Source organism: Phalacrocorax aristotelis, chromosome 9, assembly GCF_949628215.1.
Source record: "Phalacrocorax aristotelis chromosome 9, bGulAri2.1, whole genome shotgun sequence".
Lineage (NCBI taxonomy): Eukaryota > Metazoa > Chordata > Aves > Suliformes > Phalacrocoracidae > Phalacrocorax > Phalacrocorax aristotelis.
In genome coordinates, this window is record NC_134284.1 from 2714805 (window position 1) to 3188366 (window position 473562).

At 37.3% G+C, this 473562-nt stretch overlaps 5 protein-coding genes across 5 annotated transcripts; 3 read left to right on the forward strand and 2 right to left on the reverse strand.

The window, feature by feature from the left end:
* The first annotated feature begins 7016 nt into the window (after nucleotides 1-7016).
* LOC142061775 (fibrinogen-like protein 1-like protein) lies at nucleotides 7017-14254 on the forward strand. The gene is made up of 2 exons (XM_075103205.1): nucleotides 7017-8275; nucleotides 11626-14254. Exons 1-2 carry the CDS (start codon nucleotides 8128-8130, stop codon nucleotides 12324-12326), a joined length of 849 nt encoding a protein of 282 aa, XP_074959306.1. The 5' UTR covers nucleotides 7017-8127; the 3' UTR covers nucleotides 12327-14254.
* A 5320-nt stretch (nucleotides 14255-19574) lies between these two features.
* CHRM5 (cholinergic receptor muscarinic 5) lies at nucleotides 19575-22386 on the reverse strand. Its single transcript, XM_075104469.1, has one exon. It carries the CDS (start codon nucleotides 22193-22195, stop codon nucleotides 20609-20611), a length of 1587 nt encoding a protein of 528 aa, XP_074960570.1. The 5' UTR covers nucleotides 22196-22386; the 3' UTR covers nucleotides 19575-20608.
* Nucleotides 22387-27743: 5357 nt separating this feature from the next.
* AVEN (apoptosis and caspase activation inhibitor) lies at nucleotides 27744-128936 on the forward strand. The gene is made up of 6 exons (XM_075103209.1): nucleotides 27744-28159; nucleotides 57133-57313; nucleotides 121854-121924; nucleotides 124432-124527; nucleotides 126006-126354; nucleotides 127568-128936. Exons 1-6 carry the CDS (start codon nucleotides 27908-27910, stop codon nucleotides 127684-127686), a joined length of 1068 nt encoding a protein of 355 aa, XP_074959310.1. The 5' UTR covers nucleotides 27744-27907; the 3' UTR covers nucleotides 127687-128936.
* Nucleotides 128103-382539, reverse strand: RYR3 (ryanodine receptor 3). The gene is made up of 103 exons (XM_075103206.1): nucleotides 382398-382539; nucleotides 332462-332581; nucleotides 323461-323568; nucleotides 314943-315017; nucleotides 313873-313951; nucleotides 311880-311992; nucleotides 311333-311432; nucleotides 308256-308349; nucleotides 302886-302960; nucleotides 301849-302005; nucleotides 295607-295780; nucleotides 291529-291650; nucleotides 288148-288316; nucleotides 283998-284133; nucleotides 282238-282333; nucleotides 281427-281545; nucleotides 278812-278945; nucleotides 277934-278175; nucleotides 273949-274141; nucleotides 268981-269197; nucleotides 268666-268770; nucleotides 267071-267174; nucleotides 266541-266624; nucleotides 264710-264869; nucleotides 264144-264291; nucleotides 262986-263191; nucleotides 262115-262289; nucleotides 260274-260482; nucleotides 259210-259394; nucleotides 258419-258455; nucleotides 257901-258061; nucleotides 257197-257362; nucleotides 252250-252336; nucleotides 251656-251882; nucleotides 249820-250621; nucleotides 249101-249301; nucleotides 248408-248510; nucleotides 244343-244480; nucleotides 233322-233595; nucleotides 231337-231451; nucleotides 227083-227215; nucleotides 225941-226044; nucleotides 222860-222995; nucleotides 219051-219231; nucleotides 218492-218597; nucleotides 217183-217303; nucleotides 215283-215452; nucleotides 214389-214609; nucleotides 212618-212708; nucleotides 211029-211169; nucleotides 209065-209246; nucleotides 208036-208114; nucleotides 206590-206679; nucleotides 205041-205190; nucleotides 203409-203471; nucleotides 202904-202979; nucleotides 202611-202734; nucleotides 198090-198205; nucleotides 197732-197799; nucleotides 196759-196880; nucleotides 194070-194119; nucleotides 193264-193324; nucleotides 191985-192223; nucleotides 190961-191042; nucleotides 185629-185759; nucleotides 183931-184251; nucleotides 182305-182545; nucleotides 180685-180772; nucleotides 180486-180578; nucleotides 172521-172691; nucleotides 172019-172078; nucleotides 170790-170921; nucleotides 169831-169943; nucleotides 165830-165926; nucleotides 164150-164259; nucleotides 163247-163298; nucleotides 162493-162546; nucleotides 162102-162201; nucleotides 161777-161856; nucleotides 161440-161516; nucleotides 159925-159998; nucleotides 159665-159682; nucleotides 159112-159192; nucleotides 158605-158693; nucleotides 158074-158202; nucleotides 157615-157719; nucleotides 155799-155880; nucleotides 154173-155494; nucleotides 150887-150945; nucleotides 149869-150037; nucleotides 149126-149212; nucleotides 146559-146756; nucleotides 145823-145953; nucleotides 142740-142782; nucleotides 142001-142128; nucleotides 141017-141077; nucleotides 139775-139921; nucleotides 135149-135283; nucleotides 132915-133071; nucleotides 131732-131796; nucleotides 131531-131631; nucleotides 129824-129875; nucleotides 128103-129034 (listed from the first exon to the last, which is right to left on the reverse strand). Exons 1-103 carry the CDS (start codon nucleotides 382446-382448, stop codon nucleotides 128939-128941), a joined length of 14616 nt encoding a protein of 4871 aa, XP_074959307.1. The 5' UTR covers nucleotides 382449-382539; the 3' UTR covers nucleotides 128103-128938.
* A 49653-nt stretch (nucleotides 382540-432192) lies between these two features.
* Nucleotides 432193-434419, forward strand: LOC142061787 (formin-1-like). Its single transcript, XM_075103222.1, has one exon. It carries the CDS (start codon nucleotides 432293-432295, stop codon nucleotides 434303-434305), a length of 2013 nt encoding a protein of 670 aa, XP_074959323.1. The 5' UTR covers nucleotides 432193-432292; the 3' UTR covers nucleotides 434306-434419.
* The last annotated feature ends 39143 nt before the right edge of the window (nucleotides 434420-473562 follow it).

Genomic DNA, 473562 nt, shown 5'->3' on the forward strand with positions numbered 1-473562 from the left:
CTAATCTGGCCTCCAGTCCTATTCCTTCATTAAAATTAATTTCATTAAGTATCTGAACACTGTTTATGAAGTCTGCAACAAAAAAAGGCATCAAATCCGTGACATTCCACACCCCACACCCCCGCCCTGGGAAATAATGGATTTTTGGTTTTGGCTTCTTTTTATTTCCAATGTATTTACAGAATATTTCTCTGTTTTTTATGTCCCTTGCTAACGGTAACCTTTTTAATCTTAACCCCTAATTTTATTCTAGTCTTTACTCTGTTATCCCTATATAGTCACTTTTAGGAATTTGTCCTTTTATTCAACTCGTTTGCACAACTACATTCCAACTTTCAAGTGTTTAAAGAACTCTTGAACCAGACCTTTTGAGCTCTTAGTACAGTTCCTGTCTCTCTTCATTAGAAAGTTTGTCATTACTCCTTCATTACAGTACCTTTAATTACCAGCCTCCTTAAAGACCCTTTCTCTCTCAGACTCGTAGCAAGGGAGGATAGAAAATGGTAGCCTAAGCTTCTTGGTCTGCTTTTGGTTTTTTTTAATATATTGTCCTTAAAATGGTGCACATACTTTTCCTTTCATCAGAATCACTAATTCTAGCATATTAAGATAGGTGTCACCTAAATTGTATTCCACACAAATACTCTCCAACAGGTTTCACCTGCAATGATTGTATCTGGTAATTCCTGCCACCTTTAGAAGAAAAAAGTAATTTACAAGATGTGCCCTGTCATACTCCTTTCCAAAGCTACCTGAGTAAGTTTTTCATTACCACTAGTCCCATCTATCAGCCAACCAAATGTTTATTTTCCATGATCATGGATTTGGAGGTATTTTTCAAGCTGGTCCCACTTCAGTGTTTTTGTTGAAAGTGAACCCTTTTCAATTCAGTTAAGTTTCTGTGCCTTCAGAATTCAGCCTGTGGTTCACAGGAGACATGAAGAATATGGTTTTAGTGTTTACTTCAGACCTTGGAATATTTTCATAAAGAAATCTGTAAAAAAACCGGTTGCTGAACATTTGAAAAGTGAAATGTTCCTAAGAGGGAAGCATTTGTTTTATTTTACATTCAGTCAAAAATACGTACCTTGGTTCGTTCCCCAAATAATGGTTCATCTCACAAATAATGAACGTGTAAAAAGAGATTTAGAAGCTGTATTGAAAATAGTCTTATGTGCAATGTGTTTTACCAGTAAATAACTGCTTTCTGCATTGTCAGACAAAACACTTCATATGCCATTGCCAGCTCAAAAGTTCAAGAACAAGTGAAAACTGCTACAAACATTTTTTTTGTTAAGGATCCTGTACAAAGAGGCCAAGGTTGCAAAGCAATTCAAACTCACTCAAAGTTTCAGAAGTATTTCTATGACCTGGTTTTGTTTGTTTGTTTCCCCAAAGCAATCACTTGTGCTGTGCACCCATAAAACTTTCAGGAAAGATACTCAGTGAGCCCTTTTTTTAATATTTTATGTGTTTTGCCGTGTTAGAACTTTGTCTTTTGAGCTTCTTGGTATGCTGAACAAGATTATTGCATGAAAGTTAGATTTTTTACATGTTTCTGGCAACAACACAAAGCCAGAAATCACCCTTCTCAAGCCTTTTAAAGACCCAAGTTGCTAGCCTGTGTCAAAGCCTTTCCAATAATGACAGAGGCCATCTTGGGCATAGCGATCACGAAATTACAGTTTTCAGTTCTTGAGAAGTAAGGAGGGGTGTCAGCAGAACTGCTGCCTTGCACTTCTGGAGGGCAGGCTTTGCCTGTTTAGGAGACTGGTTGGGCTGTTTAGGAGACTGGTTGACAGAGTCCCTTGGGAGGCACTCCTGAAAGGCAAAGGAGTCCTGGAAGGCTGGATGTTCTTCAAGAAGGAAACTGTAAAGGCGCAAGAGCAGGCCGTCCCCATGTGCCAAAAGACAAGCCAGGGGGAGGAAGACCGGCCTGGCTGAACAGAGTGCTTTGGCAAAGGTTTATGACCTTTGGAAGAAGGGGCAGGCAAGTCAGGAGGACTACAAAGGTGAATGAGGTTATGCAGGGAAAAAATTAGAAGGGCCCAACTAGTTTCTATAAATACATTAACAACAAAATGAGGACTAAGCAGAATCTCCATCCTTTATTGTATGCGGGGACAAACATAGTGACAATGGATGAGGAAAAGGCTGAGATACTTAATGCCACATTTACCTCAGTCTTTAATACTAAAACCAGTTGTTCTCTGGGTACCCAGCCCACTGAGCTGGAAGACAGGGATGGGGAGCAGAATGGTGCCTCATAATCCAAGGGGAAATGTTGAGTGACCAGCTACACCACCTAGACACACACAAGTCTATGGGGCTGGATAGAATCCACCCAAGGGGACTGAGGGAGCTGATGGAAGTGCTCACCAAGCCACTTTCACTCCCTTATTGGCAGTCCTGGCTAACTGGGGAGGTCCCAGTTGACCAGAAGCTAGCAAATGTGATAGCCATCTACAAGAAGGGCTGGAAGGAGGATCTGGGGAACTATGGTCCTGTCAGCCTGACCTCAGTGCCCGCAAAGGTTATGCAGCAGATCGTCTTGAGTGCCATCACACAGGTCATACAGGACAACCACATGATCAGGTTCAGTCAGCGATTGGTTTATGAAAGGCAGGTCCTGCTGACTAACCTGATCTCCTTCTATGACAAGATGACCCGCCTAGTGGATGAGAGAAAGGCTGTGGATGTTGTCTACCTGGACTTTATTAAAGCTTTTAACACCATTTCCCACAGCGTTCTTCTGGAGAAGCTGGTGGCTCATGGCTTGGACGGGTGTGCTCTTTGCTGGGTAAAAAACTGGCTGGATGGCCAGGCCTGAAGAGTTGTGAACGGAGTTAAGTCTAGTTGGTGGCCAGTCACAAGTGGTGTTCCCTGAGGCTCTGTGTTGGGGCCAGTCTTGTTAAATATCTTTATCAATGATCTGGACGAGGGGATTGTGTGCACCCTCAGTAAGTTTGCAGATGACACCAAGTCGGGTGGGAGTGTTGATCTGCTCGAGGGTAGGAAGGCTCTACAGAGGGACCTGGAGAGGCTGGATCCATGGGCCAAGGTCAACTGTATGAGGTTTAACAAGGCCAAGTGCCAGGACCTGCATTTTGGGTCACAACAACCCAATGAACGCTACCAGCTTGGGGAAGAGTGGCTGGAGAGCTGCCTGGTGGAAAACGACCTGGGGGTGCTCGCTGACAGCCACCCGAACACGAGCCAGCAGTGTGCTCAGGTGGCCAAGAAGACCAACAGCATCCTGGCTTGTATCAGGAATGGTGTGGCCAGCAGGAGCAGGGCAGTGATCGTGCCCCTGTGCTCGGCACTGGTGAGGCCCCACCTCGAGTACTGTGTGCAGGTTTGGGCCCCTCACTGCAAGGAGGACATTGAGGTGCTGGAGCGTGTCCAGAGAAGGGCAACGAAGCTGGTGAAGGGTGTAGAGAGCAGGTCTTATGAGGAGCGGCTGAGGGAGCTGGGGTTGTTTGTTTAGCCAGGAGGAGGCTGAGGGGAGACCTTATCGCTCTCTGCAACTACCTCGAAGGAGGGGAGTGAGGGGAATGTCAGTCTCTTCTCCCAAGTAACAAGTGATAGGACAAGAGGAAATGGCCTCAGGTTGTGCCAGGGGAGGTTTAGATTGAGTTGGACTCAATGATCTTAAAGGTCTTTTCCAACCTAAATAATTCTATGGTTCTATAGTATTTATTGTCACTTGCTGACATTATCCAGACTACTAAGGTTAAATTAACAGTACTTGGCCCTTGCTAGAACTAATGGCTTAATTATATGGTTGCAGTGGAAAAATTCAAATGAATGCTTGCCAGTTAAAGCTCAGCAGAATCAGAGGGATAATTAAAACTTCAGCATATTATGGAGAAGGAATATGCGGTCAGTGGGCTGAGAAATTATCTTAACGAATATGGCTTACAATAAGTCATTATAGTAATGTATTATTTTGAAATCTGTCTATGACCAGACCATACCAATGTAAATTAGTCCTACCTTAAGATCATTATATAATTTTTAGGGCTGAAAATTTATTCTCAAAATACTTGATCTGGAGCAGAGAGAGATACATAATGATTGGTTTTCGAATTTTTCGTCTATAGAAACAGATGCCTTTCTGAGCACGAGTGAATGGATGCTGTTGCCCTTTCTTCTCACTTCTAATTAAACACTTCCCACTTCACTTCTGCTCTGCCAGCTCAGATGAAAGTTTGGAAATCAACAAAGGGAAGCAAACAGCAAGAAAGTAAAGGAAAATGGAAAGATGGGGGAGGAGATAAACAGTGATGGAAAATGTAGTAATCAAAGGCACAAAACAAAGATGTACGCCCATTTATATCAGGGTGACATGAGACCTCTCAATAAATACCACTAAAGTCAATGGTGTTTTCTAGGGTGGATCAATATGGACAGAGTAGAATGGTATATATCTTCTGCCCTTTCTTAGCATACTATTTCAGCAAGACCTGTATCTGTTCAAAGCACTTTTATTATTTCATAAGCTACAACAGTGTTTTCATGCCTTCGCCAAGGTGTATAAAGCTTGGTACTAATCAGAAATTAGATATATCAAACATACAGATATCAGAAATTCCCTGAGCTGCACAATGCTAAAAGCAGAGAGAATGTGTTCTTAAACACTGTAGCTCTGCTACTGACCAGTGTCAGGCGAACGGTACTGTTCTGACTCCCTGTGGCCATCTGCATATATAATAAAGCATTGCTTGTACTTTAAAAATAAAAAGAAATATCACTGAGTTTTAAATGTTATAAGCAAATCTAAAATATTCGTTATGTGTATTTATTTAATTGCACATGAAAAACAAATCCTTACATTGTGCTTTCACTGAGGATGAATTATTGAAGAACAGAAATCATGTGTAATACACATCTTCAGGTGGAGCTTGTACAGGATTTAAATGCTCCATCAGTTTCAGGTGTGGCTTGTTTCAGGGATGGAATCTGACCAAAGCAGGTTGCAGGCTGGAGCAAGGAGCACAAAAGCCTAAAGTGTTGGCTCATCTTGAAAAGGGTAAATGCTAGATTAGACATCATCTAAAGGCCGTGCAGATAGACACTACAACTTTCCAATATATAGTGACAATTAATCTAATTAATTAATCTAATTCATTAGAGCTTAGACCTGAATTAATGTTAATTAACTCTTTAATGTTAACTCATTTAATGTTAATCCAAATAAACTAAAATAGAAACCTGTTGACCAGCCTGTTCTGCTTCTCGTTTTTTCCATTTTTATAGCTCTGAGACACTGCTGCTGATTCATTCATGATAAAATATGAAGTAACAACAAGGTTTATGGTTGGCTTGTTCCTAATACTTAAAAATCAAGTTGTCTCTGCAACTTTAAATGTGACTAGCAGTATAGCATCTAGTTAATTCACCTATGCAAAAAGACACAGTGAATTTGAGCATCTGCCTGTGTGTATTTAAGCAACATAAGTAATTTTCTGAACTAAAACCTCTTCATGGCTCTCCATCCCTGTATCTATTTATTAATCAAGGAAAGTCAATTTAGTTACTATGTTCTTTTAATACTTACGGAAGAACTTTGTACTTCATAATTCATACATACTTACAAGTGTAATATGTCAGAGTGAAGTCCACCAGAGTAAGCACGCAGTGTGAAATAATGAAGATGCAATTTTGCTGCATTTGAGATAGCGTGTTGGAGCTGATTTATTCACCTGGACTTAAGTAGGAGGCAAAGTACAACTTAGAGAATGAGCTCATTCATTTCTGTGCAGTTTTCTTTGCCAAGCTTCGCTTGAAAGAGGTAAGGTGCCTGCCTAATGCTGTTTTCCTCGGTTGCTTTCTTAATAATTTATAATACCAAGTTCTATTCTGGAAATAAATGGATCTGTAAATCATTTTGATGTGCAAATATGAGGGAAGAAGAAAGACTGACTCACTCAAAAATGCTAAAAGAAAAATAAAACAGCTAAAAAAATAACTCCAGATCCAAGTACAGATTTCCTGAAGTTTAGTGATGCTTGTGGGTTAGGTTTGGATTTTAATTAATTTATAATATAACAATTAATAGTAGCAGCAATAATAGAAGCTTTCAGGGAAAAGGATACACGACAGTAGGAAACACAGGCACAGCAGAACTTAAATGCTTTAAGAGAAACATTGCCGAATTTCATGGAAGGTAATTTTCCAGTTTATTACAATCCCAATGTCAAATGACCAGCTTTATATAAAATAGCAAATTGTATGATAATAGTAAATCAGAATTACTACTGAATAGTTTTAGGTAGAGTAGAAAGTTCTGTTTTGCTAGTTTTCTGGATGGTAGGTATAAAAATTAACTCTCAAACCTGAACTTTATTACAATGATTTATCTTGGACATTTTTTAAAAATTGTGCTGAATATTTTTTCACTCTGGAAAACTGTTCACTGAATCTGCTGCTAAATCACTAGATTTATATGGAATGTGGCTATCTTGCAACATAAACCACTGTTGTGGTTTAAGCCCAGCTGGCAACTCAGCCCCACCCAGCCACTCGCTCACTCCCCCCTGGTGGGACGGGGGAGAGAATCGCCAGGGTAAAAATGAGAAAACTGGTGGGTTGAGATAAAGCAGTTTAACAGGTAAAGCAAAAGCTGCGCACACAAGCAAAGCAAAACAAGGAACTCATTCACTCCTTCCCACGGGCAGGCAGGTGCTCAGCCCTCCCCAGGAAAGCAGGGCTCCGTCACGCGTAACGGTGACTTGGGAAGGGAAACACCATCACTCTGAACATTCCCCCCCCTTCCTTCTTCTTCCCCCCAGCTTTATAGGCTGAGCACGATGTCACATGATGTGGGATTTCCCCTGGGTCAGCTGGGGTCAGCTGTCCCGGCCGTGCCCCCTCCCAGCTCCTTGTGCCCCCCCAGCCCCTCACTGCTGGGGTGGGGTGAGGGGCAGAAAAGGCCTTGACTCTGTGTGAGCCCTGCTCAGCGGTGACTAAAGCATCTCTGTGTTATTAGCGCTTTTTCCAGCACAAATCCAAAACACAGCCCCATACTAGCTCCTATGAAGAAAATTAACTCTATCCCAGCTGGAACCAGCACAACCACTGTGAGATGGGTACTGGCCTCTGCAGGCTCTGCGCTGACGCTGGCAGGAAATAAACTCCGACCGAAGAGCTGCTTGCTAGGTCTATTTTCTGCCTTCGTCAAAGCCACTGTGGGGAGCTCGGTCCTTAAAGAAAAAAAAGAAGACTTTTGCTAGAGTCTAAGTCAATGCGTCCTTTGAGAGTGTGGGAAACGTCTGTTATCCTGATTCAGTCTAAGCGGTCGTTGATATAGAAATTCCTCTCCAGTTAAGCTGGGATTTGCCTAAGAGAGGACCCCAGGATTTAGTCCAGTGATAGCCTAAGCCTTCTTGCTATTTTGGATGGAGGGTTACTAGATGTGTAACCCCAAAAGGAGGACAAAATGAGCCTCAAAACTCTTTTGATTCAACATATAGGACCCTTGTGGATTTTGGGGAGGCTGAAAAGTTCTTTTTGCTTTGTTTATTGAGGTTTTTTTAAAATCTGATTTAAACCTGTGACCTATTATTTAAAGCTGTAGATGGAAATTCATAAAAAAGCTTAATCCAGATGTGCTGAAGTGAGTTCTCCAGTGCATGGAAACATTCCCAGCACTTGGGAAGCCATGTGTTTGAGTATTGTTTGATCCACAGACAGTCGGCAGAGCCACTGTTAATGTTTCTGCCAGTTTGACCATTGGTGGCTCTATACAGTTTGGATTCAGGGAATAAGCGAAATTCAATTCTGATGAAAATAAGATGTGCTTTTTCTTTTGTCATTATATTACTTTCTATGGCTTTTTGTCACACATTATGTTTCATGGCCCAGCATGGCACGAGGTGACAGAGGTGAGAGACGTTCTAAGTGTCACAGCACAGTGCTCAATGTCAGAGGAATGACCAGTCAGAAATAGGGTGTGAGACATCAGGAAAAGGAGAGGTCCTTGAAAGATGGGAGAAGCCAATTTCAGTAGTCTCACTATATTTCTCCTTCAGGACTTTCACACTAAAAGTCATAAATGTCTCCGTTTTCAACTCCAGTCTGTGTTACAGTTCTGTATTGCCGCAGGAGGACCGACTCGGAAGGAAGATGCTGTGGACGAGCTCAGCAGGATTTATTCTGTTCTTGCTCTCTCATTGCACTGTGCCAGTGAGCACCAAAGGAGCAGTGGTTTTGGCTAATGCCCACCTTCTCCCCCAAAGAGGTTATGAGAGACTGGGTAACACCAATGAAAAAGGTACTCATGAAGAGAGTGAGTGATTTGGATGCATGCTGTGTTTTGCTTTATTGTTTTGCTGTAACATATTCAGCCAAGGTATCTGAAAGTTAACCCTGCAAACATACTTTGTAATATGAACATGTCCTGCCCCAAAGTCCAGAATCCTTAATACCCTTGCTCAGCTGCCATCTAATTCAAGAAAAATTAACATTTTTATTCCATTAAAAAAATATTTTGTGGCATTTGAAGACTTATTCTTAAAACAATTATATCTAGTTTACATCTGACACCTCAGTACCTAAATCCCATTGGTACCTTTAACTGAGGCATGCCTCTGTCTAGCTTGCAAGGTTCAGCTGGGTAGGTTTCTGAATACATTTACCAGAGTAGATCCCACATAAAATGCCTAGTGGGATTGATTCATTTTCCTCCTCTGACTGACGGCACTTGAGGGTTTATAAAATTCACATTCCAAGTGAATCCTGTAACAATCAGCCTAAATTATTTTCTCATTATCTGTCTATAGAAGTTGTTCTATTTTGCATGAATAACGTTCACTGAGCAGGGCAACTTCAAGTGTCACTGTGTATATTGCTGGCTTGGAGACTACTATATAAATCACCTAAAAAATCATTCTATAAAATCATAGGATCAGGTTTGGAGTCAAGCTATGTCTACCAGGGAAATGTTTTAACAACTCGGGTGCAGAGTCATGTACACAGTTCTGCAGTTTCAGGATATTTAATAATGTCATGTGCAGATAGTATTGAGACTTAAAGTATTCTATTCATGGCTGTAGATTCTATTAGGCAATGAAAGGCATAAAAGACAGACCTTGGAAGGTCTATATACTTCTGTAAAACTGTTCTGAGTAGCTTAGAAATACCAACATACTTCTGAATATCAAATATAAAAGACTGTATTTAACACAATACTGTTCCTATGAATAATACTATTTAACAGGTTTAGCCTGGACTTCTACAAAGCCTATGATACAATACTTCACGCAACATTAAATCAGAGAAGGTAGGGTTTACATTACCGTTTCAGTAGATATTGAAAAGAAAATTACAATGGCTTGTGTAGAAAAGTAAACCATAAAGTCAAGGGGAGACTGGAAGTATTTGCTTATAAGTGATCTTTTAAGTATTCTTATTATGTATAGTGATGCAAAAATAGGCATATGCTGATAAAATTTAATATTAACATGAAGTAGAGAAATGCCAGTACAAAGACTCAGAAAATTACACAGGAAAAAAAAAAACACCCCAGGTGTTTTTAAGTAATACCATTGGGATGAAAAATAAAGTACTAATTTGATTGAAAGACCAACCTCTAGATTAACGGAAACTAAGCAATACAAATGCAATCCTAGAACGTATCAACAGAGCTGTTTGTAATAAGACTTGGGAAGAATCAGTGGCACTATATAAGGCCATCTGCAATACTCTCTGCAAATTCTACCCACGTTCTAGGAGATGAACTTGCAGTGAAGAGGTGCGGAAAAGCTACTAAGACAATTAAGGAACAGAAGATTTGTGTTACACTAAATAATAACAGAACTTATTTATCCTAACAGGATTTACTGTAACAAAACAAAGGCTGATTAAAAATATAGTTATCCTCATGGTACCCTGGGGCTTATTATCCAGGAAGAAGCACTATTTAACTACAGGACATGAGAAAGAAAAAGACGAACAGTGGACAGTAATAAAATCAGACTGGGAACCACATGAGTGTTTCTAACAGAGTAGTGACGGTTGCTGAAATCTACAGTGCTTTCCAGTTGGAAGAGAAGAAATTTAAAAATTCTGTGACAAAGACTGCATGCTATAATTCCCTACAGGACCAGAGGTAGATGAAATAGTCACTTTCTCTTTCCAGAAAGCCGGGGGCTTTTTGGTTTTCTACACTAACCAAACTGTTCAGTGTACTTCATGAGACCATCCCATGAGATTGACTCTTTGCAGACTCTGTTCTTCTGTTTAGAAAAAGAAAACCAATGTGTTCAATAAAAAGGTCATCGGGGGCTCTTTGGTCAGTGATTCGGGGAGAGAAGAGTTTTTTTCTGAGCTTTTCTTTTAAATTTTTATCTTTGGAAATAATTTTCCTTAATTGTTTGGGGGTTTTTTTGCAAATTTTGAAAGAGAAATTAGGACACCTTGCCATACTTTTCCTGAATTATCCCAGTTTCCCAGAAGAAAAAATTAAGTTCTAAATACAGTATTTAAATTCGTATCAGTCATCGTCAGGACACAACATAGGATTTCATAGGGCTGAAGAACTGTCATTTTACATTACAGGTGGTCTGCAGGAATTTTTGTCATAGAGATATTAAATTGTCAGGTTTTTGTTAAATATAAATTACAAGTATTCCATAGTATAATGACATAATGACATGCCTTTCAACTCTATGGAGATGTGAGTGATTTCTATTCAAAAACGTATTTCTCAGTAGCAGAACACATATTGAATAACATCTTTTTCTACAGAGCAGAGCATTGTGCCTTTGTCTCAAAGATGCTCGATACTGTACTACAGCAAGAAGTTACCTTATAAGCAAGTTACATTTAAAAACACAGTATCTATATATTTCAGCCCAATAAAGAGAGTCATCCCAAGCTTTATATGCCCTTTTTATCACCCTATGAGTCTACTGTATATATATATACATATATATACACACACATATATATATATATAAAAGCACTTTCACCTGTTTTCCTGGTATTGGCGTTCAGCACTGCACAGCCCTGTAGCTGTACCTGCAAATCAGGGGTAAGATTTAGCCTGGAGTTTGAGTGACAAGAACTGTTCCTAAGAAAATTGTATTAGCTAAGAAATGTGCTTTAATATCTCCCTTTTACCAGTGAACACATGGCATACCTACTGGAATTTAATGCAAGGATGTTACAGATGCCTGAAATATTGATTTCTGATTAAAGAAAACTGATTAAAGAGAAATTAGGTTTATTTGTGGAGGATAAGGCTAGCTCTAGTAATTAAACACAATGGTCCAATATACGGCACAGGGAATTGCAGACTACTCAAACTGGACGCATGCAGGAGGAAAAGTAATGGTCTGTACACAGCTCTTGGCTTTGCAACCATATTTCTGTCATAAATGCAAAATCGCACTTCTGGTGGATGACGGTAACAAACCCTTTTTTGAATTTCTGAACATTTCTTGCATGTTGTGCCCTGAAATCTTCCCCCTTTAGCTGAGTAGGTGCTCACCAGCTGGGGTGAAGTCAGAGTCAGCTTCCAGTCAGAAGGCAATCGTTCACTCACTTTAAAGGTCAGAGTTCAATATCTAAAATTTACTATTTGAGCAGAAATTTACTTTAAAACTTTTTTTTCCTACTCAGACTACCCAAGGGATTGCTTTGAGATTTTTCAGCTCTCCAAAGGGAATTCCAGAGATGGTCTTTACATCATCCAACCAAAGGAGGACCCAATTGTTGTCTCTTGTAACATGCAGGATGGTGGCTGGACAGTAATCCAGCACATTACAGCCAACAGCACTGTTGACTTTGATAGGACCTGGCAGGATTACAAATACGGATTTGGCTCCGTTCATGACAATCACTGGTTAGGAAATGAATATATGCATCAGTTAACTAGCAGCTCTGTGCAATATGTACTTGGAGTTAAACTTGTAAACCTAAACGCTGAAGTCAAATGGGGACACTACGAACCATTCCTTATTGAAGATGAAGAGTCTCAATACCGAATCAGGGTTGGTTTATACAAAGGCAACGCCACTGATGCTCTGACCCTGGACACGGAAGCTTATCTCCATGATAACCAGAAGTTCACTACCAAGGACAGAGACAACGACAATTATTTTCAGAATTGTGCTAAATTGGAACACAATGGCGTTGCTGGAGGAGGCTGGTGGTACGATGCGTGCGCCGGAGCAAATCTAAACCGTAGGAACGTGATATACTGGCAAAAGGACTGCAACAAGCAACGCGTGTGCAAGTTTGCATGGATGATGATCAAACCCGTTGACCACAGCCTCTCATATCAAACCAAACCCTGTCCGTGTCAGAAAACTGAACTGTAGATAAGCCATGTGTACTTTCAAAGGAACTTGGATTCTTTGTCCAGTCACTGAGGTGAACTCACACTCACTGAATGATCGCACTAAGTAATCATAACTGAAAATTTAATTTGGGCCTCTGCAAAGGCTTTATGATAGCATTTCATCCCGGACACAGACATTTACCAACCACACAAGTGAGAAGTCACTGTTAGAAACTGAGGCCTCTACCAGAAGATGTAAATAATTATTTTTATAGTATTTTAGCCACGAGAGGAGTCAGGTATGAAATTCTGGATATGATGTCTTATACAAGATATATGAGAATATATATGCATTGCAGAAGCTTTTGCTCCAGTATGAATGTTCACGGTTGATCTCCTATAATTGCATACCTTCACATATCGTGCAGGAAGAAAATGTCCAGTGAAGTACCTACATTTACAAAATGCATATTGGAGAGTTTTGTGTACCACAGGGCAGCATCAGGCATTTCCTTTTTACCTTTAGTGAAAGTGAAAGGTATTTTAATATATAAAATTGAAATTAGCCCTCACCTCCCATAGCTTCTTTTCCCCTTCATTAACTCTTTATCTCTACTTCTTAATGATACACAATGAAGTATTCAGCATAAGCTTTTCTTCCTTCTTTTTAGAACGCCCAGAGCTAATGGGATCGTCAGCTTTCCCGTTTAAAGCTACTAACCCAAAGCTTACAACTCCTCTGATTTTTTTTCCCCAAGAAACTCAGTGAACACACTTTTAAAAAGATCAGATTGATTTTGCAATTGTTTACTTATTGCTCCATTTTTTTGCTGAATATTACTCCACTTCGTTTACCACGGTTTGACTGTTGCTTCCCCGGGTTCCATGATGTGCTTCAGCTTTCTCTTTTTTTAATACCACAGCGAGAAAAGGAGAGAATGTTGGCTTTACTTCACATTTGCTAGCTTCAATTTTTTTGGCACTCAACCTTGACGTTATTTAAACAGTGCCTTGTTTTCTGGATATAAAATAGAGAATATTTCAATTTAATAATAAATTCACCTGTTTTAAAAAAATAAATAAAAGGATTTCAGTTTTGATAACATTGAAGACATCATTTTCTTTTACAGCTGTTTGGGTTACTTCACACGTTTCTGTATCATTAGAATGGCTGAGTGGCAACTGAAGAGTTTGCACTGTTGCATTTTACTATTGTCAGGATAATAACGAGAATATCTTGTATGTTTTCTTAGATAGTTCAGTTACAGAAACTCAACCAACAGATACCGGCAAACTCCTGCTTTTTAATTTAAAAATGGAACTGCACAATTTCCATGAAAACTAATTTGCAGAAAATAAATTGTATTGTGTTTTGAGAAGACCAAGACTGCCAGGATTACTTAAGAAGATAAATTAATTGGGAAGTGGGAAAGCCAAGAAAGCAATTTTTATTCTTTACAGTGCACTGCAAAATTTTCAGAAACAGGTACAGATACGTTATGTGGGCGAGGCCAATATAGCATATTTGTCCTTTTTGCAGCATCTTTTTCCCCCTGAAATTTTGTTCAAAGACAGAAGTGTGATAAGGGAAGAAATGGACAGTACCTGAATTGAGTTTATGTCATTGAGTCAATTTAATGTGTGTTCTGCTGTAACTCTATCAGGACACCTCCAAAGTTGTAGTGAGGATACGATAAAATCACCCGAGTGCCACCAGTCTCACATAGCTTTTATTTGAATTCCCGCCCATATAGCCAGATTCTCACACACCTTCCAAAAGCGTGTTTTGAATAATCTTGACATGGAAGTGCACAACTGAAAGCCAGCAGGCTGCATCTGATCCTCAACGGCAAGTATCCCGCTCTGCAGCTCACCCTTGGCCTGTTTCGGAGGGTTTTGGAGGAAAGGACTCTGAGAATATCCTGTACGAATGACTCGGGCACCAGCAGCCCCAGTCCAGCTGCCCAGTTTTGGAGGCACTCTCTAGTATTAACTGGAGCCCTAAAAGCTATGCTGACACTGAATTCCAGTATGGGAATTAGATTAAAATGTAATAAAAACCCATAACAACAGGTCTCCAAGCAAAAACAAGACAGAAAAATGAATCCAACTCAAAGCCATTTAATAGAACTCAGGGACTGTGGTACATTCTGCACTTCTAAACAAAGTATGGATGGAAATGACTACTGGAGCTGGATTTGGGACTAAGTAGTAGATGGACATAAGTAAGAATATTCCAATACACCCACCAGCACTTCTTTCTAAAGCTCCTAAAGAGAAGGACGTAGGGCCTCAAAAAGCGGACTAAATTCTGCTTCGTAATTCCTTGGCAAAAGGCTGTCTTAACTGAACAGGTTTTTTTTCCTCCATCACTGAACCTTAATCACCAAATACCCAGAACAATGCTGAAAGCAGCTGGCCGTCAACACTGAATCAGCAGAATCACAGGCTGAAACATGGGGGTTTCTATTCTGTCTACTATTTTCTTTTACCTTTCACATTTTTCCTATCCTCTCTCTCTCTTAGCCTTTCCTGATTATCAGCCTCCTGCACAGACTTGAAGAAAGGAGATGGGTCCTCCCAAGAATATCGAATGGAAAAAGTTTATTTGGTCAAAAGCATTGAATACCGTGCATCAATAAATTAGCAACATTACTTGCCTAGGCTCATTCTTTCTCCTATAATTAACAAAACCAAGAGTCCTTTAGTCACTCTCATGTCTTCTGCATTTCAGAAGGCATCAGGACCCAAGCAGAATGGGGGGGGAAGGAGCTGAATCCAGCCGCACTCCGCAGCTGGTATCCTCCACCGAACCCTCTCTCCACTCTTCCTCTTGTAGCTGCCCGATGAATTGCACATCCAAGGAGGCCTTATGTACGCATAGGCTAACCACAACTGTCTGGCCTCCACTGTGTCTAGATGGCTGCCTCATGTAAGGAGCAACAGATATTCCAGCTTATATCTTGTCATTGTCGTCCAGGAATTCAGTAAAAATCCCCAAACTTCAGAGGTCTACTGAAAGAGGAGCCATTAGCGACCAGGGTTTGGAGAAGTACTTGTTCAGAAGAAAACTTCTGAAGGATTTTAGATGTCTAGTTGTTTGAGGAAGACTGACTTCTTTGACATATAAGCAGATACCTGAAGAAACTAATGGCATTTAGTAGCTAATGGCCTAAGTCTTGAGTAAAAGGCAGCTGTTTTACTGAGTGTAATGAAAACTAAAGTTCCTGATCTGATACATAGACCAGCAGTGCCTATCAAATCTGAAGAAATATATTTATGAAGATGGAAAAAACAACTACAACACCATCCCTTTCTGAAACCACTAATAGTCATCGATTAGTTCTAGTTTTACAACACAATGCTATAATTTTTTTTTAAACTAGATATAGATATGGGGTAACAGTTAAATCATAAACAAGAAGTTTATCTGAATGATCAAAGTTTAAGGTTTTATGACACCCAGCTGTCAATTTTATGTGGAAGAAAACTTCTTAGTGGGTACAAAAGGCAGCAGTGGAGGTTTGGGCTGACTACATAAGAAATAAATGGCCTCTTTCTGATTTGGTAGAAGAAAAGCTAAGTATTTAAGTGAAAAGACACAGTATCCCTTTTTGGACTTCAGGTTGGGAAGGGCATTTCAAAATGGAGAAGCCACTGACTACCCAGCAGCTGTGGGAGCATTTCACGAGCTGATGGAGCCCGTGGAGTCCCCAAGGCAAACACTGGGGGGGAGCCTTTCAGAGGGGAGTTCTGGCCTGTAACGATCTGTAGTTTCTAAAAGTAGCAAATGTGGGCTGCTGGGTTTTTTTTTTGTTTGTTTTTGGTTTGGTTTTTTGTGTTGTTGTTCATTGTGTTTTGTTTTTTTTTTAAAAAAACTTCTGTAATATTAAAAAGGAGTAAGCAGTATGGAGTTTTTTGGGCAGAGTCCTTTCCAACAGAGGAGCACCTACATGTACAGGTCACAGCAAATGGTAACTCCAGCTTGATTGTTATGTGCAACTGAGGAAAGAGGTATTTGTTTCTCACTGGGCACAAGTGATTCCTTCATATTATTTCTAGCTCTATAGAAAGCAAAGAAAATTAATTTCAGAGGAAAGTTACACAATTTCATTTGTTTGTTTTCCTAAAGCAAAGAATCCAGAGAAGGCAGAAGTACATATGTCCCCTAAAAATTATAGAGTAACTTTAAAAAAGAAGCATCCAAAAATTCCCCTTCAGTATGAAGATTTTGGGAATCCCAAACTATGAAGGGGTGATTTGGAAGCTGTGTTTCCTACCACAAGTAAAGAAGCCTCTTACAAAACTCTATTCAAAATCCAGAATCTGAAAAAAAGTCCACAGGTTTTGAATTCAGTTTCAAACTGGGTATCCAGTTCCATAACAACTGCGTTCTATGAGAAAGCAGCATCTTCCAGATTGATACAGGATTCTTTAATTGTTGTAATGACTTCTCATTTAATTTTAACATGCTTACCACATCCCAGTGATATTTTTATTCCTTCAGGTATGTGACTATCCTTAGCTACGCTTGCATTATGATTTATCAGCTAAATTAGTTTGACATGTTCAGGTCATCTATCAAATATGACAGGGATGCAATGTCACATATTTCTGAGAAAAGCCCTGTGTGGGAGAGAAAATGATCAGAATAATTAAATTAGAGATGGGGACTTTTCAAGTGACTCAGCTCTAAAACTGGAACAACATCTAAAGGGTAATGAGGAAGTACAGTTAAGGATTTTGTCTTGAATTGCATCACAGTCTCTGGATCTAGACTCATCAAGACCCTATATCCCAGTGCAGGCCTCATTATGGGTACAATAGAGATGAGGAAGGAAAATGCACACATAAAAATAACTTTCAACAGTTAACAGCAGTTACTAATAGACATTCATAGTTGAGTAGGATAAGCAAAATTACCAATTGAATTATACAATTAATGGCAAAATATGCTCTATCATTTTTTACAGGTTCTTACAGTATTTTCTCTATAAACCTTTAGCTTTCATCCTTCCTCAATTTAACAGTATTTTTTCAATAAAGGAAACCCCTGCATTTATGTTCTATCTTGACTTTCCGTCCTTTGCAAAGCTCATCACTCTGTGCTAAGCAGTCACAGAAAGTGCACTACTGTAACGAGGCGTTGTATACCTGTTTAAAGATTCCGGGAACTCTTCCAAGTCTTTATCTACAACCACCAATTATGTTTACAGAAAATGAATGTTACTTGGTAGTTTATGGGCATCTGGAAAATATAGGGAGGCTGGTATGTATGAAAAGGGAGAGACAAAAATTATATGCCCAGTTTGTGGGAAAATTCAATATTCAAAAATATTAAAGTGTGCTGGCTCTCTGAAAAGCTTAGTTAAGGATGTATATTTACACATCTATATTGATAATACATACATACGTATCTATCTACATATATGTATGTGTATGTAATTATATATAAATAAAATGTAATTTTACAAATAAGATCTTTTCGCCCGTCATGACCATGGCCATAATCAATTATAGGATCAGTAAAAGGTTCATTAAAAGGACAGAAATACAGATAACAAGATTGTTCTACACTGTAAAAGCCCACAACACTTTTTAAAGGTACAACATATAATTTGAAAACAAAACATAGTTAAGTACTAACAGATGCTCTGATGAGGATTGCGTTTTTCTTTTTGTGGTTTTGATTTTTTTTAAGAATAAGCATCCCACATAACAATAAAGCACACACACCTCTTTATGTAATTCTAGGTATTTACAATGTACCCATGTCTGGCCATGTAACATCTCAGATGGTGAAGTGCTAGCAGCATAGTTTGAGCACATTTCACAGTTACATTGAACGGACATTGTTGCATCCACCACCGTGTATTCCAATACATTTACTGAGCACAGAGTCCATAAACATTTACAGAGCACTCTTGTTCAACAGAAGCCAAAACCAACAAAAAAAAAAAATCCCATTAAATTTCAGTAGAAGCCAATGCTTTACTTTAGCAACAACACTGCAGCTAGCAGGAACTGTTACTACCTCATAAATTTTGCCTTTAGCTACAGCTTGTGCCACAGAGAGACACATTCATTTGCTAAAAATCAAACGCAGCTTACTTAATGTCTGCTCCAATGTAATATAAAATAAACCCACTATAATAACCAACTTGTACATAGTTACAGTACACAGGAAAAGCTCTGGATAGTGATGGAGGAAAGTTGATGAAAGGGTCTTTATAAAAACCCATACTTTCCTTTAATAAGCAATCATATAGTGATGCATAAAAAATAATAAGCACAGTATGGTGTGTTACAAAATCAATCATGTGAATCTAGAGAACAAATTTTTACATTATTACACAGCTAATCTTTCACTGACACAATTTTCCCCTCTGGAGACTGGGGATAAAAAATATTAATTACTTGTACCGTGATTGTTGACATCAAGGAATTATTTTTCTGTAGGGAAATATTTTGATGGTTTGATAATTTACTAAATTACACGAACAATTTCACTGAGAGCAATGGCACATTCAGGATGACAAATACAATCCCTGAAATGTGCAACTGGATCACGTTACCACTGCAATGTCCCACTAAAGCGTATAGTAGATATAATATGAAGATTTCCCCAAACTAATATACCGGAGCATTTCACCCTGAATTTTGATAGAAAGGCTAGAACGGAATCTGAACTTTGTGTACGTGGAGATCTTTCTCATTTATTCACAGTAATTTCTTTTCTTTAGGATTTCATTCCTTACGCCTCCTGTTGCCATTAACTTTGTTTTCTTGTGGCCTTTCCTGAGGCTTCACATTCGCTCCCACCACAAGAAGCCAGGTCACCAGCTCCATTCCAATGGCCTGCTGCTGAAGGCAGCCCCTCACGTTTGCACTCACTCCATCACTGCTGCAGGACTCCTGCCACTCTAACACAGAAATCAGACAGGCACGTGCAGTTCAACCCTGCCACGGAAGTGCCTTCGCCACAAAGCCAAAGCCCTGGCAAACAGCCAGCGGTCAGAGTCTCAGCTCACTGTCACTTGCCCAGTACAGCCCAGTCCCAGAAACCACAGCTGTCAAAGGGCCTGATTCCAGCCCCCAGCACTGTAGCAGATACAGTTCTGCTGGACCAAAAGACCGTGACTGGAGATAACTTCAGTTTCCAAATACCTGATATTGACTGGTATTTGTAAAGCTATTTAAAGATTAAAAGTGCTACGAAAGTGCAAAGTATCCTTAATAGTTTTATAGAAATATTAAAAAATCACTTTAAAAATCTTTCTTCTTTCAGAGATGCCAATTCTGTCACTGTTATAATAATTTCATAAATTATAGGTAAAGGCACAGGGCATCAATACATTTTTTTCTCTTGTTCTGCATCATTCCATCAGTAATGGAAATTTTTGGGGCAAGTGGAAGCGCAACACAGGAGACAGCAAAAAAGACCTTCCTTGTGTTGTAAAGTAGATAGACTATGTCCATTACACTGTACAGTCAGTTCTGATTTGTACCATTGTCGTTATTGCATAAAATCTTAAAATTTCCTTCAGAGGCTTTGGGTAATGGAGAAATTTGGAGTTATCTGCTAACCATCACCATTTTTTACAGACGATAGTGACTCGCATGATGGAACTGAGATTGGGACTGGCTTCTTCATACACAAAATACATTATCTGTTTCCTCCACTAGAAGCCCTTTCTATGTCTCCACAAAAATCACCCTTAAAGTGGAAATTTTCTCAGTGTTACATTCTCCTATAATATGTATGTTCATTTGGAGTACTATGAATCTCCCTAACATTTTGGTATTGGGGATGACAGTATTTCCCTCTTTAAATAGTCCTTGTTTCTTTCCAAAAGAAGGTGGAAACACCTCAAAACAGATGTAGTACGAGCTCCATTGCTCGGTACGTTGAAAACTAAAGAGACAATACACTAGAAAGGAATTACAGGAAGAAACAGTTCAGCACTACAGGGAGATACACTGGATGACCGGACCTGATGACTGGATGAGCATCCCACTCTAACTTCTAGTAGTTTGTAATTTACTCTACATATTCTCAGGCTGAAAGAAAGGACTGAAGACCTCAAACATAACCACTTTAATGCAGCTCTACTGCATAATAAAAAACACCATGTTGTTCACAGCAGCCACTGACTTCTTTATCCCAAGCACACTACTTTCATGCAAAATTTTACTTTTCTGGAGAATTTTTTTTTTAACCTCTAGACATATAAAGCAACAGCTTTGAAAAGACAGAATTACAGTCAATTTACTAGGTTATGTCATTATCTATTTTCTCCCTTATCCCTTAAGTAGGAGCAATTATGGCAGTCTGGTATTGCCCTGCCAGTATAGTTTCTCTTCCACTTTTTTTTTTTTCCACTGGCAGAAAAGCAGCATCTTAAAAGTTTTCCTGAAAGTTTTGTTACAGAGGGCATAACAAATGGGGTTAACAGTGCTGTTCACGTAGCAGAGCCAATATCCAAGGTGCCACAGTGTCAGGGGAATGCAGTCAGAGCAGAATGTGGAGATCAAAACCATGATATTGTAGGGAGTCCAAGTGATGATAAAAGCCAAAAGAATAGCACTTAAAGTCTGTGCTGCTTTGCGTTCCTTTATAAGAACCATCCGTTTCCTTTTCGTGATTTGGTTACTTATATTTGGATCCATGCTTTTGATGGAAGGATCTTTTGACAGAGCAGCAGAACAAGGAGTTATTTTTACTTTATGGCAACCATTGTTGGCTTCCTGGGTGCCATCAGCCTTAACCACCAACCGGAATTTATAGGCCACACATTTTTTACTTTTTTGTACGTGGCCTTTGGCAGGTGACAAAAAGTATTTCTGGTTCTCAAAATCATTTTCTTCAGGTTGGTCTTTGACAACAACATCCATACTCTCATCAAACTCTTCTCCCTTACCTTTAGATGGACTTTTGTAAGTTACTTGGAAAACGGAATCAGCAGCAAGTTTATCCTCCTCTTCTGAAGATGCGTAGCTGCTGCAGGTGGTTAGTTGGTCAGGCTTAGCCCAGTCGTTACACGTACTCGCTGCCTGAGAGGCTTTCACTGTCGCTGACGTACTTCGACTGGATGAAGACCAGGAAGCCTGACACCTCTCTCTTTTGACTAAATTTTGTTGCTTGCAACTGAAGCAAGACTTCAGGAGAGCTTTCTGAGGCTTTATCATCTCAAACTCTGCCACAGACTCCGAACCCTGCAGTTCAGCAAGGTCCTTGGTTCGTTTCTCCGTCTCTTTATAGATGCGGCAATACAGAATGGTCATCACGGACACTGGAATGTAAAAAGCAGCAATTGCAGTACCAAAGGTGATAATGGGCTCATATAAAAACTGTATCTGGCACTCTTCAGGTGGTACTGTTCGTTCACCCACAAAATACTGCCAGCACAAGATTACGGGTGCCCACAACACGAAGGAAATTAGCCAAGCAAGACCAATCATGATGCCAGCTCTTTTGGGCGTGCGCTTGGCCCTGTAAGTTAAAGGCCTTGTGATGGAAAAATATCTGTCAAAACTGATGACTAGGAGGTTCATTACTGAGGCATTGCTAGCTACATAGTCCAGTGCTAGCCACAGGTCACAGGCAAGGCTTCCAAGAGACCAATGGCCTATGAGTATGTAGGATGTATAAAGGTTCATAGAAAATATTCCAATGATAAGGTCTGCACAGGCAAGGCTGAGCAAGTAGTAATTGTTGACAGTTTTGAGCTGACTGTTAACCTTGAAGGATATCATTACAAGAATATTTCCCACTATGGTTATTAAGCTTACAATTGCAGTTACAGTGGCAATAGTAATGACTTCCCAGAGACTATGCCCTTGTAGCTGCTTATGGTTGATGGATGAACTGTTTACAACAGTAGAATTGCTGAATAAATTTACTTCCATTCTTGTTCTTGGTGTATTGTCATCAGGATCTTAGCAATGTTGCCTATTGCTTTGTGTACTTGAAAATATTCTTTTGGAGACAGCTATAGAATCATAGAATGTCCTGAGTTGGAAGGGACCCACAAGGATCATCAAGTCCAACTCCTAAAGATCAAAGGGAAAAAAAAAAGAAAAAGAAAGCAGCTCATTAAATAGCCCAGACTTCCATTAGAGTTACGATAAACCACTTGTAAAGCAATCTATCAAATTATTTGTGCTCTCTTTTTGCATTTCAATTATTGCTTCTACCATTGTGGACACAACTAAAACAAACAAATGTACATTCTAGGACAACGCTATCTCATCGCATTTCTAAATGCAATCAAAACACTATTGTTTCTTAAGACAGTCAATCACACCAGCTCTTATATTTTGAATATCTTAGGAGACACTGCACATACTCTTAAAGACAGACATTTCAAGTTTTGCAGTGCAGTAAGACAATGAGTCATTGTGTTGTTTTTAACCATGTAGAAGACATGTCAAGATTTCAGAAATTATGCCTGGAAAATTTGGAGAAGTCACCAACAACAGAAAGAGAGTCAGAGGAAACTAGCATGCATGGGGAGTTAGGAACCATGCTGGCATGGTGGTGGTGGGAAATAATTAGGTGTTAGAAGTGCTTGGGGCAACTGAGGGGGAATCTCTGAGTTAAGGAAGCAGACAGGGCCAAGAAGATGTTTTTGGAAAAATAAGTTAGGCAGGAAAGAGTTTTATCTATTGGGAGTTCTCAGGACAGAGGAGATTGATTGGGTGAGGTGTAGAAGTGCAGTTTGGGTAGTTTGGGTGAGTGAATGATAAGGTTGAGGACAGAAAGGAGTAAACTGAAGAGGAAGCAGAAGTGGATGACCACAGTGACAAACAATGCAACAAAACCAATTTAATACTCGCATAAGCAGCAAAAGGTAGAAACGGCACCGCTGTCACTCTATTCATGCATACATGCCTCTGATGTCCATCCCTTCCTACGTTCTTCACTGCTGTTTTCTTGTTCCAGTGAATTAGGCAGTTTGGTTCTTTCACAGATATCTGCTGTTTTTTGAGTAATTTCATCACATCAAATTATGCTAATCACTTGTTCGATGCTTAATCTTGCTGGACTGTGTAATTTTGGAATAGTCAAATAGTAGTTAGTTTTTTTAAGTCAGAAATGAAAGATAAATTATTAACTGTTTGTTTATTGGGCATCTAGCCAGTATAAAACTGGCAAGACGATCCCTTTTTTCAAAGCAGGCAGAGGTTCAGCTAAAATTATCTCATAAATCACCCATTAAAGTCCAAGTCTAGGGCTTTACAATTCTCTCTGCATCGGATCTCTATTATATGGTCCTCCTTATACAACCACGCCACTTCTCTGTGTTTTCATCTTTAATCCTAACTCTCAGAACATTATTTTCTTTGGTCTTGGCAAGTGTCTTTTATTAACTGCAAGCTTTCACAGCCTATCCCTTTCCCATATGTCATCATCTATCTTTTTTACCCAGTAGTTGGGTCCCTTCTCTCCTCATCTGAATAGATCAATATTTTATAACCACTTGTTGAATTTTCAAAAAAGCATCTTATTTTCTTTCATTGTCCTCTTATTTGCTTTCATTTTTTCCTTCACTTTTGTCCCAGGTCTCTTAAATATCCACAGAAGTGTATCATCCTTCTTCAAGCCCTCCTTAATGATTATCTCTTGTTGTGATGAAATTCGATAATGGTAAGTTTCCTGGTGTACTGAGACCACTGTCTATCGTACTGCCCAAAATGGTTCTCCTCCATCTGTGTGTGTCTTTCATCTCCTGTCTTATATTTAGATCTTTGTGCATCTGTATTCTGCTTATACGCAACATACACTGAACCTAACTCAACAGGATTATAGTCAATATACGGGCCTTTCAGCCTAGTAATAATTATAATATATGCATGTTGACCATCTGTACGCTTGGCTCTCTACAGCCTCCAGAGCCAGTCTCGCAGCCAAGAATAGCTCAAGTGCCACAGCAATCCTAACAAGCCCCATGCAAGGAAAGAAATTTCATCTGCATTCTGCAAAGCCTTCCTCCAAGTCAGAGCTGGCCTTGATGGCTGGGGGTACTGGCTTTACAAATCTTTACACAAGCGTAGGAATTCATTTAATGTGAAACAAAGACAAGTGGAGCAGCTGCATGGCTGTGATAGGTAGCTGAGCTGTGAGAGAGAAATCTGTGTCTCTGCTACCTCATGTGGCCTATGCTGCTGCTTCTGTTCACAGCCAGCACGGCTGTTCTGCACATCAGCAGCTCCATGTGATTAGATTTTTAAGCATGGCAGTATAATAACTGGTTTAGTGTGGTACTGTCAGGGGGCAGTGAGGGCCAGCTGCTCTGCAAGGGAAGGTGAGCTCTGGGTGGAGCATGATACCAAGGCAGGTGGAAGCAGAGACCTCATCAAGAAGGAGGAGGATGCAGAGCAGCACATTGGGTTCATGATCAGGGCCAGAGGCAGTGATCAGGGTCAGACATAGTCTGGTGATCGCACAACAAGTCTGTAGCGATGAGGCAGGTCTGAGACCAACCCAGGAAGCACAGCAAGCGGGTCTGGGTCTGGGTCTGGGTCTGGGTCTGGGTCAGGGCCGGGTTCAAGGAGGTAGGAGACCAGGTGTAGATGTAGCTGCTGCCCAGCTGTGACATAGCACAGGTGAGGGCCAGCTGTATAGCCTCAACTTAAAAGCAGTTCCCAAGGGAAAGTAGGGGGCCCTTGCTTCTAGCTTTCTTCACAACAGGCCTTATCAGCAGAGCAGCTGACCTTGGACTCAGCCAGCTAAACTCAACATAGCCAACAGTGCTCCTAGAAGGGGACTGCCCTCCAGTCCTTGACAGCTAATGTACCTGAAACACTGTCAGGGATCTTAATTTTTTGCAAGTTGCAAGATTTCAGCAAAGGCTAGAGATGGCCTTAAGAAGGCACAAGCTATGAATGCCAGGCATATGGATAAACCTATACTAACTTCTCCATTTGCCTAGCACCTGGGGTTGAGCAGCCGCTTAGGGTGATTATAGGAAATTGTTTGAACTTTCTGCCTTTTTTTGCCAGAATAAGACACTTTTCTCAGAAGAGGGGAGACTATAAATTGCCTAGACGCTGTGGCCTGTAATGCTTTGTCTTTTGCCATAGGTAGCAAGTGTGTCCCCCTCTGAGGTCACCTACCCTCATTGGGATGTAGGAGGAAAGACTGCTGTATCTACCCCATGTGGATTGCAGACTTCAGAGCAACAGGAGAGTAGAAATTGTTGTTGTCCTGACACAATTGTTCTCGGTTTGAACTAACATGGGCAGGAGGAACACTGGTAATATGGTATAGAAGCTATAACTAATTTCTAAATACAAAGCACTTGCATTATCATCATGCAAATCCTTCCCTCCCTAATGAGCTGTTTTACTGTAAAGCCTATAAAAATTGACAGTAGCTAAGCTGCTAGTATGCAAAGATACCTTCTTGGCATGTTGACCGTTCTCGTCATCTTTTCATACTCTGTCATCTTTTGTCTCACAGGTCTGTATTAACACTTTTTAGTGTTACCTTTTGTTCTCTATTTGTGTATCACTCAAGGCAATAGTGCTTGTGAGTGGGACTTCTGTGTGCCATGGTAACATAATTTATGTTAATTGTCTATCATAACAGATAATAATAGGGAGATCAAATTTAAATTACAAAATCAAAATGCACATGTACAGTATCATGACTTTGCTATCTACCTCATAATTATCGATGCATGAACTTCACGCTTGAGTTATAATGATGTTTGCTATTTGTTGCCAAATATTAGTGATTTTTTTAAATCTAGCTGTAAGTATTAATTAATGTGAGCTGTTAAAACTTTTACATATAGTCAGCTTACAGTTATCTGCAGGCAGATTGTTCGTGTCACAGATTAATTGCACCACAGATGCAGACACAGCTTGGGTTTGCCAGGTTTTATTAGCTCTAGCTCAGCACTGGGTCTGCCAGACCTGTGCTGGCTGCACAAGGAATCATTTAGATGTCTTTGCAATGTGCTTGCCAGCACTGCTCCCTGTTACTTGATTTATTTGCTTGTGTAGCACTGGAGTCATACTAAGCTAATTTACTGATTTGCTGCACACTATTCCCCAGAACCAAGCAGCCCTTACCACAGGTAGCAGTGCAGAGACACTACAGCCCATGGTTTCACAGTATGAGAGTTTTGGTCACGTTTTGCTGTGAGGAATGGTTTAAAAACCCTTCAAAACCAGATTGATGTTTTAATGTGTGCTGTCAAATGACAGCCTGCATGCTCAAAAGCAATTGGGCAAGCCTGCTGTTAGGGAACTGGTGAACTGGAGCATGGGTACCTGCCTAATTCAAGCAGTGCAGGACAAACCAGCCTAACTCTATGGCATAAAGATGTTCCTCTGTCCCTGCTCTGTGTCCTCAGAGCAGGATGCTCCTCAAGTGACTGCAGAGTCACCCCATGCAGTTCATATTGTGCAGGCTTGTGTGCAACACCCTGTCAGCAAGGGCTTGGTGCCTTTTTCCTTCATTTGCTACAGAAAGCTAACTTGGGTCACAACAACCCCATGAACGCTACCAGCTTGGGGAAGAGTGGCTGGAGAGCTGCCTGGTGGAAAACGACCTGGGGGTGCTGGTTGACAGCCTGCTGAACACGAGCCAGCAGTGTGCTCAGGCGGCCAAGGAGGCCAACAGCATCCTGGCTTGTGTCAGGAATGGTGTGGCCAGCAGGAGCAGGGAGGTGATCGTGCCCCTGTGCTCGGCACTGGTGAGGCCCCACCTCGAGTACTGTGGGCAGGTTTGGGCCCCTCACTGCAAGGAGGACATTGAGGTGCTGGAGCGTGTCCAGAGAAGGGCAACGAAGCTGGTGAAGGGTGTAGAGAGCGGGTCTTATGAGGAGCGGCTGAGGGAGCTGGGGTTGTTTGTTTAGCCAGGAGGAGGCTGAGGGGAGACCTTATCGCTCTCTGCAACTACCTCAAAGGAGGGGAGTGAGGGGAATGTCAGTCTCTTCTCCCAAGTAACAAGTGATAGGACAAGAGGAAATGGCCTCAGGTTGTGCCAGGGGAGGTTTAGATTGAGTGTTAGGAAAAATATCTTCACCGAAACGGTTAACAAGCATTAGAACTGGCTGCCCAGAGAAATGGTGGAGTCACCATCCCTGGAGGTATTTAGAAGAGGCGTAGATACGGTGCTTAGGCACATGGTTTAATGGTAGACTTGGCAGTGTTTATGGTTCGACTCAATGATCTTAAACGTCTTTCCCAACCGAAATGATTCTATGATTCATATGGCTTCAGCTAAGAGTTTCATTTTTGAAACAGTAAACGCATTTTTGTTTGAAATGGACGTGCAAAGCTACTTGTTTTTCACTCCCTGCTTGTTGAGCTTTGCAGACGGCACACGGGCACCCGGTGCCGCGGCGCCCGCCGGGCACTGGCCCGAGGAGGAGCAGCGCAGCCCAGGCCCACGGCCCAGCTCCGCCCCGGCCGCAGGAGCTGCCCGGCGCGGCCCCGCGCGAGCGGCCGGCGCTGCAGGCAGGGGGAGCTGCTGAGGGCGCGGGCGCCGCCCGCCGCCGCCGCCATTTCCCTCTCGTCCCCCGCCGGCTGCCTCTTTCCAGGAGGAGGCGGGGAGCAGCGCGGCACAGGCCGGTGGCGGCGCGGGAGGCAGGGCGCAGCCCCGCCATGCAGCCTGAGCGGGGCGGCAGCCGGCCCCGCAGGGAAGGCGGCCGGCACGGCCGGCGGCGGCCCGGCGGTGCGGAGAAGGTGGCCGAGGCAGTGACCGACGGAAGCAGCGGGAACGGCCACGGGCACCGAGGAGGCGGGGGCCGGGGAAGAGGCGGCGCTCACGGGAACCGAGGAGGCGGGGGCCGGGGCAGGCGGGAGCCCCGAGGTGGCGGGGTAGCACCGCCGCCCGCCGCTCACCAGCGCCGGCGGGTAAGCGGGAGGAGAGCCGTCCTCTGCAGTAGCCGGGCGGGGCGGGACCGCGGGGCGGCCGCTGGGGTGGGGGCGCATCCCTTCCCTCTCCTCCTCTGCTCCTCCCCTTCCCGAGGTGGAGCCAGGCTGGCGGCAGCACCCCGGGGCCGGTCGCTGGTGTTCGAGAAGGCGGGGAAGGGGCGTGGGGTGGTGGGCCGCGGGCCTGGGGGGCGGCGGGGCTGCCAGCCCAACCTCCCGGTCACAGCTCGGCACCTGCAGCCGCCCTCCGCCCCTCGCTTCCTCCCCTAAAGCAGCACCAGCCAGCGCCTGCCTGCTCTAGTGGAAACACAGACAGGGATTTCCTGGCCGAAATACGGTCATAATGTTGTGGTGAAAAATACAAGTCTCGTTTGAAAAGTGCATCCGAAAAATACAGCTCTGTTCGCGAATAGAGATGAAGAACTGCCGAATTTTTTTTGGCACAATTGATTAGAAGCTGAAGTGAGCATGCGTCTTGCCCAGCCGGTGGTGCTAGCACTGAGGGCATGGTAACATAGCTCATCGTACAGAATTGATATCTGTGATTCACTGGAACACGTATATGTCATTAATGCAAGTTGATGGTTGTGCTTTGACCAATTACAAAGTGTTTTAGCAGATTAAAAGCACCGACATGCCTCACTTTACAACTACACCTTCAGTTTCCTGGGGAGATGTTAAAATGCTTCCTACGATCCATAACAGTATGAGATCAACACTGTGCCTTTAAAAACAGTTTCCATTTTATAAATGCTTTGACAGGACTACATTCAGATTGTCTTGTTTCTGTTAGCATTGTTGCAGCATAGAAATCGTGGTTGTCCCTGGATTGGCAAAAAGATTACAATGATGACCTAATCCTGATTGGTGTTGGCAGCACTGGGAGTCCTAATGTAGATGGACCAGCTGCTACCCCATTTCCAGCATCACATTGATTAGATTCACTTTGACTTTTACAATGGCATGGCTTCACTCAGACCCAGCCAGTGTTTTATACATATTAGAACTCTCACGGTTGCTGGTGGATTTAAAAAATGTAAAATATTAATCCCTCTTGTATTTAGATAGATTTTAGCACTTGTGTTTTGGGAGATAAAAGGTGTATCTGGCTCGTACTGTTACCTAGAGCGCTGGTTGGTGATTTTGCTTGTAAGCAATATAAATTGCTGAGTTCATACTAGTGTGTGCAGACAGGTTTGGAGTCTGGATATGAAACAATAGTGCTCCCTCATAAACCACAGAGGCATAGGGGTGAAATTCAGCACCTGTAATAGGTGAGGAAACTTCTGTCCTGGACTGATTTTTTTCAAGTCATTCAACCATTTCTTACGAAGTTGAAATATGTTTGTATCTGTGTTCTCTGTGGTACTGTTGACCTAACAGGACCCACTTCATAAGTTAAAAGGATCACTCAGGAAGGGAATCATGTTACATATATGTGTTTTTGTCTGGGTTGTTATTTGAAGTATTTCAGGAAGCAGTTGTAAGCTGTCCCAAAAGACAATTTTTTTAATACGCTTTGCCTGATCACTGTGTTATTGACTTTGATATGCTCTTCATCTTAGTCTAGCACAGTGACTTTATTTTCAGCTAAGGCTAATACAGGTTGGGTCTTTAAAAGTGAAGCAATAGCTAAGATTTTCCCAAAACTTTCCTGAAGAGTGTTTAAGCGTAATGCTCTTCCTGCGCTGGAGGCTTTTGATACTAAGTACGGTATGGTGTCTTAGCACACCTGCCACAAATCTTGTGTTTAGCGGGGTGGAAGGAACTGGCTTCCAGCAATCCAGGCATAGCATCAACAGCTGTGCCAGCCTGCAGCTGCTGCTGTCTAGCCTTACCTCTGAGCAAATCTCATAATTTACCACTTTTGAAACAGGGAAGACCTCCTTCTTTCTCTTCTTTCTTTTATCTGTGTGGTCAGGCAAGCTTCTTTTTACTGTCTTTGATGTGTGTAGACCATGTTTTCTGAACAGATTCAGTTCTTACTTGGCAGGAGATTACCCACTTTTATTCCCAGTTCCTTAGTGTTCTGTCTGTTCAGCAATGGGACTTGTTTTACACAAGTGCACCAGCTCAGAGAGAGGTGCGTGTCCCCGAGCAAGTGGTTTGTGTGAGAGGAGACCCTGCTGTCTTTCAGTAACGGGTCAGTTCTTATTAAGTGGTGAGGTGTAAATTGCAAACCTAGAGAGCCAGGTAATAATATGGGGAATGTGAGTGGTCTTATCACTTTCCATACTGTGTACAGAGAAGTTTATTCTTTATTGTGTCTTAAATTATGGAAAGCTTCATGACAGAATCTACATCAAATTTTATTAAAGTAACTGGATTTGGATCTGTTGAACCTGCTATGAACAAAGTAGTAAAAGGCAAGTAAAATTATAGGTGAATGGATTCAGCAAAGTGTAATAAGAGTGTTAATAAAGCCAAGGTTCATTAAAACCTCTTGGAAATACCTAACAGTTTTTACAGTGGAATAGAAATTGGCATTACATTGCATAATATTTTGGCAGCAATATTTCTTAGCCCATTGTGTTCATTTAAAAAACCACTATTCATCTTCAAATGTTGTATTTTGGATGTTTTAACGTAATGGTTCCTAAGCTTGTGTTTGAAGCTAGAGGAGGAAGTTACTTCTGCCCTGTACAACAGGTAGAAGAAAGTGTAGTGGTGGCACATTCCGTTCTCGGTTTTGTGTGGACCAGTGAAGGCTGGACACCACTTTCTATGTTTTGCACTACTGTGAGTGTACTGTAGTTCCTTTGTTTTTAGTAATGGGTGATGAGCTGTGCTACTTGCAAAGCCTGTCAAGACCCAGTACTTGCTGAGTCAGTTCTCCCCTGCTTTGCTGGGTGCTAATGTAGAAGGAGGTCAGGGTGCTACTTCTTTGTAAATAATTGACTTAGTCATACCTTGCATGGTAGATCCAGCTGTGGATCAGAGTCTTAAAGATGAAAGCTTTCACGATTTCTGTCAGCTCTTGGGAGAGCTCTCTGAGGAACTCCCCAGCTCAGCTCTTGAAGTAAGATGCTGCCTCTCTCAAAGATGGAATTGGTTTAGAAACCATGATGAAAAGTGTTCTTATTCCTTGTGAAGAGGAAAAAGGGTCCTGCACTTGTTAAGTCTTTTTGTAACTAGTGTGCGTGTTGATTTAACCGGCGCGATTACTGAAGATTTTGTGTCCTCCCTTCAAAAATTAATCCGAGTCTAATTGTGACCAGCTGGTTTACCAAATAGCAGATTTCTTTTGTAGATCTGTCATCCTGAATAATTTTATGTTGTTTCTGTCTGCTTTAACTCATCTATTCTGTGTAAAATAAATAGAACACATTTGCAGTTATTAATCTTTAGTATAATAACATGGAATTATAATGCTTAAAGTAAAAGGTCTGATTGACATTGGCCCAATATTATCTCATGCTTTTTATTCTAACGCCTTTAACTTGCTTGGAATTTATATTTTATGTACCAACAGAATTTTTAAATTGCTCTTTCTATGAAATACAATCTATTAAAGCAAAAACAACGTTCTGAATCTGTAGACATGATAACGGGTTTTATTTTGATGGTCCTTGATGATATTCTTTTGTGAGTGGTTTAAGGAAACTTTCTTTTGTCCTTTATCTTTATTACATTTGCAATTTACAAAGTGTTCTTTTACCTTTCTTTTCAGTGATACACTGAGTGTGCATGTGATACATGCTGTAACTTCAGTGAAGTTGGAATTGGCAGGTCTGTTTCAATGTTCCTTTTCTGGCTTTGGGCATTGGTTGCAGTAAATATTTTATTGTTAAAGAACCGGAGGTTAACAGACCGATTTTTAGTGCAGTCTTCTGATTAGTTTCAAACTGAAATCACATTTATTCAGTGTTTATTATATCTTAATTCTTGTGGTCCATGCCTATGTGGAACTGATCTTAACAGAACATCTAATGCTGTCAGCATCAGATAAATTTTCCCTGATTAGTATGAGCCAAATCTTTAGCTTAAGCAACTGCAAAAAACAATCTGTTTGCAGGCATGGTAACAAAAGCTTTGACTTTTCAAATGCAGATATATTTGATTTCCTTAGAACAATGTAACAGTGTGTACAAATAGCAGATGCATGAGTTTCTGGATATTGAACACAGTAAGTCTTCTGTTGCCTTAGGTTAATGTTCGCAAAAGCAACTAGGAGAAAACAGATTAATGTACATCAATTTGTGAGCGGCACTTAATTACTAATGAGGTGCAAAGAGCTTACTTAGGAGTTTCTCTACTGTGATGAGGTGTGAAGAGGCACTGACTGATTGTGAATGAAGTGCGGATTATTTCGTTTTGACTCTATTGATTTAGTTCAAGCCTCTTGAAAAGTGTTTGAACAAGTGGTTGGAAACTTCTTTAGGGTTGGTTCAGTGTCAAACTGGTGTTTGATAAATGGGGTTCTGGAAGGTTTCATCCTGTATCAGCTCACGCTCAGTGTTTCTATTAATAATTCTGATGAAGGAGTAAAATAGAGAGTGTTAAAATTTGCAGACAGCGCTAAAGTGGAAGGGTAGGCAGGAGGATGAAGCGTGTAACACAGCCTCAACAAATGGGAGAAACAGCCTGCAGTAAGGTGTTAATCAAGGTCGAATATAACACAACTACATTTACGTGGGAAAAAAACTGCAGAGGTGTATGACTGGTTAAGCTGTAATTCTACAGAAGAGAACTGACAGCTTAATGGATGAGCAAATATCAGTTAGCGGTGCAATCACACTAAAGAGCTGGTTCTGCTTCTGCAAGAGTTGGGGAAAGTTCAGAGGGAAGGAACGGAGAGAGATGTCAAGTCTGGAAGACAGGACCTGAGCGCAAAGGTTGAAGAACCTGGTTCTCTCCTTTTTTCTTTTGTCTGGCGAAGAGGACGCTTTGTGGAAGCCTGGATAGCAGTGTTCCACTAGGTAGAACGGTTGCTGCAAACAGTTCAATTTTAGGCAAGATGAGAAGAAAAACATTATTAAAAAGGAGGAGGTTTAATCTGGGCATTGAGAATAAAAACTGTGACTGAAAGGGTAGATAGATTGTGTAATGCATTATTGTGTAGGAAGTACATGGTGATCAGTACAGAAAAGAGGTTTTAAGAGTACGGTGAAGGTTACTGAGCCTCCTCAGTAGTGCTGCTGTGGAACTATTTGTCACAGCCCCATGTGATTTCTTTTATTTTTTTAAGGCTGTCTTTTCAATGGTAAAAGATAAACACTTCTTGTCCGGCCAAAGTTGATTTATTCTTTTCAGTTTCTAGATAATAGAGCAACCTGCTTTGCACAGAGCTGGAGACCGCAACATTTCATAATAATCCTTGATTGTTTAGCGTCGAATGGTTTAGTGATATTTGTTGTTATTCCTTCATCATATTTTACCAACCTCCCTGCTGATTTAACCTGAGACACTTGTACTGAAAGCATCCCATTACACAGGTGAACATGCAGCATCATCGCTGCATAACAGCTTCATGTCTGACTTTTTGGGGTTTTTTTTTGGTAACTTCATTGGAAAGAGCTCGGGTTTTTTTATAGTTTGGATGGCTGTGCATTTCTGTCCTCACCTACTTAAATGTTTTTCTTCCTCTTTTTTCCCCTAAAGTCTCTGGGGTAATAATTTGGTAACTTTCAAACAAAAACTGCCCTAAAAATTTGCTAGGTTAAGCAAATAACTATCAGCTCCATATTTTGTTAATTGTATGAGACACAACTCTCAATTCTTACCTTATTTAGATTTAATTATCCCATAAAATGAGTGGATTTTATTCAGAGAAAATCTAAAATGGTAATACCTTGAAATATTGGAGAAGCTCTCCAAAGAACTTCCCATCATATTTAACTACGCATTTTAGAATTTAGGGAAGAACTAAAATTACGGCTTTAATAATCCATTCATCCATCCAAAAGACACTTTGGCGACGAAACCATGCTGGGAGAGACCAGTAGGTGAGGCAGCCCACCCGCCCTGCTGCATGGCACAGCCCCGCTTCCTCGGGCAGAGACAGGGCCTCAAATACAGGATGAAGAGTAAGGATTTGCGGGCAGGGTGGGCTGGGAATGTTTTTCTCATCTCAGGGTGATGTTTTCTGAACATACAGTAGAAAGTATGAAAATCACACGTACATGTGAATTATTAGGACTTGATGCAACTCTGAAGGAAAGTTACTCATAGGAAGGGAACATTTAGTAATTCTGAGCTAAAAATCTGCTTGTGCTACTGGGATGGGTAGTTGCTCCCAGAGAACATCATACAGGGTTTTGTATGGGTACATCAAGTGAGAGATAGTAGGTATTTATGCTGAAGAACAAAAAAATTTGTACAAGTGATGACATTTGATTAAAAAATTATTCTATACAGTACTGCTGCTGTTTTCCTCACAAAAGTAACTGGGTAGTTTCAGGAGCCCTGTTATGGGTTTTCAGCCAGTCTAAAGGTGCTGCACAGTCTTTTGTAGCTATCAGAAGGTTTCACAGTATTTTGAAGAAGCAAAAAATTGCTGATTATTGATTCAGTGGTGATTTAGAGCCTTATAGCATGTACAGAGGAATATTTCTTACATATTTTCGTAATCAAAGGAACTCAAGCCTGTGTGATTCGGTGTTCTGTGGTAAGGCATAGAGGGGTCTATTTCCTACTGTTCTCTTTCATGTATGCGATTCCTCTGTATTTTTATGGCCATGTGGTTTTAATTTTTTTTTTTTTTAAAATAAGGCTTTAACTCTTTTGCAGGTAGACTTAATAATACATCGTGCTGGTAAAACCCATAAATATGCTGGAGTGTGTGAGAACCTTGCCTCAAGGTTTCTATTCCTGCTTTACTTTTCCCAGAGGATAACTGTACAGTTACAGGCTGTACAGACTTTCTCTTTAACCCTGGAGTAGTCGGGATCTCTGTCATGTAGAGAACAGAGTGATGATTCTGGGCCACAGCTCTTCCCAGGCTACTGCTCTGTCACTGGCATGTTGTGAGGCCTTGAGCTATTTCTGATTGCCCGGCAAACTAAGGGTTTGTTTTTTGTTGTTTGTGTGGTGTTTGTTTTTTTCTCCTTTCTATATTCTGTTTGAGGCTGTATTACGCAGGTTGTGCTGCTTTGCTGACTTCACTGGCTTAGTATGTGGGAACATTTGTAACAGTAGGTGGCATGCCTGTGGAAGCAACAGAAGCTCAGGTGATCCTATACTCCTTATTTCTTTTCCTTTTACTTAACCATAATTGTTAGCCAGGGTGTTAAAAGGTCCTTGTCTCAGAGTGAAATTTATTTGTAGAGGTAAAATTCAAAAATTAATTATGCTAATGAGAAAAGTTAGTTCCTTCAATATTTTTGGCATGGATCTTTGCACTTAGTTTGAGCTACTGTCAAGGATGTTTTTTTTGGTCCAAATTTGCATTGCAAGATACACTCAAATTTAATACGAGTGACTCAAAGTGGTTTTCCTCCTGTTAGAACCACAGCTGAAGTTGTCCACCAGTTGTCTAGACAGCTGAGCACTCCCTAGAGCTCACCACTACAAAATGGATGCAAAGTTCTCCTGCAGTCAGTGTTCTGTATGCACCTAGGGCTGGCAACCAGTACAAACTGTTGTGGGTAAAGATGTGATGTGCACATAAAATCCTGGGATCAGTGCGTCCCAAGAAGTACAGCCCAGCCTTCCTTTACCTTGTTGGTAATTTGGATGTGTTTGTACTTCCAGCAAGTTCTAAATGATTCTTAGAGCTTCTTTGCCCTAGTGAGGGCACATTTGGAGTACTGTGTCCAGTTTTGGGCCCCCCAGTTTAAGAAGGACGTGGAACTGCTTGAGCAAGTCCAGCGGAGAGCTACCAAGATGATCAGGGGACTGGAGTATCTCCCTTATGAGGAGAGGCTGAGAGACTTGGGTTTGTTCAGCCTGGAGAAGACTGAGGGGGCATCTTACCAATACCTATAAATATCTAAAGGGTGGGTGTGAATAGGATGGGACTGGACTTTTTTCAGAGGTGCCCAATGACAGGCCAAGGGACAATGGGCACAAGTTGGAACATAGAAGTTCTACCTCAATATGAGAATAAAACCTCTCCTGTGCGGGTGCCAGAGCAGGGGCACAGGCTGCCCAGGGAGGCTGTGGGGTCCCTTCCCTGGAGACATTCACACCCCGCCTGGACGCATTCCCATGCCCCCTGCTCTGGGTGTGCCTGCTCAAGCAGGGGGTGGGACAAGATGATCTCCAGAGGTCCCTTCCAACTCCTACCATTCTGTGATTCACAGCAGTGTTAACTGCAGGATCAGAGCATCATTGTGCAGTAGCTCTTACTTTTTAGAATTATACTCTAGACCAATGGCAAAATAAAATGACATTTTAACATCTTGGTTTTTTAATTGTGGAATTAGTATTGAGGACTTTGGACAATGATTCTTCTCTACTTTGTCTCATGTTGTATATATTGGGTTTAGGGAGGCACGTTCTTAAAGGGTATTTGGAAGAATATCTTTCAGAGGATTTCTCCCCTACCCCCCTCTAAAAAAAAAATTGAGATGAATGAGGAAGGGGTGTCTGAGGTTTGAGTGGTGATCTCTAAAATGTCTGTGTTAAGTTGCGTTCAGATTTGATATACAGATAAAAAGGGGTTTTCTGAGGGAATGCCAAGATAGTTATTTGAAAACATCAAAGGTACTATACCACCCTGGTGTAGTTACAAAACAATTTTGTAAAGATAATTGTGCTGGTTTTGGCTGAGAAGGGGTTAATTCTCCTCACTGTGGGGGTCAGCTACCTTTCCAGCTTCCCGCGCTCTGCCGCGTGGCGTGGCAGGGGGGGCTGGGAGGGGCAGGGCCATGGTGGGGGCGGCTGACCCCGACTGGCCAATGGCAGGTTCATTCCATACCATGTGACACCATGACCAGTATATTGAGGGGGGGCAGTGGCAGCGCGCGGGCGGCGCGGCGTCGGGTCGGCGGGCGGCGAGCGGCTGCGGCGCGTGCGGTTTGTTCCGGCGGTTCGTTCCCCCTCTCCCCTCCCCTCCCTTCCCCCCTCCCCCGGGGCTTTGCGCCTCTCATTGTTCTCCTTCACATTGCATTTCTACTGTTGTTTCTTTTAATTTTCATTATTAAACTGTTCTTATCCCAACCCACGAGCGTTACCCTTCTGATTCTCTCCCCCATCTACCGGTGGGGGAGTGAGCGAGCGACTGTGTGGGGCTGAGCTGCCGCTAAACCACGACAGTCTTTTTGGCGCCCAACGTGGGGCACGAGGGTTGGAGATAACAACAGCTGCTGGTCACAGCACCATGTTGTCCTTTTTGCAGTGGGTGTTAAAAATCGGTGTTGGTTGTTTGAGTCTGCTGTGTTCTGCTGTGATTAGTAATGTTTTGCCTACGAGATTTGTTATACAAACACTCGTTTTCAGCTTTACCTGGTATTTGGGGTTTTTGCTGAAACCGTTGCTGTACTTCGGATACCACCTTGTTGAGGCAATTAGCAATTATACCTCCTCCTCTGAGAGATTTTATATGGAGGAAATACAGAATAATACCTTTGCAACTTTGTTCTATGATGTCTGTGCCTTTGTTACAACAACGTTTTTGTATCTTGAACATCCTTGGGTGGTTAAGGTGCAGTCATTGTTAGTTTTTGGGCATGTTGTTTTGGTTTTGACTAAGCAACTTAAGAATATCACCCAGAAATCTGCCCCGAGGCTTGATAGTTACGAGTGGCAGGGCATGTGGGATAGCATGGGCAAATACCTAGGGCAGTGGGCACCCCCAGTGTTTTGGAGTTTCACCCCCGAGCAAGTGCAGAATCCTAAAAAACTAGTAGAATATTTGGAAAAAGTATGTTGTTACGCTGGGAACTCCAGAGAGACACAGATAACTGCAACGTGCTGGGGTCTGGCCCATGCATACCGAGCCCTGCTCAACAGTATTCAGTGCCCCCAGGGGGAAGAGAATGTCTCTGGATTGAAATGCAAAGTGACTGGCACTGTAGACAATCCAGCCCTGACAACAGGCACTGCAGCCACTCAAACCCCCACAACAAGTACCGGAGCTAGCTCAGAAAATAAACCCGTACCAGTATCAGTTGCCCCCATACATAAGACGAAATATTGGAAGCGGACATCAACTCGTTTAGAACGGGATGATGAAGAACCAGGGCCATCGCGGGGAGAGGAGGGAGAAGTAATAAATGAAATAGAGACCACCCGATCCCTGTCCTTAAGCGAGTTGCGAGATATGCGAAAAGATTATAGCCGTCGTTCAGGTGAGCACATTGCCACCTGGCTGCTCCGATGCTGGGATAATGGGGCCAGTAGCCTGGAACTAGAGGGAAAAGAAGCCAAACAATTGGGATCCCTTTCTGGGGAAGGGGGCGTTGACAAAGCAATTGGAAAAAAACCACAAGCCCTCAGCCTCTGGAGGCGACTCCTGTCTGGAGTGAAGGAAAGGTATCCCTTTAAAGAAGATGTTACATATCGCCCAGGAAAATGGACAACTATGGAGAAAGGCATCCAGTATCTCAGGGAATTAGCTGTGTTTGAGGTGATTTATGGTGACCTGGATGATCAACGGTCATCCAAAGATCCAGATGAAGCCGAGTGCACACGACCCATGTGGCGGAAGTTTGTACGGAGCGCACCATCTTCGCATGCAAACTCATTGGCAGTGATGTCCTGGAAAGATGACGAGACACCAACGGTGGCAGAGGTGATAGATAGGCTCCGGGATTATGACACAAATATCTCTTCCTCGCTTGTCTCTGCTGTGGAGAAACTATCCCAAGAGGTCCAGCAACTCAAAGAAGATCTGTCCTACTCCCCACCTCGACAGAGCAGTGTCTCAGCTGTTAGGAATAAGCGTCCTTTGGCTCAAAGAAGGGGATACACACCACGGGCCACCCTATGGTTCTACCTGCGTGACCACGGAGAGGACATGATGAGGTGGGATGGCAAGCCTACTTCGACCCTACAGGCACGAGTACATGAACTGCAAGGAAGAACAGTCACTCAGGGAGGCTCTTCCAGGAAAGCTGCTGCTCCAGTTTCCAGCGAGCAAGTCCCCAGACAGAGGAGTAGAAGCGCAGATTTTATTTCTAAGTGTAATAGAGGGACTCCTGATTCACATTTACAGGAAGTGAGTTGTGACTGCCATGATCAGGACTAGAGGGGCCCTGCCTCCAGCCGGGTGGAGGAAAGGGATAACCGGGCTTACTGGACTGTGTGGATCCGATGGCCTGGCACGTCCGACCCACAGGAGTATAAAGCTTTAGTGGACACCGGCGCACAGTGCACCTTAATGCCATCAAACTATATAGGGGCAGAACCCATCAGCATTGCTGGAGTGACAGGGGGATCCCAAGAGCTAACTGTATTGGAGGCCGAAGTGAGCCTAACTGGCAATGAGTGGCAGAAGCACCCCATTGTGACTGGCCCAGAGGCTCCGTGCATCCTTGGTATAGACTACCTCAGGAGAGGGTATTTCAAGGACCCAAAAGGTTACAAGTGGGCTTTTGGTGTAGCTGCCTTGGAGACGGAGGAAACTGAACAGCTGTCTACCTTGCCCGGTCTCTCAAAGGACCCTTCTGTGGTGGGGTTGCTGAAGGTCAAAGAACAACAGGTGCCAATCGCCACCACAACAGTGCACCGGCGGCAATATCGCACCAACAGAGACTCTCTGATCCCCATCCATAAACTCATTCACCAACTGAGGAGCCAAGGAGTCATCAGTAAGACCCACTCACCCTTTAACAGTCCCATATGGCCAGTCCGGAAGTCTAATGGAGAGTGGAGACTAACAGTAGACTATCGTGGCCTGAATGAAGTCACTCCACCATTGAGTGCTGCTGTGCCAGACATGCTAGAACTTCAATACGAACTGGAGTCAAAGGCGGCCAAGTGGTATGCCACAATTGATATTGCTAATGCATTCTTCTCAATCCCTCTGGCAGCAGAGTGCAGGCCACAGTTTGCTTTCACATGGAGGGGCGTCCAGTACACCTGGAATCGACTGCCCCAGGGGTGGAAACACAGTCCTACCATTTGCCATGGACTGATTCAGACTGTACTGGAACAGGGAGAAGCTCCAGAACACCTTCAATACATTGATGACATCATTGTGTGGGGCAGCACAGCAGAAGAAGTTTTTGAGAAAGGTGAGAAAATAGTCCAAATCCTTCTGAAAGCTGGTTTTGCCATAAAACAAAGTAAGGTGAAGGGACCTGCACGAGAAATCCAGTTCTTAGGAATTAAATGGCAAGACGGTCGTCGTCAGATTCCAATGGATGTGATCAACAAAATAGCAGCCATGTCTCCACCAACTAGCAAAAAGGAAACACAAGCTTTCTTGGGCGTTGTGGGTTTTTGGAGAATGCATATTCCAAATTACAGTCTGATCGTGAGCCCTCTCTATCAAGTGACCCGGAAAAAGAATGATTTCAAATGGGGCCCTGAGCAACGACAAGCCTTTGAACAGATTAAACGAGAAATAGTCCATGCAGTAGCTCTTGGGCCAGTCCGGGCAGGACAAGATGTAAAAAATGTGCTCTACACTGCAGCCGGGGAGAATGGCCCTACCTGGAGTCTCTGGCAGAAAGCACCTGGGGAGACCCGGGGTCGACCCCTAGGGTTTTGGAGTCGGGGATACAGAGGGTCTGAAGCCCGCTATACTCCAACTGAAAAAGAGATATTGGCAGCATATGAAGGGGTTCGAGCTGCTTCAGAAGTGGTTGGTACTGAAGCACAGTTGCTCCTGGCACCCCGACTGCCAGTGCTGGGCTGGATGTTCAAAGGAAACATCCCCTCTACACACCATGCAACTGATGCTACGTGGAGTAAATGGGTTGCACTGATCACCCAGCGGGCTCGAGTAGGAAACCCCAGTCGCCCAGGAATCTTGGAAGTGATTATGGACTGGCCAGAAGGCAAAGATTTTGGATTATCACCAGAGGAGGAGGTGACACGTGCTGAAGAAGCCCCACTGTATAACAAACTGCCAGAAGATGAGAAGCAATATGCCCTGTTCACTGATGGGTCCTGTCGCCTTGTGGGAAAGCACCGGAGATGGAAGGCTGCTGTATGGAGTCCTACACGACAAGTAGCAGAAACTGCTGAAGGAGAAGGTGAATCGAGCCAGTTTGCAGAGGTAAAGGCCATCCAGCTGGCCTTAGACATCGCTGAACGGGAAAAGTGGCCAGTGCTCTATCTCTATACTGACTCCTGGATGGTGGCAAATGCCCTGTGGGGCTGGCTGCAGCAATGGAAGCAAAGCAACTGGCAGCGCAGAGGCAAACCCATCTGGGCTGCCACATTGTGGCAAGATATTGCTGCCCGGGTAGAGAAACTGGTTGTAAAGGTACGGCATGTGGATGCTCACGTCCCCAAGAGTCGGGCCACTGAAGAACATCGAAACAACCAGCAGGTAGATCGGGCTGCCAAGATTGAAGTGGCTGAGGTGGATCTGGACTGGCAGCATAAGGGTGAACTATTTCTAGCTCGGTGGGCCCATGACACCTCAGGCCATCAAGGGAGAGATGCAACATACAGGTGGGCTCGTGATCGAGGGGTGGACTTGACCATGGGTATTATTGCACAGGTTATCCACGAATGTGACACATGCGCTGCAATCAAGCAAGCGAAGCGGGTAAAGCCTCTGTGGTATGGGGGACGATGGCTGAAATATAAATATGGGGAGGCCTGGCAAATTGACTATATCACACTCCCACAGACCCGCCAAGGCAAGCGCCATGTGCTTACAATGGTAGAAACAACGACTGGCTGGCTGGAAACATATCCTGTCCCCCATGCCACTGCCCGGAACACTATCCTGGGTCTTGAGAAACAAGTCCTGTGGCGACATGGCACCCCAGAGAGGATTGAGTCAGACAATGGGACTCATTTCCGAAATAGCCTCATAGACACCTGGGCCAAAGAGCACGGCATTGAGTGGGTGTATCACATCCCCTATCACGCACCAGCCTCTGGGAAAATTGAAAGGTACAATGGACTGTTAAAAACCACACTGAGAGCAATGGGGGGTGGGACATTCAAGCACTGGGATACACATTTAGCAAAAGCCACGTGGTTAGTCAACACGAGGGGATCTGCCAACCGAGCTGGCCCTACCCAGTCAGAAATCCTACATACTGTGGAAGGGGATAGAGTCCCTGTAGTGCACACAAAAAGTATGCTGGGCAAAACAGTCTGGGTTCTTCCTGCCTCTGGCAAAGGCAAACCCATTCGTGGGATTGTTTTTGCTCGAGGACCTGGGTGCACTTGGTGGGTGATGCGGGAGGATGGAGAAATCCGATGTGTGCCTCAAGGGGATTTGATTTTGGGTGAAAACAGTCAATGAACTGAATGGCACAATGTGAACTGCTATATAATATTGTGTGTCACCTCTGTGTTGTATCAATGATATCAGAGTACGAGCCTCCCAACCCATGGAAGATCAACTATGAAACAAGCCGTGCAGCAGTGATGGAACGATGACTGACTCGGTATGCAGCAACCCAACGCCACACACCATCTCTCCCACCCGGAAAGACTGATACAACAGATGGAGCCCAGAGTCATGGACTGCGTGAACTCAATGGACATTTTAATGGACATTTTACAGGGAAGATCCATGAACTAAGGGAATGATGTCTGTGTATTATGTTAAAGGATGGGAAGGGGAGGGGTGGTGGTTGGTACGGTTGTATTGCATCATATGGGACCTGGGCATGGTGTAAGTGGTATGGAATAAGGGGTGGAGAATGTGCTGGTTTTGGCTGAGAAGGGGTTAATTCTCCTCACTGTGGGGGTCAGCTACCTTTCCAGCTTCCCGCGCTCTGCCGCGTGGCGTGGCAGGGGGGGCTGGGAGGGGCAGGGCCATGGTGGGGGCGGCTGACCCCGACTGGCCAATGGCAGGTTCATTCCATACCATGTGACACCATGACCAGTATATTGAGGGGGGGCAGTGGCAGCGCGCGGGCGGCGCGGCGTCGGGTCGGCGGGCGGCGAGCGGCTGCGGCGCGTGCGGTTTGTTCCGGCGGTTCGTTCCCCCTCTCCCCTCCCCTCCCTTCCCCCCTCCCCCGGGGCTTTGCGCCTCTCATTGTTCTCCTTCACATTGCATTTCTACTGTTGTTTCTTTTAATTTTCATTATTAAACTGTTCTTATCCCAACCCACGAGCGTTACCCTTCTGATTCTCTCCCCCATCTACCGGTGGGGGAGTGAGCGAGCGACTGTGTGGGGCTGAGCTGCCGCTAAACCACGACAATAATTTAATAGTGAAACAACATTGCTATTTTTTGAGGCTCTGAAGAGGCTGATAGTCACAGATTTAACCTGAAGATGCAATACGCAGTGGAGTTTTTCATGAGCACTTGATAGGTTTACATCTGTTTGAAAAGAATTATTTGAGCCTTGTTTAATGACAGGCTTAACAGATATTCTGTCTAGATAGAAGTCATGTGTTTTTCTTCAGCTGTAAATAGGTTTGACCATAAGAACTTGCCTGGATCTAGACTTCTGTTCTCCTGTTATTTCAGGTTGGTTTTCTGCAACTGCAAGGATGCTTTGCAGGGAGGAAACTTTGGTTACACTCTTTATCTACAAGCTACATGTTGTAGAGGACTACAATTCACAGCAGGTCATAGTCTAACATGACTAATCTGTTTGAGTTACCCATAAAACATTTTAAAAATCAAGAGGAGAGAAATATTTTTTGCTATTGAAGTTAGTGAGACAGCTTCTAGAACCATACTTTGCAAGCATTGGAGCAGTAACAGTTTTATGTAAAATCTTCAAGAACAAGTCTCTTTCTTGAGTGCTTTGTGAGATGTTTTTCCCTTTAATTGGAGCATCATTCCTGTTATGCAAAACATAGGTTTCAGAGTAGGATGTCTGTCTTGACTAATTCTATCTCCAATTGATGGCTTCCAGTATCCAACATTTATGAAGCAGTCTTAGGATTTCGTCCCTCTTTCAAAAATTCTCATCCTGTACAATACAGACTAAAAGCTTTTTTTCTTCATCCTACCTGTTCTCTCAGCTGCCCTTTCTGCTAATTAAGCTTCTCTTTAGCTCTGGTAGATCTCTCTAAAGGTCACCAGTAGAGTAAACTAGTGAAGAGGATTACTCTTTGCAGGGATATTTTTTTCTCTTTTCATGAGAAAACCTCTCTTGAGGCTCTTCCTTCCTTAATCTAAAGGGGGGAAAAAAAGCATTAGCTTTTTCCTTTTTCCCTTAAGTTGAAGGGAGAACTTCATATATATAATAGAAATATTATATAATAATTCTATAGATATTATAGAAATAATATATTTCTATTTATATAATTTTATTATAAATATTTTATAATAGAAACTTGAAGTTATACTGGAAGAGCTGTGACGTCTAGCTAGGCAAGCACTAAGGAAGTAAATTGTTTCTGTTCATGAGAGGCAATGCTTAAAAATCACTGGAGGCTCACTACAAATTCATCAATAGGTAAATATGCCAATATGAGAATCCTAGATTGTCCTGAGTTGGCAGGGACCCGCAAGGATCATCAAGTCTAGATCCTGTCCCTGCACAGGAAACCCCAAATTCACACCATGTTTCCGAGGGTGTTGTCCAAGCACTCCTTGAATATTGTCAGGCTGGTGCCATGACCACCTCCCTGGGGAGCCTGTCCCAGGGCTCCACCACCCTCTGGGGGAAGAACCTTTTCCTAATATCCTACCTAACCATCCCCTGGCACATCTCCCTGCCATTCCCTTGGGTCCTATCTTTTGTCACCAGGGAGATCGGCACCTGCCCCTCCTCTGTGAAGAGACTGTGAGCATACAAGCATATGCATATGACTTCATTCCTATTAATACTTTTGAAGAAATAATTTTTAACTTTGTTGTGTATGTCACTAATGATGGAAGAGATTTAACATTTGGCAATACTATTTAATACTATTGAAAAAGCATGAAGTGCAATGCACAAAATACTAAGTTTCAAGATTTTTTTTTTTTGTCTCTGCATTTCATTAGGTGTAGTCTGGAAAAAAACAAAGCATAAAAGCAATAGGATTTGCAAATACCTATACTGACTTGTCTAAGCTGGCTGCCAAGAATTGCAATTAAGTGACTTCTACAAATGCTTGTTTTCTGTTGATTAATTGGAAGGGTGAAGAAATCTTACCTAAATTATGTGAAACCCTGAAGGCGAAAATATAATGAAAACTGGTTTAATTATTTTCAGTGAGACAGCAAAGCAGATTGATGCACTTATCATTAATAATTGTTTATTTTCTTGCCTTATTGTATCCTTTGTTAGCCGCTGAAAATGCTGTTTATGATGCAGGAAAATAATTCTGTCTTAATGAAGTAATCTATTATGTTCAGATCTTTCTTAAAATATATAGCAAAATCATCCTTGTGCCTGCCAGCTTACATTAGAAACAGCTTGTTTATAAGGTTACAGAACCATTAGCACTGATGCTTTTTTATAAAATGTCAGTCAGTGGACACAGAGCCTGTTTTAGATACAGAGAGTGCATGATAAAAAGGTTTCAATCTGCAATGAATAATGAAGTGAAGCATTTGGAGAATGTGGGGAAAAGGAACAAGTTCAAAGTGCAGTCTGTTTTCTTCCCAGTTTCAAATACAAAGTGCAGTCAGGTTTTTTTTCACTTCTCAGATAAGTGACCTGTCATTGGACTTTAAATACTTTTTGAACTGAATTTCCCTCAATTCCTTTTTTCCAGTCCCTTTGTACTTTATGTAAAAACACGTTATTGTCATAAAGATAGAGCAGGAATGAAAGAATGAATGGCATGAAGTGTTCTGGGGTTTTTGTTTCTTTTTTCTTTTTTGTGCATGTGTGGTGATTGGGCATCTGCATGGTGCACAGGCCACCAGCTTCTCAAGTTCTCCTGCCGGGAGCGTCCAGTTGCTGTACGAAGTAGGGCAGCTCTGGCTGAGCAGACGGGCTAGATCACCCGTTTCAGAGTATGCAGAGTCACTGTATTCTCACAGGATGTGGGAGATGTGACTTGAAATACGTTTGTGCAGAGAAGGGAATTGAATTTATTTCCACTTTCTGGGTAAACACTAATTGTATTTATTTCCGCTGTCTCTTTGAGATGCTTTGTTTTGGCACTCCCCTGTTCTATGCCTCAGTCCCCATCTATTGTCAGGTAATTTGAGGACAAACAGAACTATTTTTTTTCTGGAGAAAGTTTTATGTTTCTATCGAAACTGTCCAGTGGTGATGTAGTTGTTAGAGTTTTTTTATAAATTCTCATATTTCAGTTGCCTGCAGCGGGCAACTGCTTTGAGACCAAGTGCATGTCACACATTGGTGGTATAAAATTCTGCTTCTGACTTAACCAAGTCAGGACAGTGTGATGTCTCTTTTGAGATCATCATTTTGATGATCCCTTTTTGACCCGCCTTTCTGAAAATACCATCAAATGAGGCCATTTGTAACTGAAGTTTTGCTGCTTTGTTGTGCCACACTATAAATGTAATAATGCAACTTAATTTAAAAAATCCATGATGGCTGGATCTGCCAGTTTGTTGACAGAAGGGTAGTAGAGATGAGTTTTTTCAGTAGCATGTGAAATTATAATTAGGAAATGGCAGTATATTAGTAATGAAAGATTAAAAACTTTGGGACTATGCTGTTGACAGTGTTGCAGACATAGTGAAAGAGGGGAGGAAAGCAGAATGCTGTCCTTTTGAATTTCTTATATACTGCCTTTTTAGGGTTTCAGATTAGAATAGTGTCTCCTTTTACAGCTTTAATTTTCATTATATGAATATTTTTTCTGTCTGCAATATGCTGTTGTTATGTGGTAGCTGATCTGAAAAAGTGACAGATGTTGGGTGTTTTAATTTGAATTCAAGATAGAATTTCCCACTCTAAACCAAACATCAATACTTGTATACTGAACCTCTAAAATGATGCATTACATGTCTTGGTGACTATCTTAAAGCAGTGTCTGAAAAAGGGGAGTAGAAACATTCACAAATGTTCTGGAGTTCACTGAAAGTTTTAGCAATCAAGATAAATATTTGTAGCAAAGTATCTTTTTTTCATTTTCACTTTAAAAATGTGTGAGTTTGACAAAGAACACCTGTGTGTCCATGTGTCTTATGTAAAACAGGAACAGTAATGGAGAATCTACAAGTCTATAATGGAAAGTGAAAACAAAATTGGCTTTAGAAAAGCAAGTTTAACATTGCAGGAAATTAAAGCCAAGGATATGGCTTACCAGTACACTTAGCCAATTTAGCAGGTAACTGCTGCCAGATATGAAGGACTGCTTCCCAGATCCCATGTTTCGTGGCATGCCTCCAGCCTGTCTAACCATTATTTGTGCTTCTCTGATTCTGCTGTGAACTGATACAAGGAACTTAAGATGGCAGAAGGTTAACAGTGGGAAAGAGAAAAAAACCTATTGATTATTTTTCTACCAGTTTAGGCATACACTTCCAAAGAATACTGTTCTGTTTGGTGTCTTTTAGAAATTTTTCTTCTTTAATGCTGTGCCAGTTGAAAATATAACAGTGTGGGTGAATATCACTAGTTATTTTTATGTTTTGAAATCCATAGAAAAATAATATCTTACTCCTTATGTGCTTTCTTTTTTACAAAATAGATGCATTTAAAAAAACCTAAACTTCTAACTTGGTGTTCGGTATTATCAAATATTTTTTAAATTTAAAGGTAGGAAATGGCTATCTTGTTTTTCTAATATAACATGTTTTGGAGAACTCTTTTCATTCTTAATCTAGCACAGCTGAAATCTTTCAAAAGGTTGGGTTTTTTGGTGTTCTTTTGGTGTTTTTTTTTCTTTTTTTTTTCCCCATTGTGGCAAAAAAAAAATTATTTGAGAAACTTTGTCACATAGTTTTCCTTGCATGAGAAACCCTGAAGCTTCTTCAGCATGTTGGTTTTGATCTTGGTAGAGAGTTGCTGGGTTTGTCTTGGTTTTGTTCTAAAACTGTGTGCACGTAGGGGGTGTTAAATAAACATTAGGCTTGTCTGTATAACTGAGGTGTTCTAAACTTTACTCTCTTGAGCAGAATTTAAGTTTATGAAATAACCTTTGTGGCTTAGGATCAAGACTCAAATTTTTCTCTGTTCTGCAGATGGATGGATGCTGCTTTGAGTGAGCTTTTTACATAATTTGTCATACTTCATCATTGATACAGTTACAGAAGTACAAAGCTTTTAAATACATATCATTTTATAACAGATATGTTTGAGAGAGGTTGTCTTACTCATTGACTCAAAGCAAAACAGCAATATCCTTTAAAATGTCTGCTATTGAACAGTGGAGGTGACTATATACCTTCAATAAACTTTGTTTCCTTGATGTTACAAAACTCATGTGCTTTCTTTACAAGTTATTGTTAAAGCTGTTAAAATTGCAAAAGCAGTTGTATTAGAAGTGCTAGAATAAAACAACAAAATGAAACACTAAGAATTAGGTACACTATTGGAGGTTTTCGCACAGGCCAAAGCTCCAACCTGCTTGGTCTGATTTCAGTTCTGACCTTCTTTTGAGTAGGTGGTTGGACAAGATGACCTATTGCAATCCCTTTCAGCTTGGATTAGTCCATAATACTGTGACATTAACACATGAGAATTGAATCAGTTTCTGAATACAGAAATCTCTAATGCAGCTCAGGATACTTCTATTCAGAAACGGCAGATTTGGTAAGAACAAATAACTTTCTGTAGAAATTTTCCTTATCCTAGCCACAATACTAATTATAATTTGGTTTTAGAATATGGCATACAACATTCACATATGTGATCTATATGTACGCAATATGAGCGCCCTCTGACTTTGATTGTTTCTGCCTGTATTTGCCAGTAATCTAACTGCAAATGCTGTAAACTTTGTGGCAATATACTTGCTGTGTGAGGTTTTCTTGAAACCTGTTATTTCTGTCAAGATAGAGGCTCCTATTTTATGTTTGTTCTTGTATTTTTGACTGAATGTTTGTAAGGAAAACATTCAGCTTTCTTAAGTTACTGTCAGTTTGAAAGTAATGGAGCTGCCAGGTTTTGTATAAATTTTGTATAAATTGCTTGATGAGTTTCCATAGTTGCCAGTAGCTTTCATATAATCATTTCCACTGAATTAAAGAAAAATACAGTTGATTTTCTGTTGGTGGAAATCTATTGGCTAGGCAAATTTAGAAAATCAAAAGTCTCTTATCTAAAGACAGCAGCTGGACAAGCTTCCTACAGGCTCTTTGCTCACAGCGTGGCTCAGCCTTGGGGAAGGGAGGCAAAGGACTACTTCTACAGATAACACAGCTTGTTGATTCTCTACTGAGTTTCCCAATTAATGCAGAATGAGTGCTGAATTTATAATGATACCATTCGAACAACATACCCTATCAAATATCCTTCAGTTTGGAGTTTTAATCTAAATGAGTAGAGCTGAATTTTAGCTTTGTAGTTTGGAATATTCTGTATCTAATGAGCGAAGTCTTGAAATACATAGTTTCCAAAAGGAATGCTTACTTGACAGGGTTTACCAACTTCCCAAGTCTCCTTCTAACGTTAGAGAATAGAGCTTTTGAGACTTTTTTTCCTATGAACGTACGTTGCATTTTTAAGTTTATTTTACCTATGAGTCAACAGTTTACAGATTGAGTCTTTAGAAGCTGTAGTACAGAACTTCAGCAGTGTGTAGCAGAGGCTAGTTCATTTTGCCCCTGTAAGCCATCCGTTTGAAGGACCACGCAGCTGCGCGTGTGTTAGCAGGTTACAGAGATACTGCTGAGATAGCAGTGGAAAGCGAACATCAGAACTTATGGATTCTTTTCCAGTTCTTTGACAGGGATGATAGTCTGCCATTTAAATCAATAGTTACGAACAAAATAACCAAGCTGTTTGCCTGTGGGGCTATTTTTTTTTTTCCTGGCTGAGTGAGTCTAAGGGAGAGATATAGCTCCTAATAGAAGTTGTTGTTCCAGTTCAGTGAGGCATAAGATTTGTACAAAATATGGCTGTAGCTTGGGAAATATTAATAATGGTCTGTGAGAAAGATGAAGTATGACTTGTAGCCTCCTGGTGCTTGATCATGTTGTAACTCTACAGAGTGCAATGAATATTTTTAGAGGTGGTTTTTTTTTTCAGCTAAACAGTAATGAGAAACAGTTTCTTTCATCTGAAGTTTTTAATCAGTTCGAATTATTTGCATCTCATAAAATAAGCAGGAACTTTGAAGCAAAATAATTTGGTGGTCAAGATTATTATATTTACTCTTTCATTGTTATTGTGGTCAGACTTGTGAATGTGATGCCTGCTGAAAACAATTCAGTACAGATAAGCTAACTGCTCACAGGCAGGTGTTGCTGAGTATTATTACAAAATACCATTTTCTGTCTCTGCAAGAAGCTATGGTATCTTATGGTATCACTGCCTTAGGAAAATCTTATGTTTCAGGGAAATTTACAGATTTTATCTTTTGCTTACTTTTCTAAAATCTGAATTAAGACTCCTAAACGAGAATAGTTTGGTGGATTGTATTCCACTCTTACTTTGTACTGACCTTTTTATATTGTTCTGACTTGCTCCTTTCTTTCTGTACAGAAATTATCATTATTATTCCTGGGTAGACAGAACATTGTGTTGGCGTGCTTCATGGGATTTTCCCAGAAAGTATATACTATACTATATAGAATATACTGTCAGGCATGTTTACCTTGTTAATTCACTATTGGTAATTTTTTAATATATTTTAAAAACTAAATTACTGTTTATATCATTCTGAACCACATCTCAAATTCTGTCATTGAATTTCAGCCCTCTGTCTAGGTAACTTCATAAAGATAACATTCTGTATTATTTCTTGTAGTCAAGGACGCCTTGATTCTAAACACCTACAAACTTGCACCAGTAGTGATAAAATTGCACTAGTACTTTACCTTATGTAAAATAATAGCATTGATCTAAAAATGTGTTCAAAAATGCAGTTCTGCTTTTGTTTGCCATAATTCTGAATACAAATTCTGTTTTTCTTTAATATACTATACAATCCGTATTTTAGAAAGCCCATTGAATTTCTACTGCAATAAATCAGATAATGTATTCCTTTTGCCAGCTTTAGATTTAATCTTGGTAAATCTCTAATTACTTATAAGACAGAGAAGAGGGACATATATCTAGGGGTTGTAATCAGGTAAATGTGGAAAATCAGAACAACTTCTTAAGGATTATTATACTATATATAACTACCATAAGGTATAAGCCTATCGATCATTGAGATAGAGAAAATTAAGCTGTCGGGATTCTCCTGTACCTTTCTGGATCTAAGGTAAAAAAAGTGCATTTAATGAGCACTGTTACAAAAAAAAAATCTTTTTGAGATTGTGTTGCATTCATATTGTGCTAAAATAATTCCTGATGTAATCTCATTGCTCCTGTTTGGTTACACCAGCACTAACTTTGAACCATGAAATTAAAAGCAAATATGTCTTTCCAAGAGCAATTTAAGCCATTAAAGTGTAACTTCCACATTTCTACTTACGTCTGCCTAGAGGAACCACTTAGGAGTTAATATCAGCCAAGCTACCTTACTTATTGTCGCTCATGCAAGCCTCTGTGTACAGACTTTTATTCTGTGAAACAATTTAAAGTGTAGAGATCGCGAACTGCTTTGTTGCTTAATTGTATATGTTTTTTTGACCTTATGACTTCCAAGGTCCACCTGTGACAATTTGACTCTAACAGATTCTGCTCGAATTGGGATGAGAAGAGAAATTGTCTCTGCACAGACACCTTACCATTTTAAAGACAAAAGAGGAAAAGATATATGCCCATTCATGATGGAGCTGATAGTCTAGGTCAGATTCAATCCATAGGATATTTTAATTTTGTCTTACTAACCTTTTCCCCTGATGAGAAGAGAAATTGGGATTGAGACAGATAAGCCTGAATGTCATCACACTTGGCCACAGCCTTACAGCAGTTTCCAAGAAGGGAAGAGGAAATCAAGACAGAAGTTTACTCAGGGAATTGGTGTGTGCTGTTGCTGGTTGGGAGAGCAGCAAGTGTAGGGAGTAGACAGTGGTTATCACTGTCCCTGAACACAGAAGTGTCCATGCATGGCAGTGGCTAACTATTTATTGTGGACTCTGTGTGGGTATGTAAGATTTCTGGGATATTGCAGGTAACCTCCCCAATAAAGAATGGAAAAGATTAAGGAAATTGTGTATGTTTTTGAGAGATGTAACATTCAAAATAGTAATACAGAAGTTACAGTAACAAAGGGGAAAACTAGCACTTGATCAATATAATTGTAAAGAGTTTCTAAAGGTAAAATAAAAAGGTTATTGTATAAATTTGGGAAGAAGGTGAAGAAGAGAAATAGCTGTGCTCTTTCTAACAGATAAATAAAAAGCTCAGACTATGTTTTCATACATTCTGTGAAGTGACATTCTCACGAATATAATTGGAAGAGACACTACAAAATAAATAAGACGGGAAATCTAATAATGCATGACACCTACATAATGTGGGAGGGCAGTTGGCCCAAAGAAAGACAAGCTTCACATCTGTTGTTTCCATATTCCTCCCAGTCACTGTTGAATATTCTAAGTACTGACAAATATTAAGTGTTTTAAACTTTTCTCTAAGAGTTAATAGAACTGAACAGGAGGAGGGCTATAAGCCTTAACTCCTGTGGCTTCCTAAGGGTAATAAATACAGTTTTAGAAAGTATTAATGGAAGCTCTGACTTTCAGTGCACTTCTAGTTTTTTAAAGGGCTGTGACTTCAGCAGTTGTGGTTGAGTGTTTTCACATGTGTGCTTAACATGCTAGGAGTGACTGCACTTACAGTGAAGAGTGGTCGAATGATTGAAGCAGAATTTACAAGGTCGCTGATGCACCTTCTCCATTGTGTACTTCAGCCTTGGTTTGATCCAAACCACTCTGGGTTACAGGGAAGTGCAGAAAGATGACCCCAGGGGAAACAGCCTGTTCAGAACAATGTTTACTTAATTTTGACACCTTTATTCCTGAACTGCCTGTATCAGCATGTTCTTGTCTGTAAGAGGAGTCAAACAGAGAGCCTGTTTTCCTGTTTTGTTTTTTTTTTTTTCTCAGTACCATACTGTCACCAACCCTGTATGCAAAATTAGTGTATAAAGGAGGGTGTAGTAAAATATCCATTTGCTGTGGTAGAAATTGTACATTGGGATCATGCGTGCTATGCATTTTGCTTTCCTTCAGAAGGAAAGCGGGGTCATAGGCTGTGGTAAAGGATGAAAATACATTCCTTGGAGGAAGACCCCAAGTCGTGCAAGCTCCTCTGCGGGGGAACCTGACTCTTTCACTGTTGTTTGAATGACTTTTAAGAACTTAATGTTTAGGCAGAACATTGTGGTTTGTGTGTGTTGGTTTTTTTGTTTGTTTGTTTTTTCTTGTCATTGTTCTTCCTCTGATACGCAGAACAGTCTGGACATTTCCTGGTTTTGTTCAACTGGGCTTTTGCATACTTCCCCAATTTCAAAATTTCAATGAAATATGCAAATGGTAATGCATGTAATACTACCTGAAACAGAGTCGGAGCAGATAAATATTATATCTTCTGTGGTATCACGGTGCATTATAGCACTGAGCAATAATGTGTAGATGTAGTTCAACACTGTTTAAAGCCATAAGTTTTCCTCCTTACCTGAGTAATACTGTTTTAAAGGTTATATTTGAGTTGGCTTCTAGAATTTGTTTCAGTTATATAATTTATTATTTGAGGATGGGGCAGAAGGGAAGTTATTTCATAACACATAGGAGAGATGTTTCTCTGTACTGATTAAGACTCACTTTCAGTAAGGGATGATGACAGTGGTAGCAGCATATAGTCTAGCTGAATAGGCAGCTAAGAGGAAAGTAATGAAGATTTATGTTTATGTGTTTCTGAAGTTGTAACTTTAGACGGTAGCTGTCTCGTGAGATGGTGGTAGCAAATAATTTTCTGAAGCTTCACTGATCAGAGTTTTTTTATGCATTTGATATATTTAATGGCAAAGATGCATCTTTAAGTTGTTGACTATTCAAATGTGATTATTTGCAGTTTTATCTTCTAGTGCAGCAGTGCCTCATGTAAAATTTTCTCTTAAATGTTTATTGGAAATGTAAGCAGGTTTGTATTTGAAGTTTACTCATTTCAAAAGTAAACCTCAGGAGAGTACTTGGGGAATGAGGCTGCACAACTGCTATTAACACTCCTGAGAATTTGTTGTTTATTTCTTAAAGCTCAAGGTAACAATTCAACCTCTAAGAAACGAAATTTTCTCGAGGTGTGCTGTATAACGTAGCTAATAACAGAATGTGAAAAATAATCTAGTCCAGTTTAAGAGAAGACATTTGAATCCGTATTAGTTTACTGGAAGCCTGTTGAAATAAGAAGGTGATAGTCCTGTTTTGCTTATGTTGACAGCTGAAAGGAATGAATCCTTTAAACAGGTCTTTAGTAAGTAATTATATATAATGTCATAGTTGCCTAAAGTGTCTGATCTTTTCTTAAAAGCAAAGACAAAGTACAACACAGATCTACCTGTGTAGCACTATTCTTGCTTTGACTTGTGAATTGTGTCAACTCTGTTATTTTGGGCACTGAATTTCATTAGGTTTGCTGGACTATAGCAAATCTTTAATTTATAGGAGAAGAACAGATAAGAAATAAATTCGTTCTTATCTTGATATAAGTGGATTTGGCCTTTGTTCTGTGGAAACTATAGCTCTGGATCAGTCCCCAGTAATAGTGAGTTGTAACTTCATCCCCTTGCTCACACAAACAACTGTTTGTCTACAAAAACCGTTTCAGTGTCTTTATCCCGTGAATAGAAAGAGAAGAAAATTTACCTAAAAATTGCACAGAAACAGAGAGAATGCATGGAATATTTTCCTCCTTGTCAGCTGTTTGACAACTGGGAATATAATTGTACAATTACGACAGCTTTTAGTGTGTTTTTAAGCTCTGATGATTTTACCATCCCCTCATGCCGTTCCTAATCAGATCTCTCAAAGGGTCTGGAGATTCTTTGTCTTTCAGCTGACGTCTGTGTAAAAGCCATGAAACAGGCTTCACTGCTACTTTTGGTCATTTTTAATATATTTTCAGAACTAAGGAGTAGTAATGCTCCACTGTCCACAGACTGCTACTTCCTACTTCCTGTCTGCGTCAGTCATCTTTTGATGATGATGTACTTGCATATAAATATAGTATTTGGTGTGCAACAGGCATTTATTTGGTGTTGACAGAGGTTTTTCTGTTGTGTAATTGGATACTAAAGGAAACAAAAATCTCAGATTGTCCTTGTCTAGCTGAGCCAAATGTAACTACACAATTTTCTACAGAGTAGTTAAGCCTTCTTCCCAATGGATTTCTAAAATCAGTCTAAACCATGTGTTGCATTGCTCTATGTCCTTTCTTGAGCTATGAAAGTAACTCATCTATTACAAAACAAATTAATGAAGTGAAGGTGTTTTGTTCCTGACAGTAGCTTTGTGCAGTTGTTTTTGCCAGGTTGTACAGTGTTGTACCAGTATGTAAGTTCACAGTAGGAGCTTAAAAAACTCCCTCTAATGTAGTTTTAGAAACACAGTAACTGCTATAGATTTTAGTAATCTTTCTGCACAAGATGTTGATGCTCGTAACTTACAAGAGCTTTTTAAAAACATAAATAATTGCTCTTCACATTTATTTCAAGCTTATATTTGGTTTAAACTATCAAAGCCAAGGTCCTCCTTAAAGCCAGTGTCCGATGGTGAGCTGTAAGGGTGTTTTGGTTTATGGTTGTGTAATGACTTAAAAAACAAGCTACCTTTTGGTAAATTATTTTATACTGAATGGATATGGCTTTAAGCTTTACAGCAGTGCAGATAAACTTGAATTTCACTGCCCTGGTCATGAAGAATGTACTTACAGTTGGGACAGCAAAACCTTATATTATGGCAGCAGCACACTGTGGTTTGTGAAAGGAGAGGTGGAGTAAAGGAGGGAAGAAAGAGTGGAGCTGTCAGCAGGAATGCCTGGGAGCAGGCACAGTGGGAAGCTCTTCTTGACTCCCTTACTCCACCTCTTCAGAGCTTGAGACCTCTGCAGAAATTATTGTGCACAGAACTTTTCTGGTTGCTCCCAGTTCTCCCCTTGCCTGCTGAGTGGTTCTTTCTTCAGGAAGCAAATCTTTCTGTTTGCGAACTGGTACTCATTCCAGCGGAACCCCAAGCTCTGGGAGAGGAGAGCTCTGATGATATAGAAAATTCAAGGGAGGGGAGAGCTTTCCATGGCTGATGAGTGCCTGTGGCTTATGCCTATTTTGCTTGCATCTTAAGCTGACTCTGCAATGAGTTCTCATTTTGACCTTAGACCTTTCTAAGCATATGACTAGTAGACTGCCAGCAGTCTATTTAATTTTTCCATGTGTATTTCTATAAAATGGCTTTCCTGAAGGAAATTAATTTGATTCATTATTCCATATTACTTGAGTTAAGACCCTGTACTTTGTTATAATGGTAAATCTTACATAGATCACCCTTTCCGGATGTTTTTCTGCAATATTTGTTATGTTACCTTTTTCCTGTTCTGCTCTACACATCGGTACTTTCAGTTATCATCTTTATCACTGCAACATTTGGACAGAGATACTGTGACTGAATTCTAAATTCTGCTCCCTATACATTGCTCTCAGTTTCAGGAAGGAAGCTGTTCATTATGGGCTTCCACAATAGCAGGGGAACCAGTGGAACTTGCATTAGTGTCACTGCTTGACCCATGTAAGAACTGAAGCTTCACTAGGTGCCGTCAGTTATACTACTGATGAATTATATGCAGTTCAGGAAGATGGTAGCACCTGATCTAAAGTTTTGGTGGGAATCCAGGCTGATTTGTCTTTCTGGGTTTTAATTTCGTGGTTGGAGTTGTTTGTATGAATGGCTGTTTAAATACAGAACAAAATGCTATTGAGTTGCAACGGCTTAACTGTCCAATTAAATGTCACAGGTAGAGGATGATGATGATACTGAATCACGAGAGGAAGAAGAAAAGGAGGAACTGAAAAAATATTCAAGAAGAAAGATTTTTTCCAACTGGAGCCGTTATGAAGATACAGAAAAAGAGGGACAGAGTGAACATGGGGAATCACAGAGAGGAACAGATTTCAGTGTTTTGCTTAGCTCAGCAGGTAAGCCTTTGCTACTCTGTAGATAGTTTTTTAGTTTTGCATTTTGAAATGTTACTACTATTCTGGCTGTTGTCCTTGATGATGAAACAGATCCCTAGGATACCATTCCTGTCTGCCTCAGTAAGTCTGCCATCTATGTATTTAGGAGTGTTCAGAGTCTCCATGGGGATATAGGCTGCACTGAGCCGTGGCAGATGGGGAGTAAGAGGGCTGCTGCATTTATAGCCTTCTCGTGAAACTATGTATGGGTCTGAGTGTGTGCAGCATCTAGTTACTTTGAGTCTTTGAGAGTATTCTTGTTGACAAGGGGTTTCTTAGTGATCTTCGTCATTGGGTTGCTTTCCAGAAAGCAAAAAAAGTTGCTAGTATGATTAAACAGAGCAAAGCAGTCAAGCAGCTGTTTGCTGTTGTTTGTCTGTTTTGACAAAGATTTGTAATCATCACTGTACAGATCTGTGCATGAATAGCAAGTGTTACTCTCCTTGAAAATAAAGATCCGTTGTTTTCTCCTCTTTAGAGGAGGTAATAGAGGGAGGAGGTGGAGAGGCAGGCTGTACTAGATTCTGGGTTTTTTTAGCTATACATGAATAGTATGGACAGTTGCACAAAAACAAGTTACCTAAAATTATTTTAGTAACTCTTGATGTGGCATTGTGTTGGAATTCCTTTCAGTAAAAAGCTACGAACGATGTATTATGAGTTTGTTTGGGGTTTTTTTTGAGCAACTTGGAAGCTCTGAAATCTCTCAAATCTGATTAATTGGATTTTCCAGCCACAGCTTGGAGGGGTAAGTTAGAAATTATCTGCGGTAAAGACACAAGGAGCAGACCTTTCTTTCTCTGTGCCAGAATCAATTTCTGAAGTTCAGTTTTTCATGAACATTACAGAATTGGGCCTAAATTGCCAGTTTTAATCATAGGATCATGAGATGTGTATTGACTTCTCTGAATGGTATGTTGCATGGTAAATAGTGTTGGAGTTAAGATGCCTGGTATGGACCTCAGAGCTGGATAGGTAACATAGCCTGGGCAGCAAAGCAGATATCGCAACTCAAAACTTTTTAAATCAAGAGACCTACTCTGAGCTGCATGTTGCTGTGGTTCAGCTTTTTAAGACAAACTTTAATATCTCTAACTTGATACTTAGCCTTCAGAATGTCTTGAAAATGTTGTGTTTGTTCTTTTGAACTGAGGATATAAGGAAATACTGTATATTTCTACTAATTTGTATTTTTGGTAAGTTATGCTCCAATATAGTTATTACCAACCCATTTATTTTACTCTGTAGATTCTCTTAATGCCTAAAATGAAAATCTTGTTAGTATTCTTACTAGTTATTAATTCTAAATCTTTCATTTAAAGTGCTTTATTTTAGGATATATTGTGACTGTTCTTGACGTGAAAATAAATTGATAAGAAACAGTAATGAAATAAAATACTTTCAGGGGAAGAAAAAAAGACCAAAACAATAATGCAGATTTCTTGGAGTCACATAAGAAAAGCAATGTGTGTTAGGGTGTTTCTTTGTATGGTTTCTTTGGCTTATGTGCGAAAACTGAGAATGCAGTCATCTTTATTTCTAGTGGTCTGAGAAGAAGCTTGCATTTCTGCTTTATTGGATAATTTTGACTTCTGTTTAGTATATTGCTGTTTAGCATTCTGAAGTTGCACAGTGGATCCAATTCAATTGCAACAAGCAGTTAGGGGAGTACTGGAGAGGGAATGGAGTTAAAGTGCCATTTTTCATGAATGCAAAAGCTTAGAAAAGTCTTGCAATTCACTACTAATACAAAATAATGTAATTAATGCAGCCAGTTAAGAATCCTGTGGCGAAAGCTCACATTAAAAACATGTTCTCCTGTGTAACATTTAGGTTCCGTAATATTGAAAGCAGGGTCTTAAAAAGAGCCATCCTTCAAGATACGTCTTGGGTTTATTACCGAAAATATCCTGTTAATCGAGTGAGATAGGGTGGAAAAAATAGTTTGGGATAATGTAGTAATAAAGGCAGAATTAATGCTGGTAGACAAATTTAAATGGAGGAATTACTGATGTCCAAGGAATTAAAATTCCAAGCTTGGTATTTGTTTAGTATTTTGTAAATGTGCCTCTACATGTAATTTTCTAGTTAAAACATCCAAAAAATAGCAAAATGAGAAGGCTAATATTCTGTGATATGGGTGTCATGTTGATAATTAGCAGGACTGGAGCTTTTAAACCTAGTACATGAACATTACTGTTGCTTGAATTAAGAAAGTAAGAGAGTTACGAGTTGTTATACTGTATTTTTCTGTAGTAGAAGAAAGTGGGATTTTTTTTACTGAGAGGAGGAGGAAGGGGTTTGCAGATGTTTGCAGAGGGTAGGTCTTTAGGGTATTTTTATTTTACATTTTTCGGTAGCTTCTGCAGACACACATTTTATTTAGTTTTTTGCCTATACTTTCAGCTTGTCCCTGCCTCAAGCCAATCTCTAGTGGAGCACTGATTCTGTCTTTTCAATCAAATATTTAGGCCTGACTAGTCCCAGACCATCTCTGACTGCGCTGTGTCTCTCTGCTGTCAGCCTTTGCCTGCCTACTAATTCTTCTCACTCTCCCTTGCTTCTCTTGACTTTTCTTCTTGTCTATGTTTCTGATTCCTGGTGGTGAGTCTTTTCTCAGCCTTTTGTTCTGAGCCAGCTCCCTTCCACATATATTCACCAAAATCCAGCTCTGTCAGATATATTCTGTCCCTCACTCTATCCCGTCTTAGTGATCTCCAGTTATGAGTTGTTCTGCCTGGAACTGCTCATGTGGCTTAACTTTTCTCTTGTCCCCTACCATACCTTTCTTTGTCTTACATTCCTCTTAGTTTCTTTCCTTCCTAGTCACTCCTTGTTTATTCTTTCAAGCTTCCAGTTCTAGTCTCCACTACAAGCTGTTTCCTCCATTTTCCCTCCACACACTATGTTGGTGTACCCTAAGTCCTGCTCAGTTACTCAGCAATATGAAGTGACAGGCCACCGTTTTCTACTCTGGCAGGGATATTGGCATAGGTGAGGTTGCGGAAATATGCAAGACAGTGCTTCTTGTTCAGTGTTGTACCTAATGCCTGTTAAATAGACATCTCTTACAGTGAAAATCTGGCTCTTCACTCATGACCAAAGGTTAGGGGAAACTGACTTCAGTTGCCTTGCGCATTGGGATGACATGCAGAAGGTCACTGAGGATGGACTGTTTGGCAATTGTTTGTTAAGCTCCAACAGATCTCGCCAAAAAGTATGTGCAAACTCTGATGTCTAGAATCTTGTAGCTTGGCTAAAGTAGGTCAGATTTTTCACAAAATGAGCAGTGTGTACCCCTCATGCAAAAGCATTGTCCAGCCTGATTTCAAGTTACTGATTCAGGGCAGGAAAGTGCTTACGGTTTTTCAAAGGGAGCGCTTCCAAGGGCTTTTTTCCCAGGTCCTTTGGTGGTAGAAAAATGTTCCAGCCATAGTCTGACTTTTTCTTTTTTTAAAAGCTGGCGGTGAGGGGAGGGTGAGGAGAAACTATCTGAAGCAGACAATTGACATGGAAAATTTCAGGCTGAATAGTTAAAAAAGCAGCCAAAAATAGTTTTAAGTAAGAGCTGCTAGGTGGCTTTGATAACAGCTGATGTCGCTACCCTGACAGAGCTTCTTTGTTAGGGCTTATTATATTTGTGTGTAAAGTTGGGTGATGACATTAGTTTTTAAGTCCGTTTCTTTCCTTTTTTTAGCATTTTGTGTATTTTTTTTAAATTAACCTCGAATATAGCAAAGCAAACTTTTCTGTATTGCTTTTGATGCCTAGCTGATGTAAACCACAAGTCCATTGTGAAGCCTTCAGGGAATATGTCTTGAATCAATTTAGTAAAAATGCTGATGAAGCGTAAAGAACAAGAGAGGTGGAAGTGATAGGATAACCTTACTTTGCTAGAAGAATCTTGCCATGTTTGAAGAGCTGTCCTCATTTTTTAACTGATGAGGATTAAGTGTCCCAAAATAGATTTAAATTCTTCATGAGGTTTTTGACTAGATGCTTTAGATCTAAAAATATGCTTTTAAAATCTCATTACAGAGCTGATCAAAATGTATCCAGGGACCTGGTCACTTTTAAAGGAAAGTGGTAGGCATTACCAGTATAGCAGCCAAAAGCTGCCAACTAACAGTGCCTCACTAACAGTGTGCTGAGTTGCAAGATGTGATGACAATCAAGATGAAAAAATATAATTTTGGACATGAATTTTTCCCCATTGGGTTTTGTGGCCATGGCTGAATAATTCTGGTGGCCTTAAAAGGTAAGAAAGAGAAATGCTGTGTAGTTCAAATAAAACTGGTTTTGATATTCTGAAAATATATATCATTTCTATAGGTACATAGCACTTGAATACAATAGGAAATGTGGAACAAAAATCAAAAGAGCAGTTACTGGCGCATAATAGTAATCAACAGTAAGTATAGGAATTGTGAGGTAGCAGTCACATTCCCTAAAACCCTGTTGTTTTGGTTATTTTAATGTCTTGCTTTTAGGCCTGTTTAATTTTGATGTGTGTCTTGCAAAATATTGCTGCATTTTTGTCATTTCCGCAGTTGATATATACTTGAGAATTTGCAGTATACAGAAGACCATTGACCGTCTCGGAAAAGCAGAACAGATAAACTTGTGGAGCAAGGCTTGTGTTAAAAATAGGTTTTCCTTCAACTTTTCTATTTTAAGTATATACTGAGAGAGATTTGAGGAAAAAAAATACAGTGAAGAGTAAATTAGTTTTCTTACATTTGATGCTAATTCTGCACAAACAAAAAGAATGGCAATGGCAGGGCACGGTTCAGATGCTAAAAAAGGATCCTTTGAGTTTTACAGTTCTAGAGAATGACTGAAAATCAGTTTCTTTACAGAGCTGCATAATAATTGTTGATTTGGATTACTCTATATCAGGGGTCCCACTTTCTGGTGGTATTTGATTGCCAGCTTCTACTACTTTTCATTTTGTATGTCTGTTCTGTGAAATTTTTTATACCCGTATGTCTCCATAGAACTTTGTTTCTGCATCTCTGTTTCTTATACCATTGAGATATCTGGACTAATGAAGAATCATTGTTTATCAGCTCTGAAAGCATTACTGCTCTGTGTGAAAAATAGTGAAAAGTGTTTTTTAATTCTTTTTTTGCACGTCTTTATGACTGTGTGGAACAGATGAATTTTTGACCAGATACAATGCGCTAGTTGAAAACACAACAGATACCACACTTCATGTCCCTGCTGTTCACCGTGTAACATGAGCTCTGTGTAGAACATAGAGGTATTGGTTACTTTATCAACAGCTTTAAGATATTAGTACCAGGTTACTGGTCTTGAAAGGTTACACTGCTGCAACTGAGGATTGGTAGTAGGTCACTTGACTACTCTTAGGATATGTGCTCCTGAAGTAAACCGTTAAGGGCATGTGCTTTACTTCCATCTTTCCTCATGTTCTCCTGTTTTTGCTACCTCATTCCATAAACGTGTTCTGAACTTCCCTGACACGCTCTCCTCTCCTGCGTCTCCTTCTAGCCCCATTCCAGCACATCAGAACTTCCCTTTACCATTTCCCATCTGTGGAGGATCGTTATCCAAGTGGTCTCATTTCTACATGCAAAGGTTTTCATTGTGACAGTTACGCCCTGGGCAGTCTGCAGCTTTGGACTTGTTGATAGACCTGGGAGATACTGCTGTGTTATATACCTGTAGGTATCTGAAATCAACAAAAATGCAGCCTCCCCCCTCGTCTCCTTTGCTCCTCCCTAGCCAAAGTAGCTTTCTCAAACAGAAAAACCCCTTCCAGAATAAAGATCTGCAGTAAAATCACAGGACTTGACATCAGTGAAAGCTGGTTCTCCATCTGCTCAATGCTTCCTCCTGAACCGTTCCTAACATTACAGAAATTAATCTTTTTTTGTTCTAATCAGACAAGCGGTTCTTTTTTTTTTGTCTGAACTAAAAATAGGGAGTGCCAGATTTTAAGTATTAATTACATTTTCTTGATAAATGTATTTTCCTCTAATAGGTAGTCTGTACTCATTATATATGCTTTCATATCTGTGCCTTTTTCCTCCTAAGTTTTATCTAAAATGTAACCAAAACTGAATAATTGATGTATAGAAGTATAGTGTGATTCCATGACTTGTTATCCTACATTTATATGCATTCATCTCTTATTTTAATTTTAACATGCTGGTGTCTTACAACTATGTGACCATATATGTGTCAGTGATAGTACTGAAAAAACTAATAATAACAGAATATCCGAATTAATAACAGAAGTAATAACAGAAGTAATACAGAATAACTGAAGTAACTGAATAGTAAAAACCGAAGGAATAACCGAAGGAATAACCGAAATATCTGAAAGGTTTCAGTGTTTCAGAGAGATTTGTGTCCTTTATGATTTAGAATAGAGTAAAATTCACAGACTAAAAGGGGTTAAATTTTGTTCCGATTAAAATCAGTGTGGTAAGCTTTTCCTCTTTCTTTTAATTTTTGACACCTTGATTGCACTTAGTTATTTGTTAAGTTCCAGGTTTCTGTATTTGAAAAGTTTTCTGACCAATGTCCTTCCCTAATCTTGGGCCTTAATCTTTTGCTGCTACTATATATTGATGGTATTTCTGCTGAATTGTGTTTAAGTATGTTTTGGTTATGAAATCACAAATCAGTGAGTTTAAATGTGGAACAATTTGTCCTTAGTCCTGTCTTGCTGTTGTCATACCCACTACTTGAATCTGTAAGCTTGAGAGCTAGATAAAAATGTCTACTCACCTGATTCACTGTTTCTCTTGTTTAATCATGTCCTTTGGTTTTGTAATATACCTAAACCCTATTGTGTTGGTCATTGTGGTTTCTGCCACATCATCATCTCTGACTTTCCTGCCAGTGAAATCCCCTAACCACAAACGACTTACTCTTGACTTTTGTACTCAGTACATCTAGTATTCTAGTCTTCATTTTCAAAATACAGTATGTTATTGTCACTACTTTCCTGTTATCTTTCTTCTATTTTTACTTCTTTCTACTTATTTTCTGCCTTTCCCTCTTCCTTTGAGTTTTCCTTTTACTCCATGAACTTCATGATTTTCCTTGTTGCTGTATAAAACTTTTGATTGATTTTAATCTTTTCTTTCAGATTCCTTTCTTCACTTGTGGTTCTGAACCACTGTTAAATCACCTAAGTTAGACTGAAAGCTTTTCAGAGCAGGGACTTTCTTTTGCTTGCCTGTAAAGTACTGGTTCTTTTCCAATAACGACATTAGTAGATATTACTTCTATGGTAATATTAAAATATGTTGATTGATTTGGAGGAGCTGTGTTTGCTTTAATTGTATTTAATTGTAAATGTTCCACCTCTCAGCAGCCTACATTAGAGAAAGAAATAAAAAATAGAAATAGAAGATTTTATAAAATTCTATAAAACCAGAATTTTTTGTTTACGGTAAGGATAAGAGTATCAGATGTAGTTGGTTTAATTGCAGAAGCCAGACTTCATTTACGGTTCTGTTTTTCATAAGACTAAATTTATTCCTAATATCAGTTTGCAAACAAAATAACTGTGATAGGAACGTTTCCTTGTTCATTGATGGATGCTCCAAAGCAGTGTTATGATCAGACTGCATGTGAACCACCATCAGAAGAGACTTACAGACCTATTCTTCTAGCAAGATTCTCAGAAATTTGTTTGCAGGGAGCAATGCTGTTTCTAAACATTGGTTTTGAAGTGAAAGAAGGGCTGTGAAGTAGGCAGTGCTCTAAAGGACACAGAGTGCCTATTTCTTCCTTAATCTCAGTTGCAGCTCCTCTTTTTTTCTTATCCCATTTGTGGTCCTGAAATTCTTCCTCACATTCGCTACCTCCTTCTCTTCTCCTTTTACTGCTTTCTGAGTCACACCTATTCATTTTGCCACTGTTCCTTCCCTGATCTCATCCTGTCGCTCAAGAGTTCCCAGTTCCTACATCCAACTTCTAGTCTACGCTTTCTCTTGATCCTTCCCCCACCCCATGTTTTTGTACCTGTCCAAATCATATGTGGGATTCTCATCTGTTTTGTGCTCTCTTGCCTGTTGTTCACTCTCAGCTCTCATGGGAGTGGCGTCTTTGGCGTTTCTGGCTGTTGTATAGGAAGCTGGCTCTTCTGAGCACTTAAGCCCTTTGGAGAAAAAAAAACCAACAAACAAATCTTTATTTTTTGTCTAGATTTGGGTAGCTTTTCTGAGGAATGTCAAAGGCATATTGAGCCTTGCCAAAGTCTTTGTTTCAAAACAAGAGTTGTATTAACTGTCTGTTCCACCCTGAAGGGAACTATTCTGTCCTGTTGTTGTCCTCTTGCAAACAAAGCCCTCTGCACGTGTAAAATTTTGAACTAGAAACTCTTAATAAAATCCATGTTTGAGGGACAGAATAGGGTGTGAGTGGGGAGGAATTATGTTTCCTTTGGTTCTGACTCATTTTCAACCTTTACTGGAACGTGAATCAGATGACCTTCCTTTGACGGTACACACTCATCATCTCAGTTTATAAAGCGTGGTGTTTCTGAATCTGCTGCAGATAATTTGGATTGTGAAACTGATCATTCTCTATTTCTTTTTAAGCTCTTGATTGAAAACAGCCTGTGACAATGTGGTATTTTCTCCATGAATATGTGCGTGTGCTTCAACATGCAGAACATGTCACTGAAAATGTGTATCGCCTATCTACAAAATGTAAGGAGGCAAGGTGAAAGAACTAATTTGAGATGGGAGTGCTTAAATAGGATGATATAATTCTACTGATTTTTGTGAAATAAAATTTTTGTGTCATAAAATCTAGAGGCCATAATTGCAGATATTTATAGCAAAGAAATTTTCATTCGAGACACTTGGTTAACTTTCTGCTGGGAAAACACTGGCAGAAGGGAGGTATTGGAAAGCTAAGTATTTTAAATTGACATTTCAGTGGTAATAGTTAAACTGGGTTAGATTTTTCTGGGTAAATAAAGTGCTAGGGATGCAAGATAGTCCCTGGAGAGAAAGTCTATACAATTTGTACTCCTTCAGGAAAAGAAGCCCTGTTTGCAGTCTTCATCATCACCTCTCTGATGCCCAAGGAAGTGTACCAAAGTGGTTGTAATAGAAAACAGCACTGAAGTCTTGTTAGAGTTATTTTTTTTCCTCTAGGTGTACTTTGTTTCTGAAGTTTTAGAGTTTGGCATGACAGATGACAAGTGTTGCATGGCTTTTATAACGTAAGATTTGCTTTGGGCTAACCCACTTCTTGACTGAAATCCTTAGACACAAAAATAAGAGTGACACCAGCAAGGTAACAGTTATGCTTAACTAAAGAGGCAAACAGCCTTCAAAGGCAACAAACATAGAAAATAGATGTTTTGAACTTATCATGTAGATGTATTTCTTAATGCATGTCGCTACCCTATCTGACTGATTGGAAGACAGACTTGTTCTGAAAGCCAGTAACTACATCTCACCTGACTACCTTGCTGTCTGCATGGGGCTTTGTCCCGCTGTGTCTGTGGGCCTGGGGTGCAGTTTGAAAAAGACTGACTGGGAATTGGGACAGGTTACCCAGTCCAGTAATATTAGGTCAGTCTGAAGACATCATTGCTGTCCTCTGTTCACTAGCCAGGTTTTCCACATTATACTGTGCTTCATTTTGCAGGATAAGTCATCCATCAGCCTGGAAAGGCATTCTAAAATGTAAATAGGATCCTCTGAGAAAGTCCTTATAGTGTGGGACCTTCAGCATTGCCAACTGTCACAGGCTTCTGCATGTTACTTCAGAGACCACTAACTTGATCTGTCTCCTGAAAAATCAACAAACCCTGCTCCTTGTCACCTCCTGTGTACACAGGGAGCAAGTCATAGGTGCTTGGTTAGTTATTCCAGAAGTCTTCCTGAAGGCCTGGAGGATTCATTCTCTCATTCTCTCTCCGTTCCCCCCCTCCCCCCGCGGTCTTTGTTAATTTTTGTACATTTTCCTTTTACCTTCTTATCTTGAAAAGCATGCTTTTTCTTTTAAAGAGAACAACAATATATTTGCTGTACCTTTCAGGTGCCCTTTTCAGGGCTACGTTACCCCTAGGACAAAAACTGTCAAGGAATTGTATCCAGCTCTTACTAGTGGCTGTGTTTTAATCTGTGTTTGAGAGGGACATGGTGCCACTGGGACAACAGTGAGAGTGGAAGGCATTTGCATGTTCCCTTTCATCTTATGGTGTCACCTGTCATTTCAGATGGGAGTGGGTGCAAAAAATAACTCTGTGTAAGTGGAGAAACTGACTTTTACCCCAAATAACAAAATACTTTCATTTGGCCCAAAATGGGCTGGCTAACACTGCTTGTTTCAGCTGCAAAACGTGGACTCGTATTGGCTTCCTCTGCTCCCACACGTTAAGCACAGGAGAAAAAAAATCTCTAGCTGTTACCAGTCACATTTGTGAATTGGCTTCATTTGATGACATTTTTCATCTCTAAGTAACTGTAAATATTAATTGCTTTAGTAGTCATGTCAATCCCTACTAAAACACGAATTTTGATGAATGAGGTTATAATTTGTTTTGGATTTTCTCTTTCCTTTGTATGTTCTTAAAAGGAACCTATTGGATGCCTGTGTTTCGTTTCTTGCATGTCTCTGCTTCTCTTGCTTTTACGGAGTATTTGGTTTTGTTGTTCTGTTTGTGCAGGTGTGGAGTTCTTATCAATAAAAATGTAATGGATTTGAAGTTGCTTGATATTTTGCTTCTCTCTTGGTAATAAACTAAGAACATTTTCCCTCATCTGAAGAAATGAGTTTGAAAGACACTTCAGTGATGATATGGATTTGGCCCATCACCAGATATGGATCTAGTTGCCTAATTTGATGACATGAATGGTGCAAAAGGGTTGGCAGGAACAATAAATGGAACAGCTGGTGAGAAGGGAAAGATCTTGGGGAATCAGGGAAATACTAGGATTGGCATTGGTTAGTAGTAAGGGAAGAAGCAAGAGCTCCTTTTTCGGTGATAGCATGCATGTGTATTGGATTAAATTGGATTAAATCCAGATGCCTACTTCTGATTTATTTTAGTATACATATGCAGTTAGAATATTGACAGCAAGTACATTTTCTAATGCAAATAAAGAGACTATAGTCTCTTGCTTTAAATTTTCTCTTCTGTAATTCCACAAGATTCTGTCTGCCCCTTCTTTTACCTTTTTTCTGTTGTTCGTTTTATAATGCCTTATTGTTTGTTTACTGTTATTTTTGTATATCATCTTTCTATTCCACAGAGAGCTTTATTTCTCTGAGTTGTATTTGAATATGGAGAAAGAAGGAGTAAAAATCTCCAAGAAGAACACTCTAGACACTTAGAGGAAAATTGCCTCCAAGTACGAGATGACTAAATTAACTTGTAGAAATGTAATCTGAAAGCATCAGATCTCATACCTGTAACTTACAAGCACATTTTAGCTTGTCAGAGAAAATTGATCTTTTATAAATATCTCTGTGTAAAGTAATGTTTAACTAGAGCTAAAGCATTTTAAAGTCTCCAAAGTCTTTGATTTGGTCAAGTTATCTTTGTGTTAAGCCCCTCCTCCCCCAGCCTAACAGCAAACCAGCAAACCGCTGGTGATTATTTGTGTTCGGTGCCTGTACTTCAAAACAGTTTATCTGTATCTGTTCATCTGAACTTTAACCATTTTCTTTTGGCTGTTAATTTATTAATAGTAGAGTCCAATACCAGTTCGTGGGAGTTGTCTTTTTATAAACCTTTCTAAAGTATTTTACCATTGTCTGCTGCTCCAGTGATTATAGAAAACTGAGGAAGTGAACAGTGGGACACCTTTGGGAAGCAAAATTAGAGTGTGAAATTAAAGTCCAGGGTTTACAAACTTGCTCAGCCTAAATTTTAGCATGTCCTGGAGGACATTTTATTAATTTAAAAAAGCTGCAGGAGAGAATAATTTTTACCTCACAATTGCAAATGTGTTACAGTGGTGACAGCTGCTATAGACAATGGGGTTTTTTTTTCCTAAGAATCTAGAATAAAATAATCTGAGCTATATTCCTGAAATCTGTCAGTCTTCCAGACTGATTGTAAATTGAAATTATTTCATTCAAAAAAGGCTAGTGAAATAAGCTTCTTCTGTTACAAAAATAACTCTCTGAGCAAGCTGTACTATATGATAAAAAGGTGCTGTAATGAATTTTTGAAAATTGAGGCATTGAACAACCACACTGAACGTGTAATTTCATGTGACTAGAATTCATTTAATCATGAAAGGAAAGCACAGTAGATTAATCCAGGGAGACTATAACATGGACAAGGTATATTTTGGTGACAGTGATAGTGTACACCTACGGTATCAGTCACGAGGAGATGACGTCCACCTAATGGCAGTAGGGATGATTTATCTAATTTACATTACAATAGGTAAAAATTCTTGAACAGCCTATTAAGGAGAGTACATATAGGTGTTTAAGAAAATGACCTTTTTTAGAGTCTGTTTTTCTGTATCTGCGTTCTGACAGCTTGGCACTGCTAAACTTAGAAACTATTGCATTTCCTCTTCTCCTTGCAACACTTTTAAAAACATATATAATTTCAATAGTTATGTGACACAATATTTGCTTTTATTTGCTTTTTGACACTAGAGGTAAAATACTACAAACTGTAATCTTTGAATTACAGTTCCTTCATTTTCTAACCTGTGAAAGAGCAAACATCATAAAAAATCAGTTTCAGTAAGTTTTGTGGCAAATTTGAGGAAGTAAAACTTGCTGTTGTTTTTCTCTAACTCAAATCCCTTACTGACTTGAAAAACAGTGGACCAGGTTCTTTCTAGTAAGAAATTGTACATGGAAGGCTAACACCAGTATAGCCAGTAAAATTCGTAGATTACAAAGCCAAAGAAACCATTGTGATCGGGTGAACTTTTTGGGATAACAGTCATAACAAAGTAAGTTATGAACTAGTTATTGGTTGAATTAGGGCATGTCTTTTAGTATAGCTACTGTCAAAAGCTATTGTCAATCTTGATTTAAACAGTTTCAGTGACAGATAATCTCCCTGAGCTCTTGGAGGGTTGTCCCACTGGTCTCTTGGATTGATCTGATGTGCTGTTACCTTCACTGTTAAAAGTGCATGTCTTAATTCCCCTCTAATTCTGTATAGCCTGAAGACTGCAGAGAGTTGCAGAAAAAAACCACAAGTGACAGATTAAACTCAGTACAGATGAAGATTAAGTGATGTATGCGGTGTGTGTGTGTGCAGAAACAGTCCCCTACCACATCTAAAGACATCTGAGGTGATTTTTACTACTCACTAGTTGCAAGTAAATGAACCATAGAAATTAGGAAGAGAACAGAGAGCAAATCAGAAAACACATCACAGTGTCACTATATAAATCAGTGACACAGGCATATTGTGTATCTTCTGATTCTAATCCAAGAGGCTCCACAAGGAAACGGTAGTACTGAAAAGGTACAGCAAAGGGCAGTAGGGCGACTAACAGTATGGAAGAATTTACATATGAGGCATGGCTGAGGATGCCGTGAGTAGAGTAGAATAGGGGTCTTCAGCCTCAAAGGCAGATGACTGAGAACGGTATGGTGTAGCTGTCTGTAAAATCATGAAAGGATGGATAAGAAATTATTGTCTCTTCTAGTGAAAGAAGTAGGGAGTATTGAATGAAGCTGGATAGCAGCAAATTCAAAACAAAGAAAGAAGGTATTTTTTTGATGTAACTCAAATATGGAAGTTTGTCTACAGGATCTTGTGGAAGCTTAAATTTTGTGCAGGTTCAAAAAACAACTGGGAAAATACTATGAAGGTTATCTTATAAATAAGACATCATCTCTGCCTCAGGAAATCCCTGAACTACAAATAGCTAGAATCTGGCAGAGTATTTCTGAGGAAGTGTCCCTGTGTGTGTGCCTTGTTCTCAGGCTTCCCTCGGCTTATGCTGTTGGGCGCTGTTGGGCAGGATTTGAGGCCATGTGGAGCCTCTGATTCGATCTGGTGTGACCTTTCCCAAGCGATGTGCTGCTTTCTTCCCTGTTTGTGATCTGCAGAATCAATAAATTAATATTTAAAGTTTGAGATGGTGATGGTCAGTTCAAAACTGACATTCTGCAAAGGATTCACTTTTCTGCAATATTAACATGTTCAGCAAGCTTTGCTGACTTTACCAGTGTTTGATACAGAAATACATAGTAGGGGGGTAGCAAGTTGAATTCCTTCTAAAGCATCAATACTGCTCAATGGGGCAGACTATAAATGGGTATTTTTAATGTCTCATAATTGCAGGAATAGTGAAGAAGTCTAAAGAATGTCTATCCTGAATATGGAAAAAATGCTATCGAATTGAATGAGTTAGGTAAATATAGGTCCATGTGCTTGACATCAACCATCCAAAAAAATAATTGAGAAGTTGATGCAGGATTTGGCTAATTAAGATTTAAAGTGTGGAGACAGGTCTTGCTGGACCCAGAATTTGGTCAAGGACCAGCAAGCAAAAGAGAGGGATGGGCTGAACAGATATAATTTGAGGCTGTAGGGCTGCAGGTTTTAAGTTACCAGGAGCACACAGTCGGATCTGCTGTAACAAAGCTGCTTTCTGTGCAGATGCTGCTTTGCCCTATCAGGCCTCTTCACAAAGCAGTTTATATCTGCCATATATATATAAGCCTTCTGCTTTTCTTTTAAGTCAGAGTTTGTATTGAGAGAGGGCTGAACGTCTGTCACTGTGCATTCTCTTCTGTTTCTATAAACTGGTTTTGGTTGACTTGGGTCTGCCTGTTTGTTTCATGACAAAAGGATATGAATATAACTAATATTGGTCAGTTTGCTTTCTGGAAGATGCCTCTTTACATGTGCTTGGAAACACTGCATAATATTACCTGCATGTATTTGCAGTGCAAATGGTCCTGAAGTGTTTTAGTGCCTTTTTTCTTATTACAATAACTCTCGGAGGTGGGGGGATAATTTAATGAAGGGCCTTGAGAGAGATGCAAATGGCCATGGTGAATTGTGTGTTCATCTGCAATGCAGGGTGAAATGGATATATTGGACCAGTGATTTAACTAGAGGAGCAGGAGTTCTGGGTTTCACTTCTTGCTTTCTATTAGGTTATATAAGAGATATCTTTTAACAAAAAGATGGAAATGTAAAAGCATCTCATGTTTTATTTGTAATATAATAGTCTTGAGTAGATGTGGAAGTGAATGCGGGAGATAGGCCAACAGTTTAGGAATATGCATATCTAGAAGTCTGTGCTGCTACTTGTTGATTTCGTTTACCTGATAACTGCCTATAAGGGGCAGTCTGGACTTTCGGTTTGTGTCTCATTCGCATCATTTCTAAAAGGCTCATTAAACCATGTTACATCACTTCAGTGTGTGTTACCTGATGAATTAGTTGGGAGGGGGGTCCCGTGGTATGTAGCACGTGCGCCGTTTTGCTGAGCAGATGTACCCTCTTTAGGCAATTGACTGTTGTTAGTTTGTGGTGTGGTTTCCTCAGTTCATGTAGACAACCAACTTAATACAGAGAGGAAATGAAAAGTTATCCTTATCAGATATTTAGTGATCCTTGAACAACTGGTTATGAAAAAGGCGGAAAATAAATATCGACTCGCTGCTTTCAGGTGAGGTGATTTTACGTAATTACACATTTTGGAAAACAATCTGTGATATATTTATTTCTGGTTGCACAGAGGTTTAAGTTTTGGAACATGATAATGAGACCTGTTCACTTATGTTAGTGTATCTGAACTTTTTGAAGACAAGTGAGAGGAGTAATGCACTTAAAAATAACATTTATTTTGATGACAAATTAAAAATTATTAATACATGCATCTGAAAAAATCTACCTTTTCTTTTAAAAATATTATAGTTGTAATCAGTCTTTAAAAAGTATTAGTTGTATCCAATTCTCCTTCCTGCAAGAAAGCTTTCTGCTTGTTCTTAGCCCTCTTGTATTTTCAACCAGACAGCTTAAAAACTCCGAACTGCAACTCTCGGTTTAGAAGTTTCTGAAACACTAAGTTTTGGGTAAGCTTTTTGAGAACTTAATTGAATAATAACCTGCTTTTTCTTAAGTAAGTGCATTGGCTAGCTGTTATGTTTGGGTTTTTGGGTGTTTCTTTTGTCTGTGGGGTTTTTTTCTCCCAGCTACGATAAACAGTATCTTTTACAAAAGAGAGGCAAAAAATCTCACACAAAACATCCAAGGTAAGAAAGCTTTTCTAGTGTGAGAGCAGTAACTGGAGAATCAAAAGTTGAATAACAAGTCTTATTTTTCTGTCTTTTACTTCCATTTCTGAACCAGATTCAACAGATACAAAGCTGTCTTCTGCAGTCAGCTGACAAAAGCTATATTACATCTGCTGCCTGTCACAAATGTTATCGAGTTGTAGTAGGCTTCGATGGTTCAAATTATGGCAATCTTGAACAGGTGCCATTGAAAGTTAAAGTTATACTATTTTGTTTTGTATTGTACAGAACCTACTTCTTAACTGATGATATTTCCCCTGGTATGTTGGATGAGAGACAAAGTATCAGTGCATGTTGCATAGAAGCAGTGAGGAGGCAGGATGAATTCATAATAGATCGATATAATACATGAGGTGAGGCACAGGAAAAAAAGATTGGGAGATGTTTGATCGAGCAGTTGTGAAGAAAGCAGTTGGAGCTACTTAGAAAAGGACACAAATTGGGGAAACGTAGAGAGTGCTGGAACTTGTCAGCAACAAAATGGCTGAGTGATAAGTGCTCTAGCAAAAATTGCCATCAAGTTCTCATCAAATACAGCAAGTGGAAAATGGAAAAGGGTTAGAATAATGGAAACTTCTTTGCCTGTATTCAGCAGAAGACTTAAACGTGAATGTTTAGAGAATATGAAACGTTTTTTTCCTCCACTATAATGGCAGTCAAGAGTGAGATCTTGTAGGAGAAATTTAAAATATATATTCTACAGTGATATGCATAAGATGACCCCTCTCCTGCAGAATTTGTTTAACCTATCTTTCCTGGTAGGAATTCCATTATTTTGGGTGTATGTTGTTGACTCTTGATGTGAGACAAGACTCAAGCATAGTATCAACTTCTGGTTTTTTTGTCTCATGGTATTCTATGGGTCTTTAGGAAGTAAGTTTAGTCTTTTAGCACTTTGTAGAACTCATAAAACCTTTCTGCATAAGTGAAGGGTTCAAAAGAGGTATTTGTGAATGGCAAACTAGTCTGTCTTTAGCAAGCCTCAGGCAAGAGAGAGATAATTTAAGTGAGTTAGCAAAGCATAAAAAGAATAGAAAACAGGAAAAGGATTGATACATTAAATAAGAAAGACATGCTAATTAGAAATGAGAGAAAGTAGAAGAAAGATACTTAAAACAATGCTGGGAGAAGAAAGGTTACATCTTAGTAAATAGGAAAAATGGTGTGAAACCAGTAAAAGACAGTAGGAGCAAAGACATAGTTTTTCAAAATGTACAAAATTGACCAAAGTGATACTCTAAAATGGTGTGTTAATGGTATGACTATTTATGCTTTTTCAGTTTCAAGGGGTGTGGGTTGTTTGTGTGTGTGAGCACAGGTACCTTTCTCCATGACTCCTAAATGTAGGTTTTTTTGACTAACAGATACTGTGTTTATTTTTCAAGCCCTATTAGACCTTAGAATCTCATTCTGAAATGTTTTGCATGTTATTTCCATGTAGAATTCATGTCTATGTGGCTTATGCAGTGGATATTCCAAATAAGTGAAATAGCTGAGGTGACCTGCACCTTTTTTTTTTTTTTTTTTTTTTTTTTGTAATAGTTTTACTGGGGCACTGATGTCCAATCTTCCTGAAACTCTGTACACAGTACCTTGGGGTGTATTAACATGGTGCTGTTTCCTTACTGTGCTAGAGTTTACCTTTCATAAATAATTAATCAACACTTCTAGCTTTATTTAATATCCTTTTATATAAAAAAGATTAATTATCCTATAATAAAAGATATCCTTTTACTGCTGCAGTACAAAATGTTGTTTGCCTTGCCAAATTAAATAGATAATGAACTACAGTAAATGGGTTTTGGTAATATTAACAGAAGCCTGGCTTTTTATTAATTTATTTTTTTTCTTAAACAGCCATGGATGGAAATATGTATTAAAATACTTTGAATGATTTAAATCTCAGGAAACATTTCACTGTAGTATAAGTCAAGAGAGAAAGCATTTAATAGTTTTCCTTTGAATAACCTTAATATCAAAAGAGAGCTGTTATTTGAGCAGTATAGGAAATCTAAGAACATCAGATATTTGCCACAGAAGGATTTAAACTTCAGTATCAGTATAAAGAAATTTAAACTCATTTAGTTATTGTCCATACATTTAAGTATATATTGATGTGATAACAATTAAAGCAGTATATGAAATAAAAACTTACCTAGGAGATACTTGATTGAAGCCTTATCTGTGCTCTGTCAGAATACACTGAGACTCACTCAGCAGATAGGAAGGTTTTTTCTATTTGAAATGCATTGTGCACTCTCATCTTGTGATTTCTTTTTCCACAGCACTTTGTTGTTCACTGCTGCTTCGTCTTGTGGTACTGGTCGTTTCCAGTTTATTTCCAAGTATCTCCAATATCTGATTTCTTCCACATTCAGCATTTTTGTTTATTCTGCCCTAATCAGGTAACAGTAAAGAACCTGTGAACTTTGCATCTTCCCCCCACCCCCCAAAAAAGGCAAAAAAAAGGAGGGGGAAAAAAAAAAGGCAAATGCACTGACCCATGTTAACTCAAGTATTCAGCACCCATTTAAAAAAAAAAAAACTTAAAGATTTAGGATCCAGTAAATTCCATCTGTTTTCTGTTGCTGTTCCAACACTGAAAAGTTATTTCCCTACTCATTTTGGTAGCCTCCACATTTTAGATTTTTGTAGGAAATGCAGGATCAGTAGACATCAGGTCTTAACTTTTAACCCATGCACCATTATTCTGTGACAGATGATGAAGGTCTGCCTCTCTCAGCTCCTTATGCTTCTGTCAGACACAGATGTGAAATGCTGCTTTAGAACAGAGGGGAAAAAAAAATCCCAAAGGGTGTAGTGTTTTGTCATCTCTCAGGACAGTAAGCACGCATGGCATCAATGAGTAGCAGATATGAGCTATTCAAACCAGTCACTGAACTGACAGGATGATGCTTTCATACATAACAGATCCATTAATTATTTCTTCTGATGGACAGCAGTGTCTACTAGAAGAAAAAAGCAGCAGATGATAATACTAGGTTTGATAGGTGCTCTGTGCTTGAACAGCTTGTCATCAAGAAACAAATCCAGGAAAAAAACCTGCTGTTCTGGGATATAATCAAGTAAAACAGACCAGAGTTGTTTTGACATGGTAGATGTCACGTATAGGGTTAAAAACTCCATCCAGGTTAAGGTCTATTCATAGCTAGCTTTTTATCAAAAAGATGTTCCAAAAGATTTGCTTTAAAAATCATGGTTTGTGTTTTGCTTCATGTATTCTTTCATTTGGGCAACCTGGCTGTAGTCTTGTGGTTTTTCATTTATAAGTTAATATGCAGATTAAACCTACACATTCATGGGGGTTTTGTCTTCCCCCCACCTTCTTTTTTTCCCCCTGCAAAAAGAAACCGTAATGTTTTAAAAAAATGCTTTACAAAGGACTCTGTGTGAAGATGATGTTCAAACTCATTACATACTTTGTATCAAATAAAGGCTTTCTGACTCACAATTCCATTTCTAATGAATTTAGAAATCTAAATTGTCTGATTTAATGTAATTAACAGCTATCTTGTGGTTAACATGGGGGAAATAGTATATATTGGAAAACTCACTTTAATGTAGCAAAAGCCCTTCATAAATCTGTCCTAAAATATGATGAGTAAAATCTTCATTCACTGTACTGATGTTGTTAGGGGCAACGTGTGCCGACTGTTGGGAAAATAATGCAACATTTGGAACTCTTCCTTAGAATATAGTTTCCTTTGTTTTTTTTCCTTGGAACCTTATTTTCTGTAAATTTTCTTTGTAAACATTTTCTTGTCAATAAATTAAAATCAATTAATTTTTTTTGCCTTCTGTACATTGAAGGTCAAGAAGAGATGAAATGATGAAAGAAAATAGACTATTTACTTTAATACTGGGGTGAAATGTGAACCACACCAAAAAGATGGTGGGAGGAGGGGCTATTTCTACAGGATTGTACTTGTGTACTGTGAGTATGGAGAACCTCTGTCATGATTTGCTCTAGTCTTGTTTCACTGAAACAGCAAAGTTATCTTCATCTTCCTTGTTATGAAATGATGGAGAGCAACTGAATAAAGCTTTTTTGGTTTATCCAGTCAGTAATGATGAGTGCAGTTATACCCTTTTATCACATCAAATAACTTCTGAAATACCTTTGGCCTCTAGCTTGCATCCCGTCTAGCTCCAGACCAAATCCAAGCTAGTAGCATACGATGGCTGTAACTTTAAATCTAAGTTGTCAATCCTGTCTCTTTAGATAAGGAGTTGAGTTGCCAAGGATACAATGGGTACATGATGTAATGTCCATGCTGAAGGTACTGGAATGAGGCGTGCTTCCTAAAATAATATTAACACTGTCTGTAGCATGATTTCTGTCCTCAGGTCTACAGTGTATATCTGGAGTTGGTAGCCTAACCTGAATTGAAAGTGTCCTAAAGTTATTAGGATATTTCATAAAGGTGCTAATTCTTACGAAACCCTTCCAAGTAATTGGAATCTGGTAAGGGGGAATCTCTGTGTGTGTAGCAATAAGGTAACTTTATACAGTTTGTATTCTCAGATAATCTTTCAGGAGACAAAGAATGAACACTAGCCCCCGGTCTGCTTCCCCCTTGCAAATCGCAAAACAGGGCACTCAAATATCTATTCTGTGATTATCCCCCAAAGAAGTCCGGAGGTGAAAAATAATTGAGCCTTTTTTTAAACACACATGTGCGTGAACACACATACACGTGTATACGTACAAACCCCACTTTTTTCCTTCTTCATAACTAGGTAAGCTGAGGTATTTGTATGTTAGTATCAAAAATATTCTGCTGTCTCAAGTCTGGAGGTGAGGGTAAACTTAGGTAAAGTTTAGGGGATGATAGTGATCCTGACATCTCGGTGTCCAACCTGAGTCTAAGATAAGGAGATGATTTATATTAAGAATTCAAACTCTGAAGATGAAGCTGGTTAAAATTTTCAACCTTGAATATAGCACAAAGAAGAGGAATTGTATTTCTAGCATGTTGTTCTGAATATCTTTTCTGTTTGGTCGAGCTACACCAGGAATAAGCTATATATGTAAATTGCTTACCTAACGGGATGAATAACATCTCCAGTGGAGAATGCTGCTAGTATGTCTGAAGTAGCAAAAGCATGAACAACCATTACCCGCGTAGGGCCTATAGTCTGTCTTGTGAGTGGATGTCTGCTATGTGACAGTGAGCGCATTAGTATGTGATTAATTCTTGCAGTGTTTTGTTATTTTGCATTCACAGAATGGTGTGATGAGGGATTCCATGTCCGTAAATAATGTCAGTTGAAGTTCTCCTACCTCTAAATCAGGAGTAGGGAATCACAGGGGACTGGCTACATCGGTCTGCTTTGTTTCATTTGGTTCACAGACATGTTGTTTTCTGTATTACTTTCTGATAACTGAAAAGTTAACTTGTAGTGAGGAAGAAGTGCTGTACTTCTTGGGCAGACTTCTGTTTCAGTTCACTCTGTTTTTTGAGTGGTGTTATGCATGTACACGTTATAGCCAAAAACCTCAGAATAACTACTGCGTAGCTTTGGTTAACAGTGTAGTGACGCTCTGCACCTGACAACCAGGTCTGGGGTGAATAATGCACTTACCTGTTCTAAAAAGATTGCTTTTTAAAAGTTGCGTTAGAAGTGAACACAGAAGTCAAGTTTCCTTAAAAATGTTTTACGTTTTAAGTGTGTAGCTTTCAAGGTGAAAGCTCACTGAAATTTCATTGTAATCTCAGTGAGATTTGATATTTACAGAATCAAGGCTGATAGCTTTGCAAATAGTATTAAATCATGTAACTACTATCTGTGTTAGTCCATTTATGATTAATAATTGTGGATTCTTCAAGTCCTAAAGGCCAAGTGTTAGCCCTAATGTATGAAAGTAATTTGTCAAATATGTTGGGGGAAAAACAATTTTCTAATAAAACTGAGTGATCAGTAAAGCCGTATCTCAGTGAAATGTTTCTACATGCTATAAATGGATGTGATAACCACTAATGTTAGTACTGCAAATAAATTTGGAAGAAAATAAAAGACATAGTGTTAGAGAACACTTCTAAGCATTTTCCTGTTTGAGAATTTTATCAAGTATTTATCACTTAAGTAACAGCTACGCACATGGAGATCCCATTTTTACCTTTTTTTCTGAATGTTGTCATTCAGCTGTTATATACCTGTTTCAAGCAAACTAATAACTGTAGTGGTTGCTTTTCAGAGAAAAGGGGTGTATTTATCAGAATTTTTAAATTGCTGAAGAGCTAGTGTTCTGAAGAAAATGTCATCATTATTGCTGCTGCTTTTTAGCCTGCAAGTAGTGCGTGCTTTTGTGAACAAAATTATTTTCCTACTTTTCAACCTTATTCTTTTTTCACTTTTTTTTTTTTTTTGGAAGGGAAGGGTTTTGTTGTGACCTCATATCAATAGTTATTGTAGATTAAGTAATTCTGCTTTTCCAGTGGAATATGTGATTATCTTCCAGCTAAATTAAATTAATCTACTAAACTGTAATTTTCAGTGATCGATACAGAATATATTGTAAGTTTCTTTAAAAGAAAAAATCGATAAATGTCTGTATAAATGAAAATAGTCTTCAAAGTCTTAAAATTTTGCAGTTGATCAGATAATTAACACTGAGTAATTTTTGACTTAAACTTAAAAACATGACAACCTGAATCTTAAAATTATTTTGAATTTAACAGTAATATCTGCTAGCTCTCAGTGAAAAAAGATACTTTTGCATTTCTTAAAATAAGGCGACTCCTCAAAAAATGGGTCTTCCCTGTAGTCTGATAACTGGTTTAGAACAACAAACTCAAAAGAGAAATGGATTGAGATAGCTTAGAAGAAAAGGAGGTTTTGTTACCTAGGAAATGAGTGAGCATAAGTACTTAGCACAACGCTTATCATGTCGGGCACCTGAGGGCTTTTGTGTTTCCTAGATTTTAGTTATGGCAGTCAAGTTTAGACTTGAGACAAAGTGGCTTTAATATGAAATCATGTGAGAAGAAAGACAAATAATTTGATTTCCACGTTTCTACTGGAAGTGTTACTAGTAGATGTATTTGGACAGAATGCTTTAAGAAAAACGCATAATAATGATGATTTAACATTTGTTCTAGGACAGTTGGTGGCTACTAACGTTTTGTTGGAAATTTTATTCGGTGAAATTTTACTAGAATAATAATTGTAATTAGACTGTAAAATGTTTTTTGAGACGGATAACTAGCGTGTTGGCACAGGTTTTAGTCAATGTTTTATAAATTATACTTCAGGCATTTTTGTGTGTGAAAATGTGACTGTCTTGCTATGTTTTTTTCCCTTTATTTTAATATTGGAAACACCAGGAGATTTCTGGTTTAGTCTAACACAGTATTAGGGAGGGTACATAATGACTGTTTCACTAATATATGTGCTTCAATTGTATTTTTAATCGCGTTTTAATTAACAGATCAGTATTCGTGAATATGCTGTTTGTTTTAGTCAAATTACAGCAGGGTGCTGTTACTCAACTATGCAGAGTGGTAGCAAATGATGAAACGGTATCGAAGATTGATCAGTTTTGCATAACTGTGGTTCGTTAACTTGTGGTATCTGATGAATATGTGCTCAGCAGATGCTGTCCAGATATCTTTCAATTGACTGTTTTGTAGACTACCGATACGTGCCTGCACCAGGTGACTTATGACCTTGGACTGAATTTGTCTAAGGCTTTACACTAACGAGGAACCTCTCCCCCCCCCTCCTGTGTTAAAGGGAAGTTTTGCAATTAAATTTTTTTGTTCTAAATATAAGGAGTGATAACACTGTGACCACAAATTTTAGAAGAGTTTCTGGGGGGTGGTGTAAAATATTTTTAAGTTTTGCTTATGCGCACTCTTTCTCTCCCAACTTGATCATTCCGGTTGCCATAACAACTTGATAATAGCAGCGCATTTGCTGCTGTAGTTAAGGTTGTGTCAGCACTTCCATTATAAGCTACTGTTTTCAGGAATTTGTAATTTACCCACAGGCTTAAAAATGATATGCAGTAAGCCTATGTAATTGGCTTTAATGTACACTACCAACTTTTTGAAAGCTGCTGTTGTCTGATCTCTGACAGCATGTATAAAATAGCATGTTGTTTCAAGTGGTTTCTTCCTTTTTTTACTGAGAAGTAGCAAAATATTTTTAGTGTAAAACTAATTTTGACTGGTTCCCATCTGCCAGAGGTACGAGAATCAACATGTTCTTTTGCGATACCACGATGCTCTGTCAGGCCTGTATCCAGTTAGACCCATCTGTTCCTGTTAGTTAAAAGGTCAGTGTGAACATGGTGCTTTTCTGGGAAGTAAGAAAAGTATAACCTTTTTAAAAAGAGAATTTCATATCTCATTAAGAAATAAGTATTTGACATCTTCAATACTTTCATAGTTAATTTTACGTTAAATAAAGACTAGCTATATTAGATGGTGGATGATTTTTGAAATCCAAGAAGTAGAAGGGGAGTCTACGAACAAAAGCTACTATTGAAAAAAAAGTCTGTTATTCATTGTAGACAGAGTTCCTGTAATAGAGTTTTATCAAGGAATTGTGCGTAACTTTAATGCAGCTTTCTGAAATCTGGAGATTGTTTAACCTGGAAAACACATCTAAGCAGTTACATCATTTGCAAAAGACCTGCTCCGTGCTCTGTAACAAGTGATTCAACTCGAGCTTGATAAAGGGATTGTTCAAGGACTTTCCTTCACCCAAATGGATTTTGGTTTGGTTTTTTTTTTTTGAAGACATTTGTTTCAGGCAAACCTACAAGGCACAGCACAAACCAGCTGCCCTGAATAATTACGAATTCTGTACTTATGAGGATTTGTGGGGTATTTGTTTTCTTTTTTTTTTCCTCATCCTATCTTATTGCCAAATGTACGGCAAGACACTTGCCCCTAAAACAAAATGATGCCTTTTTGCTGTAGGAGATAGCATCATGGCAGTATGTCATACTATTTTAGAAACTGCTCTGTAGTATTGTTACTCATAAATTAGAAGGGAACAAACATTCTTCTGCTTTTTAATCCCTTACTGCTTTTATTTTACTTTGAATTAAAGCCTTCATTTACATAAAATTACTTAAATGTGAAGCAAGTATGTTCTTTTTCAATTCATCTATGTAATTTCTTCCCTGTAATAACATCTAATTGCAGGTATTTAGACATATTTATGTACCCCTTCAGTCTGACTGATGTTTGAAAAACTTCAGCAACAACAAGTAACTTTAAAAGAAAGACTCTTTTGATTTTATTTTAGTCCATAGTAAGTGTAGCTATTCATTTCAAAAGCCTATTTCTTTGATTTTATTTTTAAAGGAAAATCTAGTTTAAAGATTGAATGTATTAAATCTAATTTAATGATCCTATTTAGAAAGTACTTAAGTATATCCTACACTGAAGAAATATTGTGGGTACTTCTCAACTGAAAAATAAAACTAGTTTTTTTAAAAGCCCATTGACATCTTTGGCACAGACTTCCTGCTTGATTCTAGACAGGTGCAATGTTCAACCGGTATTTCCTGTGTCCAAACACTTTAACATCCTTTTATTGCTTTGTTCTTTAATGTGTTTTCCCCTTCCCTCCCAGAATCTAATTATTTTTTAGCCATTTTATGTTTTTGAAATCATATTAACAGAATTTTTTGTTGCAAGAAAAAACACTTAACTCCTGAATAAAGAAATTGCTTTTTAAAAGCTACATTATGATGGTAGCTGCAAACTGTATCTCTCTTTCTAGGTTTTATAGAAGTCTGTATTTGTTCTCCTATCATCTTCTGTTAGTTTTTACTTTTACTCCCTCCCCACCCCCGTCCCTGAATTTATGGAGGTTTGGATTTCAGAGTTCTGTTACCTGGAGGATTAATTTTAAACCTTAGCATGAGTGGTTTATTCACCTTAGTTGTTTTCTAGGTTCTGTGTTCTGTTTTGGTTTTAAATTTCAAAGTTTTTGGCCTCTCTGATAAGTAAGAATTCATGGAAACATTTGCATCCTTTGCAGATTTTGTAGCTATCAGAAGTGATAGTGTCTCATCTCTGCGACTTCCTTCTTTCGAGCAAATATCTGAAGAGAATCCTAGCTTAATAATAGCTTGGTACTTTTCTTCATTGTACTCTTCAGATGGGAGGGAATATTGAAAGGAATACTTTAATGTTGTAGGCTGTGGGTAAACTGTAGTCTGACTGCATTTATTTTGAAACTTGTAATGTAACTCTGTGGAGCTGTTAAACTTATATTAGTTGAAAGGGTTTGCTAGAAATTATCTGTACCAAAGATCTCTTTCTTCTGTCAGTGAAAATTGGGATAAAAGATGAGGTTTGATGTTAGTTGCATTTTGGAACAGCGGTATAGAACTAACAGAACTAATGAAGTGTGGGGTTTTGGGCTAAGTTGTTCCAAAAGCTCTTAATTATTATTATTTTTTTTTCCAAAGATATGTGCTTTGTTTATCTTTAATGTATTAGAGATTAGGTAGTGAAAGTATCATCTATTTGTGAAGGGAAGAATTAAATGGAATTGCAGAAATCAAGAGGTTTGGTTTTTTGGTTTTTTGTTTGTTTGTTGGTGGTGTTTTTTTTTTTTGTTTGGTTGGTTGTTTTTAAAGCCTGTGCTTTGCAAATTGTAAAAACAATTATCCATAAGTGCTTAGGAACAGCTCGTTTCCAGAAAGCAATGAGCTGTAGATCCCTTCTCTTACTTCATGCCTTATATAATTTTGAAAACAATTCCCTTCAAAAATACTACATGGTTGCAAAATTACTGAGATTAAAAGAACTTTTTGGACGTTCACTAATGTAAAATTTTATGTCTTTGCTTTCTAATGGATAAACATTCATTTCACTGATTTTATATTGTTCACCCTTCAGTTGAGCTTAGGCTCAAATTTTGTGAAGTTTCAGCCTTATCTGAAAGATTTTGTTTCCTGTATTTTTTCTATTGTAAAGAATGTTCTCTGTAAGCCATGTGCGTAGGTCTGACCCAGCAGAATGTCACACATCTGAAAAACACGTGCCCATATTTTATAGTGGTGTTGTGCGATCCTCATTCTGTCTTGTGATGCAACAAATGAGCTAGGCATTTATATTCTGCAAATGAGCAGGGCTACCCTGCAAAGGACACAAACAAAATTTGCCAGTTTCCCAGTGAATGAGGAATGTTTTCTTGAAGTCTTCCAGGAGTAGAAAAACACGTCTTGTTCAAGAACCTCTAAGCTCTTCCTGCTCTATGTCTGCTTTTGGATGTGTATTGTGTGGGAAAATAAATCAGTACACAAAAGTTACAATTTGGGCTGCCTGATAATTCGGACAGAAACAACTAAGGTCTACTGCAGTGGTACAGTTTAAAATCTAGCTCATTATGCAATTAATAAATTAATATTCAAAACGATTGGCATTTTAGTTATACTTTTGCTAATTAGGTATGTTACCACCCAGTCTATTAAGTAGCCTTTTCTGGTTTATACATTTTAATCCTATAATTTTGCCAGTTTAAAAACATCTGCTGGAGCCTTTGCAACGAGTAAGAAGAATGAATGTAAAAATGAATTCACTTCCCACAGGCTAGTTGAAAACCAGTTCTAACAATAGATCGAGAATGTCTAAAGGAGAAAGAAATCCAGAACTGCTGTCATTTGGAAGGGGAATGTCAATGAATAAAGCACCATCGAGAGTGCATATTAAAAGGCCAAAAACTCTGAAAAGATGAGAAACTTTTGTATGTCCCTACATCATGACATATATTTTCTTGCAGTTTTATACGGATGAAGGGGTGTTCTTTGTTGATAGCTTGGTTCTTTTGCATTTCAGTCAACACTTTAGTATTTGCTTAATGAATCCTGGGAGTTGAGCTTTATCAGCTTTGCCCACTTTTGGAGGAGGAACCCCAGGATTCTTTCTCAGGAATAATAAAAGCAAAACAAAAGAATAACAACAACAAAAAAAAACCACCAAAAAAACCCTACAAAACCCACAACCCCCCCCCCCCCCCCCCCCAAAAAAAAAAAACAAACCACCCCAAAAGACAGAGAAGAGATGCCTCTTCTAAGGTAATCTATAAAAACAGTTTTTGTAGGTTTTTTGGTGGTGGCTTGGTTGGTTTTTGTTGTTGTGGTTTTTTTTTCTTTTTTTCTTCCCTGGGGATGTATTGCTGCAGAATTGGGAACTGGAAAAAAAAGAGTAGAACACTTTATAACCATTTATGACAGATTCCACATTGTAACTCTCAATTAATGAACTGTTTTAAAATTATTTTAGAATTTTGAGAAAGGTTGTATTTTGGTACCACATGTGTCTTTATGATTTTAAGGTTGCTAAATTTGTGGGAACTAAGGGAAGGAGGGAGAAATAGATTACAATGGGTATTGTTAGCAACATAGTCCATCAAGTATCTGCAATTCAACATTTGAGTAAGCAAAAGGAGGACAAACTAACCTATATAAAAATGTATTACTTATCTGTTTACATGCTGGGTGTTTTAATTATGCTCATTTACAATTTTTTGAATTGCATTTTTAAAAGTTTGTCAATTAAAGATGTCCTAGGAGAGAATTAGCCTCTTGGTGAGTAGTGCTGGGGTAATGCAAATAGCGTCTTCAAACATCTATTTGGGCGTGCAACTTTGGTTTTGTCACTGAAACTGCAGGTCAAAAAGTGTTCCTTACACCTCCAACTGTTGATTAGTGGCCAGTGCTCCTTTCTACATCTGGACTGGGAATGTACAGTAGGAAAGACCCAGTAACTTTTAATAATTATCTAGTTATTTAAATGCTCTTTGAGTGTAATTCTCTTCCATTTCCATTCAGCTGGGGAATTATGAAAATATTACACTTAGTTTTTTCATAATGTGCTTTTTTTTTTTTGAGCGACTCAATGTATGAATGTATTTGACAGTCGTATTATGAATATCACACTTTATGCCTTATCTCAGCCTTATTTTTAAGGAATCTTTGTATTTTCTTTCAATTACACAAGTGTCAAGTCTCAGAGGGGAGCACAAGACTCATGCTTCTGTTATTCATCAAACGATCTCCTGCCACCCTGCAAGCATCCTGCATACTGGCAGCAAAAGCCTGCTATCTCAGTACCCTTCTGTCAGCCCACGTGTGAAGCATGCTTGGGTAGAAAATGAGAGATCTGCAGACTAAAGAGGCATGGGCATCAAGGGCTAGGCGAGAGGCAATAGGGCTGTGCAGAAGCCCCGAGAAAGCCTCGGGGCACATCTCACAGTTGCAGTACCTGTAGGACAGGGACATACGTCTTACATGAGCTGATACAGATGGATGCATGCGTTATCACTGAACTGGATTGCCCATTCCCATTATGTTGTCTAATACATGCACTTCCTATCTTTGATTCTAGTATGCTTCAGAGAGATGCTTTTGGGAAAGCCTGTCTTGTTGATTGCCACTTTAAAATAGAGCTGAACATTAAAATTCAACACTTGCAAAATCTATTCAGTTAAAATGCCTCTGACGGAGACATGACGAATTGTGTGATGAGAAGAAACAGGAAGTTAAGCTGTGATTCTGTTCATCCTGAGCCTTTGAGTACCTTCGGAATTGTCAGGCTTTGCTTCCTGCTGTGTATTTGAATGGAGAAGGGTTCCATCAAGCTCTACCCTCAGATGGAATTGGCTGTGTACGCAGGTGCCAGTTTTGTTGTTCCACCCTTTGTGTCTCTAGGAGGTTTCTTTGACCTGGCTTTTCAGCATGGTGCCTCTTCCCAGTCACCTGTTTTTTACAATTGGAATTAATTTTTTGGGGATAGCTAGCCAAGAGCTCTTTTTTGTTCCTCTGGGGGTAGGGGAATGGGAAGGGTATTACAGTATTGTGAAGCACACAGTTTAACAGAGAGACGTAAAAATAAAAAATTAAACTTAGAAAATAGAAGTTGAATGTTATCTGTGTGCTTTAGCTTTTATATGGATGGTCCAGGAAATGTACAAGGACCACCTCCTAGAAGCAAATGGGACCTATGAAACAGCTGCATGCTCTTTCAGTACACGTAGGAACAGATCGGAGGAATGAGAGCAATTTCATACACTATCAGTTGGTGAGATACTAAGAATATTTTGAGACTATTTTGTGTATTAGTTGAGTCAGTTAAATGACATTTGAGTGCCTTTTATTTTTAAACATTTAATCATTCATTGGATCTATAGAGAGATATTTATGCTTCAGAGGCCTCCCTTTCCATCATCCACTTTCCTGTTATCTCTGTAACAAAATCTGCAAAAAAGATCTTAAATATATTTAAAAATACCTTAAGTATACCTTAAGTATAGAAGCCTTGTCTCAGGTAAGCCTTGATTTTTATATTACTGATAGTGACTTTGAAATAATAATTTTTGATCTAAATTAGGAATTTCTCATGAATTTTATAATTCATGCTGGAATTTATACTTGTATAAGAACTATAATCTTGTAGTGGATGTGAGGGCTGCTTTAGTGAATAATGATGAGTGTTGATAATTTTTTAGTGGAATTGAAGAGCATCTTGAAAGCTGAAAATGAATGCTAGTATTTAGTTCTTCTCTTGAAGCTATTGGGGTTTTAAAATTATTTTTTAAAGAAGTTAAGGTTTTAATCAAGCTTTGTTTTATGGCACTCAATAAGAAGAGCTTTAGATAGAGGCAGAGGTTCAGGTGGCTTGCTGGTGGGAATTCTGTGAGTGTGACTGCTGCCCAGATAGTGCTTTATTTATTTATTTACTTTTATGACCGTGTTCTTAAATAGAATAGAAATAATGATGCCACTAAAGGAATCTTCTAAGGAAATAATTTTTTAAAAATCTGATGATGATTTTTGGTTTTTTGTTAATAAAGAAATTAAATACTAGGAAGCTGTAATATTAAACACTTCTTCGTGTAAGTATGACAGGCCCAATTCTTTTCTGGTCTAACTGGTTGCATTTTAACAGCAGTAATGCCCATCTGCTTCTCAGGTTTCTTGGCAACTTCAGTGCACTGAAAGTTATAGATGCTTCAGATGATACTGCAAGTGGTATAATTTTGGTTTACTGAAGCCCATATTGGAACACACTGTTCTAACAAACTGTAACTAGACGTAGTATGTATTTGTAATTTTTTTGGTATGTGTGTGAGTTTGGTACTGAGTTTTCTCAACATTTATGTTTAAATAATAAATCTCTCACTTAAACTTTGGCACTCAACACAGAAAAATAGGCTATTGTAGAATGCATGTATTAAATTGTAAAATATTATTTCATTGGAGAATATCTTTAAAAATTAATTTATTGTCCCAGGTAGACACTTACTGTAATTCTATTTATCACGATGAAAAATCAGATGATAGGAGGGTTTTTGCCATAATTGTGTATTTTGAGTACACTCTTTAAAGAGGCTGGGGAGTATCTGTTGCTGCAGATCATCTGTGACAAATTAGAAAAACGTTTTCCAGGAATGATGTAAGAATAGGTAAGCCTGCTTGGGAAGGAAAAAGGTCTTAGATGATCACATGAAGCCTGTTCCAAGTCCTGTGATTTCACAATAGTCTAACAGGAAAACAAAACCCCCACATTATCTTTCTAAATATTAGTAGCTGTTTAAGCTAACATTGTATGAAATAATTATGTTTATATGATGAACACAGCTCTACATACCATAAGCTGTAGAAATGAAAACAGAGGAAAATATTTGAGCATATGTGTTGCCATTTTTCTTCTGCATTCCGTTTCAATCTGTGTATCTGAAACTGATGAAGTATTGAAGTTCAGTTCTTGTGCAAGACTTGTTTAGCAGTCCCCTTTTATATTTCTCACAGTTAATGATATTGTTTCTGTCTTTTCTTTGATTATTATTATATTTTTCTTATCTATTTTTTGTTGATTGTGGTATATGAAGTCTTACCATATCACTGGCGGTTGAAAGAAGAAATGGCTGACGCCACTGCCGTCCTAGAAATTACCACTTGTACTTCTTTGCTGTTTCTCTTCATGCTCTGCCTTTTAAAGGTTTATTTCAGGATCAGATTAGTTATATTGTCATCTTATTAAATCTTCTTTAAGTTAATAATGTGTAATGCAGTGAGCATGATTTAAATTGTATGCATGATTATAGTAAAGAGTACAAGTATCATGGTGATCAAATAAAATTAAATTATATATTGGGCCTCTAGATGACTGTGTAATTACTGTATTTTTAAATTTTGATTACAACACAATAAATAAATTTTATTAGAAATCTTTATTAGAAATTAGGAGCAATCTCTCTTGTCATTTGTGTCCATTTAAGTGATAGACTTTTGATTGTTTAGCACGAATATTTGTATCAGAAATAGAAATTACGTGTGCTATGTAGGAGCGATACTTCAACAAGGTGTTTATCTCTGAGGAAGCAGACATCTGTCCCATGTGTTTATGTGTTCTGGTGTGTTTTGCAAGTATGTCTTAGGTGTAGTGAGGACCAGGCTTGCTACTACTTTCACTGCTTGATCAACGTACATGCATTAAAGGTTGTGTTTAGTTAAACATTAGGTAGCAATATCTAAATAATAAAAATGGAACATAATAATAAAAATGCATTTAACACCTCATTCTTTCATCTGCTCCCTAAGTAAATAATTCAAGTTAATCAATACAAGATTTTTTTTTTTTCCAAAGTCTTGAGAATCCTTTAGTTTGAGGAAACATTGATAGGCTTTGCTTCTGCTATACTTGTGTTCTCAGAAATATTTTACTATTAATATATCTGAAAACCTTCCTATTTGCCATTTGTATGTTTAAATGGGACAAATCCCATGGCACTTCAGGGCATGGTTTAGGAGACATGGTAGTGTTGGGTTGACAGTTGGGCTTGATGATCCTAGAGGTCTTTTCCAACCTTAATGATTCTATGATTCTAAATAAATGAATCAGAAAATATAATTTCTCCTTCTGTGATTTAATAAACTTCTGTACTTTGCATTAAATCTTAAGAACTTAAAGGCTACGGGTATAACTCTATAATTATGCTGTATATGTGAATAATCATTTTTGCATGAATAATCTTGCTGAATATATATTATATATTTACATTTGTTTAATATTGTATTTGTGTTTACTGAAGTGTCTTTTGATGTTATAGAAAAAGTGAACAATTCACAACCAATATTAATACAGAATCTTATTAAAATACAAAAGCAAACAAGTAGGAAATAAGTTCAGGATGCATTCTGTAGCTGTCCATCTATTCATTCAGAATTTAGGCATATTACTTATCTTATTAGGATAAAATATGGAATTAGGGAAGCTATTGTGATATGAGATTAATCTGATTAAAACCAGACAATATTTGTAGTATAGCAGGGAGAAAAAAAAAGTACAGTGACTGTCTTCTGCTGCTTTCTGATCCTGTCCTCTTACAACTGGTATCTATAGCTGTATAAATGAGAGACTATTAGGACTGTAAATTTGCTTTGTCTCTCTGACATGTTTCCTGCTGGTTGCTTGGTTACCAGTACTTTGCCACGCATACGTGCAAGGTATTAGCTTAGTCTTCTGTCTTCACACTTTGAGCTTTAATGATCAAAATTCATTTTTTAAAATTTCTCTGCCTCTAGCTGTTAAGGGTTAAATGGCTTATTGTCCTAGAAAATTTAAAAGTAATTATGCATAATTTATTGACTTCATATGGAAGAATAGGATGTTCTACTATATATGTACGAGTCTTTCAGTATTTGTTTTAAATATTTGATTAAAAAATCAAAGAAAACCTTAGCAATGAGGGCTTTTGCATGTTATCACTTCTAGCGTTTCAGATTTTTAATGATTCATAAAAATAATAAAATACATTGGAGATGGTGAAAGAGTAAAACTAGAAGTCTTAAAATTACCAATATCTTTTTTTCCACACTTAGTCAAAAGAGAATTCTCTTCTTTCTGATTTTAATCTCTCACAATATTATAATTTCAGGAGAGTTTTTTTATATTTGTAGACTCCTCCTGACTTAGACGCCAAAAATACTCTTGCGTATCATTTAATGACATTGCTACAATTTTTGCAGAGTTTGTATTGGCAAAGGTATAGCTGTTAAGTTTTATCAATTTGACAACGTATGCACATTTTAAAAGGTTTTCTTTCCCCTTTAAAACGTGTGTTAATTTGTTGTTAATACACACCAACCAGAAGAGACAAGTAATTTCCTCCCTCCACGTTGTTATATGGCACCCTCTCCCCCCTTTTATTTTATTGTGTGTCTTTTTTCAGGATATGTTTAAGTAGATGAAGGAAATGGGTGCTATCCTTCAAAATATGAATGGCTTATTCATATATGTTTCTTCTGTGCTTGTTTGAAAAGATATTTTCACGTTCAGGTGAGTCCATATAAGATGGCTAGACATTGCATTACTTTCCTAGTTAGGAATTCTTTGTTGGTGTGTGACAGGTCACACCCAGAAGGTGTGCATCCGTATTGGGCTAATTTCCCATGTGCTATGGCCTTCAAAAGCTGTGTTGAGAACTATGCTGAGATTTCCTGCTTTTGGGAATTCTAACCTTTGTAAAGATTTAACTAGATTTTTTGTAACTGTCTTTACGTAGCCTGTGCACCCCTCTTCTTTTATTTCACCTATAGCGGTTCTTAACTAGTTGCAAAGAAAGAACTGAATGACTTACTGTAAACTGTCGTTCTTACCTTTCCCAGTGATGGTGGTCTTTGCCATTTCTCCTCTGACTTAACCGCAGTTGTTGTTTGTGTCAGGATCACTACAGAATGACATGTAATATTTTAGGTATTTCTATCGCATCAGTCACCATGGTGCCTAAAAGTTTCTAGCTTTCAACTAAGTGGAGTAAGAGATTAAAGTATGAAGGTTAATATATGTTGTTATATTTCTTTATTTAACTGCCTGTTTTTAATTTTCTCCCCATATCGTCCGTGGATAGCCATGGAAGTAGGAAACTGAATTAAGGGATCCTCACTGAATAGATGAACACAACCACGGTCATGTGCACCCGATCTCACCTCCTCTTCTTGTCCTCCCCTTGCCCCCCGCACCCCCACCCCCCCCCCAAAAAAAAGAGGATTAATATTTGATTTGTAAATAGTGTACCTAAGACAAAAAGGAAAAGGTATAAACAAATTGAGAAAATTCTTTAATGTCAGTTGAAGGTGTGTTACTAGAATGATTATTACTTGAGAAATTCTGACTTTTAAAATCAGTCTTCAATGCTATGAATTCTGCTTTCTTAAAATATTTTTTCTGTACATCTTAATATTCGTAACCATTTTATAATTTCATGAATGTTTACTGATACATGTTACAAATGTGCCATTTTAAGTAATTTTTGTAGTAAGTATGGCTTGGGGCATCAGATGTTGGAAGAGTAAAGCCATAGTGATATTTTCTAGATGTTTACTAAATAGATGTTTACTAATGAAAAATATATTCAGATAAGATTGCATATTTAACTCCTTAGAGTACAAACTTCTTAGTTGTTTAAAAAGGCAATATCAAAGTGTAATTGGTATAAAGGAAAAAGTAGTAGATTGTAATATTTCAACCTATTTTCAACAAGTCCTTGAGCATTAGTACATCTCTTACAAAAGTGTATAGAAATCTGTAAATGTTTTATCTGCCTTATATGGTTAAATTCTGAACATGTGCATGGGCATATGTAAAAGGTATTTGAAAGTTGACCTACACTTGACTTGCCAGTAGTTATTAGACCTGTGATTTTTCCCGAGTTATAAACTTTAAGAGCTCCCTTATTTCATACTTATCTTTTTTTGAAGATTTTAATGCAGATGTGTTTATGACACTGCTTTCAAAAATTAGTCCCATCTGGAGACTTTAAAAAAAAAAAGATAACTTACTGTTCTTTTCCAAATTCCATTTTCAAAGGTGTGCTTCCCCTCATCTTTCATCCCCTAAATACTTAGATATACTGAAGTAATGGCAGTAGAATTGTGAATGCAGGAAAAACAACTTTTCAGACTCTCAAAATACCTTCTTAAAAGCTACACTTCTTGCTAAATCTGCCAAATGCTGTAATATATACTACACAGTAAAAAATATGATTTTGTAAAGTGCTTGAAAGAATGTATGCAAAAGGTCACTAATGATCTTAGGAGAAACAGAGTGTAATAGGTTTCTATTAAGTGCATTTTCTTCTGTTTTCCTTAATTTTTGTTCTTTCTCTCTTTTTAAAAAAGATGTTTCTTCAGCAAGTAAAGCAATTTGAATTTTTCTTAGCCTAAACCTTATACTGTTACTGTTCTACTTTTCTTATGGTTACATGTATTAGCCTAGGACCATAAAAAAGAATCCCTACTTAGGGCTTTCAGAATGGAAGACAATTTATCACAAGTATGAAGCAATGCTTGCACAGTGGACAAACTTATTTCCTAGGGGTTTCTACTTATCTTTGGTGAAAATGGTATGCATTCAACAACCCCCACAGCATTGCAGAATCATAGAATTATTAAGGTTGGAATACATCTCTAGGATCATCAAGTTCAACTGCCAACCCAACACCACTATGCTTCCTAAACCATACCCTGAAGTGCCACGTCTACATGTTTTTTGAATACCTCCAGGGATGGTGATTCCACCATCTCTGTGCAGCCTGTTCCAGTGCCTGACCACCCTTTCAGTGAAGAATTTTTTCCTAATATCCAATCTAAACCTCCCCTGACGCAGCTTGAAGCCGTTACCTCTTATCACTAGTTACTTGGGGGAAGAGACCAACATCCACCTCGCTACAACCTCCTTTCAGGTGGTTGTAGAGAGCGATAAGGTCTCCTCTCAGCCTCCTCTTCTCCTGGCTAAACAACCAACCCCAGCTCCCTCAGCCGCTCCCCATCAGACCTGCTCTCCAGACCCTTCACCAGCTTCGTTGCCCTTCTCTGGACACGCTCCAGCAACTCAATGTCCTTCTTGTAGTGAGGGGCCCAAAACTGAACACAATATTCAAGGCGTGGCCTCACCAGTGCCCAGTACAGGGGCACGATCACCTCCCTGCTCCTGCTGGCCACACCATTCCTGATACAAGCCAGGATGCTGTTGGCCTTTTTTGCCACCTGGGCACACTGCTGGCTCATATTCAGCTGTCCGTCAGCTGGCATCCCCAAGTCCTCCTCCACCAGACAGCTTTCCAGCCACTCTTCACCAAGCCTGTAGCATTGCATGGGGTTGTTGTGACCAAAGTGCAAGACCCAGCACTTGTCCTTGTTGACCCTCATAGAGTTGACCTTGGCCCATGGATCCAGCCTGTCCAGGTCCCTCTGTAGAGCCTTCCTACCCCCAAGCAGATCAACACTTCCACCCAACCTGGTGTCATCTGCAAATTTACTGAGGGTGCACTCGATCCCGTTGTCCAAATCACCAAATGCACAAGTGGATCAGGATTATGAAGTTTCATTGCCATGCAACATAAAAGATTATCTTTTCTCCTTGAAGTGGATCAGAAAGTTAGGAAATTCTCTAAGATAAAATGAAACAAAACCCTTCTAGGTTCTTTCTAGGATACAGTAATGAAGGATGGTTTTTGGAGAAAAGGGAAGATGGCTTTGCAGAAGTGTTAAAAATAGTAATCGTGGTGAATTCCTACTGCATAGTGTTAAAACTTTAAATTAAATTAATATTCTTCCCATTACTTATGAGGCAACAATAAAATTCATTGTATTACTACCTCTTTGACATTTAGGCATCTGCTTTAATGTTAACACTGAAAAAGTTAGCATTGAAAAATCTAATGTAGATAAATGTATAGATTAAAGTTTAAAATGCTTCTTTGTTGAGGGAGTTAATTATTTTATAAAGTGACTTCTCTTCCTTTCTGGAAGATTAGTGTGTAAGAGATGAACCATGCCTGTAATCTGATAACTTCTTTAGGAGCTATCAGGATCATTCTTATTTTTGGACTATCACAATTAACTGCCTTAATAAAGGGAGAAAAAAATTCTTTTAATTGAACTACACTAATATAAATCTTTACTTAGTAAATGAAATTCAGTTACCTCTCTGTTTCAGTAAATCAGGTTTAAACTCTTTACTACTGATATTATCTTTAGCATGTAAAACTCTGGAATTAAATAATTCCATAGTAGACTACTTGTATATCATGCTAACTCAACTGTACACAAGCACACGTTGGAGAATGTCTACATACTGTTTCTTAAGAATCTGTCCATAGTGTCAGTGGTTTTATGATGTGTGAAAATTAAGGGCACAGAGAAAAATCTGTTGCTTTCTTTTTGTAGTATATAAAAACAGAGAGAGATGACTGTCCAGTGGAAGAAAGTAACTGGCAATAAAATGAAATGGTATTAAATGAAGTGTATTGAAAATTGGAAGGGTACTATGTAGTACTATTTGTTAGATTATTTGGCCCCTTCTTAACGCTATTCAGTTTGGGTAAGCTTCTTTGCTTGGGGTCTGTGTCAGTTAACACAATGACGGCCACTGCTTGGTGGTTTGTATGTTGGAGTTATTTATCTTTTTGTGAATTGGACTGAGACCCTCTGGCTTAGTTAACTATGTGTTCTTGTACAAATTAGGTAGTGACAGTTGTGGGACGTCTGGTCTTGCGTATAGAGTCATAAGAAATCCGGAGGTGAAACCTTCACTTTAAAGTTTTAATCTTCTCATCTGCCTGGTCTCTTCACACCATTACGATTAACTTCTGTTGGTTTCTCCAGTGGTCTAAAAAAGAAGTTTCTAAATGATGATGTGTGTTTGCATGCATGTCAAGTGCCATGGAAACTGCTTCAAGATGATGTTCAAAAAAACAAAAATTATCCAACTCGTGTTTTTGTGGAGGAAATTGGAAACAGTTCAGGTAATATGTGCCCTGTTCTCAGTTCTGTGCAGGTCTGGAGAGAAGCCATGGGCTACCACTGCTTGTCACCCCAGCAGGAGAAGCAGCAATGGGGAAGCGTGTTCTTCCCCCAGGAGCATGGGCTACTTAAAAATTGTGCCCAAAAGTCTATGGAACTTTTAATCTTAAAACATGAGCAAACTTTCATTATTCTTTTTTAAACCTTTTCCTTCATAAAGTAGTTTAGTACTAAAAAGTCAAATAGCCAAAAGTTTCTACAAGAATTGCAAATACTTCCTCTTACACCACTGTCAGTAGCCATTAAGGAATGGGAATGTGTCTTCACTAATGGAGCTGGAGGCACGTATTGATTTGGAGCTTTATGGCTATCTAGACGTGTATTGACATCTGTTGTTCTTTAATTGCTGTTATTTATTCAATTACAAAAAAAAAAGATTGCTTACGACTAATCCTACCCCAATATACTAATGGTATTATATTAAATTTTGAGGGGAATTTGCTCAAGAAAATGATACAGATTTTCTAAATGAACAAAGTTAAGCCTGTTTAATAAGAGCAATAAGATAAAAAACCCTCAGAAATAGTATCTTGAGATGAATTAAGCTTTTTTTTTTTTTAGAGTTCCTTACTTGGCAGTTCTTAGAGGTCTCAAAATGCTGTCTCCAGTGGTTTTCAACAGTGAAAGGCAGAATGTTTCCTTAAAAAATGCCAACTCAGCAGAGTGAAGAGCAGTTAGCCTGAAGTGAGCATCAAGTCTTCTTTCTTTCCTCCAGTTCCTCAGTTTAGTTTCAGTGTTGTTATCTTCGTTCAGGTAAACAGTTGACTGAAATTTTGATCTTAATGAAATTGGAGAAATAGGAAATTCACATTGTAGTTCTGGTATTAGTTTTTAATGCTAGCTTTAGCTTGAGGTTTTTGAACAGGTTTACATGGCTGGTCATGTTTATGAGTGACTGTATCCTAAAGATAAACATAGAACAAGTCTTGTCTATGTTCCTCTGTTATTTTTAAAATACTTCTGAGTCCAAGTTTGTATTACCTGCACTTGATGTTTTTTATGTGTCTAACCAGGTATCAGTGAAATTGCCCTGGTCTAGATTTTGTTTTCTATTTCTGAGATGACATAGAGGTTCCTCTTAAAGACTGAAGTAGGTATTTAAAATTAAATGCTCCTTTCTGCAGACCTTAATTTCAATGTTAATGATGGTAATAGCAGAAATAATCAGTGCCATTTCCTCTGTCCCCTTTACAAGCTTAAGAAAAATCTATGTCACTAATTTGTTTGTATAATGCATTTTGCAAACTAATTTACTAGATGTAGTAGTACAAATAATCCTTTAAATAGCATTACAGATTAAAGGACAGATTCTGCCACCTTCGCATTGAGTTATGCCCTATTTTGCAAGCAATTCTTTTGGTTTTAATAGGACCACCATAGGGGTAGAATTCCACTGAAGTGGAACCTGTTTGTTTCCATTGGGATTTTTTTGTATAAATTCATTGTACTGTTCTATGCTCTCTCATAGAAGTAGCTGTGTATAATTAATGGAAGTGTGAGTTTCTTAGAAAATATAATAATCTCATTTTCTGAGATTGCCTTTCAGCTTGCTTCTGTCCTCTGTCTTTCTCCCCAACAGATAGTCTATTTCTTCATTTGCATGTAGAGCAATAGAATATGTGTGTCAAAAAGTCTTGACAGTAAAAGAATCTGAAAGAGGTAAAAGAGGGTTATTAAACAGTCAAGTAAGGCAATAATAGCACTTTTTCTACTCCTTCTCCCCATATTTTATTCATTATTTGTTTTTAGTAACATCTATATGCTTCACAGTTAAATTCACTGGAAGATAAATTCCTTTCCCTGAAGACCTTATAAACTAGGTACTCAGAAATGTAGTATGTTAAAGTTCCTACCAAGCTCAGCTAAGTAACCAGGAAACACAATATAAAACAATTAAATTAGAAAGTAAATGGGCATTAAGGTGTCAGAAAAATGCAGCTGTTTTTCTTGATTTAAATGAAGATTTTTGTGAAGGTTATAGCCTTCTGCCTGTCATATCATAATGATTTCATTTTGGAAGGTCATTAACATGAATCAGAGTAAGCAGAAGACTGTGTAGTCAGCCCAAGATTTGACAGTGACAAGGAAATTTTTTAATAATGCCATGAAATAATACCCTGCTAACAAAAAGGGTTTTTCTGAAAGCTCTTCTTAAAACAGGTTTTCCCATGGGCAAGAGAACTAATGAATTTTTCTTCTTTATAGTTTGTTTCTACATGCTCTTTTCTCTGTTCCTGGCTTTTTTGTCTGGACATTGTCAGTCCATGTTGTTACTGGTTTAGACTTACAGATTTACTGATTGCCCTGCTGGTTGCTGCATTTTTTTTTAATGAGTAAGAGGATGAGTTTTAATTGTCATTCCTTTGATAAACACATTCAAGGGCTCTTTACCTGATGAGTGTTGGTCACAAAACTTGGCCCTTCATATGTGCAAAAGCTTTACCTGCTGTTATATTTAATTGAATTTGCCAAATAGATCAGAAGTTACGTAGGTATGTGATGAAGTTATAGGTACGTATGCCAGGCAAAAGGCAGATCTCATAAACCATGTTTCTTCAAGAATTATTCTTTTAAGTAACTACATATGTCCCAAAATGAACTAACTCCGTGTTATGTTCTTTTATGCATTTGGTGGGTTTTTATTGTTACATTTTTGTGTGGCTGTTAAATAAGTTGCATGTACATTTTTCCTATGATGTTTGCCATACTCCTTTAAAATAATTTCTTGCTGAAAGATCAGTATCCTCTGAAAACAGGTCTTTGTATAAGTTGGTTATTGCTTTTTGAAAGCAGTTTAAATTGTTTTAGTTACTTAAACTATCCCAAAGGTCATGAGGAAGAAAGCACAAGTGTTTGAGGAATAGTGGTAGTATGATCCTAATCATATCATATCAGTAGTACAGCAAGCTATTCCAGCCATGGATGCAGTTAATTACAGCAAAAGGTATGTGGGATTGATAGAAAATACTCCCCCTTTCTTTCACATCTCACTTCAGTCCTGTAATCATTTCAGCTCTTCTGTTTGTTTATAAATTCAGAGTTGTTTTCATTCTTTAATATGAGGATAAACTTAGGAGAATATCAGTCATATTTATGGATATCTTTTCCACATTCATTAGCTAATGTTTGTTAATTGTCTAGTTATTGTCTAATCCTAGAAATAATACACAGGCTTATGAGTCTGAGAGAAAAGTCCCCATCCATCGTAAGTTACCTGCAAAGATTCAGATCCTGAGGTGGCCACGTTATATGAGGCAGCTGCGTGCCGTCGCCTTGTTCTGTCCAAATGAGTAACTAACATCAAAAAAATGTTATTAAATACATTTTGTGGTTATTTTGTCCTCCAAGGACTTAGTCAGATGTTTTTATTCATTCAGTGAAGACATGTGGGGCTTAGGGGCAGAGATGGAAGAAAACAGAACTTTAAAAAAGACCCCAAAAGAACGGCCGTGTTGGAATTTTTCTGTCTGGATTAGAATGTCATTTGAAGGGTCACCTTTTTATGATTTAATAGAATAGCATTTATGAATTGCTGAAAGCTTTTGTTGTTTTGTTACCGGAGAAGGATGAAGATACAGTAGTGATGGATGCCTTAATTTTTTTTTTTTTTTGCTAGCACTTGCAACTGAAAATCCTAGCTTCTTGCCAGCTTTTAATAAACCATGTAATAGGACTTGAGTTTTGGGAGAGGATAGACATGACACAATATGCTGCTGGAGTAAAATGCAAAATAGGTCACTCAATTCAATAAATTTCTATTTAAAAATGCAAACAGTATTTCTAGCTCTAATCCTGTATTACTGTAAAATAGTGGGAAAATATTGTTATATATTAATAAATACTGGAATACTTAATTCTAGAATTTCAATACTCCATTTTGAGGCTGTTGTGAAGAATGACAGACATTCAGGTGTAAGATGGTTTACATTTTTCTTTACATTTTCCTCTACCAGCAATTAATAAACCAGATCACTGGTACTTAGTATAAAGACACAGAACACTGGTAACTAATAAGGATAGCACATCAGTGCAAATGAAAACTGTAAACATCATGATCCTAATTATTTTTTTTCAATATAGAACAGTCTTATCACATTCAGTTGTAATTTGCTGGTTAACTGTCCTGAGTCAGCCATTATATCTCTTATGAAAACAGAAACACTTAGTTATTTTCACTAATTCCTGTCCTCTTTTTGATAGAATTGTTACTCAGCTCAATTTCTGATTAGCAGGGCAAGAAATAGCAAAGCTGAGGGCTCTTCAGTTCAGATATAGAAAACTATCCCATTTGCTGCTATATACTAAAATCCCAGCCAATGGCTTGTTTTGTTTTGGGCGTTCGTATTTGTTTGTTAGGCATGGAATTTTAATCCTTTTTTCCTACCTAGGCTTTGTAGGAGGTTTTGGTGTTTCTTAAAACATCTTGATGCCTCTTCCACAGGTAGACAGTTGGCTTAAATCTATTCTTTTTCTAGGAGTGGACTTTCACCTTAGATAACTAATCTGTCTTTTTTAAAAAGAACAGTCCTCTTTAAAAATCAGACTAACTATAATAGGATGCCTACCTGTATAATTTTATTTCTTATTTAATTTCAGGGTGACTGATTGTTTTGTAGTGTATTTTATGATGGAAAATTCTTACAAATAAAACGAAATAAAAATTAAGCAGTTTGGCATCACAGAAATGTATCGGGAATCATAAAGATATTTGCAAGAATATAGACTGATTGATGGAGGTTATTTTAAATTATTTTTACTTGCTATCTATCATAAAGTTTTAAGCTTCTTAGTGCTTTTATGTTTTCTTTTTCATTTCAGCTCCAAACTGTGTACTAGTGACTTTGCTGACTTTCTGTGCAAGTTCCAGTCATTTTGATATGTGATCTTTTCTTCAATGTATTTTGAAATGGAAAGATAAAGAATACTGCAACAGTGTTGATTTTTAATAGGATAATAATAAAGTGAGGGTGTTCTAGGTTAAATTAGAGAAAGTATGAGTTAGATGGTTTTTAATAATTCATTGTTTTGGTTGAACCACAGAACTTCTTAAGTTAGTTGTGGGGACAGAAAGCTGTTGAGAAACAAGTTTCATTGAAAAGGGAAAAACGGTTTTGCAGAATGGAGGATTAACAAGCAAAACAAGTTAGATAGCATTCCAGACATTATCTGCATTTACATATCAGTTGTGCACGTGCTGAAAACAAAAGTTTTAAGTGCATTTATCCAAAATTTTCCGGAACAGCACTTATGTGCAGTGTAATTTTTTCCACAGATTCAAGTGTTTCATTCTCTAAATTGAAAATTAGCGTTAGTGAAACCAAGATAGAGATTTTGTTTTTCTTTCTACAGGATAAATCACTCTAGTAGCAAATTGATACCACAGTTATGTATGTATATCTTTTAAAATATTGTAACTATATAATCCTAGTTTGCACAGAAATTAATGGTTCTACCCAGGAGGACTTTTCCTGAGAGTTCTGTTAGTAAAGACATGCTACATTTTCATGATAAAATGTGAGTGTCCTTTAAACAAAATGTGTCATCTGAAAACTTCACATTGCTTAACTTTCCTGTAACTAAAGCCAGATAAGTTGTTTTTGTTAAATTTACTGGGCTGGATTTTTCATTTAATTGTCTTTAACATCTTTAACGTGGTCACCCATCTGAGATTTTTGTTCTGATTAAGAAGGGGAAAAGAATACTTATTTATAGTTTGAGTGTAGTAAAATATGGTTTGTATAGCGCTTTCCTGATGAAAACGGTGCATTTTCATTGAGCTCAAGTAGCTATTCTTGTTAGTGCTCTTTGTAACAGTTGTAACTTTGCAGTGTTTTTTGTTTCCTTCTTCCTCCCCTTCATCCCTGAACATATATAAAAAAATTCTATCTAATGGTTCAAATTGCAGTCCATGGCTGATGTGCCCCAATTTTAGCAGGAAAACATGTTCTGAAATATTTATCTCTCTCTCACTGAGAATTCACAAATGAATGCTTTTCTTCAAGGCTGAGGAAAAAGTGTTAGTAAGAGAGAAGCGATTGCCAGTAGTTCTGCTCTGTTGACTTCATCACATGCAGGATATATGCAAGCCCATTTCTTACTTGTGCTCTTATATTACCTCTTCTGTTTTGTAAATGTTGTACAGACTTTCTTGGGAAAATATTTTCATTCTTAATAATATGCTCAGTTTCAAAGTGAACGGATTCTTTAACATTAGCAAGCAATGTTATTTTCAGACCTTCATTTCTAAGTAATTGAACTTGTTGCAGTTTTATTTCTGCAGTTTTAGACACACAATTGTAGGGACTCATGTAATGCTCTGATCTTGAATGGAGCTAGAGTCCAGCTTTTCCCTAGTTTATCCTTTCTCTCTACTGCTCCTGACAGCATGTATCCGTTTTTTTTTCTGCTGTGCCAGCTCTGATGCTTCTTGGAATCTGCCTGCTAAAATGGCAGAAAGCTTAATCGGCAAACAAAAAAGCAATACTTTTTGGAAGGTTTAGCAAGGTGAGTCAGCTCAGTAAAGATTCAGCATGAGGGAGGGTGTGCAGCTACACAGCTAGGACCTGAGCAAGAGGATGTGTGAGTGGAAGAGCCATTAGAAGGGAGGAGGTATATGATTATATAGCTAGAGTGTAGGTGGAAGGAGAGGTGAGTGGGACAGTCTTCCGACATGACTGAGCAGTAGAGTCTGTGCCAGAAACCCAGTGCTTACAGCTCCTACCTGTATGGAAGCCACCGCTATGCTGAACACTGCGGTTTATATACTTATGCTAGGTGTTAAGAATGACAGCTTAGATGAACATAAAAAGCCCTCTGCCATAAACTTCACACGCTAAATATTTGTGGTAAGGGAAGTTACCTGGTATTTTTAGAATGGAAATGTAGGATATGACTGTGTGCTTCCTATAATGAAGTGGTCTGATTTTTCGGTGGTAGCTTGAATTAAAGATTGCCTAAATATTTTATATTGTCTAATTGCTTCTTTCATGTTTGGCTAAACAAAATGTTATTTCCATTTTATCTGCCTAAGAATGTTATATAAATATAATGGAGTGGAGGGGTAGAGGTTGGTCAGAGTACAGATTGCTGGGGACTTGTTTAGTTATGGAAATGAAACTTCTGGGCTGATTGAACACTATTTTGGTGTAGGTAGATGTCTGTACATTTTTGTGCACTTCTAAATGCAACCGTCTTGCAGAAACATCTCACTCATTTTAAAATAAGAATTTTTTTTAATATTTTCTTTTAATATTGTTCCTTAATTGCAGTTTCTGAAACAGTTTTTCACTTTTAACTAGTGTGTTTATTTGGAATATGACTCGTAATTACAGATTTTCTTTTGTGTTTTTGTTTTACATATGTTTGGCTGTCTGGTTTTGTTTGTTTGTTTTTCAACCTTTATTGAAACTAACTTTATTTCTGCAGCTAAGTAGGTGTTTCAAAATATATAATAATGATTGTAAAAGTTTTCATTTTTATATTAACTTGAGCCAAGTATTGCAAAACATGCAGTTGAAAAAATAGAGTGGAGAAATGGCAAAAGATTCTGGCACATGACTGACAGTTTCACTCCTGTCTTTAAGTTCTGACTACAGGAAATATTTTTGCTGTTTCAGTACTTCATAGGTCTTCAGTAATAACCGAATCTTGTTTTAAGGGATTGTTTTAAAGAAACTTCTTATTGGAGCTGAAGCTTAAAACTTGTGATTCTTATGTCATACATGTACCATATAATGACCACCACCGTAGTTTTCTCTGAAAACTTGCGAGGGAAGGTATGTACCTTTGTGAGAGTAAGCATCAGAGCACGGCAGCTTCTGTTTCAGGATCTTCAAGTTTTTTGTTAAGACTAGTTAATGTCGTCTTTCATCATTAGTCTATTTATAAATTAAAGAATACCTTTTTTTTTTTAATATCTGCTGAGGAGTGTTGCAGGTTACAGCAGAGAAATGCAAAGAAGACATATATTGCCAAGTAGGGTAATGCATACGTGGATTTAGGTACGAGGCATTTTAAAATGAGAATGCAGTAATACAGCAACTTTTTTTTCCGGCTTTAAAGAAATTGTATTTTGTCTTAAAATTATTTTCAAAAAGCTTAGAAGAAAGAACTAGAATATCGTACGATGTTTTCTATACATAAAAAAAACCCTTTAGAGCTGCTTAAAGGGTCTGACCTTAGGAGCTAAGAACTACCAGCCCACAGGGTGAAGAAAACACTGTAAGGTTAGTTTTCATATTCTCAGACCGCGAAGTTCAGATTTCTATTCTGTAAATTAATTTCTCTTGTTGTCACTTCAGTGACAATAGCATGTGAACTAAATTCACTGATCCCATGTTAATTTTTCATGTTCTTCTCCAAGGATGTAGTACCCTGAGACCAAACCTCCTATTTTACCAAATACACTAGTGCTCTAAGTTATGGCTAGGTTTTACAGGAAAATTACAGCGCATTCTTAGATGTAATATGCTTCAGAAATAGAAATAGATGCTATTAAAACTTTTGATTCCTCCAGGATCTATTTAACAACCAGAAATATTTCTTCAGTAAAACAGACCACTGCTGTTGTTTTTTTCAGTAAGACAGAAGCCACTAATACTGCATTCACTAACTAATGGAATGAAAAATGCTTTGAGAATTTTTATGTAACCCACTGTTCTTTCTATTTCTGGATAGCCATAACATCTGTACATGTAGCAGTCTTATCCAGGCTGCTGATGGAATAAAACATTAGCTACTTTAATACAAGTCTTAAACATGTAATTTTTAGGAACTTTTATAAAACAGCGGTATTTCTTGCTCTCACATAACTCCAAAATTTAACAGTACCTGTCTAGAAAAACAAATTTAGAATGTATCAGCATAAACTATCTGATGAGCCTTTACTATAGGGATATTCATTATCAGATTTTTGGGACTACATTCTGTCAGTGTTTAAAACCTACAGAGAAACCCAGGAAGATCACAGCAGAGCAGCTGACACGATGTTCACCAAGTCAGCACACCTTCTGACTGCATGTTTGATCTTGACCATATCTGTTCTTCATAATCCTCTACTCATAAGAAAACTGCCTCTATTAATTTTTCATATCATAGAGAACACCGATGAAGATCAAAGAGGTAAACAATCCACAAAATGCACATGCTTTCTGTTTCTGGCTGTCTTTTTTTTCTACTCTCAGGAATGTGTCTCATTGAAAAACTGTTCAAAGAGACAGTAAGACCTTATCATTGCTGGAGGCATGGAATTTGTATCTTCTTATCTCAGAGGAGGAGGCTTTATTACCTCCTGCTTCCAAAGAAGAAAGGAGGGGAATTCAGTTGAGGGAATGGAATGATTTCAGCTGCTGTGTTGTATTCACATGGTTCACTTTATTTCTATTACCAGATTAAAAATCAAGCAAGGGTACCTCCGTTCATAAGTATCTATCCAGCCAACATAAAGCCTCTGAGATCCTCACTTCAACATATTATAATCCTGTATTAAGCACCTTCACAGGGTGCTGCTTTAACCTTTCAGTAGTAGTGAGAACATTTATGAAAACACTGCAGTGGTAATGGTATGCTGCTAGGCCGTGCAGTTGTTCATATATGAACATGTCTGGCTTTACAAAGACATTTCCTGTGAATGAATTCAAAGACTACCAGATGCAGTTGGTCTTGTGCAAGAATATAAAAGGTATCAAAAGAAGCCTGCAAACAATATTTTGCTAAAGAAGAGGGCTGCTTTTTTGTTTGTTTGTTTGAGCAGCCTCTTATGAAGGGTACCCCTGAAAAAGTACACAGTAGACCTTTTTGCTATGTCAGCCCTGTAAAATTTGTGGCCGCAGTTCTGGGCTCACAGAAGCATGAGTAAATGCACTGTTAATGGATGCCAGACTGCACTGTGAAATCAAGTTTGCAGTTTCCAGTATGAACTTGATCACCTTTTAGGTCATGTGACCTCTTACAGACATGTAGCACCTCATGCCATAGCCTTTTTCATTATTTATTTATAGACATGGAAGAAGCAAAATGAATCTACAGTCCGGATAGGTGCATTGTAGAGAAACTGCGTACAGGATTTTTCTAAGTGTGCAAAACTTTCTGGAATTTTGGAAGACAGGCTTAGGATGGAGTCATGCTTTTATGATTGAATCAGCTGATACAGGCTTTTCTACCTTGAGCTATTACTGTCAAGTAACCTAGAATTACTTGTAACTCAAAGTAGGCCCAGCAACTTGGTACACGTTTCAAATAATTAGGAAAGACAATCTATATGTTTGACTTTTCAGGACACACTTGATGATAAAAGCTGGAGGAAATAATTTGATTTGCTATACCCAACAAAATGTTAACGACTGTCTGAATTAGAAAGATTTTATTACACCTTTTAAACTAATCTTCTCTAATTGTAGAAGGAAATCTTCAAGACGACACGTTTTCAAATGAAAAGGTTTAAATGATAATGTAATCAGTGTCATAGTTCTCTTTGTACTTAACATTACCAAATACATTGGATTATGCTTTCTCCATGTAGTCAGTGAACCTCTTCCACAGTTTGTCTGCATCTAGCATGAATGTCTAGTGCTCTCCAGTTGACAGTCTCGTGACATTTTCATGTTCACTTACAGCAGTGTTGTATAGAGGCTATAACATTTCTCATTACACCAAAGTGATGCGAGTCATGAATCTGGTCCTTCTCTAATAAGATCTCATTAATCTGGTAGCCATGTTCACTGCTACACCTTTTCATGAAGGATGCTTTCCTTATAGCCATGAGGAAAATAAGTCTTTTTCAACGACAGTGAACTCATCTATTGAAAGAAATTGGTGTTAACTGGATTACTGAGCTATAGCTTTAGTTTTCTTCCGTACATCCTGTGATTATTACAAAGAAGTTTGCCATTTTTATTCAAAACAAAAATTTTAGAGCAAGTTCCTTGATTTTTATTTTTTTTTTTTTTTTTTGCCTTTGTGTGTGGGTTTGTGGTGGGTGGTTTGTTTTTGGTGTGGTGTTTTTTTGTTTTTTTTTTTTTGTTAAGGGGCGTTATAAGCAGCCACCACCTCCAGCAGCTCCTGGGGCTTCCTGCTCAGTCCAGAGACCCTGGGGTCTCTCCAGCTCAGGCCGATGGATGTGGCTGCTGCTTTCCCATTTGCAGGTTCAACCAATAGTGAGGGTAAGTCTGACTTTACGTTAGGCTGATGACTTCTATCTCCTTTTTATTACCCTGCTTGGAAATTCTCTCAGTGAAGTGCAGACATAATAAACAGGAACATTGCTCATGAATTCAGTAGGTGGCATTTTCCAAAATTTCCTGGTGTGCATTTTGACAGCCATAGTAAGAGAGCTTGTTTCTAAGATTATCAATTGCCAAACTGTTTTTTATTCTTCAGAACTTAATAAATTTGAGGCTGACAATATTTTTCATAAGTATCTTTTAAATGTGAGACATTTCCAACTGCTGTGTCTACATTTTTCTCGAACCAGAGAGATGCTTGGCTTGTCAGTGTTTAGGGTGTTTATGTTTGCAATTATTTACCTTTTTTTTTTTTTTAGGTGCAGTACTGATGAATTACTGATCTTGGCTGTTGTGCTACTGTACAGTGTAATAAAAAACATTTTTAAAAGCACAGCAATCTATTTCTTGATCACTAAATACAATAGGATGACAACCCATTGTACCTTATTTCCTCCTGACACTAATCCAGGAGTCCTGTGATAGGTTCCCCACCACCACCTTTGAGGGTATAGGAGTAGTTAAGTTTTAGTTTGAAATGTGTATTTGACTAGAAATATGTGACCTTCCCAAATTCCCCTTGGTTTTACTTTTCCCTCCAATGGTTGCTAATTCCTAGTTCTGAGTCACCCATGAAAACTGGCCTTGCAGTACATTTAGCTTCTGGAATGACTCGTCATGGATTTGATGTAGGTAAGGAAATTGCAGCTGGCAGGTTAGAGAAGTTCATGTCTGAAAACCATATATGAATAAAGTGCAAGTGAGCTTTGACAGTTCAAGTATATTTTTAATATAAAATGGAATTATTTGCAGTAGTTAAACTGACCTGAATAGACTTTAATTTTTTTTTTTATTTGCAGACCTCGATTGGTGGTGTGTTTTGTTTGTTTGGTGGTGTTTTTTTTGTGGTTGGTTGGTTTGTTTGCTTGGTTTGGTTTTTTGTTTGGTTTTGGTTCCCCCCCCTCCCCCCCGCCCCAGTGGGGTGTGGAATCCTGTGGTGAAAGTTTCACAATCATCTCATGATGCTTTGGTCACCTTTTACAGGTTCCCTGAGGGGTTATCCATAGGACCCATGGTTGAAAACCACTGATACAGAGTACACTGAGTAGAGAAATTAGGAATGGATCAACATGTTTAATTGAATTGAGACATGCCATGAAATTTCATTTTTCTTAATCTTAACTTTTTTATATCTATAATTTGATTGATATGTCATTCTAACCTTTGTTTTGTCATTTCTTGTTAATAAGCTGAACTGCTGAGGTATTCCAAGTAGTTTCTAGGTGGTGTGATGCATTACTCTCTCCTGAGAAGGCTCAGATACCTAACTCCACAGTTTCCTATGTCTGCTGTTTTGTATTCTGAAACTGAAGTATCTGTAGAAGTTTGTATGGGAAGTCCTCATTTCAGTTTCATGTTTGTGACTTTGAAAACACATTTTAAAAAAAAGTACTGTGGAAGGAAAATACACGTCAGCGGACAGGTTCTCCTGTAAACCTCTGCATGGTACTACTGTACAGTTATATTGAACCTCTGAATGCTTTGAAGCATGTCCCTTGAAAACTGAAAGGTACCCAATGGATATGCAATACTCTGGAAGAATTTGTGGTTTGTCATTTATCTGAAGATTGGAGCTTAGGTGCTTGATTTGTTAGAATTTGCGTAATTCATTAGCCAGACTGTCATTCATCCAAGTGTTTTACCTCTTTTTGCTTCTGCAGTAGCCATAATCTGTATTTTTAAGTGATGTTGAAATGATTACTTAAGTATCATGCTTCAGCAGGAAGATGCTATTTTGGTGGTAGTAGGACTGGCAACAAATACCGGTGTTAGATCTTAGCTCTTTTGTGTAGATCTTAAGGTACTTTACAAAGAATGGTTTAAGTCTAAACGGGCTGTATTTTACAAATGTGGAACTGGCACTGTAGTACCATGGATACTTTTCTTTGTAACAATGGAGAGAATATTTTTTCCTTTCCATCCTCTCCCAGTACATTCCTTCCTGGTTGAGAAGATTGTTCCCATTTTTGGGTTGACCTCCAGATGTGCAACAAAACTGTTTGCTAACTGAAGCCTGTGGAAAAAAACATCTGGCCCAGAAAAAGAGATATCTCTGAGGTTGTACATTAGCCTATCAGTAGTCATGAATGACCTTCTTGTCATCCCAAAATTTTTGGTAGATCCTGATTTTTTTCTACTCTCCGAAGCTTAAAAACAAAATGAAGAAAGGCACTTTTTAAAATGTTAATTTAAAAGAAAAAAAAAATTGCTGTCAAAACCAGAAGAGTTATTAAAAAAAAAAAATCCCTTGAATGTGTGTTTAGAGAAAAGGTAATTCATGTAGGGAAACACATGCACGAGAGCAGCATTGTGGTGAAAGCTTTTTTCTCTTATGCTATAAAGACTATTATTTTTCCTTTTACATCTGTATGGCTAAGATTTATAACTGTTAACTCAAGCATCTTTTACTTGTTCTAAGCACGTTTTCGTTGTCCGTTAATCCTTGTTCTCAGATTACTGACTGAACTTCGGCTCCGTGTTATTGCAGGTTTGTGTTGATTCAGTGGGAAAGATGTGTTGTAAAACCTTTCCCTATGTGATTGCTGAAGGAAAGTGAGAGTTAGTTGATTATTTTGTGGAACAAACAAAACTGATAATCCAAAATCTTGCTACAAAACTCTGTCCCCGATACTGCTTTTTAAAATAAATTTTGATTAGACTAAAAGTTAGACAATTTGAACTGCTCAGGAAAATTCTGCCCGAGTTATTTTTTCCAATGAAGAATGCAGTTTCTGAAAAATTTTTTCACTGAGTGCTGTGCTTTCATTGCTTAAATGCTAACCCTTATTCAAGTCTGTGTTGACTTGGTATATACTACACTGTTGACATGCTAAATGAGAATCAAAATTAATATGCCCAATAAGGCAAGGCTGACTGAAAGTGTTTCCTTAAAGTGGTTAAAGAAAATAAAAATATTTCTACTTGATACTAGAAATATATACCCGGTACCAATCTTTTTCTTAAAAAAAAAAATTTTAAAAAAATTAAAGTTCCTGTATAAAAAAGGAAAATGTTGTAATTTTTGTTTTTAAATACTATTTTTTACCACATTCAAAATGAAAACAAGCAATGAGAATAATTTTTGATAGATGCCTTGCCTATTTCTGCACACAGTGACGTGCTTACCACAAAGCAATGCAATTTGAAAAGGCAGAGAGAGTACTTAGTACTTTCTACGTGATTCACAGGTCATTTCCTGCTGACTTCAGCAGCAGAAATTTATCAAATTCAAAGAATTCGTTGATGAGCACCTGCTTTTTGTGTTCCAAGTAGGCTAGAGGGACTTAAAGTCCCATAATCATCGTCAGAAATCTGGAAAAATTGATTTAAACAAGGTAAAAAGCTAAATAAATCTAATAAACAGGGCTAGAACAAGCAGGGTGATGGATGACTGAATAGGCAGGAGAGGCTTTAGCACACCATTAAAATACATCATGAAGTAATGTCCTTGGGGGGCAAAGTTGTGCGAGCCATTATTTTTTTTGACTCTGTAGAACCAGATCATAGAAAAATCCACAAGTAAACAACAACAGAGAGTAAATTTGTCTAGCAAATAGCTATGATACAGATGATTTTTCATTTCAGCCTGATGATTAGCAGATATGTCACTGTCTTCAATATCTTAAAACCTGAACTTTGATATTGCTATGATGATATTTAATAGTATGCCAATACTGTGATGGAAAATAAATCCTCCAAATTAATATTTAAAAATTAACACTAGAGTGCACGTTTCAATTTTCTGCTGTTTGAAAACAGAAAATAATTAAATAAAAAGAAATACTTTTGCATTATTCAGACCTGCAAAACACTGTGTATCAGCGGTAAATACATAGCCCAGATGGTGTTTGTCATCCAGAAAACTGTAATTCTCCATTCCATATCACCCCTTCATGTTTTTTAATTTGTGGGAGAGCTGTAGTTCTTGTCACTACCATACAAGGAGAACTTGCGTAAGACGGCTATGGAATGTGTTGCTGAGAGGTATTGTAAGCTATAGAATGCGGAATGCTGTGGTGTGTTCAGCGCAAAAGAGCAAGTGCAGGGGTTAACATGGGGGATACTTGTGTTTTCACTTGAGCTAAGCCAAGCTTTATTTGCTTAAAAGAAATCTGTTAGAAAAACCCTCAAGGTACTAGGTACAAAAGATGAGTAGAAGTTTGTATGTGGCTACAAACTTGCTTTTTTATCATGACCCAAAGAACTGTAGATAGTAAGTAATCATTTTTCTCCTTTCCACTTTAAAGAAGAACTTTTAATTTCTATTAATACAGGTTTTGAAACTTTGCATTGACCATGTAGCCATGGGAAAAGTCCGCTGTAAAGAATCATAACACTTAAAAAAGCACACTTCTTGAAAAATAAACATGAGCTTCTAGTTCATGGATTATTTTTCTTACAAATATAAGTTGGGCTAAGAATGTAGTGGCTTTCTAAGCCTTTGGCAAGACAAATCCAGTGTGCTGCTTGCTTGTATTTTTGATCTGAAGCGAATGCTTATCAATCCTGTGTTAGTTTTAAGTTGATGTTCAGAACTCTCTGATAAGCCATTACGCTACTGTCTTTGGAGAGTTACGAGTAACTTGCATAGGCAAAAAAATACTTTCTAAGCTTTTGCATGCTTATAGAACTTGGCGCTTTACTAGGTTAACTCTTTGCTAATTGTAACCCTTGCCATTTTATTAACAGATCAGAAGAAAATCCTCCTGTCTTGTTTTATGAAGCTACTTCTCTTTTCTTGTTTCATTACATTAAACAAAAAAAAAAGATCTTGCAAGCTTGTGTTAGTGCTATGACTTGTTGTATCTTGCAGAACCCTGTATGAATGCAAGAAAGCCAAGCCTTGTACTCACTATATCAAACTGCTTGAATATTTTTAGGCCTGCACCTTTATGTATAATTTATGAATACTTTTGAAAGATAGTCCAATAGACACAGCACACTGTACCACTTGCATTAATAGTGAATTCTGCTTTAGGGAAGAATGGTACTAATTTGGATGTGATGATACTAAAAATATCCAGCACAGCAGTATAAGGAATATTTATTGATTATGTAATTACATTATTTGCTGTAAGTGTTCTATCAAATACAGAGTAAGGAGTGGAACTGTGGCACTAAGAAAAATTTAGAATAGTTATTTTGGGGTTATGAAATTCTAATAACACAAGTGCTGTCAAATAATGTGTGTACCATCATCAAAAATTAAGAGTGGCTTTAAATGCTTAAAATGGAAACTTGAATAGTCATCTATCAAAACTATTGTAAACTTTCATGACTTGTCTGCTATACAAATTGGAGGGTAATGGGGAGGGAGAAAGAGAAGTTTTCCAGTGTTTGTGTGGGATGTAAGAACTACAGATAGCAAACATTTTTCTCTAATTGTGTCAAGTTAGTGGCTATTATTGGAATAAAAATAGCAAGCTGCTTAAAATAAAGCATTCCTTAAGTTTGTTCATTTGTCTGCTCTAAGGTTACTGTCTTTTGGTGGTGTTTTTTTTTCTTTTAAGTAGAAATTTTTTTGAACGGAGGCACAGTGTGGAATAAAGGAGGCTTATTTTGTATACTCCTGCTGTTTACTGATAAAGAAAGGTATTTCATAAATGTTGAAGTTTTCAGACCAAATATTCTGACAGCCTACTTACAGAAAACAGTGGTTATCCCAGTGTAAATTTATGCAATGCAACTGCTGTTAGGTAGGTATGCCAGTTAGATACGAAGTCCTCTTAGATGGAAAGATGCAGGAATAAATCTGATCTAATGAACTGTGCGACATTCTCACCTCCCAGATGCAATACATCAATATACTTGCATGCACTGTTTACACAATAGGTAGAATGAAGAATAATCCAAATACAGGACAATTGGGAGGTACTTTGCTTAAATGGGGCAAGGTAAGGAACCTAGGCCAGCGAGTGTTGTTCTGCAACTTTACCAAAATATATTAACATGCCGTTCCTGATGTTCTTCTTTCTTGTAGCTGGCATGACATGAAGTATCTAAACAACAGTAAGTTTTATTACATTTTTGAAATATATTTGTTTTACTTAAACTTCAGTTGGGAACTGTCAGGTTCCTAACAAAATTGAGGAGGAGCCATCTACAAAAACAGCGGTAGTTTAGTGGGTAGAGCACCCTTCCAAGTTTAAACCAGCAACTGAGTTTTGAATCTGAGCTTTCTAATAACAAGGGAACTAGCTGGCATTTGGAAAAGCTTGAAATCTTGTTTGGTTTTATACAGTAGGACATTCATTATATTTGGATTTGGAAACACTGTAAAAGTTGGTCTTCTTGTGTAATTTAGAAAAAATGAAAACTTCCTGAATAAACTGCAGAAGTTATGTAATCCATTATGGAGCATTTTTTTAACTTCTCACAATATCAGAGCTCAGAAGTGTAGGATGTTGAATCACTTACAAGCTGTACTGTCTAAAGCATGAATGAAGGGTGCTGTTTGCAGCTTTAACCTGAGTTGTTTGTCTCTTTTCTGTATAAAACTAAGTGGTTGTGTGAGCTTAGAGGTACCATCTGCCCCAAGGGTTCGAGGCAATGTTTTTGCTTAACAGAATCCATAGGAATGCATCCTTTCCCCCTCTATCTCACCCTCTGATGTCAATTCACTGTGGCTGCTGCACAGCGGTTCCTGTCAATAGGCAAGGCAAATCAGGGATCTTTTTGATGACCGGCTTCCATTCTGCTTCAGCCTTGTTCCTCTTGTTTCAGATTCTTTTCATTCAGTCTCTTCTTTCCTCACTTACAAGCCAGAATCTGACAGGAGTACCTTGTGCCAGCACATGCAATAGGGTTCCTCTTTCCAGGCCTGCAGTTTGATGTTATGCAAATCTTCCTTTGTGGGTAGGAACCTTGCCATTTCTTCCAGTGTTGAATTTCGGCTGTGCCTCCTGCTATGAACACGTGCTGAACTGGTATTAGTTGCTTATATAGTCTTGGAGAAAACAGGGACTCCATAAAGGCACAGATCATTAGGTTCCTTAACCTGTTTTTCTGCAAGGATCAAAAACTCTACTATTGAGCTACTTTTCCCTCTGTTGGGTCCAGGTGTATGAAAATACAAGTCCTCTCCTTTTCACCTAAAGGACAGTTGCCTGCCCCTGTCCCTAGGGAGAATTACAAATTTCACACTTCCTGCTATGTCATACTGATGCTACAAAACAAATGAAACAAAATGCTTTGTTCTTGAGTATTCATGCATTAAGTTATGCAGTGATCTTTGCCTTTTTTTTCAGCCTTTCTCTTGAGTGATATTGCTCAAAAACCAGTATGCTCTATGGATTTTTATATTTTGCGTAGTCCAGCGAGCTGGCTGCAGTGACATTTAAAAATCACAAAGTATGTTATAAATTAGTGACCTGAAAAAAATGACACTAGAAAATGTCATAAAGCATCAGGAAAAATGTAAATATTTAAGGTGACTAGGTTAGACTTAATGAAAGGTTTAAGCTTAACCTACAGGGAAATCATAACTTCACACTTAAATATCATATTATTGTTTATTCAGTAAAAAAGTGAATAAGTGAAGACAGGATTGGTACTTAAAAATAACCACATCAGGCTACTATATTTGGGTGAAATTTTAAATGTACTTTTTATTTTGATTTTCTTTTTGCAATTTTTGCTGCGTTCTAAGTGCTATAATAATTAAATATTTAATAAAAATTACTCCTGAAAAATAGTGTTACATTTAAGGAAATGTAGAAAAGTTCATTAGAAAGCAGAGAGAGGGTCTGCTTGATGCTGATTATACAATTTCCCGTATAGTAGTGGTGTCTGTCACCTCCTTATACACCCTGTGGATGTAAAATGTGCATTGTCTTGAAAGAACTTTTAGCTACAGATTAAAAATAAATTGTGGATTACCTACTTTTCCTTGCTATTTTTTCTGCAGAAAGGTAACTAATTAAGAGAAAGGTAAAGCTCTAGAAGTAAAAAACCGAGCTATTTGCTTTAATTTAAGGTTGGTTCTATTGAATTAGACCCAAGGTCCATCTGGAGACACCTAACGTAAGTCACGTGAACATGCTATAGGATATGCTGTTTTGATAAATAAGTTCTTTACCTGCAATAATTTATGACCCAGGGACTTCCTGAGCCAGATGTGGAATCTTTATATTTAAAAATGGTTATCTTAAATCTTCTCTTGCACCTGTGGAAGCTTGTGGCATCTGAACCATCTGATGGCATGGAGTCCCACAACTTAGCTTCGACTTTATAAAGATTTGCCACTTTTTATTCATTTTGAGTGCATTCCCTGCTGGCTTCATTTGATGCCCCCCAAGTCTTCCGTGAGACGAGGCAATGAGCAGTGAGTCCCTATCTGCCCTTTTCATGCCTTTCGTTATTTTTAGATCTCTGTCATGTTCCCTTGGTTCCTCTCCCTTGGCTTAAGTTACTGAATTGTTTCTCATATAGGAACTGTTCTATGCCTTTTCTCATGAGGTTATGTTTTTTGAGATTGGACTTGGGAAACCAAGGCTGTCCACAGTATTCAATGTAATAATACATGATAGGGGTGTAATGATGTTCTCTGTGTTGTCCACTATTGCTTTTTAATAATTCTAAAGAGTTTGTTTCTTTGAACACTATGGAGCACTGACATTGTGATTGTGAATGACGCTGGTCAGCATGGAACTTATTTTGTACGTGAAGTTAGAATTGCAGCATTTTGCATTTTTGGTATTGAGCTTCATCTGCCATTTAAAAATCTACTTTCTCAGTCTTGTGAAGTTCTTACACCATTCTCCACAGCCTACCTTCATCTGCACTACCATGAGGAGTTCAGTAACATCAGCAAACTGTGTTACTTCATTTTTCTCATCTTTTTTTTCCTCTTCTGTTTTAATTGAGTGAAGAGGTTAAACAGATACAACCCTAGAGAACTGTACTGGTCACTTCTTGTAATGAAAACAGACAATTTACTCCTTTTAGGCAATTATTTATTCATACAAGGCCTCCTCTTTTTGCTGCTCTGAAGTCTTGGGTGGAAAAGGGAGTGGGACGTCAATGAGAGCTTTTGGAAACACATGTAAATTATATGAACTAGATCCTGCTTATGTCCATGATTTTTTGCTTCTTTCAAGAAATTGTCTTGGGTCATGCAGCAGAACTTTCCTTTTCAAATGTGGTGTTGACTCTTGCCCCAAATATTATGTTTATCTGCATATCTGTTAAATTTCTTATAGTTTCTACTAATTTGTCTATCAAATACATTGAGCTGGTATTGCACTGTCCTCCTTACCCTTCCTTTCACTGCTCTCGGTATTCCCATGTTAACATTTAGCTTTTTGAAGCTTTAAAGGCTTAAATCCATTCCAGTTTCTTCCTATTTTCTTAGTCACCTGATGTTCATGCAGAAGCATGTGTAATACTGTTTGTTTTTCTGAACCTCTTCGAATATATTTTTATTTGTTCTTTTCTCCTGTTTTGACTCTTGTTAACCTCTTCTTCAGCTTTTAATAAAAGAGATTTTTTAATGTTTGTGTTCTTTGGCACTTGTTGGCTTCACCCTGTTCCTCATTTGAAAAACTGGCATCTGACCTTGCTTTCAATAGGCTGCAGTTCCTCTGTATGTCAAATTAGTTCTGCTTTTTCTGAATAGACACTCTTTGTTCCAGAAGCAGCACTGGTTTCCAAAGATCCTTCCTCCATACTCCTTTTTTCTGTGATGTGTTTTAAATTTTCAGGACATAATTTAGCCTTGATCCAGCTGTTTGGCCAAATTAACTTTTTTTTTTTTTTAAATTTTGACTAGTAGTACTGTGTAGTTGTGCCAGGGAATTAATTTAAAATGTTGTTCTTTTTGAATCTGTTTACAAGTATGCTTTGTAGTTTGCAATGCAGGCTACAAATATCCTTGATAACAGTATGTTTGCACAGATCTCAAGAGCTTCTACTGCTAACAGTAGAAGAGTGTTATTTGAAGTATTTTCTTTGAGATATATATTCTGCTGGTAGCTAGCATTTTTATGCTGAGCTGTTGCATAAGCCTTCTGGAGTTTGTAATACACGGCTGTGCAACCTACTGGTGAGCAGCAGAACCAGGGGAAAATGTAGGTTGTGCTAAAGTATTTGTGGTGAAGGCACATTGTTTGGAAATACCTGTCGTGTTCTCGGTAGAAGCCTTGCAATGACTTGCAGTATTACTGATCTTAATAGTATCTGAAGAAAATTAACGGATGTTGAGTTCTTACAGGGTCTTTATCTGTTGTTTTTCACATTCTGAAAATTGCTATTACTCAGACATGAAAAAAACGGAAATAGAAATTAGTGATGTTACTAGAACTGCCAAGAAGAGTCTTTGGAAGCTTTATGTCTTCCAGAAGTCTGTTTCTCAGTATTATATGCTTCCTCATTGTGGGAAAATTATTGTATCTGGGTGATTATCTGTTTATGATGTGCATAAAGTTATTCATATAAAACCTTTGCAGAACATGTATTTCCTAGTGTTGGAAGAATATTACTATGAATTTGTATGTATGTCTACTTTTCTAGGAGAAAAAAAGAAAAACCATTAGGTGTTCTATAAAGGGAAGTCTTCAGTAGTGTTTATCCAAAGAGATTTTATATAGAATGAGCATTAATTGTAGATAGACAATATGTTATATATAAAAATATATCCATATATCAATTTTTAGATATACACACACATATACATATGCATATATATACACAATATGTATATATGCACACATATATATGTGTGTGTATATATGTGTATATGTACACAGATATATATATAGGTGTGTGTGGGTGTATATGTATGGCATGTGGAAACACTGTGTAAGGAGAAAAGCCAATGATGTCCCAAAGCACCCAGTCTGCGGTTCTTGCTGTTTCCATGCTGTTTTCAAAATTGTCTAGTTAGAGCAAGCCATAGCTTGGATGGGTGGGAGTTTATCCTCATGCTTTTTCCTCCAGTTTGGGAAAGACTCACGCCTATTCATTCCAAACAACTGGTAAGCTTTAGTTTTCTTTTTGCACTCAGAAGTTACTTCAAAATTCATGACTTAGTGGTTACCCACCTTTTCTTTCATCTATAGATTTCTGTCTTCTCTTGGACTCTACATGAAGTCTTGCATGATTAAAAGGAAGGAATATGTTGCTTATCTTCCCCCTGACTCCCCAAGAGAGTTGGTCAGTCTTATATGAACCATTGATGTTGGATAAGATTTCAGGCATCAGCCACGCCTACACTCTGCAATTCTGTTTTTCCCTGCAGAAAAGTGTTAGATTAGATGATCTGGTTCTTTTTTTCACCTTAAAAATAACATCTGTTTCCTCTTGCATTATTGCAACCCGTGAAGACGACTGGTGAAACAGGCAGGTAGCTTGTTTTGATATTATATCCTTCATAAATGGTGATGAACTGGGGATCAATATAGACAGAAAGGGGTCTCTTGCAAGCTAAACTTGCAAAATTGCTAAAAATCTATTCTAAAGATAGACTTTCTGTGGACAGAATCTTCTCAATTTAGTAACTTGTGAAGAACTTTGGCTAGTGTAGTAGATAGAGGGTGCTTTTTGAGGTATTTTAGGGGTCTGTTAGTTTTTCAAATGTAGCTAAGTTCTGGTTTTGCGTTGTGGTTTATTTGGTTCAGCTGCACACTGCCGTCATAAATTTATTGCCTATTGTTTAGCTGACTAAACAGACTTATAGACAGAGGCTTGAATTCCCACAACAAAATAAATGGGAGACAAGCAAAGGTTGGAAAACCCCAAATAAGTTTATCAAAATAATTGGTGCTTATTTAGAAGGTAAATTCTGATTAAGAAATGGGTTTAGACTCTTATATATGCACTTTCAGTGCTTCTGTACAGTCACAGCAGACTTAGAAGGATCCTGTTACATTGCTTGTTTGTTCCCCGCCTCCAATTTGAAAACCTCTGAAACTGTAGAATATTTTTTCTGTCTTCAGTGGTGTTTTGTCTTTTGTTTTTTTAAAAAAATGAATTAAAGAGTTAAAATGAATAAAATCATTCCACTGTCAGGTTTCCCACTGAAAACCAATTTTCATAATTAAAAAAAAAAAACTTTTAGACTCAAAATTTCACAGATTAGAAAATAGTTATTACAGATTACAGGTAGGATGTGTTTGATTTTGCTGTTCAATGAATATTTGTACAAAGAGATAATTGGGCTAATGAGCCTATGAAATGTGTTCTATTTCAATCAATTGATTGAGCTTTAAAATATATTCAAGCTGTAGGAAACCGTGGTGGTTTACATCTGCTGTTCTTTAATAATGAGGTTATATTTTATACAATAAAGAATATTAAGTCTTATTATGAATGTTACCAAAGATGGTGTGTGAGGTTTACCTGAATGCGCTATTTTAAGCTACTCTGTATTTGAAGGCTAAGTGATATTTGTGAGTGATATAAAAACTATTCATATGAATAAAACTGTTTTTATGTTGGAAGGAACTCGGAGTCATTGCAAGACTTTTGATTAGTATTCATGGCATAAAAGGAAGTTATTTTCAGGGTAAAGGAGTTTGTGAAAAGATAATTGGTTAGACCAACATTCTCATTAACCTAATTTGCATTAAATGTGCTACTGTGAATTGTAGTTATTGCTTTTTCTTTTGAAAGGCATGCTTTGTTAACTTATTTAAAGAGCCTAGTTAAACTACAGTTTAAGTCATACCCTTTAATTCAGCAATACAATGTTAAACTTAGGGTCTGTTATTACCAACTTTGAGTGTGGAGAATCATAAACCAGTTCTTGATCCCAGTGGATTTTCCTGATGAAGTAGGTTTGTTTAGCTGCTTTACATCTAGTCGTTCTCAGCTACTGAAAGCATTCGACTAATCCTTAGTTCAATTTTACTCCTTTATAAGAGTAGAGGAAACTATTTCCTCTGTGACCCAGCATGAGAAATAACTGAAGGAGTCTTGGGGATGTGGGAAGAAAATATTTATGTCTTTGTTCTAATAGTATGAAGACTTTGAGGATCACTTGGTTTAATTATTTTCCAATAAAACGTCTTTATATATGTGACTAAATTGAGCCTTTAAAATATGAGCTGTTAAAACATAAATTAACTTGTGCATTTTTGTACCCATTTTAAAATCACGAGACTGAAGAATGAATTGGGATTGCTTTAATTTTCAGCATTAGTTGTTATTTAATAGCAGTATTCTAGAGATTTTGAAACAGAGGGGCTTATTTACTGTTGTGCTGTGTGCAACGAAGAGAAAGGCACCGTTGTCAGCAGAGAGTCAACTGTGCGCGCTCAAGCTAAGTAATTGCGTCTGCAGATAGATACATAAAGACAGGATCTTATTTTTCCATACCGCTGAGCATACGTAGCCATCACGGAACCTGGTGTTTGTGAATACGAACGAAACATTTCTCAAATTAGGCTGCTGCTTAATTTCAGTGCTTAATTTTAATTATTTAATTTCATTAATTTAATTATTTGCACTTGTGTAGCAGTTGACACTGGTTGTTTTCAAAGTAGTAATATCTGGAGGCACTGAATGTAAACCAAAGCCTGGTTGATCAGGCAAGGTTGTATGTTGGCCCAGTAATGCTGAACAAAGTTGGGTAAAACCAATGAAAACAGGGCGATGCAACTCAATCTGGACATGGTAATGGTTGTAAATATCTATATAAATACTCAGCTGAGAAGGTCACTTAAGACAACAAGAAGTCTTTACTTGGCCTGTACAAACTGATTTTTAGGACGTTTATAATCCATTTTAAGAGAGATTTGCATGTTGATGAGAGAAAGTCTTCAGCACATCCAAAGCTGTTCATAAAAAATGCACTCTGGATACTGTACATATTCTTAGTACGTTGTCCAGATCAGGTTTTTCAATGAAAATCTTGCTTGTTGACATGGCACCTAGCACCTCCTCATTCACTGTTGAATTTGTTGTGCCTTTTTCAGTACTGTTTTGCAAATAAGAGATTGAAGATCTATCTGTAAGAGCTTTGGCTTAAAGAAGTTTAATATTGTGAATGCAAGCAGCATTAAAATTAAATGCAAATTTGTTGAAGACGTTTATTGATTGAATTTATTTCTGTAGAGTTGGGAACTTTGAAAAGAGCTTTTTATTTTTCTGAAAAATAAATATATTTTTTATTTCTCTTCTGTAGGAGATTCCTTTACACAGTTCCGATTTGCTGACGAGAAAGAATGGGATAGAGAAAGCGTATGCCATAAGCAGGTAACAGAATTACCATTCAAATGAGTTTGCATGGATAATCGCCTGGCACAGAGTACCTAGGCAGTTGTGCTTTTAGCATCAAATGGTTTAATACAATAATAGCACTCTTTATTCTGCATATCTATATTAATTTGTCTCTGGTGCTGGAGGCTCTTGGGTCTTGTCCTTTTTTTTTTTTTCCTATTGAAGACAAAGCAGCAGGCTAGGTTTTATAGTAATGTTGGAAGAAAAGAACAAGCAAATCCATCCAGTGAAGGGAAAAAAAGGGACTGTCACTTTGTTTAACTGACATACCAAGTCAGCCTTCCTTTTTCAGCTCTATTCAAGAGAAAGTGTTTTAATAAAATGACTATAACAAAACCTATATGGGTATATTCATATATTTGACTATGAAGCTTGTTCTATTTCTTTCACATTAACAGTTCATATAATCTGTTTGATACTTCACCTCCAAAGTGACTGTGCTACCAACTAGGTTTTAGATTATTTGTATGTGTATTCTTTATGCTGGAATAAAAAGGAGCAAAGCAATAGGAGTCTGCTCTTTTCTATATCAGGATAGTGGAAGGTGTCTTAACCTCTGCAGCTGTCTTCCTCACATAACTCACCTAAATTATTAAGGGAGATGCTTTTGTCTTCTAAGCTTTTCTTAAAATTGCTGCGAAACTGTGCTTGAGTGTTTCTTAAAATATACATGTGAATTCAAATTTTAAGTTTGCTATTTAATTCCTAAAATATCAACAATAACTACGTGTGCCATGCAGTGTTTATAATTTATTAAATACTGCTTTGATCCCTTTGTTTTTTATGCGAACACCACTTCTAGTGAAAGCTCTACTTGAATATTGAATTCCTTCTTCCATGATGTTATTTCTCCAAATTCCTCTTTTCCTTCATCCTCAGGCTTTCTTCCTTTTCCCTATCTCCATTTTCACCTTATTCACAATGTTCTTGCACATTAATCTTTTTGCAAGTGTACTTCGCTCTTCCCAAATGCACTTTAAATGTTGTCAATGATATTTGACTTGTTATGATGTTATCGGATTCATATGATTTCCTTGTCTTTTGCAAATGTGCAGAAGCCATGTTTGATCTTCAATATCTGTCAAAAGAACTGGGTTTTCTGAAGTTCTAGGCCATTGCTGGGCAATGGGAATTGCTTGTTGAAGACTTTCTGAGGTTACTTGTACCAGTGAGTCATCTTTGATGGTGATCACCAATCCATTGCAAAATAGAGTTGTTAGCAAAGAAGAAAAAATTAAGCATCAGATATTTAAGTTGTTTTGTCCTTTTACTCTCATTACTGGATACCAGAATTTGGATACAAGAAACTGTTAAGCCAACTGCATTGTTTCTTTTTAAAATTTATTTTAATTTTGTAAATATACTATCGGAACATACTCTGTCTGTGATGCTCATTCTTGCTGTGTGTGCAGGTGTCAAAAGACATCCTGTCGACGGGCTTTTGGGAGCAGTGTTAATTCCTTTGGCAAACCTCTTACGATATGGCACAAAACACTCTCTCCTAGTTTATGAGTATTTGGCCATCTAAATGTCTGTGTCAGTCTACACCGTATTAAGAGGGACAAATTTTTGTCTCTTTAAGCTAGATTTAGAAGCAGCTTCTCTGCTTCTGTGAAGACGAGAGTATAGACTGAATTTAAGCATTTTGTTGTGATGTGATGGATACTGAATTATTTTGTTCATTGGTGGTGAACATGCTCAGAATGTCCTGCTGTACTGTGAGCTTGGAATCTGTTTAAGTCTACTGAAGTCCAGGGTGTTCTGTAAAAACATCAAATATTGCTGGTCCGTTTTGTGTAAATTTAATAGTTTACCACCAAAAAGAGGGGGTCAAGAGAAAAGGGAACTTCAATACCTGTCTCATTAATAAGTGACAGTTCCATCTTTTTAGCAACCAGGCAGCATTAGAATGTCTTTCTTGAAATCTTGAATATAATTTTAGAAGTGTATGTAACTGTAGTTTGTTGCTTTTGTAAGCATCAAAACATTTTAAAAGACTGACAGTTATAATAAGGGCCATGTTGTTTAGGCACTGAAAACAGCACAGCTACACACAAGCTACATGGTTTGATTGCTTAGAATATAGTAGCAACTCATTGAAGACTGGCGGTTCCCACTGCATGGAGTTACGCAGATTGAAAGGTGTTTGAGTTGGAAAAGCCTCTTATGACATCGCCAACTTGCAGAACTATTTCCTAATTTGGATTTTCAAGGCATTGCCTAAGGAGCATTCCATTTATAGCTTGTTTTTAAACCTTTAAGTGATTATTTGCACTGTAGGTGTTTATATAGTAATTTAATGAAACTGCTTTGTACGTGGGTAATTTAAAACTATGAATTCCTGTATTTCATTAGACTGGTCTTCACATCCCTTGAATGCGTGAAACAGGGTGTGTGTAATAGATTAATGTAATTATTAGTTCTTATTATTTTTATTTATTTATTTTTAATACAAGCATACTCTGTGTTGAATTATATTTCAGTTTTCGGCACTTTCTGTTGACTGCCAGTCTTTGGCCCAGGCCCTTCAGGAACTGCCTCTACATCTGAGGTTGAATGTTGCTGCTGAACTTGTGCAGGTAATGCTGTGAATTTTCACAAGAAAATGCAGATATTTTGAGTGAAACAACCTATGCAAGAATGACTACTTTAAACTTGGTCTTCAAACATAAGTAGAATGTATTTTATAAGTAAATATATTTCTTGAGACCGGCATGTCGAATGACATGGAATGCAGGATACCCCTCTATCAGCACTTTCTATGCTTTGTCGGCTATAAACAAAACACTTGGGTATGCAGCACATTAGATTTGAAGCCTGGTATCGGAGTTTATGATGTGGAATGACTGCACTGTTCTTGTATTTGCTTCTCTTGTTAGCAGCTCTTAAAAGCTTGTACCAAAATCTTGAAAGTGCTTTCACATTCTTTCCTGTTAATATATGCTAATTGTGATTTACTGTTCTAGATAGCTAATATCAACATGCATGTTTATTCCATGAATCAAACTTACATCTATGCTGGAACAGGTAGAACTGTCAATCAAACAGGTGAAGAAAATGTTGTTTATGCTTTGGTAAAAAAAAAAAAAAGCAAGAGTATTAGGAAAAAATGTTTCTTCGGGCTCTGAAAAAGAAAATATTCATGTATGGGCAAAAGAACCAATGAGACTGAAATATAAAACCAAAATTCTTAAAAAAAAAAATCCATCTCTTAAAGCAAGGAAAAAGAAACATGACCCTTACAGACGACATTTTAGTTCTCTTTGGAGTTGCATGAGAGTTTCTGTGACTGACACAACTATGCTCTTTCTCAAGGGAGTCACATATGTCTGTGTGCAGCTGTGATGTCTAAGGGAATCTGCAAATAAATATTAATTTTAAACAATTTTCTCAAAAGTTAAAGACCGCGTCTAGAACCCTTATCAGGGTAAATAAAGTACTTTGTCTTGTCATGCTGACTGGTGACGTGGTCATCAGCTATGCTGCAGGGTTATTAACGCCACGGCATTCTGGTAAAAGCAGAATCTGTGTTCCACAGTTAAATAACGAGCTGCCATCTCATTTCACTATTTGATAACGTTTTACCACAGCTGTATACTGTAACTTTTTGCTAAATTATTTCCAGCAACCTGTAGTATAGTTTGCTTTCAAGACTGGAACTTTGGAGGGAAGGCCTAACATGGGACAATGTTTCTAGCCAAATTCTGACTTCAGTCATTCCCAAATTCAGACTATCGATCGGACTTCACTGCAGAAGAACTAAAGAAAAGTAACTCTCCAGGAAGTATTTGTGAAACAATGGAACTTGCTAATTTAGCATACAATCTCATATTCGGTAATAAAGTATAAAAGGAGTTCGTATTTTGTAGTTGCTTCTGTAAAAGTATCATTAAGATAACTTTAGTTTACTTTTACTTCCGAATTCAAGTCTGCTGAAATTCATTGTACCTTCTTAAGTGATCAAACATAGGAAGCACGAATTACAATCCAGATTAGACAGAATAGTAAAAATGAGTCTTTATAATGATTTACTCTAATTCCTTTCTTGTGCTCTTAGGCATCGACACCTGTAGAGCTCCCACAGATGAAATCTAAAATTAGTGAAGATGCCAAGAGGAGAGAGCTTCTGTTCCGACAGCCTCAGACAGTGTTGGTTTCCCATCCCCTTGGTGATTCTGTTGCTCCGCCAGAGCCTGGAAGTAAAAACGGTCCCAGGGCAAGTGCAGCAAAACCATTTGAGAGAGCCCATCCACTATCAAAGCAAGAGACTGACCCTTTGGATCAAGAACTAGATCGTCTCCTAAATCTAGATGCCCCCATTGATGCAGAAGACAGACCTGTGTCAGGTGCATTACCCTACACCGTAGCAACTGAGAAAGATTTGAAAATGGGTAGTACGGAAAATGGTAAGATTTCTGTTCTCCCCAGCATGCCCTTATTTAATTTCCATTGGCCTCTGTTTTGGGGATGTTTCTGAACTCGTGATTAGCCAGTCAACAGTACTGCTGTCATCATCTCTGTCATACTGCATTTCATTTATCTGGGGTTACGTTCTGACCCATTTGTTCCTTTTCAATTTTAACTCCCCACTGAACTAAAGTTTCACCACTGTCATTTCAAGCAATAAGAGAAATTCTTCTGCAAAACAGCACTGGTCTTACGATTTAGCAAAATTTAAAATAAATAAATTTAAAAAATCAATGTACTGCTAGAGAATTTTAGCGAGAGAAAGATAGAGTTTTTATGTAACATCGTCAGCCCTTAGTTCGCTGCACTAATAGCTCCCAGAAGGACTGACAGCTATTTCTGATGGCTTGTTATAAATGCTCTCTTTGAACTTTACTAGCACTGATTTTACAAAATTAAGTGTGGAAACAAAACATATACAAAAATTTTCATATTTCAGAAAAATCAGCAAATGTTTCCTTTGCTTTGCTTTTCTAGAAGTTACACTAGTTTGTTAGTTTTGATGGAGGTGGTTTGCTACTCCTCCCCGGTCTGCAGTGCAGTAAAAGAATTCTTAGCATCTCTGGGTTTTTGTGTATGATCTTCTTGCTCTCTTAAAAACTAAGGCCAAGATGGTTGAACATGTAAGATGTCACCACAAGCAATACAGCAAGCCTTGTTACTACAGACAATCTTGCAATGCTCTTTCATTTCAGAGGTATGTCTGGTTTTCCACTCCAAAGCACAGTGTAAACCCCTTAAGAAAACAATGCCATCAGAATATGGAGTCATATCATGCTGTATAACCCTGCATCGCAGTCTCCTGTTGTGGCCTCCTGCTCCTCTCCTGCATTAAAGTAAACTGTGCATCAGGCAGGGTTGTGAACAGATCACGGTAGGGGATCGCTTAGCATCTGTCTGCTGCAGACCAGGCCCTGCCACCCCTGAATTGGATGGAAGCCGCATTGCTCTCGTTGAGCTTATTAAGCTCCCTCTTTTTAAAATTTTTTTTAAATTGTTGCTACTGTTTTTTTAATACGATTCGCTATTTGTCCAGAAAGAGAGACCGTGTTTAAATAGTCAGTTGTGCATTAAAAAACCAAAATGATCCAGGCCAAGGAGCCAGTATGGAATTGCTTCCAGATTTTCAAGTCTGTTCTTTTCACTTTTTAGACCCTTTAAAACCAGATGTGCCTGAAGAGAAGAGTACAGCATCACAGCAACAGCAAAGTACATCTAGAAATGTTACCGAAGAAGAGCTTGAAGACTGGCTGGACAGCATGATTTCCTGATGCTCACATTTTCTGATGTGAATAACTGAATATAGCAAACATTGAGTAGAAAGCTGATCTTCCTTTACCTCATTTCCTTTATCTGTTTTGCTTTGTTCAGTATGCCCAATGCCTGCTTTTCTTTGCTGGCACCTAAAATTCTGTGCAACCAAAATTTGGTTACATGTGACTGAAAATTGTCTAAGACTGGCGATATTAGAAAGGTCTAAAATTTGTGATTAAATTAGGATTTTCTTTGCTAAAGATGCAGACTGCAGCACACTAAGAAAAGAGTTATTTCAGCTTGTACTTGCTGTACGTAGTTCTTAAAATAAAGATATGCATGAACAATGAACACGTGTGGTTCTAGTCACCATCCTCACACCACATCTCCATATTGCAGAAACACGAGAAAGAAGACGGCAAAGGTAATGTTTGGTTTCTAATACTTTATTGCAGTGGGCACTTTTTATTAGAAGAAAAAAAAAAAAGCATAATCCTAGCAGCTTCTACTTGCAGATGACCATAGAGCGTTGTTTTATTTTGGCCTCAGATTTAACTTGTATTCATTTTGATACAGTGGATGTCTTTTAACAGCAGCATCTAATAAGCTGTTACTGAAGGTAGTGTATAAACAAACTTCAAGTGCCATTTCATACAGAAAGACAGAAAAGCAATACAGTTAATGGATCTGTTCATCTAGAACACTAACATAAATAAAAAGTTTGCATAGCTATGTCTACAGAGGTTTTAAGGCACTTCATGTTTCAAGGTCAACGAAGTGTTTGAAAATGTTTTAACTGCTTAAAGCTTTTTCAAGCTGTATCTCAATACATTCACTAGCAAAAACAGGGTGGGAAAACTGGACAGCAGTTAGTTCAAATATTTTTTCTAAGGCATGGCCTCTGATGTTCAAGTTCTTAAATGTCAAATGTTGTGCAATTAAGACACCTTTTAGCCCTTTCAACTATACTGCCAAACTCTAGGTTAATGATGTGGTTAAAAAGTTACCATTTCGGACCATGTTTGAACTGGAAGGCTTAAGTGAATCCGGCATAGTTTTCTCTTTCGAATTAAAATTCCAATGAAAGACCTGTTTCATGTGTGGTAGGTACAAAAAGCCTGTGAAATAGTGTCAAATTTTATGTATGTCTTGAAGTTTAAAGACGTTTAAAGCGAATACAAGCTGTGAAATTACACCACGAAAAGAAAAGACATTTTTTTGTATACTGGATCTTAACAGTTTGTGAATAAATAATTTCTTTTTGTGATATTAGCCAAGTTGATCCTCATACTGTTTCCGGAAGCAGTCCCCTGCTGGGAAGAAATCCCAACATCTTTCTTGGTACATCTTCCATACAAATGACTCCTGAAAATGATAAAGAGTATTTATTTTAACAGACACCTTGCAGTTAATGTTCTAGATGATAAACTGTTGACCATAACCAGGTACTGTGCCTGTTACCGTGAAGCACAGCTGTGAAAACACTGAAACACAAAGAATGGTTGTAAAAGTATTGTTCTGCACTTTTTCTTCACTCAGTGCTACTGGAATTTAAGCCCTACTAAAAAACTGTGTAAGTGTAGATTAATCAGCCAAGTTGTATCAGAGCAAACCTGCACACAATCTGTACATATGCGATGTGTTTGAGTTTGCTTGGAAAATGTTGAAGTGTAAGGTACTTTTGTAGTGTTTGTGTAGCAGCTTCTTATTTGAGACAGGATTTAATTGTTTCATTTATTTTTGTATGTTTTAGGGCCTAGCAACACTAAATGTGTGTATACCTACCTATAAATACATTGGATATATAGATATAGGGTATATATACGAATTTAGACTATAAATACAGTAGCTTTACTACTTTCGGGAATAGATTACAACTGGTATATCTCAGGGCTTTATTTCAAAATTAAGATGACAGTAAGATTGCTAGTGAAGTGACTTCTGATGGAGTTCAGAGCTGGGCAGAGTCGCACACGGCTGCAGCCCATGCCTTCCCTTTTTTTTAACCCTTCCTTTTCCTTCACTCACAGAAGACTCTCGGGAGGTGGCACCTCCATGGTGGTACATCAGTTCCACCTGGTGGCACACAGCTACAAGGCTGGAGAAGATAAAACGTTGAAAGATAAGAAAAAAGAAGTTTCGTTTTCTACTCACCTGGCCAGTATGCTCAGTTTCGTCCTTGTTAATGAGATACATTAAAAAGAACCTGAAACAAGCACGTGAAGCAGGTATTAGTGCAGAAAATGTATCATCTCTGCCTGACCTTTCCTAGGCTGGGGTATGTGGGGGCGATTATGCCAACCAGCAAAGTAATGGTCTTGCTTGGCATCTGCAGCACTTATGTTAAAGGAGAAACTTCTATCCTCCAGCACTTCTCCTGTGGAAGTGCTAACAGATGTCAAGTCTGTAGAAGTAGAAAAACATGGTTTAGCATTTTCTTCATTTCAGTGCTAGGAGCAATAGCTGACTTAGGCATATGCCAGCTCCTGCACACATGCTGCAACATTTCACCGTGCAAGAATTTACTGTGGCTACTGTGCAAGAAGTCAGAAGTGTGGCAAATACTCAGCTGCACCGAGACTTCCCAACACCCAGGCCATGCAGCTCCCAAGCTGAGCCTATCCATCTCAGGCACCTGAGCTCACTCAAATGTAGTGAGCTTGAACTAATTAGGAAGGCTGTAGAGTACTAACAATGGTCCATTTAGGCGTAACACGGCTCTTGGGTAGCCCCTGCGGATGCAGTGCCTTTGGAATTAAACTTGGTATGTGCTGTCATTGTAAAGAAAAGAAAGCATACCGACTTCAACATTTGCTAATTAAAGGGCAACACGGTCAGAAAGACTGTTCGCTGTGTATTCTAATATTAAGGAAGTGGCCATTTTTAATTTACTGTGAATTACAGGTTCCCATGCACCAGTTAAGCAATCTGCTATAGTAAGCAAAGCATGGAGGTTGTAGGCTGGTAAGACTATGGATGTTAATGGACACTTGCCTCACAAAAGTAACATGTATTTATTTTGCAGTGTCAGTTGCTATGCAAGGAGTAACGCAGCCTCCACGCCAGGAGGCACAGGGTTTTTTGCTGGTTTTTTGTTTGTTTGGTTGGTTGGGTTTTTTTAAGTTTAAAAATTCAGAAGCAGTATTCCAAAGCTGGACTTCTAGAAGATACCACCAGTTCAGCTCCTTTGGTTCTGCTGGCACAATGCTCGTATCATCATCGTTGTTGTATCAGTAACTAATGCCACCAAATTAACTCTTTAAATATCATCTTTGATCTGCTCTGTATTTAGCAATGAAAGTAGAAGATCACTGTCTTGGGAGTCTGTGGAATAGTCTAAACACACGCAACTCCTTATTGCTTCGAGGCTTCTGAAAGCTGCGCTAGCACTACAGAACTATAGCACCAGAACTGTGCATTACTTTTCGTGCCTTATCTTTCAGGAATCTTCCAGAAATGCTCTTTTTGTTTGTTGGTTTGGTTTTTATTTTTGTCAAATTGAGGCTAATTTTCAATGGTCTCATCAACGTTACCAAGCCCCCCCAGAAGTCACAATCAAAACTTCCAAAATAAAGCAACTTATTAAACTGTTGTTCCCTGTCATTCCGCGTATCTGGGTTTCCTGCCAGGGGTGTAATGAGTTGGTGCGCCTTCAGGTCTCATTCCACTATGGTAGTTCATGTGTAAGGTGAGCACTTTAAGATAACCAGCAGTGTGGAGTAGAGATGGGAAGACAAGAAAGGAATGGAGATATCCCTCCCTTCTGCAGCGTTCTGTCTTCCTGTCAGCAGCATGTGCGCCTAAATTACTCTGGAGCTGAAAGGTCTCTTTATCGTAGTTCCAGTAGGAAAATATACTTACAGATAGTTTGCCAAGTTGTGTTCTTGCAAAGTATGTGTTTCAAAGCCATGTGGGGTTGTGTCAAAATAGTCGTTGCCAATTCCACAAATAAAACATTTGGTCTGGAAACACAAGTTGTGGTTACAAATGAGTTTTAACTCAAAGACACTATTTTAACTGGTAACAATCTAGATGAATGAGAGTAATGAAAAATGTTCATACCTCCATATCTTCTCTCACTTGTTCTTGCTGGTCTCTTAATTCGCCAAAAGCATCAATAATCAGACCTATTTCAAATGGAAAAGCAGCAACACCTCAGTACTTAAAATATTCTTGTTTCAAGTAATGTCTCTCAGACATCCTCCACTGTCGTCGGAGTTTAGCGTACTTATGTCTAGGTTGAACAATTTAAGTTACAATCTGTCAGTTTCCAGACATCTAACATTTGCTTTCACTGCACTCCTAACAGTACGAATTTCTTACATAGGAGTACAGTCTTGAGAGTGGGAAGGCTTTTCTGTACTTACATTTTAGTCAATTCAAGCTTCCAAAATCTCATCACTTTTGTTCCCATGAAAGATTTAGCTTTCATTCTTCTCACAAAACTCTTGTAACCCAACCTTTGTTCAACAAAGACGACTCTGCTCTCCCAGGCCCCTGGGCCAGTTTGTGATGCTGCTTCACATTTGAAGCATGATTCCTCCATGTCCAACATATTAAGAATATAGTTGGATCATTTCTGGGGACTGTGACATTCATAACTTATTTTTCTCAGCATAGAGGTATTACATTTTCTCTTTGCCACCAGCTTGCCATAGAAAGGTGTTTTTTCTTAACAGCCTTAGGTCAGTTTATACAACGAGTGTTGAATACTGCCAGTCATCGAAGAGAGGACTCTTTCTCTGTAAACCACAACTGCAAACCAATTAAAACTGCGACTCATCCTCTAAAGGAAGGAGGAAATGGGTATGTGGCCATGGTGACTTTCTCCGTGTCACTTCCCCTTTCCAAGGGAAAAGTCTCCATTCCCCAGCCCGCGGTGGTGGTTCGAAACTAAAGGTGTGAAGGGCGGCTACAGCAAGGCTCTCCAAGTTTAAAGGGCTATCCCAGGAAGAACAGTGATCCCGCGCAGGCTGCGTCGTTGCTGGAGAGTTGTCAAAGTGGTCATAAGCACCATAACCCAAGTAAGTTATGTTTCTTGTGCTTTGTCTTTGTGTAGTACTTGGGACAGGCAATTGTTTATGAACTAATTATAAAATTATTACTTTCAGATTAATGATTTTACCAGCTCAGAAGTAAGGCTTTATAGCAATACTGCTAAATTTACCTCAGACGCAAATATGGTTTAAATACGTTGCAGAACTTAAGTAAACATAACAGTCTCTGCTAAGGTAAATGACAGTACCTTGAATAATGGCCAGTAGGATAACAATGACAAAGAAGAAAAATGTGATGTCGAAGACAATTCGATACATTTCATAAGGGTCTCCAGCAGGATCCTCAATTTCATCTCCAATGCCACCACCAGCTCTTACGCCCACATACATGTGGAACAGATAGCACTAAAAAAGAGAGAGGAAAATTACAGGTATCTTTACCGTGCATTTTCTGTCTGGGTTTTTTCTTTTGTTGTTAAATGATTCTGCTCTGCTAATTCTCGTCACAAGGTAGAGTAACAAAGAACACATAAGATCATTCCTCTTGGATCACACACCCCGCACCAAAAGTCTGTTACTGTCTTAACTAGCGTGATTACATCCTCAAGTACACTTGCTAAGAGAGGGAGTCAGCATCAGCTGTTACCGTGTCCTCACTCCCTAGGTCTGTCTTTCTTACAGAGACCATTTGTGGGGGCATTTTTCTTGTATTTGCTACTGTATTCAACTATATTCTACCCCTTACGTTAATTCCTAAGGTTCTAGCTTGGTCTGAGTAAGCAGAGGACATCTTTTAAAGTCTTGTCATGGAGTTTAGAAATGTTGGGAAATATTGCCATAAAATAAACAGTGACATATCACAACAGGTAGATCTATCTGTGTTTAGGTTATTTCTGGATAATTTCATTTTGCAATACTAGATGTCCGGTTTAGTATGCTGTAAATTATTTATGATCTGGGAAACAGACTGTGTTCAGTTCAATGCAGAAGAAATCGCTTTACAGAAATGTTGCTGTGTGTCATACTCGTCGAACATAAATTTTTTCCATGGAAAATCTTTTAAAATTTTGATATCTAAGCTATGTAAGTATATTAGAATTGAATCTCCTGCTGGAGCGATATGCTACTGATGGTCCTGTACAAATCAGCTACAGAATCCTGTAAACCACCTTCAGTCGCACAATGTTAAAGACACATGGTTGAAGACAGCTGAAATCTCTTAAGCCCAGCCAATGCTCTGAAGTGAAATTAGACAGCAATGCTACTGTGAAATGATAAGCATAAAACCCGACAAATCTGGTCTTTCATAAGGAAACACTAAGCAGAACTATGCATCCATTTTCATAATGCAACTTTACTGTTGTCTTGAGATGCTGGTACTAGTTTAATCGTACTTAAAAATGTAACTTGGAATTGATTTACCTCACTTGGTAGATTGGTTTAAAATGTAATATCGTTTCATTATTCTAATTACTCCAGCATCTATTTTACGACCAGACCGCTGTATCCAGCGTGCAGAGGGACCAGTAAAATAATACTGCTTGGGAAGTTTTCATAATTTCTATCATCATTTGCATACCTGACTTGCACTGCGTGTTTGAAAGGCAGTTCAAGAATAGAAAAGATAACTTTGTGACGTCTATGACACACCTCTGTTCTGAGGCATTTTATTCTTTGTCATATAACACAGGGCAGAGAGTGACTATTCCATGGCATAAATAAACTGGCCATAAACTCAGAATATTGCATTTTTAATACCTGAATTTGTGCTGTTTTCTATATACAGTAAGAAAATCAAATCCTCTTCATACTACAATATATAGCTGTAGAGTATCTTTTGCTATGTCATAAATAACACTGTGGCAACAGGTAGAAATCAGAAGGGAAATTAGTGGCATTCGACTGCCACCCATACTAGGTTTTCATTTCCCCCTTCTCTACTCACCCTTGACTTCTTACTTCATGACTAAATTACTAATTGTGAGCAGTTTGGAGCAGGCTTTTATAAACTAGTGCTAATAACATTATATACTTCATACAACCTAAATATGGATAGGATAGGTAGAGCTTGCACACTTGTGAACATCGGGAACAAACCGGGTTTATTTGTGCTGTGACAACACAGCTTCTTTATGCAGGGCTGACCAGTTTGTCATGAAATTTCTTCTGTATACTTTAAGGGTTTGCCATCTTCATGTGTAAAGGAGTTGCAGCGAACCATACACCGCAGTAAATACTGGAGAAAAATCCAGACTATCTTCCTATACTGGTGAGTGTCATCTATCTACTGCTGAGTTTAGCCTGCTGGAAAATGCAGAGGGAATTTCAAGACCATTCACACTTTCAAAATGACATATAGCATACAGAAGACGACACCCATGGATTTAACAACACAAATCCCTCCTCGCTTATCATTTTATCTTAAGTAGCCTTTTGAAAATTCAGGATGAAACTTGAAATATGCTAGTGATGTTTTAGTTACCGTCATCATGTCATCACATTTCATGTCTGGTTCATCTTCATCTTCACTTTTGTTGTAGAATTTACGGAAGAAGTTGAATGCCACAACAGTGTAAAGATACACGACTACAGCGAGGAGTCCTACAGTAAGCACAAGCTGTGTATGGGGACATGACATGAAAGTAGGTTTCAGTTTCATTCTGTCAGAAGAGATATGCCAGCTCACTGTATTACGTATTGAAAATGTATCATTTTGTACCTCTCCCAGTAAGGAAACTAAAGATAGCAGTTATGATAGCTTTGAGGTCTCCCTATTGCCTGGATCAGTGCAGAGATGTTAACTTTACCCTGTTTTCACATGAAAAGCAAAGGGAGGAATGGTAGCAAGAAACTGAAGTTGTTTCCATCTTTCTAAGCTATATGCATACAAACTATGTATCACTGAAGCAATGTTTCCACTATTTAATTTAAAAGTTATATTCTAGTAACTTGAAAAACTGGATATACAGTGAAAATTAAATGCTAAAAAATAAACCACTTTAGTGGATAAATTCACCTGGGACTCATCACAGTCTATTTTCTGTTCCAAAGCTGGTTAGCAAAGCCACTGATGAAGTGGATAGACAATTTTTTAAATAACCAAAGAGTAAGTAGTTTCCAGGGCCTGCTTTTAAGCATAGAAAACCCCTAGGTGAAAAGGTTTAGCAGTTAATGAGACCAGGTTAAATTGTTTGTTGGAATTGGCATTAGAAGATGCAGCTCTGGAGAGGAGTTACTGAAAGCTACGTATTTTTAACAGTGCAACAATTGGTATTACACAGAATCACAGAATCCCAGGTGGGAAGGGACCTCAGGGATCATCTAGTCCAACCTTTCTAGGACGAGCCCAGCCTAGACAAGATGGCCCAGCACCCTGTCCAGACGACTCCTGAAGGTGCCCAACGTGGCCAACCACTTCCCTGGGGAGATCATTCCAGTGGTGACTGCCCTCACTGTGAAAAATTTTCCTCTCGTGTCCAGTTGGAATCTCCCCAAGAGCAACTTGTGTCCATCCCCCCTTGTCCTCTCCATGGAACTCTGTGTAAAAAGGGAGTCTCCATCTTCTTTGTAGCTACCCCCTAAGTACTGGTACATGGTGATGAGATCCCCTCTGAGCCTCCTTTTCTCAAGGCTGAACAAGCCCAGCTCTCCCAGCCTGTCCTCGTATGGCAGCTTCCCAGTCCTCTGATCATCCTGGTGGCCCTTCTCTGGGCCCCTTCCAGCCTGGCCACATCCTTTTTGTAAGGCAGGGACCAGAACTGCGCACAGCACTCCAGGTGTGGCCTGACAAGCGCTGAGTAGAGTGGGATAATGACTTCTTTCTCTCTGCTGGTGTTGCCCTTTTTGATGCAACCCAGCATCCTGTTGGCCTTCTTGGCTGCAGCAGCCACTGTTCGCTCACGTTGAGCTTCCCCCACCAGGACCCCCAGGTCCCTTCCCACAGAGCTGCTCTCCAGCCAGGTGCATCCCAGGCTGTGCTGCACTCCTGCATTATGTTTGCCCAGGTGCAAGACCTTACACTTACTTCTCCTTGTTGAACTTCATAAGGTTCTTGCTGGCCCACTCCTCCAGCCTATCCAGATCTCCCTGCAGAGCAGCTCTCCCTTCTGGAGTGTCTACTTCCCCACTCAACTTGGTGTCACCGGCAAATGTCATCAGGCTACACTTGATGCCGTTACCCAGATCACTTACAAAGATGTTGAATAACATTGGGCCCAATATTGATCCCTGGGGGACTCCACTTGTGACAGGTTGCCGCTTGGAAAAGGAGCTATTTACCACCACCCTTTGGGTGCGGCCTGTCAGCCAGGTCCCCACCCACTGCACAGACCACTTGTCTAGGCCATAACGCATTCATTTCTCCAGGAGGAGGCTGTGGGGGACTGTATCAAAGGCCTTGGAGAAGTCCAGGTAGACAATGTCCATCGCCTGCCCCATGTCAACCAGGCAAGTCACTTTGTCGTAGGAGGCCACCAGGTTTGTCAAGCACGATCTGCCGTTAGTGAAGCCATGTTGGCTTTTCCCAATCACGTGCTTCATTTGACTTGTGATGGCCCTCAGGAGGATTCGTTCCATAACTTTCCCAGGGATTGAAGTAAGGCTGATGGGCCTATAGTTACCCGGATCCTCCCTCAAGCCCTTCTTGTAGGTAGGGGTAACTTTTGCCTTCCCCCAGTCCTCTGGGACATCCCCCGTTCTCCACGACTTCTCAAAGATTATGGAGAGTGGCCTTGTGATGACGTCAGCCATCTCTGTCACCACCCTCGGGAGGATGGTGTCAGGGCCCATTGATTTGTAGGGGTCAAGCTCCTGTTCAAGTTCAAGTACATGTACTAACTCTTTCTTCACTGATGGTGGGTCAGTGTCTGGATCACTCTTTTGAAAGAAATGTCAGGGTCTTGAATAAGCTGTTTATCACTTTCTGCACATCTGTAATTATGCTCCCAAAGTGAATATTTCTGTTGAAAAACCTGCAGCTGTCTTTCAGTGTTCATATCTACTAGCAAGAAATGCAAAAGGGTTAGAAAAACTAATCTTCTCCTGTTAAGAATGTACATTAAAAGCTGTGGTCTTCGGTTGAAACAGTTTTGTCAATTATGCTCAGTTTTGAGTGTTAGATTTAGAAAAATCTGATAAAGAAAGTATATCAACAATTAAAAGTAATATGACTTTGGACATCCTGGAGGAAAGTGAAGGGGATAAAACCAGAGATTTCATTTGTTTGTGCAATGATACTGGAAATATTCTCAGAGGTACTATTTTAGAAACTCCCTTTCCTGCTAACGGAAGAAACTTCCATTGGTCAATTTCTGCTGAAAGGAAGATTAGGCAAACACAAAGGATATAACAGAGTTAAGCTAAGAGGGGAGTCTCATGCCTCTTCCAAAACGTTATGTGGTTTAAAATGTTTTGACAAGTCTAACAGCATAAAAGTGGGCTTAGAATATATGTTACTACATTTGAGAAGGAATGGACTGTGTATGCTCAATATTAAATTTTGCATAAGTTCTGTTAGATTCTTAAATCTAAGTTAAAAAGTGTGTTAGTGAAAAGCTTGCTTTTGTTGGTATGCCAGCTAGGAATGTAGAGCCTTTAGAGCTCAGAGAGTGATCCTCTGCATAAATTTCAACAATTAGTTTTGGAAGTAGATTTTATTAATCTGATTTTTGCATGACAAAGTGACATATAAATATATTCCACAGTACAGAAAGCCCACACCTCTAAGCACATCCTTACTAGCTAAGTACTGACTAGCCTGTCACTGGTGGTGTTCCCCAGGGGTCTGTGCTGGGGCCAGCCCTGTTCCACATATTCATCCGTGACCTGGATGAAGGGACAGAGTGTAACCTCAGCAAGTTCGCCGATGATCCCAAGCTGGGAGGAGCGGCTGATCCATCAGGAGGCTGTGCTGGCATCCAGCGAGCCCTGGACAGGCTGGAGAGCTGGGCCCAGGGGAACCTCATGAAATCCAGCAAGAGCAAGTGCAAGGTCCTGCCCCTGGGGAGGAACAACCCCAGGCACCGTTACAGGTTGGGGGTGCCCTGCTGGAGAGCGGCTCTGCTGAGGAGGACCTTGGAGTGCTGGTGGGCAGCGAGGTGACCCTGAGCGGGCCCTTGGGGCCAAGGGGGCCAGCGGTGCCCTGGGGTGCATGAAAAGGAGTGTGGCCAGCAGGGCGAGGGAGGTTATCCTCCCCCTCTGCTCTGCCCTACTGAGACCACATTTGGAGTGCTGTGTCCAGTTTTGGGCCCCCCAGTTTAAGAAGGATGTGGAACTGCTTGAGCGAGTCCAGCAGAGAGCTACCAAGGTGATCAGGGGCCTGGAGCATCTCCCTTATGAGGAGAGGCTGAGGGACTTGGTCTGGACAAGAGAAGACTGAGGGGGGATCTCATCAATACCTATAAATATCTGAAGGGCGGGTGTCAGGATGACAGGACTAGGCTCTTTTCAGAGGTGCCCAATGACAGGCCAAGGGGCAATGGTCACAAATTGGAACACGGGAAGTTCCACCTGAACATGAGGACAAACCCCTTCCCTGTGCGGGTGCCAGAGCAGGGGCACAGGCTGCCCAGAGAGGCTGTGGGGTCCCTTCCCTGGGGACATTCACACCCCGCCTGGAGGGATTCCTGTGCCCCTGCTCTGGGGGTGCCTGCTCCAGCAGGGGGTTGGACGCAATGATCTCCAGAGGTGCCTCCCAACCCCCGCCATTCTGTGATTCTGTGACAGCTCAGTGCCCAGACCATTATTACTGCTGTAGCTAAGGAGAGATTGTGAATTCTTATTAGTTATCACCAATCAGTTCATCACTGAGCACAGGGAAGGAGCTGGTTAGGTCATAATTAATATTCCTGTGGTTTTCTTAAATGATGCATTTTTCTGTGGTGTACAAAACTTCTTTAGTTATCAGCACTCTGTGGGTATAAATTGTTATAATTTCACAGGATTTCACATGTATTAAAAAAATGTGCTGCAGAAGACAGAATAGGATCTATTCTTTAATCCAATCATGAACAAAATGGATTTCATTTCAATATTTCCTAGGTACCACAAGATTTTTTCCCAGACTGTTACAAAACACATTCATTTTCAAACATTTGCACGTGGCACTAACCTGCTTGCCATTGTGAGTGACTGAAGACAAAATGGTTCGCAGTGTCTTGAAACCCATAGCAATATCCAGCAGATGAGCAGCAAAGAAGAAGTTGTTGTAGTGCCCAAGGATAGACATAGTCGTGTACCAAGCTAAGTATAAAAATGACTGCAGAGAAAGTGAAAGTGGGAGAATGATAGCAGGTGCTGATGTGAGTTATTGCACCCAGAATATAGCTTTCTTTTAGTCACTGAAGTTATGAAATAGAGCAATACTATCGTGATCTGATTTGAATCACAGTCCGAATGTAATACCTCTATTTTACAAGTTCAAAAAGACTGTCTTACTCTGTCTTTTATCATTTCCGCTGTTCACTTAAGGAGTTTTTTTTGCTTAGTTATGCTAATGAGACCTCTATCTTTACATATTTAAATGCATTCTTCAGCATACATGTTATTAACATCAAAATCCCCTACCTTAAAACTGTTTTGGTTGAGGGGCTTGTTACACAGTACTTTAAGTTTTAATACTGATTCTGGAGGAGAGAAAATGCATTTTATTACTCTTGAGACACTTCACCCTGTTTCAGTCTTAGACCAGGTCAACCAGGACACCTGGAAAACCTAAGGCATATAATACAGCTTATTCTTTTAACAAGCAGTGAACCTGAAGCCACTTTCATGTGGAAGCTCTTACTGAAGAACAAAGGCTCAGTGTGCTTTTAATGCACAACGCATGTATACATCTTCACTAGATTCAGCTTGGCCTTCGTGTTTGTTTGGGAACTCAAGGGAATGCAAAAAGAGCATTCACACACACACAAAAAAAGGAATTTTAATGTAAAAGTGTGATCCTTTCAAAGGAGAAGGCAAGAAAGAAAAGAATTAACCAACCATGTCAAACAGATGATTCAAAAATAAAAAAAAAGATAACTGTGGGTAGACCGTGCTTGATTTTAGAAAAGGCACCTTTGACTGCTGGATTGATTTCTACAAAATTAAATGAATGTACCATTAACTTCCAAAATGCCGACATTGTATTGACGGTGAGGAGGTGCATATTGCCCTTTAGAATCAAAGAGAAAATTATAACATAAATTAAAGCAATTTGCTACAACACAAGACAGAAAAAAAACTATTTTAAAATGGCTCTGGAATGCCGTATTATTTGCGTATGTTTGTTTAAAATAAAAGTAGATGGTGGAAGATACACAATCATGTTTAGAGGAAATCAAAGCATTTTCTTCTAGGCTAACATACTCACATTATCAGTGAAAACAACTCCAAGTTTCCAAATGTGGTACTTTGTATCAATGGAACTTAACCTAGGAAATAGAAAATTTTTGAAGTGCATCAATGTCAAAATTAAGTATTGAATTCTGTAAGTATAAACCTCAGACTAGGTTTGGCCCTTTGCATTTGTTTGCTGAAGCTGGGATATACAGTAGCTGTTTGTTTTTTGAATTATGTAGGTGCTTGGTTTTTCAGAGAGCATTCATTAACTCTGAGCACCCATACACAGTTTCTAAACCACTGAACCCGGCGGAACAATTTCAGTAGGATCAATGGTGCTGTGTTCCAGACTTACAAAAATTAAAATGTGTGTTAAAAGTAGTGAAATGTGGAACCCAAATTGAATTCAGGAGATAAGTGTTCTGTCTAGTGTTAAATGTTACCAAAACTACCAAGAGAAAAGGCGATGCTTTCTGCAAGTTTCTAAATATTTTATTACCCATTAGATGACATGCGAACAGAAATCCTTCTTCTTGTGTGCCTTGAGTGTCAAGGAAACCAAACTCTTGTAGGAGCCTAAGTCATTTGGGACTTGGATACTTTCAAACTCTCATCTTCACTGACAGATTAAGTCAGGAAAACACTCTGAATTTTTTGTAGCTGCCTGGCATCTAGATATCTGTTATCAATACTTTTTCTGTCCTTTGGTTTATAAACTAACTCTGTTGTAACACCTAAAGAATTTTTAAATGCTGCATTGATTATTGTTTAAAATAAAAGAGTGCCCAACTGTATCAGTCAGTATCATCTAATGTGATTTTTTTTCTTAAATTTATAACACAAGTATAAGTATGTTTTAGAACAAAACCCCCCACTTTTTTATTTTACTTTATACTAGGAAGACTTCTCCGTGTCAAGGAAAACATCACTACGGTTTCAATATAAAATCTGGTTTTATATTTGATGGTGAAGTTATGCCAATACATAATTTGTCTGTGAATTTCAGAAGTCATACCATGATACAAGAGATGCTTCTTCTGGTTCGCTTTCTTCCACTGGACTAAAATCAAGGGCATTTTTGTCCAAACCCAAAAGTTCTGCTATGCGCTCTGCTCCATATAAGTCTCCGTACTTGTTAATAACCTAAAGATGGAAGAAGAGAAGCTTTTGCTCAGAGAAAGACCTCAGTGATATTCACCCTACTTTAACTCAGTAGTTGTCAGAAATTAAAAAAAACCCCAAAACACACCCATCCCCCCAAAAAAACCCCAACCAACAACGGAAGTCTTTTACAATTAACACTACTGGAACAGTCAGAACTCCAAGGAAGCCAGGTGGGGGGAGCATAAAAAAGAAAAATAGAAGCATTAAAGGCTATTATCTCAAAGCTTATGTATAATTTGCCATCATTTAAGATGGCATGTTTTTCTTTTTTTAGGGGGATGAGTGGGCTTTGTATCCTAAAGATGACAATGACTGTAAATTGGACCTGTGTGGCTGATTGACAGCACGAAGTTATTTTGAATGCCTGAGTCTAGGAAGGAAACCACAGCCTTCTGTCTTCCTCCCTCCTCCCACCTACGCTGCAGCTGCCTGTTCACCGAGACATTTACCACAACAACGACTTCCACGAAAAAAATTTCAGTTCTCAGTTATTCGTATATTTATGTGTACAGAAGTATATTACACATAGATATCCAAATTAACTGAAGATTATTGCTATGACTAACATAATAGAAAAAGAAAACGCCTACCTTCCGTTTCACAAATTTGTCCCAGTAATTGTTAGGAAAGGACCTACATAGATAAGGCAAAGATATTTCAAGTTATTTAACTGGTTTGGGGAAATGAAAAAAAAACCCAACAAAAAAGAAAATACCATGTTCCTGATCACTGTGGATTCTGGTACAATTTCAGTCACTCACACTGCACTTTCTTTACATGTGGACAACAGCTGTTATTAATCATCATTCACTGCAATACCATCTCTTCCCCCACCCTTTTCTTTTTCATGTCCACAAATAAGGACAGCGGGCTAAATACTATCACCTAATGAGCCTAGCAACTCAGCAATAGCAGGGTAGTCACGGTATAGCATCACCTCCTAAATAAATACTTTATTGCTCCTAGCCATAAAATCAATGCAGGCGTAGATTTTCAGAGGAAAATAAGAGAGTCTTGTAGCATAAATAATTTTTAAGTTCACTGGATTACATTTCAAATAGAGCCTGAACACTTGGGAACCAGTGGACAGTTTGCCAACTTAAAATTAAAAGTAAAAAAATATTAAAAATAACCCATAAAATTGCAAAGCTCATTTAGCAGGGGTTAGCAGTAATCTTGTTCTCAGGTGCGTCATATTGTTGTTACTGGATTTGACATCCCAGAACAAGACAAGGTAAAAAACATTTATGATTCTGAAGCCGCAACAGAGGTGTCAGGCTAAAGCGCATTTTGCATCATCTGCCTCTGAGCACCCATGCCCACACTGGTAATTAAAAGAAAAGCTATTGTGTATACAAAAAAAAAAAAGTAATAAAGGAATAAATCGTAAATATTGAAGAGGTGTCAAAGTATCTCTTATTGAAAATTCCCTGCTTTTTTTTTTGAGAGTAGTGAGCAACCAGTGAGTTTTATCCAGGAGAGATCTTAAAACAGACACTATGAAATACATCAGCTGTGACCTGCAAGAAAAAAAGCTAGTGGTCTCTCTTATCAGTGACATTTCCCTGATCTTGATAATAAAAACTTGATAATAAAATATTGATCTTGATAATAAAAAATATTGTTTGTGAACTGTCTTATGGCTAGCAGTGCCCAGGGATTCCCCATTCGGATGGTCTTGGATCATGGATATTGGATATTATGTCAGTTTGAAGAATGCCAATTAGCAGGAAACACTGCAGAATTTAAGGGTTTTTTCTCCCCATCTCCTGGACGTAACTTTCAACTGAGCAAATATGCAGGAAGGTAAAAAAGAAAAATAACTTCTTAAACTAAAAGACAGCATTGGTAAAAATAAAGCAAGTGTTAACATCAGAAGAAGGAGATTCCAGAGCCCTGTTCTGCTGGGATGTGAGGCAAACTTCCTGACTACTATTAAGTGCTCGATTTTTCATTTTTCTGAATTGAAATTCTGATTAAAATTAGTCCAGATAAAGGCAAATGGTTCCAGTGATGGTATATTCTGGTCCAATGCTCTATGTTATATGTTTCCTTGTTTTCTCAGACTTTTAAGCAAAGTACATCGCTAATGTAGGCAGCTTGTGTCCCTCTTTTACCACAGACATCTAGTGGTGCTGCATATATCAGGGTACCTCTTTTGCCTTTTAAATTATTTTTTTTCCACTTACAGAAAGCACGTTTCAGTATATACATAGCACTGGGAGCCCCCCAGCAGCGGTTACCAGCAGCGGTTGTCCTGATGGTACAATACCTGCACTAAACCTCACTAGTCAGTTCAGGTCAGAGGGAAGGATTAGTCTGCTTGAATTAGCCTTCATCTTTTATTCAACTTCAGTAGATAGTGCAACGTGCTGAGAACAGGCTGTACAGCATGTCATTTAGGATAAGCTGACAATATATCTCATTAATTCATGCTTCTTTTTGCTGAGGATAAACTTACTGGACGTGTAGATATCTTGCTATCAATAGTTAAAGAAATGGGTTGAAAATTAAGCGAGCTCTCCAGTTTCCTAATTACCTTCCATTGTAACTTTAATAATATGTGCTAGCCTGTATTTCTAAATAAAATTAAGGACAATTCTTAAAATTCAGGTGTAGGAAAACAAAGCATTCAAGAATCGCCAATATTTTAGACATTCTAATTTTAATGAAAATACTAAGGGCATTATTTATATTGTACAAAAATTGAGTAAGCTAAGATAGATATGTTGGCTGTTTGGCAGCATATTGTTACTCCAATGCATTTAGTTGATTATTTTTGCTGCCTGGGTTTTAATCAAATACTTACTTATGCCTGCACATACTAGCCACAACTACTCTGTGACTTGTAAATACCTTTGTTCTTTCCTAGCTTTCTGTTACTGTCCTTACATTATGACACCATTAGGGAAAGACAGGAATCTGAGCCTTGGTACACTAGTACCAAACACGATCCTAGATGTTTTGAAAGAGTCAGGGCTGAAAAAGAGCCTGTAGACAAGGCATCGTTTCAAGAGAAGAGAGTTGACTTGCTATGTTTGTCTGTGTCACTCCTACAGACTGATGCAGCTTACTGATATTTTTCTTTTTCTTGCCTACACTTGTGTCATTCACTCGCAGAACAGCAGGTGAGTCTCTCAGACTCAGCGCTTGGCTACTACAGTGTGTGCTAATGCATACAACCTGACAGTAATTCCTGTCAGCCCTACTCAAATTCTGGGATTGCTATTTTACACTAGATTTACTGCTCTTGTCATATACAAATTTTGTTAGCAAGAAGTGGGAAAGAAAGGCAGGACAATATTGCTATACGATATGAACATGAAATTGAGTCACTGAAAAGGTCAGAAGTTATCTTTTTAAAACGTTCTCAGTAGAGACTAATGCGTGACATGCCTTGGAGAGAGCTTGTGAGGTAAGATGCACAACCCTTGCAAATCCTATAAAAATGAAAAGGAGGTGGAATATACATGTCATGAAAGTATTTGTTAAATAAGCAGAGAACACAGGATTTCACATTAGAATCTACTACTGTAGCATCCAATATAAGGTAGAAAATGCCTTTCTTTTAGATGAACTAGGTGGCAGTTGGACAGGGAAGGTTCTATATCAGTGGCTTAATGAGCTATAATATTTATAAACAGTTTAAATATAATAATTTAATTTTACATACGGAGTATTTATAACCAGGCGATCCCACTGTCCTTTAATATCATCTTCAGATGGCTGTTCAGTTATGTATAGTCCATCAAATTCCAGCTTTCTAGCTACCTCCTTTTCTCTCTTGAATACAACTAGAGGGACCTATGAAAACGACAGTGTACATCTTTGGCATGTTTTATATATTTGTAGAAACCATTCTATCTATCTACAGTATTAAATACTCTTTATAACACTATACGAGACCAAACATCACAGTAGCACCTCCCACAGGCAGATCAATGCCTAGCCAGTCTCTGAGCAACAGCCACCCTGGAAGTCGAGCCCCACCCCACCGAGTTTGTATCGCTGAGCATGGCGTTACATGGTAGGGAATATCCCTTTGGTCCATTCAGGTCAGCTGTCCCAGCTGTGCTCCCTCCCAACGTACTCGCTGGGGGATGCACAGAGTGGGTAAAGCAAAGAGAAAGCCTTCACACGCTCCAAGCACTGTTCAGCAGTAACCAAAGGTGGGTGCGTTACCAACACCATTTTAACCACAAGTCCAACACACATATTCTGCTATGAAGAAAGTAAGCTCCCTCTCTGCCAGACTGAGTACATGAGGAAAACATCTACGTATTGAATAGTGAGAATTTGTAAACAACTAGGTACAAATAGGTATTCCAGTATTAGCTCCAAAAATCACTTTGGGACATAGCCAATGTTCTTTAACAAATAACAGATTAGTAATAAGATTCAGAACTTGCCTTTAAGCAATAGTATCCAATCACACAGACAAAGGAGATGATAGTATGAATAACTGCCAGTGCTCTGAGAGCTGGTGCCATGTAACCTGTACTTTCTTCTAAAACAAAAAACACCATGCCCTCCTCCTCTTCCTCTTCATCGAAAGAGTTCCAGAGATTAGAGTCTTCCTCTACCTCATCAAGTGGCTCTTCTGTCACCTGAAAGAAATTCAAGCACATTGAAAACACACAATAAACTTAAAAGCTTTTCTTTTACTATAATGACACATGGTGTTTGCAAATCCTGCTAGTGGGAAGACGGTAGAGCATTAGCTGGAACAGCAATGTCCTTCATTTTCAAAGCAGAAGTCTCCACATCATCTCATGCCACTGAAAAGTGAATCGAGAAAAGCAAGTACAGGTATATGACAGTTTACAAATCTCTCCTTTAACAGTGCCATAGCAAAACCAAACCAAACAATGAAAAAGTTATGCAAAAATATTTTCTTGGAAGAACCGAGCAATGACAGGGTTCTCTCATATGACTGAATTTAGGGTCTGTTTTGTAATCTATGTTGTTTCTGACTACAAGGGTCTAGAAAGAACCAAAGTTCTCATGTTATCAACTTGTACGTTGTCCATACATTTTTATTTCATGACTTAATTTAGAGCTTACAAATTAATACAATATTTAATCAGTATTTCGTAAATACCCCAAGCCATAAAGCTGACATACTGCCCTAAATTCTTCCATCAACTTTAAAAACCTGGCCTTTAAAATAAGAGCCCTAAACGCCCTTCTTTTGATAGCTTTATCTGAAAGCTGAGGTGCTGTTTGGCTCCCACTGACCCTTTCCTATCAATGACAGATGGACTTGTACTCATGGGGACAAACTTTTGTCCTCACTTGGCAACACAATGGGCTGTTGGCTGACCCACAAGACCCAAAGGAGAAGAGAGTGGCAAGAAAAGGACTGGCATAGACAAAAGCAGACTTCTGCATATACCTTTGAAGTCCATCTTCTCTAGCCATATGGGATGGAAAGAGAGAGGCAAGAGAGGAGTCTTAAACAGCCCCAACGGTTGTTATCCTGGAATGGTGCACATACATTCTACACAGTTTTCAAGAGCCTTTTGGTCCTTTACCTGCCCTGTCTCCAAGACTATAACTGTGTTGTAGGAGTTGCTTTTAAGATATTTGAGGTCAGGATTCAATTACTTCTAGAGTGACTGTTCAGCCAGCTGCTTTTGTCTTCGCTGCGGTTTTTGGTTGTAAACAACAGAACTAGAAAATGTAATATTGGAGAATAGAGATTCATCAACTTATTGCAACTTGCACCCTGCATCTAGAAGGGGAAAATTAAAAAGGTCGGATTTCAGGAAAAAGATAAATGAGGACTTTTCTGACAGACTTCAAATCTGTAAGGAAAGTTAAAAACATGAGGCTTCTATGGGTGGGAGTTCTCTTTAGTGAATTATACTGCTTTTCATGGATAGAGGTTGTGAAGGTTCAGGAAAAAAAGAATTAGTGAAGGCTGCTGAAGATATTCTACTTTGTATCATTGGCTCATACACCAGAACCTGAAACAACTCATTAGATTCAGGTAAAATCTGAAGAACTAATTAAAAAACAAGATTAAGTTTAAAGTATGGATGTATGACCTTCATCGGTGATATAAAAAAAGAACTGTAATGTACTATGAAAGGGCTTCTCTTGCTTTGTATTTTTTCTGTCTGCTCATACCAAGCACTTAAAGCCCCAGTCTCAGTATAGAAATACCTTCATCACATCAGTCGTTAACAACCATACTGGCAATGATAAAAAAGAAAATGGAGCAAATAAGTATGAAAACTGAATTATACTCACACATGGAAACACAGAATGGGGGAAAAAAATTACATTTGATGTTCATTAGAGATTATGAACTTAATGAATCTGACAAAAAATTAAATAAAGCAAGCACTCCTCCCAGAATGCCAAACCCCAGGCCTGAAGGGCGTAGAAAAAATTATGAACAAATTAATTATAACTAAAATATATAAAAATTCATCTAGTTAAATTGAGACATTAACGTGATTCTGAAATCATATACAAATTATTTCCCGGTCAAAAATGAATACAGTCAGTAGTGTTCTTTAGAAAAACCAGAAATGTAATCATTGAGAACAATCAGGTGAACTGTAGTCTCTCAGTATCTTTAAAAGAAATGAGAGGAAAAAATGCAACAGTTTTGACATTTGAATTTAGTCATATTTCACATTTCTCATGACAAGATTAACAATCCAAACAATAACAGACTTATGTAAGCCAATGGAAAAATGCCTAGAAACACAAGTTCAACTATAAAGGAGGAATGAAATCAATCTGTTCTCATTCAGCCTGAGTAAAATAAAAAGACAATAGGTTTAATATCACAAATTTTAGTTACAAAATTTAAAATTTTATTTTAACTTCTTCATATCTAAATACTTGAGTTTGTGTTTGAAGGGCTTGTGATAATGGTTTTGTTAAAACAAGCCTTGAAACCATCATTAAATATTCCTCTGGAAGTAACCCAAGACATTTTAAGAACAACACATCATCTTACCTTGTAAAATAGAAGAATAAAGTTGATGGCAAATGCAACAAATAGAGCAAGGAACCTTAAGTTATAAAAATTTCTTGCCAAGTAGTGCTGAAAGTAAAAAAAAAAAAAAAAAATTAAAGGATTGGAGTTGTGTTGGCCTGTAGCTGATATGAAGATAAGAAAAGTAGGCAGCAAGTTTTCTAAGAAAGTGAATACATAATTCTGTTGCCTTCATACACCAGTTAAAATGAGCAAGGGCATTTCTTGCAGCCTATTTTCCCATTTCATGGTAAGTGGGATTAAAAATAACAGGCTTAAAATTGCAACAGGGAAGACTGAAATAGAATATTAAGGAAAACTTTCTAGAAGGAAGTCTAGAGAAGAAATGCTAGAATACTGGATTAAACCACTTGAGAAGGTTTCAGAGAGTTCATCATTTGATGTTTTTAACAACAAAAAAAATCTTGTTGAAAATAGAATTACAGATTCTAGAAGTTAGATTATGAAAAATAGGGAGCTCCTAACAAGGAGGTCAAGAAGTTAATCTGTCCTGTTAGACCAAGGTAGGAGAAATTACACACACAAACACTTTATTCATCTAACTCTAGGAAGTATTACAAAAATCACAAAAGACTGAATACAGCCAGTCGTTTGAAAAGTCATGCCAATGTTCCTTTTATGATGACATTTCTCCCTCCAATAACAAGTGTTCTATATTACATAAATAAAAATTAAACGACTAAAAAGATTTAAGAGAAACTTACAAGCATTTTTGTTTGATAAATTTCCAAAGCTTTGAAGAAGTTAGCCATAACAGCCTCTGGTTTCTCAATTTTTTGTCCATGCCTTCGCTTCTTCTTCTTCATTTTTCCCTCTTCTATCTGCTCAGCTTGTACTTCCTTTGCTTTATCTTGTTTCTCACCATCTTCCATGCTAGAAGAAAGCTTATTTAAACAAAAATACCTAGCCAAACTTCAGTATTGTAAATGCATTAAATCAGAAGCAATTCTAATTCAGAAGGCTTTGAAAGTACAGTTTTGACACTGAGACATAAATGATTGTAAATAAAAGACTTGAGGTAGACAGCAAACTCAGAGTAAAAAAGTGGCCTTAGTTTCAAACGATATGCAAGAACGGAGTTGTTGAGGGAAGATCAAAAGGGTGAAACACCAAAAACCAGGCACAAGTTACTGTGCCAAGGGTGAAGTGGATAACGTTTGCCAAAACCAGTGATGTACATATGTACTCAAAAACAGTAAGTGTTCACGTGTACTTTCTTGAGCCTAGGGCTGATGAAGAGAAATAAAGCTTTTGGGATTTGGTACACAGTATCATAATTGAATCACGGTATCATAAAATGAATTCATTTCAGTCAAGGCAATCACTGGTGTCACAGAGACGAATGAGTAATAACAAGCAAGTTTGCTTTGGAAGGTCACACACCTTAAAAGTATGTAGAGATGATAATAATGTCTCCTGCACCACTTTATGAAAATTGAGTATCAAGACTGTATGTAGTAATAGGGGAATGTAGTTACTAAACTAAAAAAAAAATAAATAAAAAAATAATTTCCATTTATGTAAAACAATGCTGAGGCATCGAGGTTCTTGAAAGTTTTAGGCATGCGGATGAAGAAATGGAGTATGTGGTTCACTTTATCACACTACTACTGCAGTAGGAATCATATGATGGGTGTCTAAGAATGTGCTTGTCTTCTACCAAAATATCTAGCGTTAGGGAGGAGCAAGGAATTAAACAGGAATTATGTAAAAATAACTTACTCAGCCTTCTCAGCTTCTGTCTTTCTTTCTGTTTCGGCTTCTTTTGCTATTTCAGATATCTGCAAAAAGTATTTTAACTGTCAAAATGGATCCAAATAAAATTTTGGTGACATTAGTTACTGTTTTCTAAGAAACAAAAGAATTAACACACTATATTTTTATACCACTCTGCACTTCTGAAGTGTTAGATTTTTAAAAATAGACAGCTCAGACTAGATTTTAACAGTGAACACTGCAGGAATTCTTCTGATAGCCTTTTTCAGTATAATGTTATCAATACTGTAACTAGCCCAGTTCACTGAACAACTTAAAGTAATTATACATGGTTGTCAGACAGATTACGCGACCAGCTGAGGATGAAGGTAACTACATCTCGATCATACCCTAATACAAAAGTCACTCACAAAGACTCAGGGCAGTTACTGATTATGCCTGATTCCAAATACGAAACGAGGAATAATACAGCATTTCAATATTTGTTGAATTTGAATTCAGATCAATGAATTGAACTGAAACAATTGAATTTAATTTGAAACAATTCATTTATTTCAAGCTACCAATGATAGCGTCAAAAATCTGAAATAGATCCGTGATACTACAGAACCCAATTACTCTGTCAAGATCAACTGCTGCAATTGAAAACAGACAAATATTTAAAGAACTTTTAATTACGCGACATTTTCCTCAAACTGTTTACCTTAGGTGGGTTGATGGTTCATTAAACCTTTACTGGCACACCTCACAACCATACAAGTATGTGTTTACAACATTCCCTTGATATAATGAAAACCCATTTTTTACAGATGGCTAAGTGCTGCAAAGAAGCTGGGGCCTGGATTTCAAACACCTTTAGGCTCAGTGACACAAGACCAAAGTAAACTCATTTCAAATGCAGTTTGCATATCTAAGCTTCACTGGAAATCAGGGAGATGCAGGCTCTGAAGTCCTAGACACACAAAAGCACCTGAAGTGCCTAAATTTGTTACTATTCACTTTTGTAAAAAACTATCTTAACTCTTTACCCTCTTTATTCTGTCAAAGTGCTTAGACACCAACTCTCTATGGGTGTATTCTACATTCTGGTTAATACATAAACAGTTATCTAAACTCTTCCCCAACTACTCACCTGGATGTCCCTCTCTTGCACATAAGTAGTGAAAAGATTTTTGAAAGAATTTACTAAATCGATCTTGCCTTGCTGATCTCACCTCTTATCTGTGGAACTTCATCTAGTACACGTGATGGAAGCGTGTGTAACTCTTCCACAGTTTCCCCTAAGATCTCAAGCTGGGGGAGGGGTAATTCAGAGGTCACTTGATGATGCCTAGTTCTTCCAAGGGGTAGGGTGGGGAAAGAATGAATAAATCCATATCCTTCCTCTCCATCCCTCTATCATATGCTGTCTCAGTTTTCTCATTTCCAGGCCTACTTAATTCCATACACAAGATTAGTTTCATACCAAGTTTTGATAACTTTTTGACCTTCACTGAAACTTTCTCAGTTCTATCACATTCTTTTTGAAATGGGGGAACCTGGCCTTCAAGAGGCATATATAATTTTGGTTAATGAAGCATAGTAATATTCTGGGGTGTTCCTCTCTCTATTCCTTTCTCAACAATTCAAAATTTCAGTTTGCTTTTTTGATGTGTGTTGACTGACATTTTCATTGAACTGATACTTCTGTACAACTCTATTATATTCCCAAGATTTTATATCCAAGCAGTAAAAATTAGCTCAAAATCCAACATTTTACATGTAAAATTATAACTTCTCTTCCCTTCACCGATATTCATCTGCTACTTTAAGGCAACTTTGCGGTTAGCTCTTGATTTTACTGGTATGAATAACTTAGATTTATCGGCAAACTCTCTCAGCTCACTACTCCTTTTTTTATTTGTGAAGCTGCATGGCTCCGAGCACAGATTCTTGTGGCATTTCGCAGTAAAAACTAAGTCCTAACAATCTTTGTCATACAAAATTCCATAGATTATTTTGCAGTTTCTCTGCTCTACTTAATAGTTATATCCAGAGCGCTAGCTGGATTACTCAAGCCACTCATATACAAAATGTGAACAGCAATTTCTGTAATATAGAATTACTGTAAACATTATTTTGGTAAGTTTCACTAGATAACGTATAAAAGGTAAAAGCTGGATAAATTGCATAGCTGACTTCAATTAATGACTCGAAGCATCTGCATAAATTACTGAGCATTTTTATCAACAGTTACAAACAAATCTGAAAGAAATGTATAAATCAAAGGAAAACAAAGAAAAATCTAAAATATTACTCAGACCTGCTAAGATCCTTAAGTTAAAATAGTATTTTTAAATATGTTACATATTTACATGTGTTTTTACATAGGTTTTTAAAAGACTTGTAATTTTGAAGCAGACACATAAAAATGAATTAATAAATAAATAAGAAAAATGAATGGAAAAATACAGATTGATCTAGGCAATAAACAAATCTTGGAGAAAAACATACAAATGAAGATTAAATAATGAACTAAGAAGCTGTACAATGGAGATTTATCTTGAAAATACCTAGAAAGCATACCATAAAGAGGTGGATTAACGATGAGAGGAAAGATATTTTCGAATAACAAGTAGAAACAGATCTGAAGCGTAGAGTGAAACATAATGCATTCTAAATATGCCAAATGCATTTGGGTTTTGACATTTAGTTCAATCCATTTTTAAACAGAATGGGAAATTATATTTAGCTCAACTGAATGGAACAAAATATATTGTTCATAAAACAGAATAAAGGTAACGAATGATTATACGATAAACATTAAAGTAACAATAAATTCAAGCAAAATTATCTCAAATAATAGGAAAAAATGGTATTTTATTGTATGTGATCAGTTAAGCATGTAGAAGAAAGATGATAATGATAAGGCATTATTATGGAGAAAGTAGATTGCAAAAGTAATTGAAATATACTGCTAAAAAATGGGGTATGCCAAATAAACGAGACTGTAAACCATTTAAAGCAGAAACTGTGCCTAGAAAGCTGCTAACAATTTTTGTTTTGAATAAGGTCCAAATGAACAATAACAACAATTTACTGCAATGAAATGTAAACACATCGGGCTACATTTTTCTGCCACGTAAACTCTCATGTTTATTTTTAAAAGAGTACAGATGATAAAGTATGTTCTCATCAAGAACATTTATTAATCATTTAACTGGCAAATAATTCAGTTACTAATAGGAAATTCTGTAATATATTTGTGTTAGTATTATTTTCTGCAAAGAAATGCAAAATTTCTTTAACATACCTGTAATCCTTTCTTCTTACGAACAGTGTTTTCTAAAGATGACTGGATATCGGTACCAAGGATTTCTGCAATATCTCCAAGTCCAGCATCATGACCATGTTTTGAGCCACCTTCTTTCTTTGTATGAATGCCAAAAATGTCTGAGATTATGTCAGTTTCTCCCTTTTCACCCTTCACAAACTGCACAAGTTCAGCTCTGATGCCGTGCTCATCGCTCTCAGCTTTTTCTGCTTCCATAACATCATCATGGATTCCAAACTGGGTTGGGTCAGGCATGTCCCCTAATATTTTAGTAACTTTAATGTTTTTGGCTCCTTCAACCAGGCCACCCCCAAATACAGTGCTCCAAAGAATCTGGAAGATTCCCCACACTATCGTAAAGAACAGTTGGAACATCCCTACAAATAGGAACCAGAAAAAGGAGAAAAACACTTTCACCATCTCTTTTACTGTCATCTTTCTAACTTTCCTGTATTGTTTCCTTAGGTTCTTCACAGTGACCATTTTAAAAAAGTTGGCAACGTTCTTCTTCACTGCAGTACAGGCCATTGCAAAAGCTGAAGCAGATTCCAGAGACTTCTCCTCTTCATCATCTCCAATATCTACTACATAACAAGGCTCTGCCTCTTCCTCTTCCTCAGGCCTCTCAGATGAATCCGTTTCAGAGATCTGGGATGCTAACTGCATTTCAAAGATCGTGTCTTCACAGAAATTCACAAAGAGTTCCATTTTTTCTTGCTCTCCACCTTCATTTACAACATCAAATATGAACTGCCTTTTGGATTCCTTCACCTGTGGCTTCTCCCACTGCATTCTACTGGATTCACTGATTTCAAAGTAAACTCTTTCTATTTTCTTGGCTCCACCCATTATTTCAATACGGCCAAGGTATGGTTCAAAGTAATTAAGAACACTTTCCGCAGGTTCAAGTAAGCTCTGAAGGCGTGAATCATTAGGCATGTGCTCTGAAAGGTTTGTTAACAATACTGCTACATTAAATCCAATGTCTTTGGCTGGTTCATGGAATCTTTCCACAAAATCGACATAGTTAAACATATCATTTTCATCAGCTTCTGCACAGGACAGCAGGAATTCAATCTCTGACTGTATGTATTGTTTTTGCGCCTCCATTGATTTCTGGAATTCCTTCTTTGAAATGATGCCTTTACCATCTGGGTCATGCTCTTTGAAAGCATCTGAGTTTGTCAGATCTTTTAACTTGAGGAACATGTCAAAGAACTTCAAAATCATTTCTACGTTGCTAGATGATTCTACAAGCGTGTCTACCATTTGTTTTCCAATGGTTCCATTTACAACATTACCTAAACAGTGTGTTAAAACAGGAAGTTATTTGGCATTGCTACATTTAAAATAAATAAATTTCACATTCATGCTGAGAACAGAACCAAAATGTTCTTAAGTCTTCGTAATTTTTTTTCAACATGCTTTTCTGTAGCAGCCCTCTTTTTCAGGACTGTGTATTCCAGAATAATTGTTAAATAAATATGAAATAGGATTTTTCCTGACATTACACAAAGGCAATTAAAACGAGATTAATGTAATTATCATACTTTACATTATGAAGCTGAGATAATCATATTTGACCATAAAGAAAACAGGTCTAACCTTCAAGCAGTGACAAAAGCATCACTACCATATCCTTCAGTAGATCTAGCAGTTCTTTAAGCAATTCAATCTGTGCAGAGTCCTGTTAAAAAAAAAAAAAAAAAAAAAAAGAGTACAAAGCTGCTTTTCTCTGTATTTATCCAGAAAACTAAATACCTTTGGAAAAAAACAGTATGCAGGACTTAGCTAAATGTAGTTCACATGATTCAGCAATATTTCATTGTCATTTTATTATGGTTAATACCAGAAATCTTGCACAATATGAGGGTAACTTACTACAGCAGAGGTATTAATACCATAAAGATAAGCTTTAATAAAGCATTAAGGAGTACCAAAGTGCGGAAAAGGGACAGCAGAAACTCACAAAACTGGTTACTCCAGAGATCTGGCAGTATTCATCTCAGAAAGAATACATCCTTTCTCACTTCACAGGGAATATTTAATGGCAAAATGCATTACCACTCAAACAGAACTAGAACTGTTCAGTTTAACTACAGAACATGGTAAGTCTAATGTGGATTTGTGACTAACAATAAGGACCTGTGGGGGTGCCAGAGCAGGGGCACAGGCTGCCCAGAGAGGCTGTGGGGTCCCTTCCCTGGAGACATTCACCCCCCGCCTGGACGCGTTCCCATGCCCCCTGCTCTGGGGGTGCCTGCTCCAGCAGGGGGGGTGGACAAGATGATCTCCAGAGGTGCCTCCCAACCCCTGCCAGTCTGTGATTCTGTGACCTAAAAACTGTTAAGTACCCTCAAAATTCTGATATACTTCTGTAGGGTGGGAAGAAATCTTATGAGTAAGCCAGAGGGTAACAGAGACACGGAGAAAGAGTAAGGAACTGACCCTCTGCACTGTTGCATTCAGTGCTTAGTGCCTTGAGTCTATGGTTCCTTATGGCTTCAGCTAGGCTAGAGTTAATTTTCTTCCCTGCAGCTGTCACAGTGCTGTGCTTTGGACTTAGTATGAAAACAATGTTGAGATAACACACTGATGTTTTGTGTTGCTGGGCAGTGCTTGTGCTAATCACACACTTTTCCAGCTTCCCAGGCTCTGCCAGGGGCACAAGAAGCCAGGAGGGAGGGGGCACAGCCAAGAGAGCGGATTCAAACTGGCCACAGGGATATTCCCTGTCATGTCACGCCATGCCCAGTGTGTTACTGGGAGGGGCTGGCCGGGGGAGGGAGGCAGCAATCGTGGCTCTGGGAGTGGCAGCATCGGTCAGCGGGTTTTGAGCGGTTGTATCGGTTGTGTTTCTGTTTTTTCTCCCTTTACGCAGAAGTTGCAAAAGAACACAAAAGCCTGAAACTGTGCGGAGGGGTGGGTCTTGACAATGCCCCACACAGTGAAATGAACACTGCCTGTTGCTCTCCTGCTCAGTGCCTGTGATAAATTAATGGGACATGTTGACTGCCTGGCACATTCCCTCCCTTCTTGAATCTTTCCCAGCTTTTCCCTTGCCCTACTTAGTTGTAGCATGGGAACCATGCTTTTAGTGGTGCTTCTGCTCTGACAGATCATCAGGTTTTGGCAACAGGGAGGAAGGGACCAAACTGCCACCTTTGTTATTGGAAAGGTTTAACTGAGTTGGAAGCAGACAGTTTGATATTCAAAAAGGTGAGTACACAGTGATGATTAATGCTAAAAGGAGTGCTATGAAGACGCCAGTCCTGAGATTCAGTCTGGGACCTCTGCATTACAACAGGCCCATGCACAATCAACGGGTATCAGCACACGAACTGCTTTATAGCTTTCAGCACTCACTTGACTGTAATTTATAAACATATGCAAAAAAGGATTACTTGACTACCGAAAATACCTGTGAAAGCTTCATCTGCATATTGGCAAAGACGTGAAGAAAGCCAACAACTGCATCCCACAGCCTGCTATGAGCCAGACTCTGTTGATTACCTATGCAAGGACCCTACAAAAATTAAGAAAAACACTTTTTTATTTATAGCAAATAAAACAAACGCACCCAAACCAACTTGCTTTCCGAAGATTTCTCAGCAAAAAATTAAAAAAAAGAAACTTCAGGCTTCTGTGAATGCGAAAACTTCCCAAGTTCCCTTCGGTATCTAGTGCGTAAATACTGCATCTTATCATGTTAAATATGCAGCCATTCACGTATTTTAGTATTAACTTTATACTGGGCCAGTGATTTCTCAAAATTAAGAAAAATAAAGCCAAAGGATTTACAAATTTATGACAGGACATGATCAGGCCATGTAATCATAGAACTTCACTGTCAGCACCTTGAGCGAAACATTTTGTTTACCTGGATATATTCTGTAAGGGAATTGAATATTTGTTTGGTGACAGCCAAAGCTTTAGAGAAGTTACGTTGTCCTGAGTCATCAATGACATCCTTTCCTGAATAGTACCAATAGAAGTCACTGATTGATTCCTACAAAAAACCAACAATGTTGTATTTTTAAATTTTAGATTCTGTATGCAGTAGTTACTGCCTGCATTTGTATCAGCAAAAGTTGGATCAGAAGCACATGAAATTTAGTATTTCTGTGTCAGTCTATTTCTCATTACAATAACTTTTTGCATTGTTATATAACTATGCTTCTTGCAGAGGTGAACAATGAAATAAATTAACAAACATCTGGTTTCACACAGAATTCTGAAAGGTCATCTATTTTAAAAGGAAAGAAGAGATGAAATAAATGAAACCAGAACTCTTTATTTTAGATATCCCTGAAGAGAGGATTTTCCATTTGATTCCAGTAAAATATGAATTTGTAAAGATGAAGGCAAGGCAAATATGTTTTACTCCATTTTCCTCTTTTTTTTTCCTCACCTGAAGACGCAAGAGATAGTCAACTGTACTAATAATAATATTCACTGTTGTGGTGTTGCCCATTTGAGTACGTAGGTAGTTTTGAAAATCTGAAATTAAAAGGGATTTGTGCTTGGTTAGTCTATAAAGGAATAAAAAAATTACAAGGTTATTTTCATGATTTCATGGAGACACGAAGAACATATTCTATTCAAGTACCTTGTTGGGTACAAATGCTTATGTGGTGGAAATTGAACTACAGCAGATCATAATGTAAATACAACTGAAAATTGTTATCCACATGACTTGCAACTGGCTTTACTATTAATGAGTGGCATAAAAACTGAAATTACATTAAGACTTAAAAATTCAAATTGAACTCTGCAATTCATATTGTTGGTATGCCAGTTTCCCCTCAGAAAACTAAATGAATCAGAGAAAAAAAAAACATTAGAGTCAGTTCTATTCAACTCGGTTTAAGAACAGATTCATCACACGTTTTCTCCAAAATTAGTTCAGTTCCCTTACCATTGTTATGCCCTTCACAGAGCAGTTGTAAAAATCTGAATAGGTCTCGAGTAAATTCATCATGCTGCAACACTTTTTCACCTTTAAAATATATAATAACAATGATTATGTGACAACTGTTATGATTAAATATGCAGAACACACAATCTTACAGCAACCTTTAAAACTGGAATTCTAATAAAAACAGTATTATAAAAGCATTAAAGCAATTTAAAAGAAACAGACTGGTAATAATGAAAAGAAAAACTGACAGAAAAAGCAAAGCCAAAATATTCAGCACTCCAATGCATCCATGGTTAAAAAACAGAAAAAACAAAGCAACAGGATAGATATCTAATAAGTAAATGGTTAGTCAGAACTAAAATCATGCCTTAAGTATGAATGACACTTTTTTAATAAGCATCAAAATATTTATCCAAGCTGAACACACAACCTGCCACAGACCATAAAGCTAAACCTAAAGATATTTGGGAAGATGCAATGAAAGATTTCTCTCTTTATTTGCAACACATTTTTGCAACAATAGCATCAAAAACTGTAAACCCAAACATACCACGCTCACGAACGATGACTGTGGATCAAAGAAAAATAACAAGAACACAGGATAAGAATACTGGAAGTTACAGTGCTTTTCTTAAAAATTATTGCTAAAGATTTTGTAAAGATAAAGTATATTCAGAACTCAAAGCCTAGAATTACTTATAGTAAGTTTATCAACAGAAACCTCAAGCCACAGTGAATAACAGATCTAGTTAAAGAAGAAAGCACAAATGATGTTTTACGCACTACTGGAATCAATGTCATTCTACTTACGCGTTCCTTCTTCAGTCACCATTCCCAGGCCTTCTGCTTTATTTTGTCTCTCAAATGCATTCAAGTCAAGAACACTTATATTGAAAAAAAAAAGAAAAGAAAAAAACAACCAGGAAATAGTACTGTAGTACACAACGGAAAATATTTTCTTCTAGGAAATCTCTGGTGGCCTTCAACAACTAGTCTTGACCCACTGTGACATGCATTGCCTCATATTTAGTGTGAATATTAAACAAAAGAGCTTGGGATGAAAATAAGGGTCCAGTGTCCATTTCTCAAAAGAAATGAGTCTCAGGTCAGGTCTCACCATTTACCTAACTTTACTTCCAGTAATGTCGTTCATGGTTTCATGTATAAATGAAAAGTAGAAAAGGAACCTGAAATGTTGCTCTTTTATATTGACTTAAACCTGCCTGCCAAAAGGACATTACTGCAGTTATTTCTCAGTCATGCTGTTTTCCACTGTTATCACTGTTATTTCTATTATATTGTTATTGTATATATTATGTTTATGTTATTCAGAAGACATATGGAATATCTGATTCCATATTCAGAAGTTGGATATGGAATCAGAGATTCCATGTCTTCCAAGGTCAAAATACATTGATACCTGAATTTTCTTTTGCTAACTTGGCATAGCCAGGTACGTGGAGTAGCAGATGATGGTTCTTCTCACCAGCCAGTCAGAATACTTTAATTCAAACAGTCCAAATATAATTCTAAAATCTTCTGATTTTTTTTTCAGTTCAACAGCAATGCAGTCACATATTCTACTCGCTAGCAACATCATTAAACCAAAAAAAAATATTTTAAAGCATCATTTTCAACCTCTTGTCAGTATTGAAGTCATTTTATCAAAACCTTTTTTTAGTGAAGTCCTGAACAATACACATATACAGTTGGTGATATCATCACTGCAGGTCCTGTTTGAGCTAGTCCTTGCTAAACGGTTCTACAGAAATGGAAAAGTTACAACATAAATGTCGTTTAATTAGGCTGCAACTACTCCGATAATTTCTGCAGTGCAGGTCACCATTCCTTTCACATTTTTTCCTTGCTTCATACACCCTCTGTTGCTTTAAAAGGCCAAGAAAAGGAGGTTGTCTACTGTAAGAGTAATCAGAAACACCAACTCGTCAGAGATGTGCAGAAACTGAAAGCTCAGTGAAGCTCCAGTGGCCTGTCTCTCCTTCAGTGATGGCTTTTCTCCATCCTTAGAACCAGCCAGAAGAAAACTTGAGGGATCTGGGACCAGTAAAAAAGTCATTACATTTTACCTTTCTGCCTCTCCAAACTAAGCGTTCAAAGGCATACACAGTCTTTGCTTTGTTTTCTCCTTTGGAAGAAAACTCTAGAAGATTAACATACTATTCCTCTGATTCACAAAAAATTTCCCACAAGAGTTCTATAATCTGTGACTCCTGTAATTTAAATCTAACAGATCCACCTGCACTGAGCAAAAAGCTACTAACCTGAATAAAACTGAAACTCTAATAACACGATTTATGTTTTTACCTGCAGGATTGCATCAAGCCAGAGAGACTCTGAAAAAATCCAGCATCCTTTTTCTCCTTCAGGTAGTCTAGCATTTTCTAGAGGGTATACATTTTGGGGGGAGAAAGAAAATTATATTAAAATTACATTAATTAACAACTTCCTGAATTATCAATTGAAATGCAAATCACTGGCAAGCAATAATATAATTTTTATTGTACCAAAAATACCCTGATATTTCCTCACTGTTTAGCTTAAAATTAAATGCAATAAAATAGAAGCATGACAGAACACTCAAATTCTCAAAATTACTCGCTTCCTTTACACAAACAAGACTCAGTAGTTAGAAAAACATTACCTGTTGAACTATGGTATTCCCACCATTTAGAATAGCAATACCAAGTTTTAGTGTTTCAACAACCATGGGCCCTGTATGACCTGTCAGAACAAGGGTAGAGTCATTAAAACTTGCAGTTATGAACTATTTAATCAGAAAAGGAGTCTAGAAATTTTGCCTAGTATAGTTGTAATTGACATTTATTTTGTCTCATTGTATACCATACACAAATTGTGGATGATATACATATCCTAGTTATAATGACATAATACACTATATACATGTATAACATTTTAACCTATGATATGTATATCACGTATACTTTTAATAATTCACAGAACATTACCTTTGCTTGCACTGATCATCTGAAGGACCATCTCAGCAGCTCCACGATCATGTAAGCGAGCTTGCTGATAGAGTGTTCTCTGTTTTTCCATTTCTTTCTCCTGGGTTTGGGAACAGAAAGGAGAACAGACTGCAGACTAGAACTGATTTAGGAAAAAACGGGAAGATGAGAAAGCTGAAGTTGTTGAAGGCCATCTGCCTCTGTAATCCATGGGTTGTTTGATTCCAAAACTTCAGAACACACCATCTTTCTTTTGTATTAATAATATAGTAAACCAGCCCAACATGCACTGTGTTATTCTTGCATTTATTCTAGTGGGAATACATAAAATACTAGTGGACAAATTAAAATACATTAGGCAATGAGAAAGAAATGTTATTTAAAGTCTCACCTCAAATGTCTTTTCTTTTTCTTCTTCTTCTTCTTCTTCTTCTTCCTGACAGCTCTTTATATGTCAGAAACAGAAATCACAAGATTTTCCTTATTATGAAATGTAACACCTACTTTTACTATAGTATTTCTACAAAAATGACCAAAGACATTTATTCAAGCAATAATTAAAGGCATCAAGAAGATTTAAAATCCCTGTAATCATAAATGTTTGTGCTCATCCACACTTAAGTAGCTGATATTCCCTAACGTATGAGTACTTCAGGGTATTCATCCAACTACACATATACCCTGTAACTGCAGGCTATGTGTCTTGTGTCATATCTTTAGTTATATCCACAATATTTCTCTTCACAGTCAAAGTCTCCTTCACGCGTCAGCTGTAATCAGTATCTTGCAAAAATTGATTGTCAACTTATTTTTGACAGACTTCAAATTTTAACTCCAAAACAGTTACCCAAAGAATAAAGATAACTAACAGGTTAAGACTGCTCATGAGTTAATCCTGCACAAAATGAATTGCCAAGTGATATCAACAGGATTGCACCTACTGGAATTTTATAGTATTATTTTAAGGTAGGAAATTTCTCCTTATATATTTAACTCTGAACATCATTGGCTTCCTTAAAAACATAGAAATTACTAGTCTCAAGAAGTCCACATAAGAAACAGAGGGAAAAGGTCTAGAAAAAATCTAAAATTAATGGGAGGTACGTAAGTGGAGTGAGGAGTGGAGCTTGAAATGATGTACTTACCTTTGCCATCATGGCAGAATAAGCAATATATAAAGGATCATCTTCTAGTTTGCTGTAAAGAGTAAAAAATATTTAAAATTATTTTATGATGCAGTAATAAAAAGATGTCATGCTCCTACTAATATTTAAATACCTTTTTTATTAAAGGGTATTTTATTAAAGTAGATACATGTCTACTTGAAACGCTATTACACTTGAAAATCGTTTTATAAATGTATTTCTTATCTCAAACCAAGTCTCTGTAGCTTTTTAACTGAACAGTTTAGAGGTATATTTGGACATCCAACTTAGTCATGTTGGATAAGTAAGGATCGCTAGCTGCTACAAGTGCAGAAAAGTATTATGGAGATATGCGTTAGAATAATTGTGGCTGTCAGACGGCAAGATTATGTTAGTCATGCAGAAAAAGTACATGAAGCACTGGAGTACTCTGCTAATACAAAATACATACTGTAATCAACAGTTTAAATTCAAAACAGACACTGGCACTGAAAGCGATAAATGCTAATCACCAATGAAACCTTTTCTGACATACTGAGTAAAATGTAATGAATACCAACAACAAGAGCACACATCAATTACCAGCAGAGACCAGCGGAGGGAACTCTGAATGAACCAGCAGTTCCTGCAGACTTTATGTTGTTATGAGAATTCATGCTCAGTTATTTCTGTATTAGGTATTTACCAAGCTTTTGAAATGCCAAAAATAGTCAATATTTGTCTCAATATAAAGGTTATACCAAGTTTAAATACATGAGAACTCTAATGAAACCGAGAGGCAAAAATGCATTCACCATGCGCAATACTGAACAGCAGCTGTGTTAAATCACTTCTGTAATATTGTTAGAAATTCAATTACTGCATGCTTTTACTCCATGTGCTTTTCAACAAAGCTCTTTTTACCTTCTCTCTGTGAGAGCACTGCGACTAAAATAGAGGATAATCTGATGAAGTGGATCAGGCTGTTTTTTCTCGGTCTCTTCCTCTTCTTCTTCATCTTTTTTTGGAGGTGTCTGTCTCAAGATTTATATCAGAATATACAAATTAAGCTTCATGAGTAAAAAAAAAATAAGTAATTAAGCTTAGAAAAGGATTTCAGTAGTTTTATTCTGTCCAATTTGTATTAACTTCCAGTACTGATCTTAGTCAGCAGCTTACAGCATGACCTGCAACATTGTGTGCCTGTATAACTTGGAAGGAGTTAGAGTATCTGCTTGTTATTCATATTTGATAGTAACATTAGGAGCTTCTCATTTGCAAGCTATTGAGAATGAGACAGCAAAAATCTTAGGGAAGCCTTATTCAGCAGAAATTATGTGTTTCCAGTGGACCAGAACAGAAAGAAAGTCCCAGTTCAATTATTTATCTGGAGAATTATTGGTAAATAGAACTCTCTTTAATAATATCATCAGATACATCCTATTCAGACTACCATTTCCTACAGTACTTTCATATATCATGTTAGGTAACCTTGATTCAACAAATGTAAGGATTGCTCTTATTGTCAACTTCAAACATTTTTTGGCAGTTTGAAATGCATCATAATGAGTGTTGGCAGAAGAGCAGCATATCACCTTTACTTGCTTGTGTTACCGCCCCTTTGTAGGGTTTGCAATTATTGTAGAGTTGTTGTAATTATAGTAATAATTGCAATTACAGAAGTTCAATTTACTTCTCCAGTAAATCTGAAAGAATTGTAATCACGGTTTTGATTAATGGCCTCATTCCTTTTGTTAGACAGAAGGAACAAAGCCAAAGACTGTGACCATATAATTGTCCAGAGTATGAGAAGAATCTATCAGCAGCAATTCTGAAAAATCATACAACCTTCTATACCAACGGGTCTCTAAAAAGCACAACATAACTGTTTTTTCTAACACTGAAGCATCTCCTGATACATATTCATGTGGTCCATGAAGCTATATATTAATTTTCATGGTGTTTAGACACTATGGAGATCGGTACCTTGGAAGTATTTGAGACTAACTACAGAGAGGGAAGAGAAAAAGCAGTAGGTTGTGAATCAATATTCAGTAACAAAATGCCGATGTTTACCAATCACTTCTATCAAGTACACATGTAAACTCAATTTTTGCTGAATACGGCTGCATATATTTATTTCTCCTTATGATGTATCAACAAGTAAACAGCAAAATTAATTTGTATAAAAGCGGAAAATGTTAAAATTAAATATTATGCATCAACAAAAATTTTAAAAAGGGGGAAGGATCAACTGTGTCAAGCTTTAAAATCCAGTAAATAAAATATAGGAACATAGGAATTACCATAATGACAAAAATAGTCTGACAGTTCATCTAATCCATTTCTCTTCCCAGGAATGAGTATCACATAGTTCGTCTGAAGGCGTAAACAACCTTAATGCACTTCAGTGTGCATCACAGGACGAATGCCTTTTTGACCACAGCAGAAAATGACCTTATGCCTCAAAGCATAAGGGTTAATGTTTTATAAGTTTATGCTTATGCATACAGTACACGAAAATTAAATATAGGTTATAATAGATACGTAAAATGTACACTAAAGTGGGCACTGAAAAATATGCCCGATTATGTCAGTACTTACAGCCAAATCCTGAACTAGTTTCTCCTCAAATGAATATTCCTCTGTTTCTATCCAATAGTTCTGATAGCCATGGAGGAAGAGGTTAATAGAACGGTGCCTGGGGGGGTTGTGAAAGTGAGATCAAGAGGGGTAACGGAACATAGTATAACAGCTCAGGTGGTTAATGATTAGTAAAGATACGTATTTGTACAATTTCTGATCCTCTGATTGGTCAGTGAAACAAAATGCAAAACACAACTAACACTCAGTGGCAAATCTGCATGTACTTTTGAACATTCCTACTATTTTTTTTTTATATACACATGGATACATCTTTGTTTTGAAGGCTTTGGGAGTGCTAAGATGCATTATACGTGAAACTGCAGGAGTGGAACCTTAATGCAAGCATGGGAAAAAATACACACTTGAACAGACTGAGAATGAGTGGGTGGGATTTACACCTACGAGATGTAAATCTAGCTTGCCAGATTTAGGACATTGAGACAGCAGAAGTTGGCCATCAACACCAAAATAACTATCAAGTGCTCTTCTGTTATCTGCAGACAATCATTCAATCATTGCCTCCTTCCGCACAGAGAAGCCTAACCTCAGCTTTGCTTCTTTTAGTTCCAAATCAGGGCAGTATTGATGTGGCCTCAAAGAAGCTGGATTAGAAATACATAAAACCTGCTCTAGAAAATGACCAATTTTAGAAAATTCTTAGGCATATGAACTATGACTATACAGTATTCATTAATTTAACTTTCCACAGAAAATACAGCTCATGGCAATAAGACTACACATAATAATGGCCAAACCATTTCATCTTTACATTACATTTGGGGGAAGGTTTTGTTTTCAGGTGCAGTACACAAGGTTAGAAAGGTTGTTCCACACAGCCTTTTCATTTAATTTTGTCCTGCACTACTAACAAAAGGTATATAAATTGGCTATGTATACGTCTTGTTTAAATACACTGTGCTTATGAATTATTATTTTATAATGGAATAGATATTGGGCCAACCATCTAGGTTCTCCTGCTGACACTGGTGCCATTTTATTATCAAATTTTGAAAACTGACCAATCAGAATCCCCTCTGAAAATTGTACAAATTCATGTTTTATGATAACATCAAATCATGGCTGGGAAGGAATAAGTGTGCGTATAAGGAAGAGGCTCTCCACAAGTTACATTACCGTTAACTTGAGTATAAGCCTGTCATACTGAGTTTTTTCATGTACTTTTTCCAGCCAAACACGTTGAAAGGTGCTCAGGAAGAAATTGCTAATTTTGTGTCTGAAGAAAAGCATATAGGTTTCCATTGAAGAAAGGCACAAGTTAAATTCAATAAAATAGTCAGAGAGAATGTATTTGTAAACTGCGTATGAAAAATTGCCACGTGCAACTTCGCTGTATTTATGTGCATATACAGATGACAGACAATAAGACAATTTTTTTTACAAATTCGTTTCCCTAAAACATCAAACACAGATACACACGTCTCAGAGAAAACATTTATCACATAAAACACTTTTTGATGTACGTTCATTAAACAAAGAACATGAAGAATCAGTATCTCCTAACTCAATTGATTTTTTTTATCCTTGAAAAATAAAAATATTTTAAAATACAACTGTTTCCTCTGTATCTCCAGCCACTTCTCAGAAAAGGGAGTCCCTGGAACATTTACAGTGGAAGCTAAATTAATTTTTCTATGATTTAACAAGCACCAGCACATCAATAGACATTTCAATTCATGAAATATCTTACTGGAATTCCTAAAAACGAATACATATAAGAATGTATTTTGAAGAAAATTAGATTAAAATATGAGATTAATTTTAAGTTATATTGAAAGCCACCTAAATCTCCAGAAAATTTTCAACAGAAAGAGCTCATTATTCACTGAAGATATTAATCTTTTCTAGGACAAATGAAAGGGTACCACCATAATGTTTGTTTACTGCCCTTTAAATTAATTGATTCTAGCATCAAATTTAGGACTCAATATAAATTAAATAAATCATATAATTTAGAACTCACACTCCCAATATAAACTAAAAGGAGGAAATGTACAAGATAAGGAAAGCTGCATTTGAAACTCTGATTCAAAGGGGTTTACATGGCTCCTAGAATTAATCATACCCCACTTTAAATAATCTCCTTAGGGTTCAGAGACGTCTTAACAACACAGTAAATTTAAATGATGGAGATAGTTATAGAAGCATAGTAGTGTGATATCCTTATTTTCCTATGATTTATATAGGAGAAAAAAGGTCTATGAAGTAGTGAATTTTAAAACTTTGTTCTGCACCTATTGATTAAGCAATATACCTAAAAGTCCCTGCTTATTGCAGGGGGGCTGGACTAGATGACCTTTAAAGGTCCCTGCCAAGCGAAACCGTTCTATGGTTTTATGATCCTAAGTCCAAAGTGGTTTTTCACTCTTGCCTGTTTTGAAGTGCAGACACCACAATTAATTGGCTAAAATAGTTCACTTCTAGCATCTACAAGAAGAAATAACTGGACAGATTTGCCTCAGATTCATAATTAAATTAGGAGTAAATTCCACCACAAAATCTACCATAAAGTTTGAGAAGAACCAACTTCAATCTTTTCAACACAGAAAAATTTCTAATGAAAATTACAGATAATATAAATGTTCAACTTCAATGAGTATTACACCGTATTTTCTTGAAAATTAAAATATAGATTCATAACCCATTTTGCCCCTCAGCACGTGTTCCATCAACCTCAAAAATAATAAATATAAGGGTTTTTAAAAGGTTGAAATACGATGAACTATTTTTATCGTTTGGGTGCTCATAGATATTCCAAATATTTTAAGAATTTATAAATCCAGAATATGGTTGTAAAAAAAAAAGGTCACAAAATGTATGTAATTCTTGAAGATGAAATGGTTGAATGGTTGATACCAGCCACTTTGTTCTTATCTTGTACTTAAACCTTTTCATTTCTCTGGTTCTTCAAAGATTGCCTGGTGTTAGTGTGATAACTTAGAGAAGCTACTGTACTCTAGAATTACTGCTTTTTGTAATGGAAGGTTGTGTGCTTTTTACAGTATAACTGGCTTTTCATTTGTCTTGTGCAAACCCAATCTTTTTCCAATATGTTAGTGGCACAGCTACAGACCTTTAGCCAACATTGAGCATGTAGATTGGCTTTAATAAAGGCATTTAAAAATGCCATGCAACTCTTCTGTTAAATACTTTGCGAACAATCTTTGAACAAAAATATTAAAGATGAAAGGTGAAAAAGTGCAGGAGAAAGTGAGAAGCAAACTTAATTAAGGATATGCTTAGGATATATCTGGATAAAAAGCAGCTCTGTTGAGAAGGAACAGGGTAAAGGAAATGACCCCAATGCCACATGGTCTTAATATTCTGTTTAAAGCAGTAGATGGATCCAGGCACAGGATGCACTTTATCTTGGACTTTGTGGTACCTACATTCAACTGGAGTGAGGAGCAGAGCAACACACAAGTCCAAAATATCGTTCCGCACTGCTCTGCCCCGGCAGCCGCTTGGATGCATACAACATTCTGATGTAGTAGCTAAAGATTGCCTCAGATAAGCTAAAGAGCACGAAGTGTTCATGCAATAGGAGAGGAACAGCCATACAAAGTTTAAAAAGAAAAGAATACAAAAACAGGAAAATAAAAAGAGCAATCCATCAGAGGCAAAAAAGGGACAGAAACAGCAACATCTTAATGATTTTCACAGATAACTTGAGGAACTATACGGACTAACAGCTGACAAAAATGAAGCATTTTGGTTTTGAAGCAGTGTAATTCCTATGGTCTTTTCCCCCTCTGGGTATTTCTCATGAGACAGGTATTTGGCTGCTGTGAGGAATTAGCTGATAACTAACCAACTCTCTTGTCTCTTAAACAGAATTACATAGGCCTAACAGTCAATAAAGTTGTAGGTAGACACACAAGCAATACTTGCACTCAGAATTGTGAACAAAAGTTACCAAAAAACCCCTTTAAGCCATTTACCTTGGCAGGTTGTATAATGGTGCCATTCTGAAACACGCAACGACAGCCCTTTTGCGTTGTTTTGACAGGAGTTTGTGCCAAACAGCTTTCTTTGATCTCAGTGGTTGTTCAACCTATGGGAAAATATCTTCTAGTACATACCATGAAAACTCTTCAACTTTTATCCGAGGTTTCCTTTTTAGCTAGTGGTTAATGTAGTTAGCAAATTTGTAACAACAAATGTTGCAGACACTCCCCATCACATGAAAAGAAATGTTCTTTGGGGACTTTTTTTTGTTGTTTTGTTTTTAAATTAATAAGAAAAAATACTGGGGACCTTATATATAGTACCTCTCAGTTTATACAGAAAAGCTCAAGATGCCAAGTATCTCATGTGTGGGACTCTCTGCTGAAATTCCAAAATAGTAATTTTGTCTGTTTCTAGCTGCACATTCAGTTGTTCATGTGAACAAATTTCTGTGCTGTATCACTTGTGAATGAGATGGATTAATTTTATGAGGGAAGAGTACAAATGCCTTTTTGTATTTGAATTGTATCATTTGAATGAACAGGCAACCGTTTAAGAACTTGCTACAGCATCCTCAGGTGCAGAAATAGGAGACGAGCTAAACCCAGTATATTAAAAACAAGGGCACATGCAAGTGTGTCTTCCTAAAATTACAGAGTTTTCACCTATTAATGGTAATCATTTGTATACTATACTTCTTGCAATTGTTCACAAAGTTTTGCAGAGGCAACTGCACCCCTGAAGCTAAACTGAGGCACTTCAACAGATTACATTAAAAACTCTGCGTATACACACATCTGTATGTGCCTGTGTGTACACATGCAGACACACAAAAATAATTTTTAGCTGGAAACTTCAATAATGACACTCAACTGAAGTTGAAATAATCTCTACAATGAAAAAACCTCATACTATTTTAAAACAAACACAGTATAGACATTTAACTTTTTACCTGTTCCAGATGATAGAGCGCTGCTGATATCCTCTGCACACGTTCCACATTTCTCTCAGGGTCAGTAGGTTCATCACTCTTCAAAATGTCTTTATACAGATTTAACTGCCATTTCACAGCTGGATCATCAGACTGAAACCCAACATATTTTGTATGTAAGCTGCTAAAGGAATTTGACTACCACCACTATTATTCTTACAGTATAATAATGTTATAGATACTTCATCTGTCCACTTTTAGTCAAAATTAACATCTGCTAGCTGCTCAGAACAGTGGCATTAGATTCTGTATACTGCTGGGTAACTGAACTGAATTCTTAGGCAAGGTTCTGGATTTTTATTTCATGAAACCAAATAAAGCACCCTGGGACATCCGGATTCCATATAACTGCATTAAAAATACGGAAGCACATTTAGTACTGGGATTGAGTTTAACTCCTTACAGGACTTCTGTACTGACAGCGGAAGGCTGGTTTATGGAGCCTATGGAATACAGCTGGAATTTCAGTAGGTGAAGAGTTACATGGTTTGGTTTTTTTTGCAAGACAGAAATAGAGGAAACACACTAGAATTACTTAGTGTGTCCAAATTAAATTTATGTAAGCACAAATTCATAGCAACCAGACAGTCATCTCCCATGAAGACAAACGAGTTAGTCCTGTTTTGTTCAAAGACTGTAGGCAATGATCTAAATCACTTATTTTTACAGAATTATGAGGACTCCGTTTTGGTATCACCTTTGACAGTGTATTCAGCATATAAATAGCAGAAACATAAATGTGCTGGTACAACTCAAGGGTTAAGATGACACAAGCTTTTCTTATTTTATCAGTCACTTTAAAATGCATATATTCTTAGAAATACTACATAATCATTAGAGCAAGTTAAGTTCAAGTAGAGTAGCTGAAATACTATAGTTTTAATTTTATTTTCTTCTTGGATTGAGTTGATTCTTAGTAATTACAGCCTTAGAACTAGAAATACCTAAATTCTTTATGCTTGTCCCATTCTATTGGACTTCCTGAAACTTGAAAATACCAGCCAAAGCTACAAATAAAGTAATTATTGTCATGAAAAAATTATGAAGAAAAAAGTTAAAATGTCAATTTTTCTAATAGCTTTTCACATTCTTTTTTTGTTTTTTATGTATCATGATAAACAATGCAATTCTAATTTCTGTGTTTTAAAAGTGCACATCAGCATTTTTAGGACAGACTTTTTTTTTGTTACCTTTTCCTGCAAATGTAAGTTGTTACGTAAATGTTCTTTGACTTCATCATCAGTGTCCCTCTGTAAAAATGTAGAAGTATTTTTCAATTCAGGTTATGATTCATCTCATAAAAACATGTATAACATAGAACAGCTATTATTTTAATATTGAAACTTAACCTCTCTTGTTTTCAAAGTATATAAGGCATGGGACAAAGACTTCAATTTTGACCACAAAACAAGGATTAAACTTTGAAAAGAATTAAAGTTAATTAATGATATTTCAGTATTTGTTCCAAATGAATATGCATATGTAAAAATGTACATTGTATACAAATGGAAAATGACATGAAAATGATGGCAGCTGTCGTCACTTTATCTTGTGAAAGCACAATTAGGAGCCTTAAATGCTTACAGTACATTGATTAATTATATTCACTGCTTAGATAGCTATGCCTCAGAGGTCAGTTTATAAAGCCCTCCTCATTTTGCATTAAAAAACTCTTACAAAGTATACACTTACATGGCTGTATCTAGTCTTAGCCAAAGAAATGAGCTCTTGGTCTCCAGGAGTGCACATATTCAAACCAATAGGAAGCATCTTTTTAAGTGCAGCTACAATCAAGGATGTTTGTATGGAGTACAAATCCCCTCTACGTTTTGATTTCTTTCTCTCTTGATCTTGTCCTCCAGACTATAATTAAAAAAAAATAGAAAAGTAAATGACCGTAATTCTCTGTTCTCACACTTGTCCATCACACTGTTCCCCTAACAGTCCAAGGGAACTATGCTCCTGACGTAGTATGATTAATTTAAAATGCTACATTCAGGGAAGGGTGTACAGTCTTGAACGGGAAATGTAAAGGACTACTTATGGTGTGTGTCAGTGCAGAAATTGCAATAACAGTAATATTTAATAGCCGTGACATACTTTTGTGTGCATTCATACATATGGATCTAACTATATTTTCTGGATCTTACCTCTCAAACCAGAAACAACCCTGAAATTAAAAGCTGAACTTAACAACAACCCTGAAATTAAAAGTCTCTGGGGACACCATTAGTTCTCAATGTTACAGAGATAAATTTAAGATGTTTACATTTTTTTTAGAAACTCACATAAAGATAGCTATCCAGGATCTGAATGAAAGAATATTGTCTGATTTGTCTCAGCTGAAAATTACCAGTATCTAAAAGGCTTTGATTCAATGTAATTAAATGCCAATGGATTAGTGCCTTTGGGGAAAGCACTGCCCTTTGGCTTTGGCTAATATAAGTAACTCTGGGATGAAAAATTGTGTCTTTTGCATCTTTGGAGATCATCAGTAATAGGAAAAGGAAAACAAAAGAGACAGAGAAGTAAACAGCACAACAGAATAACACCTGCCCTATCTTCTTGTAAGAGACACTGTACAACAATATTTCACACACAACTTTTCATTTATGAGATAGCGAACCAAAATCTTTAGAACAGACCCATATATTTAATGAACATATGGTAAACAACAACAACAACAACATAAAAATAGCCCAGTTCTGAATTCTGTACCTAGATGAAACTCCTACTACACTGAAGGGGAGTTTTGCCTAAGATAAGATTTCAGGACTAGGCCTCCAGACTTATACAACACTACAAAATAGCAAATGCTTGCATTTAACCCTCCACATCCTTTTCCCTCTGTCAATTAAATTTTACTGACTACTGTTTTTATAATACATTGTGTACTTCCACATAAGGATACAGCAGAATCCATTGCAATTCATTATTTACCAATTATTACCACACTATTATCACAGTAATCACTGGAAGGAAAAAAAAAGCAGCCCTATATATTCTACTCAGTGGCAAATTTTGGCAGATTCTGTCTTCTAGATGATGAATCTCTGTGTATGTAGCTGGTGTTGAGCATTTTGCAGGTCAGAGGGAACACAAAATGGATGTGGCTTCCTTTCTTAAGGAACTAACAATTGCAAAAGAGTACTTGCCTCAAAGCTTTGCTTTTGGAAGTGCCTTAGAAATAGCAGTGATGTAATGGCTATAATAATGACATTATTTGTACTTTACATCGACAGCAGACAAACAAATCCCACAATGTATCACTGTATTCCAGTGGCGTCACTATGCATCTTCAATAAGGAATAACAAAACATATAATAGATATATTTAAAAAAAAAAAGAAAAGGAGAGACTGGTTTGTTTTTCCTCTATCTTTATGCTTGAGGACATTTTACACATCCAATTTTCTTTATTTTCATTTGAGATTAATAATGAGGTATGGACAAGGTAGGTGAACCTTAAAGCCTGAACATTTTTAAAACACGAAAAGAAGATCCATTCTGCCTTTGCCATCAAATTCTGCTCTCTTTGAATTCACAGCTCCTCCTGATAAATGTATAAGTAGAGTCACAGACAGAAACCTAAATGACAATAAAATTATGTCTCTTTCAGTTCTAATATGGACCTGCATGAGTAAACACAATATCTTCATTTCATATGTAAAGTGAATTAAATTGGAAATATTTTGCCTAAAAAATTAACTGTGGTAAAAGGACCTCAGCAAGAATAATAATATAATCTGGTTGCCTAACAGCACATAATGATTTTACTTGTTTGAGGATTTTAACACACAAATGGATTTTTCTTCAACAAACATACACAGAAAAAGAATTACAGATTCTCCAGGAGATTCATAATAATTAAATAGACAATCAAAAAGAAAAAAGACTTTCTACTGAAAAAAAAGAAACCCACCAGCCAAAACTGTCGAAGATGATGGAATTACTCTTTTTAGTATTTCCAAGCCTCTTTAAGCCTTAAATTCCCTGAGATAATCATGAGAGCACTCATTAAATCCTACTCTATATACTCGGAGAAGTTTGACAACAGCAAAGCATGAAATCAGGTCTCTCAGTTTAACAAAACTGCTCACTTTTTAACTTATGCCTACAATGTAATTGATTGAACACTCTTCACAGCATCATGTGTGCTTCTCAGAACGCAGGGTGAAGGGAAAGATGGAAGGGGTTTATGCTCCATTTTGCTGTTCATTCTGCTTCACCACTGAAGGTTGGTTTTTCAACCACCATAGGTTGAAAAGTACTCATTTATTATTAGAAATTCATATGTTAAAAAAGATACTGTGAATGATGCAAAGGAAGGTGAATTATGGTTCACTGGAGACAAAGCAAGCTTTGAATACATTAAATACCTAAAAGAAACAAGGAATATTCAAAAGTTTTGTCACATCTCACATCTTTACTAAAGATACTTCTAATTTTAGAAAAAGTTAGGATTTAAATCCTATATCTTATTTAAACTTATTGGTTCTAATACAATCTTATATTCACCTCAGGCAGGGTATAGGTTATAGCACGTTTCTCCCATATATTTTTCCTGAATATCATAAGCCAAATACATGTTTCTGACAACTCTACTTAGGCATTGCTTTTATGATGTCTATTTCAATATATTAGCAAAATAAATCAGAACGCAGAAAGACAGCAGAGGCGGAATGTACATCCAAAATAGTTACCAAAGGGAATTTTACTACATTTTCACATTAAGCAACACGTGGGGTTGCCCAAGGGAATTTCAGCTGCTCTGGTCAAATAATGCCACTTTAACTCAGAGAAAATTTATAGTAGGTGGAACCTGGGCCTTCACTTTGTGACGCCACTGCTATGATCAATGGAAAAAATGCTTGGAGCCTGATCATCTCTAAATCTAAGACAAAGACACATCATGCACTTCGACCTGTACCTTTACTTGCATGGCCTGTATGAAAGAAAAATAAAGGGAAAAAAACATAAGTAAAAGGATGAAAAGATGGTAATTTTGCAAGTTAGTAATAAACCTACTCAGCATTATCAGGACAATATTTTAAATTTGTAGCTAAAACAGGCTGTAAGTGTATTATCAAATGAGATCTTACTGAAATAATTTTTATTCAGCTTAATCCTTATTAAATGATTGAGTTTCTGAATTTATCTGTCATTCAGCACTACCAGTTGTTGCTTCAGCACATAAGGAAGTACCTCTGTTAAGTAAGAACATCAATATACTAATTACTGCATATTTTCTCAATATTGTGAGAAGGAGGATGGTGTCTGGAACTCTGGCTAGTCCAACAATGAAAAATATTCACATTTTCACCAAAAACATATTTTTCTACCTCTTTTCCCCACCGAAATAATATTGAGAAAAATTATGTTTAGAAATGGAAATCAAACTGTCCCTGTGAAGACACAGCATTTCATCTAGAGATGTATTTTCCCACTGCATAGCTCATTACTGTTTCGAAGACAGCCTGAATGAAAACTTGACTTAAACTCGTATCTCTCAGCAGTACCCATTTTGAGAACACGATTATAAACTCAACTATAACTCTCATACATACCCAGGTTTTTTTCCCGTTTATTATGTTAATACTATAAATACACATAAATAAACATGTATTCCATAGTCAACACTGTATTATCATTGTATCACCTAAAGAAGATAACAACAAAACCATGTAGTTACGGTAAAATGGCAAAAAAATTTCCACTGTTACTCAAAAGAATCTTTGACCAGGCATGGGAAAATAGTATAGAAAACTGTTGGTTAAAAACAAACAGGAAAAACCATAAACACAAACAAGCCCCTCCTTCTGTGATTGCTCTAATAGTAACTTTATTTCCTTGTGACACTTGAATTAGCCTCAAAATGTTGAAGCCAAGCTATTTTATATCTTTTTATATCCTACTATATTTATATCACATAGTGAAGAATATCAGATACAGGTCAAGAAAGACTGAAAGACTAATTATCACATTGTTAAGCATCTCAGAATCTTCAATACCTTACTCAGACAAATAGCAAATTTATTTGAAGATTTAAATTGCGTGAAATATGTAGATGCTGCACAGACATGGCTCAGCAGATATACACTGAAGGTAAGTAAAGACAAGATGTTAATCATATTCCATTTATTAGAGATGATCATAAAAGTAATCCACGCATGATTTACCATAGTATATCTAAAGGAAACGTATTCTATGCAATTGAAATAGTTTCAAAGATCTAAAATTCTTGCAGAAACTACTAACATGAAACCCTCTAATTGCAGATTTGCAAATAGTATGTGTTACATATTACAAATGGGCACAAACCATGATGTTCTGTAATAAAAAAATGGATTTTATGACTGCTGCAAACTTCTATATTCAGTCTATCCAAATGCTTTTTAAAAATAGATTTAAAAAAATAATAATAACAAGGGCCAGTCAAATAAAACTTCAGTAGGATATGCAGGTGTTTAGCAACTGAGGTGATATATCCAGCCACACAGCCATTTAGATTCCAAAACGTACATACCAAAATTTGCCCACCTATGTATTACACATTCATTATGTACATGTGAACACATACATTTAGTCATTTATACCAATTAACTGTAAAACACAATAGGACATCATTGCAACTTAATCAAAATGCTATTTTATCAACAAACCTATGAAGGGTTCAAAAATAACAGAACAGTGGCGTTGAATGTGTTTAAATTCTCCATTTCAACACTTCTATCACAAATCTGTTATTTCAATGCAATCTAAGTCACCAGTCTCTCTCAGACTGAAAGTTCTCTAACTTACCATTCCCCTCCGAGCAATCTGCTGCCATTTTTTTAGAAAAGAAAAATTAAAAAACTTGCTCAGCTGTTAATACATGTATTTGATAAAATATTAACAAAGTTAGCATTGTATAATCAAAATACAATGGGAACGTAATCAATTTATTGCTTGCAATGATGAATCATTGGTTACCACTGCTATTAGCTGCCAATAAATAACGTAAGCCTAATCCTTCACCCTCTGCACATTTTTTTTTCTGCATATGGCATGTAAAGATATAGAACCTTCTTTACATGATGTATCACACCTGACACACTGGTACTATCACAGTATCTTGTATCTTAGGAAAAATACTAAGTGTCCGTTGTAAGACAGACAGTTGTTTAAAGCAGTCCGAGATCAGCATGGGGCCTTACTCCTTTAAGAGCCACCAAACCGTTCTGCCTTGGGCCAACTGTTAATAGCCAATGTTCATATTGACAGTCATCTATACATTCTTATGCCTGATAAATACTGGATATGATTGCTTCCACTAAAAATCATGTGAATGAAGAGGAAAGTGCTAATTATTCTGTTAGCATACTACTTCCTGAGATGAATGTTAATATTAAAGCAAGAAATTATAAAAATAATGTTCCCTAATGTAATGTCCTCTACTGATAATTCTTTGAGGATACAAATATGTACCAAAACTGGTAAGAAACCCTGAAATTCAGTTACTTGTCGAATTTCTTTTTTATTCTAAACTCTACAGTCTTAAAGAGAAATTATTCAGATCTAAATGCATGCTTTAATGAACGCAGTGGTTTTAGAGCACTTAAGTTATATATTATGAAATGTTATTAATATCCTGCTTAGAAACCATAAAAAAAACCCCAATACAATGCTTCTAAAAGACGCCTCGTGTATTGCATCATGGTATTTAAATCATCATGAAACAAGTGCCTAGCTAAATGACCGGCTGTTCTGCAATCACTCCTGCAGATACAGTACCATATTAATAAAACATTCAGTCATGAACAAGACATTCTTATATTTCTTCCTATATTATCAATAATCATGCAGAGTGTCCTTGAATGTAATGATCTGATATTAATATGCTTGCAAAAAATTATATGCATATTAAAAATGTATAATCTCCCTGTATTTTATACACATATGAAGAAAAGCACATTTACATGTGCACCTACATCCCTGTTATGTATAAATATATTTATACAAGTATTCATACATAATATATCTGTATATGTAAACATACACAACAGGCATTTGAAAATGTGACCTCAAAACCGAACTCTGTCAAATTTGCATCATATAGGTTCTTGATGTTAAACTCCTGTGATCTTATACAAGTTGAAGCAGTATGAGGGATACCTATTATTAATTTTGTAAAGATTTGTTTTGTCATTCCTGCCATGCCTGAATGGCTAAAATATGACACTAACAGTTTACATCATATTATCCTGTATAGCAATACTACAGTGAGACACAATTTAGATTAAATATGGATGACCTGATTCTAATCTATCATGGGTTGTTTTTTTTTTAAAAAAGTACACCTAATTCTTGTCTCCTCAGGCTAATTCTAACGTTTAAATGTTGAAGTTTAGGTACTAAAAGTATGTGCTGTGACTGCCATATGATAAAATACAGAGCTGTGTGTTAGACTCTGTTATCGTTCCATTGATTATCAAATACCCTGGACTGTGCCCACTGCTCATCTCGCTAATGAGGATAATACAAACATTTCAATTCTATCACACAGTTTCAAGGAGCTGCATCTTGAAAACAAGAAAACACATTAGAAATCTCCTTTTCTCCAAATATGGAATTCTCTATATAGTTTGAATTGCTGCTCAGTGACAGCCATGAACAAATGACGAGAAGAAAATCTGGTAGTTTTGCTTGTAAACAGTCCAATATCAGGGAAACTTCACCAAGTTTCAGAAAATAAAAAAATGTAATAGAAAAGAAGCAAACATTTTTTAAGAGAATTAAGAAAAGTAGCGGCACATTTTATCTGACTCTCTATTGCCTAAAGTTGGACTTACAGTAGCTAGGTTACAGACAATCAAAATATAGTGAAATACAAAACAATAAACCCCACTACTTCTCTGGAACACTTTCAGAACAGGATTACTCCAAACACATTACATATATGAATAAAACAAAGGGCTCTTTACTACATTTAGCAACACTAATTTGGAATTAGACTTCAACTGGCTTTAGCTGAGTAAGGCAGTCTTCCTCAGCTAATGTCAAAGTGGCATTTTTTTACCTTGACAACATGCATTTTCTTTATTATACAGGTAACAAATGTACTTTCCAGCCATCATGTTGGCATCTTATCGTATTGAAAATGAGCAAAAAAGAAATGAGTGTGATCATTAATAAGAAACAAGAAAAAACAGTGTGCATGTGGCAGGCTATATGTATGCATAAAGATGTACATGCAAAGACAGCATTCCTCCATCAAAGCTGATGGACAATACTGACGGACATTCACAAGAAGAAGATCAGGCAACCAGTGTTTCTTCACTTGCCTTTATAAAATAGTCTAACTTTTTTTCCTGAAAGATCAACGAGCCATATTATATGTTACAACCCACCTTCTCTTATATGTGTAATTTTTTCAAATCAAGACCTTTATTTTAATCTTGTGTCTTTCACTACTTAGCAGACATTTAATAAGTATCTCTGAGGTACATAGCCCATATTTTCCATAGTACTTGTCATGTCTATCATCAAGAAGCAGAACTATATTTTGTGTGTTCTACCAGCACAGCAGCTGCAATCTGAGTAGATTTTCAGTGCTTTCTTACAAAATACTAAACCCATGCTGAAGATTTAACTAATCCAAAAATTTTTATTAACTTACTTTAGACATCTTGCTCTTGGTGTCTCCTGTTAAAAACGCCAAATTGTTGATTTCATTCTGAATCACAAAATTTTGTTCTTCTCTTTTGAAATTCTAAAAAGGGGGGGGGGGAAATCACCAGAAGTTTAATTCACCTGCATGTACCACATCTGTATTTAAAGATAGAATGAAATGGAAGAAAAAGTATACACTTTCTTACATGTGATTTACACCACAGGATAAAAACTTCAGCTACCATTCGAAAGAGTTCATCAGAATCTGCATCTGGTTTCTTTAGCCAATTGGCTCTAATTACAAAAACAAGAGAAATTTAAAATAAGACATTTAAAATAAGACAACCGAATATAACAATCTCTAATAGATCAGGTTACATTGATATAGTTAATCTTGGAATTTAATGAGAATCACTTCCATTTTCCATGACCGTGGTTAGAGAGACCATGGCGCTTTAACTTGTCTCCAACAAAACTCCCAACTCTTGACTACTTATTTCTGCCTGCTCCTCCTCCCCAGGGTGCAAACATGGTTTTGTGCCTCTTCCGTGAACCAGACTAGAAAACAGACCTGGCTGAAAAGCAAAACTCTTTCTCTGAGTCTTTCTCTGTTTCTTTTTTTTCCCCCAAATAAAACTTTGTAATCAAAACTTGGTGTTAATGCGAAAGAAAACACTATAATGGAGAGAGGAGAAAGAGTACAAGGGAATGAATGAGTGGGTAAAGCTGTAAGAACTGCTTCATTTGTAATCCAGGAACTAACAGAACTTCAGTCTGGCTCTGTCTGCACAAGGATGCTTAGAAAACTTGGGCAAATGAACTAACAGATGCAGCCCTCTTAAATATCTCTAAATTAAAATGCACTAATATGACCATACATAAAGCGGGCACCTGACAGCAGACATGGAAGGAATTATTACATTATAACTTATGTTCATTAACTCTGTCTTTCTAGTTTGATTTCTCCACAGCCCAATTAAATCCGTGCTTTTTAAAAATTTGAAGTGTTTCCTTGCCAACGTCTGACATAGTAAAGCCTTGAGTTCATGTAGAAAAGCAAATAATTCTCAGTGTAAATTGGTTCACAGCATAAATGATCGGGCACTCAATGAAAATGCTCCTAACTAGCCCAATGTGTACTGACACCTAAAAAATATAAGTGGACAATGATTGCGCAGAAGAACAATGTTGTTAAGGACAAGATTAAGATAACGTAAATACTGAGATACTATAGATACTTCAGATACTCTTCTGAAGAGCATCTCGGGGTCATGTTCTGAGACAAAGGAAAGGGAAAGCGTAGGCACAGAATAATCCATAATCCTTCAGTAAATGGTCGAGGAGAAAAACTTCTGGCAATTCCCAAGGCAATACAATGTTGTGCAAACACTTTTTATTTCTGTCTTTAAAAAACAACACAAAAGATTAACATCTTTGTGGTATTATCTACAAGCAGAATGATTTAACTGAGGCAAAATAGTTTTTTACCCCTTTGTTAATATTTAAGGGTTTTAGCCATATTTTAATTTTTGAAGGGCATATCCATTTGTAATGTCATTGGGCTGCCGTGGCCTAGATAACAAGTCTGGTCAAGGTATGCATTCTCAGTGGTAATAGTGCAGTTACAATACAACCAAATAAGCCAAGTGCGTGTGAGAAAAAGGTGTGAATTCAAGGTTCATCATTCTATAAGTTAAGAATCTTAAAATACTCAGGATCTGATTCTCAGCCTAACATTACATGCATTGTGTTCTTTCTGATTACCTCATCATGGACTCCAGTACAGGAACTAATAAATATGAGTTTAATTATTAGTTTTTATTTACCTGTTGTTGTCTACATAACGTATCAACATTGGATAGAAGGCATAAAGGTCTCTACAAAGAACAGCAAACTCATCAAGAATGAGTAGCTCAGCCTCTTGGGTGTCAGTTTTACTATCTGCTCTCAGTTGCTCCTCTTCCATCACGATCTTTATAGCTTTCTTCTTCAATTTCTCCAGCGTTGGAATAAAGTGAGTTTTGAGCAGATCAGGCCTGGCTTTGCTGATGATGGGTTGAGCGTAAACTATACATAAAAAATATAGCTAATCTTATGATTAATGCACAAATTATGTTTTTCATCATATTAATATGAACTCTGCAGTTCTAGAAAACATAAAGGTCATAGTGCTTCACATATTTCTGGAGCATCATAAAATTATTAATAAAACTATGAATATAGCTTTGTAACAACTGTGTGTATTGGGAGATAAAAAGCTAGTTACTGGGAATTCGGATTGTAAGTATTTCAGTCTTATGTCGATTAAACTGCCATGGTTTTGGCAGGTCACGTGTCTCTAGCTTAGAACATAAACAAAGTAGGGATTGAGATACAAAGTCCACACAAAAATACTGTTGGGGTTTTTTTTTTGTGTGTGGCTTTTTTGCTTGTTGTTTTAGTTTTTTCTTAATATATACAATGTCAGAAAATAGTGAGAAGACGGTGTTCTGGAAGAATTCCTTTACCTCTTTTGCCTTGGGCAAGCTAAAATGCAGAGAATGAATGACTAATTCAAGATCATAGATCTGTTCTGTACAAGCATTAGTCATAAAATGCAGACCACCTGAGTCACAAATCCTTGCAAGAACCACAATAGCCCATTATCTCCTTATGTAGACAGGCAGCCACTACAAAACTGCAAGCGGTGGTCTCTACAATTAAGCAACAAACTTCTTCCTAAATTCTAATGGAATCCTTATTATTATTAAAGACCTTCCAGTATTTAAAATAATACTGAAAACCCAGTACCAACAGGACGTTAAAATTTAGTGGGAAATTATTACCTTTACATAGATTTTCTTGAACCACCTTATTGCATATTATGCTCTTACACTGTTTAAGATGAATGAAAATATTTGTACGCAGTAAATTTCTCCAGCTAGCCAGCTACTAGGTGTCACAGAACATCTTGCGAGACCTTTCTGCTCATGTAATATCTGGCAGTTACTCAGGCAAAGCAACTAACTCTGAACTTGGGTTATTCCTGGGATTATGTCATCATATACACTTTCTTTCCCTTTCGTCCTAATATTTCATGAACAGAATTCAGAGGCCTTATACCCTCTACTGCAATACTCGGCTCTTAGGTGTCTTGAAAATCAATGGATTTTACAAATCTAAATGAAATGCTAAGGCTCTTATACAGTACATAGAGAAGGTAAGATTTTCAAAATCCATTATGTCGTATAGACCACTCTCTGCTTACAGTGATGCTACAATGCATGCATAAAAATAATAATTAAAAATTTCTAAAAAATTAAAATTCCCTTATTGTGACTCCTGTTTATCTTTCTTTCCTGCTGTTTTTAATTATAATTTATTATTATTGTATCACTAGGTAAGATGGTAAAGTGTAGCAAAGTAATTAAATATTGTTAGGCACAACTACTCTTTAAAAATATTTACAGTACCTGCAATTCTTTTCATCCAAGATGCTTCATCTATTCCCAGATTGTTGTTAATGATTTTCAGAATGTTTCCAAGAATGATGCTCAGATGCTCAGATGTTACCATTGTACAGCAAGGCCCAGCACTTCGAGGAACACTCTCAGACCCTCTTTCCCACCAGTAGGATAAATAGTTGCATAGCATGGGTAAGATAACCTCAATCACATGAGGCATTTCAGTATACCTTGCTCCAGACTCTGCTAAATCATTAATTTCCTTTATTAGCCCATCCAACTGAGGGATCTCTGGACACATCTCTTCTACTGTATCAGGCATACCTAAAACTGCAAGTAAGGGTAGAAAAGCAAAAGATTAATTAACAAAATAAAAGAGAACATCTACGTTCATCTATGTTTAAACCCTAAATACAAATTATATTGTCACTCAGGGTTTTTTTTCTGTCACCATCTTGGGCAGATGTAACTGTAGTAAGACTTTGGGATACACATGGGTCTCTCAACTCATAATTTATATCTTTCTGATGACGTGCCTATAGCACTGATGTAGACAGTAGCTGCCATAAAGCTATGGCTTTACCATAAGGTGTCCTGCAATTACCTGGTGAGCAGCCCAGCTATGTAAAAGTGCAGAACTGACAACTTTTATCAATATTGGATAAACTCTGGCCATTGTTTCCATCATCATTTACAACTTCCACATCAGTTTGCAAAAAGATTAAATCCACCTCAGGGAAAAGGAAAGAAACAGCTCAAAATTATGGGTGAGATTAAAATTAAACTGTACTTAGTTCACCAACTCCGCACAACTATCTCCCAACAAAAATGCCAGGCAGGAATTCCAGTTGTCAGGTAGCTTGCATTAGAAACCGAAGGGTGCTTATTCAGCAATTAACAACCCATCATAATCTAACGCCAGTCACTCTAGCAAAATTCTTCTTCCACCAGTGCTTCTTCTATAAAGTAGAACTGACAGGAAGGAAAGGCTAGCACAAGACTTTTCATAACTGCTTTTATATGGAAAAACTTATGAAGAATAAGGAATCAATCTGCCTACTTTTTGTTGTTGTTGTTTAAAAGAACAATGATTCTGGCAGGTCATGATTCTTACACAGATCGATGAGGAAAATACTGATATACTTTAAGATATGAGAGTCCATCAAGAGTAAGTCAGGAGAGAAGAAAATCTATGTAGAAAGACTCATGCTCCTTTGAATATAGTTTCATGGAATTAAAGTCATATTCTGCCAGGAGTTCCCTATACCAAACTGCACTGGAGTACTGGTAAGACAACAAAAATACAGATAATTTTCCTGTTCACATAAATAAGATGCTACACCTCCTGCATGTTGCTAGTAAGAACACAACTGTAGTATTTGCTAGAACTTTTCGTAATGTAGATATGTTCTTCAACTAAGCTTCAAATATTACAATATGCAGCTTTAGAAAAGAATTCAAACACCATGTTCAGAAAAATATCCAAACATGCTAGGAGAAAGGGAACAATGTTAACACAGTCTCAACAAAGCAAAGCAAGGCTAAAAAGACAAGTAATGAATGAGCAAGTAATGAATGAGCAACAGTAGCAGTTCTCTACTGAGGCATATATTTGGGGTTTTTTCATTATTACAATTTTTTTTCTATTACTATTAGTTGGAGAGGAGCAAACACTTTTTTTGTGTGTGTGTGAGGAATAGTACTTACTCGCTCGTTCTCTGGCACTTTTTGTGTTGAAGACAGACAATGGGTTGTAATGGTTGAGAGAAGGTTCGAGGAATGCTACTGGAATGGCTGCTGCAAGAGATGCTAAGCACTCACCAAGTGAGGGACGCTGCCTGTATATGACAGACACTAAAAGTTACCTGAGAGGAAAAGTCTTTCACTAGGCTTTCAATGTCCAGCATGCATTATAAAGCAGCATTAAAATGTATTGCTGATTTAGTTTATCTTTTTAATGTACTAGGAATTATTTGACAGTTTTGAAAAGTTTTATTTCTCACATGAACAAAATTACTGGAAATTACAGCAGTATAAGAAACACAGTTTTCTAAAAAAAACCAACCTCCACCAAGTATTGCATATTAAAGGTAAACTGCTCCGCAGTGCAACTGTGCAACTACAAACTACAGAAAACATGTCTGGAATACGCATAAAGAATAGATTAGTAACTGCATATTCTTATCATACCTTCAGTTTGCTTAAACAAGGAGCAAATGCATATAATCAATAGGAATCTGTTTTGAGTCATACCCTTTTTCAAGATTTCACTTCTCTTCTGTGTGTGCAAATATATATATTTTTTCCTTTGCTTCACACATTATATCATTTACATAGCGAAACGATGAGAAACACTACCACTGCTTATTGCAGACTGATTTCATGACTTTATGGCAATCTGTGCGGCATGTTCTGAAAGGGGCAATTCCGCATTCCCTCCCACAACTTTCCCATGTTACCACTTGTCTGTTCTGTGCTAGCACTGAAACTCAGATAGCATCTTAATAAGCTGGATGAAGGAATTGGTCCAGCTAGAAATAAACCTCACCATAAACACAAAACTATTCAAATCCACCAACAGCAACAAAACGTACTCATCATCAGGCTGCACAAACACTATTTACTGGGAAAAAAAGAGAGGGGTGGAAATATACAGACGAAGGTGCAAGAAATGCTGAGACTGTCCTTTTCAGCATAAGACCAGACTCACATTGGCTTAAAACTAAAGCTAACGTACTCTTTTGAAGTGCTGAAGCACTGCTGATACAAGATGCATTACAGATTTTGTTACGCGACATACAGATCAGATAAAGATAGCGCACACCTTTCATCCTTTGAAGCTACATGTTTTTTTAAGAATAGACATGGACCTGCTGGAGCGGGTCCAGAGAACAGCCACAAAAATTATCAGAGGGATGGAACACCTTTCCTATGAATACAGGCTGAGAGACTTGGGGTTGTTCAGACTGGAGAAGAGAAGGCTGCAGGGAGACCTTATTGTAGGCTTTCAGTACTTAAAGAAGGCTTATAAGAAAGATGGGGACAAACTCTTTAGCAAGGCCTGTTGTGACAGGACATGGGGTAATGGTTTTAAACTAAAGGAGGGTAGATTTGGACTAGATATAAGGAAGAAATTTTTTACAGCGAGGGTGGAGATACACTGGCCCAGGTTGCCCAGAGAGGTGGTAGGTGCCCCATCCCTGGAAACATTCAAGGCCAGGCTGGACGGGGCTCTGAGCGACCTGATCTGGTTGGGGATGTCCCCGCTCACTGCAGGGGGGTTGGACTCGATAACCTTTAAAGGTCGCTTCCAACCCAAACTATTCCATGATTCTATGATTGTTTAACTTCCAGGAATAATAAAAATCTGTTTAAGATTGCTTCAGGTTAACAAAACCTTCCTCATGTTAGGACCTAAAGTCAAAGATCATGACCCATCTACTACCTCATCTTCAACTGCCTGTGTCAATTTTTATTTCACACCCATGCTGGGCTGTTAAGAGGTATGCAACTATATACCCTCCAACTTCTTTTGTTGCAAAAGAAACAAAAGAAATTGGCAAAAGCAATGGCCTTACAGATTGGAAAAGCATTACAAAAAAGGGTTTTTGTTCACTTGGGTTTTTAATGTAACATGATTCACATAATATTACTCTATTTCAAGGGTGAATGCTCATTTGTTCTCTGTACAGAACTACTACAGTTTACTGTTGGTTTACTGCCATCAAAGAAATGGAAAATGCAGAAATCAATTACCACAAAATCAAAAAGGACCTATGTGCTCCACCTATATATCTATGTCATCTTCCTTATGTTCTGACCATCCATATAGTGTACATTTTCCAACAGAATACATGATGCATTAGTAAGAGAGCAACCACAGAACATTTAATTAAAAAATAATATTTTGATAGAATTCCTACTATATTTTAGAGCACAGCCATGTTCTCTTCCAATTTAAATTGCTATGAAAGATGCAATATTTTATATATATATATGTTTCATAAATTTTCCGGAAAAGGAAACTTTATTATGTCTTTGCCTTTTGTTAGGTCAGGAAGGAAAAGCTCGGTGTGTGTATATACTTATGTACACAAACACACTAAAAAGTAATTTGAGAAGACTAACATCAAGTGCACAGAGGCTATTTAATTACATGCACGGATAATGTCATAATGCATACCCATCTTTCTATATGAAAGGAGGATATAAAAAAGCCAAAAGAGGAGGTGAACAATTATACAACAAGGCTAAGAAAATTACTCTAAGTACAGAGATATTTTCTGTCATATTGTGTCCTAAGTATGAGAAACCAAGGGAAAGCATATAATTTTGCAGGACGGAAATTAGAAAAGATAAAAAGAATTTCAGAGCACGTAGTCACTGACATAAAAAGCAAGTAATGTATAATAAATCACTCACGGTACTGAGTGGTTCAACAGAATTAATGGAGTAAAAGATGCTTGAAGAAAAGCCACATTAACCCATTGGACAAAATATGTCAGGAAGACCGCTGACTGGAAACATTTGCTCCAGACAATGAGGAAGTACTGTCAGAGGTGGATGCACAAGTCTTGGAGGAAGTGGAAAGCACTTGATAAGTAATCAAATCTATCTAGACTTTGAAAAACCGAAGCAAGATGAAACACCACCAACGGATGGTAGTCTTGAAGAAGCATTTCCTATTAGACCATTTTTATAATGGACTTTCCTGCATATTTGGCAGTCTTCATTTTGAGAAGACTCTAATAGGTCAGACAGAAGTCTTGAACTGAACAATACGGATATGTACGTATGACTGAATACAGCAGTTAATTTTGTCATGTTTAACCACATACATTAAAAAAAAGTGGTATAATTTCTTAACTTACGCAGAAGTTTATATTTCTCATTATTGATACAGATATTTCATCATTTGTGCTAAGAATCCTTTGGAAATAAGTTTCTATAAACTGATGAGGAAAAAACCAGGACACCATAAAGGGACATAGAACTTTTGGGTACTGGGTATGAAAAGAGAGTTTTCAACCCCAAATTTAGGACCAAAATTTCTGATGCAGGGAATGAAAAGAAATGCCTACCTGGGTATAGAATTCATGGTCAGAATGCCAATAGCAATAATACTACACTTGCCAGTAGAGCGTTGGGGCTCGAAGTAGTCAAGAACTACTGCGTTTTGCACCTAATCCTCCACATTTATGAACCACAGAGACATTTAGAGAAGAAAGGTCCACAGAGAAATCAGAAACATCTCGAATATCCTAAACAAGCTAAACACTCTTTGTAGAGAGGATAAACCCCTTGACAATGGAAATGTTTCACAACAAGGAAGCAGCAGCAATCCCACTTAGTATTAGTCCTGAGCCCCAACAGCCAGGAGTCTTGTGGAATCAGCTGAACTATTTCAGCCACGAAAAGTGATATTCACCTAGGAAAGAGTGGACTATGACTCATCCTGAAATGGAAGGTAAAACCTCTTAATGTCCTGCCAAAATTCACCACAAGAAAAACTGCACTTTGGTCCTAAATCTTAGCCTTGTTTAACCTGAATAATTGTTCAAGTTTGCTGAATCATTCACTTCCAAGTTTTGCTGAAATACTGAGCAGTGTGTTTGAAATCCTGCCTCCCACCTAGACACTGATGTCTGCCTACAGCCTTAATTTAAGAGCCTGAGTGAGTCTAGTGAAAACCATACTAAATGAAATCAACAGCTGGAAACCTCTCACACAGCCTTAGGAGACTAATTCATTTCCTCAGATATATCCGATCTGATCACTCTTCCCTTTTAAGAAGACAACTGCAGTAGGAAAAGGTGATGCTGCTTATATCAATGTTTAACGTAACTGTCCAGTGCTTATAGCTCTTGCCAATCAAGTGGAGGCCTGTGCTGTGAGCGCTTCTCATCAAAAGGCAGCTCGAACACAATCACCCTTTATTTCCTGTGAGAAGACCCTGACTGCTAGTTAGAGTAGGGCTAAGGCACTTCCTATTTTGCCCACCAGATATGTGTCAAAGAGTTTTTAAACATTTTCAAGCCCAGAAAGAGAATAAAGAAAGAGTATAGCTTTGTAATTCAGTGATGGACGTATAATTGACTGGATGTGGACACACACGCATGCAGAGTGGGAGGAAAGAGACAGTTTGTCCACCAGACTGCCCTTGTGTTTTGCATGGAAGAATTTACCGAACAAACTCTCGCAGGAGGGAAGTGGAGGCCACCATTCCTCATACTAGGCAAAGCCTCTCCTAACCAGACTAGAGAGTTGTATTTCCTCCAGATTAGTCTCTCTCTTAAGCCTTGTGGATCTTAAACTTTTCATTATAATAAAGATCATGAAAAGTGCCTAACCTAAAGCCTTCAGAAGCATAAGGAAGGGTTATGATTACCTTGGCCCCTGTCTTGCGGCAGACAGACAAACAATCAGGGTTCTCTTTTCTGAAGCAGCAGATATGGATTTGAGCCTCTTTTAATGCAAGAGGATCTAAAATCCAGGGCTTGGAACATATCATAGCACCCAGATGCTTAAAGGAATTGTAGACCCACTCTTTTTAAAATGCAGGTAACTGGTAAGGTGGTTTCCTTTGTAGAGTTAAAGGCTGTCAGAATGTTTTACATAAGCTTAGGATTTTATGCTCAGGACAACTATTTTGAGAACTCTGTATAGACTTAGGTGTGAGACAGACGCAGCCTACTTAGTACTCAGCCTACTTACCACAGTAACATGCAGTAGCCAAACTTCGGTTGCCTTAATGGCAACTCATGGAAAAATTTGGCTTTCTGTATGGGACAAATAATCTCCCTGCAGATACACTACCATATGCAGGATGAGTTGTTTGCTTTTATTTAGTTTTGGGTTGGTGGTTGGTTTTTTTTTTTGTTTGTTTGGAATTGAACTCTAAGGCAACTACACTGCAGTTAAAGTGTATTTTAAACATGCTCACGCTGTTTCAGCCACACCTTTCATTCAAACTGCTTTATTACCTAAACAACACACTCCTAAAGAGAAAATTTTACATGCTGAGTTTTTCACTCAATACCTTTCAACATAGATGTTCTTCCCAGTCCCAAGGGAATAGAGGCTACAAAGAATTCTGTAACATGAAACTTGTACATCACCCACTAGAGGAAAATAAGAATTAGATTATCAGTATTTATTCAGCTAGAGACTACTTTCCAAATATTAAACATTTGTTTTACACAGTCTGATAAATGGTGTCTTAAACTTTTAGCATATAGATCAGTGAACATTCTAGGCTGTCAATATTCCACGTGTTGTTTACCTTTAATCTCTCTGATACCTGGTCTGTCATCTACATTCACTCTGAAACCTAACAGATCATCACATATTCCAACAGGCCAGCGGATACTTGCTAATACGATCCTGCAGCTTATCACACTTGGAGAGTACAATTTTAAGATAAAGCACATCAGTCTGTGTGTCTAACCTCTAGGAATATGATCTAAAGGCTGCCCACCTTTTAAAAGAAAGTCTTTTCATGGCTATCAATCTTTTGATTATCTTCTGCTTTGGAACTGTGATCACCCAAATATATACAAAATTTTGGAAGAGCATATTGCTGAATCTCAAGGAGGCATTTCAGTAATTTTAAGCTAAATGATGCTAAAAATAAGGAAAATTTAAATTAATAGAACTAAAGTTCTAACATAAGTTTCAAACATAAGAAAAAAACCTACAAGAAATTAATAATGAGTTCTCTCCTTTAATTTAATGAAATAAAAATCGGTAACAAAAATAAGCATAATTTAATTTTCTGTAGGAAACAGGTCTCATCCATACAGTTGGTAAGAGCACTTAAGCAGCAATTTTAATTTCTCTCTCTTGATGTTTGGAAGACTTTTGTACATAAATTAGCTTGAAACTTACTGAGTATTATCTTCACACATGCCATAGGAATAAGGTACTATGCAGCTGATTTCAAATTTAATGCTGGAAATGTGTGTGTTACTGAAATGTCATCCTTTGAATCCATGCGATCATTACTAAAAAGCATTTGTATTATTATAACACAATAAACTTCAAAAATAAAATAGAAGACTTACAAAGTAAATCAATTCCAAACTGATATTGGGAAATATGTTCAAAAATTGATGTCAAGATTGGTAACAACGCTACCGTAGTATAATTGATATTCTGTGAAACACCCTTGATTTGTGTTCGTGAATGGGTAAATTTTCCAAGTTTAAGATTTTCTGAAGTTTTTTCCAGGTCCTCTGCTGCATTTTCAAAAAAGGCACGCAGTCCAGCTTTAACAAGTTCAGATCCTGATTTCATAACAGTTCTGAAAAATAATAAAGGAAAAATATTAACTTTGGGTTGCTCATTAGTAGTTGGATCGATATAGATGTCCATGTTAGTTACATTCGATCAGTCTCAGAAGAGACGCACGTGTACCAGTGAACCTTAGGTTATGAACTGAAAAGGACAGTTACATCTACACCGCAGTATAAGCAACAGTTAGCTTGGAGTATTTCAGCCAAAATACCAACAACAAAAACCTTGCTTCCTCAGTCTTGCCTGCCCAGTTTTTGTGATAAGCTTTCAAATAAGATAATGCCTTCTCAGCAAACGTTACAGGTGGTAGAAAGCTCCTCTACACAATATGCTCAAGTAAAATAACTCTTACTCCCTAAATTTTCATGGAAGCCACAGTAACTAGGTATGCAAGTCAGGATACATGCTTACCTATCTTCAGAGCATCAAACCTAGAAAATGCAACTGCAATACTAGCATCACAGTCTCATTCCTTAAGGGTTTTTTTTGCACTGTACTCCAACTCCTTAATGAAGCTTTCCAGTGTTTTTATTCACAATGAATTAATTGTCAGGCTGCTGTATAACATAACCAGGCCAGAAAACAGCTGAAATTAGAAAACTATCCTGGCCCGTGTTTTAATCTACTTAAGTATTTCAATGGTGAACAGTAAAAGTTAGCAAATGTAACTATGCCCATGTCTTAATACATTCTGCATACTTCTAATGCCAAATTCTCCAACAGGCACTAAACTGTCTCAATATCTACAGGTAGCCATACCTGCAGTTCCAAAGTTTGTGCCATTTATATCGCCCAGTAAAGTCTTCAAATGCCCTTGGAAAGGGTGACAAAAGTTTTCAATGTTTTAATGACAGGTGTTGAACAGAAAAATGTAGATGAAACCCTTTAAATGAAATCTGCTAATATGGAGGTCGATATCTGAATTACAGATGCTGCCAATATCATTAATTACAAATAAAAAATACAGAAACAATATTAAAAAACTATTCCTGAAAATCTCCGCAATATCTATGCAGTTTTTAGTTGGTACAAATGTTGCAAACTTACCGCGTGTCAAGAGACTGAGCTAAGATGTGCAGGCAGTTCACCATTGTAGCAGAATCACTACCTGGTTAGAAAGAGGTACCATGAGAGCACAGTACTATAGAAAATGTAGGATAATCTAATGATCCAAAAAGTCATTGTTGGAGGTGCGCAAGTTAAATAACACATGACATAAGTCTCCCAACTTAGCTTAATGGAGGGAGGGTTATGTCTGGTTCTAGAACTTCAACTTTCCATTTCTTAAGCCCATTTCCATACAGGAACTAGAAGGAATAACTAGTGTCTACTTATGGCTCATTTTCATCACTTGACCCTGCAACATTATGAACTTTGTATCTTGTAGTACCTACGTTTCTTTTTATGACTTTCTTTCCTGAAAAGGTATGTTATTTTTCTCCACCTCCCCCTATCCAATCAATCTATTGGATTCAACAGTTGGATGACAGAAATCAAAACAATTAGTCTGAGATGACTTTTGAAAAGCTAAAAGTAACTGCGAATACATGAGATTTTTTAAAGGAGTCTGAAAATATTGAAGTTGCTGTTTCTTACTTGTCCAAGACCTTACATATTCTATTAACTGCTAGCTTCAGAGCCATGTTCAATGCACACACTAATTGTACTGGAAGTTTATGCATCATTTTATAGAATTTTGCCTATAGCTTGTGAAAAGCTTCAGGTAACATAGAAGCAATGGTTATACATTCTTTATATTTATATGATATAGTATTATAAATATTATAATATATAATATTATATATTTTTATATGTATTTTTAACTTTTACCAATATCTCTCTTAACAACTTACCAAAAAGTGAGATCCTATGTCTAACAAGAGCAGCTAGTTTGCAGAACAGGCTAAAGTAGAAAAGAACAGAAAAAGCAAGATAGGACAAGACAAAGATTAAAGATCTATTTAGAATATGAGGTAAACAGTAGAAGGTATATGAAAAAGAAAGCACAACATAGTTCCTGGAAAGTGTGTTTTGAATTATACATGATGATAACAGTCAGTCAAATAACTGCATTAAGCAGAATAACTCTTTGAGGCTTCTTGATTGTCACTTTCTAAGCTTCACTGCTTCAGAGATGACTTGAAATGTGAAACTTTCTTTTGCTTACAGTGTTTCCAACAATTGCGTATTATATGGTTCAGTCTGTCTTTACGGCTATTATTTCTGAAAAGTAATTTTTTTTCTAAGAACAAGAAAAACTGAGTAACATTTCAGTGTTTTACTTGGCATTCTGTAGGAAGCAAATGTTACAAGTCTTCATACTATTTAAAAGAATTCATTAAAATATCCTTTGTAAATTAATAAATCTGTGTTTAGCCACTGATGATGATAAGCTGAATCCTGAATGATATACAGACTAGAAGAGCTTCTGGCAAGTATGTCAGAAACTTGCGTATCTATCTGTCAAAATGGTAGGATAATTAAGAGAAAGGAAAAATCACCAACTCTCTAAAGATTAAAGGGGCTACTTTAACTTCTAAAAACAAAGACAGCTAGGCGGACTTGCTTATCATCTGTGCTATACTTTACAAATGGCATGAGGACATAACAAAATGAAGCAAATATACCTTAGGAATTCGTATGGTCTCTGACTAACAACAATTGTCATTGTTATCTTCACAATAGCAAGGAAATACTACACTTCCTATAAGATGAAAATAACTGATAGTTACTTTTCTCAGTGAAGAATGGACAAAGAATTATAACATATTTCTGAATTTATAATAGCAGATATGCAGGCTAGACATCTAACTTCACGTGCCCTTGTGAAGGCATTTTGTACAACCTGAGTCAGCATCTTCCTAGCTTTATTAAGCTGACCTGACTGAGCACCTCTCCTATGAAGACAGGCTGAGAGACTTGGGGTTGTTCAGACTGGAGAAGAGAAGGCTGCAGGGAGACCTTATTGTGACACTTCAGTACTAAAAAGGGGGACTACAGGAAAGATGGGGCAATCTCTTTTGCAAGGCCTGTTGTGACAGGACATGGGGTAATGGTTTTAAACTAAAGGAGGGTAGATTTGGACTAGATATAAGGAAGACATTTTTACCGCGAGGGTGGAGATACACTGGCCCAGGTTGCCCAGAGAGGTGGTAGGTGCCCCATCCCTGGAAACATTCAAGGCCAGGCTGGACGGGGCTCTGAGCGACCTGATCTGGTTGGGGATGTCCCCGCTCACTGCAGGGGGGTTGGACTCGATGATCCCTAAAGGTCCCTTCCAACCTAAACCATTCTGTGATTTTATGACTTTAGATAAGTATTAGGAGTATTCAGAGAGGAAGCATGAAATTAGAATGAAATTAAGAGAAACTTTGATACTCCTGAACCTGAGCTGCCTTCCCCAGCTACTGAAGGACTATCTTGCACATTTGTATATATCTGAAAGCTCAGTAGAGTCCTAGGGACTTAACACTCTTACAGGCAACTGCTGTATAAGGACTACCAGCCACCTAGAAGATGGAAACAAAACGGTAATGGTAATTTAGAGAAATGCAAAAATATGTTGGAAGATAAACTGAGGAATGGAATCGAGGAAGTTCAGTGCTAGGCCTGATCTTATGTAACAATGAGTAAGTAACCTTCACTTCCAAATTTTATATCTACTCTTCCATTGGAAAAGTAGTCAACTCTGGTCAACATAGTGAAGGAAAGCAAAAGAAATTTGATAAATCAACCGTTAAAGTAAGAAAGCATGTGAGTAAGATAAAGTTTGAAAGCTTATGATACAAAACTTCCCAAAGAAAATAATTGGCAGCACACCTTTACGGGGGAGAAAAAAATTGGCAACGAAAATATTAATGACAGTCACAGTTAAAAACGAATTAAATATTAATTTGTAAATGGTAATTGCAGACAAATGAAATTCGTATTTTTGTAAAGCCAATACATTATAAATTAAAAGGCAACTGTCTCTCTTTAACTGAGTTTTCTAGAACAGCTTTGAGTCAAATGGCTGATTCAAACCAAATCTGAAACACTACAGGTGTCTAAAAATTATTAAGTTGTGCAGGGGCAGAAGTAATTTTGTAGAGAAGGGAGAACCCATAATTACCCCTAAAAAGCTACATCATAGTATTTTCACATTTTTTGGTATCTGATAATTTAAATGTGAGACTATTTAAATGACCCAACAGTGGGATAAGCTTCAACCAGAAACTGCCATCAACAATGAAAAACAAACCCATCAGAAACTAAGTTTTGTTAGTTCCATTGCTTGCAGAATCATTTATTAATGGCTTTGATATTATTGTCCATAATTATATAATTGATACAGTTAGTATATATACTTAATTATTTAATTACATATTAAAGAATACTAAAATGAGGAATTCTATTCACTCACTGCCATTCTGGTAGAGCATAAGCTATTGTCTTTTCATCTGAGTAAACTGAGCTTTTGAACTATCCTTCTCTTTAATCTAAGAAGACACCTTTAATTATCTATATAGAACCCTCCTGTGTATATCTTAATTTTCTACTTACCTTGCTACCATTTCCTTTTCCTTGTTTGATGCATATCCACTGCTACTGAGTGTTTTTGTTGGAGAAGACAGGAAGTAGAGGCAGTGATTTGTAAAATACTGATCAACTAATGGTAAAAGAACCTAAGAAATACAGATACAAGATGTATTTTTCACAGAGCACAATGGTAAATGTAGCAACAATGCTCTGATTGGTCAAAGTTCATTCAAAGAATTTTAGAAGTTCTGTAACAGTTGTATTTTCCCATTTCAGACACAAAGTCATATAAATTAAAACCTTAAGTCTTACTATTTCACTTAAAAGTTACATAAATATTAAACAAAGTAACATACAGATCTATCTATTTTGGACCTAACATTGCAGGTTTACTCTTCTCACATTCAACAGTGATAAATATCACTGAACTAAGAAGATCCTTCCTCTCCACTATTTACATAGCTGTCCAGTAGAGATATAAAGGGAGAGGTTTTGTTAAAAAATTTTTTTTAAAGATCCTAAATTAAATCCTAAATGTTCTTTATTTTGCATTTGATTACTGACAACAGTTTTTCTTATTAGGTACAAAAATGTTTATGACATTACTATGCATAGGAATACTTCTTCCTGTTAATTAAATAATACTAAGCACTTCAGTAATATACCAAGGCAAAAATTTTCAGAAAGAATTTATATTTTCAGTGAGATTATTTAATTTCCTGTAATAAATAAGCTGCCTTTTAATTTCTATGCTCCTTCTCATGTAGAAGCAGATATATTTAATTATTTTTGAAATATTTGAATCCAGCAAAAATACTGAAATTTTTTTTGAAGATAGTCTGAAATATTTCTTAAAAACATTTGATTGATTACTTACCATGAAATAAAATGGGAAAGATATATTTCTATTACCTGAAAAGAAGTCTAACACTACAAATTTCAATGTTCTGTTAAAAGGAATGTATATGTAAATTACTTGAAATATTAAATCACTCACTTTGGCAAAGAATTTTATTTCTTGGTCATGTGGAGACTTTTCAGTTTTTCCACTGGTTACAATGGCTTCTACAAGGAAACAATCAAGGCAGACATGAATAAGAAGTTGTCTAATAATAAATAACACCATAGCTTTTTGAAATAGCCTTGCAAACTTAGTTTTGATGAGATACAAATAAAACAGCAGAAACAGTTCAGGTAGTTAGAGATGTCCAAGAATTCAAGCTGCAAATCAACAGACAGAATTTATGTGTCTTAAATGCAATAAAAAGAGTGTTCACTACAAATTTAAACATATCAATTCAAATATTTAAATATCAACAATTTTAATTATTTTCAAAATAAAGTCTGCAGCTTACCCAAATGCGCAATAAACTCTTGAGCAGAATCAACATATTTTAAAATTTTCTTCAGAAACTTAAAGGCAAACCTCTTTTCCATGGATGAAGCATCCAACTCCATGTCATTCAGACCCCTGTTTTAGAAAGCATTAAGACAAATAACATTGATTATGACAATATTACAAATGACAACAGTACTATGAAGCATTCTGTTCATTATTAATTACGGTAAGTTTTGATAAGAAGGAGAAAATGGCCTTCCATAGTAAGTCTTCATTATCAGTTCATATTTCTCTAAGAGGTACAATAGCTTCAGATTAATATCCAAAATAAATATATTTTAGGAAGAACTATCTTATTGCACAAAAGAAGCCATGGTACATTTGACTCTAACAAAGCAATGCATTGGCCACTCAATTTCTACTGCTGGCAAATTAAAGTGCTAAATGTTTAGGAATTCAGCAATTACAGCTTTACAAAGTCAATCTAAGTAAATTTCATTATTTGCTATTAAACTTCATTTTTGTCCTTGAATTTTATGAAAGACTGAAGTCAAAATGACTTAAGCTACTAAATGAAAACCTGAATGCAAGTTACAGGCTACTATACTATTCCAAGTATTAGAAATATTTCAACGGCATGTGATACTTTCTAAAGAGGCATGTATTATTTATTCTTTGTGATAAATCCATGACCTAACCTATGACTGGTGCATGCACAATATTAAAGAGGAATTAAAAACATGTGTAGTTGGCTGTGCCTATATTTAAAATATTAGATTTTATTTTAGCTACAAATGAAACCTACCTCACTGAAATTCTAAAATTCTTTAGGATCACAGAATAATTTAGGTTGGAAGGAACCTCTGAAAGTCATCTGATCCAAGTCCCATCTCAAAGCAAAGCCAAATCCAAAGTTATATCAGGTTGCTCAGAACCTTGTCCAATAATGTACTGAGTATCTTCGAGGATTGAAATCTCATGACTCTGGAGAGCCTACTATAATGTTTGACCACCCTCACTGTGAAAAAATAAGGGTGAAACATTTTCATATATCTAACTGGAATTTCCCTTGTAACAACTTATTACTTTTGAGGAGAAAGTGTTTGACCTCATTGTCTCTATTACCTTGCATTAAGTAGCTGAAGACAGTGGTAAAATCCCATTGTAGCCTTCTGGTTTAACACTGAAAAAAATCTAGCCTCTCCTTAGAGCCTCTCCTGGCATGACATGAATGCCAATCCCCAAAGCATCTTGGTGGCCCTCCACTCAATTAACTCTTTTGTCAATGTCTTCCTTACCACTGGTGAACCAAAACTGGACAACATACTCTTGATACAGTCTCATGATCTCAAAATGGAAGGTGAAAAAAAAATCACCTCCATCTATCTGGAGACTATACTTACTAATACAGCCCAGTATGCAGTCAGCATTCATTATCACAAGGACACGCTCCTGATTCACATTCAACTTGCAGAATTCAAAGTGCTTTTCTGCATAGATGCTGTCAGGCTCAATTTCCCTATTCCTGGGATTATCCCATCCCAGGTACAGGATTTCACATTTACCCTTGCGCAGCCACACAGGAGTTCTGTCAGCCCATTTCTCCAGCCCATCAAAGTTCCTCTGAAAGGCAGCCAAACTCTCCAATTTATTGCTGAGGGTTCATTCCACAGAATTGTTACGGATGCATTCTGCCTTGTCATCCAGGATGTGAGCAGGGATTTGTTTTTTCTTTTTGAAGTCACGTAACTCTACAGATTTTTAATTTATTCTGTTTTCAAACATACTTGTTTCTACAAGTCATTAATTCTTTCTTCTTTGTTTCCTTGAGATTTTGTTCTACATTTGTTTAGTTCGCAACATCTTCATGGTCCCTTTATTCCAACATTAAGAGGACCAAACTATAATTGAGATTTTCAGTTGATAGATGGTGGCCTACACCCAGGACAGCTAATTGGCTTGCCAAGTGAGGAAGTAAATGAGAAACATTAAGGGAAACCTCTGGTTACCCATAATGACTACCTCATTTGCTTCTGTACAGACTCTTCAAACAGTAGTAGAGAGAGGACTCTCCCTTCACCCATTAGAGAAAATGACCTGGCTAATGGAGATGAAGAGACGACAGAGGGGTTGAACAGTGTGTCAGAAGTAGGGAAGAAGTGAGGATCTGGTAGTCTGTGGCACTGAGGCAAATGCAAGAAAAGAACAAGAAAGCAGGAAAGTTGCTGGACTCACGGTGTGTTATGGAGGAAATGATCATTTGTCCTGAGATTCCTTAGCACTGGTGTAAAAGTAAATTAGGAAGAATAAACAGAAGATAAGATTTACAGTTGACGAACAGCTATGAGGTGAATCCAAGAAAAAAAGTAACGTGGAAGAAGGCCGGTGCAGCAGAAATTTTAACAACAAAAACGTCTAATACTAAAGTGTATGTTCTTGACCATGTCAGAACATGGGTAAGAGGAGAGGAATGGTTATAGTCTGGGGGAACAGAGCCAGGGAACTAAGGAATATATTCCAATCCCATTTTACACATAAACATAAAAGGACTCTAACCTCCTACCTTTGAGTTTCATTTAAAAAAAAACAACTCTATTTGAAGAGTCCTGCTTATATCACCTCCTATTAATTGATATATCAGGTGTAATCAAATGAATTGGTAGGTATTAACACCTAAGAATGGTTGACAGGCATCTCCTGCTGCTTCACTCTCACAGAGGATAATGCAGCTAAGTATTTATCTGTATTTTCAGTGAGATCGCTGTAAATACTCTCTTTTTGTGTCTATAGGAAGTCATGGTTGCTAAGAGATTACATGTACTTTCCTAAATATTGAAAGACATTGGTAGTTCTGTTAAATAACAAAGGTGACATCAAAAGAACTTATAGAGGTTTAAAGATGCCTAACAAAATACCATATTGTTTCTAACATATACTTGAGTAATGCCTGAGGGATTTACCTGTATGTCATAAACACCCAAAAGTGCTTCAAAAGAGTTCTCAACAAAGAAAGAGAAGCAAAAATCAAAACAGTGGCAGATGGTATACGGAAAGTACAGACATTATGCCGCCTATACATTTCCAATTTTAAAGAATTTCCATGTTTTAATGATTAGTCCAATGTTTTTAAGAATGACATTCTGGAAATGTGATAATTGCAATCAGTACTTCAAAAAATCTTATATATACTTAAAATATGCACATATTCATCTGAAGGAAACACTGGATAATCTTGATTCACCCTGATACATAAAATTACTGCAAACTCTTTGCCCATACCCCATAGAGAGTTTGAACGGGTTTTTTCAAGTTGATTTGTCCCATTAATTAACACTGAAAAAATTGTCTTCCTAACCCAAGCAGATGCAGCTGCAAAGAGATATTAAAACTAATATTTGAGCAGTTCCATTGGTGTTTCAAAGGACCATTCATTTGCAGGAAGTAAACCTGCTTTTCTTATTCAATGGCTCTGAAGTAACTATGGAGGATATAAAAAAGTATGGTGGCATACCTACATTTTGGTTTCAGGCTGAGAGCCTACATATCTGTCAGGAGGGAATTTTTCTCTGTAGTGATGCACAAATGTATATTTAGAGATGTATTGTAACATCTTAAGAAATTATATTAATTGTGGAAGCCAACAAAGTTACCTTTTGCAGATCCTAATCCATTTGTATAAATTTCTGAGTGTATACTTTCACTAGAGACACAGACTTGGAAAGCAGGAATACACGAAAAGAAGTAAGATGTGACTCTATGCAGGTACAGAAAAAATTGTTCATGAATACAGTTTAGTTGACAAAAATCCTTAATGCTAGCAAAACTGGCATTAAGCAAATTGGCTTTGCTTAACCCGCAAAAAGCACTGGCATTGCGTTAGCAAAACAGTTTCCTATGTGCTCAGGTGTTTCACACACAGTAAAAGATGATACTTAGAGTATAGTAACTCACAATTCCATCATATAAAGTAAAAAAACCAGCATAATGAGTTATTTTAATTTCATTGACCGTGAAGTCCCCACAGGCCAGATTACTTCCAGACAGAGCAATTCAAGTCAGAGTACAACTAATGAAGTCTGCGCTTCTGCTTGAGCAGGAGTTAAGGACAAAATGCCCTCAAAATAGCCACTTTGTCTTACTGCTTCACAGAATTCAAGCAAATATTTTTCTTAAAAAATGGATTAAAAAGCACTTTTACATAGATGTTTTTCAGTATCAGACCTGGGATTTATTTTCCCATGATCCTTACTGACACCGCTGGCTGCTAATCTAGAAGTTTTTGAATAATCTGCTTGTTTAATTACACTACCATTGCATTTTGTATTTACTATGATCACATATTTATTAAAAATGTTACCTGTCTACACTATTTCAGAAAGGTCTTTCTGAAACATAAAAATAACAAGGACTCTGATTTACAGAAAATATGCCAAGAGGTAATTATGTTAGTAACTAACAGACTGCAGTGAGATAAGGACTGTCATCATGGTTTGTGCACTGGATGTAAGCAAGTATCTCAAAAAAATGTGCAACTTACCGAGATATGATTATACCATTGACTTGAAGGAATTTAAACAGCTCTTGTGCCTTTTCACGGTCCCGTGATTTCTCCTTGGCTGTCAATGTGTCATAAGGTACCAATAAAGGATGACTACCTCCACCTTTAGTAAGTTAAAAGAACTGTAAGTTTTTCTACTGTAAGATTTATTTTGCTTCAAGAACAAAAAGGAACTATTCAATTTTGATTGCCTTATACTGTCTTCTTTCAGACTGCTGCTTCTCCCTCATTTTCCTTGTCTTTTTTGTGTGGTTCACAGGATTCTGGCTTACCTTTGCTTTCCAACTCTGTTTTCTTCTTTTTGGCCCATATATTATGGTAGTTTTCTGCCATTACCTCAACCATTCCCTACATTACCGTCAGAAAAAAACAAGATGCAAAATTAAAAGGTGACAATTAAAAATTCAGTAATTCTACACTTTTGAGTAAAGTCTACTCTTGTGGTAAAGAAATATCACAGTTAAGTGTCTTTTCTAAATTCAGCTGGTCTTTGAAGTCAGCACGTGCACAGGATACTCATATGTGATTTACTGTTTACAGCCCCTCCCCTAGCTTCATGATAACTTTTTTCTAGGAACTCAAGAAGCACCAATGGAATAAAAAGTAGAAATATCGTCTTTAAATATGTAAATAGTATGGTATGCACCTTTCCACAACAGCATATCACAACCACAGTCACAAATGCACTGATAAAACCAGACAAAATCCAACTCAGTAGTAATAAAACCCAAATCTATTAATTCTTTTCAGCACAATGTATGCAAAACAAATACAAACCTGAAGCTCCCTAGAAAGCACCACATTAGAGAGATCAAGTGGCGCCGGGCTATAACCATTTCCCTGTGACAAAAAAAAAAGACCATTATTTTCAAATTAAAACATTTCAGGTAAAAGAATCAAATTTTCAACTGCCACATCTCTATTGTTGATCCGATTAGAGTAATACCATTCACATTTTTAAACCTTCTTGTAGAAATTGTGTTCACTTTTTGTTTTGCAATATGCTGAAGACACACAGGATGATTAACAGAATACATCTGCTGATGTGGAAATAAGAAGATTGCTGCAGATACTTAGATCTCTCTTTTTGCAACAGATGGCAAGCTGCTAAGAACTATGCTTTTCAGCCTAAGAGAGAAGACCAGTCATGAGGCATACAAGACATGCCTTGAAAACATGACAGAAGAGTGTGACAGCAGCCTAAATGAACCATATGCTAAAGACATCACCAAAAAAAAAAAAGTTAAAAGAGGTTATTGTCTTGTGGAATTTACAGGCTAAGAAAAAGGAGGAGTGTGATACATTTATGCAGTCTTTAAATGTGTAAAGTGTGAAAGCTCCAGTGCAACAAACCTATTAGGCACATGTTAAATGTGAACAGTCACATATAAATCAGTGATTTCAATCATGTACTGAAGTTAAATGTGTGCTGAAATCCTCTACTCAATCATGTCTTTATCATGTATCTTCTTGGGGAAGAAGGCCCAACTGCAGGCCAGGTTCAACTGGCTGGGAGCTTAGACGCCAGAGACAGAAGAACTCCCTGTAAGGGACTGAAGTTTGTTGGAGTTAAGAAATGCTGAAGTATTGTCTTATAACAGAGCGCTCAAGGGCCGCTTTTGGTAAGCTAAACTGGTGCTGGGGATTGAATCCAACCCAGACTTAAGGTGCCTGATGCTGATGCTCACAGGATCAGCGTTGGTGCAATTGTATGTAAGGGATCAGCTCGTGACACATCTTTGCGCGCTCCCTGCAGAACTGCTTACGGCGGTAGGACTGCATCTCACTGTATTTAAGCACAAATGTGTGTTTAGTTCACCTCAAGGGGTACAATAAAAGTTCCCCAACACTTGTCGTAGCTTTCCCCCCTCCAAGACACAGACATATTGAGCAGCAGTCTCAACATGCTATTACAAAAATAGTCTATCACATCAAAATGCTAGGTATCGCGTAATTACCTGCAAATTTTGCCTGCAGATTTAACAGAAAGTATTAAATGCACAATCTTATCTGTCAGTCATAATTATAATTTTGACAAAAGACTATTTCAGGATCTTCTGTTTGACCAAAAAAGAAAAATACCAGACTTAATTATTATAAAAGGCTTTAAATACTCTGACATCTATTCTTTGAATGACTATATGAAAACTCTCCTCAGGTCTTCTGAGAAAATGAATAGATATGGTGTTGGACAACATGACCATTTAAAAAGTTGTTGTCTTTTTGCAGTCCACTCTGTAGGATTACTGTACAGTTTTTATTATAGTGACATGACTTCCAATCTCAAAACTCTAACATTAAAGTTTCTTTTCATTAAAAAGAATACAAAATTAACATAATTTTGTAAAATTTCTTAGTAAATTAACAAACAAGCCTTTTGCTTTCTAAATTTAAGCAATTCCACCTTACCTGGCTAGACTGAGATATGCTGCGGAGCTTTTCATTTTCACGCTGATGTATTATTGCATCTCCTCCTTCCTTGGTCCTTTCTAGGCTCCAGCCCATGGCCAACATGGTTTTCAGTGATTCTCTGGCAGGCCAACGATAAATTTCCTTTTCCTTTGAAGAAAATAATGTAAAATTTCTCTGTATTTAGCAAGTAGGAAAAACTCAGTAATCTGTCCTCCTTTATAAACCTATAAAGACATGATATAGGTCTTTTACATGAGAAAGATGCTTTTAAATATTTAAACTTTTTTTTTGTTTTATTCTTAGTGGCATTTATTGCTGGGATATATGTTACAAACGAACAGCACTCAAGTGAGCTCTGGAGCAATAATGTAGTTTGTACCTGGAAACTTATTAATTGATTCCTCCAGCCCAAAATAACAAAAAATTGATGACACTATAAGTGATATGAAATTAGTTAGGCAAGTATATACATTTGAACGCATCACAACATGAGGCCTTTTTTTAGTCTTCCTATAGTTATATCCAGTCATGGATACAAAATATTACTGTTCTATACACCTCTTCATATACATACAGCCATCAATAAAAAATTAGGGAACATCCTGGATTCCAACACTCCTTTGAAAAGTAAAGGTGTTATAAGAAATCTGAAAAGTTGTGGCAAAGAAAATTCTGAGTATGACATATTAGGGCTTCTAAAATCAATTCAATAAAAGTATTTCAGTTCTTAACGTAAATAAGAATTTTTATGACAGTTACTTAACATGACAGTTTTTATGGAAAGACCTGATTTTTAGGTTCCAATGTTCTAATCTGAGACAATTCAGAAAATTCTCTTTGAACTGCTTTAATAACAACTCAACAAACAATTCTTCAACTCTTCTCCAAAAATTTCAAAGCAATTTACATTAATTAATTGGAAAATTAAACCTTTTTAATCCCTCCTGATTTTTATCATCTCCATTTCCTGAACAGGAAAAGTGTGGTAAAGAGGGACAAAAGTAATTTAACTTATTTGAGTCACCCAACGAATCATTGCAGAAATATGTAACAGAATTCAAATTCAGTTCACTGTTCTGACAACTAGAAGACATTCATGCCTAGTCAAGAAATTAAGATACAAATGCATTCAAAATAGTTTAAATGTTTTCCCCATTTCAACTGAAGCATCTCCTATGCTTTCTTTAAATTTTTCTACCATCTTTCTTGGAGACGAAATTGCCTTCAGATAAGTTAAACTACACTTTCATCTAAAAGCCAGGAGTTGCTGCCAGTCATTCCTCATCCCTGAAGGACTGAAAACGCTGTGCTATTGATACTTTGAATACAAATTGGCCCAGGCCTATGAAGACTGCATAACCGAATCAAATTACACGAGACGCTAAGATTAACTAATCCACCACTTTAGCATATGCATGTTGCTGTTCTTAACTGTAAGAATTCTAGTCTGTCTCTCTTCCTGTTATAGCATATATTTGAAATTAGTTTTTAAAAGTATGAAAATGAATCTACTTTGTGCTAATGCAGCTGAAATTTCCTCTCTTACCTTTTCGGTTAAAGTTTTGAAAGGTCTTATTAGTGGGTGAGTCTTCATATTTTCATCCAGTGAAACACCATATTTCCATCCACTGTTAGTCTGAAAAAAATAAATATACTGAAATAAGAACAACATAGATAAGTAATGGCAAATTGGACAGTTTAGTTTGTCATATTGAACTACTAATCTACCCCAATAGCTATTCAGTGCCACAGAAATTTCTGTTAAAAGAGCATAAACCCATTTGTGGATACACCGGAACAAAATATGACCCCGACAGATTAGATGCCACCTATGAGTAGTAGGTCTCATGCAACCAGTTCTGCACCTAATATACATTGGCCCCTTCCAAATGGACTCACACATAACGAAGGTACTGGCTGAGGTAAAAAACGTGTCTCTGTTCTCTGGGAGGCTAGTCACCAACACAGAGAAGGAAATGTAACATTAACAGACCAAACACTAAAGAACGCAACTTTAACAAATCCTTTACCTTAAACAATATTAACTGAATTTGTGGTTTGAGATTAATGTGTTTTATGTAACATACATCGCCATATATATGTACAACTTTCTCTACAAATTTGCATAAATAGCCCCACACAACAGACCTCTTTTTCTATAGAACTGTTTTATAAAATTGCTATTGATTTGTTAATAATTGTTATAATAAATTATTTAACCCCACCTCTTTTTTTTTTTTCTTGAATGAAAGAGGTTTAAAATTCATACTTGGGTTGAATGAGTTACTTGTACCCAAATACTTCCAGAGTTATCAAAAACTGCAACAACTCCATCAAATCTCATTTTGCTCAAATTTAACTCTAAAAGTTATATTTATTGAGATCAAAATCTATTTGCAAAACGTAACACTAAAAAGGCCTTTGCTAAATGTTTCACTGTAACATTAAAAAGATAAAAAAAATCACTTAGCATAATATTGTCTTGTATTATAGCAATTTTGAGGTAGTGAAACAGAAACACAACACAGTGACAGAGCACTTGGAAAATTAGAGAGGAAATCAACACATAACAGCCTTCTTAAAGCTGAAAAGAAAGAAAAGCTATAACTACTTTTTCTGAAATAATAAAAAGGACATTAAACTTCCCAGGTACTCTCTTAAATAGCAGAGCTGCGGCACTAAAATTGAATCTCTGGGTCCCAGTCAAAAAATATCATTACAAGGAAAAATGAAGTTAAGATCTAGATAGTCTTAAAAAACCAACCAATCAAACAGTAAACAAAAAACAAGAAACCATGAAAAAAGAAAACAAACTCCAAAGCAAACCAAGTGCCCTTTTTTCATTCCCCTCAAATCTCTACCCTAATAAATAATTAACGCACTCCAAACAAGGGCCTATCAGTTAAACTGTCCAGTTTTTCTTTCAATATTCACCCCAGGTATTATTTACTAGTCCTTTTCTGACAGTTGCCAATCTTAAAAGAATTCCTACCTTATCAAAGGCCCATTTATCATGGGAGTGTTCCGCATACTTGCTGACAATATACTCCAACTTTTCAGGAAGTACGAGGCTGTAAACAAAGGGGAGTATAGTCATGCGATCACAAGTTACTGCAGTCTGATTTATGAAAAAAGGTCAGTGTAACATAGCGCTAATCAAAATGCTTCATCTCCAGATTAAAGCAAGACATTTGGCTTTGCAATTCCGTTTTTTTTAGAAGAAATGCCACAAGAAATAGCACAGCTATAATGGCATTTACAGGGAATCTTTAAATACATAACAGTTGCACTTATTAGCAACAGAAATAATGAGAAAAAACCCACCTGCTTCACCGTAACCTATAGGTATTTTTCTTGGTAATTCCTAATACAGGATAATATTAGTATGGATGTCTCACATTGCATAATGACGGAAGGGTAGGACTTTAACAGCAAGAATCACCCAGTGATCCTCAGTTCTTGAATATAAAAGTATTAGAAATCTGTATTTTAAAAGGACAAGGTTACTAGAAAGGCTAAGTCTTTATGATCTGTTTATTTTGCCCTTTCAGGTTGCTGCAGACCAATTCTCAAAACTGAGTGAAGATTTCATAAAAATCAGGGAAGAGGTCCATTGAATCACCTACCAGATTTTGATGATCTTGTACCATTTGTCATAGGCAGTCTAAATAATGACAGTATCAAATGTATTATAGGTGTATATATCCCAAACATTTGAACTATTAGGTAATAGGATACATAACAAGTATAGAATTTACTACGTACTCTGCAGATACAATATGGAAATATTTAACATCTGTACAGTGCTGAGAAGAAGATGTTTTATATCTGGTAAAGAGGATATGTTGCAGTGAAGTATGTAGCAGGAGGAAGCAAAAATCCCTATACTACTTCTGAAAGATTACTGCCCAGAAAGTAGTCAGTTACCAGCCAACCCTCCCTACAGAGGGGAAAAAATGGTAATAAGGAATAGTTTAAAAGTATTTACGAAAAAGAAATCACTATGATTTATATGACTCACTTTGCTGTGCTGACAGGTTTGGGATCAAAATTTCCTTCTGGATCCACTGAAGTCTGCTTTTCCAAAGTTGACCTAATTCGCGTATCTAAATAATCAGGGGGCAAGGCACCAGCTATGGCACTTAGACAAGGCAAAGCCATTCGAAAGAGCTCTGGATCATACTTCTGCAGGAGAGATAGGAACTGGTTGGAAAACCCAACAGAAAAACATGCAAAATGTTAGTGAACACCAAGCCGCCATATGTACAATATTAGAAGATGCAAACAAACAGTAAAGCACATTTAAAAATTAAGCACAGAGCAAAATTATTGCTGCATGACTTATTTTTCTTTATATCAACTTGATACATTTTTAAGACTACTCAAATTGACATCAAAGTATGCTGACACCTGTATAAGTATACTGAATACAAGTATGACTGTTAAGCTTTCTTTGAAAAATGATACAGCTTTAAAAGGCTTTAAGATCTACTGATGAACACTACAGTGCAAGAGTTTGATGTTATCATAATTATTTAATAAAGTTTTACTCAGATAGCACAGGTATCTCTTTGATGTTATGACACAGGCACCAATCAAGCATTTATAGGAAAAAAAAATTTACACTGCAAAATTACTTCTCTTGCTTCCCTATTAGAAAGACTATAGGCTTCTATAAATCTGAATTATCATTTTACATCAAGAAAATGCTGAAGAAAGATTTTAAGTTCCATTGAAAATACTTGCCGATAAAACTCTATGTTTATATCACAGCAAGCAGAATGTCTAAAATTTGCAGGCTTTCAGTTTCTCTAGTTTTGTTGCAACATTCTTTAGTGTGTATGGCACAAACAAAAGAAGTGAGATCACAGGGTAATTTGCTTCCACTAAACAGCTGGAAGCCATGAAAATACCAAACCTGTAAATATCTCAGTACAAAACCGAACAATGGAGAGCGCTGTAGATCAACAGATTTACACAACTCTCCTTCCATTGGACTAAAAACCATTTACAGAAAAATGAAATTGCTATTATAGAGGGCCACTAATACTGGCAGAAACATATCACCTTCATTTACCTGTAAAAAGCTAAGAGGCACTAATTGGAAACATTTCATTGTGTCGGGCCCTCCTGACGCTCTTTGCACTTGTGACAACCGTTAGAGAGGGGTAAATGTCACTAAAATTAAATAAAATAAGGCTTACAAAGCCATTTTAGAATAATGCAGAGATCATGTTAATTTCCACACTGTAAATCAGAACGCCTAGAGGAGCAATCATCTAAATCTGTTGATTGGAACAGGAACGTAAATTCAGTGAGATGCAATGAAAAAAATTCACTACTGTCCCACAGTGAGAACCTGATTTTTGAGCCCAGCGAAGTACAAAAATTATTAACTCAGAAAGGCATTTCTCCTATCAGAAATGTAACTTTTTCTTAATCAGAAATGATTAAGTATGAGTAAGTGAAAAAAAATCCCAAGATCACACTTTGGAACAGGAAAATAGAAGAATGTTGTATCATATTTCTGGGCAATAACCAGAAAACTAACAAAATAAAAGTGTAGGTTTGAAAACAGACAATGCCATTGTGCATACACCAACAATTTGACAAGCATTCACATACATTTCTTAAAATTAATTTTTTTTGTCAATAAGTATTTTTTAAAGTTTAGTAGAGCTAAGACAGGAGAGGAGACAACACTGACTTCTTAGTGCAGCAAGCAATCTTCCTCATTACTAGTGTAAGTCTATATGGGTACACCAAGACAAAGATTTGGCATTTCATTAGGTTGGAGAGAATCCTTCAAGATTCAGCATTCATTTTAAACTTAGACTGTTACTTCATTAAAAGCATTAATTGCCATATCTCCCATATTAGGTGAAAGAATTGCTAAAATAGGAACTTTCTGCACTTGGCATGGCAAATTATCTTTGTCATGCCTTTATAGTCATTCCATACTGTAATGTGAATTACAGTTATTACCTTATGAGACAAGGAATCAAATATTCCCCAGAAAAGTTTTTCAGTTAAATGTAATTCTTCTTCTGCTGCAATTCCATAGCTTCCCATTCCTGAAGGCAGACAATAATATTTCCAGCACTGCTCATAGTGATTTGTCAGAAGCTAGATTTTCAAGAAAATAAAAACGCAGGTAAAACATGGGTATTTAACAAAACAACACACTGGTTAGTGAACTCTGAATTGCCAGTATCTGTTTAATCAGTTAGATGAATGTTACTATTTATTTCTCTCTCTTCATTTCTAATGGCTCACAAAATCTTTTCCTCTTCTCCCTCTTTTTCAGAGAGCAATAGAGCCCATGCTGTGAAAGTATAAAGCCTGTATTATTCCCAGCTGCTGTGGTGGGATTCTCAGTGATAGTGAATACCAAAATTAGAGAATTTCAGGACTGTCACCATTTGAGTACAGATTAGCTCACAGGATCAAAACAGAGACAGTGAAATGGGTATAAAACGGGACATGAGAGATTCTGGTAAAAAGTTTTACAAACTCAAACTGATTTTACTTCTGTCATTAGTAGTTGATGGCCTCAGTATTATTCAAAATATTGCAAAAGACACCTACAGTAAATCCTTTTAGCTGTGCCTGCTCATCTACGGAAAACCCTATGGAAAGAACTCTTGTACACACAAGCTGTAACATACCAGTTAAAGACCTAGCATCTATGATTACTGGGGCACTTTCCACATCATTTCAAGTTTCTACTAATTTCTTCTTTAGAACTAAAAATTCCTATCCCATGGCAAATTCTAAAATTTCTTTTAGCATCAGACTAGAATCTTGACATTTTAATTTTTCCTGCAATTTTTTTTAGGAAGGGAAAATCATAATTAAAAACCCCAAATCAAACACTCCCTCTTCGCCATACTTTTGCTCCAAAATTACTGATGCTCCAGAGTATGTCTGTGAATCTGGCAGCTCTACTTTAATGTATGACAGAATTTCACTTCTGCCATAAAAAGGCCTATGGACCTATGATCAGGCCCTTTTATCCCAACAGGAACAGGAGGCAAACCTGACAGAATAATTCTAAACAGAAGTTATTTATTATCTCACAATTGTAATTCTCTATTTACAGAACAAGATGATGGATAAGACTTCAGTTAAAGACTGCTCAAAAATAAAAGGTGAATTCTATTCCCTGTATCCTATTCTCTGTAGACTTCACTCACAATTTATTCCAGGTCTGTGCACCCTACCAAGAGTTATTCTAGCTCATACAGCAGAAGGAGGAATATCAAGATAATGCTAACATTTAATTTGATACTTTCAAATACTCTTTTGCTGAAGCAGTGAAAAAGTCAACAGTTCACTGATCAAATTGCATAATCAACTTACTATATACTGTTTGCATTAGGCAAGATATCACAAAACCTTTAATCATTATATCCAATTTGAAAGACTTCATAAAACAATAACATAATCTTGTATTCAAAAGTCATTTCACATTGCTTCACCCTGCCCCATTCTCTTTTTAGAAACATGACTATAACAGATTATTGTGAAGCAAGTCTTATGCTGAATGCATGTACGGAAGGTAAAGCATTTACCTTGAGAGGCATTTTACAGTATTCATTGAGTAGGGGCACATCAAAAACCAGCCTTCTCAACAGCTGTTGTAGCATAGAGGGACGTAAGTGGCTGTAATTTTAAAAAAATAAAAATAGAAATTCTTAGTAAAATTCATACAGTCCAGGAAAAATGAAATAAAGATTGAAATCAATTTGCATATTGGAATTCAAATCACTCATTAAAAGTATTTTAAAAAACCCATGATAGGTGCCTAAGGAATCTCACTCTGCCTCATCTACATATAGAAGGAGTTAGCACAGAAAGGTCTGCTGTTTCTGGACTCTCTCAAGTAATAGACAACACGTATGATTGTGCCATATGACAGCAGAGGGAAGGATGCTGGATTTTTTTCAGAATACACAGAGAGGACAATCTAAGCAAAAGAAACAGAATATTATCCTAACACAATGGTTTCTGATATGACACTAAAAAGCAACAGAACACTCTAACTGAAATTGATGTGAGAAATACATTATGATTATTCTTATTTCAACTAGAAGACTGAATAAATTACCCAGCATTTCTGTTCTAGTTGTTCAGTTTCAGTGATCTATAAACTCAAAATCAATGTAAAAATGTCTCTCTCATATCTCCCCCTCAGTCATCACTTTTTTCAGGCTGAAGTTTCCTGGCCTAAGTGGTTCCAAAGGAGTGAAATTATTTCTTATATTGATCCCTTTTGTTAGGGTTTTCCAAATCTTTTCCATTTCTACTATATCCTCTTTTTGGCAGGGGTCCAGTGCTATGCACAAACTGAAAATGTACATTGCATTAGTAATTTCACGGTCTGCTGCACAGACAAGTAGCACTGGAGTTTACGACAAAGATCAAGAATTATGATTCAGTTGGCAAATCTACATTTCAATTCCTGATCTAACTTCAGTGATCAGTTCAGTTTTAGGATTTGGAGAGTGGGGTGTAGTTTTTCTTCCCCCCCATTTTTTTTTTTTTAAACTACAGCTAAGGTTCCAGGGAAGGGCCACCAAGATGATCAGAGCACTGGGAAGCTGCTATATGAGGATAGGCTGGGAGAGCTGGGCTTGTTCAGCCTTGAGAAAAGGAGGCTCAGAGGGGATCTCATCCCCATGTACCAGTACTTAGGGGGCAGCTATAAAGAAGATGGAGACTCCCTTTTTACACGGAGTCCCATGGAGAGGACAAGGGGGGATGGACACAAGTTGCTCTTGGGGAGATTCCGATTGGACACGAGAGGGAAATCTTTCACAGTGAGGACAGTCACCATTGGAATGATCTCCCCAGGGAAGGGGTTGACTCGGCCACGTTGGGCACCTTCAAGAGTCGTCTGGACAGGGTGCTGGGCCATCGTGTCTAGACTCTGCTCTTTCTAGAAAGGTTGGACTAGATGATCCCTGAGGTCCCTTCCCGCCTGTGAGTCTGTGAAACCACAATCAGAAATACAAACATGTCGATCCCTTAAATCCCCATCGTGTGCTCACTGTCAGATCATTTTTGGTAATTACTGGGGTTTTGTTTTTACAAATAATCAGAATTTATCCTGTATTACCATAAAGCGCATATAAACATGACAGCTTGTACAATGCAGTATGCATAACAGAAAAATTAAATCCATTTTCTCTTAAGAAAAAATAAATCTTATTATACACTCTGGTGATTTATTTCATGTAAGAATAAAATAGTCTTAGTTCTACATTATACACAAAGAAATAAATTATTAAAATACATCTACTGCACAAAGGAAATAATTTTGTACACAGGTATTGTACATACTGGCAAATAGCAAGCAGGCATTCTTCAATAGTGTCTCTTTGTGCTTTTGTAAGGGAACGTCCCTTGGATAACCTATATATTGTGTGGAGCATGGAGTCAACCAGAGAGGCGTGATGCTCTGTTCCAGAAAAGAGGGGAGCACATCTTTTGAGTAACGGAAACACAGCTGAGCAAATATATCTGTTTAGCGCGAGAGCTGCCTCTGTGGTGCTTAGAGAAACCTGTATGAAGCAGTAAATGGTTGTTAGTATCATATGGAATAAAGGTTAATAAATATGAAGTCTATAAAATTTAATCATGAAATACTCCTTAAGTCCCCTTAGTGGCTGTGTGCTAACATGATATTCCTAGTATACACATGAGGACAAAAACTATTGTTTTTTGAACTTGAGAAAACACAAGTCATCCACTGACCTCCTAACTCTTGCCCCAGTGCACTCCGAACCAGTAGGAGCAAAAAAATAATATGCAGCTTCTCTCTTTAAATAGGTTAGCAAAAAACACGAAGCATTAAGTAGCACTTTTCATCTCACTTAATTTCTTCATATCTACACATATATGAATTTTCAGTGTAATTCTTGGAAACACACATGAAATAAAAGTAATTATTAGACCTATACAGTATATCCAATGTACTTACTGTATGATTAATGTAAGCCTGTATTAAGTTTCAAACTACATTACACTGTTGCTTCATAAGGTGATACTGAATGCTTAAATCACTTAAACTCTATAAATTAATAGTATCTGAATTATTACTCTTTGTATTTATAGCGAGCCTATACTACCCCTTTTTTTTGTAAAAAAAAGATCTTTTGAATTGAAGTTCCATCTTATACTTACAGAGCCACTATATCCAGCCACTGCACCTAAACTCCATGGCAAAATACTTACTGTATCCAAAGAGGCAGAGGCTCTTAAATCTGGTAAAAATCCAACTTCCAGCAGGTGAAGGAGGAAGCTTTGGTCCTTAATACCATAAACACGGTCCAAGAAGAGTACCATGGGTGCTTTATGATCAGGACAGAAATTTGCAGACATGTCTGGCTCGTTTACCGTGCCATCTACACAAATATATAATGCAATTTTTAGCAGTATATAACTGATAAAGCAAGAAACACCAAGACAATGAAAGACCCTATAATTACAGTTAATGTGTAAAATCACATGTTCATTGAAAATTATATTTTTGTTCGGTTTTCTTGTGTGCTGAAGAAGAATACTAATTTTTTATTATTCAAAACCCCTATTATTTTGTCATTTATTAACATTTCACTCTTAAATAAAAGCTTAAGAATGAATGGTAAAGTATTCTACTTGCTTCATTATTATCAGAGAGAATGTTTATATGCTAAAATTAAACATACAGCAACTGTGAAGTCAAAGAAGGTTAAGGATTTTAATTTTTGTCTCCTGTAAATTAGACTAGAAAGAACATGTAATCCAAGGGAAGACAACAATAACACAGAAGTTATCTGTGTATTAGATAAACCATCTCTGACTAAAAGGGAATAGATAATTCCTGTGAAACAGAAAATACAACAGAAGGAGGATAAAGTTATTTTGCCCTAGAAGAAAATGACAGACTCGTAGTTTATAGCCCATGGAACATGGAGAAATTAATAGGAAATATAGAGATCACATGCCATAAAAACCTCATCCTCTGTTGGGTTTATGCTTTATAGAAAATTTCAGTTTGTATGGTTATCTTGGAAGTTATTTTGCGGAAATAGATCCACCCTGGATAACCACATCAACCACTTCTAGGAAGGAATCAGCAGTCGCGTAACAAACAAGAGCACCACCATCAGTAAACCTCTGCATTCTGAACCCTGATTTTGAATTATTTTTGAGTTCCAGAGTGAAGAAGGTGAAAACTCAAGAGTCTTCATTGACTTTAACAGGTAGTGCTATAAGAAGGCTCTTAGTTCTACTGACAAAAACTCAATTTCAACCTCGATGACAGGTAGGGATCCAGGTACAGATTGGCAGCCATGCAGTTTGATGCGGAGAGAGCAGCAGGTCCCTGCCATGCCCTGGGTTCAGGTTTTCTATGTGTACGCACAGTACACAGTGTTTGGGTCTTCAGAGAGTAGTCTCATTCTCCAGAGGTGAGAATGGATGAATCAGAATAGTAAGAAAAACAGACAGGTCCTACAGCAACAGAGCAGCATAGCCTCAACTTCACAGTGGCAACCCTTGAGGTACTGAGGACAGAAATCTTGGGGAATGAGTGTCTACTTGGGAAGGAAGGATCTAATCTCTGAAGAGAAGAACCACTCCTCCACCCTATGTCAGTATGTCCCACTGCACATAGGATTCTCCTGTGGTAGACAAGGTCTCCAAGGATATGAAGAAGCAGACAGTGGAAGTGGGAGGTTGCTGTATTAAGCACTAAGCTGAGTAGCTTCATGATGTGCAAGAGGATTCCATGATAACTTGTCTATACCTTATGGGAGGACCTTGTGGAGGCAGGCAGAGATCTTTAGTCTCAAAGGATGTGTGAGATAGTGGTGTAGAGAAGAGGGATTTAGTTAGATTGATTAAGAAAGGGGGAATCCATTCATTAGTTTGATCCTGTAAAGTATTTCTTATGTTCTTACATTCTCTGCTCCACAGGAGTATCTGTTCTACTGGAGCAGCTCTAATTGATACATATCTGATTAAAATCTGAAGAACAGTTCTCTGCTTGTGCTCAACTCCAATAAAACTGCTCTCTTTTACACCTAAAAGCTTATGTGCTATGAGATTTCTACAAAAGGATGAACGGGTCTAATAAAAGTATTGATGTTACCTTTATTAACTGTTGACAGCTTTAGTGGTATACTTATAATCCCAACCAAATCTTCAGTTGGCACTAGAGATCGAAGGATTGACCTGATTCGAATAGCCTCCCCTTTTCCACTTTGAATAAGCTGTTAGAAAAAGTTTATCAGTTAAGAAATTTAGTACTGAGGAACAGAAGAAAAAAATTTCCCCAAACACAAACATTAATACGATTTTTTTCAAACACTGGAAAAAATGCACAGAAATTAAATTTCTCCCAGCACTCTAATGGAGTTGCCAATTTTCAGCTGATCCTAATTTTGAATCTGTCCTAATTTTGACATCGTATCAATAATTTCACAATATTATAAATTCAACACATTATTATAACACAAAAAAACCCCACATGCATAAGATTCCTAAACCAATCAGATAAAGTGATAAAACTGAATATTTCTGAAAGTCTGATGTTACTTACAGAACATACAGTGGCAAATTTTGAGCTTGCCTCTTCACACTATGAACAGATGCAAACCTGTCTATGCATTTTTCTATTATTTCCATGCAGTAAAAATTTCAAAAAGCATTAACAAGGTAACCATTTCAACTTCTAGCAGAAATTAAGTATTCACAACCTGTGTCTCTCAAAATCTCTTCTGGTGATTTTCTTAACATGAAACTATCATCTCTGGCAACAGACAGCTACATACAGCTTTACAGCTAATAATAGCTTTGGTAATAGTAAGTAAGGAGGCTACAAGCCAAATCTTTTGCTTCTTGTTGTGTTGAGATACATACTGCATTTTCAGCTGGATTTATACTACTAAAGAATTTTAAATACTGACAAGCAAAAGTCAGTCTAACTAAAACCAAGCCTTGCATTTGCCTGTTACAGATATTACACTCAAAACAGTTATTTTACACATTTTTCTATATATTCCTGTGGTGTAGATACCATAATTCATCAGCACACAAAAGCAGCATGGTATCACATTCTTATAAAAATTATTTTTATGGCTTTCTAGAGAACAGTAAAAGGCCAGTTTCAGAAACTTCATTGTAGTATAAATGTGCAACACTAGTAGTTCATCTTTGCTTTGATTCCATATTCACATAAGACTCCTTAAAATTTTAGACAAATAAAAAAGCATAAGGAATCAAAAGACCATGATTCTTTATAAACAGCTTGCAGGGAACACATCTGTCTAGATACAATGAGAAATGCAATAAAGCCCACCTCCTGAAGGGAAGAAGCCTTTGAACAGAGAACAGTTTAGTTAGGCGTGCGGTTCTCTTTACAGGCCTACATTTCTCAGCAAGTGACAAAATGAACTTACATGCATTTCTGGTGCACAGCGTCCAAGTAAATCTATGAGAGCTGAGTAAAATGACATGATTGCATTGCCCATGTGCACAGTCTCCTCCTCCTCCTCCTCCTCCTCACTAGAAGGCAAACAATACCAGTGAGCATTTTTGTTGATGTAAGTTTATAGCTCCTCTCTGGAGCTAGATCCATGATCCAGAAACTACTAATCAGATATACTAATTTCTTCTGGCTCTGGATTACAGGGTTTTTATCCCTAGAGTAAGCATGCAATTGAACAGTAATAACTGACTTCACATGAGCCTTCCATCCTCCTCTTTCACTTTACATTAGCTTCATTCCTTCTCCTTTGCTTTGCCCTTCAGGCTTCTTCTCTTCTGTAATTCTTATTCCACTTTTACCTAGCTCATGCTTTATGAATTCCATATGACAACTGCTTGTGGGTGTGAATCTCTAATGCTCTATGTTTGTATAATGCCTTACACAACAGGGCTGATTATCCACATATTGCAAGCGTGATTAAACCAGCTATTAAATCGTCATTTGCCAAAGCAGCATTCACATTTGCTTACCCTTCTCTTTTATATGCCTGGGAGGGAACGTCACGAGCAGGATTCTCTGAAATCCTGATAGCTTCCTGCATAGCTGCCAGCAAACCATTTCCTCCTTCTCCCCTAAGGTCTGGTCCAAAGCACTCTGGCCGTCGAATAAGGAGCTTGACAACAACACTTGCATTTTCCTCAACACTTTCACCTGAGGACCAAAAAGCACTATACATTCTTTCTCCTGAAAGGTATCCTTAAGCCAGAAGAAAACAGCATTTTCCCCTAAATTTTACAAAATATAAAACAAACCCTCATCCTTATTTTTGAAAACAAAATTGTATCAAGTTGGCAGAATTGGATGTGCTTTATCAAAAATGTACCGAGGTTAAAAGTGACAGTGTAGACTTGCCTTGCAAAACTTTTACTATACTCAGGCTAGAAAGGTTCACTTTAGAAGGTTAATTTGCTTTTTATGGCAAAGACTACTCTCTCTTGTACTAATAGTCCCAAGAGGCAAGAAGTCTGCTGTTGGGGAGGGCAGGAAGGAGGTTTTGACTCCAGCCAACTCTCCCAGCCTCTCACTCTCCCCCCACTCCTGCAGGACAGGGAGAAAATAGAAGGAAGGTGTGATGACTAATAGATTGAGATGACAACTGCCTAATAGTGAAACCAAAAGCTATGCATGCAAGAAAAGCAAAAAGTCAAATTCAGTCACTACTTCCCAGGCAGACATTTAGCCCAATCCTAGAAAGCGGGGCCTCATCATGTGTAATGGCTGTTTGGGAGGACACGCGCTATAACCGCAAACGTTCCCCTCCTCCTCCTCCTCTCCTTGAGATTGTGTTGCTGAGCACAACATCATGGTATGGAATATCCCTTTGGTCGGTCTGCGTCAGCTGTCCCTGCCGTGTCCCCTCTCATCCTTTTACCCACCCTGAACCTACTCACTGGGGTCGGGGAAGCAGGGGAAGGGGCAGAGTGGGGAAAAAAACACATAAGGAAGCTTTCATGCTGCACAAGCACTGCTCAGCAACAGCCAAAACACTGGTATGTTATCAACACTATTTTAGCCATAAATGAAAAGCACAGCACTACACAGGTTGCTATGAAGAAAGTTAACTCCATCCCAGCCAGACCTAGTACAGGGCAGGAGAGTTATCTGATTTTTAATGGACCAACTGAATCAAAGAATATTGCTTAACATTATGTCCTTAGTACTTCATCAGTGGAAAACTCATCTCAGAGTTTAATCTTGTCCGTATGACTAAAGAATAACAAATTGTATTTTAGGTTAAATATACATACAGTAAAATCTCTGATTCTTTCTACTGCATGTTTACATATTCGTCAAATTTTCTGCTCACTACTTAAAGCCTGAAATCGATTACTTCATCTTTTCTATATACAAAAATCACATTAAAATCAGTTTTAAAGGCCATGGCTTGCCTGAAACAATCCTATTTATAACAGCTTTGTGTGGAAGAATGTATGCATATTTGAAAAGGGGAAAGAGTGCATTTAACTACTGTATAAATTCAGTACAGGCAGACAAGTTGTAATCTAGATGTTTGCTGAATAAAAGTCATTAGGAAAAGGAACCTTCATATAAACTCTTTGTACGTAACTAACTGCTTTGTGGACTGTAGTTAGTGGCACATGGAAGCATGATAGGAATAACAATTGGGTCAAAAGCTCAGCTTATGGTTAAATGCAACTGTTTAGAAATTCACAGTGGCTACCTTATAAGAATACTGATAATCTGTAGGATGATATGAAATTAACAGGACATGTAGGATGAAAACAAATTACAGGAAAAGAAACTCTTCACAGTCACTGAACTTGTGATGTCCATAGCTTGGATCATCAGTATCTATATTTTACGTGCAAGCTACAATACTAAACCAGTACAAAAATGCAAGTAGCAAGCTTATATTAAGCTGAATGTTGCAGCTTTAGCAGCCACCAAAAAAGTGGGACTAAAAACTGTGGTTTAGCTGACAGCACCAGTGGTGCTACCAGGAAGTCAGAGTCAACAGAAGGCAATGGTAGGTGAGATAACTGAGACTGACTGGCTCTAGAAGGAGCAGCTAATTACTTTAAACATGTAAGTCTTGTATTTTTCCCACTTAAAACACTGGTATGATCTTGATATGGAACACAGGATGAGAAGAAATGGCCTCAAGTTGCAGCCGGGAGGTTTAGATTGGACATTAGGAAAAATCTCTTCACTGAAAGGGTTGTCAGGCATTGGACCAGGCTGCCCAAGGAAGCTGTTGAGCCACCGCCCCTGGAGGTGTTTAAAGGATGTGGAGATCTGGTCCTTAGGGACATGGTTTAGTGGTGAACTTGGCAGTGTCAGGTTTACAGTTGGACTCAATAATCTTAAGGGTCTTTTCCAACCTGAATAATTCTATACCCTCCCTACTGACTTTGCACAGATTCTGTCTTTTTTTTGTCTTCCTTTCTCCTTTTCATTCACCTTATTTTCATACCACAAGGAAAAAGCATGATTTTAAAACTTAGTCAACAATTTTAGTTTCATTTGGTTAAAATCTTCTAAGTGAAGGTTTTTAAAATAATGAATTAAGTACAATCTGATCTCAAAAAGATTCACTACATACCTGTCTATAGATATGCAAACAATCAACAAAACACGCACAGCTTTCAGCTACAGTTACCAGATGCCCCTGAATCCTTGGATGTTTCATGTATTTTTTTGAGAAGGCAAATACAAAACCCCTTTAAAAACTGTAAGGTGCTGTTTGAATTGATCTTGCAGAATCAAATAGCAAATACAAATAAAATTATAAAATGTAACTAATTTTCAGTTTAACAGCAGCCCTACCAATATTGTTTTGAGTGGCTTATTTCCAATACAGTTTAGATCGAGATGTTAAAAATTTATCTTAATTTACCACAGACTTAGGTAATGAACATACTTCAGGTATGTTTACTAAACTTTAGAGTAAATATATTTATTGTTTCTGTTTTAGGTACCATTTGCTTATTTCAGACCAAGAGTATGTGAACAGAACAGCCAAAATCTAAAAGCTAGACTGTTTAAAATTACTTCCCTTCTGGCTGTCCCTAGCTGTCCTTTAAAACACTTTCCACGTTGGCAGAGCAGATACATGGTGAACAGGCAAATCTTTTGATCTCATCTAATGTCTAATCTAAATTACTAGTTTGATGAAAAAAATACACACTGTAGGTTGCTTTTTGTTTAGTTGCATTCAGATAATCTAAATTTGATTTTAGCATATTTATTTAATAAATTTCACAAGGAAATTGTCCACAGAAGCGAGTATAAGGCAGTTATCAAAGGAGAAGATTTTTTCTTTTTTAAGTCACCAGATTTAAGGTACACAGGGTGCTTTACAAACACTGATCCCTCAGAACTATGTAAACACGTGACCTACTGGAAATTTGCTTTTTGTAATGCAAGGTGCCTTAATTACAAACATCTAAATCTCATGGTGGTATAGTGGCCAAGAAAGGTCTAAAATCAGTGCTCACTGGTTATGTTTATAACCAGTATATGTGGTATATGTAAATACCACAGTTTACTTACTGAAAGAATTCCTAACATCATTTGCTCCCTTAACAGGTTACTCTATTAAATTATGAAAGTTGCAAAAAGAGTAAGGAAACTAACTAACTGCAACTAACTGAAGATTCAAAAAATTACACTAAGGTTCATATATCAATAATCTTGTATTCGTAATGAGAACAGTATGCGTTAACCTCTTTTCATCCATTAACACATTTTCATGGTTAGAAAAGTAATTTTAAGGAAAGCTTTTGATGGAATTTGGATGCCAAGAAATTATACTTACTGTTAACAAAGACTGCAAATCTTAAGAATGACAGGTAACGTTCACCCTCTATTGGATTCCATCCAATGTCTGGATATCCTTTAGCCAGCAATACCGGACAACTTTGCAGGCCACAACCTGCCAGGTAGGTAACAACCTACAATGCAGAAGCAATCATTTATTTGTGTGTTTAGAACTATATTTCTAAAAATAAGTATGAAACAAAACAAACATAGTAATTTTTTTTAATAAGGTTTTTATATCCTGGGTGTTCCACCTGAGAAACTACCAACGTAGCTCATTATCGCATTAGTCTTAGTTTCTAGTTCTTGCTTTTTATGATGGCGAAAGAAAGTCAAGCACTCTTTATTTCTGAAGTTACCTAATTATATGATGACACAACAATACAACATGAATAAATGTGGAATGTGAAAGTAGAATAAAATACTGTGGAATTGAGATCTTTTTTTACAGTACATAACAGTTAAAGTACTATTTAAATATCAGTGAACAGTTTTAGGAGTCTGAAACCAGAAAGATTAAAATTTTTGGTGTTATGTAAATTCCTAACACAGCGTTTCTTATCAAGAAATATTCTTAAAGAAATATCTTTATGAGAAATCTTTGATAAATGATGACAAATTTCATTAACTATAGTAAACTGCATTTCTGAAACATGTACAGAATGATTCCTCAATCATTTAGAAGGAAATTTGCAGAAACAATTTGCCCAAACATGTGATTTTTTATTTTACTTAGAATACACAAAGGACGACAAATGAACATGATTATAGTACTTAAATATATTTTGAAATAGGCAGTGAACATCAGGAACCCTTCATGAACCTGTAAAAAGAGATGCAAATTATCATTTCTTACAAAGGCAGGCAGCCAAAAACAGGTGGCAAAAGGGAGATAGGTTTTTCTATTTGGAAAAGGGAGATACGTTGTTCTGCTCAAGTGCCCTATAGCAATTCCACCATCCATGAGAACATTTTTAGTCGTGACCTAATGCCCTAAGAGAGCAATTAGTTATGAATTCAGGAAGATAACTTCTAGCTCTGCTGATACAGTATATAAGTTGCCTCCAAAAGGCTGCGACAGAGGAAAAAGGGGCTGATGTGAAAATTTTTCTTATTACAGTATGCAGTAAGGAAGTGACTCGGTGGAAAACGGATGCAATTCCTAACAGGACTCGATAGTTTTCTAGTATCAGTTCAGAAGATATGAGTGAACACACACTTGTAGGACTCTAGAGATGCAGCTCGTATAGCATGTGAGTTGACTGGCAGAACAATCTCTTCTCCCGTATCTTTTCAGATTTTATAATGTGACTACCAAACACCATAATTTTATTCTATTCAGAATTTACTACAGTAAGTCGCCAGATTGTGGGATACTTTTCTTGTGCAATCCTCTACCTTCCACACAGTCACACATTTGCAGCAAAAAGAGATCAAATTTGCAATGACGAAAGTTCAAAAGTTGTTATTTACATGTAATTTATTTGCTTTAAACACAGGCTTTATGGCACAAACTTCAGTCACACAGAAACGCCGTATCACTGTGTGAGTAGGTTATGTATGTCACATTCATCGAACTGATAGCCTAAACAACATTTTTTTTTCTTGTTATTCAGTATATAGATTTATTTACTGAATAACATCCATATAAAGCATGAGATAAAGTTATTGACTTACCAAAGTTAATACATTACAGGCAATACATTACCATTCTTACAGCTAAACAACCAAAGAAATTGGGAAGCCCAGTCTGAGACACAGACAGCCTGATTTTTCAGCATAAAATACTGTGTATGTTGCAGCTGACCTGTTACTGTTTGAACATTCAGCACATGTACAGTGCCGAGTACTCCAAGGTAAGTAATCAGTAAATGAGGAACAAGCAGTTAATGGTCAACAGTGAAATTCCATTTAAGTGACTTGCCCTACAGTATTTCCACTTCCATGAAAACAGAAGACAGTCACTGGTAGCCTTCCAGTCACTAGTGGCATATCCCAAGGGTCAATGCTGTTTAAGATCTTTATTAACAACAAGACAAGGTGCACTCTCAACAATTTTGCAGGCGGTACAAAACTGATAACTGTTCTAAACACCACCTTTATCTACTTAGTATATTTCTGTGCTCTCTCATACCCTTCCCATTCATATTCTTGTCTCTGTCTTCTCTTAGCTATCCCCATCACATGTCCATTTATTTCTATTTCCCAGCTTTTCCTTTCCCACAGCATATGGTGACCACAACCATCCTCACAACCGATTCTACTCTCATCACAGGATTCTCCCAAACTGCACAGAGGCTTCTCCTATGAGAGGGTGTCATTTAGGTGCTTAACATTTCTCCTCCATTCATTTTAAACCCTCCCCTCTGTTTTCTATTCCCCAGTGCTGTGTCAGCACATATCACACTTCCTTTCCCTGCCTTCCTCCTCTTCTGACTGTGCACCCATCTTCCAGCTCTTAATCTGTTTTCCTTCCTGGATATACAAAGAACCCTCATGCTGTTTATTGTATCCTTTTACCCACCACTTCTAGTTCATCCTGCCTCTCCTCACATTTCCCTTTATTCTTAACCACTGCCAATGACCTGAGTCTTGAATTTAGTTTGCTACTGCAACTACCCTTAAAATCCTGTTCCAACTTCCCTTCTTCAGATACCTGCCCTTCCATTCTCTTAGCTCTTACCTCCATCCCCAACAACCTCTATGATTTAAGTCAAAGTACCTGCTTCCTTTCTTCACATTCTCTTCATAATTTTCAAATTTGCCCCTCCCCAATGTTTCCTGATATTCCTTTCTCCTGTTTCACGCCTTTTTTCTTGTCATCCTTTCTACCTGCTAACGATAGTGAAAGGATGCAAAACACAGAAATAAATCTCTTTTGCTGTGATTCCCACTAAGCATAAAGCAAAATCAGGGAAAATACTGCTCGGTCAATCTTACCTGGAGACAGCACATACCTAGAGCAACTGTTTCTGAGGAGATCATATCCAAAAACTACTATCACCAAACTTGCCCGTTTCCCTTCTAGCACAGGTGCACTATTTAATAAATAGGTAAGTAAGTCAGACTGAGCACCTACTTTATCGAGATCTGGCTCCTCCAATGCCAGTGCGAGCTCATTGTTGTCCATTACAGAGGCTGCTGCAACATCTAGTGGTGTCGAACCTCTCATTGAAGGAAATGCTGCAGAAGAAAGTTAATATACAATGATTAAATCCAGTTTGCAGTAATCACAGTCATACAGCAGAGGGCAGCAATCACACTGGAATCTAGAACATAAATATATCACCAGTAGGTTGTATGGCTGTTCTTCAATTAAGAACAAGGTTAACTGTTTTGACAAACGTTAAAATAAATGCTGAAATTTTTTTCTGACTTGACATCCATATCTATAAGCATATTCAACCACGCTGGTTTTAAATGCAGATGAAGAAATCAGTATTAACAACATAACAAATCAGAGGAATATTATACTATTTCTTTAGCAGAGCAACATGCTGACTGTGTAATTCTGCACAACATATCAATTCAAGATTTTAAAACATGCCGGTATTCAGCTAAAAGAGATATTTTCAAGCTTCAGTGTTTTTGTTTTGTTTCTTTTAGTCTTATCCCATTTTCTGTGCTCAATATTGGCAAATGCAGGTACCAAAATAGTCACCATGCACAGATAAAGCACTGTGAAATCACATGCTGTCGTGCCTTGCTATACCTTATTAATACAGCCATCTATCTATCCAAGACAATTTTCTTTGTGTTACAAACTCTGAAGCACACACATTAAAAACATACAGTTAGTGTTCCATCAGAAAAATATGAAAATCACATCAGTGGCCTAAACTTTAGAGGGAAGGGAAATGAATCTAGAGGAAACAGACAGGCACCATAAAAGGGTTAATTTAATCTTAGATTTCCAGTCACAACTATTTTGAATGGAAAAAAATGTCAAACTGTATGGATTTAATCCTAAACTTTACAACTTATTAAAAAACACAAATTTAGACTACTCTGTTTCTAATACACTTCACAGACACATAAGGATGGAAGGAAAATGGGAAAAATGAGTTAGAGGTGAAACCACAAAGTGGTTTAAGCTTCAGAGAGGCTTCATCATATGCTTCAATTTGCTATACAAAGCAAACTGAAAGACTGTATCACTAGTCTTGTGATGTCACAGTTCCTTCTGGTCTTGCTTTTAGCTGTTACAGCTACATGACGTACCCAGTCCAACACTGCTGTTTTCCAGTAGGTAACTAAGATGCTCAAACATGGCCTTCTGGTTTTGACGACTAATTCGACAGAAGTAGCACAGGAATCGACAACAGCTTGCCACCATCTTAGGAAAAACGATCTGCTGAAGGAGGAAGTTGACAAAGCAGTGAAATATGTTAATTACCAATCTGTTCCGATTCTTCGGCCTGCACTCCTAACATGGAAAGCATAGTGGAGTTGCCAAGGTGATAAGCAGCTGACAGTTCCTTTGCTTCTAACTTAACAAAGGAGCCGTGTTTCCTTTTAGCTTTTGTATTCGTTAGGCCATTAGGCTTAAAATGTTGAAGAATCATTTTGCAGAGGACTACAGGGGACATATAAGGGGAAAAATGGAGAAGTAACTCTCTTCGAAGCAATGTGAAGAGTAGAAAATGCAGTTATACAAAAACTCTCCGTTATGCTCAATCCCCAATATTAGATCACAGCAGAATAAAGAACATTCAAGAACCTTAGTTTATCCTCCCATACTACAATAAGAATATACAGTCTTCATATAAAACATTTCTACAAGACTCCTATGTTGTTCAATGCATAGGCCTGATAAGATAAAACAAAGCATAAAATTGGATTAACTACCCAATACTTTTAAAACCAAAACCAAATGAAAAACTCCCAACACTTTACTTGCTGCACATTACGTGCAAAGATTTCTCCTCTGAAAATAAAATTATTTCATCTGTAGCACTCATGAAAGAATGCTTCACCAAGTGCAATTAGTCATAACATCTTCTGAGCTGAACAAGTTATGCCATTCTCACGTTTTACTGAAAGGAGCTGAAAGAACAAGATCAAAAATCACGGGACAGATTTCTGATGCCTTTTTAAGGGTTTTTTCTATCTGATTTATTAAATGTACCATTATATAGCACTTTTTCTGAAGTGTCAAATCCTGTTGCAGATCTACGTCCTAAGGATACTCACAAAATTAATGAGAAACTTCATTACCATCCACGAGAATTGTTAAATAAATTGACTGGCACCCTTTAGGCACAAGGAGTAATATGTTCTATATATGATATATATTCTATAATATCCAGGGTGGTATCTAAGCGTTTTAATTACAATATCATGGGTTTTTTCTTCCTATGACATCCTGCCTCCTTCACTTCATACCTTTCAACTATAAATAATATTGCTTATACTTTATTATAACAAAGTCTAATAAATATTGCCTTCTTTACAAGACAACTCTAATTCACTCTGAGAAGTGCAACCTTTTCACTTAATGGGACAACAATCTTGAAAGAAAAGCGATTATGTAATAAAAAGCTATATGACATGTATTATCTTTCCAGGACATCAGGTGCACTTCCTAACTTCCAGAGACTCGATTAACTGTAGTTTTACTTCAGCACAGTTTTTTGCTAATATATGTGGCTCATTTGCCTATTTCAGTCATGAAGGAGCTATTACGTACAAGCAGCATTATATATGATTTCTGTTCCTAAATGTAGGGTAGCTGAAAATGAATTAAAAACATTCATTCATTCATGAGAACATTCAACAAAGATTCCACAACCCAAATTTACAGGGATTTTAAAAGAATGTGTGACATAATTTTGTTTAGAAAATTACAGTAACAACAATACTGTTAAAAATTGTCATTTTACGAGTTCCATATTATTGACAAGAACATATATGAATATGGAATACTAAAACTTTCACTCAGTAAGAAATAATTTTGAAGTAAAATGATTCAATTCTGACAGCCAAAGGGGATGTTGCTCACGATTCTACGGAAATGATGAACAACCAACACCAAAAACCAACATGACATTAAGATTCCAAAATTATAAGATCTAAAGACACAGGCTTTAAAATAACTATTTTACGCACAAAGACACACATTAAAACCTAACAGTGATGGAAATGGTGAAAGTTTGCCCAAGTATTTTTTGGAATATACATTTCGCCAATGAAGTACCTTTCCAGCATCTTGTTAGCCAGTACTAGCAAAACACCTCTCAGGTACTGAGATACCTGCAGACACACCGTATTCCACCGATCTCCTCATCTATTTCTGACTCATTTATTAACAGCACAGCTGGAAAAAAGACTTGCATAAACTTTATTCAGTTTCAGCTGACAAGTTTTTTACCTTCTCATTGTTCCTTCAGAGAAGTGCGAGCTATAACACTCTCACTACATGTCTCAATACATGCCTCATGATAAAATCACTTAATCCAAGAAGCTGGAGATCTAGCTCCTACCATAACCTAGGAAAACGCCCAATCCCTAAACCAGAGGCTACACTGCATCATTGCTCATTCCATCTCTTGAAGCTGTAACACTGAACAGAAAGAAACGGCCATGGAGCTGGAAGGAGAAAACGAAAGGGAACATACTAACAAACTAGCCCTGAGGAATTTGCGTGAGAGGAGGAGGAGCAGTGGTCTAGTAGTGCCTGATGCCACCACTATACTTGACCTGCATATAACCGACAAACTGCTTATAAGTGAGAATTTCAAATGAGTATATAAAACCATAGCTGGCCAAGGCATACTCACTGTTTCTGGCCCCCCTCCTTTTCATTTAGAAGAATACTTTACTTGGCAGAGTGAAAGACCCACAGCCTGCACAAACATGTACCTTTTCCAGACTGCAACCTCGTGGTTCTACCTAGAGTCAACAATCCTTCAAGTGAGACTTCTCTGCCAGTAGGAGTTAAGCACACCAGCAGAAGATCAACACACAGCAGAGGACAATAATTTTGAAAGCAATACTTTCTCTCCCTGCAAGGTTGCAGTTCCTATGAAGGAAACTTCAGTCTTGGAACTCAGAAGCATCACTTCTCTGTCTGTACAGTTCCCTGCCCAATGGTTTGTTCTGTGAAATCACCCCACTGCAATATTTAAAATCCCTGCTAATGGTGTGCAAAAATCTTTGTTAATGAGCCTTGCTATGTTATTTCATAACATGACTGTAGCCCTGTGACTCAATAAGAAAATTATGGGTTCTGAATCATGAGTATCTGGACGTTTCCTCACTTAAGGAGAAAATGAGGCACCAGAGTCTGGAATAGATTGAGTTCCAAACACATCCTATTTCTTGTTCATACTACTTCATAAGTTTTCCACTCCTATGGTGGTTGTTTTGGGTTTGTTGGTCTTTTGGGGTTTTTTTGGTTTGGGGTTTTTTTTTTTTGTCACCTTTCACCATATGTACACCTTGTAGTAAAACCAGAGGGTTGTGAGACCTATAAATTAGCAAAGTATTAATCATTTTATAGTTAACTGTAGCTTGCTTTGAACTCAGATGTGAGCATATTAAAACAGAATAACTAAAACCAATATGTGAATACTTTGTAACACTGTGATGATACAGCCAGACACAACATAAAAGGATTTTACAGCAGTAGATGAGCTATGTGACCAAAGAGGCAAAGAAAGAGGTGGGTAACTGCACATAGAAGGCATTCAAGTAATGAAAAGTTGGCAGACATAGACAAGACAGGATAGTAAAATGGGCTGGAAATCGTTCCAAATACATAAGAATGAGTGGCCAGGCAAAAGAAAACAAGATAAGCAAGACTGGGATCAGAGGAGACCCCTGTTTCTGGGAGGGAGGCAAGAGCATAAAAACATCTGGCATAAGCAAAGACAAGACAGAAGAAAAGCCTGCTTCACTTCTGACTTTCTTCAGTAGCCTAAATGTCCAGTTAGGCTTCTCAAAATTTATGCTACTCTGCCTTTAAACTAATACATATATATTCAAGCATAATGCTAAGAAATGGGAAAATACAACACTGCAAGAAACTTATTGCTCAATTCAAGTATTTCAATTTGAGCGTTCAAAATCAAGTTGGTATTAGTCTCTTATTATAGTTTACTGCTAATAACACTTTATCTAAGATGAAGAGGTATATACTTCCTAGCAGAGTTACACCTCCTATAAATGCAGCTAACATATATATTTAATTTAAAGTAAGAACAAAACCTTTTGAAGTCCTATTAAAGACACATGAAACACCTATAATCTCTCACTCGGTTTTTAAAATCAAGTCCTAAAATGCTGGGCTTCCCCCTCTTGTTCTATAAAAACAGTTCTATTTTTAAGATTAATCAGTATTTCCATTTGGACAAGCAAAATCTATCTTACATCAAGGAGATCTGTTTTTCTTCAGATACTTCTTCTTAAACATCCTAGTATACTTTTGGAAAAGTTCAAAGTGCAAAACACACAATAAAATTACAGTGAAATTACCTGAGATTTATCTCCTCCAAGCACATTCACCATCACATCCATAACAGTCTCATGCATACCCAAGACTCTCATTAAGTTAGGATGCTGATAAAACACCTTGTTGTTCATTATATCCCTAAAATGGAAGAAGAGGCAACAATGTGTTTTTAAGAAACACCATTTTAATTTAAATCAATGATGCATTATTAGAGTTTTCAGAAATATGCATTCACTGTAGTAATATAAGTTTAAATTCTTAGATTACAGCATAATACTAAAACACCTGACAACTAAATGCTTCACATTTCAATATGGTGTCATTCCTCTCATTTTCATCGCTTCTATATAATAAGCATCTAATCTTTTACATTGTTTCAAACTGGCATGTCTTCATCTTTAAATTGCTCTTACCATCTGTTCTGTTTAAAGAAAAAATAGATTCTGTGATGATCTAAGAGGAAAAGAATATATTCTCTTATGTTTTAAGTAGAGAACGGGGATCAAGAAATCCAGATCTAATCTTGCCTCTACAGTAACACCCCTTAATTAATTTTCTCCGTTCAGAAAGTAGAAGACAATAAAGAGACTTAATATTCAAGGTTATCTATTAAATGCCTTTCATCAATATTTCCAAAACTAAGACCGTCTGTCAGAAGATGTAAAATGGCATACAGTCCCCTTAAATAGGAATATTTTAACATCTTCACTCTGCCCACCATCCTCTCAACATGTTCAAGGATTCGCTATATTAGTTTCATAATCCAGAACATAATCTATGCGTTTCAATAGGGAATCCAGGGATTTCTAACATTTTAGGTCAACCTGTTAAAAAACAAATGGCAAATAACAGACGTCATCCCTGCTTTAAAGAAATACGGAAATCTGAGAATGGAAGATGACTCGTAATAAAGCACCTCTGTGGAAGGGTGCCACGCACAGGCTGACTTTAGACAAAACTCACCCTTTCCCCCTCTTCAAATTCTCAGCAACTTTACAAACTCCACATCAGGTACAAATTAGGTAATACTGCCACATACTAACTCATGAGTTGTTACCATGACTTGCTCAATTCAACTGAAGAGGTTGCAATTTTTACAAAAACAATACAATTTTTATGGTGAAATAGTAAGAATAATGGAAGTTCCTTACAACTCTTGTAAAAGAGAGAAATTGTTCTATATTCTTGATGAAGGACAAATAAATACAGTTCTCAGGTAACTGTACTATCATTGTCTCTCTTTTTAAATCACCATTTTAATTGAAGTAATTAATTTTCTGTGAATTTTTTCCCCTTCCAACATAAAATGTCCTAATCCAGCAATTATTCACATAAGAGGAGTAACAGACAGACAGGCATGCACCGTAATACTGCCGCTTAACAGATGTAATTTCATAGCAAAGATATAGAAAAAATATTCTTACATTAGCAGGCATTACATAAAGGCGATTTCTTATGATTCTAATATTATAAAGGATAAAATAAGCAGTCTTCTCTGTTCAAATACCTCAAGCTGCCACTGATGATGACATAATATATACTAACCGGTTTGAAATATTTCAGATCACAACACCACTTTGATGGTTCTACCTAACTGCGTGCACAAATTTTCCAATTAAAAAACCAGCAAGTTTATTCACTCATGACCTTTAAGTTTGGGAAAGATGTAATATTGACACCAATAAAGATTTAAGTTATCCATTTTATCCACAGCCACTAAAACCTGTACTCTGACGAAGCTTTAAACACTAGGATTAACTATAGTAAAAGGAGTCCATTTTCTTTAGATGAGAAAATACCTTAGTTCAGAGAAATTTTGATACATTTCATACTGCTAGAGAGACCAGTTGGAGTCATCCTGGAAATACCTGTGAAAATGAAAATTTCTGGTACGTCTCTGCATTTTAGTACAGCAGTAATTTTTATCCAGGATCTAAAACGAAAGGATTTACTAATGTAACAAAAAGCTTTACACAAACTTAAAAATAGAATTATGTTAATTCCGTACCCTAATCCATTAATCATTAGCAATTCCTCCTCTTTTCCCATCCTGACACTGAGAAGTGAACGAATCTGGCCCAGTGCTGCAAGCAGATTAATGGTATCCTTCACAGAGGCAGCACTAATAGTGTACGCTTTCCTCAGAGCTTGCAGTAGCTCACCAATGCTGTCATATTGCCTCCGAAGGAGGGTGTACATAATCCGAACTAATTCTGGATCTTGAATCTCATCTTCCTGGGACCAGCGCACCATAGTCTGGGATATGAGTTCTTTCAGTGTAGCTAAAAGAATAAGATACACAAAATGTTACTAGCTATTACAACAAAAAATGTCAAAAACATGTATTTTAGTAAAATATTAGGTAACCGTAGACAATGAGGCAGCTGTAAGAGAGCAAAAGAACACAAGCAGACTAAACAGAATTTTTAAAGTGGAAAAAGAATTTTTAGATCTTTCAAGGTAAGTGTGGTGCTCTTGAGAGAGAGAAAAACAAGAAACATCTACTTTGCGTTCAAGTCAATAGCAGAATTGTTGGCAATAAAAACTTCTTAGTTGATGATGACTCTAAGAATCATCTTTGTAAGTTAGATACTATATTTAAACTTCTGATTTATCCTTCATTTCTACATCAAGATTTAGAAAATAGCGCCAAATGCAGCACAAACACCTTTTCATTAGGAATGACTGAAATCTAATTTTATAATGCCAAAGAAACATAATATTTTTAATGATAATCAGCCTAGGTTTGGAATACAGAACTTGGTAATTAAGTTTTCAGTAAACAGCTTATTGGCTTACAAGTATGAGTCCCATTACAGCAGAAATAATCATGGATGTGAGCTCAGCTTGCCAACAGATTTTGCCAGGGGCGGGCGGGAGGAGGAAATAAAAGCTGTTCTAAACTTACAAAATTGCCAGAAAGGAGGATGAGATAGCTGCCTTTTTAAATCAAATATCCATTTCAGGGTGGCTGGAGCAGCTTTTGCTGCTCATTCACTTGATGAATATTTTAGCTATTTTCTTGTTCAAACAAAGGATCTACATTGTCTTCAAAAAGATGATCTACCTGGAAACATCTCAGAATTGTGTGATACAAACACAGGAGGAGCAGGAGATGCAAACTGACTTAGAATAGGGGAATTTAATCTGTATTTCCCATCTGTTTGGGGAAAGTCACCTGTCACTTTGGAATACACTTTCGAAAAAAAAAATTTGGAACTACACAACGCATATTGCTTGAAGCAGTTCTCTTGTATACGTTACACCTTCAATGACCCTGAAAACAATTTTTCTGAGCCCAGAGTTTAGGAAATTTACCTGAAAACTAAACACACATTCCAGTCCTTGTTCCAACAAATGTTCATCGTTGATATCAAGTAGAACATGAATAATCACCTTCCTTATTAAAACAATGCAAGTTTCTTTCCTCTATTTCCAGCAGTTACCTCTTGACTTTCCCAAAGTTCTTCCAATGGTAAGAACTGCCCTCTCCCAAATTCCAGCTCAAAAGTGTTTATAGCTACTGTATATATAGTACAGTATAGTGTGTATATATATAGTATAGTACAGTATATATGTAACTGTGTTCAGTTTTGGGCCCCTCAGTACAAGAAGGACATTGAGGTGCTGGAGCGTGTCCAGAGAAGGGCAACGAAGCTGGTGAAGGGTCTAGAGAACAAGTCTTATGAGGAGCAGCTGAGGGAGCTGGGGGTGTTTAGTCTGGAGAAGGGGAGGCTGAGGGGAGACCTTATCGCTCTCTACAGCTACCCGAAAGGAGGTTGTAGCGAGGTGGGTGTTGGTCTCTGCTCCCAAGTCACTAGCGATAGAACGAGAGGAAATGGCCTCAAGCTGCGTCAGGGGAGGTTTAGGTTGGATATTAGGAAGAATTTCTTTACTGAAAGAGTACCAGGCACTGGCACAGGCTGCCCAGAGAGGTGGTGGAGTCACCATCCCTGGTGGTATTTAAAAGACATGTAGACGTGGCACTTCAGGGCATGGTTTAGGAGACATGGTGGTGTTGGGTTGATGGTTGGACTTGATGATCCTAGAGGTCTTTTCCAACCTTAATGATTCTATGATTCTATATCCATTTATTTTTGTGCCTTCACTATCCTTTTACTTGCTAACTCTACAGTTTACTTAGTGATGTATTTATAGAAAACCATCATTAATTTTCAGATTTTGTTCAATAAACAGGCTTTTTTCTGTGGTGGCAGATTCTGTATTTCATTAAGACAGCCCTGTTCTTAGGGGAACGTTATGAACGAAAACATTAAACAAGCTTTGTTCCAAAACACTTTATAACTTTCTTCAGTCAAAACAACTTCTTCTTTCAGTGCAAGAAGCCAACCTCCTCTTCTTTGATTCTTGCACTACATTCTTTTTTTCTAGAATAACTAGTAATTTCCCATAAATTTCCAATTCATTGAGTGTCACTGATTTCTGGTTACATAAATATAGCATACTAGTTGTGTCAGAAAGGCAAAGATATTATTAAAGAACATAATTACTTATGCTGGCTTTCTGACTGGGGGGAAGGGATAAAGAGCAACCTGAAGTGGTAAACTCAAGGAGAAGTTAAGGTTTCCTACTGTGAAATTACATTAGGTCTTTGATAGCTCAGGTGATGGCCCCTCTCACAAGGCTAAAGGACAAAATGTGCAAAAATTTTTGTCTTTGTTTTACAAACCTAGTTTCTCATTTAGCACTGCCAGAAATATATGATTTTTCAGATTGAAAGGAATATTGCTTTCAAAATAATGTAATACTTTGAATTTTTTTTTGTTTCATGAGGGAAAATACCATATGATTCACTCCAAATAGATATTTTGTACTTTGGTGACAAAAATATTTGCATTGACTCAGTTATGAGGGTGATTTTATACACTCGAGTTAACCCTTAGATATTTATAGATATAATGAAAAGATTATTACATTTTTTAGTACAAACATAATATTCCATGCAAAACACATTCTCAGGAAATGAACAAATGAAAACCAAATTGTTTCCCTAATACTGAATTGTCTACGCAGAGGTTCGCATATGTAAGTGCAACAAAATAGTCCCATGTTTTTTAGAGCTTCTCTCTGGAGTTTTGAAAATGTTTCTCCATAGCAAGTGTTAGCGTTTCTTAGGTTTTAGTACCTTTGAAGGTTTTGATTTTTTGATTCTGAGATGCTTTTAAGTAGTATTTAGTATATTGCTATATGTAATTATTTTTAGGCAGTATGGCAAATAGCCTTAGCGAAATCAATTAGCCATGTCCTTGCATGGATGAATTTTTTGTTGAAAGACAAGAAACAGAGGGTAGAACTAAATTATAGTGGTTACTAAGAGGGAGAAACAGCAGTGAAGTTCTGCTCATATCTGTGCTATGTTCTGTGATGTTAAGCACCTCCCTTCCCTAAAAGACCTAAGAAGGAGGTAAGCAGATGCAAACAAGTTTGATGATACAAAGTTATGAAGGATAGGAGATACAAGTATAACTGAAAAAAAAATGCACAACTTAAAAGGACAAATTGGGCAATAAAATAGTAATGAAATTCACTTTAAATAAAGTCATTGTAAATAAAATGACGTAGGAAAATAGAGTCTTCATTTATTAATAGAACTATGAGGTGTAAACAGAGATAAGATCTGGCAGATGGATCCAAGAAAATCACAGAATCACAGAATATGTGAAGTTGGAAGGGACCTCTAGAGGTCATTTGATCCAATCCCCATGATCAAGGAGGGCCACCTACTGCCAGTTGTCCAGGACTGTGTTTAGATGGTTTTTTAATATCTCTAAGTGGAAGACCTCCCTGATCAACTTATAAAAATATCAGCCTAATTATCAGTATCAACTCACATCCACAGGCAGTCAAAAAGATAAAATAAAAAGCCAGGATTTATTAAGCAAGGGGCAGTTAAAGCAGAGTACATTATGCCATTATGTTAATCCCTAGGTCAGTCACCTGTTTTCATTCAACCCTAGAGGAGGTCATAAAATGAAGCCTGTTCACAAGAGCTAAGCCAAAAAAGAAAAGTGTTTCTGCACATAATGGATGACAGAACCCTGAAACTCCATGCCAAAAATGTGGCAGATGCTAAAAGTTAACATTTGCTCAAGTGGAGACTACGTAAATATATGTCAGGAAGATGCAATAGGGATATAAAATTATAATCCTCTTTAAGACTCAGAAAATCTCCTGAGCTGAAGATAAAACTTGAGATTGGGACAGCATTAAAGTTCTAAGTATCATAATCTGATTGTTTTATTCTCACTTGTCCCTAGATAAACATTTGTGGTCACTGTTTGAAACAAGGTTGGATTGATCTGAATCGTTACAGCCTGTCTTACCCATCACATCATTCCAAAACTGTAGAGTCTCTAGTGCTTCTAGGTCCGAGTATATAAGGCTCGTTCCAGGACTGATGTCTTATCTGAATACTTCTTAAAGATACAGAACTTTGCAGTCCAGTTTCTGCTGCCTAAAACTAGAGACTTCTCAAGTTGCTGCTCCCAGCCACTTACATATACTCGCCCACATCTAAGCAAAGCAGTACATTCTCAGGACTTCTAGCTGAACTCCTGCAAAGGGGAAAGCCAGAAACACTTGCAAAATTTGACAAACACTTTATTAATAATCCTTTAAGAGGCATTAAAGTTAAAAAACTCAGGAAATAAGAATATAGTTCTTTCTAGGCTGCTCTTATGCCTCCTGTGTATTTTAGTTTAGGTTTAGCAGCTCTTGCTTATAATCTCTTTTTCTAATCAGATGCACTGTAACAGTGATCTGTCATTTCCTCCCCTCTAATCCATTCTACCCTCTTTTGCCCCATACTGAAATGGAGAAGCTGCTGTGTTTGTTGTACTTGAGGAAAAGCCTCTCTTTGCAACTCAGCCAAAAGATGAGAATACATGACAATCAAACGTGATGACCCTAGCACGATCTCAGTAACAGCAATAGTCTGATTTTTTTTGACTGCTAATAAATCACAAATGTACTGTATTGCAACCAAAAGGTCTGTAGCCAAAATTTAAAAAACAAGAAACAACAACAAAAAAATGGAGGTAATAGCCAGTGGGAAGTCTATTATAAGTAACAACTAACAAGTTAATATACTGTGGTTTCAGTGTAAGTAGCACTCCAAGGAAAAAAGTCTCAAAGAACACAATCTATGATTCTCCAACTTAATGTTACAATTGCATCTTTTTTCTTTTCTTGAACATGCAGTGGGTATTATTCAACAGAGACTTATTCTTTTCACACATTCTCATACATCCACACTAAGATTTCTTTGAAAGATCCATGGTTCACTCTTTTAATGTGGGAACTGAATTAGGGTACTTGCTCAAGCCAGTAATTTCTATTTCTTCATTTCTGTTCTAGGACCAGTAACCATGTGTGCACCTTCAGAATATATGGTTCTACACGAAAGATTCATATTATAATAGCAGATACCCTCCCTAAGTTCGAAGCACCTGAAGAGCCATAGTTAGGTGAGCCTGACAGCCATAGTTTCTATTCGCAAAATGCATGAACAAGGCCATGGAACTCCTTTCATTCTTACCTACAGAAAAACTAAAAAGCAGACATATCAGTCGCTGTATTTATTTAATAAAGTCTTTGCATTTCTTGTGTGTAAGGGGTACTACCCCTTTTATCACACCGCAAGCCTATGGCTTGGGGAAGGAGGTGACTGGGAGGCCAGCAGATTAACCTGTAACAGAAGCTGGGAGCAATCTCAATACTGGGCATGGTGACATTGATAACAAGCTGAAATAGTTGCTAATGTTTTTCCAGTTCTTAAGTTTTAACAAGAAATTGCAGTGCCTTAACTATCTTTCAAGGCTGCAGATAAGTGCCCCATACATATGCCTAAATTATGACTTACAAAAGTCCCACCATCATAATTAACAGTAATTTATTGCCTCAGTGTGTTTATTCTCTAAGTTCTAGCTTGTTTTTAAAAACAAATTTTACTAATTCATCATTAAGACTAGTTTAAATCACTGACATTTCTCTCCTAAGATAAAAGTCCATTTGTGATTAGATATGAATGCATGTTTAGAGGAAACGAAGATTTCTTTGTAGAAAATAGTTCCTTCCTGTGAAAATTCATATCCTGAGTATATATCACCAGACGCTCAAGGCCAGAGACTTTTACCCTTGGCAACAGGCACATGCCATGCATATCACCACCCTTTTTCAATGCACGTAAGAGGACTGGGGTACCTCAGACGCCCATTTCCTTTCAGTCTCTGAATTCCAAATTTCTTGAGGGGTAAAGGGGAAGTGCACACATGGACTATTTATCTCACATCTCCATCTGCAGTCAATGATATGATATAATATCAATATTACATAACTTTTCATTATCCTTTGAAGGACTTCATCCATATCCATAGTTGTACTATGCATCACTCCAAGAAGCCCAAGCCTGAAGAGATTATCTGAAATTTCTAGAAAACCAGACACTGTAGAATCATTTGTCCAACCTGCATTTCTTGGGCCCCAAAGCTCCAGTATACGAAATATGTAAACCGCTCTGTTCCAAGGACCAAATACTTTGTGCCTGAGGCTTTAGGAGTGAATGCTTCCTGAGTCATGACAACAGAATCCACATGAAGCCTGAAGAAGAAATGATACTTCCCAGACACTGAGTAGGTCCTACTACCATTAAAGAGAAAACAGATGCTAACAGCGGAGTCACTGGAGAACAAAACCCTTTTTCATGCAGCACATGAGATTATTAGAAGATTTACTGTATTTACAATCTAGTATCAAACTTAACAAGACCAAAATAGATTTTCAGGGCAGGATAAATCCTCTCCATTGGTTTACAGAACAAGCAGATCATGTAAGAGGTGTCCTGAGCTATAAAATAGCATTGCCGTCTAATCTCACACAACCCTTGATGAAATTATTAAATCTGAGATTAAATTAATTGTTCCAGGTCTGTACAAGGGACTACTGCCAAACTGAGCAAGCTGGAAATAGAAGAGGAGCACTTACTACCGTTGCTGTTTGGACAACCAACCTCAAGTCAGTTGCACAATTCTGCAGATGATATTTGGATGGTGTTATAGAAACTTAGAGCTCACAAAACCCAATCTTGATTTGCAAAGGGAATGAGAAAACTCCGCAAAAATTTATGTTCTAAAGGAAGACCAGGAGGAATTTGGCTTTTTGCCTTACTTATTCCTCACCATCTATAGTTACTACTAAGTACTTAAAACTCATAAACGTATGAGAGCAAAGACAAAATTTCTGAGATTCAAACTGCACATCAACCTCACTGGGGATAATACATGGCAGTGAAAGCCAGGTGAGTTGCTCAAAGAGGCTAAACAAAACGCTCATGCAGATGGTAGAGGAATTGCAAGCACAGAACCCATCCCACCTATTTAGACCACGGACACTCCTCCTGTGTTAGGGAACAGGGTATGACAATGTACATGTACAGTGTCCTGTCAGCTGGGCTAGAGTTAATTTTCTTCACAGTACCTAGTATGAGACTATGTTTTGGATTTGTACTGAAAACAGCGGTGATAATGTGGAGATGTTCTGGTTGTTGCTGAGTAGCGCTTACACTGGCCAAGGACTTTTTCAGCTCCCCATGCTCTGCCGGGTGCACAAGAAGCTGGGAGGGGGCACAGCCGGGACAGCTGACCCCAGCTGACCCAAGGGATGTCCCACACCATGTGACATCATGCTCAGCATATAGAGCTGGGGGAAGAAGAAGGAAGGGGGGGATGTTCAGAGTGATGGTGTTTCCCTTCCCAAGTCACCGTTACGCGTGACGGAGCCCTGCTTTCCTGGGGATGGCTGAGCACCTGCCTGCCCGTGGGAAGGCGTGAATGAATTCCTTGTTTTGCTTTGCTTCTGCGTGCAGCTTTTGCTTTACCTGTTAAACTGCTTTATCTCAATCCACCAGTTTTCTGACTTCTACCCTTCTGATTCTCTCCCCTGTCCCACTAGGGGGGAGTGAACGAGCAGCTGGGTAGTGCTAAGCTGCTGACTGGGGCTAAATCACAAAACCAGGAATGCTGCTCAGAATAAAAAGGTCTGTGATTTCAAGTGTTTTGGGGTGTTTATGTGCATATAGGTATGTTTGTGCATATATGTACCCTAAGAAGAGGTAGTAGTAGGAAGGAACGTGAACACTCGTTTTGCTAATAGTCCTTCCCTGCCACAATAAAAAATTTATTAGAGGAAGTAGAGCCAAAAGAACAAAATACCTCCAAAACACAACTTGAAATAATGCAGATATTATATAATAATGACAAATTCCTGTCTTCCATTTACAAACAAGCTCTGTTTTGCTCCCAAGTAGCAAAGAGGTTGAACTAACTTCTGTGACAAACATTACAGGAAGGTACCTGTAACATTTTTTATGTTTTTTTTATTTCAGTGCATCCCTAAATTAAAAGTAGCAGATCTTTGAGACACCAGTAATACATGCAAGAGTTTATTTTCAACTATCCATTGCTAAAATGACTGCATGCAGTTATCAATTACTTAATGCACATGCATTATTTCTTACCTTGGTTAATCAACTAAATAATATTCTTCAAAGCATTATAAAGAAAAGACCAGCTGCTATACACGACATTCCTCTGTGGTTATGGACATGCTTGGTTTCTCTGAAAATCCAGCTTTTCAGAGAACCAAAACCAGTTCACATACAGTATAGCACTTCTTATAAGCTCTTGCAGCATTTACAAGTTAAAATTGATTGAATGCAGTACAAAAAAAATATTTCCTCTATATAAAGGTATATAACAAAACATATTACACCCTGGAAGTGTTCAAATACTTGCTGGATAATGCTTCTGAATCCGGTTGTAAGAATATGAAGAAAACTTGCTGAAACAAATTCTTAGTCTCCTTTTCTGCTTGTTTTATGCCATTAGGCATGGTAAAGTAATAAGGCAACATATATGAAATATGGCAAGCATATGGCATTTGCATAAAATCACATTTGTTGTTATTTATAATTTACTCTTCTACAGAAAATAAACTTTCCATCTCTTTGTATTACAAAACCTATGAATTACAGCGCTAAGTTTATCCTTCATTCCTCTGTGTATGGAATAACCTTGATCCAACTCCATTTATGTTTCTTACAAGAACTAAATTTAATTCAAGAGTAAAAACTTTCATTAACATCTCTCAAGCTTTGCACGCTTTCTCATAATACAATATACAAAATAGATATAAATGTTATCAGCTGATACATACATCGTATGAATCAAGTCCAACCAACCTCCATAGTTTCTTGCAACAAGTAGTGTCAGGCCTTTTTAAGAAGAAAGCTCATCAACCTATCTGCTCAGCATCAACCAAGAGAGAGCTTGGGCTGTTTGGTCTGGAGAAGAGAAGGCTCCAGGGCAATTTCATCAATGTATATAAATATCTGAAGGGAGGATGTAAAGAAAAGGGAGGCAGGCTCTTTCCAGAGCCCAGTGACAGGACAAGAGGCAATGGGAACTCACTGAAACACAGGAGGGTCCATCTGAACAACAGGATACTTTTACTGTGAGGATGCCTGAGCACTGGCACACAGTGACCAAGGAGGTTGTAGAGTCTCCAACCTTGGAGATATTCAGAAGCCGTCTGGACACAATCCTGGGCAACCTGTACTACATGGCCCTGCTTGAGCAGGGGGGTTGGACCACATGACCTCCAAAGGGCCCTTCCAGCCTCAGCCATCCTGTGGTTCTATGAATTCCTGCCACCGGGCATTACAGATATGAAAACAGAGGAATAAAGACTCTATTGGCTTACTCTTAAACATGATTAAACTAATTAACTTTAAATAATTATTGTATTCTTTCAACAGTTACTCTTAGTTCTCTGTTGTGCTTATTCAGCTGTGCTCGGTGGAAGGATTGTTTTCAGTGACATAATATACATTCTCCCATATATATTGTTCCTAGGTCTGTGGATTGTCTCTCATCCCATTAGTTTCAAAACATACACACAGATTTTTCCAGTGTTTTGAGTTAAATATTTCTATTTTTAAGAAATGTTAATAACTTAATGTTACTCAGCCAACACACAGGGATATCCCAGTCATCTTCCTCTACAATATTCTGCTGCAGGAAGGACATTAAAAAAAAATTTCTGCTAAACGGTGTCTGTTCTTCTCATGTATATTTAAGCAACATGAAAGCTCACTGTAAAGGGCAATGAGATTTATAAACTAAAGAGAAAAATCTTCAGGCAAACTGATGATATCTGCAGTATTTTTCTCTGCTCTCTTATTTTAGAGACACATTTTAAAGATCTATAGAAGCAAAGAGCAGAATAAAAACCAGCAATACAGCATTCTGGAAAATTCTGTTAACTCAACCATCTATGAATACAGAATTGATACTTGTGAAAATATGTTATTTCTGTTTACTAAGGCAAATAAATTGAATATTTCTTTAAAGTCAGAAAGGATATGGTATGTATATATATGTACATGTATGTGATGCTTGATGTAAATTAGAACAAGTTATTACTTTTTAATGAACATATATATTCATGATTGTCAAGTGAAATAAGTGAAAGCCATCCCTTTTTACACAAAAAACAAGAACTGTGAAACCATTTTGTCACATATATCTTGGTACTGAGATGCATACAGCTCCTCATGTAGCAAAGAAAAATTACATGGAGTTAAGCTGTAAAGAAGAAAGTTTTTGCATTAAAAAAACAGCATATAAATGGAAACTTCTCAAGGTTTGAATGCTTGAGTCTAGATCATTGTGCCATAATTAACTTTTTACATTTCTTTGTAACGAACATGCAAATTTTCAACAGCAGAGTTAATTATCTGGATCCAAAATCTTCCACCCATTTTAACTTCTTGTCTAACAGTGCATCTAACATGTTGTGTAGGATAATTGTTCTAAGAGGCAAAAGGAACTTAAACATGTAACCTTCTTCTCCAGCCCACTATAAAGTTTTATTAGAAAATACACTCTTGTTGACTGAGTACACCTTTAACACTTGCATCACAAAAGTATTTATGTGGAAAAAAAAACTTACTAGGAGATTTCTCTTCTTCCTCCTTAGGTTCTACTTTTTCTGCTTTTGGTGGACCTTTGATTTTGTACATTAATGAACGGAGTTTGCCAGTCAAGGAGGAATCTTCCTCTTCCTCTTCCTCCTCTTCTAGTGGAATACCTTGGAAAACCAGATAATAAAACTGGTTAAAAACCAGAATTTAACCTTTGAAGATTAACTCCTTCAATATTTAAATAATATTAAAGTATCTGCAAGGATTTTTTTTACCCAGCAAATTTTATAAAGGAAAAAAAAAATGTAGTAAGGGCAGCAGCTTTAACATGCTAGCTACAGTAGGACCCCTCCAATTATGCTTATGTCAGTACACATACTTATATCCAGATTTATAGTATTATTTTTTCAGTATTAGGACCAAAGAGATGGTATTTTTTGAAGATTCTACTATGGCAATTAATTTTGACTCAGAGTCATATTTGATTAAATATGCGATCCTTTGTTTCATATTGCAGAAAGTAAGGTGAAGAAGTATATGGCTGTATCTCTCAACATGGTACAGTTTTTCAGTCGAGATATTTAGCAGTCACAAACAAACATATTAACTGAATTTAAAACTGTAGGAAGGCAGATGTTCAGAGATTACACCACTGATATATGTTTTTCATTAAAATATATACGATGAGACAGGATGTCATTTAACAACGTAGTTTAATAGAGTCCAGTTGACTACATTGCTTCACAACCAAAGCATTTTTGAATCTTTCACGCTTCCTAGTGAAGATCGGATCCTACACGTGTTACGTGCAGAAGCACAGAACACCTAAGCAGGTTCCCTTCAAACCAGAGCTAACTGTGCTGCGTTGAAATGTAACCTTTCGCTGTTCACCGTTTTGCTGGTGAAAGTGAAACTGAGAAAAGGAAAAGATTTCCAGACAGAATACTGAACACATACAAGCTGGAGCAGAGGGAAAACAATAAACTGCAGAGGCTAAAACTGGTATTAAAAAAAGAAATTAAGAAAGGAAAAAAAGAAGTGAAATGTGGTATCAGGTTGGGAGAAACTTTGCTGCTGGCAGCTACCAAGGGGAAGGAGTTTAAGTTATGACCAGAAGTGACTAAGTAACTAGGAAGAAAAAAAATTCAGAGGCAGTGGGAGAGAATGAGAGAACTAGAAATTGAAATTTGAGACTATATATGGAATTTAAAGAAATGGGAAAAGTGAGACTGGCTAGACAAACTGAAAAGCTACGAATAAAGGAAGGCTACAGTCAGAGTCTGGAAAAAGTAAGGATGGGAAATGTATCCAATAAGGAGAGGAAAGAGAAAGCAGGCAAGGATGTTAACCAAAGCAAGAAACTGTCTGGCATTGAAAAGAAAGTTAGGCCCTGGAAGCAAGACAGAGGGACTGGGAGGAGAACTCTTGAGAAGCTGAAGTGGACAGACAAGAAGAAATGCACTGGAATGATGAGTTAAGACAGTATTGGACTGGAGGAGATGGCGTCTGCAACCGCTGCAGATGGTGTCTCATTCACTGCTCCATATTATTCATTATTCATTCTGCATCCTCTTAAGAGCTGCAATCCATTCAGAAGCTGACCATCTCGTGTTGCTACCGGCTAATCACTTAATTTAAGTGGCAGAGGTCTACACACTGGAACAGATGGTTCCAACCCAGAGAAGTGTCAATTTGATATTATGCAGTAAAATATGTTGTAAATTTGGTTTGTTTATAACCAAGAAATTACACACAAAAAGTATGACAGAGGACTATTATTTTGCTGGTAAAATTAACCACTCACAGGTAGGACATTGCTAGGATTAAGACTGCCTGAGTAACTTCAATTTAGACTATTTGGGTATACTCATTATGAAGCAGCCTTTAATTGCTTGATTGTATACATATTTTTCCACTTAGACTGCAATGAATACTTACTATTAAAAAGCTGATTATATATTCCAAGTGCAACTCCTATTCATTTTCTCTGCAGCTGTGATTGCTTAGTACTGATTTTCAGTATGAAGTCAGGACACAGATAATGAGGAGCATTTACCGCAACGGCCACCTATGATAAATCTGTACAATAAAGAATACCTGCTTAATAGTCTTTCAGACTATTGAGTCCTGATTTCAGCTTTTCACAGCATCAATTAGAATGCAGAGGATCATTAAACTGTTTTAATTTTCTCTATTTTGTTCTCGCTCTCATTCAAAATACACATTTAGAATGTAGTAAACAATAATAAAACTACACTCGTAAAAAGAAAAAATACCACAATCAGTAGGATTTCACCTCATGAAATGGTGAAGAGTTATCAGGAGCTAAGTTAACTCAATAATACTACTAGCAACAGGATTTCAAGGTAAAAAAAATATATTGCAGAGTTAAGAAATTTCCAAACAAGTTGGGGGTCTTCCATAATCTTCATCCTGGAGTCTCAGAGAATGCTCTGATGCCAAACAGGCATTATCTTTGAAAACCAGAGGTCAGATCAAGTGCTAACTAACTGAACAACGGAGATGACAGTAGCTATCTTAATAAAAATGGGGAGAAAGAGGAGTAGCTATGAGGATATTAACTATTCACTTTAACACTTGGTAGAAAAATGCTGGAAGAAAAGAAACAGGGTTTGGTAAGCACTTAGAAGCAAGAATAAATAACAATAAACACATGAATGTCAAAATCAAATTACATCAAACCAACTATATTTCCACCTATAATGTAGCTAACCTTACAGATACAAATCTTGAGTTTAAGGACTTCTTACTGTCTTATACAACCTCCTCAGAAATAAGCTTATGAAACACAACCTAGATACCTACTGACCTACTCATCTTTGGCTGAGGCTAAGGCTGAGGTACTTGAAAATAGTAATTGGCTTATCACGAAATCACAGCTTGACAGCTGTTGGAGATTCTAATAGGGTACTCAGAAATAGCAGCACAAGATGAAGCCTTAACAATACAAGCACAGAATGGTACGGGAGGATACAAACAGAAATCACAAACTGTTAATTACACGTTACTAAAAGAATGAAATTCCATGAACTGGGTAAAACTGGTTTTAGGGATAAGTGAAGAAAGAACTTGCAGGCTGTATTAGTAAACATTTAAAAGTGACCTCAAGCAAACAGAAGAAGGAGGAGGAGGAAGAAGGAACTATTAAGATTACCATGCTCTTTCTGGGGAAGAACTAGAGACGCTGTCAATTCACTGTAATGAACCTGTCGCCTTCTTGAACAAGATGGGTGCCATCAACCATAGGACCAAGAAGTGCCTGCTAAGAGTGGCTACTAATATATCTACCAAGTAGGTACATATGAAAAAGCTCGTGTATATCAGTTTTAACTGCATAATTATTGGGAATGAGCAGTAATGGGAGTAACTGGATGACTCAAGACTATAAATGTTAGTATCATGGTAAACGGACTAATAATTCCATGACTGTCTTGATAATACTAAGATCTCAATAGACTAACAAAAGATTTTTGGCATCACCTACAAAATGTGATTCCTTAACCCACATAAATTGTGCAGTGTATCTGATATAGCTCACCCTTAGCAAACCCTAAGGAAATGAAAATTCAATGGCTGGGGCAACTCAAGCTGTAATCTGCAGTGCAATATATCTTATAGTGATTGACCACCACAGTTATGTATACACCAGGAAACTAAGCTAAAGCAGCAGCACACCTCATCTAGTGTTTTTTATTACATTTTCTACTGCTCAACTTCACAGCAATAATGTTCTTTCAATACCTTTTATCTGCTGTACACATACACATGCCTATATAAATCTTTTAAGGTAATCCAACCTCCGTGGTTGGATAATTTTTATTTTTTCTAATTAAGTCTAAAATTGATATATAAACAGAATAATACCAGATAATATTTAATAGATATGTAACAATGAAACTGAAAACCAAGTGCAGGTTTCCTATATTTTTGTAATATACACCAAAGTCTGTCAGAAAAGTCACCAGTACTACATTTAACAAAAAACCCTCATGCTACGGGATTTTTTTTGTTCTTTTTTTCAGGTAAAGCATCAAAAAGGCAAACAAAAAACATAGCAGAATCCTGCCACTCACCACAGTGAATTAGAAGATCATCATGAAATTCATATAACTCCTCCCGAATCTCCTCTGGACAGGGACAATCCTCTCCCAGTTGAAAATTCAGCAACATATTAATCTTTAAGGGAATTAAAACATAGTTAAAACACTGAGATAACCTAAGACATATTCTAATATATAGCCATACTTTACCTGCTCATAATCAAATTAAAATAAAACACAGATTTCTAACACAGATTAAAGGAAATACTAAAGCAATGTTACTTTGTAAGCTTTAATTAGGATTAACATATAAATACAGTTACACTTAATAATAAAGCTATTTCCTGGAGATAGAAAAGACTACTTCCAATACATAGATGTCAGCACAACACTACCTTCATGCTAACTTTTAGCAACTAAAATAATCAAATTATCATCATCCTGAAGAACTAGAGGAATTTCAGCTCCTCAGCGTTGGGTCCTAATTTTCAATTTTTCTATATTGTTGAGAAATTCTAAATCAGCTTTGGTTTAGAGCTTGAATTCTGGAGTACAGGTATAAGCATTCTGACATTCAGTATTTTGTGGCATCTTAATAAATTTTATTTCAAATTCAGTTTTGGTTCTACATCAGTTCCCAATGGTAGCTTAGAAGTCAGAACTCTATTTTATAATCACAAAGATTTTTTTATTTATCTTTAGATTCAACCATTTGTTTAATATTACCTGTTCTTGAGGGGGAGACCGAAATTCTTTAGTCTTCTTGGCAGTCAAAGCAGCAGACATGTTCAAGGCTTGCATGAGTTCATTGTACCTGTATTTCTGATTATATTGCAATTTTGATACATAACGGTCTGCAAATGATACAATTGCTTCCACTCTATGTTGTAGCTCACAGTCACAGAAATAATTGAGTAAATGACACATCTAGGATAGAAAAAACAGACTTAAGTTCAACAGTTTGACAAACTAATTGGGGCAGAACTGCAGTGAATACTATACACTGCAACAGACTGTAAAAATGAGAGACTTTTTTCCCATGTTTTTCTTTTACACTGTAAGGGTTACAAAATTTACACCGTTTTATTATCTGATCAATAATACTATATTGCATTCACAGCCTTTCACTCTGTGCACTCAAAACATGTAGAAATAATTAAATCATAGAATAGTTTGGGTTGGAAGGGTCCTTTAAAGGTGTCCTGGTCCAATCCTCCCTCTTTTAAAAAACACCTATGAAACAAGTAAGTATTTTCAAATCTATTTTGGGTGTAGATACATGTAGGAAGAATTCCATCATCATCAAATTTGGTTATTAGTGTGAAGTTATAAGGCAAAGTGGAATAAAGGATTTCAAATCTTACAAACTAGAGAACAGACAAAAAGCACCACCTTTCTTTCAACAATAGTAGAACATATGTAATACATTTATATTAAATGGTCACCTGAAGCTTAACAGATTCTGGTAATCTTGTCTGCAGTAAGCCCTTTGCAGGAGTTTTTGTTTCTTTTACTGCTTTCTCTCCAGCTTCTACAGCTTTTTCTTCAACTTGTGTAACTTCTTCCTTCTCTGTCCTCTCTTCTGTTTCTCCCTTGTGATCCCCAAACACATTGGGATCAATGAGGAGTAACACTTGCTTCACATCATCGTCATCAAAAACCCCCATTATGAGCAATGTTGCTATCAGTTTAAGAACAGGAACAAACTGGAATGCAACCTGTCCTCCAACAGGGTCTCGTATATGAGTACCACTACACTGTACTGCCTCTGTTAGCATACTTATGGCCTTGGATTTAAGTGTATCAAGGGGTATCTCTGGGCTGGATGTCTGATGCTCTTCACTGGTCACAATAAAGCACGGAGTAGAGAAATTAAAGCCTGGTTTCAGACAAGTGCTAAGCCCTACTCCAGGTAAACCATGCTTCTTTGTTTCATCAGGATATAATTTAATAGTTCGAGTTTCATCTGTAACTGGAATGATAAATTCATTGTTCATCATAAGCTTGGCTTGCTTGGCATGTTCCAAATGAATACTAATGAGCAAGTCGTAGAATCCAGAACGTAGGAGTCCAGGTAAGTATTGATTATCTATTGTATAAAATAGCTGAGATATGTCCACGTGGCTACAAAGTGCATAAGCAACTCTAGTGTTACCTAGAGCACTAACTGAGCTATAGAGTTTTAAAGTGTGGTAGTGAAACTTCATCAAATCTTCTTGTTCACATAGTTCCAAAATATCAACGCATCTGTTATCACATAAAGAAAGAGAACACCAGTCAATCTAATGAATAATAATTTTGTAAAAGAAAAGTTTCATAATCTCTCCACATTTTGGTTAGTTCTACTTTAAACCATTAATACTAAGGTTGATACTGACTAATCTTAACATGTGCATCATTCAACCACAGTAAATGGTGGTAATAATTTTAAGAGATTATTTACAATATAGTACTCCATAGACAAAAAAAGGAAAAAAGTAAGCCAGAGAAGCTTCTTTGGAAGCTATGGTAAATTAGAGCTTGTTTTTAAAAGAAATGTATTTGGAATGCTGAAACTCTGCTGTAATACTGTTGCTAAACAGTACCTTTATAGTTAATTGAGGATTACTCTTTAATTTTTTCCACAAATATAGATTTTTTCTATTTTCTTGAATTCAGTTTTATTAATAAATAAAATTGGTTATTGAATTATTAAAAGAAGCTGCAAAATAACTGATGAAAGTACAGCAGTTTTATTTCTGCTATGCTTTTGCTTAGAGTTTCATCTTTCACCGGTTACGATATTTGATATTTGGGTACATCTTTATTACCCTCACTCTGAAGATAAAACCTAATTAAAATCTAAGTGAAGATCCTGTCAATAAGAATATAAAAACTTAATTTATGTAAATTCAGAGCAGATAAAACAGGAGTAGATTGCATGTTTTCATTACAGAAAATCTCAGCAAACGAGTACTTGCAATCTTCTTTATATTTGCTTTTTTCAAGCTGAGAAAATCTGTTTAAAGACCTAGAGATTTAGAGATATTATTCTATAATATAAATAGAATTAAATAACCATGTTTTCTCTTATGTATGCAAATGTCATCACTTGCCCTTAAAATTATGCAGCCTCTTGTTTCTGCTTAAATGTCACAAATATAATATAATAGCAGATAAGATCAGAAATTCTAAACACCTCTAGTGTAAATATTCTCCAAGGCAGGTTTAACCAATACCCAGATATCAGCTTTCAGTACATTTTGTCCACATCAAGTCAATGTAGTTTCTTCAAAATGTACCTGTTTTCTTCCGGGATATGAAGTGCCATCATCTGCAGAGGTTCCAAACACTGCACAACCCAGCCATGACGTTCACTGACACGCTCAGTTTCTACTTTTAGAAAGTTGTTTGGCATCCTACTCCATAAAACAGGTGTAATTGTTTGCACATCAAGGCGAGGGGGACACTGAGGAACAGGATTTCTTTCTTCACTTTTAAAAATGGCGGCTGATAAAGGCATGGTATTCTGAAATGAATAAATGTATTATAATTATTTTTGTAACATCTAATTATAAATACATCTATAATGCCAAAAGGAAGTATAATTTATTGATAGCAAAGAATGCATAGAAATATATGTTATTACAATTCAAAAAAAATCAATTTAAAAAACCCCAACATTAAAGGGTTTAGTTAACTTTATTTTGACAAATGCTGTTTAGATTTGTTGAACAATTAACTTCATATAACAATTACATTTATAGAAGTAAATTTAGAAGTCAAATAAAAAGTCACGCCATTGATTTAATCTTCCCAAACAAATTCAACTGAGCAAGAACTTCTGTGGCAATAAACATATTTAAAAGAGAACCTTTATAGAAAGTATTTCATACCTTTAATTTACCAAGTTCAAACTGAACCAAGTTAGTGCTCGTAGGCTGTACAAAAGTTGCGGGAAATAGCTTTGTGTTTGGTTCAACCTAGAAGAGAAATGAGATTTGAAAATTTAAAAAACTAAAATAGCAACAGGAATCTTCTCCCAGAATGATATAAAATAAATACTATATAGCTTATATTTAATTATCAAATAACTACAGACACTGTATTAAAGTGTTGATTAGTGTCCACCTGTAGTTTACTGTTAATAGAGTAAATCATTTGCTAGGTTATCTTTATAGACCCACCTAACTTTCAGGCAGCTATGTCTGCTGCCTTATGTGCTCTCAACACCTATAACCAGAACTTTGGTAACACTACATGATTCTTCTCATATGTATCCAAATCCAACATCGCATTCTAGAGCAGCTCCTTAAAAATCCAGCCACTTTACAGCTACATACTTTGGCTCTGGCTTTAGAAAATGCACCCCCAACACAGGCTGAGGGTAGAATACAGCTTTTTAGACCACCACACATCTTTTAGAGTTCTTTTGCATTTTATGCTGGACAAAATTCACTACCAAAAAGGTCAAAACCAAATTTCTAAGAGGGAACCAGAGGGGGATAAGAAGAGGGTGAGAGTGCATTATTTGATCAGGATAGTGGAAATCCTTATTTCCTATTAAGATTACTGAATTTCTGATCCATACTCCAAAAGTGATGAATGTAATTTTTTAAAAAGATCTCAAAGACCTTTTTATTTCCAGGCTTACCATTTGTCTCTGGCCTTATAAAATCACAGTGAATCACATAAAATCACAGTGCTGCAGTTTTAAAGTGTCTGGCTGGGTGTGGGATTTTTTTGACAGCTACATTATCCTCATTTCCCCATTATACCTGGACTCAAAGTACATGTCAGAGGAGTAATACCAGTTTATTCTGAAGAATTCTCTACAAGATCACGAAAAAAAATATTTAAAAAGATACTCATAGAATAGCATATTAAAAAGATTTCAGTGCTCCAGGGTGGCTGAAAGAAGGCATATTTTATATAATCAGTTCAAGGTTTCAGGAGTTCAATTAAATATTTTAATCAAATCATTGTTGATTTTGTGTACTATGCATATATGTTATACATATTAAGTACAATTACAATACTTGCACTGTGAAGGAATACAACTCCTAATTTTGAGGATAGCAAATTACCAAAAATTCAAACCAATAAACTGAACGGGAGTCACAAAAACAACATTAAAAAAAAAAATCTATATTCTTTTAGGTGAGAAAACAGCTCCAAAACAAAACAGAACTTAAACAAAATGTAAAACAATAACATATAATGGAAACTCTGTATGTAGAATAAAGTATATTCAGAACTATGACTGTTGGGATAGACAACATAATGTGCAGCCATGTACGTACATTCTAATCTTTTTGATAAGCAGAAAAACCACAAACTCAAATCCAGAAACAAAAGGTAGCAGGGACTGAAAGACACTACTAATAAAATGAGTCCTCTATTTCATTAAAGCCTGAAAGTAACTGACTGAGACAATATAACTCTCAGCCTCTGCCCAAAGACAGATATTTCCTAGTAATAATAACCGAATTTGTAATTTCTAATCTTGTTTGAAAGTCAGAAAACCATTATTAACTCAGAATAAAATAAAATAAAATGTCTTGTAAACCAACATTTAAGATCTCCTTTCTGCTATGAATACCTTACCATTGGCCTAACAATTAATGACAAAATCTGAAATATATATGTATACACTATCTTTCATTTACTGTTCTGTTATAGACAGTGGGTTTTTTTCTCAATGTCACCATGGCATTTAATAGTTGGATCAAGAACTACAGCAAAAGTCATTTCTTCTCCTCAATATGTTGACCTGTGGTCCTTTTAGAATAAAAACAGCATACAAATATTGTCTCTCTACTTCAGTTAAGAAAACCGGAAAGTGCAAACGTTTACAAGGTTAGAATAATTATCTTGCAGTCTCTAGACCAGACGAATATGTCATTTGCTGCAATTTGGGTGAGAGATTAGATTTACTGAAGTATTTTAAAGATTTTATATTATAGTAAAAATATTCAAGAAATGAAAATTAAAACCATCCAAGACTATTTTCACTACTTTCAAAGATAGAGAAAAGATTTAAATCACTCCAAATAGGCAGAAGTTGAGAAATACTTCACCCTCAGACATAACGCTCCTGTTAGAATATACACAGAATCACAGGGGTTGGAAGGGACCTCTGGAGATCATCTTGTCCAACCCCCCTGCTGGAGCAGGCACCCCCAGAGCAGGGGCACAGGGCCGCGTCCAGGTGGGGTGTGAATGTCTCCAGGGAAGGGACCCCACAGCCTCTCTGGGCAGCCTGTGCCCCTGCTCTGGCACCCGCACAGGAAAGTTTTTTCTCATATTTAAGCGGAACTTCCTATGTTCCGACTTGTGACCATTGCCCCTTGTCCTGTCATTGGGGACTATTGAAAAGAGTCTAGTCCCATTGTCCTGACACCCACCCTTTAGATATTTATAGGTATTGATGAAATCCCCCCTCAGTCTTCTCTTGTCCAGGCTGAACAAACCCAGGTCTCTCAGCCTCTCCTCATAAGGGAGATGCTCCAGGCCCCTGATCACCTTGGTAGCTCTCTGCTGGACTCGCTCAAGCACTTCCCTGCCCTTCTTAAACTGGGGGGCCCAAAACTGGACACAGCACTCCAAATGTGGTCTCAGTAGGGCAGAGCAGAGGGGGAGGATAACCTCCCTCGACCTGCTGGCCACACACCTTTTAATGCAGCCCAGGATACCATTGGCCTTCTTGGCCACAAGGGCACAGCGCTGGCTCAGGGTCACCTCGCTGCCCACCAGCACTCCAAGGTCCTCCTCAGCAGAGCCGCTCTCCAGCAGGGCACCCCCAACCTGTAACGGTGCCTGGGGTTGTTCCTCCCCAGGGGCAGGACCTTGCACTTGCTCTTGCTGGATTTCATGAGGTTCCCCTGGGCCCAGCTCTCCAGCCTGTCCAGGGCTCGCTGCATGCCAGCACAGCCTCCTGATGGATCAGCCGCTCCTCCCAGCTTGGGATCATCAGCGAACTTGCTGAGGTTACACTCTGTCCCTTCATCCAGGTCACGGATGAATATGTGGAACAGGGCTGGCCCCAGCACAGACCCCTGGGGAACACCACTAGTGACAGGCCTCCAGCCAGGCTCTGCCCCATTGATCATGACCCTCTGAGTTCTGTTGTTGAGCTAGTACTTTGTCCATCTCACTGTCCACTCATCCAACCCACACTTCCTTAGCTTGCCTATGAGGGTGCTGTGGACGTGTAAGGGACTAGAAACTTGTCTCAACATTGTTGGCAGGCAAGTTTGACTACCGAAGCCTGATCACCACGGCAACTGAGCAGGACAGTTTAATCACCGAGGCAGCCCATTCAGTTCTACCCGACACGAATGTGTGTCATGTTGTCTCAGAGTACATGCCCTCTGTGCACGCGCCCGGGACAAGGGCTGACTGACAAGATTTGTGGGGGACTTGGACCATCTAGAACTTTCCAGCACCCTTTAGTGACAGTAAGTGACAGTACTGGGCATGTGGCCCACTGCCTAGCGGGAGGCATGGGTATGCAAAAAAGTAATTGACTATGCAAGAGGACAACCTCATAAAAAGGGGAAACCAGTGGGGACCATGAGGAGCAATCTGGAACATTCCCCCTCCACCCAGATTCGAAGACACATTGGACCACACAGACCAACGGATGGACTGCACGGACGGACTGACCGCCACTGATCTGTGGTGGTAGCTACTGCAACACTCTCGCCCTCTCTCTCTCTCCCTTTCTCACTTTTTCTCTCTTTCTCTGCTTTTCTCTCACATATTTATTGCTGGCCAAATAAAGTGACTTGGCACTTGACTCCTTTTTGAGTCAAAAACCAAAGAAACCAAACCAAAACAAAAAAAAACAGCAAAGCATGGGGCTTAAGCACTTTCATCTTGTTTTCTTTTCCCAGGATGTTGACATTTAATACCCCTCCAGCATGGCATGGAATTCTCTGACCACTCTTACAAAGCATACCAAAATCACAACTGCTAGATCACTTCCCACCCCCATTTGCAGTTTGTGTGCAACCCTGCCACAATCATCTTCAATGGAGTCAGTATACAAAGTTCCATTAAATTTAGCTGAATAACATTTAACTTTTGTATGCATTAGAGATTTGTGGAGCTTTTGTTGATATAGAAAAAAAATGACGCATTGTGGATAATCTCTTTCACAGTGGATGCCATACTATGGACAACTGATCTTACTAAAAGCAAATCTCATCAATCTGGTGCTGAAAACTTCTGTCAACTACCGATTCATTAGCGTAATGACTCCATGTTTTAAGAACATTAATAGCATTTAGGGACTGTCCTACTTATTTTGGCTTGGCACATTAATGCATATTTGAATTTTGGGGTTTGAAACTTATCAAATCACAAGATCTCCAAATCATAGCTATCTGCAGAAGACACAAACCCTGGTAATAATAAACTAAATTTATCTATCCATACCAAAAATTACTATATCTAAAGACTAATTAGATCCTATGCTGAATTAAATATTTCCCCTATCATATAACAGATTTAATTGCCAAAAAACACTTTAAAGAATAATTACAATTATAAATCAAGATTCTGAAACACAAGAATTGAGGGGTAAAAAAAAATTTTTCTGAACGTATCTACCAAGAGTCCTTCCTCAGCATTTGAAAAAACTGCAAGAAGTCGGAAAAATGTAGCCTTACAAAAGAAAGAGAGAGAGAAAAAAAGTGGGATAAAACAAAACCATATAGGAAACCATGTTATTGTCACACAAATAGTGCTCAGTTAGATTTCTGAACAAGAAAAAACAATTTTATAATACTATCGAAATGACCCGCTTACTAGATAGCTTCCTGAAAATCTGATAATACCTGATAACAAGTGCCAAGCTCTTTTCCATTGGCTGTGAATGACAACATTCCAGTAGCCAGGTCAACAAAGCATCCAATTTCTAAATCAACATTACTGCGACCTGATCTCTGGGAATTAGCAATTACATCTCCTCCCCAGACCATATAGCAATTGCTCCGCTTCACGCTGAAAGAACAGCAAGAACAAAGAAAACAGATCATAGGTCACACTGAACTTGACTAAGTGTTCACTGAAGATGTACTTTTCAATGGAGTAATAGTTAGAGATCTCAAAGGTGCTTGTGCTGCTATTAATTTTGTTTCCTCGTTAACAGACCCCCTTCTTTTTAATAATGTAAGCACCGTGGGTAAGGGATCAGACTAAGTACACTTTTTTCCTTTTTTTAGAATTGTGAAACAATTTCACATGCTTCTGTGTGATTATGTAAGACACTTTAAAACAAATAACAGGTTCACTCACAGTGACCAAATATGGATGTTAAAAGAAGCGTCACAAAACATTCTTTCAAACAGAACATTAATGAGGAATATACTCACTTTAACAAGGCTATGTAAACCACATTAATATATAAATGAGCACAGAATACTCCTACTCCATAATCCATTTTCTTATTAGTTTAAATTAATGTTTAAAATATTCAGCTTGTGAATAATTCACATTTGAACAAGTGTTAAAACACAGTAAATGATAAATAAATCCATACCTTTCATGAACCCTGCCTCTCTCATCACCTAAAGTAACTGTCACTGTACAATTTTTACTTAGATCAAAATTCTCACTGTAAAAATGATAGTCTGGTGTTACCCAGCCAACCCAGACAGAGGATGGGTCTTGGCCAGCAAATATCCGTAGTGAATAAAAATACTGAAAAGAGGAAAAGAAAATATTAGTAATAGAAACCTAAATTATTTCATCAAGGAATACTCAAATGGTGATTTAAAAAACTCTCCTATATTTCAAAGTCTAATAATAGTAATTCAAATTCTCTTAATATGTCATTTAAACTGCTAATAAATTAAAAAAACAGACCAGTGGTTTAAGATGGTGAGGTTTATGCCTCAAGTCATACAACTCTGGGCATTATTATTTATACACAGTGTTATATCTTAGCAAATGAATGAAAAGGCTTCTTTCAACAGATTAATTTCTAATGAACATGCTGCCACAACTAAATCTACTTCAAAATTATGAAGAACTAAGCATCTCAACATATTTACTTACCGTAGTAGAAGGAGCAGCAATTTCTTGGCTGTGCTTTCTAAAGGTAAATGGATATCAGTAAATTAATTTGAAAAAAAAGAAAAAAGAAAAAAGAAAAAAAGTAGTGAAAACAGTACTCATTATTAAAATTAAGTGTACTTACAAGCTATCTCATGTTTGCTGGGTACTGAGTATGCACAATAAATTAAGTATGCAAAGACTGTACAGGATACAGATAAACACCCAAAATAATTGATTGCTCTTAAGGCAGAGATGGGGAGGCAGGGGGAAGAGACAGATTTACAGCCATTAAATAAAGATGAAGGCAATGCTGAAAGTTGCTGAACTCAGTAGTGCCTGGTATCTCTAAAAATCTGTCCCACAATCTTTTTTCTTTGCATGGATTAGTCACTTTTCCAATAACAATGAGTTATTGAACAATAATGTAGATGAGCATTAATCCAGTGGGCAAAAGATTCTGAGCTGATTTTCCAGCCTGGCTGAAGAGCTTGGCATATCCCAATAATTTTGAAGGGACGACGGCTGCTTAGCAATGAACAACTATAAACCTTGTGATGCACCTCTTCAGATATGGTTCTTTCTTGTCTGGATATAGCCTTCTGCAGCAAAGTTGTGTGGTAAATTTATTAAAACCATCAAGAACAAAAAATCTCAGTAACATGCATCCTATGCTAGTGTGTGCTTAGTGCGAAACCAAGTACAAAATCCTGAGTGTACAATAATAAAGAATAATAGAACATATTACATTTACATTGAGAGCATGAAATCGGATAACTAAAACCAAGCCTAACCGTTTTTGGAAAACATCAGATGAAGCATTTTCCACACCCATGCTGAAGTTGAATGATGAGCGGAACTCAATGGGCATACTCAGACGACAATATATCATGTCTGAATTGCTGTTCTGTGTGCCAAATGTCTTGTGAGTAACTTTTAACCGAGGTGGACTCTCAATGGTTCCATCAATTCTCCATATCTAAAAATAACGTAAATAAGTTTAAAATAGTGCTATTCCAAGAAAAACCCTGAAAACCTTCATTAAGGAACTAGAGGATGAAATAACTGAAACAGTCAACTCAAATTTTTCAAAATTAATTAATTTCAAATCTATGCAATTCAGCAAAGTGTGTTTTGTTTAAGAAGGAAACGGTCAAAGGCAAGTATTAGGGAATAATTGCCTAAATACCTATATTAAAGTAAATGGCCTAAGGATTATGTAAAAAAACTCATCAGGAATTCACACATATCACTGCGGAGTATAGTAATATGGAATATTTTATACAAAACATAGGATATATTATTGTGCTCTAGAGTAGATTAGTTAGGGAGCTGTGGAATTCCTATCACTGACGCAACATAAGAACAAATGAAACCCGTATCACCCAGCAACACCACAGCTACCCTTAAATGTCCCTCAGGTTAGCAAAGTGGACTAAATCAGTCTCTGCTTAGCTTTTCCATTACCTTAGGAGATGCTGAATTCAGCTGAACAATTTTTAGGTACTTAAGAAAACCGTATAGTAGAGAAGGTTTAAAGAAATGAAAGTGAATGTAAGATAGAATATCAAAAAGGGTTCTAAGAAATCAAAATCAACATGTTTCAAGTAGCTACCCACAACAACATAAATTAGTAAGACATATAACAGAACAAATAGGTATATCCATATGAATGGTAATACTACCATAAACGCAGCTGGAGATAGACAAGATCATCTGGAATTATCTAAAAGTGACTTAATAGATTTATATGACAAACTGTCTGATGACAGTAAGTATTAGTAAGGCTTTAATATCTCAGCTTGCTAAACAAACAGTTGATAAACAGAACAGGTGTTTTCCCAACATGTAATGTTACCTCAACGTGAGGATGATTTTTTGGCACATTGACAAATGTTGGTAAGCGTTTACTAAACCACATAGCAACATCTCGGTTCATGTTGACAGCAAAAGGTTCAAAACCTTCTTGAAGGCCACACATTGTATAAAACTTGAATGTACTGGCATCCATTCCAAGGTTCATACGACCAATCTGAGATAGACCCAGTGCACAAATTGGAACAAAACCTAGGAAAATGATACAACAACAACAATAAACCAACAGTAATTTATTTGAAGAACAGAGCATTCTATTTTGGATCCATCTAATGTGAAATAAACTTTAGCTCTTATAAATAATGCACATGAAGTGATGACAGTAGCCACCTTAAATAATATCGTCTAAGTCCAATATAATTTCTACCAAAAACCCTGAGGACTTAGGCAACGAATGGACATTACATGCACTATCCCATTTATTTAAACATTAAACCAGTTTAAAAATTCTTATTAGTAAGTAGTAGTAGATTTATGTGAAAAACAACCAGAAAAATATCAAGTCAAGAGGTAGTTTTGTAGACAATCAGATTTGAAAAATCAAGATTTGCTCAAGTCAGTTATTCATTTACTAGAAGAATCAGTTATGTTCATCATTTTTAGACTAATTAACACATCTTTATACAATGAATTGGACACTAGAAGACAACATTGGCTAGATAAAAGTTATTAACAAATGTTAAGTAAGCTCTCTGAGGGCACTGAAGTTTCAAAAGGACTTTGAGATGAAGTTCGGGTATTTCAGTACATCTGTTTACAATTTAGTTTGTCACCAGTAGCCGTAAATTTGGTGCCAACCTTCATCTCGCCATCATTCACGATGAACAAATACACACTTCTTTAATGTGGGCTTTTTTTACGACTGAAATTTTTTGGTCTCCTTATACCTGTAGCAGCCAATAGACAGGGATGAAAGGCTGTTGAATTATTTCTCCATCTCTCGAGAAACAACTTGGAGCAACTACAGGGAAAAGCCAACAGTTCAACCTTTAAAGGAGAAATGTTCTCTCCTACACTTCAAGCCTCCAGGAAAGCTCTCTTAAGGCAGTCCGTCATTCTCTACCATTAGAAAAACTGTCAGTTGTCAGACCAAAGAGGGACAGTGACCAGCTGCAGAGTCTTCTGGCAATTACTAAAGGGCATGAAGGTTGGAGGAGATATGCTTCCAAAGAAAATGTCAACTAAAAAAATGAAATAAAACTGTTTGAAAATATTCACGGCCTCCTTTAATACAGTCACGTAGATACTACTGTTCAAAAAAGCAAAGGCCAAAAACAGAAAAGGAAAAATAGCCCAGGAGAAGGAGAAATGCAGATAAGCTATGAATGGGATGGAGAAAAAAAAAAAATTACAAATCAGACTCAATTTAAGTTGCAAAGATTTGTTCTTTCAGTGCATCCTCTCACCACATAATATTCACTTTGTCCTTCACAGACAAGAACTTGATACGTGTATGCTCCAGGGAAATAATCAGAGACTACATTTTCAGCTTTTGGGAATATTTCAAGGTGTTTATTATTACCACTTCTTCCTAATGCTGAAGTCCTGTGAGTAAGCCTAGAAAGGCTCGAAGAAAATTTACTCATTCTGATTGCCGAAATCCCATTAATATCTACCTCTGCTTAAAGGAAAAAAAAGAAAAACAATTTGTGCCATGTAAGTGCTCTTTAAAAAATTTTATGAAGTTAATGTGTAGCACAGTCTGAAGGCTCACATGATGAAATATTCTTTCTCAGCTCACGAAGCCATTATGACAGCCTAGTTTTAATGGGCTTTGTTTTGTTTTGTCTTCTCACAACCATGTAACTGTAAAAAGAAAATTACCACTTTCTATTCCAAAGTCAGCAAATGCAAGTTCTGAACCTTTACTGGTTATAAGCAATTCTCCATTCAGAGTAAAGATAATGGATTTGTCATCCAAGTTTATCATACAACCAACCACGTCTCCTGGTTGCCAACTTCGTCCAAAGAATCCACTGCCTTGATGCCAACGCTGGCCCTAAACAAAAAACCACGCAAATAAACACCATGCTAAAAATGAAAAATAAAACAAAATAAATAAATTAAAACAACCAAATATTTCACCTTCCAGGATCTCAAAGTAATTTGCAAACAGTACTGATCATGGCTTTCAGGTAATTAATTATTATCTGAAATATTTCACACAGAGAAGCTAAGGCACCCTAACTTCAGTGGTATGCAAACAGCAGTTTAGAACCTGGATGATAACCACTGTTCACTGGATTCCATTTCTCACATGCAGTGTTTATCATCATCCTTCTGGTCCTTCAGGAGTCAATTTGGGGAAGAAAGAATGTGCAGAAAGTGGAAAAGGGAAAACAGAACAGCAGTTCTCTCTTCCCATCACTGAAGGAATTTAATTTTACTTTTGTAAAACACCACTTATAAAAAACAAAGGAAGTGAATGCTGTATTTTGTTTATCCTTACGACACGCATCTTTACTCAGCTGGGTATATCCTAGGAAGATAGATATAAATCAACGCACCTTTGTTAGCGTAATTTCAATAACCAGAACCAAAATGCAGATACTCTCCAGCATGAAACAGAGCTCAGAGGTATCTTTATATGAATCAAAACTATTCCAGTAGTTGGTCTGGAATATACAGAGGAAGCCTAGACTGGAGTTCTCTGCCTCGCCTGTTCATAGGTGAAAAAAGATAAAGATGTACTGACTTTGCTTCCTTCAAATACAAATGCTTGGTCATCAGCTCCCAGCTCTATGTCAGGTCGACAGCCTGGCCTGGCCCAGCCAACACGCATATCTCCACCTGTCACAGCTTCGAATTCAAAGTACCACTTTCCAGACTTCACTGCATAAGACTGTTCTACTCTGAAAAATCGTATCTTGTCAATGCTGACTTTTTCCACTGTTTGGTCAGCTGCAAAAATAAACAGAGGAAAAAAAATAACCCACCTTTTGTAATAAGATGAAACTATAAATGCCACTGTTCAGCTGTCACCTGTCCCCAGTATTTTCTGTCTCTGAGGACAGCCATTATCTACCATTGCATGTTTAAGAACCTTCACAGTAAATGTTAAAACAGGAGAAAGAGTTATCAGCGTACAGAGGCCAGCACATTCTAATTCTCTACAGGATGAGTGTTCATTCACTATTTAGAATCAGAATGTTTCAAAGTATCACTCAGTGCAGAGCCCCAAACACAAAACTGACTAGAGGAAACCTCAGAAGTGTAAGATTATTACGTTCAGTATAATCCAATGCAATAATGCAGTATTACAACAAAATACTTTCCTACACAAGCCAATACATTTAGAACATTTTAAAAAATTATCAAAGAAGTTCTGTTTCAGTTTGGATATTTTCAAAAAATTACAATGATATAGCAAATAAGAAGAAAATGTAAACAAATTTCTGCTCCAGATTTCAGTTATAAAAGATTATTGAACTTGGTGCACTTCTTTGACTGCTTCTTAAAAACTGAGTTTGACTTGAAGTAGTCAAACCTAATCTGCATACCATGTTAAAAAATTCTTTTAAATTAGTCCCATATTATTTTCTTTCATTATTTCCAAATGAAAACCAGTATGTCCGGTCACACTCCAGATATTATCCAACCTAAAAATAATGGAAATTAGAATTATGGTATCATTAACTACAACAAATTTTTAAAAAAAAAAAAAAAAAAAAGAAAAATCTAAGTAATATACAAGTCATTTACAAAGTATATTTGCACCTTTCATTGAACTACACTGCAAAAATACACTAGTATTAATTAATATCTTACGTTTTTCCTATCTATTTCAGTGTTTTATGTCTTCTTCCCAGCACTGAGGGGAAAAACCGCCATGATTCTTATTGGAAGTACATACCTATCTCTTGGTCGGGTGGCTCAATATTATAACCATAGCCTGCAAATGTTCTAACAGCTTCACGGAGGCTATCTCTGTTTGATTTTTTAGTACGTTCATCTAATAATGCATATGGCACTAGCCGTGGATTACGTTTGTTCTTAAGATCCTAAAAGGGGTTATAAAAAAACAAGAAGAAAACCGTTTAAACACCACAAAGACTTTATATAATGATTCAGAGTGTATTCTGACATAACGTTAAGATTAGAGAGAAACAATATTTATGAAGAACAGTTCTATGAGTGCAGGCCCAACTGTCAGTATTATTAAAAACCTAAAGACAAGAATGAAAGAGAAGTATGTAAATATATTCTCATACATCCTGCAGCTGCAGCCATGCAGGTCTGACAATCTACTCAGACTTGCATGGGCAAGGCTTCTTCTGCTGTTCCTCACACCATCTAACTTTTCCAGACATTACATGGCATTCAGTATTTATCCTCTTATTTCACACTCCCAACTGATGTTCTAGAAAACAAAACGTCACGTTCATTATTTATTACAAATGCATCTAAATAAGTCCTTACCTGCTGAATGCCATAGGTCCATCCTTGCTTTATTCTGTCTTTTGCCCAGACATTATGTGCATTTTCTGCTAGTCTGTCAACTAAAAATTCTTGAGAAGGTAACAATTTCACTTCAGAAAGATCAAGAGGGGCAGGTTTATATCCATTTGACATCATGTAACTGTAAGTCCACAAAGGAAAACAGAGAGTCAAGATACCCCACTGATGGCATTTAGAGTTTTCTATGTGGCATCCATAGGGTGTGGGTACACTTTCTCTCTCGCCTTGTCAATCTCCTGCTCTCCCATTTCTTTGCAAAAATCCTGCTTTGCATTTGGTCTTTGACTAGGTTATAAATTGTATTCTAGCAGAGAGTGTCATTTTCCACCTACTTGCACCCTACCTAATTAAACAAGACCCAGACCACCCTAAACAGTTGCTATGAAAAAACAACTTGTTATTAAATGAGTACTCTTTACATTTGTCATTTAAACCTTTCCAGTAATTTCTATTTTAAAGATCTGCATGATGACTTCTTAGAAAAATATTTTTAATGCATTATTAAGTATTGTATTTTTGATATACTAGTCTGTAAAGTTTATATACTAGTTTATGTACTGGTCTGTAAAGACTGAATTTTTCCAACAGAGGAAAACATATTTTAACTATTTTCTTCGTGCTTTTTCATTTAACAATTTTAGTCTTTTTTAGTAGTACGTATAACCCTCTCCAAGCCTTCCACATAGTATAAAGACTACTCTGCTGGTTTAGACATATGCAGACTCTCTTGCTCAAATCAGATAATTTCCATTTGTTAGGATGATTCACGTAGATGGGAGATATTTTAACAAGAGTCAGAAACTAAGATTTATTTGTTCCGTTACTGAAGACAATAGTATCAAAACTGCTTGCAGTATGAACCTTGGGAAATGTTCTTTTTTCCTTTTTTTAATTAACCCATCAACTGGATCAGGATTACCATCTCCCATACCCTAAAACTATTTTACTGCTCTCTTTAAAAAACTAACTTTGTTTCTCATGGATCAAGCTGTTTCAGGAAAAGCACATCTTGTGGGTTGATAAACTGATGTGAAATGGCAAGCATCCAAACCACGTTTTCTGTCTTCAAGTTTTGTTGCAGGGCAGGTCCCAGGAGGACTACAGAATCCTCACAGACAAGGCTAAAATATAGACGTAATCCTTGACTAATCTTAGCCACTTTGGGGGTGATTATTACTGATGACTTAAAGATGTCTAAATAAAAAAGATCATTCAACTATTTTAGCTCCAACTGCCATAGTTCAGCCACCAAAGGAAAAATATGTGCAACATTATATAAACAGTAATTTTCAATTTTTTTATCTTCTTTAAGGAAATGCATTTGAAAATGTCTTTAGAAAAATGTGTATGGTGGACAAACCTTTTCTTGGAGGAGAGGGAAGGAGAGGGGCAAAATGAAAGAGGAGTTATGGGAAAATGGTACACCCTCTTTCAGGTAGATTAGCTTACCATCATATACATATACTTTTCTTTGCTATGTGACAGAAAAGAACCAAAATGTTGCTTTTAACTTTGGAATATCTGTTCTAAGATCATGTAACACAGATATAATTGCATGTGGTTTAAGTATGCGACTACCTGTGCCTCCGTGAATTGCTCCACAAGGTGATGTAATGCAGCAGTATTCACAGGCAACCATCATTGCAGGCAAGATGACCAACCACGTGCTCTGTGAGCCCATATCAGGTATGGGGTTCATATCAGGCATTTTTGAAGTGACCTTACATTATTGTCATTTAATTAATACCTTGTCGTTACAAATAATACATAAGAGTTACCATAAGGTACATACTTTTTGGGAAGCTTGACTTTTTTAAGATCTTCCTCAGCTGCTGGTTGAGCATGAACAATGTGACATCCAAGGGCCAAAAGGGTTCTGCCAACATGAAAAAATGGCAACAGTGAAACACAACATTGTAATGCTCACCCATTTTATAAATTTCTTTTGGTTTTAGTATAAATACGCAGAACTAATGATATTTAAAGACCAGGGAAGTCGTTCAAAATAATGAAATTTCAAAACCCAAATATTTTAACTTCTCAAAAATAACAAATAAAACCTTCAAAGGTACAAATCTTTGGCTTGAAAGTTATGCCACTTTATTAAAACCAAAAGGATTTGGTGTTGTTTTTTCCTTTGTATCTCTGTAGAGACAAGATTTTTCTAAATTGCTCTGAATGTGTTCCTGGAACTTCTAGCAAAGTTAGCAGAACACACTTTGAATGAGATATTAAAATATTTTTTTATCTTACAAAAGTATGAAGTGCTTGAATAAAAATAAAAATAAACCAACTTTATCTTCTCTTAAATTGAAAGCTCACTTGAGGGTTTCTGTTGACATTTGTAGGTTATAATTCTTCTCTGTCTCAGGTAATTTTGAGAATTCCACAAGACAAGGATGATGCCTTTTATTATCATCCCGTATCTGTAACAAAGCAACAGAAAAGAGTACTTTCCTGATACCAGATTCAAGAGAGAATCAGAGTAAAAAATCAGTGAATTCTTTGTAATAACAAAGACATTGTAAACAATACCATTTATCTTTCCTCAATGGCAGTGACCTATCACTATATAAATGAACTTTCCCATGATTCATAATGCACACTATAAGTACTCCTTCATAATCAACAAAATCAGAAAAATAGAGCTATTTCACATGTTCTGCATAGATACACGAAACACAAAAAGCAAGCCTGTAAAATCAATGAACATTTCTGCTGAATGCCTGAACAATATATACTGAATAGAGCACAATCTGATCTACTGCACACATTCTGATTTTAAAACCTTAAAGTATCATTTGGTAATGTTTTCCAAATTCTACTGGAATAATAAAGCAGAGCATTCTTTTTCTGATATCAGTATTAGTTTTTGAATACTTATGTGACACTTAAGTAACGAAGCTCGTTCACTCAATGCCATGTGCTTCTATCCTGATGGCAATGGAGTCACAACATTTCATATACAAAACTTTTTTTCAATTGCCAAAGCTTAGAAACATTAAAAAGGTTAGTAAAGCTTAGAATTTCAGTAGCAATGACATTTTAGCAGATAGTATGATAAAGTTATTGAAGAAAAAGGTAACTCAAGTCCTTAAGTAAAATCAGCAGAAGAGAATAAAAAGAGATTCTTCTGAGGTAGGATACAGTTTTGATGGGCACATGGAGGACTAACCCCAGTAAATCTGAATTTGAAAAGAAGCAAGATGAAGTAAGAACTCAAGGCAGAATATAGACTTTAGAATATTATATTACTAGGCGAAGGTACCAGTTTGAATATAATTGTTGAATTTAATATAAAATTCTGAATATAATATTCTTGGCCTACCCTTTTAAAGTTTTTCATTTGGTAACATCCATTGGGCAGGGAATCCTTTGTCAGATGCATTTAAATAACTTTAACCTGTTAGGTTATACCACATTATAAGGGATCATTATAATAATAAGTTTTAACTGTAACTAATTAAATAAAAAAACCTGAGCTTTGAGGAATTTGAATGTTTACAAAACTCAACAAAACCCTTTCTCCAGTATCAAAAGAAGCCAATTTCCACAGCAGACTTTTTGCTTGTTATCTCTTTGACCCCCAAAACTAGACTAACCAAAGAGTTAGTTGAGGGGTTACTCACTATTGATACAATTTTAAGTAGAATTCCATTTTGGTATAGCTAGCATGTTTCTCAATTAAGATATTTTTTTCAAATTCTTAACTACTTATAATGCTGAAATATGTGCCTTATTTATATTCAAAATTTGCCTTCTAATCACTGTCTCCTGCCACCTTACATGTTCATCTATTGTTAGTATTGTATAGACCTCAATTAAATAGTCCAATCCAACTTCCAAGCTGAGGTTTTCTGGTAGGCAACTTAACCTAATATAGGTGACTGTACCCAGACAGCTCATTCAAAACATACCTTGCCATATGTCCAGCCCAGTTCTATTTTATTCATTCCCCACAGCTCATGAATATTTTCAGCTAGTTTGTCCCTGATCTTTTCAAGATGAAAAGGAAGAGCAATCTAAGAAAAGAGCATAACAATTCCACAAATAAGAAAAGGTTCCAGTTACCACACCTTGTAGATCCAAGATCACCTAGTTCAGTTAAGTACACCCCAACACACAAATGGTGAAGTGCTAAGAAAGGGGACAAGCCAGATTAGTTTTTATACTGTGAATTTAAGTTTTGTTAAAACATATTTTACAATTCCATTATTGCATACTTAACATACCTGACTGGTGTCTATTGGACAAGGGATAAAGGAAGCTTGGGAGAGGAATTGTGTCGTACCCAGCAAATCCCTCACTCCTTCAAAATCTCTCTTATATTCTTTCACTGGTTCCAGTTTCATCTTCTCTTTTGGAAGCAATGCTTCATAACAAGGAGCATATCCAGCAGGAGGCAGAAATTTAAACTCTCCATGACGTCCACCCAATAAGAAACGAACTCTGTGCAATTTTCAATGAAGAAAATATACTCTTAAATAGTCACCATATACTAACAGTACAAATAAATCGGCTAGAAATATAAACATTTATTTGAATAGCATTTACAAAAACGTAGGTGTATTTCATACTCTGATAAACACCAAAGAGTTACCAAGCATTCATACGAGCAGATACTATCGATAACACCATCACCTACCCACTATTTTTTGAAAATTTGTTTTGGCCAAAGCAAAAGTAATTATTCAATGCAGTAGTGTATTTAAAAAAGAATAATCTTACTTAAAATCAAAAGGTTGTAAACTGTGAAATGTTTAATGCATATAAATGATCTGGAAACACAAATCTAGTTTCAGTTGGACTGCTACTCTAAGAAATCCCATAGGGACTATTTAAATACCACTTAAAAGTTTTAAAGTAACTTCTCAGTGCACTCATGCAGGCAGTTGGTACATGAGAAAAAAAAACCCAGAGGACATGGTGAAAACAACCCACTACACTCATAATACATAAATCAAGCAAACAAAATTATACCAAACACTACAATTGGGAATGAGTATCAGAAGTGTAACTAAGATTCCTATTAAGCCCCTAAAGTTTTCTCTTTCTCCTCAGATACATGTTTTTCATATAAATTTAAGAGGATACCAGGAAAAACAACCAAGAAAAACTATCCAACTTCATACTTCAGTCCTCATGTAGGCAAACTCCAGAGATAAACAACCACAGAAAATTAAAAACAACTGTTATCTCTAGAAAATGGCCCATACTTTTGTTGTGATGGGGTGACCAGAAGAAGCCTATACCACTTTTTACTTATAATTTTAGAAGTACTAGAACTATCAGATCAACATATTTCACTAAGACACATTAATAATATAAAAGAGGACAAAAAATTACGACACACAAGTTTTCTCAAACAGGATGTACATAAGCACGTCATAAATATCTGAAACAGTTCAATGTCCACAAGAAAAATATTATTATCGCTTACTTCTAATTTCATTTTTAAAATTCACTGTTTAAAATATTTAAATTATCCCAAGGCAGCTAAATATTTGAGGAGACAACTCTGAGCTTAGACCTCTGTTTATGGCAAGCCCGCACCCAGAGCAAAATACTCTAAAAATAAAAAGGAGGTCAATTTTATTTTAAGACCTGGAAGCCTAACCTCCTGGGTAGACAAAAGTCAAGGAAAGAATCAAGATGAAAAAACTCTCATACAATTTTTCCCCTGCCCACCACACCCCAGTAAATAGTCCCTTGCTTCCTGTCAACTTGGTCAATGTTTCTGAGTTGTAGCAAACCATTCAATCCCACCTGATCTTTATGATGTTCTCATTCTATCCAAGGCCTGTTTTGTCCCTGCTCTTCACTGCAGTATCTAAACCCTCACCCAGGCCATATTCTCCTAATGCTGTGCATGGTCTTTTAAAAACCTGAACACTCCAAGAAGCTGTGGCTTTTTCTCTTATTTTAAAAGAAATGTTTAGATCTTTCGATTTTAAAAACTTGTTTTAATTTGTCTGACTTTAACCTTAAAACGAACCCTCCTGAAAATAAAATACAAAGCAAAATAACTCCTAAAAGACAGCTAGAAATAGTTAAACAGATTGAGTTAGGTTAATTACTACTCCTTATGCTTCATTTTGGAGTGGGGCTGTACACAGGGAGCTACATCTATCATTCTAGCAATTTGCTAGCAGCTATACTTAGTTTTCGTAGCCTGAATGACAAGACTATGCTAAACAGTCGTCTTCTGACTACAAAGGCTGTCTGTGAAAGACATTACCCCCATGATAACAGTATTTAATGTACCTCATGTTTAATTACTAAAAGCATCGGGCATTTACTTTTAAGATACTGCTTTTCATGCCAACAAATCCAGACCCCTAACTTCCCTAAAAACTCGCTGGATGGCTCATTTAAAGTTCATCCCATATTTCATTTCTTTATCTCCACGTTTACACATTATTTAAGAGGTTAAATGAATCTGAATAGAAGAAAAGAAAATAGAAGAAAATGAATTCTCAATACAGCGGTGCTATTTAAATTCCTTGATTATTGGAATGGCCATATTATGGTATTACAAGTAGAGCTCATAGTAGCATTGTAGAAGGAGGTAAAAAAATGGATAGATAGGGAGAAAATGCCTAAAGTAAAAAACAGAATAAGAGACAGTGCAGGTAAGCAGGTGCTAACAAGGGTTTAGAGAGGAAAAACTGATTGTCATGGTTCATCCTCAGTCAGCAACTAAACACCATGCCGCCGCTCACTCACTCCCCCCACCCCTGTGGGACGGGGGAGAGAATTGGAAGAGCAAAAGCACACACACACAAAAAAAACCCAACTTGTGGGTTGAGATAAGAACAGTTTAACAATTACAATGAAAAGAATAATAATTATAATGATTATGATAGTAACAATAATGATAATATAAGAAAATGGAAAAGGGAAAAAAAAGGAAAAAACCAGAAACATAAATGATACAACCGCTCACGACCCGCCGACCGATGCTGTCACTCCCAGAGCCACGATCGCTGCCTCCCTCCCCCGGCCAGCCCCTCCCAGTAACACACTGGGCATGGCATGACATGATAGGGAATATCCCTGTGGCCAGTTTGAATCCGCTCTCTTAGCTGTGCCCCCTCCCTCCCGGCTTCTTGTGCCCCTGGCAGAGCCTGGGAAGCTGGAAAAGTGTGTGACTAGCACAAGCACTGCCCAGCAACACAAAACATCAGTGTGTTATCTCAACATTGTTTTCATACTAAGTCCAAAGCACAGCACTGTGACAGCTGCAGGGAAGAAAATTAACTCTAGCCCAGCTGAAGCCATGACACTGATGATGGAACAATGAAGCAGACCGAGAATGAGAGACTGAGAAAGTCACAGAAAGCAGAGGAAAAGCAGATAAGCCACAACAGAAGCAGAAACATAAGAGTTTGTGCCTAGTGCAGAACACCCTCCACTCAGGAACTCAGGATTCCCATATAATAACATTTCTTTGGTGTTAACGGATGAAGAAGATTACATATAACCTGCTACTGCCATCAGCTACTATTAACTACAAGGGAAAAAGCTCCCACAAAATACACAAACAACACTGAATAAAATGAAGAAAAATAATTACACCAGTGTAGGCAGATTTCTTGCAGAAAAAAAAGTAGCGAACATTTTTGAAACCTCTTCTACTGATGCAGCTACGTGGTAGGGTCACTTCCAGAGAATAAGAGAATTTTGATTTATTAAGCCCTTCCCAGGCTTCTTAATTCATAGGAACATTCAGGTTGGAAAAGACCTCTAGGATCATCAAGTCCAACAGTCAAACCAACACTACCACACCTCCTAAACAACAGGCCGAAGCCCCACGTATGTCTACATGGTTTTTTGAACAGTGAAGGGATGGAGGCTCTACCGCGTCTCTGGGCAGCCTGTTCCAATGCTGAACCATTCTTTCAGTAAAGATCGACACTCCCACCCAGCTTGGTGTCATCTGCAAGCTTACTGAGGGTGCCCTCGATCCCCTCATCCAGATCATCAATGATGACATTGAACAGGACCGGCCCCAACACTGAGCCCTGGGGAACACCACTCGTGACCGGCTGCCAACTGGATGTGACTCCATTCACCACCATTCTGGGCTCAGCCATCAGCCAGTTTTTAACCCAGCGCGGAGTGCACTTGTCCAAGCCGTGAGCGGCCAGCTTCTCCAGGAGAATGCTGTGGGAGACAGCCTTGTGTCAAAGGCCTTACTAAAGTCCAAGTAGACAATGTCCACAGCCTTTCCCTCATCCACTAAGCAGGTCACCTTATCATAGAAGGAGACCAGGTTAGTGAGGCAGGACCTCCCTTTCATAAACCCATGCTGGCTGAGCCCGATCCCCTGGGTGTCCCGCATGTGCTGCGTAATGGCATTCAGGATGATCTGCTCCATGACCTTTCCTGGCACCGAGGTCAGGCTGACAGGCCTGTAGTTCCCCGGATCCTCCTTCCAACCCTTCTTGTACAGGGGCGTCACATTCGCTAGTTCCCAGTCACCTGGGACCTCCCTGGTCGACCAGGACTGCTGATAAATGATGGACAGTGGCCTGGCAAGCTCCTCTGCCAGCTCCCTCAGCATCCTCGGGTGGATCCCATCCGGCCCCACGGACTTGTCAACATCCAGGTGAAGGAGCAGGTCAGTGACTGCCACCTCTTCAACAACTGGGACTTCATTCTGCATACCATCTCCATCTCCCAGCACAGGGGCCTGACAACCCCGAGGGTGACCAGTCTGACTATTAAAGACTGAGGCAAAGAAAGCATTAAGTACCTCAGCCTTCTCCTCATCTTTCATGGCAAGGTTACCTTCCGCATCCAACAAAGGAGGGAGATTCTCCCTGGCCCCTCTTTTGTCACTGATGTATTTATAAAAACTTTTTTTTGTTATCTTTAACGGTGGCGGCCAGTTTAAGTTCCAGCTGGGCCTTCGCCTTCCTAATCTTTTCCCTGCGTAACCTCACAACACCCTTATAGTCCTCCTGAGTCGCTGCCCCTTCTTACAAAGGTGGTAAGCTCTCCTTTTTTTTGAACAAGCTCACTTTTCACCCTTATGTGAAATCATCACTAAACAAATCAGTACTTTCCTGCCCCTCTCCCTCCAGCTGCAGGTAGGGCAGAGTGGAACAACAAAACAGAACAAATCATACATGACTTTGGCAATACTTTGTGTGACAAGACAGCAAAGAAAACAATTAAAATTAAGTTGTACTTACTTTACACCTGCTGATAAGCTTACAACAGGGAAGAAAAACCCTTCTGTACTGAAGTTCTCAAACATTCCTTGTACAGGCTGTCCATTAATGCGGAATGAAATGCTGGGTACACCTAAATCCAAGCAGCAGCTAACCACATCATCAGATGCTAATAAGTGCTGATTGACAGATGCTACAGCTCTGGGTACTCGACCTAGGATAAAAGTAATCAGAAAGATAAAAGTAATCAGAAGCTTTAAGCAGACTCATACAGTTTTATCAATGGAATTATTTCCTCAAAAACACCATCAAGTTTTTTGTTTGTCATCATTAAGACATTATCTTGCCTTCACCTGTTTTATGAACGGTTCTGCTTTTAGAGACAGTGAGTCAACATTCTGCAGACTGATATGTGGCAGAGAAGTTAACAAACTGAGCAAATCACTTGAAACCTCTGACACTTTGCAAGACAGAACATGATCAACTGAAGTCTCACAAGTTCACACTCTAGCCTGATGCAAGAGTACTGAGGCAGAGTAAACGATGCCCTCTTTATAAAGCTAACATTGATATACCCAACTTTTTTTTTTGCTTCAGTTATTTGTGAAGCACCAGATTCACAAATCTCTGAATATTCAGTGGCGAGGCACTGGAACAGGTTGCCCAGAGAAGCTGTAGATGCCCCATCCCTGGAAGTGTTCAAGGCCAGGTCCAATTGGGCTCTGGGCAACCTGATCTAGTGGAAGGTGTCCCTGCCCATGGCTGGGGGGTTGGACTAGATTATCTTTCAAGGCCTGTTCCAACCCAGACCATTCTATGATTCTGGAGCTGTGATTATGACCAATATCCAGGTTTACAGTATCAAGAGGCAGAATGGTATACCGAGTTAATATAAAATGGATCAAGAATTTAATGGACCAGGTTTTCTTTATCAACCACAGCCATACACTAAACAAAAGGATCTTCATTTTCCCTACTTGGAAAGGTGGAACCTTACAGCCAAGCACAGAGCTCAGCAATTATAATAACAATTAACTAGAGATAATATATCTGAAGTAATCTAACTATACACTTACAGACAACTGCATCTGAAGTAATCTAGCTACACACATTTACAGGTAACTGCAGTTTTTCAGTCACATTTGAGTATCTGAGTATATTTTTAGCCAAGGAATATCTCTTCAGAACTCCTTTCAAAACAATCCCCTTGAAAACATTTTGTTTTAACTGTAAAGTAAATCTAATTAAGCAGTTAAGCGCTATTCCGAATTACTGTGTTTGGAACTTCTTAAGAACAAGTCATGTCAACTGTTCAGGACAGTTTAAGAACCCTGAGTTTTCCTTTCCTGCAGGAGACAAGATTTAAGAGACATTCCAGCACTCTATTTCTGAGGTTCAGTTATTGTTTAATTTGTATTAATGATTTATTCAGCCATTTCTAACAGTATATGTTACTGATGTCTCCCAGCCTACTCCCAAAAATCATTATTTCTGTCATTTCAGAATTGTCCAGTAGAACTGAAAAAAAAAAATTGAATTATGTGTGTGCACACAGATACTTTATATACAAAATCCTATACTAAAACACTGCTAATGTAATTGAAAATTGGGAAATGTTAGAATTAAGGCCATAAAATCAAATTCACCATATTTACGTACACTGTATTTACAACACACCTTTTAATTGCATGGCCCCACATTCTTCTTTTCTGAGCAATGGCGAAATTAATGATTTTGCCTACATACTTTGAATAGCGTACAGTAAATAAAGCACAAGCCACAAACTGAACAAGCTAAAAAATAACTGTCATTTACTGTATGCAAGAGAGATCTGGAAGGAAAAATAACATGCTACTTCATAATTAAAGACTGTACACACAAGGACTGAAATAATGTCTATTATTTCCCCAAAATTTCTGAATCCTCATGGATGGCTACACACTCAAGAAACAAAATTGTTAAATTAAGACCAATATGTACAGTTTGCTGATACTGAATATTTCTCTAAGTGTTTATAAATAAATTTTAAGAAGTCTTTTACAGGAAACATAGAAAGCTAAATTTCTGGTGAAACAAATTGTTATAAAATGTCCTTTACAACAAAACATTACATTCCCAACTCAAGGTTCAAACATTTCAGAGAAAAGGTGGTCCAAATTGTCTAACTTTAAAAAAAAAGGTCCATGTTTCTTTCTAGAAAAAGAACTCAATTTTCAACTCAATTTTAACTAGAGGTAGAGCCCCAGCCCATAAAATTTGCTGTCAATTTATGATTAACAAAAGTATAAGCCAGAGAAAACAAAATTTTAGACCATATTAATACAATGTTAATAAAAGGCGATCCTCTGGTTTCATCTATATTCTTAATAAAATCTTCTATATGAATGAAAGACCTTTACCAGTTAACTAGACTGTTATACATTTTAGGTGCAACAGCTAAATGCCAGAGCTCTGTTTTAAGTATTTATGTAAGTGGAACATATATGTAAAATCTTCTAGAAATTTTATCAACTGTTTCGCTTCCCGCTGCTTTTCTTTCTCCTTTCATTACTTACTGATAGTTCAATTAAGAATGATGTCACAAAGATAACAGATGATTTAATTAAGGGTATACAACTAATTACCTAAATATTTTCTTAATTTATAGCCTTATGCATTATTCATTCCCTGAGTTGTTCTCGTTAAAGAGTATTTAGGAACTTCAAGAAAGCACAACCATTGGCATTCCCTGTGTTGCCATTTGATTCTTACAACTAGTCAATAGCACTTTGCTGGTTGTTTCTACAGGAACATACACTGGCATGGTCAAAAGGTATTCTGCGGTGACAAACCTGTTTACAAAAAGGATATCCTAGTTCTCTTTCCCTGGATATAGTACTGGGGGAGGGATGACCACACAACAACCCAACAGCCTTGCTCATAGCTCCAAAGCCACTTTTCAGCTAACTATGCACCCCAGAGGGTTCTCACTAATTCCTCTCCAACCCTAATCATATTGTTCTGTTTTCTCCTTTTTCCTCAGTGGTTATTCTTTATAACACACTCATTATTACAAAAAATATTTGAACTGCAACACTTCATACGAGCCCTCCTGCAAACTCCTTTTAGTCTTCTAGAGTATTACTCAAATCTGTCTGACTGCATGGGCAGTGACTCCTGCTTTTTCATTAACTCAGCCCACTAACATCTTCAGTTTGCTTGAACAAAGAATGGCTAATAAGTCCGCAAGTTTCCCATCACTGATTCTTAAGCCACCACAAAATATGCGTTTGTGGGTATCCATTAACTCCCTTCTTTATAAACTGCAAGTGTAACCACTTCACTGCAGTACTAATTGAGAGTCTCCTGTATTACCACACACATGCAGAAGCATTCCTAGAAAAACTCTGTTTTTTTCTGCTAAGCCTACATTAGAGAAATATGAAAAATATTTTTTCAAACAGCATAGCAACTACAGGCTTTCAGTTTGATATTACACCACAGAAGTTTATGTTCTGAAAACAACCAAAGTTGGTAATAGTATAGCAATTCTTATTTCTAATTGCCAAAATTGTCTTTTATGAGACTATTCATCAAAATTTAAATTCAATTTATTAAATCTATCAATAGGTGTGAGGATAATAATGTCATTTTACTTCAACTGTAGATACAAAGTGAAGGAATAAAGCAAATGTAGATCCATATACAATGAATTTGTCTAAGATCAATACATCCACTGATTTTGAACAGATAGGCTTCAGTCAGTATTGATCTAGATCTGGAAAATGCCATTTTTAATCAAAATCATGAAAATAGAAGCTATCTGCTAAAAAGCCTAATTGGTGTAATTCAATATTGAATAAAACCTCAGACAATAAGTCTGATCTGAAATTCTAAATAACTTCATGGTATCCTGGTGTTCTGAATGCTGCTCACTATAAAATATCATGCTATTTACACACAGGTTCAGAAGGTAAAGGTATGTAACTCCTATGTGAGAGTAAGTGGAAGTGAACAAAGCACTTACCAGACCACAGATGAAGGCCATCAAAACCATAAGAGTACAGATCATCACCGACACCATTGCCTCCCCATCCTTCTCCACCTCCAGGATAGGGGGCGTAACCTGAAGTAGAGGCCCATCCAACTCGTAAATGGGTGGGTTCTGCCGTCAAGAATGGATCAACCTGATCAATTATTAACTCAAAGTACCACTTCTTGTATTGTGCAGAGCCCTCAGCAACACCCAAAAATATGTTCGGCCTTATGCTAAGAAAGAGAATGTAAGCCATTTAGTGCAAACATAAAGCATGACATATGAATTATATTGCTGTATAATAGTAAAATTCACTTTGCAAATACAATAAGAGTATAGGTATCCACACTTTACTTATAATATTTAAAATAGTGATCCATTTTATGATTTTATAAAGCTCCTGTAGATTCATCTTCTTCTAAGGTATAGGTTCCATGCTTTGAAAAACTTATAGTCAAAAAAGGAATAACAAGATCATGTCCTAAAATCAAAAAAACAGGAGTGAGGTTGCCAGGAAATCAAATCCCTCTTAAAACACCAAAGTACTTCACAGTATATTTACATACTCCATAATAATTATTAGGTAAAGCCTTGCTCTGTTTTTAATGAGAAACAAGCAACTCTCCATTTCAGAAAAGATCTTACTGTTAATTAGCAACTTCTATTTGAGCACAGGTTCCATTAAAATTGCCGTATTGTTAGTAAAAATATGTTTTTCAGAAGTTAATACATAAACACTTCCTAAAGCTTATGTCGCAATATTGAAAGCTGTGGAACGTCTCTAAGGTTACAGCATTTTGTTCAATTAATTATTGAAGATGTCTCAGTTCCATTTTTTCCTAATATAACAATAAAATATGTCACTATACCTTGTCACATCATTAATCAAACGTGTTTGTAAGAGTAAGTCTCTTCTAGGCAGTAGATTGTCACAGATCAAATTTTGATTGGCACGAACTGCAACTCCATTACAGACACAGAGAGAGCAAAGCACATCAAGAACCTTAAAAAAAATAATCAGAAGAAAGTCAGGGAAAGGCAGCTGCATCTACTATTATTCAGCTGTTAGCTTAATTTACATTCAGAACTGACCTAAAGGAAAGAATATAATACACATTGTCATTATTGTTTTCCAAATACGTTTCACATCTACAGACCAAGTATAGTCTGTGCTACTGAGAGTGGATATAAAACATTTGTGGAACACAAATTCAGAACACTGGGTTTGCAAAATGCCTCAAAAGGCCTTCCTTTGAGATTCCTTATCAGCCCAAAAATCTTTCTGATCCCAATTAGGGGACAATTCTCAACTGCAATTCCCAGACTGCTTATGAATCTGTTCTGAAAGCATGTTTTCAATACAAGAAGCAAACAATTATTTTTAAAATGAAAAACATTTAAAAGAATTCACTATAAAGCAAAACAAAGTTTCAGAAAGATCTTATTCTAAAATTTCAGCTTTCTTTTCTTTGGTCACAGTCTGAAAAGTAAGAGATTGACATAATTCTCCCACAGATTACTGGAGCAAAACGTTTTGGAAGAGAGAACACAGTAACATAGTGTTGTTTAATGCTGATGGACAAACCTGCACACTTTTGCAAAAAAAACAGAGGATCACAGAATCACAGAATGGCGGGGGTTGGAAGGCACCTCTGGAGATCACCTTGTCCAACCCCCCTGCTGGAGCAGGCACCCCCAGAGCAGGGGCACAGGGCCGCGTCCAGGCGGGGGGTGAATGTCTCCAGGGAAGGGACCCCACAGCCTCCCTGGGCAGCCTGTGCCCCTGCTCTGTAAAGATGCACTTGAACTCTGACAAGCAATCATTGAACAATGAGCGCAAATGGTCTAAACTCTTACAGACCATCTCCAAGACAAAGAACCATCTTCACATGTTTGATTACTATTTTGAAAACTTGTACAACACAAGAAGCAGCAGAACAGAACATTTTAGGCACTCCTGTTCTCTGCCTAGTGCATTAGCATAAAACGACCCTCAACAGCAGTTTCAGCTAATACACTGTGAATGTTGCTATGTCCCAAGCCTATGCTTTTTCCTTTCTACCATCTCTGTTATTGGGCAGAAACCTCTAGCAGAAGGATAGAGGTAGTAACTCAACTGCAGAAATTCTGACCAATACTCAGCTGCAAAGTGTCTTAAATAATATTAATGTTTACCAGTAACTCAGGATTCACATATAAACTGTTTAAATAATCTCTATGCACTTGCTGACTGTATTTCTGACTCACGGCTTTTCATTTTAAAAAATCCTTCAAGTCAATAATTTCCAGGACAATTTTGTTTAATAATATTATTGTTTCTTATTTCCTAAATCACAATAGGATTTCCAATTTAGCAGGAGAACAAGATACACTGTTTCTGGAGTAACAAATAAATTCATTACTTCACACTACTTCATTACTTACCTATGTTTAGTCAAAGACATTATAAATGGAAATGCACAAATCTGTTAGTCTAATTCTTCTCCTGCATACCATATTTTACTTTTCTGCTTTAAGTTCTTGCTATGAGGTCTCCATTAAGATGCTCCAGCTGAAAGGTTTTCTTTACAGGTGACTGGCACAGCACAATAACCTTGCTAACAGCTAAAAATAGTAAGCTAAAGTTACCACGGTAATTTCAACTTTTTTTCTTATGCCTGCACATATCAGTTCATACTCCTTAACCATACTTAAAAATACTTCTCTCCTTCATATCTGTGGTTGGTTAGGTTCTCTGTATTACCATCTGGTGTAAATCAGTAATTTCAGCTCACTAAAGCTTTCTTTGTTCTTCCTCCAGGTTATCAGTCTTTGAAATGAAATTTTAATTGAGGAAGGAAACTCACATCAGAAAATCACATATAAAACTATATCCTCCTCTGTGTTGTGAAGTCATCCTGATCGCAGCCAGAAACTGTGTTCAACTTCTTCTGTCATAATAAATTGCACATTGATGTCTAAATTAATTTCCACCATTATTTCTTCTGGTATAACTCAGTGGGGTTTTCTTTCTTCTGAACACCTGTGTTTTCAGATATTTGGATTATTTTTCTGATTTCTTATTTTATTTTGTTATTTTCTGCTACTATTATTATTGCTTAAGTTAGGAATGACTTTGCAGGATTTAGTTCTGTCTTTCTGCAGATACAGCAATGGTAGTTCATTGCTGCTGCAGAGCCCTGCATCACAAAACAAGCTACTCTGTCCATGTGCTTACAGCCACCAGAATGCATCATTTTCTTTGCAAATCTGAAGTTCTGACTTATCGATATTTCTTGTCATACATATTTGCTGTATTTGAAACTGAAAAGCAATTATATACATTTCTTTTAATCTCAACAGAGCAATTTTGCAGATGTAGTTCAAGGATATTTTATTCCTTTAAAGGTGCTAGAATCACATCTTTCCATGTAGACATTTCTCTTTTTTTTCTCCACAAATCATTGTAAGATTATCAACACATCTGTAGTTTTTCCAAACATACCTTGTAATTGCGCCCGTGTTTATCCAACAGTGAAATAATGGATTTGATGTGCTCCTCAGCTATTATATTTAAAGCTTCTGGGCTTTCAATCAAGATGCAGTGCAACACTTCCAAAATACCTGTATGAAAGCCACAGAAATAACATTGTCATTAAATCATCTGCGCAACTGAACACAGTCTAAAAGCTCAGTAAATAACAGTGTCTTAAGAGATGCTATCTTTTCTCCAGCCTAAAAAGAGAAAACACTTTAAAAGAGTTTTGATATGACTATGTGAACCACATTAGACAGAAATGCATTATGAAGCTGTTAATTTGTTTTCTTTTGAAAATAACAATTTTAAAACCACTTGAGAGAAATGCAAGTTTTTTTCCTCCTTTTCAGTGAGAGATATAAAGGTTAATACTTTGATATTTTGTTGAACACCCCATAGTATAAAACCCGACAGTATAAAAAAAACCCTCTCTACATATATTACGTTATTTGTACTTGTGCCCACAAACAGCTCAGGTGTTATTCAATAGCAATGGGACAGTGGTCTTGATACCGTCTGACCCAATCTATTAATTCACTGAAGTCACGTTCAACAGTGATTGGATGTTGTATTGCACATATCAAATGTATGGAACAAGAAAATGCCACAAAAATGTCTGTTTAAATGTAACACTGCTCAATTAAAAAACAAACAAAGGCACTGTATTTGTTTTCTAATACGTACTGTTTTCAAGGAAAACTGCTCTGATTTTTATCATATAAGACAGCCGTGTATGGCGTACGGATAGTTAACTTACATTGATAAAAGTGAGTCTCACCTGAGGAAGATTCTAATCTGTCCAATTTACTTATTAACCAATCGAGATTACTGGAAAACTGAGTACAATTGTTTCTGTTGCCACGAATGAGAGCAGCTGGAAAAAACCCACAAGGCATAATTTTATAACAGAGGATTTCCATTTTAAATCACCAAAGGAATTCATATATATTTTAACACAGTTTTTATAACAACTTCACAAAATAATAAACAGACAAATCCTAAATACACATATGTTATGGTAATTTGAATATCAGCAACTGACATAACTTCTAAAGAGCATGTAGTTTTTGAAGTTGACAGGGGTCTACTGGATAAACAAGAATTTCATCAGAAAATACGGGGTTTACTTTTTAAAAAAAATTTATGTTTTATTTTATTGTTAAATTTAAATAAAAATTATCCATCACCATTTTTTGGTGCAAATGTTAAGCACTGTCATGATCAAGAGGCTGAAACACTTCTTTTTCTACTTCTTCCTACTAAGGAGTGGGAAGATCGTATGCAGAGATTTAAGCTCAAGTGCAGGCTGGCTGTACCGCTCTTTAGTTCTACTTTTTGATTAAAACATGTTATGGATTAAACGTGATTAAAACGTGAATGGATAGCTTTTAGTCTTTAGTGGTGCAGAACACTATGTTATTTGATTGCACTTGAAAAGTTAATCAGCAATCAAGTATTTCAAGCAATACTGATATTCTTTCTTCCAGAAGTTATTACTGACCATAGATAAACAACAACAAAGCAGCCTTTTGTATACAATTGTAAAGGGTTTTTATTATGAAGCATTAACTTAATATTTATTACATCACAGCAAGGGTGTTCAAGATGTACCTGCAGAAGAAAATCAAGACAAAGTCTGAAAAGGCCTACATAGCACTAAAGAAGCTTTTTAACTCCTACTTTTCTTTAAACTCATAAGACTGTAGTAAAATGCAGGCAATGGTATCTCATTACTTTCTAAAGCACTGAGAAGGTTTCACTAGAAGGACCTGCATATCTGTGCTATGTGAATAACCTCATGCTTCAAAGCACACCCCCATTTTGTTTTATTCTTGTCCTAAGTCTCGACTTCCATATTTTACTATGCTTTGGGATTAACCTTCTTTGTAATGAAATTAGAATGTATTTAAACTCCATCAGAAGACAAGATTCTCCTAAATGAGGAGTTATGCAATTCTGGTATTAAATTAGTAATTTAAAGAAATACACATGTAAATACTTCTCTTACTCTACAATTTTGGCCCTACTACAACACAGAAGCAGTCGCTTTAGAAAACATGGCACTGAAATTGGAAAAAATAGTTTAATATCTGTTTTATGCAATTGTTTTTATTAACATTTAAATCTAAGCCTCAACTGATAAACAGGGATTCAGCAGACCTACAAGTTCTGACTGTTACTTTTAGGCTTCTCTTCAGCTTCATATATAAAGACTGTTTTCCAATTTATTGACTTTTTAAATTATTAATTCACACCTATTTGCATACCACAGGTACATTTACATTTAATAAAAAAAGAAAGATATGCATTTGGCATGCTGCAGCAATCTTTCTCCTAGCTGAGATTTATTTTTCTGCTGTATCATTGCTCAATAAACTGTTCTCTGTAGTAAGTATCAGTAAGCATATGAAAGAAATTCGATAGTTTACATGATCAAATGAATAACACACGAAGTATTCTCTAGTGGTGAAGCAGCAAGTAGAATATAAAGAACACATAACCTGTTTTTTTACATTAGTAAATTATTGAAGAACTTACCTAACAATTTGTAAAGGAGATTCAAAATTTCTTTCCATGCAGTACCATGTTCTTCTCTTGCAATTCCTGCAAAATGAGCTGCACTGTTGTAGTCATTTAAGCGATCAATGCAATTCAAAACTAGTGCCAGCATTCCCTAAATGCATATGACAGAGAGAAAAGCAAACTGTACATGAAAAACCATTTGTGGTTGTCCTCTTAGAAGATTTTTTCCTGTACACTTTTAAAAGTTGCATCACCTTAGATTTAAAAAAAACCAAACTGTTGTGCTTACAAGATTTGAGTATGTATTTTTCTACATCAGAATCATCCATTTTAGAGAATGATCCTATACTGTTTCTTACTTAACTAAGGAATAAACAAAGCTGGAAATAAGGCTTTTATATTTTTTGTGAACAGCCTCCTTTTTACATAACGTCTTCCTTACACAGGGGGGAAAAAAACCCCAACATTTTAAATTTATATACAAAGGAATTTTTATTAATTAAAAAAGGCGTAAATTTTACTATCTAATAAAATATCTGTAAAACAAACAAGTTCAAATACTAGAAAAGATTTTTAAGTTCTGTTTGATTGGCGACTAAAATGGTATTGAAAATGTGCAAGCAATCCAAACATATCTAAAAACATTGTAAAATATATTCCCTATTTATAGAGAAGTGTAATTATTCCATTGTCAGAAAGAAGCAATTCTACAGATATGTAATACATATCCTTCTCTAAAATTAGCATTCTTCACTTTCTAGAGATAAAAAGTCCCTGTTTCACACCCTGGTGGACATAAAAGACATCAGAAATAACATCTATCGTTGACCCAAGTTTTATTATTTATATGTATTTATATATATAAAAATATCATAGAATCATAAAATCGTTAAGGTTGGAAAAGACCTTTAAGATCATTGAGTGCATCTATAAACCTAGCACAGCCAAGTCCAACACTAAACCATGTGCCTAAGTGCCGCACCTACATGTTTTTTAAATACCTCCAGGGATGGAGACTGCACCACCGCCCTGGGCAGCCTGTGCCAATGCCTGACATACCTTTCAGTGAAAAATTTTTTCCTAATGTCCAACCTAAACTTCCCCTGGCACAGCTTGAGGCCATTTCCTCTCGTCCTATCGCTTGTTACTAGGGAGAAGAGACCGACCCCTCCTCGCTACAACCTCCTTTCAGGTAGTTGCAGGGAGCGATAAGGTCTCCCCTCAGCCTCCTCTTCACCAGACTAAACAACCCCAGCTCCCTCAGCTGCTCCTCATAAGACCTGTTCTCTAGACTCTTCACCAACTTCGTTGCCCTTCTCTGGACACGCTCCAGCCTCTCAGTGTCTTTCCTGCAGTGAGGGGCCCAAACCTGCACACAGTACTCGAGGTGGGGCCTCACCAGTGCCCAGTACAGGGGCACGATCACCTCCCTGCTCCTGCTGGCCACACCATTCCTGACACAAGCCTGGATGCCACTGGCCTTCTTGGCCACCTGGGCACACTGCTGGCTTCTGTTCAGGCAGCTGTCGACCAGCACCCCCAGGTCCTTTTCCTCCAGGCAGCTCTCCAGCAACTCCTCCCCAAGCCTGTAGCATTGCATGGGGTTGTTGTGACCCAAGTCCAGGACCCAGCACTTGGCCTTGTTAAACCTAATACAGTTAGCCTTGGCCCAACAATCCAGCCTGTCCAGGTCCCTCTGTGGGGCCTTCCTGCCCTCCAGCAGATCAACACTCCCACCCAGCTTGGTGTCATCTGCAAGCTTACTGAGGGTGCCCTCGATCCCCTCATCCAGATCATCAATGATGACATTGAACAGGACCGGCCCCAACACTGAGCCCTGGGGAACACCACTCGTGACCGGCTGCCAACTGGATGTGACTCCATTCACCACCATTCTGGGCTCAGCCATCAGCCAGTTTTTAACCCAGCGCGGAGTGCACTTGTCCAAGCCGTGAGCGGCCAGCTTCTCCAGGAGAATGCTGTGGGAGACAGCCTTGTGTCAAAGGCCTTACTAAAGTCCAAGTAGACAATGTCCACAGCCTTTCCCTCATCCACTAAGCAGGTCACCTTATCATAGAAGGAGACCAGGTTAGTGAGGCAGGACCTCCCTTTCATAAACCCATGCTGGCTGAGCCCGATCCCCTGGGTGTCCCGCATGTGCTGCGTAATGGCATTCAGGATGATCTGCTCCATGACCTTTCCTGGCACCGAGGTCAGGCTGACAGGCCTGTAGTTCCCCGGATCCTCCTTCCAACCCTTCTTGTACAGGGGCGTCACATTCGCTAGTTCCCAGTCACCTGGGACCTCCCTGGTCGACCAGGACTGCTGATAAATGATGGACAGTGGCCTGGCAAGCTCCTCTGCCAGCTCCCTCAGCATCCTCGGGTGGATCCCATCCGGCCCCACGGACTTGTCAACATCCAGGTGAAGGAGCAGGTCAGTGACTGCCACCTCTTCAACAACTGGGACTTCATTCTGCATACCATCTCCATCTCCCAGCACAGGGGCCTGACAACCCCGAGGGTGACCAGTCTGACTATTAAAGACTGAGGCAAAGAAAGCATTAAGTACCTCAGCCTTCTCCTCATCTTTCATGGCAAGGTTACCTTCCGCATCCAACAAAGGAGGGAGATTCTCCCTGGCCCCTCTTTTGTCACTGATGTATTTATAAAAACTTTTTTTTGTTATCTTTAACGGTGGCGGCCAGTTTAAGTTCCAGCTGGGCCTTCGCCTTCCTAATCTTTTCCCTGCGTAACCTCACAACACCCTTGTAGTCCTCCTGAGTCGCTGCCCCTTCTTACAAAGGCGGTAAGCTCTCCTTTTTCTTTTTGAGTTCCAGCCAAAGCTCACTATTCAGCCAAGCCGGTCGTCTCCCCTGCCTGCTCGACTTACGGCACACGGGGATGGCCTGCTCCTGTGCCTTTGAGACTTCCTTCTTTAATAACATCCAGCCTTCCTGGACCCCTTTGCCCTTCAGGACTGCCTCCCAAGGGACTCTGTTAATCAGACTCATTAACAATCCAAAGTCTGCCCTTCTGAAGTCCAGGGTCATGGTTTTGCTGTCCCCCTTCCTTACTTCTCCAAGAATCGAAAACCCTATCACGTCATGGTCGCTGAGCCCAAGACAGCCTCCGACCACCACCTCACCCACCAGGCCTTCTCTGTTCGTAAACAGCAGGTCCAGCGGGGCACCTCCCCTGGTTGGCTCGCTCACCAGCTGCGTCAGGAAGTTATCTCCTACACACTCCAGGAACCTCCGAGACTGCTTTCTCTCTGCTATGTTGTACTTCCAGCAGATATATGGCAAGTTGAAGTCTCCCGAGAGAACTAGGGCTAGAGATTGTGAGACTTCAGCCAACTGCTTGTAGAGTACTTCATCTGACTTCTCATCCTGGCTGGGGGGTCTATAACAGACTCCCACCAGGATGTCTCCCTTATTGGCCTTCCCCCTGATCCTTACCCATAAGCACTCAACCTTATCATTACAGTCATTGAGTTCTAGGCAGTCAAAACACTCTCTAACATACAAGGCTACCCCTCCACCTCTCCTTCCTTGCCTGTCCCTTCTAAAGAGCTTGTAGCCATCCACTGCAGCACTCCAGTTGTGTGAGTCATCCCACCATGTTTCCGCGATGGCGACCACATCATAGTTTTCCTGGTGCACAATGGCTTCCAGCTCCTCCTGTTTATTGCCCATGGTGCGTGCATTGCTGTAAATGCACTTCAGTTGATCTACTGATCTCTTTTCCAACACAGGTATGCCACCCGTAGGCTCATTCCTAGCAAGCCTGGTTTTACCCCCTTCCTCCTTCATATCTAGTTTAAAGCCCTCTCAACAAGGCCAGCTATCTCCTTTATTATTCATAGAGAGAAAAATAAATTCATTGTCACAATATTTCTTTTAGAAATGACATTGGTTGAAAGATGCTCAGAAGTATTAAAACTGAATATTACGAGAGAGAGGTTGTGGCCTGTGACAAGTGTAGAAGTGAAAAATACGTAACTGCAAGTTATCATATGCCATTAGAGTCTCTCTCTTTCAGCTGCAGAACTTTACATTATAAATCATATGCATGCAACCAGATGACAGTGTTTAGGTTTTTCTCAATGTTTGTGAAATGATCCACTTAAAGTTAAAATAGTGTAACAATTCCTCTCTCTGTACCTCTTCTTTGAATAGATTTTGTCTGTTTTTGAGTGACCTAAGCTTGCTTTGCTTATCTTCATGTTCCAGGTCTTCTTCGGGAAGCTGGAAGTAAGTAATTAGGTCTTGTAGAGTCTGAGCCATCTCCTCAACAGGCAGGGCACTGGGTGATAGCATTCTGTTGTTTCCACTACAAAAAACAATAGCAAATAAGACTGGCAGCATTATTCATTTTCCCACTGTAATTTACAGTATTACATAGCAGCCTGTTTTCTGTTGGCGCCTAAATTAAGCCTTGTTATACATATGACATATGTATATGAGGAACAGCTGAGCTGAACTGCAAATCATTCAAACACCTATTGTTTGGTGCCCAGTGCTCAGAGCTTCCTGAAGTGGAATCATGTTTCCGTTTCTGCACTGAGAGAAAGAATAATTTTAAAAACTGAATAAAATGAGCAGAAGAAACAATTTAGTCAGCAAAAAGATGAAACAGAGATGAAAGATGTACCGAAGTTGTTTTTTACAGTAATTTATTTTGTCTAGACACTTTAAATCTATTGATGATATAGGTGTAATGTGCGGATGGACTAAATAGTAGCAGTATAATAGCCAGGTACACCACCCAGCTTCTAGACAAAAAACACAAAAGTAACAGGAAATCCTAACCATTAATTAGGCCTTCTGTATCAAGCCTTTATAGGAGAAGGGTAGGATTTAAAAATAATTTCAAGGAATCTCAGTTGTCAGTAAAATGATGTCTCTTTCCTGTTCAAGCATTCGCTCAATCTTGGGTGACAACCCAATTTTTTAGGGTCTGACTCACTATTATACATAGTATGATCTAGGAGGAGATGATTGCTGGCAGAGGTGGCTCTGTTTTTATATCCTCAGCACAAGAAATACAAAAGAGTAGTGTAGTCCCTCGTGATCCTGAAGAAGTATGTTGCATTCTGTGGAAGGAAGTTCTTAATTATACACTAATTTTTCTTTATTTTTTTCACCTACTAGGCAGTAATACAAGGATGACAACTTGATCATCATAATTAAAACTCCTGCCAAGCACTTCAGTACTATACACACCCTTACCGATTGCACTGTGTATTCTTAGATATTGATCTCAGCAATTATAAATTAGTACGCATTGACACAGAATTGTATTTTACCTTAAAAATCCTAAAATTAAAAAATAAACTTCAGACAAAAACTTATTGTATGGAAGAGCTATAGTGACGGAAACAAGGAACTTTCACTGAACTAAAGATTTTTGTCTTGCTGCTTATTAAAGAGCTGTTAACTCGTAAGTTTAGTAATATAAGATAAACGTCATGAGTAATTTACCTTAAAGAATGAGGGAAGAGGAACAAAAGTAACAAAAGAAATAGCATAATAAAATTATCCTTCAAAATCCCCTATATTTTCAAAGTAACATAGTTAAAGGTATCATTCAAAGAGTCAAATGCAAACACACACGTAAGACAGTTTTCATGACACTTCCCTTCACTATATGAATACTAAAGCCCTCATCAGAACAATCACTTTACAACTATTTCCATTTAAACTTTCAAACTTATTGGTAGCTAAGGTCTGTCAAAATTAAGCTAAACTGACAAGTGACACAAAACATTCTGAACTTGACAAGCTAGATTATATAAAGCAGTAGAATAAACCTTTTTAAGCACAACCTAGACTTCAAGAGGACTGGAAAAATTTAAGCTGAAGCAAGTGCATTAATATGGTGAAAGCAAGTCAAGTTTTGATTCAGAAAATCTGTTTCATAAATAATATTGTTAAAATACAGGCTTGAATCCAGAAAATGAAACTAGGGGTGAAACGTGATAAATACAGTATCTTTTCATGCTCACTTTGTCAATGGTTCATTAAGATTCAACATCTTCTGAGGATGCAAAGGCTCTTCAGTCAGCAACATACAAATTTAGATGAACTGCTTTAAATTATATTAATGTCCAACACATTTGTTCTGCTATTGGCCAAGACGGTATTTTTCCATGAAAAGAAAGGCATTAAGTTGCCACATGTGTGGCAAGGATATTAGGCAACTACTTAGCAAGTACCGCTTTTCATATAACCTTCTTGTTAAATCAAGATTATGACGGAGCAAGTCTGGTGTCATACTAAATTGTTTTATTTCCCTGACTTTCTAGTAGTCTTTGTAGTATTGACTGCATGCTTAGGGTAGAAATAGTGTATATTGCATATAAAACATATATCGCATGTTTCACAATGCCCAGGTATCCAAGGGTTTCGGTGTTTTGATCTATAGAAATAGCCATCATTGTTTCCAGATCAGTTTTTGAGTTCTATTACACAGTTAGTGGAACAGCCCAATGTCCTATAATTCTTACCAAAGCATAATTACTATCTGCTCTGCCCTCTAGCACAGCAAAGGTTTGGAAGATAAATACTATTCAGAAGGCAATTCTACTGATGCTGTTCTGAAGTCTTAGAATCACAACTTGAATTATTCCTTAAAATCAGACATGGACACTGTCTCTCTGCTGAGATGCTGTTATTGACTTTGGATACTCATAAATCCATTCCACTGTAAGTAAATGTTTTGGTTTAAACAGGATATTTAGGAATGGTCACTAACAATTTAGCTGAGAGAGATAAGTTAAGAAGTTGTTCCTTTTAACTTCTCAGATGACAGTCAGCCTTCTGCCCTAATTGTTTTTGCTCCATATAATCTGTTATACTGCATACAGATCAGCAGAGAAAACTGCCTCTCCTCTGATCTTTAACTCTTCCAGATGTGATCAGAGGGGTGACAGAGAAGTAGGACGAAGTAGTATGATGGGTGATTAAAAAGGTACAGGTAAAATGTTGCAGCCCAGACTTTGAAGGCAATAAATTAGTATTCTCCTCCCAGACATGTAGGGATCTATTTTGCACTTCCTTCTATTGTTTATTTGCATGGAGTTGGGGCTGCTATGGTTTCCCATTGTATTTTTGATCTAACAGTATTAGGCATCAATACTCCTTCCAATTAGTTTGACAATTTTGAATAGTTAGCTATAATATTTGGTCTAACAAGAAAAATAAGAACCTTTTTATGAATATTGTGAAGTCCTAACTACTGTCGAATACCTACTAAGGGAGTTACACTACGATCATTTAGCATATTTTCCTCAACCTGGCTTATGATCAAGTTTGCTTCTGGCTTCAAGGTATTAGATTGCATGTAAAGGATCTTAAATAAGCTGTTTTATCTATTTAATGGCATTACTCATCAAAATCACTTAAGTCAGTAAAATATTTTGCTAATAGCTTCTAAATACAAATTCTTGAAAGCAGGAAATAAGGATTCTGTTAGAGAAATTCTTACCATTCAGAATACTTTAAAAAACAAACAAGGACTGTATATAAGAACGTAACAACTACCTTATAAACTGGCTGAATAAGCTTGTAGTATTGCGAATGATTCGAGCAGCCTGGGATTCCTCATGCTGACATCTTTGTAAGGTTAGACCATCATCCATATGGCCTTCTTGGTGTAATATAACCTATTGAAAGTCAGTAATTATCACAATAATTACTTAAAAAACTGTTGTGCTTTTAAATATTTTTAAACTTACTTCAATATTGTACTGAAAACAGTAATTGCATATATACTCTACTATTACTTTTTAATCACTTTATCTGAACACCTGTTTATTACAAATTTATCAGTCTCACATAAAAGTTATTCAGAGAAGACATTTTAATGTACCTTTATTCTCCTGCAATTCATTAAACATATATGCTTATCAAATATTTTCCTACTGAAACAAAAAATGTCATTCTTTCTGTATTCGCACTGTCAGGGCAAGACGATCTTCACTATCTTAAGCATTATTTACTAAAGGATTCACACATGAAAAGGCTACTGACAAGAAAATCAAGCTGGAATGACAACATCATAAAAAATTACAATGCAACTAAAGGAGCAATGACATTTATGAGTAACTTCTGACTCATTTAGCTATTGTCTACACATATATTGGATTCTTATCAGAACCAGACGTGAACATCATTATGAACTTCAAGCAGTAACAGAGATCCTTTGGTGGGTTTCTAATTTTTCCATTTAAATAAATGCCCAATTTCACAAAAAGCCAGCATAATTTTTAGGTATCACAAAAACAAGTCTTGATGATTTTGAGTAATTAAAATCTTGCAGCACTTCTGTAGGAATTAAATGTGAGTTACCCTGCTTCTTTGCCCAAGATGCAACCCATTGAGTTCTCTGCTGAAAAATGTATTTCTTCAGCTCTGAGACTGTGAAAATTTGCTGCCCAACTTCCCAGTTAGCTGAGTAGCTCTGAAGGCACTGAATAGGCAACAAAGAAACCAATAATGTTATACAAGTGGTGCTGCCACAACTGTCAAGGTTGTTTAGCGACAGCTCTTTGTACGTACTTGGTACAGGTATACCAAATCATTGGAAAGTCATGTTTTTCTATACTTGGCAGGATCCAGAGCACACATGTGCTCTGTTCCTTCCTACCCGCTGAGGAAGAGCTTTAAGAAGAGGCAAACATCGCCTTATGAGTTTATCTGGATCTCAGAATCCATGGAAATGTGATGGAGAAAACTAGGAAGACATTTTTGCATGAGTATATTTACAAAATTATCTTAAAGGAGACTAGTTTACATATTGGTCATCTTTCCTCATTGTTCAAGTACTACTTTATATACAATCACACAGTGGGTGACTTTGTGAGCTGAAATATCGCTGTTTCCATAAAGGAGGGTTCTGGAGTCTCTTAACTGAACAATAACTAAAGAACTGTTCTTCCCATCACAAAACTTGTAAGGAAGTATTTGACAATCAAATAATGTTTCCCCAGGCCATTGCATGTAGCTCTAGATTTCGGAGCTACAGAATGGTAGAGGAATGAAAACATTTGACAGGTAGGATATTAAAGCTGCCATGCCTTGCAAAGTAATTGCACCTTCACCACTGTGTAGCAGAGATGCACTTTTTTCTCTAAGAAAGATCAAGGAAGAGAGAAGTCTTTTCGAAGGACCTAATCTTCCCTATTTCTCTGAAACAAACAAACAACAACAACAACAATCAAACAAACAACCCACCAAAATCTCAAATAAATTATCCAGAAACACCACAACTTCAGGAAAGTGCTATTTAGAACCCCAGTAAGTAGATCATGGCCAGAAGCATCCAGTACTGCTTACTCCAATTCGTCAGATACAGCACTTCCCTGCATATAAAGGGGCACTTGGCACTGCCCTGCTTGTTGAGGTACAGCAGGGCATTGGTATTGACCAACACCCCGAGCAATGGTCTCCAGGATGTGAATCCAAAATCTGTAGCATATGTTTCTCTGTTCTCCAAGCTCTAGCATTCTAGAGCTCTGCAGGCGTTCATAGCTTGCACAGAAGCAAGCTCTCAAACTGAAAAGATAGGCATCCATCACTCATGCTGGATGGTATAGGAATGTTGAACAGAGTATTGATGTGAACTTCACCACTACCTGACACAGTCTTGAACCCTTGGTTACCAAGATTTCAAAGAGAGAGAGAGAGAAACAACAGATCAAAATTCTGGCAGAAATCATGCAACAGAAGTCTCATAAATGGTGCCAGAATTTCTTACATATTTGTGTCTTCTAAAGACAGCATCATAACTAGGTAGATGAAACCACACCAAAGCCAAACAACAGAAACTTTTACTTGGCGTTTTGAGTATTTTGTAACAGAACTAATCCCATAGTTGTTTTCTCTTCTCTGTAGATTTGCAGCAGCTGTCAGTGACAATAGCTAAGTTGTGTGGAAAAAAAACCCACCCTTTGCCTCTTGCAAAAATAAGGTATTTCTCCATCATCTTAAGGCTACTGAGGCATGTTACAAACAGTGTGGGTCAGGTTGAGAAGGATTACAGTAACTGAAAGTGAAAATCTGACAAAATGGTGGTGGAGGATGCATATAAAACTGTGACTTCACTTCTACTGAAGAAAAATAAATTTGATATGAAATTTGAAGGGATATATATATCTAAACTTGCTTACAAAAATATAGTCTAGTACCATATTTTGCAGAGAATGAAAAACTCTTTCCTGCCTCCATAGGAATATCAATTACAGGAAGCAAGAAGGTTTGGGTTTTCTTCTGTTTGAAGGGACTTAATAGGAGAGAATTTTCCAGGTGAGAGGTCAACAGAAGATTTGGAGTCTTTGAACATGAACGAGACAGTTTGAAAGGAGAATAAAGGTGACAGGCAATTATGAAGGTTTAGTCCCTTGGTGCTGAGCAGAAAACTGCGGAAAAAATACTAAACTTTACAGGAAGCTATTGCAAAATTCTTCACTGAATACAGAGGAAGAATCTACATGTTACCTTTTCAAGAAGTAAAATTGGACCCTCTCAGGATACAGAATCCCATAGCCAATACTGGCATGGGAAAGGGAAGAGGCCATCATTGTGTGATCAAATCTCTTATCAAGAAAATACTGAATGAATGGCATACAAAGAAGAATTTCTCTTATCAGCCAGGTTGCTGAGAAGAAGAGGAGGAGTTGGGCACTCACTGCCTGTTTATGACCATGTGTGCTGCATAAATAAATGAGATTGTGCCAAGGGTGTGCTGAGGACCTAATTTTTTGTATTACAGTGCTTGCGTATGGGTATTCTCTTGTGAATGTACATGCATACAAATAATTAAAGAAGAATTCAAACTGTGTTCGGTAATCACCTTTTTTTTTTTCTTTCTCATGTTCTAATGGTAGATTCAAGTTGTAAAAATCTATCAATACAGAATCAAAGGATCATTTGGTAATGGTGCACTTATGCAAAGCTGGTGCTAAACCCTGTAATTCTGAATGAAATATAAACAAAATTTGAAGAGATAACAGATCATACGCCCCTAATTAAGAATATACTCATTCCTTAAAATCAAAAGGCTGAGAGAACGAGCTTCTTGATGCCACATCACAATTACATCTAACATTTTGACAGGAAATTGTTCATTAATATCTCTTAGGAAACTTGAGGAATTTCTAGGGCCGTTTATTAAGTAACAAATATAATTACCATTTCATACAATATACTCAATTAACAAATTCTAAAGCACCAGTGAATGTAAGATGACTTACATTTTACACCCTTAAACAGTTACATGTAGATTTCAAAAAAAGTTATTTGACCATCCAAATCAGGAATTTCCATATTTTACTGGTGTCAAAAATAAGAATTGAGCCTAAATTAATAATTTCTTCTGACAAGAAAGATAACTAAATAAATTTCTTAGTGGCAAAGTCTTTCTTCAGTTACATAGTTATGTTAATATCCGCTGTTGTTTTCAGTTTTAGAACAAAACATTCCCACCATTTTCAATAAAACAGAAAAAAAATATTAACTCACAATTACCACACTGGTAGAATGGCAAAAAACAGGACAGATCAAAATCGTTATGCCACTAACATTCATTTTACAAGTACTTAGGAAAATCCTCAAACATTACCTTTCTTTTCAAGGGACCTAATCGTGCTGATTTAGCGTCTTGTGCTTTGTAAGTCAACCATAAGGCACTGGCCACATGTTGGACAAAACAGATTGAATCGCCGTACTTTATTTCTGGGACTCCCATTCCATCAATGTCACGTTTAAGACTAGAATCCTGCTTTTCTTTTAGCTCCTAAGAAAATAAAATAAAAGCTGGTTTTTAATCTCTGTACTGGAACAGAAGAAATCATTGACTTGTACACTGAAACACATTCCAACACGGAACGATTGTGCTACTTATGTTGTTACGCTGCAGCTAAATTTCATTTCACATAATCTGTTTCTATCCAATTAATTAGTCAGATTCTGATTAAAAATAATTTCAAATGTGAAGCATCATTTTCACTGAAGAAAGAAAAATAAAATCCATTACCTTACCATGTAGATATATTAAAAAAAAGTCTTTGAATATTTAACCTAATCTAATAAATCACTGAGTTAAGGATGTAATTAAAGTTTGTTTAGTAGTCTGTAGAACTATATATTCCTAACAGTTTATTTTAGCCTAAATATGAAGAAGCAAAATGAACAGAAACATTTCAAAATTTAGTTAAAATATTTTTATGCTAAAGAATTTTTTGCTTATAAATATATGCAGATAAAAACTTCACTTGGAATAATGCTTCTGTATTGCGACAACCAGCAAAGAAGAAAATATTAATTTTTAAAATTGATACCATTTGGCCTTCACATTTATTTTACATTTGCATTTCTTCAATTTTACATTTATTTTATTTTTCCATTTAACCTCTTTGTAAGAGGAATCGAATTCTTTCAAATCTCTTTTAAAGACATTGCTCAATACGCGGCTGGAACACCTAGTACAATTTCTAAGCCCAACCTATTTCTTAATCCCATTGGTCTTCATTCACAACCAGAGGTTTTGAAGTCTCTGACAGAAAAGCAAGTATCTTTAAAATAAAATAGTTTCCCTTTCAAAATAGAGCTCAGGAATAAGAACAGAATTGTGCAGCAAAGTCTGTACTAGCAAATTACAGATGCATGTGCATGTGTGTGATTAAACAAAAACTCTAAGTAAACAGGGTATTTAGATTATATCATTTTTTTTTTATTTCAAATGCTGATGGACTTAACCTTAAACGTACATAGCTGCTGATTGCTGCTAAGTAGGCAAAATAACGTTAGACATTGATACACAGTTTAAATTATTACATGTGTAAGAGGTTTTCTTATTCCATTCAGTTTACTGAATGTTCAACATTGGTGGAGTAGAGAGTTCTATTTTTACTATGGTAATCTTCTTTCATTTATATAGAATTTAGCTCTCATGTTTCAACAACATTTTTAGTAGAAACAGATAGCATTATAATGCCAAGATGAATTACCATTACAGTATCAAGACTACGGGGAAATCATGTCACATAATATTTATGTGACTACACTATTATGTATAGAATAAAGAGGAACTCTTTCAATACACATTTATGGTGAGGCCATTAAATGAAAAAATACAATAAAATAGCACAAATTCATTAACTGTCAGCAATTAACTGTTTGGCTTTACATAGAACCCTGAAGATGAAAACATTTTTCTCAAATATTACATCTGTGTCAAGAATCAAGTGCCAATGAAAATCTCAGTGAAAGAAATCATAATGTGGTAACAAGTGATCATAAAAGTTACTGTTTTTTAAAAAAATTGAGTGTTACTGATCCTTTTTAATGATACTAAACAAAGAAAACCAAAGATTTTTGGAATTTCAGAAATAAAGCTTTAGAATTATTTGGGGGCCTGAAGGCTGTTCTCACTTTAAGCAATACAGCATAAATTCCTCTTCGTGATGTTTTGCTCTTTCTGCTCTGTCCAGTTTCTCTAGAATTTCCGACAAGTCATTTGACAGCAGTGTGCAAAGACAGGGTGTATTTTCTAACAGCTGAAAAGTATAGTCAGATAAAGATTATCAGGACAGAAGGGGGGGGGGAATCTCTTATCTAGATATTTTTACATATCTTAGCAGCAAAATATCCAAATACTCTCGTTCAAAACCCTGTCTTCGCCACCTATTCTCATTTTAATTCCCTCAGGCCATGAATGAATCAAGTCAAAGAAAACAAATCACATCATGGGTCTGGAAAATGGCAAAGGAAAAACAACAAAAAAAACCCCAATGCAACAAAAAAGAGAAGGAATGAACACAGGAACTAAGGAACTTGAGGGCAAAGCTGTCAAAGATTTTCACAAGATATTTAATATACTAGAAGAAGAGCAAGATTTAGAAAATTAGAGTATTCATAGAATCATAGATTCCTAAGTGACGGAAGGTAAGGAATGGCAGTGTGAACAGCACAAATAAACCCAACTGTCTTTACAATGATTCTTCAGCAGTCATCTTGTAAAAACACAGTAGGGAAAAAACTCTTAATATCTTAAGGGCTTGTTTACATACCGCTGAGAATGGTAAGACAAACTGACTGCTGATCTCTATCTCTAACCTACAAAAGCTAATTAAAATTGTACCTTTTGGTGTTGCACGCTGTTACTGCATTAAAAGTACTGCCATAGGCTACCCCAATTTAACAAAAGAAAAAGATAAAATGTCTACAAATGTAAGAGCAGGGGAGTACTACCTTGAGCTTACCTATCTTGCTAGTGACTTACTGTACTCTGTATTCTTTGCTGTATACATTTCTACACCCCAGTAGGCAAGAAAATAAATTTTTAAAAGTACTTTTAATTTTACCTTCTACTTTCTCCTCCCATATAAAATAAGTAGAAAAAATAGCTTAGTACTGTATTTGAAATGCAGTGCTTACTGGGAAATGATAGTTGTAAATATGAACTTACAAATAAATAATTGAACTTCGAGAGACAATTGTAGGTAAAGGACTCTGTAATACTTATCATCTTATTCCAAAAAAGAATTAAACTTTATGATTACTACTAAACTATTACAACATCCTAATGCCATTTTGAGCCCCTAAGATAGCTACATGCTGGCAGTAATATTAAAATGATATCAAATCCTTCTGCATGAGTCATCTGTGACTTTTGAATGTGTCAGAATGTTATTTACTCAGACCACACCAATAATTTCTTCATTGTCAATTGCATATACTATCATGAAAATAAAATACAAAATCTCAAATTTTAATTCTGGGCTATTAGAATTTTTAAATAATCAGATATTTTAAAATATGCTCTTGTTCTTCACTGTGTTTATTCTCAAAGAAATTTATAAGCACAATCAAGGTTCTGCTCAGCAGAGTGTACTGAGCCAAGTACTGTGCTGGAATGAGAACATCCCATTTCAAAACAGGATTCCATCTGCTGTAGGGAAACTGCTGTGTCTGTGGTCACAAGGCATTACAGAACTGTTGCCTTAAAATATAAAGGCTGACATTTTAAAACCTTGTCAAAAGTAAGCTCCATGTTAAATCCAACAAAAGGCATAATCTGGGGGGTTTTCCATCAATTTCTGATGCTGGTAAGCTTAGTTTGCAGTAATTTGCAGTAAGTAGACATATATCGCATACATTGTTTTCACTGAAATCAGCACCATAATGTTCTTTAGCATATTCTTTCACCTTTTTAAAAGCTCCTTTCTATTCTTATTTATGTAAGGCCATATTAAGGAAAACTCTATTTTGAATTTCATAATTTAAAATATTTGGTTTGATTTCCAGTGCTACCCAACAAAAGAAAACAAACAGTGGAAGTAAATAAATTATTAACGCAATCACAGGTTTTGAAAAGCAAGGAACAGGCAAGACTGCTGAAGTGGTATGCAACAATACTGAGGGTGAGGGCGTGCTTTCTCAACGTGAGGGTCTCTAGAACAACTGTTGGAAAAATAAGGCTTTAAGTCATGTGTTACAGGCTCCTGGGAAGCCTTGGGGATTTGGTATACTCCACATAGCTCTTCCTACTGGCAAAGATAATCTCTTTTTCCCCACAAAACACCCTTTTGTTGGCTTCCAAACTGGAAAGAATACCTCAATGGAGAAATGCTTTATTTCCTTTTGGGTACTCCACAGCAATGCATGTTCTGAGCAATCCGGTCTGAATTCAATGTTGACCCCAGCTGGAGCTGAAGGCTGGACTAGATGACTTCAAGGTCCTTTCTAGTCACAATTATCCTGTGATTCTAAAGGGCAGGAGTGCTGTAAACAGAAGGTAGCCCAGCACCCTATTTTTAAGGAACTGTACACTCCTGGATAGGAAGGTATTAGACAGTTACCTTGAAATTTCCCTTAATTCATTCCATATTAAGGTCCAGGCAAGTGGAAATATTTCTTCACTGAGAAAATGAGCAAGAGAAAACAAAGGCTTATGTGCAGATATTAAGATCATCACACTTGCATATATCTTGTCTAACTTAGTCCTACAGTTCTTTTTCCCCTCAGTCTGTCTGCAGCCAGGACTTGGCTTAGAGAGTCCTTTCCTTCTCACAGTCCAGATCAATCTTTGGGGTTTATTTGCTTCTAAAGCACCACCTTTCTTTTTTTTTCCAGGAAGAGTTATCATTGTTTGTTCCCCTCACCTTTGGAAACACTAATGCCTCTACCCATGGGCCAGTGCAGCTCTCACCTGCCCAGACAAAAAACAACTATTCTTATTCTTGGCACAGGCAAAAACAAATTTATAACCTATTGTGAGATAAAAATATTCTTTTGTATATAGGACAGCACAAATCCTAGGATGATGAGACACTGAACTTGTATTTGAACCATATTATGCATAAACACAGTAAAAGGGATGAATGCATTACACAGTCATTATTGACTTCTGCATAATTACTTACTTCTGTACTTCACCTTAGTCATTTTGGGGGCTGTAACAAATTTCGCTAATGCCTTTGAGGCACACCTCAACAAAATTAGTAAGAAAGTAGGGTATGTTTATTCAGTGCAACAGAAATTGTTTACTTTATGACTATGAATACATAAACATAAAATTTATATACTTAAAATTTATACACTTATATGCATAGATTAAAATATTAAGAAATTGCAGAACAGCTGGTGTCCAATTAGGCAGTGAGTACGTTGTCGGAATTTGAATACAACGTTAAACCAGGAACTGTGGCATTCCTGGCATGGTCACCATCCTTACCAGGGTGCCATGATTTGCCAAAGATGAGAAAAAATTACAGCTGTAATAGCTGTCCCTGCATATCATACCTACAATCTACACTGCATAGGCTTTACCCTGAAGAAAGAACAAAAAAATATTTGGTGAGCACCTATCAATCTAAGGAAATTTCCTGGTAGTTTTTCAATTGTTTTGATTAGTTAAAATAAAAATTCTTGGCATACCATATACAGTCACAATAATAAAATAGACATTTTTATTTTAAACATGCTAAAAAGAAGTATTTGCTTTACTATAATAACAAAAGTCTAGCATCTGTCAAGACCCTTAATGCTAGATTTGATCTAGGACATATCTAACTTCAAAGATTCTTTCTCACCACCCTTCAAGCACCATACAACAGTCAGAATTACATGGAACATTTAACTTCTCATACTTAATAAAAAACTCTATTGTTTGTTATAGTTGTCTACGGCAACTATTTACAAGTAACATCATGAAAGCACGTAACAACTTTTCCTCATCTTTGGTGCAAAAACCTTTCACTTTCTGGAGACCAGTTATTCATTTTGCCTACCTCCATAATCATTCTTCATTCTCTCTCACTTGTACTATTTTTCTCAGCTGGAAACAATGAAAAAGCTAGTAACATGCAATTAGCAGCTCACTAACGAGCACAGTTTGAAAACATATGGTTTAGACTACATTTTTCTTGCAATTCCCCTATCAACACACTGCACAAAGAATAGCAAGTGCAGAATTTTGCCCATCTGAACTAAATTCAGTTGAACCCAATTATGACAGACACAGCTGGAATGAATAACATTCTAATGAGATTCTGTCCAATGAAAATTATTCTATAATGATTAAAGCATTTATATTAAGCCACTGTATCTTGCACTGTACTAGTTTGCAATCTTGTTTTTTTAACCTGTTAACAGTTTGGTTTGCTCTAAAATGTATTCATCATCCCTATTTTTCTTCAACAAAACCTTTGTTACTCTCAAGTTGTTTTTTATTTAAATGCATAATCCCTGTCAATTGCTTCAATTTAGAAATTACAAATAATATATGAAGCCACTGAACCAACTCAGATCTAATAATTGAGTGCCCCACATTTAAGACAAATTTGCATTGCTGTTATTTACCTTTGATGCTCTAAAACAAAAGGCAGTAGATGTTGTGTCCGATTTCTCTCTGTCCAACATTGCAAGACCTTCATCTTCATTCAGAGCCAAGTACCTTCCTGTTGTAATATGTCGGAGACGGAAAGGCTGTCCCCATCTGATGTTACTTCCACTCCAGCTAAACATATAAGGCATGAAAAAATAATTTATGAAATAAGCAAAACTAACATTTCTCTTCTGGATTTTAAAGGATGTTCAGAAAATAGAATGTGCTCTCTATATATTCCTTTTTGCTTTTGATTGCAATATTTGCATTAAAAAAGATGCAAAACTGTAAATACATTTACAAAGGGAACCTTGGAAAGGAGTATGGCTTTAATTTTCTTGTTTCTGTACTCTCTCTCTGTTTTATTAGGGTGTTACATATGGTGTCCATAAAAAGAATCCTACATGTTTCTGAAAAATGCCGAGTTTAAATTAACTACTGCCTAAGCAAAAGAATTAAACCTAAGTGAGGATTCAACATTCCAAAGAACTATCCTACATCTGTGTTAGTTATGAGAGTACTTCAGCTGCAATCACAAACACATCAAGAGTAAAACCAACATACAGTTCAGAAGGCCATCAAAGTTAAAGCATATTTCGCCTTATGGTATGTATTGAAGCTTCACTTGAAGAGAGCGAGAGCCTAAAAAAACCCCCAAAGACACCCATGGGGGATATTACTGTTCTGATTTCCACCAATGCTTCTAAGCTTCCAACTGAAAACAAGGAAAGCATTTTACTTTTGGGCAGAAACAATGTCTCAAGCAGACGTATCTCATAAGCAACACTGCTTTTGATATGGGACACAGACCAAAAGAAAAAAAAGTCTTAAGATATTGACATTCCTTGTATGATTATACCCTGGTGGATTACTTTTTGTTATTGACAATGAACATACTGAAATATATCATATAGCAGGACAAATACATTATTCATGTTCTGCCTCCAGAACTGTAACAATTGAATTGCTGTTAACAAAGTTGCTAACAAAAAAGTTCCAAAAATATCAGTACCTTATTCGAAGGGGTTCTACTCTCCACAGAGATCGTGCTCGAACACCAGCTCCTCCAGTTTCGTAAAGTACTTTCCTACAGAAAAGATTCAGAAGATCATCCTCTCGTGTTTATTTGTGCTACATAGCATTTATAACTTACTCCTCTGTAAACTGTGTGGGAGTAATTTCTTCTCCCCAGCTAAACAGATAGAGTCTAATGAACAGGAGGTTCCTACTCCTCCATGAGAGCCTGGTACACAATCCAAATGCCCAGGTAAGTCAGGCTATTTCCACTAAGCTATTCTTTCTCAGGAGTTGATAAAATACTTTGCCTTCAAAGTGGCTAAGAAACTTCTGCTGAGACTTAATCTGTCATAAAAATAGGTAATTCATACAGTTCCCAAGAGGTTAATCTAAATTACTAATTCTCTTAAACACATATCAACACAACATTAAAATAAGTATACACATTTGCATACATTAATGATTATCTGCATGAATAAGACATCGGAGAATTTGTTTCTAGAATTACTTCTAACGTTCTTACTGAAAGACAAAAAAGGTAGTGATAAAACAATATTTTTTTTATTATAATCCTTATAAAACAGAAGATACGTATTTGTTCTAGCAAACTCAGAGAAATAAAAAACAGGAGATTAAGGGATTCAACCTTTAATATAATCTAGTTTTCTTGAATTACTGGCTGGGGGTTAGGGACATGTTTTAGTGCTGAAGCTAACATTCTACTCAATAATCAAGTACAAACAAATACGAACTCTGATGGATTAGTCCTGTTCACAGGAATACATGTAAGAAAGTTTTCCACCTTTCAGAAATCATTCATGCTTTGTCATCCAAGCACCAGAATTTGTGTAAGCTTTCTCATATATAATGGATATAGGAGATACAATGGCTAAGAGGAAAGGTCTTGATCTGAAACTCAGGATCTCTAGAACCTTTTTTTTTTTTTAAATAATAATTTTAAAAATAATAATAATTGTATTTGTTAACATTCTGCAACAGTAAAAATTTAGGAAATAGTAAGCTTCTAATCAAATACTTGATTTGGTTATAATAATAATTTGGGAAGTTTGATGTTCACCTTACCTATTTTAAAATGTTTTAAGAATCTCATAACTAAGTAATTTCTTTTACACATTTTTAGGCTATTGTCTGCAGCATTACTACTACTGGGAAACTGTATAGGTGTGAAGGCCTCGTTTTCGCAATGTGACTCCCAAGCTGCCCTCCATGCTGTACTACGTAAGGGTTTATTGCACTTCTATTGCATCATTATACTCTAAATTTAATGTTCTGTTACTGGTAGCAAATCCTCAGTGGGTGCTATAACATAATAGAAATCTGTTCACACAGCAAAATAGTACTAGAGGATGATGCTATTACTTTTTGCTATGCCTGCGTCTTCACTTGAAAGAGTGACATGACAACATCCCTGTGTCAACTGTGAGTGTGGTCAGAAACTGGGCCCTCCAGGCACATACCAGTACGAAAATGATATCCTTAATAGTTGTACTGTATATACTGAAGTACATTCCTTCATGATCTGAGCAAGAGAGAAGGGTTCAGACATACAAGCAAAACTATTTTAGACACAAACCAAGCTGATTCACTAGCTTCTTTTCAAAAGTGGAGCAAACTTTCAGAATTTTGTTGGGTTCTTTAATTTTTCTTAAAGCAATATAATCAGACAGCCTTTTTTGTATTTCTAAACTTTTCTGGCAGTGCTTCTTTCAGTTCATATATTTATTTATTGATATCTAAGGGAAAGGTTCGTTGAACCCTTCAGCAAGATTGAGTCACACCTATTCCTAAATGTTTGCATCAATTTCTAATGATAAATTTTGTTCTAGCTTTGTCAGAGGTAAGAACGGTAATTCATATCATTAGTCGCTTTCCCAAATCAAAGAATGGGTGAAGAAGATGAAGAAAACAGTTCCACTCTTCCTTGTTTAATTAAAATAACTGGAACTGACCACCAAACCATAAAGACAGTCAAACTGAAAAATTGAGAATAATCCAGAATGAAAAAATCACTGTATCATAATGTGATTAAGGTATATATATATTAAAAAAAAAAATCTAATTCTAATTTGGTTCTTAGGAAAGGATTTTCTTTATACCTCACAAAAACCAAACAAAATCTAGGAGTATAGTACAGAAAGGTTTTTATTATTTAACAATAAAAAAGAGGTTCTACGTATCTTGAGTTTCAGATCAAGACCTTTCTTATTATCCATTTTACTCCCTATGTTCATGATCTATGAGAAAGCTTATACAAATCCTGGTGCTTGGATGACATGAATGATTACTGAAAGGTGGAAAACTTTCTTACATGTATTCCTGTGAACAGGACTAACCCATCACAGAATGCATGGGAGCTGGGTCTTCTATTGTACTTATGTGTGTGAAAAAACGTGCAGCAAGGGAATTTAAAATCTGCCTTCCTGCTCTGGCAAACTTGACTAAATGGTGCATATGCATACATAATAACGTCACAACCTAGCTGATATACCAGTCTGTTCTGAGTTAAAATACCATTTTGGATGCACAGTTTTAACTGACTTTTCAGATTGCCAAATTATTTTATTTTTTTCAAAAGTTTACATGAAAAAAAGATGTATCTGCTTAGCACCGTTCTTGTGCAACTATGGGACCTGGAACTCAACTTGTGAAATGAAAGTTGTGTTTTTCTTATTTGACCAAGTGTTTTTACAACTTTTCTTTTATTGAGAACACTTAGGATTTTTAATTTATCTGATATTCTGCTTCCTGAGCAACACCAATGCATTCCAGGAAGAATCTATATATTAACATGAAGTATACTGGAGTGTGACGAACCATTTCCATACAGTATCTTTATAAGATGATGGACTTGCAGATCTACACCTGTACATTATCTAGGAGTCACTTTTCAGAACACACATGCGATTTCAAAAATTTTGAAATGATAGTGCAAGATAACAGTAAGAATATATATTCCTCATAGTGAAGGTAGTAGCATGTCTACACATCTTATCTTCTGTAATAATGTTCTTGATACTCTAGAATCAAAATACAAAATGACAACAAAAAACCCCAGCAATCAAGTCATCTTCATCTCCGGACTCTGTGACTATGATAAGAGGTCCCTTCTAACCTGGGCTGTTCTATGATAATATACTAAATAGACAATGATAATATACAATGATAATATACTGAATATACAATAACCGTCTGGAGTTTTTCTTTTCCGTTTTCATCCTAGGTCCTCTTTGTTCCCACTCACCTTACTGATGTTACTTTTGGCAGACTCTAATGACCTCTTCTTAGCTAAACTCAAAACTGAAAATCAATTTCCATTTTCTTTGACCTCCTTCGTTTCTCCTTGGCCCAACTCAACCATTCCTTCACTGAAGGAATAGCATAGATATGTCTCCGTTCACATTTTGTACTTCTTAAACTCCTATACTACTTAAATACTCCAACTCTTTTTCAGCTTTTTCTATATGCAACTCTGTACTAGCATTAGTGACCTGCTCCTACAGTAGCAAAACTGCAAATAACAGAGAATTGCTCGTTTTTCACAACAGCATCCACATAACATTTTCTTCATCTTCTTGATTACATCCATCTTATTCTGATTTTTTGTCAAGCCTGCCTTTTTGATGTTCGGTAAGTGATCCCCCTGTATTTTCACTTGGCCTGTAATAAAAGACCTGAAGGTTCTTCACAGAGAATAGTCACTGTGTGAATTGTTAAGGAGCATTCTCTACAGAAAACTTCAGAAAATGAAATGTCTGTTCTATGAAAAGAGAAATTATCACTCCAGTCCAACTTAGTTTATTTAATAGTTCTAATGGAATGCATAGAAAAAATTAAACAAACAGATGAAAACAAACAACCATTTTCCAGTGTTCTTTCTCCTGTTCCTATTGCTATTTGGTTTTTCTCATGTATTCCTTTGTTTTGCATAATGTAAATGTGACAACTGTGACAGAGTACAAGCATGGCCTTATGTCTATGATGCAGCTCACAAATCCAAAAGATAGGACAACTCTAAATTGTCAGTCTTAGCACATTGTGTCACTATCACACATCTGAAAGTGATCAATATAGCATTCACATTACACTCCTATTTTAGGAACATAAATACATAGATTTCATTTAAAAAAAAAAATTTTTTTAAATTTTACACTTTTATTTACACAGTTTTAAAAAAATGGAAGCAGAGCTTAAGGCAGTAACAACACCAGCCAAACACATGTTAAGAAGATGATCATACAGGGCAACAGGACTCCACAATTATTTTTGGCTCTAACTATATCTGACTTGTAGATAAGTAACAGCAACAGCAAAGTACAGCATTCGTGAACATACTGAAAAGGCCTGACACCTATTCTAACATATTAAGATTGGTTGTTTATAAAAATCTGAATATGACATCTGTTCCACGCAAGGTATCTAGATCCTAATGCTTTTGCTAGTATTTTTATACAAGGTGTGCACATTTTCACACTCAGTGCAAACTTCCTATCATTTTCTATACACCTCTGAAGAGAACAGCAACTAAAAAATTAACCAACAAGCAAAGTCTTCTGCCATTCAGTTTGGGGTTTGTTTTTTTTTTGCTTTGGAGACATTTTTACTCTACAGAAATGTAAAAATGGAAAATTTAGAGCTGAAAAGTTTACTTGACACAACTGAATGTCACTTGTGGTATCATATTACCTAAAGCATAACATATTCGTCACAACAGCTATAGGGATCTTTTTTGTTGAACATGATTTTTAATGCTGGGGGTTTTGTGTATTAAAATTATTAGCTTGCTGTGATTTTGATTATCAGCAAAATGTGAAATTAAATTCAAATAATAAAATTCAAATAATAAATCAACATAATATATAAGAACTGTAGATTTAAGTTTAATACAAAAGTGGTTTAGCCTAGCTAATATGATTTAATTATCCTAACGCTTTAATCAAATCTGAGAGAGCAAGGACTTGCAAAAAGATGCAGAATATATAGAACATGAAAGTTATTGTAGAGGCTAAACTTTCAGAGATATTTTTAGAGCTTTTTTTTTCTTTTTTTTAAATTACCTTCCTCCCTGCTAATGCTTGCTTACCTCTGCTTATAGTAGTATGCATTAAAGACAAACAACGTAGCAGACTGAAATCTCACTGGAAATCAAGTACTTGAATTTCAGCAATAAAAGAACCTATGACTGATTTTCTGCTTATTAGGTCGCAATTTCTTGTAACAATGTCACTGCCTAATTAAAGATTGATGTAAAGAGCATTTTACCTATCAGACCCCAAATTCAACTGACAGTCAACAAACTATTTATTTTTTGAGAGAAAAAAATGTATTAAAATGCACCACCACTTACTTGTGCTGTGAATCATTCTGCTCTGTAGATGGAATTGTCAAACACTCATCATGGCCATGGAAAAAGCGTACTACATGCCCACCAAGAAGATATCCTGTAGAAGAAGCGCACTTACTCATTAGCTTAAACATTGACAATATGAAAATAACACCCTCAAAAATATTTAAAAAATGAAAAAGACCGAGGTGAAATATTTCCAAATTTTCCCTCATAATTGAAAATAAAAAGAACAAATTTAGTATGACAACATATTATTTTTAGTATATTTTTCAGTTGAAAATATTTCTTCTGAAAATGAAGACAAAAAGAAAGCAATCTCTTAACACTTAAAAATCAAATTCGGATTCTGGGACAAAAAAGGAAAATAAAAACTTCTGTGGCAATTACTGTTTTGAAAATTTAATGCTTTAGGTAAAAGCCAAATCCAATCTCTAATACCACAGTTTCCTCCCCCTTAATACAATTTAAATCTTCTCAATACAAAATAATTTGGTGACTTCATCAGTTTGTTCCGACATTTATAATTTGTGTCAAAATCAAAACTGCACAGCAGCAGCAGGAGACAGAGGACAGAAAACCACTTAGCAGTTCTGCAGATTAACTTTAATGGAAGCTACCTTTCCAACCCATTTAATACAAAGACTACAGGTCAAAACCAGACACTTTGATCACAGAAAAAAAAAGAAAAGAAAAAAAAATGGTGTAGGAGGAGGATGATTCATCAAACCCCCAGTCCAAACTGTTCTGACCTTGTAAGTGAAATTAATGTCTTTTAAAAGAGCAAACACACAAAAATGAGAAAGGGTAGAAGGAAACTTCTATACTGTGCAGCTGATTCACTATAAATTTGTAAACTGGGAAAAGAGTAACTGGCAATCATCTTGTTGCCAATTTATACAAAGGTCAAAGCAAAGAAAGAATGCAAAAAAATACAATTTCCTGATATTTATGTTCCATAGAAACCACTTCAAACGTCACAAAAAATATGTTGTCCAACTTCCAGTCCAATTTCAGACTTAGGAAATCCCACTTTCTCAGTTTGTCCGTTCACCTTGAGCTAGGCTGCTAAGTCTTTTGACATATGATCATCCCTCATGTAAACCATTCTGAGAAGTGTGGATACAGCTAAACCTAAGCCAAAGTAGTTGGGAAAAAAGTGACACACAGAAAATTTTTAAAATGCCGTTTTGGATTATGTGACCAATTCTGAGCTACACAATACAAGGGTTCCAAGTACAGCAAAGGGCCACTAAGATGATTGAGAGGCTGGTGCACCTCACAAATGAGGAAAGGCTGAGACAACTGGGACTGTTCGACCTAGAGGAGAGAGGCTCTGAGGGGATCTCATCAATGGGAAGAGGACCGAGTCCGGGTCTCTTCAGTGGTGCCCAGTGATGGACAAGAGGCAGTGAGCACTCACTGAAACACAGGAGGGTCCATCTGAACATCAGGAAACACTTTTTCACTGTGAGGGTGCCTAAGCACTGGCACAGGTTGCCCAGAGAGGTTGTGGAGTCGTAATTCTTGGAGATATTCAAAAGCCATCTGGACATAGTCCTGGCCAGCCTGTTCTAGGTGGCCCTGCTTGACCAGGTCCCTTCCAACCTCAACCACTCTGTGATTCTGTAAGTGCTGAGGAAATTTAGCTACCAAATCCCTGCTGTTACAGAATTCTAAAATAGACCATGATCTCTCTGTGTGGATCATTAGGTTTGTGGTCTGTTACAAGGTTTTAATTTTACTATAGGATAGCTTTTCTGTGTGCTTCATTTTGTTTTACCTGTGAAACCTGAGGACATGGGGACTCTTCCAGGATTAACCTCTATTCCATTAACGTCCCATGATGGCAGGGGGCCAGACAGCCATTTATAAATATACATCTCCAGCATAATACACTTCTTGCAACAGAAAGCTATCAGAAAGTATTACAAGGAAAATCCATATCCCATATGCTCTTAAAATGAACACCTACAAGCATTGTGAGACAAGTTTCCTATGGCCCAGTGCACAGAAATGCTCTGGGATGCTGATTTAAACCACTTGGGGTTAGAAGGACCTGACCACAATTCAGATAAGCCTAGCGACTGTTAGTCTTTAGCACCAGGATAGTCTATTTCTACCAAGACTTAGCACAGCTGATCCCAGGGAAATGCAATGCCTCTTTAAGACTCCTTATAGTCCATTTTTTCCTATGATCCTGTATATTATTATATCATATATTATAGCATAATGATCCTGATTTAAAGATATTTGCCATTCACGAATGTGGAGGGCTGATACTTTGAACAGAGCACAGCAGAGATAAGTACAATGTTTGTTATGGCAGTGTTAATGACAGAGTATGGCACTGATATAAGGAGCAATATTGAGTGGATGACCCTTTCATTACAGAACAAAACATACCTCAAACACAATAAGGTGACGCTTCTCAAACATGGTTGTAAATAGCAGTCAGCTACCTAGAAAGAAATCCTGACCCTGTGGTGTGGGATTTAAGGCTGATTAAGAGGATGCGCTTAGAGAGCTCGTTTTCATTGACTATTACAGAGAGACAATAAGGAACCATGGCTGTGAGATCCAGAAAGGATATTGAGCAAATATCCTTAAAGAACATAACTAAGAGATTGAAATAGGACCCTTGAGAAACCTGCTTTCCATTTTGCAGATACCTTTACCTCTCTTCTGTTACCTCTGTTATAGGGCAATTGAAAAACCTATACAAAATCTTAAGTTTACTGGCTTTAGACATACTGCAGTTCCTACTCCCCAAAATGATACTGAATACAATAATCTCATCTGTTGCTCTCTCAGTCTTCATTTCTCTTGCAGCTTTTTATGCTTTGCTATTCTAAAGTTACAGCACTTACTTAGCTTTTCTTCAGTTATTCTGGCTGATGTTTCTGTATTTCCCCATTTTCCCTTCTGTTATTCTTCTACTCTATGCTAATTTTATTTATTTTCATTAAGCTTTTTGGTTTGATGTTCAGATGGTGGGTTTTTTTCATTTTCACTCTTTATGAAAAGCAATACAAAGTCATCTAAAGCATAAACATTTCTAAATAAATAAAATTACAAACCTTCTGTAATACTGCTTCCTGAGCATGTCGGATGTACATTCCATAGCGTCTGCATAAAGGAGGCATCCACCTGAATACTTCCATTTGACATGGAGAGATGCTGAAATAAGATGACAGGAACAGGAACCAGTGACTTTATGCAATTAAAAATATTTAATACATTAATTTTTCAACAAAATAGAAATACATAATAAATATACAAATATTCATTGAAAATTAATAGTCACTTGCTTTTAAAATGAACTTTTTTCTAAATCTAATCAGCAGACTCCAGCTGCAGGTCAGAAATCTTCCACAGTTACAGAAATAAAAACTTCCCAAGATGGAGAATGCTGAAGCACCCCTTGGGAAAAATGCATAGAAGCAGTTTTGTTCTAGGTGGAGGAAACCTTTCACTTACAAAAAAAAAAAAGTGCTTTACAACCAGGCATTATTTCCTAGATTAGAAAAAATTTCATTCATAACAATCCCAACCATCTTCCCCAACTCCTCACAGCACTTTCTATTTTCCCCACCATGTCTCCACTTGCTAAACAAACCAACCTACCAGGTATCTTTCAGAGGAAACACTGACCAGGATAAGATCATCACCTATTCGAACCTTTTCTCCTTCTGACCTTTGTTTAGAAGCAGGGTGTATTGTCCACCAGCACGCCTCACCTAAAGGAGAGAGACACTTACCAAGGGTATACGAAACAGACAGCTCCCAGGAAATTTAAGGATATCTTTAAACAACATTGAAATAGCATAATAAACAATTGTGTTGTAGAAGACACACGCCTTATAAAACCACCTCATTCCTCTTTTCAATCCATCTGAATTTTTTTCTTTTTCCTCGAAAATTTGGCAAGCAATCTTTGCATCACTGAAGCTGATATTTCTCTTTTCATTTTTTTTTTTTTTTAAAGCGACTAACCACTTACAAAACAGCGCTCAGAACTGCCCTCCCTTCAAGGCTCTCACTGCTGGTAAATTGCTATTAGCTCCCTCAGTCTTAATTACCACTTTTTGTGTCTTCTTTTGCTTAATGTTCCTATTTAATTCACAATCTTCCGCATCATTTCCACTCTAAGCCACAGTTATGTTGCTGAATACAAAATTTTGAAACAAATACTCCATAACTTTACAATATTGCTACATGACATATACCAGTTCTGAGAGCAGTTCCATGAGCACTACAGCCCATACGACTACAGGGTAGCCGGGCCTAAGGGTGACAACCACAGAACATTTCCCACACATTAAATATAAGATTCCAGATTACTTTTCACACACGCGTGCACACACCCCCACACCCCCCAGTTCTGGGAGAATTACCTAATTTGTTCCACAGTTTCACACCCTTCAGGGTTTAGTTAAGACCCTGAAGAAAACAAGCTGAAATCAGCTTTCTCACTAGGCCACGCAAAGTGGGAGAAACTTAAAGACAAAAACGGGTAGCATAAGACAAAACAAAAAATCTGCTTGATCAACTAACACATTTCATGTAAAACCTCCTTAAAACAAAATTTGATGGTCATGAAACTAATCATAAAGGAGGCAATAAATAAAAGTTACATCCCTCAAAGTAAAATTGCCTCTCCATCATCAAGTAGTCTATCTTTATTTTAATTTATTTTTGAAATAATAAAAATAAAAATTCAAACCACAGGTTTGTATTAATACAACTGGAATTTCTTTATTTGAAGCTTCACATTAATGAGGTGTGTATACAGGTACTTAGATTTTTCCCTTCATGTCCGGGCCTGGGTACTACAGGGTCACCTGTTACTTTCTGATGAGTACTCATCACTTTCAGTAACCATTAACACTGTGCATACAGCAGCAGGTAAACCTATTTGTGTCTGTGATCGAGTTGCTTTTAAATTCACTTAACATAGCTCCCAGTGGCATCTCAAAATTAATATGTGACTTCATGGAAGTAAGTTGGTTTTTTTCTGTATTTCTGCCAGCAGCACTGTTACTGGCAGTACTCCCAGAAATCTACTAATTCTATTTTAAAGCTTTCACATAATTTCTTGATTGTTTTATATATCTTCCACTCTGTCCCATTATTATTTTGCTCCATTTTATGCTCTTCTTCAGCTCTTTTAGCAACGTGCTCATTACATTTTTTCTGTTTTCCTGCTCTACAAGTTGCACACTTCTTTTGTTGCATCATTACAATGTATATTGTAAATGAACCAGTATATGGCTTCACCATATTCTAATTTTATTGAAAGTGCCAAATCATACAAATAGAAAAAAAATGCATCAAATCTATTTTATTCAATGGAAATTTTTTATTTTGACCATTATCACCAGTGTTACTGTAGTTGCGGTAACTCAGTTTAATTGCAAGGCACTCTCCCATTCTTACACAAAGTCAGTCAATTTACTGAAAGTCATCAGTATTGACAGTCAGCATTTACTTTCATTCATCTTATTTCTAATGAACACATAAACATGGCATTCATAAGCTTACAGGGCCACTAATCTCAATGCCTTTTCTAAAAACAGAACTGTGTGACACGTTTTCGTTCAAAAATAACTTGCTGTACCTGCTGCGTGTTCTCGTAGTCCCACATCAAATGCAAGTTTATCTGTCTGGGATCTTGATGATGTTAAACATGTCAAATACTGCAAAACAGTGAAGTTATTGAAGAAAAAAAAAAAAACCCAACACACATGCCAAATTAATACATTCACTTTCCTCCATCTTACTATCAGCCGGTGGTTAATTTTTTTGAATTAGCTAAGCATGATGCTATTTGTATACAAGCTCTCCCTGATTTAAAAACATGAATATCCTTTCCCACTTCAGCACATATTTCTCTGTGCAATTTAGCTCCTACCTTCCAAAGTTTCACACAGTTCATCACACAGGGACGGGCAAACATCTTATTACAGCATTACTGTAGAAGTTTGCTTCATGAAAACACAGCAAACATACCAAAAGGCAGGAATCATACTTGCAAGTCTGGTATATCAAGGCAACTACAATTTGTATGGTTCATAAACATAAGTAACAGAGTTTAAAGACTAATGTAGAATCTTCCAGTACAGGAAAAAGGAGGGAAGATGCTTTCTTGACTTCTCATTTCTTCAACCTCCTATTAGGTATACTTGCATTGTCCCTAATAAGTCAAAGATCCAGAACAGTTAAAATATTTGAGTTGTACAATGCAGTGAAACCAAATTTACACAAGGTAGCCTGAATAGCATGTCTGTGGGCATAGTCTCTGGGACCTATGGGATGTTAAAAGGAGCACTTTATCTTACAAAATATGATGGAAAAAATAACACATATTACAACAAATTCATTTCCAATAGCAGCAACTTGCTAGTGGAATTATCATTAAAATGGATTCCTTAAGGACACAGAAATAATCCACAACAAAGGAGCTTATCAGCTACATTTCTGAGTGAAACAGGTTGAAAAATCTGAATTTAAAATACATGGCCCGCTTCCATTGTGCTGAGGCACCATAAGCTATTAAAATTTCTTTATCTAGAGTAGAAGAGAACTTAGAAAGAACGTTCTGCCAGATTTATATATTATTTATTTTGATAAAAAGATGTTTATTTGAGTTTCATGTTACTCATTCTGTTGAAGCGCTCCTTCACTTACCATTTCACTAAACGAATGTCGAAGTAGTATAGCATGGCCATAGAGCAGGGTTCTGTGACCACCCCCTTGAGCTGCCTACAAAACATGACAAAGAAGGTGAGAACTCCACTGCACTGCATGGAGTATGACCAGAACTACGTAACAACGTGAAGAACTACTACAGTTCAAGTAATAGGTGCAAATATTCAAGGAAATTATGAAATGTATTTGCTGGGCAAAATTCATAAGAAAGACACAGCTACAGCAATGGCCAAATAGCTTCCAAGGTAACAAATGTTCCTGGTCAAAGGCTCTTATTCTGAGCTGGTTTTTATTATAACTAAGTAAAAACATCGCTTTCAAAAATATTTTTAAAATTAAATAAGGTACTACTTACCTTTCTTATAAACTTCTCAGAAGCGTTAAAAAAATAATAATAAAATAAGTATATATACACATACACAACCTGAAATCTGAAAGAGGAAGACCTCACCTATTGCCCAGAATATTTTAAGCACACACAAGGATATCCACTTGCTAGGATTGATGTTATTGTAACCATTTACCAGATTCATTAAAGCAACTGCATCCATAATTTCAACCAAGAACAGTTATTTCAAATAAGAAAATATATGACAAGATCAGGGAGAGGCAAAACTGGGCTTTCCATACACTCCTTTAGTGAATTTAACACACATCTTTTGAGCTCCTTTTGGTGACCCGAAGAAAATAAATCAAAGTGAAGAATCTTAACAAGAAAGTTACCTATGGAACAACAGAACACAAGCTTTACAGGTTTTCAAGTCTGCCTCTCTCAGCCTTCTAGCATCTTACTTCTTAGTTATTTACAAATAACAAGCCTATTCAAACATAAGTAGTATGACAGAGAAATTAAATTCTTGATTTACTGGGGTGCTTTCCACTGAAACTAAGGTTTGGGGTTTTTTTTTTTTGTTTTAGATCCTCGGTCCGAGATTGTATAAAGCACTTTTTTAGGAAAGTGATCTGCGAATTTTGGAGAATCATGGATATCAAGATTAATGTTAATACTAATTATACTATGGTGGTCAACATTATACTCTTTTTTTTTTTTTCTCTCGGTCCAGATCATAACATTTGCATCTGCTAGGTCTTGAGTAATAATAAAAGGTCTAACACCAGGATCCTGATAACAAGTTAGAAATTACTGATTTAAGAGTATCTAACTTTTCATGTAATTGCTTGAAACTGTTCTCACACACACAGAGGGCTTTTTTCCCCCACTTACAAGTGCATTTGCTTTATGTTCTTTTTGTTTCAGGTATATTTAGGGAATCATTAAATATGAAAGATGATTCTCCAAAATATAACGGGGATCGTCTCTAGTACATTACATATTGCTAGAAAGGACTGCCTTTAAGCTCAGTTCTTTTCCTTGGATTCACATGGAAGGGACCAAGATAATTAAAGGTAGTTCCAGGAACTCGGACAACGGTTATGCATGTGTAGGCAAAGCTATGTACAACCTCTGCTCTACAGAACACCAACTTAGGAGAAATCAAGCTGAGGAAGCTACTACATTCTATAGCTTGACATATAGAACACTTAATACTCATTGAAAGGATTAAAAATTAATGTTATTTGTCCAAACAGAAGGAATAAAACTCTAAATGGAATTCAGCAGAGGTCTTTCATTACAACTGCAATAGAATAAAAAACCTACTTCTATTTTTCTAGCTAATTAACACACAGACATCGACAAATAGGGATTTGGGACCTGGTTATTTTGGAACTTAATGCTGTTAACAGATAGGAGACAGTTTAATGTAATTTTATGTAGTAAATTTTACAGAGAAATTTCTCAGAATTATATGGATGCTACGTATACTCTCTTTCACAATATGATCCATATCGTTACGTGAAATTTCTCAGTACACCCAGTGGCAAACTAAAGAAACCCAAACTCCTGGATAATGATTTTTGGACCCACACAGAAAATACATTAGATTATTGGAAAAAATTTGAGACAAAAATAAGCACATTTTTGCTGGTCATTCAGAGAACATAGCATACTTTTAGATATCATTATAAATGGCTGATCAGAAACAATAAATAAAAAATTTCCAAGAGCTCCACCAAAACACATCATCCATAAAAAATTGGTTTAATAATAAATCCTGCAGGAACTTATCACTGCTTGGGGAAGAAGACCAGAAAAACATCATGTAACAGTGTCTATAATACTTCTTTATAAATTAAAGCTTTTTTTTAATCAACAAGGAAAACCCTAACAGCAAAATCAACTCTAATTACGGACAGGTTGGCAGAAGAAAATTACATGTAGTCAGTTTGCAACAAATATACGCATATTGAGAACAAGCAATAAAACAACTCAATGCTATTTTTTTACTGAAAGCTTTTAAGTGAAGCACGTGTAATATTAAGGCTGATGCATAAAAAAACCCCACCAACCAACCAAAAAAAAACCTCAACAAAACAACAAAACTCCAAAATCAAATAAGCTATATTCTTCTTCTAGAAAAATCTGAAACTAACACAGGAATTTATTTCAAATGAAATTTAATATGGAAAGCAAGCCATTCAATGAAATGATAGACTGGTGGAACCAAAAAAAGATTAATGTTAATTATACGAGGCCAAATCCTATTATTAGCAATGATTTTATATTGAGAACAGAATGTAAATGAACATTTTAAGACATGCATTCCAACATTTCATGCTCTCATTTTTCTCTACGTATATAACACCTAATAAAAGACAGCATTTTGTATTATTCATCTCAAAAATAGCTTTTTCTGAAATCTTGTTCAGAAAATTTATTATCATATCAGTTTACTTTCACAGTGCTAAAGATAGTGCCTCATAATACAAAATATTTAACTTGATTGGTAGTTAAGACATATGTCTCAAAACAGAATCAGTTAATTTGAACTTAAAAAATAACCCATCCATTTTACTTGTTCACATAAGCTAATTTTGAGTTCACCTTCTCTGAATTTAACAAATCCTTGTGGTCCAGAAAGGAAGTTTCTTGCATTATTGTTCAGGCTTTTATTTTTCATTTCATCCTTTCTATTTATATGAACTACTGTGTTCCTATTACCATTTCCCCGGTGGATGGTACCCAGCTTCAAAGTAAATGCAGGGCAAGGCAGTTTCTAAATAAATACAGTACAACAGACTGCATTTTCTTTTTTATTCTCCACTGCCCCCAAAGCAACAGTGTGATAATTTTTGCTGAAGAGATTATATGTCCTCTGCTGCCAATCCCAAATATAAATATTCATATATTACTAGTAATCTCAGATTACATGTTTTGTCTAAGTTTTTGGGTGAGTGTTTTGGAAATACCAAAAATTGTGTTATTGCTGAGGAGTCCTAGAATTGGTTACATCAATCTTGCTTTCCCTAAACAAGTGCTTTTTTCATCAAGAGTTCCATTCTCTACAAAGAAATGTATCAGCAAAAATAAAAAATTACACTTTAAACTGAAGGAAACAGTAGAAAACAAGGGGTCAATAACAATGAGGTCTGGAAACCTGAAAATCATTGCAACATCAGAGGTGACAGAGCAGAACTCCAGCTTCCCTGAGCTGCGCATTGACATGGGCCCGTTAAAGATCTGGAGTGCAGAATAAACCAGCAGATTGTGGTTATCCTGCTCCTAAATTACAGATTAAAATAAAGGTTCTTCTACTCCTCAAAAAGTAAAAATGAAGGAAGAGTTTAACACCTGTGAATCAAATAGCAGCATGTGATGAGAAAACGTTAACTGAAATGCTGAAGTCTTTCTGAGTCCAGATAATACAGTCTTTCTATAGCACATACCTCATCCCCAGGCAACCTAAACATGAAAGACGGCTACAAGAATGGCAATCTAATATGGAATTAAAACAATGCGTGATCATAAAACATCACTTTATTTCCCTTTCTCTCTTCAAGCTGACATTTTAAAAATAGAATCTATATTTGTTATTTCACTACCATATTTCTCTTAATTTGTAAGATGCAAAAAAGATAGAAAATATTTAAAGGATTTTTATTTATAAACTATAATAATAATTTTTATTATGGTAAAGGCCAAAATCTATATCTGATAATTTCATGGTTATATCATTTAGTCTATACACTATTTAGATGTTTTCCCAATTTGGTACGAAAGAGTTAATTCCTGAGATGTATTAAAGAATTTCTCAATATACAAACTTTATTTTGCTAGTTATGTTATGTACCACTTACTACCATAGTTTAATTTTAAGACTACACTATGAAAGAAATTTTTTAAATAGTAAATAATATAATAAAATCATTAGTTTCATGCACTTGAAACAACAACCTGATGGAGGCCTACTACACTACTGTCACAGAAGTTTTGAGTATTAAATGCATGCATCTGCAACACATAAGAAAATTTCTCACTAGAAATTACTTGATTCCACCATGTATATTATGCAAACAGTGTTCACAATATATACAGTACCTTAGGGCATTTTAAGACACACTCTGTAGTTTATCCTAAACTGCACTCCTATAGACTTATAGCCACTATCCATTGACCATAATACAAAATGCATCTCAAGATTTTAGCCTGCTGGACTGCACCTAACTTAGAGGATTAAAAGAGCATAAAATAGACATGAAGGATGTCTGAAAATATATATATCTCTCCTAAGTGAACGGATACGATTTCCACATACAAAGTACAATAGAAACAAGCTTACAGAGAAAAAAAAACAAAAAAACATTCATTAATAGAATGAAAGGTAGGTACTGAAGCTGGCATTATAAAACTGAAAGCATAAAAGTGTACAGTTTCACTCTTTCTTGTTAATCACTCTTCAATAGAAACCTTCTCATTTTTAAAAATTTAAATTCTGCAGCCACATTATTCAAATAAAAACAAATCCTAGTTTTGAGTTATTTAATATTTATTGATCTCAATGAAATCATGAGGAGTTTTAATCCACAAGCATTCTAAACCTCTTTATAATTTTATATGATTGAGAAGCCATCTTGCAAAATGGAATTTTTTCCTTCAGAAATATGGACAACAGAGCTCACATTGAATGCCTGCAGCACTTAATTTAACAACAGCAACAAAAAAGGAAGTTCTGTCATTAATGTTAGTTTCTTTGGGATGATACAGAATCACAGGATGGCAGGGGTTGGCAGGGCCCTCTGGAGCTCACCCCGACCCACCCCCTGCTGGAGCAGGCACCCCCAGAGCAGGGGCACAGGAATCCCTCCAGGCGGGGTGTGAATGTCCCCAGGGAAGGGACCCCACAGCCTCTCTGGGCAGCCTGTGCCCCTGCTCTGGCACCCGCACAGGGAAGGGGTTTGTCCTCATGTTCAGGTGGAACTTCCCGTGTTCCAACTGGTGCCCGTTGCCCCTTGGCCTGGCGTTGGGCACCGCTGAAAAGAGCCTAGTCCTGTCATCCTGACACCCGCCCTTCAGATATTTACAGGCACTGATGAGATCCCCCTCAGGCTTCTCTTCTCCAGGCTGAACAGACCCAGGTCTCTCAGCCTTTCCTCCCAAGGGAGATGCTCCAGCCCCTGATCACCTTGGTAGCTCTGCGCTGGCCTTGCTCCAGCAGTTCCCTGCCCTTCTTAAACTGGGGGAGCCCAAAACTGGACACAGCACTCCAAAGGTACTGTGTACTCCAAATGTACTCCAATTACACAATATTTTGGCAAATTGTTTTATTTCAGATGAAAATGTTATAAATTAATATATACATATTTGACCACCTTTACTTTTATCTTTATGAAAAATAAAAATGTTTTAAAAAACATTTTTTTCCCTTTCTCATTACCTAGACCATAGTTATTAAAAGTTTCAATAGGCAATCATTGCACAGCCCGTCAGAGCTAGAGTTACACTTAGATTTCCTGTGAAAAACAAGACTCTCTGCTGGGTAACAAATGCTTAAGTACTGCTTTGATGCATTTGATTGACAAATAGATAAAATTGCCAAGTGTTTTAAAATGGTGAACTGCTACACAGCAATGAAAAGACTGCAGAATGAATGGCAATTTATAATTCAAGAGAAAAAATACTTAATTTTTTTTCTATAACCATTTAATCTTTAGAAGAATAATATATTTTTTGAATGTATCACTTCTGCATACATCGATATGACTTTTAAAAAATTAGCCTCAAGTAAATAAGACACCATTTTGATTTTACCTTCTCGGATATATACTTAAATCATAAAATTCCCCTCCTCCTACATATTATGCTTTTTTTTTTCTAGGATTGTACTAAAAAAGGAAGACGATGTTAAAACTGCATGCACAGTATATGAATCCCAGAAAGAAATCAAAAGAAATGTCCTATCATGAAAGAAATGCGGCATAAATTTATATTTGACCAAAAAAAAAATTATAGTGGAATATTTTCTTTAACCAAATTTCTTTAGATAATACTGAGATTACTTGTAGTTTTTTGTTTGGTTTCTTCCTCAGACATCCATTTTTCCTTTTATTTAGTGTGACAGAGTCTTAACTCTGTAAGTACAACAAAAGAAGAATTACAACTCAAAGGAAATATGAGTTTTCTGGTTCTACATAAAATAAAAATGAAAACTGACAGACTATCTAGCTCTGCAGGTTATTTGCATTGCATTAGTTGACATTTAGTCTTATAAAATAAGTAAAGCCATAGAGTTTTATCATGCTCTGTTCATAGGAGAATAAAACTTCAATTCAATTCAATTCAGCTGAAATTGGAGAGTTAGGGTCAAAGCAATCAAATTAATATAAATCTTCCAGCCAGGCTTTTGGACTATGCTGTGAAATCAATTAAAGCACAGCGTCATAGAAGATAACAGCAAGATGATCTGATCGGGCGGCGAAAAACTGAGAGGTATGGTAAGCATCGGTGCACTGAGGTTGCACGCAAAGAATTCAAGAGTTCAGTCAACTTTGAGAGACATATATGCGACTACTACCAAATTTAACTCTAAGTGAGAGTGAAATGCAGACTATTTTTATTTACACAAGTTTTGTGGTTTTCACGGTGCCAGAAAGCAATTACGGAATCTATCATAACAAATAAACGTTGTAAAGCCTTATTTACTATTACTCTGTTAGTAATACTTCACCCCATACATTAAGAAGTGGCATTTCCTTTTTTTTTTTTTAGATTTTAGTTGTTCACTGAGTAGAAGAAAGCAATAAAGGTCATGTCACGTTTTACTTTAAATTCCTAAAACTTATACACATGAATATAACAGAGCAAGAGAGTGGAGACCATAGGCCGATTTCATTTCCTTTCAGAGAAACACAAGCTCTACCTAAGCATCTAAAACTAGACTATTTACCTAAATTACCTACTTACAAGCGATTCACAGATGCAACAGCAAGTGTAACTTCTAAAACCTCCAGAAGTATTAATGCATAAATGAGAGGTAAGTCTGTCTCACCTCAACAACTATCAATGAGGTTCAGCTGATCGTTGAAAAAATGATCATTGTTATGCAGATCATTGAAAATACAGGCAAATCTGTATCTGGGGTTTGGATTTAGGCTTAGTTTTTACTTATAACACCATCACCTTTTGCCAAACAAATAGCTTAGAAGTTCTGTGAAAAATACAGTTCCGAAATAACTTTGTCAGTAATACAGAACATATAATGAAGAGCACTGGGGTTTTTTGGCATCCTGATTGCTCCAGTGTGGAAGTCCTCTTTCAGTCATTCTTAGACTATCTTAGATTTGAAGTGATAATTCAATTGAAACTTTAGTAATATGAAATGCAAGCATAGTTACAACACACTACACTATAAGCACTCCAGAAAGTATGCTTGTCCATAGTAGTAGAAGTAAATTATTAAGAAACCCAAAGAGAATTTTGAAATAACTATTTCTATCCCACAGTTCTTGCTTGTCACCACAGATTAAATAACTTGAAATTATACTGAAACAGTTTAGTTACACACCTACAAAGAAAAATATTGTATTTTTATATCTGAACTAAAATGGATTTGACACTTTGTTTTATTGATAGGACTTAATTTCTAGCTGTTAATTCATGTGAGGATAAATCAAATTAAATCAAAATATCTGAAATACTTCCTTAGCTCAAAGAAATAAGACAGAATATTTCCATGATGAGAAAATTATTTTGTTTTCTCCATTAATAAATACCGCTATAATACAATAATGCTTTTATGACAATGATTTATGTTTCAGACAAAACCTCATATCTCATATATTCTCCTCAGGTTCATAAAAGCCAGGCTCAGTCCAAGGGTTCTCTTATTCCTTTTTCAGTATCCAGTTCTGGACTGATGGTAATAAATGGTGTCTGAAGATGATGTTTCTGGGTTTTGTAAATACTTCAAAATAATAACTGCACCTGCTCTGAGGAGCTAAACAGCAATGACTATTATTAGAGTAGTGGAGCAATAATGTCCTAGGAAAACTGAAGAATCTGCTATGACATGAGGCCCTTCTAGAAAATCCTGGAGCAAGAAAAGAAATTAGAACAATCTATATTCAGAAATTTAATGTTCTTTGATGTCAATTTACTTACCCCTTCACTAGCATTATCCCCTGTGTTGGCCAGCATTTCTTGAAGGGCTCTGACAGACAGGGACTGTTCAAGGACAAAATTACAGATGCAAAGGTCTGGAGGAACATACTGTAAAAATGAATTAAACAGTGTAAGAACAGATCAGCAGAGCAGGTGAAACAGGATGAAAACTTTGAAGGCACATGTATGTTCATTTTAAAATTTATACTTAATGTTTACTCATTTGTTTTTGAGATACATGCTATTTCCCTGTATGAGAATAACATAAATCCATTCTTCACAACTTGACACTGCAGTAACTTTACTTTTCCTAGAGCTGTATTCCTCACAGTAAAAAAAAAAAAATCTTCATGTTCAAAGGCAAAAAGTTTTTCTCTACATATTTTTGCTTTCCTGTCTTTTAGAATGACACCACGAACATTGTGTTTTCTAACATCATTGACAAAACAGAAGAGAAGGTTTATGATCTTCTTGACATATAAGGTTGACACTGGACATATTAATAGCTGTCACTAAATAGCAAAGATTCAGACTCTTAAGATGAGATGAAGTATTTTAGGAGATCTCAATTGTTGAATCAATATGCCTGCTGCTTTTGAAACATTAAACTTACAGTCACTTCAAGAACAGCAGTCTTCTTCCAATTTATTGGCATTGATGTGTCCAAGAAAAAAAGACTCAAGGGGAATCATCAATCTATATAAATATGTGACAGGAAAGTACAAAGATAACAGAGCCAGACTCTATGCAGTGGCACCCAGTGAAAGGACAAGAAGAAATTGACACAAATTGAAACACAGGAGGTTGAATTTAAACAGGAGGATAAAAATCCTTTTTTACTGCGGGCATGGTAAACACTGGCACAGGTTGCCCAGAGAGGTTGTGGAGTTTTGGAGATACTCAGACTGTGACTGGACAGTGTCCTGAGAAATCTGCTCTGGCTGAACCTACTCTGAGCAGAGGGGTTGGACTTGATACTCTCCACAGGCCCTTTCCAACCTCAGCAATTCAGTATTGCGATTCATGATATAGATCATGGCTATGAATGAGCTTTAACGTGGGTATACTCTCCTTTTTCTTTTTTAAATCAGTATGACACAAGGGAGTAAAATCCTTGATAATGGTGAGTTTTAAGGTGGTGAAAAGGGAAATGATACAACTAAGAGTTTTCTAAACTTGCTGAAATGAAATCTTCATAGTAAGCTAATCAAGTACAGTCTTGGAATTCCCACCCTTTGATCTCTGCTATAGACTCTTTTTCTTTTTCTTTGGTGTTTTCAAACATATTTTGGAAAAGATTTTTAGGCCAAGGACTTGACATTGAAATTGCAGACATTAGAAATACATACATAATTGTTACGTATATTATTGAGGTAAAGTGAACTCTTCCATCTTTCTTAGGCGACTAAATAATCGTAAATAGTAAGTAGTTCATAATTTCATTAACTGCAACCGGAACAACTTAAACTGTAATACCTGACGTCACTCATCTCCACTATGTGGTACTAATTTTTTTAGCATTCATTAACCGCATCTGTGCACATACACCCCCCCCCCCAGTCTGTTATATAAACTCATACTATACATATATATGCATGTGTGTATGTAGTGTCCATATCCATACAGACATGTGCATACAGATTGTAACTGGAAGTTTACTCTTTACTAGGTTACATTCAAGGCCTCTCACATAACCAGACACAGAAAGATAATGTCATTCCTCAGTGAAATAAATTACAAATGAAACTAGGCTAGATTTTGTCTCTCATATTTGTTAGTAAAGTCTGGAAAGACTTATTTAGAATATTTTAATGCTGTGAACATGAAAAACTATCCAACATTAAGTAGCCTCTTCTTCCCAATGAACAAGACAGGTAAACAAAACCTCTGAGTAATACTTCACCCATTACTTTACTGCCTTAATTGCACCTAGCAGGCAAATAAGCCACATCATTATTGAAAAGAAAAAACAAAACCAAACAAAAAACCCCAAACAAGAAAGCCAGATATTTTTCTCTTGTCGTCCTACGTCAACTTTCAGATTATGCAGTTTCCATTTTATGAAGACATTTTGAGTACATATTAAACCACGCTGTCCTTGAAATACATTTGAATTAAAAAAAAAAAAAACCAAAAACCCAAACCAAAAACAGAAACAAAAAAAAAAAACCACAAAACAAAAAAACCCCACCCCAACCACCCTTCTATTTTCAACATGGAACTTAAATTCAGAAACTTAACTGGAATTTTATCTGGGAAAAAAATAACAAGGCTGGTAATCTAGTTTTAATGAGCATCAGACTACCTCTGGCACTTACTCCCACTCCAAACTGAATATGGCATAATCAGTATGATCCAATACTACCAACTGAACAAAAGAACTCCCATCAGTTTCACTGGCCACTGCTTTCATGCAACATAGACTGCATTTTGACTGGAAAATTGTTCTAGCCCTTACTTTAGGGCGGTATTAATGAAAGACATACTCTAAAACAATGTACTCCTAGTCACAGTTTGTATAAAATGTACATCTTAACAATTAATTTGTCACTTCTTTTTCGTAGCCTATGGAGCATTCAGCTTTCTTTAATAATATTGACTCTGATAACTACGAAATTAATGATTTTTCCACCCGGGACTTTGGGCAGCTAACCCCTCTTTCAAACTTCCAGTGTTACACAACAAGCTAACGCATGCACGCTATCACATACCCCGTTTCTGTGGTTGCATGGCAACAAATTTTTTTTTTAATTCCATTGACCTGAGAAATACTGATGAAAGGTAGTTTATGTGGATGGTACATGACCTAAGTAGCAACAGACCTCCTTAATTAAACTAGATTGCTTTCTTGGAGGGAAAAAAAAAAAAAAAAATTAAAAATAATTTTAAAACTAACTCTTGAATCTGTCAAGGCTTATCTGTCTTCTGGTCTTTTTGCAGATTATACTGTTTCATAGGTTTGATATTCAGTAGTCTCTGTGTGGCAGAGCATTTTACACTCTCAAATACAGAGCTAAAAAGGGTGTAATAAAATCTTGACCATCTTCTAATCTATGCTGTTTTCCCCCAACCCTGAGCAATGCTGTATTGTAATGGAATCCCACCAAAAAAGTGTCAATAAGAATGTTTGGTGAAACAAGAATACTGACAGGTGAGTGCTACAGGTAGAAGATGGGGAAATATTCACATCAGGAATCTTTAGGCTGAAATGAAAAACAAAATCTGTTCAGGTACCATGATAAGGTTTTAGGAAAGTAAGAACAGGGGTAGGTATTTATCCCCCTTCTGGCTACAGGAAATCAGAATGAACGTACAGAAGTAAGACAACATCACTTTCAAGAATCATCACTAAAAGAAAAAATTCAAGTGGAGAATAAAATCTTTTGTTTTACAGGCATTTAAAGATACGCTGAGCAAGAATTTCTGTAAGTGAATTCGTGTAGCAGAATAAGTAGACTGATAAGATATATGATGAAAGAAAGCAGGAATTTGGAATAAATAGTTCTTCAAAGTCAATGAGAGTTTTGGGGAGTTCTTCCAGCACATCTCTGCACAGTCTTGTCCATACATACAGGAAGATAATCAAAAAGATACATTTAATATAGGAAACCTATACAGATTTGAAAAGTAAATCTGAAGAAACAATTGACAGTTCTACCCTGACAGCTGTTCTTTTTATAAGAAGAAAATGCATATTTCTGAGATTTTCTGAACAAGTCTTTCATGCAGCGTTACCAGTTTCCCATCAACACACTCCTAACACTGAATATACCTAATTTTTCTGAATGAGGTGTTAAGATAAATAAAACATGCTACTGAACTGTAAATGTTCAACAGATTTGCAATAAACTTGAGTCTTAAAATAACTCTATTTTCTTACAGAAATAAATCAGAGTCCAGGTCAGATTACTTTCATCTAAATTGATTCTGGAGGAAGAGCAGAGAGCAGGAGAAGTAGATCAATAGGTCAAAGCTGATAGGAGAGGTGACATGAAGGTACAGATACAGGCTACACAGTAGCTAGAGAGGAGCAACACAAGCAGATATAGAAAAAATTTAGACCTACAGCAATGAAAAGGGGCCAAGTTCCAAGCTCTGTTATAAATAAATAAAAGAAAAAAAAAAAATCTATCAGTATGTAGGATTTCTCTCTCAAACAGCTCAAAATACTGTATAGAAAGTACAGACTAGAACAGCAAGCCATCATTTTCACAGACTTCTGACTGTCCACAGATACACTCATCTGCCTTAGCTTTCCATTTAAAAGGGAGACACAGAAGAAAAATTTTCTACTGTAAGGTAAACTGTGATTTACGGATAAAGCATAGTATTTTCACAATTTGTTGTTATTAATTAAGATTGCAACAGTATGTGCATACCTCATCATCAGTAGTGAAGGAGAGCTACCCATCCTAAGCCAGTCAATAACACACACCAGTCTAATTTTCACTCGTAGTTTCTTAGCATAGACAGCAAAATGCAGCAAGACAAAAAGTAAGGCCACAAGAATAACCACTGGTAAGGCCACACCTGGAGTACTGTGCCTAGATCTGGGCTCCCCAGTACAAAAGCAGCATGAAGCTGCTGGAGAGAGTCCAGCAAAGGGCCAGTAAAATGATTAACGGACTGGAGTCCCTTATCGCTCATATGAGGAAGAGATGAGATAATCAACGTATATGAATACCTGAAGGGAGGGTGAAAAAAGGATGGAGTCAGGCTCTTCTCAGTGGTGCCCTGTGAGAGAGGCAACGAGCACACACTGAAACACAGGAGGGTCCATCCGAACCCTTTTTCACTGTGAGGGTGCCTGAGCGCTGGCACAGGTTGCCCAGAGAGGTTATGGAGTCTCCACCCCTGAAGATATTCCAAAGCCATCTGGGGCATGCTCCGGCCAACCTGTTCTAGGTGGCCTTGCTTGAGCAGGGGTGTGGGCAAGATGATCTCCAGAAGCCCCTTCCAACCTCAGCCATTCTGTAATTCTGTGAAGAGTAAATGGCAACGAAGTTTCTAATACCAGGCTTCTACACATTCAACCCCAAAACAGATAATAGATTGACTCAATGCACGCAGTTAATGCTGGCTGAAACATTCTTACAAGCACATTGTGATTAAGAGAGCTTCATATCAAAAGATTCCACGGGAATATTTTCTACACCAAAGAGACACAGCCAGGCAAGTACAAAGTGACAGCGGAGGGAGCACTGAGGTAAGTTTTATGCTGAAGTTTAAACATTTTTCTCATTGGTTTTATGTCTATTTTGTCAGCCTACTGTTATTGCAATATGCAATAATTATTATTTATTATAAAAATAATAGCTGTGCAAATAGCTGTAGGGCATTTTTAACCATCTTATATATAATTATGCTAAGTTTGTGCTGCGTTGCATAGGGGGAAATGGAGGCCCATAAAATAGCTAATAGGAAAACCCAGCTCCCAAATTACACTTTGAATGCAGCTCAGTTTTCAGAATTCCTCCAGGCACTGTCATAACATTAAATTCGTGCAGGTGATATGCTTACTAACCAAATCTTTGCCCACAGCTTCTGGTCTGCAGTGCAAAAGAAACTGACATAAGCTAGTACAGGTTACTCAGGTACTAGGTTTACTTTTACCAGACCTATAAACTATTACATTCTGTCATTAGGACAGAAATCTTATCTTAATTACTTATAATTCCCTTCAGGCATTTAAGTTTACTTGACAATTTTGCTACTAAAAGAGATGCTAGTATATTGGAATTACTTTTGAGGTATATTTTTCCTAGGTATCAGTAGCCTTGGTGCACTAGACTATCAGCTTTGAACTACATTGTCTTTTGAAGTATCACTTTAAAACACCAAGGAAAACAGCAATGAAGTAATATAATTAGATCACATCAGTCAACAGTTCTGCTATTTCTTCTTTAGTGTAAAAAAAATATAAATTTTTCACCTCTAGTTAATTAGATTTTCCCCCTTACATTTTAAATATTGGACATTATTTAGGCAAACTTCATACAATAATTCAAAAAGGATCCATACAGACAGGAGGAACATAATTTTCCTACTACTGTATTAATGCAGAGTGCTTTTAAAAAACTGCATTTAAAATCCAGTCACCATAACATAAATTATTAGCAAATCAACGCTGTACTAGTTTTTACAAATAAACTGTAAAGAAATAACATGTAAGTTGCTTATGGATTTATAGTAATATTTGAACAGAAGTATCCTGTGATTGTTATTCCCTTCAGCATGTCACAAAAGTTACCAAAACAGCTAATGGCCAACCATAGAAACCCCATATTTTCCTCTTTAGGTTTCTAAGATTTTTACTTTTTTTATAAGAAAATACCTTCTTTTTCCTTTCCTCTCTTTCATTTTATCTACTTCTATCTTCTGACTTTTACTACATACAACTCTGATTAAAAAATTACTCATGAGGCTACACCATTTCATTCTGGAATTAGCAGATACACTGAGTTTTCTTCCTGTTTATCTTGTTACGTTTTCCAGATTTACTTGAATGGAAAAGCCAAAGTTTAATGAGTGAAGAAGCCGTCACATGTACTGCGCAAAGACTTTGGCTTTGATAAAGTGGTCAGCTGGAGAAGAGAAGGTAGTAGAAGGTAGCACTGTGATTTTCTGCTCTGGACTTCTGTTGACAAACAGGTCTTGAATCTTCTTTAATGCAATTTCTTCTTAATACACAGAAGAAAGCTAGCTTCTTTATAAAGTAATTTCCTGGGATAAGGAAATTATCTCGGGTAAACAGTACCATTTTAACAGTGAGAACAGTCTTCTGCTGTATATGAAAGAAAAGGATTTGTGTTATCAACGTTCCCATTTCAGAAGCTTATGGGCATTGTCCATATTTTCCTTTTTTAAACCAAACAGGCTGTGTCCTCCTCCAGTCATGATTCTGATAGCACCTCCTGGAACAATCTCCATTTTATCAACGTTCTGATGAATTTGAATGCCATGATTGTACTCTCTATTCCGGCAGCATTGCCACAGAGGTAATTAAAAAAAACCCAGAGCTTGCAGAAATAGTATAACTTCCCATCTCCTACCAAGTTTCTTTTGATTATACCTCTAACAACCCTGCTAGATCCCTTCAGCACATCATCACTCAGGGAACTTATGACTGTGTAACATCTGCCACGACCTTCACATTCCTCACGGGGGACAAAAACAGTTTCTCATTTTGCAAGCGTATTTGCATGCTCGTTTATTAGACTGTATACTGGCAGTACTGAAATATACCACTACTCTCTATTAATATACAAGGCACTGCAGATCTTCCTGTATGTGGCATGACTACATCAATTGCCAGTTCCCCAAAGTTTTTATAATATGAAAAATTTGCATATGTTAATTTAAATGAGGTCTTAATTCACAAAAATATTCAACAACATAGCAGTGAGAAGAGAACACTGTAGGATTTGATTACAAACTCATCTGTCCAGTAACTATTTTTCAGTCTACTGGATGTGTGTTATTTTGGTTTTCTCTTTCTTAATCCACAACCAAAATTTTAACCAAATGTAAATGAAAATAAGTGTCATTGCTAAGGGTTGTTCATAAATACTGTACTCTCTGATCATCCAGATCAACCTTCTACACTTCTTATTTTTCAAACAGATGTATTTACATGCCTCTCTCCAAATTCTTCACTGTTCTCAGTCAAGACCAGCAGTTCAGAAAGCTCCTCGGTAAGCTCTTTTAAATTATATTTACATACAAGTTTTCTGAACCTCTAAATTTTAAATGACCTTCAGAAGCTTCCGTAGTATTACCTGCTACTAAGCCACTTATGAAATGTGAAGCAGATCTATGGCATTCTACAGTAAAGCATACCCTTCCTCTTTTCCTTATAAGATGATGAGCAACCCACTGTCTTACAGATTGAGGTGGTTGTTGTCAGTAATAAATAGACCACACTGCAGCTGAGCTGTTGACAAATAAAAAATTCCCAATTGCTATCAAAGATTTTAAGAAAATAGTTGAAAATATATATGTGAAAACTAACTGCTTTTCCTTAAGCTCGTGAAAAGATTATTGGTGATTTGTAAAGTACAACAAAGAGAAATTATCTGACTCAACTCTTGAAATGCAAAGACACGCAAATTTAGAAGCAGCATAGCTCTTCACCTTAGAGATGAACAAGGGCCTCCCATACTGCATAAACAAACACCGTGGATGTAACACGGTCATAATACCTAGACTAAAAATAGGACCACATGGAAACATTTCAAGAGAAAAGATACAAAGACCCCACTAAAAATAATCAGAAGGAGAAATAAATTATCAGGAAGAAGAGAAAAGAAATAAAGACACAAAACAAAGAAAAAGAAAATTATGCAGAGAGAACAAAGAAAAGAGGGAGCAGGTCCTCCACTGTTTGCCTTTATTCTTAACATTCTGCTCTAGTACAGGTCTAAAATTTCATTTCATCTTTCCTTTCTCCTCTCAAGCTCCTTACTACTCTGTTTTCTTTTATTTTTTCTTCACAGCTTTCTTGCTTTTTTTCGCTTTGCCACTTGTTCTCTCTAAAACTTTTCAATTACTTAATATTTCTGTTCCCTGTACTCTCAACTTTCTGATTAATCAACAGTTAGAAGCAACACTTAATACCAGTAACTAACAGGTGACAATGCTTCTAAAATTATCAATCCAGTATATCAAGATATTTGAAACTACAGCAGTAATAGGAATAAGTTTTTTAGTGAACTTAAATCCTAATAACTGTCTGGAGAGTTAATCTGGAAAATATGAAGTATTTCAGTTACAGGAATTATTTTAAATAGTTAAAGAATAGTGGCTTTTGACTGTTAAGAGGTATTCCTCAAAATATATTTAGAATCTCTAAGAAATCTTATGTTGCAGTCACAGAAAGAAAAGCATACAAAAGGTGCATCTAGCATCACACTAAAGAAACTGTAATTAAATGTATTCATGGGTAATAAGTAGGTTAACATTGACTGATCGGTTACACCAGTTGAGCGTATTGACTTCTTACTTTAGCTTCTGATGTTGGTTCCAAAAAGCACAGGCGATTCCCAAGTCCCTCAGCTGCCAAGCAAAACTTCCTTTGTTCTTTGTGAATACTGGCAACACACTGAAGTACTACTTCGTCATCCTGTCACAAAACAAGGTACGAGAGAAAAAGTAAATATTTGGAAGTTACACACACACTATAATCCAAAGAAATCCTGGAACAGACAAACTGTTGAAAATGAATACATACTGCTCTAACTGGTATCACATACATATGCAGAGATTCTCCTGATGTATAAGTAAACAGCTGTTTAGGTATGGATTTATATTCAAGACTATATCAAAGTGACAAAGATGACATACTGTCTCCAGGGCTTCCACAAGGGTGGTGTCCTTCTGTTGCTTTAGCAGTGGCTTGCTATGGTGCCATAAAAAACTGTAAGTACACTGTTACACGGTTTTATTCAGTAAAACATGTTTAATGTTTACAGAAAAAACCTTTTACTGTGATTTTGCAAACAGCAACCTAAATATAACAAACTTATTTTATTAGCACAGTAAGCCCTCAACACAAGTCCTCTGATTGCACGATCTTAACTTTTAAGTTCTCGTCTAATTTAGAATCCTCTGAGTACAACCAAAGATCCAAGAGGCATTTTTCAAGTCATAGTTCAAATAAGTCATAAGAACTTGCTCCTCAAAAGACACATTCCAAGAATAAGAACACACTGGGAAAGTGACATGAAGCATTCCTGTTGTTAATTATCCTAATTATTCTAAAAGCTTTTCTACAAAGACACACTTAAAAAGTGCCAAGCCCTTTTTCACCTCTTAACATGTGATGCTAAAGCTGATATAAGTGAGCCAAAACATATTATTTTTAGTGTTCAACTGCGTCAAAGGGGTGTACAGAATTAAAAATCATTTTCCTTTCCAAAACTCACCCACTAACCAAGAAAAACACCACTTGCAGACTAGCATGTAGAAGAACTTATTTTTGTACAGGTATGTAACTGTTCGCCAAAAGACACCACCTTAGAAGTTCTTAAGGGGGTGGAAGCTGATAAAACAAGAGCGATATGATACGTCACTGTCCCATCTAGCTATGAAGTTATACTGGTGTCAATTATTATTGTCAAAGCAGCTACACAGCAGCCGCCTGTACTGAACTCCGAGATCACTTGAACAATTATGTTCTAAAAGCAGCACTGCTTTTTCCAGTCCCCTTATGCAACTGCACTATGAGAGTAGCACGGCTACTGGCACTAGAAATAAAAGCTGGGAGTGACGCAGTGATTTTCACCAAAGGAATTAAGTGACACACCCTTTAAAATGGGAATGCAAAAGCAAGTTTTTCACTTGTGTGATTTTGCAAGTGTGTGCAAGTTATATGGCTTTCTTTTAGGTGACACTTCACTGCCTACTTACTACTACTAAAATGGACAGCTATTATATTTCAGGCTAATCAGCATTTACAGGCAGTTCTTTCCTTATCTAGCTTTGCATAACAATTAATTGCATTTTTAACAGTACAGAATGGGAATTCAAGAATTTTTTATAAACAATTCTAAGATGATTAGTCAAGTAGGAGGTAGACAGGATTACCTAATCAATGCTAAAAAAATTAATGTTCATTTTCCCCTGCTGCTTCTCCTTCCGTTCCTGTAAAATGCTCTCTGAAATTCTCAGCTTTCAAACTCAATAGTAAAAACATTTCTACTTTTTAAACTTGAGTGTAATAAGTTGCGAAATGTAAACATTACAATTAAGCACTCATTACTACGTGCCTCTAGTTCGTGAATTGGCATCAGAAGCTTATCTGTTTGGGGGGGAAAAATCAGAACATGTACAAGAAAAATAATGATATTTTTTAATTTTTTCATAATCCAGTTTCTGTTTCAATCTTTGAACATACATATTTCAGAGATTTAAAAAGAACAAAATACTAAACTATGAATTTATAAATACCAAGTTTTAAAATAAAGTTGAGATTTGCCACTTAGCTTGCACTTATCGGTGGATCACATTACGTTATTTACATTACTTACATATAGATGAAATTGTATTCATTTGCCCTATTACATTAAAATATTCCTCATTCCACAGAGGCATATACAAAGTATCTACTGTAATTCATACTTTTCTAAAATAAAATTATGCCTTTGGACATCGTACATAAAAACTTACTTAAAATGAGATTTACTCAAATAAAAGAACTTTTTTTAAAAATACATCTATATAAAAGGGCAAGAGTTTCTAGCATAATGAAATGAATATTTTGATTTTCTAGAATTCAAAACACAAGCATTTCTTTTTAGAATATATACTGGCATCACAAAGTCTTTATCAATCATTAAATGCCATAACCCCAAACTACAAACACTGATAACGTCGCAGTTAATGACCGTATGCAGCATTCAACATCAGTGCTTTATATTATTCCCCTAAACTTCCTATGTACCCTATCATTTGTGCTACATCATCTAACAAACTGTGTATTTGCTTCATAGGATGAACGACTTTAACAGAGTTTCTAAAAAGTGGCAATAATAGTGTATTTCAGAATGTTTTGGAGCAGAATTTTAAAGAGTTTATAATTCAGGTGCAGGTGGACTGAGCACAGGAATTGGTGGAATTTATATAATCCACAACTAAGACAATGACTCGCTGTTAAGATGACTCTGTATTATAGTGTACTTACTGCAGTAAGAACATTCTAGCTAAGGTCTGAAATTGGTTTTCTGGCCTGAAGACGCTAACAGAAATGAGCTTTATGGAGTTGTTATCCTATAATGAAATTGCAGAACGTGTCTCAGCAGTATCTTGCTTTCTTGAGTCTTCTCTCACACAGATTCTGGTATTCTAAAATTTTTTTCCTGGTAAATTGATTTTCTTCTTCCCTTAGCTTTTAAATATGCATTTTGCCAGAGCCATTTAATCTTGATCTTCACTTCTCTTATTAGAGAGATTATCTACTCTTCCTATATACAGGATTTCATCAATTTATTTCAATGTACCTTTTTCAGTATGACAAGGAGAAGCCTGCATGCCCAGTGAGTGAGGTGCGGAGACTCATGGGATGAGCAGTGATGAGCTGTTAGTTAAGTTATATACAGCCAATTCTCCAAGATAACCAAAACCAAAGCAATAAAAAAAACCAAAACACAACCCACACAACTTCCTTGAAAACCAGTTTGTCAACCAGGAATTTATTACATTTAAAACATTTAAATTTCTTAAGTGTTTTAAAAGCAATCTTTCTTATCTAGCAGCTCTGACATTTCCACGTTTAGAAATCTAATTTGTTCTAGGCCTTTTAGTTTTGGTGGGTTTTTTTTTTGTGTTTTTGTGGTTTAATGTTTTGGGGTTTTTTTTTGCTGGGGAAGGTCTGTTTTTTTGTTTTGTTCTGTTTGTTTGTTTGGGTCTGTTTTGGGTTGGGTGGGGTTGGTTTTGAAACAGGTTTGAAGTGCATGGAATCACAGGCTGGAAAGGACCTCCGTAAGCAATGGTCCAACACCTCAACAGAGCAGGGCTCATTTAGATTAAGTTTCTCAGATGATCTAATGTGCTTAATTTAAGAAAAAAGTCCACTTAAGAAAAAATTCTGATCAGCTTGACGTATTGTTACAGATTCACACCTCTCTCTCCACCACGTAACACCTCTTCAGATGAAAACTGCAATATGCAACAGTCATATCAAAGTTATCTAAATTTTTCAAGGTTTTGCTTCAGTAAGCAGTCAGGGGAATAATTTCAGGTTGATCAAAATACTTCTCTGATTTACTGAGCACATGGAAAAATAATATATTTGCATACCACTAGGCCTCACAGAAGAAACTGCCTTTGCTATTGCTCCTCAAAAAGTGCACACATCCTAAGTGCCAATTACTAATACCCGGTTTCCACCAGTAGCATCATCAATAATTACATAAAATTAACTGAGAGACTAATTTTGTACTACTATAATTAATATCTATCCACAAACACAGATGAGTAGCAGTTTTTAACTTTTCTTTGTTTGTTTCCTGAATGAAGAAGTCAAAATCCAACCCTTCTGTCCAGAAATCTCTTACCTGTTCAGGACTCATCCATCAGTCCTTTAGCAAATGGACACAGACCAGGTAACTCCAACCCCGGTTCTAAGAATGTTTGTACACAGAAACACATTGATATTATTAAAAATATTTCAGGTAGTCTGAAATCCTGCAGGATCTACCAAATGTCATGTAGTTAATGTGTCATAATTCTGTCCGGTATTATTTATCCATTCACACAAATGCATGACTTTTCCAAAAAGAAAAAAGACAGCTTTGGAGACTTGTTATCTTTTTTTTGAAAGTAGGTAACTGCATAACTGCGCACACTGAAAACCTAAATTTCTATTTGCTTTGGCTAGAGCTGAAGCTGCAGTCTGACTTTGCACTATACAGTGATGTCTGTATAGGCTGAGAAACAGGTATTTCTAAACAGGAGTCACTCACTATATTCTGCTTTTAGGATGGAACAAGTAACCAAAACAGAATTTGGCTCTTCACAAAAGTAAGTCTAATATCAAACAATTTCTTTAACTGCAACTGTGACTCCTAGCCTTCAGCAATATAACATTAAGCAGCATACTACCTAATTTTAAAAAAGAGTTTTTAATGAACCACGGTCCAGTGATTCATTACCAGACAGTATGGAGTCTTGGTCTCCAGGCTGTCTTCCTCCTCATGTTTCATAGTAAAATAACCGTGAACTTAAATTGAGATTCCTGTGCTGAAGCAATAAGCCAAAACATAAACAAAATCTATTTTAATTAATTGATGACTTGACTTGCTGCAAAGTGAGTCAGTGATCAAGGTGAATCAATGTATTGCAGGCATGACCTACAATTTTGCTCAGTTCACTAGTTTTTCAACTCAGAATTCAAGAATAAAGAAATTCCAACAGCTAATGTAACTTTCTTCATTTATGTTGCACCTATATCCTAGAATTAAGAATTATAGTCAGTTATACAACACATCTAAGTCTGTACAGAGGTTGTACTCAACAACAGACACACTTGCATATGTTTCATATTCAGAAGCACAAAACCATCAATACACTAAATATATACATGCAAAAAATAGGCAAATTTTGCCGGAAAATGACACCCTAGATTTAGTTTGTTACCTACACGTTTAGATTCAACATCTGCCAAGTTTCTGTACTCTCTATTATATTCAGTACTGAAAATGAATTCTAAAATAAAACTGGTGCAACACTGAAAACAAATCATTCTTAGAAAATTAATCAGCTTTGTTATTAAACCTGTAGATTGTAATGAGGAAAAGCTGTTTCCTCAAAAAAACATGCGTTTTGCTTATACTTTACTCAACCGCACACAAACATTCAAGTAGGTACTTGCACGTGAATGAGTAACTTTAATGTAAACTGATACGGAATTGTTTTGAAAGTATGTTCTTCTGTAACACCATGGAAAAGTATTACTTGATAATACTTGCTTTCCATGAAGAAATGCGTGTTACTTCAAAAAAAAAAAAAACCATATCTGTTAAACAAAAATACTCAGAGCTCCTGTTTTCTACGGTAAAACAAGCAGGTGTATCAAGTTGATGCTCTTTACAGGCCTGATTACTGGGAGACCAGGACACTTGCTGGGTATAGATCAGTGTTGCAAAGAAACGTACAAAGTAAAAATCCACAGCCGCCTTCACTCTTCGATAGCAACATCCTACTCATGTATCTTACTGTATCGCTAAGCACAGGATATAAGCAAACATCTTGATTAGCATTTGAACGCTAGCTACAAACCGATTCTTCCACAGTACTGCATTCCTTTCAAGTTTTCTTGAATAATCTCAGAGAACAAGTAAAATTCACCAGAAATTGCCATCTACAGTGGCTGCTTTCTTCTTAACAAAATAACTAATTTCTCTAACCAAAGATGGATTTGGTAAATTCGTGGGTGCCCACCACTTCCTTTCACAAGGAGAATGGTCTCACTGCAAAGCTATCTCCATGCACTTTTATTTTTCTTTGCAGAACTTTGTCCAAAATATGCAGTTTCTGTTCATGCAGAACGTCACAAAATATTTTCAGCCATTTCTAAAAACCAAGTACAGGAAACATACAGTCTCAGTCTTTGGCCCATTTTAAAATCAGTCTTACAGTCTTTTAATTGAGAAATAGAAGAATATTTCTCCTTTCAAGCTGGAGCTTGAGCAACAATGTTGCCCTAGGATATGCAACTGGATTTTCCTCTTCCTAAAGGAAAAAAATCTCTCCTAATTCTGACCTCATCAGAAGAATCTGAAGTGAGGAGGAGGAGGGCATGGTGGAAATCACAATAGAAGAACACACAAATCCTTGCTAGAATTTTACATTTGCTACAGTTCGGTAACTTGGTTTTGCCAACATATTGACTTCAGACTACAGAAGATAATTTCTTATGCTGCCTGATTTCTTCCCAATTATCCAGGACTCAAGGTAGATAAGCACCATTATTTTCAGGTCAGGAAATTTTCAGACCCAGACATGACACCTGAAGTGGATCTACCTTCCATGCAAAGTTTTAACTCACAACCTCCTTTGCTCTGCAGTAATACAGCTCAGCTACAGGAAAATCAAATTCTTGTGTTTGCTTTGAACCTGGTTCCTACAAGCTCCATTTAATATTATCCAGCTCTCGCCTCACAACAGTAAATGAAGATTATTTATTGTTCATCTTCTTCATGTCATACCCAGCCTCTCTTTTCCAGGCTGAAAAGTCCTAACTTCCTCATCCGCTCGTCATCCTGATCCTCATCTGACCTGAATATTTTCCCTGTTTTTAATGGTTTCTTTTTAAAATAAGGTAACGAGAATTCCACATACTATTCGAAGTATGGAAAAATTTACACATTTAGTAAAAAGATGTTCTCTGTTGTGTTCCTTATTCTGTTCTTAGTAATTTCTAACGTTTGCAGGTTTTGGCCATTAATGAGTATTAAGCTGATGTCTTCATTAGACCATTATAACACCAGGACCTTATTTTTCAGTTCAGAGCCAATCATTTTAAACATGAAGTGGGATTGCTGGTTTTTTTCCTCATGCCTATAATTTCACACTTAGCCTGAATTTCATCTGCCATTTTACTGCAGTTACTTAATTTCAGAAGGTCCTTGTAGAATGGTTCACAGCTTGCTCACATCCTTGCTACCCTGAGTGCTCTACCTGCTTATCCATTTTCCCACATACTCTGACGCTCTCCTCATTCTCTGCCGCCCCCATGCCCGAGCATGTCAAACACACTGATTGGTTCTGGAGTATCTACCTTTGCTGGCCTCAAAACCCAACTGGACAGTGTCATAAGCAACCTGTTCCAGACATCCCTTCCAATCCAGTGACTCTGTGGTTTAGAGAAATAAATTAAACAAACAAAAAAACCTTAAACAACCAAACAACAGCAACAACAACAAAAAACAATCAAACAAAGCAAAACAACAAACAAAACACTGCCAAATCTACTTAGGGCCATGATAAGCAGTTTTTAAACGTACGTAACAGGCTGCTCCAAAATGGAAAGGAATATTATGTTTCCCACGTGTAACAGGCAGAACTAGTAATATAGATCTTAAACTACAGCAAGATTCAGGGTGGGTATTGGAAAAAAAAGGCTTCCTTCTCCTTTCCTAATGATAGGGACAGCAAGGTACTAAAACTGGGTATGTTGTAGAGCCTGTATCACCAAAGGTCTTTAAAAACAGGTTAACATCTGTGGGTATACTGTTGCATGGGCATAGTCAGTCTTTTCTTAGGTAAGGGAATATATGTGCCATGAGGTCTCTTAAGGTTCTGGTTTTTCAAAATCCCATAATTGATGCATAATACTTCATGGCTACTGTATGCTAGAACATGATTTATAACATACGTTAGAGTATCCACAACTTAATGCTGCAACAGCCTCTCATCCTGGGTTGATCCTGACTCAAAAAGGTAATGTTGCCCTCTGTTTTCTACATACATATGTTTTCATCTTGTATCATTAGAAAGAATGCACAACCTGAAGGAAGACATTAGAATAGGAAATATGCTCTATTATTCTGTCTTCTCCCCATCTTATTCAGAAAATGTTTTATTTATATTATTTTATTCCCACAGTACTTGAGAACACAAGAAACAAGGCACTCAAATTCTCACTGCTTTATTTCCTCACTGGTGCTCAGGTTCTTTATCCACCAACACCTGACAATTGTACTATAAATCAAATTCAATAAATATTCTCAGAAAGTCTACAACTACCTCTTACAATTGGCTTCTCTACCAAATGTACTGTCAGTCAGGATGCTAATAAAACAGAAATCACACTAATTTCCTACCTCTGAGTTCCAGAGAACAAACACCCTGGCTTTATTTACTATTACAAAATGCACATATAGAACCACAGTTTCAACTTTAAAATTTTGTGCATGCTGATGTTTGAATATATTGATAACAGAAGCTCTCTTTTTCCTTTCTTCTTTCTTTGTTATTCGTAGGGTAGATCTCCCAGCAAAACCTAGCTTTAATCTGACAGTGACTTTTCTTTGAATAGAAATAACAAGACAAAGACTGGGACAATAAACCAATACAATTGTTCATTTCAACAAGGGAATGAAATGCAACACCACAATTAAAATAAAATAAAAATCAATATACATTTAAAAGCAATGTGTGTTCATAGAGATACTCCATGTCAAAGCACTTGCTGATAACTTAATTCTGGTGCTCCCAGGTGCAAATATTTTGTACATGCCCTTTTGCAAATCTGTTTCTGATTATAGATTTCAAGATCTAAAGTGGAAATGATATACTTTTTGCCCAGCACTTTTCACCTATTCTAAAATGCTATATAACAAGGTATAACTGTGATTTTAAAATATATTTTATTCTGAACGGGTTTAGTACGGCCCTAAAAAGTTGGGAAAACAGAAACTGAGTCTAATTCCATTCTCATGTATAGTACTGTAAACTATGTAGAACTCTGATATCAGTAGAATAACAAATGCTAGAATTCATGTTAGGAATCACATTTTTTTCTTTTAGAAGACATTGCAAATTCACTTAAAGGAAATAATTGTTAAAAAATTGTATGAATGATGCCCATTAAAATTACATGATGTATTTGAGTATTATTTTCAAAAAACCCATCATAACCAGTTTTTATGAAAAAGGAAAATCATATAGCTTATCAGATATAGTCAACATCCGCCTTCATCACAAGTAATTCACCAAACCTATAGGTTAAACCTTTGAACCTCTAAACAGTGTTTTGCAGGGAGCAACTCTAAAACACCACATGATAGTGAAAAGCATAGAATTAAGTGGGTAGTCAAAGTACTTTTTCACTTGATCTGACAGGGTCTTTTTTTCTTAGAGTGATAACTCACTTTGCTGCATTTGAATGTCACACCTTCTGGTGTAAGGCTAACAATGTATATGAAACTGTGTGACACACATCCCTCGGTTTGCTACGTTAAAGAAGAAAAATGAAGGAAGATGACTCAAGTTAGCAAGCTGATGAAGCATACCAAGGCTTCCTAAATATTAGTATAAAAATAAAAGTAGTTACTTATGTGTTTCTATTGAATAAATGATCCATTTTTAAAATAAAAATATCCATTAATTTCTTAGTTTCCAACGTCTTAATGGATATAGTCAATCATTCCGCTGTTTGTAGAACAGAAGCTTCATAAAATGCTACTTTAAAGGATTCCACTACTTCCACATTTGAAAAGCACAAAACTTCACAAACCTATAATATCATACATTACCATCAGGAATTCTTACTTCAGTAATTATTATTGCAACACTTGGTAAGTCAAGATTTGCATACTTTCTCTCTTGTATATTATGAAAAATTAATTTGCATATAACTGATACAGAAAACAGTTCTGGCATGGCTTTTTATTTCTGTTACTGCTTTCCTACTTCAGATGAAGGATGTGGAAAATTCTGGCTGTTGAAATTATTATTTGCCAAGGCAACACAGTCCAAACTGTTCAGGCTTCCTAATTAATTAGTTCATGAAAATGAAAAGCTTCTTTGATTAAATTTTACTTGGATTGCTTTGTTTTGAGAAATAACTTCATGTACTCACTTGCCATCTAGATGAAACAATTCAATTTGTTTAGGCTCCTGTACTGAGAAAACAGCTTAATTTTCCTGTAATTAATAACAACAGTTTGATAATTGTGTATCACATGTCCACGTAGAAGCTACATTCAGAGCAAAGTCTATATCTGCATCAGAAGTCTTGCTGCACTGTCATATCACTTTTCTTCTGCCAAATCCCCCTGAGGTATGACTCTCAACAAAAAATTCCTTGGGGGAAGTTTGCAAGAACTCTGCTGCATTTATTTATCTACATATTTATTTATTGTGGAAAATAAACAGAAACATTGTTGTAACATTATGACTGATACTGACATATAGTATGCAGTATACAATTGACTAACTGAAGTTTTGGATGTTGTTTTTGTTGAAAGAGTAGATTACTGACTTGAAAAAAAATGTTTATATATACAAATCTAGTGTATGACATGGATCTTTTGCGGCTTTGCCTACTCTTTGTCAACTTCAACTAATTTTTTTTTTTACTAATCATGAAAAAGAAGAAATAGGAAACCAAGTAATAACTCAAAAAAGTTTTTCAGCCTCAAAAAAGCACCAAACCCAAACCACCTGCACAAAAAAAAAAAAAACAAACAAAAACCAACACCATACCCTACTAAGCTTACAGACTCAGCTGTAGTTATAATAAATGCAACATAGTGGTGAGTATGTCCTTACTGATGACTTCACATTGATCCAAAAATGACTGAGACTGCCCCTGGGATTCTGAGATTCACTGACTACTGGTTAGTTATTAGAAGCAGCTTTCCCTTACCAAGCACATGGGGGAAGGTACATTACTGAAACGGTTATGTTAAGGAGCGGGAGCCACTACCCTTGGTCTGCCAACTTGGAAATGTAGGATGTGATCTGAACGTCCTCTTTGGACAAAATCTAAGATTGTACATAGGGAAGGAAAGTTTATGATGTCTTCCAAGTCAGATTCTTCTGTGTATTTTTCTATTCTCTTTCCTTCTTCAGATCAAATTGATGACAAGTCATCTGGTTCACTGACAAGTCAAGTATCTCTTTTTTTTTTTTATTTCTTTTTTTCTCTCCCCTCTCTCCTCCTCAGGAGTACCAAACTTTCAAACCCCAGTTTCATTTACGGATACATTTTCAGGCAAAGGAAGACCAAGTTCACTCTAAGCTTATCTTCCCTAGTCTGTGGGTGGGTGGTTGGGTGGGGGGTGTTGGGCGTTAGTTTTTTAAACTGATAGCAAGGTGTCAGGTCAACTCATGTTTTTAAATCAGGGTTGCCACTTCTTTGCCCCTATGGACAGCACAGCTTACACAGACTGCAGTCTAAACTGAACAAAAACATTTACAAGTTCAAGACAGTACTGAAAAATAGATGGGCAGAAACAGATTTTGTATGAATTCTGCTTACTTTGAAAATTAAGAGAAAAGCTATGTAAAAAAAACTCTGTTCAATTAACATTACAACATTAAGTAACTCCTCAGGAAAACAGAACATGAAATAGGATAAATAATGGTAAAGATGAATGTAAAGTGTCCTTCTTGTTTGTCTCAGGAACTAGCCGATGCTGATCCTGTCTTATTTGCATTGCTAAAACAAAACACTACTTTAAGAAAGTTATATAAACTTAATTCAAGTAATATGAACTTCAGTCCCATACTTACTCATAAAAATAGGAACAAACAGAACAAGGAAGCATTATGCACTACATATGATCCATATTGAAGCTGTGTGAACATTTTACAAGTTCTGAAATTTGAATAATTATTATTGAACCTTATGTTTGGACATACTTGATTGTCCTAATTTAAATATTCTTATAGGTAACTATATTTCTATTCAACTTCAGGTGCTCATACTGCCATATTTTATTCAGTATTTCCATGTTTAAGAGTTTCAGTCATATTGCTAGGTGGGTATGGGGTTGGGGTGGGGAATCAAACTGCTCATCAGAAGATACACAAATCAAACATAGTAATAATGGGAAAAATTGAAAACCAACAGTAAACCGCTAAGAAAGATAATCAAATTATCATGATAAACTAAATTACTAAATTATTACCAATTTTTTAAAAAAAATTCTACATTGCCAGTCATGAAAACATTTGTATTGTTTTTCGTCTCACATACGGTAAAGCAGATGCTTCCTGTTTACAAAACTCCCAATTTTGTCTCACAGCAGTTACATTCTGCCATTGTGCCAAAAGGACATAACTCTTCTGTACATCTCTTGAGAGCACTTTTTTCCCCCCACACCATCCACTTACAATACTGAAGATCAATTTTTTCAGCAAATTCTAACTTACTACATAAATTAATAATAAATTAATATTAGGGATATTGTTTATTAAAGCATGTATCCAAGCACCAAAGCAAAGTTTAATATCAGAATAAAGCTTATGAACTGAAAAAGGTTCATAAAAGATTCAAGTTCTGGTTTTCATTCCTGTAACATAAAAAGTTTATACAGCTCTTCAGCAACAAGATAAAGTTTATTTTAGGACCTTCACACAGAAGTGCATACTACACAAATATTTTGTTCCCAAAATACAGACATCACTGTCATGCAATTGAATTAGGAAGCGGTCACATGAACATATCATCTTAGGCTTTCCTTTGCTTTCAATGTCTATAAATAAATCTTCTTGCAGAAGGTATGTGTTAATTTCTAAAACAAAAGTGTGCTTAGACACAACTGTCATGTTGCAAATCATCACAAAAAAAACACAAATGAAGGAAACCAATATCCAGAGCAGATGTTAAATCAGTACTGGATTCTCAACACATTTAGCTTTATTTCCATTACTTGTTATCAGTTGTTTTTAGCATCTTTTTATAAATTAAACCTTTATTTGTTTGGTAGTAACATACCAAGGCCTTTCTTCCCCCAGAAAGTATACAAATTTATCCCAATAAACACAGCCAGTTCACTGCAAATGGATCCTTACGATGACAGCAGAGTTATTTGATGGAAATTCACACACCATCACCTGACAGTTCTCAGAAGATTTTAAAAATAGAGTAGGGGTTTCCGTTGTCAGTCTGCTCCTTCAGCAATGGTTGGATCAAAGCCTAATCTCAATTCTAGAACAGACTCCAGTATCTTATATCAGGTATTAGCAAGGCAGAATAAGCAAATCATTAGACAGCAATAAAATGTAGTCAGTCCTTTTCACAAACATTAATAGTCCTGAACAAAAAAATGCTTCAGAAAGTTAAATATCTCAGCATTGACCATTTTGCTTCTTTCAATACAACTTCCAGGTTGTAGACTTGCCATTGAAGCATTTACGTAGCTTGCCGCCTTTTGTATGCTTTACGTAGTTTGCTGCCTTTTCCGACTGGACACAAGAGGGCAATTTTTCACAGTGAGGACAGTCACCATTGGAATGATCTCCCCAGGGAAGGGGTTGACTCGGCCACGTTGGACACCTTCAAGATTCAGCTGGACAGGGTGCTGGGCCATCGTGTCTAGGCTGTGCTCTTCCTAGAGAGGTTGGGCTAGATGATCCCTGAGGTCCCTCCCAACCTGGGATTCTGTGTATCACAGCTTTCCCTGCCCCTCCCAGTTCTTCATGGAAATGAGGTGACATGAGATAGCGACATCAAAGGAAAAACCACACCAAATACCAAAAGTAACATCCAAAGTATTTATTCATTATCTGTCACAAAAGCTAAGTACTAAAATTCTTCGAAGTCACTCATTTGATTTTGAACTGTTTTTTTTCTTTCAAAGCCAGGAGAAAAAGAAGCCTTATTAACAGAGCTAGAGGGAACTAGCTATGCAGACCAGCTTGATGCAAATCAGTGGCAAAATAAATAAGTCCTCTCCTATCAGGCAGAGTCCTATCTTGCTTTAAGAAATGAAATTACTTTAAGTACACACGTTAATCCTCATAATGACAGACTGACTAAAAGCATCAATATATATCCTGTGCTGATCAAGGAAGTGGAATCAGCCAAGAAAGGTGTATGCTGTATAAGTATCTTATCGTTACCCACTGAATGGACCTCTAGAGCAGGTCCCAAGGAGGGCCATGGAAATGGTCAGAGGGCTGGAACACCTCTCCTATGAAGACAGACAGAGAGAGCTGGGGTTGTTCAGCCTGGAGAAGAGAAGGCTCCAGAGAGACCTTACTGGGACCTTTCAATGCTTAAAGGAGGCTTATAAGAAAGGTGGAGAGATATTTTTTTACCAGGGCCTGTAGTCACAGGACAAGGGGTAATGGTTTTAAACTGAAAAAGGGTAGATTTAGATTGGACATAAGGAAGAATTTTTTTCAGATGAGGGTGCTAAGACGCTGGAACATGTTGTCTATAAAGTTGTGGATGCCCCATCATTGGAACTTTTCAAAGTCAGGTTGGACGGGGCTCTGAGCAACCTGATCTGGTGAAAAACGTCCCTGCCTGTGGCAGGGGGTTAGACTAGATGATCTTTAAAGGTCCCTTCCAACCCAAACCATTCTGTGACTCTATGAATTGTGGCGTCAGTATTGGCATGCTTTGCACCTCTGACATTTATGACCTCTGGCATAATATTATGAGAGCAAATGAAGAAATGACAAGATTTATTAGGAAAGGAGGGTGTTACAGTTCATTTTAATGAAGCATCCTTCTGGAGAAAGAAATGAATGCAAGAAATATTACTGCATATGTACATACTTGCATACATTCTGTTTGTTTTCCGCATTTGTTTTACATCTGATGCAAGTGATATACTGGCAGACCAACCACTTAGCAACACAAAGACATAACATCGGACATCCATTACAGCAAATTTATTTCCAATTCAGCAATTAACTGGTAACTGGAGTTCACAAACATAAGAGTAAAATTTTGGCATAATAAACTTAACTTGCGGAGCCTAACTTATAAATTTTTACCGTTTAACAGATGTTCAGAAATATTAATGGAATAGCCAGTGTCTTATCTCAATTACAGATGAACCAATGTAAAAAACTTGGCACCTGAAAGCAAGAAGGAATCCAAACAGAAGCTGTCAGCCTTCTGGAATCTTAGTGCATGACCACTACCAGATTAGTAAAGATACCAATAGCAACAGACATTTAGGTCATATCTATTTCAAATGAGAATGGGTGTGCACAATATTTAGCATATTCTTTAAGTCATGTATTCTGTATATAAGATCGCTATTATCTCTAAACTATTAACTATAAATATCTCAGATGTTTATTCAACATCACAGTTTGTACAGGAATGTAGGTCTTCCCATTTGGACTAACAGGTTTTGCTAGGAATCTTAAATAGTGACTTGATACAAAAATCCTGTGGGTCGTCTTAAAGAACCCAATACCATTCAGGGTTTTAGATATTGTCTATACCAACTGTAGGCAAGAGGGATACTTAGGGTACAGCTCTGAATATCAGGGGCCTCCAATGGGACAAACTATTATCTACCTTAAATTTTAGGATCTCAAAACAAATTGGAAAAGGTTCTACAAAAAGATGAAACAAAGCAGACATTTATAGTCAGTATATGAAGTTACAGGCTAGCTGTTTCTACATGAAGACAGGTAGAACCTTTTACATATTTTTTTAAACAGTATTCTGAAAGGAGACTTTAGAGTGTCACAGTTACCTGAATTTAAGTCTTGTCCTTGCCAGGTGTAGGCAGCAGAACCACAGAAAAATGGGCAGTAGCATTTGAACACAGAGTGTTTGCGAGACCCAGGTTTTTGCACCAGGTCTCAGAACCAGAGCAAGCCTGTGAATAGCCAATAAATAGTTAAATACTACTTATCCAGTTTTTAGTAGCAAGAAAAACTAAACAAGACACGTGAACTGGAATGTCACTGTGTAAATAAAAAGTTTTTGCAAGGACCCAAAGATAGAGTGACATCAATGATGAGGCAAGATAGGCCTGAAGCAGAGATGCAGGGGACCACAGGTTCTAGAATTACTTGATGCCTGTCTTTTTAACTGCAATCATTTTATATCTAGGGGAAAATAATGACATGTTTTAAAGGAGTTTTCAAGCATGAAAATAGAGATTTAGGCTAAATCCCAGGCTTCTTCCCTGAACTTTCTATAGACAAGACTGAAATGTGGCTGTGAATATATAACAAATGAGCTGCCAGGCTTGCATGAGCTGGTAAGAATGGGATAGGCATGAATCAGGTTCAAATATTTACCTGCACACAGGGAGGATCATAAATTATATAGAGATATTACTCTAAAGGAACTACAATACGTATGGTTATTCTGTACTAGTGAATAGACAGATATATTAAGGTACAGGCATTTATGGGTATGCTCAATGTACAGATACTTTAATGGATGTGGAGAACACTGAAGAGCTTTTACATGCCGTGCTTCTCTTCAAACAATTAAACTTCTCTGAAAATATCCTTATTGAGTGAATGTCAGAATTCTATGTAATGCCACCATATATATATGGTAGTATATGTTACTCAGCAAAAAACCCCTAAATTCTTGGCAAAACTTTTAAAATTTACTAGAAAATTAATACATTTCAATGGTACATTCCATCCTGCTGAACTAGAGGCTATATACACACGATTCATCATCAACCATAATTGCTTTCCCAGCGTTAAACTGCAGAATTAGAAGAATCTTTTCCAAGTGAGCTATAGGACCTCCAAATTATTTTACAATATGCTTAATATGGGGCTATAATGTCTTTGAAATCCAGCTACATCTTTCATTTCTTAGTCCATACTCCACTATGCTGATACTGCTCTATGTATATGCACATACCTGTTAGTTTACCATGTTTTCTACCAGTAAAACTTTTCAAACAAGAGTCTGCTAAGATTAATTACACTCTTATTTGGGTTTAAAAAAATCTGAAAACCATAAATTTCTGTCATGCATATTTAAACTTAACTATATGTTACAATCCTGAATTATGACTTGGGGGAAATTTATTTCAGAAGTGAGCGCTCTGATATTTTTGGCAATTCTTTAAAACAAAAACCTCACTATACTCAGTAATCATCTGCATCTGTTACAGTTTAAAAAAGAAAAGGCATCAGATGCAGGCAAAATTCCAACAGAAATCTTTCAAACAGGATTTGAAAAACACAGCGGATATTTTAACAGCCTTCATACAAAATGTATGAAAAAGGACAGAATGAAGTAGAAAAGATGGCACAGAAATAAAATTTGAAAACTGAAGTACATTCAACTGCTGTCCATCCCATGTCAAGTATTTACACATATTACTCAAGCTGGACTATAGAAAGTGGAATACTTAAGGTTTAGTCAAGAAGTGGCAGGGACAGGACACTGAAAGAGCATAAATGAATCATATTCTCTGTATATATCCTTGAAAATAAAACATTCAAACCACCAAACAGCTGCATGGCAGTTTCCCCTGCACAGTGGTTTTACAGATGTCTTAGAGTTATTCCTACTCCTGTGGGAGATACCTACAAATCTGCAAGTAGTAGCAGTGTTTAAAAAAAGTGACAAATTAATCAGTATCCTCTAGCAAACTGAGTGGAAATATGTGAGCTAACTACACGTTCAGCCACAGACATCTTACATCAACCATGCTCTCATTACATAGGATCTGTAACGGAGAACACCCACAATTAATGGGAATACAATGATTTCCTATAAAATTACAACAAATATTTCTCAGTGTCTACCTAATTGATGTTACAAAGCGTAATAAAGACATACTTGCTTTGATTTTTTCATAAATTAGATGGTGGACCCTGCCAAAGGGAAGTGCACTTAATTTTGTAATTAAGTTGATTTCTATAGAAAAGTCAGTATCACTGTACTTTCCATTGCTTCTATCACAGATAAGGTGTTAGCTTACTTGCTTACTTGCAAATTGTTTCATAGGGTTCACTTACGAAATCTGTAGTATCCGTTCTACCAAAGATCAGCCATCACACTCCCTAGCAAATTAGAGAGCCAAACCTCGGCAAGTTTTCAGCAGAGAAGGTCACAGGATTTTACTAGTATTTAATAATCTCTTTTTCTCCTTTGCACTTTACAAATTTTAGCCACATGGAATCACATCAAATGATGTTGAGTTGGAAGTGACCTTTAGAGACTGTCTAGTCTTATCCCTGTGTTCAAAGCAGAGTCACCAGCAGCGAGGTGCTCAGGACCATATCCAGTCAAGTTTTGAACATCTCCTGAAATGGAAACTCACAGCCTTTCTGGACAACCCGTGCCAGTGTTTGACCATCCCCACCATAGAAAAAATTATTTTATTTTCAGCACCAAGAATGAAGTTTGGTAGTTAAACTCCCTAGACTCACAAGCACACAAAAATTTGCAGTTTCCTCAACTGACCAGCACAGGCCTTCTCCAAAGTGCTGGCTGTAGTTTCTTAATGGCTCATCAATTAATAGCTGAAGAGCTTTGGTCTTCGTCAGTGTCTCCATTTTCCCATGTCTGCTAGGTTTCTATCTCTATGTGGTTTTGGTTGTCTACCAATCCCTCCCTCCACCCCTTCTTTTCCACTTAAGTCTTTGTTTTAAGAATGAAAGGAAAAAGATTCAGCAAAGATTTTAATGCTACTTGGGGAAGGAAATGAGTTGGGAAAGACCCCACAGAATGCTCAAAGTTTGCAATTTCAAAACCAGCTATAATAGGTGCACTCCTTGATGAGCACTTTATACAGCAGAAAAAGCTAAAGGCTCCACAGCATGTTAGGTTTGCATATGATCAAAATACATGACCCAAGATGTAGAGGACACTAGTGGTTTTTTAATGCTACCTCATCATACGCACCATTGGTTCAACTGATTGCTGATGCAGATACCACGCAGCACACAGAGGTAAGCAAAAAATCAGAAGTTTTACTTTTGATATCCTATTTCAAATTCAGTCACTCTTCTGTTTCAGAGAGTTACAAATTTTCTTCCTCAAGTTTACAAGTTACTGTTTGCCTGAACTTGCAAAATTCACAATCACACTGCCTGCTTCCATGAAAGCTTAGTTATCACTGGAGGGCTAAATTAGATTTTCTGATCAGGAATACTGAGGCTGATTTTATGCTTCCATGTGCTAAGCTGGATTCATATCTTTCTTGACATATGAAGAAGGAGGAAATTACAAAAATCTATCACCACTTCAGGCTGTCTTGCAGGGGAACTGTTATATTCCCACTGTGGATTTCTGCTACAAAAATTACTGTTTGACATCCATGATTTCAAAATGTTAATGTATACGAAACTCATCTGGGTTAAGAATATTACTTAGAGTTATGAATCTTCAAGTATTCCATGACTATTTTTTTTAAATCTACATCCACATTTTGCTTCATATAGAATCTATAACTTTTTTGTTCATCTAAACCTGCAACGGATAAGCAAACCGCTTGTTCTAGCTTTATCGCCACTGGGTAGATCAGTGAGTAAAGTTACTTTAACAGTTCCATGCATACTTGAAAGTAAACAAAAGTAGCAGTGAGATAGCCAGAGATTTGGGGACTATCTGTTAGATCATCTTTTCATAGTGACTTTCACAAGAAAAACAGAGAGGCTTTAAACCAAAATATAGAAAGATAAATGAAATTTCAGTTTTTAATAGAAGAATTTTAAATCATAAAATTTAACTAGTGAAAAATAAATAAAATAAAAAGGATGTTAATGTACTTGAATTCATCCAGAGGAGGGCAACAAAGCAGGTGAAAGGGCTGGAAGGCATGTCCCACGAGGAGTGGCTAAAGGTTCTGGGTTTGTCTAGTTTGGAGAAAAGGCAGCTGAGGGGTGACCTCATTGCTCTCTACAGCTTACTGAGGAGGGGAGGTGGAGAGGGAGCTTCTGATCCTCTTCTCCCTGGTATCCGGTGGTAGGACGTGTGGGAATGGTTCAAAGCTGTGCCAGGGGAGGTTTAGACTGGACATTATGAAACATTTCTTTACTGAGAGGGTGGTCAAACACTGCAACACGCTTCCTAGAGAGGTGGTCAATGCCCCAAGCCGGGCAGGTGTTTAAGAGGCATTTGGACAACGCCCTTAATAACATGCTTTAACTTTTGGTCAGCCCTGAAGTGGTCAGGCAGTTGGACTAGACAGTTGCTCTAAGTCCCTTCCAACTAAACTATTCTATTCTAAATAGGAAAAATATAAAGTTAGTAGGGAAAACCCAACAGTATAAACAGAAGAGCATAAACAACTTTTGCCTGCCAATTTTTCCCCTGCATACAGGTCCTAGCTTCAAAGTTTGGTTTTACGAGGTTCAATTCCTTTTTGACTGATTGCAAATCTAAGCCCTATGAAAGTTCTTCTTGTCTTCACTGAGGCCTCAATGGCTGCACCACGTTCCCTCCAGAAGCTGCTACCTGAGCTGTACCCTCCCACTTGTATGTAATTTCCAAGTTACTGCTACACCACAGTAGAATCTTCCCACCCCTCACTGCTCCCAAGTTCAGGAGCACAAAAGGAACCATCCCTCCCTTCCCAGCCTGGCAAGTCCAGTCCCAGCTCAGCCATTCCTAAAAGAAAATAACTGTGAACAAATACTGCCTATCAAAGATGGTTTTCAGGAAATAATTATATGTTCTAATGAAACTAAGCTAGCACAGTCAGTTTTGTTACTAGTCGTGTTCAAGATTCACATCAGGGAAGCCAGTGAAGAAAGATGCTGCAAAACATTTATTAAGATGATTTTACTCAGATCAGATTGAAAATTAATTTAGTTACAAATCAGGTGTTTAAAGTTAGAGAATGGATCAGAACCAACTTTTCTATAGCTGAGTTCAGACAAGACTAAAAGCTTGGAAATAAACAACTACTAGAGCAACTAGTGCGACTCTTGTGAGCACTCTGTTATTTGTGACTCACATTTGCAACACAGAGATGCTACTAAATCTAGGATCAGAAATCTGCAAAAATCACAGCTGCTACAGCCTCAGTGTTTCAATACATACCCAGATACTATCTTTTTCTATTTCCATGCCTTCTATTTCATGTAGACACTAGTGTGCTTTAAAATATCAGTCACAGATCTTATTCAATAGGAGTGAAGTGAGAGCAAAAACTTGAGTACAAATAAATCACCCATTTGCTGAGAAGTTATATGGAAAGAAAACAACAGCAATTTCCTAAACACAAACAATCTAGTAGGAATTCGATGAAGACAGAGTTATACAACCATAGTACAGAAAAAAGCTTTTCAAACTAACATACCTGACACCACCTCCTGCCTTCTGAAAAATCTGGTACTCGTTTGCTTTCATACCTTACCCTGGCTTAACAAGTATTCTGGCTGTGCTACAAACTTATTAGCTCCACATAAGCATCATATCAAATTATCACCTTGGAGCCATAAACGAGCCAGGAGGTTGAAGATGACTAAAAACGGTACCACGGAATATAGCTGAAAAGAATAGCTGTAATTCCTATAAAAGTCCAGTCATCATTAGAATGAAGAACAAAGCACAGATCTCAAAAATCATCAGATTCTTTTTTAAAATAAGATTTGCACATCTACCTTCTGTTATTCATTCTACCGATTCAATGCCAACCTACAATTTAACACCACCAAATTTTGCAGCCGTGGAATTTTTTGACGTTTTTTAGATGCTCATTCATAATAACATAAACAATATAGGCAAATCTATTTATTTATTTATTTCAAACCCCACACTGCCTCAAAATCAAAGCAGTATACAACTTTTTTCTTTGGTGCTGAGGCACAAAAATTCGACTTCCTGAGTAAAATAATACAGAGCTGTTTCAACAGTTATTACTGACATGTTCTCTCACTGACATTTGGTAGCTTTTGTCTAGAGAATACAAGTAGTTTGACCTGGAAGTCACAACAAACCTCCAGAAAAGTCTCATTCATTGAACAGTCATATCAATCTTCTGAAAATTAAGATATCATATATATATTAAAAAACCCTCTTTACTGGACTTGATTTCATTCACTCAAGTTTCAAAACAACAGGCTTGAAGGTACACGCTATGATGTGTGTCAGATACAAATATTTGGAAGCAAAGACGGATTTTTCCCTGAACTCGCTTGTTTAGGTCCACTTAACTTGTATCCCTGAGATAAAGTTCCTGAAAATCTGAATCTGGATCTCAATTTCCTACCTCTGCCTCATTTGCAGGGAAAAAGGAGCCATGGTACTTTCTACTATTATTATTTGGGTGTGGGTGGGAAATCTTCTGGACAGAAAACACTTGTAGAAAGTTCTGTTCACATAGAGAAATCTGTGAAATGCTTTTTAATCTAAGGATAAACTTGGTTGAATATTTTACTTCAGCGTAACCTGGGGACCCAAAGGGCTCTAGATTGATCTTGAATGAGATTCAGAATTTCATGTTAGTTGGTTAGCACTGATATTTCAATCTAATATGAATACCAAGTAGAAGATGAAATACCAATATAAACTACCACAGAGAATCCAAATATTTTCAGACTGTAGTTTCTTGACTTTTAGTCAACTGGCCTACAGTTAGAAATATGAGTTGCCACTCACAGAGCAAATGCAAAGGCCAGCTCCCATAGTTATCAAATTCACTAGAAGCTACAAAATTTGTTTTACATCATAGCCAATGGAGAGCAAAAGGTAAACACTCACTACACCTAACACAAGCGCTTCAGAGAACTGCTCTGCATAATTCTTTTTAATGGTGAAAATTTTGGCCGAGAACTAAAAAGCTAGTCAGAGAGAAGTTGCTAAATGTCAACAGTACCTTCAGGAAAGCATGGCTTATTCATATTTGACAAGATTTGCATTAGATTATTCTATTACTTACAATACAGAAGACACTACAAAAGGTTTACAGTAACACCAGCAACAGGCAGGAAATACCTGGCAAGGGGCAACAGCCCTGCTATTCTTGGCGACCAAAATTATAATGATGACTCCACAATGGCTGGGTATTTAAAATGTTAAAAAGCCAAACAAAACAGAAAAAAAAACCAAAATTCACACATACCCCAAAATTATGTTAGATCATATTCTGCCTACAGTCAGAGAAGATATTGCAGCAATATTAATAAGGTAGAAATTATTTGAGATAATGCCAGCAAGACACATTACCCTTACATTATTCTTCCTTCTCTGTAGTCAATAATACAATCTGCCTTACGAAATATTTTTTCAACATCCACCAGAAACTGTTTAAGCCACAATAAAAGGACAGAATTTAACCTATTTGTCTTTGCGTACGTTCTAGATACATTTTATATATATACATGTATGCATGGTGGTTTCAGTTTTGCACGTCTCTCATGTCCATTCCCTGCGTCATCTCTCACCTCAGTCTGCCATATATTGATTTTCTTCACCCTTCATTTACCGTGTCAATCTTGTAACTTCTTCTTTCTGCCTTCTCCACCCCACACCTGATCTTTCTATTTCAGTTAAAGGAGAGTTCTGGCTATTTCTGATGTGCATGGGCATATTGAATGCCCAACTAATGTTTTTAAAACTTAAAATGTCTTTCACAATGCAAACAGACACATCTTGTGTGATAATTTTATAACCAGCTAAAAAAAGATAAAGTAAACAAATTGTTCTAAAGTATGCATTCAAAGAAGTGGTTGTAAACTCTAAATCTCTGCTAGTTCTGTGGGATGATAGTTGCCAAATCTCCCAGCCAAACCCAGTACAGCATATATAGACAAATATGCACAACTTAATACACAATAGAGCATGAGAAAATGCAGATCTGTTACTAAACTGAGTCTCTACTGAAAAATATATAACTATGTGCTGTACTGGGTAGTGCTAATAGGGCTCCATGAATTAAGTTAATCTGTTTCTTATTTGTAAACAGTACCAAACCTAAGATAAAGGTCTCTTTATCCCTACACCAAGTCTGTTCTTTGAGGTATGCCGTCACACATATATTTACACACACACACATATATATACTCCATTCAAAGCTCCCTTCACGTGTGCTGAAGACAGTTTTTTGACCACCGATTGTCAGAATCAGCAAAATGTAACAGGTTAGAAACTTGTCTACTGCAGGCTTGTCTCAGCTTGCCTACAAGAGTCTGGGAGCCCCTGTTTAGGACACCGATCAAGAGACCTCCATGTCACGCAAACATATGCAAACACAAACAGCCTGTGTATTCTCGTGGTCACCAGTGACAAAGATGGTCAGGGAGTGGCTTTTACCGCCTATTCCATGCTCCCTTCTTCAGCCCAAATTCCAAAAGGAACAAAATGTCCCAGTTTTCTCTACTTCTCTGTCACTGTGCCTCCTTCTACCTTACTATATAGTGCCTTACTGCTTACCAGGATCTTTATTTCTACCCTTCTTGTCTCTCCAGTTCTGCATGGGAAGCACAAATGGGTGAATATGATCTATTTGCAAGACAGCAGCACCCTTCTTTCTTGTATCTCAAAAGCTATGTATCTATCTCCTTCCTCATCGAGTCACTTCTCACACTGTCACTTCCTACCCTACTGTCATCTCTCCTTATTTACCAAGACATTATGTCCTGCCTCAACACAGTCTGTGATTCTGATTTCTCCCATCTAAAGAAAACTGAAGAAAAAGATGAAATTCCATCTTGATAATCAGAAATAAAAAAGAAACAGAAAAGCAGCTAACGGAACCTGACAGGCGGCAAGGCACAACATGATCAAACGGAAGTATTCTTAAGTAGTTATTTCACTAAATGTACAGGACAAGCAATGGGTTCAACTAAATTTGAAGGGCTTGTATCACCGAGCTATTTCACCCTACACATTTCCAGTGCACAAATAATTAAGATAAAATTGAGATCTCTCTTCCAATCTAGGAAGTACATCGGAAAACATATGCACTCGCAGCACCTATACAATAAACCAGACAGCATAGTTACTTTTTAATATGAGAAAACTTAAACCTGAGAAAGCTTCTAGCATATTTGTGAGACATCGTGCATTATTTCAGAGGTAAGAAAAATACCATCCTTTCTTAACGTCTTCTGCTCCACACAATACAAAATGCTTCTCTCATATTATAGAATATCATATGCAATACCTTGTTAACTGAAAAGACTACTGAAATATAACAGAAAACCATAGTAGGGGCAGTATCAAAATTCTGCCTCAAAAGCATTAGATCAACTTACTGAAAAACCTAAATTAAAGCCTAAAAAATATCATTTACTTTTTCCCCCAAATCACATGAAACAGTGAAGAGCGGAGCTTATATATATATTAGTGCTTTCTACCATTTATCAGTAGGTTCATTTATAAATTTAATTTAAGTAATAACTGAGGAAGTCTGCTATACATACCATTACAATACACTGAAGATTATACACATAGCCTGCACTGAAATACTAATCTTTGAAAGTGTTAACAAATCCACCTCTCTAAAAAAGCAGATTTGATTTGTAGCCACCAATAGAAACAAGGAATACTTTTAAGATATTATTGTATTAGAACCTCCTAGTTCTTAATGTTTTCTCCATAGCTGAGTTGAGACATTATGAAACATCATGGTATATGACAACTTTGCATCATATACCATACAATTATCAAGCACTATGTTACATGATGACCTGACATCATATACCTTCAACATGTGACGGACAGGTATTGCTAACTTACAGTGAAACCAGTCACAGGCTTGATGATTATCATTTGGTGCAAAACTGAGCCTTTCCCCCACCCTTAGTGGAAACCCCGTACAGCATATATATGGAAAACCTCCAAGCATTTCTGCTTATACTGCTAGAATAGCTGGGATATCCATTAGCCAATACACTGCTACATTATTTTTGTATCAAACTAATTTTATTAGCAATAGTTTTTATGAGCCACCAAGAGAAATCAGAACAAAGTTCAGAAAGTAACAGTTCTGTGCATAAAGCTCCAAATAATATAGTAAGCACAAATAAAAGTTTTTTATTGCAGAAAATAAGGATTGTTGCCATAAAATTGCTGCTAAAGCCTTTCAGCCAACTGTGATTCGAAATGCAGCATACTTTGCTAAGTGAATTACACAAGCTATTTTTTCATACACAGAATAATTTGAAAAGGGTTACATGGTTAGCCAGAAAATAAGAATATGTAAATACTTCTGTGAGTTCTGTTAAGGTTGGACATGGGACATGAATTAACATGTAAAATCAGCATAAACAAAACACAGCTGGGAATGTTGGAAAGATCCGGGCTAATCTTCTAACACAAGCCTGCGAAAACTCCCTTATGGAGACTTGCGGAACTTTCCAATTCCATGTCATGGTAGTTGGGACATCAGATTTCTTTTCACATGACTGGCTTGTCACTTGTTTAACATCAGGTGTAAAAAACTCTTTGATGATTCTACTGCATGCTAGAAGAGTTGTGCTGAATACAATAATTTCAGAATTATTTAATAACTCCAAACAAAACTGATTTTAAGTTAAAGGAATAACTCTTATCATTGATAAAAGACAAAAATATTTAAGTAACTACAGAGTAATCTGCTACAGCTAGCACTATAATTTCATGGTGATTATATGTCATTTATATAAATTACAAAAATTTCTAAAATAGGTTTTGTTTTTAAATATACTGCATTAACTGGAGATAGTTTAGGACCATAATGAAAACCTGGCATTTAGGTTTGCTAAGCCTGAAATTACTTAAGACATCTTACTATATTTTTATTTAAACACCTGGAGTAGTGTAGCATGCTCCAGGGAGATTACACCATTAGTAAATGTACAATCAACAGTTGAAGTGTTCTATATGTATCTCTAATGAACATTAGAAGATTATTAAGATAAATGTTCACAGCTAATTTGTTCACAAAAGCCTATTCTAAACCCCACGCTTGGGAAAAATATTCCACAAATATTCCACAAGATATATTCCACAAATCTTAATGCATTCAGAACAACCAGCTGCTCCTTACTTCAGCAGCCTTCATGGGATAACCTTCATGTTAATCTTTCTTCACTTTAAAAAAAAAAGTATAAAACTCTTTGTCCCAAGATGTATTTCACCCTGCACTGGATAACATATGCTGAGAACTTAAAATAAAGCCTATCTCCCAAATAAAGAGCTTCCCCTCAGAATTTTTATTTAATGTGTCAACCTCAGCATCTCAGAGGTGGCACTTTGCAACATGACCAACAAACATGACGCGGAGAGAGGCCTGAATTGGTTTGGATTTGAAGAGACTCCTGCCTCCCTTTCATCCTACAAGCTTCCGTTTTGTTTTGTCTTCTTCCTTGCAGAAAATCTTCCCAATATATCTTACTTAAATTTATTTTATTTGTCTAAGAGCACAAATTCAGTGACTCGATTGGCAATTTCCTGGTTTTTGTACGGAGAGTACATAAATTTGTGTCTCTGCACAGTTTAAGTGCTAATCTCATATTTTAATTCCAATGTTTTCACTTGAGCATTTAATTTTATTCAATGCTTCTCATTACTAAAGCTCATTTTTATATTGGAACTGTTCAAGCATGTTAACGTTCTACTCTTTTCTGCTTCCTACCTTCCAAAAAATCTGTTTCCTACACCTCAGTCTCCTCTTGGCTTTCACAGAAAAATTTTTAAAGTAAATAAAGCACAAAACTGATAATAAATATTCAAGACAATTAATTTCATAATCAAGGTAGTAATGGTACTTGCATTATATTAAATTTCATCATGTGATGTTTGATTAACGTTACAAGAGCGATTTATCAGACAGATGTGAAAGATGATTGACTTTTTGAATTAAGACATCCTTTGTGGTTTGAGATTCTAGGACACCAAATATTATCAAATGTTGGTATAAAGCTCTTTGATATCATTACATGGGAAAACAAAAATAAAAAAAAGAAATAAGCCGCTGACAAAATACACATGGATAAGTGAATTGAGTTTTCTGTTCTGAATTAGTCAATGAACTGAGGTTGAGGCAGGAAATTATATGACTTGGAAAGCTATTGTGGATTATGGGTCATCTGAGATAAAGGAAACAAGCATCTATTTCTACTCCTTTCTACAGATATAGAGATGTAGCTAGACAGAATATTTACTTAGTGCTTCAATTACTGTGAAAGAGGAAAATTGAGCAAAGCTGTCTTATTCAGGCAGACTCTCGTAAAGGCATGTTTAGGGTTTATTTAAAGGGAATTCAGAAATTATTAATTAGGAGAGTTAATATTCTCCTTTTCTTCACTCCTCTTCTTTGAGGCACTTATAATATTAAATAAATTCCTTCGTTCACCAAACTTAAGAAAATACTGTAATCCATCAGATGTTCATTTATCATTTATTCTACTACGCTAATTTACAGATACCCAATCTGGGGATACAAAGAACAAGTCACCTTGTTAGTACCTCAAAAAATGGAGGTAATAAAACTGCTGGTCTCAATTTTCTCCCTGTAAGCCTGAAAATATTTACAAAAGATAATCTGTAGTAGTAGTTATGTGTTGTCACACACATTAAGACACAAAGAACTTATCACACTCTCAGTTAAAAGACTGAATAAAGATTAATCACAGTGGCACAGAAGCATTTTCAGATTATGTTCAATTTTTAACCAAGGAGCTCTGCTTAGCAAAAGTCTACAAAAAAATGTGAAAGGAAATGAAAAAAAAAATCAAATTCAAACTAGCACATATCATCAGTAGAATTAACAATAAGGGTGACTAAAGGAAGCAGGGAAATATTTATAATTTGATTTTTCATGTCATACTGAAATTTTAATCCAGAGAACAAGTTTCTGAAAAGGTCTGAGAGGACAGCTTAAAAAACAATTTACCACACCAAAAAATATAAAGACCATAGCTATGAAACTTTCGTTGTCATTTGTATATTGGTTTGAAAATACACCATTTAAAAAAGCAATGAGCATTTATCTTATAACCACATATTAAAATTAAGGAAAATACTCTCTTGGATCACCTGATAACAGACCCTTTCCAACTACTACCAGCCTTTAAAATTGTGCTTTTTCCTGTTTTAGAGAGGAGATCATACTCTATTTAGCACAAAAATATTTTAGTTAATATAACACAGCACGGTTTTGAAACGCAAGATCCTAGAAAGATAAAATAAACTGAATTTGCATGTCAAGTGTAAAATATATATATGTGGTTCTGGGGCAGTAACCACAACTTCTCTCAAATGTGTTATTCCTTACAAATAGAAGTGAGAGGAGTGAGAGCTCATTGGTTAGTGCAGCCTGTCCGGTAGGACTTGAAATAGATTTGACTTTACTAACAAAATGGTTGGTGCTACCACTCTAGGGGGCATTTAATCTTATGTTTTCCTAACTTATTTCACCTGGGAGTGGGATCCATGTTCTCTGACAATATTTTGTAAGCAACATGGGACAAAGACAACCAATAATTCATAGAAATAATTTCTGGATTTAACAAGATTCGGGCCCAAAGAAGTGGGACATTCTTTAAAAATGCTGTATCCAGAGTACTACATGTAGTACCATTAAAACCACTGGTGATACAAGCAAATAACAAAACAATTTAGGCTGTAATAAAATGTGTATGGTTTTCAAGCTCTGCTAAATTTTTAGAGCTATGTGTTCCACTAAGTAGAAAAAACCAGTAATTCTGAATAATGACAAAAAGAGTAAAAAAATTCCATCTACTGTGACTCCTTTCGGAATAGTAGCGCACAGATTCATTTCAACACGGAATGATGTGAAATGGAAGTGGAGGCAGAAGGACTAATATCAGTTGAATTTAATGCCTTTGTAGATTGCCAACATGGTATCTGCTTAAGACAGACCAGGTATGTGTGTATACATATATACACACATATATATTTTTTTTTTTTTAAAAAAAATCTATATTCAGTATGCACCAGGCATCAGACTTCAAGATGAGACAAAACTTGCTCTCCTTGGAGAGCTGACAGACAGCTGACTGAAAAGAACTGAAATCCACAAAAATACACAACATTAGGTTTTGGATCAAACAATTTCAGAAGCAGTCAGATCATTGGTCTGAAATGTCACTGTGATTTCTAATGAACACTGTTTTGAGGAAAGCAGAAAATATTCACAACCAACCTTCCCCTTCCTTGTACGCTCCACAAATTACCACGCAAATCTGAAAAAGTCAGTTATCTTAAAACATTCTTCTGGAAACTTCCTCCTAAATCTTCACATGTTTAGAAATTACTTTATTTCTCACGTACTAGGGTGCAGACTCCTTGCAAAACCCTTGTACCTTTCTTATTACAAAATCTGTATCCTCTAGTGCATTTAATTCTTTCCGAACATGACACTTTCACTTCAGTACAATTCTTTAGAAAGGAATTTGTCACCTTTCACCTTCAAAATATCTTATGCTATGAAACAGAATGGAAAGCACTCCTGTGTAACTTCCAGATTATCTCTGTCACAGCACCGTTTCTTTTCTAAAGGTCACAATTATTTCAGCACCATTTCATGCAAGAACATTTCCATACTCATCATACTTTGTTTCCCACGTCCTGAACTTCAAAGGTGGCAATGGCACTGTTCCTGCAGATTGTGAGGCTACCATCTGACTCATCATCTTAGCATTTCTTTGCCCTTACCCTGTTTTCCTCTGCTTGTTCAGGGGGAACACATGAAAAATTATTCTGAAATGATGACATCCTAGACCAGAGGATCAACTGCATTCACACCTGACAAAACTTTGCTTAGGGGAAGAGGTAGGAAAGAAAGGCAGGCTGTTAAAAGGAGACTGGAGTAGATTCGATCATTAGGTAAGAGGGTTTCTCTACAGTGAGAAGATTCCCTAAGAGTTAAACTGGATATTGTTACCATGGAGCTAAGACTCCCACAGAAAAAAAATTACAGCATTTTGAAACATTTGTTTGAAGCACACAGGCAGCCAAATAAATGACACTGCACCACTTTCAGGCTTTATTAGGTCACTTAAATTCTACCTGCAAGTGGAAGCTCAGGGGAGGGATTTTTACAGGCTTTTACTGAATATTTCAGCCATAGCCTTTCTAATTTAGAAGTCTTTGCCTGAGAACTGCAGATAAGTTTCTTGTGCAATGCAAAACTTCACCATATTAATATAGTTACTTATTATCAACAACGGTTCCAAGTAAACTGAGGGGCATGGTTTAATTGTGAATGTAAAAAACAAACAAAGAAACAAAAAAAACCCAACCCAACCAACCCCCAAAAAAGGCAAAAGAATGCTGACTTCAACCCTTACCCTTCTTTGCCAGGAACTGCATTTCTACTGTTGAATTTGCTAATATAAATGGCATCCCATGCCTGAAAGAATTACAGCTATAAAAATTACCTCTCAGTAGCTGGGCAAGACAATGTCTTTTGTGACATATGTTTGTATTTTGCCTCAGACCTAATTAACACATAATCCAAGAAAAAAGGATTTGCCAGCTCTGTAGCCATGGTGCTAAGGGCACAGTCAAGTTTTCTGAGAAATTTTTACCATGAACTATTCTATAATCTGCAGAAGGAAACCTGCATGCACTCGTGCAGAAGGAGAATACATCGGTTAGCTCTAGTTCTGCCCTAATGCCTGTCCTAGCTTGGATACAAGTTTTCACCATGCGCATCATGAGCACAAGTCATTTAACCTTAGGTCTACCTTTGATCTCCGCTATATGTGAGCAAAAATATTTCACTATCTCAGATAGCAAGGATAAGCATATGAAAAGACTGACATCCCTACAAGGCAGAGACTCACTTACATTTTCTTTTAATACCATATTCTTCATAAACACTCAGTGGTCCAGAACGCCTTTCCTGCTACTTGAAGATGGTTCTCTCAGTGACAGAAATCCAGCTAGGACCTGATTTGGAGAGTTTTGGCCTATAGACAAGCTATAGTACTATTCCTAAATTCTTCTGACTTGGCACTAAAGGCATTTTTGACATCTGATTCTGTCCCAGAGGGTACACTTCTGGAAAAGTCCTGTGCCTCATACATTATAAAGCTGGGTAAGTAAATACTGTTAGAAGAACTAGGTACATGGTAACATGTAATCTGTTAACACACCGACCATCCAAGTTAAATCACCTTTGCCTCTCATGTTATTCATCTCATCTCTTACCATCACAATGAAAAGGCAGAGGATTTCAGAATCTGAAGGTCTGCAAAAGTTCTATCCACCTCTTTTTAAAAAAATACTAGTTCAAAACTAATGGTGAAAAATGGCTACACATATCAAGAATGTGATTTCAGCCATTTTCCAAGGGAATTATGAAAATGGTTGTCCTAAAATGGATTCCTATCAAACAGCCTAGCGAAACATCAGAGATTTTCGTCCATAGAATTCTTCACCTTCTGACAAGGAAAACCACTTAGTGGGTGAGGGAAAGACTGTGGATGTTGTTTACCCGGACTTTAGTAAAACCTTTGACACTGCTTCCCACCACATTCCCCTGGAGAAGCTGGCTGCTCACAGCTTGGACAAGTGCACTCTGCGCTGAGTAAAAAACTGCCTGAATGGCCAGGCCTAAGAGTTGTGGTGAATGGAGCCAAATCCAGCTGGCAGCCAGTCACAAGTGGGGTTCCCCAGGGCTCAGTTTTGGGGTCAGTGTTGTTTAATATCTATCAATAATCTGGGGGAGGAGATCAAGTGCACCCCTCAGTAAGTTTGCAGATGACACCAAGTCGGGTGGGAGTGTTGATCTGCTCGAGGGTAGGAAGGCTCTACAGAGGGACCTGGACAGGCTGGATCCATGGGCCAAGGCTAACTGCATGAGGTTTAACAAGGCCAAGTGCCAGGTCCTGCACTTGGGTCACAACAACCCCATGCAATGCTACAGGCTTGGGGAAGAGTGACTGGAAAGCTGCCTGGAGGAAAAGGACCTGGGGGTGCTGGTCGACAGCCAGCTGAATATGAGCTGGCAGCGTGCTCAGGTGGCCAAGGAGGCCAACAGCATCCTGGCTTGTGTCAGGAATGGTGTGGCCAGCAGGAGCAGGGAGGTGATCGTGCCCCTGTACTGGGCACTGGTGAGGCCGCGCCTTGAATATTGTGTTCAGTTTTGGGCCCCTCACTACAAGAAGGACATTGGGGTGCTGAAGCGTGTCCAGAGAAGGGCAACGAAGCTGGTGAAGGGTCTGGAAAGCAGGTCTTATGAGGAGCGGCTCAGAGAACTGGGGTTGTTTAGTCTGGAGAAGAGAAGGCTGAGGGGAGACCTTATCGCTCTCTACAACTACCTGAAAGGAGGTTGTAGCGAGGTGGTGTTGGACTCTTCTCCCAAGTAACAAGTGAAAGGACAAGAGGATACTGCCTAGAGTTGTACCAGGGGAGGCTTAGAATTGATATTCAGAACAAAATTCTTCACTGAAAGTGTTGCCAAGCACTGGAACAGGCTGCCCAGGGAAATGGTTGAGTCACCATCCCTGGAGGTATTTTTAAGATGTGTAGATGTGGTGCTCATGGGCATGGTTTTAGTGGTGAAGTTGGCAGCGTTAACAATTGAACTGGATGATCTTAAAGGTCTCTTCCAACCTAAAAGATTCTATGATTCTTCCCTATGATGCTCTAAGGAGAAAGGTTATTCCTGGGATTACTTTCTTCTGAATTCAAGTTAAATTTCCTTCAAAACTAAAATGTGATACTGAACAGAAATATAACCATCAAACCAGAATACCCTTAAGAGCATCAGACGCAGTATGAAGTTACTCTTTAACCAATGCCAATATATAGACTAGTGACTACTTGAGTACCTGACTTTTCACTACTTTCTCTGAAATATTACAGAGAGCAATCGCACTGACACAAGATCACATGTTTAACTCAGCATGAACCTGGGAAATATACTGCCTTGTACCTACCAGAACCTTGCCAGAATATACCTCAGCATGACGGGGTACCAAACAGGCCAGGGACTGCTCCCAACAGGCAATGTAGATAAGGCCACTGTGGGGAATTAGTTTAGCTGTAGGCTCGTAAGCTGTGTGCTTCCACTTTGCCTCAAGGCTAGAAAATTGGCTGTGGCTATTTCATTTACTAGCACAGTCAGAGACTTTGCAGCCTTCCAGAAAAATGTTAAAAGTGTAGCTTGCCTCTTTTTAGGTTGGTCTCTAGGTTGAATTTATATTCTTTAAAATACGTAAATATGGCCTTGCTATGAAAGGCGAGCAAGTCCTGGTTAAGGAAACAGGAAAGTCTTATGTCACTGTCCAAGAAGTGGTTGTCACATACGTTTAAGGGCAACTCAGGCAGCAGGAGTATAAACAAGAGATAACAAAATTGTAAGGAAACCAAAGATCCAGTCATATGAAACCAAGCTAAACAAGCTCACATTACTTATTCCAAAAAAGTCAAACTAGAGAGGGAATCTAATTCTTCTTTACAAATATATTGATAGGTGGCTCTCTTGGCACACATGAAAAAAAAAAATGTAGAAATGCATACATTTAAGCCAAAAAACTGAAGGAAGATCACTAGACCAATTGATTGGCACCTTGATAAAAGCAGCAGGGGAAAAGATATAACTAGCTTTAAAATTAACTTCAGTTCAAAATGGAGTCAATGACTCAAAGTTCTTCCCAGTTCTACGTCCCTGTGATACATAAATAAATGTTTCCACATGAAATGAAAGCAAATGCAAGACTAATCTAAGCAAAAATACTTCAGATGGATGCCACGTGATAAAAGTAAGTCAGAAACAGCAAACAAACTGGAAAGCCTCTGTGACTTTAGAAGTCCAAAAAAGAACCTATGAAGATGAACTTTGAGGAGTAACAACAGAAGAATTTCAGTAAAGTAACTTTACCTATTTGTTGCATTCTTTCTGTATTCAAGAAAATGGAACCTTGATTGTTTTTGAACGTAGATTCCACTTTGAAGTTTTTCTTTTCCACCAAAAATACCTACTTATTTGTAATTTTCCATCAAAAGGAAGCAAACTCTTTTTAAAGACTCCCAGTTTTGGCAAGCCATGCATGTCAAAATGAATAAAAAGCCTGCCATTTCTTATAATTTCTTGAATTTTTTATGATCTCAAGAGACAGGAGGACAGTTGTTTTCACTCCAGATTTTATAACCTCAGGTAGAGCTAAAGGGGAAATGTGTAAAAACTGGTTTCTGAGCCTTGCTCTCTTTCCAATCTCTCCTTGTGAATATTTGATATTAATGCGTACTCACAGTGACTGAATATAAAGTCTACCCCCACACTTCCTTTTTTTTGGGTTTTTTTTTTGATCACTATGGTATTACTATCCATCTTGTCACACCAAGAAAATCCATCTCTAGGATAATTGCACCTTAGCCTTTTCCCTTTTTCCTTATCACACTAAATAATTCTTTTACAATGTATCCCTCCTTTAGCTGCCATCCCAGGGTTTGTTTTATCTATTGTGGCTACCCCCAGCCACATCTACCATCTCCCACAGACGCAACTTCCCTGAAGATCTAACCCACTATCTCTTTTCCCTCTTTTCTGTTTTTTTTTCTTTTGATTTTGTTTAACACCTTCATTTGCAGTGTAACAACAGTGTAACAACTGACCAAAGTCTCATTTTCCTTGTGTGCTCCTCTGCAGCCCGTCCATCCACAGATCAAGATAAGCTTTGTATCAGAGAATGTATTGTTTTCTTGTGTTTGTACAGCACCTAGTAGAGCCTAGCCCTTGTCTGGGTGCGATAGTATTACCAATTTTTAAATCAAAACCATGCAAATATTCTTTTAAAAAGTTGCTTGCCAAGACAGTCTATATATTTGTATTCATTCACAGGTACTAGACATTATTTTTGCTTACTTACGCTAACACCACAGCTTGAAGAACAGCTGCAAACATTAATAGAGTCCTTCAGAGCCTATTAATTAGGCTAAAACACAGGTTTTAATCATGGTTCACCTGAGATGGTTTAAGATAATTCTCTCAAATGTAGCCACCATTAGATCACGGGACTGAAATCACTACTGCTCTGTGTACTGTAAGGAGTAGTTGTTCTACCTGTTTAATGTTGAATCACTGTTTCACAAGCAAATCACTATATAAACATAGAAATTAAATTTCTGATTAGTTTTGGATGTTCAGCATATTCACTAGATCCTGCTTTTTGAATCTGCGACCTTTCACTTCTAGCACATTTGGCTTCCAACTAATTACTATATAGCAACAGTACACTTTCATTACATGTAACTACCAAGGACTGACCCTTAACACACAGCTGTAACAATTTATCAAGGTCTCCATATGAACATTACACTAACTTGCAAATGACTGAAGCCAAGGCCCACAGCCAGTGATCCAGGCACAGCCAGTAGTCACAAGAGTCATGCAAACTATGCATGTACTAGACAGAAAGTAACCGGAGTGAACAGCAATTGCTATACATATATAATATTGTAACAGGAGAAGAAATACTTGGGAAGAAGCAGGTGTTGCCATTGCTTCAGACCACTATTTTAAGACAGGAGCACATTGCCCAACATTGTCTAAGGCAACATTTCTACAAACATTGTAACTCTTCTCCTTGTGTGTGTCCCCCCAAAAATGCTCGCATGATCAATACACAGCCCTCCCACAATCGAAGTACTAACCTTGCATCTGATCGATATGGAAAAGTACAGAACCCACAACCATTTAAAGAAACCAAATAATGGTCATCTGTGCCAAGAACCCTGACTACATAAATCTCTCCTCGAACAAAAGGAGATAGAGGCTACCCTCAAGACACCACCTCAACCACCAAACAGCACCTGGACAGTGACATGATCCAAAGGGGGCTACCTCAGCATTGCTAAAAGCTCACTACTTTCACCATGCTTATACAATACACCTACTTTTCAGTAACTAACAACTGTGCCTTTGCCTCTGTCGTCTGCAGCTGCACTTGAGAGGAACAGCTCAGTGACTTTACTCTAACAACTGCAAGCTCCAGTTTACTGTGAAAACACCTAGCTCAAGAAACGATAGGAAAAGAAGAGTACACAGAGGTTGGTATCTGAATCTGGTGTCCTGAGACAGCTAACTTACACAGCTAGCTGAATGGGTGTTTTCCTACAGCAAAAGGGGTGCACAAAATTAAAGCGGTTGGATATTGTTAACTGATGTTGCCTGGAGGTAGCTTGAGGTCAGGATAATCTTCCACCAGCTCCAATGTTATTACTGACTTCTGTTATTACTGCTGCGTACTGGTTGTTTTTTTTTTTTAGATAAACAAAGAAAAGAAACACAGATGTGAAAGATAAAAGTAGTAAATGGATTAGGATAAAGTTAGATTGCATGAACACATGACAGAGCTATGCAGTTATGTGTTTGATTTTCTAAACAGCAGTAGAGACATTCTACTGGTGTTGCAGATTACCTGTAACAGAATATCACCACTATCATCTTTTGGCCATCTTTTTTTTTTTTCTTTAAGATTTTGCCCCCCGTTTACTATGTTGTGGTGAAGACACTTCACCCTTTAGAATGTTGTGATTTATGATTCTAAATGGTGTTCATATTGGCAAGGATAGGAAAGGTCATATTACCACTCTAATTGGCAAGTTAAGCCTTATATACAGGCCCTTATTTAGTCAATGATGTTATTTAAGCCTAAGGTCAACCTTGAGAAAAGCTGACTTGGGAAGATCCCCGGCAAATAAAAATGGATAAGTCTTTCTAACAAAAACAAACTTCTGTCATGAAATGAAAGTTACATGCTGAGAAAGAATCTAGAATCTGCCATACTCTTCCTAGAAAGGTTGGACTAGATGACCCCTGAGGTCCCTTCCAACCTGGGATTCTGTGATTCAGTGTGATTCTGCGATACCATCAAACTTCCTGAATTTCAAACCAATCACGGAGAGACTGTGCTTCCTGATTCAGCCTCTCTCAAAGGTGGTGATTTTCAATAACAAGGCACCAGCGGATAAAAGTTTACAGCTTATTGCTTGTGCAGTGGTATGACAAGAAATTGGAACTATACCCTGGTTAGCGGTAAAAGGTCATTAACAACAGCTTCTGTAACTTAGCTGCAGATAGGCTAGCTAGGGCATTCACAATGAGTCATCAAACTGTGGCATTTCAAAGCAAAAATGAGCAAAAGCCTGAGCAAGAAAAAAAATTTCTCTTCTGATAAAATTATCTTCCTTAAGTAAATTATTTAACATCAATATATTTTTCATAAATGGAAAGCATAAATGCAGGTGATAACCTACTTTCTTCCTCCTTGAGGAAACCCATTATTGTGTAATAATTTAGCGATTAGAATATATTCTCCACTGGAAAAACAATCTGGTTGTTTAAAAAAAATGTTTACAATGAATGACATATAAGTTCTTGTTTTGGAGCTCACCATTTGTTTATGTCTAGCTGATTTAGTAGCTGCTATGTGCTGCTCTTAACTTTCACAATCACAGGAGCATACCACACAGCGTAGTTAATTTTGTGCATGAAGGAGATCGGGTGCAAGATCTGCAAGTGAAACAATTCTGAAACTCAGGCTGATTTGCATGAGTAAAGCAAAGCAGTTCTTCATCAAGCCAAGTTTGATATACTAAACTCTTACTATTTCACACATTAAGCTGAAGTAACAATGGGAGAATGTTCACGTCACTGGTGAAGAATATAATCCCACATCCTATACCCTTCTCCAGTAAACACCATTATATTCACTTCTATGAAACAAACTTCGGCCAGTAAGTTTGTCTTTTCAGTACTGAGTAAAATTGTTGCTTCAAATCTATAACAGTGGAAAAGAAGTCCTATAGTAGTTGCTGAGTTTTCCTTCTCTTCTAAAACACAAATTTATATTAACATACTTCTATTATTTAAGCTTTTTTTGTAAGTGCTATTGTAGTTGATGTCATTATCTATGTACACAGCAAGCATTTTTTCCATCTTTATAAAAATCAAAATATTAAAAAGAAAGTTCTAAACACTACCCAAACTACATCAACATCATTATTATGCAAAAAATACATCAACACCTTTATTAAGATAGAGAAAAAACACGAAAAAATATTATGGGTTTGATTAGACACAAATTCAAAGATAATCCTATAATCCAAGTATTCTACATTCACATTACCTGGTACAATATGAGATGCTATGTCACCTAACTGTACAGGTGGAAAGATTTTGGATCTCTAAAAGATCCAAATTTTACCTGACTTTCATTTTATGGAAGCAATTTTCAAAAGTTTATGGATGTCTTGAGCAAAACCACAGTACACGCAATAAATAAATCATGAATAAAACCAAACACCTAAAGCGAACATGAATAATCAGCATTCCCAGTGATAGATGGAAGGGATTTATATTGATAGATAGAATTTCTTTAAAGGGTTGCAACATCAAAAGGTTCACTAAAACTGCTAGATTTCAGTTTAACAAGGCTTAATTGCAACTTTTATAATAACCATCAATGATCATTGATTCCAGTGAGAACACCTATCTATTAGAATCAAGGTTTTGTTTAAGTGTTAGTATTGAGGCACTACTCAGTATTCAAGCACGCAACTATTTTACCCACTCACAGGATGGAATTATGTTAAAGATGGGGCCAATTTAACATTATTACCCAAGACAGTCACCTAAGTTCCAGTATAGTAAGCAGAGAAAATTCTTGACACATTTGAAAGCTTTGAGCTCCTGTTTTTTGTTACCTTGTATTAAAGAAAAAAAAAAAATTTAAAAAAATTGCATCTAACATCCCAGTTCAAATATCTGGGTGATTTCGCCATCCAAAGTGCTAGTCACCATCTGCCACTCCCTGTAACTTCACCTATACCAGATTACCTACAACTATTACCACACCTGGAAATAGCTGTAACTAAACTAAATGAAGATAATAAAGGTTGAATTCCACATTATTCAGGCAGGACTATTTCCAAGAGATCTGCAAAATCTTACTACTAAAGCAAGTAAGGAATCTTAAATTCAGTCTACAGAAACTCACAACTCTTACAGAAAAGGTTCAGGGTCTGCAAATCAGAAAGTTAATATTGTGCTATGTGTTTTAAACACCTCACTCCTTATTCATTCTAATATATAGAAATAGCACATAAAATAAAGGAAAAAATGCAAAGCTTTAAATGAAGGTTTGGCACACATTGTTAATACAATCACTGTTCACTTCCCACAGATAGTGACTGATCAGGACATCAAATCTTATTAATCCCTATTATCACTTATTTCTCTGATGGTCAACATCTATGCAGCAAAGAATCTTTTGTCCTGTGAATGTTCTTCACAAAAAGATTACTCGGTAACAACAAATGCAGGCATGATGTACATGACCAGATTGAGGTCTTCCAAATTCTAAAGTCTACCTTTCCCAGCTTTGGCTACATACGAACTATAAAGTCTATTGATTTTGATCTTTTGGAGAGTGTAACAGAAATGGATATGCATTTTAAGAGGAAGGTTATGCTAGTAGCTTGGAGTATAATACTGACAGTCTGGGGTTTTAAATTTTTTTTATCAAAACGTTAACTGGCTGTGCACTGACTGTATTGATTTTTCTGTGCATCATCAAACAGCTTCTGAATTCTACAAACTAGTGACATTAAGTGTCTTAATATGTACCAGGTGTATAGGTCTTCTGGGCATTTTCCATATGCAGAAAAGACGAAACAGTGCAGCCAATGAACTTCAGAGGGAGTCTTGGGAGATGGAAGTCATTTGGCCTTAAGCATTTTAGTTAATCATCTGATGCATTTTAGTGTATATCCTAAGCTCGGTGATCCTTGTACTCCCGTTTGTACATAGTACTGCTGATGCAATTTGAAAGCATGTTAAATCTTCAGTGTTTTAAATTAGTTCTGCATCTGCTGCTAAACAGCTGTTTCAAGTCTCCGAGTTGAAATTCTATTGTTTGTACAAGTAATTTGTAGAGGGTTTTATTTAAGTGCATTTCTTTTGCATTATATTGTTATTGGAGAGAATTCAAGTTGTTGCAATTCAAGGGAAGCTGGTTTTCTGGTACAAGGTATTGGAGAACCTGGTTGAGTGGTGAAGTAGCTGAAATGCTCAAGATTGACAGAGATGTTTGTGGTGGGCTAAAAACAGCTCAGGTGTGTGCTGACTACTTGTCTTACTGAGGAACTAGCACTTGGTTTTTTGGATAAAAGCCCACTAGAAGGAACAAACCTGATGTTACTACTGAATCTTTCACCTTATGTTGCTGTTGTCTCTGCCACTGCTTCTACTGACTGAAGCTGCCACTCCTCACCATAGACATGATGTGCCAGAACAGAGAATTGGAGAAGAGAGGTTACCTGATGAACAGACTGGCCATCAGCTCCTATTTACAGCTGAACCGCATCTGTTAAAACTGAGGGTTGACTGACAGCAGGTGCACAACAGCTCACAAACATGCATGCATGTGCATTATACTGCAGGTGAGATGCTACTAAAAGCAGATCTAGGGGCAGGGAAAAAATAAATCCATTTTCCTGTAGGTTTTTATAATTCCTATGCATACCCCAGTTTTGAGCTACTTTAGACACACTCTGAGGATGTCACATATTTGCCAGTTGTGCTTCAGAACATTACTGTCATTTTCAGAAAACAAGTTTCCAAAAGTTACCCAAGCAAATTAAGTTTTTTGGAGAAAAATGTCTTCTGCAATTAGACTGACATACATTCTTGTTAAGTAATGTTTGGCACACAATTTTAAATCTTCCAACGCCAAACCTATTGTATTCTACTAACGCATAGACGTAAGGAGTTGTCTGGTGACTTTTTAATGACATTAAAGACAGAATGGTAAATTTAAAATTTCTACACTGAGACAATAAATCGAACTACTCATTGAGGCATACCTGAGTTTAAACTAGTGTCCTGTAATAGACTTCAATGTCCTAAATGACTGCGTGCTGAATTTATTACTTCTCTTCCTTGCCCACAACTCTGTTTTAATTTTTGGAATCTGTATCTAATGCACCTGGCAACATTTGGCTGTGTGGTCAGAGCACTGCCATGGGAACTGAGAAAGCAGCAATATTCACAGCTGGATTTCAGTATGAATCATACCCAGTTAGCATGGCAGGAGATTAGAAAAAAGGCACAGAGATCAGGCAACTCGCTGCATTCTATAAAAACATCACTAGCAAACTCACCAAAATAATAAACACCAAGAAAGCAGAGCATAAGCAGAAGACAATCCCCACAACAGCCACCACTAGGGCTGGGGGGAAATAGGAAAATATATGCTTGGAGTATTAATTTATTATTATTGCATGGTCACAAATCCTATCAAAAAGGCTTTTAACTCACTAACCTTCTAAGGTGAGATTGAAGAGTTTTGCCTGATTTTAACAAATTTGATGTTATTTGTTAAATAACAAATTTGTCACGGAGTTAGTTAGATCTATCCTAGGAGTTAAACTGATCATAACTAGATTCAATCTTGCAATTATTTTGTAGCAATACACTATTTATAATATTGTAATATATCCAGTGATTTCTTTTTGATTTAGCATTTGGGGTTTTTTTATTTAAGCTGTAGAAAGAAACAGTAGTAAAGCATGATGCTGGGTTCACTTAGTGCAATGTTGCTTTGGTTTTTACTGGCGTAGACTGGGCCATATGAAGCAGCTTGCAAAAGTGAAACTCATTACACAGAATTACATGTATCCCATATATGCATACATATGCCATATGTATCTCTGTATCACATGACATATGCACCCATACATATATCACACGCACACGCATAATAAAACATGCAATGTTGTACAACACATCTCTGAACATTACTGCTCTACATCTTTGCAGGAAAAACTAGGTTTACAGTTGATTCTATACATCCATGCTAAACAAAACCTAAGAAAGGTATCGGGGAAACAGAACAAACAATGGAACATCTCCAACAGCAGCTTGTAACATCAGGACCTTTAGAAGTGTGTCCCTACCTCAACTACCTTCAGTATGGTAGAGAGAAATCAGCCTTCGCCTCTGACTAATCACGATGCAAGTCTTCATTGTCCACCTGTTGTATCTGCAAAAACTTAGCTTTTTCTCCTTTCTGCCCTCCTTTACCTCAGTCTTCCAACACCCTATCACCTAGCAAATGCATTTTTCCCAGAGTATTTGTTAAGAGACTTTTTCCTCATGACACCCGTAAATCTACTTTATAATTGTTTCTGTAACTAGAACGTAGGAATTACTACCTAACAACATGCTGGATATCATTTCACTGCCTTCTTATATTCCCTTTTTGCCTTCATCTGTCATCTTTCCTCTTATTTTAATTTCAAGCTTTTGGTGGCATAAACACTCCTCTCCTCCTGTATTTGTACCACAATCTGGGAACAGACATCAAGATCCTAACTCAGAGAATGAGAAAGACCCATGTATATCAAGACAAATCATGTGAAGTTCTATGAAATTATAATTCAGTTGTGACTATATCACTTACCCTTCTTTTCCTCAACAGCAGCTATAAAACCCCAACCACTAAGTAAACCTCCAACAATTTTCATCATACTAAACATACCAAACCACTTTAGTGTTTCCCTCTTCATCTAAACATGGTGCAATTTTCCCAAAGAACTATTCCTTACCAGGAGCCTGAAATACCCGCTCAAATGAGACTATTTCACTCCAAAAGAAAAACTGTTAGAAATTAATTGAATAACTCTGATATAGATATCAAGCCACTATTCCAGCGTGTCCAGATTGAAAAAACAGACACACTATACAGTCTGAAGGCATGACCGTTGCGTTTATAGTATGGTAAAGCATTGCTTAAAATTCTGCCTTGAAAAAGGGTTGCAATTAATTGTAGAAGGTCTTACCTTTATTTCATCAAAAATAAACATTCACAGAGTACTACAACATATGATGCACTGCAAAATTTGTCATACTGTAAATCTATCTTGCAATATTACCCAGACCTTCAGCAAGGAAATAGTCCTAGGCAAAAAACTTAGCATAACGTGTTTTGCACATAGTGACAAACTGTGCCAACCTATTCACAAAGTTGAGGACACATGCAGGGATTAAAAGGGGCGATTCAATGGGTGAAAATAAACAGAGCAGCATTATTTACACAGAAGGACACTACATGTTCTGAGAAACTCAACTCAGGAAACATTAAGCGTGGTTTCCATGGTAGAAACTGAATGATAAGGCAAGAAGAGTGACTGCAAGCAGCCATACTGGTGACAGCCTGAAGTTTAAGAAGCAAAAAGAAATCTGTTTGAAAGACTTTTTTTTAAATAGTGTAGAAGAGACACGGTGGAGTTTTGTTTGGTTTGTTGTAAAATTTTTTGTTCTTCTTCTTAGAAGACATAGAAGTATGGACTGCTATACAATTGTTAAAAATTGTGGCAATAGCATCAGAAAGGGGAGATTTAATGCAGAGGTAAATAGATGCACAGATACATAAACACTTAATTCAAAAATGACTTAAGCTCTTAATACACAGCAGTTCTCAGAAGCAGCTAAATTTTTATATGACACTATTCTTCCTTTCTTTTTACACTTTTCCTAAAAAGAACTGACTGACTACTGGACAACTACTGTATCATGAATTGCAGTACATTTCAGTGACATCAGACAAAATGTTGTAATTAATTTGAAAACAATACCAGGGAACACACTTAGCAGTCGAGGAAGCACACAAAACCTGTGCCAGCTCCTTAAAAGGGGCTTCAGGAAAATTCCACAGATTTGATCTTAAGGCATCCCTTAGCCTTTTGTGACTTTTACTGTATATGAATTCTTATATCGCTTTTATGTAATCTCATACACATTCACTGAGAACAATGTCCATATTTTCCCAGTTTTTAATCAACCACTGCTAAAAACTTCTCCCTAGAAATATCTTCTATTATTGTCTGACACTTGGACATTTGTCCAATATATTTGTTTGCAAGTGTTTATGCGGTGAGCATTATACAGCAGATATTCATACTTTACTGAACAAAGCCACACACACCTGTTGTACAGAATATCAGCATACAGTTAACTGCATAACTATTAGATATTAAGTTGGACTATTAAGGATGAATTATTTTAATGTTTCCACTTCACACATTCTCTGTTATGTCACTAGGGATACACCTCTGGGGACAAAGATTTGATAAAACAACAAGTATTAAAAGCATCTAAAGAAGAACTGGTTTTATGTCACACTAACCCTGGGTAAACTGTAGTGCTTTAGCACTGCTCCTAAAATAATAAAAATGGTACGATTATATCACTTTTTGTATTTATATTTGGCAGCAGTGAAAATGATTGAAAACAAGAAAATCTAATTCATACTATACCTTACAGTTCATATTGTAAAACCAAAATCACTTCCCATCTCATCTGTAACATCTGAACATTAGAAGAGCTTATTTTCAAACAATATAGATAGGAAAATGTATCCACATATGTGTATGAGCCACCCAATTGTCTTAATTCTGAGCAGCAATTTAACACACAAATAATCAAAAACATACCTGAAAAAAATTCTGTAAACTCATCATATAAATTTACATACATCGACTAGATCTTGAAAAAAATTAAATCCAAATATTCTATTCGAGACCTTTTTAAGAGCAGTACTTTGCTATTTAAGTACAACAGATAACTACACTCAGTCCATGACAGAAAACAATTCCCCACTCCTATCCGTAAATTTTTAGATAGTAATTGGAGAGGTTTATTAGAACACTTAAAATTGGGTCATTGAGATGAGCTGTTAAAGGAGCAAAAGTCAAAGAAGCAGCAATTGTTAAGGACTTTGTCACTCAGTGAAATGAAGAATTGTCATCAGCTGGAGAAAGTGTCACCCATACACAGACACATGCACAAAGGCATACTCACACTAATACCCCCACTCCCCCCAAATACACACACACACCCCAACACACACTCTGTTCAGATCCATGGAAAACAAGGCAAAACTTTTTGACTAGTGTATTACAAGCCATCTTAAAAAAAAAATAATTATTTGTATTAAAATAAGTGGAAACACTTTCCATTAATACAATGAATTTCAGGAAAAATAGTAAAGCAATACACCTATTAATCTTACCACCATAACTTGGACTCTAAGATGGCAAACAACTTTGACATAATTCATTACAAGTACATTTAAACGGCTCCTGGGCTTTGGGCAGGGGTGTGATTTCCCCCCCTGCCCCCCCCTCCAGTCATGCTCTCTGTTAGCAAGTGACTATATAGCGAGTATATATGTATTCCTGATGGAGGAAGGCAAAAGCTATCTGCGCCAAGGCACCACCTCATATTTGATTAATTCAGGAGCAGTGGTAGTGACAGAGAACTTGGCAATCATTTCCAGAAAGCAGAGGACTTTGTCAATTTGTCACAGTAGTAAAGTCCCATTAGCTAGGACAGGCTCAAATGAAAATGCTTTACACTCGCTCATTCACATTGCCAAGGGTAACAGAGCTCCCTCAGCATGGTATCTCAAAATAGCACAGGTTAACACATGTGTTCTCACCTAATGCTGCACAAACCATCATCACCTTCATTAATTTCTCATGTATTCATACCTTGGGAAGGGGTAACAAACAACAATAGGGGGAAGGCATCTAAAAAACAAACATTAACCAGGGCAGGAAACTAAAAGATAGCAGTATTGCGTATTACACACATGTAACAAGAGCTTTGCTTCCCCCATTCATACACAACATGCAAGTAGGTGCACATACACTGAATATCCAGAGTCAAATCCAGATGAAAGCCACCAACTAGAAAACTAGGAAATAATTCCAAGCATTATTACAGAAAAAAAAAAAAACCATCAAAAATTTCATAACAAAGACATGGCAGCAGGGTAGCAGTGTAAGAAAAAACTGTGTATTTATATGTCTATTTATATTCCTACTGAACTTACAAGTCAGGGGAAAAATAAGAACGGAAATTACACTGTATTAGTAACACCTTCCTTTAAATGCTATCACTGCACATAAAGACTTCACACAACACCTGGGACTTACCTGAAACGAGTACTGAAGACATACTACTACAACCATGACAATGAAAGTGTTCTTGTTGTTGATATCCTGAAGAAAATGGAATTTTCCACCAAGCCATAACAATGAGCTATGTCAGCTTAGCAAAACAGAAGCTGAGGGCCAGAAACAGGAACGGAGAGATAGAGGAGCACTTGTTTTACGATTATATCCTTGAGAGCTGAGACACTGATCAAAGCAAACATCCTGCCTCAGAAGATGCTGAGAACAGGGTGATAAAGTGTATACACAAGGAGAACAACTAACTGGGATGTAGATAAGAACGAAAACAAAGTGCCCATTAGGGGAACTACCCTCATTATAATACTAAAAGTCAGGCCCATAGGCCAGGAACCGCCCCCCCAGTAAGTCCCTCACTCTCTGAGCATGAGTGGTAAATTAAAAGCGAGCTGTACCTTTACATCTAAGCGAGAAAGAAATGAAAAAATTATTAGCTGAGGTGTGTGAATATTAGCTGTGACCGTCATATTTAACTGTATAAATGCCTCGTAGTTTCTCAGTGCAGGGTGCTGGCATCCTTGGCGTTGTACCACCTAGCACTAATCTTTGAGCAAAAATGAATTAAATAAAATACCTCCACTCTGTGTGTCGTTTGGCATTTTGCACAGCAGGCGAATGAATCCACTTTTTGGGATAACATTGTCTCCTTTCTAGAATCTGTTCTTAAATTCATTGTCATTCCCATTGCTGCCAAATTAACCAAAGATGAGGAATGTCTTGGAATGGAAAGTGGTAGTGAAAAGCCTTCCAACCAAGTTTGTAAATATGTCCACAAGTTTGCTGTTCCCTAGAAAAAATACAGGTATAATTTTTGTGTATTATTTAGTTTCTAGACCTTCTATATGAGGAAGGCATCTAAAAACGATGCACAAAACTATACATTAACTTAGATCCGTAAGAAAAAAAAATATAATAACTAAAAAAATGGGGGACAAAGGGAAAGTTTTCCTTTAAGGAAGCAAAAATTAATTTTATTGAACTTTTAAGAGTTAATTCTCTTGCTCGTTCAAAAAATACTGTAGGATACTTTTGGATCAAAACAGGTCTAAGGTTATTTTTTTTATATTTCACCAAGAAAGAGTTATCTCTAAGAGCCTAAAACATCCTAGAGCACTTCTGCCTACAGACTCAAAAATAAGAATATGGAGATCAACAATTTCAAAGGAAGATTCAGCTACACAAGCCTGGGAGACATTCAGTAGCAACCCAAATTCCCAGAAAACATTTTGGTCTGGAGAAGATCCTGACTGATCAATAACTTCACTGGGAGAGTTCCAAAGAGCTAACGCCCTTCAAGTTTATTTGTATGTACAGTGTTTAGGCAGGAATAAAAGCTGTAAGCAATAAGTACTGAAGACTTACATCACTGTAGCACTCAGGACCTAATAAATAGTTCCTTTCTCAGTACATTGCAGAACAACAATTGATCCCTTCTCCACGAAGGTGAAGGAAGTTACAAAGGAGAGGAGACAGCAGTAATTCTTATGATTGTTCACAGCAAGGAGAAGCTGGGGCTTCCAAGACAGAAATCTAGTCCATTTTTCTTCCCCCAGTAAAAGATTTCCTAACACCAAGTAGAAGGAACACTTCTGCATAGCCTCACTTTTGCTGTTTCCATTTTTGGCCCCCACCTCTATTTAGCACTTCATTTTACCCATTGGAAAGAAGTGCAAATAGTTCTACTAGCATGAGAACGGGTCACAGCAGCAGAAATTGCCATCTCATGTAGCACACACAGGTTTATCTATGAATACACAAAGCTTCTCACTTCACCACTGAGGAAGACTGTTCAGTCAAGGCAACATCTTAAAAAGTGAAAGGGTGAAGGACATTGATTTATAGCTCCAGTCTTGGATAAAAGTACCTTGTCATAAAGGCTGAGTAATCTACTAAACTATGTAATACAGATAGCTCTAAAAAGGAGAGTGAAGAGATATTGGAAAGGATACTTCATTGTGATTATCCATTTCCCTCCCCCCATGAAATTCTCCCAGGCTTAAAAGTGCTAATGACACTTCATCACACCTAAACAATTGACAGCAGCAGCAGCAGCCACCACCACTCTCCAACCTTTAGCATCACAGAAATAAATATTCTCAGCCTCCCAGAAGTCAGCCTTGTAATTTCCTACTTGGGGTACTTAGCATGTTTTATTACAGAGACTTATCCTTTTAAAGTTGTATCAACTCTAGAGGAGGCTGTTTCTGGAACATTATTTGTGATAAATGTGAAGTAAAGATAGTATGGGAAGAGGACGGAATACACACATCAATAGCAGCTTTTTCATGCTAGTTACACAACAACACACTCTTAGTCATGCAGGGTAAAAATAATGAGACACAAGATGACACATGAAAAGGATTGTATCCTCTTCCCCAAAATTAATGCACGAACACTACTTGTCCAAAAGTCCAAATTGGTTGTCATACTAGATTTGTGTAAAGCTTTAGGAAAGAATGGTGTGAAGGCTCTTTATAGAAAATTACACCAAGTGAAGGCTATTTTACCAATTAACACCCCTTCCCAAATAAATCTTTACCTCCGTTTAAAATAAGCTTCTTTTAAGCAGAGGAAAGACCCCAAACATTTGCAGAGCCCCGACTTCAACATCTGTTGGTATTCCCTACACACAAATGTGCTCCTGTGTGCATGTTTATCAGAAGAGGTCATCAAGGGCTTGCTTGGTTTATTCATCGTTTTAAGGCTCTCCTATTTGCAAAGCTTCTGTTAATGTCAGTGAAATCTAACCTAGACAGAAGTTTCAGAGGTCAGATATTTGGCGTGCTACATTTAGAAACCCAAGTACAAAGTTGATGAGGACGCTTCAAACACAGGGGATTACAGCGGAAATAGGTCTCCTTATACCAAACTGGCTATTGAGCAGATCCAAGGAAAAACACACCGAGACTGCCTGATGCTATTAAAGCTCATATTCTTGCTTTATTTTTTCCCACTGACTAAGTCAATTCTCCCATTTGGCAAAGCCCAGCACAGAAATAGCACTTTATTTTTAATACAGCAGAAAAGGAATAGACATGAGACATAAAATCAAGTACTACATGACCTATAAAAAGCAGATACTTACAGTTCGTAGGAACTGTATTTCATCTTCCCCTCCTTCACCCCCTTCAGCCATGGCTCTTGAGGAGTCAGCTCTGCTGAGACTCTGATCGCCTCCACCGTCAGCTCACTGCGCCCGGTACAGCTCCTCTTCTCCTATCAGTATTAGCATATAGCTAATCCACAGCCATATAGGGAGCTCAGCTAACTCCACTGCACTGCAGACTGTCAGTCAACCCCCTCACTGCCAGAGCCAACTGCTCTGCTTTTCCAGCTCATAGCAAGGAATTCTTTTCCTTTTCGCTCTACCCTAGAGGTAAAAAAACCCTGCTGTTAAGGTATTGCAGGAAGCACTGTATGCATCACTAGGCGTTGATGTTTCCAGCTCCCCCCCCCCAGATACTGTCTGGTCAAAACAGCATTAATGAAGTGTTAATGAAAGCAGAGCTTGCGCTTCCATTTTTCACAGATCAGGGTACCCAATTTTGCACTGAAATGTATCAAATTCAGCAACTCTGAACCTACTGATTTATGCAGCAGAAGGATATAAATCAGATGATCGCAGGACAAGCTGATTTTGACAGCAGATATTTTCAGCTTGCTTACAGTAACTTCCATTTCTTGCTTCTCTGCATAAGCAGCTGCAAATCTGATTTCCAAGATTACTTAATGATCTGAACCTACTATGTGTAGTTATTTGTGCTACCCTTTTGAATGATATTTGTATGTATATATCCTGAGGACTGCAAGGCTTTTACTTGCACCTTTTCAGAGTTGCACCTGAATATGTATAGAGTACGGTACAAATTTATTTCAAACACTATAAAACACAGCTATGTTAAAATAAAACTTAAAATAACTTTACATTCTAGTTAAATAATGAAATTTGAAATTAATGAGAATTCTAGTTATCACTTCAATATTGGCAAATAGGCAAGGAAGAAAAAGTTACATCAACTCTAGAACAAAATTTACTTAAATGAAGGGAGGAAAAGAGAAAGGACACAAGGAAACAGAAGAGAGCGCCGAGGCGGCTCTAGCCAGCCGAGTCACTACATGATCTTGCATTTTGTCTCAAGGTTGCAACCACAGCCTACCCATACATTCCACCCCTGAGAAGCATGACCCAAACTTTGTGCTGTCCATATTTACATCGCTATATAACCCCCACCCAGAGTATCATATGTATATAGTCTTTTTCTTGTAAAAGCATGTTTTTGTTTTACAAATGAGAGACATAGGCATGAGGGTAAGGGAAGAATAACTTTTTGGCTCACAAGGACAAGTATAGCATAATGAAAATGGAAACTAGACTGTGTACCACTACAAGCTAATACATTTATATGCAGCTGCCCTCCGAACATGGAACCCAGTGCACACTGCCCCTCCCTCCGCAAACAGTATTCTGATTTTTCACTAATTAAAGTAAATATAGACACAAGCCAAAACATAAGATGCCCAATAGTTTCTCTCCTTGAAGGGCAAAATGCTTTGAAAAAAATGTTGTGTTTCACTCCCTCTTACCACCCTGAGAAACTCTGTCCAAAAAATAATGATGATCCCATTACTCAGCAACAGGGAATTTCAGGCCAAAAGCAACTCGGAAGCCTCCAGCTGACATTGTCACACAGGCTGGCCCTGCCAGCCTGTCCGCTCCCCACCCCCCATCCCAGAGTTTTTGTTGGTTGCTGTGAGCAAGGAAAAGATAGCTTTGTGCAAGACAAAGGCAACATGGCAGAAAAATATTTCTCTGAAGTGCCAGAAAACTGATTTGGTTGGTGTTCTGAACATCCAGTCTCCTGTTTGGTTTTTTGTGGTGGATTTTCACTCCAGTCATCTTTGAATGAATGTTTTGTCTCTTTCCTCATCAGTACAAAACCCAAAACTTAACAGATCTTCCTTACAGAATACAGTTATTCCAGAAAATGAAAAAATCTAAAATCAGAGGAGTGGGGGAAACTTGCCCAAAGTCAAAGCATGCCATTCAGTGTTTTTACTGAAAAAACAGATCAGGTAGAGAGGCCTACTGATGACACATGCTTATCCATACATTTATATTTACAAGGGATTTGATACACGTATTACATGGCAAAATCTACACATGTAAGGACAGCTTTTCTGTAATGTCTTATATGAAACCACCTTTCAAGAGTAGTACTTTACTTTGAAAGATAATAAACAAGAAATACCTAAAAACCTGAGAAAATAAGCGCAAGTTGTAAGACTCATAAAAAGGACAAGAGCTCTATTTCCTTTACAAATAGAAATCAATGTCATGCAGTACATCTGCTGGTCAAGTTTTATTTCAGTAAGATTTCCAGATAGTAAGTTCTGAACATGCAGAGCTGAGGTGAATCCATCTGAATAAAATGGAAAGGGGAGAAAAAGTAACTTTTAAAGTGTTTTCCTCATATATTGGAGTATTCCATCAAAGTGCTTCTTATGAAACTTTGCCACACTTGTTGAGTAAAATATTATATTTACATCAGTTAATATAGGTAGTTATAGACACCTATGTCTGCAACGTCTAACAAGGCAGCTACAGAGGTTACCCATTTTTTTTTAACAGGCATGACCACGCCAGAATCTCACTACGCATTTTTAAACAAAAGACAAAGCATATGGAAAAGGAGTCTTGCTAATACTTCTAGCATCATAACAGAGATCATATAAGCTAGGAAAAATTCTGACTCATGTCAAATTTCATGACCAGGTTTGGTTTTCTCTTTGTAAGTGCCTCTATTTTTCTGTTTGATACTCAGCTTTACAAAGTAGCCTGTGCACTGTTTTGGGAAACCATTTCCTTCCCCAATAAGCAAAATACTTTGCTTAGATTTAATATTTTTAAAATTGTCAAGTGAACTGCAAAACCATTTCATAGCACCTCTATTCCTTAGAGTTCTGTTCTGCTTGGTATTGTGTCTATATGTTTAATGAGAAAAACATTCAGCTGCTACAGCATAATAAAATGTACATCTCCTCAAGACATAGCTAGTTTTTTACAAGGACTTCCCCATTGCTCTGAAATTAAGACTTGGCTGTTTATGGAACTGCACTTAATCAGAAGTTTAATTTACACAAAGTATAATGCTTTGCATTTCTAACTTCTTAACGCTAACTTGTCTTGAAAAAAATTACTTTTTTAAAACAAGTTTACTGAAGCTACGGTTGAAAGAAAATGACAACAGGCCATTGCGGTAAATCAATCCAAAATTATCACATATCACACAGTGTGTGTGTATGTGTATATATACATACACACACACAGTGACTCTGCTTTCCTGGAGATGATTGTAAGGTGCAGCACTCCACTGTGAAAGCCGCATAGGTTGAATAACCTGAATTGGGACCGCTGTGTATTTTATGATATTCTATTCACGCCAATCAATTGTAAATCTATGATTTAGCAATCTTGCTGCTGAATACATTCTGGACAGACTCTATGGTATTTTAAAGCTATCAAAAGAACGGGTCCAGAAAACAAATTTAAGGAAAACCTCCTTCCTGTTTTCAGCACAAACATGCTGTCTGCTTATTCTCCAACATAAGCTCCTCCGTCTTAGTAAGGGATTCAGACTGACTGCCTCTTCACATGAGTTCTTGATTCTAGGTTAGCTTTTGGCAGGCTTCACCACTGCTGTCGCCAAAGAATAACTCAGAATTTTTGTAGTGGCAGTAGCCTCGCAATAAAATAGTAACATGAAGGAACTAAACAATCATCCTGCTGTAACAAAGGAATATCTGAATCTAAACCGCTTTTTATTGTCTGTATTTTAGCTTTCTGAAGGTTGACTTATACCACTAACCAAAGATATGAAATACCTAGTAGAAGATATTTACAAAACCTGCAATGGTAAGTACATGCATGCTGGCATTTTCAAAAGCAAGGGTGATATCAGTTACCCAAGTTTCTGTTGGGTGAGGAGTCAAAATGGTATTCTCCAGTGATAATTACAGGCCTAAGTTCTAAAAATTAGATGCTGCTTAAAAGGCCAACATTTCTGCATTCTTTATGCTCCACTTAAGTACAAAAAGATGTATAAATACAGTTTTCCAAAAGCCATTGAAAGAAATACATTTTCTTTAAAAAAAACCTCACAAAAGTATTCGAATTCATTACGTTCACTATTTTCAGCCCATGCATTAATGCAGTCAACTACTTGTCCAGCTCAAACACTAGGCACTTCATACAAGTCAATATTCCATTCACAGAAAACTATTCCAGTCAATTTGCACTTAACAAGTTTGGGTTTGTTTATTTATTTGTTCTAGAGGAATTACATTCCAATTGGCAGTAGAAAATGTAGGATCTTAGTCAAGTTGAGGAAAACTATCAGAAGATTACTAGTCTGAGTAATTTAAAGAGAGAATGGTTTTATTAATTTACACATATTTCCAAACTTCATCTACTTTTCGTCCTGTCCTTTTGACAATTACTTTTGTTGGGGTTTTACACATATTTCATGTCAATGCTGTGTTATTTAGCACAAAATTTCATCTTCCTTTTAAAAGTTGAGGCAATCTTTGATGCAATTCTTTATGAATACAGAAAGAATAAAATGTATTACAGTGTCACAGAAACCATAGCATAGTATCTGTACTGCCTGTAAGGCCTAATTCAGCGACTAACACTACCTAATTCAAAATGAGGAAAGGCCAGTATCTCAGAATACATGCTCATAACTCGTTCACCAATGATCAAAAGTTTATGTTAGATTGCCATCTGGTGGTATAAATTAAAAAAAGAAATCTGTGACTTAAATTGGTGTGTATAACCATTCGCATTATTTTAACCTAAGACACTAGGAGTCTCATTTCCAATTTTCTTACAGATTATGCAACACTTTTTTTTTTACTTCAGTCTATGATGCTATAAGCATATAAATATAGACCATTTTAATGACCAATCAGGAAATTTTAATGAGGGATTTTCAATTTTTTGGACATAGTTCCCTGAAACTAAATTATGATTTTACAGAAGTGCTTATGGCAACACATTATGAACAACCTGGAGTTTATGCAAAAAATTGGCAGCCATCAGCCAACAGAAAATTGCGTTATTTCAGTTTGGTTGTAATAAAAACACAAACAACGATTTCTAAAGAATCGAGTCAAAGAAAAGTTCTGAAGTAGCAATGTTGAGTAGCTGACTGTCCTAAACACAGAGTACTGTCGTAAGTTAAATGATAAATTATCAAAATATAACATGACAGAATTAAGGGTTAGCAGGTAGTTAGTTTCTCTTGCATCTACCATGTAGTCAAAGAATTACCACCATAAAATGCCAGGCCATATCAGCTAATTATTGACCTGCAACTATAAAAATAACTAATTTCTCTACATGTCTCAATGTTTTGTAGCTGCTAACTACCTGCAAGACCACTGTAATTACTGTCAATACATTTACTATAATTCTTCTAATCTGAATAGCTAAATATGACTATATTTTATATTTACAGTGCTTTGAATTCAGCTGCGTTGTTCAGTTGTGGCTGGTAAAATAAGTCTCCTGATACTGTTTTGGAACTTACTCTGAAAAAATTGTGCAAGCACTCTCCATTGGATTTACCTTCCTTTTATCATAGCTTTTCTACATAAATAATTACTGTATATAAAATTAATATATAAAAATTAATCTACATTATTAAACTCCAAGGAATATTTCAATATTCACTCCTCCTATAAAGAGAATTAACAGTGTGTTAATACCCACTCTGACTTAGAGAAAATGACTTACGGTCATTTATTAACAATACTGAACATCTTTAATCATTACTCCACATAAAGTCAGTTCAGCTTGAGTTCTCAGTAGCATAGAAAGAATTAGAGTCTAAGAAACGTGTAGTTTCTATTGCAAGTAATTTTTACTGTACCACAAATTAATCCTAGTCAAATACCAATTCCAGAAAAGTGCTCAGAAGAAAGGACAGCTGTGACTGGGACAGGAACCAGAGAAACTTACAATGTAAGTTGATAATATCCTACTCCCCAAGACTAATACTTACCTGTAGTATTTTGTTTCATGGCTTATGTTCTAACCCCTTATGCTTCTGGGTCTCCTACTGCCTATTTCATACATCTCCCTTTTTATTAATTGATGCCTGTAGTTACAGTTTATGAATTGTATACTGTATAAGAACACAGCTCTGTTTTGCTTTTCCAAGAAGCCTCACAGAACATTCTTTAAGTTCCACTTACAAATATTACAACTTAAAATAGTATCTTTCAACAATCCTGAAGTATTTAAATTATTAACTAAGAACGAGGCAGCGCTACGCCTCGGGCTAGCTTGGTAGTCTTAATGACCAAAATTACACACCAGTCACTTCCTTGTTATACAAGCATTGCTAATATGCTAAAATCAGCTTTAGAATGCACAACATGAACATCCTCTTGATTCTCTGGCAGCTTGCTTCAGATCCAACCCCTGGTAGCTCGCTTGGCTTGCCTAGTTTCAACTTTCTCAGAACACCCTCTCACTAACATCCAACCGTGAATTTTGTATGTCATAGTATACAGCTTTGACATAAACCTACTTTCACATATGAATTCAATCTTTGAAACTACATGGAAAAGCAACTCTATACCTAACTGTGGTTACAGACTTTAATTTCCACATGCACATGTAGGTCTGGTTTTTTGAGTTGACTTCAGTTCAATACCTAGCTGAGTTTCTAACCTCTTTAATCCCAATCTGTTTTATGCCATGTAATACTTCTATACAGCACAAAACTTAAACTGACACAGTGGTAACATGAACTCTCCTAGATATATTTTACAGCCATACAAAGAGCACAGAGTTCTTAATCAGTATGAACTACACAGGACAAAGAAAAAAGAATGAAAAAAATCTTGCATTAGTTATGAAACCAAAAGAAAGTGCAAGATTTTTCACTTTTTTAAAAATAGCAATACACCTATGATGTACAGTAGAAAAACATGCACAAGCCATTATTTGTAAAGCATTGGAAGCTTTTTCTATTTTAATTTTCCAGGAATTGCAAGGAATAGCAATTTTGGATAGCTCAAAAGAAGTTTGTTCCTTATACACAAGATGTTATTTTACCAATAATATTAAGATTTGTATGGAAAAGAAGCATCTGTATTTTATAAACCAAAGTGCCTGGAAGGAATACATCATTTTGTATCAAGATCTCCTTTCCCTTGGAAGTCTTTAAAGCAAAGAGAATATGAATTATACAGCATGTTATCAATAGCATTAATCAGATTATTTTTTTTTTGGTGGTACAGAAAAAACATTCAGACAATTTTGCTGGGGGGAAGATGGGGTGGGGCGTTGTAAAATAAAGTACACAGCTACCTACCCACACATAAGATCCTGGAACCATACATGACAGCAAGTTACTCTGATGCAAACCATACTAGATAAATTGTTTTAAATAGAAAGAGAGGTGAGCTCTTGCGCTTATGAAGTTAAGCCCACCATAATTGCAAACAATCACACAAGAGACACACAAGCCCAAAATAAGGTATAGATACACTCAGTAAGCACAGCACCTCCTGTAACAAATGACAACCTTATTATCAACAGTAATATTCAGTACAAGGGACAATAGAATCCTTACTGTTTGGATTATTTTCATATTTTATGAAATTATCATAGATTTGGCTGATTATGAGCTAGTACTGACGGCCATGACTACTGACCATGGCAGGTGACACACTGACATACTAAGTACCATTATTCCAAAGCCTGATGAGTTCACTTTTTCAGAGTCAGGTCCCAAAGCTAATTAGAATCAATCTTGTGTAATTTTAAAGAGAAAAATGTCCGCATACGACATTTTACCAGCTTGGTTCAATGGTTCTTTAGGAAGGTCAAAGGAAGGAATTAATAGTCAAAACCAATTTTGAATATACTGCATATTTTACCCCATGTCATGTCACAAAGATCCTAAGTATTACTATACAATCAAAATTGCCTTATATATCATGCTGACAGTACAGTCTTACAAAGTTTAAGTGTCCATAACCTTACTCTAGCTTATTAGACACATAGTAATTAGACAATTAGACTGTGTATGACATAAACAGGTATCATTTCTCAGTACACCAAACATACAAGCGCTACGTATTCAAATCATATCTTGCCAGTTCTAGTTAGACTTAACTCAAACTGGACAGCCACATAAATTCAAAATGTGTATGAACATTTATATTAGATTTGCAAATAAAATTAGAAAGTTATGTGAGGACTGCTAAGTAAAAGTAAAGTCCAGCTGCCTGATTCTGGCGCTGTCCATTTGTGAATATTTCAGAAAAAATGTAACAGAACAGAGTAAGTCTGCTGCAATAGTCTCCTCAGAAAACCTTTCACCTCCTGCTAACCTACAAATACAGGATTTCAAAACCTGAAAGCTGTATTTGAATAGTTGTATGTGGTAACTACAACTCCACTGTAGAAAACAGTCTTTTTTAAAAAACAAACTTGGCATTACTAATTAAAGATTATTTAGAAAAAATTAAACAAGACTGGTATTTCATTCAATAAAAAATTACAGCTTCTACTTTTTAAGACACTGATGCCGTGAAAAGCCGAAATCGAGACTCAATAGCCTGAACGACTATTAAGCAGGTATTCTTTATTGCAGTGCTGGGCGCACAGGGGATCACTCCTAATGCATGTGCACGCACAGGGTTAGTTGCATAATTTATACAAGTTCTACATACATATTCATTCGTTTCCCGAGGAAAAAAATGAATATGTGTCTTTTCAAGAACTCATTACCATATGCAAATGTACTTTGCACATGCCTGTTGGTGTCTCCAGGTGGTTGTCAGGGGTCTCTGGATGAAGGGTGTACTCTTCCTCACTGCTAACTTTTGTCTTCTTGCAGATTCGGTTCTGAGATCACATATATCCTGTCCTTGAGGGATGGTCTGTTCTGGGTTAGTGTTTTGCTCTGCAGTTCCTTATCTTTATGGTTCCGTACATCTGCTTCTTCTAAGGTCAAATGTTGTCATCATAAATTTGTTTAGGCACTTCTTGTCTTGAAGCCTTTCTGACTCCCCCAAAGCAGCAAGTTTTAGTCATAACAGTTCTAACTCTATCAACACCAAATAAAAAAAAAAAAAAACATATCTTTTTCCTCACATGCACTAGTAAAAGAACCTGTAATAAGAATTTTGACATAGTGCTACTTATAAAATTGAAGGAAATGTTATCAACACCATTGTGACATCTAAGAACACTTTACACATAGGGCACTAAAGGATTGCAATTTTAAGTTTAATGCAGTGAATGGTTTCTTCTAAAGCCACGGTGCAGTATTTTTAGTCTTACTATAGGTCCACAATTAAATTCAAATACTAGAGAAGTCATTCTAAGGAAATGGCGTAAACTACTATACATAGTTACACAGTACACATACAACCTTTACATAACCAGGTCTTCCATGTCATTCACATGGAAGCTTCCTTTTTAAATTTTTTAATTTTTTAAGTCTCATTCCCTCCTGTATGTGGACTAACATAAATACTCGATTCTCCTGGTTATTTTCTGTTTCAGCTGAATTTCCCAGGCGACAGACAATAGGGGCTTTTAGCTCCCACTCACTCACATCCTTTGTTGATCCAACCTTGTTTAAACAACTTTTTTTTCTCACCCCACCATTCCCACAAGGGAGTACTACCACCTCTCCACCCTTGCACCCCTCCAGCGTTACTAGTTTTGAGCTAGTTTTGAGGTGCAACGCCCACTCTCCCCAACTTCACACAACAATCTGCCAATGCCCTGTTTGGTTTTCCTCTTGCTACTACTCCAGCTTACCTAAGACCTCAGCAATTCCATCCCAAATCTCATTTCTGCTCCTTCTATATTTCCATCTGCCTTTATTTTCCAGGTCCTCAGTCCTCTTCTTAGAGGATGCACTGAATTGCCAGCTGCTAACTGGCAGGAGAGGGAAGGAATGCCTGGGTCTCTTTTCTGAAGCATTATTAACAGATATTTCTTAGAGCCTCCTTTTGCTGTATTTTTTTTATTTCCCAAAACTATTTGAAAGCTTGCAGCACCTGTGAGCCTGTACTGCCTCTCCCTTCCACACTTCACCTTTGCTGTAGTGACTTCCATGGGGCAAACCCCTCTTTCTCCACAGCCGCCCCGCCACTTGCCACCCCCAGCCTCCCTCCCCACCTCTGCTGCAGCAGCCCACTCCCCTCACACAGTCTGCTTTATATTTCTCCCCCTCCTTGTGTCCCTCGGTTCTCACCCCATCTCACAGTCACCTTCCCTCTCTTTTCTTCTTCGGTTTCCATCATGTTTGGAGACTTTCCATGACCCTCGCTCCCTATCCCAACACCGCTGCCTCCACCGGCACCGCCTTTCGCCCCTACCTGGGCCAAGCAGCACCGAGGGCTCCCACCTGCCGAGCGGCCTCACGCGGCCGCCTCGTCACCGCTGCGAGGCTGGCCGCCATCTTGTGCGTCGTGTGCTCTGCCTGCTCCTTCGAGCTCCTCTAGAGGGGAGGAAGGGAAAAAAACCCACCCTGATGCCGTATTTACTTTCGGTGTCCTTCATACAGCGCTTGTTTCTAAGAGCATTCTCAGGTTTGCACTCGGGTATGTAGAGAAGTGTGATGATTTAAGCAAAGCTGCTTTTTTTCAAACTAGTGTAGCTGAAAGCGCAGTTGCAAACCCTCTCAAGCTGAGGGAATGCCCAAGTCCAGCTGCGGCAGGTCCGGATGCACTGATCTAGTAGTATCTTCTGGTTAAAATTTTCAGGGTACTTACAGGCCCACTTACTTCACACTTAAAATATGCGAAGTATATGTGCAAAGGTTACAGAATAGCTCCTAGAAAACCCAATGCTTGTTCGTAAAAATGTTACCTTTAGAAATAATGGATATTTTTACGTATACATTTGCATTTCTTTATAAAGGTTTGCATAAACATCTAGCTTAGTTATTTTTACAAATTAAAGAAATATTTCCATCGGAGAAATTACACCCCACTGGCTTTGCTAATCAGATGAAGTGTCCATAATTAATTCCAAAAGTATAGTCATAGAGTGGAAGTCTCTTTGCAACCACCAGTTGTCACGATTGTTAAACAGAACTATCTTTCTGCAAAAAATTTTCTAACTCTGGGAATGCACACCACATATTTGTAAGGCAGTCGTGGAGACTGGAAATGCAGCTACAAATGTTAGGCATTCTGCACAATACTAATTCCATCTTTGTTAAACAGCAAAGTTGTTTTTATTTGTACCTTAACTGGGAAGATCTTAACTGGAGAATCTGAATGCGGTGACCATTCATGTATAAGGATGAAAATTACTATGTGTGAATTAACCTTAACAATAATTAATTTCACAAAAAAAACCATTATTCGGTAGTTCTAGCATCTTCAATGGTTCTAAAGGCAATGTTTTGTAAAACTTTGGTAATAAATTTAGTTATGACACACAACATTTTTGAATCATTGTCTCTTCATTCCATGTTTCTGTTAATGGGTTGAGGTTGTTTTCCTTGTAGAAAAAATTTTTGCTTAGCCTTATTTATTTACAGAAATCTCTAAAGTTTATTTTAGAAACTTGTGCTTATTCTCTCATCAATTTCATTCATTCACACACCAGATCCAAGACATGTGTGTCCAAGCAGCCTGGCCAGAATACTTATGTACAATGCTTAATACAAGGGATGCCAGCTATCAAGCCTTTACCATGTCCCTGAAGTTGTTAATCAGCAACAGTGCGGTAGGTTATGAACAGACCTTTTGGGCAAAATTGCTGCTCATTGTGCATTTTCTTCTTTTTCTCCGAAATGTGGGTTTGAATGTCTATTTTCAGTAGGCAAACAGGACAAAGAAAAGCATATGCCATATTTGTTACCATGCCCCTCTTGGTAGACTGCAGGGTCTGCTGACAAGTGCTATCCTCTTAGGAGAGAGCAGGCTTTCTGGCGTTGCTATAAAATTGTATTCTGAAATCAGTGGACCACTGGGAAGAGCGTTCCTTATTATTATTTTTATATTCTCCACATACTGATCAAATTGCCGGCTGTCCATGTAACAAAGTACCTGACCTGGCATTTGAGAAAACAGAATTGCAAATAATATGATACTGGCACAGAAATTTAAGTGAATTATATTTGGGTTTCAGAGTTATAAAGCCTTATAGTAACATAATCTAAACCAAATTTGTCTCCTAGGCATGTTTTTTATTCCATGTCCCAACTTGTTCTGGGCTTCCAGGATCAGAAATCTCAGCAGCCTTATTTCAAGGGAGCGATAGAAACGGGGTAAGCTTAATGGTAGTCCAAGGAATGCTAATGGGAGCTAAGATTTACAGCTGTATTTTGAAATGAGCCATATCTAGGGCTTGTAAAATATCCAGCTTCCCCTGCGTTATTGTTTTTCAAGTCCTATTTTTCCAGTGCAACAAACCTGTTCTTCAGTATTTTTCCTTCACCAGAGGTCTCCTCCTCTACCTGTCTTTAATTGTGTTTCCATAATTACATATGAAAGGATCTGTCTGCTGGCAACATATATTCAACAAGTGCATGCAAGCTTTGAACTGCCTGCATAGATTCTTCTTACCTCAGTTGCATAAAAAGAAAACCTCAGTTACACTATTTGATCTGTGCAAGTCTCATAGATTCTGCTCAGTAAATACAAAAAATTAAAATAAACGGTAGGGGAACAATTCACTAATTAATGCAAAAACCTGACAGAGGTGTGCAAGACAAATGCTGCATGTGACATGTTGTGAGAAGAGGCCTAAGAAGTTTTCGCTTGACCAATTGCTAATGGGCCTTTTTTCATTCATATATTCACCATATGAATGTGCTGAATTAGATTTCTACCAATGGGTAGCTTCTCAATAATTTCTCTAAGCTACTAAACTCCCTTCTAAACAACCATTAGAAGGCCAGATTCTGTTTTACAGCTCCTTTAAGAACAAATTAATCCTTATCTCTACTTTCTCCCATTCTATCTCCTTAAAAAATAACTATCACTGTAACAAAATTTCCTAACTGTTTTTATCCAAAATTTCTGTGCTTCTTTCCTACTTTCCTTTGGTTCAATTATAAATCTTACATTGTCTGCAAAAGGTTCACGGAAGTGTTCCCTCACTTCTAAATTATTAAAAAACGAAAAGCCTAAAAAGTTTCTTCCATAGCGAAAGAGACTTGTGCTACAGTGAGTGCCTTTTGGTGCAGCACAAGCTTATTGATAAGTAATTGCTACATACTTTAGAAAGAAGTAGCCTTTCTCACTTCTCCTATGCACATACTCCAATTTATGTCACCTCTATTACTTAGATTTACTTTCAAGTTTTGTTGTTAATTTCCACAGATTTAAATAGGTGTTTTAATAGCCAAACACAAAGCTTTTGCCACAAGTCATTAATCAATGCTTTTTCTCAACTGTAGCTCAGGCATTTTAAATTTATTAATCTTACTTGTATTTCAGCAAATGAAAATGTGCTGGAGATGCTTTAATTAACTTTTGTAACAGGATTCTGAAAGTATTAGGTATAACCTCTTGGGAAAATGTAGAAACCAATTATGCAATTAACTGTTACAAATACTCCCAAGGTACAGGCATCAAAATCTGTAAGAAAGATGCTAAAATTGAAAAAAAAATTATCTACTTTCATCTACTACTTTGGGTTAATTTAGGCTCAAGAGCTCTTCTAGATATGTGCAATTTAATCATTTGCATTCATATGTTGAATATGAGAAAAGGAATATATCAACTTTAATCAATTACAAAAGGACATTGGCCTTTAGATAACGCAATGGCTAGCTAAAGACAGAGCTTAGGTAAGAACAGGTATTATCCCAGGTATAGATGATGACCATCACTCAGATTATTAGATAGTCTTAACTACCTTCAACAAAGAAAATGGGTCAAAATTTATGTTAAGGCATCTAATAAAGAGACAAAACTTTGCTTTCCCCCCACCTTTTACTCATTGCATTTCTGGAGACTTTCAGATTCTGCAGTCTGCTCAAGACTGCAGCTGCTGTTTCAGGACCGCACACACCTTTCCTCTTCCACGTTTTCTAGTTCATTTTTGTTTCCCTTCATGAAACCACATAGCATTCTTACATGCCCCTTGAGGAAGCCTGTTTTAAGAAGCTTATATATGTGTTTTGTTTTAAGAAGACATTAAAAAGTGCAGTCCCCAGCTTTCCCACATACTACCTGCCTCTTGACTCCCCCAGCTTTGACAGCTGAACCTTGTTCTGCTTTTCTAAGCCCCCCCTCACCCTCAGCAGATCCTGTGGTGATCTACAAGCAAACGGAGCTCACTGGTCTTGCAGGGGCTGTGCAGAGGGGACCTGGGTATTCCAATGATATAAACAGAGTAATGAGACTTAGGGCATTGGAGAAAGAAACCACCCTGTCTTTTTCTCTCTCCTCCCCTTCTTTCCAGGAAAGCAGAATCACTTCTGCTTCCTAGATCAAGCATATAGAGATCTCATCCCCTCCCACAGGCAGAATGGGTTTTGAGGGAAGGGCTCAGGAGGAAGAGTGCAGCACTTTCCTGGGGGGAGAGCGGCAGGGGGCATGGAGGGAGGCCAGTGGTGCTGCTTTCCCCTGGCCCCGCTGCCCTCAGGGCGCCTGACAGCCACGGAAGTAGTTCAGGAGGTACAGCACCCTCTTGGCCTACCCAGCATAAGATGAGGCTGCCAGTGATGGCTGTGCTGCCCACAGGCAGCAGGTCTGAAGGGGTCCCCGAAGAAATGCTTGAGAAGCAACAGTTTAATTAAGTTTGTGAAGTCTCTATGATATTAGGCAGTGTCAGTCTTGGCAACCTAGTCCTAATTGTACAGAGAGATCTTGCAGTTAGGTTCAAAATAACGGCTTTGCAGGCTCAGAGGTCCAGCAGTGGTTGCTGGGGGGTGTTGTTCTGTGGGTGACCTCCCAGCGCAGAGCCAAGCAGCAGCCCACTCGCAGAGGAAAAGACCGGCAGGCCAGACTGCTCTGGGAACTGTGGCTTCACGGGAGGTACCTTGACCTGTCATCGACAAATGTTTAATAACAAAAGGAAAAAAAAAGTAAATTCTTGGTTAATTGACTCTCACAAGCATAGTTAAACACCACGTTCCCGAGTGAGCTGCCTAAGGGAACAGAGGGAACAAAACTTAGGTAGCTGATGCTGTGCTGCCTCAGTGGACAGGAGACCTCACTCTTCTCAAATTTGGCTCCGTCTCCTTCTGAACCCTGTGTAAAAAGGTTCAAAACCACTGCACGCTGAAACAAGATAGGTTGGTGGAAAATAAGATAGAGTCTTCAAAATGCCACAGACTTTGGCCCAGAATCTCATGAATCAGCTCTGCAGCCAAACAAAGGTTATGGCTTTTGCAGATGAAATAAAGACAGCTGCTGTAGTCTGTAAAATACTGTAAAGGTAAAGCCGACCACGTGCTATGGGTGCAGGACTTGCCTTCATCTCCCTTTAGCAATTAATCATATGTATTCTTTTTTCTGTTAGCACACTGGGTATAACAATGGGGAGTTAAAATATCCTAATTCATAATTGCTACTGGAGTGGTAGTTTCCTGAAGTGATCTTCCAGTCTAAGGCTCAGAGGCCTTACATATCTTCTCGCAGAAGGTTTAGTGTTGACAAAAAAGGTTTAAAATAACATGTCTCCCAGGTTAAAGTGCTGTTCAAAAACAAAATCTAAGTAATGCTCAGTAAATATGGAGTTCTTGAAACTAGAGGTTTTAATTAAAAATAGTTGTGATTCAGCAATTGTTAAAAAATGTGTGATAGTGACATGAATTTCTAAATATTTGAAGTGCATTTATTGTTCACTGGTACCTGGAGGATTAGTCTCAGCTAGTTACTTCTGTCTCAGTCCTCCAGATAATTCCACGGATATCTCAAAATAAAATTGAATTCTTATGTGACTTAAAGGAGGCAGCCATTCAAAGATTCATACAATGGGATCACCCATAGTAAATAAATTAAATATATAAATATTTAGAGGGCAGGACATATATATTTGCAGGAGGATTTCTTCATTTAAAATAACACCTAGGATAATTGTGCCTCTGTAAAATACTTCCACTAGCTGGTATAAAGAGGAGAAATATAAAATTTCACTGTAGACAAGAAATGTATTATAAATATTACCAACATTGAGGTCCCAGCCCAGCAACTTTAAACAGAGAGGCAGTATACATTATTGCTCGTTATCTCAGAAACATTTATAAGCCAGAGGTCTCTGAAAACATGTTATTGGTCATTGTCAAGGATAATGAGTCTGACTGGTTTTTTTTTATTGTGCAGAAGCTTTTTATGTTTTATGGGTTTGTTTGGGGTTTTTTTCCCCCAAAATGAATGGGTTTTAAATAGCCCACTTGATTTGCCAAATTGTCCTTCGCTTTGGATACAACCAAAACAAATTCTCAGCCAGCTTGTTTTGAAACCTTCTATTTAATATGCAATTGAATGTAATTAATGTTTGAAGTTCAATTACAATTTTGTCTGTTAAATTTTTGTTATAATACGTCTTTATTTGTTGGATTTATATCTCGGTACCCAGTTGCACTGAAACATTTATAGCTTGGAGAAGAATAAAGACTTACTGATTAATTATTTCAACAGATGAATATTATTATTTTAACATATCTGCATTCCACAGTTATCTATTAAGATATGCCTATTAAGAAATTCCAGACTACATTAACAAATTGCGAAAATGTAGTTAGTTGAATGAGCTACCATATGTGACTCTATCACGGTTGTTTATTTATTTCTCTCTTTTGCTTTCTCTCATATTCTATAGCCACCTCACTTTCTGGAATTTGTTAACTTTGACTCCAGAGTGCCGATTTATAGTGGTAATTGGCAAGACATTATCAGAGCAGAATTCCTTCTCTTTAGCTTCCTGACAACCTAGGAGATAAAGCAAGAGACTGTAATTATTCTGTTCAGACAGTGATAACACCACCTGCCCTAGTATTGCTTTTGACACATGTTTAAGTTCTTCCAAGGTCATGGATCATTTGAAATGTTTAAATGAAGAAGATACCTCAGTTCTACCTACAGCATGCAATTTATTAACAAATCTGTCCCACAACAAATGAAAGAGTTAAATAATATTTATCCCTCTGTAGATCTAGTTCCTTTACATATACCCTTCAGTAGATCATTTGAATAAGAGATATTGTGCTAGAATACCCGCTTTCTAACAGGTTTGTAGCCTGAGTAGTACACCATCTGCACTTGTTTCCTGCTAGGGTTATGGTTGAGCTTAAGCAGTTAGTTTTAATCCATAAAATCCTAAATGACTGAAGACCTAGATATCTGTGATCACCTCTTCTGCAGTATTAGCAGTGCTTCTAGAATTAGATCCATCATGCTTTATATAATAGAAGGCTATTGGAAGGTTCTTATACTTTCTATACTTTCCCTGTGTAACTTTTAATATATGGGACAATGCTGTAAAAGGTCTACCATGAAGATTTGCATGTCAGATGAAAACCAATAATGGCCTAATATCTTAAACTGAAATAAATGACCTTATTTTTTCAGTATTATTCAACGCCTATCAGTAAGGGTCTGTCAATAGTGTGCTATAAGTAATGCACTGTAATCCTCTCTATGCCCTTTTTACTGACTACTGATAATATTGTCTAAAATTCAGAACAAGCTGCAATGAGGAACATCATTTTTGCTAAGCAGATTACAAATAACAGCCTGTATGTTATACAAAGATAGAGAAATGGAAATACCAAGAGTGAAAAGAGAAGGGTCAATGATTTGAAGGAAAAAGGAACAGTTAAGTAGGTGAAAAGCCTGGCAGGCAGAGACATTGGGAGTTACAAGAGTGAACAGGCGGCTAATATCAGAAACACAGCAGAATAGCTAAAAGCATTTTTATCTTCCTGATTAATGTACAGGAGTATTCAGCTTGTGTTATCATATCACATAAAATTAACTCCCTACATATTCTGCTACATTAAAAAAATATTAAAAGAAATATCAGATGAAGTTAGACTTCCAATGTAAGGTTAACAAAATAAATGCAAGTTTGAATGAACATATACAAATTTTAAATTACATAAATATGTATATACTGTTGCATCCATTTAAATAGCATTTTTGGATGTCTTGCATTATCATAATTTTTTTAACTTATATTTATTCTTTAAATAATTTGATGGCTTTAAACTGTGTTGTCAAAAAATAGAGCTGCTCTTTTTTTTGCCTAGCATTTTGTTTTCTGGACACATTTCTGTCTTAATGCATACAAGTATTATTAAAACTGTATTTAAATTATCCTGCCAATGTTCTTCTGGACAAAGTGTCACATTAAAAACACTTCTTTCCCCTTCTCCACCACCCCAGAAATCTGTGTATACATTATGGGTCTTTCAAATAGCTGTCTTCTTTTAAAAGGGCTTGGTATCAAGTAGGCTGGAAGTGGTTTCTAATGGGAAAGCATGAAAATTGGTGTTGTGTGTTTGTTTAACAATTGATTCTGTCAATGAGATTAAATTTTGTATTAATATTCACAAATCATACTGAATTAGGATGAATATGAAGCCAAAAGACTGTCAGAAAGAGGGTCAGTGTAACATTTGGTTTGGAGAAGTGTAAATACATTCTTTGTGGTTTGATTAGAAAAATGACTTGGGAATTTAGAATGTTAAAACCTAATAGTAATTTGTAGGTCGATATGGCTACAAAATAACTTGATCTGAAACTTCATAACCATAAACCACATAATGGAATGAAGACGCTGTACGTGTATTTTTCTTCTTTCTTAGCTGTATTTGCATACCATTGATGAGCATTATTTCCAGAACCTTTTGTCAATTCAACCTTGAAATGTGCCTCCTTAAGTCACAATTAAAATTCAAATATTCAATCACACCTTCTGCTCCAAAATGTTTTGGTCCTGAATATTTGTCAGTTTTGCATATACCTCTTTGCAGAAGATGAATTTTTGTTTGAGAAGTTCTATTACAGGTCTTTAACAATAAATCTGAAGGTAATGCAACTACTTGTTGAGAACTGGTTCTGGGCACGTGAAAACTTTAGGTTTAAATTCTTTTGCTTCTAGTCAATCTAGTCTCAGCTGTACTTCTTCTGATGAAATACATCACACAAGCTTGAATTACCTTACTCTTTCCTGAAAAAGTATACGAAGCCTGTCTTTTCCAGCTCTTTATTTTTATAAAGTTGCTTTTTTACAGTACAGGTTTAAATTTGGAAGTTTTATCTATTCTGTCTTCATTTTATGTATTAGTACTCCGACTTAATGGGGGCAATAAAGTGAAGAGATAATTCAGCCGCATTTGCAGCCTTCAAGAATAAAATCTTACTCTTGAACTTCCATTTCAAGTAGGCAAAATCTTAATTTTATGCACATTTAAACTACCCTCTCTTTTGTTGTGATTTGTACTCCTTTACAACAACAGTTGGTATGCAGCCATACATTGAGACTCACTGATGCTTCCTGCTCTGTATTCAAATGGGATATTTAGGAATTTAAGTGTTCAGATGCTCTTTCTCTTTCAATATCTCCAGTTCATCTACCTGTTGTGGAAACAGGAAAGAGATTTATAGGTCTGTTTAAAAGGATAGCAGGGAAAAAAAACCCAACAACCTCGCTTTCCTCTTCTTCCCTTCTAAAAAGCTTTCTTTAAGATTGATTTCCTGTTTTATAAAGAACTCTTCTACCTCTGCCTATGACTTTTGAGTTACCATGTTCTAAAGGTGGAATAATTTAATTTGAATCATTTAACTTGGAGGCCTGCAATAAGACTGCTGTATTTAGTGCTATTAGTGATTTAATATGTGACACTAACATTTCTGAGCTCAGTTACAGATTCTATCTTCTACAGGCGATATACAAGAAGAGTAGGAATACTGTCAGCTTGACACTGAAGAGTCTGGAGTACTTTGCAGAGAAGCAATGAAAGAAGCTTGTGATCAAAATGAAATTGAAACTTCATCCTTGTCATACTTCAGCCGAAATTTTAACAAAGCTAGGTTTCCCCCTTTCTTTTTTTTTTTCTTTTTGAGGGGGAGAAAGAGGGAGGGACAAGACAGGAAAGGGAAGGGCATAGCGTGTGATCTCTAGAAGCCAAGCAGTTGCAGTTTGTTGCCAGCTACTTAAAAGAGCTACAGGGTGAGTGACGAACCTTGGAAAACTTTGTTAGTTCTGAGCTAGCTCATGAAATGCGCAGCTAAGTGCCTAATACCTCCTATGTCTCACATATACTAAAGATCATCAGAGTTTCTGGTAGCTTGGATAGAGCTATCTCATATGGTTATTCTGGAAGGAAGAAGCATTTGTAACCTGATATTATATATTTATTACTATAAACTGTAAAATAAACCTTATTTGTAACTGCTTGAACTGATTAGTAATGATGGGATGTTGGATTTTTCTATAGGGAAGTCATGTCGTCCTCTGAAGTCATGTCCTGTGCTGTACTTTACGACTATCATTTGCTGTATTACATGCTCTGTCTTTTGTTTATATCATTTGAGGTGGGGGTAAGTTACCTTCCTTCACACTCATATAACAGGTACCAGGCCCATTAAGAATGCTTTGTAATATGTTTTAATGGAGTTTCTGTGTTAATTAGATGAACACTTATTTTGTAGTGTATCCATATAGAGATTTCAGAAGCGTAGGTAATAGAAACTTTTGAAGTATGATTTTCCTGCTTTTAGATGATGAGAAAGTTTTACAATCGTAGACTAGCATCTTGGGCATCAGTACAGGGCATGAGAATCTTCTCAGCGATTTTACCGAAGTATTATATTCTGTACATCTTTTGGTAATAAATAGATGGAGTTTTATAATTTTAAAATGGGTCTGTGCCAGTTTCATTCAAATAACTGTCACTTCTACATTCACTAGCTGTAGGAATGAAATTGGACTTGTCTTTAGTAGGTGATTTTGCTTCTGCTAAAGGATAAGTTACAAAGCAAAAGAGTAATAAAAGAAATTGGAAAGTTTAATGATTTAATATAGCATGAACACTCTGGCCAGCACGGAATTTATCTGAACTGAGAGTGAGGAAAAAATTCAGCACATCGTACCGAGTGTAGTATACTTAGAAGAAGAAAGAAAGTCTCCTACATTCTTTGCACCTTGGACTGAGGTACAGCTGTTATGCAGACTTGCCAACGCCTGTCTCATTTTGCAGTAGTGGATTAGTGCATTTTCCCCATTTGTTTTTACTTGGTGTGTAAAGTATATGGCATGCCTTTATCATTGTTCCAAACGGAACTGTGATTGTTCAGTCTGCCCAGTAAACTGTCTGGGCGCAAGCAACACCAGTCTGGGGTGTCTGCCTCCAACCAGATGATTTCACTAGCACAATTCCCATGACTTAACTGCTGGAAAGAATCTGCTTAGAATATATGGATGCAGCATGCCAATATCATTGGTTTTGTGTTCAAACCACAAAAAATTCAAGGATGCAGCAGTGAAAGTTCGATAACAGAAAACCTCTGGAAAACACAACAAAACTAGCAGTCACCAAATACGGAAAGCATATGTAGCTTCCATTCATTATTGTTGATGATTCTCTGTTAACTAAGGTAAGTTACAAGCAGTAGTTTCATCCTAAGCAAAGTCGTATTTGGTGCTGTCCAAATTGTTTGATGTTACATTGACCATTAAGTGTTTTTCAACATTAAGTAGAGCAATTGAGCACCATGATGCTAAAATCTGATGGCATGCTCCTTCTCCTCAAACTGTATTTAAACAACCGGCCTGAGTTTTTTGAAGGCCATTGGTAGTGGTCTTCTCCAAGTAGTAGCTCACTTTCTAGGTGTTTTTTTTACTGTAATGTCCAAAGCCTGCAAAATGTAATTCATAGAGAAACACTTGATAGCCAAATTGGTACCTGCTTTCTCTGGATGATGCCCGACGAACTTTCAGGGAATGGATTACTATCAGCAGAACTAGAAAGCAGCGAATGACATCTCAGCAGTCTTCCTTGCATGCCCTCCTGTCATGTGTCATTCTCACAGGCAATTTTAAGGATCTTATTTATCCAGCCAGTCTAATTCCATGCAGAACTTCCTTGTAATAAAGATCTTTCTCTTGCATACTGTGGTATCTTACACCTATATAATGTTCTTACAGAAATAACCACCGCTGGTATCCTGCTTCTGCTATGAGTATCTGAATATTCTGTCTTAAATGCAAATTTGTCAGATTTTCTAGAACATCAAACTGCAACTATGCAATTAACACATTAAAATATTCTGAAACATGCATGAAGAAATTTTTTTTGTGCATATATGTGTCTTAGAGGAGAAAAAAAAAAGTTCAAAATTTCAATAGCTAATCCTATTCTCCTAAAGGCTTCTGGCACATATTTTGGGACATATTCTAAGTTGTTTCTTAATCTAGGAAGCTTGCCCATAGCTAACTCTGGCATCGCCTGGCAAGTTGACTTTACTGAAAACAAGTTACTATGTAGTAGATTTCAGTAAGAGAAGATGTGTTTTTTCACTCCATAGGTACTATGTGATCTGTCTTCCAGTGATTGTATGACATGCACAGTTTTGACATGTTTGTGCTTTATGCTGGAAAGTGACTTCAGATAAGAAATTCAGTTGCTGGTATTATGCAGGCTGGTTTCATATCCAGTTTTCAGGGGCCAAGTTGGATGTCATGGCCATTAAGTTCAACATCTTGGCCCAAAATTTTACCATTCTAATATTTTTACATGTTTAAACTACCACTGAGTAGATATACCTAATGACCAATGACCAGTCCCTCATTGTGATCTGCTTTGAAGTACATAAATATTACACCATGAACTTTGAGGAAATAACTGGCTTGTAAAAGTGAAACAGGTCCTTTTTCTTTTTCAATGTGTACCTTTTATCCATATGATCCACTATGTGCTCTTTAAATTCTTAATATAGTGCAGGTATTGGGAATGTTTCTGAATGAGAGACCATTTGCTCATGACACTTAATTTCTAGCACTTCCAGTTTGGTCTTTAATATTATACCCAACTTTTCTATTTGGAAAAAGAAACTAAAGGAAAGACAAGAGATGATGCAATAATAATCTATTTTTTCCCACCCTAGAGATCTGTCTGGTGGTGGTGGTGGTGGTGTTTGTTGTTCCCCACCCTACTCCGACCAAACCCTCAACAACTACAAGAAAAATAAGAGTCTGTTGGTTATCGTTATTTTATCAACATTGGATGAAGAGGGTAAAGGTGCCATTTTTTCTTTCAAAAAAAATGATTTCAGGTAAATGTATTTCAGTTTCATGTTAGCATTAATAAGTTTATTGATAATACATTAAATAAACTACTATGAAAGTTCTATTTCTAAAAATGTTCTTTGATATGAAAGCATATTTTATAATGAAAGACTGTAGCATTACAGGAATTCCCAGCTTTGCCTTTAATACATTATGACTAACTTCAATGCAGTTTGGTTTGCTTTTTTTCTCTCAGGTCTATTTCCATACACAGCAGTTTCTCAGTCTCTAAGATCTAGGTGATGTCTTTCATTTTGAGATTGTCCTCTTCTAACCTTAAAAGGGTGGATTCTGATAATGTTCAGTCATATCTTGTCTGTTACAGGGTTCCAACGCTACTTAGTTTTGTCATTTTTCTAGACAGCATTATTTGGTATCTGACTCTATTCTGATATGTAAAAATATGTTTGTGCATAGAGATGGGAGAATATATTTTTTAGTTAATCTCTGAAAAAGTGTCAGGTATTAAACAATTTTAACTGTTCATAGATAAAGTATACCCTTACGAACTGTCTACAGATTTAGTTTACCTCAAAGCTCAACAGTTAAGTCCTGTTGCAGAGAAAAAATTGTACACTGATTGCCTTTCCCCAGACATCAAAGCAAGGCTTCTTAGTATATTTTTCCCCATGCCAGTATTGTGTAAATAAACCTTTTACCTTTTTCATAATATTTTGTTTTTAAATCTGTTGATCACTGAGAATATTATAAGGGAAGTCAGTATCTTGTATCTAAGCAAGAGTTGGCATTGATAGTGGAATATAGTTTATAAGCTCACATTTTAAATGTAGAATACTTTTTTTTTTTAGGATCAGAATGTTATTTGAATCATAGTAACTATACACTTTCAGTGCTTTCCACATCCAAAAATTATTACTTCTAAAAGATACAAGGTTTATCCAAGTCTATAGGTGGGGGAATGGGTAGTTAGAAAGGTAGCAGGGCATCAAGGCCATGGAAATATTGAGAACAGTAATTGGAAGTCACATAAGAACATATAACTTCCATGAGAATGTTTTGTATCCCATTATAGATTAGATCTGGCTTAAGGTTAGTTTTCTAAGCAAATGCTGAAGTCCTTTGTATAGGCAGGTTTGTGATTTATGCTCTATAATTCCTTCCTTTTTGAAGATGGGTTATACTTAACAATATATCTTCTGCTTTGTAGAAATACTTCTTAGAAGAAAACTGGGGGAATGGGATTAAGTGTTAACAACCCAGTGTATCATTTAAGTCATACGTTCAGCCTTCCTTTAAAGGGAATGTACTTTTAACTAATAATTTGTTTTTCATTTCTGTTTTCCACTAAAATATTTCATTTATTCACTACTGGTTTGAGAGTAAACATCTCACAAGCAACAGAAGTAGCAGCTGAATTCTATAAATCTGATAATGACACATAGTTCAGATCATAACTCGTTATAATGACAGAACATCAAGGCATTGGCATCACGTGTAGTATTAACAAAAATACATTAACATTACACTAAATTTCAAATTTTAAATTATTTTCCCTGCAGAAAACGTAGAAACTGCTACGGCTGTGTTTAAGATGAGAAAAAGAAATTTATTTACACAAAGAGAATTCTGAAATAGCTATTTCAGCTGAGATAAGAACAGCAGATGCAGCTTAGTAGTTGCAGGTAGTAAGTGAGATTTAAAATGGGGTAAGAAATAGCACTAACTTTCAAGACAAACATCAAACAGTGATTTAAAGGTATAATTAAGAGAATGAAAAATAATGAACTGGAAAAGTTCTCTAGGGTTGTTCAGCATGAAAGAGCACAGGGTGTGTGAGAAAATCCACATTGTTAGTTTCCATTGAGGGACAGAAAACTTTCCATGGAATGGAGAGGCCAGCCCACTGTCTCTGCAGGACTTTGGCTTTCACAGGACAATATTCCGAAAGGAGTGTTCCAAACACAAGTCGATGCAGCCTTCTCTTGCTGCATCTGCATACAAGTGTCTCAAGTGGCTGTAGAGTGCAGAGTAAAATTTTCATATTAAATTCTCATGGTTTTGACACTGAAGAGCTGGTGACAATGTTTGTGAAGTCAGACTACTTAAGGAAAATCTGAGGATGTTTCGGGAGAATATTAATAGTTTAGAAAATTTACTTGGTACATCCAGCCTTTTAATCTTTACGCAGTTAGTGTGTTATTATCACCTCATGATCTAGTTTTGCCATTTTCTTTTCAAACTGAAAAGTCCAACACAAAGAACTAGCAACAAAGAAACTGCTAGTCTGTTCTTGATCAGCTTACCTGAACAGTAACATAATTAAATGCCTGATGTCTTTTTTTGGTTTATAAAGTACCTAGAAAAGATGCCATATACCTGTATATTATTCAGATTTAAATATTTTGTAAAATGAGTCTACATTGAAAGCATGGAAATTAGAAACTTGCTTTTAAAATCTCTAATTAATGCTACCAAACATGTTGTATGCTTCCAGGTAGTAATCAGGAAAGTACTAATACCACCAAATTCAGACTTTGTTAGAAACATTTGTTTGGATTGGAATGCTCTGCTGTTGGCATCCATCTTGGCGTACAGATGAAGGGATTGTAGATGCAGCTGATCTAATGGAATGAGATGGGTTATTCAGTTGGAGAGCAGTCTTTAAAAACTTTTGTAGGGGAAAGATTCATTAATAGCTTCAGTGACTAAGGTGTGATCAATCTGTGAAACACGTGAGCTGTGAAACAGTTCAAATCAGTTTTAGATTCTAGCATTTATTGTAGCATGCACTGACAGAAAATTTGTCAAGCAAACAGTATGTAATTAAAGGTAGTAATAATTAAGAGTTCTCATTTTGGAAAGAATTGCCTTGACTCAAAAAAACCCTACAGTTCTTCCACTTCTTTATGATACAAAAGTGAAAAGGAAGAAAACACTCTAGCGAAGTATGGAGCGCAATGAATATTTACATTGAAATTTTGCAGCTCACTGAGACATTGTATTCTTCTTTCTTGTGAACGGATTCATTCAGACATAGGCTTTCCTGGCCAGTGAAAACTTCAGGTAGCTTTTAAGTTAATGTTATTGGAAAAGATCCAGCATCTTTTTAGGTATCTTGATAAATGTCTGGACCATTTACCGATTCAGAATCAACTGCTTTGCAGTGTCCCAGAAAATTGAATACGTTTTGTGCTTCACAAAATCAGCATATTTTGAAATCAGGAGCAGTCCCATTCCTACAGAAGAAAGTTTAGTGAATATAAAGTATCACCACATTTCTTCCCGAAAACAGGAATGAAGCTCTCTCTTCTTGGGGTGTGTGAAATTTTGCGTGCACTCCAGAACAAAGTGCTATGACATAGCCAAGAATAATTTGAGCCTTGATGCCTTGGTCTTGAATAGCTTCCTTTGAGGCAAACTAAACACCGAGTTAGGTTTAAAATGGTTAAAATGGAGCTAGGTTTACCATGATCAGCAGAAAAGCAATCATATGGTATCAGCCCATATGACAGCAAAAGGGCTGTAGTATAAAGTGGTGTCTCTTGGTTCTATCTGCCTCAAGCCTGCAGTTCTTAAGGTAAAGTCGTCAGTGCCGATGAAGAGGCACTGAACTGATGATTCGGGTAAGTACAGAGGGTTTTTTAATGCTTGCTGATAAGTGTAAACAGATACAAAGTTATGCGCAAGTGACATGACTGATGCATCTGCAGTGATAGCTTTATATATTTTTTGCTTTACTTCAATTTGAATGGAAGAATTCCTTATGAGAATTTTTAAGTGCAACTTTTTATCTCTGCAGCTTTCATATGTTGAGTTCACTCATATTTCTGCTTTTGGACTTCTCTTCAGTACTGAGGAATCAGATTCTGGGGCCACTCATCTCACTGCTGTATATATATTTTTTTCCCCCCAGCACAGAAACAAATTCTTTTTTTCTTATTAATAAGTATTTTGACCTTGCTTTCTTATGTTTCTGGTCCTGTTCTCCTTCCCTGCCTTCTTTTTTCCACTTCTTCTTCCTTGATGCTGAACAATTTCGTGAAGCAAAGGAATAAACTTTTGTTCTGATTTTGTTTATGCTAGAAATCTAGCAGTAAGAATTGGTGCAGCTTTAAATAGTATTTCACTGCTGAAACCATAAGAAACTTCCTCCTATAAAATGCTTTCAGAAATTTAAGATAAAATTCTCACCACTAAGTGAGGATTACAGCAGTTATTCTGTTAAGAAGAAACGTGTCAGTTAACTTCTGTATATTAAAAAAGAAATGTGCAGTTGGTGATTTTACTGTTTACAGAGGTCTGGGGCTCACCATAGCTCATAAAAGCACTAGCAAGCAAATCAGTCATTTATGACTGTTATTTTCTATATTCATTAGTATCTTTCATACAAAAAAGTAATCAAGCTGAAGTTAAATTTACATTTTTAACTAAGTCATTCTGATGACTGATCAGCTGATTATCTTATTTAACATTGTGACCACTGCATTCAAATCTGTTAGGATCAATGTTAGGTTTACAAATCTTCCAACTGCTTAGAATTTGAAGGTAAAATAAGTAGTACTTCAGATTCTAGTACCACTGCTACATATCAGTCCTCTTCCTGCAATAATTGGGAGTATTAATTGCTTTCCTCTCTGTTGCCTTAGACTTGGCATGCCCTGCTCTTTTGTAGGTGGTGTGCATGCCAAGTCTGGCCAATATCAGACAGATACAAGAAATTCAGATTAGACAGAGACAGAATTTTAAGAAATATAGTTGTTAAACGTCTGAAGCATTTGAATTAGGATTCCGTTTTGGTGAGATTACATAAATGTTTGTTGTAAATAAAATATTTCTTATTAACATGCAGTAAATAAAGCTACTTCTGTTCTAAGCTAAATGCTGTTATGAGAAATATGTAAAACTCACATGATCAATTTATGAAGCGGCTCATGTGATCATATCATGCAAGGTTATCTGTTTTTCTCCCTCCAAATATTTATAGTGTTTGCAGAGCAGCTGAATGTGTGATTTCTTTTTTTTAACCTGAATAAACTGAGAAAAAAAAAAAAGAGAGAGAGACATAAGGAGAAATTTGTTTGGAATAAAGTTTTTTTTAATAAAGGATATAATTTCTAGACTTAGCTAATTGTGGTCTGGAAGTATTATATTGTGATCTACTCCTGTTACTGTTTGGACTAACATTTTTTTTCTGCATCATGTAGGAAGTAACAGTCCATCTTTGCAAAATATGCAGAGTAGGATGTTTTTCGTCTCAGCCACTTACTTGCCGTGACCCTAGACAGGCAGCTGTCCCTTAGTGTGTTCTTTGATTCTCCAAAGTATGAAGCTGAGGCTTTCACAAGGTAATGGTTTAATTAAATTTTGTAAAGCACCTTCAGATTGCCCAAAATAGTTTGAATTAAGTTCAGTTATTTTCAGAGAGGTTGCAAGAGCCATTGTATGGTTCTGAATTTATTTCCTAATTATTTTCATACAAGTCTACTGAACATACACGTTTTAGAAAAGGCACAACTAGTTTTTGTTGGTCCATCCATATATTACTTTTCTTATTCTCCCCCACCTTTTGTTTCAGACTACTAGATCTGAGAAATTATAATTTTGCATCCAATTAATTCTACTTAATTGTTATAATTGCTAAACTGTATCTGGTTAAAATGTGTTCAAAGCCTTTGATAAAAGTAGGAAGAATATGGCTTGTTTTTCCATATTTTCATTTATTATGCAGAACCAGCTGCTGTTTTGTATTAAAAAACATTGGTTTATTGAGTTTGGGTTTTTTTCTTCCATAAGCATTTGTAAGAGTCATTGTATCTGTTGAGTAAGCTTTGGTTATTATTTAGGCCTCTTTATTTTCTCTCTTGACTTTTTAAATATTAAACTTTAGCATATACATCAAGTCCAAAAATGCTAAAGTGGCATACTGGCGACAGAAGTCTGAACTGCTTTACAGCTGCTTTTATCAGTATATAGTGTAGTGTGCTGACAGTGACATGGAAGCCAAGAGATGCTCCATCAGTGCTCTGCATTGTTTTTCATTTAGCCTTTATTTTTAATGTAACCTTTCAGAACGCAATAATTGGGCTTTTAGATATTACTTTTTTTAAAAATTATTTTAACATCTCTATGCAAACTGAATCAATTTCTGCTTCAGGACATGTACCTGTAATGTTACATGTTTGATTCTCAATTTGCCAGTGGCTATAAAATAGCATATGTATCCGGAAGAGAGAAAGAGAGGTAGGAGTGGTGATGAGTTTCTGCTGTCCTAAGAGTTTTTTTTTCCTTAAGACCATTTCTGGGGGCATTTCATCTCCCCAGTCTTTCAGACAGTATTACTGATACGTATATCATGTCATCACCTACTATGTTCTTTTTTTGTTTTGTTTTGGTTTTTATTATTTGGCACAGCACTCTACTATTAGCCTCACTTAAATAAATGGCTGTATCTACAGGTCCTGTTAGTCTTTTTTAGAAAGTGTTTAATACCATACACACACATACTTTTCTTACAGTCTGAGTGTTTAGTTTGCATGAGAAGTAGTCATGCCAATTTTATTGATTTCATAAGGACTCGATGGTGTAATAGCTTCATGTAAATCTGTATGTAGTATATGCCAAACAGTAAACTCCTCTTTTTAAAATATCATGACAGACAAATAGTCTCTATTTATTATCATCAGAGAATGTTTGAAATTTCCATAAATGTGTTTTCAGACTACAGGATGTGAACCAGGTGATTTTTTTCTTGGTATTATTCCTTTATTTTCAAATGTTAATTGCCACAGTTCCTTCAATTCCTTTCTTGTACTCAGGCCTGGCAGAGAATACCTCAGTATCAATGTACTGGCGAAATTGGTCCTGCTAACACCCTCACCATCAGCAATGTTTTAGTCACTTAAATACAAGTTAATTTCCAGAGAGATCCTCCGCATTGAGTTTTCTGTAACATCTTGTCTGCTTTCTGCAGCAGTCCTGATCATGTTCCTTTCCCCTAAAGATGTCATTTTTCACCCTGCTCTCAGAAACTGGCAAACACGCATTTGCTTTTGTTGTAAGATTGGCTGCCCTCCTGTCCAAAATCAGGTCATTTAATAGTGAGAGTTGGCAGCACCACAGTGTCTTATACATTCAGAATTTTGAAAATTAGAAAGATTCTCCTCTGCTGTCTTTTGAAGTTCCATATTTATTAATCAGACAGAAAGCCATTTTGGCCAAAGTTACTTCATCGTTTGGGTGAATTGAAAAAATAGATTTGGTATAATTTGAAATGGGCAAATCTGTGTTTCTCATTAGGGTGAAATATTTGATATTGATGCATGACAAATGGATTGCTAATATAAACTGTAATATTTCTGTAGTAGCTGGTTTTGGGTCAAGAATTTATGGATAAGGCAAATTAACACGATGCAGTATAATATATGTTGCAGAGACAAAAAAACCACTCTGCTAAAAAAAAATAATCCATCCAATCCATTTTATAAATGGATTCCAATATATTTGCGTTTATGTTGTTGGTAAAAATAGTGCTATTGCCTTTTGTTTTCTATATGAAGATACAGAGTAACCTACGTCCTACAAGTCAATTTTTTTAAATTTTAATCATCTTTAAGGAAACAGATGGTGTCTTTCACTTCAATAGGTGATTTCTTTTTTTGTCTATCAAATATGCCAGAATTGTAATTGAGCCTGGTAAGGACTCCATAAAATTTCACAATTTATTCTCAGTATTATTGAGCAGAATCTCTACTGAGTTTTAGACATGAGAAGAAAACTGGCAGGACAGAAAAGAGATTATGATCTGAAGCAGTAGTGCATGGAATCCCTGGAATGATGAAGCAAATGAGCACAGCTCATACTGCTGTTCCAAGGCATGGGATGGTATGGATTAAAGAATATGGGATGATGATACAAGGGGGATTTGAGGGGGTGTGGGAGAAGGAAGTGAAAAATACAGAGTTCTGGGTATATATATACTCATAAACACATTCAATTTATGTATCTAAAAAAGTCAGGAAAATATTTAATTATTTTGGGTTCAAAACTGGCCACACAAATATGAGTAGACAATGAGTTGTTGAATTATGGACCTGAATTTATTGAGAATTTGAAGAACTAATTTTAAGTTGAAAATATGAAATCTTATATCCATGTTATACTGAAGTGTCAGCTCTGATGTGCAATTTTAAGACAAGAAAATAAACATATTAAAAGATGAAAACATCTGTAAAGGGATGAGAATTTGCTGAAAAAAATCAAAACGGAGCTGGCTTATACAGGATGGATTTTTTGCTTTCTAGTTCTTCAAGTTAAAATAGGCTGGTAACAACTGCTCTGGCAGCAAGCTGCGATAACTTTCCTACTCCCCTTTTTCCATCATACAGTTCATATGTTCCTCATGTACCACTAGGAGATTACCTGTACATCTTTATGAACATTTCTCTGACAATAGTACAGAAAAATATTAATCCTTTGAGAGCAGAGCACAAAGAATCCTAAACGTTCAGTTGGCCAGCCTGTATCTTCATTGTTAGCTCTTAGAACACAGATTAAACTTCGGTTTCCAGACATCAAAGTCAGCCAGTACCTTTCCAATTCAGACATTGCTTCTGAGAACATTTTTATTGAAGTGTTTCATTTGATGAGTAGCCATGATTTCTGGTGATACTTTTCCAAGTGAAGAGGCACCCTGAACAGGAGGCTGTTACTCATTCCTTTGTTCCATGAAGGTCTTTATTTCTGTGAGCCTTCCACGCTCAGATGAACTGCGACTAAATCACGTGATAATCGTACTCGTGCCACACAACAGCTTGGGTTATTCACTGGAATTTAACAGTTTTTGAAAGCTCCTGAAAGGTTTAAGCAACAGCTATTGTTGCTTACCATCCACAAAGTCACAGATTAAGAAATTAAATAGTAGCTGAAATTAATGAGTTTCACCTAAAGCAGGGTCAGGTTGCATACCAGGTGTAGTGAATAGCTTTCAACTCTAATTAGCATATCAACTTCCGAAATAGAAGACTTTCAACCTTTAATGTTCCTTTAAAAACTGAATGGTTTCAAGCTCCTTTCCAAATACATTTCTGCATAAGCTCTTACTGCTTGCTTCATACAAATCTATACTAGTGTTCTATATAGGGTAAATGAAGCAGAAGGCAGGTTGCATTTATCCTATGACAAGATGAAAAGCTGATTACGCAGATGAGCGCAGATGAAGTGGAAACCTCTTGGAGATTAGGTTTTGCTCTCAGTGTGCCCTACATTGCAGCCTGACTTAATCATTTCATGTTGGCTGCTTTTTGTGAACTCTGCCTCCATATAAACCACGTGCTTGCAAAAGGAAAGTTACTAACAAAGTAATTGTTAATCTTTGTTTCAAAAGTCTAAACATCAAAAGAGAAAGCCTTACTTTCAGCCAGGGTTCTTTCCATTCCCTAGCCTGCAGACATGTGTCAATATGCAGAGTATGAGCTAGTATTTCTGTAGAGGTGATTGGTTGATTGTCAGAAAATTTCAGGTGAAAGGAGGAAACTCAGCTTGTTAAGATCTCAAAAGGAAATGATGCTGTGAGCAGCCTGAAGCGATAGGAATCTGATGACCCCAAGTGTTTCAAATAGAGGTGGATGATTTCTGTTTAATAAGCTCACATTTGTTTACGAAAAATCTGCCCAGTGAGCTAATAAAGAATTTAATAAACATACTACGTATGAATGAAGCCCAGCAGAACTAAATGTGACGTTTTCAGGAGGCTGTGAGTTACAGTGAGAGAAGGTATTTCATTGCAATGTTTCAATATTGAGAAGGGTCTAAAACACCAAATGGGATCACAAGACCATTTCTTTCTCCCAATTGTGTCTGTTACTAGAAATATTTTATCCCTAACTCTGTTACTTCTGCATTGTCTCTATTATTTTCACCTAAGTGAGCTGTTCCAAAGGCCTTCTGCTTCCTTTATGGTGCCTTCCAGAACGGAGTACTTCCAGTGAAGAGTAGCAGGAAGATTACTTGCACAAAAAAAACGTTCAGACCAATAAACTAGGTCCTTTTCTTGCTCCAGATTAAAATTCAGTCCCTTGAAATAGCTAGGTATTCTATGAGGTAGTTTAGGAAACCAGCTTGTATTGTGATTTACCTTTTCAAGCAGCGTAAAGGGTAGGATGCCTTGTCCTCCAACGTTGCAGTTTGGAGTTATGCGTGGTTTGCTTAAGGGCCTTATTGCAGTTACTGTGGTAAGTGGTAGCTGCATGGTTGGCAGCGATGCTCTTCCAGGAGGAGAACAGAGTCGATGGATTATGTGAAGACAGTTTATGACAAAAATAAGCAGGCCGAAGCCTCGATGTGTTTGCTCCCCGGAAACCCGCTCTTTGCTGGAGAATCTGTTTTCTGACACATCAGGCGACCAGAACAAACGGCACAGCGACATCCCTTCCAGAGAGCCAGAGCACGCCTCCAGCCCACCGACCCCCTTCCGGAGAGGGACGGGCGCAGGAGGACAGCACCCCGCGGGCGGCGGGCCTCGGGCCCCGGCCGCCCCCTGCCCGCCCGGCCCCCGCGCTCCGCCGCCGCGGAGGAGCTGCGCAGCCCGAGGATTGGTCACTTGTCCTGCCAGTCCTTCCGCGTCGCCGCCCCCGCCGGGCGGGAGCGCCGAGGCACGCGCAGCGCGGGGGGCCGCGGTGCCGGGAATGAGCCGGGGGGCGGCGGGGCGCGGCGGGGCCGTCACCGGGGGGCGGCGGGGGCGGCCGGGGGCGGCTCGGGGAAGCGGCCGTCGTGCAGCCACTCTGCATCCCGCGTCCTCCCCTACACCTGAAGCAGCAGCAGGAGCATCGGAACCCAGGGCTCCGCTTCCCGCAAGGTAATACCCGTCCGTTCGCTGCTCTGCCGCTTTGCCCGGTTCCCTGCAGGGGCTTCTGTCGCAATGGAAAGGATTAAAAAAATAAAACCACTAACTCAAGACTGCGGAGAAGGGCTCTATTTAGTCCTCGTTAGCATCTCGTCTGCTCGCTCGCTGTTTATTTATAAATAGCTTCTGCGGGATCACAAAAGCTGGGATCTCTTAGTTTCTCTTGCAGTCCTGAGAAAGTCGGTAGCTTTCCTCCCTCCCCCTTCTCTGTCAGCGTTCTTAATGTAAGTTGTTACTGAATTACTTTCCCCCCAACCCAAAATGACTCTTAAAACTGTATGCTCCTTTTCTTCTAGTCTCTGGTATGGGATAGGTACAGCGAAGGGGGGAATGCGGGTTCTTGTAATTCTGTAGCATTTGATGGGCGCCAATAGCTTCATGCGCTCAGGAGGGCAGACGAGTGGAAGACACCTGATTAATATTACGGCGTTCAGACAATCTGTTACTCTATATCGTAAAGCTTATGGGAGTCAGCACTGCAGATGAGGCTACTGAACTGTTTGTTACCCTGAGTCAGAATGCATTTGTATAACGATATTTGCAAATATCCTTTACACGCACAAAAAGGACGTGTACTGACTTTCTGGAGAAACCCTTCTCTTGCTGTCTTGCACAGTCTCCTTTCTTCAGCTGCGACATCAAATCACATTACGGTACAACTGACAGAGAGTTGGTCTGGGAACTGCATGTACTCAGTCCTTCTGGCTGCCCCACTGTCATGTCTTGTGATACTTGTTTTCCCAAGAGTGTAGCAGGAATCATAATGGGTCCTTACTTTCTTGGAACTTCACAGAAAATTAATCAATATTAAAAAATTGCTGAGAAATTATAGAGAAGTTTTGATTACATTCCTAATTTTAGGTAATTATTTCCATCCATCCTTTGAATTGTTCGTGATGGTTTAATGATCATTTTACTTGTAGAAGTCTTGTGCAAGTATTATAATTAAACCGTTACGTACATATTTAAAGATATTTCTACAAGTCTGTTGGTAGTATTGTTATGAAGTTCAGGTAAATCACTTACACGTAACGTTCTGAAATTTTCACCTTTCAGGTAGCTTGGCCTGTGCTTGCAGGTGACTTGGCTTGTTTTGGTAAGTTTCAGCAGAAACAGTTCAGCCACTTTGGATTAAATGAAGAGTGGAAGAGACGCAGAAGAAATGCTTTTTGTATTACTAAAAAAAGAAACTGTCAACCCATAACATCATTAACTTAATTTGAAGGCCTGTAGACAGAATGTCTAGGGATAGAACGTTGCAGCTTGGTACGAAATCAAACCATCTTCTGAAGTGTCTTTTAACAATGGAGATTCGTTTTGACTTGAGTGCAGCCTGCCTCATCAAGAGTCAAGTGCCATGAACATGCGTGTTCCCTTGTGGTTTTTTATCGATGTATGTGTGAAGTATACGGCTGCGTGGGCATAGGTGAATTAATCGTGTAGTAAGAAGTGAACAACAGGTGAATGTTTCCCTAGTATTTTGCAACTTGTTATGATAGGACTGAATTAGAGCCATGGGTAAAAGTATATTACCTCTGTAGAGGTTTTCTTACATAGACAGGTATTTCCAGAAAATGTGATATTTTCCTTTCAATTTGTTTTCAGCTTTTCACGCCTGTAGTGTTCAGATCCCTCTATTAATCCTTGTTCACTTAATTTAAAATAAAGTGTTAATACTCGTGAAAGAAGCAAATACTGTGTTGCTAGAAGATGACAACAAATTGGAAAAAATCTCGTTCTGAGAAAGCTTAGCAACTAGAAACTGAAGACCTTTTCCTTTTGTGGAAGCTATAGGCAAATATCAAATAGAAAACTGAGAAATGGCTGCTTTTCAAAATAAATGCCAGGGTAATGAATGTCAACATTATTCTGACATTTGTCAGGATATAAAAATATGATGAAGAGCCAGTTCTGTCTGGGTTATGAAGAACTACTGTGGTTTTTTGTGTGTTTTGTTTTGTTTTTAACTGGGAAAAGATTAATATCCCACTTTGGCAGAAAAATGATAATTTTTCTGCTTCACTTAAAAACAAGTCTTGATGATGTCTGTGTAATAAGGCATATAATCTTGGGCTTTACAATATCATTTAACAAGGTGATCCTTTCTGAAGCTTTGATCCTGCTTTAACTTCACACATAAAATGTTTGGAAGTGTAACTAAACGTCTGAAGCGGCCTTTGTAAATGACCCCAGATGATACTCTCTAGAGAGTGGTCAAGAGCAGGAAGAAGGAAGCAAGAACAGTCTTAGAGGTCTTTGTTAAGGCTCTCGGGTGGGACAGCTTTCTGCTCTTTACTGTAGTATTTAAGAACTGAATGAGAAAACAACTTCCGTGTGCCTCAGTGTTGCTATTTTCAAAAGTTAGTTTGCATCCCTTTCTCCACCCAGTCTTCCTGGCATCTGAGAACATTTGTCAGCTTTTAATTTCACTTTAGCTATTTTGGCATAAAATAAATTTGTCTTCTAGCTTTGATGTCCTCTGACTTTAAAAATACATAATCTGAATATGTATTCCATTAGCTTTCAGGTATCATGAAGAGCACCAAAAAGGCAGGAAACTGTCCATCATGGAGTGATCAAATAGATATAACTCAATGGAATCTGAACCTTAACTGAATATAAAGTCATTCTACTGTTCCAGCATGTTTTATGTATTTATACATTATTCCATTACGCCCAACCCCTGTTTATTACTAATAATCACATCTCACCGCTACCGTTGCTAGTTGTGCCCATCCGTGTTGATTTGCACATCCTTGGAGACAGTAGGAGCAAAAACTGCATTAATATTTTAATGACCAAGCACAACAAGTCAGTCCTTGTGATTTTTGTTGATTTTTTTTGTGGTCTGATTGTATGCCTAATGATCTGTTCTGTTCAACCTTCCTCTGTGGCAGTGGAGCCTGTAAAGTCTAGAGCTGCCTGCAATGGGGAATTGGAGGGAGGTTTTATTTTTCATTTTGCCATGATCATTTAAAGTCTTATGCAATTTCACAACATCTTTCCAGATCTATGTTTGTGATTTGGCTTCCCTATAACTGTTGCCAGGGTAGAGGTACAGTATGTATATCAAGTCTCAGCACTTCTGCCCGAGAACAGGGAAAGAAAGACCACAAAATGTGCTGCGTGAATTCTTATCTGAGTAACACTTCTGTTTCTTCCCTTTCCATGGAAGGTTGAAACTAATTAATAGTTTGGACATTCAGCTTGATTTAAATCCAGTCCTGTGTGGTGATAACGGAGGGCTTAGTATCTCCACAAGACCATAGATGATTTGTTGAGTTGGGCCCTTAGAAAATTACGTAAGACCTGTAAATTCTTTATACTGAATTGTTTCTGTCTTCTATTTAAAGAGTCATTAAATCTTAAATTATTTTAAGTGGTATTACTGAAGTCTTGAAGTAAAATTGGTATTTATTACATCAAGATTTAAGCTGACATTCTCCTCAAAGCCATTCTTCTTATCCTGTTGTATTTTAAGCTTATTACACTGAAATACTGTGTCTTCAGGTTTTAATCTTCCTGCTTTTTTCTTATGAGGGTTGTCGTGTTGCTAAAGTTAGAACCCCCTTGGGGGTTCTATGCAACCCATATAATCTTTAAAAATATTTATAAAACTCAAATTGTTTTAACATTATTATTGGTAGAAGTGTATTTCCCTGCTGACAGACTTGCTGAACTTAATGAAAGTTCTATGTACAGCCTTCCATGATAGGGCACAGACCGAGAAAATCACAATGACATATAAGTAGTTAACCACTTTCAAGACTTTTTTACCATTAATTGGTTTGCACTTAGGTCAGATAAAACAGACTAAATGCTGTATATATTAAAACAAATACTTAATATACTTATTGTTTAATAGGCCTTTGGTAAACCTATAATCTCTCCTTTCAGATGGATAGCAATTGGTTTTATAATTTTTTGTTAATTGTAGCCATATGTCAAAACTACTTATGTATGAAACGCTGCTAGCAAAAAGTTGCACTGAAGAAAGCAAATGCAACCATATTTCTCTGCTTTAACACTTCCTCCTTTGAAGTGTTAATATGATTGTCACAAGTCACTACATCCCATGTCATCCAGTACTGCCGTGGATTTCTAAACTTGAATGATAAATATAATTCTTGAAGCAACCCAAAATTCCTTAGGGCTAAAGTAACTCCAGGATCACTAAAGTTGGGGAAGGGGGAAAAGTTAAAAAGCTTTCTGAGTTTATTCTCAAAGGTTGCAGAATTTTTTGAAATCTTTTAAAATATGCATAGTTAAAAATGGGCTTGTTAACCTGTCCAATACATTATTTCAGCAAATTGTTCTTGATTCCTAAGAAGTTAATGTGGGACAGCATCTTTGACCTTTCATTGCAGAAAGTTACGTTCAAACCTTGCTGGATTTTATGGAGGTGTTCTTCTAAAGGTGTAAAATGTTGTTATGAGAGAGTTTAATTGCTGTTATTAATCCCATTTCTCTTCTGTCTTCACAACTGAAGCTTCCTTAGCATTTACACCTCCTTTTGCGATTGGGCCAAACTTTTTGCAGCTGGATTACTTTCCTTGCTCATGAAAGGGCTCAAAGAATTGCAATAACATAGCATTTTAGTTTTCTTCTCCTCTGCTTTCCTTAAGTACTATATTGAGTTTAAAGTTCAAAATATATGCGTATGCCAGATGTGTCTCTGAAAGTGACTTTTGGTGAAAGACCCTTGATCTGAAAGGCTGTGTACTAAATGCTTCATTTAAACATCGTCACGACTCTAGCAAGCGTGGACATGCGATAATTAAATAAAAATCTGATGTCTTGGTTTGGTGAAACTAAAGATGCTAAACAGTACAGAACAGAACGAGGTGCAGCTCTTGCCTGAACAGTTTGCTGTAGAGACAAGCAAAATCAAAGCCTTTGGATAAAGATTAACAATAAGACAATTCTTTTATTTAAAAACCAATTATCTAATTCATGTTGGTTTTCTCTAGAAACATCCTGCACTTGCACCAGAAATGGAAACAAGCTACTGTGTATCCTGTAAAATGTACTCATTGATAAAGTATTGAATAAAAATTGTTTTATTTTAGGGGGAATTATTTGTCTAGGTTAAAACTGGGAAAAAGTCATGTGTGCAGTTTGTGACCCAAGTCTAAAGTGTACAAATATGATTCTGAAAATTTTTATTTTGTTCACTATCGAGGCAAATTTGGTTTACTTTTCCTGATAATTTATTATGTTTCTGTTGAAATATATAAAGATTACAGTTTAGACATGTGAATAGAGGCTTCTACAAGCTGTTTTGATTTAGAATGTTTTTTTGTTTGTTTATTACTTGAAAATCAGCTGACTATTAACTAATACAGCCTTTCATTAAGACCTCTGTATCCTGAGGCAAAAGATCATTCCTCTTGCCTGTAACTAATTTTTACATCACTATATAAGTTCAGTTCAATATTAGCCCCATGCCCCTGTACACATACCCAGGTTTTCAATTTTATAAGATTTTATTGTGAGTATTCATTGTAGGTACAGAGAGTTGTAGGGGAGGGTTATTTGTTTGAATAAGGTATGCATATTACATTAATGCATAATTAATAAAGCATATTAATGCATAATTAATAAAACACATGTAATGCTGTTGTTCAGCTGTTGTTGAGGAATAAACCTTGTCTTTTAGATAGATGAAATAATTCTAACATTCATTTTCATTTCCAGATTTGGCAAAATACTCTTTTCTTGGCAGCAAGGAGAGTTTGGGGTATTGTTTGTGTATTTGCTTGTTTGAAGCCCTTTGAATCATAACAGTTCGTGCCTGTAGCCTCTGGATATGGTGAGAGCGTAACTCAACTTGCTATGATAATATTGTATGTCCTACCTTAGCCCTTCTGAATTTTGGATTGATATATGCAACAGATTTTCAGAAATTTTAAGAAATGAAGAAAACATGGTCTGAAGCATGGTGAAGGTGTCTTTGGTCTTCATTGAGGAAGGCGGAAATTAACTGTTGCTGCTGGGTTGGGCTGGCAGACCTAGGCCAGGAGGGCAGCCTCGTTCTCTGAAGTACTGTAGTATCTGTTAGCTCTAAGAGCTTCCTTTAGAAGACAGAATCTGAGGGTCAGTGTTGGTGCTTGAAACAAAGTTTGACTGGCGTTTCATTTATCATGCAAAATGGAGCTTTTTCCTCTTTCATCTGTCACGTAAAATAAACTTGTTTTTCTGATATTCAATTGAAAAAATCAGCAAGACTGATTACCACCATCTATACTGAAGTTGTTCAGGCATTTTTCATTATAAGACTCTCTCTTCAGTTATCACTTTGTGATACTTTAATTATTTCAGCTTCAATTCTCCATGCCAAATGTTGTATCCTGAAACGTCTTTCCTTAGGAAAACCTCAGTAAAAAACTAAGGCTGTTGTTTTTGCAAGTAAAAATGGAGGAGTGGGGAAAGACATGACAAATGTAACTTTGACCACCTTGTAATCTGTTAAGCCCATTTAATATCTTCAAGTTCTATAAAAGTTGCTGTTGCCATCACTTAGAAAAAAACTCCCTTATTTATAAGGTTCTAAATCTTGGTAATGACATTTTGCTTCAAATCCTAGATGTTGAACATATCTTTATCTGGAATGCAGTGTTTTTAGTGATACTTTCCTTGCAGTTTCCCTCTTCATCAGTCAGAAAACTCTGTTCCAGTCCAAAAAAACTGGAAGCAAGATGATTGACTCATCTGTTCTCTCGGTTCTTTCCCTGCCAAGTGCCCAGGAGCAAGGTGGAGAATGTAAAAACCTGACTGAGGTGCAGAGGGAGTTTGTCTGTTTGTTTAAATGCTGTACTTCTTGGGATGTTCTGTTTCAAACAAACTGTTATTGTGTTAAGAGTGATTTCTTCGGGATGTGTGTACAGATTGTCTTTGCTCTTTCTCCCCTTTAATGTCTGCTGGTTTATTACTTATTACATTAAAGACATTTCATAGTTACAATATCCATTACTGAATTTTTATTAGCAACCTCTTAAACAGTAAATTGAAGAGTTTGTGATGGGAGTCTCATTGGGTAACTTCTTGCAAATTTGTCACCTTTCTTAAACAGATTTTGGACGAATAAGTCCTGTGGTGTGGTTGAACTCTGCCAACACAGTTTCAGTAGTAATGAGGACGTGTTGTGTGTCATCTCTTCTCTTTTTTTACCTTGCTGATGCAGTTGTGTCAGAAAAAACCAACATACTGCTTTGCTAAATTGAAGTAGGCTACAGAAGGATAAGAACTTTCACATCAGTCTCTTTTTGGGGGGAGAGGCCTCATTGCTTTCTGTAACTAAAATGGCAAAAGGGGTATTAGCACAGATAAAATATTAACAGAAAGAAAATCCAATTGTACAAATTATTTTGTATATTTCCAGATTATGGCAGGTTATAGTCAGAAAGTACAGTGGGTAGAAGAAACAAACATATTACTTGCTTTGAGAGTTTTCATTAGCATCTGCCTGTGCTTCCAGTGCATTTTTTTTGTTGTTGTTTGCTTAGTCATAATACTGTTTTCTTCTCCAAGAATCAACTCATACCCTAACTAAGCTCCCTAAAAGCAGAATTATTTGTCTTCCTTGAATCACTAGTAGTTCTATGCCGTTATTTCCTTCTTTGCACTCCAAAACTAGACCTGACAGGAAATTATTTTCTTTTGAAAGTTATTTATCAAAGAAATTATACATTAGATTTCTTGTTCAATCTGGAGTATAATTAAAAAACTCTTATCTGGATTTTTAAAAATAGAAATTTTAAGTATTACATGCTCTTTCCTTTCCCTTTTTCTTTTACTGTAGAAGACAAGAGTGTAATCCAGAATTGATTTTTAATTTTTATTTATTCGTTTTCCATCTGTATAATTTTTTCTAGTCTTGAAAAATCCAATGGCAAAAACATAATACAGTGAAATTCTATAATACTTTTAAGTTCGGAATATTTGGACAATTAGAAAGTAGGAACAGCCTGGAGAGGTTTTTTTATTATTATTTTGTACTTAGCTGTGTCAGAAAATGGGTTTGAAGAATTAGGGGGAAAATCCTAGAACATTTTACATATTTCGTATCAGATTTCTAGATATGTTCCCTGTTTCTCTGTTCTTTTGCCTTATTCCTGTGCTCTCTTCTGTGATAATGCATTAACAAGCAAAATTCAGTTCAAATCTTTGACTGTCTTAATACCTCTGTGGTGGTGTTCTGTTTCAACTGTTGCCATCAGCAGAAAGCAGCATTTTAAGAGAGAATTTCTTGTGGCCTCAGCCATCCTCGTGAGAAACGAGAAGCATTTGTTTGTGGTCGTTCTGCACATGTACCGCTTTTATGAGGAAGTAACAGAGTGAGAGTGATAGTTTGTAGTGGCAGAGCTTAAATGCCCTGGTCTGGTCATATGTCGATATTGCACTTTGGAAATCAATAAGAAACCATGACTGCGGTTTGATTAGTGGATGATTAAAAGGATAGTTTACTTTTTTATGGATTAAGTTTTGTTGTTCCAAACGCTATATAAACTGCCTGGTCCATCTGTACCATGCTAGTGGCTGTTTAAGTATACCTCGGAAGATGTATTTGACTCTAATGCATCAGGAGTGCCGGGTAACCTGGAGTTTTTGTTAGTGTTGTAAGAGGACCATTAGCTCATCTAATTAGCTCTAGCTTGTTAACGCTTTGTGAATCAAAAGATTTTTGCCTCATATAATTTCCTACAGATCTGAAATGAAGTCTTGTATTTGCGTACCTTTTAATCATAAGCAATGGGAAACTTCCTTACAAAACATTAAAATCTGTCCTTCCTGCCTACCATCAAGGCTAATCTGGCAGAAGGAAGTTCTTCACGCTCTTCCTGCCTAGGCTAACACATGTTGCTACGGAAGTGTAAGTCTCTTAAAGCTATATTGGCTCATTTTTGTGACTTTTGGAAGAAAGATGGAAAATTATTTGGCACAATATTTTGCTGGAAGTAGGGACAAAGGTTGATATGGTAACAGATACATTCTTTAAAATTAGTTTCTGTTTTGGGGATCTGGAATTTTTTCAATATGCAAAAGGATGGGCGTGCTAGAGGAGCACTTACAGGAAAATATCTTACGTTCTTTAGATGTTTGTCACTAGGTGTAGAAAACAGGGGTAATGATTTGACTGCTCCAAGTTTTGTATTTGAGAAGAGAGGTTGCAAGCACATATCTATATCTTCAGAAATCTTTGATTAACTTCTGGCATTTGAAGACCGAAGGGGTGTCTTCTTTTCCTCACTCTGCCGCCCATCTCCTTCCCGCCTCATTTTTCTGTCTTCTCCTTTAAGTTTCTATCTTCTGTCATTCTGTCTTTCAAAACCAAAAGCATATAGGAAAGGAGTCATCATTAAACCATGGGTTTTAAGGAGTATATTTTAATTTTATTTTTTTTTAGTTTATACCAGATGCACAAAACCCCACAAAATATCAGGAGGAACATTTTTTCAGAAGACATAGTGCTGGAAACCTTGGGGTTTGGGTTTGGTGGTTGTTTTTTTTTGTGGTTCTTTGTTTTGTTTTGGGTTTTTTTTTTTTTGGTGGGGTTTGGTGTTTGGTTTTTTTTTTTTAGAATCATGTATCTACTGTAAAATGGAAGCTACTGGCACAAGGGCATATCAGTTGGTTGGGTTTTTTTTTTTTTGAAGAAATACTATGGAGAGCTAAGCTGTTGTATAAGCAACCATTATTAAGAAATGCACTGAGCAGAATGATCAGTTTCAAGGATATCATTGACATTATACGCATCTCATTCTGAAGCCTTTGAAAATACAGGTTTCTAGAGATATCCTTATGATATTTATTACCCTTTAAGGTATCATTTTTAAATTTTTCTGCTTTTACAATAGCAATTTTTTAAAAATTTCCTGTTTTTTGTTGAAAGGCTTATAGACCTTCTGCCCACCATGTGGCTTTTGAAAAGGGATCGCTAGCAAGTTAGTGCAGATGGGTGGAACTACTTGGAACTACAACTACGTGGTTGTAATAGAGAAAAACATCATATATGTCTGGCATTTAACTTAGATAAATTGTACTGGAGGTCCCTTGGCTCAAATCATAGGAGCAAAAATCTGAATAAAGGGACGTTCTTGGTAAGAGTACAACTGAAGAAATTTCTCGGGAATTGTGATGTTTTATAGTGAAGGAGGTTACTATTTTAAAAGTATTTTTACCTCTTCAGAAATGAAACTGTTAGTGAAGTCAGTAATTTCCATGTAATTGTAGTTTTGCTGTCCAGGTTTTTTTAAACAATGTTGAGACCAGGTGGTGTGAGTAGTACATGTGTTTTGTTTGTTGCCCAACTTGGCAAGTCAAATGTAATACAAATTTTAAGTATAAATGGTTAGCATTGGTTCTAAACCCCAAAGTATCATCATTGCTTTTTTCCATCTCCTGTGCACTAAAAAGGTAGTATGCTTATTTACAGCGATTTCAAATGAAACAGTGGTCTATAAAGATCCAGGTAGTTTGGCTTCTGAAAATGTATTTGTTTGTAATAAGACGTCATTGTGTTATTCAGTTAATCCAGAAACTTTAAAAAAACAATTTTAATTAACTTTACATGCTATGTGTAGATTATCTTTTTGTTAAGTTATGGTTTGAGGTTTCAAGACGTTTAGATTCCCTTATCTTCAGATCACAAAGTGTATTCAGAGAGCTGGGTTTCAAATTACCTTGTTTCATGGACTCAGTCCTATGTTGGATTAATTTGAACAGAGTGACATAGTCAAAAATTGTAAAAGATCCAAGGCATTTTAACATGTTTTTCTGGTTACTTCCATTTTATTTATCTATTTGCTTGTATCATTATTACATTTTACATTTATACTTAAAAATTGTTTTTGATATACAAATCTCTGGATCGTGGATTAACTTAATGACTTCCAAACTTATGTTCTGTGTTATCCCTTTATGTTTCATCTGACTTTGTTGGCAAGGCTCTAATATGCTTTAATACTTCCGTTATGCCATTGCATGAGATCTGAAATGTAATAAAGCAGTTCTCTGTCTGGCATAGACTCTGTTTCTTATTCCTTAATAACTCTTGGCTAGTGTAGGTCAGTACTCGTGAAGCTGAGCAGTATTTTAAACTACCATTGCTAACAGTATGCAGTATTGTTCAAACTATTAATTAAATACCTTTTTTTGTCACAGTCCAGTAAATACAACGTAGACTTACAGTTGGAAAATTCTTGTTATGAAATTCTTTTATTTATCTCTAAGATGCTGCAAGGAGTTGTAACATTTTGATTTCATAAAGAGATAATAACTTTATCTTTCTAATGATAAGATTTGTAAGTCAAATGGTAGTTTGAAAGAACCTCAGAGAAACATGAGCATTTAAGCAAGAAAATAAAATTATGGAGTTTGTCTGTATCAAGCAAGTTGTGCTTAATAAACACATATTATTGTGGTTTCATTTCAGTTCGGTTTCTTCTAGCTTGTGACATGGATCCTTCTTCTTTCCACATTTTTACTACCTTTCCTCTACCATGATTTTTCTGTTCCGGTATGTTGGCTACATAACACTGCACAGAAAGGTAGCAGTAGCATGCGCAGGAAGAGATTGCCACAATCACGTATTGGGGAGGGCTGGGAAAGTGAGGAGTTCCAATTCTTGCTTGCTTAAGGGTCGGGGAAAGGAGGAAGACCACCTGTCATGCTGAGCCGTGAGTGATATGTCCTGCTAGAGGGGAGGAACTAGAGCAACGGAGACCTGGCTTTCTAAGAGCACATTTTGAACAGCAAAACGGGTGGATGTTTTGGCCCTAGATTTTGAGGAACACTAAATCTGTGACATTTTTGTTGTTGTTTAACTAAAAAGAAAAAAGTCCAGCAGCAGAACAAGTTTGCTTCTCAGCCGACTATTTATCGATTTCAGTTGTTCTTTCCAGTTTTTAGCCAGCTATCTCTGAGAAACTCTTTCTCCTTAAGGTAATGTTTCTCACAACCTGAATCCCACTGCTCTGCTGCTATGTGTTTGAAAGCTGCATGAGGAAACAGTTAGCAATGATGCTGAGGGTTACTTTTATTGATCCATGCTATAGGTTCAGTAGTTAAAATTTTAAGTCTTCTCAGATTAATGTGTAAACTTAGATTAAGCTGTAAACTTTGCCTAAATAGGGCTTTAATTTACAAAAATTCAGTCTTTGTAGTAAGGTTTGCAAATGGAAGTAGGATAATAAACAGATTGCAAGGTGAACAGAAAATCTGGGGAACTAGTGCTGTAATTAAGTTTGAAAGCCCTCAGCCAGTTGCCTTCTGTAATATAATTCTCCTGATAGTTTCTTATAATGCTTCTGATTATAGAGCAGGGAGTTCACTTCTTTTTGTTTTGTGATGGAAGATTATAAAAAGGCTGAATCAGGTGCCGAAGGCACTGAAGAGAAAAAAGGTTTTCTTAGTAAAGAATGTATCTGTTAATAGAAATAATCTTCAAAATACCACTAAACAATGCAGCAGTGCACAGTATCGCATTATCTTTTAAAGCAATGAAAACTTTGTTACAGAATATTTCATTGGCCTAATAGTAACGAAGTGTCCTTTCTGCTGTTGCTATTGTTACTGTTACTGGTTTTCTCTAAAACTCACTTTTAATATGATTTAATGTCAAAGTATGTGTACATTTTTTCATCATAAGGAGGGGGGTTACGTTCTGTTCAAGGTGATTCTACATTTTAATGTGTCAATATTTGTGTGCACCAAACCCAATGTTTAGTTTGGTGTAACTAAGAAGAGATCTAATAGGATGTAGCCTTTAAGACAGGTCTAAACTGGCATAACAGGTTGTTGTCAAAGATGGTAAGAATAAAAAAAAGATCTTCAATAGATTTATTTGTTTCTAACTGAAAAAGAGCTTCTAGTTGCAGTATGATTTAAGGGAGAGCTGTAGGTCTCATTTCAGTAATGTAGTGATTCAGAGCTCAGATTAGATTAGGGAAGCTGCTTATGTTTTGGGAGGGGCATAGCCTAGCAAATTTGGGTGGCAGAGGCAAGGGCTAGCTAGTTCTCTCCTTTACACGTATATTCTGTTGCCAAAAAAAAGGGGGGGCATGTACTCCCCAGATCTGAGCTGAGGTGCACCTGGTGATATCACAGATGTCATTTGAGGATATTAAAATTGATCATAATGTCTGGGTCTATACTTTCCATGATGCTATTTCCTTGTAGTCACTTAATAATATTTCAATGAGACAATGCCATGCCAGTTGAGGTGAACAGAGGAACACAAAGTAATTCAGGCTAATTTAACACTAACTTTTTTCCCCTAGGTAAGACCGTGAAATAATACAGATTGTCTTATTCCATATATTATAAAACAACTCCCTTTCTTCCTATTGATCCTTTCCTTTTATTATTTTTTTAAATCAAATGCACAGAAAAAGACTTTCATGTGATGCATCATCTTCCTTAAGTCAATACTAAGCATAGTTTTGGTTTCCTTGGTATATCCGCCCTCACTTTAGCTAGGTTTTTTCCAGCTACCTATTCTTCCTGGTTTAACAGCAGGATGTTGCCAGTGTGGTCTGCCAGACCAGAACAGGGACTATGCCATCCATTTCCCTGCCTAATAACTCCCTTGAAATTCTGCTCCTCAGTAAGGTTCTCCTGTAAGTAAAAACTGACTCGGCACGCGTTAGCTGGGACTGCTGAGTATTCTGGTATGCAAATGTCCACAAGTTAACTAGCTCATACTTGAGGGAGCTCGCCCCAGTAGATTACTTGAGGGAGAATTCGGTGCTATGGCTAAGCTGATGTACTGGCAAACTGCTACCACAAGGGGTGTTCCCTACTGCTTGGGTGAAGAGTGAGTTCAAGCCTGTTTCTGTGATCAAAAAATGTTCTTTGATGATTGTTATTTCTGTATGCAGATCCACTCTTGGTTGCATCTGCCAGTGACATGCCCCCATGACTGTACGATCACTCACTTCTACACTAGAAAAGCAGCAGGCGTGCACAGCTGGGGACAGGCAGGACTACAAGTGAGGCTGCTCTTTTCGGCAGTACTCAGCCTTTTCCATATTTCAAACTTCAAACTCGGACAATGAGTTAAAACAAGAAAAAACAGTACAGCGTACTTTTCTAGGAAACCCTTACAGCTCTATGAAGCAAGAAGCCAGTCTCAGGCAGAAGTACTGACTAAAGGTTGTGCACTTTTCCTACCCTTTCCTATACCGGCACGGGATTCTGAGTCATGCCGCGTAACTATTGACTGCTGGTGAACAGAATCAAGAAGCTGGTCTGGCTCTGATGGCAGATTGTTCTTACCGTTAGTCTCTTTCCTCAGGATCTCCCCTCTGTCTTCAAGGATTATGTGTGCATAATTAAGAATTTTGCTGGCATGAAGAGCGATACTACTCAAAGTAAATGGAAAGTTTGAAACTATTTAAGGAACAGTACAGAGATGCAATGCTTTAACAAAATTTAGATCAAAATCACTGCAATAAATGACTACTTGCCGGTAGGATGTTTTGGGTAAATGCTACTAGCCTCTTAGGGTTAGGATTCACAAATTACGATAAGTTATTGGCATCATTTTATATCTGACTCCCTGTATAATGAAATCTGATACAATACTTGTATATTGAAAAAGGATGTAAAACTGAAATGTGTGACATGGTAGTGTGACAGGTTCCTTTCAATTATTGTTGCCTGAGGCTAAATCTGACTGTTTTGAAAGGATGGAAAGTTATGCTGTATTTATGCTTTGAAGGTTGAAAACTGAAATTCCTGCAGTTTTTGACAAAGAGAAGCCTTGGAGCAGGTGCCCTCTGGCTTTGCATACTGCTGAGCTTTAGGTCTTTCCCTGATGCTTATGCATTTCCTAGCAACTGCAGACTTCTCCACTTTAATTGTGGTAGCAGAGCTCTTTCTGGATTAAAAAAAAAAAAACAAAAAAAAAAAACAACCAAACAAAAAAAAAAAAAACAACAAAAAAAAACCCACCAAAAAACCAAACACAATTTAGTGCTCAAAAGGAGTAAACCAACTTCTATCATGATATATCAAAAGGAAGTAAATATATCCAATCTGTAGCAAGAAAATACAATGTGATGCAAAGAAGAATAGCAAAGCTCAGTAAGCTTGCCCGTAGTAGTACAATTACGCTATTGCATGTCAAATCAAAACAGATTTATGTAGTACCTGTATGCTAACCAAGTAAACAGAACTGGAAGTTTTCTTGGTCATGGCAGTTTCACACATAAATACAAGAAGAAAATGTTCAGCCTTTTTTTTTTTTTTACATGTTCTCTTTGTAAATACAGCAGCGACAGCTAATCACATTGTGATGGTGTTATTTGGTGATGTCGCACGTTGTGCTGACTAAGTAAAAAGGCAACATACGTGCTTGAATGGTTCTTTTGACTGAATGTTCAACAGCAAGTTACCTTTTAACAGAGAGAGGGCAATAGGTTCCAGCATTAAAAAGTAAATTCTGTTTGAAATGGGTGCTTTAGTGAACATCTTGTGACCTTATAAACAGCATTGACTGAGAACCCTGGAGGCAGGGGGATGATCTATGAGAGAAGGATTATGACTATAACTATGAGCATTAGCAATGTTGTCAATTTTGTGTTGGATTTTTCAAGGTAAAAGGTTTGTATTGAAAAATACTGACAGAAGATTGTGCTTCTGCAGGGTTGTTATTTGTCATATTAAGTTTGCCATAATCAAGTTTGACAGGCTTCTCTTTTTTTTTTTTTCCCAGCAGACAATATTACTGTTGAAGATTAGTCAGATGCCTTCCATCCATTCCCTGCCTCACATGCTATGTCATGCAAGCTTTGAAGCACTTAGCACATAATTTAAAAGAATGACTAATTTGGCAAGCATAATGGAAGGCACGCATACTATCCTCCAATTGCACAAACCTATTGTGGAGCTTTGTTATGTCAGCTTCTGTCTTCCAGAGGGAAAAGTCAGAGGGTTTACTTACAAGGGCTCTGTAACTCTGGATAGAACCAGCAAACGTTTCTGTAGCTGCTATCAAGTAAGGGAGAGGTTAGACATGGAGCTGAGAGAACAGCCATATGAAAACTTTGGAAATATTATTTTCATGCAAGCTACCACAAAAGACATTCTTACTGAACTGTACAAACTAACTGCTGAAAAGGAAAAACTGTTATCTGGTCTTTTGAGATCGCATCATATTCTGGGCCTTAACACAAGATATCAGGAGGGAAAGCAACAGGATGTTTCTGGAGTCCCGAAGCGTAAAGGAGATGATTACTCCAGTTTTACACATCAGCAGGAGTTCTTTCTGGATGCCACAAAGACAGACAATTTGAATCACAAAAAAATTAGGAAATACAGAAGGAAAGAGAGCTTTGAGGAGTTCAGACATCAGAAAGGGGGAAAAAAGATACACGAACAACTTCTTTCTTCACCGAGTGCGCAAGACATGCAACTGGAATATAAGAGGATGCTCCCTGCAAGATTTCCTGCCAGGCGTTTTCCCGGTTCATCTTCTGCCTCCAGTTGCCTAACAGTAAAAGGTAAGGATGATTTACCAGCAGACAACAGTATACGACCAGAAAGGTGGATAGAAGAGGGGTATTTTCTTGAGAGCAACAAACCTGTGAAACTCAATGCTGACTTACCAAGTTCTAGCTCAAAAGACGACGACGACATGGTCACAGTTGAACTAGTGGATAATGGAGAATGTGTTCCTCAAGTTACAAAGGTACAACAGAGTATCACTTTGGTAAAGTCATCTCAGGACAGTCTATCTAACAAACTCGAGACATTAGGTAAATCTGCAGCTGCTAAAAGCTTGAAGAGTACCAAGTATACTGAGCTGGTCTGCAAGGAGAATCCAGGAATCACAGTTGTTGCTGAAGTACAGGATTCAGAAACTTGTATTAAGAAAGGTGCCAAGCTCCCTGCAGAGTCTTCGCCTGATTTTCACAGAGAGAAAGAAACCATTTCTCCTGTTCACACAACGCTACATAACGAGCTTACGTCAGGAGCTGACGCGTTCTCTGTAGGTGAAGCTGCCGGAGACTCTAAAAACATTGTGCTGCAGGAAAAGGAGCAAGACAGCTCTAGTCTGCAGTACAAAGCAGAGAGAGTGCGTATTACCGATGAGTCATGCAGCCTTGTGGGAGCAGTCAATAAAGCTCTTCTGAAAGTTATACGGAGCGACAGTTTAGATGAAGCTGCAGAATGGAAGAGACTGCAACAAATTACAAGAGTAGACAGAAACCTGCCAGGCTCAACATATGAGAAAAGAACCACGGCTTCCCGGGGAAGCAGCAAGCATTTATTTTTGAACCTGCCTGTAAATGAAAGTCCTGATATTTCTCAGACAAGTAATAATCTTAAACTGGAAGAGAAGAGGCTGCATTCACCCTCGTTAGTAGCAGTGAGTAATGTTTTTAGTAATTCATATCTGCTATCTAATACACACAAACAGATGTCGCCTATTCCTTCTCCATTATCTTCGAGACTGCCTAGCCCGCAGCTGCATCATCGGATTCTTCCGTTACCAGCAAAGGACGCGGAGGATGAATCTATGCTCAGTGACTACGGCAGTGGGAGACACGGTGCTATAAACCTCTCTTTCAGTGATTTGGAGCCACAGTTTTATCTGAAGTTTTCTGAACCTGGAGACTTGGGGTTCGCGACCAGACAGCCAGGCCTACATCAGAATGCAACTGCAGGGCATTTTGAAAAACGTGCTGTACAAGAAAAATTAACTACTCAGGCACAGCATAATTTCTGTCCAGGTCAGTCCTCTATTTCATACATTTTTAAACTAATAGAATTGACCAATCATGAAAGCATTGGAGTGTTTTTTTTTAATAGTGCCTTTAATAATAAATAGCATTTTTGTAACGAAAGTATTTTTCACTACTTAAGGATTGAGTGAAAAGTTGTTGAATTTTTTTTAAACAGAAGTTATAGCTATATAAGACTTCCTTTCAGATGCTTTTTTTTTAATGTCAGCTTATATTCAGTCCTGTTGTCACTGAATGACCTCTTAACCAAAGTTAATTAAGTATCTTTCTATATAAAATGAAAAAAAAAAGTTCACATGCTTATTTTCCTGCTTTTCATGTGCTGTGCTCTAGTCTGTCAAAATGTTACGGTAACATTTATTATCCAAAATGTTCTGTTCAGTTTGTTTGGCTTAACTCATAGAATATTGTCTGGGCAAGCTAATTTACATTGCCTTAAGTATAGGACTGGTGCTTTGACCATTTAGCTACAAGAGGTTGATGTAAATCCTGTAACAACAAAAGGCTTGTTTTTAAAAGGATTCCATGCAGGAGTCACGTTACAATGTATGTGAGTGCAGCGCCTGGGTTTATTTATAAACGCATCCCGAGAATAGAAAAATGCATAAATATATGGTATACTGAATAGCTGTCTTTGTTAGCTGGAACATACCCTTCATATTTCCTCTAAGAAATGGGAGGGCTGGAGGACCTAATTCTACAGTGGCCCAGATGTGGCTTAGACTGGTCACTATGCGTTATAGGGAGGGCTGACAGTGAAGGTGACGTGATTTCACTGTAAAGGGAAAAGAGGTGATCTGCAGCCTTATTACTTTTTATGGAAAATAGGATCACTTTCTATAGTCTCAAATTAAACGGGAAACTAGGAAAAAATATGAAAAAAAACCCCTGTCAATATCGTATTTCTTAGTATTTACCTAGACTTGAGCCTCTAGTGTGATACATCTTCCCACTCCAACCCCTGCTCCCCTTCAAAGTGCGTTTGGGTCTCTTGCCATACCTTTGGCTGATTCGGCTCACTAAAATAGCGGAAAAATATTCTCTCTCTCTCTTCTTTTTTTTTTTGGGGGGAGGGGTTGAGGGAAGAGGGTAGAGGGGTGAGTGTGGAGGGTAGTCTGCCATTTTAGTTACCTAAGTTGCTTCACAGGGTGGCCCAATGAGTGCCTGCCAGAGCTGGTGCAAGATGAGTTACAAGATTCTACGGTCTAAACCAGGGAGGAAGACATGGGCGTAAGGAAAGGGGGTTTCCAAAAAGGAAGGTGTGTAGGAGTGTGAAACCACTACCTTAGTCAAAGGGTGTTGAGTACTACCTATGAGGCTTGCATTTGTGCCTGCTACTTCTAGAAGTTGCTTTAGTTCCACTCAAGACTAAATCAGATTTAGAGTGTTGTTTCATGAGTTGATCAAGCTGATGCAAACTCTCGTTGGCAGCAAAAAAGATGGGTGATACGCTCTTGTTCTTTCATTCCTTTCTTGGTTCCTGTTGTGCTGTGTTGTCCTACCACTCTCATTACTTCTTTTGCTCATCATACCTTTTGGTGAGCTGATTTAGCTCACGGAACCAGCAGAAAATTTCACCCCTTTAGAAGACTAAAGTAGCAAAGCCAATATTTTTCTTTCTGCTTTGCATTAGCGTATTTTTAATTGGTTTATAATTTAGCATCATTGGATGTGGGACTGTACCTATTGTGCTGCACTCTTGTACTGATTTCGCGTGGGATAGAGTTAATTTTCTTCATAGTAGCTTGTATGGTTTTGAAAACAGCGTTGATAACACTAATGTTCTATCTGTTCCTGAGCAGTGTTTGCACAGCATCAATACCTTCTCTGTTTCTCACCCTACCCCCCAGGGAACAGACTTGGGGGTGTGCAATAAGCTAGGAGGGGACACAGCCAGGCAGACGACCGAAACTAACCAAAGAGATATTCCCTGCCACGTAACATCGTGCTCAGCAATAAAAGCAGAAAGAGGGGGCTTTAGGGGGCTAGTCATCTTTTGCTTGGGAACGGGCAGGGCATCAGTCTAGCTGCGGGAGGCGGCGAGTGATTGCTTTTGCATCGCTAGTTGTGTTTTGTTTTCTTTCCTCTTCTTCCACTTATCCTTTGCCTATTAAACAAATTTTGTTTGTTTGTTTATTTGTTTGTTTTTCTTGACCTCCAAATTTTCTCATTTTTATTTTCCTTTCCTCTTTCCCTACTTCGGGTGTGGGGTGAGATGAGTGCATGACCGTGGTGCTTATCTGCCCACTGTGGTTAACCCATAACAGATCTATAAGAAACAAAACAAAATGCGTACACACAAATAGCATCTGTTCGTTGAAAATCCTGGCTATTAAGCAGAAAAATTTTTGTGGAGAGAACAAAGTGCAGGCAAAACAAGACCTCGGTTCTTGCTTACAGTCATCTTGCAACATTAATATAGATAGAAAATATCACTACAACTTTCTGAAAGATGTGATACTGGTCTGGGTTTTGGTTTTGTTAAATTCTATTTTCTTTTATGATTGTATGCCAGCATTATTACTGGTGTGTCAGAAAACCTGTAACTTTAAGAAGTTGTTTCTTACTTTGCTAGCCTATATAACACTGTAGGAATGTCTCTGGATCTGGGATATCATGACTGTCCATTTTGTTCTTGAACCAGGGGCCGAATTATTCTTATTGACAGAGCTTTGGAAGTACCGCTCTTCTGTAAACTGACAAAAGTAATAAGTGGCTATAGTGCAGTGGGGCAAAGGGTGGATCTCCAAATTTAGGCAATGTAAGTGATGTTAAGATTTACAGCTGCGAATCTGCAGTCCTGGTTTGATTAGATTCCTCCCATGTGTGAAGATTTGGCTTTCATGGGGTGCTACTGTGAAATTATTTCTTTCAGTCTAGTTTGTTGTTAAATTGTGTAAGTTTCTACCATGAATCTAAGAACTATGGGGAATTTTGGTTGAATATCAGTCAGGTTGGTTGAATGATTTATGTCATGTCAAAAAAGTTGGTCTTACGAATGGCTTTTCAAAGTTACATTACTGTCACAGTGCGTACTACCTCACGCTGCAAAACATTTGGAGCCTTTTATTACATGTGTAACTTTGTATTTGGAAAATTTCAGGAATGGATTAAAATAATTTCATTTATTAGTTTAAATAATTAATTGGACTCATCATACAGCTCTACACATATTTTTAATTCTCTTTTTTGATTGTTTTAAATCATGATTCTTCACTATTTTTCTGGATAATTGGAGAATGTTCCTGCAGTCAAAACAGAAACATTTAGCTAAGGCAGAAGACCTTTATTTCTGTACTCCCACTTTTTCTGCAAATTCAGTTTTTCTACAGCAAATATTTATGGCATAAATTTCATAGTTTCATTACACAAAGTTATATCAGTAATCCATTTAAAAGTACGGTTTTCTGGGTCTTCCTGTTGAAGTGCAACTGCTGGCCATGGGAAGAGGCAACAGCTTTTACCTTAGCAAGTTAATAGTTAACTGGGAGGAATGTCTAGTTCGACAATAACTGTTTAGCAATTTTCTCTCTAAGTGGGGCTGGGAATTAGCGTTCCTATATTTGCATGTATTAGTTCCATTTGAATTATCAAAATTCTAAATAAAACTTTAGAATAAATCAAGGTTTGCAAGAAATAAAATGTTCAGCTTCAAGCAGCAAAAGCAAAAGTGCAAACACTAAAATTTCTCATAAAAAGACACGTATTAAATCATCAGAAACATACTTTCCGCATTTCTGTAGGAAGTTCTTTCTACACTAACATAAAATGCATTATGCTTTTGTAGCCCTGGAGAAGCCAAGCTTGCTTTTGAAACAATCCTCAATATATCGGAATATCTGTCTCTGGGAAAGATTTTCTGATGCTTTTTACTTCCTGACTCTGCTTTTCTCTCAAGTTGTTCACAGTGGTAGAGAAAACTAGGGATAAAATGTTCAGAGCTGTTTTATTTAATTAGTGTGGAATGACACCGATATGCTGTTTTGCTAAGTATTCTCTCAAAGAAGAGGAAGATTAGTGGTATTTTTAGCAGTTATTGAAGTGAATTTGATTCAGAGCAGGAAACTTAAAAATAAAAATCTCTGGTCATGACGCAGCCTCTATGACTCAGGGCAAGTCAGCCAGGACAGTGACTGGTGACTGTGCTTTGCGTTGGGATGAGGCTGGGATGGGCCATTCACCACACTCGCTCTTTTATATATTATTGCTGCTGTGGAAAAGGAATAAAAAACTGGCAAGGGGAAATGGTGAAAGCAAGGAAGATAACAAACGAGAAGAATGGTGTTACCCTACCCTCCCAGCCCCCCATCAATGAAGATTGCTCCTTTTTTGATATCTAGTCGATGTGAAAGAGTAATATATCCAACAGACACAGAAATCCAAAGTTAGTGGGGCTGTAGCGAAACTGAAATTAACGTGGGACAGAACTGCGTGATTAAGGCTTGTGCCAGGTAAAATGGCTGAGCCTGTGGCACTGAAAGGGACAGGTCCATTCTCTCCTTATCTTCCCTTCGCCCAGCAAAGGCGTCCTCTCTCACCGTCCCTCCCCTTCTGTGGAACAACTTCGGTGATTTTCTTGCTTTTTGGTAATTTGAGTCGGATCACTAAGCAAGCTGAACACTGATCGAGCAAGGAGAGAGGTGAGTTGCTTTTGATGGTTTAGTGAGCTGGATGGTTCACTAACGGTCTGGTAAAAAACAAAGCTAGGGTGAGGGAGGACCCTAGAAGTGTGCTGCCAGGAGGCAGAAAGGACAAGTGAGCAAGACCACCCTGCTGGCAGCAGGGAATCATCAGATCTCCAAAACCTCAGTTGCATGCCAAAACTGGAAGCCAGGAGGCTGGCTGGGACTGGCTAAAGCAGAAGTTGTTGGGGGTGGGAGATAAGAGGCGAATGAAGTTGGATGAGGATGCAGAGACTGTAGTCTTTTAAGTGGGTGGTGTTAATAGTGAAGCAGGAAGAACAAGAGGGGGTGGACAACTGAGGAAGGGGAATTCCAATGGAGGGGGTAGGGAGCTTGGACTTGGCTGGGATGCAGGATAGGAATGGAATATCACAAAACAAGTGGAGCATGGCAGATCAGAATTGAGAGAATTAATTTTTTGTGGGAAAATATGGAAAAGTATCTGTAGCCATTAGAATGTGCATCCATGATGTAAACCTAACAGTCTTGCTAATGATCCATGAAGTCAGTGTGTAATATCATACGGAATTTTGGAGATGCAAGAAAGAGAAAGGAGGAGGAGGGAGAAAGAAAGATGAGGTGAAGGGGCTTGGTTTTGAAGTCGTAGAAGTTATAGTGCTTGTTGTGATGTAGGGAAGGCATCTTAAATGCTGGAAGAGGTTGGTGAATACAATTCTTCAGGTTATTTCTCAAACCATTTTGTTGAATTGACTAGTAAGATATATACCCAGGAGTTCCTTGTAATATATTCTGGATGTAAATGTAGCTGCATCTATCTCTGCTGATGATTAGAAGGAGAATGTTGTGTTTGCTTGCTACTGCCAATGAGAATTTTATGGCAGCAACTCACTTTGCATTAGAAAGAATTGAGAACGAGCATTCTGGCAATTTTGTGTGATTGCCAAAAATTATGCACTGCCATTTGAAAACATGCCAACTACTAATGGCTATCTCTAGGAGTTCCATTTTACAGTCTTAAAATATAACAGCAGTACTTCAACCTATAAAGGACTGTTTACTATAATATGGATAAATACTTGAATAAGTATTATCCATAAATTGGTCTAAGATCGTGAATCCTCCTATTGTAGTCCTTAAAGGTTTTTAAGGGAATGAAAAGCATGGAATAATATTTTTATTTCAGTACTTCGCTCACTGGTGGCTGGAGGAACAGTTTTCATAACTGTGCTCCGAGGGCTGCGCTACCCTTTAGGGCTTTTAACTGCCAGTTAAAGCTGGGTTATCCTGCTTTTCCTGGGTTCGTTTGTGTTTGCAATGTAGACATAACTTCCACGTGAACATACTCTGTTTCTACAAATATAGCAGTTATATATATAGTGTCTTAGTTCTACACATCTGTTTACATTTCCAGCATTAAAGTAGCAGGTTGAAGTATTCATGTAAGTAAGCCAGTGCTAGAAGACTTGTAACTGAAAAATGGGATACAGGCAATGTTTCATCCTAGATAATTAATGAAGGTAGCAAAAATAATTAATATAAAGTTACTATTTGAATTTTGTTTTGTCTTTTCATAACCTAACTCTTTAAGTAGAAAAGGGACAAATAAAGTCAGTTAAGAGAAACTCAGTAACAAACCTTATGATGTGTTCCTGAAACATGGTTTTGGAAAATGAAGTTTCATATAAACAAAACTCTGTTTGAAGGCTCTTATAACAGGAGACGGATGATATTATATTGTTTTTGATGTTCCTCTTATAAGGAAGGGAAGGGTTTATAAGTATCTTCTCTAATTGAAGTGGTTCAGACAATTGCTAATTAGCATTTTAAAACACTATAGTGTTCTGTCCATAACAAGTATGCATTTCATGAGGTATGTTTGCATATAGATCACATGGAAACATGATGCATAGTTTCTCACAGGTAATTCACATGAAAGTAGTATACATGAGTGTGTTCACTAAAACCAGCTTATTCAGAGTGCTTGTTCTTTGAAGATGCTATAAAGGAATTAAGAATTAAGAGTCTGGGGTAAGAACAGAATTACATAAAAAAAGAAAAGAGAACTCATCATAGAATCTCAGAATCATTTCAGTTGGAAGGGACCTCTAGAGATCATTTAGTCCAACCCTCTGCTCAAGCAGGGTCACCTAGAGGAGGTTGCCTCGGTCCAGTAGAATTTTGAATTTCTCCAAGAATGCTGACTGAACAACCTCTCTAGGTAACCTGTGTCAGTGCTTGGTCATTCTCACAGTAAAAGAGTGTCGTCTTATGTTCAGGTGGAATTACGTACATTTTAATTTGTGCCCGTGATACTGTTAGCCTTCTTTTTTGTGTACTTCAAGAACTCATAGCTGGCTCATGTTCAACTTGCTGGCCACCAGGACCCCAAGGTCCTTTTCTGCAAAGCTGCTTTCCAGGCGACTGGCCCCCAGCAGGTCCTGGTGCCTGGGCTTGTTCCTCCCCAGGTGCAGGACTTTGCACTTCCCCTTGTTGAACTTCATGAGGTTCCTGTCAGCCCATTTCTCAGCTTGTTGAGGTCCCTCTCTCTGGATAGCAGCACAACCCTCTGGTGTATCAGCCACTCATCCCAGTTTTGTCTTGTCAGCAGACTTGCTGAGGATGCCGTCTGTCCCATCGTCTGCATCAATAATAGATGTTGAACAGTGTTGGCTCCAGTACTGAGTTCTGGGGTACATCACTGGTTTGTCGCCTAGTTTCAACCACTAGTTTCAACAGGAACTGGTGCCACCGATCACAACTTTCTGGGCCTTGTTCAGCCAGTTTTTAATCCATCTGAGTGTCCACTTATCTAATGCACGCTTTGTCAGCTTGTCTACGATGATATGGGAGACAGTGTCAAAGGCTTGACTAAAGTAAAGGTAAACAATGTACACTGTTCTCACCTCATCTACCAAGCTAATCACCTCATTGTAGAAGGCAATGAGGTTGATCAAGCATGATTTTCCCTTTGTAAATCCATGCTGACTACTCCTGATCACCTTCTTGTCCTTCGTGTTTTTGAAAATGCTTCCCAGGAGGATTTTTTTCCATCACTTTCCCTGGGACTGAGGTGAGAATGACTGACCTGTAGTTCCTTGGATCTTCCTTCTTGGACATAAGAGTGGTATTTGCTCTCTTCCGGTCTTCAGGAACTTCTGCCAATTGCTATGACCATTCAAAGATAATAAAAAGTGGCCTCATAAGGACAGTGGCCAGCTCCCACAGCACTTGTGGGTGTAACCTGTTTGGCCCCATGGATTTAATTACATCCAGTTTGTTTAAATGCCTGCTAACCTAGTCCTCCTCCATTGAGGGTAAGTGTTCCTTGCTCCAGAGTTTCCCTCTGATCTCAGGAGCCTGGGATTCTTGAAGGCAGGTTTTACTGGTAAAGACCGAGGTGATGAAGGCGTTGGGTACTTTGGTCTTCTCCATGTCATTTGTCATCAGTTCCCCTTCTCCGTTCATCAGTTATTTAACTGATAATTTTTCATGGTTTTCCAAATTTGAATAGCCTTCCTACGGTTTTTCTAAACAAAGAGCGAGCTCATAAGCGCATCAGATTTATAAAATTAATTACAATAGTCATGCTCAAAAGTTTGGAATCCAAACCTGGATCATATAAATCCTGTCGATTCGTTTTGATAATTGAAAGTCATTGCCTTCCTTTTCTGACTAGGAAGTGATTCTGTAGATTACAATCTGGATCAACAATAATGTTTTATGTTAAATCTATTAGTGTCTTGATAGAACCACTGTCACTCAGCACTACACACACCTGTGGGGTAGCAGTCATGAGTTCTATTTTCCCTCAGTGTTTTTTCTGTGGATTATCATCTCTGCAAAAATCAGTTACCATCTCAGTATTGTCAGTACCATTAACTTCTATTCCAAACTTCTTTCTTTCTGCCTAATCTAAAACCTTGATGTGTCTCTAACTTACGGGAATTGTGTTACATAAAGACTCAGTATAGCTAAAATGGAAGTAATTATTTCTGAGATCTTTCCAGATACTGGCTTTCTGAATCATAGTAACGCAACTATTATGACTGCCATATCCTCTTTGATATGGATTTCTGATGCTCCTTCTGTAGACAGTTGCAGGCTGTATCAAAAATTCTCCAGTTAAGTCTGCATGTCCTTTCTAGATATGTAATCTTGCAAAGTTCGCTAATAGCGTGCCCAGCTGAGATCACAGTCGGTATGTAGCTCTTTAACTGATCTTTGTTTTCCTGTTATATTCAATGCAGTTACTCATCATACAGACTGTTACGATTTCCTTCAAGGACATCATTGTATATTCTCTATTGAGTCTTATAACACATGCTAATGATAAAAGATCATTGATACTTCCTCCCAGTGAAGCCAAAACCTTTTTCATAGTAGTGTAAACAATATAAGGCAATACTGCATTGAAACTGTAGATTTATGGCAGTTTGAAGTGAATGTAGACAGGACTGGAAATTCAGGCAGTCTCTGAGTTAAAAAGACCCTCTGAAGACTGACCTTGATAGATGCTATAAACAAATAGCTCCTGTTTTAGCTGAGTGACTTCCCAGCATGACATACTTAAGCAACAGTTATATTTTCATCCCTCTGTGTAACATGTGACTCTTCAGTCAAAGGCGGTCAGTGAGGGGAAACCAAGTGAATTAAATTGGAATGAAAAACCAGAAACAGCTTAATGTTTTAGGCTGGTCATAGATTAACAGTTTGCTGTTCATGGGAGGGAGAAAAGGCCAAAACATTCACACTGGTTTACAGCTTGTGCACACAGTTTAAGAGACTTACTGTAATGGAATGGACTCCTTTTTTCATCAGTATAAAAAGAATTTCTTGAAGTAAAATACTGGCATAATGTGGAAGGTGACATTTATTAAACCTGTATGTATTCTGTTGGCCATTTAAAACAAGTTGATAGAAATGGTTCGGCTGATGTTTTTCTTGATGGATCAGGATGATAGATGAGCTGAGATCAAATTCAGGTATTTACCTCTGTAAGTATAAAATAATAATGTATATAAGAATTTTTAAAAGCTATAGTAGTTACTCTGGTATCTTGTCTCTGAAAAAGTGACATTGCTCTAAATCCAACTTGTAAAAGTGGTGAAAAGTTCTGCATATTCCCTGCTAAAAATGTGCTTTAAAATATGTGCAGTGAAAATGAATAAACATGCATCTTATGTGTTTGTGGTTTATCATCAGTAAATAATTTTGAATAGTATTTCATTATCTAGATGTGACATTAAATCTATAATAATACATTTAAATAATACTTATAAATAGTACCTATTACTTAGGAGTCATAGCATTATAATACTGCACCTAGTGGTTTAATGATGTATTTGTTTGTGTCAGGAATTTTTGGGGGATTAGATTATGACTACCCATATGTTTAGACTGTGGTGGCCTCTCATTTGCTCCAAGTGTTTAGGATTTTCCAGATCATGGTCTAAGATCTCTTCAGGGTTGTGTTACCTTGCTGGGATCAGTGAGGTGAAAACAGGACAGAGAAGAATTGAGAACTGTGGGATGTGTTTTACAGGAGGAATTTTAAAGGCTGAGTGAAATTACTCTTTACCAGAACAAGAGGTGAGTAAGGGAGGAAAAATAACTAATTCACAGTCTCTCAACTGAGTGACATTCTCTGTATACTGCCACTTGTAGTGTCCTGTGCGATAAAGATTTTGGTGATTTGTAATATTCTACATTTTTTACGTTTATGTTGTGCCAGTGTTCAAATGAAAAGTGCTATTTTTCTCATAGATCTGCTATTACAATGAAGGGGTATAGGGGACATTTTTGTATTTTGCATACAACGATGTTCTCTGAAATAGCCCTAAGCAATCACTTAACATTTCTTTGCTATCAGTACACAATTTAATGATTTTGACTTGGATAATTCAAAACTATAGAGATTAAGAGTATAATTGATGAACGGTTTAGCTAATGTATGACCATGTTTACTCTCATTTCTTTTTAGCATGTTGGAAAATTAAGTTGGAAAAACTTTGTGTGTACTAAAAAAGACTGACTTTATGGAGAAAGGTATTCGGAGTTTCTGTTCTGTAACTTCTTCAGTGATATCTGTATTTGTATGTCTAACTTACAAGTAGAAAATATTTCCTGATTGTCATTCCCTGTAAATGAGAACCTCTTACTTCACCAAAACCTCTGAATATTTATGAATAGAAGACAATTCCTATTATGTATACAAGCTGAATTAGGTTGGTTCTTGTTCTCTAAGCTTCAGTGTTTCTGTTACAGAAACACCAGTAAAAATAACAAAGCTGTAGTACAGGGGAGTCTGGCCAATAACAAGTCATTACTTCTATAAATATGTGAACTTGCTAATTATTTTTGATGGAGAAGTTGCAGAAAGGCTAAAACCAGTGGTTCCCATTCCTTTTGTCCCCTAACACTTCACATTTTTCAGCAGCCAGGTTAGTGGCCCTGACAGCTGGAGGGGCCCAACCTGCTCCCAACAGCTTTAGCTGTTGGTGTCTGCAAAATACCAGGTGCTTCTGTGTGACCCAAGATGTTAATCATGCTTGCCCCATCTACATAATTTGTATATAGGGTCTGGTTCATATTGTCAGTATATTTATAACAAATAGCTTGATTTCCTTGCCCAGAAAAACTGAACACTACAGCCACTAAGGCAGACTTGTCTAAAAGCTGCAGAATTTTCTTGAGCGTATTATGGTAAATTAGGAGTGTTAGTCAGCAGAAGTCATTCCAAGTTCTTTGGGGCAATTGCTAAAAAAATGACTACTTTTATTTTATGCAGCACTGAAGTCAGTGTTTTCGCAGCCCCTTGACTGGTGTTTTGTTAACATATACTTGAGTCTGATAGTTAATGAAATCTAAAGCTTTGTTTAGTCCTTTGGAGAGCGTAAAAGTTTTGGTTTTTCTTTTCTGTGTTAATTTTATTTAAGACATATATATAGCCTGTAAAGCTGCTGGCATTGAGCCATTTCATCAATAATGAAATAACCTAGAGGTTATCTTCTCCAATTTTCTTATAGAGCATATATTCCTGACAGTAACGTAGTTGTCCATATGCTGTAGCCTTGAGCAAATGTTTACTGATTTCCACTTCTTCAAAATGAGATTTGTTTTGTCTTAAGAAATCAAATGAGTTAAGTAAGAAAAATGTATTGAAAACATGTTATTAAGATAAAAACTATTCCATTTTGGAGAGTATATATTTCTAAATAAACATATTAAACTGAAGTTACAGTTATGTATAAACTTTAAATAGCCATTACAGTTTAAACTTGAGCATATACTTGACAGCTATACTAATTAATGCCAGTCAGGTTTTTTGTTCTTTTTGGAAAATGCCAGTTTTTGTAGAAATAAAACAAAAAATAAACACTCCCCACCCCCCAATCTTTTTCTTTTTTTTTTTTTTTTTTTTTTTTTTAAACTCAGCCATATAGCAGCCTTCTGAGAATTCTTCTCTAGGTGAATAATAAAACCCAGCTAATATACCAAGTACAAAAGACCAGCTTTGGCTGGTAATATTTTTTTTTTCCCATAGGCAGAGTAGTCTTGTATAAGACCTAAATGTTTGTTTATTTATAATGCTTTTGTACCCTAATTTCCTCTCACATGCTTCTTTTGTGGGATATGGACCTAAATAATTTTTGTACTAGTTTATTACAATAGATAATTCTTTAAATCTGACACACAGTGAACCCATAGTTTTAAATATTATGAGTAAGAAAATACCAGCATATAAATTCCCAGGAATGGTTTGCACCTTTCTTTCTTGTAATCAGTTTGTATTTCACTTCTATACTTATTTATGCAAGCTATACTTATTTATTCAAACATGAAAGATGTTTGTCATCCAGAGCTGGGAAGAAAAATGTTAATACATACTTCTCTAGGTTTTTAATTTTTTTTCAAAAATATCTTTCTTTTTAGCCTTCAGTCTTCTATCTTGTCACCTAATTTATAATCTGAGAGGCAGTGTTCCTTTTCAATATTTTTCTTATGTTTCTCCAAGTCATGGAAAACAAATATTCCTAATTTCGTTGCTTAGTTTGACAGTCTTAATCCATCCTGAGGGGTTTTTGTCCAGCCTATGGATTAGCAAAATTAGGAAAGCCTAATTAGCCCAGAGAGCCATATTTTTCATCTCATCAGGCACTGAATGTTTGTCCAGTTGTTTTCATCAAGGCGACTGGATAACACTTAAACTATGTCAACTTACAACCTAGGCAACAGATTTATTTCCATTCTATTCAAAATTGGCGGCCAGGAAGACTTCAAGTTTAAAGGCTTTCTTTAAAGGTTAGCAGAAAATAGGCTACAGTTTGAAGCTATTTCAGATTTCCAGGATGACACGAGCTTAGTGAGAAGTATCTCTTTGTTAAAGAGCAGTCTTTGTGATAGTGAAGTCCAGGGTGACTATGTCCTTCTGTAATAGCTCCAAATGAAATTGGTTTTATCCGGAACAGGCAGAAGTCTGTTTTGTTTTTTTTTTAATTTAATTAAATAGGGTGTTTTTTCCCATCTTCCATGGTATTTCTGACCATGCTAATTTACTTTCAAGTCCTACTTTTTTTCCCCCTCTGCATAATCATATTTCAGTTAGAGTAATGTAGGTGCCTTGTATGAGGGTGTGTTCGCATGGCATGTTTGGTCCACGTTAGTGTCCCACTGCTTTTCCAGTTTGGTCTATGATACTCGCTGGATGGATACGCATACAGTTCAAAGGGTAGCTTGAGTTATAACAATTCTTGCATAGTTACAGTTGCTAAGATATGTCTGCTCAGACCTTATACATCTACCAAAATCTTCACGGCGGGGCTGGCATTACACAGCTGCTCTCACCCCAACGCATTGTCATTCCACCCTTGTGGCACTGAGCAAGGACCTTAAGCTTTTTTCATGTGGTTTAGGTGTGACTATGGGCTCAAAGGGGATTTCAGGCTACAAACAAGGCTGTGACATAGCCTGGCATTGAGGCATTAGTAATGTGGATGGTCAATGAGACAGAGCATAAAAGCAGGTTCAATTAACTTTGTAAAGTAAGTTGCAGCTCTGTCATCAGAGGGCTTATTTCTTTTATGTGCAACTCCCATTGAAATTGGTGTTAAATGTGCAAATTGGGCTGACAGCTGGGTGTTCCAGCAGAACAAATGAAAGGCTTCTTGGAATTCAGGTCTGCTTTAGCAGCTTTGGCTGCTAAAAACAACATCTAATGCTACTAATATTTAAACAGTCATGGCTTTGAATAAGCATGGAAATAATTCCACCCATCCTCTCGGTGATGTGTTCATGAACCAGCTGTATACCATACTGCTTTGATTTCTTACCCAGCAATCATCCTTACTACACTCCCACAGCCCCTTCATTGCTTCTGCTTTATTCCAATTACTTGTTTACCTCATGTGACTTACGCTTTCCTACCTGTAACTTCTGAAAGAACAAAGCTCATAGTTTGCTTGTTCACGAGAAAGGATCTCTGCCACCTGTTTCAATACCCTAGGCAATAACCTGTAAGATCATTCCACAAATGAAAGGAAGGAATTCTGTTACCTCCTTGTTCCACAAGATCTTTGGAATGGATGCAAAAGTATGCAGAATAGAAAAAAGCACAGTTTTAGATGCCCTAGGGTGTCAGAGGCACCGGCATAGAGCTGGCAAATCTGACCCAGGATGATCGACACCTTTGTGGGCTGGGGTGAATTCATTTCAGCATCTGACATTCATTTAGGCAACTAAATCCCAATAACAGTATTGTAAATGATGTGACAGATTTTATTGCAGCAATGTTGTCAACCTTCATCAAGCCAAGTTCATAAAAATTGCATTTACTCCCTCAAAAAAATATTTTTTAAAAATATTTGCATTTTGGTCTAGAATCTCAGGCTTTTCGTACTTTGTAGTCTGTGTTTTGTTCAATGTTCTAAAAAACAAACTCTGTTTAATTCTGCATGCTTTTTTCTGGGAATGACCTGTATTTCTGTATTACGTTTCTAGTTAAGTCTAATTTTGTCATTGTCTCTGTGTCAGTGTAGTAAGGCAATTCATTTGACTTTTAACCATAAAACTTAACAGACTATGTTGGGATTTTCTGGAAGATGATTTTATGGTCCTCAGTCCACTGAAACAGCATCCCCCTTTTTTAACCCTAGTAGGAAATTTGATGAAGTGAAACTAATTGTACGTCTTGGTGACACAAGTATAGGGCTCAGGAGGACAAACCTGAGAGGTCTTTGGCCAATGTGCAGAATTTGCATAACAGGCTTACTGTTACAACAGAACTGTAAGCATCAGAAATAAAAGGAAGTTATGTCTCTCATGTAGATGCCAAAGGAACTAAATGTTGAAGATTAAAGAATTTTAAAATATAAAGTATACCTTTTGTATGAATCAGAAATATGACCAATAGCGTTTTGCTGCCACATTCATATAGTGGCACGCTTTAGCGTGGCGTATGTTATCACTGTGCCTTGAAAGAGAAAACCACCCTTTTCAAGAGCAGTACTGAATGCATACTTCACCTGAAGCAAGACTGAGAGCCATTATGTGTTCATGATCGATTTAAATAGCAATACTTTCCAAAATAAAATTATATGCTGGATGACCCACAATTGCTAAGTTATAATTTTATTTTTAAAGTCAAGTCACTGGCAGCCTTGAGGTTGCTGGATTGCAGTAATGACTGGTGATTATATCTGGTTCATTAGCATGCCAGTGAAAAATTTCATGTGACAAAAATCCAGTTGGCTAATGAACCACCTTTTAATTAGACCTTGAATTTTCAAAAGAATACAGCTTATTTTTTCCCTCAGTAATGTCATGTAACTGCATGGAACAGCTGCAAAAATGAACTGAGTGACAGAAATGCTTTCAAGTGAATTAAGCAGACTACTTGTTAGGTGCTAGGCATCTAAGGCTTTGTTTTGTGCTGCCAGGTTACGTAATGAAGAGTGTTTTCTTCTGTTTCATAGAAGAACCTTTTGGGTTTGAGAAAGCCTTGATAAAGATAAGATACTCGTGGCTTCTTTTGGTGGTTTATACAGTTATTTTGATGTGCCAATGTTATTGAACATGCATGTCGTATCTTGCAGATGTTATACAATCAGCCATACGTTAAGCCTGAAACAGTCTTTAAAAACACTTTTAAAAAAATGAAAAGATGTCCCCAAACTTGACTGGTTTTAACGTGTAGATGAATCAGAGTTGAGACTGAAATATTGCTTGTCATTTTGCAAGATACTTGTTAAAATATGAATAAATACAGACTATATTAAAGAAGAAATTTAGGCGGTAACTATTGATGTAAAGTTCTAGCTCTTTTTTGCGTTGTTTCTCATCCATAGTTTTAAGATTGCTATAATTAGACAGTCCTTTATTGAATCTTACTGTAAAACTGAGGAAATGAGAGGTAGCTATTCTAGAGTAGCGTGTTCCCTCATGATTTCCAAAACTGCCTCCATTGTACTGTTCTCCTTTCATTCCCCTCTTCTTCACTATCCCAACAGTTCCTCCAGTCCTGAGGATGCATATCCTGATATCCGACCTGACCTCTCTGAAGGGTGGGAATACTGCTCCAGCCAATGCATATCTTACCATGCTATTTGGAGAGAAGTGCTGTAAAAGAACTGGAGAAAGCACTTACTGAGCAGTAAAAAGGCAGGTGAAATTCAAGGAAATAAATATGTAGCTATGCACAAAAAAAACCCCAATTTTGCATCATGTATAAAAAGATGACTGTTACCTTTCAGGAATGAGATCTTTGAGTCATGGCAGATATTTGTTGAAAAATCATCAGCTTTCAAAAGAGCAAACTGAATGCTAGGAATTTTTAGAAAAGAAATAAAACCCCAAAACATCTAGTCCTCCTAAGCTTCAAATATCTTGCAGTTCTCATTTCTTCATCTCAAAAAGTATATGGTAAAACCAGGTCATGTTCAGGGAAGGACTACAACATGTTTTAGCATGAAAAAATTCGTCATGTGAAGAATAACGAAATAATCTCTTCAGGCTGGAAAAAAAGAAAAAAAAGATAAGTGACAAGATGTATGATATAGATTGTAAAACTGTCAGTGGCTGGCGAGGTTGGATAGGGCTGAATTTTTCACTCTCCCTGCAGTACAGCACCTGGAGTGCACCAAAGCATGTTTGTAGGTTCCAGGTTCAGAAGAAACAAAAGGGCATAGTCCTTCCCACAGCGTGTAGCTGAGCTGTGGAGCACTTTGCCAAAGGGTACGATGGAGCCCAGCGTTTGCATCAGTGCAGGGCGCGCCAGGCGTAGCAGTCTGCTGAGGATTACTGACCAGCTTGCACAAAACCGGGCGTCCGGGTTGTACATGGTGGCAGGACAGGAGAGTACGCGGGGGAAGTATCGTAAGTGCTTCTATGTTCTTATGCACTTCATTAGACATAGGGCTCTGCTAGGTGTAGGATACTGAGCTAGTCAGATATTTGACTCTTATGTTCTTTCTCTTTTATTTTTTTCTCTTGTTTTGCTCTAATATTGTAAAAAACCAAATATTATTCCCAGTTAATAGCACCGCTTACACTGATGTTACCTACTGTCGTGTTGCAGTGATGTTGTATTGTTTAGGAATGTTTTGCAGTGTATCCTTAATTTGAAAAGAATTCTGTTTCTCAGAAGGGCAGTCTGTTCCCAGAAATGCTGTTAGGGATAAGATAAATATTGCTGGACAGATTATTTTGGGGAAATATTTAATTTCATGTAGTTACTTTGTTTTAGTCTCTTACAGCTGATTGTTGGGAGAAAGGAAAGGGAAAATCTGAGGCCGTGTAGTTTACCCTGCTGAACATTTTACTCACTTTAGGTTGTTTTATATTGGATTGTTCTAGTATCAGTCTATATATGGAATTGAAAACTTTCCCTTGCTGAGAAGCAACACTTATTTTTAAGGAACTATATATACATTTCTCATCATATCAGAAGTAGTTATCAGATCCGTAGTAGTTTGTAACTGTTTTCTGAAGTTTTTCTTCATACTAATGAAGATGTGATCTCTCTTTTTAATGCCTGGCTTTTTAATGCCTCTCTTTTTAATGCATGTTTCAGCTACAATGGACTTGCTACTTGAGTCTAGAAAAGGTCTGATATTAAATGCAAGCATGTCTGCAGGTAAGAATTTCAATTCTGTGGCAGGTCCTAGGTCAGGTAGAAATAAAGGCAAGAATGATTGGCTTTCCTACGTTAAGCTTTGGTCTGGGATAACTTTATTTTTCACAATTTTGTTAATTTTGATTCCAGTTAATAAGCTATGATATGTGATATCATCTGACACCGGCACACTTCCAGAGTTCTGTACAAATATTATCTAGCTTGCAGAAGGCAAATATGATTAATAGTATTTCTGAGTATTTAATGTAGAATTTCTCCACAGCACCAGTTACAACAGGAAATTGTGAAGAACAGGACTGCTAAGGCATATGTTGAGCCAGGACTGAAGCTCTTGAAAGGTTGTAATAAAACACACGTTTACTTTGCGTGAATATGTGTGATTGCTGTATCTTGACAATCAATATTAACCTGATAGGTCACTCGTATGCACCAAAATGTTGGCAGTAGAATGAATGTGGTAACTGTACAGCATCTTGCCTGAATGCAGAATTTTCAGTTGGCAACCATTTTTAACAGTTAAAGAGAAGCCACTCATGGATGCCACTAGAAATTAAACTTGAGCTCACAGATGTTATTCATGTCGAGCACATCTCACTACATGTTTGCAAAAAAACCAAGGTGCCAGGAAAAGCTTAAATGTGAAGGAAATAGTTTGAACCTTAATTTATTGAAAGAAAGCTAAAATCACAGAATCCCAGGTTGGGAGGGACCTCAGGGATCATCTAGCCCAACCTTTCTAGGAAGAGCACAGCCTAGACAAGATGGCCCAGCACCCTGTCCAGATAACTCTTGAAGGTGTCCAACGTGGCCGAGCCAACCCCTTCCCTGGGGAGATTATTCCAGTGGTGACTGTCCTCACTGTGAAAGATTTCCCTCTCGTGTCCAATCGGAATCTCCCCAAGAGCAACTTGTGTCCATTCCCCCTTGTCCTCTCCATGGGACTCCTTGTAAAAAGGGAGTCTCCATCTTCTTTGTAGCTGCCCCTTAAGTACTGGTACATGGGGATGAGATCCCCTCTGAGCCTCCTTTTCTCAAGGCTGAACAAGCCCAGCTCTCCCAGCCTATCCTCATATAGCAGCTTCCCAGTGCTCTGATCATCTTGGTGGCCCTTCTCTGGACCCCTTCCAGCCTGGCCACACCCCTTTTGTATAGGGGGGACCAGAACTGTATGCAGTACTCAATCTGTTATCGCTTCCACACCCCCATGTTTTCACAAGGGAAAGGTGACATAATTTATTTCCAGAAGTACTGTTCACCTTTAGCCTCATGTGAAATCTATGAAAGCAGGGAATATTCAACAGCTATGAAAATGGAAAAAAAAGTCCAGTGGTTTTGTGTAGTGATTAAGTCAGAACTGGTACCAAAGAAAATGAATAAAGAAATGAATTATCTTTTCTGGAAATTAATTGAGAAGACAGCCTATGGACTGGGTTTTGTTTTAACTGCTTCATTGTCCCATGTTTAATACAGGCAGCTCATACAAGCAAGTGGGGCTTTGGAATGCCTTAGATAAAATAAAAGCATGGATAATAATAAAATAATGTCCAATAGGCCATTTAGTATTATCATGTAAGTTTAATGGAAAAACGGATGCAAAGCAACATCAGTGACACAGCTCAGATTCTCATACAAGTGCTGACTGGGACTGAGAAAAAGAAGTCTCAGTGCCCCGTGAATATGGCTCTACTGCTTTCCTGACCTTTGGATGAAGTCCATTTGTGAGCCAAGGTGTGCCACAGTAATGATAATTTACATGTTTAACTGAGAGTTGACTGTGAGCGTATCCAAAAATATCCTCCCCAGAGTCTTTTTCATTGGTTATGGCATCCGAACATATGTGAAAACTCAGCTGAGAGGATTTTCAGGATTGGTGATCACTTCTCTTTGCTCAGTCATCCAATGTTCCTAAGACTGCGGAAGTCCTTATAGGTCTGTCTGTGCCTATAGGTTTATTTGATACCGTTTCAAACATCCCAATGATAAGATTTAGTTGATAAAAGCATAGCATGGCTTTGGGGTTTCCATAGGCTCATGATGCACTAGAATACCATTCAGAGATACTGGTATTACAAAATAAGTCAGCTGAATTTTTTGAAAGTTTGTGTGATGCAGACTGACTTTGGCTCCTTGTGACTCAGCGAATAGTGACACTGGGTGTACTGATGCCAGACTTACAAAAGCGTGAATGAAAGTAATCTCTTTCTACTACCTACTGCCCTGACGCTGAGAAGTCACTACTGAGTAGGTGACCAGTGCGGAGAGGTGTTCAGTGCTTGCTTTCTGTTCCTGCCTGGGCTAAGCAGAAAAAGTAGGTGTCGGTTCTCACAGGACACATGAAATAGCATAGCTGTAGATCTTTGGGAGGTAAATTATCAAATAATTTTAGGTGTCAGACTGGCTTGTTTGCTTCTTTTATAATTAGCTGTAAATATTAATGTCTCTGCGTTTGCAGAAGAGGATGGAGATTCCTTAATGACTCTGAACTGTGCGATCCTACAGTTATAGAAATGCATTTTTTGTAGTCTTGAACACAATTTTTCACTTATTAATTTATTACATTTCACCTTGTATTGAGCGATAAGTACGGGCTTGTTGTCTTTCCACTTATACACATTCAGTACTCACATGGTTAAATGTGTTGACAGGCAAATTCTTAATATCAGGATTATTTTTTATTGCTTATATCCTCAGGAATCCGCTCTCCCAGGTTAAGTACAGTGGTTTCAACTGTTTGATTATATACTTTGCCAAGAAAATGTTTTTGAGGGGTACTTGTGGTAGTTACAGTACGCTAAAATCTTCTTAATTGGAATCCTTTCACAGTCTGTTTCTTCTCCTAAATCGCTGTCACCTTTCTCTCTCATTGTACTTTGTCTTTTAGCTCTCCCTCTCCCTCTCATCTTATTCCGTGACCCTTGGCAACTTCTAGCCAACCCCTCCCTTTATTACTTCCTCTGCTTTGTCTCTGTTTGGCATCTGGATTGGCTCAAACACTGTCGCTGCCCCCTTTCTTCTTCTTCTGCCTCCTGTTCACTCACACCTCTCACTCCTTGTACCTCAGATACATTGGGAAGTTTCAGTATTTTCTGGAGACACATAATGTAGGTCCTTCCCCATTAAAAATAGACTATTCTTCTCAGTCTCTCTCAGTCAGTAGCAGAGCCTGACCTGTGTTACCTTTTTTTGAAATATGTTGCCTCTTTCATTTTTAAAACTGTCAGTTCTTGTGTACTGTGTTATTTTGTTTGTTTAGTATTAAGCATACTGCTAAAACCACAATTTTAGTTGATACTGTCGGTTAAATCATTCCACCAAGAAGAGTCTGGCACAGCTGTATGTGCTAAGTTACAGGATTAGGACATACAAAGACAGACCTAAAAAACCCAAAAGCTTAAATCCTGCAAAATTTTTTTCACCAACTCTCCTCTTTGATTTGCCAGTTCTTATGGCAATATTTATTCTCTTTATAAATATTTAACACTGAACAGAAGAATTTCATTATTATAATTAATTCTATATCCTTCTTCATTGCACAATATCTGTTATCACTTTCCAGGAAAACATCAAGCAAAAATTTAGTATATTTTCATTGCTTCTAGGTTATTGTGTATTAATCATTGCTTATGGGGGTATATACGAGGACCATATCTGTAAGTTAATAGCATTCGGGCAGATGTGAATTTGGGACTCTTCATAGTAGGGTTAGGACAGGTTATGCATTGGGATGAAGGCATATAAGATGATATTTTGTTATTTAATGAGTATTAAGTATTGTTATAGACTACAGTTGGAGCTGTTCCTGCTGCCTGTTGCTTATGCTTTCAGTTCTCATTAATCCATCAAACTTCAATAAATTCTGATAAAATCATACATCTTGTGTGCTTATCTTAAATTGAGGTTTTTAAAATGTCAGCTGAAATTGTTTACCTACTTGTGAGACACAGGCTGGAGAAAAATATTTTACAAGAAAAAAAAGTTATATTAAAAAAAAAATTGAAGGAAGCTATTAAATTTTTCTGGAAGATAATTTTTGTCAGGACTATGATTTTATCTTTCCATCAAATGTGGCTAAGTAATGGGACTTCAAAAAGAAAAATAATCTGCACACCTCACTGAGTTTTATTCTTAGCATTTTTTGCAAAATCCTACATCTGCAGGCGCCATGTTTCATCCGACCTGTGCCGTTTCTTCCCACCACCACAGCCCTAGGCAGTGTACAGGAAGCTGTGGCCTTTCATTAAGTGAAAGATAAGAGCTCGAGTAGAAGTAAGTAAAGGTTACCAAGAAGAGGAGCTAGCGGTCAAGCTTGTTCTTGAATTAACAGCGTGGCGATTGACTCCCGAAGGAGAGACTGACACCGTGGAACAGCGCAGAAGCATTGAACTGCTGTGGAGTTCAGCCCGTGCGCCTGCATGACGTGGTTCCAGGATCGGGAGGAGATATTTGTTTATGTCTGAAACTCATTTAGCTCTATACTATAGGTGCGTACTACAGCGCAGCTATGCAGGGCTTGTTAAACAGCACGCAGGGCTGCACTGAATAGCTGTACTAGGAGTGCTATTTCTTAGTGCTATTAGCCATTAGATTAGCCATTTTGATGCCACTGTCTCAGACATCCTTCCAGTTCGATGTAGAAAATTAGTGTAGCAAAACTTTTTGTGGGACCTTACAGAAGAAAATGATGTCACAGATCTCTATGTAAGTGGATTCTCTAAGTTGATTCTGCCCATCACAGCATGTTGTCACTCTCACTCAAGATAATGCCTATGTTAAAGCGTTGCTAATGAGGTTAGAGAAGAAGAGACACCAGCTGTCAAATCCTCACTACATCTCTTGAGTTCTTCTAGTCTGGTGACAAAGAGGCTTTTTATCCACGAAGGATAAAAAAGATTTCCCCCCCCCAAGAACCAAGAGTTAGTATGGTGTGATCCTCTTGCCACAAAATCTTGTGTATTTTGTCTGCCACCAATGTCAAGCAAGGTCACTGCCCACTGTCTGTCTTTCCTGATTTGGAGTATCTTTTGGGCTATCTTCCTGTTGGATAACAGGCAAAAGAATGTCACCTGCAATGTGGTGTTATTGCATGAGGAGAAGGAACAGCACAGGCCATGTAGTATAACCCTCTTGACATCCTCCTCCTATTATCAGAGTGCAGTTTTCCATTGATGAATCACATGCACGTGGTGTAGATATAAATAACACAGTGTTAATTAATTTTGTTGCTGTCAGTGCTGTCCCTGGTTATCTATACAGGCAGTTCTTTTCTTGTGCACATTTCTATGCGTGCTTCATTAATTCCAATCTTAATACTTCTACTAAAAATCTTTATATAGTAACATTTGTGCAATGTAGAAGTGACCTAAGTGATCTCTGCAAATAGATTCGTCAATGTTAAAACTTATTTTAGCCATCTTCAACATTTTTAAGTGTCTTGTAAAACATGTAGATAATTTTAAATCAATCTTATTACGTATGTCATGCTTTTTCATTTATCTAAAGCCCAAACCAAATCTTGTCTGTGGTGACTTCGTCTTTCTGACAGTCAATATAAGAGTGAGAGACAAATGAGAGTGAGGGAAAATATTCTAAAGAACGCATGAGAAAAGTAACGTAAACACTTTAAGTCATTAAATAGCTTATTAAATTTACTTAATGTGCTGACATTGTGGTCAAGGACTCTCACAGCCTCTGTTCCTAGCTTGCTGCCTAAAAGATGTTGGCTTTCAGCTGTGTGGCTTTTTGTCGGGATTTTCTATATACTTCTTTATTCTCCTATTGCATTAGCCACAGGTTTCTAATCTTTCCGAAGATTATCGCTTGCAAGGTCGATTCTTGCTTGACAAAAAAAGCAATAAAGAATTTAATCATTAGTCTCCTCCTCCACATTCTTTTAGCTCATTGTCTAAGGCCACAGATCAGAAAACTGGTTGTAAAATGACACAGTGAAACACTCCCCAAGTAGTAGGCGGCAATTATGGTATTAGGAAGGCTTCAGTTTTTGGTAGTTGCTTTGAAAGTAATTTATAACAAATATGGTACGTACTATGATTTAATAGAAATGACTTCTGGTAATGAAAGAAACAGTTGTAAACTGGTTTTGGAGAATGATCATTATCTCTTTTAGAACCCCAGCAGACATTTCACATACGCTTAATACCAAAAGCATATGTGAATTGTCAGATATTTCAAAGCCTTGTGTAGTATGTAATTTTTGTATGTCCACAAATTGCTGCCTTGGGAAATGTTGTATAATTAATATGTGCTGATTGTATATTAAACTGGATTACTTTGGGTATGCTCCCAGTCTGGAAGTTACTGTGAGCACTGAAATTCCTTGGCATGAAAAATGAGCCTTTTCGCATTCCTGGCATTGCAGCTCAGAACCTTGGCCTGAACATTGTGAGGTTGGGCTGTGGAGAGATGAAACTCCTTTGGGAACAGTAAGATACTCAGAATTTGCACTGAAATGCCAACTGCTTCCTGTGTTGTGTCCTCTTGGGGTGTTTTAGATCTTTGTTTCTTTGCTTATGATGCCAGTTGTGAACACTTGGAGAGCATCCTGCTTGCATCTGAAAGCAAGATTCGGCTGGAAGGTGACAAGGCAGGTCCTGCTCATTATTTGCTCAGTGTAACTAAACTTATTAAATTTGGGTATGTGCTGAGGCAGCGTGCTGCATGGAGTCCAGCTGCGCAGTAGCTTGCAGGACTGTGTTCTAATTCAGCAAAGACATTCTGTACCTGTTACTGGAGTTCCTGTTCCTCAGGTTTCTTGAGCACTTGTCGCGTGGTTGCACAGCACTGAAACTTGAATATGGTTCTCTCATCTTTCTGCTCGTGATCTTGCTTCCCCCACCCCCCAATCCAACTTGTACTAATTCTTTTAGTGATAAGTATTCTTATTTTTTTTTTTTACTATTGGGGTTTGCTCTATTAGGGGTTGGCGTTTTTTAGTCTGGAATAGATAGATTGATGTGGAGGAAAAAACAGTATAAAAAATATTAATTACTGTATATGTAAATCCTTAATAAAAATATTATCAATGACGTTCAATGTCAACAGCCTAAATAGAAAGTTATTTTACTACAAAACCATGAAATTTATAGGATTTGGTAGGTATTGCTAATCTTTCTTAATTTGTGACCATTCTGAAACATTTTTTTAAAAGCTTTGAGTTGTATCACATCATCTTGTAGTCGATTCACTCTGCATTGAGAAGTTACCCAAACGTTTTTCACAAGAAAATAAACATTTTGCCTCCACATTCCATTGTTTACTGCTTGTACTCTCAAATTTTCTAGGCCAGAGAGCTTTATTTCCACTGGCCTTTTTTTTGTTGTTGTTCTTTTTTTTAATGTTAGAGGTTCATGTCAAGGCTATGTACAATTTCTGTCCTGTGGGAAGGTACCCTACTTTGAGTTTGCACTTCAGAATAACACACTAATCTTTATTTGCTAGCTAGAGAGGGAGGTCTTAATTTTACTTGGTAATAGATTTCTCTGTTTCCATCAAACTGAATGGATTTGAAGCCACTTAAACATTTTTTCTCCATTATTAGGAGTATTAAATTGTATTTACTGTTTGCTGGGAAAAATAGGACACAGCCAAAAGACAATAAATTGTTGATTGTTTTGGATATTGATATTTCAGGAACTTCTAGATCTCTGAGCATTACAAGGCCCTCTCAATCCTCAACTGCCACTACAGGGTGTTGCTGCTTCAGGGCTTTGTTCCTACGCTCACTGCTTTCATGGATTTTAGTTTAAAATTGCACTCAGGACTGTGCCATTCAGGCTTCCTTGTTAGAGCAGTATAGCAAGTAGCAGGTCTAGTGTTTAAAAAAATCCACAATTTGTCATAATGCAAAAAAATTTCCTTAAATATACCATGGAAATATAGGCACTCTTCAGCAGGATTTTTCTAAACTGCTTATAGTACAAACCACCTCGTGCTCCAGTAGAGACTAAATAGAAATACAGGAAATAGGTGGAAGGATGACAAAAAGTTGCATACGTCCTCATTTCCAAAGATGGCATTTAGCAACTTTTTCCAGTTTCTCTAGCCTTGCACTTTACAAATATTCCTAATGTTAAGAGGATTTACTGGTCTACATAGTGCATGATGTTAACTTTTCTGTGCAGAAGGCTGCATGCTGCTTTACACGCTGCCCAATACAATAGGAAGAACTGTATTGATACTAAGATTTCTCTTCAGTCTTCTCTTGAGTCTCTAGCAGAGCAACAGGTTCCTTCTATTTGCTTCCTTCCCATAAAGGAAATCTGGAAAATAAAAGGGGAGGAGGAGGGCTCCATCTAGATTTTAAAAATTCTCTTCCAGCTTTTCTTGGTTTTTTCCCTACTTATTCATATTTCTTCAAGTTCAAAACAGAGCTTAACTCCAGAAAAGCAAATCTTCTTGTCCTTTGTGGCAGCTACGTACATGGGAATATTGGGTGCAGAATTTATATGTTTATACAGAATTGATGTCTTTATGTACTAATAGACCTGAGATACCACAGGTAGCATATGCATGGAATATCATCTGCCTACAGAATCTGAAAGTGCTGAGGCTACTTCCAAGGCTATTTTTATATTAAGATTTATTAAATTGGTGTCTGTAGCAACAAAAAGAAAAGAAACATTTTAAACAGGAAAAACCAGGAAGCATTTACTGGTTGGTTCTTGATTTAGAAATAAAAAAAGTCGGGCAAGAGGGATCGATCATAAAATTTGAGGTGCATAGAGTAAAAAATAGTTTTGGTAGGATCTGCATATTTTGGATGTCCATATTTTTAAAAATATATTGACTTTTCAGCTGAGGTTACCCTCACATTCCACCAATCCGTTCAGTAACATTGGTCTATCTGGTCAAGGAATTGTACCAAAGATTGTTTCATGTGCTGTGAAGTAAGACCCTGCAACAGCTAAACCCTGACAGTAATATCATAGTCTCCAGTTAGTAATACCGTTAAGTGCTCTAAACGTAGTTCTGATGTTCAGAGTGTTCAGCTTGCTGTCGAAATGGTGCCTTTAAATAAGCAGCTTTGCCACTTAGACTGTTGCAGTTTTCTGGTCCACTTGCTGACTCACCTACTTGGTTATTTATTTTGTTTGTTTCTGAAGTTTAAGACCGCCCCAAAACCTTAAAGGTCCACAAAACTCGGCATTCAGAGTCTTGTTCTCAAATGATGTAGAAAGACTTAAATTTTATTTACTTTCTTTTTACTCCTTCCAAGAGGCAAGCAGTGAACACAAGTACCTAGTTAACATAACATTTTCTGTGTTCATGCTTCACATCTAAAAGTGTTTATAACATTTAATCAAATAGGCAGTAGAATTGTACATTACATAGGAATCACCATACAAAAAGAGTAACCATTACATTTTTATCATGCGTGATATAACAAAGCAATCTAGAAAGAATGGAGTGTGATTGAAAGATTAATACATAGAATGACGAGTGATGAGGAAACAAAAGCTAAAAGGGCACAGCATAAATGTTGGTCTCAGACTTAAGAGTGTTGTGGTTAAGCAAACCGTGTTTCCGCAGGGAATGGATATTATGACTCATCCTAATTCCTTGGACAAACAAAAAAAGTTTGAGAAGCTGATTCCCCCCGCCCAAGTCCTTTTTCCAAGACAGCTGAGAAAGTACAGATAGGTTTTCTATAGAGAGAGACTGCCCAGAGAAAACATACTATGTCCTGTAGAAACCATGGATTCCACAATGGTAACTTAATAGAAATTTATTACGTGTCATCTAATATGTCTGTTTGCTAGTTTAAGAGACTGTGATTAAAAGACTTGGTATGACAAGAATGTGTCATTTATACAGAAAAAGACAGGTGTAATTACCTTATAATTATGTATGCTCAGCATAGGACTAGGGGGTGTAGGAGATCCTGGATGTACTATCTGTTATCACAGTCTGATGATATGACTGCGTATCCCTGAGGTTTCAGTGCCTCATTTGTCTTACCTGTAAATTTGACAAGATAAAAAAGTTGTTTACTTAGACTCGTGAAGCCTGAGTGGTAAAAATTGCCAAGGGCGCGTTAAGTACTCAGTCCTCCTGCGTTTACTTTGCTCTGTCTTCCGTTCCCTTGGGACAATAGGTGGCAGCAAATCTGTATTTGATATAAACTGCATGTAAAACCTGGAAGGCAGTTTGAGTAGCAGTTGGACTCTCTTGGAAGCCTTTTCTTCAGAGGCAAAAAAACCCAAGATGGTGTCAAATCAGTTCAGTTGGCTAAAGACTAAGCATATGCATTTTAAAACTGCCTACATTTAGCCTATGATTGAATTGGTATATATGTTTGCATATATATGCATTAAATATGTATGACCTTTTTTTTTAAACACACGCTATGATATTTTAAAACTTTCGTTATAAATTTATGTAGCAAATAAACCTGAATCAACCACAGTCTCTGAAATGATAGAAACGATCTAAATTTCCTCTTGGATGATTACAGTGAGTTGCTAATGAAAAAAAAAGATTTCCTGGGCAAGTGTAAGTAGCAGTAAAATTCTTCTGTCACAGCTGACAGAACGGTGAACTTAAGAGAAAAACACAGCCAAGTATTTAAGAATTTGCTTAAAATAGAATAGAGAGACAGTTAAACTCCTTTCATATTCCCCTGCCTACTGAGGTGGACGGGTTCCTTCGCACGGAAGTGGTCGTACGCTAATGGTGCGTTCAGGGAACAATGGGGTCATCAGCTAGCAGGGTAAACCCATAGATAACAGAACATTAAGTAATAATCGGAATAGCGGGTGGAGAATAGAGGCTTGGTAACAGGCTTGGGAGCAGTCTGCCCCCAGATAGCAAAAATACCGTAAATTAATATGAGGGTGCATAAAATTAAATATAGACAAAAACTGAATCTCTGCAGCTGAGGGAGGTACAGGTGCTCATTTTCCTAGTAGGCCAGAAAGCATTTGGCAGGGCTGACGTTTCTTGGCTGTGCCACAGTTAATTATGGGAAATACCAGCTGCTGCAGGAAGGAATTCTGAATGTGGCCTCTTGCTACAGCTCTGTATCTCTTATGAACCAATGAAAATTATTAGAATAACCACATTATGGGTAAAATTCACTGCCACATAGGAATTTTCTCTTTAGCAGTAGCTAACCTAGAACAGACATCTCAGAACAGAGCCAACATGGGTAAAAATAATTGATTCAAACTGACTGCAGAATGCAGCTGTAGTCAAACTTTGAAGTATTGGAGATAACGCTGAGCAGGGTGGACAACCAGTGAATAGGCGATTGCAAAACCAGAGTGGACTCCCAAAGAGCACTGAATTAAAAATAGCAGTATTTCCTGTTTTTCACTATGTATATTTGCATTTTAATGCTGTTTAATGTGACATTGTTTTATGGAAGCATGTATGGTTTTTATAGGCTATATGACAAATTCCGGTATTTTTGCGATGTAAAGTCAGTAGATACCCACAAAAACTGTAACATTGGTATGTGACAGAAATCGGGAGAAAGGCTAAAATCTGGCATGGTAGGTTCGCTAGCATGATACACATAATGTTCAATTGCCTTAAAAAATGGTGATTTTTACTTTTTCCTCTCCAGTCACCTGGAACTTTCTTTATATTTTCCACATTATAATCATGTAAAGTAGAGTGGCCAGATGTAACTGGGCTAATTATATGGAGCAATAAAGATGAGGTGAAAATTCAACTAATACATTTTGTTCAGCTTATCCTTCTACAAAGCATAATAGATGTATTTCTGAATTTAGAGTTTTCTAAATATCAGAAAGATTTATACAATGATGTAAGGGCCAACAAGAAATATAGTTTATCAAATGTGTAGAAACACATAGAAAAGGAATGATCCAGAAAGTCAGAAAGCAGGTCTCTCTTTAGATATCTGATCTTAAAGATGGCACATCCGGACTTGAATATGTCCTAAAATATGCTGTCTTGTCCTTGGATATCTTGATACAGTTTCATCTTATATGCAGTGCACGATTTCAAAAAGTGTAAGGTATGTATAATACTCTTCCTGCAGAAATGCTGTATTTTGATAGGATCTCATTTTGAGATTTTGTGTGAATAGAAAGAAAGATGAGTTTATTCACAAAATAACAACTGATTTGTACTTTGGATTGTTGGCCATTTTACCAAGTGTTTTACTTTACTATGGTTATTGAAACAGTGTGGCACCTAACTTTTTTTGAGAGAGAAGATTTCAGAAAGTTTGAAAATCAGCCTTTGTTTAAGCAAACAGGCTTACAGATTCTGAGCCTAGTGCCTCTTTTTTAACATGGTCTTTTAAAATTAGGGAAAATGCAAAAAATTAAAAATAAATTTAAAAATTGTAAGTGCAGTTACTTGTATAATGCTAAACTACCCTACATAGCAGCTAGGAGTTGTGTTAGTATATGAATTTTCTACTAGAGTGATCCAAGCTGGATGTGTCTCCGTATAAGAAAGCGGTTATATATCCTAGGGAATTTAAGAAAAGGTTTATACATCCTATGTCACATCAGAGGTTACGCTTCAGATAGCACACAGGCATAACAGAATTTATTGGTTTTCTCATTGCTAAATTAGAGGCTATCATGCAGAAAAAAGACCTATTGCTGTTTTGGGGGACTAATAAGCAGCAACGACGCTGTGGACCGGAGGGAGAGCGCTGGGTAGTTGTAGCGCGTGACGCAGAGGTGCGTGCTCCTGGCTGGCAGGTCTGGCTCTTACCGCTCCCACTAAATTCGTGCCTGTTTATTTGTAACTAAACCGTTCCAAAACCAGGCTGGTAGTGTGTTTAGGGTACAGAGTTAAGTATCACTTCCAATTGAAAGAGTGCTTTTTATGCATTTGGTCTAAGGGACTAATGTGGGTTGGTAGAGTCCCCACTAAAGCTGTGTTTAGCCTCTGTCAAAAAGTTTATCTAATCAAACTGTTGAGCTTCCTTAGCTTAGTTTTATACTTCACAACCACCTCTGAAATGTGTGTGTGAAACAAGCGCATTCAGGAGGGCAAGTAAGAGGGCCTTGGCAGAGGAGACGAAAATTCAAGCACTTACATAGAGTGTGTGTCTGTGTACAGGGGAAAGACAAGCAGCCCGCTTTTCCTGGATCTGTCCCACAAAATTTAAGTAGGAAAACATATTTTCTGGGTGAAAACAAAGCATATACCCATTTACGCCCTTCTGTTTTGTTTTAAACAAACAGGAGAACACTTAAGTGCACGTGCTGGTAGCATGCACCAGAATTTCAAAAAGATATAGAACTTTCTGTACACAGGGATTATCTGCAGATGCATACAATTGCTTCATTTCATTTCATTTCACTTTGGCTTTCCAGCAGAGTCTGCTTTAAAGGATGACTTCACTGAACGGCTGACTAATTCGTATGTGGCAAACAGAGACGAAGACACCTGGGTTTTGGATTGCAGATTGGGGCACTCAAACCCATTTGCTCATTCAAATGAGAAAGAGAAGATCAACAGAAATTTGTTGCATTTGAGCCTGGAACCGAATGTGAGTAGGACTCTATTTGTGCTATATTGGGTTTCAACAAGCATTTATTATATACGATATCATTTCTGGTATGCATTTATTTCTGGTATGTCTAAAACCATGTTCCAAAATATCTGACAAACTGCAAAGTTTTGGATAGGTTACAGTTTTCCAGATGGTTTGTGAGTCCATATGTGTATGTGCGGCTAAGCCTGAGAGCAATACATACAGAAAGTTTTAAAAATTATATAATTAAATTAAAATACATGATGTGTCATTTCTAAAATCATGATGGGCGTTTAGTTTAAATTAGTTGTTTTCCTGGAAATGGATTGCAGGAGCTAGCAACTAGGAGGCAACAAGGGTAAGAGAAGATACCAGGAAGGTTCCAGTCAGCAAGCAGCGTGTGCGCGCATACGTGTGAGAGTGTGCGCCCGTGCACGCCCGCCCGTGTGTGGTTGCACAGCCCAGGACTGCTGGGAGCCATGCTGCTGTTTCTCAGCGTTTTGGGGAAGCTGAACTGCCACTGGAGTCAGACTGGCCATGAATTTGGCAGAAAAAGTTTCTAACTTCCTGGGATATAAGACACCGAAGCTTCAGACGGCAACCTGAGTTAATCACAATGTGAGAAGCTTGCTCAACATGGCCCAGCCTTATCTGGCTGGAAATACTCATCGTGCTCCTGGGATGAGTAGTAACCAGCCTACAGATACACACATTTTCCAATAGTTTTCTGATTGGAGGGAGAAGGGGCCAGAATGCAGTAGAAGAGGAAAAAAAACGTGGAAAGAATGGAATGGTTGAAAGAAAATGCCTTAAAGACTAGACTTCAAAATATAGTTTGTGCAAAGAAACACTAACACAAATTTGTGAAACAGTGACATCTATTGGTAGAAATACCAGAATTGACTTGGAAGTACATTTAAAACGCTTTTAATGATGCTTTTGCTCACTGTTGGTATTCTCTTGAGCTTGTTATAAAATTGATTTCTTGTCCTAACCTTCTTTTCCTAAAATAATTCATTACATGTTGTTGTAGTACTGTGTAGGTCCAGTTTAATCCTTGTAATAAACAAATAACTGGACTGAAAAGAACTGTGATGTAGTTGTTAGCACTGCTATAAATATATGCTACCACAAGAAGAATCCAGTCCATGAGGATACTTTGTCTGCATTTACAAAGTCCTTGTATAGAGCAGGAGGGATTCTGAATTAAAAGCCATTTATGAACAATAATTTGAGTAAAATAAGAGACATCTAAGATTAGCAAGCAGTTTGTTTCCATTTTTCTTACTCTTTTTAAAGCAGCATTTTCTGTCTAAAAATCTAATTAACTGCATTATGAAAAAGGGAATGATTTTGGTTTCTTGTAGTTAACAAGGAAGAATATTTATTCCATTATTTCTAAGAGCTTCAGAGCACAAGTCTCAATTTCTATCAAAAAGGGGTGCTCAGCGTGTGCTCATGGGCTGTTAGTGACCCACGCAGACAATTTATCCTGCAGCTCACTCCCTGTGACTTCCAAGAAAGCCTGTCGGAACAGAACTCTGGGCTGAGTTCCTTGCAGAGCCCTTGCATCCCAAAGGCCCTTTCTGCTTCAAGACGAGTCCGTGTCCAGTCGTGTGACAAGGGGTTGGAGGAGGAGCTGCCAAAAGAATGGTAGTGAGAAGGCTGCTGCTGGCGCTGCCGTCAGGATCTGTTTGGAATGCAGCGCTGCTATAAACAGCCTGGATGAGAGATAATGGCCAAAAAATAAGCTGCATGAGTTGCTCTGGTGACAGCAACCTGTTCCCAGGTGTTGTCTTCCCCGTGCACTCCTCAGCAAGTGGACGGACAGCAAGACAACTGTGGTCAAAAGATATGCCGGTGTCTGAAGAGCAACTCTGAAACACAGATGATGTTTGCAGGAAACAGCAACCGGAATGGACCCATTTATTTACTCACAGTCGCGCTACATCCAGGCAGGTGACCTATGGCCCTTTCCTGCTGTTGGAAGAACAAGTTTAGCCTGATTGATCAAAAAAGTTAGGCACTACTGTTTTAAAACGCAGTTATATTAATAATAGTGACAATGTGAAAAACAAAGCTTCTTATTGAATACTACTGCTTTCTATGGGTTAGGAGCGTCCTTACATAAGTGTATATTTGTGTATGTGCATACATAGATATACTAGTGTTCGCTTACGATATTGAAAAGATGTTTCTATGTTTCTATTGGTTGGAAAGAGGCAGGTAAAGTAGATGAGGGAGAGAGTGAATGAATTCTTCTCTGACAGGAATTTCAAATGCACAGTCTGTATCAGAAGCCTGAAAATAATCCTTCATTAGATTTTAAATCTTAGTTGGAGCATGCTGCATTCTCATTCAGACTCCAGAACAGAGAAGATACAGAGATACAGAAGATAATGAAACAAAACAGAAATGCAGCTCCACCCTATTCTTTATAGAGCATTTAATCGCAGATAAAAAAGCACATAAATGAGATGTGAAAATGCAGCTAAAATAACTACTAGTAGCTAGTAATTACTTAAGAAATTCTGGTAAATTATTTGACATGATAATGTAGATTTTATTTTACAAAGTTTTTTTTTAACCTTTAAACTATTATAAGATATCATAGGTGGGGAGAAAAAGGCCTGTTGAAATGAAAAGAAGGTGAACAGAGAAACCTAGAAAAGGAAAGCAAAAAGGGAAAAGATTAAAATTTCATCTCCATTCTTTGTTACACTAAGTGCCAGCCTTCGTGCCTTAGTGCACAAAGATCTCACTCAGTTTACTTACACAATTTACAGTGAGCTTCTGTTCTCTGTCTTTGTTATTTGTATGTCTGCTCATTTTAACCAGTCGATCAGCCAATACATCTCTTCTACACGTTCTGCCTCGGAACTACCATCAGATTTTCATATTATGGGCTTTGCAGGCTAAGTGTTCCATACATTTATTGATATAATATGCACTCTTTCAAAATCGTAAACTGGCTTTCTTAATGTGATTTCTGGTTTTATAACCGTACAACTATAACAATCTTTTTTAAAATTCTCTAAAGTACCTCAGTGTCGAGCAGAATTTTGATGAAGAGGTTAAAAACCAGATTGCATTTCTACAGACCCCTACACCAAATGTGTCTGGTGTCCACTCATTCTGTTAACATCATTTAATGCTGAATTTCAGTAAGAATTTTCATATCTATGTTTCTGTTGCAACGTCTAAACTTAACTACTCTGCATTTAAAGCAATTATGTTGGTGATACCCAGATCCACAAACCACATGAAATTTGCTCACATAATGGTCTATAGCGAGGTAACAAGGCTCAGAATAATGACGACAATGAAGGATTTACAGGTTTCCTTCCATCTTCTCTGCCTTTTCTATTTCAGAGCATTTAAAGAGTTAAAATACTAAGTATACAATGAGATAAACAGCAGGAGCGACAGACAGGAGAGCAGGAGAATGTTAAGATCATTATCAGTCAGCACAGTAGGCACTGGGCTGGGGACAAGGCAGAGGGCAGGGCTGTGTCAGCTGGGCTTCAGATCAATTCAAACTACCTAAGCCACAGCTGCAGCCTGCTGCTTCACACGGCTCTTCTGAAGCCTGACACAATTCATGCATATTTGATTCTATTATTATTTTCAAGAAATTATGCAAAATTTTCTTGCTTTAAGGCTCTTTATGTTGAAAAAACAGTAGAAAGTTTGGTTTCTATACAGTTTAGCCGCGTGGCTGTTTTGTAGAATGTGTCTTCATGCCCTCTTCGTGTTTCTCTAGTTTGCTATTACAGTGATCTGAAAAGGCAATCTAAAGAGATACGGGGTCAGGAAGCCTTGAGCCCTGCCGTATGATAGCAATAGAAATTAGATTACTTTATACTGGCTTACTGTTGGTTTTCTTCAAAGCTAGTTTAAAAACTAACTGCAGGGGAGCTCTTAGAAACCTCAAGAACAGAACTGGGGTGAGTTGTAGGTGTGACTTCTGTCTGTGATGAAATGTAGGTCAGAAAGGGTGTGGATTAATAAATGTGCTTTAAACTGTAAGGAGTTATTGTTCTTTTGTATAATTAATGCATTGACTGCCCTGAAAGTTGCTATGACAGGTTTCAGGGGCTTTTCTGAGGCACCAGAGAGTTGTCAGTTTTACTAAGTAAAGAGGCTTGTAATATTATCACAAATGATTTTTTCTAGAGATTTTGAAGTTGTCTCTTCCTTCAGATGCAGTGTTACAGCCTGTTCAGAGAGGCTTTCCTTATGAGATGGATCCACCCAGCATTAAAACTCTTCTGCAAACAAACTGGCTCAATTTCATTTGCACATCACAATATCGTGACCTCCTTATGTAAAAATAGTAAGGGCACATATCGATGTATGTGTTTTACCCAGAAACACTTTATTGGGTAAGTACCAATGTGTGTTTCATTGTCAGTTATCCAGTCCCTCAACAGGGGACTGTCCACTGGGATGATCGTCACACTGTGAGAAACAAGTCCTTACAAAAGCATTATTTGAGGCTGGGGGCTTATGGACTGTGTGGTGAATTTGAGAGACTGGCTGGCTTCCAGTTTTTGATCCTTTCTTTTTGGAAGAAGGGGGAAGTAACACAAGAGTACAGAGGCCTCATTAGGTCTTCCTGAGAGAAAATTAGGCAGGCAAAAGCCCAGCTAGAACTCAGTCTGGCCACTTCTGTAAGGGATAACCAAAATGTTTTTGCAAATATATTAACAAAAAGAGAACCAAAGAGAATCTCCATCCTCCATTGGATGCAGAGGGGAACGTTGCCACTGAGGATAAGGAAAAGGCTGAGGTACTTAATGCCTTCTTTGCCTCGGTCTTTAACAGTCGGACCAGTTATCCCCAGGGTACACAGCCCCCTGAGCTGGAAGGCAGGGATGAGGAGTGGAATAAACCCCCCATAATCCAGGAGGAAGCAGTTTATGACCTGCTGCTCCACCTGGGCACTCACAAGTCCATGGGGCCATATGGGACCCACCCAAGAGTACTGAGGGAGCTGGCAGAGGAGCTCACCAAGCCACTCTCCATCATTTACCAGCAGTCCTGGTTAACAGGGGAGGTCCCAGATGACTGGAGGCTTGCTGATGTGACGCCCATCCACAAAAAGGGCCGGAAGGAGGGTCTGGGGAACTACAGGCCAGTCAGCCTGACCTTGGTACCAGGGAACGTTATGGAGTGGTTCATCGTGAGTGAGCTCACCAAGCATGTGCATGACAACCAGGGGATCAGGCCCAGTCAGCATGGCTTCATGAAAGGCAGGTCCTGCCTGACCAACCTGATCTCGGTCTATGACAGGGTGACCCACCTAGTGGATGAGGGAAAGGCTGTGGATGTTATCTACCTGGGCTTTAGCAAAGCCTTTGACATTGTCTCCCACAGCTGGTGGCTCATGGCTTAGAGAGGTGTACTCTGCTTGGTAAAACACTGTCTGGATGGCCGAGCCCAGAGAGTTGTGGTGAACGGAGCTAAATCCAGTTGGCGGCTGGTCACAGGCAGGGTTCCCCAGGGCTCAGTGTTGGGGCCAGTCTTGTTTAATATCTTTATCAATGATCTGGATGAGGGGATCGAGTGCACCCTCGGGAAGTTTGAAGATGACACCAAGTTGGGTGGGAGTGTTAATCTGCTCGAGGGTAGGAAGGCTCTGCAGAGGGACCTGGACAGGCTGGATCGGTGGGCCGGGGCCAATTGTATGAGGTTAAACAAGGCCAAGTGCCAGGTCCTGCACTTTGGTCACAACAACCCCATGCAACGCTTCAGGCTTGGGGAAGAGTGGCTGGAAAGCTGCCTGGTGGAAATGGACCTGGGGGTGTTGGTCAACAGCTGGCTGAACATGAGCCAGCAGTGTGCCCAGGTGGCCAAGGAGGCCAATGGCATCCTGGCTTGTGTCAGGAATGGTGTGGCCAGCAGGAGCAGGGAGGTGATCGTGCCCCTGTACTGGGCACTGGTGAGGCCGCGCCTTGAATATTGTGTTCAGTTTTGGGCCCCTCACTGCAAGAAGGACATTGAGTTGCTGGAGCGTGTCCAGAGAAGGGCAACGAAGCTGGTGAAGGGTCTGGAGAGCAGGTCTGATGGGGAGCGGCTGAGGGAGCTGGGGTTGTTTAGTCTGGAGAAGAGGAGGCTGAGACCTTATCGCTCTCTACAACCGCCTGAAAGGAGGTTGTAGCGAGGTGGATGTTGGTCTCTTCTCCCAGGTCACTAGTGGTAGAACGAGAGGAAACGGCTTCAAGCTGCATCAGGGGAGGTTTAGGTTGGATATTAGGAAAAATTTCTTTACTGAGAGAGTGTTCAGGCACTGGAACAGGCTGCCCAGAGAGGTGGTGGAGTCACGATCCCTGGTGGTATTTAAAAGACGTGTAGACGTGGCACTTCAGGGCATGGTTTAGGAGGCCTGGTGGTGTTGGGTTGATGGCTGGACTTGATGATCCTAGAGGTCTTTTCCAACCTTAATGATTCTATGATTCTGTGATTCCTTTGTTCATCCTAATGCTCAAAAAGCTGGAAAGTTTCTTCTCACTTCCTAGATTTTATTATCAAGAGAAGAGGTACATATAAAGCAGTATCATTTTACGCAGGCTTGTGAGATTAACTCTGGTTTTATAAGGTATATTTCTACTTCTGGAATTGTAATTAGTCAGCGTTCAACTCTGGGATTTCTAGCATCTCAATACATGGCATAACTTTGGCCTGACACTCAAAGCACCATCATTTTCACCACTAATTCAATAATTGCCTTGTAAATTTTGTTGGGGTGTTGTTTAGAGATAAAGTATGGTTTTCCTGCTTTTAAGTCCACTTATAAACTAAACTTTTCGTATGTACTACTAAAATCTTAAATAGTTAGATAGTGGCTATTTTTATTAACCTGCCTATGTACGGTATTCATAGGACTATTACAGCTTGCTGACCCTAGATTATTACAGAGAAGTTTTATTTAAGTGTGGGTTGTCATTAATACAAACAGATAAATAAATGTTTTGGCATAATCTGAATAAGTATGTTTAGTTTAAAAGGTACCATGAAGTTGTTCATACAGGTATATTTTTTGTTAGTGACCAACACAACTGTTCTTGAAAAATATGATTTAATGTTTATCCGTCCCAAGTTAACCAAACCCCAAATAAATAGGTACGTAAATAAATAAATAAGCAAGGCATAACCATAGACATTATCAGGACAATGAACAATTAGTCCTGCGGTCGAACACAAAAATAGATGTAAATTTAAATGTAGAAAACTTTGGTTCAGTAGGGTCACTTTGTCACAGTTATTTTTTCATAAAATGAAACTTAGGATTGCTGTAGATTTGCCTTCAAGAAACCTTGTCTCAGGGGAAATCACCAGTGCTGAGGTAGCGGCCTTCCATTTGTCTTATTAACCCCGGGATTATAAGAGTGGGTTGGCAGAGGGAGTGATAAAGACTCTGTGTTTCTTTCCTTATGTAGAGCTTCCTTTTATGACATTATTAAGCTAGAAAACCAGGGGAGCCATAACCCGTCAGTCATTTCTGTCCTTGGCACCTGATGATTAAGTGGAGTAGAGAAGCAAGTCCGGAGCTTACTAGCTGAAATGGCAGGCAGTAAGGCAGAAGATGTTGTTCTATGTTAAATCACAGATAAAGGTGGGAACGATTCCAGTGCCCTTTGTCTCTAGGTATGCATACAACCCTGTAATTGAAAAGGTGTCTGTAAGCTTCACCTAAACCCTTGGTGTTACAGTCTGGTTTTCGGGAGACTTTCCTCCTGCAGTAAATACCAATGACTTTTGCTGTCGACTTTATGATCTTTTATAGTATATTGAAAAGATAAACACATGGTCTTTGTATGGTCCGCATTTTTAAACATTAAACCAAAAGTTAAATGTGTTGGGATTCTTTGTTGTTGCTTGTTGTCGGTAACGTTCAGCTTTTCAGTAAATATTTTGCAGTAATATGACACAGTGGTGTGATCTGCAGCTGATTTCCCTGTGAAGGACAGCTTTCCCAGTGTGCTTCAGATTACTCATCACAGCTAAATGGCTGACTGTTGAATGACCCTCTAACTTGGGCACAAAAAAAAATATATATTTGAATTTCCAAGGTACCAATGTGGC

What these genes read in the sequence shown, in the direction of transcription:
- AVEN (XM_075103209.1), top strand. Translation starts at nt 27,908, where the DNA reads ATGCAGCCTGAGCGGGGCGGCAGCCGGCCCCGCAGGGAAGGCGGCCGG. An exon ending in TTGCTGCTGAACTTGTGCAG is followed by an intron (nt 124,528 to 126,005) that starts GTAATGCTGTGA and finishes TTGTGCTCTTAG; the next exon opens with GCATCGACACCTGTAGAGCT. An exon ending in AATGGGTAGTACGGAAAATG is followed by an intron (nt 126,355 to 127,567) that starts GTAAGATTTCTG and finishes TTCACTTTTTAG; the next exon opens with ACCCTTTAAAACCAGATGTG.
- CHRM5 (XM_075104469.1), bottom strand. Translation starts at nt 22,195, where the DNA reads ATGGAAGTAAATTTATTCAGCAATTCTACTGTTGTAAACAGTTCATCC.
- RYR3 (XM_075103206.1), bottom strand. Translation starts at nt 382,448, where the DNA reads ATGGCTGAAGGGGGTGAAGGAGGGGAAGATGAAATACAGTTCCTACGA. An exon ending in TAGGTCCCTTGAAAAGAAAG is followed by an intron (nt 291,651 to 295,606) that starts GTAATGTTTGAG and finishes GACTTTCAATAG; the next exon opens with GTTATATTACACCAAGAAGG. An exon ending in AGGAGCCAGATCTCGATAAA is followed by an intron (nt 222,996 to 225,940) that starts GTAGGTGCTCAG and finishes TCTGCATTGTAG; the next exon opens with GTTGTTACCTACCTGGCAGG.
- LOC142061787 (XM_075103222.1), top strand. Translation starts at nt 432,293, where the DNA reads ATGACTAATTTGGCAAGCATAATGGAAGGCACGCATACTATCCTCCAA.
- LOC142061775 (XM_075103205.1), top strand. Translation starts at nt 8,128, where the DNA reads ATGCTGTGGACGAGCTCAGCAGGATTTATTCTGTTCTTGCTCTCTCAT. An exon ending in GGGTAACACCAATGAAAAAG is followed by an intron (nt 8,276 to 11,625) that starts GTACTCATGAAG and finishes TTTCCTACTCAG; the next exon opens with ACTACCCAAGGGATTGCTTT.